Raw genomic sequence first — 576,716 nt, forward strand, 5'->3', positions numbered from 1 at the left:
AAAAATTCAAAATGAAAAACATACCAAAGAAACAAAATTCAATTTAGAACTGGCTTCAGAGAGAGCTGTGGACATACCCAGTCATGTCAAAACATCAGCCTGCTGCCACCAGCGTGCTCATGGCCTCTCATGTACCCAGTTGTCCTGGGGACTGTGTCCCAGGGCTATCACCAGCCACTTCTCTGCTCTTGCAGCCTAACCCACAAAATCCCTATGTTGCCTCTGGCCCATCATTCCATATGTTGCAGGGACACATTTTTCTTTCCTGTAGCTTCAATCTCCATTTACCTGTTTTCAGTAATATATTTTTCTCCACAAGGCATACCCTACTCCTGTTCGCTTTCATCCAAGCCTCTCTTAAGTCTCAACTAACAAGATCTCTGACATATAGTTAGCCATTCCTTTGCCTCGAATGTTTCAATAGACAGACAAAGCCCTGTGAGGACACACAGCTGGCTAAAAGTATCTGGTGATATGCACACAGGCAGGCAGGCTACAAAACACCAGAGGCTAAAATGGCAAGTCTGCTTGTCAGACCCATCAGAGTGAAAACTTGCCTGAGGCGCGACAGACTTGGTAGGCAATAAGCCTGTGGTCACTGCCGGAAGGTATATTCCATACGTGTGACCTCAGAAACACATCTAGCTGACCAGAATATCTTGGACTTTCTCTTCTGCCTGGTGTATTCTCAAGAAAGAAATTCACTCAAGTTTAGGTTTGGAACTAAAAGTAATTTGCACCTTCACAATGCCTTCTGTGTCTAACACCTGTAAGAGGTAAGTTTCCTGCAGGTTCAAATATTATTGTTATGAGTATTCACAAAGATTAACTATGTCTTTTTGAAAAACAAAATCAAAACTACTTTTAAAAGTATAACATGAGCCAGGCATGAGGTGCAGGCCTTTTTTTTTTTTTTTTTTTTTTTGATCCCAGTACTTAGGAGGCTGAAGTTGAAGGATCACAATGTGTTCAAGGACAGCCTGGGGCTGCAGAGTGAATTTCAGGTCACACTGGGCTAGAGTGAGACTCTGCCTTAAAAAAAAAAAAAAAAAAAAAACAGTGAAGTGCAATGATGATCAGAATTTTTTAAAAATGAAAATGTTGTTTTTTCCATCTGTTAAGTATAAAAAAGCTAATGATTTTTAACATGTGCCTTCAGCTATTTCTATTGCATTTATTTTAACTGCATTAGCCAGTCATTTCTACTTTATAGGTATCACAAGCTGTCATGCTCCTAATAGACTCTTTTTATATCACAGCATATGAAATTTCCAATTTGCAGTAAGTAGTTTCTTTTCTTAGCCTAGAATGAAATCCTGCTTATAAAACGATATATAAGTAGGACGATTTAGTCACGTTGGATTATGCATTGACATAGAATTATTAAATAGTGAGCAGAAAAAAAATCTTGAGTTATATCAAATTCTTTCAATATTTCTAAAGGATAAAATTAGTTTCATGAGAGGATAGTGAGATAATTCTGTCTTAAATTGCCATTATTAATCAGAATATTAATTACAAGATATTAAGGGGTTGTAGAGATGGCTCAGTGGTTAAGGCACTTGCCTACAAAGCCTATCAACCCAGGTTAGATTCCCCAGTACCCATGTAAAGTCAGATGCACAAGGTGGCACACGTGTTTGGAGTTCATTTGCAGCAGGTGGAGGCCCTGGTGCATACATTCCCTGTCTCTTCTCTCTCTCTCTGTCTTTTATGATTCTATACAAATAGTCCAGAATGGACAAATTTATAGAGTCAGAAAACTGAATAAGGAACAAGGAGGAGGAGGAAAATGATTACTAATGAAAGCAAAATTAAAAAAAAATACAGATATTTAATTTTAATTTATTTATTTGACAGAAAAAAAGGGAGAGAGAGAAAGAAAAAAAATTGGAGCATCAGGGCCTCCAGCCACTGCAAACAAACTCCAGACGTGTGTGCCCCCTTGTACTTCTTGCTAACATGGGTCCTGGGGAATCAAACCTGGGTCCTTTGGCTTTGCAGGCAAATGCCTTACCAGCTAAGCCACCCCTCCAGTCCCCAGAATTTTTTTTTTTATTTGAGAGCGAGAGACACAGAGAAAGACAGATAGAGGGGGAGAGAGAGAATGGGCGCGCCAGGGCTTCCAGCCTCTGCAAAAGAACTCCAGACGCGTGTGCCCCCTTGTGCATCTGGCTAACATGGGACCTGGGGAACCTAGCCTCGAACCGGGGTCCTTAGGCTTCACAGGCAAGTGCTTAACTGCTAAGCCATCTCTCCAGCCCCCCAGAATTTTTTCTTAGAGTGATGAAAAGAATTGCTTCTCAATGTTGGAGATCCAACCCAGTTTCTTGTCCATGCTACCACTGAGCTATATCACCAGACTGTAGAAGCGTTTTAGAATTAGTTAGTGGTAATGGTGGCATAAGTTGGAATGTTCCAGAACCTATTGCCTCATATATGTGAAAAGGATAAATTTCTTAGTATGTGAACTTGATGTAATTTTTTTAAAAAAATAAAGGAAGAAACTAGATAATTGTCGAAGAAAAGCCACAAAGAGAGGTAGGATGATTCCTGTTCTTGATTCTGAAGGTACCATCACCCCTGACCTCAATGTGATAAGGGAGGGAGGTGCCACATGGGTCTTTACATCACCCCAGCTTGGGCAAGAAGTTATTTCACAGTAAAGCCTACAGTAGTGAACACAAGCAGTGAAATACAGGGGTTCGACAGAGCAGCAACCTTGGGTCTGAGCTTAGGAGTTGCAAACTGTTGCAAACAGCAGTTAGTGGTGTGACTGACTTATGACCTCTCCAGTCTGTATTTTTCATACCAGTTCTTACAGTTGAAAACAAAACTAGCTTTTTAAAAAATGGATATCCTTTTGGAAATGTGTAAATATACTGGCAATGATGATTTTTCACAAGCCAAATGAGAAATATCTTATATTTCTGTTTTAGTCAAAAAAATACTGCGTGTATGTATGTGAACACACATGCATGGTACAAGAAACTGGAAATGTCCTAAAACTCCTCAGGGCTTACAGTAAATTTTAAATACCACTTTCGGTGAATGTTCCCAGACAAGTTTCTGCAGAGTATTTGACATTTTGAAGAATCTAGTCTTGTGTGGAGTGAATATCAAGGGGGATCTTCTTCATTAACTGGTATCTAAAAAATCTTTGGTTCATAAAAGGCTTTCTAGTTCCTAGAAGTGGTAAAATATGCCAGGCATTAATGCAGAGATGTGCTGCATTAAATCACCTCTTTGCCTGTTCCTTGTGACTAGATATGCCTCCCAAGTGCTGGGATTAAAGACATGTGCCACCATACCTGGCTTTTTTCCTAGGACCCACATAAAGCCAGATGCACAGGATGGTGAATGTGTCTGGAGTTTGTTTGCAGTGGCTAGAGGCCCTGGGGCACTTTTCTCTCTCTCCCTCCTGCCCCCCCCCCCATAATTAAATAGTAAACAAATTTAACTATCTTGGGGCTGGGGAGATGGCTCAGAGGTTAAAGGCACTTGCTTGCAAAGCCTGCCATCCTGGGGATCAATTCCCTAAGGCCCTCATAAAACCAGAAACATAAGTAGCACATGCATCCTGAGTGCATTTGCAGTGGCAGAATGCCCTGGCGTGTCCATTTTCTCCCCTTATCTCTCTCTCTCTCTCTCTCTCTCTCTCTCTCTCTCTCTCTCTCTCTCAAATAAATAAATAAAGTTACAAAAAATTTACTTATGAGTAAAAATACCTAATAAGTGTTCCCATCATATCTATGCTAAAGAAATAATCACTCAGTGATTGGGCATTGCATTATGAGTTTTTCCATGTATGTTTCATTTAATCTTTTTAAAAAAACTGTGTTGTTGTTTATTGTCTGAATGCCTCATATTTTACTTAACCAATTTCCTACATGCATTCCTATAGAAGAAATTCCTAGGGGTAAAATGGAAAGATTGAACATATGCACATTTAAAGTTATACTAAAAAACTAAATGAATCTCTAAAGATATCATATCCATTTATACCAGTACTTATTGGTTATTAAACTTCAAATGTCCACTTTTTTTTTCTGTGTGTGTATGTATGTATGTAGTGCATTAGGGTCTCTTTACACTGAAAACAAACATCAGATGATTTGCCACTTTTTAAATAATATTTTTTATTTATTTGAGAGAAAGAGAGAGAGAGAAAGTATGGGTGCACCAGGGCCCCCTCTCACTGCAAACAAACACCAGATGCATGTCCCACTTTGTGGGTCTGGCCTTTTGTGAGTACTAGGAAATCAAACCTAGGCAGGCAGGCTTTACAAACAAGCATCTTTAATCACTGAGCCATCTCTTTAGATCACTTTTTTAAGAGCAAGAGTGAGAACAAGCAAGAGAGAGAGAGAGAATTGGTACACCAGGGCCTCTAGCTACCGTAATCAAATTCCAGACATGTGCATTGCCTTGTGCACATGTGCGACCTTGCATATGGGTCACCTTGTATGTCTGTCTGGCTTACATGAGATCTGGGGAGCTGAACGTGGTCCTTCGGCTTCACAGGTAAGCACCTTAACCACTATGCTATCTCTCTACCCCCTAGACTACTTTTTAATACAATTTATATATTTAATTGGGTGGGAGAGAGACAGAGACAAGGACATATAGAGAGAGAATGGGTATGCCAGGGCCTCTAGCCACTGCAAATGAGCTCCAGATCTTGTGCATCTGGTTTTACATGGGTACTGGGGAATTGAACTTGGGTCCTTTCCCTTTGCAGGAAAGCACCTTAACCACTAAGCCATCTCTCCAAACCTCCAGGCTACTTTTTGCATCTGGGTTTACACAGGTGCTTGAGAATTGAACCCTGGGTTGACAGGCTTTGCAAACACATGCATTTAACTGCTGAGCCATCTCTCCAGCTACGCTATTATCTTTTCTAAAGGAACACAAAAACAGTGAGAAAAAAAAAATAATGTAAGATTGAGCCTAAAACTGTATATTCGTAGGCCACAGTATTTAATAGAAAGCAAAACTTATGTGTGTAAGAGGAAACATATTACAGCTGCTACAGGAAAATATTACAATGTACCATCTTGGACATTTTATTTATTTCTGAGGTTCCTCTACATTATTAGCACACAAAACTAAGACAATGAGTGGTTCAACTAAAGAAGGGAGATAAAAGGAGAAAGTTAAAATACACTTCTATTGTTACTATTACTTGCTTCATTTTCCACTCCAACATTGTGTCCCAAGATCAGAAAAGAGCACTGTAAGAATAATACATTATAGAAATCTCGATCATACCTTCCAAGGCTCAGGGTTTAATGCAGAAGAGGTGGCAGAAAGAATGTAAGAGCCAAAGGAAGGGTAGGACTCCTTACAACGTGCTCCCTCCAGACATAAAATGGCCTGGATATCCATGACTTCATAGTGCCTGACACTACCTACACAAGACCGTCATAAGAGGAGGAAAAGATCATGACATCAAAATAAAAGAGAGACTTATTGAGATGGAGAGGGGATATGATGGAGAATGGAATTTCAAAGGGGAAAAGGGGGGGAAGGAGGTTATTACCATGGGATATTTTTTATAATCATGGAAAATGTTTTTAAAAATTGAGGAAAAATTAGATTAAATTAAATTAAAAAAAAAAAAAGAATAATGCTGCCGGGCGTGGTGGTGCACCCCTTTAATCCCAGCACTCGGGAGGCAGAGGTAGGAGGATCACCATGAGTTCAAGGCCACCCTGAGACTACAAAGTTAATTCCAGGTCAGCCTGGACCAGAGTAGTGAGACCCTACCTTGAAAAACCAAAAAAAAAAAAAAAAAAAGAATAATGCATTATAGAAAATTAGATGCCCTAAAGTAATAACCTGTTTTTTTTTCATCAAATATTGGTGTTTGGGAAAACCAATTAAATAATAAATTTGGGTGACGTGGTAGTTGGAATATAAATATATGCCACCCATAGACTCCGAGCTAATTTTTAAAAAATATTTATATATTTGTGAGCAGAGAGATAAAGAGAGAGAGGGAGAATATGGATGCACCAGGGCCTCCAGCCACTGCAAATGAGCTCCAGATGCATGAGCTACTTTTGTACATCTGGTTTTACATGGGTACTGGGGAATCAAACTGGGGTTGCTAGGCTTTGCAGACAAGTGCCTTAGCCTTTGAGCCATCTCTCCAGCCCAACTCATTTTTTTTAAATTTTTTTGGTTTTTCAAGGTAGTGTTGCACTCTAGCCCAGACTGACCTGGAATTCACTATGTAGTCTCAGAATGGCCTTGAATTCAAGGCAATCCTCCTACCTCTGCTTCCTGAGTACTAAGATTAAAGACGTGTGCCACCATACCCAATTCCAGTTCAATTATTTTCTTGTTTATTTTTGTTCATTTATTTGAGAGTGACAGACAGAGAGAGAAAGCGGAAGATAGCTAGAGAATGGGCGCGCCAGGGCCTCCAGCCACTGCAAACGAACTCCAGGTGCATGCACCCCCTTGTCCATCTGGCTTACGTGGGACCTGGGAAATTGAGCCTCGAACCGGGGTCCTTAGGCTTCACAGGCAAGCACTTAACCACTAAGCCATCTCTCCAGCCCCCCAACTCAATTTTTTTTTTTTGTTTTGGTTTTCTGAGGTAGGGTCTCACTCTAGCTCAGGCTGACCTGGAATTCACTATGTAGTCTCAGGGTGACCTCGAACTCACAGCACTCCTCCTACCTCTGCCTCCCGAGTGCTGGGATTAAAGGCATGCACCACCACGCCCTGCCCCCAGCTCAGTTTTTTTTTTTTTTTTTAATTTATTTGACAGCGACAGACACAGAGAGAAAGACAGATAGAGGGAGAGAGAGAGAATGGGCGCACCAGGGCTTCCAGCCTGTGCAAACGAACTCCAGATGCGTGCGCCCCCTTGTGCATCTGGCTAACGTGGGACCTGGGGAACCGAGCCTCGAACCGGTGTCCTTAGGCTTCACAGGCAAGCGCTTAACCGCTAAGCCATCTCTCCAGCCCCCCAGCTCAGTTTTTAATGAAACTTCCTACTTAGGTATTTAGCAGGTAAAGTCCTGCTGAAGGAGAAATGTCACTGGGGTGAATCTTGAGTCCACTCTACTAGGTGTGTAGAGAGCAAGTTTGAGCTCTGGCTGCTTTTGCTTGCTGGTGTTGGTATCACTCTCTCCTCTGTGGACACTGAAACGAGCCAGTTTCTTCCACCATGGTGAAACCTCCCTGGGATCTGTAAGCCTGAAATAAGCCTTTCCTCACATAAGCTGCTTCTGGTCAGGCATTTGTCCCAGCAATGCAAAGGAAACTGCAACAGGTGGTGGGGTGGGGGTGGGGGAACATGAGACACTATATAATACAAAAGTCACATAAACATGTGTTGTATTCTAACATGTCTACTAAGTGTAGCTTAGTAAACAAGACACTAATAACTGCCTGCATCTCTGACAAAGGCACCATGTTAAGTGTTGACAACAATTATCTCACTAATTTTGACGATAATGCTGTGAGGTAAGTGCCATTATAATTCCCATTTATGGACCTAATGCACAACTTGTTCCCAATGAAGCACAGTTAGGAGTACAGACCCTTTGGATAGTGATAGATCATGCTAGAAAGTGCCTTCAGCCTCACCTTCATCCTGTGATTCATTGTCCCCCTTGGAAGGAGATATTGATTGATAGCTTACCTGTAGTTTTCCTACCTTGGGTATTGTGAGGGTTATACATTAGCATGCCAATAGGATCCATTAGGGATTTACTTGAAGGTGAAAAATCGTGGTGGAGGGCTGGAGTGGTGGTTAAGTGCTTGCCTGTGGAGCCTAAGGACCTTGGTTCGAGACTCAATTCCCCAGTACCCATGTAAGTCAGATGGACAAGGTGGCACATGCATTTGGAGTTCGTTTACAGTGGCTGGAAGCCCTGGCTGCCCATTCTCTCTCCCCCACTTTCTCCCTCTCTGTCTATTGCTCTTAAATAAGCAAAAATAAACAAAATTTTAAAAATATATATCATGGTGGATCCTTTTAGCTAGATGGAGCAAAGCTTTCACCCAGCCTTAGAAGCTGGAAACTTTCTGGCTGGCTGGCCAACTTCCCTTCCTACTGCCCACGTGAGCTGAACATGGCTTGCTCTTCAAAACCCTTCTCTACATAGGATCCAGTCTCCAGCCAGCCCCAAAGTAGCAGCAGGAATAGATCCTTCATGTTCCTGGATAACACACCAGTGGGGCAATTGCTTCATTAATGAATTACAGTTGGACAACTGATGAATTCTATTGGAGAGAGAGAAAGAGAGAGAGAGAGAGAGAGAGAGAGAGAGAATAAAACCCCAATGTACAGCAAAAGCAAAATTACATTTGGCAAGGAAGACAGCCATATAGGAACAGAAGTCTGCAAATCTTAGTAAATACATGCAGGGCACAGCATGGGCAATCACTTTTGAGGTTTATAGAAGAAAAATAAAATGGAATCGCTGAGACAAAGGAAGAAAAGAAAGAAATTGATGTGGCTGCACAAAGGGGGATTAACTTCATTTCACTTCGATACAAAAGTATATTGTGTTTGTATTGAAATATCAATTCCAAACAATGCTTTATCTGCACCCCAGTCTATTTGTCACAAAGATGGCCTCCTTGAAGCGTATGTAAGAAGTCTCAGGAAGTTAGCAGCTAGAGGGGAGATGATAATGAATCAGCCTAGATGCAATTTGAACAAAAGTAATGAAAAAGAGGGAGAGCTGGTGAGTCTTTGTGCATCAAAGCCGGGAGGAAAGAGTATCAGTTATGACTGGCGTCTGCTTTCATATTTATTGCATTTACAAATTATAATCCCATCTGTGTTTGCTATCCTTCCTCTGTTTGATGATTTGGAGTTTACTAAAGCCCATTCCTGAAAAATGAAAATGTTAGGAGTGCCCAGTCATGCTTTCATTTGAGATTCCCTGAGAAAGGGATGCTTTGGAGATGAACTTGTGAGCCTTACATCTCAATCTCTCATCCCTTTCAGGACCTTTAATTGCTTTCTGTCAAACTGGGAAGTGAATCTGGAATGTTTTCAGGATGCTCCAGCTCTTACCTGTGTTAGACCTAAGGCAGACTCACTCGCCACTGCGCCGAGAAGAACCTTTGAAGTTGCCTTGCTTTGCTCCTGCCTCAAATGCTGTGCTTTCATCTGCAGGGAACACCTTTCCTAGGAAATTTTCTTGTGATTGTTGTATTTCCTGTCACCAACCATTTCTATTCTGTGAGATCCATCTTTCCTATTAAGCAAGGTTGGCATATGTGAGCAAATATCTTACCAGGCATGTTGTCTTTGATGATATAGAAGAGAAATGATATCACCCAGGCTCTGTGATTTCTCTGCATTTTCATTTCAATTTAATACTCATTTTGTATTTGCACTTTATGTTGACCTTATGGTATCTGAGGGAGAAGGATGAGGTCATTTGTCTGTAAACTTTATAAAAAATGACTGATACAGAAAAGAAGCAATTCAACTACATGTTAAGTTTGCTTTTTGATTGTCACAGGTGTGGAATTTAAGTAGTTTTGCCCAACATGTTTATTAACAATTTAAGATATACATAATATTTTATTTATTTTTACTTTTTGTTTATTTTTATTTATTTGAGAGTGACAGACAGAGAGAAAAGGCAGAGAGAGAGAGAGAATGGGCATACAGGGCTTCCAGCCACTGCAAATGAACTCCAGATGCATGCACCCCCTTGTGCATCTGGCTTACATGGGTACTGAGGAATCGAGCCTTGAACCGAGGTCCTTGGGCTTCACAAGCAAGTGTTTAACCGCTAAGCCAGCTCTCTATGTGTAATATTTAATGAAATACTTGCTAAGTATGTTGCATATGAAGTTACAAGCATTAAATGTAATGGGGAAAGAGGTGAAAAGTAATGAGAAATTTTAACATGGGAAGTTGAAAATAAAAGGGAAACCAGTCAAAAGCAAGGTAGAACAGGGAAGGTGGCAAATCAAAGAAAAGGGAAATAAAAAGGAAAAGGGAGCTGGAGAGATGGCTTAGCAGTTAAGGCACTTGCCTGCAAAGCCTAAGGACCCAGGTTTGATTTTCCAGGTCCCATGTAAGCCAGATGCACATGGTGGCACATGCATCTGGAGTTTGTTTGTGGTGGCTAGAAGCCCTGGCATGCCCATTCTCACACTGTCTCTATATCTCTCTCTCTCCTTCTCTTTGGCTCAAATAAAATTTTTTTTTTAAAAAAAGGAAAAGGGAGTAAACACAAAGTGGTTATTTTTTATAAATCTTATGATAATTATTGCTATACATTATATGTAGCCACTTCTTTAAATAAATGCCATTTCCTAAGTATACAGAATGTGTAGAAAAAGTAGTCCTAAATGTTTTTCTTTCTTGTTATTATATAGGAAAGATTTTAAAAGTGATCCTGTCAAAGTTTTTAATGCAAGAGTAATACAGCCAGTTATTTATGGTTTTTAAAAACGTATTTCTTGTGTTGATTTTCCTATCCTAATTTTAAAAGTTAATTAATTAACTAATTTGCAAACAGAGAGACAGAGAGAAAAGCAAGGGAGAGCCAGAGAATGGGCATGCCAGGGAGTCTAGCCAAAACAAACGAACTCCAGGTGCATGCACCACTTTATGTATCTGGCTTTACGTGGGTACTGGGGAATTGAACCCATGTCATTAGGCTTTGCAGGCAGCTGCCTTAATGGCTAAGCTATCTCTCCAGCCCCTAACCTAATATTTGGTCTTAAGGTGGTCGTACGTTTTTTATTTTTTTATTCTGGAAGATAATAAAATAACTTAGAGGATATTTTATCTCCTGCCAATAAAAGGTGGTAACAATATTCAATCAACTATAGAGTCCTATCTATAAAAGCTAGTTCTATATTAAAGTCAAATTCCTTGCAGAAAACTGATACTTAACTTTTATAGAATGGAGCAGATACAGGTGAGGCTAGGATTTGTAACACTACATTCAGAAAATGTATGATCATTTAAGATTTGTATGTCTTCCAAACACAAAATGGCCTTGATATTCATGACCTCTCAGTTGCATATGATACCTACACAAGATCTGCATAATAGGAGGAGAAAAATGATAACATCAAAATATAAGAAAGGGATGGAGAGATGGCTTAGTGGTTAAAGGTGCTTGCCTGTGAAGTCTAACGACTGGGGTTCAATTCTCCAGGACCCATGTAAGCCAGATGCACAAGGTGGGCCATGCATCTGGAGTTTGTTTGCAGTGGCTGGAGGCCCTGGTGCTCCCAGTCTCTTTCTTTCTATCTATATCTATCTATCTGTAGGGAGCTAATGCAGACGCCATTACAAGATGGCGCTGGCTTCCTGCCAGTCTTGAGGTAAACAATTCCTTATTTAGGCAGCGCCTTGGCGCCAGCCTCGCTTGAGGTTGCGCATGCGCTTGACGCACCTTGTCCCAAGCCTATCCCGTGGCTCCTGTGGGCGGGTGAGCCTATGGCAGCCAATCAGCAGGCGCCCCATAGTATTCTGCCCTATAAAAGCAGCTACACTCCTGCGCACCTCGCCCCTGGCCATCAGCTTTCCTGTTAACCAAGAAGCTCTCCAATAAAGTGTGATCAAGAAGGATCTTCGTGTGGTGGTCGTTCTTCTCCTGCAGGACAGGGGGTTCGCCCCATCTATCTATCTATCTATCTATCTATCTATCTATCTATCTATCTATCTTTGTTTCTTTGTTTCTTTCTTTCTCTCTCTCTCTATCTATCTGCCTCTTTCTTTCTCTCTTTCTGTCAAATAAATAAATATATTAAAAAAAATAGAGACTAATTGGAAATAAGGGGTTCAGTGGGGGGGGGTATTTAGGAAGGCTAAAGGGAAGATGGTGGGAGGGGATTATGATGATAGTATATTGTTTATATTTATGGAAGTTGTCAATAAAAATATTTTCTATAAGAGAATACCAAATCTTGGGCTTGAGAGATGGCTTAGCAGTTAAGGTGCTTGCCTACAAAGCCAAAGGACCCAGATTCGGTTTCCCCAGGACCCATGTAAGCCAGAGGCCCAAAATGGCACAATGTGTCTGGAGTTTGTTTGCAGTGGGTAGAGGCCCTGGCCGGCCCATTCTATCTGCCTCTCTCTCTCTCTCTCTCTCTCTATTTCTAATAAATAATTTTTTAATTAAAAAAAAAGGAAATACCAAATCTTGGTACAAATATTTTTGGTCTCATTTTGTTGTTTTGAACTCAACATTGCTAGCAGACCATCTTTTCGACACTGTTTAAAAACTTTCATCTACTTATTTGCACGTGTGTATGGGTGTGTGAACTCGCCAGGATCTTTTACCACTGCAAATGAACGCCCACCCAGCTTTTACATGGGCGGCTGGGGAATTGAACCAGGGCCCGCAGGCTTTGCAAGCAAGCACCTTTGCAGATCTTCCCAGCCCATGTCAGCACTACTTCAACAGCACTCACACTGTCTCACTGGCTCGGGCCTCTTGTGGTCCGTTGCATACTTTAAGCATACACGTGGGCTCTGGTGTGTAACGGGTATGGTACGGGTAACAAGTATGGCACTGGGCACAGCACACAGAGGTGGGTTTTTGTTTGTTTGTTTGTTTTGGTTTTTCAAGATGGGGGGGGTCTCACAGCGATCCTCCTACCTCTGCCTCCCAAATGCTGGGATTAAAGGCGTGAACTACCATGCTCGGCCCAGAGTATATATATATTTTTTAAGCGTCTATGATATAAACTGGGTTTGTTCTTGGCTGTTAAAATGGCACGTTTTGAAGAGCAGCTAGCTCCCTGCCGCAGCGGGCGTGCAAGGCTCACCGCGGTAGTGCGCGCTGTCGTGTTTTCCTCTGGTTTCTTGCCTGCGCGTTGCTGCCTTGTGACAATGCTCATGTATGTACCAGAAGCAGGAAAGGATCAGGCCAAATGCCTCCGTGCTGTTGAAAACCTATCATAGCTGAGAAAGATGAGCCCGAGAGTACCTTCCGCGGAAACAGACAGAGGGGCCAAGGAAATTCTCCACGTGCTCCAGGACCTCCAGGGGCGCGGTCCCCCAGAGGCCCCCCGCCCCGTCTTCCACACCTAGCCCCTCTTCTCAGAAAGCGGCGTGTTTTGAAAAGTGCACCGCCCATGCTCCCGAACACAATGGCACCTTTCATCTGTTCCCGGTGACTTGTATTTTCTTTTGTTGCTGGACCCCCTACATAATTGTAAGCATATCGCAGGCAAGCACAATGGCAACCGGCGGGTGGAAGCTTCCTCCGCAGACGCACACAATGTCTGCCTGCTTGGCACGGCTTAACTCGGCCATTAGCCCACTTCTAGACGCCCTTTCGAGCAAAAAGGTGCAGAAAGGCTCTTAAGAACTTAAAGGAGAAGACGCTTTTCAATTTTCATTTTTTCCCAGGAGAGATGTTTTGGTGAGTCAATCCGAAAATGCTAAGGAAAAGAGGTGAAAGAAAAGCTTTCCAAAGAGTCCTGAACGACTCCAGGGTCTCCTTTAGAGCCAGCAACACATGTAAGCCCTTGGCAATGGACAACACTGCGACCTCCTGAAGTAACCCCTTCGGACGGAGAAATATAAGAGTCTATTGCAAGCCTTTTTATTTATTTATTTATTTATTTTTTCTGATGGGAAGGAGAGATCCCTGCGGATTGTGGGAATATGCGAATCACAAAGAAGCTGCTCTTTCACAGCCAGCCTACAGAGGGTGTTAGGATGTGTGGAAAGCTCTAGCCCAGTCTTTGGAAGTTCAAGGTTTGAGCCTGACATCTGAATAAGCCATGCAATGGTTTACTCTCCAGTTTCTTACCTCTACAGGATTCACGGTCCAGTCCAGACCCCAGACCTCCCTTTTTGAAAATCAGTCGTTGGTCTTTCCTGGGGAGCAGATAGGCCACAAAACTGCCTCTCCCGTCCCTCACTTGCAGTGAGCCCTTGCAGAACTAGACAAAGGACTCAGTGTTTAATCCTTGCCTTGAATGTCCTACTGAGAAGTCTCCATTTTTTCTCCTAAGATACCGATCCATTCTCTGCTGAACCCCACGGGCTGTCCTTTCCAACAATTCCATCAACTGTCCTCCATTCTCTGAGACCAGAATCTTACACATTGTTTATAGCTTGAATTGTATCCTTCCAAAAGCTATGTTCAAGTCAAAACCCCTAGTATCTGTGGGTGCTCTTATTTGGAAATAGGGTGTTTGCAGATTATCACATTAAGGTGAGTTCACTGGGGTGGGCTCTAATCTGGAATGATGGGTGGAGAGAAGTAGGACACAGAAATTGCTATGATTTGGATGCTGCCTTCCTCGCTGAGGTTCATCATTGAAGGCTTGGTCCTCACTGGGGTGGTGGGAGTGGTGAGCTTTTCAGAGCCAGGCTGTGGAACCTAGTGTCAGAGCCTCAAGTCACTGGAGGAGTGCCATCAGAAAGCACTGCTGGACCCTGACCTTGCTGGGCTTCTGTCTTGCCACACAATCCCTTTCTCCCACAGAAGTCCTTGCTGTTATGACATCAGGTAGGAAGTCCTTAGACTGAGCTGAGCCAATGCCAGCATGTTGCCCTAAGATCCCCCACAACTGAAAACGGATGAACCTCTTTTCCTTGTAAAGTCAGTTTGCCTCAATTATTTCATTATAGTAGCAAAAGCCAGATTAGAAGGAGTTCCCCTTGCCTAGAATTAAGATTCATGGAAGATTAAGCCTGAACCTGGCATTGTGGTTGGTTAGCTCAACCCCCTAAACTGGACCTCAGAAATGGTTAGTTCAGCTTCCATTCAGAATTTTTGTTGTTGTTGTTTTGGTTTTTCAAGGTAGGGTCTCACTCTAGCTCAGGCTGACCTGGAATTCACTGTGTAGCCTCAGGGTGTCCTTGAAGTCATGGCAATTCTCCTACCTCTGCCTCCCGAGTGCTGGGATTAAAAACGTGCACCACCACACCCAGCTCCATTCAGAATTTATAAATGGCCTCATTTTGGGTCTCTAGGTAGACTTTATTTCTCCCTGCTTTCTCATGAGCAGAAGTTCTTCACACTCTCTCCTCTTTCCCTCTCTTAATCTAATAAAGTGTCTCTGTAATTTAAAACAAAACCAGACCAATGCTGGCACATCAGTACAAGGGGAGATAATGTGAAGACGCCATGGGCTGACAGTGGCAGAGACTGGACGATACAATAGGGAGCAAAAGGACTTCTGGGGATTGACAGTTATTTCCAACAGCTATCAAAGGGGCTTTGTGTGCAGTAGACAGAGGCCCTGGCATGTCCATTCTCTCTCTCTCTCACATGAATCAATGGCAAGGACTCAAGAAATGACTCAGCAGGTAAGAGTGCACAAGCATGAGGGCCAGAGAAGGTCTGATTCACCCTAGGTTTGTCTCCCTGACACCCACAAAAACAACATGGCCACCCATGCCAGTAACCTGTAGAGAGTTACCTGAGTCCTGTAGAGAGTAAATCTCTGGAGCTCGTGAAAACAGTAGCTCCTGGTTCAGTGAGATTTCATCTCAAGGAACTACATGGATAAGCCATGGAGGAAGGACACACAACATCATTTTTTTCTGGCCTCCACTTGCACACAGGCACACACATGTGCATGCATCACACACATTGTCAACATACAGTAAGTTTACTGTGGGTAACATTTAACATAGGTTAACTCATTAAGCATTTCTGAAACAGCAGCTGAAGAAAAAACACAATGAACAAATGGGGAATGGACAGTAACAAGCAATGTCCTGAACAAGATAAATAAAAATCCAGTTATCACATTTCTTATAATTAAGAAGAGCAAAACCTACTAAAACCAATTACCATTTTTCAACCAGTACATACATTAAAAGTCCAAATTCAATCATACATTATATAGGCATGGATTTAATAGGACCCATACTTTTATTACTAGTAAGGATATAAATTGATACAACTTTTTTGAAGGGTGATTTTAAAGATATCCATCAGGGGCTGGAGAGATGGCTTAGCAGTTAAGGCATTTGCCTGCAAAGCCTAAGTACCCAGGTTCGATTCCCCAGTACTCATGTAAGCCAGATACATAAGGTGATGCATGCATCTGGAGTTTGTTTGCAGTGGTTAAAGGCCCTGGTGCTCCCATTCTTTTCTCTCTCTCTCCCCTCCCTTTCTCTCTCTCTCTTTCTCTCTCTCAAATAAATAAAATAAAGTTAAAAAATAGAAATAAAGCTAGGCGTGGTGGTGCACACCTTTAATCCCAGCACTTGGGAGGCAGAGGTAGGAGAATTGCCATGAGTTCGAGGTCACCCTGAGGCTACAAAGTGAATTTCAGGTCAGCCTGAACTAGAGTGAAACCCTACTTCAAAAAACAAACCAAAAAAAAAAAAAAAAAAGAAAGAAAGAAAGAAAGAAAGATATTTATCAAGAATTTAAATGCATATATCTTTGACCTAACAATTTTGCTAATGAGAAAAATAGTGTAGTACACATTGTCAAGTAAACATTAATAATGTCCCCTGCTATATGTAGAATTTGGTGGAAAGAATATATAACACACTTTCTATTATATATATGCTTAAGTACTAAATGACTGTTGTCAATGATATGTAAAAAACCAGTAATTGTGGTTGTTTTTGAGAGGAAGGCTGGCAATCTCAATTCAGAGAAAGATTACATTCATACTATAGGCTCTTATGCTGTCAGGAATTTTACCAAATGCATGTAGAATTATTTTTAATTTTAAAAGCCAATACATTTTGGGAAAGAAGCTAGTATTAAAGTGTATATCAAATGTTATCTGGTGATATTTATTAGGCTCATTTTTCTAGTTATAATAAAAATTTATCTAACATGATTTAATTAACTTGAAGTTAATTTTTGTTGTAGTCTTCATCATCTGTAGGATCATATTGTTTCTTTTGTATATACATAACTATGATGAAATATAATTTACAAATTTGTACAGTAAGAAATTAACAGCAATAACTCACAATAAAATAAAACATTTATAACAACCAGAAAACATTTTTATTCATGTCTTCCACCAACAAAATTAATAACTTTTCTTACCTAGGCACTGATCACACTTGCAGTTGGAGATATAACAGAAAAATGACGATGAATTTATTTTCCATCTTTGCACTTTCATAGAAATGGAGTTTTTTTCATACTGTAGCTCTTAGCAACCTCAACATGTGGTCTATTTTCTCTTTCCTTCCCTCCTTCCCTCCCTCTCCCCTCTTTTGTTTCTTATTTCTTTCTTTCCCCCTCTTTCTCATTCTCTTTCATGGGATCTAGGGCTGTGATGAAGTTTAATGTCAGAGCATTTACTTAATATGCCCATGGCCCTGGGTTGATCCCCAGCCCCATCTAAAGAAATAGATAGGATAAAATAACAAGATAACAGTATCCTGCCCAACATGGCCAAGATCTAAGGTCTCCTAGTCTGAAATGATCCTCCTGCCTCAGCATAATGAGTAGCTGGGACTATAGGCACGCACCACCACTCCTGGTGTCTTCCCTTGTTGAGTTAACAGCTCACCTTTCACTTACAAGAAACATTTGGACCCTCTCTTCACCAGCACAGAGACGCTTGCACTTCAGAGCTGTTATAACGTAAAATAGGGTCACTTGAACATAAGCAGTGTGATACAAACATAGTCAATCTCACAACTAAGACAGCAACTATGAAGTGACTAATAAGCAGGCAATTTATATAGTGTGGATGCACTGGATAAAGTCATAATTTACATTTCAAGCCAGACAGAGTGGAATGATAAGGGGTGTTATCATACTATTCAGAATGATGAGCAGCAATATGCTTGGACCATGATTAACTGCAATTAGTTGACACTGTAAAAAGCAAAGATACAGGGTAAGATAAGGTTATGTATACCTGCTAAAATTTATGATTCAATCCGGGTGTGGTGGTGTATGCCTTTAATCCTAGCAGTTGGGAGGCTGAGGTAGGAGGATCACTGTGAGTTGGACACCAGACTGAGACTAATTCCAGGTCAGCCTGGGCTAGAAAAAGACCCTACCTCAAAAAACAAAATGACAAAAAGAAAAAAAATTATAATTAAGAACTACATTTGATCCAGGTGTGGTGGCACCCAGCACTTGGGAGGCAGAGGTAGGAAGATCACTGGGAGTTCACGGCCACTCTGAGACTACACAGTGAATTCCAGGTAAGCTTCAGCTAAAGTGAGACCATACCTTGGAAAAATTAAAAAAGACTATATTTGAGTTCCTGTTTCAGGATCAGATATTTTGTAATTTTATTATAAAAGCAACACATGGTTACTAGGAACTACAGGGGAAAATGGACTATATTTCTTTTTTTGTTTGTTTGTTTGTTTTTCAAGATAGGGTCTCACTCTAGCCCAGGCTGACCTGGAATTCACTATGGAGTCTCAGGGTGGCCTTGAACTCACAGCAATCCTCCTACCTCTGCCTCCCAAGTGCTGGGATTAAAGGCATGCACCACCACACCCGGCATGAACTATATTTCTAATCCAGAGATTATCACGCAGCAACTTAATGATTTATCATTCCAGGACTTTTTCTATGCAAATGTAAAGACATGACTTACACTAGAATTTCAATTGATAAGTCATTAATATTGTCATGTTTATAAACAGAATTATATTTCCAGAGCTAGAAGAAACTTTAACGTTAATTTAGAACAGGATAACCAAAAAAAAAAAAAGTGACACCCCTTCCCTAAAATTCCCTTGACAGATATATCTGTCGTCTGAGCATGTACTTATAGGGCTCAGACAGAGCCTCAAAATCTTCAACACGCAGCTACAGAAAACCACACCCAGTGTTATTGTTATTGTTATTGCAAATTGGAACTGATTATTTTTCACTGAGAACTTTATTATATGAACATATTTCAAATTGGTTATATTCCCATAGAGTTATACTCTTATGGTCCCTCTCCCCAACCCCATTCCATGGAGGGCCCTCGTCAGTGGAGTAACTGGTATTCTCTGTGGGGTCATGAATGCACTAGTCGCTGGTGGGGGGAACAATGCATGCCTCAGGGTACACTTGCCCATCCTGTGGCTCTTACATTCTTTCCACCCCTTTTCCTCAATGTTCCTGGAGCTTTGGAGGATGTGTTATAAGTCTCCTTTAGTGTTGAGCTCTCTGCAGCCTCTGGTTTTCTGCTTTGATGAGTTTTGAGTCTCCTGCAAACAAACTCCAGATGTATGCCTTCTCCCTGGAGGAGGTTCTCAGGCCAGCAGTGAGAGCAGCACTCATGTTTAATCTGCCACTTCCTCTGTAATGTTTCCTGGGCTCTGGCACATGGGACAGAGATATCTTGTGTCCTGTTTGACAGGCAGTTGGCTTTCTTTTCTTGTCACACTCTTGGGTTCTCTGGCATTCACTGCCTTCCATAAAAGCAGATTCTCTAACTATGAGTGAGAGCAGCATGGACCAAAGGGACATTTAGAAGACTTTGTGATGAGCATCCCCTCTCCTTTAACCAAAGCACAGTGGAAGCTTCCCTCTAAGATCCATGACCTTCCAAGCAATAGGCTTCTGATTTGGTTCTCAGTACCAGGCGTGAATCTGTACCATTTGATATGAGCAGGCTGCAAAGCAAAGCCGAGAACACTTGATTACCCCATAGCCTGTGTGCCACTATTACACCAGCATGTACATTTGCCTGACTGGTTGATTTCTTTAATTTTTCATATTTTTATTTATTTACAGGAGGAAGAAAGAGAGAGAATGGGCACACCTCTGCAAACAAACTCCACATGCATGTGCCACTTTGTGCATCTGACTTTACGTGGTACTGGGAAATTGAACCCAGGTTGCTAGGCTTTGCGGGCAAGTGCCTTGACCACTGGGCCGTCTCTCCAGCAGCAGATTGGTTCTGTAGTTGATAGGGTCTCTGCTTGTTCATGCTGTTGATCATCTTTATCCCCTTGTGTTTGGATTGTTCTTATTTTGTCAAAGTCCTAAGACAGATCATTAAGTTATTTATTTGAGATCTCTCTATTGTGGTAATGTAGGCATTTAGAGCTACAAATTTTCCTCTTAGGGAAATTTACTATGTCCCATAAGGTTTTGTATGTTTTATTTTCATTATCATCCAGTTCTAGGAAATTTTTTGATTTCTTCAATGACCCATTCATGGTTCAATAGTGTGTTGTTCCGTCACTTGGGGTTTATGAATTTTCTGTTGTTTCTCTTGTTGATTTCTAGCTTTATTGAATTATGGTCAGATATAATACAGGGAGTTATATCACTTTTGCTGAATTTGTGGAGGATTGCTTTATGTCCTAATATATGTTCTATTTTAGAGAAGGTTCTATGAGGTGCTGAGAAGAACGTGCATGCCATAGAGTTTGGCTGGAGTGCTCTGTAGATGTCTGTCAAGCCCATTTGAACCATGATGTTGTTTAGCTCCTTTGCCTATTTATTTTCTGTTTAAATGATTTGTCTGTGGGGTACTAAAGTCATCCACTATATTTATGTTACAATTTATTTCTGAATTAATGTCTAGTAGATTTTGCTTTATAAAATTTGGTGCCTCTGGGCTGGAGAGATGGCTTAGTGGTCAAGGCACTTGCCTACAAAGCCTAAGGACTCAGGTTTGATTCTCCAGTACCCATGTAAGCTAGTTGTGCAAGGTGGTGCATATGTCTGGAGTTCATTTGCAGTGGCTAGAGGCCCTGATTCTCAGTCTCTCTCTCTCTCCCTCTCAAATAAATAAGAATAAATACATAAATAAATAAATAATTTGGTGCCTCTATGTTTGGTGCATATGTTTATGATTGCAACATTTTCTTGTTGAATTGTTCTCTTGATGAATATAATGTGGCTTTCTTTATTTCTTTAGATTAGTTTTGGTTTAAAGTCTATTTGGTGGGCTGGGGGTGATGGCTAAGAAATTAAAGGCACTTGTAGGTAAAGTCTATTGGCCCAGGTTCAACTCCCCAGTACCATACAGATACACAAAGTGCTCCATACATCTGAGTTCATTTGCAGTGCCAAGAGGGTCTGATGTGTCCAGTCTCATTCTCTCTCTCTTTCTCCTCCCAAATAAATAAATAAATAAATTAACTAATATTAATTAACTAATAAAATCTATTTTGTCAGATGTTAGGATAGCCATACCTGCAAATGGTAAGGTGGGGTTTTTGTTGTTGTTGTTGTTGTTGTTTTGGTTTTCAAGATAAGGTCTTGCTCTAGCCCAGGCTGACCTGGAATTCATTATGTAGTCTCAGGGTGGCCTTGAACTCTCTGCAATCCTCCTACCTCTGCCTCCTAAGTGCTGGGATTAAAGGCGTGCACTTCCACGCCTGACTTAAATGAATATTTTAAGTGGAAGTTGTTACTGGAAGGTGTGCCCCACCATGCCTGGCTCTTTTTTTTTTTTTTTTTTTTTAACTTATTTGACAGAGAGAAAGAGAGAGAATGATCACACCAGGGACTCCAGGCTCTGCAAACAAACTCCAAATATATGCATCACTTTGTGCATCTGGCTAAAATGGGTCCTGGGGAATCAAACCTGGGTCCTTTGGTTTTCCAGGCAAATGCCTTAACTGCTAAGCCATCCCTTCAGCCCAGTGGGTTTCTTAAAGATAGCAGGTGGATGGATCCAGTTTTCTGACCTGTTAACCTATGTCTTTTTTCTTTTTTTTTTTTTTCATTTATTTGACAGAAAGAAACAGGCAGAGAGAGAGAGAGAAAAAAAAAAAAAAAATGGGAGTGCCAGGGCCTTCAGCCCCTGTAAATGAACTCCAGACATATGTGCCACTTTGTGCATCTGGCTTATGTGGGTCCTGGGGAATTGAACCTGGGTCCTTTGGCTTCACAGGCAAGTGCCTTAACTGCCGTCAAGTTGAAGACTTTGTGGAGTTTGGTATTTTCCCGATCTTTGTTTGCTTTCACACCTGTTATAAATTTGATTATTTTTGTTCCTTCCTACAGCCTCTTGACTATGTTTGTTCTCCTCTTCAGTGAGTATTCCAACCAGTGTCTCTGTAGGGCTATCTTAGTGCTCGTATATTGATAAAGCTGGCTTTTATTGTTGAAAGGGTTTTTTTTTTTTTTTTTTTTTGCCTTCTATTATGAAGGATAATTTTGCTGTTATAATAGTTTGGGTTGGCAGCCATGGTCTTTCAAAATTTGAAATACTCCTTTCCAAGCCCTTTGACTTTTAGAGTTTCCATTAAAAAAATTGGATATACTTCTGATGTTTTTTAAGTGATGAGCTATTTTTCTCTTGCAGCTTTTATCGCTCTTTTTTTTCTGTGTTTAGTGTTTTAACTATAATGTGACATGTGAGTTGCTTCCCTGGTCCTGTCTATTTGGTATCCTAGGTGTCTTCTATACCTGGATGAACCTCTCTTTTGAAAGATTAGGGAAATTTTCCTCTATAATTTTATTGAAGATACTCACTATGCTCTTGGCCTGTAGTTCTTCCCCGTTTGTGTACCCATGATTCAATTGTTTGATTTTTTTTTAATTTTTTTTAATTTTAATTTATTTGAGAACGGCAGACACAGAGAGAAAGACAGATAGAGGGAGAGAGAGAATGGGTGCACCAGGGCTTCCAGCCTCTGCAAACAAACTCTAGACGCGTGCACCCCTTGTGCATCTGGCTAACGTGGGACCTGGGGAACCGAGCCTCGAACCGGGGTCCTTAGGCTTCACAGGCAAGCGCTTAACCACTAAGCCATCTCTCCAGCCCTGTTTGATCTTTTTAAGATGTTCCACATCTCTCATGTTTTGTTCATGTACATTTTTTTGAACTTCCCATTGATTTTGGACTCCAGCTCCATTTTTCTGCCTTGTCCTTAGGCCCTGATATTCTTTTGTCCACATGATCTATTCTATTGGTGAGACTTTGGAGGGAACCTTTTAAATGAGTTACTTCAATTTTGTTTGCTGTTTGATTTTTATTTAGTGTCTCCATCTCTTCATTGAATTTTGTTTTCATTTCTTTGTTTGACTTTATTATTGTCTCTTGGAATTCATTCCTGCATTTGATCATGTCCCTTTTGAGTTCATTCCACTGGCCATTAAATTTTTGTTGTTGTTGTTTTGTTTTTCGAGGTAAGGTCTTGCTCTAGTCCAGGCTGACCTGGAATTCAATATGTAGTCTCAGGGTGGCCTTGAACTCACCATGATCCTCCTACCTCTGCCTTCTGAGTGCTGGGATTTAAAGGTATGCACCATCATGCCTGGCTGCCATTAAGGTTTTTGTTGCTGATTCTCATTCATTGCATTCAGCTGTTTGAATTCTTTTGCTCTCTTCCATTTTATTCAGCCAATGTTTGTTGAATATGCTTATCATAAAATTGCGTTTCAAAATTTAACTTAATTTAATTTCCTGCCCACATGGGCCACCAAAACTGGCTTCGTTTTGGAATTCTATGTCTGCTGTTTCCTCAAAATAGTTTTCATTGGAAACTTCTATGATGGGACTAGGCATTCTTGATGAGGATACCTTGCCTTTCTGTGACTTGGGGTTTGCGCATCCAGAGGTAGTTCTTTTGACTTGCTGAACATGCAGCAATGGTGGCTCCTGTGGAGCCTGTTTGGAGTGGCCTGGTCAGCCTTGATCTAGATGGGTGTGGGGTGGCAGGTCTGGGCTGGGCACACTGGAAGCTGAGCAGCCTCCTCTTTGTTCCTATAGCCTATTCTGGTAGGGTGGTGCAGGTGTGCAGCTCTGGGAGTGAGAGCAGTGACAAATAGGCCTGATCCCCAATCTGATCTTATACAGGCCAGGCTATAGTAGGGAGAGGAGCACTCACCTGGATCCTGGTCAACTACTCAGTGCTGGGGGCAGAGTGTGATCAGCTTGGGTGTCCCTAATCAGGAAGGCACAGATGGCAAGCGAGAAGGCCTGAGTGAAACCAATGCCCAGTGGGTCTGCTTCCAGTCTGGGTTCTGGTTGTGCCAAAAGTGCTGACTAGATGGGGAAGGGCTCACCAGGGCTGGGAAGTGTGATCAGCTCAGGTTGTTTCTACTCATGGAGGGCAGTTCAGGAAGTAAGGAACTAGTTCTTTTTTCTTTTCTTTTTTATAAAAATATTTTTAAAAATTAATCATTTATTTATTTATGAGCCAGAGAGAAAGAGAGAGTGAGAAAGGGCGTGCCAGGGCTTCCAGCCACTGCAAATGAACTCTAGACACATGTACCGCCCCCTTGTGCATCTGGCTAACGTGGGTCCTGGGGAATTGAACCTGGGTCCTTTGGTTTTGCAAGCAAGCGCCTTAACTGCTAAGCCATCCCTCCAGCCCAGGAACTGATTCTTTTCAAAAATTTTAAAATATTATTTATTTACTTATATTTATGAGAGACACAGAAAAAGAGGGAGAGAGAGAGAGAGAGAGAGAGAGAGATTAGGTGTGCCAGGGCCTCTAGCCACTGCAAAGGAACTCCAGACATATACACCACCTTGTTCATCTGGCTTTATGTGGGTACTGGGGAATCAAACCTGGGTCCTTGGGCTTTTCAGGAAAACACTATAACCACTGAGCCATCTCTCCAGCCTTGATTACTTTTGAATAATCTCAACCAATAGTGATTTCTTTTTTATGCCTGAAGACATAAAATTAGTAATGAATCCAAGGTAAAGACCAATTCACAATGTTCATCAAGTATCTTGGGAACGACTCTACCATCCTCCCACACATCTTCCCCTGACCCCAGTGGCGCTAGGGGTCTACCCCAGGCCACACACATGCTTGTGAAGTACTCTACCACTGAACTGCATCCCAAGGCCCTGCTGTAGATCTCTGAGTTCTGGCTGAACCACGAGTCACTTGGGCAGATGATGAGCTTTTCTTCTGTCATGGGGCTCATATACATCACACTGTAATCATGCTTTAAAATAACTTTTAGAAAGGAAAATGTTGTGTTTATGTTTTAAAATGTAATTTAATGAAATATATTTCAAAGTATTTATTACCTTTAATACCGCAATTAGAGGAGTGTTGCAGTCAGGTTTGCATTACTGGCAGAAATCACTCAACCAAGAGCAACTTGTAGGGGAAAATGGGTTTATTTTTGACTTACAGACTCAAAGGGAAGCTCCATGATGGCAGGAGAAAATGATGGCATGAGCAGAGGGTGGACATCACCCCCTGGCCAACATAATGTGGACAACAGCAAGAGGAGAGTGTGCCAAACACTGGCAAGGGGAAACTGGCTATAATACCCCTAAGCCTGCCGCCAACAATACCCTGCTTCCAGGAGGTGCTAATTTCCAAATCTCCATCAGCTGGGAACTTAGCATTCAGAACACTTAAGTTTATGGGGGACACCTGAATCAAACCACCACAAGGAATAAGTAAAATTTTCAGCAAAAGTACAAATTAATTAAATTAAGTAAATTTATTCTTTGAGCATATGTATATATGTGTGTGTGTGTGTATGTATGTATATATGTGTGTATGTATGTATACACACACACATATATATGTATGTATGCATTTACATATATATATACATACATACACACACACACACACACACACACACACACACACACACACACACACAGCGGTTACCAGAAGCTGACTAAGGAGATCAGGGAATGAGGTGTTCTTATCTATGGTACAGAATTTCTGCTTGAGATATTGAAAAAACTCTGGAAGTGGAGATGCTACATTATATATATATTCAGCCTTTGGTAACCGCTATTATAATTTCTGTCTGTTTTGCATTTGTCTATTCTAGGAACCTCATGTAAGTAAAATTTTATATTTGTCTTTCCGTTTTTGGCTTATTTCAATTAACATACTTTTATCAAGGTTCATTCATGTTGAAGCATTATCAGAACTTCATTTTTATTTTTAATATTGTACCTTTATTTCTTTACTTACTTGAGAGGGGGGAAGAGAGAGAGGGAGAGAGGAAGAGAATGGGACCACCAGGGCCTCTAGCCAGTGCAAATGAACTCCAGACACATATGCCACCATGTGCATCTGACTTATGTGTGTACTGGGGAATTGATCCTGAGTCCTTAGGCTTCCCAAGCAAGTGCCTTAATTGCTAAGCCATCTGTCTAGCCCCCCCAAAATTCATTCTTTTAAAAAATTATTTATTTATTCATTTGAGAGTGACAGAGAGAGAAAGAAAAGAGAATGGACGCACCAGGGCCCCTGGCCATTGTAAAGGAGCTCCAGATACATGCATCACCTTGTGCATCTGGCTTATGTGGGTACTAGGGAATTGAGCCTCGAACCAGGGTCCTTAGGCTTTGCAGGTAGACGCCTTAACTGTTATGCAGTCCCTCCAGTCCCCCTCACTCTTTTTAAGATCCAAAAATATTCCAGTATATGCACAGATGACTTTGTGTTGACCATTCATGTGTTGACGGACATTTGGGCTCCTTTTCCCCTTTCAGTTATTATAGATGGTGTTATCAGATTTTATACCACAGTTGAGTGCCTGCTGGATGCTTCTTTCTTCTAAGGACAGGAATTTGATGAGGCATACATTAACTACTTACTGTATTATTTTGTTTTTGCCTTGAACTTGTACGGGCACAAAATCAGAGACTTTAATAATATTAACACACAGTGATAGAATGCTTTTCATAGACTTCTTCACTTATGTAAAGTTTGACTTATGCCATTTGTATATTTAAGTAAATAAAATGGCTTGTTTAGACATGTAGGACAAACACAGAAGTTGAACATGCACTTTGAAGTTGGTGAATCCTGATAAACAGGCTGTAAATTGTGCTGAGAGACATAGCAAACTATTATACTATAGCAACATGTTTCTTATTGATTTTGAAAGTTTCTATACAATGTAATGATTTTCATCAGGACATTTCATAATATGAGTTTCATAAATCCTTTGTTCTCACTCATCCCCCTCCCTTACTGCGTTCCCTCTTCCTGTCTTTTTACCTCCTACTGGTCCCCCTTCTTCCTGTCATATAGTCCCCTCCTTCTGCTTTTATGTTTTACATTACCCTCTCATTTTCCGCCTCTCTCCTTCCTTAAGATCTATTCCTCCCCTCCCATGGTCTTCTTTACACACACACACACACACACGCATTTAAATCTGGGTTCCACAGATGAGAGCAGCCATGCTGTTTGTCTTTCTGAGTCTGGCTTATTGTACCTAACAAAATTCTGTTCACTTTCCTAGAAATGTCATGATTTCATTTTTCTTACAGCTAAATAAAATGCCATGGATAACACATTTATAAAATAAAAAGTCTAAATTGTAAACTTTAAAAAGATATTCTAGCTGGGTATGGTGGCACAGATAATTAAACCCAGCACTTAGGAGGCAGAGGCAGGAGGGTGCTGAGATCTAGACTGCGCTACATTAATGAGACTTTCTTCCCCTTCCCACTTAAAATAGATTTTCCCCATCATTTCCATGATGGTCTTGCCTATCACCTGTGCTCTGTAGCACCTGGAACTTTTTCTTTATTGAGAGTTCAATTTAATACTTAACTGTACAAATATTTGCTTAATCAGTATTTCTCTCCCTTAAATGTTATTAGGATAAGGCAAAAGCACAGAGTACACACACACACACACACACACACAGTGGTTGTTTTGAACCTCTCAGATCATAATCTGGAAATTAAATGCCAGAAACAGAAAAGAAAAAAAAGCTATAGACTTTAGGTTATTCATCAAGATAAAATTAGACTATTGCAGAGTTAACCAGGCAGACCTGCCCAGCAAAATTCTTCCAACACATGTGCTCCATGTCCAGGTTGCTGAGGCACCACAAAGATATGATAGACATTTTTATTGACTTCAAAATGGCTATAATCACTTCTCAAATAGGAACTCAAATACAGGTGGGATAATGAAAAGTTGGTCATTTTCTTTCCTGTTCTTTCTTTTTTGTATGGTATTCGGGATGGGACTTAACATTTTCCACATGCTAGTCAAGTGCTCTAGCAAAATACTCCCAGCCCACAACATTTAATAGCTTTCTTTCTTAAAATTTATTTATTTATTTATTTATTTATTTATTTATTTATTTAGGAGAGGAGAGAGAGTGAGAGATAGAGACAGAGACAGAGAGAGAGAGAGAGAGAAAGAGAAAGAGCATGTGTGTATCCGGATCTGCTGCCATTGCAAACAAACTTCAGGTGCACACACCACTTTGTTCCTCTGGCTTTACGTGGGTACTGGGGTATCAAACCCAGTAGTTAGGTTTTGCAAGCAAGTGCCTTTAACCACTGAGTCATCTCTCCAGCCCTAGTTAATAGTTTTCTTAATGACTTATCTACTTTCCTTCTCGACTTAGAAGCCATGATGAAATGAGTGAGAAGCTCTCCCTCCACACAACAGACAGAACCTCAGCACGCCCCGTTCTCAGGAAGAAGCGATGGCAGCGGTAGAAGCTAAATCATGTTTTGTTGTCAATTTCTGAGGTGTTCTTCCCCAAAGAGAGACTATTTTGTAAATATGAAAGTGACCTGATAGAGGTATCTTCCCCTGCAAGTCATTTTGCGTCTGGCAAAAAATAAACCTTGTTAAAGCAACTGCTCCTACTAGGAAAGTGCAATATAATTCATTTGCCCTTCTTGAAAAACCCAAACCATAACTGAACTTTTCCAGTCATTTTTGCCAGTTGATAGCACTTCTGGACCTTGAGGACTGTCACAAAGACTTGTGTGAGGATTAAACCGAGGCACTTCAGGAGGACAAGGGAGTTCCGCAAATGGAGAAAGAAGCAGGTGCGGTTCCTGGACAGGTAGCAGAGGCAGTTGCAAATGTCCCACTCCTTTCCGGGAGCTTGGGAGAGACCATAGCTAAGGATAGCTTGAAAAAAAAAAATGGTCATAATCTGACTTTATCATCTTCTTGGTCTTGCTGTTTATTCTGTTTGGCAGAATTCTAGCAGAATTCTTACCTGTCTGTATGTCATATCCTGATACTTGGACCTTTATTGCCTTTAGAGATTCTTATAGATTGTCTTGAAAAAGAGCAAACATTTATATAACACATTGCACCAAACACTGTTATAAGGATTTTTGTTGTTGTTGTAGTTGTTTTGAGATGGAGTCTCGCTCTAGGCCAGGCTGACCTGGAATTCACTGTGTAGTCTCAAGGAGGCCTTGAACTCACAGCCATCTTCCTACCTCTACCTCCCAAGGGCTGGAATTAAAGGCATGCACTACCATACCTGGCTAAGATTCATTTATTAATTTAACTAGCACAATAAACCTTTTTCTGATGGGTAATGTTATATCTGCATCATATATATAGGGAAAACAAAGTTCAAGGGTGTCAAGAAATGGTGGGCTGGTGGGATGGCTTAGTGGTTAAGGCGCTTGCCTTCAAAACCAAAGGACCTAGGTTCAATTCCCTAAGGCCCACGTAAGCCAGATGCACAAGGTGGCACATGCATCTGGAGTTCGTTTGCAGTGGCTGGAGGCCCTGGCACACCCATTCTCTCTCCCTCCTTCCACCCACTGCCTCCTTCTCTGTCAAATAAATAAATCAATAAAATATTTAAAAAAAAAAAAAAGATACTCAAGGCTGGAGAGATGGCTTAGTGGTTAAGGCATTTGCCTGCAAAGCCAAAGGATCCTGGTTCTATTCTCCAGGACGCACAAAAGGCAGATGCACAAGGGGGCGCATCTGGAGTTCGTATGCAGTGGTTGAAGGCCCTGCGTGTCCATTCTCTCCCTCTCTTTCTTTCTCTCTCTCTGCCTCTTTCTCTGTATCAAATAAATAAATAAATAAAATATATTATTACAAAGAAAAGAAACGTACTCAGACCCTACAGGGGTAGGTGGCACACAGCGACGACTCAGAAGCCATGCAGCTGGGCTGCTGTGCTTTCTTGTTTTTCTCAGTAACCTGGTATTTGGTCGCTGAATTGTTAAGGCTTTCTTCCAGCAAGATGCTCAGAAAAACATCTGCTTCTATCTTCTTCCCCCATTGCCCTCTGGCACAGAAGCTCCAAGTTCATTAGAGTTGAGGTGTGCAAGGTTTTAAGTATGACCAGACACTGGCACGGAATTCACTTTTTTGATGGGATCAACATCTGGAAGAATTTGTCTATGTAAATGTGTAATTGCCTTAAAGTTACCATTTTCTTGTATCTTTAGTTTTCTAGGCCAAGTGAAATTACCATTTTATTTAAGTGTAAGGAAGTGACTAAAAGAACACACAAAGCCAGGCGTGGTGGCACAGGCCTTTAATCCCAGCACTCGGGAGGCAGAGGTAGGAGGATTGCCGTGAGTTCAAGGCCACCCTGAGACTACAGAGTGAATTCCAGATTAGTCTGAGCTAGAGTGAGACCCTACCTCAAAAAAAAAAACTCAAATAAATAAATACAAACAAAAAAACCTAAGAGCATAGAATTGCCTTGATTTAATCATTAGACTGTGTTCAACCTTAATCGATTAATTCATTTTTTAATTTCAAAATATAGTCTTACTTTAGCACAGGCCTTAATCCAAAATTCAGGAGGCTAAGGCAGAAGAGAGTTTGAAGCCAGCCTGAGCTATATAGTGAAACCCTGTTTCTAAACAAAATAAAAATAAGCTAGTTCAATTTTGAAATATGTACTAAGGTGCTGCAGAGATGGTCCAGTGGTTAAGGCACTTGCCTGCAAAACCTAAGCACCCAGGTTCAGTTCCCCAGTACCCACATAAAGCCATATGCACAAAGTGGCACATGCATCTGAAGTTTGTTTGCAGTGGCTGGAGGCTTTGGTGTGCCCTTTCTCTTCCTAACCCGCCCCCTTCTGTTTGCAAATAAAGAAAATATTTTTAAAAATTGAAATATGTTGTAAATTCTAGAGGAAAAAATTCCCACGTTTTTTGTTGTCCCTTATTTATCAGATCTACTTCCTTGCTTTTCTATAAATTGAAACCAAATATATATAGTAACCAATGAAAAATAGACTTACTTCCTTTAAAGTACAATGGCAACACAACTCAAATACATGTAAAACTCATTATATGGATATTGACAGAATATTTCCTTATAAACTTAAACTTCAGTAATACATAATAAAAAGACAGTGCATATTAACAAGATGGTGAATGTCTGTGAGTGAAAAACTCATAGTTGATTATAACTGTTGACTCATTTTTTTTATCTTATGCAAACATATTTTATTGCTGTGCAAGATTGCCCTCTTGTGTTTTACCTAGTTAAATCATCTTCAATTGTATTGATTTAATATTGTTTCAAACTTTCCCATCTAAAATCACTTTGCTACTACATGAACTTCAAAGCCACATAGATCAGAAGTTAATGTTAATAGTGTCATGTATTCCCTTACATGCCTAATCTCTTTTATAAAACACTATGGCCAAATATTAAGAAGCAGAGTCAGATATATAGAGAGATATATAGAGAAATAGATATATAGAGAGAAATTTCAAATAATGTCAAAGAATTCTACTGATACTAAATTCCCATATAACCAAGTTATGGAAGATACAGACAATTAGTCTATTAGTATTGATCTATCTTAAAATCCTGAGTCAAAGCCGGGCGTGGTGGCGCACGCCTTTAATCCCAGCACTCGGGAGGCAGAGGTAGGAGGATCTCCATGAGTTCAAGGCCACCCTGAGACTACATAGTGAATTCCAGGTCAGCCTGGACCAGAGTGAGACCCTACCTTGAAAAACAAAAACAAAAACAAAAACAAACAAACAAAAAATCCTGAGTCAAGTGTTCACTTTGCCAGCACATATACTAAAATTGGTACAATACAGAGATTAGCATGGCCTCTGTGCAAGGGTGACAAGCAAATTCATGAAGTGTTCCAGATATTTTTTTCTCTCTCTCCCTCTTTCTCTGTCACTCTCAAATAAATAAAAATAATTTTAAAAAAATCCTGAGTCCATTTCTCCCTTTGGCTTACTTACATACTACGTATGTCTGAAGACAAGCACCAGCAGTCTGTTATTTTGATTTTTTCCCCCTTGTGTACTCAAGTATTCACATTTTCCTATTAATGTTGCCTAATTCAAACAGGTACTTATGTGTTGTTAATAGAAATGTAAATTTGGCACACACAACACCCCACCCAACAAAAAAGAAATTGTGATTCTGGGCATCTAACTCAGGACTTTGGGCATGCTAAGCAAATATTCCACCACTGAGCCATATCCTCTTAGTTTTTTGAGATGGGGTCTCACTATGAAGTCCAGCTCAACCTGCCTTTACTTTCTAAGTGCTGGGATTACAGGTGTATATCATGACATCCAGCTGGTACTGCCCTCTTTTGAAATCAAGGTATTTATAAGTACTATGAATCTTAAAATAAAATTTTGTTTTCTTTTATTTCTTTCTTTGTTTTTATTGTTTTCTTTTTTGAGGTAGTTACTCACTGTAGCTTAGGCTGATCTGGAATTCACTATGAAGTCTCAGGGAGGCCTCGAACTCAGGGTGATCCTCCAACCTCTGCCTCCCAAGTGCTGGGATTAAAGGCGTGAGCCACCATGCCCAGCGAAATAAAAGATTTTTATATTTGCTTCTAGGAATTCTTTTTTTTTTTCAATTTTTTTATTAACAACTTCCATGATTATAAAAAAATATCCCATGGTAATGCCCTTCCTCCCCCCATTTTCCCCTTTGAAACTCCATTTTCCATCATATACCCTCCCCCTATCAATCAGTTTCTCTTTTATTTTGATGTCATGATCTTTTCCTCCTATTATGATGATCTTGTGTAGGTAGTGTCAGGCACTGTGAGGTCATGGATACCCAGGCCATTTTGTTCCTGGAGGAGCATGTTGTATGGAGTCCTACCCTTCCTTTGGCTCTTACATTCTTTCCGCCACCTCTTTTGCAATAGACCCTGAGCCTTGGAAGGTATGATAGAGATATTGCAGTACTGAGCATTCTGGCCACTTCTTTCCAGCACCATGAGGCCTTCTGAGTCATCCCAAAGTCACTGCCATCTGAAAAGAGAATATTATCTACCAAAAGTGAGAGTAGCAATAATGTATGTGTATGAACATTAAGAGAAGTGCTTACTGGGCAGTTTGTTAAGCATAGTATATACATTTAGCCAGACGGCAGCAGATGTTACACCCCTAGGGCTCATGACTACCCCTGTTTTAAGTTTTCAGTATTGGGGATGTATTCCCTCCTATGGAGTTGGCCTCCAGTCCAATTAGAGGGAAGTTGATTTCCACCATGACAGATGTGCCATTATTACACCCATTGGGTCATTTGGTCTGACTGGCCAAATAAGGCTTACAGTGTCCACTGTTGCGTATCTTCACTGGTGATTTCTTTTCCTCTCATTGAACTACATGCAGAATGACTTCTTCCAGCTTTCTGTCAGCTGGTCTACATGGAGGAGGTTATCAGCTCAATTCCAGCAGGATTTCCAAGTATCCTTGCAGTCCAAGTATGTGGAGTCTTCAGCAATAGGGTCTTGCCATCTATTCCTGGTGGGAAACCAAGGGCCTTGGCAATGGCTTGTAATGTTTTGGGGGCATCAGGGACCTCCCTAGCCAACAACTCACTGGAAGGTATCCCATCCCTGGCACTGAAGATTTTCTAGCAACAATCTATGGCTTCTGAGTGTTCCATTGTCCAAAAAAGTTGTTTTCCATATAATTTATTTTGATTAGCCCTCCCTGCACCTTTCCTTTACTCAGTCTCTTCCCCTGACCTCACTTGGTATTACATATATGTAAGTAGAAGAATAATGGGGGTCAAAAGGCCCAAAGTGAGGAATTCTTTTTTACAAACAAATTATTTCTTTATTTGTGAAAGATTGTGGTGGGGGGGAGACACATGGGTGCACTAGAGCCTTTTGTCCCTACAAATGAAATCCAGATGCATGCATCACATTGTGCACCCGGCTTTATGTGGGCACTGGAGAGTCAAACCTGGGCTTGCAGGCTTTGCAAGCAAGTGCCTTTAACCACAAAACCAGCTCCCTAGCTCCAAGAATTATCTCCATAGCACAATCTTAAGGTCTCTTAAAATTTTATCCCCAGACTATTCATAATAGCATTATTTGCAGAACAAACATTGGTAATAATTTATACATGTTCCTGTGTTGAATTGGATCGCAATACAATCATACAATGATAAAATTTTATTGTATATTTAAAATAAGATGAGCTTTGGGCTGGAGAGATGGCTTAGCGGTTAAGCGCTTGCCTGTGAAGCCTAAGGACCCTGGTTCGAGGCTCGATTCTCCAGGACCCATGTTAGCCAGATGCACAAGGGGGCATACGCTTCTAGAGTTCGTTTGCAGTGGCTGGAAGCCCTGGCACACCCATTCTCTTTCTCTCTCTCTCTCTCTCTCTCTCTCTCTCTCTCTGTCACTGTCAAATAAATAAATATAAATAAACAAAAAAAAACTTTTTAAAATGAGCTTTTACTGTTATGATGTTAAGTTTAGAAAAGTCAGGAAATAAGCGTGTGCTTGTGTCACAGTGCCTTCAAAACAGTCCTTCTGAAAATATACCCAAAGACTAAAATGGAGGGTTGGGGGTACTTTAGTGAGAGACTCTTGCCTAACATGTCTCAAACCCTGACTTTGACCCACAGTATAGCAAAACAACAAAAACATAAAATAGGATACTTCAAAATATTAACAGTGGTTGTTTGGTGGTAATCATGATAGGTGAATTTCCCTCTATTTTCACTTCTGTGTATTTCTCATTGTTTGATATCCAACATGTATTTGTGTTTCAGTCAGGGGAGGGCAATCCACATTCCTAATATTGGTAGAATTGAGCTAATGAACCTTTTTACACCGTAATGGATTTGGTGCTGGACATGCTAAGAGACTTCAGGCTATAGCACCTCACTGAACGAAGGTAGGAAAATAGAGAAACTGTATCACTAAAAACCAAAGGTTCAGGTTGGAGAGATAGTTTAATGGCTAAGGCATTTGCCTACAAAGCCAAAGGACCCAGGTTCAATTCCCCAACATAAGCCAGATGCACAAAGTGGCATATGCATCTGGAGCTCATTTGTACTGGCTGGAGGCCCTGGCATGCCCACTCTTTCTCTCTCTGTGTCTCTCACCATATAGATATGTAATGGATTCCTTCCCCAATCACACAAAACAGCAAATAAAGTTAACAACCATTACTGAGTGATTATGCATGTTAGGTGGTTAGATGAGGTAATGGAATGAAAGATCATCACCAAGCACCAAGCATCACCTCAGCCATTTTGTAGGCCCTCCTCAGGTGGTGGGTAGCTAAGGAGCCCTAAGTTTTTCAATTATTTCTAACTTTATCTCCCATCAGCACAGCCAACCCCCATCCATTTTCTAGACCGCAGCAAGAGTGATCTCAAAAGGCTAGTCCTTAACAGATTCCCAATGCCCACTGGGATCAGTTTGAAACTGCTCGTGGTGGACAAGGCCCTCAGTGACCTAGTTTCTGCTTACCCAGCTTGTTAAGCTCCTTTCCTGCCGTCCAGGCATTGTAATATTCACCAGACTTGCTTCTGATGTCCTGTTAGGTTAAAACAAGCTCAGCCTTATCTTGAATCTAATTCTTGATCACTCTCTTAAGTTTCTGACTAAAATGGTGCTTGTGTTGAAACCTTAGTGGTCCCTGCTATATGCATCCTTTCTAGTACAACTTGTTCTCTTGTAGCCCTTTCTGGATGTTCTTAAAGCATCTGCAGTGCTGGGAATGAAACCCAGGTCCTCAAGCCTCCTTGACTAGTACTCTACCACTGACCCATGTCCCCAGTCTTAAGCCTCTGCTTTAACTGTTCTTCTCTGTAGGCTCCTAGAGGACAAGGACGAAGTCTTCCCTTCTCTCCTTGGTGCCTACAGTGTCTAGCAGCAAAGCTACAGATGCTTATTGAATGAAGGAATAGGTGAGTGAGCAAATGAGAGAACACAATCTTATAGGACCGATGTTATGAGCATGTAAGGACCAGCATATGGTCCAGGGCCAGTTTAGGATAAACAAGTTTGTTGTGAGAGTAAAAATGCAAAGTCAAACCTTGTAAGCAAAACTAAGACTAAGCTGTGTGCGGTGACATAGTAGAGATTAGCAGGTGTGTGTGTGTGTGGAACTCTAGATAAGTAGTGGAAGGTATAAAAACCCCAGCTGCTCAGCAACCGTTGGCTCAGTCTTCCCGACACTATGACTGACTGAAAGGTTGCTCAGCAGTCCGGACTGAGACCTCCGCGAGACGCATCACCGATCCGAATTCATCTGCCCGACACGCTGTCCGAACGATCAAGACTCAGCTTGAAACACCGTGAACCGAGAAAACACCGCGAACCGAGAGAAAAAGTCGCAGCACAGACCCCACGTTGCCAGGTCGTAAAGCGTCAGAGACGTCGCAACCCAAGTCTTGCGTTACCAGGTCGTAAAGCGTCAGAGACGTCGCAACTCAAGTCTCGCATTATCAGGTCGTATACATGTTAGGCTCGTTAGAAATATTCTTGTGTTAGTAGTGATGAATATGATTTGGTTATATATTATATTAGCTATAATATTAGTTGTGATAGTTTGGACTTGCTTGTGTGTGACTTTCATCCCAGTAAACTCCTTTGCAAGTATACCAGTGTCTCCGTATCATTGACCTTCGTGGGTGGAATCCTCTCAACCAATCATCTTTGAGAGTGCTCGCGACAGACCGACCTCTCCAAAACTTAACAAAACACTACTGGATGCTAGTGCATATGAAAATAACGGTGATACATATGTTGTGATGGTAGTGAGCCTAGGGATGCTGCTGTGAGTATTGCTTTCACTGTAAAGTCCTGAATCCTGTCCAGTGGGGGGCAGAGGATGTATAAAGAGAGTTTTCAAGGGGCTTGGGGGAAGAATCTATTTTGTTACATCGACTATCTCTAATCCTTTAAAAAATGCATCTCCAAAAACAAGAGAATAAATAAAATAAGATTCACAAATATTTACAAAGAATCTTCAAAAAAACAGGAAAATGTTCATGCAGCATTTAATAATAATTAACACAAGTAATTATTTAAAAGTATGTTTTGGGGCTAGAGAGATGGCTTAGCGGTTAAGGCATTTGCCTGCAAAGCCAAAGAACCTTGGTTCACAGCCTAGATGTCCCTCAACAGATGAGTGGATAATGAAGATGTGGCACATTTATACAATGGAGTTCTACTCAGCGGTAAAGAAAAATGAAGTTATGAAGTTTGCAGAAAAATGGATGGACCTGGAAAGTATTATACTAAGTGAGGTAACCCAGGCCCAGAAAGCCAAGCGCCACATGTTCTCTCTCATATGTGGATCCTAGCTACAGATGACTGGGCTTCTGCGTGAGAATGAAAATACTTAGTAGCAGAGGCCAGTAAGTTAAAAAGGAGACATAAAGGGTAGAGAAAGGAAGGGAGGAGGATACTTAATAGGTTGATACTGTATATATGTAATTACAACGATTGTAATGGGGAGGTAATATGATGGAGAATGGAATTTCAAATGGGAAAGTGTGGGGGTGGGGAGGGAGGGAATTACCATGGGATATATTTTATAATCATGGAAAATGTTAATAAAAATTAAAAAAAAAAAGAACCTTGGTTCAATTCCCCAGGACCCACATAAGCCAGATGCACAAGGTGGCACATGCATCTGGAGTTCATTTGTAGTGGCTGAAAGCCTTGGTGTGCCCATTCTCCCTCTCAATCTCTCTCTCTCTCTTTCTCTCTCTGTCTGCTTCTTTCCCTCTCTCTCGCTTTCTCAAATAAATAAAAATTTTAAAAGTACGTTTTTATGTACACAGTTTTGTCTACTGTGAGTAAAGCTAGTTAGGGGTTTTCCTTTACATAACTAAAATTTCAAAAAAATGCATACAAATTGCATATGCAGATTAAGCTGATATTTCCCACATAAAGATATATTATGTATTTATTTAATAAAAAAATCAGGGGAAGTGTACCATGATCAATAATGTGATTACCTTTGAGGGCCATCATGTGTAGAATACTTTTATTCTTAGAGTGGTTAGTGTTTCTCTGAGTGAGCATGTATTACTTTTGTTAAATGGTCAAGAATTTAAAATAGCCGGGCGTGGTGGCACACGCCTTTAATCCCAGCACTTGGAAGGCAGAGGTAGGAGGATCACTGTGAGTTCAAGGCCACCCTGAGAAAACAGAGTGAATTCCAGGTCAGCCTAGACTAGGGTGAGACCCTACCTCGAAAAACAAACAAACAAAAAAAGAAGTTAAAATATTCATAATAACACAAATTCCTTTATATGCTGGCAGTTATTTTTAAAAGTGTTTTAAGACTAACGGATAGGTACGTGACAATTAACCAGGGACACAGTCATTTGCAGTGGCTTGGAGGGAAAGACAAAGAGGATACACCACAGAATTACCACTGGAAAAAGCCACACTCTAAGTGGCAGTTCCGACAGCTGGCCTGGGAAAGCCCCTCACCTGCCCCACCTATCTCAATAAATCTAGGAAGTTGCTTTTCTTCCGCTGAACAATAGGGCCTAGTGATAAGCAAAAGAGCCTTCCTCCAAAGCTCCCTGAAGTGCAAAAAGACTAAGAAGATCAAAGGCACATTAGCCACTCCCTGAACTTCAAAGGATTCTCCTATGGGAGCACTTGGAAGCAGCTGCATGTTTTTATACATTACTAAGAAACTTCCATTCTTGTGTATAAACACATCATTACACATATCTTGGTTACCATATCCTTTCCATTTCCTCACTAGGGTTTCATTTCAAATTTGATGTTGTGTATACATACTTAAATGAACATCAGTTCAAAATACATTAGGAATAGACTTACCTACTCCAATAACTACTCCAATAGCTTTCTGAGTATTATGTGTTTTTTGTCCCATCTAAACCTATTTTTTAAATGTCTTCATTACTTCTATGCTTTCTCATGCAGGAAAAAAAAGCAATGAAAGAATTTTATTTCAAATAATTGTCTTTTAATGTAACATTCAAGTAAAGTCTGCAAAAACATCTTTTGTAGACTTAGTCTCTGCAATGATGTAAAATGCCCCTTCCCTAAAATGTTTCATAAAAGCTTTGGTGGACTAAAGCCAAAATAATTCAGCCAACTATCTAAGTATAGACTATTGTCATTGTCTACATTGCCTCCAAATCTTCATTTTAATATCACATTGCAATTGTAAATGCTTATATTAGGCAATGTTATCTTAAGCCCCAAGTATAACATAAATAGCCTATATAATTAAACTTGGCTAAAGGTATCTAAACCAAGAAAGAAAGCTACATTCTAAAAAGATGTAGATCAAGATCAAATTTGTGTTTAAAATAATGCATTATGCACGTAACTGGAGAAAGATATAATTCCTACCCTTAAAATTTCTGTTCTAGAAGAAACTTCAGACTAGCAAAGTACAAAGTACAGTCGCAGAAGTTCAAAACATACAGAGTAGGGAAAAGTCATCTTTCCCAGAAGCAGGTAAGTATATGTGTGTATGAGACCAAGAGAAAGAGAGAGAAGGTGACAGAGGGGGAGAGGGAGTGGAGCAGGCGCTAGTGTGATGGTTCCAGGCATCACAGACATAGAGGCTGGAAATCCCCTGTACAAGCAATTCAGTTATCCGTTCACTCACTCATATAGACAGTGGTCACTAATTGGATTTCTTTTTCTCTAAGTAGGGTCTCACTCTAGTCCAGACTGACCTAGAATTCACTATGTAGTCTCAGGGTGGCCTTGAATTCACGATGATCCTCCTACCTCTGCCTCCCAAGTGCTGAGATTAAAGGCGTGCACCATCACGCCTGGCTTAAATGAATATTTTAAGTGGAAGTTGTTACTGGAAGGAAATAATAGAAAGCAGATGAACACACCAAGGGGAAAGATTCCAGATGGGCATAAGAAGAAGAAATGTCACAAAGGAACAAAGGAGCATGAGAATTAAAGTGCCTTTGGGACACAGCAGGTGAATAGAAGCCAATCCATTGGTTGAAGAATGAACGTGCATCTGCATGGAGACAGAAGATAATTAGTGTGGACAAGCCCTCTGTCATGGGAAGGAGTGGAGACAGGATAGTGGTGGAAAAGAGCTCCAAATGGAGCATGATTTTAAACTTAGTAGTGAGCTGAAGTACAATGGAAAATGCAGGAGGACCATTTGGAAATGTGCCCCAGACACTGAGGGAGATGACGGCTGTCTCACAAGTAGGAGACATTAGTTTGTGAAGAACCGGAAAGGCTCTCTCCCACCCTCTAAGGTTAGAGGAGGAAGGAGTGAGTAAAATCAGGTGTAGATGGCTGTGGGTATGGGGGTATAAAGTAGGGGACAGTTCACTTTTCTCAAGGAAATGGTGGCAGAGTTGCTTGCTCAGAAGAAGGCAAAGCAAGCAGTGATTAAGGATAGCTGTGGTTAGATAAAACTGGCCTGGGAGGTCAGTGAACAATTCTAGAGTAGCAATAGCCCAGAACATAGTGCAATTAGAGTCATGAAATGTCATCAGCTTTCATATGAAGGGATAGATGATTCTCTCAAATGCTTCTCACCAGCCCTTTTACAACTATGAGATCAGCCCATCCATGAACGTAGGCAGGTTAAGCAATTAGTTTGAGGGGGCTGGGGAGATGGCTCAACAGTTAGAGGTGCTTGCCAGTCTGGGTTCAGTTCCCTAGTACCCATGTAAAAACCAGACTTCTCAAAGGGACAAATGCATCTGGAATTCATTTGCAGCAGCAAGAGGCCCTGGTACACCTATTCTCTGCTCCCACCACTCTCTCTCTCTCCTTGCAAATAAATTTTTAAAAATTTTGACCAAAGAAATTAGTTAGAGACAGAAAGCAATGAAAATGGGGACTCTTTGACCATAAACCCCTCTGGTTCTGAGTCCTTGGATTCACAAGCAAAATCTGTGCTTTACCTGAGAATCACAGGGCGTTCCAGGTTATGCAATGTAAAACAATATGCTAATATTCAGCTTTTGATTAAACTACAGTAGCCCTCATGTTTGATGGATAGCCTTTCTTTCATCTGGAATAAAAGTAAAGGACACACAAACTCAGGGATTTATATATAATTGATAAGATTAGTAGGATCAAGAACCACATGACATGTAAAATAAAACTACGCAAATATTTAAATTATTCATATTTGTGCCTATGGCACATCGTGTCATCCTGCTGAGTGAAGGGAACTTAAAGCATCCTTTCATTATTAATGCCTTCATCCCACAGTTGCCTTACAGGTAAGTACACAGTAAGGTTTCTTCTCTAACCCTGGCCAACAAGAGAAAAATGCCTTGCTGTTAGAAAGACTGAGGGAAGAATTTGTCTTCTTCAAAGCTAATTTTAAGAAATTGCTTTCGGATGTTGTTATGAAATTGTTATTGGCCATTTTAATTGATTTAGTAAGGATTAAGTGCTTATAAAAATTTTAAGATGTGTCCTTTTGTTGTTCAAAAGAGAACAACAGTAGTTTTATTTTTTTCAAGTGACTATTGCATCATAGGATATAACAAAGTAATGAAAAATCCCAGTTTCCCAGAAAGAAGAGGATCACTGGTTCTACTTTCCAACTTAGGATTTCTTGTGAAGTCATTGCTCATGGATCTGTTTTTGAGACTCTCACAAGAGGTAATATGCCTGAAGAATTTAGAGTTAATTAGTTTCATGTCTATGCCTCAAAAATGTTATCATCATGTCAAGTAAACAGTAAAAACAATATTCTATAAGCATAAAAGCAGATTTCTTACAGAAGTCATCTGACTCAGAAGGCTAGCCTTGAAACTGTACTGCTAGATGATAAAGAGAAACTACTGGGGCTTAGGTAACAGAGATATTTCCACCTTGGTAGTCATCAAGAAAGCTAGAAGTTACTTCTACACCATAAGCATCCTAGACTGCTGAAAGAGTGTCAAAATGCTAGGGCCTAGGAAGATTCTCAGTGGCTAAAGGCCAGTCAACATTTGATTCCCCGGACCTGTGTAAAGCCAGATGCACAAAGTGGTACAAATCTTGTCTGCAGTAGCAAGAGACCTTGGTAATCCCATTTCCCCCTTTCTCTCCTTGAAAATAAAGAAAACTAATTTTTTTTTGTTCTTTCTTTCTTTCTTTCTTTCTTTCTTTCTTTCTTTCTTTCTTTCTTTCTTTCTTTCTTTTTTCTTTCTATGAGAGTGACAGACACAGAGAGAAAGACAGATAGATAGGGAAAATGGGCGCGCCAGGGCCTCCAGCCACTGCAAATGAACTCCAGACACATGGACCCCCTTGTGCATCTGGCTAACTTGGGTCCTGGGGAATTGAGCCTTGAACTGGGGTCCTTAGGCTTCACAGGCAAGCGCTTAACTGCTAAGCCATCTCTCCAGCCCAAAACTATTTTTTTAAATGCTTAAACAAGTTCCCCTTTATGTGTTCGATATGCAAATACAAAGTGAATAATGGTCCTTGACTCTAAGGAGGTCTTCACAACTTTCAATTTTCTAACTATAACTTAAAAAAATATTTCAATGTTTCAGTATTGTTATGTTTTAAAATTATTTAATTTTATTTTTTTAACATTTATTTATTTAAGGGAAAATGGGTGTGCCAGGGTTTCCTGCTAATATAAACAAACTCCAGACATATGTGCCACATTATGTGTCTGAATTTACATGGGTACTGGGGAATCAAACCCAGACCTGCAGGTTTTGCAAGCAAGTGCCTTTAACCATTGAGTCATCTCTCCAGCCCTTTTTTAATTTTTTAACTCTCAATTGACGATGTCCATAGACAGTATTCCATGATCAAATCCTCTCCTGCTGCCTTCCCTCTTCCCACTCCTTCTTCCCCTGCTCCACTGAATCACATCTTATTTCCATGTAGTCTTGAAAATAACTTTCAGACAATATCCAGTCAGCCCCTCAGTGTGAGCAAGTTCAATGCCAGCTATAAGATGGAAAGAACAGGAAGACAGGCTGCTCCTCTTCATTACAGTATCACATGATTTTAGGAGGGAGTTATTTTCCAAAATGAAATGACCGAGAGGCCTATCTTTAAGTGAGAAATAACTTTAAACATTTCTTTGAGGATTATGTGGGGCCATTTGGGTGTCTTTCTTCCATGATTTGAACAGATCATGTTCCTTTTTTATAAACCAAACTCCCAGCTAACACTTAGAAAGTATATGTTTTAAAACACAGACACAGGCAGGTAGGTTTTATGTTTTGCTTTGGAGATAGTGTTTCACTATGTAGCCCAGGTTGGCCTTAAAAAACTCAGGATCTGGGCTGGAGAGATGGCTTAGCAGTTAAAGCACTTGCCTGAGAAACCTAGGGATCCATGCCCCAGTCCCCACGTAAACCAGATACACTTGTCTGGAGTTCATTTGCAGTGGCTAGAGACCCTGTTGTGCCCATTCTTTCTCTCTCTCTCTCCCTCTTCCCCTCTCAAATAAATAAAAATAAAACTAAGTATCCTCTTCTTTCCTCCTCTGCCTCCTGAGTGCTATTCACCACCACACCCAGTCTGAAAATTGCGCATCTTTAAACAACATATGCATATATGGAAATTTAGTTTTTGTTTTGTTTTGACACAGTCTCACCATGTAGCCCATGTTGACCTTGAACTCACTATGTAGCAAGAGGCAGACTTTGATATTGTGATCCTCCTGCTGCCTTTGTCTCTGAAGTGCTGGCATTACAGGTGTATGCTACCAAGCCTGGCTTTTTGTGTAATTTTTTAAAAAAAATATTTATTATTTTATTAATTAATTAATTTAGAGAGAATAGGTATGTCAGCTAGCTGCCGCAAAGGAACTCCAGATGCACATGCCACTTTATGCCTCTGGCTTTAAGTGGCAACTGGGGAATTGAAGCCAGGTCATTAGGTTTTGCAGACAAGTGCCTTCACCACAGAGCTATCTCTCCAGCTCTTTGTGTACTATTTAAAAAACATAAGTGAGATCACATGATACTTAAGAACTATCTTATTTTCCATCCTCATAAGGTGTTTAGGAGGTTAATTATTATTAGTTGCTATTGGTTGGTTGGTGTTTCTTTGTGCTTGTTTGTTGTGATAGAGTCTCCCTTTGCAGCCCTGACAGCTCTGAAACTTATTATGTAGACCAGGCTGTGATCCTCCTGCCCTGCTCTCTTTAGTACTGGGATTTGCAGGCATGCACCACCATGCCTGGTATTGACAGACCTTTCATTATAAGTGCCTCTGGCAACTTATACTTTCAAAGTGGGCCATAGTAATGTTCCACCTTGTCTTTGAGAACCTAGTCTCTTTACATCAAGCTGTAATATTCATTTCCCTTCCTTTGGATTGACACTCTGTGACTTCTAAGGCCAGAAAAGGTGATAAGGAACCCAGCCCAGCTGAAAGGAAGCACCAACAAATACACACACACACACACACACACACACACACACACACGTCTAGAAGAAATAGACCTGTAGAGCCGAGTGTGTGTGTGTGTGTGTGTGTGTGTGTCCCCTACATTAACCATCATCCCCATGGTGAAAAGTTTCCAGGTGACTCTAGTTCTCAACATTTGAGTATCCCAACTGAGGCTGATTAAGCATGACAGAGCCAAGACATAGTGACAGCGCCATCTGAACTTCTGATCTACGTACAGTAAAGGGTTATAGTGCTATAGTGGGAGTCATTTGCAAAGCAGCCACACTGACTAAAAGAGCACTAATGCATATTCCTACTCCAATCTTTCAAACAAAACTATAATTATTAGTAGCAGTCTATAGTATTTGTACATCAAAAGCTTTGGTCATTCCTGTATTTATAGACATTTGGTTTAGATTCCTTTTACCTACTACAGACAAGACTGAAATATACACGCTTTTATATACCCATTTATACACAAATGTATTTCCACAGAACACAGATTTCTAAATGAACTAACAAATATGGGTAAGAAAATTACAACAGTACCCATCAGATATTAACACATTTTTTTAAAGATTTTTTTTTAATTTTTTTATTTGAAAGCGACAGACACAGAGAGAAAGACAGATAGAGGGAGAGAGAGAGAGAGAATGGGCGCGCCAGGGCTTCCAGCCACTGCAAACAAACTCCAGATGCATGCGCCCCCTTGTGCATCTGGCTAACGTGGGACCTGGAGAACGGAGCCTCGAACCGGGGTTCTTAGGCTTCACAGGCAAGCGCTTAACCGCTAAGCCATCTCTCCAGCCCAACACATTTTTTTTTTATTCTAAGAGGATGAATCTCTCCATGGAAAAGGAAAGTGCGTAATGGGAGTGTTGGGGCTCCTTGCCAATATACCAATATGCCAATGCACCAATAAATTTAGGGTATCCCTGGATCTTTGTCTCATGAATTTAAAGAATTTAAATCCACAGACCAGATAGTAAGGTTTAGAGAGACTTTATTAGATTAAGAAAAAGAAAGAAGCTGGAAGTGGTGGTGCACACCTTTAATCCCAGCACTCAGGAGGCAGAGATAGGAGGATCACCATGAGTTTGAGGCCACCCTGAGACTACAAGTGAATTCCAGGTGAGCCTTGGGCTAGAGTGTGACTCCATCTCAATGAAACAGAAAAAGGAGAGCCCACGTGTGTTATGAGCATGTAAGGACCAGCATATGGTCCAGGGCCAGTTTAGATAAATAAGTTTTTTTTTGTGTGTGAGAGTAAAAATACAAAGTCAAACCTTGTAAGCTAAACTCTGTGTGCAGTACATAGTAGAGATTAACAGATGTGTGTGTGAGACTATTAGATAAGCATTGAAAGGTATAAAAACCCCAGCTGCTCAGTAACCATTGTCTCAGTCTTCCCGACACTATGACTGACTGAAAGGCTACTCAGCAGTCCTGACTGAGACCCCTGCGAGTACATCACCCATCCGAATTCAGCAGCCTGACACTCTGTCCAAACGCTGTCCGAACGCTGTCTGAACGCTGTCCGAATGATCACCCGTAAGCTAAAGCACTAGCTTACGCCAGTGGACCGAGACTCGGCTGGAAGCGCAGCGAACCGGAAAAAATGTCGCAGCTCGAACTTCGCGTTGTCAGGCCGTAAAACATGGTCGCAGCTCAAATCTCGCGTTGTCAGGTCGTATACATGTTAGACTCGTTAAAAATATTCCTGTGCTAGTAGCGATGAATATACCTTGGTTATATATTATATTAGCTATAATATTATTTTTGATAGTTTGGATTTGCTTGTGTGTGACTTTCATCCCAGTAAACTCCTTTGCCAGTATACCAGTGTCTGAGTATCATTGACCTTTGCCGGCGGAATCCTCTCAACCAATCATCTTTGAGAGTGCTCGCGACACCCATGGGAGTAAGGGTGTTTCCCCCTCTACCTAGTAGGGCTGAGATGGAGGGGCCTTACCAGAACAGGGACCAGGAAGGTCAAGAGAGGTGAACAACCAAAATGAGACCATGCCCACTAATAATCTTAGTGTGGTGGGCCTTACCTTCAGGCCAAGGTGAGCCTGAGCCAAGAGCTGATTCGTCTGGGTTCAGGGTTAGGAATACCTGAGTTGGGGGGCAGGGAGTTGACTGGATAGGCTGGATCAGATGCTGAACTCTTGTCTGGTTCTGCTGAAACTGCAGGTGTAGTGGTTCGTTCCCTTTTTGGGCCCTATAACTGACTACCTGACTAAGTCCTAACTAAGTTCTTGTCAAGTGTACCTTCCATATTGTCAGTGACAAGGATCCTAACTCTCATATCTAAAACCATGTCTCACATCTCACTTGCTCTATTTATTTGTTTATTTAGAAGCAGGATCTTGCCATGTAGGCCAAGTTTACTTTGAATTCCCAAGCCTCTTGCCTCCACCTAGCTACTGCTAGGCTTGGCTCTAATTTATCACTTTTCTGTCTTTAAAAAACAAAATTCCAGCCGGGTGTGGTGGCGCACGCTGGTAATCCTAGCACTCGGGAGGCAGAGGTAGGAGGATCACCGTGAGTTCGAGGCCACCCTGAGACTACATAGTGAGTTACAGGTCAGCCTGGGCTAGAGTGAGACCCTACCTTGAAAAACCAAAATAAATAAATAAATAAAATAAAATAAAATTTCAAGCTTGGCGTGGTGGTGCACGCCTTTAATCCCAGCACTTGGGAGGCAGAGATAGGATCATCGTGAGTTCGAGGCCTGCCTGAGACTACATAGTGAATTCCAGGTCAGCCTGGGCTAGAGTGAGACCCTACCTCAACACCCCCCCCCAAAAAATTCCATATTTATTTATTTGAGAGGAGGGAGAGAGATGGGCATGCCAGGGCCTCTAGCCATTGCAAATGAACTCAAGATTTATGTGCCACTTTGTGCATCTGGCTTTACTTTAGCACTGGGGAATCGAACCAGGGCCGTTAGGTTTTGCCTTAACCTCTGAGCCATCTCTCCAGCTCCTTATCTCACTTTTCAGAATTTCGGTTATGGCAGAACGTTGCAAACATGTTCAAGTCATCGAAGTGTATCCCTGAAAATGTCCATATTGGGCATCCCTGACCAGCTCCACAAATCAACTAAAAATAAGTCTATTCACCGTGCAGCGAGTCAGCTCTAGCCTTTCAGCTCAGATCTACGGAAAGCCAGGAACTGCGGCCCGGAGCAGAAGCGCCCAGCCCCATCTCCTGCGCTGCCTCTCTTCCATCCACACACCTGCTTCGCTAGGATCAGGTCACCTCTCTCCCCAACTTATCACACAGTTGCAGTCACAAATCGGCAGTGTGCTCCTTAGCCTCTGTCACCCTCTCCCCGAGGCGTGCTTGCAAGTCGCCCAGCACCTGCGAGCGAGCCTCGTGGACAAGCGGAGTGCGGGGAGGCGGCGCGAGACAGCAGCGGGACGACGAGTTTCACTCGCATTGCAGGACGGTATTTTCAGAGTTCAAAACTTTACACTTCCTCCCCACCGGTTCACCATCCTGGCACATTCTTTTCTTTTCTTTTTTTAATCGCTGCTCCGTCCCCGGTTCGGGGCGAAAGTTACAACGCCGCAGCTACTTTGACAAGGGCACTTTGAGGGGTGACTCGCAAATCCTCCCGATCCACAGGCCGCGCGCCAGCCGGCGGGCCGAGGACTCTCCGTGCGTGGCAGCGCCCGGGCCGGCCGCGCGACAACCTCGGCGGACGGACGCTTCCCCCTAAAAAGCCCAGGACGGGCGAGTGACCCGGCAGCCGGCGACACCACAGCCATCCGTAACTTGCCCGCCCACGCCGCCTCGCCCAAGCCCGCGGGAGACACCTTGGTTCCCGCCCCCTCCTTCCACAGGTCACCCTCCGCCCTTCCACGCCCCTTTCCCTCGGCCCCGGCAGCCGGCAGGCAGGGAAGTGTCGTAAAGTTAGGCCCAGGAAACTTTACCCGGGGTAACAGCCGAGGCGCTTTACGGCGGCGGCGGCGGCGGCGGCGGCTGGGTGAGAGCGAGAGCGAGAGAGAGAGAGCGAGAGAGAGAGAGAGAGAGAGAGAGAGAGAGAGGGACTCGTCGGCGACGGCGGCGGTGGTGGCCGAGGGAGAGGAGTGGTGGCGGTAGCGGCGGCAGGGACCGGTGTGGGGTGAGGCGCGACGTGAGGACAGGGGAGAGACCGCGGGTGACAGGGGCTGGGCGGCTGGGCCCGGGAGGCCGGGGAGGGAGGAGGACGGGGGTTGGTGGGGACGGTGGCCGACGAGGGCCGCTGGGGCGGCGCTGAGAGCGTGTGTGTTGTGAGTGGGGGTGGCGGCGCGGAATTGGGGGGACAGCTCGGTGAGGGACGGTCTCTGCCTTTGTTTCCCCACCTCCGCCGCCCCCTCCCGCTCCTCTCGGTGCCTGTCGGCCCGGGTCTCATGGCCTCCTCCTCTGTCGGTCTGTAGGATGGCGGAGGTACCGCCTGGGCCTAGCAGCCTCCTCCCACCACCAGCACCTCCGGCCCCGGCGGCCACCGAGCCCCGCTGCACGTTCCCGGCGGGGGCTGCCCTGGCCTGCTGCAGCGAGGACGAGGAGGACGACGAGGAGCACGAAGGCGGCAGAGGAAGAAGAGGAGGAGGAGGAGGACGACGAGGCAGGAACCTGGCGGGCGGAGAGGCGACGGCCACGGCCAAAGGGCGTCCGTGCCTCCGCTGCCCGCAGCCGCCGCTCGAGCAGCAGCAGCCGCCGCAGCAGCAGCTCAACGGATTGATCAGCCCCGAACTGCGACACCTCCGGGCGGCCGCCTCTCTCAAGAGCAAGGTCCTGAGTGCCGCCGAATCGGCTGTGACCACGGCGGTCACCCTCGACGGGGACCCCAGAGTGACTGCAACAAAAGGAGCTGGGGGACACTCGGGCGACAGACCTCCCCACTCCGTCCCCAGTAATGCAAGAACTGCGCTCCCCAGCCAGGCGGAGGAGGCCTCGGTGGAGGTGGCCAGCGACCCCGCGGTGGCCCGCAATGGACTGGCTGAGGGCAACGAGCCCGAGGAGGAGGAAGAGGAGGACGACGGCGAGCAGGTGCGACTCCTGTCCTCGTCCCTGACCGCCAGCTGCAGTTTGAAAAGCCCCCCGAGCAGGGAGGTCGAGCCTGGGGAGGATCGGACGATACGATATGTCCGCTATGAATCTGAGCTCCAAATGCCCGATATCATGAGACTGATCACCAAAGATCTGTCTGAACCCTACTCCATTTATACGTATAGATATTTTATCCACAACTGGCCACAGCTGTGCTTCTTGGTAAGTGGAGAGAATGCAAACGAGGTGAGCCCCGCAGACCTGCAGGCCAGGCAGGGTCAGGGAGTGTGAGGGTCCCCGAGTGTGGCAGTGGATGTGTCCTGCATGTTCATAGTCCCTTACAGGATGCGAAGCGCTCAAATGCAGGCACACATTCCTAGTTATTTAATGGAACTTTTCGAAGGTAAGAGCTCATGGTCTGTGTTAACTTGATACTGTTGTAAATGCAGCAAGCCTGTATCTTGGGCGCAGGGGGCTGGTGTCTTACTTCCTGTTTCTTTAGCGTATAATCGTGTTTAGCCGTCTTTAATTACCTGCCCTCATCGTCAGAGCACTTCGCACTGATTGAATTTGAACATAGTTCTGTTCGGATACAGAATTTATTAACAACTCATCACAGCTGCAACTGAGGGAAACTATGCATAAATATGTTCTGGTGAACATGGTTGTCAGTAAACTTGCCATAGCCACATTGGAGAATTAAATCCTAGAATAATGTTCAGTGGTTACAGAGATGTTTCTCCTACAGGACAGCAGTTGTAGTCGGCTGGCTTTCTGGTGCTCCATTGCAGAAGGTGCTACTAACAACACTTGCAGTGTTTGAAAGCCTCCTGAAACTTCAACAGAATACCCATATGTGAAATGCAGGAAACCTAAGTGGGAAATTGTTACTAATCTATTTTTTTTTAAAAAGAAACTAAACATGCCTCAACACTGGCACCATTGGCTTGCGTGAGGTATAACTGACAAGCTTTTTACTTACATGTAAGCCAAACAGACTTGGCTGTCATATGACGATTTTTCAACCAATACCAGCACCAGTAACTCCTCTACTATAATATTGACCCAGTTCAGTCAGTATGGAACCTTTAACTTAAATATTGACTGCAGATGTATGAATCGTTTAAGCCCATCATATTTTCATTAGATTTTATGAAAGGTGACATGCTTTTGAGGAATATTTTATATGAAGAGAAAAACTCCCCTATTATTTGCTCTTTTAACCTTGACTTGGTTGCACTTATCAATTCTTTGCACTGTTTTGACAGTACTTCAGAAAAATATCTTTTTGCTTTTATAGTTTAGTGGCCACCTGAAAATATAAACTGAGTATTGCAGATCATAATAGTTTGGTTAGTTTGGCCTTGACTGCTTTAACTTTGATGTAATGCAGTTGTTTAAAATGTAGGCCCTTTTTGATGTCTCAGAAAACTGCTTTTAGGGTTCTTAGCTTTGAATCAAAATACAAGTTTAAAAACAAAGCCCTCTATAAATGAATATGGGGAAAAAGCTTATAGCACTATTAGAAATCTTCCATCAGATACCATGCCATTGTAATTACTAGAAACTGTGAATTGATTCTATCATAAAATGTCATTGCCATAAGTTAAATTGAAATAAGACTCAGGGTGGCTCACTGGTAATGGGCTTGCTTCACATTCTTCAAGCAATCTTTTTAATTCCCAGCATTATACAGACATTCACACAAACAAACAAAACAAAAACCAATTTGTCAGTTTCAAAAAATAGTTGATTATATGACAAGACGTTTTTTAAATCATATTATTATTTAGGGCATTCTCAACTTGTATACCATTTTAGACTCTGGTAAACTTAATCCTAGTAAACTCCTTTAGTCTGATTTCATATATTTCCTTCTTAATTCACCAGTTAATCTGTACTTCAGCTTTTACCAGCCAAAGTTTAACATTAAATTGTGAGTCTCAAGAAGCTGAGCTATACACAAGTGGTTGTCTTGTAAGATTTCTTAAATGAAAGTATGAAATATGAATCAGGAGGTATTGAACAATAGAACAATACTTAAACATCAGACAGCATTCACAATAGGGTCTTTTATGTTGATATACTTTTAAATTTGTTGCATAAGAATGAATTTATTAAAAATACAAGTGTTTTATATATCTTAAATCATATCTTGAAAGACACCTAGAGATAATCTAGGCCCACTCCCCCATAGAAAAAGTAAAGACCAGAGTGACTTAAGATGTTTAAATTTTTAGATATTAGTGGCAGAGAAGTAAAGGTAGAACTCAGGTCTTCTAGCCTCTCATGACAAGTGAGAGCTGGAAATAAGACATACCTTTGACCCATTTTGTGCAACTCCTTATGGCACAAAAGTTCCCTTCACCAGGAGACAGTTGTCCACAGCAGTATCAGTCTCGAGAGATTAGAAAACTCTAAAATATTCCTTGTTACATGGAGAATATGTAAAGGAGGATCACATGGAGTGTGAGATTAAACTTTATAACATTGATTAACAAAATGACATTTTCTTTTAATTCTTCCTAATAATTGTGATATGCCAGTACAGATGTGGACTCCTGTCAGTTACTCTTGCGTGAACCCTTTAGAGTTCATAGCATGTTCAGTTTTGGTGCCTTTTAGAAGCTCTTAGATTTACCACTAGCAATGACTATTATATATAGAACTTCCATTTGTTTTTTTTTAAAAAAAGTTAAATTTAACTTTATAGTGTCCTCTACTTTTATATTTATAGTGTTCTAGAATTTTAAAATTTTACTTTATACAGTTTATATTTATACATACTGGCAAACCTTTAACCTGTGGAGTTAATCTTGTCAAAGATTTTTCAACTTTGGTCCTTGAAAAACCTTATTTAGTAGCATGAGTTTTACAAGCATGTGCAGAAGCTTTTGTTTGGAAAAATCAATAAGCAATTCTAATTGTTGCAAATGTTTATCAGCAGTTTATTAGGAAAAGTGCACTATTTATTTTCACTATCAGCATTTTGTTAATGAGTATATCATACTATCTATCTGTCTTTCTTTCCTTCTTTATTTCTTTATTTATATGATGTAGGGTCTTGTTCTGGCCCAGGCTGTCTTGGAATTCACTATGTAGTTACAGACTGGCCTGGAACTCAGTGCTTCTACCTCTGCCTCCCAACTACTGCCCCACCTTTTACTTTTTTTTTCCCCTAATATTTATTTATTTATTGTTTGAGAGAGGGAGAGAGAGGTAGATAAAAATGGGTGCACCAGGACTTAGCCACTGCAGATGAACTCCAAACACTTGCCCCACCTTGTGAATCTGGCTTACATGGGTTCTGGGAAATTGAACCTGAGTCCTTTGACTTTGCAGGCAAGTGCCTTAACCACTAAGCCATCTCTCCAGCACACACCCCAACTTTTATTTTTATATGAGGTATATAACTATAGTTTTTGCTTCTCCGTATTCTTTGTTTTGTTTTTATTTTTCAAGGTAGGGTTTCACTCTAGTCTAGGCTAACCTGGAATTCACTCTGTATTCTCAGGGTGGCCTTGAACTCACAGAGATCCTCCTACCTCTGCCTCCTGAGTGCTGGGATTAAAGGTGTGCTCCACCACGTCCGGCATCCATATTCTTAAATAGGGAAACAATCTAGTCTTAGAAGTAACTAACATAGTATGTTTGCTTTTTATTTACGTCATTAAGGACAAAAATTTGTCTGAAATTCATGTCCAGTTTGAAGGGATTGTCTAATTTAATGATTTAATTTTTCTGTGTGGATAACTTTATGAACTGTGAGGTGTGGCTGTCCTATACTTTATTTCTATTTTTACTTATTTGAGAGAAAGAGAAAGGGGCCTTCAGCCACTGCAAATGAACTCCAGATGCAGGCGCCACCTGTGCATCTGTCTTATGTGGGGCCTGGTTCAAACCTGAGTCCTTTGGCTCTGCAGTGCAGAGTCTGAACAGCTAAGCCATCTCTCCAGCCCTATTTTAAAAATTATTTATTTATGAGAGAGAGAGTGAGAAAAGAGACAGATATAGGGTGCACTAGGGCCACTAACCACTGCAAATGAATTTTAGATGTGTACACCACCTGTGTATCTGACTTTATGTGGGTGCTAGAGCATTGAGCCTGTGTTCTTAGGTTTTCCTGGCAAGCGTCTTAACTTCTAAGCCATCTCACCAGCCCTGTCCTATGGTTTGTTTTTTAGCTTTAGAGAGGGGGAGAGAGAATTGGTGTGCCAGGGCCTCAGCCACTGAAGTCAAACTCCAGATGCTTGCACAACCTTGCACTTGCCTTACCTTAGTGCGTCTGGTTCAGCATGGGATCTGGAGAATTGAGCATGGGTCCTTAGGCTTCCCAGGCAAGCACCTTAACCGCTAAGCCATCTCTCCAGCCCCCTGTCCTATAGTTTTATATCACAGATTTATATACATTTTCATTTCACATGAGCCTAGCTTTTGAAGTTATGCTAAAGTTTCTTTTCTGGCTGCTAAAATGTGTGGTCTAGTTATATGATGATGTGTGTGTCTGTGTGTGTACACATACACGCACATGTATATTATTTGAAGTGAATTTTTTCCAAATGAGAAAATACTGTGAGACTATATACACTTTACCACTGAGCTACACCCAGTAGAATGCATGAATGCCATTGGCCCTGGGTTGAATACTAGGCACAAAAAAAGGCAGAGGAAGTGTCAGGTAAACTTGTCTGTGTTTCAGGTTTTAATACAGAAAGAAACTGCAATTAAAATTTTTTTTTAAAATTTTTACTTATTTTGAGAGAGAGTAAGAGAATGGGTGTGCCAGGATCTCTACCCACTGCTAACGAACTCCAGACCCACGTGCCACCTTGTACACATCTGGCTTACATGGGTCCTGGGGAATTTCTGGATCCTTTGGCTCTGCAAGCAAGCCTTAACTTAACCTTAACCGCCAAGCCATTCCTCCAGCCCAGAAATTGCAATTTTTAAAAGAAAACAGATCAATTTGTTTTGAATGAAAACATAAGGGAAAGAACAATTTATAGGTTTATTGACCCTGAAAATTTTGGAATATGTAATAAAACAGAAATGAACTAGTTTGGATTATTTACTTAATATCCCTTCAAAAGGATTTTTTTTTTTTTTTTTTTTGAGGTAGGGTCTCCCTCTAGGTCAGACTGACGTAGTCTCAGGCTGGTATTGAACTCACGGTAGTCCTCCTACTTCAGTCTCCTGAGTGCTGGGATTAAGGGAGTGTGTCACCATGCCCAATTTTCAAAAGGATTACTTTTAGGCTTAGGTTTGTGTGAAATGAATTTGAATTATCTTGCCTAAAAGAGTTTCATTTCCTTACAGCTCATTAAAAAAAGAAAGCAAATTTCAAGCAATTTATAGAATGAAGGACCAGAAAATGCTACAGAAAAATTCAGATTAAAATATATATTAAGTATAAGTTTTACTTTGCTTATTAATATTTAACTCTTTTCTGGTTCTGGTTGTTGAAATCACTGCTTTTGGAAGATTAATTTACAGAAAAGTAGTAGTGCTTGCTAGTACATTAGTGAATGGCTGGAGGTATCATTCTCAGTGTATCAGAATACAGTACTGGAAGGTTTTAGCTATTTTGGAATTTTTTTTTTTTCTCCCGAAGTAACATCTCATTCTAGCCCAGGCTGTCTTCCAATTTACTATGTACTCTCATGATGGCCTCAAACTCAGTGATCTTCCTATCCCAGCCTCCCAAGTGCTGGAATTAAAGGCATCTGCCGCCATGCCTGGCTTCAATAGTAGATTTTTTTTTTTTAAGCATTTGCAATGATGACAGTAGAAATCTCAAAATGAAAAGTTACTAGTATTGTCCAACATTTGGCCTTTAACATGTTGCAAGGCTGACCATTTAGAAATAGACCTGGAAAATCATACTAATGTAAAGCCCTGATTTAAAGCTATATATATATATTTTTCTATCTCAATCTCCTGAGTGCAATTTGTTGAAATTCTAAGACTTTTATATTAGTGACTTACATGTGAGAGATATCCTAAAATCATTTACTTAATCTTTGTATTACTAAAGAAATATACAACCTCTTTTATTAAAAATTTATTTATTGACTTGAGAAAGAGACAGAGAGAATGGGTATGCCAGGGCTTCCAGCCACTGTGAATGAACTCCAGATGCATGTACCACCTTGTGCAACTGGCTTATGTGGGTCCTGGGGAATTGAACCTGAGTCATTGGGCTTTACAGGCTAGTACCTTAATTGCTAAGCCATTTCTCCAGCCCAGAAATATATAACCTGTTGAGTGTGATCTAAGTAAAGCCTTCTAAACAATGCTTTTTCTGAAAAAACTTTAGGGGTTTTTTCCTGAAAGTAACCCAGGTGTAATATTCAGGTTTATTATATTTTATATCTTTCATGCTTTATTATAAACACTTGTACTCTGGGCTGGAGTGGTGGCTTAGCAGTTAAGGCACTTGCCTGCAAAGTCAAAGGATCAAAATTCGATTTCCCAGGACCCACAGAAGCCAGATGCACTTCGTTTGCAGTGTCTGGAGGCCCTGGTGTGCCCATTCTTTCTCCCTCCCTCCCTCATCTATCTGCCTCTTTCTCTCTCTCAAATAAATAAATCAATAAAAATATTAAAATAAACTTGCACTCTGCTGATGGGTAAATTGTACAATATTTTGTTGTATTATTTTTTTCTTTAAAATAATTTTATTCACCTATTATTCTTTTCAAAACTTAGATAATTCCAAGTTATTGTAATTCTGAGCACATCATGTGTAATTTTTTTTTTTTAAAGTACTTGAGTGTTTTAACTTGTGGAAATCTTTCTTCTTTGCCACATAGGCTTTAACAAGTGTAAAACATATATGCTCTAAACAGTATTGAGATTTTAAAAACTAGGACATTTTGAGTTTGGAGATTTGAGTTTTAAAACTTCTGTGATTGCTGTCTTGATTAAATTCTCATTTCACTCCCTCTTTCAAAACTGTTGACCAAAAGTTGATTTTCCCTTGGTAACTTTGTGGTAACTGATGACAATGCATTCTTCATAATTGTGTGTTTATTTTTAAGGCCATGGTAGGGGAAGAGTGTGTAGGTGCCATCGTTTGCAAGTTGGATATGCACAAAAAGATGTTCCGCAGAGGTTATATAGCCATGTTAGCCGTGGATTCCAAATACAGGAGAAATGGCATTGGTAAGGAAAATACTATTTCTCTAAAAGGGTAAATAAGTGATTTTTTTGTCTTTGTATTTTGAAACAAAAGACTTAAATGTTAATATGTAGCAATAAAGGTAAAGGAAGAAAATTAAGGTTGTTTTGATTTCAAAATAATACTTTCAAAAAGTTCTTATTTTTTTTAGTGTTTTGGTAGGTTATCTTTTAAAACAAGTAACAGGTGATCAATTTTAATCTTCAAACATTTGTTTAAAAACAAAATTCAAAATCCTTTCCATTATACTAAGTATTATATAAAAGTATTAATAAATTTTTTTCTGGAGTCGGGTCTCTTGCTCAGGGTGACTTGGAATTTACTCTGTAGCCCCAGGCTAGCCTTGAACTCACATGAGCTGGGTTTAAAGGCATGCACTACCATACCCTGTATAATAAGTATTACAGTTTTACATAGAGTTAGGGCATTTGATCCCAGCATTCTAACCAGTGTCTGTTCTTGAGTTCAGAGGACCTGAATCAAGCTAAAATTATGGAGTAAAATTGTTCCATTACTTAATGCTTGTCATCAAACCTATTATAATTTGCAATCCCCAAATCAGGATAATTATTTTTTACTATTCTTAAATTCATCCCTTTCTTGGGCCTTCTTTTCCTGATATATGTATAGTTACTAGAATCATTTGGATGGCTTAAAAATGAAATGTTTAGAGCCCTGCATACCCTTGAGAGGCATATCAGAAATAGGGCTGGGGCTTCCCCCTCTTGGCTGTAATGTCAGTCTAGGTTAGAACCCCTATTGTCATGTCTTGTACCTCCTGGCTCTTAAAATATATACATATACATATACATACACACACACACACACACACACACGTATTTATGTGTAAAAAACAACTTCTATACTTACAGACAACAAACCATGGTATTTCCCTCCCCTCTCCTGCTTTCCCCTTCATAACTCTTGCTCTCTGTATATCCCCTCCCTCTCTCCATTAGTCTCTCTTTTAATTTGATGTCATCATCTTTTTCTCTTATTATGAGGGTCTTGTGTAGGTATTGCTAGGCACTGTGAGGTCTTGGATATGTAGGCCAATTTCTGTCCAGACAGTTGTATGTAAGGAGTGGTACTCTTCCTTTGGCCCTTACATTCTTTCTGCCACCTCTTCCACAGTGGACCCTAAGCCTTGGAGGGTATGAGATGTTTCAGTGCTGAACCATCTCTTCTCAGCACTATGTTGCCTTCCTCCCAGCTCTTTTTATATGATGAAGAATCAGGTAGATAAGCACTTACCTGAACATGTCAATTCTGGAATATATTTAAGCCAGCACCAGTGTTTATTAGCAGCTTTGTTACTTGTAGCTTTCAAAGACTATGAGTGTTACTGTCTGGTAGTTATATTTAAGAGTTTCTTTTCTTTTCTTTCTTTTGGTTTTTCAAGGTAGGGTCTCATTCTCTATCCTAGGCTGACCTGGAATTCACTGTGTAGTCTCAGAATGGCCACGAACTCATAGCAATCCACTTACCTCTGCCTCCTGAGTGTTGGGATTAAAGGCGTGCGCCATCACACCATGTAGAATTGGTCTTTCTTAAAATTATATTTGGCAGGTTTTTGTTTTCCTAGATGCTAATATCATTGAGTGTGCCTGACTTCATTGTGCCCAAGCTTTCTGTACGGTTTGCAGGAGCTGACTCTGTCTTGGCTCCTAGTGTGCACAGCACTTATGGGGCAGTTTTGTGCCTTGCATCTAGGGGAGTGGAAAGCCTTCCGCAAGCTTAGGTCTTGTGGTAAGGTAGGACAGTTCTTGAAGCCTCCTGGGTTACTCCGTACCATACCTTCCCATTTCTTTTTCGCCTTTTCTTTCTTTCTCTTTTTCTTTTTCGTTTTGAGGTAGTGTCTCACTCTAGCTCAGGTTGACCTGGAATTTACTATGTAGTCTCAGGTTGGTCTTGAACTCACAGCTATCCACCTGCCTCAGCCTCCTCAGTGCTGGAATTAAAGACGTGTGCCACGATGCCCAGCACCTTTTTACCTTTTTCCTAATACTTTTTAGAGAGAGTAAAGCAAACTCCTTGGGGCACACAGTTACATCTGAGAGAAGTGAAACTATCAGGAGATAAATCTTTCCTGGGGTACCTTATATTGTTATATAGAAGGTCTATTGTCTTTTCCCAGGTTATATCTACTTTTTCTCACTTGGATATGATTAGTGTATCTAAGTCAAGATAAAACTTAATGTTTGACATTTTTATGCTATGATGAATATCATTGTTTAGATTCTTTAAGAGACTAATTATATTTTTCTTTCAGTAATATTCAGATCTGTGTTCTAGGTACTAACTTGGTAAAGAAAGCTATATATGCCATGGTTGAAGGAGACTGTGATGAGGTAAGTCTTTTTAAGTGTTTAATATCTTTATTCTGGGCTTTATGTTACTGGGTATGCATTTTATCAATATCCTATGATAGTACTAGAAGTTTCATTCCATATTTATACAAATAAAACTTGTGAGGAAAAACATTCTGTTTAAAGCTACAATAATTTTGACCTAGAGCATGTTTTTAGAAATTAATTAATTAATTAATTAATTTGAGAGAGAAATGGAGAGAGAGCAGACTTGCCAGGGCCTCCAGCCACTGCAAATGAATTGCAGATGCTTGTGTAACCTTGTGCATCTGGCTTACATGGGTCCTGGGGAATCAAACCCAGGTCCTTAGTCTTTGCAGGCAAGCACCTTAACCACTAAGCCATCTCTCTAGCCCCAAGAATATGTTTGTTTGTTTTTTCAAGATAGGGTCTCACTCTATCCCAGGCTGACCTGGAATTCCCTATGGAGTCTTAGGGTGGCCTCAAACTCATGGCAACCCTCCTTCCTCTGTCTCCCAAGAGCTAGGATTAAAGGCATGTGCCACCATGCCCAGCAAGAGTATGTTTTAAGATAATGCAGTTAAATCTCTTCAAAGCATAAAGGTGAAATCTTTAAACATTTTCAGTAAATAGCTGGTATTAACGTTTTATCAGCTAGGTCATATAAGTAAGATTAGTGGTTTTTATACAGCTACTTGTAATTTGCTTACATTTTTGACTTATTAAAAAATTTTTTTTGTTTATTTATTTATTTAAGAGCAACAGACAGAGAAAGAGGTAGATAGAGACAGACAGAGAATGGGCGCTCCAGGGCTTCCAGACACCGCAAACGAACTCCAGACGCATGCGCCCCCTTGTGCATCTGGCTAATGGGGGTCCTGGGGAATCAAGCCTTGAACTGGGTTCCTTAGGCTTCACAGGCAAGCGCTTAACTGCTAAGTCATCTCTCCAGCTCTTTGTCTTATTTTTAATAACTTTTTAACCATGAGAAAATTATTAACCTATATGGAGAACATTTCACTCTTAAAATAGCTCCAAATATAAAGTAATAATGTTGTCAGATAAAGACTTTTTAAATATAAAATCTATGTTTATTAACATAAGAGCATCTCTCTTTCTCTTCAGCTTGTTTGTAAGGTCTGATGGCAGGTATATATATTTCCATAGCATGGTGCTTTATATTGTATTTAGTAGATACTGGTAATAATTGGGAATATTAGCATTTATTACTGCACAGTGTAGATGAGAACAAGTATAAACTAGAGAAATACAGATGTATTCACCATAGCAGTGGTGACAAAGGAGAAACAAGTTGTGTTATAGTAGTCATTTTATGAGCAGTATAAATGGCAGTTGCATTTTGGGGGGGGGTCTGTAGAGGGGTAGAGGGCTTCTTTTTTGGAGGCAAGTTGTTTTTTTTTTGTTTTTTTTTTTTTTCATTGAACATGCTACCATAAATCAGGCTGGCCTCAAACTTTTTTACTGTTTTTTACTATTATCATTTATATTTATATTTATTTGAGAAAGAGGCAGAGAAAGAGAGAGAGGAGAATGGGCAAGCCAGGGCCTCCAGCTATTGCAAATGTACTCCAGACACATGTGCCACCTTGTGCATCTGGCTTACTTGGGTCCTGGGGAATTGAACCATGGTCCTTTGGCTTTACAGGCAAGTGCCTTAATCACTAAGCCATCCCTCCAACCCTGGCCTCAAACTTTTGATCCTCCTGCCTTTGCTTTCTGAGTGTTAGAATGATAGATGTACATCATGCTTGGCACATCTGTCCGTCCTTACTACTGGAGGGCAGATAGATGTGCCTTAGAGAGTTCTTAAAGTGCATGAAATTAGGTGACCTTTTTCAATAGATTTTGACCTGAATAAATGTTTTGATACTTAAAAAAATTTTTTTTGTTTATTTTTATTTTTCTTTTAAAGATTTTTATTTTTACTTATTTATTTATTAGAGACAGAGAAGGAGGGAGAGAGAGAATGAGAATGGTAGGGCCAGGGCCTCTAGCCACTGCAAATGAACTCCAAATAACATGGACCACCATGTTCATCTGGCTTACATGGGGCCTGGAGAATCGAACCGGGGTCCTTAGGTTTCACAGGCATGCACTTTAACCGCTAAGCCATCTCTCCAGCCCTGTTTTTATTTATTTGAGAGTGACAGTCACAAAGAGAAAGAGGAAGATAGATAGAGAAAGAATGGGCACACCAGGGCCTCCAGCCATTGCAAATGAACTCCAGATGCATGTGCCCCCCTTGTGCATCTTGCTTAAGTGGGTCCTGGGGAATTGAGCCTCAAACCAAGGTCCTTATGCTTCATAGGCAAGTGCTTAGCCACAAAGCCATCTCTCTAGCCCTTGATGTCTTTTTAAAAAATTTTTTGTTATTATTTTTATTTTATTTGTTTGAAAGTGACAGAGAGAAAGAAGCAGATAGAGAATGGGCGTGCCAGGGCCTCCAGCCACTGCAGACGAACTCCAGACATGTGCACCCCCTTGTGCATCTGTCTAACGTGGGTCCTGGGGAATGGAGCCTCGAACCGGGGTCCCTAGGCATCACAGGCAAGCACTTAACTGCTAAGCCATCTCTCCAGACCTTGGATGTCTTTTGTTTTAAAAATATTTTTTAAATTATTTTTATTTTATTTATTTGAAAGAGAGAGAGGTAAAGAAGCAGTTAGAGAATGTGAGAGAGAATGGGCGTGCCAGGGCCTCCAGCCACTGCAAACAAACTCCAGACATGTGCACCCCCTTGTGCATCTGGCTAACGTGGGTCTTGGGGAATCGAGCCTTGAACTGGGGTCCATAGGCATCACAGGCAAGCACTTAACCAGTAAGCCATCTCTCCATCCCCCTTGATGTCTTTTATAAAAAGCATTTTTTGTAAGCAAGTACCTTTAATTACTGAGCATTTTCCCTAGCAAAAGCATATTTAAAACAAAAAAAATTTGTTTGTAAGACAAGGTCTCCCTTTGTATTTCAGGCTGGCCTGTAGAATTCACTATATGGTTTAGGTTGGCCTTCAACTTGCTTTTCTCTTGCCTCATCTTCTGTGCTGTGATTCCAGATATGTACCTGGCTAAAGTGGGTTTTGAGGTACAAACTTGATGTATGTTCATATATAGCTCTATTTACAAAATCCTTTCTGTCATCTTCATGCTATTAAACTCTATCTTTCCATCTATAACTAATTCCCACCTTCTTATTTTCTGAACATGCTTTTATGAAAATTTTATAACTTTTTTCTACACACAAAGTCATTATCCTATAATAATAATAATAAAGGAATAGTCTCACTTTAGCTCAGGCTGACCTGGAATTCACTATGTAGTCTCAGGGTGGTCTTGAACTCATGGCGATCCTCTTACCTCTGACTCCTGAGTGCTGGGATTGAAGGCATGTGTCGCCATGCCTGGCTGGTGATTCATTTTTTTTTTATGTATTTTATTTATTTATTTATTTGAGAGAAGAGGGGAGAATGGGCCTGCCAGGGCCTCCAGCCACTGCAAATAAATTCCAGATGCATGCACCCCCTTTAGGAATCTGGCTTACGTGGGTCCTGGATAGTTGAACCAGTATCCTTTGGCTTTGCAGGCAAATACCTTAACCGCTAATCTCTTCAGCCCATGATTCATTTTTTTAAAAACTTTATTGACAATTCCTTAAATATAGATGCTATACCATGGTCATGATCCTTTCCCACCACCTTCTCTTCCCCTTCCTAACAGCCCCCCCCCCCATCTTGATTTGTTTTTCTCCTTTTTAAAGCCGTGGATATTATTTATTCTAGGCTGAAATAAAGATGATAGCTCCATGAACTCTTTCTAATTGTATGATTTGAAACAGGCTATTTTTGCAGTTTGAATACCTTTAGGTTGTAGAACCTTTTTAAAAATTAAATTATTACATTTATTGAGGGAAGTACAGAGCCAAAGAAAGGCACCACATGGCTAGAAATCCCACGTGGAGGGCCTGAAAAAAAAAAAACGTGAAGAGAGAGAAAAGAGAGCTCAAGGAGCTCCTAACATGTGGGTAGTTGGAGGAGATAAAGAACCCATGTGGAGAGTAAAGGCTAGGGGGCTGAGCCAACCCAGGCCCAGCTGAGGGAAAAACTTACCCACAGCTGGAAGTTCCCAAGTGGTCAAAGAACCTGTCCTCCCCTTGTAAAGGTATTTATAACCTTATAGTGGTGGGCTGTCTTTCAGCTCAGGTGAACCAGAGGACGAGCTGGTTGGTTAGGTTAGGGGCTGTCTTGGGAAGAGGTTAATAACCTTGACACCCAAGTTCGAGGACATGAACTTGACCAACCACAGTGTTTAAATCCTATAAAAGACCTCTCTCTTAGGAAGACTCCTGATTGTGGAAAAACAAGTCTAGGGAACTAGACAAGAGATTTAAAAAAAAAAAAATCAGCTCATTTTTGATTTATAGCAAGTGTAGATTTTTTTCCAACTTTTTTCTTCCAGGGGTCCAGTCACTCTAACTGTACTCCCTTCTTTTTCCCCCTCATGAAAAGATCTAACTGCTGCTAGAGGACAGGGGTTGATGACATCAGATCTTGAACTACTTCCCTCTGAACAGGGGTGGAGAAACATGGCAGCTAAGAGTCTCTCTCCCAGAGAAAGGAACTATAGAACTTTTCTTTAGTTAAAAAAGAAAAAGTATTGCCAGACGTGGTAGCACACACCTTTAATCCCAGCACTCAGGAGGCAGAGGTAGGAGGATTGCTGTGAGTTTAGGCCCCCCTGAGACTACATAGTGAATTTTAGGTCAGCCTGAGCTAGAGTGAAATAATACTTAAAACAACCAAAAAAATGGAAAAAAAAGAGAGCTGGAGAGGTGGTTTAGCAGTTAAGGCGTTTGCTTGCCTGTGAAGCCTAGGAATCCAGGTTCAATTCTCCAGGTCCAACGTAAGTCATATGCACAAGGTGGCTCATCAACTGGAGTTCTTTGCAGTGGCTAGGGGCCCTGACAAACCCATTCTTTCTCTCTCTCTCTCAAATAAATAAATAAATAAATAAATAAATAAATAGAACTCTTAAAAAAAAAGAAATACTGGGCTGGAGAAATGGTTCAGTGGGTAAAAGCATGCTTGCTTGCAAAGCCTTATGGTCCAGGTTGCTTTCCCAGTACCTATGTAAAGCCAGATGTATAAAGTGGCACATGTATCTGGAGTTCATTTGTAGTGACAAGAGGCCCTGTTATTTTATATATATATATTTGAAAAATTAGTTTGGTGTTTCTAGCAAATGTTTGCACCTTCTTTTTTTATTTATTTTTGTTTGTTTTTTTTCTGGTGCTATGGGTTGAATTCAGACCCTTGATGTCACATACTAATCAAAAACTCTACACTAAGCTAAAACCCTAGCGCCAGGATTGTTTGTTTGTTTTTCAAGGTAGGGTCTCACTCTAGCTCAGGCTGACCTGGAATTCACTCTAATCTCAGAGTGGCCTCAAACTCACAGCAATCCTCCTACCTCTGCCTCCCAAGGGCTGGGATTAAAGGCATGTGCTACCATGCCCAGCTTAGTGCTTGGATCTTTTTAACAACACTTTTGGATTTTAACTCATATAACTAGTTAACTTGTGTTTTGGGACTCTGTATAAGCTTTCTAACAGTAATTGCCTTATTTTTTATAAATTGCACAAAGATTTAAAAAGCAAAAAAGGCAGTTTCTGAGTTAACCAAATTGTAGTTACTGTTAAGCAGTATGTTTTGATTATAAAAAAACTATAGATGAAAATGAGCTTTTGTATATATTGTTCTAAGGACATCTTTAAGATTATAATTCTCTAAGAATATAGTGACCAGTTTTAAAAACATTAAGCAAGTAATGCATAAGACATTTTGATAAATTGTAGGTATATGTTATAATGTACTGTATTTTGTAATGTTGAAATAATAAAATAGTACTAGCAATAATATCAAGAACCAAGAAAATATAAGGTTTCATTTCTTTTTGGTTATAATATACAGTTATTTCTCCTGACATATAAGGTAAAAGATTGCTTTTTAAATTGTATGTGTTTATTTACTACATATATTATATGTGCTTAATATATCTAACATTTTAGTTTCATTAGGAACATGTTTTGGCTATGTGATGGAGGCTGCTAGTAAAATGGCAATAAAATGGTATTATTTAAGCTGCAAGGATTTTGAATGAATGGTTAGGGCTAATTAAAGAAGTCTCTTTGAGAAGCCTAGAGTCCTCATTTTCTGTCACTTAGCAGTTCTGTGGTTGTAGGCAAATCATTGAACTTTTCCATCACTTGTTAGGTGTGATGTAATTGGTGTTTGTTCAGATGTCCTTTCATTGTGAAAATTGTTCATTTAGCAGATAAGTAGAAGGGCTGCAAGCAGCCAGATAGAAGTGGATATAACCTACTCTGCATGAGCTTCCAGCCTACAACATTAAAAAAATACTATCTCAACTGTAGTAGTTTGGCTTTCCTGGTAATGGTTTATTGCTAAGAGAATCAGTGAAACATCACTGTAATTCTTTTGATTTGTTAAAAAGGGTTAAACTAATCAACTTCCTTTAGGATCAAAACACACTCATCTTTTGGCTGCTTCTGCAATATTGCCATGATGTAAACTGTTTAATAGGAACTTCATAGTAAATTCCCTTACAAGTCCAAGTTTTCTTTTAACATGTTTATAAGAAGTTAAGTGGGTAAGTATTTAAAAAGTAGTTATGGAGCCGGGCGTGGTGGTGCACACCTTTAATCCCATCACTCAGGAGGCAGAGGTAGGAGGATCGCCATGAGTTCGAGGCCATCCTGAGACTACATAGTGAATTCCAGGTCAGCCTGAGCTAGAGTGAGACACTACCTCGGAAAACCAAAGTAGGTACTTTTTTCCCAGAATGTTCTATTATGCCAAGTAAGTCATGATCTGTTTACTTAGGAAATGTGAATGTACCAAGAGAATCTTTCTATTTTAATTAATGTAGCCCTTTGTTTTTTTTTCCTATGTAATTTGGCATAATTAATTTTCTTGGATAGCCATAAGTGAGCATTCAACACCTATTTACCTACATGTCACTTGTATGTGTATTTAAGTTGTGATGCCCTTATTTGTGTTATGAATATTTTAGATAGCTAACTATTAACAAAGATTGACTTTAATCCCTTCTGGTTGTCCTAAATTGGTTAGGACTGTTCACTGCTTTATTTTATTCTGGGACACAAGATGGGAAGTACTGAAGTGTGGTTACTGTGAAGTTCTCTTCATATTTGAACTCTAGTCTGTCCTTGCTGTACTGGTTGGTTGCCTTAAGGATCAACTGTGAAGTGGAGACAACCATGTCTGTTTCATAGGGTTGCTTTCTAAAATATTATTAGCTATTTTTAAAATTTCACTTTGTTTCTGTGAAATTAGAAGTTTTGCCATTTTTCTTGTGTCTCATATGATTGAATATTTTAGTTGTAATTAGATCCAGACCTAATAACAGCATTCCAGGAATTTCCCAAGAGAAGGAATCAAATCTGAGAACATGTATTAATCATTAGGCTGGAGTATTCTAGGCTATAATGTAGCATTCATTACTAAATCTTCATCTGTTTTCTTTTTTCTTAATATTTTATTTTTATTTATTTATTTATTTAATTTTTATTAACATTTTCTGTGATTATAAAATATATCCCATGGTAATTCCCTCCCTCCCCACACTTTCCCATTTGGAATTCCATTCTCCATCATATTACCTCCCCATTACAATCATTGTAATTTCATATATACAATATCAACCTATTAAGTATCCTCTTCCCTTCCTTTCTCTACCCTTTATGTCTCCTTTTTACTTTACTGGCCTCTGCTACTAAGTATTTTCCTTCTCACGCAGAAGCCCAATCATTTGTAGCTAGGATCCACATATGAGAGAGAATATGTGGCGCTTGGCTTTCCGGGCCTGGGTTACCTCACTTAATATAATCCTTTCCAGGTCCATCCATTTTTCTGCAAATTTCATAACTTCATTTTTCTTTACTGCTGAGTAGAACTCCATTGTATAAATGTGCCACATCTTCATTATCCACTCATCTGTTGAGGGACATCTAGGCTGGTTCCATTTCCCAGCTATTATAGATTGAGCAGCAATAAACATGGTTGAGCATGTACTTCTAAGGAAATGAGATGAGTCCTTTGGATATATGCCTAGGAGTGCTATAGCTGGGTCCTATGGTAGATCAATCTTTAGCTGTTTAAGGAACCTCCACACTGTTTTCCACAATGGCTGGACCAGATTGCATTCCCACCAGTGGTGTAGAAGGGTTCCTTTTTTTCCACATCCCCGCCAGCATTTATGATCATTTGTTTTCATGATGGTGGCCAATCTGACAGGAGTGAGATGGAATCTCAATGTAGTTTTAATCTGCATTTCCTTGATGACTAGTGACGTAGAACATTTTTTTAGATGCTTATATGCCATTTGTATTTCTTCCTTTGAGAATGCTCTATTTAGCTCCATAGCCCATATTTTTATTTATTTGAGAGCAACAGGCAGAGAAAGGCTGAGAGAGAGGGAGGGAGGGAGGGAGGGAGAGAGGGAGAGAGAGAATTGGTGCACCAGGGCCTCCAGCCACTGCAAATGAATTCCAGATACATGTGCCCCGTTGTGCATCTGGCTAACATGGGTCCTGGGGAATCGAGCCTAAAACCGGGGTCCTTAGGCTTCACAGGCAAGTGCTTAACTGCTAAGCCATCTCTCCAGCCCTCTTCATCTGTTTTCTTGAGACTGAATTGAGTTCTCAAATATTTATATATTTGAGAGATTGAGAATGAACCCGCCAGGACCTTTTACTGCTGCAAATGAACTCCAGACAGTTACTCCACTTTATTATTATCTGGCTTACGTGGGTACTGAGGAATTGAACCTCAGCCAGCAGGCTTTGTAAGCAAGCACCTTCAACTGCCAATCCATCTCCCAGCCTGGAATTGACTTTTAATTCTTATCTTGAATCAATTTGTTTTCCTCACAACTTGTATTTAAAGTATTTCCAGGGATATTTGCACTTGATCCTGACATACTAATTACTAGATTTTAGATTTTATTCATTTATTTATTTAGAGAGAAAGAGGCAAATAGAGAATGGATGTGCCAGGGCCTCCAGCCAATGAAAACGAACTCCAAACCCATGTACCACCTTGTACATCTGGCATTATGTGGGTATTGGTGAATCGAATTCAGGTTCCAGCCCCGATTTTAGAGTTTTACAATTTATTTGTGTTGGTGTGTGTGTGTGTTGGTATGTGTATGGGTTCACCAGGGTCTCTTGTTGCTGCAAACAGATGTTCATCTGGCTTTACATGAGTGGTTGGGGAATTGAATCCAGACTGCTTTGCAAGCAAGTACCTTTAACCACTGAGCCATCTCCAGTCCCTTGATTTTAAATTTTCGGTTTAGCATGTAGCTTGCTTTCATCAGTTAACTACATTGGTTATTGTCTTCAGATGTTTTTCTTTAATTTATTTTGAGAGAGAAAGTATGTATAAAGGTGCACTAGGGCCTTTAGCTGCTGAGAGTGACCTCCAGATGTTTGTACTCCTTTTGTGCATCTGGCTACATGGGACCTGGAGATTCAAACATGAGTTCTTAGGCTTCACAGGCAAGTGCCTTCACTGCTATGTCACCTCTCCAGCCCTTCAGAGATTTAAAGTACTCTGTTCATCTATAAAGCATAGCAGTACTTTATATAAGTCATATCCTGGAATGTGGTAATGATACATTTCATGATGTTAAGAGTCTTCTGTGTGTCAGGCAGTGTGTTAGGTTCAAAGGAAGCAGCTGGAAAGAAGTGTCCTTACCTTCCCGGAGCTCACTTAACTAGAAGTGCTATAGTCATCACACATTACTGGAGCATTTCTTAGGAGCCAAGCATTGTTGTGGGTAGTATAATGAAAAGATAAAGCAAATGTAAAGAGGATGGGAAGTGCATTCTTCCAGACAAAGCAGCTCATTTAAAAGTTCTAAGGTGAGAAAGACCATAGTGGCTTCCTGAGAATGAAAGTTGGAAAGAGGAAGAAGAGAAACTTGAAAGCAAAGTTGGAAATGTAGATGAAAGCTGTATCTTGATGGACCTATTAGTTCTTTTCAGATAATTTTTAGATCATGGGCTTTATTTTGAGGACAAGAGTCAATACATTATCCTAACTAGGAAATTTAACAATCACATCCACTCCAAATGGGAGACTTGAATTAGGAAGCTCTTGTAATTATGAGAGTTGATGGCAATTTAGACACAGGGTATTATTAATAGGAATAAAAATAGGAGAAGAAAAAACTGATAATGTTTGATGCTTGGATGGGTGTGGGCAGATGGGGAAGAAAGAGTTCAAGATAACTCAGTCATGTTGAGGTATGGATATAGGTTGGTGATCCTGTTTATTAAGATAAGGACTTGTGGAGAAAGTATAGTCTTGAGGGTTTTCTTGGTTATGACAAGTTGAAGTCCCGTCTGTTTTTCCATATCTCTTGTTTGAATTCTTAGCACATTTTTTGTTGGGACATGGCATAGGAAGACCCTCTTGTGCTTTACTGTTCTGATTTAATTGTCATTTGCCATTTTTTCCTCCGCTGTAAACACCTGAGTGGTATGGCACCATAATAATAACTGTAGCTCACTTTGTTCATAATTCTCACTAACATAGTTGAGAAGTGACAATGTATTTATAAATCAAGATGGAGTGGTATTTTGGTAGAGAGAAGTAGAAGAAAGGTAAGAAAAGCATAGTTTTGAAGTCTCAGTTTTTCATTGTGTCAGGGCCACCAGATCAGTGATCTTCCCAAAGACTTGAATGGAGGTTAATACTATGTGCCGCTGTTATGTTCTGATCTCAGTAATATCTGGACCAGAGATTCTCAGTATATAGTCCCTTGGCCAGCAACATCACTTTGTAATTTGTTTAAATATGCAAGTTCTTGGGCTCTACCCCAAGCCTACTCAGGAACTCTAGGGGTGAGGCTTGGCAACCTGTTTTAACAAACCCTCCAGGTGATTAAGATGTATCCTAACTTTGCATTCCCTTGGTCTGTTTCAACAAATGTTTTCTGCAAATGCTCCAGATAGCATTTCAGATTTTACAGAACATGGGTGTTGGTAACAACTGCTTAGCTCTCTAGCATATCAAGAAAGCAGCCATAGCCATGTAAACAAACAGGAATAGTTGTGTTAAAATCATTTAAATTTTATTCACTTATTTTGTTGCTGTGCTGGAGATCAAACCTAGGTCCTCCTGCTTGCTAAGCAAGTGCTCTACCACTGAACTGTATCTCTAGCCTGCCAGTAAAATTTAATTCATGCAGACAAACAGCAGGACATACGGTAGTTGACACCAGGATAAAAGATGACAGATTAACAGAAATAGAAGCTAAAAGTCAATCACACCTTTGATTAGTGATTTTCTTCTTCCTCTTTGTCACCTTACTTTTCTCCATAGGAAAATAGTTCATGTTTGCTTTAGTACACAACATACACTCCTCACTGCTATACATTCTAAACATCACAGAAATGGATAGAACAAAAAGTAAGTTCTCAGAGGCCCCACTTCCCTTGACTCAAAGAGAATCGCTGTTGGCATTTTAATGACTTTTAAAATACTTTATTTTTTGTTCTGTTTTTTGAGACAGGGTCTCTAGCCCAGCCTAAACTAGAATTTACTGAGTAGTCTCAGGGTGTCTTCAAACTCATGGCGATCCTCCTATCTCTGCCTCCTGAGTGCTGGGATTAAAGGTGTGCACCCACCATGCCTGGCTGAATAATTTCATTTTTGAGAGAGAGAATGAGTAGGGCTACACCAGGGCCTCTTGCCACTGCACATGAATTCCAGACACATGTGCCACTTTGTGCATCTGGCTTTATATGGGTACTGGGGAGTTAAACTCAGGCCATCTGGATTAGTAAGCAAGCACCTTTAACCACAGAACCATCTCCCTCTAGGCCCCAGTACATCAGTCTTAATGTATATTTTAAAAATCATTTGATCTAACTATATATGTGGTCAATTTTTCAAATTGAATTTTAACAGTTTTCTCTTCTTTCTTGCAGGTTGTTTTGGAAACAGAAATAACAAATAAGTCTGCTTTGAAACTTTATGAAAATCTTGGTTTTGTTCGTGATAAGAGGCTGTTCAGATACTATTTAAATGGAGTTGATGCACTGCGACTGAAACTGTGGCTGCGCTGAGAAGCTGATGTCAAGGAACAACTCCCAACCATGAAGAACCTACCTTTGCATGCAATGCAATTTGTCCAAAATTGCTTTGCAGGTGGATTTAGTGATTTCCATGCAGCTCTTATCTGTCAGTGTCTCATTGAGTGTCGCACAATATTTGTTGCACTTTGGCATGGCGCATTTGTTACGAATTAAAAGAGATTGTTTTAAACTTCAAGAGTTCTTTTGGTACCAACAAGATGTGCCAGTTGATAGCCAAGATTTGTTCATTTGCAAAGTCTGCTGACAATGTTCTTTACATAGTGATCATTTTATCACAGAAACAGTAAGTGGGACATGATTTTTGTTCCTTAAAAAAGCCAATGTAGATTGTAAAAATCTCTAAGTATACTAACATTTCACAAAACCTGCCATAGTTTTTTTTTTGAAGGGGGTGAGGGAAAAGCTTCAATTTAGGTTTTATTTTTCAATATTAATTTTTCCATTCTTGAATATTGGTACCTCAGTGATTAGTGAATGAAACACACGTAGGGTGAGATCTGTCTTACCGCAAGTAAAGGTGACCGTTGAACTGCGTCTGCCAGTGCCTGTGTAGATAAGTATTCCTGTCCTCATCGTTCTGAGTGCATGCTCTCTTTCCTTTTCTTTATGGCCTTTTGTGTTTATTTAAATTCGAAATTTGATAATAAATTATTTCAGATTTTTATAATTTGATACTTTTTCCAGTGAGTGACAGAGTGGTTTAATTTAGAAGTCCCTTCTTACAATGAGAAGTTGAGTCTGCATAGGAACTCTTTGAGAAATGGCTCAAAAGAAAAGTTGATGGAGCTGGAAATTGCTGGGTGTTGTATGCACTTTTTTTTGAGGGGGAGTTTTGGGAAAAGATAGAAAATTAATGTAAATTGGTATGATTTTATTTAATCAAAATTATTGCTAAGTTGTGTAAACAGCTTCTATAAAGTAGCTGGAACTTTTTTTTTTTTTTTCATTTGATTTGGATTCACATTGTTTCCATTTCTTAAAATGCTTCACTTTTGGTTCTTGGTCCTAGAAATAAATTTCAAGGAACAGTATATCTATTTTAAGCTGCTTTTCTTTTCACTCTTATGAGCAGATCCGTGGGGGAGCTCTGCTTTGTCCCTCAGGAAAACATAAGGCAGAGATGAAAAACTTTTTTTGATGAGGGCATTGGGTTTTCTGAACAGTCTTTTGGCTAATCAATGTGTTGTTAACAAATTTTAAAGTTAACTGTTTTCAGTTGAGTCAGTAAACCTGTGATAGATGATTTAATTAGAAAACCCAAGCACCCATAAGAAAGAAGATTCATTCTCTGAAAATTGTTTTGGAATCAATGTTGTTACTTTCATTTGAGTATGTTTTACTTCTACTAAGACTTGGTTTGAATTTTATTTTATGGTTACTATTACTGTATTTTTTTAAACCCTACCTCCGTTAACAGTTAGTAAAGACCCCTTTTCAGGAAAGTTTGTTGCTTTTTTTTTTTTTCTTTTTTAAAGGAAAGCTGCTCTTTGCTCAGTATAGTGTTTTGGAAGTGAACATGGTAATAAGTACTTTTAAAATAAAGATACACAATTTATATTTGATGAAAATAAAAGTTTCCTGCTGGTGGGATCATTTCTAATTCCTTATTTTTAAGAAAATGTCTTTCCATTTTATATTGCTCTTTGAAGTCAAATGCAGAATACTGGTAGTATGAAAAAAATGTGATGACCACATAGTACTCGGCTTCTCAGCTGACCCATTTTGAGTGTGTTTTGGTCAAACTTCATTGGGCTATAGCATATACAATGTTAGTCATCTTTATGCTTCTTTTACTATCTTTAATCTGAAGGTGATTAGTTAATTTATTTCCTCTATTTATGTTTGGCTTGCAGGCTCATAGGTGAAGGTCTCAGATGAATACACATTTGTTTGACTCACTCCAATGGGTTCAGCTGTAGAGACATGCTAGATTAACCCTTCACCTATTTATGTATTTTTGCCAGGTTATCAATGAAACCATCACTGCTACCCTTCCTTAACTCCAGAATTGGTTGCCTGAGCATCTGTAAACGTGACTTAATATGTGACTACAGTGTCAGATCATTGCCATATTGTTCAGTTGGTGGTATATGTTGAGTATCAGTGTATGCTTGATGTTTTTAAATTGAGTAAGCAGAAATTGTTTATCTAAAAATTTAACCTCTGGCATGGTGACCTAGAACCAAAACTAAAAGTTTCCACTCAGTTGAAATAGGCTCCATTTATTAATTTACTTTGATATTAGACTTTCACTTTCTTTATATTAGCTTAAAATTCATCTATTATTTATTATTGACAGTAGGTTCACTTGGCAAAAACTGAGCAAAATGGGTACAACTTTTCTTTTAATGGGGTGCTGCCTCTTTAAGACTGACTGTAGTATTCAGACACTGGTTTAGCAGTTGGTCCTGCTGAACTTTCTAATAATACATGCCACCATAAAGCTATTATATGTTAATATTAAAGCTAATGGGTATGCTACCAGTTTTGGTGTGTAAACTGCCTATAATTTCCCTTACTTTGGGATGAAACTACTATTCTAGAGAAGCCAGAAGTCATGAAACACAGTAGTTTTTGAAGTTGAAGCCAGCAAAATTTTTAAAACTATCAAAAATTGATGGTAATATTTTCTGCCTTCCGTCTCCAAATTATCTCTCTCCTGTTCCCCTACACACACTTGCTTGACAAATCTACGTAAAGGAGTTTGTTAGTAATGTTTTAGCCCTAAGTTAACACCCTGTGTTCTGGCATTGGCTGGTGTGTACAAGATTGGATGTGTATTTATCATGGCTTCTAGACGTCGTGAGGCGCCTCACTTCTGGGAACACAGATGAAGTCAGAGTGGTAGTGCTTTGAGTTCCTTGTCAGTGCACCCCGTGACATCCCTAAAATGAGTTCTGTCATGTTACAGGGCTTTCAGGTTTGTGAAAACATAACCATAAGTTATATTGACGTCAGATATGAGTTGAGTATCTATGAATATCACGTGTATCTCAAAATATTGGACTGCTGTTCAATGACTGGATATTGCTGCATAATTTTCTCCTATTGTCCCAGATCCTTTTTGGAGGGAGAGATTTAATGGGATTTGAATTGTGCACGCTGTCTAAGATGCAGTCAAATAAAGTCTGGTTAAGTTGTGTTTGCATTTTTCTTTAAGACACAGCTGTGTACATTTTATGATTGGTTTTCTTTTACCTGTTCAGAAAAGCAACAGTCAGCAACGTGTACTCTTTCCCACTGTCTGCTTTCCATCAAAAGATTTGGAAGAGCTACCACAGTTGTTACACTTTTTACTTTGTCTTTTGACAAAGTACATTGGAAAGTAAAATCACAGCCTTGCTTCCTAGGAGTACTCAAAGTTAGTTAACTCTTATGTCAGAACATTTTTTTGCATACGTTAAATAAAGTTGCTTACTTTTTTTTCCATAGCAGTTTGTTCCTAAGATGATTTTTGTTTGTTTGTTTTGTTTTGTTTTTTGAGCTAGAGTCTCACTCTCTAGCCCAGGCTGACTTGGAATTCACTATATGAACTCAGTGATCCACCTCCCAAGTGCTGCCTCCCAAGTTCTGGGACTAAAGGTGTGTGCCACAATGTTGGCCCCGGTTCTCAGGTGATTTTTTTTTATTTGTTATGGACGTATTCAGTGTGTATACAGCAGTTGTTTACCCTCATCCTTGTCCCCCCATCAGAGGGAGCCTCCTCGTTTAGTATGCCTGTTACTCCCATGGGGATTGTGGGTTGTGCATTGTAGGGGTAGCCAACAGTATGGGAAAAAGGCAATATCTCTGTGTGTAATGTTCCAACTTGTGGCTCTAACAATCTTTCCTCCCTCTCCTAAGATGACTTTTAGTTTACTATATTTGTTCATTGTTCTCTTGGAAAAGTACTTTTTCTCCTTTTGCTGTACAGTAAAGTAAAATATAGTAGAAGAAGCTCAAGATGAGTTCTTTGACAGTCTTTTTGAACCTGAAATTGTTCTCATATTTCAAGAGTACTGAATATTAGTGGAAGAAAATTTTTATAGTGGATGCCTGATAAGCACTTTGTTTTTTACAGTAATGTGAAAATATCTAATGGTGGAGTTCATGTTTTGCTCGAACTCTGAATATTTCAGTATAAATTCAGTGTCAATAAGAACCAAAGTTGATACAATTAGTTTATAACTTGAACTCACATTAATATTCATCTGTAGCCCAGAGGTGTAGAGGTGAATTTTCACAAACACTTTAAATGTAGTTAACCATGTAATTGTATGAGGTTTTTTGTAATGCTGGAAATAGCTTAATTTTTAGTTATAGTAGATTTTCATGAACACCACTTTGTTGTATGAATGCATTTTAATTTTTCTAATAACTCAATTTCTTGAGGATCTCTAAATACATATTCCAAGGGAAGGCCCTGGTTTTTAAAGAAATGGTGCATACATTTGTCACTACATATGTTACATGGTGAGTCTGTTTTGAGTTTAAGAATGTTTAATAGATTTTTCTGGTCCCCTCAGCAGCTTTTAGTGAACATACACTTCAGTGAAATTTGTATTCCAGGAAATGTGTACCCTTGTGTTCATTATAATTGCAAGGTTTGTATGTCTTCAATGTTTTGTTTTTGTGCCAAAGAAACTTGATTGACCTTTTAAAAATCAGCAAGTTACATGAATCAAACAATAACAACAACAACGAGAAAAATATTTTGCCCCTTAGGTATTAAGTTTTATTTCTTGGAATTTAAATATTGCACAGAGTTAAAGCTAGTGCTAGTGTTTTTAGGAATGCAGTTCTATTAAGGGAAGTACTGACACCTTAAAGGAACTATTGTTTTTAGATCCACAGAAAGCTGCATTGGTGGCTCAGTAGTCAAGTTCACAGCCCACAAATTCCTGGAAGCTCTTACCATTGATCTATTATATTGCTAAAGTTTGTTTATGCTTGTAATTCGATGTCCTGATAAGTAAGGAATTGTGGGTCAGATCTTCCATGATTGTTTGTGGTTATTGATCATTTTAAAGGTATATGAGCCTACAGCCTTTATACTTGGATACCTCACTCCCTCCAACCTGGCTGTAAACAGACTGTGCAGTCAATTAGCACTAATCCCTGCTTTCACTGTGAGTGCAAATAAAATTAAGTCACCAAGTTTTGAAGTGACTAGATAAATGTAAACTTGACTTCTAATTTGTGTTTGGCCAAGTCTCATTGGTAGCATGTAATTTTGGAAATGAACAGCATTGTGTTTTGAGGTATGTCATAATGAATTTTTTTCATATTGGGAACTGATAGTGAAATTAAAAGTGTTGAGTTTTATCCTTATGATGTTGGGCAAGTTGAGCTTTTAGTGATAGTATTGTGAGGAATAAATGAAACAATCTGTGGGAATAAGTAAGTAACCCTTCAAGTAGGTGGAGGTTATTATGTAGTAAAGCAATATAACTTTTGTAGTGAATGTTGTAGCATCGTTTAAATGGCAGGGGCAGATGTTAGCTCTTACAAAGTAGTTTGTAGCAAGTACAGAGAAAAACTACATTTTTACTTGAGCATGTTAAACTGCCATGTATTACCAAGTGGACCTGACATCTATGTCAGTTTAACCTCACCCCCCCCATACTATTTCAGAATTCCAGAGGTGAGATTTTATCTGTAAATATTTTAGTGTTGATTTAATTTCGTTTTCAGAAGCAAGATTGTATCTCACACACATAGTCATGACCACTTAGTGTTTCAGCTTCTAAGAACTTTCCCTCCCTCTTTCTTTTTGACTGGAAATCACTAGCTTAGGCTGGCCTCAAACTTGTAGTAATCCTTCTGCCTCAATATCCCAAGTGCTGGGATTACAGGTGTGAGTCATCATGTCTGGTTTAAGAACTTATTTTTAATAGCATGGCAATATTTAAGAAGTCAAGGTGTTGTAGGAAGCTGGTTCATGGGATAAAGCCATGCCAGTTTGAAGACCTGAGATTTGATCTCCAGAACCCGCTTAAAGCTAGACACACCTCTGTAACCCTAGTCTGTAATCCTAGTCAACTCTGCTAAATTGGTAGGCAGACAGAGGAATCCTAGAAGCTCATAGGCCAGCTCACCTGGTGTACGGATTGGCAAACAAGACCCTGCCTCCAACAAGGTGGCAAGTGAGGACTGACACCCAAGGTTATCTGTGACCATACATGTGCCATGACATGTATATGCCTGCGCTCCTGTGAACACAACAAAAAGAGTAAATATAGTGACCATAAGAAGGGTTACTCAAGTGATGATACTGCTGTTCTGGGGCAATGGATACCTAAGTATAAGGTTGGAGGTGTAGGTAGATGCTTAGAGAAGATTTAGTGGAAAGGTGGAGGGTTCCAGATAACTATAATACCTAAAATTACCTCTGGAGAAAATTGGAGTTGAAAAAGAGGCTGAGAGATTGCCAGTTCCCCACAGTGAATATCAGTAACTCCACTGAAGAGGGCCCTCAGTGGAATGAGGGCAAAAGAGAGGAGATATATAACTTGTGTTTTGTTTTGTTCTGTTTTCAAGGTAGGGTCTCACTCTAGCTCAGGCTGACCTGGAATTCATTATGTAGTCTCAGGGTGGACTCAAACTCACGGTGTTCCTCCTACCTCTGCCTCCTGAGTATGCTTAATTTTTTTTTTTTTTAAATTCGGGAGAAATTACCAGCAGTAACTAATGATTTAGAAGGGGTAGGATACTAGAAATGTCAGGAAGGCACAACTAAAAATATGACTGAGCAGGAGAGAAAAACCCAAGAGCTAATATGTGTGCAAAAGTTTAATAGAGTTGATGTGAAGACCTGAGGTGGAATAAGGGTGAATAACAAGCATCCCAGTTGTGATCAGATGGAATCCATGCAAAATACAGGGTGAACTTATTAGTCATCTGCATTTAAAAAGCCCCAAACCATATAGCTAACTAGAGTTCTCAGAAATGAGAAGATGACTTGAGTATTGCACTGTGGCCACACTAAATGTCTGTCAGCTATGTATTGTAAACCAGTGAGCCCCGTGTATAGGTTTCTAGGGGCACCTTATAAGGCACAGAAAAGCATCTGTTCTTTTACACAGGTTGACTGAGGGAGGAGACCACTAGTCTAGCCTGATTATACGACCCTTGCAGGTGTTGAGTATATAATTAATGTGCTCTCCATTGCGAGAAGGGCAGTTGAGCAATACATAGTAATAAATAGCATGCAATGAGATTAGTGTCTTAAAGTCTTCAAAGCACTTTGGCCTACTTTCACTTAGTTTTAATGAAGCTCTTTTGAGATAGAAAGACTGTTGTTGGGCAAATTAAAAAAAAACATGCCAACACTGGGATATATTTAAATAGCACCTTAAAGCTCCCACAACAATGATGGCACCTGAATCCAGTCCTGAGTTACCTGATTTACTTTTTTTGCTGTCCTACACAATGCTTAGTGAGATCCAAAGAAGACAGAGCTGATTGTTTAATTTTGTTGGATAAATTCACTTTAATGCATCCTACTAATTTATTTAAACACAGTTGTTTCATTCAGCCCAAAACATAAATGTCCTCAGAATGTTTAATTGGTTTAATTTGTAAATCCATAAAAGGATTTAGGATTAAGTGGATTGTCTTAATTTCTAATTGATTTCCAATAATTAAGTTGTTAATATCTTTCAAGGAGCCTGGGATTTTTCACAACTAACTTTCCTTACATATTGTTTTGTTCTATGAAAGTTGAAATTATTAAATTATTTTTATTTAGTGCAATATTTCAAAATATACTCTAGCATGTGACTGTTTGTCAAATTTCAAATCTGAAATTATTTTGTAAAGGGGAGAAAATGCATCAATAGAAAACTACTTTAATTCTTAAGTAATAATGAATCTAATGAAAATATGTAATGATAAACTAAACTGCAAAACCAGGTCATCTTATTTGTATAGTGTTAGGCCTACAAAAATGGGAATAAGTCATCTGTTTATTTGTGTATTTGTGTTCAATGGACCCTCTTCCTGATGGTAAAAAACTTAAGTATCAGGTGTCGGTTGTACAGTGTTAAGTGACTATGATTCTATAAAGCTGTCTTCAGATTGGAGTAGAATGCTGACATGCAAAGCTTATCTATCACTAGACAGGCCAGGGGGCTTCAGCTGCTCTGAGAGGAACACCCCATCATTTCTACTCAGAAGAATGAAGTTATTTGCATTTGCCTTTCGGGTTATTGATGTGCGGTCCTGGAGTGTGGCTTGTTTGTGGTTAGAACAGTGCTTGGAAAAAAATAAATGGAGTCAGGGTCATAAGGTAAACTTCTTTTATATAAATGAGGTAATTGGTACAGAATGCTTTTAAGGTGTACAACAGAAAGGAATACTCAGGTTATAGTTTTCTAAGGTATCAAAGGTGTTAAGTAGCACAAAAATTTCTATTTTCTTCCCCCCTTCCTTTCCTCTTATATTTAACAAAATTGGAGTGTGTGTGTGTGTGTACAGCACATGTGTGATGTATATGTATAGTGTGTGCACATATGCGCCCTGTGCTCACATATGTAAAGGTCACAGGAGAGCATCACCTGGTATCCTCTTCGTTAAGCTGCCTGTTTCCTTGAAAAAGAATGTTTTATTCAACCCAGAGCTGCTGTTTTTGCCTTTTTTTTGTTTTGTTTTGTTTTTCCTGGCTAGCAAGTTCTAAAAATTCTCTCTTCTCGGACTCCCATAGAACCGGGGCTACAGATGTGCGTGGCCACACCCAGCACTGAGTGGGTTCCGGGAAGTTGATCTCGGGTGGTCTCAGTCCCTCATGCTGGTGCAGCATGTGCTTCGAATGCTGAGCTATCTCCCCAGCTCTCACACCTTAAACATTTTGCATGAAAATATTAATCTGTAAATATCCTTTACCTTTATGTCTTTAAGTCACAGAGATTCTCTTTTACATTTCATCAGAGTCAAGAGTCTGAGAAGAGAGAGAAAATTATTTTCTGCCATGAGACAGATAATAGGCTCAATTCAACAGGTTAAGGACCTGCTCTGGACCAGGCGTCTGTGCTAGATCATTCTGAGAAAACAGAACCACCTCAGTTGGCTCTTGTGGAGCTCATAGATCTACCTTGAAATATAGTAGCCCTTTTGTTACATTTAGTTTGTCTTTTTCCAAGTGAGAAATTGGTTGACGTATGTAAATACAAGGTTTTTAAAAATATATTGAAACCTTTTGAACAATATTTAACTGTATGAGTCTCACATTTTGTTTTTGTAAACTCCAGGGACCTAAGAGTATGAGCTATGCATTTGGATATCTGGGTAGAAGCATGCCTGAGATGTAATCTTTTTTATTCCATTTGACCATATTTCTTAGAAAGTGAATCTGTGCAGAAAGTGGTAAACCTTGTAGCATAAGCACTGTGAGATTATGGGAATGTTGCCAACATGAAGGGAAATGTCTAAATTGTCAACCAGCACACATGAAAGCCCACTATGTGCCAGATACCACAACTGACAGTGCAAGAGAAAGTCATCACTACCCCTGGAGCATCAAATCCTCTGGGAGGCCCAAAGAGGCAGAAAGAGAGAAAAGGTTGTAAAGGGTCTATGGGTTGCAGTCAGAAGTGTCCACATTCCAATGGGAGGCTTGGAGGCGCTGAAGCAGTGAGTCAGGACTATAGAAGGCAAAGTCTGAAGGACTAGAAACTAGGCAAGAAGTCTTGTTTTCAGAAAGCACTTTAAAACTGGCAATAAAATAATGCAACTGTTGTATATCTTCAGCCGACTAGGTCTCTTTCCAGATCATAACCAGCATTTTATAGTATCTCTCTGTCCATTCTCTAATGACACTTCTAAAAAAAGCATTGGTAAGTGCTGAGGGTTTTATTTTTGTGTGTGTGTATGTATGCTGGGGAAGTAGCTCACACACTCAGCAAAACAAAAGTCCTCTGAAAGAATTCAGCTCTCCTTCAGAAATACAGGCCTTAATCTTGCCTGCTGCTGTTGGAGATTCTCCGTGATGGGTCAAAGAGTACTTCTCACCCCGGGGCCCTGAGTACCTCCCACCCTGACCCTTGTGCTGCTGTCTATCTCAGAGCCTGTTTCCCAGGGAATTTCACTTGGAACATGATTTGCCTGAAGGGTCAGAGGTGGGCTGATTCTGAGGTCCTTTTCATGAGTAGCTTTCATAATAGCCAACTTGGTGTTTTCTTCCATCAGGGACGATGGGATCTAGGAGGGCTGTGGCAAGAATACTAGAGCTCCTAATAAGTTCTAGGCTTAGGGCACAAGTCACAGAACAGCTTAGCCCCATCAAAATTATGTTTTAGGGTGAAAAGCACTTCTTGGAGAGTCAATTTTGGGTTCAAATTCTTGAGAAAATTATTTAAATATTTTAAACTTAGATTTTCTTTCCTAGAAACTGGGAATAGTAAAGTACTCGTATAGTTGTAATGATTAAGTTAGTCGTTGCTGTGACATACTAAGAACTAACGCCAGTGCATCTGGAGCCTAACTATGCAGGCACCAAGGGCAGAGCTTGGAAAAGACATCATCCTGTCCTTAGTGGGAGGTCAGAATAGTATGTGGGCATGCAAGAATACACAGTGATGCCATCTGGCTAGAAGTCCACTGTCTGGATTTAAATGTGATTCCTAAAATCAGACCACCAGGGTCGGGATGATAATGTTGGAGGTCCATGTGTGGGAATGAGTCACTGGGAGATAAGCCTGGGAGAATATGGGCCTGGAGACCTGCTTCCAAGTTTAAAAGCTTTTTTTTTTTTTTTTTTAATTGCTGTCATAAGACCAGAGTCTTTGTAAAGTCTCTAGTTTCTTGAAAGCAGAGTGATTGATCTTAGAGTCACAGCTCAAGCTGTGCGCTCAGCAGATCTATAGTATGGGCTGAGTTTATGTCAGACCAAGAGACCTCATGATAAGGCATGTTCCAGAAGGAGAGAGAGTAGTCAGTTAACAAATTTGGTCTAAGGACCAATGACCAAGGCCAGCTGATTTCCACAGAGCATTATTTAGTTTTGCTTCTCACACTTTTCAAATGATGGACCTAGGATCCACAGAGGAAATGAAAGAAAACCAAGAATATGTAGTATTTTCTGTCTACTGCATTAAACAGCCAGGGTCTGTGTGATTTTTATATTCTCCATGTTGTAATTACCACTTAAACTGCTTAAGTCGTTCATCTTGCTTTCAAACTTAGTAAAATTGGGATCCTAGGAAGTTCTCCGTGTATATCTCATGGCTTCTTCCCAGCACACCATTTTAAATCATTGGAGAAACAAATTTAGAGCATGTGTTTACTCTGCATTCTCATGTAAGGTCTGATGGGCGTGTGTCTAGGCTAGAAAAATGGGATGGAATAGTCACACAAAAGCTGTCTGTGCAGACTGCCCATTTCTTAAACAGGCCATGAGGACCTGATGAATTGTAGCCCTGGCATAGTGGTGTATGTGGCAAGTACGTCCTCCATCTGTTTGAGAAGTTCTTCGACCACAGGATGGAGAGGCAGCTGTAAGATGAGATGACAGTGTGGGACATCTGGAAACACAAGTCACTAGGACACCACCAGTCTCAAGGAGTAATTCAGAAGGACATAGGACTATAATAGACAAGTGTCTGTGTTCTCCCCATGGTGTTAATCTATAAGCACATAGCACCTTCCAGTTCTTCCATGCTCCCAATTTTTTCGGGGGAAATGATTCAGAAAAACCTTTTTGATACAGCCACAAATCAAATTAAGGGAGACAGATTACTTGATTAATCAAAAATTCTTATGAAGACCTAGAGAGATGGCTTAACGGTTAAGGCACTTACCTGCAAAGCCTAACAACCTGATTTGATTCTCTAATGCCCACATAAAGCCAAACGCACAAAGTGGCACATGCATCTGGATTTCTTTGGCAATGGCTGGAGGCCCTGGCATGCCCATTCTCTCTGTCTTCTATCTCTCTCTGCTTGTACATAAATCAATAAACAAGCAAACAAACTTTAAAAAATCTTGGTGTGTGGGGATGGAGGGATGGCGTAACGGTTAAGGCATTTGCCTGCAAAGCCAAAAGACCTAGGTTTCATTCCCCGGGACCCATGTTAGCCAGATGCACAAGGGGGCACACGTGTCTGGAGTTTGTTTGCTGTTGCTGGAGACCCTGGTGTGTCCATTCTTTCTCTCCTCCCCCTTTCTTTGTCAAATAAAAATAAAAAAAATTTTAAATCCTGGGGCGAAGGGCATTAGAACCTATTTTCCAGTCTTAGAAAAGCCCACTATGCATAGCAGCAACTAAATATGATGTATAAAGGGCCAATATAATGGCATGATTTCCACTCACAGTCTGTGGGATTCTGGTAGCTTAAAGAGACCTGACACGACCAGTGCCATTGTTGCCCACATCCTAGTCCTCACCATTTCATCTCAGCAGAGGAGGAAGAGGTCCAGGCTTTCTAAGTGTGAACTTTTAGGCTGGAGTTGGTTTCTACTAGACCTCTTTACCTCCACTCTCCTTTCAGAGCTGCAGTGGTAGAACATAGGTAGTGTACAAAGGTAAAACAGAAGAGGAGAGGGACAGTGGCAATAACCTTAAAAGGAAGCATCAATCAAATTGACTGAGATGATGTATATAATCTATGATATATATTATATTTATAGTTACTTATAACATTACAGATAATAGTTGATACTTGGAAGTGGACTGTTTTTCATAATTTAGAGTCAGTGGGATGACTACAATAACCCTTGCTTGAGCTTACTGTATTTTTTGCCCTTGCCTGTGTGAAAGGTGTGTGAGGCTGAGTGAGCTCTCAAGGACGTGCAAGAGAGCATGCTGCTCCGTGTTCATCTGTTGATTTGGATTCAGGGAAGAAGTTTGGGCGTTCTTGGGGCTGAACCAGGAGTGGAGGATAGTGATTTCTTTCGGCTTAGCCCTGGTTCTTGAACAATCCTATTTTATTTTTGCAGATACTGTTTGGGAGAAGCTGTTTGACATATTTTATTTAATTTTTTTTTCATTTTTTTATGGGGGAGGAATGAACAAGGCAAGGCCTCTTTCTGCTGAAAATGAACTCCAGGCACATGCAGCACATCATGGATTGACTTTATGTACGTACTGGACAATCAGTGCCAGGCTGGCAATCATTGCAAGCAAGTGCCGTTAACTATTGAGCCATCTCCCCAGCCCTAGAAGCTATTTGACATATTTTAAAGTTCATCTGAGGACATAAAATAATTGAGTCAAGAATCCCTAATTAAGCCGGGCATGGTGGCGCATGCCTTTAATCCCAGCACTTGGGAAGTAGAGGTAGGAGGATTGCTGTGAGTTCGAGGCCATCCTGAGACTACATAGTGAATTCCAGGTCAGCCTGGGCTAGAGTGAGACCCTTCCTCGAAAAAAGCAAAGTACTGGGCCTGGAGAGATGGCTTAGCGGTTAAGCGCTTGCCTGTGAAGCTTAAGGACCCCGGTTCGAGGCTTGGTTCCCCAGGACCCACGTTAGCCAGATGCACAAGGGGGCGCACACGTCTGGAGTTCGTTTGCAGTGGCTGGAGGCCCTGGCGCGCCCATTCTCTCTCTCTCTCTCTCTGCCTGCCTATCTGTCTGTCACTCTCAAATAAAAATATTTAAAAAAAAAAAGAAAAAAGAAAAAAGCAAAGTACTAATTATGAGCATAAAAGAAAATTGAAATTTAAAATGAGCATCTTAGGGTCTTTTCTAAACAATCTCTCTCTCTCCTCCTCATCCTTTAACCAAGGTACCCACTGAAGATAATGAAGTGGCAGTTCGCTCCAGTACTGAGGTGTTACAGGGAACTAGGCAGTATGATTGTGAGTCAGAACAATGACCCAAGGTGTCTCTTGCAGAGCTGTTTTCTTTCTAGGGTTAGCTGCTGCAAATTGTTTTACATTTGGGCATCTCAGGAACTAAGATATTTGCCACAAGATTTTTTTCTTAATTTTATTAATTCATTTGAAAGAGATACAGAAATAGGCAGAGAGAGAGAGGTGGGGAGAATGGGCATGAAAGGGCCTCTAGCCACTGCAAACGAACTCCAGATGTGTGGGCCACCTTACGCATCTGGCTTACGTGCGTCCTGGAGAGTCAAACCTGGGTCCTTTGGCTTTGCAGGCAAATGCCTCAACCACTCAGCTATCTCTCCAGCCCCCTTGCCACAAGATTTTGAACCGAAATTATTACTATAACAAGTATAGAAGGAACCTACAGCAGAGCATCTTATTCAGTGGTTAATTACATGGGCCTTGAATGAAGAAGTCAGGGTTCAAACCCCTTATCAGCTCTCTAATCTGCACAGTATCCACTTCCTTGTGGGTGAGGTTAAGAGGAGAATAACTGTCTTTATAGTGAAATGGGGATGATGAAATGAAATAGTGCAAGTAAGATATTTAGGAGAAAATGTCTGACCCAGGATAGAGTGTTTAATGCATGTGAGTTGCCAATTTATTATTATTATTATTTATTTTGTGTGTGGGTGGTGGGCTATGCAAGTGCTCAACCATAGACCTGTATCTCTTGCCCCAGTCGCTATTTTTTTCATTTTTAAAATATTTTATTTATTTATTATTTATTTAAAAGAGAGTGTGTATGAGTGAGTACAGATAGTATTCTTACTACTGCTGATGCCTCTTACTACTGCTAATGAACTCCTAACACATTCACCATTTTGTGTGTTTGGCTGTACTGGGGAATTTAACCCAAGCTGGCAGTTTTATTTATTTATTTATTTATTGGAGAGTGACAGAGAGAGAAAGAGGCAGATAGATAGATAGAGAATAGGCACGCCAGGGCCTCTAGCCACTGCCAAGGAACTCCAGACATGTGCGCCCCTTGTGCATCTGGCTAACGTGAGTCCTGGGGAATCGAGCCTCGAACTGGGGTCCTTAGGCTTGACAGGAAGCGCTTAACCACCAAGCCATCTCTCCAGCGCAGTTTTTTTTTGTTGTTGCTGTTTTTTTTTAAGATTTTATTTTTATTTATTTATTTGACAGACAGAAAGACAGAAAGAATGGGTGTGCCAGGGCCTCTAGCCACTGCAAATGAACTCCAGATGCCTGTGCCACCTTGTCATCTGGCTAACATGGGTCCTGGGGAATTGAACCTGGGTCCTTTGGCTATGCAGACAAATGCCTTAATCACTAAGCCATTCCTTCAGTCCTTTGTTAATTTTTTTCTTTTTTTCTCCCATTTTTATAGACAGCTTCCATACTTACAGACAATAAACCATGATAATTCTCTCTCCTCACCTATTTTCCCCTTCACAAATCTACAATCCATCATCTCTCTTTTATTTTGATGGCATCATCTTTTCCTCCTACTATGGGGGTCTTGTAAAGATAGTGCTAGGTAATCTCAATTTCTGTCTGGCTCATTGCACTGTAAGCAGTCCTACCCTTCCTTCAGCAGTTACATTCTTTCTGCCTCCTCTTCCACTATGGGCCCTGAGCCTTGGGAGAGGCTTGGTAGAGATGTTTCAGTGCTGAACATTCCTCCATCACATCTCAGCACAATGGTGCCTTTTGGGTCATCCCAGTGGCCACTGCCATCTGAAAAGAGAAGCTTCTGTAATCATAAGTGAGAATAGCATTAAAACATGGGTATGAACGTTAAATAAAGTGCTTACATGGCAGTTTGGTGAGCATAATGTATTTAGCCAGACCAGTACAGGCACTACACTCCTAATGCTCATGACCTCCCCCACCATAGGCTTTTGATTCAGTTTTTAGGACCAGGTATGTATTCCCTACCACAGAGTGGGTCTCCAGTCCAATTAGAGAGCAGGGGGTTTCCCCCATAACAGAAATGCCACTATTGCACTCGTTGGCTCATTTTGCCTGGACAGCCAAACTTGAGGCTTGTAGTGTCCACTGTTTTCACCACTGATGGCTTTTTTAAAAAATATTGTTGGAAAATGTTAGCACTTCTATTTTGCCAAATTAAAAAAAAAATAAACAGAAAGCAAGGGCTGAGGCTGGGGAGATGGCTTAGTGGTTAAGGCACTTGCCTGCAAAGCCAAAGGACATAGGTTTGATCCCCCAGGACCCATGTAAGCCAGATACACAAGGGGGCTAATGCATCTGGCATTTGTTTGCAGCAGCTGAAGACCCTGGTGTGCCCATTCTGTCTCTCAAGTAAATAAATAAAAATTATACACACACACACACACACACACACACACACACACACACACGCACAAGGACTGACTACTTTTACTGCCAGGCACAGGCTAGAGCCTTTAGGAGATGGGCCTGATCTGCCAGGCATGGCCAAGGACCCCCTGGGCTACAGGAGGCCACTCCCTGTCCAAGCCCAGCACACCTGTACTTCCTGATTTGTAGGCTTTGCTCACAGCCCTGTGACCTTTGGCTAGTTGCCTAGGAAACTCCTTATATGCTATCAACCAGCAGCCTTCACACAGCCCATGCCCCTGTAACTCTGTTCCCTCCACTACATAGATCACCTGACTCTCCCTAGTGCTGGAATGAACATTCCTAGGCAAGCAACATTTGAACCCACCAATCCCTTAGGACCCTTTTCCCACTCTCAACTGATTATAAACTGATTTCCCTATGAATAAACCGAGCTACTCCCTGAAGTCTTCTCCCTGGTGTATTTCCCGTCGAGCTCACGGCTGCTCAAAACCCTGCTCTCCACAGTTGCCTGGATGCCTTTCGGGACTGCAGCCCCAAGGATCCAGGATCCAGGGACCCACACTGATACTTGATGATCAAAACATTTTGACAATTTCTTTTCTTTTTCTCTTTCTTTCTTTTCTTTTTTTTTTATTTTTGAGGTAGGGTCTTGCTCTTGGTTGACCTGGAATTCACTATGTAGTCTCAGGCTGGCCTTGAACTCACAACAATTAAAGATGTAGGCCACCACATCCAGACAATTTCTAAGAGAGGAATTTGGGTAATAAAGTCAAACTGTGGGCATGAGGTCCTTTTTGCAATGGCTTATCCCTTGGCAGGCAGTCAGCAGACATTCAGTTGATGTGGTCAGCCACACACTCAGTCTGGGAGCTGCTGTGGGACAGGAAGCACTGCATTTTTTATTGAAGAGCTTTCCAGATATTAGATAAAGCTCTTGCTCCACTTAGATTGAGTTCCTGCTGTTCCTCCCACAGTCTCTCCCCAACCTGGATGCTGGCTGCTCACTTAATTATGGAAATCAAATCCTTCTTTCTACATGTAATCGACCCTTCAGTGTTGGCACTTTGTGGATAAAGCAAACAGCTGGCAATTTTAAAAATTTCTAACTTGTGAGGAACTTTATTTTGAGGTAATTTTAAATTTATGGAAAATTTGCAAAATAAATAAAAGGTGCAAATAACTCCTCAATGTCCTTTCACTAGGATATTTGAATTGTTAACACATTGCCACTTTTGCCTTACCATTCTTTCTATTAGTTTATTTTTTTCAGAACCTTTTGAAAGTTATGGATGATGGCCCAGTTCCCCTTAATACTTCAGTGTATATTTCCTAAAAATTAAGACTCTGTTACACAACCACAGGACATTAATACTGTTAATTATAACCTATATATTCAGCTACAAGTTTTTATGGTCTAGAATAGAATCTCAGATCATGGGTTATTGTTAGGTATCATTTAGTTTTAATCCTCCTCAATCTAGAACAGTGCTCCAGTTTTTCCTTAGCTGTATGACATTGACAATTAAAATTTTTTATTCTGTAAAATGTTTCTCAATTTGGGCTTGTCTTGTTATCTAATTACAGTCAGATTGTGCATTTCAGGAGGAATACCATAGGAATAATGTGGAGTTTTCAGGGCATAACATCAAGAGGCACAGACAGGATATCTATCCATAGTGTTGCTACCAAAGCTCATTTTTATCACAGGTTAAGATGTCTGCCTGACCAGTATACTACACATTAATAATTATGTGCATATTTAGTAGTAAGCAGTGAATATTTGTTTTGTGGGGGGATTCTTTAGGTTTATGTAAATAATTGCTTCCCATCAATTTTTCACCCATTAGGATTTATGACTGAATTAATTATATTTAGCATGACAGTTGCCAAGGGATAATTTTCTAATTTCATCATTCTCTGCATGGTTGTTATTTTCTTATAAGGTAGAACTTTCCTTTTTCCTTTATTGGTAAATCATTGACTTAAGGACTATGATTTTGTGAATTTCTGTTTTATTCAATGTGTTATTAGTACCTGTTTGTATTATTATTTGTTTCTTCAAGATTATTTCCTTCTACTTTTTGTCATTTTCCCATCATTCTTTGATTATTTACTTTCTAGTATACATCCTCCATTTCCCTGTCACTTGCTAGGCATCAGTCTGACTTCCTTTAGGGAGGTATGTCATTGACAAACTGTGATCTTGGGGTGTCATTGTTAGGTTTTCTTGGCACATCAGAAAATATATTTATATCAACACACATTTATATACACATGTCTGCTTGCCTCTCTGTGCCCTCCCATTAAGAACCATTAGTTCACATTGATCTCTTCAATTCTAATCCAACTCCACAGGATTTATCTTTTGTTGTTGGTGTTGTGGTTTTGTTTGTTTTGTTATTTTGAGGTAGGGTTTCACTCTAACCCAGGCTGACCTAGAATTCACCATGCAGTCTCAGGGTGGACTCGAACTCATGGCAGTCTTCCTACCTCAGCCTCCTGAGTGCTAAGATTAAAGGCAGGTGCCACCACACCCAGCTGGGATTTATCTTTGCCTCTTTACCCATATGTAACTTCCTTTTCCAACACTAGAAGTTCAGGCTGCCTGTGATTAGCCTCAATATGTGGACTTAGGTGGCTGCGTAGGACTAGCATCTTGACCGTGCTCATTGCTTTATTGTCCCCAGCTCCATTGATCATGTTAGTTACACCAACAAAATTCTTGGCCTTGTCTTTGGAAATGGAAGTGAAAGAGATGGCATGTATGTATATTTCTATTTCTTTAAGCCTGCAGTGGAAGTTCTGCTACTTGTCAAGTAAAGTGTTTTTCCTACTCCAATTCAGAGTTCAAAACAGACGAGTAAAAATCGAAGTGAGAGGTTCACATTGGATTGTCACTGCTAGTGTTTGACTTGGCAGGTCTTTATCTATTGTGCTCATTCTTATCATCAGAGACTGAAGTAACACCCTACTGAAGCCATTAAAGTCAGCCATCTTATTGCATAATGTGCAGACCTGCCCATTTTAGCGAAACTCATGTGTTAAAGTGGCAGAAATATGAAGATGAAGTTTTTGCAGTTTATACTTCTCAGGCTGTACTTAAAAAAAAATCATAAACAAGCCGGGCGTGGTGGCGTGCGCCTTTAATCCCAGCACTTGGGAGGCAGAGGTAGGAGGATCGCCATGAGTTCGAGGCCACCCTGAGACACCATAGTGAATTCCAGGTCAGCCTGGGCTAGAGTGAGACCCTACCTCGAAAAACCAAAAAAAAAAAAAAAACAAAAAAAAATCATAAATGATGTTCATCAGCATTTCAATCTACTTAAATGTAGTCCGGGCTAGATGATTAATTGTATATAGTCCTTGAGGCCTTAGCAGGATTCATAACATTGAGTTTGCCTGAGCAGCACTCAAACTTCTGTAATAAAATCTTGCTTGTTATCACTATCATCCTTGAGTCCTCCCCAAGAGATGCTGATTCAGTAGCTCTGAGTAATGTCTACATCCATGTTCAGGAGCAGGAAGCCCAGCGATCACTGAGAAACACTGCATGAGTGTGTCCTAACGCTGTGGTCAGTCATTCCCGTGTTGGATGGGCTGTTAGGATGTATCAAGGTTTTCATGAGTAAGCACATAAGTCTGTTGACACTTGGGTGCTAATGCCTATAGTTATAGGGCACACGTGTCAATTGTTCCTCAACAATCCTATGTCAAGACTGTGCTAGTATGTCCAGATGAGGTGGTACCAAAAGCAGCACCCTGCAAGACCAGGCAGAGCAGCAGCAATCTGCCTCACAGATGCTACCTATGGTCCAGGCCTTCAGGCAGGAAAACAATAGTCAGGCTTGGCTAGGTGCTGCTCTATGAAGCAAGAGGGAGAAGTGACTAGGGACAGATGATTGAATAGACTCTAGTGTTTAGTAGAGAGAAAGCAAGCGATCAGCATTTATTTAATCAGCTCCATGGAATGTTTTCACAAAGATTATTACATTCAATCATCATAACTCACCTGGTGCTAGGTGATCTTATCGTCACATTCCACAGATAAGGAGAGGGACATGAGAGTGTCTGAAATTGCATGGGGTCACGTAGCTATCACATAGTCATGCAAACTGTGCTGGTTTGATTCAGGTGTCCCCCATAAACTTAGGTGCTCTGAATGCTAGGTTCCCAGCTGATGGAGATTTGGGAATTAATACCTCCAGAAGGCAGTGTATTGTTGGGGGCAGGCTTATGGGTGTTATAGCCAGTCTCCCCAAGCCATTCTTTGGCACACTCTCCTGTTGCTATTGTCCACCTGATATTGGCCTGGAGGTGATGTCCACCCTCTGCTCCTGTCCTCACTTTCCCTGCCATCATGGAGCTTCCCCCTTGAGTCTGTAAGCCAAAATAAACCTCTCTTTTGGTTTTTTTTTTTCCCACAAGCTGCTCTTGGTTGGGTGATTTCTATCAGCAATGCGAACCTGACTGCAACAGAAACTCTCCGTCTTTGTCTTGAAAGTCAGTGTTTGTGCAATCAACACAATATTGGGCAACACCTTGCATTTTGACTCCCTCCCCAGGAGGACATTATTTAGGAAAACAGACACTGTCCTGCAGGCAAGTGTAAAGTCAGCAGACTTGCTTACAGTTTAGACCTAAGCATCAGCAAGGTCATTTACTTAGGGTGTTGTCTTCGCCTCTCCCAAGATGTGCCATTTGCCTCCAGAGTAACTTACTGTAAAGCATTGGGCACAGCTGATAGCCAGACACTCTCCCATGTGTCTATTGGATTCATGGATGGCTCCTGCAGCAGGCTTTAAAAGCCATGGGAGAAGAGAATGCATTTGTCTTTGGTCATTTTTATCTGCACTCTGCATTGTCTGATGTAAGGATTTGGTGAAAGAATAAATAATGATAAGAGGACACAGGAAGAAAACTGTGGCCGAATTTTGTCTTGGGGCCTTGGGGAAAAATCCAAGGCAAACAGACTCTAGTTTTTGGTTCATTTTCTCCCCCTCCTTTACCTTTTCTCTTCCCTTCTTTTCCTACTTCTCCTTCCTCCCCTTCCCCCATAAAGCCCGCTTATCTCAATGAACAAAGGTTATGAACTATCACATTGAAAGGGGGAAAAAACTGCAAGTCCCTCTCTTTTGAAGGGCAGGCTTCAGATAAAGTTTTGCTAGGTTTCGTTAGAGTCTGAATTAAAACAACTATCAGATTCCCCTAGAACCTCTGTCTGTGTTTACAATTCATTTTACTTTTCTCTGATTCTTAAAAAATCCCCCAAAACTATAGTTTTATTTACTTGTAAAACTCTTAATAGAAAAATTTAAAAATCATATAATATAAATAGTTAAGAACTCACATGTCCTCATCACCCAGCTTTCATAATTAATAACCTTTTGTCAGACTTGCTTCATTTTTCTTTTCACTTATGTTTTGTTAGTGTAGTTATCCAACACATATACCAACATTGCATCATAAGTAGTTCAGTAACCAACTCCAGCACACAAGGATGTATAAAGGCATAACCCCTAATGGCAACATAATCATAAAAACTTCTTTCAGTTTTGTTATTGCATAATTTCTGCCTATGCTCAACTCCCCATTGTCTAAAAATTGTCTTGAAATGTTTAGATTAGGATCAAACAAGTCTGCACATTGCATTGGTTTTTTCTTGCCCCTGTAATCTCTAACTAGCCTTTTTCTTTCCACCTTAAAAAACAGATTGCAGAAGTTCCTGACTTTAATATCAGGGGCCCAGTCACCCTAACTGCCTAAAAAGCAACCTGACTCCCTCTCAACCCCTTTGGCAAGAATGACTCCTGGTGGTTCTGTGGACTTTCATGTCGTGAGGATACATGTGATGTCTGTCTCCCATTTTCAGTATTTTCTTTTTAGCTGACCAGATTGCTAGGAGACAATTCTTCATGAGGTTCTTGATTTCTCTACATGTGGCAAGAAGAGGCTGCGCCTGCATTATGCCTTCAAGGGTGTTTGTGCAGTGAACAGTCACGAAAGAAGACTGTTGTCCTCAAGCAAGGGGCAAGCAAACTTGCCCTATTAATATTAGGATTCCTTTCCTCAAGTGTAGCCCACTGTGAGCCTGTTGGTGTGGCTCTGCCAGAACTGAGGCTCAGGGAGCCAGAGAAACATGACAATACTCTGCCTACTGCTATTGCTGTGAGCAACACACTGTCTTTCATCCTGTATTAGTTTAGTTCTCCAGAGCAAACCAGTAGGGTATAATGTGTTGACTGTATATATCTACAGCCTATCATCTGTCTGTCTTCATCACCTATCTGTATCTCTCCATTGTATGGAAAGTCAAAATGCAAAGCCTAAGAGTTATTTTAAGTCAGGTCTAGTGGTACACACCTGTAATCTCAACACTTGGAAGATGGAGGCAGGTGGATCAGGATTTCCAGGTCAACCTCAGCTACATAGTGAGTGTGAGGCCAGCTTGGGTAACCTGAAACCATATCTCTATAAATAAATAAATAAAAATAATTATTTTTAAATAATTGTCCTTTGTGATAATATCACCAATTTGATAGTTGGTGTCCTTGAGGTCTTTTAAGTGTAGAATCTTGTTATGTACAAATAGGGACATTTTATCTTCTTCTTTCCCAATTTTTAATCCCTTTTGTATCTCTCTCTTGTGTTATTGCTATAGCTGAGACCTTAAGCACTGTGTTGAGCAAGAGTGCAGACAGTGAGGACCCTTGTCTACTTCCATGTTTTAAGTCTTTACCCATTTAGTATAATAGTGCTACAAGTTTCATATATAGCCTTTGTTGCAGTTATTTTCTTGTTGCTTGGTCAAGCACCTGACAAGAAGCAGATTATGGGAGGGAAGGGTTTATTTCAGGCTTACAGAATCCAGGAGAAATGCCATCAGTGGTGGAAGAAGCTGGCTCACTTCCATAGATCCATAGCAGAGAGACACTGCCAAACAGCCATAAACATCAACAGCCAGAGCTCAAACTGATGTGGAACATTCTTTCTTTCTTTCCTTCTTCCTTCCTTCCGTCCTTCCTTCCTCCCTCCCTCCCTCCCTCCTTTTTTTCTTTTTTTCTTTTTTTTCTTTCTTTCTTTCTTTCTTTCTTTCTTTCTTTCTTTCTTTCTTTCTTCCTTTCTTTCTTTCTTTCTTTCTTTCTTTCTTTCTTTCTTTCTTTCTTTCTTTCTTTCTTTCTTGTCAGGGTTTCACTCCAATACAAGTTACATTTGGGTAACTCACTCTGAAGCTCAGGGTAACCTTGAACTCATGGTGTGCCTCCTACATCAGCCTTCCTTACTGAGTTTACAAGCCTAACTCTTTTTTTCTTAATTTAATTTCTAAACTTCTTATTCTTTTAAAGATTTATCTTTTATTTATTTATTAGAGACAGAGAGAGAGAGAGAGAGAGAATGGGTGTGCCAGGACCTCCAGCCACTGTAAACAAACTCCAGATGCATGCGCCACCATGTACATCTGGCTTACATGGGACCTGGAGAATTGAACCTGGGTCCTTAGGCTTTGCAGGCAAGTGCCTTAACTGCTAAGCCATCACTCCAACCCAAGCCTAACTCATATTTGTTCCCTTTCCATTTTGTGGAGCAGTTTGTAAAGTATTGATATTAGGCCTTCCTTAAAAGTCTGGTAAAAATTCAGCAATAAATCTGTCTGTCCTTGGGTTCTTTTGTGTGTGGGAAGATGTATGTGTGTGTGTGTGTGTGTGTGTGTGTGTGTATGCAGGTGCATCTGCTGTGTACCCATGCATGGGGAGGCCAGAGGAGATTCTTCCTTCAGACTGAACCTGAAGTTGCTGTTTTCAGTTAGACTGGCTGACCAGTAAGCCCCAGCAATTCTGCATGGCCACACCTAACTTTTTACATGGGTGCTGGGGATCAAACTCATGCCACCTCAGACCCTCATGCTTGTCCAAAAAGTGATCTTACCCACTGAGCCATCTCCCTAGCTCTGTGGGGAGACTTGTAATTGCTGCCTCATTCTCACTGCTTGTTATGGGTTGTTTAAATTGTTTATAACTTCTGGATTTAATTTTGTTAGGTTATATGCCTTTATAAACTTCATTCATTTCTTCTGGATTTTTCAAGTTGTTAGAAATAAGAATTTTTAAAATATTCCCTGATGATGTTTTTGGGTTTCATTGGAATCTGTTACATCAATCCCATTTTCATCTCTAATTTTATTGAGTTGACTTTCTTTCTTTTGGTTGTTTTGGCTAAGGGCTTGACAATCTTATCACTCTTTTCAAAGAGCAAACTCTCGGAGTAACTGAATGAATTGTTCCTTTACTTACTGTTTTATTGATTTCTGAATGATCACTATTATTTCATACTATTGGCTGCATTTGGGTTTCTTCTTTGTTCTCTCTTTTTATTTTATTTTATTTTATTTTATATTATATTTTGGTTTTTCGAGGTAGGGTCTCACTCTGGTCCAGGCTGGCCTGGAATTAACTATGTAGTCTCAGGGTGTCCTTGAACTCTCGGTGATCCTCCTACCTCTGCCTCCTGAGTGCTGGGATTAAAGGCGTGCGCCACCACGCCCGGCTCTTCTTCTTTGTTCTCTAGAATCTTGTTATATGCATCACTAGGGTGTTTAGGTGAACGTTTTTATTTATTTACCTGTAAAGAGAAAGAGAGAAGGGAGGGAAAATGGGTGCATGGCTGCCTCTTGCCATTACAAACTCCAGATGCATGCCCCACTTTGTGCAACTGGCTTTACATGGGAGCTGGAGAAATGAAACTAGACCATCATGCTTTTCGAGCAGGCGCCTTGTGCCACTGGGCAACTCTCCAGCTCCATTTCTGTGATTTTTTTAGTGTGAGTACGTATAGCTATAACCTTTCTTGTTAGGACTGCTGTATACCAAAATTCAGTTTACGATAGGAAGAGTGTATTTCAACTTACTGCTCCAGGTTATAATATTTCATGGGGTGAAAGGCATGGCAGCAGGTGCTTGCAGCAGAGCTGTCCACATCCCCCCGCCCCCCATACACACACTGAGGAAGCAGAGAGCAATGCTAGAGCTCAGCCAGTAGTTAATGGTCAGTCCTTGTGGTGGTTTGATTCAGGTTTCCCCCATAAATTTGGGTGTTCTGAATACTAGGTCCCCAGCTGATGGCAATTTGAAAATTAACGCCTCCTGGAGGGAGTATGTTTTTTGGGGCAGGCTTATGGGTGTTATAGCCAGCGTCCCCTTGCCAGTGTTCATCATACTCTCCTGTTGCTGCTATCCACCTGATGTTGACCAGGAGGTAATGTCCACTCTCTGCTCATGCCATCATTTTCCCCTGCCATTGTGGAGATTCCCCTTGAGCCTGTAAGCCCAAATAACTTTTTTCGCCCCCCAAAACTGCTCTTGGTAGGGTGATTTCTGCCAGCAATGTGAACCTAACTGCAACAGTAAAGGGTATCAGGAGTGGTGTCTTTTGCTACTAGACACCTGACTGTGTGGCTTTGACCTTTTGGAGTTAATTTTCAAAAGGAATGTGGATGAATTTGAAACCTTGGCCTAAGAGATGCCTTGCACTGCTGTAAGTACAGCTTGATGGACCATTCTGGAAAGAGTTGAAAGACCTGAATGCAATAAGAACTAAGGACTGTGGCTTTTCAGGGGAGAACGATTACATTTTTTTCTGTGCCATATCCCTCTGCTCACACCAGTCCATTTCTATGCAATGCAACTCTGTACACGTTCTCAGGGCATGGACATAACAGCAAGCCTGTCACACAAACTGCTTGTAGCCTAGTCCAGGCAAAGCTCTTTCTCCACCTCATAAGCCAAACCTCACAGCCTGTGGGGGGAAAAACGTTTATTTGGGCTTACAGACTCAAGGGGAAGCTCCACAATGGCAGGGGAAAATGATGGCATGACCAGAGGGTGGACATCACCTCCTGGTCAATATCAGGTGGACCGCAGCAACAGGAGAGTATGCCAAACACTGGCACGGGGACACTGGATATAATACCCATAAGCCTGCCCCAAACAATACACCCCTTCCAGGAGGTGTTAATTTTTGAAATTGCCATCAGCTGGTGTCCTAGCATTCAGAACACCTAAATTTATGGGGGACACTTGAATCAAACCACCACAGTCCTCTACCCTTTAGGTGACAAAGCGTGTCTCCCAGTGAAGGGGTTGGGTATCCTCTTTCCCTTAGGTGCTGTAGGTTCGGATACAACTTCAGCAAGTTACATTACAGTAAAGCAGTTTCTCTTGGAGGCAATCTTGTTAGAAGGACAGAATGCTGTGGTTTCCTTCCATACTCATTATGAAGATTTTGGAGGAAAACCTCACAAAAATGTGGATATTTGCTTAAGACCAGGTCCTCTGGAGCCTTTTAGCCTTTGACTTGTCCACATTGACACTCCTGAAATTTATCAGTTCTTGTTTTTCTACCCTGCAGCCAGCTTCCACGGGGACCTGCTCTTGTAAGTTATAGTTTTCTACGTTTACCTATCTGCCTCTCTGATTATCAGCACTTTCCCTGTGACTTTACTTCTTCGTGTGTGTGTGTGTGTGTGTGTGCGTGTGTGTGTGTGCATATGTATGTGTGTGTTCTCATGTGTATGGGTGCATGTGTATTCATATGCATGTGGAAACCAGGGATTGGCTCCTGAGGCAGAACCTCCCGCTTGAGCCCAGAGTTCGCTTGATTCAGCTAGTCATCTTGCCTGGGGGATCTTGTTGTCTCCATTTCCTGAGCATTTTGGATTACAGACAGGCAGTTATGCCCTCCCTTGAGTGCAGGGTTTACAAACTCACCTCACTTTCCTGACTGGGCCATGGTCCCATCCCTCACCTCACTCCTTTCATAGATTTTAGAAGAATTTATTCTCAGTTTGTTAGGTTTATTTTTTTTTACTTGTTAAAACAGAATGAAAAATTCTAAGCTCTTTTTACTCCAGAAGCCGGAATACTTGTGGTTCCTTTAGAAATTAATTTAATTTTTCAATTATGGAGATTTATATAATTTCAAATCCTTTGCCTGGCATGTCAAGCTTCACCAAAACTTGAAGTGGTGTTTTCAAGGCGCAGACTCATGCATTCAACAGGTACTCGTGAAGCACCTGGGCTCGTCTCGTGCTGGTCTATGGTACTGAACGTAGCAGCCAGAAGCCTTCATTTTCATGGAGCAGGCGCTTCAGTGGGATGCCGGGTGCATGCTCTCTTGACAGTCTGCGGATTTCCCTCATTCCTCCTGGACTCCTTTGTTTCCCTTCTCTTCTTCCAGAGCTCCCTGTGAAGCACAAGTGAAAACTGGTTTTGGTGAAGGAAAGGGTCATAATGTCTCTATAATCACATGATATTGGTCAGATTATTTCTCTGACACTGAGTTTTTACACATGCAAAGTAGGGGAGATTAGTGATGCAGGTGTTTGGAGTTTCTTTACAATGGCAAGAGGCCCTGGCATACCCATACTTTCTCAAATTAATTAAAATATTTAGAACCAGAGCCAGGGAAATGGCTTAGCAGCTAAGGCGTTTGCCTGCAAAGCCTAAGGACCCCAGTTCAATTCACCAGGGCCCATGTAAGCCAGATGCACAAGGGAGCACATGCATCTGGAGTTCGTTTGCAGTGGCTGGAGGCCCTGGCACACCCATTCCCTCTTTCTCTCTCTCTCTCAAATAAGTAAATGAATAAAAATTAAAAATTTTTAAAATATTTAGAACAGTAGGGGAGATTATTAGTAAAGGAAGAAGCCAATGATACTTGATAGGTTTTTGATTTGTTGTTGGGTGGTGCCAGGGGTCAAACCCAAGCCTTGTGCATACCAGACAAGCGCCCTACCATGAGCTTCATACACTTCCAATTCCTTTGTAGGAGTTTGAGGCCTGCTTCACACCTGTATGTGACCAACATATTGTAGCTTCAAATCTCTAACCAGAAACAGGGGGTTTCTGCTCAGGTTTTATTAATTAAATTTTTTTTTTTTACCTTTTTTTCCCCAACAACACATCTTTAAATTTTTCTTATTTCATTTTCATGATGAAAAATATTGTTTGAGTCTTTATTTATTTTTGTTTTTTAAAATGGAGCTAAACAATAAGTGGTTGAGACCAAGACTTGTTTTCTGCATATTCTCTGTTCAGATCCTCCTCTGGCCAGGCAAGACCTGTGTTGGGAGGTGTCAGGTATCACCACTGAGAGGCCGAAGGTGGAAAGGGAACATCAAGGATGAAGACAGGCTTTCCTACTGCTCTCCATTCACATTCACTTAGGATCAGGGTGGACAGGAGACTCCATGTTCGGTCTCCTGAGCCTTGGTCCTGAACTGAAGGTCAGAAAACACTTTCTGTCAGAATCCCAGCACTTGGGAGGCAAAGGTGGGAGGACCATTGTGAGTTCGAGGCCATCCTGAGACTATATAGTGAATTGTAGGTCAGCCTGGGCAAGAGTGAGACAAAAATAGTAATAAAATTAAAAATAAAAAGCCAACAGCAGCTTCTTCCCCTTATACTGTAGTCAAGATGAAATTGTCACCTCATACCTACCTACCTGGTGCCTTTGTCTGAGGAGGTCTGCTCAGGGTTTTGTGTAGCTGTGTCACACCAAGCTGTTTGTTGTCTTTTCAGTTAGACTAAGACATTGTTGGAGGCCGACACCTTAAATTCAAAGATTTCTGGTTTTGGATATGTGTGTGTGTGTATGTGTGTGTGTGTGTGTGTGTGTGTGTGTGTGTGTGTGTGTATGTATATATATATATATGTATGTATGCACATATATATGTATGTATATATGTGTGTGTGTGCGTATTGGTTTTTCAAGGTAGGGTTTCACTCTAGTCCAGGCTGACTTGGAATTTACTATGTAGTCTCAGGGTGGCTTTGAATTTATGGTGATCCTCCTACCTCTGCCTCCCAAATGCTGGGATTAAAGGTGTGTGCCACCACGCCCAGCCTTTGGGAATTTTTTTTTTTTTCTTAACTTTATTGGCTGCACAGTCTCCATTCCTGAACTTTGAAGTTTCCTGTCATTTTGCTAATGATCAGTTTTATCATAAATCAAGTCCTTCAGCTCATGATCATTCTTCCAGGTCAATCTTTATGAATTCATTTTCTTTCTTTTTTTTTTTACTTTTTATTTTTATTAACAACTTCCATGATTGTAAATAATATCCCATGGTAATGGTGTCCCTCCCCCCACTTTCCCCTTTGAAACTCCATTCTCCATCACATCCCCTCACCCTCTCAATCAGTCTTTTATTTTGATGTTATGAATTCACTTTCATTTGTGAAAACCCCTGTATCTGAGTTTGTATCTGAGCTGCTGCTTTGCATCAACTCCATAGTGGTTTTATTTATCATCATACAAATTAGAGGAGCACAGGGATTTCAAAGATATCTGACTCTCACCCCTGGTCCATCCTGGCTAACATATCATCCTTGATATGTAGGCATATATCTTATACTACAAGAATTATAGGGAAGATTCTAGCCTGCAGAGTAAAGTAAAAGAGGTACAGAGTAGCCCAACTGATTCTTCAGAGGAAATAGGAATGACAAAAAGATTAAAAATGGAACTGAGGACAGGCAGATTCTGCCTGTAGAACTCAGCGGGCAGTGCATCTTGTCAGGGCATGTCACAGCCTACTCTGTTGGAGAACACTTTGTAATAACTGGGCCCAGCTTTATGTGCCTGCCTCTAATTACGCTACTGGAAATTATATCTTATTTTAAAGACGTGGTATGTCTTTGATTGCCTATATTTAGGACTACCTCTGAAATATTTAGTCTGGAAAGAAGTCATAAGCTAGATAATAGAAACTTTGCAAATAATAGTGAAAGAAATAGAAGCAGTTCAGAGCTAATAGTTTTCATTTCTGGAATCAACAAATGGCTGCTAAAGCCAATGAGCAATTTGAACTTTCTTTAAAGTCTCCTCCGTCATTGTCATGCTGTGCTTGGATAGACCATACAAGTGCTGTGCTTTATAGCTGTGTGTCATGCTAGAAAGGAGTTGACCATGGACATCTGTTGATTTTCTTCTTTAATTTTTTTTTTGGTTCATTTTTTATTTATTTATTTGAGAGCGACAGACATAGAGAGAAAGACAGATAGAGGGAGAGAGAGAGAATGGGTGTGCCAGGGCTTCCAGCCACTGCAAACGAACTCCAGACGCGTGCGCCCCCTTGTGCATCTGGCTAACGTGGGACCTGGGGAACCGAGCCTCGAACCGGGTCCTTAGGCTTCACAGGCAAGCGCTTAACCGCTAAGCCATCTCTCCAGCCCATCTGTTGATTTTATTTTGCTTCTGAGTCCTTTCTTTGGAAAAGTATTCCATCACAATTCCATGTGACCCCACTAAGGCTTCCAGTACCACCTTCCCAAAGGATGGGACCTGCACGATGGTGCTCCCATCGGATTCCTTTTGGGAATTGGTTTTCATACTATCTGGGGTGTGAAATATGACCTTTTATTGTTGTTATTGTTGAAAGGATACATAACTTTGGCAGCTCCTGTTGATTATGTCTGTTAGATCTAAAGTCTGCTTTGTCTAACACCAGTGTGACCACCCCAGAATTCTTTTGATTAGTGTTGCCGTTATGCATATTGCTCGATTCCTTTTCCTTTAACCTATTTGCATCTCTGTAGATGCATAGAACAGTTTTCTGTTCCTTTCTCCAATCTGACCATCTTTACATTGGATCATGTTATTATTGACCACTTACATTAAATATGATTATGAGTACAGCTGGTCTTTAATATGGCACCTTTTCTGTTGGAGTTTGTGCTTTTAAACAAGTATGTTTCATGTATGTATTTGCAGGGACATGGGGGAGATAGAGAGAGAGAAAGTGAGTGTTTGGGCACTCCAGGACCTCTTGTCAGTACAAATGAATGCCAGGTGCTTGTGCCACTTTGTGTATCTGGCTGTTTGTGGATAGTGGGGAACTGAGCCCAATCTGGAAGGCTTTGCAAGCCCAAGTAAGCAGGGGAACACTACCGAGCATCCTCCTGAATAATCACTCTATGAGGCCATTCCCATAGTAAGGCAGGCAGTAATACCATTCAGGGAAGTTGAGGCGGTGCTCAGCATAGGGCCAGTGACACCCAAGATCATAAGATTTATATCAAGGCCAGCGAGGACAAATGGCAATACCACTGAGGGATTCTCCACACACCTCCCCCAAGATGGGCCCATAAACAAGGCCTGTACATCTTCCCCAAACTTGGAGACTGGCTGGGGAGGCAGAAGGGGATTCGGCATGTCAACCCAGCAGTGACTAAAGTACCCCGATAAATAGGTAAGAGCACAGTTTGGACCAGTAATGGAAATAGGAGCTTTAGAGCTACAGTTACACAGAAAGAATATCCCAAGATAGGGAACCCTGAGACAGTTCCCTTACATTTACCGAACCCAGTGTGTAAACATGAATTTGTCTATTTATGTTGGATAGGTCCTGAGAAATGGTTTGTCAAAGCTCTAGGAATATATATATATATATATATTGCAAATAAAGTACATTTTAATGTATTTTATCTAAATGCCTATTTCATTCCATTATTAATTCTAAATGTTTATCAGTTAATTACTTTGGGTAGCTCTGCACATAAAAAATCACATCATTGTTGAATTGTGAAAAATTTGTTTTGACAGTTTCCTAGTTGTCTATTTCTGTTTGTGTGTGTGTTTTGTACTTATCAGACTTCTAGAACTACTCTCTTCCCCCCACATTTTTATTTATGTTCTTGGTTTGATTTTGAGGTGGGCTGTCACTATAGCTCGGCCTGGCCTGGAATTTGCTCTGTAGCCCAGGCTAGCCTTGAACCTCAGTGGTCCTTGTGCCTCAGCCCACTGAGTGCTGGATTGAAAGGCATGAGCCAACACCTTGAGTTTTGTAAATATTTTATTTATTTATGAGAGAGAGAAATAGAATGGGCACACCAGGGCTTCCAGCTACGGCATATGAACTCCAGGGACATGTGCCCCCTTGTGCATCTGGCTTACGTGCATCCTGGGGGATTGAACCTGGGTCCTTAGGCTTTGCAGGCAAATGCCTTAACTGCTAAACCATTTCCCCAGTCCCCCCAAAACCTTGACTTTTAATGGAAATAATATTTCTAGTTAACCAAAATAGATTGAGCCACTATGTGGTGCTTTTCTAGGCAATACACACATATTATCTAATTTTATTGTCACAACATGCTGACAAGTAGCCCTATTCTTTCTTTCTTTCTTTTCTTTTATTTATTTATTTATTTTTGGTTTTTTTGAAGTAGGGTCTCACTCCAGCCCAGGCTGACCTGGAATTCACTCTGTATTCTCAAAGTGTCCTTGAACTCATGGTGATCCTCCTACCTTCTGCCTCCTGAGTGCTGGGATTAAAAGTGTGCACCACCATGCCTGGTCAAGTAGGCCTATTTTTTTAATATTTTTTTTTTTGGGGGGGTTCAACGTAGGGTCTCACTCTAGCTCAGTCTGACCTGGAATTCACTATATATTCTCAGGGTGGTCTTGAACTCATTGTGATCCCCTACCTCTGTTTCCCAAGTGCTGGGATTATAGGCGTGAGCCACCAAGTCTGGCTCAAATAGGCCTATTCTTATCACCATTTTACAATGAGGGCACTGGCCAGACAGGTCACACATGACAGGCCTAAGGGAGGGTGCTACAGAGCTGTCATGTGATCTCTCTCTCTCTTAGTATTTGCATGGTGTTTAGGTGAGCATGAATGTGTGTGCACATGCATGTGGAAGTCAGAAGACAGCCTCAGGTGTCATCCTCAGAAATAGCATAGACTTTCTCTTGACATAGCCTCTCTCAATGGCCTGGGACTCCCCAAGTAGGCTAGTTGGGCTGGCCAGGGAAGTCTAGACAGCCACCTGACTATGCTTCCCTTGTGATGGGATTATAAGTGTACTACCGCACTCCACGTTTTGATTTTTCTTTCCATGTGGGTTCTGGGGATCAAACCCAGGTCCTCATGCATCCACCACAAACATGGTGCACACTGAGGAATCACCGAAGCCCTGACCTTTGACTTTTGAGCCTGATGACCTCACCTCTAGTGAGTTATTTCATAGCCAGCTCCTAGGACAAAGCCCTGGTTTGTGACATGGGCTGATCTTTGTGGGTATGCAACATGGTGTGGGAAGAGCTCTTCATGACTGTCCTTTGGAGTCAGCTCCAACCATGCCGCAGCTTCTGGTGTTACACCACAAGGCGAGAAACCTGTCACTCCTTGAGATCTCTGGTCATTGATAATTTGTTGCCTGGCTTCAAGAAGAAGGTGTCACCTGGAGTTGGTCCAAGAATGAAGTGGAAGAAGACCGGAGCAGAGTCTTGGGAGGGACTGGGAATAAGGAGCACAGATATGAGCTTCCTGGCCTCAGTGGCTCTTTGTTTCTGCATTTTGGGTCCAAAGGGCCATCCATAGCTCTGAGCTCACAGCCACCAGCAGAGACGGAGACCTTTCTGACTAGCTTGGATGGTGGGTTGGGAGGTGGCCCAGAGCCAGATCCAGGTCAGTTGGCTGTTTGCCTATGTTTAGCCTCATCTAAGTGATGCCAGTCTAGATGGTGCCCAGCCTCCTCTGTGTCTGAAATCCGCTGACACTTTAACACCTGTGGTTTTTGCCATGGGGCCTCACCTCTGGGCCCTGACCACATTTCTGACAACAACTCTGTTCATCTTCCTGCTAGAGCCTGGATATGGTTTGTTCCCCAGAGGTTCAAGTGCTGGCATCTTAGTGACGGCAGAACCTTTAAGAGATTGGTCCTAGTGGAAGGTAAGTCTTTGAGAACACTGTCCTTGGAAAGAACAAATGTAGTTTGTGTGGAACTTTGGTGAGTTCTTGCAGGACTCGGCTATAAAAAGAAGGATCCTGGCCCCTGAGTCTCTCTGGTTTCCTATCTCAGCATATGATCTTTTCCGTACATGTTATCACCAAGATGCCCATCACCATGCTGATATAGCCAAGGAAGCTGAATTTACAGGGCTGCCCAGTCTTGGACCCAACAGACCTCCACCCAGCCATATATGTGTATATATATATATATATATATTTAAAATATTTTATTTATTAATTAATTAGAGGAGCGAGAAAAAGAATGTGTTGGTGCACCAGGGCCTCTAGCCACTACAAAGGAACTCCAGACACATGTGCCACTATGTGCATCTGGCTTACATGGGTTCTGGGGAATCAAACCTGGGTCCTTAGGCTTTGCAGGCAAGTGCCTTAACCACCAAGCCATATCTGCAGCCCAAGCCTCATATGTTTTATTACAGCAACAGAAAATGGAGTAATACACACCCATGTTCTCATCCTCCTATTCTGGTCTTCTGCTTGGCCCTTGAGCATTATAAGCTCGTTCTCACCTCAAGGCCGTTGCACATGCTCTTCTGCTGTAGGGGAAGCCTGTTTCATAGATCTTCTTCTGGCTCATATCCTCCTCCAGAGCAGGACTCTTCCTCAAAGTCCCTCTCTCAGCATCCTGCCTCAAACAATCTACTCCACCCACATCTAGTGTCCCGCCTGCTTTGTTTTTCTTTGTGATGTTTAATTAGATAGAATTTTATCCCATACATGACAGTCTGCTCAGGATCTCCCACTGGAATATAAGCCATGGGTAATAGGACTTTTTCTTCCTTGTGGCTATGATCACAGAATCTGGAACAGTGCTTGGCATGGAGTCAATAAAACCCATTCCTTGAATGCATGATTAAATGAATGAATTGGAGACAATATGAAGGATAAAAATCGCCTTAACTATTAACTTAGGTTGCCATTTGTTCTGGTATATTCTGTACTTGAATAAAATAGGATCTGTTTAAAAATAATATGTACTCCAGATTTTTAACGGTTTTGCCTTTATTTTTTTTTAAAGATTTTATTTTTATTAACTTATTAGAGACAGAGAGAGAATGAACAGGCCAAGGATGCTAGCCACTGTAAACAAACTCCAGACACATGTGCCACCTTGTGCATCTGGCTTATGTGGGATCTGGAGACTTGAACCTCGATCCTTAGGCTTCCCAATAAGCACCTTAAGCCATCTCTTCAGCCTGGTCGTACCTTCCTTAGCCTACTTCCTTCCATATCCTCTGACAGTTTACTAAATTAGAGAGGTCTTACAGGAGGAGTGTGTGGAAACAGGCTTTTGTTGTTCAGTCAAGGCAGGAAATAGTTACTGTTCTATACAAGTGGCTCCCATAGCAAGAGAGGCAGTGGTGTAGAGTCTACATTCTGCTTTCTGGATGTTATTTTTCTGGTGTTTATAAGAGTCCCGGAGCTCGCTCTTCCCTCCTCCCTACCACTTGACCATGCCTAAACTAGGTTTGGGATTCTGAACCCACCTCCCTCTGTGGTAATTGAGGATACCTCTGGGCTGAGAAGAGAGCAATGCTACCTCCCCTTCCTCCCAGCGTGGTTTCCCTCCTCCTCTCCAATCCTTAAAATCCTCTCTCTGGCCACCTCTCACTCTCTTGGACCTCTTGCTTTTTTTGCTGGCATGCATCCCTTTCTCGCCTTTTCTCTCCTATTATATTTAAGCTTTGCACGCAAAAAAGCATTTGGGTGCCTTGTGTTGAATCCCAAATTTAACAGTGCTAGGGATTGAAGCTAGGGTCTTGAATCTAGTAGGCAGGTGCTTGACCACTAAGCCGCACATTCATCCCTGTTTTCTATTTTTAAAGGCTCTGTGCACATAGCAGTCAGTATGTGTTTGTTTACAAGGCTATTCATAGGTGACCCCTGCAAGAAGCCATCTTCAGTTAAATCCCAGAACAGTAGCTCACATTCATTATTAAAATAAAGGGATGAGGAAAAATGGCCTTTTGCTTGAAAAAAAATTGAGAGAAGCATATCTCCAAAAATATGCAAAAGAAATATTCCTCTTTTTTTCTCATGAAAAATTCAGAGCAAGAATGAAAATACTGTTTTTATAAGAGAGAACACTCATTTGGACATAGACAACCCCCACCCTTTTTTTCTGAATCTGGAGAGATTTTCAATGGAAGAAAATTGACAAGTTTGCCTCCAGGCTGGATTTGATCGTTTTCACAAGCAGCAGCTGTGTTTATCATGGCTGTACATGGGCCCGAACAAATTCAACATGAATTATAAGATTGATGGTCTCAGAAGATCACTAACAAATGAATGCTGGCTGCTCTTACTGTTTGCAGAGCTCCAGGCTTCCCGTCCTTTGCTTCCAAAAAAAAAAAAAATTACCTCAGAAATTGTTGCTTTTAGATAGATGAATATTTATATACTGCGAAAGCTATGATTTTTCAATATTAGACAAACTTGGATCTTTTTATAACAATTTTTGTTTGGTGAGTGTGCATGTTTGTGTATGTGGGTGCAGGCTAGTGTGGAAGGCAGAGGTCCTTGCCTTCCTTTCTCCACCTCTCTTCTTGCCATACATGTACTGGGATTGCAAATCCTGCCACGACTTCCAGCTTTTCCAAAGTGGGGTCTGGGGAGTTGAACTCAAGTACTCAGAGTAGTATAGCAGATGCTTTATCCATTGAACCATCCATCTCTCCAGCCCCAGACAAGCTTATTTTTTTTTTCTTTTACAGTAGATTCATTTGACACTTAAAAAAAAAAAAAAAAACCCTCCTAGGGGCCGGAGAGGTGGCTCAGTGGTTAAGGTGTTTGTCTGCAAAGCCTAAGGACCTGGGTTTGATTTCCCAGTACTCATGTAAAACCAGATGTACAAGGTGGCACATGTGTTTGGAGTTCCTTTGTAGTGATAAGGCCCTGGTGTGCCCATTCTCTTTCTCAAATAATAAATAAATTATTTTTTGAAAACCCACTCCCAACTCAGTGTCAGAGTATTACCTCTCCCCAACATCAAAAGGAGGGCCCTCAAATGTTGGTTGCTAAACAGTAGACTAACCAGGACCGGCACTCAGCACAGCTGTCCAAGTCACTGCCACCATGCCCATGGCATTCTGTGGGGATGTGGCTGTGTGGGGAAGGAAGGGGTGCTCCCTGCTGTTTCCAGGCCCAGTGGTGACAGTCAGTTTTGTCTCTGTTCTTTCATCTGCTCTTTCAGGCATGTCTGGCCTTTCCGGTGTCCATAGTAGCACCGTGTTAAACTATCCTTCCTTCCTCTAAAAATCCACACAAAGAGCTCGCCCTTCCCCATGCGCTCTTTTAAAAGGAAACTGAATAAAATAGAAAAGAAGAATGGGATGCCACGTAATAAACCACTTGGCCTGGAAGCAGTGAAGTAGGTGACGTTTAGAAGTAAAACTGCATAAATAAATAAATAAATAGAGCAAAGAGGCCCTGCTTCACATCACGGCACTCTTGGTGAGCAGTGGTGTGGCCTGAAGGGGAGATCTGCTAAGTGATCCTGGCAACTTTCCTTTCCTTTCTGTGCCTCAGCGTCCCCCGCTGTTCAACGGGTTGACATGAATATGGATTTAGTACGCGAAGCGCTTAGAGTGCCTGGCACACAGACAGTCCATGTGCATTGGCACTTGTAAAAATCTTTATTATCTCTTTCAAATCCTTGAAGCAAGGAAGAGTTCCATGTAGAGCAAACAAATAAGGCATGATCAATTGTCTGTGCAGCTAATACATTATGATGGAGTTTCAAGAACTTTTTCTTTTTTGCTTGTTTTATTTTTGGAGGTAGGGTTTCACTGCAGCTCAGGCTGGAATTCACTATGTAGTCTCAGGGTGGCCTCGAACTCATGGTGATCTTCCTTCCTCTGCCTCCCGAGTGCTGGGGTTAAAGGCATGCGCCACCCCGCCCAGCTCTTCAAGAAATATTTTGAGGCATGGCACCTCCCTCAGCATGTGTATGGCTTCTGTACCCCATGGTGATGACTTTCCCTGGGCCTTAACATTTAGATGTACAAATTGCAAGAGCTCTTGGGAAAGTCCCTGTCTTTGTTGTATAATCAGCCTTCTAGATAAGACTCTCGAGTAATGGTGGAGATGCGTATCAGCAATACTGAAGAGCCGGAGAGAGACACGTGTCTCTCTAATTGAATAGTTGACTCAACATTACATTAATTAATTCAGCAAACATTCACTAATAACTCTGCCAGAAGTCATGTGCCGGGAAGTGGAAGTACACAGGGAGGTGCAGTCCGGTGAGTTTGTAGAGGGAGCTGTGTCCAGTGTCAAGCCGAGCCCAGCAGCATAGCTTCGGCATGGGAGCCGAGCATCCTACTTTAAGGCTTCTAGATCCATGGGCACATGATGGAGAGGACAGCATGGGGAGATTGAACCACTTATCTTCTTACCGTTTTGAGAAATCTAGCTATTTAAACAACTTAAGTATTCCTTTATAGAAATAAACTTCTTGACACACATGCATGCACAAAGCACTGGGTGTTCACAGGCCCAGGGACACGCTCATAACTTTCCATGATGAGAAGAACCAAATGTTTATTCCCTGACATTTCAGGCTTCTTATCTTAGTGATTGGTCTTAATGTAATGGACTGAATGCCAAATTCAAGTCATGTGTTCCTCTATTTTTTTTTTTTTTTTTTGTGAAAGTTTCTCAGTGGAGGCTTTTGTCTGCTTTTTAAAAAGTTTTACTAGATTCTTGCAAGTTTATTTAATTCTTAAAATGATTTTTTTGTTATGATAAGCAAGTAATTTTATTTCACTTTGAAAAGCATTTTATTTATTTATTTGTGTGTTTGCATATATGTGTATACTTATGGGTGCACATGCCGTGGTGCATGTGTGGAGGTCAGAGGACAACTCTGAGGTGTTTGTACTACACCTTTCTTTGAGACAGGGTCTCTTGCCACTGCAAATGAACAGTCAGGTTGTGAACAAGTATCAGCTTAGCTGGCACATGAGCTGAGGATCCTCTGGCCCTGCCTCCCATTGCCTTTAGGTGCATAGGGATCACAGATGCATGTGTCACTTTACATCCAACTTTATGTGGGTGCTGGAGAATTAAACCTGGGCTGATAGACTTTGCAAGCCCTTAACCATTTAGCATCTCCCCAATCCAATTATGCTAAATAACTTTCATTCTAAGCCTTCATTGACTATGACCTTTCAAGCCTTTTATTATCTCACTGCTTTCTTGAAGCCTCTCCATTGTGGGAAACTCACTAAAATGTGGCCTAAGTCATCTACCTGTCTAAGTGTCCAGTGTATACAGGTGATTTTCTTTAAAAACTTTCATTTATATCAAGTGTACTCTCACATCTCTTTTGTTTTATATAATTTAATTTACCTTTACTGATCATTGACTGATTGACATAGAGCTTTGCTGTGTAGGTCAGGCTGATCTTGAACTCATAGCATGCTCCTCCAGACTCATCCTCCTGAGTCCTGGGATTGCAGACATGAGTCAACACTGTTGGTATTAACTTGCATTTAAAAGTGTGGTGGGCCTGCTTCAATTGCAGGACCCTGAGAAGTCAAGCTGTAGCTGAGCTAGAAGACTCCTCCCTGCTGGCTAGCTGTCACAGTGCTGGAGAGTGCCATGCAGGCTGCTGGGGTAGAAAAGCCATCAGTAGTCTTAATCAGTAGTGGACTCTGGAAGCTACACAATTAGCCTGTCAGGCAAGATGTGCCCGTCATGCAATAGTGGCATTTTTGTTATGGGGGTAACATGCTATGCTCTGATTGGACTTGAGGTTGGCTACATGGGAGAGAATTTATGCTTGCTACTGAAAGCCTAGTCAAAAGCCTATGGCTGAGAAGGTCATAAGCTCTAGGCAAGAAGTTACTATTTGTGTCCTGCTAAATGGATATATCATGCCCATGAAATATTACACTTTAAGTGTTTATGTTTATGCCCATATATTAATGTTGCTTTCACTTTGGTTAGGGAAGCTTCTCTTTCTTTTAAAATTTTTTTGTTTATTTTTATTTATTTATTTGAGAATGACAGAGACAGAGAGAAAGACATAGATAGATAGAGAATGGGCACACCAGGGTCTCTAGCCACTGCAAATGAACTCCAGATGCATGCACCACCTTGTGCAACTGGATTATGTGGGTCCTGGGGAATTGAGCCTTGAACTGAGATCCTTAAGCTTTACAGGCAAGCACTTAACTGCTAAGCCATCTCTTCAGCCTGAAACTTCTCTTTCTAGATGGCAGTGACTACTGGGGAGACTTGAAACTCACCAAAGGGCTGAGCAGAAGTGACAGATAAATGTACCACACTAAATGAGACATCTCTATTATACCCTCCATGGTTTGGGATTATAGTGGAAGAGGTAGCTGAAAGAATGTGAAAGTCAAAACATGGGAGGAGTGTTTGGAGCACTGCATGCCAGACACAAAGTGGTTGCTGCATTTATGACCTCATAGTGGCTGTTGTTACTTGCATAAGAACTGCATAACATGAAGAAGAAACAATGGCCTCAAACTAGAAGAGGAGTTAGTTGGGAAGAAGCAGGTATGCAGAGAAGGGAATATAGAGGATGCAGGGCATTAGAAGAGGGTGGTCGCTGGGGATTACAAGTGAGGCACATCTTGTTGATGTATGGAGGTTGTCAATAAAAAGTTGGTTTTTTGTTTTTAAAGTGTGGTGTTGTGACAAGTCTCAAAGATGGAAACTTTGTGGGGGTCCATGCCACTCTGTGGACTCTTTTCACTAGCTAGCATCTGGCCGATGGCTTTCACCAACAGGATGTGGTAGAAGTAGTGTCGTGTGGGTTCGATATCTAAAGACTGGTAGCTTCAATTTCTTCCTTGTGGGATGTTTGGGATCTTGGGCTGGCTTGAAGAAAATTTCACTACCCTGCTGCAGAGACCAAAAGAAGAGATTGTATGGAAGTGGGAAAGGTCCAATTGTCCCAATGTCCTAGTTGAGTCTCCACAGGACTCCAGTCCTAGCTATCATTTGATGTCAACTTTAAGAAATATCATGAGGCCAGCAGATGAACCACCTCACTGAACTAAGCCACCCACAGAGAGGTGAGGCAATCAGTTGGCCTTTGTTTCAGTCCCTCAGCTTTGAGACCATCCTACAACCATAGTGAGCAGCCTCCATGGCAAATCTATTAACCAAGAGACTCTAGATGACATCCTTTGTGTTCAAAGGACCTTGCTTCCCTCAAAGTAATTCACATGTAAATTTGAAGGATTTTCATGGAAAATCAAAGGTTTCCATGCCTTCACTATCTAGGGTAGCATTCTTACTCTTGGTCAAAAAACTCATCATAAAGTGGGATTCTCTCGGTCCTGGTCCTCACCAGTGCTCGTGGTCTTGTTTCGTCTTTTCCAGGCTCATCAGAGTCAGAGCTGAAACTGTCCCATAGAAGCTGTCCTCGAGCCTCTTGCTCACGGAGCCATGTTTCCATTTTGCCTATTTTCCTGGAGCAATAATCATTCGCTGTTTGATATTCCAAAAATTCTTCATTCTGTGAATTTCCTACAAAAGATTAAAAGTTCTTTTTTAAAAAATATTTAATTTACTTATTTGAGAGAGAGAAAGCTGGGTGGAGGGGGGAGAGAAGAAGAGGCAAATATACATAGAGAGAATGGGCATGCCAGGGCCTCCAGCCATTGCAAACACATGTGCCATCTTGTGCAGGTAAGCCAGCTGGGTACTAGGGAATTGAACCTGGATCCTAAGGCTTTGTAGGCAAGTGCCTTAACCACTAAGCTATCTTTCCAGCCCATATGTTCTTTGAATTTAATTTTTCCTTAACAATAATTTTTAAACAAAATGCTTAAGGTTTTATGATTAGAGATAGCCTACTTGAGGTTATTATACACCCACACACACTAAAATGATATCTCCTCAAGCATAAACATTTTTAATTATTAATTTTTTAATGCTCCAAAAGTCATAAGACTGGTATAACAAACATATATACCCAAACCATCTGCAACATTTCGCCATAATATTGCTTTCAGTTTCATCACTTAAAAGTTAGTTTCAAAGTCACTCCTTCCAAATTCAAATAAGTACAAGGGCATTTTCCCTACATAATTATAGTAAAAGTATCAAACTTGGGCAATTTTACACTAATATTACAATATTTAATATATGGTCCATATTCAAATATCTATAATTGCTCCAATCTAACCTTTCCCATTTTTTCCTTTATATTTATATATTTTGGTGCTGGGGATTGAACCCCAAGATCTTGTACATGCTAGGTAAGTGATCTAACACTATGCACCTAGTCATTATTTTTTATTATCTGTAATTAAAAAAAATTTTCCACAGGGCTGGAGAGATTGCTTAGCAGTTAAGGTGTTTTCCTGAGAAGCCTAAGGACCTACATTTGCTTCCCCAGTACCCCCATAAGCCAGATGCACAAGGTGGCTCATGCATCTAGAGTTTGTTTGCAGTGGCTGGAGACCCTGGTCCCCCCATTCTCTCTGCCTCTTCTCTGTATCTGAATAAACAAACCATTAGAGAAAAAAAATTCCAAAGTTTTTTTCTCACAAAATTTTCCCATATTGTCTTTCTCCCTTCTGTTTCTTCCTCTTCCTCCATTTTCTTCCTAGTTTTTTGTAACACTGGGATTGTAGGGTCCAGATCAATTATTTTGAAGAAGGACCCTAATCTTGGGCCTTTCTGATTGTTTGTGGCTGTTAAGATCAAACATTGTAGACAAAGGTACTGGGTAGGTGATGTTGCCTGGTGCTGCTCTTTATTGGACACCTTTGTGCAAGGTACATGAAACTAATTTCTAATCTCCATGTGCCTCTGACCTCCTGTCAGCATGCCCTGTGAGCCTTTTGGATACAGATGCCTGGAACATGCCCCAGATGTATGGCCCAGAGAAGTGGAGCGAGTCACACTTTCTACTTTGCTTTATATCTTTTGTAACAAGAGCTGTAACATTTGATGTGGGATTTGATATGCTTATATATATTCATTTTAGCCTTGTATTTAAGCAGTGTCTCCCCTCCTTTTAGAATGCACCATGTGGCAAGGGCTTTCCTCAAGAGAGATCAGTCAACTACTTCTCCGCTAGGAAAATAATCTTCGGTCAAAGCCCCAAGTCTCCCTAGTTAGGATGAAGCAGACTGACTCATCTGAATGATAGTTGTTGATTAAATCTTTTGGGATATTTTATTTAAAACCTTGAGTTTTGAGGTTATATACTATTATGTATGAAAATCAAGCATTTCTTTTTTTTTAATTTAATTTTGATTTATTTATTTGAGAGTGAAAGAAGCAGAGAGAGAGAGGAGGAGGTAGATAGAGAATGGGCATGCCAGGACCTCCAGCCACTGCAAACAAACTCCAGACTAATGTGCCATCTTGTGCATCTGGCTTATGTGGGTCCTGGGGAACTGAACCCAGGTCCTTTGGCTTTGAAGACAAGTACTAAGCCATCTCTCCAGGCCCAAAAGCATGTCTTATAATTCACTGGTGAAGCCTCAGAGAAAAGATACCCTGTTCTCATCTAGAATATCCCTATGATCAGTATTGCCCATTTGCACAGCCCTGACAAATAACTTATGGCTAATGTCTGAAGCCTTGGGCACTTTTCTAACCCATGGCAGACTTTACTGTTGCAGTCAGGTTTGCACTGCTGGTAGAAATCACCCAATCAAGAGCAGCTTGTGGGGGGGGGGGGGTGGGAAAGGTTCATTTTGGCTTACAGACTCAAGAGAAAGCTCCATGATGGCAGGGGAAAATGATGGCATGAGCAGAGAGAGGGTAGACATCACCTCTTCACTAACATCAGTTGGACAACAGCAAAAGGGGAGTGTGCCAAACACTGGCAAGGGGAAACTGGATGTAACACCCATAAACCTGCCCACAACAATACATTGCTTCCAGGAGTCATTAATTCCCCAATCTCCAACAGTTGGGAACCTAGTGTTCAGAACACTTGTTTATGGGGTAACTTGAATCAAACCCCCACAATTTGTTTTGTAAAACTGGGCACCTCCACATTCATATCCACCTGCCAATGTGTCAGTTTCACAAACTTGCTCTGCTAATCTAGCAAAGAGTATCACCTTTGCCCCAGACATGTGCCTCACCATCCAAGAGAGACTTAGGAAGCTACCTGTCCTTCCTACTCTCATGTGCCCCCTTGGAATCTATCACCAACTCTGCCAACTATGTCTACTACATACCACCTTTGGATCATTCTCTGCATCGTCGTCCTCACTTTAACCTTTTGTTCCACATCCTATCTCTCACTTATGCTACTTCTAAGTCCTGATAATTGATCCTCCCACATCTTTTTTGTACTCTGCCCACTAAAACCATTCTTCACCATGCAGAATCATGTTCAAAAACATAAAGCCTTATCAGTGTTTCCAGTTGATTTCAAGATAGGGTTGAAGGTTTTAATCTGCAATATGACTTACAAGACTCCATGTCATCTGACCCCTCCTGATGTTTAGAATCATCTCTACTTACCTTCAGGACCTCTTCTCCAGTGTCTAGAATCTATTGTTCTCCCTCCTACTGCAGGGCTTTCAGACATGCTGGTATTAATTAGTTTTGAACTCTATCCTTGATCCTCATATTCACATGTGTTTTTGTCCCTTTATCCAGATCCTTCATGTTTCATGTAACTGTTACCTCCTTATGGAATCCTTCCCTGACCCCATAGATTGTTAGATAACATATCTATACTGCCATTAAACATCTCATTCACGGTATGCACTTGGAAAGATCTACAAGCCAGTAGCCACATTTACCTGGCTTATTACCATATCATTATACTTATCACACAATGCCTGGCATCTGATGGATGCTAAGATTAGAAAATGAATAAATAAACAAACCAATGAACAATCAGAAAGTTATGAGGTGAGAAATAATGGTGACTAGGACCTCGGAAGGACTTCATTCATTGGAACTTATGTGAATGAATCACCTCTGTTCTAAGAATGAGGCAAGAACCACCAGAGGCATCACTCAGACTGAGAACAAAAATTTTTCTAGAATACCTAACTAGAGGTAGGAGCTTTGACATAGAAAGAAAAATATCTGTTAATGGTATGGGACCTAATATAATATTAATGATAGCTTACGTCTCACAACATTCTTGGGGCTATGATTATTCCAGTCTAAACTAAGTATGTGAAACATATTCAGTTGAAAATCAATTCTTGTCATTAATAGACTACTGTATCCATAGTTTTGTGTGCATAGCATTAAAGTTTGAGAACATCAGAGCTAGATGTCTCATTACTTGCTACATTTTTATGTTTGCTGTTCTAGTGTTTATAGACAAACACAATAAAAATAAAAAGAAACACAACTTTTAGAAACCTAAGCATGTTTTGAGCAAACAGTCTAGAAGGAAATGTATAAAAATCCAGAGTAAATTTTACTGGAAGAGGGAAAGGGCAACAAATACCAGTGTAGAGGAAAAATGAAGAGTGATTTAGGTGGCACAAAGGTCATAAAACATGAAAAATGCTTGCTGGTAGTTGAGGATTTTATTGTGTTTTAGAAAATGTATCATCACTATATCAAACTATAACTTTGCAGTAGTTCACAGACAAAGCTGTATTTAAAAAAAAAACAAAACTAGGTTTGGTGGCTTGACTCAGGAGTCTCCCATAAGCTTAGGTGTTCTGGATGCTAGGTTCCCCAGCTGATGGCAATTGGAAATTGAAGCCTCCTGGAGACAGTGTATTGTTGGGGATGGGCTTATAGGTGCTATAGCCAGTTTACCTTTGCCAGTGTTTGGCACACTCTCCTGTTGATATGTAACTCTCCTTATATCAGCCAGGGGATGATGTCCTCCCTCTGCTCATGCCATCATTTTCCCTGCCATTGTGGAGCTTCCCCTCTAGTCTGTAAGCCAAAATAAACCTTTTTTTCTCCAAATCTGCTCTTGGTTGGGTGATTTCTACCAGCAATGTGAACCTGACTGCAACAGTACAGTTGGTACCAGGAGTGAGGTTGCCACCTGATTGTGTGGCTTTGGCATTTTGGAGCTGATTTTCAAGAAGAATGTGGAAGGATTTGAAACCTTGGCCTAAGAGATGCCTTGCAGTGCTGTAAGTACAGCTTGATGGACCATTCTGGTTAGAGTTGAAAGACCTGAATGCAGTAAGAACTATGGACTGTGGGGTTTGGCTTATGAGGGTGAGAAAGAGCTTTGCTTGGACTGGGGAGCAGTTTTTGTGAGAAGCTTGCTCTTGTGCCCATGTCCTGAGAAGTTGTGCAGGGTTGCTTTGCGAAGAAATGAGCTGGTGTGAGCAGAGGGATATGGCACAAATAAAATGAAGTCTTTTGGCCTAAATTGCTGCCCATTCACCTGTAAATTGTTTGAGAGATTATAACCTTTGAGATTGGGCCATCTGACCTGCACTGGGGCAACAGGAAGAATGTCGACTCTTTTGTAGTGGCCTGAGTGCTCAAGGAGTGTCCTGTTCTTCAAAGTTGGCTTTATTCTCCCCTGAATTAACAAATTGGCACCCTACCTGGTATTATGGAATATAAAAAATGCAGGAAAAAGGGAGGCATTTAGTTTGCAACGTGGTCTTGTGTTTTGGGAATGGCCATGGGCAGTATGAAGCAGGTTTGCTGGATACCTGCAAGAAGATCCCCATGGGGCCGTAAGGATGAGGCATGGATTGCAGTGGAGACCCAGTGGAGATGCTAGGACCATGAAATGGCTAAGGAGAGCTGCCAGCCCCAATGAAGTTTTCCAGGACTATGAGTAGCCTAGCTGGAGGGGAGTAATTGGAATACCAGAGACTTGTTGCTGGTTAGAATTATTGGAGTTGGAGATTTTTCACTGACTAGAGTTTTTGGTCTTGAAGCTACAGAGTTTGGTGTTTATTCTGGTTGTTTTCAATCTTATACTGGCTGAATATTTCTTTGCTATGCCCAATGCCATTTTTTGCAGTGTGAATGTTTATTTTGTGCCATTATGGGTTTGGGGGGATTTTTTGGTATTATGGCTCATTTAAAAGATCTTGGACTATGGGAATGTTTGAACATCATTGGGATTGATAAAAACTATGGGAACTTTTAAAGTTGGACTGAATGCATTGTATTTTACATCACATATAGCCTCCTGGAGCCATTTGTTTATTTATTCATTTTCTAATCTGAGCCATTTATGGGGACCATCAGCAGAATGTGGTGGTTTGATTCAGGTGTCCCTCATAAACTTAGGTGTTCTGGATGTTAGGTTCCCCAGCTGATGGCAATTGGAAATTGAAGCCTCCTGGAGGAAGTGTATTGTTGGGGGTGGGCTTATGGGTATGATTGCTAGTTTCCCCATGCCAGTGTTTGGCATACTTTCCTGTTGCTATGGTCCACCTTATGTTTGTCAGGGGGTGATGTCCACCCTCTGCTCATGCCATCATTTCTCCTGCCATTGTAGAGCTTCTCCTCAGGTCTGTAAGCCAAAATAAACCTTTTCCCAAAAGCTGCTCTTGGTTGGGTGATTTCTACCATCAATGTGAACCTGACTGTAACATTAGGGAAGATGTTTCAGAGCTTACAGAGCCCAATAGTTTAATTTTCCAGCACTTATGTAAAGCCAGACCTAAAAAGTGGCACAAACATCTGGCATTTGTTTGCAGTGATAAGAGAACCTCCCCACCTCCCCCCAAACATGAAAAAAAAAAACACCCCAAACCTAGAGATTTTGTAGTTCAGGTAGATTGATAAGACTGTAATTATGAAAATGACATTGAAATGGTGAATTTAAGGTGACATTTTCTGAAGAATTTGGTGTTTTTATTAAAAACCATCAATTCCGTTGTTTTCAATTCTTGTTCACATTCCTATTCATTTACATGGAACCGTACATTTTATAAATGTATGTATATATGCATATGAGGGTCATTTTTACATGAACCATATGTGGACAGGCTGTATCTGTTCCCATTTTACAGATGTGAAAACACAAGCTCACAGGGATTAAGTGATTGGAATTTGGCTATATCTTTATAAAATTAACCTGCAGAAAAATATGGCTGGTACTTATTGAGAGGCTACTATGTGCCGGACCCTATTCTAGGAAGAGGTGCTTGTTCACATGGAGCTGACATTTAGTGAACGCACTGTCGGGGCTCAGTGAAGGACTTTAATTCCAATTTTGGTTCTTTTCCTCCCACTGTACTCATATCACGGCTTCTTGAAGGGCAGGAGCCACATAAACGTGTTAAAACTCAGAATTGCACACCAAAGAGTGAAGCTCTCTTTGTGTGCACTATACATAATTATATATGACTACACATATAATTTATCACATGAATATATAAAATATATGTGGAATAGGTGAGTTCATTTTATAGAGGCAGTAGAACACACATTGAGGTTTATCTCACAAGGCAGCTGAAACTCTAATTCCATCTTGCAAAAGGGGAATAAGAAAGAACCACTAAATCAGTGGTACAGAGGAACTTTAATTGCCAGACCCTGCCTAGCAGCAGAAGGCTTGTGTGTGTGTGAGTGTGTGTGTGTGTGTGTGTGTGTGAGAGAGAGAGAGAGAGAGAGAGAGAGAGAGAGAGAGAGAGAGAGAGAGAGAGAGATATCTTGGTTACATTCCACTTGCAGGAGAAAGCGAAGTGAACTACTTTTAGAAGGCAGGGAAAGCAAGCCAAGAAGTAAGTAAGAAGGGGTCATTGCCAAAGCTTCTTCCCATCGCAGTAAGTGTGTGGGCTCTGAGTCAAGATACCCTGAACACTTTCACCTTTCACTATCTGGAGTTGGCCTTGAACATGGATTTGACCTGACAGGGCTCAAATGGGAAGGACTTGATGCATTTAAGAAGCTTAGAATCACTTTCTGAATGTTAGGTCAGTCCATTATTGTCCCAGGATCCTGTGAATTATAATCTCTCCATCATCAAATAAATGTATGGTGCTACTTCCCTTCCTGTGGTGGTTCAACGTCTTGCCATCGTGGCTGGGTTTCGACTCATCCAAAGAGACACACATTTGGGCTTTTCTGTAAGGGTGTTTCTAGGGAGGTTGAAATAAAGAGGAAAGACACACTCACTTTGAAGCCCAAGGTGACCTTAAACTTCCTGCCTCAGTGCCCTAAGGGCTGGGATTACCAGGATAAGCCACCATGCCTATCTATTGGTTTATAGTGAGCACTCAATAAACCTCTGCTGGAACAGCATGAAGTCACTTTAGAAAGTTTCAGGAGTGCAGAGGAGAACACCCTTCTCCACAGACTCCCCTGGGTCCCTTTAGGCCTGGCACATCTTCTCCTAAGCATTGGCCAATATTGGTTTTCCAGGCCAGTTCTCAAGTGACAGCTCTGAGTGTCTAACTTTAGATGAGAGAGAGAGCCTTTTCCCCGTTGCTTTGCGGATCTGTGTATAGATACAGATACAGATATAGATATACAGATTTGTAGATATATATTTCTGTGTTTTTTTTTTTTTGAGGTAGTGTCTTGCTCTAGCCCAGACTGACCTGGATTTCACTATGTAGTCTCAGGGTGGCCTCAAACTCACATCCATCCTCCTATCTCTGGGATTAAAGGTGTGCACCACCACAGCCGGCTTGATCTATATTTTGATTTTACAAGTTGTTTATGAAACAATAAAGCATATTTCAGTCTGAGGTTTGGGAGCACAGGTCAAATAGATGCCCCAAGTCAATTTTCAATTTTTCAGCCTTTTCTTATTTAATTAACTTATCGATTAAGCATCGTGTTCCTTGGAGTAGAAGCAGAATCTCTTTCAGCTGGCAGTTTTGCATTTTAGAACTCAAGACCTCCAGAGACCACGGGCATTTCTACAGCTCTTCTAGCAGTCCATCTTGCTGATAGGACTGGTCCACAGCTCAGTCTGTGGTGTGAACGATATGTCTCATGGGCAATTCTCCTCTGGGGGAATTCAGACAGGGAAAACTTAATGGCACTCTAATTGGTGGGCAGTGTAGTGTAGAGATTGTGGACACAGATGTCTATGGGAAAGCATTGACCAGTCCATGGCTGGAGTGTAGGTGTCTTTGTTATCTTCTCATTACTGGGACAAAACACCTGACCAAAAAAATTAAAAAAATCAGTTTAAGGGAGGAAAGGTTTATTTTGGCTTACAGTTCCAAAGCCATCCCAGTGGGGGCAGGGCATGGTGGCAGGAGCTGAGGTAGCTGGTCATGTTGTCCACGCTGAGGAAGCAGAATGATGGACACTGGTGCTCGGCCAGCTATCTCCTCTTCACACAGTGCGGGACCCCAGCCCCCAGAATGGTACTGCCCACGAGAATGTGGCTCTCCTCACTTCAATTAACCTATTCAAGCTAATTCCCAACTAAGATAGTACCTGATCTGCGTCCTTTCTCACAGGTGATGTTGACCATCAGTGTAAACCATCGCAGAAGGGAAGGGTCTAAGAGTGGCCAGGGGAGAGGTGGCTAGAGGCACTGGCTAGATCCTGACAGGCCTGGCATCCCATGACGCGGAGTTCAGTTTTTGTCTTTGGGCTGATGGAGACTAGCTGAGTGACTGCTTTGTAAGCAGGAGAGTGCCATGGTCAGATTTGCCTTTTATAGCATCACTCCGCCATTGGCACCTTGCTTCCAAAACTTCAATATGCATGAAAATCACCTGGGGTCTTGAGAACTGGTCCTGCTTAAGCACCTCTGATTGGGACCTGAAGAACCGCTTTTCTAACACATGCCCAGCAGCCAGAGCTGCTGGTGGACTGCAGGCCACGCTTTGGGAAAGAGATACTTCAGTGTTTCTTAACCTTTAGAGACCTCGCCATCACCTTAAAGGTTGTTAAACCCAGATTGTCTGGCCTCATCCCTCCATTTCCCAATTCAGCCATCCTGGATGGGACACCAATCAAGTTCCCAGACATTGCTAATGCTGATTCAGTGCAGAGGAAGGTAAGGGAAGACCTAAGGGGAGGAGTCTGATCAGGTGGCTGTGGCAATGACCCTGGAGTGACAGGCTGATAGCCTGGCCTAAGAGAGGGCTGATTTAGCACTCGGGAACCTCAGTAAGACTTTATGACCTGGGCTGGAGAGATGGCTTAGCTGTTAAGCACCTGCCTATGAAGCCTAAGGACCCTGGTTCGAGGCTCAATTCCCCAGGACTCACTTTAATCAGATGCACAAGGGGGCACAAGTGTCTGGAGTTTGTTTGCAGTGGTTGAAGGCCCTGGCGTGCCCATTTTCTCTCTCTCTCTCTCTCTCTCTCCCTGTCACTTTCAAATAAATAAATAAATAAATAAATAAATAAATAAATAAATAAATAAATATTTTTAAACTTAAAAGGGATTTATTTGTGATTTCCTATATATTTAGCTGGTAAATACAAGACTGTAAATGTATTAAGAGACAATTTCTGTTAAAGTTTTCATTGTGTTTCACTTCAAGTGCTGCACAAGTTAAAATATGATAAAGGATTTGCATTCAATTATCTGAAACTCCCCATCTCAGACTTTTATTTTAATGTGGTGGTGACTTCATTTCCATAGATACCACCAGCAGGAAAGTCTCTCTTACGGCTCCTAGGACTTCCATTAATTAGTGTGCATACAGTTTTCATTCTCTAACTCATTGTCATTGTCATTGCTATCTTCATCACTTTCTATGGGGATGCCAGTAGCAGCTGAAGCACCTTTAGTTTCTCGGTCAAGAGGGAAAAAGCTAGTTCCACTGAAAGTGTCCTATCTCTGGAAGAAGAGTACATATCTGCTTTGGACACAATTTGGTCTTCAGATGCAGTGGAGACACTACTGTCATCAAAATAGTACCATTTTCCATCATCTTTATTTTTGGCAAAAGCAGTATAATGTCCGCCTCCCATCCCTCCATAGTGGTTGGAAATAGCAATCAAATTATAGCAGCAAGGACCTGCATATGGATTAATTAGGAATTCTGACATATCCAAATCATAGACCGGAAAATCAACTAAAGTACCCAACTTGTCTCTCATGTAGCAACTGTAGGAAAACCACTTGAGATGAACCACAAGTACAGGAGGCAGAGAAATAAAAACATTTTTAAAAACTTTAAAAAAAAAGACTTTATGACTAAAAGGGAGGGGGGGGGGGAGAAAGGCTGAAGAGGGCCCCAGGGCCCTGGCGTGAGTGGCGCGGGTCACAGAAGCCTCATCTACTGCAACAGTGGGCCCAGCGAACAGGACTGCCTTGCAGAGAAGCCACTGTAGCGAAGGGCAAGAGTGTCTGTTGGTGGCACCCACAGACTTAATGTCTGTTTGCCATGTGACTCAGGCTCCTTAGTGGATCTCTGAACAGTAAGAAGAGGCCAGTTTGCCTTTTCTCACTGAGGCAGTTTGGGGTGCCTGCCCCCGGCCTCCAAAAGAAAAAAGCAGCCATGTCCTTGGGCCTGCTCTTGTCTCCACTTTGCTAGAGACCAGAGAAGAATCTGGCCTCTCCTTATCTCTTGCTTTAAAGGAATTCCCTAGCCCTGCTTCTCTATAAACAACCCAAGCCCCTCCCTGGAAAGGAGCATTCCTGGAAGGTTTAAATCCGATCCTCACTTTGTAGTTGGTTAAGCTCAGCCCCAAAACTGGTTAGCTCAGTTCCCATTCAGAATCAATAAATGACCCTAATTCGGGTCGTAGGGTGGGCTTTACCCCCTCTGCCTCGCTCGTGGTGGGAGTTCTTTGTATTTCCTCCTCTTTTCCTCCTCTTAATCAAATAAAGTCTCTAAACCTTACCCTCTGGTCTATGGATTTTAATTCTTTAAATTCATAAGACAAGAATCTGGGGTATCCTAAATTTATTGGTGCCTTGGGATATTGACAAGGAACCCCCAAATTCCTATTTCAGCTCCTAGAATTTCAGTGCATGCAGAGCATGTTATTCATAAGTAGATAAATAGTAAATCTGTAAGTAGAAAGATGCACCTCATTATAGGATTAAGCTATTGTCTTTCCCCCAGCTATGCCAAATACATGACTGCAGACTACTACATTCTGAAATTCCTCAAAGAAAGTTATTTGCTGTCTTTCTCACTCTCCTCCCCATGGTCACCCTGTGTATTTATTTATGTAATTTTTTTTGTTTGTTTGTTTTTCAAGGTAGGGTCTCTAGTTCAGGCTGACCTGGAATTCACTATGTAGACTCAGGGTGGCCTTGAACTCACGGCAATCCTCCTACCTCTGCATCCCGAGTGTTGGGATTAAAGGCGTGCGCCACCACGCCCATCTTGTAATTTTTTTTTTTTTATTAACATTTTCGATGATTATAAAATATATCCCATGGTAATTCCCTCCCTCCCCACCCCCACACTTTCCCGTTTGAAATTCCATTCTCCATCATATTACCTCCCCATTACAATCATTGTAATTACATATATACAATATCAACCTATTAAGTATCCTCCTCCCTTCCTTTCTCCACCCTTTATGTCTCCTTTTCAACTTACTGGCCTCTGCTTCTAAGTGTTTTCATTCTCACGCAAAAGCCCAGTCATCTGTAGCTAGGATCCACATATGAGAGAGAACATGGGGCGCTTGGCTTTCTGGGCCTGGGTTACCTGACTTAGGATAATACTTTCCAGGTCCAACCATTTTTCTGCAAATTTCATAACTTCATTTTTCTTTACCGCTGAGTAGAACTCCATTGTATAAATGTACCACATCTTCATTATCCACTCATCTGTTGAGGGACATCTAGGCTGGTTCCATTTCCCAGCTATTATAAATTGAGCAGCAATAAACATGGTTGAGCATGTACTTCTAAGGAAATGAGAGGAGTCCTTTGGATATATGCCTAGGAGCGCTATAGCTGGGTCATATGGTAGATCAATCTCTAGCTGCTTTAGGAACCTCCACACTGTTTTCCACAATGGCTGGACCAGATTGCATTCCCACCAGCAGTGCAGAAGGGTTCCTTTTTTTCCACATCCCCACCAACATTTATAATCATTTGTTTTCATGATGGTGGCCAATCTGACAGGAGTGAGATGGAATCTCAATGTAGTTTTAATCTGCATTTCCCTGATGACTAGTGACGTAGAACATTTTTGTAGATGCTTATATGCCATTCGTATTTCTTCCTTTGAGAACTATCTATTTAGCTCCTTAGCCCATTTTTTGATTGGCTTGTTTGATTCCTTATTATTTAACTTTTTGAGTTCTTTGTATACCATAGATATTAATCCTCTATCAGATATGTAGCTGGCGAAGGTTTTTTCCCATTCTGTAGGTTGCCTCTTTGCTTTTTTCACTGTGTCCTTTGTGGTGCAAAATCTTTGTAATTTCATTAGGTCCCAGTGGTTAATCTGTGGTTTTATTGCCTGAGCAATTGGGGTTGTATTCAGAAAATCATTGCCAAGACCAATATGTTGAAGGGTTTCCCCTACTTTTTCCTCTAGCAGTTTCAAAGTTTCCGGTCTGATGTTAAGGTCTTTAATCCATTTGGACTTAATTCTTGTGCATGGCGAGAGAGAAGAATCTATTTTCATCCTTCTGCAGATATTTATCCAGTTTTCAAAACACCATTTGCTGAAGAGGCTGTCTCTTCTCCAATGGGTATTTTTGGCATTTTTATCGAATATCAGGTGGCTATAGCTACTTGGGCTTACATCTGTGTCCTCTATTCTGTTCCACTGATCTACATGTCTGTTTTTGTGCCAGTACCATGCTGTTTTTGTTACTATGGCTCTGTAGTATAGGTTAAAATCAGGTATGGTGGTACCACCAGCCTCTTTTTTGTTGCTCAGTATTATTTTAGATATTCGAGGTTTTTTGTGATTCCAAATGAATTTTTGGATTGTTTTTTCTATTTCCGTGAAGAAAGCCTTTGGAATTTTGATAGGGATTGCATTAAATGTGTAGATTGCTTTAGGTAAGATTGCCATTTTCACGATATTGATTCTTCCAATCCAGGAACAAGGGATGTTTCTCCACTTTCTAGTGTCTTCTGCAATTTCTCGCTTGAGTGTTTTAAAGTTCTCATTGTATAAGTTCTTTACTTCCTTGGTTAGGTTTATTCCAAGGTATTTTATTTTTTTTGATGCAATTGTGAATGGGAGTGATTCTCTGATTTCATCCTCTGTGTGTTTGTTGTTAGCATATATGAAGGCTACTGATTTCTGTGTATTTATTTTGTATCCTGCTACATTGCTGTAGGTTTTTATCAGCTCTAACAGCTTGCTAGTAGAGTCTTTAGGGTCCTTTATGTATAGAATCATGTCATCTGCAAATAATGATAACTTGATTTCTTCCTTTCCAATTTGTATCCCTTTTATGTGTGTCTCTTGCCTTATTGCTATGGCTAAGACTTCCAAAACTATATTAAATAGTAGTGGGGACAGTGGACACCCTTGTCTTGTTCCTGATTTTAGTGGAAAAGCTTCCAGTTTTTCCCCATTTAGTAATATGTTGGCTGTAGGCTTGTCATAAATAGCCTTTATTATATTGAGATATGTTCCTTCTATTCCCAGTCTCTGTAGGACTTTTATCATGAAGGGATGTTGGATTTTGTCAAATGCTTTCTCTGCATCTAATGAGATGATCATGTGATTTTTGTCCTTCAACCCGTTTATGTAATGTATTACATTTATAGATTTGCGTATGTTGAACCATCCCTGCATCTCTGGGATAAAGCCTACTTGGTCAGGGTGAATGATCTTTTTGATATACTCTTGTATTCTGTTTGCCAATATTTTGTTGAGAATTTTTGCATCTTTGTTCATGAGGGAGATTGGTCTGTAATTTTCTTTTTTTGTTCTATCTTTGCCTGGTTTTGGTATCAGGGTGATGCTGGCCTCATAGAAGGAGTTTGGTAGAATTCCTTCTTTTTCTATTTCCTGGAAAAGCTTAAGAAGCAATGGTGTTAGCTCTTCCTTAAAAGTCTGGTAAAATTCAGCAGTGAATCCATCCGGGCCTGGGCTTTTTTTAGTTGGGAGATTATTGATAACTGTTCGGATCTCCATGTTTGTTATAGGTCTATTTAAGTGATTAATCTCATTTTGATTTAATTTAGGTAGGTCATATAGATCAAGGAAATCATCCATTTCTTTCAGATTTTCATACTTTGTGGAGTATATGCTTTTATAGTATGTCCCTATAATTTTTTGAATTTCTCTGGAATCTGTTGTGATGTTACCTTGTTCATCTCTGATTTTATTAATTTGTGTCTCTTCTCTCTTTCTTTTGGTCAGATTTGCTAAGGGTTTATCAATCTTGTTTATCCTTTCAAAGAACCAACTCTTTGTTTCATTAATTCTTTGGATTGTTCTTTTTGTTTCTATTTCATTAATTTCTGCCCTAATCTTTATTATTTCTTCCCGACTACTAATTTTTGGTTTGCCTTGTTCTTCTTTTTCCAAGGCTTTAAGGCGAAGCATTAGGTCGTTTACTTGCGACCTTTCTAATTTCTTAATATAGGCACTTAAGGCTATAAATTTACCTCTTAGAACTGCCTTCATTGTGTCCCAGAGATTTTGGTATGTTGTGTTCTCATTATCATTTGACTCTATAAATTTTTTGATTTCCTTTTTGATTTCTTCATTGACCCACTCATCATTAAGTAGTGTGTTGTTTAGTTTCCATGATTTTGTGTATGCTCTATAGCCTTTCTTGCTACTGATTTGTAGTTTAATTCCATTGTGGTCAGATAGAATGCAAGGAATTATTTCAATTTTCCTGAATTTGTTAAGATTTGCTTTGTGTCCTAATATATGGTCTATTTTAGAGAATGTTCCATGTGCTTCTGAAAAGAATGTATATTCTGCAGCCTTTGGATGAAATGTCCTGTATATATGTGTTAGGTCCATTCCTTCTATGACCTCATTTAGTCCAGATGCCTCTCTGTTTATTCTTTCCCTGGATGACCTGTCAATTGATGAGAGTGGGGTGTTAAAGTCACCCACCACCACTGTGTTTGGTGTTATCTGTGACCTTAGTTCTAATAGTGTTTGTTTGACGAATTTGGGAGCCCCCATGTTAGGTGCATATATGTTTAGGATTGTAATGTCCTCCTGTTGGAGTGTGCCCTTAATCAATATAAAGTGACCTTCCTTATCTTTCTTGACTAACGTCGGACTAAAGTCTACCCTGTCTGATATTAGGATAGCAACCCCTGCTTGTTTTCTAGGCCCATTTGCTTGAAACACCGTCTTCCAACCTTTCACCCTAAGATAATGTCTATCCTTTGTAGAAAGGTGAGTTTCTTGGAGACAACAAATTGTAGGATCCTGCTTTTTAACCCAGTCTGCAAATCTATGTCTTTTCGTTGGGGCATTGAGACCGTTGATATTAAGAGATATTATTGAAAGGTGTGTATTTATGTTTGCCATTTTTTTTTGTGTGTGTGTGTGTTACTGGTTCTACCTGTGCTCTCTTCTGTTAACTGGTATTTGAGTATAGCTGGTTTTTTCTAGGTTCCTTATATGTGTGCTTTTCCTTTTGTTCAACATGGAGGATTCTATCAAGTATTTTCTGTAGAGCTGGTTTTGTCTTCAAATACTCCTTTAACCTGCTTTTGTCATGGAATGTCTTTATTTCTCCATCTATTTGAATGGATAACTTTGCAGGATAAAGTAACCTTGGTTGACAGTTGTTATCTTTCAGAACTTGGAATATATCACTCCAAGCCCTTCTGGCTTTAAAAGTTTGTGTTGAATAATCTGCTGTAATCCTGATGGGCTTGCTTTTGTAGGTAACTTGATTTTTCTCTCTAACTGCTTTCAATATTTTTTCTTTGGTTTGTGTGTTTGGAAGTTTGATTATAATGTGGCGAGGAGAGGTTCTTTCTGGGTTTTGTCTGGCTGGGGTTCTAAAGGCTTCCTGTATCTGTATTGGCACCTCTTTCCCAATTTGGGGGAAATTTTCCTCTATGATTTTGTTGAAGATGCCTACTATGCCTCTGGAGTGGATTTCTTCTCCTTCTACTATGCCCTGAATTCTTATATTGGATCTTTTCATAGTGTCCCGAATATCTTGAAATTCCCACTCATACTTTTCTATAAGTTTGTCTTTCTCTTTGTTGGACTGCATTAGGTCTGCCACCTGGTCTTCTAGCTTAGATATTCTGTCCTCTCCCTCATCCATCCTACTGGTGAGATTTTCTACAGAGTTTTTTATTTCATTAACTGTGTTCTTCATTGCTAGTAATTCTGACTGGTTTTTCTTTATTATTTCTATTTCCCTATTTATGTCTTGTATTGCCTTCTTTATTTCATTAAATTGGTGTCCTGCCTCTTCTTTGATTCCTTTGATTTCCTCTTTGATTTCCTCTTTGATTTCTTCTTTGATTATTTTCATGTGTTCTTTGACCTCTTTGAACATATTTATAATTATTCTTTTGAACTCTTTCTCAGGTATTTCCTCTAACTCTTTCTCACTGGAGGACATTTCTGATGCATTAATACTTTTAGGTGGATTTATATCGTCTTGCTTTTTAGTGTTTCTTGTGTTATAATGTATATATTTTTGCATCTTGGATTAAGTTAATGCTTGGATTTTCTAGCTAGCTGTGTATTCTTAGCTGTATCAATTGATTTGATGTAATATATTTTCAGGGTAGGACCTTAAGGTATTAGGTGTGGCTCTTAAGACTCTCAGAGTATCTACAAAGATGTTCTTAGGGGTTGAGTTTCCCTGCTATAGGAGTATTCAAGCAGGCTGAGTGGAATAAAATACAGGTAGATTCTAAAATTTAACTAAACACTGTACACATTCAATCAAAAACAGCCCTGAGTATGTATGCAAGAGTAGTTATTATAATGACCAGATCCTCTATCAACAAAGAGGTTTAGATTTCTGGTCTGTTGAGGGATCCAAGTCAGCTTGTGACCAAGTGAGACCCTTCCCTGGTGCAATCCCAGTTACCTTGGGTGATTTTGGTCTCAGTCAAGTTGCTGCCTGGGTCGTCGGGCTGCTGTTCTGATTTCTGGAGCTGGGCACTTGCTTTTCCTACGGGGGCAAACCGAGCCGCTGCTGCTGCCTCTGCTGATGTCGTAGCTGCCACCACCGGAGCCACCACCGCTGCTGAAGCTGCTGCTACCGTGTCCACTGCCGCTGCTCCCCCCCGAAGCAGCTGCTGCGGGATCTGCCGCCGCTGCCGCTCCTGGGTCCGCTGCTGCTGGGGCTGCTGGTACCGGTGCTGGAGCCGCTGAAGTTGCTGCCGAACTCTGCTCCTGCTTGGGTCCCGCCGTCAGCCCAAGTTGGCGTGGCCGGTCCCGGGCCGCTGCTGTGTTTGCTGGAGCTGGGCTCAGGCGGTGGGGGAGGGGAGGGAGCCGTGGCTGCTCTGGTTCTCTCGCTGCTCCACGTGTTCTTCTACCTCGCGGTCTTCTCCTCCGCTGCTCGCTGCCGCTCTCCCCTCATGTTTCCCGAGTTGCGGAGAGCGCGGTGTGAGGGGAAAATTCTGCACCTGGCTTCTCCTGCGGCTTGAGCCGAGAGTATGGCGGTTTTCTGCTGCGCCGTGGTTGCGGCAATTGGCCGAGCTTCCGGAGCCGCCCTTCCCGCCTGTGCGGGCTCTGGATGCTCTATAACTCTTCTACTTCTCCACTGCCGCCTCAATTTCCTATACACCTCACTTTTTAGTAAAAGTGTGTATTTTGCTGAGTTTTTTGGTCTTTTTCCCCCCTAGGCTGTTTTGGCGTGGTACCTACGCCGCCATCTTAACCGGAAGTCCGTAATTTTTTTTTTAAAGCTCAAATTATACCACTCAGAAGCCTAAGGCAGGAGGATCACAAGTTTGAGACCAGTCTGGACTACATAGTGAGACCTTATTTCAAAGAAACCCAAAACCAAACCAAAACAATACTTGAACTATTTTACTACCGAAATGGCACAACTTACCCAGGCTTCTGTTCACGGTTTCATCGGGCAGTATGGTCAGAACGTCGCAGTCCTTCTTTCTTGGCAGGCTTTGAAGGATTTTCTTGCCTCTATGATCTTTCAATTTTTGCTTATTAATTCTTGCTTCCTTGTGAAGACTTTTCTTCAACTCCATTTGGGCCTGAAAATGGTCGGGTACAAAAGGTTAATGTTCTCGTCAACCTAACTTCGCCAGAGCTGAACCCACACAGCACGGCACCGTTCAGAGACCCGCAGTCCCCTCAGTACAGTGCGGGCTCCTTTGTCCTGCTCAGGCACGAGGCCTTTATTCTCAAGCTTTTTAGGAGAAAGGTAAGTACGCTCACAGTCTCATAAAGGCATGGCTCAACTAAGATAAGGATGCTTGTGGAAACTTTTCTTCTGCCCAGGAGACATGACAAGTTTGGAATCGCAGAGGCTAACTACAGGCTCCTTCAATCGAGTGGGAGCTGCCATAGGAGGGCTGCAGGCGTTGCTGGTGAAAGGATTCCTTACTAGAAGGCTACAAAGTGTCCATTACAGTTCCGGAGTTGGAAACAACCTCCCAATTCTTAAAAATATTTTATTTATTTATGAGAGAGAATGAATGGGTGTGCCAAGGTCTCTAGCCACTGCAAGCCAACTCCAGATGTATGCGACACCATGTGCATCTGGCTTACATGGGTTCTGGGGAATTGAACATGGGTCCTTTGGTTTTGCAGGCAAGCACCTTAACTATTCAGCCATTTATCCAGCACACCGCCTCCCAATTTTTTTTTTAAAAAATATTTTATTTATTTGGGAGAGAAGCAGAGAGAGATAAGGGGTGGGGGGAGGGAGAGGGAGGGAGAGAATGGGCACACCAGGGCCTCTAGCTACTGAAAACAAACTCCAGACACATGTACCACTTTGTGCATCTGGATTATGTGGGTACTGGGGAACGGAACCTGGGTCCAGACAAGTGCCTTAACTGCTAAGCCATCTCTCCAGCCCAGCCTCCCAAATCTTATGTTAATGCATTTGAAGGTGCGCCCTTAAGAGCTGTTTAGGTGGTCAGGACGCCTTCCTCTTGATAGATTAGGGCCATTATCACAGGAGGGCCTACTGAAGTGGGTCGTTATAAAGAGGGCTAGTTCGGCTGTCATTCTCCTTTTAGCCCTGTCCTCTTGCCTTCATGCACGCTGTCTCTCACCTGTGATACCACCTGCCACGTCGTAGCAGAGCAAGAAAGCTCACATCAGATGTTAGCACTTTGATCTTAGAGTTCCAAGCCTCCAAAGCCATGAGCAATATTAATTAATAAGAGTGTGCGATTCTCTCTTTTAAAAATATTTTATTTTTATTTATTTGACAGAGAAAGGGTGGGAGAGAGAGAATGGCTGTGCCAGGGCCTCTAGCCACTGAAAACAAACTGTAGACATGTGCATGCCCTTGTGCATCTGGCTAACGTGGGTCCTGGGGTATCAAACCTGGGCCCTTTGGCTTTGCAGGCAAATACCTTAACCACTAAGCCATCCCTCCAGCCCTAGAGTGTGTGATTCTCTTATACCAGCAGAAAATAAGCTAACAAAACTTTTTTTTTTTTTTTTTTGTGACGGTGTGGACTGTGGGAAAGGTTTCATTTTGTCATTTGGGCTGGCCTAGAACTCGCTATGTAGCCAGGTCTGGTCTTGAACTGATGGCAGTCCTCTTCCACAGCTTCACAAATGCTGGGACAACAGGTGTGACCCAGTAGAACCAGCAACAAAGTCTTTCTCACTAGGTAATTCTATGGCATGCATTATAGGGAGAGGCCTAGGAGTCAGAGGAAAGACTACCTCCTCAACCTTCTTTGGCTAAATCAAGAAATATCTACCTTGTGAACTGAAGTTTCTGATAAGCAGTTGTACCTCATCCCAACATCCTACGAGGCTGACCGACTAACAGAACTTGTGTGATTTTTAGAGAGATGGGATGTGGTAGATTCAGAGCCAAATTATTTTGGGCTATTTTTAGCCCCCTGTATAGCCATTTATTGCCCACCTCTGACCTAACATCCTGTGACTACCAGGTGAGCAGGAAAGACCCTTGTAATGTACTAACAGACCACCAGCCGCCACCAACCCAAAGGCTAAGAATGTCACCAGATAGCATTGGAGGACCGCCAGCCGAGATTTCCCTGCTCTGCTGTAACTGGACTACCTGGTGTTTTCACCAATGTATTTGAAAAGTGCCTTGAGATATGACCTTCTTTTGCACTATCATTATAAACACTTCGTGAAATTGTTAACATGTTGGAACATGGAATTGAGGGTCACTTAAATCTGTTTTCCTAGGCCATGGCCACTCAGACTTGGCTCCAGAATAACCTCTTATTCCCTTTGAAGTGACAGCTTTGTGCTTTGAGTTGACACCCTCATTTTCTGGCTGGAGCCAGAAGGTCAGAAAGAAGCAAGTTGTCTTTAAAAGTGACGCCTCAGGCCTGGAGAGATGGCTTAGTGGTCAAGGCACTTGGCTATGAAGCTTAAGGACTCATGTTTGCCTCTCCAGGTCCCACGTAAGCCAGATGCACCATGACACAAGTACACAAGGTGGCACATGCACACAAGGGGGTATACATGTCTGGAATTCAGTGGCAGTGGTTGGAGGCCCTGGCATGCCAATTCTCTCTCTCTCTCACTCTCGCATAATGACAAGGCAGTCTGTTGGGCTTGCCTTAAAAAAAAAAGACACCTGACGTACAGATATACCCTCCAGGGCACTGAAAAGAGAAATGACTCAACAGGGCTTGTAGCAAAAGGGAATCTTCCTACATAATCCTTGCTTCTGTAACTGAATCTTGAGCTTCAGTGTCTAATTTCAAAATGCTAAGTGCAGGACTGAAGAGATGGCTTAGTGGTTAAGGTACTTGCTTGTGAAGCCTAAGGACTCGGGCTCGGTTCACTAGGAACCACGAAAGCCAGATGCACAGGTGATGTATGCATGTGGAGTTTGTTTGCAGTGGCTAAAGGCCCTGGCACACCACATTCTCACTCTCTCATCTGCCTCTTTCCTTCCCGCCCCTCTCAAATAAATAAATAAATAAATAAATAAATAAATAAATAAATAAAATTTAAAAATGGGGCTGGAGAAATGGTTTAGTGGTTAAGGTACTTGCCTGCAAAGCCAAAGGACCCAGGTTCAATTCCCAGGACCCACGTAAGCCAGATGCACAAGGGGGGCACACTTGCATCTGGAGTTCGTTTGCAGTGGCTGGAGGCCCTAGTGAGCCCATTCTCTTGCTTTCTGCCCACCCCCTTTCTCAAATAAAGAAAGATAAAATATTTTTAAAAATAAAAACAAAAAAATGCTAAGTACAGAGTGGACACATACACCTGATGACACTCACGCACCAGGGCAGCGATGATGGGTATCAACTTGGCAAACATGACAGTCGTCCCATATTTACCTCTTGTCTTTTATGGTTCATTTCCAGCATTTGCATCTTATGTAAATATTGTCTTTTCCCAGAAGTGTACATCGGAACTTGCATATTCTTTCCCGGTTCCTGCTATGAAAGGTGACACATTCATTACTGTGGGGTAATTGTTAACTGACTGCAATTTGCAGCATTAAGCCCTTCTTGGAACAGAAAGAGATCTTAATCCATCATAATCCAGAGATTTCTGTGATGATTACAGGTAGACAACGGTGTGTCCCTGACAAGTCCTTTGTATCACCATCAGAGAATGAGGTGGCATTCTGCTGTAGATATGGTGCCTTTTTAAAGGCTCCTGTTGCATCTCTTTGTAAGCCTTGAATATAAAAGTTTTGACAGTTTCAGTTTGATAGTCTCAATTTGACAACACATCTTTTCTCCTGCCAACAGCTGCCCTTTAGTATCTCTCTAGAAATGTGTTTTGGTTTGATGAGGCTGTCTTTTCCTCGCCTCTTCTACTGTTAATGGACTGGCTGGTTGTGAAATGAGAGGGGCTCTCTTATTGAGTGGTTAAAGGGATCTATTTGTCTCCTGTGTTCTTATAAGAGACTGTAAGCTCTGAGGAGCGTGGTAGTTGATGAAGGATTTGAAGTTGACACTTTGTGACTCCGTGGTCTCCCCTAGGTTTGTCATGAACTTCAGTGGGACGGTGAAGGTGGTTATTGAGGTCAAGCAGTGGTAAATATATTTGCATTTGTCACCTGCTCTTGTCTGGAAGGAGAAGAGGCGGGCTGGTGACAACAATGGTTTCCTGTGGATGGTACCCGTGCCTGCTGGTGCGAAGCTCGGGGAAGGGCCCTCTCCACATGAGCGTCATAATGCATTTAGGACCTATAGTACCAGAGTATCTACTGCCAAGCCAGCCAACCCTTTAGCAGCCTTAGCTGGCTCCAAAGAGAGTCAGCAAAGTGTTGAAAAGGAGTTCTACATCATAGCTTTATAGCTTTCATTTCTCTGTGAGGGAAGTTTAAGCTTTCCCTAGCAGAACATCACCAGATAATAGCAGGGACACATCTGTAGAAGACCTGTCCCAGGGTCACAGTTTGGTCAGCTGATGACAGAGAAGTCAGGGACAACATTATGTAAGACCTCTCCTGGAAACAGAATGAAGAGTTTTAAAGTGAGTAGAGACAGAAGGGAAGGGTTGTGCTAGATTTTTTTTTTTTTTTTTTTTTTTTACCATTGAAAACTTCTAGGCTCACTAATAAAGTTCCTGTGTCATCTATTGGGCTCTGTTTTCACCACAAAGCAGAAAGAGCCCAGGGCTCATCCAAGAGCTAAGGGCCATTTGCCAGTCGGAGGCAGGCACAAGCGAGCACGGCCAGCTTTGAAACGTTCTACCTGCCAGACCCAGCTCCCTGATTTGGCTTTGAGCTCTTTGGTAAGCAGGAGGATGAAGAGAACTGCTCACCCAATCCCATGCAGCTCCCCAGCTCATGGCCCCTTCCAGCAACCACAGCTCACCTGTGCTTTGTGCCTTAGCTTGGCTTCTTGCTGGCTCAGGAGCCCTTCAGGGGTAGTTATTTGTGGCAGATCAATGGGTTCAAGCTTCTGGAAATCCAACATTTAGAATATTCAGCATTTCTCAAGCCATGAGATGATGAAACACAAAAGCCAGACGTTAAACTCTCTGAGCACTTTGCAAAAGCAGCCCCAGGAGCACACAAGGAAGGTGATTCCAACCATAGAGCAGCGGCATCTAAATAAAGGGCGATTTGACCTCTCTGCTTTTTTTTTTTTTTTAACTCTTCTATTGTCCTGAGTTAAGAGACCTGTTCCCTCTGACTGAGGAACCATATCCAAAGTTGTCAAATAGCTGGGGTCTTGGACTATTAGTAATGAAGGAGGTCCCAGGGAGGTACTTTGTTTTACCCATCCCTTACCATCCAGTTGAGCTATTCCTATCTCTTAAGAAATGAGCTCTTTGGAAGGTCTCCTGAGAAGCTCCCAGAAGAGTTATTAGACTCATCAGTAATAATCCCTGATGACTATGATACACTTAAAGGGAAAGTACAACGTGGTCACAAATGGCGGAGACATCTTTTTCTAGCAGAGACTAGGCTTGATGTGAGACATCTTATTGGAGCTTCAAGAGTTCACTAAGACAGGGCAGCATTTTGTGTCTGTGGCTATGTCTCCAGCTTTTCTTACCTCCAATGATTTCATTATGCTCTGCAAATTTAGCACTAAGAGGTGAAATAGCTCCAAATGAGGGATGAAGCTGGTTTTTTCCACACTGACATGCAAGGAGGGACCTGGAGGGTTTACTGGTCACCCAGTAAGTGCTTACTAAATAACATGGAGGTGCAATGGCCAACAAAAAATGAACCCAAGGCTAGAGAGATTGCTTAGTGGTTAAGGTGCTTGCCTGTGAAGCCTAAGGACCCATGTTTGACTCTCCAGGTCTCACATAAGCCAGATGCACAAGGTGGCACACGTATCTGGAGTTCGATTGCAGTGGCTGGAGGCAGTGGTGTGCCAATTCCCTCTCTCTCATAAAAATAAGTTGCAAGGGCTGGAGAGATGGCTTAGTGGTTAAGCGCTTGCCTATGAAGCTTAAGGACCCCAGTTCGAGGCTCAGTTCCCCAGGACCCACATTAGCCAGATGCACAAGGGGGTGCATGCATCTGGAGTTCATTTGCAGTGGCTGGAGGCCGTGGTGCACCCATTCTCTTTCTCTCTGCCTCTTTCTCTCTCTCTCACTCTCAAATAAATAAATAAAAATAAACAAAAATTAAGAAAAAATAAATTACAAGAAAATGAACCTGATGCGTCACAGAGCTTATGATCTGTAGGCGACATGAGACTTTATGTAAGAAGGACCCACTGCAAGTGGTGTTTTGGAGGACTCTTCCGGGCAGGATTGTGACGCTACATGACTGGGAAAACCAAACTTGGAAATGAGTGGGGCATGACGTTTACTGAAGTGAGTCCTTACTTCTGTTCATATGTGGAAATCTTAGCCCCCATTACTCCAAAATGTGACATTATTTGGAAACAGGGGTCAAACTAAAGTAGAGTGGGTTGATCTAACAGTTTTCTCATGAAAAATGGAGAAATTTGGATATAGCTACATATATAGGGAGGACACCATGTAACAATGAGAACAATGACAGGGGTGATGCTTTCACAAGCCAGGGGATAGCAAGGACTCCTAGCAAGAAACAAAATCTCCCTCACAGCCCTCAGAAGGAACTGACCCCATAGATACCTTCATCTCAGTCTCTGAGCTTTCTGCACTGGGAGGCAATTAACATCTCTTCGTGAAATTTGGCCTTAGAAAACTAATACAGAAGGAAAGGAAGGGCTAAAGAGGCAGTCGGAGCATGTTTCCTGAGGAAAGTTTTTTTTTTTTTTAATGTGCGTGTGTGTGCACGTTCACATGTGTGTGAGTACAATGTGTGTGTAGTGGTCAGAGTCAGGTGTCCCTCATAAAATTAGGTGTTCTGAATGCTAGGTTCCCAGCTGATGGAGATTTGGGGATTAATGCCTGCTGGAGGCAGTGTATTGTTAGGGGTGGGCTTATGGGTGTTATAGCCAGTTTCCCCTCGCCAGTGTTTGGCATACCCTTCTGTTCCTGTTGTCCAACTGATGCTGGCCAGGAGGTAATGTCCACCATCTGTTCATGCCTTCATTTTCCCTCCCACCATGGAGCTTTCCCTCAAGTCTATAAGCCAAAATAAACCTTTTTCCCCACAAGCTGCTCTTGGTCGGGTGATTTCTGCCAGCAATTCGAACCAGACTGCAACACTGTATGCAGACGCACATGCATGTATGTGCATGGACCCAGGTTCTATTCCCCAGTACTCATGTAAACCAGATGCACAAGGTGGGGCCTGCATCTCGAGTTTGTTTGCAGTGATAGAGGCTCTGACGTGCCCATTCTCTCTCTGTATCTGCCTCTGCCTCTTTCTCTCTCTTTCTCCAATAAATAAATAAATAAAATACTTTAAAACTTAAAGAAAATGTTTTCCACTCTGGTGTGATTGTGATCAAGGAGTAGACCTAGAAGACAGCTTGTCTTTCAAGGTGACCAAGCTAAAAGACGACAGAAAGGCTGGAGCATCTGGCACTTATAGTTGGGAGTATGACTAGGGTCTCCCATGACTTCCTCCACAGCCATTTCTGGGTCCCTGGTCCTGACTTGTGAAAAGAGCAGCCAGCACTCCTTTGGGCTGGAGCAGCATAAAGTTGACTGGCAAGCAAGAAAAGAAGGGGAAAAGGGCATGAAGTCCAAGCAGAGACATCCCGCGATACGTGCCAGCAGTGTGAGTTTATGGCAGGAACTGGCTCTGTCCTAGCCTCACCTCCCACCGGGAATGGTCCTGTAGCCTAGTCTAGCAGAGATGCAATGTGAGATGAATGTACTCATGATGTACCCATACAGTAAGAGAAGTTTGTTTCCTGGCTCTCAACTTTGCAGGGCCTGCCTGACCAAGGGAGACTTTGGGAGAGGGAATCCTCCAGACACCCTTGAAAGGAAGAATTGGCCGTGGCTAGTGGTGGAGTTGGAGGAAGGAGCATGGAAGGTGTGGTCTCCTTTGCATGAGCAAGTCTTTAGGGTTTGGGTCTTCATGGTGAGGCCGTAAGACTGCAGCCACTGCTTCACACCACGTCTAGGTACTAATATGCCATTGTACTCAATATTCAGAAAAGAAACTTCTAGGTAATTGACCGGAGAATAAGATTGCCTCAGCCTGGGGAATGTCCCAGGAGCAGATATTTTTCAGAACTCTGTCAGAGATGCTGGTGAGTTCTTTCTAGATTGGGGTCTCAAGAGATTCTGGACTGCCTGGAGTGAATAAAGGCACCTTAGCACAATAGATGGTGGAGGATTTGTTTCTAGAGGAGGACTGAAAAACTGAGTCGAACCAGCAAAGGTATTTTGAATCATTTAAAATCACCTATGCCGGGTACCATAACAGTAACAGAACTTGGCTGTTTTCTGGGATTTTGTTTACTTTTTTTTTTTTTTAAATAAGCATGCTGGATGACTCTACAATTTTGTTCAGACAACTACAGAACATAGAAAAGCTGTTGCAGCTACTGATGCGTAACATACCACTATTATTGGTATACATATAGTTGAACGTTTGGAAACTTTAACTGTGCTGTCAACTTCAGAAAACATATCCATATTACTATGTTGAGATGGCATTGTACATAAATCCACAGCCATATTTGTCTAGAATTGTTAAACTTATTTTTTTTTCCCTTTTGTACAGGGGTGTGGTGGTTTGATTCAGGTGTCCCCCATAAACTTAGGTGCTCTGAAGGCTAGGTTCCCAGCTGGTGGAGATTTGGGAATTAATACCTCCAGAAGGCAGTGTATTGTTGGGGGCAGGTTTATGGGTGTTACAGCCAGTCTCCCCAAGCCAGTGTTGGGCACACTCTTCTGTTGCTATTGTCCACCTGATATTGGCCAGGAAGTGATGTCCACCCTCTGCTCCTGTCCTCACTTTCCCTGCCATCATGGAGCTTCTCCCTCGAGTTTGTAAGCCAAAATAAACCTCTTTTTTTTTTTTTTTCCCACAAGCTGCTCTTGGTTGGGTGATTTCTACCAGCAATGTGAACCTGACTGCAACAAGGGGAACACACTGTATTGAATATATAAGGTATTATCTCTGTGTTGGTTACAGAAACTAATAAAGTACTCTCTAAATAATAATAATAATAAATCACCCATCCATAAATTCTTAGGATCAGGTTTTTACTTTGATATATGAATATTTGAGTAACCACAGACACTCTTTTATTCTCAGACTTTCAATTTAAATTCACATTTCTGATAAGGGTTAAGTGGTAGTTGTCAAGAATTCTCCAGGCAACTGTGTTCTTCCTGTCTTTTAAAAACAGCAACTCTGGGCTGGAGAGATGGCTGAGCTGTTAAGCGCTTGCCTGTGAAGCCTAAAGATCCCAGTTCAAGGCTCGATTCCCCAGCCCCACATTAGCCAGATGCACAAGGGAGCACACACGTCTGGAGTTCGTTTGCAGTGGCTGGAGGCCCTGGTGCGCCGATTCTCTTTCTCTCTATCTGCTTCTTTCTCTCTCCATCTGTCGCTCTCAAATAAATAAATAAAAATGAACAAAAAAAATTTTAAAAAACAGAAACTCCAATGGAATGGGGGCAGGGACAAGGTAAAAAGATGATACCAACTCATGATGTACCCATACAAAGTATGTTATTACTAGTAATAATAATAATAAACATAAAAGAACAACAAAAACAGCTTAAGGCATCACACAGTCTCCACAATGCCACTAGATGGCAGCAAGTGACACAGGAAGCGGGACCTCAACTGCATAGCATTAGTACTTGGTCTGAGAAGCGTTATTGAAAAATAATTGCTGGGAAAACTGGCTTCATCTAAATATGCTAGTCAGTGGCACTGCCTCAGAGTTCTGGGTTTTTTATGCCTGTTCCTTCTCCTGCCTCAGCTCCTTATCTCCAGAGAGAACACAGTGGGATTACTGGAGAACGGCTCTTTTTATCTTTCATTTTACAATATCATAAAATGTATTAGTTGTCTAAAAATTTCTGCATTGTTTGGCTTTTCAAACAAAACAAATGCTGAGCATAATCAAGGTCGGTAGGAGCTTCACAAATCCAGCAGAAATCAGCCGCAGACAGCAGGTCTCTGAACGAGGTGATAAGCAGTCACCCAGGAGATGCTTCTGTTTATTAGCAAAAAGAGAAGATGGCAGAGCAGCTCAAAGAAAATGTAACCTCTGCCTGGTACCACGACTGAGGACTGTGTCTTAGACACTTCTGGGAAGTAGAGAAAGATACCCAGGACGGCTCTGTACTGAGACATCACTGAGGAGAAAGCAAAAAGACAAGGAGGAATTTCTGATCAAGCCATTGCAATGCACTTGCATTTCAACAACATTCTTTGTTCCAAATAGCTAGCCAGCTACGAAAGGCAACACATAAAATCAACAAGATATGATTTGGCTTTAATACAAGATAAACATTTTCACAGACCAACAGACAGCAGAAATGCAAATATTTGGGAAAAGCTGATACACAGGGCACTTAAGGCCCCTGATGGCTATGAGTTATTTGTAGTGCTTTAAGGGGATCAAAAAACCTGTTAGAAGTAGCTGGGCATGGTGGTGCATACCTTTAATCCCAGCACTCAGGAGGCAGAGGTAGGAGGATCTTAAGAGTTCCAGGCCAGCCTGAGACTACATAGTGAATGCCAGGTCGGCCTGGGCTAGAGTGAGACTATACCTGAAAAACAAAAGCAAAACAAACAAACAAACAAAAAAACCCTTTATAAGATGAAAAACCAGAACTAGCTTGAAAATTAGAGACTTCATTGTTCTCCACCCTCTGCTCCTTATAAACGAGCTGTGGGGCTAGAGGTACAGCTAGGTGGTAGAGCATGGTCTGAGCTTATGCAAGGCCTTAGGTTCAATTCCCTGCACCGAAAACACATAATCAACTAGCCACATCAAAATGTATGCATATGAATAAGACTTCATAACAATAAATTCAAAAGCTTTGTTCGATAAATGAATAATTTCCCAGAAATGCGATCAGTAAGAAAAAGATCCCAAATCAACGAAGACCTAGAAAGGAAATTTCTTCATTTAATAGCCTGAGTGGCTAAAAATGATACCAAAGCCCTGTTTTGCCAAACATTAGAGGTACAGAAAATCCTGTTATAACAAATGTTTTAGAGAACATAGAAGAAAGAAAAGTAATTAACTGATTTCACAAGACTAATTAATCTTGATAGCAAAGCTGGTATAAAACTACCTAGGAAAGTTATAGATCCACTGCACTTATTAAAACAGATATACAAAGTCTTAGAAATTCCAATTCAGCAATGTATTTATGTACATCTTTCATGACCAAGTTGGATTTATTCCAGAAGCATAGTTCAACATCATAAAATCTACAATATCAACGAGTGGAAAGGAAATCAATAGGATTGTTTTAATAGATGGGCCAAGTCCATGAAATTTTACACTCAACCCAGAGAAAAACTCTGGACACAGAGGAGTGAAGGAGATGATCATAGCTGAACCACACGGTGCCAGGGGTCTTTCATTAGTTTCTGCTGATCTACTCGCCCCTTGATCCTGTTCTCAGCTTGCAAGGATGCAGTAGCTACTCTGCCTTCTGGCTTCCCATTGGCTGGGGGAGATGATGAGGTCAGCTATCTGCTCCTTTAGCTATTTCTTCAAGGTGCAGGGGCAACTGTTTCCCTCAGTGGAAGGTCACTCCTGTCATCTAAGCAGCTTCCTGTACATTAATTTTTCCCTCAAGACTCCAGAAATCTCTCCTTCCTCGTGTCTTGTATGGAGCGGCCTCTAGTAGTTACTGAAATATCTTTGGTGGTTTCCCTAATCTAAACCTCTGTGTATAGATAGTTATAAACAAAATGACCCTCAGTTATCATAATATCAATGTGCTGTCTGTTTCCTTTGGGGACTTGAGTGCCAGCACTTATCAAAATCCTATTGTAAATATTGTAAGGCTGAGTATCCCTTACCTAAAATGCTTGGGACATGTAGTGTTTCAGATTTTGGATTTTATATTTGCATATATTATATACATATTCATATACATATACATATACATATACATATACATATACATATACATATACATATACATATACATATACATATATATATATATATATATATATATATATATATATATATATATATAAAATGAGCTATCTTGGGGATAGGGCCTAAGTCAAGACAAAACACTTATTTGTGTCATATGTTTGCTGTACATATAGCCTGAAGGTAATTTTACACAGTACTTTTATTGCACCTGGTGTTTTGGCTGCAAACTATCATATGAAGTCAGGCATGGAATTGTTCTCCTGTGGTGTTATGCTAGGGCTCAAAAGATTTTGGATTTGGGACCACTTAAGATTTCACTTGTTGTATCAGGGATGTTCAACCTGTACTTAGCTTTAGCTCTAGCCCCATTTATGCCCCAGATGGTATTAATAACAAGACAGGCATGTCCATTATCTCTACTTATAGTTGACATTTCAAGGGAAGTTCTAGTCAGTGCAAACAAAAATTAAGGAAAGAAGCAAAGGGAATAAGAATTCGGAAGAAGAAGTAGGAGAAAAATTATCTTCACTTACAGATGACATTGTCTACATAGAAACCTAGAAGAGTCTATAGACAATTAGAATTATGAAGGTCTATCAATAAAATTGTGCAATAAATATTCAATATAGAGAAACAAACAACTTTGTTATTCACTATAGTTATAATTTAGGCAATTAAATGGGGGAAAATAATTACAATAAAGGAAAAGACTTGTTATGTACTTTGATGGTCAGTTTTATGTGTCAGTGTGGTTAGGCTGCAGTCTCCAGTTAAATACCACTATAGCCGGGCGTGGTAGCGCACACCTTTAATCCCAGCACTTGGGAGGCAGAGGTAGGCAGATTGCTGTGAGTTCAAGGCCACCCTGAAACTACAGAGTTAATTCCAGGTCAGCCTGGACCAGAGTGAGACCCTACCTCAAAAAAAAAAAAAAAACAAAAAACAACAAAACAAAAAAATACCACCATAGATGTTGCTGTAAAATTCCTGCTGATGTGATTGAAGCCCTTGAGCACTTGAATTTTTAAGGAAGATGATTTCAGCGAGTCTAGGTGGTCCTTTTCAAATAAGCTGTGAGAGTGAACTGGAGGCTCCTTGAAGAACAAATTCTGCCTGTGGACATCAGCTTTGGTGCCTGCCTGAGAGCTCTGGCCCCACCTTTGTGACTGACCATCCTCCATACTCACACCTCCCAATTCCTCCCAGTGACTCTTGATATATCCCTTCTACTAGTTCTATTCCTATAGGTGAACTGTAGCTGATACAAGTGCCTAGAAACAAACCTTTGAGAAACCTACACATGAAAAAATGATGAAACATTGAAAGAGCTAAAGACCTGAGTAAATGAAGAACTATGTGATGTTGATGGTTTAGAAGACTCACCATTGTCTAGTGCTCAAAGCAGCATAATGTACCCACCAAAGGCAGAACCACCTTCCTTATCTATCACCCACAGATTTCTACTAGTCTTCCTCTCCTTTCCAATTAATTAATTCATTCATTCACATTCAGCGTACATACATTGGACATGTATTGTGTGCCAAGCATTATTTGAGATACTTGGATTTTTCAGTGAAGTCAGATAAAAACTCCAGCCTCTGTGAAGATTATATGCTAGACTCTGAGCTAGGGGAATACTGAAGAAGACCCACCATGAACACAACAGATCAGTAAAGTCATTAATATGTTCATTGGAAATATGTGCAAAGGAAAAGATAAGATAGTGAAGGGCTGAGGCAATCAGGAGAGCAGGAATGAGGGCTGCGATTGTCAATAGGTTCCTCAGGTTGGGCTTTCTAGGACACTGAAATTTGAACATTTCCTTGGAGATAAGAAAATGATCCAAGCAGATCACCTGGGACAAGGAGGGGGTGGCAGGTTCCAAGTTCGGCTGGATCTGAGATGGTTGGATGAGCACATGGTCAGGTCACAGGGGGCACCATTGACCCATATTCTACCCTGTGGGGCAGGCATACTTGATTCAGAACTTCCTGGCACAGGCATTCTCACATCCAAGATGAAGAAACTTAGTTCATGACCCATTCTATACTTGAGAAGTGGATGTTCAGGAAGTGGAGTCTGCCAAATCCATAACTCAAATTATGTAGGATGCAATTAAATTTGGTTTAATAATTAAAAATACTTTTAGAATTTTCTTTGGCGGAGATCAGACTATTAATTAGCACATCATGGGAACCCAGCATTTATTATTCTCTCAAAAACCCACTTGTGGTGGAAAATGCGCTGAGCCTCTTTGGTGAAGATAATTATAGATGATATGTTTGGGAGCATCTGCCAAGTTCTTGGTGATTTCCCTTTCTGCTGGGAGCTGACTCCAGAACCCACTGGGTGACTCCCCTGCCCTCATTTCTATAGCACAAGCATGTCCTCCGCCCACGGCTCATTGCATTAGACCTGGAATCACAAGCAAAGCTGATCCAATAAGATCTTCTCTCCCAGGAATTTGGAATCTGAGCCACAAAGGTCAGACCAACCTGTCTGTTTGACTGGACCTGTAAGATGTCAATTCAGGGGGTTACATTTCCATCAAAGAGGAGAGCTTAGGGGGAATGCACAGAGTTCTCCCTTTCAGAACTTCCCTAAATCAAGGTGCCTCCCAACCCTCGCGTTCAGTAAGACATTCCCATGTTCTTAAAACGAAGCACATTGATTGCTTCGGTCTAGTCAGTTGGACTTTTACTAACAGTGATGTTACAAGTCTACAGAAGCAGAGAGCATACAGTGTATCACCCCCCGCCCCCATCCCACCATGTTTGATGAGAGTCACTGTCACTCATAAAATTTTGTATGGTAAGGAATGTCAGTGCTGAAGATGTAAGATTGAATAAGATATGTTACTTGCACTCAATTTATTTGCCTTGATTGTTCTGAAGATGGTTCAATAGTGTGTATGGGTGGGATAGTACTTGAGTCTGAAATACCAAAGCTCTTCTTTTAGGCTTGATGAATTATTGGGAGAATAAAAGCCTAACCTTAGCTTATTTAGGATTAACAAATATTAAAAGTAGGGCTGGAGAGATAGTTTACAGTTAAGGCGCTTGCTTGCAAAGCCTAAGGACCCAGGTTCGATTCCCCGATATCAACGTAAGCCAGATATACAAGGCGGTGCATGTGCCTGGAGTTTGTTTGCAATGGCTAGAGGCCCCGGCCCACCAATTCTCTCTCTCTACTGCCTCTTTCTCTCTCTTAAATAAGTAAAAGTAAATACAAATATTTTTTTAAAAAATGAGTAAGTATTAAAAGTACTTTGTGGACAAGAGAGTATCAGAAATATATTTCACTGGTTATGGTAATTTCTTCTGTTTGAGCTATCTTAGGTGCCTCAGAGAGTCATGTATTAAACACTCCTTTGAACAGAAGCAAGGACATTAGGAATAAAACAAGCCTTAGAGTTGTTCAATTTAGCCACAGATATGCTCAAAAATTTTAAATTGGATGTTAATTTACTATATTTTATTTTAAGTTTCTTAAGCCAAACAAGATTTTTTTTTTAATTGGCCAGGCCTGGTGGCACACGCCTTTATTGTTTTTTTTTATTTATTTTTAATTATTTATTTGAGAGCAACAGAGAGAGAGAAAGAAGCAGAGAGAAAGAGAGAGAATGGGCACGTCAGGGCTTCCAGCCACTGCAAACGAACTCCAGACACGTGCACCTTCTTGTGCATCTGGCTAATGTGGGTCCTGGGGAATCGAGCCTCTAACAGGGTCCTTAGGCTTCACAGGCAAGCGCTTAACCGCTAAGCCAACTCTCCAGCCCCAAACAAGATTTTTGAGTCTTCTAGTACTTTAGGAAGAAATGATCTTCTAGAACCAAAGGATGTAATCACTTCAAATAATAACTATTTGCCAGGACCCACGTAAGCCAGATACACAACGGGGTGCATGCATCTGGAGTTCATTTACAGTGGCTAGAGGCCCTGGCACACCCATTCTCTCCCTCTCTCTCTCTCTTAAATAAATAAATAAATAAATAAATAAATAAATAAATAAATAAATAAATAGAATACAGATTTTGGACACTTGGCTAATAGCCCTTACTTGTGTCTTTGGGCTCATTATTTAACTCTTTCTTTTTTTTTTTTTTTTTCAAGGTAGGGTCTCACTCTAGCCCAGGCTGACCTGGAATTCACTATGTAGTCTCAGGGTGGCCTCAAACTCATGGCATTCCTCCTATCTCTGCTTCCTGAGTGCTGGGATTAAAGGCATGCACCACCATGTCCGGCTTCATTATTTAACTCTTTGAATCATATATGTAAAACAAAGATGAGACTTCCTTCCTTAGAGGAAGCTAAAGGATTACAAAATGGCATCAAGTGGCCTGGCAGCACAGTATCTGGCTTATAGTAGTAATAACTGAACAGTAGTGGTATTTGTCATTATTACAACTGATAATAGTCACTCAATCTAATTGTTGCCAGATTCAGGTTTTTGAGTCCCCATGCCTATGTCCCTGTCAATCCACTTCTTTTGGTTGTAGGTATTAAAAGTAACATCAATACTACAATAAATCCCAAGTAGTATGCTGTTTGTATTTGGCAACATTCTCTTGAACAATATTTTCACTAATAACTTCCAATATTTTTCTTTTATGATTATAGAGGGAAAGAGAGGCTGCCATTAAAACCAAGACATTACACATAAAGCCTTTAAATTTTTTCTTACTTGAATTCTTCGGGGTGGATGTCTTTTGATAATACTTGTTTCTCCTGGTTCCAGTGGGATATCAAAATACATGGCCCTGGATACTTGAAGGATTGGGGGAGAAACAAGAACAAAATCAACTAAAAACAATTTACCATTAAATTAGACTTACAGGCTGATCAATAGTTATCAGATTTTGTCAATACAGGCTTGCACCTTCACTGATACATAACTACCCCACAGGATGAACGTGGAGATGGAACACAGTAAAGCCAGGCCCTACACATGTGCAGATGGTGACATCTGAGTCTACTTCCTCATTGTTTCCTCCAGGCTTACAGTCAGAGAAAGACCTGCAAAGTCAGCCAGGTACCAGTGGCAAGTATTACTCACACATAGAGTTGAGTCTGAAAATTACAGACCTACTGATTTGGTTTATGGCGACAGAGACCAGACCCAGGGACCTCACACATCCTGGCTAAGTGCCCCATCACTGAGCCACATCCCCAGTGCACTGATTTTACTCTGAAATCTCTTACCCAAAATACAGAGAACCAGAAAAAATATAGCTGTCTCTTTCAGAGAAAATAGCTAATTAGTTTCCCAACAGGGAACAGTTCTCCAGGTTGCAACTTCTTTTGTTTTTATTTATTTATTTACTTTTTTGAGGTAGGGTCTCGCTCTAGTCCAAGCTGACCTGGAACTCACTATGTAATCTCAGGCTGACCTCTAACTCATGGTGACCCACCTACCTCTGCCTTCCAAGTGCCAGGATAAAGGCAGGTGTCACCATATCCAGCTACAAGTTGCCACTTTGGTACAACATATCAATATTTATTTTTTATTCTTTCTTTTTAAAAAATGTTTTATCGTTTTAAAGAGAGGAAAAAAGAAAAGAGAGAGAGGAGAGAGAGAATGGGCACACCAGGGCCTCTAGCCTCTGCAAACGGACTCCAGATGCATGCACCACTCTGTACATTTGGCTTTATGTGGGTACTGGGGAATTGAACCTGGGTCATTAGGTTTTGCTGGCAAGTGCCTTAACCACTGAGAAATCTCTCCAGTCCTCAATGTTCCTTCTTAATGAAACAAGCCAATGCCACAGAGTTACTCTGCTGGAAACCAGATCAACAGGCCATTATGAATGCTATGCTGTGGCTTGCTTACCCTGGGCTTTTGGGACTGTCACCATGACCAATCTGCATTGAGTCCTTGTCCTTCCCTCTGAGCATCCTGGATGTATTTTGGTTTCTAGAGTTTTGTATAAACTATCCTATACTCAACAGTTCATACTTTATTTACCTATTTTTATTTTTTCTTTCATATATACATATTTTTAAATTATTTTTTATTTGAGACAGAGAGGAAGGGAGAGAGAGAGAGAGAGAGAGAGAGATTGGGTGCACTAGGGCCTCTAGCCAATGCAAATGAACTCCAGATTCATGCAGCTCCTAGTGCATCTGGCTTAAGTGAGACCTGGAGAATTGAATCTGAGTCCTTAGGCTTCACAGGCAAACACCTTAGCTGCTAAGCCATCTCTCTAGCCCTATTTTTAAAAAAATTTTTGTTGTTTTTTTGAGGTAGGGTCTCACTCTAGCCCATGCTGACCTAGAATTCATTATGGAGTCTCAGGGAGGCCTTGAACTCACGGCAATCCTCCTATCTCTGCCTCCCAAGTGCTGGTTATTAAAGGGGTGTGCCACCTCACCTGACTATTTTTCTTTAAATTTTATTTATTCATTTATTTGAGAGTGAGAAAGAGAAAGAAAGAGAGGCTGATAGAGAATGATTGGGTACATCAGGGCCTCCAGCCACTGCAAATGAATTTCAGATGCATGCGCTACCTTGAGCATCTGGTTACATCGGTACTGGGGAGTCAAACCTGGGCCCTTAGACTTCACAAGCAAGTACCTTAACCACTAAGCCATCTCTCCAGCCCAACAATTTGCAGTTTAAATGAAAGGATTCCTATGTAATTATGAGTATTCATCTTTAAGACATCTGAGTGGCCACTGTGAGGACTTGGCTTTCTTCCACTTCTAGTAGAATGGAAGCTACGCCTTTATTTTCCTCAAACGATGACAGCACATTGATCAGGACAAAAGCACCAATGCCCTGCATTGGGTTCAAAATGTAAATATTTTTAGCATTTTGGGGGGGAGTGTGATGACGTTTATAATTTGAATGATATCTCCCACTTTAGTTAGATAGTCTTCTAATGGCATGCACTGCTCTAGATACTTGATTTTACTCTTGATTATAGATAAGCAAAGATGATTAAGTTACTTGGTTAAGGTCATTTGATTTAGTGTTTGGTGGAGCTGGGGTTAGAACATGAGCCCCTTAAAAATAGCATTTACAGCCAGGCATGGTGGCGCACGCCTTTAATCCCAGCGCTCGGGAGGCAGAGGTAGGAAGGATCGCTGTGAGTTTGAGGCCACCCTGAGACTCCTTAGTGAATTCCAGGTCATTCTGGGCTACAGTGAGACCCTACCTCAAAAAAAAAAAAAAAAAAAAAAAAAAAAGCATTTAGAATGCCCAGTATTCCCTTGTAATTCATCATTAGTGTAAGTTTTGTCTTTTGAAACATGTTCCATGTTTTGGGATCCCAAAACACCCACATTAGCTTTCTCCATCCAGTTAGGAAAAGCTTGAACCTCTGAAGAGAAGGTTTAGGTTAAAGCAAGTGATCTTTCCATGGAACGAAGAAAATTTCCCACTCATGCTAAAGAAATTGAAGAGCATAAAAAAGGGGCAATGCCAGTTAAAACTGCTCAGCATTTTAATTCTATTAAAAACAGCCATAGAAATCACTCTGGACAAAAATGCTAGATAACTAAAGAAAATATAAGACCTGTGGACCAAACCATCCAGTAAGGAGAGCCTATTTGTGTTATTCATCCAGAATGGGAAGAACAGAGAAAATGGGGCCTGGGAGATAGATGGTTCAGTGAGCAAAGTGCTTGCTGAGTTCAGATCCCTGGGACTCACATAAGAATGCCAGGCATGGTGGTATGCACCTGTAATCCCAGTGCCGAGGAAGCAGGGACAAGGAATCCCTGAGGCTCATAGGCTAACTAGTCTAGCAAAATCAGTGGGCTCTAGTTTCAAGTGAGAGACCCTGTTTCAAGAAATAAGGTAGAGTGCTGGGCGTGGTGACGCACATCTTTAATCCTAACACTCAGGAGGCAGAGGTAGGAGGATCGCCATGAGTTTGAGGCCACCCTGAGACTGATAGTGAATTCCAGGTCAGCCTGGGCTAGAGTGAGACCCTACCTCAAAAAACCAAAAAAATAAAAAATAAAATAAAAGAAGGTAGAGAGTGATTGAGACCCTCAATATTGAACTCCTGCCTTTACATGTGCACCCACATACATATGAATATACATACACACATGCATACACAGTAAACACATGTGGAAAAAAGAAAAAATGAAATGCATATGATATCTGTACTATGTCATATATATGATGTATGTATATATGATATACTGTTCATATATTTTTTCAAAAGTTACAGTGTCTGTTTCACTATCATTGTGGCCATCATAAAACATTATACATGTCATAAGATATACCCACAAATAATTTATAGCCACTTCAGGCTCAGAGCTCCCAATCATAATGAGAAAAATTTCTCTTAGTTCTGCAGGTGTCCATGAAGAATACAGGGTTAGAGAAGGGTGACTCATCCACTGTCTGACCTGCAATAAATCAATTTTGTTCGGGTGGTTTCAAAATTCACATTAGAGAAATTTACTCCTAAAGTGCTACTTTCAAACCCACAGAGGTTGATTTATTAAAGTGTGCTGGAGATCATGACTTAAATTTAGAATCTAACTGGAACACGGGATTACTATCATTTGTCACATCTGTAGTGATGTAGTTTTTGTAGTCTAAGGAAGGTAGGTACAAGCACTGAGAGCATCTTAAGTTAACCTGGGAGTGATGCCTTGTCCTGCTCATGTATGATGGTGACAAGTCCTTTACGTAGACTTCACACAACTACTCTAATGTACCAGAAGACTTCCCACTGACAGACATTCAAACCCTATTGGGAAATATTCTCTTCCATCTCAACCATCTAGACTTTCAGGCTTCACAGACAGGCAAACCTTTCAGCAACTCTCCGGAGCTTAGGCACACTAATGTCCTGTTTGGTTTTCGGGGTACCTGCAGGATGTCTTCTATACCAGGATTCTCGCAGAGGTGGCAGCTGCCCCGCCAGAGCTTGGTTCTGGTCCTGTAGTCTTGTCAACGAATATGAACTCTTTCCTTCCAGGTTCGGCTGAGTCAGTGTAACGCGCACAGGGCAGGGAGTCTCTGTTTCTTGATTTTGTAAAGGCATGACTTTGATCACCCGCGGGTGAGCCTTGGAGTGGCCCAGCCCCATTTTCCCTGAAGATCTTCAGAGGAAAACCATGATGGAGGTGGCTTAGTGGCTTTTAACGTAGTTTGCCCCAGCTTGGCAAAACAGCTCTTTCTTTCATGATAGCTCTAGGTCACCACACACTAACCCCTCTGGCCACTTCCTGGGAGACTGGTTTCCATGGAGACATCCCTTCAACTCCCACTTTGCCATTCCAGACCACAGAAATGCAGTTAAACATTGACTTGGTTATGCTACTTTCTGAAAAACTCAGTGGTAGGAATAGAAGTTTCTATTGATCATTAAACAAATATCTAACACCAGGAAGAAATGTAGGACGGAGGTTTAGAGAAGGCTGAAAACTGACCCTTTCATCATAAGCACCTTGTAAGAACGAATAACTAAGAAGTGTTAAGTCATTGGAAATAAGAAGACACATGTTAGTCACTCAGGGCTTTTCTAATCTGTAATCTTAACTACTGAACATGCCTTCCAAATAGGAAAAGAAACAACACAGTGGCTAATGATTCATTTGATTTTTCTGTCGACTTGCGCTTCCACTGAAGGGAACGAATCATTGCAGGGGCGTGGAAAGACAATGGGCCTCCTATCCCAGGAATAACGGAATACACCTCCTTAGTAAGTGGTCCAAATAAAATTGTATTCAAAGACAGCCTAGAGAAATAGTAGGGAAAAAAAGGATTAGAAGGAAATGTACCAAAATCTTGAGCAGTGATTTTTTTTTTTTTGAGTGGTGGGATTAAGCTATTTTTTATTTTAGTCTTTATATCTAGAAACAGGACTGACTTTCAAGTTCTAAATGTTCATGGCTACAGATTACATGTGTTTTCAGCATATCTCTGCAGAAAAATGAAGGTATTTTCTATGTTGTCTAATCTATTTGCTAAAGGGCTAACATAGTGTTTGTAAAATCTTAGGTCTGTGAGAAGAATTTGGCTCTCATTTATTTGCTTTATTGTTATTTAATTTTGAGAGAATATATCTATTAAGAATATGAACATTCATTGAACAAGGTGATTAATTAGTGAAGAAATATAGAAATGAAGACGATTTTTCTTTTACTGTTCTTAGCTGTTTCCAAACTTTGTGGCTATCACAGATAATTCAATTTCTTGACCTAGAAAATGGGGCTAATGTAAGTTTGCCTGAAGAATGAATCAACTGATTCCACTTAGAGCTCTTGAGAATACTAACAGCATATACTAAGCAAAGTAAGCATTAGTTGGTATTTTTCTCCTGAGGAACTTTGCTACATGTCCACAGCATAGTCTGTTGCACATGGGTCAGAATCCATTAAAATACACTTGTCTGTCTAAAGCACTCCTAACAGCAAAGAAGACCAATGAGGGTAAAGGAGGGTGAATCAATTGTACTATTTGACTGGAAAAGCAGCAGTGCTTCAGAATGACCATTTTTAAAACTTTCATATGCATGATCTTATTATAATCATAGAGAAGGGCTGAGGAGATGGCTCAAGGGAAACATCACTTGCTACATGATCATGAGGACCCTAGTTTAATCCCCAGTAGACACATACAAACTAGGCATGGCCATGTAAGCATGTGCACATACCATACACACAAATGTGCATAAACCACACACATACAAATATTCACAAATGTGCATATACCCTCCACACAAATGTGCAAATACCACACACATACAAATACTCACAAATGCACATACACCACACACACAAATGTGCTTATTCCACACACATCAAATGTGAAGAGGGTATCCAGAGTAAAATGCTTGTTGATATTTTTGCGATTTTGTTTTTAGAGGCAGGTTTTTTTTCTGCAGTCCAAGGTGGCCTTGAACTCATGATCTTTTTGCCATGTCTTCCCAAGTGCTGGGACTATAGGCAAGAACCACTATGCTTGGCCAGAGTAAAATTATGAAGATGAGTGGCATAGAGAAAAGAGGGTTGCGTTGTTGCAGAGGAGATGGGGAGGCGCAGGCGTGCAGAGCTAAACGTGATGTAAGGGTCTGCAGGGGAGCCATCAGGACACCCCGCCTGGCCCAGCCACACAGACATGTCCCCTGGGAGTTCCCAAGGAACAGCCAACGCTCCTAGCTTCGAGGGAGAACTGGAGCATCTTCCTTAGAGACTCCAGGTGCCCAGCTCAGCACCAGACCAGGAAAATTGCTTTTCTCACTCAGAAATCTCAGTTTCTGTTCTTTGTGCACTCCAAACCAGCCTGGGGGCAAAACTGTTAAGCAATCTTGTTTAGTGGCTTTAAATTCTGTAGAAACTCCATACACATTATAATGAGATGTGTGGATTTTCCTGCTCCTTAATAAGAGAAAGTCTTACATTTGAATGACAAGAAGCAAGATCCAGGGCTTTAAGTGTGAGCTTGGTATCACAGAGTTTCCTCACAGCCTTTCACAGCCTGATAGCTAGTCAGAACCAGCAAGAGCAGAGATTTTCTTTCTGAGTGGGAATATCATCAACCTTTGTTCCCAGGATTTCTATTTGACTCCCTTGCCTTCATTCTGAGGGACTTCCCAGAATAATCCACTTTCTCTTGGCCCCACGCCTAGGGGAAGTAGTGGGTATTCTTGGGAGAAAGAAAATAGATTAATTTGGGCTGGAGAGATGGCTTAGCGGTTAAGCGCTTGCCTGTGAAGCCTAAGGACCCCGGTTCGAGGCTCAGTTCCCCAGGTCCCACGTTAGCCAGATGCACAAGGGGGCGCACGTGTCTGGAGTTCGTTTGCAGAGGCTGGAAGCCCTGGCGCGCCCATTCTCTCTCTCTCCCTCTATCTGTCTTTCTCTCTGTGTCTGTCGCTCTCTAATAAATAAAAAAAAAAAATTAAAAAGAAAATAGATTAATTTGCAGGTCGCTCACAAACTACTAGTGAGTCAAGGAAACTGTTACTGCAATAGGATGTAGAAAGCCTTACAAATGTGCATTTATTAAAAGTAAATCTTAAAGTACAAACAACCTAATATTGGATAAATGAGACTCATATTATTCTTTTAAAAATGTTTTTAAGGTGGATGTTTTGGTGCACATCTTTAATCCCAGCACTGGGGAGGCAGAGGTAAGAGGATTGCTGTGAGTTCAAGGCCAGCCTGAGACTACATAGTTAATTCCAGGTCAGCCTGGGGCCTTACCTCAAAAAACCCAATATATATGATTTATTTATCTATTTGAGACAGAGAAAGAGAGTGAATGTGGGCACACCAAGGCTTCTTGCCACTCCAAACAAACTCCAGATGCGAATGCCACTTTGCAGGTCTGGTTTTACATGGGCACTGGAGAATTGAGCCTGGGTTAGCAGGTTTTTCAAGCAAATGCCTTTTATCTATTGAGCCATCTCCCCAGCCCCGAGACTTTTTAAAAAAATTGATCTATAGGTAATCACATTAATATATTATATACACTTGCCCTTTCGTATTTATGGGAAATTGGTTCAAGGACCCAAACCTGGGGATGCTCTAGTCCCTTACATAAAGTTACACAGTTTTTGTTCATAACCTACCCAATCTGCCCATAGTATACTAAATGATCTTATGTTACTTTTCATATTGGATGCCACATAAATCTATGTGAAGGAGAGTGATAGAGAATCCGTGGTGAGAGCGGATGACAAACGCTCATGGTCAGTGGCCGTCTTGATCCAGGTGAGTTAACTTGCCCTTTGTCTTTTGGCATGTAAATTTCTTGGAAAGACCTCAACGTTTCAGACAGTGTGGGGTCTGGGGAGGTGGTTCAGTGGATAAAGCCCTTGCTGCAAGACTCTGAGTACCTGAGTTTGGATCCCAAGACCCCATATAACAGCTGGAGGCTATGGTGGGTACCTCCTGAAATGAAGCAGAAGGTGAGGGCTGATCAGAAAGTCATCCTCGAACATACACACGTATGTCTGCATGAGATGGCGGGCGGTGGGAGAGATTAAAAAAATATAATGTGGGAGCTGGAGAGATGGCTTAGTGGTCAAGGCACTTACTTGAGAAGCCTAAGGGCCCAGGTTCTAAGTCCACGTAAGCCAGATGCACATGGTGGCACATGCATCTGGAGTTTATTTGAAGTGGCTAGAGGCCCTGGCATACCTATTCTCTCTCTCTCTTATAAGTAAATAAATAAAAATATTTTAAAAACATGCTCATAAATATTCTTGAGGGTTATAGTTAATTTCACACATAGGTTAATTATTATACATTTAGTCAGCAAGGCTTAAATCCAAATGTTTATAAGATTCCTAAATTATGGTCTAATAAAGTTACAGCCTCCTCTGCAATTGATCTGTAATGGATAAGCAATCACTGGAGGCTTTTCTGACAAGTGAATTATGCATTTGGGTGCCAATTAGGCAGAGATGATGTATGACCCAAACCTTAATTTTCCTCCCAGTGATGAGTTCTCCCTATATTTATCTATGTATTGGGCATGAGGGTGACAGTACAACCAGTACCCATTTGGTTTGGAAAGCGCTCAAGCAAAACAATATCACAAACCATCCAGAAGCTTCTTGTATAAGTGGTTTAACAAAGTCATCTGAGTAAAATTTGTATTTTTATCCCTTAGATGAACTCTGCCAGTACAACATTGAATTAAAAGGTAAAACCAGGAGCTGGAGAGACGGCTCAGTGGTTAAGTTGTTTTCCTATGAAGCCTAAGGACCCAGATTCAATTCCTCAGTATCCACATAAGCCAAATATACAGGGTGGTGCATGCATCTGGAGTTCGTTTGCAGTGGTTAGAGGCCCTGGCTGGCCCATTCTCTTTGTCTCTCTTTTAAATAAATAAATAAATAAAAATTTTCAAAAAGCAAAATCAGGTTACCACATGCCAGTGCTGCTCTGAATACACCATATGATGAATTCCTTAAAATTCTTTGCTAAGGCATTTACTTAGATGAATACATATGTGTGTGTGTGTGTGTGTGTGTGTGTGTGTGTGCGTGTTTTGGTTTTTCGAGGTTGGGTTTCCCACTAGCTCAGGCTGACCTAGAATTGTACTACGTAATCTCAGGGTGGCCTTGAACTCATGGAGATCCTCCTAGCTCTGCCTCCCAAGTGCTGTGATTAAAGATGTGCGCCACCACGCCCGGCTATGAAAATAATTTTTGTATGCTTTATTTCTCATTGGAATATTAGTCTTCAGCTATGATACTTTTAAAAGGCATCTTTAGAAAACCTTTCTTTCTTCCTCCCTCCTCTTCATTTCTTCCTCTTCCTCTTCCTCCTCCTTTTCCTCTCTCTTTCTCTCTCTTTGCATCTACACTGAAATTACACCCTTAGTATATGGCCTTTCTGGCTTAAATGGTCTCTCAGGATATGTACCAAAATTGAATATGTGTTTGTTTTCTAAAGCGAAAAGCTTAGTTTTACCAGTCTCTAACACAAATACTGCTACACTCCCTGGATTCAGCTGAGGAGATGTGGGAGATGTCAGCTTCTAGCTGCGGGGGCAGCATTCAGCAGGGTATACATCAGTGTGGTGAACCAGATGTTCATGAGTGGGCCAGCTGACCTCACTGAACTGTCAACCTGGCCAGTGTTAGTGTTTGAGGTGCAGAAATTCTACCTGTCAGTCATAGGCTCAGCCCATGTTAGGAGGTCATCCTGCTCTGAGAGAGCCTGTATGCTGATTTTAAAAACTCACATTAATATAAAACTTTTATTTATTTATTTATTTATTTGCAAGCAGAGAAAGAAGGAGCGAGGATGGGTATGCTAAGGCTTCTACCCACTGCAAACAAAGACCAGATGCATGCATCACTTTTTACATCTGGCTTTAGGTGCATACTGGGGAATTGAACCCAGGCAATCAAGCTTTATAAGCAAGTGCTTTCTGAGTCATCTCCCATCCCTATGATATGAAATTAAAAAAAATACCAAATTATACAGCAGCCCTCAACAAATTTCTTTTCCCTTCATTACCTTTTTATTCCTTTTTATTTCTTATCAAATGCAATGCCAGACAATACCAATGTGTCATCCTCACTGTTTGAGCCCTTTGATTGTGGAGTCTGTCCTAGTGGCCTAGGGCTCCATCCCTGGCTCAGGTCACTTGGCAATGCAGCAAGGACAGAGAGCTCCTGTCACCTGTGGAAGAGCTGCTGCTGGCACAGTCGGTCGCCACTCTGATGTCATTCACTATTTTCCTCCAAGCAGGAATTCTGTGTCCATGAGGACATCCAATCCTAAGTCTATGGTCTCTTTGCCATGGCGGGTAGTTTCTGCATGTTTTTGCTTTTGCCTTGTAAGGCAGAAAGCCAATCTGCTTGACGACTAAACAAAAGGATCAAAGCAAAAGATGTGCAGATCTCAAGCACAGAGTTTGAAGTATCTAACTTCATGACCACAGAGGAACAGAAGAATGACGTGCATGTTCACTCCACGTTCCTCTACTGAGAGAGTAAAAAATGTTACAGATAAGTGACGGGGTCTCAAGTTCTACCACAGGGATTTGTTTTCAGGGACCTTCTATCTATTATTTATTTTTAAATTTATTATTATTATTTTTGTTTATTTATATTTATTTATTTGAGAGTGACAGGTAGAGAAAAAGGGAGAGGAGAGAGAAAGAGAGAAAATGGGCATGCTAGGGCCTGTTATTATTATTTGACAACTTCCATAATTGTAGACAATAATCCATGATAATTCCCTCCCTCCCCTCACTTCCCCCTTTGAAACTCCACTTTCCACCATATCCCCTCCCCCTCTCAATCAGTGTCACTTTTATTTTGATATCATGATCTTTTCCTCCTTTCTTGTGTAGCTAGTGCCAGGCACTGTGAGGTCATGGATCTCCAGGCCATTTTGTGTCTGCAGGAGCACATTGTAAGGAGTCCTACCCTTCCTTTGGCTCTTACATCATTCTTACTGCCACCTCTTCCACAATAGCTTTTGTTTTGTGTTGCTTTTTGTTTTGATATTTCAAGGTAGGGTCTTACTCTAGCCCAGGCTGACCTGGACTTCACTATTCTCAAGGTGGTCTTGAACTCACAGTGATCCTCCTTTCTCTGCCTCCCAAGTCCTGGGATTAAAGGCGTGCACCACCACACCCGGCAAGGACCTTCTATCTTAATGTCAACTTGGACCCTTAAATAGTCCCAGGTGACATGTACAAAACTTTGCTGAGTAACCGGCAGCCCAGCTGCTTGCCATCTCTGCTCACTGCCTCATTCTTGCTTTCTTCTGCCCATTCACAGGCAGGTTGTTTATGGCCAAGGTCACCAGTTTAGGATTTTCTTTCTTTCTTTCTCTCTTCCTTTCTTTTCTTTTCTTTTCCTTTCTTTATTAGTTATGGACATACTCAATATGTAAACAGCACATGTTAGTACCATCCTTACCCTCATCCCTGCCCCCTCTCCAAAGGGACCCTCCTCGTTGGGGATGCAGGTCAGCCCCATGAGTATTGTGGGTCATGCATTGTGGGGGCAGCAGTCAGTTATGGAGAAGAGGCAATGTCTCTGTGCATAATGTCCCAACTTGTGTCTCTTCCAGTCCCTCTTCAGTGAATTTCCCTGAGCCATGCTAGGTTCATTTTAGGTCTACTTCAGTGCAGACATCTTGGGAACTTCTGTGTCTCTGGATCTCTGGTTTGGTAGGAGTTGAGTGTTCTCTGTGTCTATCTCCTTCACCTGTGTGCTCGTACCAGGTTCACCAAGAAAACAGCACACTTGCTCATTTTCCCAATTACTCATTGCTTTCAGCTGGGGCCTTGGTGAGGCACAATGGGCTGATTCTCTTCTCACGTTCTGCATCCATCTGAAAAAGAAAAGCAAATTCTCCAATGGAGAGTGAAGTCAGCACTGGATAAATGGAATAACCATTATTAGTTTAGAGAGAATTTAATAGGTGTAGGCCCTCTTGTAGCCCAAGAATGGTGGGAGGGATTTTCTTTATCAAAGCAGTGAAACATTCCATGGTCCTCTTGGTTATCCTGTGGGAAATTCATCCCCTGGCACACAATCCATGGGCAGGTGGATATTCCCACAGTCACTGGTCACTTCCAGATGTGTCCTCCTATTACTGGCCTCTGTAGGATCTGGCACGTAGGCTGCAGACGTCTTCAAGCAGAATGCAGTGTTCATTTCTATCTAATCCTTTGCAGCCAAGTCGGCTACATGCTTAGGCTATGGGTGACCAAGGTCTCTGGGGTATCTCCAGATTCTCTTGCCTTGCTTCTGGTGGAATGAGGTGAGAAGGCTTCTGTGGGGCCGGGTGTTGTGGGGGAAGCTTGAGAGAGCTCAGATGCTAGGCCCTACCCAGGCAATGCTCTGAATGGATTTGAAATCTAGCTCTGATTTTGGAAAGACAGGGGCTGAGACGTTGCAGACATTCAGAATGCTCAGATGAGCTACCACTCAAATAATGTCAGCAGCTTCTCACTGCCTTTGTGTGCAGTCCAAACTCATTTTTGCAGCTTCTTAGTGTGGGTTTTCTCAGACAAAGCTTTGAGCGCAAGCTGGTTGCCTTTGAGGTGATCCTAGCAAACAGGCAATGGGTAGAGAGGAGACTCAGGAGCAGGGGCGGAAGCTAACAGGGGAGCTGCTGTCCAGCCCATTACCTCATGAGCAGTGAGCATAGCCCTGCTGTGGACTCCTGTGAAGCAGCGAGCAGCATTGAGCCTCAGAGGCATCCTCCGCAGGTCCCCAGGAGCAAGGGAGCTGGGGTAACTACACCGTAGTTCCTTCAGTCATTGGTAGATGACCACTGAGGGGGTGTTACTTCTCTAGCACGCCTGGAGGGCCACACGAATAAGGTCAGAGTGAGCTTTGGCAAGCAGAAAAAGTGCTGAAGTTGAGAGATGTGAACACTGGCAACTGCATCCATGGGAAGACCCAGGCGACTGGGCAGGGCCTCAACAGCAACGCTACGTGTCCCATTCCTGTGCCCTTACCAGCAGGCCTTGGCTGCTGCTGCTTCAGCCCCGCCCCAGGAAGAGTGCGAATGTGCAGGGGCCTTGTGTGGCAGAGAGAAGATAGTCCCCATTGGGTGTGTATGACATCATCTGCAGAGAAGGTGACCATGGTGTACTGGGGGCTGGCATAACCTCATCCCCGGTGTGGTATGCTCCAGAGGGGGCCACAGATCTCCAGAGATACCAAGGGCTGTTGTAGGTACTTAGTCTGCACAGGTACTGTGAGAGAAAAGTGTTCCAGCATTTTCTCAGCTCATCTGCGTAACTGGGATGTAGTCCTTCTTATTCTCCTGCAGGTAAAGAAGTAAAGAAGAAAGTTAAGCAACAGAACTAAGGCTCCTTATAAGGTGAAGACCCTGTTTGTCCAACCTCACAATCTGTTTTGTTTAGGCTTCGGTTATTATATCCCTAAAATGTACAAATGTTTCAAAATTTTAAAACATTTTAATTGACAAATTTACACAAGCACATGATGCATTTTGCTCACTACTCCCTCTTAGTATCTTCTTTGGTCCTTTCCTCCTCCATCCCCCTTCCACTGAACCCCTTCTTTCTTACTAGTCCCCCTTCTTCTTTGCTGCTGTCTTCTTTCTTTCTTTCTTTCTTTCTTTCTTTCTTTCTTTCTTTCTTTCTTTCTTCCTTCCTTCCTTCCTTCCTTCCTTCCTTCCTTCCTTCCTTCCTTTCTTTCTTTCTTTCTTTCTTTCTTTCTTTCTTTCTTTCTTTCTTTCTTTCTTTCTTTCTTTCTGCCCATCTCCAACATTCATGATGAAATGGGCAGTCCCCAAATTATCAAATAAGACTGACCTCCCCCACTTCCTCCCTCACCTCATTCACTCTGCCTGGCCTTGTGCACAGCTCTATGACTCAGGTGTGTCCTGGGGTCCAGAACTGAACTGGGACAACCCTAGAGCTGAAGGCTGCAGCCACCTCCTGATTGTGTCTGATATTGTCCTCACTACATTTTCCTTGGCCTCTGGGTCTAGGGAAAAGGTCATGGGTTCCTCCATTCTAAGGTATAAGATACAGCTAATAATAATGCTGGTTTGCCCTAAAGATTAAACACAGGAATCTGTAGCATGTGAGTGCTGACTAACCCATGTAGAAGGGTCTGTTAAAAAGTCTGTTGTCCTTCCTTCCCCTCAGTTTTGCTGGTGCGTAGAGAGCACATGGAAATATATGTAAGAGACAAAAGTAAAAGACTTTGGTTCAAATTTCTCATATTTTGTTCAGGTATGGCAGATGAAGTTATGCATAAGAGAAGCAAGTTTTAAAGAAAGATTTTAGCTAGGCATGGTGGCATATGCCTTTAATCTCAGCACTTGGAAGGCTAAGGTAGAAGGAGGATGGCTGTGAGTTTGGGGTCAGCCTGAGACTCCATAATGAATTCCAGGCCAGCCTGGACTAATATGAGACCCTACCTTGAAATCCTTGCCTCCCCCCCACCAAAAAAAGAAAGATTTTGAAGCTGCAATTACAGAGTGAAGAGCGGAAAACTGACAAAGCAGCCATGAAGTCAGGGTGGCAGGAGGATCCAAGAAAAATGGCTCTGTGTTTGGGGGGGACATTGCCCTAGGAAAGAAGGCCATGAAGATCAGAGTGGAGGGAGTAGCCATCAAAAAGCAACATGGGGAAGAGCTGGAGAGATGGCTTAGCTTTTAAGGTGCTTGCCTGCAAAGCCAAATGACCCAGGTTCAATTCCTCAGGATCCACATAAACCAGATGCACAAGGTTGCACATGTGTCTGGAGTTCATTTGCAGTGGCTGGAGGCCGTGGTGTGCCCATTCTCACTGTCTCTCTCTCTCTCTCAAATAATTAAATAAATGAAAGAAACATTGGGGTGAGGATACATGGCTGTTTTAGCCTGGCTGGAGGACAGACAGCATTGAGAAGAGAAATCTTATTTGGGAGAACTTTAGAACTAGCGTTAAAAAAATATTTTTATTTATTTGCAAGGAGAGAGAGAGAGATGAAAGGAAGAGAATGAGTATGCCAGGGCTTCTTGCCACTGCAAACAAACTCCAGCTTCATGTGGGTATGAGGACTCAAACCCTGGCTGGCAGGCTTTGCAAGCAAGAGCCTTTAACTGCTAGGCCATCTCCCCATCCTGGAGGTAGCAGTGGTCAATGTTTCAGCAAACTTCCAGTCTCACAGAAAAATCAACACACTTCATAGTGCGTCATTATTCAAAAGCATGATTGTCACCTTTATAAATATCCAGAGTTAAAGTGATTCTTACAGGCTTTGGGTCATCTACAGTGGTGAGAACAAATCGCATACAGCATATAAAGCTAGAAGCAGGCTCAAGGCACTCCGCAGCACATTTCTAAGTCCGTGCTGTGTTAACTTTGCATTGCTGTGACAAAGTCCTTGAGAAAAATCAGCTTGGCTCTTCGTTTCCGAGGCCTCAATCCACGTTTGGGTGGCTCCATTGTCTGGGCACTTGTGAGGCAGAACATCATGGGGCGGAATACATCACCACCAGACACAGCGGCATGCCTAGCGGTGGGCTGGGATGGAAAGAAACGGAGCGGGTGGTGGTGGGGGTGGTCCTCTCAAGCAGTATACCCCCACAGATCAAAGTTTATTCCATTAGGAGCCTCTTGACATCTCTATCAGTCTCCCAATAGTGCCATTGCCATTGACCAAGCTTTCGTCATGTGGTTTTTCCAGGACATTTGAGTCCCAAACAAAATAACCCGTGCTTTCAGTTCCCACAATTGTGTGACTGCAATCCTTCATTATTCTCATTTTAACCATGCAAACTGTGAGGTGCTTGTACAGAGTCACACAGCATGTGTTCACTAGGATTCGGGTTCAGCCACTGGGACTGGCCCAGCAGCTTTTCTCTGTGTCGTGTGCAGCAAATCATCAGTTCCTGACGGGAGTGATAACAGGCTCTCCCGCCTCCCCCCACCAACACACACACTTACCCCAGAGCCTCACTTACAATGTCCCTTGCAAGTATTTATCAGAAGAATGGATATCTTACTTGGCCTCTCTTCCGCCCCAGGCTCTGGGGAAAGAACTGTTAGTTTCTAATTAGTGTTAAATCTTCAGAATAACACAGAGGAAAAAAATGCTTAAATTCTCATTACCCTCTTAATGAGTTTTATCACAGGCACCACTGAAGAGGAGAGGGGTGACCATTTTGGATTTGCAGCTATCAATATGTAATTTTCTTTATTATTACAAACATTATGAAGTCTCAAGCAAAGCCTTGAAGTCTTTCTTCTTGAAGAAAACATCCCTGGTAGTGGATGGAATTTGCTTTTTAGAGGCCAAAAGTAAATTAAATAAATAAATTAACTATTTAAAAAAAATTACAGGCTGAGGAAATGTGCCATGAAGTATGTGGCATGGGGCTGAAGAGATAGCTTAGAGGTTAAGGCACATGTCTTCAAAGCCTGAGGACCTAGGTTCAATTCCCCAGATCTCACGTAAGCCAGATACACATGTTGGTGCAGACCTCTGGAGCTTGTTTGCAGTGGCTAGAGGCCCTGCATGCCCATTCTCTTCCTCTCCCTCCCTCCCTCCCAAATCCCTCTCTTTAATACAAAAATAAAAATAAAGTATTTAAAAAGGAGAATGCAGCATGCTCCTTCTCAGGAAGTAGAAGGATGACTTCCCATCCTGTGCTTGATCTGTGCCTTGCCAACCTCCTAGGTACTTGCCACAAACTTGATTTCCCTCCTTGTCCCATCTAGGGAGTCTGGTGGGGATATCCACTTTGGAACCATGGTGATATCCTCACTTGGAAGGTGAAAGGGTGGGACAGTACACTCCACAGCCATTGGACAGACAAACCTTGTGCAAAGCTGGCCCAGTCAGGAGCTCTTGTACCATACCTGTGAGTATTCACGGTACGCTGTCTTTGCAAAGGAAGCGTGCATCGACCAATGGAAATGATAAACAGTTACTACCATGTGGGGTGACCATATAAAACAATCACCGTGTGTGGGCTTGAGCAGCCACCATGCCACAAAGTGGCTGAGTCCAGGAAGCCCATCAAGAGCTGTCTTAGCAGCTGTGGCATATGGGCCATCATAGGACCTGTAACACTAGAATACTAGAAAAAAGAACCTTAATCCACTCAAATAGTTTATTTTCACATCTGGTTTTCCAGCCTTCCACTGTCTGTCAGCTCCATTAATGCATTTCTAATTGTCTTTATAATGTCTCCATTTGGAGGTTTCCCATCACTTCGGTTTCAATATGTCTACGCCCAACAGAACCATCTGTTACCAATCCCACCCCATCTGTTCCCGTTCCACTTTTCCTTATCTTTGTAAATGACACCATACCTTTCTAATCACCCAGACTAGAAATCTTGGATTATATCTGATTCCTTTATTTCATTACCTCTTAGGAACAATTCATCACTGATTGTAAGGTCCTCTTTTAAAAATAGAATGATAGGGGATTTCTTGTGAAAAGGGAGTTGCATACATGTGTTTGTCTCATTTTCTCAAAACATCAGTAAGATGGCAGTGCAAATACATTTTAGAGATAAAAATCTATGTAGAGAGAAAAAGGAGAACATTAGTTGGAAAGTACATGGATAAACAATAGTTGACTCAGTAAACCTGAAAAACTTACATCATAAGTTTGATGTACCCTGAGAATACTCAACACTTATCAAAGCAGAGATCCAGAGGCTCCTAAGAGCTCATCAGTGAAGCAGACTTAAAACTCACTCACCACGGCTCAGGGAATTTTGCAGAAGAAGGGACAGAAAGATCCTAAGAGCCACAGGTTGAGACATCATGCCCAGAAAAAATATCATGCCCCCAAAATAAATGACTGCTGCTCTCGCAACACATAAACCATAACCCCATAGGGAATACCTTCAACCCCACTTCGGAGCATCCCCAATGGAATGGGGGTAGGGACAAGGGAAGAGAATACCAGCACATGATGTATCCATACAAAATATGTTGTTAATAATAACTAGTAGTAGATACCAAAGAAAAAGAACACAAAGATCCTAAAAGAAGCCTAAGTTTTGCATCTCCAAAAGGCTCCATGGCTTAACAACTATAGGTATGCACATTACATTAGAAAGTGAGAATTGATGAAGAACTAAAGAGAAGGATAATGTGAATGTCTTCTTTGGGGTAATTAAAATAGCCTTGGTTGTCTTTTTTTAATCCTCCACACTCCAGAAAAAAGAGATTCAAGGTGCATTTGCTGCAACAGTGGGTTTCTGGCTTGGGAACCTTAGTAATTGTTACAGGTGGGCATTATCAAGTACAGGTGATCAGATAACAGTTTATATTCAGGGGTGGAAAGATGGCTCAGAGGTTAAGGTGATTGCCTGTAAATCCCAATGACCCAGATTCAATTCCCCAGGGCCCATGTAAAGCCAGATGCACAAAGTGGTACTTGCATCTGGAGTAGGTTTGCAGTGACTGGAGGTCCTAGCATGCCCATCCTCTCTATTTGTCTTTCTTTTCTCTGTCTCTCTCTGCTTGCAAATAAATAAAAATATTCTTTAAAAAGTTTCAGGGTTGGAGAGATGGATTAGTGGTTAAGGCATTTTTCTGCAAAGCCAAAGGACCCAGGTTCAATTCCCCAGGACCCACATAAGCCAGATGCACAAAGGGGTGAATGTATCTGGAGTTCATTTGCAGTGGCTAGAGGCTCCGGCATGCCCATTCTGTCTCTCTCTACCTGCTCATTTCTCTGTCTCTCAAATAAATAAAGAGAAATAAAATACTTTTTAAAAAGTTTATATTCAGATTGCTGAAACTTTGGTTCTCTTTCCTTGCCTGCCCCACAGCCCAAGTTTGTTTGAGGCAGTAAATGAAGGAGCCCAGTCTGAAAACTCTGGCCAGCTCCAGAAAACAGAACTCGACACACTAATGCTAGAGATTCCCTTGGGTTAGGGGCTGACCTTATCATCATCCAGAAAGGCCCATGATCAAAAAGCCCCATTCTAGCCGGGCATGGTGGTACACGCCTTTAATCCCACCACTCGGGAGGCAGGGGTAGGAGGATCACTGTGAGTTCGAAGCCACTCTAAGACTACATAGTGAATTCCAGGTCAGGCTGGGCCAGAGTGAGACCCTACCTCAAAAAAAAAAAAAAAAAAAAAAAAAAACGCCCCATTCTAGTTTTAGAAAAATCTTTAAACAACAAGAAATGTATTGCCTCACAGTTCTGGACATTGGACATCTGAAATACAAGTGTCGGCAGGGGTTCCCCTTCCTTGTAAATATGTTGGGGGAATACTTTACCTCTAAAAGCTTCCTTCACCCCCTACCTTATGAACAGACAGAGGATGGCCAGACTTTTAAGAAAAAGAAAAAGCCTTCAATATGAAAGGCAGAAACTAAAACAAAAATAAGTTTACAGAGCCCACACAGGGAGAAGAAAAGTGCTCATGGACTGGTGGAATTGATATTGTGAAAGCACTGTGTCACCAAAGTGAGCTTTAGATTCAATGCAATTCCCTATCAAAATTCCAATGACATTCTTCAAAGAAGTGGAAAAAACAATCCTAAAATCCATATAGAGGCATGAATGGCCTCCAAAGGTTAAAGCAATCCTTAGCAGAAATAATGGTGCTGCAGATGTTACAATACCCAACCTCAAATTATATTACAAATCCATAGAAGCAAACAGAGTTTGATACTGGCACAAAACAGACATATAGACAAATAAAAGATCCAGAAATAAACTTCACAGATACAGTCATCGAATTTTTGACAAATGTGTCAAAACATACATTGATAAAAGATAGCATCTTCACCAGTGGGTGCTAGGTAAGCTGGATATCCCTGTGTACAAGAATGAAATTAGGTTCCTATCTCCCACTCTCTATAAAAATCGATTAAACATGGACCAAAGACATTATTGCAGCACCTAAAAACTCAACATTTCTAGAGGAAAGCATAGATAAAATACTTCAAGAAAAAGCAAGGCTTTTCAGAAAAGGACCTCAACCACCTAGGACATAATGCCCAGAATTAACAAATGGGATTGTATGAAATTAACAAGCTTATGCACAGTCAAGGACCCAGTCACCAGAGAGAAGAGACAACCTACAGCCTGGGAGACATTCTTTGACAACTGTACATCAGAGAAGTGATTAATATCGAGGACTGTGCTGGTTTGAATGTACATCCCCATAGGCTCAGGCCTTTTTTTTTTTTTTAATTTTTATTTATTTATTTATTTTGAGAGTGACAGACACAGAGAGAAAGACAGATAGAAGGAGAGAGAGAGAGAATGGGCGCGCCAGGGCTTCCAGCCTCTGCAAACGAACTCCAGACGCATGCGCCCCCTTGTGCATCTGGCTAACGTGGGACCTGGGGAACCGAGCCTCAAACCAGGGTCCTTAGGCTTCACAGGCAAGCGCTTAACTGCTAAGCCATCTCTCCAGCCCTTTTTTTTTTTTTTTTTAAATATTAAGATTGAGCTTGCAACTTCAGTCTCCAGTGGGTGGAGCCCTTCTGGAAAAGAGGTAGTCCAGCCCTAAGGTGTGTTCAGAGCAGTTTGGAGTTCTGGCTGTATTTTTGCTGGCTGGTGGCACCTGCTGGTGTTGGGTTTTCTCTCTCTGCTCTGCTAATGTGTGACGGAGTGAGCCAGCTTCTTCTGCCTTTGATGGAACTTCTCCTGGACTCTGTAAGCCTGAAATAAAACCTTTCTTCCCATAAGCTGTTTCTGGTGAAGTGTTTGTCCAGCAATTCTTAAGGTAACTGCAACAAGAGTATACAAAGAACTGCAAAAATTGGGGTAGAAGATGAAACCAAGAGTAATTGGGGAAATGAGCAACAGTGCTGCTTTCTCGGTGAGCCTGTACCAGCACAAGGATGAAGGAGATAGACACAGAGAACACTCAACTCCTACCAAACCAGATATCCAGAGACACAGAGGCTCATCACTGAAGCAGACCTAAAATGAACCCAACATGGCTCAGGGAAATTTGTGGAAGAAGGGGCAGAAAGATTGTTAGAGCCACAAGTTGGGTCATTATGCACAGAGACACTGCCTCTTCCCCATAACTGATGGCTAACCCTACAATGCACAACCCACAATTCCCAACGAGGAGGGGCCCTGTGGAGTGGGGAGGACAGGGGGGAGACTAACGATGGTACCAACATGACTGTATACACACTGTGTACATAACTAATAAAACAATTTTAAAAAAGAGACACAGAAAAATTGGGGTAGAGAAATGGCTCAGTAGTTAAAGGCATTTTATTGCAAAGCCTGATAGTCTGGGTTCAATTCTCCAGTACCCATATAAAGCCAGATGCACAAAGTGGCACATGCATCTGGGGTTCATCTGCAATGGCAGGAGGAGGACCTGGCACACCCATTCTCTTGCTGTATATCTCTCTTAAATAAATAAAATAACTAATAAATAGTCTTAAAGAACTGCAAAAGTTAAATTCCAAAACACCAACTAATAAATGGACTACTGAATTGTATAGACAGTTCTCAAAAGAAAAAATAAGAAATGGCCAATAAATACTTAAAAAAAAAAGTGTTCAACATCCTTAGCCATCAAGGAAATGCTATTCCAGATTTCATCACACATCAATGAGAATGGTTTATTGTCAAGTAAACAAATGCTTGTGAGGATGTGGGGGAAAGAGGAACCTTTATTCATTGCTAGTGGGAGTGTAAACAGATGTAGCTACTATGTAAATTAGTATGGAAATTTCTCAAAAATTGAGATGAAAACTACCATATCACATAGCTATACCCCTCTTACATGCATATATATCTGAAGCACTCTAAGTCAATATACCACAGAGCTATATCCATATCCGTGTTTATTGCTGCACTATTCACAACAGCCAGGAAATGGAAGCAGCTTAGATGCTTATCAACACGTGACTGGTTTAAGAAAATGTGACTATGTGTATATATATATATATATATATATATATATATATATATATATATATCTCAAGAGTTTTATTCAGCTATAAAGAAAAATGAAATCATGACATTAAAAAAATGGATATAACTGCAAATAATATCTATAGTGAAATAAGCCAGACTCAGAGAAACAAATACTGCATGTTTTCTCTCATGCATGGAATCTAGATTTCAAATTTCATATGTCTGTGTAGGGGAGGTCATGAAACTAGAAAAAAAAGATGATGAGAGAAGAGGAAGAGACCTGAAGGTCCAAGGGAGGCTGGGGAGATGAGTCAGTAGTTAAGGGTGCTTGCTTGCAGAGCAACCTAGCCCCGGTTCAGTTCCCCAGCCACATGGGTAAAACTGGATGTAAGAAGTGGTACAATTGTCTGGCATTAGTTTGTACTGGCAGGAGGCCCTAGCGCTCCCGAACACGCATGCAGCACACACACACAAATGTGCAAATAAATAATTTTTAAAAAGAAAGGGTGATAGAATAATATGACCAGAAAGAGGAGAGTAGGACCATGTGGGGGAAGGACTCAATCCAGCCAGAATGGGACAGAAACATGGGGAAGAGGTAAGCCATGGGGAGGGGAATGAGTGAGAACAAAGCTTAATGACACATATGTATGGAAATGCCATAGTGAACATGATTGCTTTGCATGCTAACCTAAGGTAGTCTATATTTTTTTTATTAAGTACAAACGTTGTATGGACACATCATGTGTTGGAACTATCATTTCCCTCCTCACTGCTCTCATTCTTCTGAGGGTCCTCCTCTGTGGGATTGCTGGTATTCTCCATGGGGTTGTGGGTTATGAGATGTGACAGCAGCATCAGTCATTGCAATGTGTGTGTGTGGGGGGGGGGGGACAATGCCTCTAGACATTCCCTTCCACTCTGGCTCTTTCTGTCCAAGCTTCTGAAAAATTCCCTGAGCTGTGGTGTGTTTTAAGTCTACTTCCGTGTTGTGCTTTCAGCAGTTTCTTGGTTTCTGATTTGGTATGCCTTGAGTCCCCTCAGTGTCTGTCTCCATCATCCTGGTGCAGGTTGTCAGGCTCACCATGGAAGCAGCACCTCTTGCTCATCTCGCCAGTTCCTCTGTGGTTTTGCCTGGGTCCTGGCTGATGTGCCAGGGGTGGTTTATCTTCTTGGTTCTTGTTGCCTTCTGAAAAAGAAAAACAGATTCTCAATGGAGAATGAGGCCAGCATAGGTTAAATGGGGTTAGCATGGTTAATCAAGGAGATTTTTGTTGTTGTTGTTTTGAGGTAGGGTTTTACTCTAGCTCAGGCTCTCCTGGAATTCACTATGTAGTCTCAGGGTGGCCTTGAACTCATGGTGATCCTCCTACCTCTGCCTCCCGAGTGCTGGGATTAAAGGCATGTGCCACCAAGCCCGGCTTTAAGAGAGATTATGATGGGTGTAGCCTCTCCTTTGGCCAAAGGCTAGTGGGAACTTCTCGTTGGTATCTCTTAGTCATTGGTTATCCATCTAGGCTGGGTGCCACTATTGCACAGGTGTATACCTCTTGCAGGCTGGTTGCTTTCATATAGCAGTGTCCCTTTCTAAAGCATGGTGCAAGCAGAGACTGCTGGGCATCATGTCTTGTCACATCAGCCAAGAGGTAGCTGCAAGAGTCAGCTGGCTAGTGATTAGTCAGAACCTCAGGATTCACTCCCAGTGACACAGCTCTTCCAGCAATGCTTCACCTCTCAAAGGCTCTGCCGGCAGAGAAGTATGAGGCTTTATAAAAATCACATGAGGCTATGGAGGGCATTTTGCATTCAAACCACTACATGGTACAAGCATGAGGATTCCAAATACCTAAGTGACACCAAAGCATAGTCATGCATGCCTGCAACACCCGCACTGAGGAGACATAGAAGGATCCCTGGGGCTCGCTAGTGAGCCAGTCTAACTAACATACAGGAAGCTCCAGATTCAGTGAGAGACTGTGTCTCAGGGAAAGCAGGTGGAAGAGTGTTAGAGAAGGAAACTTGATGCCTTCCTCCAGGCTCCACATGCATATGCATGGGGTATGTGCATCTGCATACACACGGTGCATACCTCACACACGCCATACAAAAAAATTAATAAAAAAGAACTATTGGGAGTTTCATTTATAGATGAGAGAATGAGGTTCAAAGAGATTGAGCCGCTTGCCTAGAAATACATCTGAAAATTGGTCAGTTTGGCATTTGAACCTAGTCTGATATCAAAGCTCATGAACTGTTGTATTATGTTCTTTTTTTGCTTGTTTTTCTTTCTTTCTTTCTTTTTCCTTTTCCTTTTTGGTTTTTCAAGGTAGGGTTTTGCTCTTGCCCAGGCTGACAGGCTGACCTGGAATTCATTATGGAGTCACCAGGTGGCCTTGAACTCATGGCGATCCTCCTACCTCTGCCTCCCAAGTGCTGGAATTAAAGGCGTGCGCCACCACGCCTGGCTTTGTTTTTCTTTTTAAGAAACTGCTTATTTTCACCTTTCCTGAGTCTACAGACAGCTGAGGACCGGTCAGGGTATTCCCCACCCACTCCGTGGCCTGAGCGTGGGAGCTGCGGACCAGACCTCAGTGGCCGGCCGGGCACTCCGATCTTCGGTCGGGAACTGCTGGATAGGCACAGTGGGCACCTGCACGCCTTCCGACCAGTGTGCCACCTCGGGCTGGGCAGCAGGGAACTCGGGAGCAGGCGCGGTCCACTCTCCCTGGAACGCCTCCTTGGTCACAGCCTTCTCAGCGGCGGCCTGCTCCTCCTCGTCGACCTCCTCAGGGTCTCTGTAGAAGAACAGTTCGGGCCTGAGCACCCAGGGGTGCTCTCGGGAGATGGTGCCGTGCATGCACAGAGCTTCCTAGGCCAGCCTCCGTAGCATCAGGCCCACCGAGGGAGCTCCGGTGTTGCCTGGGATGGCGGTGTCCACGTAGCACAGGGGAGAGCCTGTGTCACACAGAGCAGTGGTAGGCAGGTTGACACGGGACGCAGCCCAGGGGGTCAGTCAGCACCGAAGGATGGGGCTCCCCGAAGACTGCCTGGATGTGGTCAGTGAAGGTCCCAGGGGTGAGGCAGCCACTGACGGGAGTGGCTCCTGTGGCATGGCACGGTGGCCTGCGCTGCTGGAGGAGATAACGCTGACATCAGCAGGGCTCTTCATGGCAACAAGAGGACGAGCTGGCAGCAGAAGCTTTTCCCAGGTCCTCTTCAGACTGATGACCTGGATGCCAGCACTCTTCCTCCTGGAGATCCATCTGGAAATCAAGGTTGGTGCCAACTAAGTAGGTCCCTGTGCAAAGAACTTGAGGACATCCTCCTCCTTCATCTGCATGCAGGATGTCCAGGGCTCCAGGCATGCAGTTAGCTTCTAAGTCAGGAATCAAGAACAATATTGAACGGCCCCCTGCATGGGTAGGGTGGAAAGGCTGTTGTGTTATGGATTAAGGGAAAAGTTATCTTCTCCTCACATTATTGAGACACTCCTTGGTAAAAGTTTGTTGCCACACTTTCTCAAGTTCATATGAACATATATTTGGGATTCTCTTCCTTTTTAAAGAAATGAACTATCATTCATGTTTTTATTTTCTTTCAACTAACATTGAATGTGTGCTTTATGCTTGGAACTATGCTTTGCACTAGGATTAAAAAAAAAAAAAGCTCACGTAGTCCTTGTTTATAAGTAACTAGATTAGTAAATTGAATAACCTGGTTTATTGAGCGTTGTCATAAAACATGTTTTCAAAGAATGTTAAATTATACTAATTTTGTATTTCCCTTTAATTCAGATTCCACTCTCCAATTATGACATGTCTTTGCCATTTTGGCATGAGTTTAAGATGTGCTTTGAAACAGCAAAGATTTCTGTTATTTGAATTTTTAGCTGTTAGAATTCTAGGGAAATAGGTCTATACAATACATTTAGGCTGCTTCTCTGCCAACCCTCTTCTTTTAAATGCCATCCTCCCTCGCGCTGTGCCAATTTAACACCAACATTTCCTTGGCCTCAGGCCATACGCCATGCAAATGAAGAATAATCTAGATAATGTTGTCTAAAATGTCTAGTTCTTGGGCTTGTGGCAACTTCGTGGTCTAGTAGCTCATATGTTTTATCCCTTTACACTGGGAGGACAAAATGGCAATGAGTGAAAACTAAAGCCTGTCTAGTCAAAGATGAATTGTTGGCTCAGGGTTATATTTGTTTTTTGAGTGTAATAAAGAGAAAGTAGGGGATTCTTTCAACTGCTTTGCCATAAGGACTGCTTTTTTTTTTTTTTTTTTTTTTTTTTTACACGTGTTGGTCTAGTTTAGTTAGAGATAGCTTGAGCGGTAGTTCTTTTTGCTGGAGTTTGAGCATTGTCTCTTTGCCATTACTGTCTTGGAGCTAACTCGCCACCTTTAGGTCTGAGTCTACTTTCTCATCTTCACACTGTGTAGCCTTCCTGTGGCTTGGAATTGCGTCCACTAACGAGAGAAAGCTTATGGATGTGAGGCTGTGTGAGAGAGCAAGACCATAGGTCAGCCTCCAGCTCTTTATCTGTGGAAGGCAGTGCTCTGTTGCAGGTGATAGCAGTCTATGTGCAGCCAGGGAATACATCATAGCCCTCAAACAAGAGGTGTGATATCATGTCTGCGGCAGGCCTGATTTCCAGCATCTGGGAGCACATTTCCCATCTATCACCAGGTTCCAAGGGCTGCTGAACATCGGAGACTGCAATCCCCAGATGACTTGTGATGTGTTCTGCTTTTTTTTTTTTTTTTTTTTTTTATCCTGACCAACTTTATTGAGGTGTTGTTGCCACCAGCTTTATATGCTGGCAGAAAACACCAGGCCAAGAGCAGTTTATGGGAGTAAAGGATTTATTTTGGCTTACAGACATGAGGGGGAAGCTCTGTGATGACAGAGAAAATGATGGCATAAGCAGAGTGTGGACTTCACCTCCTGGCCAACATCAGGTGGACAACAGCAGCAGGAGAGTGTGCCAAACACTGGAAAAGGGAAACTGTCTATAATGCCCATAAGCACACTCCCAACAGTACATTACCTCCAGGAGGCTCCAATTCCCAAATTGCCACCAGCTGAGGTAGCATTCAGAACACATAAATTTATGGGATGGAGGCACCTGAATCAAACTACCACAGGTACACTTTACAAAACACAATAAGCATAAATTCGAGTTGTATATTTCAACAGGTTTAGACAGAGATGTGTGCCTGAGTAAACACCACCTCACTCAATGTAGGGAATGCCTGTGCTCTGTCCTCAGCAGTCTCTTCCATACCGCACATCCTGGCCCCACAGCTCTATTGGTGGGCGGGGGGGGGGGGCATTTGTCAGTATAGACTAGCTTGCTTCTTTCTAAAGGTTCATGCAGGCGGTACCATGCTATAATTCTCTTTTACATGTTTGAGGTTTAGCTATGATGTTTCACGTATATGCAGTTTATTCCTTTTTTTTTTTTTGATCACTTAAATCATAGTCCATTGAATAAAAACACTAACACTTATTTTTCCATTCACCTGGTTGTTTGGGATTTTTTTGAAATCACTGGCTTCTATGACTAGACCTGCTATGCACATTTGAGATCAATCAAGTCTTTGTGTGGATGTGAACTTCATTTCTCTTGGGTTAATACCTAGAAGAGGAATTGCTCAGCCATACAGTGAGCGCATGCTTAACATTTAAAAAAATTATTGAGAACTTTAATATGTGAGCATATTGCAAATTGGTCATATTCCCTTCTGGTTACACTCTTTTTTTTAAAAAAATAATTTATTTGTTTTTATTTTTATTTATTTAAAAGCTATGGACAGAGAGATAGACAAAGAGGCAGATAGAGAGAGACAGAATGGACATGCCAGGGCCTCTGACCACTGCAAACGACCTCCAGACGCATGCGCCCCCTTGTGCATCTGGCTAACGTAGGTCCTGGAGAATCAAGCCTTGAACTGGGGTCCTTAGGCTTCACAGGCAAGCACTTAACCACTAAGCCATCTCTCCAGCCCACACTCTTTTTTTTATAAAAAAATATTTATTTATTTGAGAGTAACAGATAGAGAAACAGATACATAGAGATAGAGAGAGAATGGGCGCTCCAGGGCCTCTAGCCACTGCAAACGAACTCCAGATGCGTATGCCCCCTTGTGCATCTGGTAACGAGGGCCCTGGGGAATAGAGCTTCGAACCAGGGTCCTTAGGCTTCACAGGCAAGTGTTTTAACTGCTAAGCAATCTCTCCAGCCCTCTGGTTACACTCTTATGTGCCTCTCCCTTCCCCTGTTCTACTTAGGGCCCTTCTCACTGGGGTTATAGGTAAACATTTTTAGGGTCATGAATATATCCGCTAGTCCCTGTGGAATGGAAAATGCTACAGAGTATACCTTCCCACCCTCTGGCTCTTACATTTTTTCTGCCCTCTCTTCTGCAATGTTCCCAGGTTTGACTTTTTAAAAAGCTATGAACTGGTTTGGTAAAGCTGTTCTAGTTTATATCCCTGTTAGTATATGAGCGTGCCAGTTGCCTTACATTCTTGACTACACTAATATTTTCTGTCAATTAAATTGTCATTTTAATGGATCTGTAATGGTATCTCATAGCAAGTTTAATTTGTATTTCTACTTGAAATTTTGTATCTGTCTCTCTATATTTTATATTTTGCTTTTGTGTATATATAACCGCTAAGCCATCTCTCCAGCCTGAGAAGACATTCTTTACAGCTTCTGGTTTGACACATGCACTCTGTTGGTATTGTAGCTTTATAAGGCATTCCACATGCAGGATTTTGACTCTGGGACTTTTCAGAAATCTCAGTCCTGTGGCTGTAGAGAGATATGGCATTTTACAGAGCAGTCACAGAGACTTGTGAAACCAAAGGACTCATGTTTGACTCTTTAGATCCCATGTAAGCCATATGCACAAAGATGAGGCAAGTGCAAGGTCACACATGCGCACTAGGTGGCACAAGCATCTGGGGTTTGATTGCAGTGGCTGTGGCCCTGGCAGGCCAATTCTCTTTCTCTTTCTCTCTCTCTGTCCCTCTCTCTAAAACAAAAAACACCTGAGGCGATGGGACTTTTTTTTTGTTCCTTTCTTATTTATTTAATTGAGAGCGACAGACACAGAGAGAAGACAGAGAGAGAAAGAGGCAGATAGAGAATGGACGCACCAGGGCTTCCAGCCTCTGCCAATGAACTCCAGACATGTGCGCCCCCTTGTGCATCTGGCTAATGTGAGTCCTGGGGAATTGAGACTTGAACCGGGGTCCTTAGGCTTCACAGGCAAGCACTTAACTGCTAAGCCATCTCTCCAGCCTGGCTATGGGACATTTACATTCAAACCACCACAGCATCAATGACATTAATCAATCAAGATTTAGGAAGAACAGAGTTCTTATGAGAATGACAGGCAGAAATTTAATATAGGAATCTGCTCTTTTATCATTATGTGAGGAGACACTAAAGTGAAGTTCTGGAAGAAGGAATGGGAAGATCAGAAAAGGAGTCATCAATAGGCAATTTAACAAGTGAAGCACTTTCAGCTGCCAAAGGGACATGACCAGAGTGCATGGAGAGGTCTATGGGAAGCAGTGGTGTCTTTTTAGCCACCACCTCTGCTGGTCCATAGCCAAGCCCTTGGTAATGGTTCTGGGATCATTGGTGGACAACAGGGACATCAGGTGAGAAGAAAATGTGGACATTTACAAGATGAAAAACTACTAGGTTTCTTTGGGAAGCTATCTGATCAAAACACAACAGGCAACTAAGCAAAATATCCAAGCAAAAACCCCTTCACAGTGTAAAGATTTTCTTTCTGCTTTCTGAATTTTCCACATATCCCTTCTGAGCTGGGCCATATATAATAAAATGGAAGGAACATGGGTCTGGTGATCATAATTGTGATGATTCATCTCTGGTGTCAATTTGACAGGATTTAGAATCACCATGGAAACAAGTCTCTTGTCATGTTTGTGAGGGATTTTTCTAGAGTAAGGGGAAGACACACCCTAACTGTGTCACCATCCCAAGGCTGGGTTCCTGCACTGTATATGAGGGAGAAAGCTAGCTGAGTGTGAGGCAGTGATCTTGCTCAGTCTCCTCCCTGTGGATGTGAGGATGTGACTAAAGTAAACGTGACTCCCTCCAGCTTCCTTCCTGCCTCTGCCATGGCTTCCTGCCATGAAAATTTATCCTGGAAACTGTAAACTAGAAATAAAATCTTTGATTCCCTAAATTGCCTTTTTGTTGGGTAGTTTGTCCCAAGGAGAAAGCAACTGATACATCTCTTTTCTGCCAAACTCTAAACTGAATCCATACTGGGAAATGTAATTCCCAAACTGACCACATTGACATAACACAATCCAACTGTTGTGTGATGTTTTCCTTTCTTTCTTTCTTTGTTTTTTTTTTTTTTTTTTCTGGAAAGACATGAACAAACATCTGTTCACCACAGATAGCGCAAAATAAATTATTCTACCCCAGCCTAGCTCAGTGAACTAGTGATTTTATTGGGATTATTTACAGCAGCATCGTGAGGGATTACTCACAGGCACATGGGTAACTCAAATCCGCTTGCATCTCTGGATGGCCCATCCCAGCATGGGTAACAAGTTACAGAAGCTGCCTCTCTGGAATTCCCTACCCAAAGTGTAGTCAGCTCCACCAGAGACTGTCCTCTCTTCAGCAATGCTTACTGTTTGTGTAACCCAGGAGGGGACCCTTGTGAATCATGGGACTTTTCTGAGCTACCTGAATTTTAGGAGATTCAATTTGGAGGCAATAGCTATACACCACCACCATATCCAGTGTAGACTGATTTCTTGTCTATTCAACCAGTGATTATCAGACTGTTGGCTTTTCAGATCAGTAAATTCTCTTTAAAAATTGGTAAAAGGTGAAGAATCATGAGCACAAGCTATTGTTTTATAAAAGAACATTTGTTCCAGACACTATATCTCACTATATAGCCCTGGTTGGCTTGGAAGTTTCTATATAGACCAAGTTGGACGCAGACTTGCAGAAATCTTCTTCTTTCTTCTGGGTCCTGGGCTGTGTCTGATTTTGATGGCAACTGCAGTGAACAGTCCTGCATGAATGTGGCTTTATTTTACACCGATATGGTCTCATCTTCATGACCATACCACATAAGTTTCAGCATTCATCCCAGAACCCTCTTCCTTCCAAGGAGAGCCTGCAGGATCAGGGCCCAAGCGCAGCTCCCAAGTGCTTTGTTTGTATATGTTTTGGACGGAGGAGGAGGACATGAACATTAGGCACAGGCAGCTGGTAGTCAGAAGTCAGGTTCTGAGCTCTTTGTCTCCCAGCCTTTGGGCAGAAAATTTTGGGAAGCATTCTGAATGTTTCCCTAAAGGGCCCTATAGATGTAAGCCTGCCTGCCCATGGCTATGACCTCAATTTTGCACTCTCATATTATTTTTCTCTTTGCCATCTCATACTTCTCACTCCCTTACCCTCAAATCACTCAGGCATTTAACCTAAGCTCTATTTCAGGGAAACCAAGCTAAGACAAAAGTGCTTGTATTTTTTATAGTTAAGGTGCATCCACCATCATCTAAAATACATATTTGTGTTCCCCATCCATCACTAGAGGAAAATTGAATGTCACTGGTTCAGTTTGTTTCCACAGCAGATAAAGATTCTACCAAATGACATATAAAAAAACCACTGTGTTCCTTTTTCTTCTCAACCTGCTATATGCTCTTGATTCTGCAATTCATCCAATATGTATTTCTTATTTTTAATTTTAATTTTATTTGTTTAGTTACAGAGAGAGAGAGAGAGAGAGAGAGAGAGAGAGAGAGATCATGTCAGGGCTTCAATTCACTGCAAACAAAGTCTAGACATATTGCCACCATGTGCATTTGGCTTATGTGGGTTCTGGGGAATTGAACCTGGGTACTTAGGCTTTGCAGGTAAGCACCTTAACTGCTAAGCCATATTCCAGCCCCAACATCTATTTCTTAGGCAAGTATTAGTCCAGGAGTGAAGGATATGCACTTTGAGCAAAATGGGCAATAATCTATGCCTTGTAGAGTTAGACTCCAGAGAGAGAGGGCTCCTTAGTTACTGTAGGCTAGATGCTGAAGGGAAGGGGTTATTAGGTGTGAGACCAGTAGCACTGGAACCCAAGCCCAAACTGGGTGTGTCCGCACCTGACCTTATTGACCTCCAAATCCCTGTTTTGCCCAACCTTACATGGCATACCTTATCTTTCACTGCTCCCCAAGTAGGTCCATATTTCTACCCAAAGAGCCATTTCTCTTTATTCTCCCAATAGCCTTATAACCCAAGTTCCTAAAACTTTTGAGTACCCCCATACTGCATCATTTTCAGTGTCTCCTAATTTCAGCCACTCCCAATATCTCCCCAAGGTGCCCTTCTCTGCTTCTAGGCTATGACATGTTCTCCAGCTAGGTTTTCAGCCTTAGGTATTCCTGACACATCTTTTTCTTCTGCCACCATATGGGCACAATGTGTTGATGGCATAGCCACTGTTTTGGACCATGAGTTACGATGTCCATGTCCATGGGGTGAATCTTAAGCAGGGTAAGGGAAATGAAGCAATAGTATCTCACTTGTTAACAAACGTGTTGGGGCATGGAGAACATGCACAGTTGGGAAATATACATAGGGATGGCTACAGGAAATAGACTGAGAAGGGGCAGGGAAACAATTTAAAAGTGGAATGGCACTTATTTTTCCTCGAAGAAATCCACAACATTCACTTCCTCACATCCAAATGAGAGTTTTTATTTGAGAAAGAGAGAGAGAGAGCACGCTAGAATGGCAGATAGAGATAGGGAGGCAGGTAGAGAGGGAGAGAATGGGCATGCCAGAGCTTCTAGCCACTGCAAATGAACTCCAGACACATATGCTACCTTGAACATCTGGTTTACATGGCTACTGGGGAATCAAACCCTGGTCTTTAGGCATTGAAGTCAAGTGACAACCACTCAGAATATCTCCAGCTCTTCCCTCCCCATGAGATTTTTTTATATTAATGCTACATTGGAAACAAAGACAGTTTGTTAAGGGACAGATGAAATCCTCTTTCCTGTTCAATCAGAGCAGCTGAGGTTTCCAGTACCTGACAGAAAGGCAAGCTCAGTCATGGTTTTGAGTCTCGGGAACAAGTCTTCTCATGTCTTGGAGGTGACAGGTGTCCTGTGTGTGAAAGATCTGGAGGCGGCCATGACCTGACACCTTGGGAATTGCACAGTGCACCTGGAACTCATGCTTTTGGTCTTGTCTCTCTCTGTTACTCAGGGTGAGAAGTCCACACTGACTCATGAGCACACCAGACTGAAATCATGTGTGGTGAGGAGTCCACTCAGGCCTCACCAACTGTTTGCGTATCCCAGATCATGGCTGGGATCACTATGTGCTAGGGTGGTCTAGGGGAGGTTTCTAGGCAAGGCAGCCAAGACTGACCTTTCTTCTGAGTAACCATTCGTCTGCTTTTCACACTGGAGGCAAATCCCTTTGCCAATGTTTACTCAGAAAATTCTCCGGGGAATCCAAGGAAACAGTGTAAAGTCATAAGTATAGGCTGCTTTCCTACCAATAGCTCCTATTAATATTGCGCTTTTAGCAGTTGTAAAGTGCTTTTACAATTTAGCCCTGGAAGAACTTTGCAGATAAGGAATAGGCTCAAAGAGGTCATAAAGGGAATATGTGGAGACTCAGGACTTAGACCTAAATATGCTAACTCCTACACCTGTGCTTTCTATAATATATTACACTATGTTTAGCCTAAATACTTGCCAACTCTTTTTTCTAGACCTGTTATTTTGCCAGGGTGTTTGTATGCTGATGTGATGGTGATGTTTCTGTGGAACGGTAAGAAGAGGTGTATTTATTGGCAAGAGCATTCATTATATTAAAGCCCATGAGCTGTGAACTCAAGTCGCAGTTTGCCTACTACATGGGCCATGACCCTGAACCAGACTCTTGCCTTGCTGTGCTCAGTCCGGATAGTTTTGCAGTTTTATGGTTTTCATGTTCTCAGGCACACCTGTCCCAGCAGAGCCAACTCTGCAGGTGCCACTGAAGCATGAAGCTTACTACATGAGCTTCAGTTGTTTCCTCAGTGATGACATCCGTAAAGTCAGACACTTGGCCTACATGTCCTGTGCTTCCGGATCACCAAAACTGGGTCTGTTTCTGTTTTGCAGCATATGTGGATTAAAAGTGTATGTATACACACACACACACACACACACACACACACACACACACACACACACATATACACATACAAAGTAGTGGCTTTGGGCTGGAGAGATAGCTTAATGGTTAAGGTGCTTGCCTGTGAAGCCTAAGGACCCAGCTTCGATTCTCCAGTACCCACATCGGCCAGATGCATCAGCCAGATGCACAAGGTGGTACATGTGTCTGGAGTTCACTTGTAGTGCCTAGAGGCCCTGGCATACCCATTCTTTCTCTCTTTCTCTCTCTATCTCCCTCCCTCCCTCCTTTCTCAAATAATGAGTAAATAAATAAAATAGCTTTTAAACAAGTGATGGCTTCAACACACGAGGATCTCATATTCCTCACCACTCTGGATTGCCTAGGCTCAGCTGGCAGCTCTGCTCCTGCTGGCCATACATCTGGTCCATTCAGTTGGTTGCTGGCTAAAGCTTGCCAACTTGGCCTTGTGGCTTATGGCTTTGAAGGGGATGAAGGTGTAGATTGAGAAGGCCTTAGGCTGAGAAGTCATCCCTTCTACTGCATTCTAGGGTGCAGAGTAACTGAGGATTGCCCAGAATTGAGAGAAAGAGAAAAGTGGTGGTGGTGGTGGGGTGGGGATGGGGGGAATTGGTAGTCAGATTAAGCCAGTCAGATCCTGAGCTAACCCTACTGTTTTATGCCAAGGCTGTGTGTTCATGTATTTCTCATATGCCAGGTCTCCAAGGGCATCTTGGTTTGCATCATTGATCTGTTCCAACAGCCCAGTTTGCAGGGAAAGGAGATAAGGTCCAGAAAGGCAAAGCAATTGACTTTTGTGAATAAAAACAATAACAACAACAACAAAAAACCAGGCAAATCCTACCTAAGCTCTGCTTTCTTATTTATTATCTGTTTCATTCTTTCAGCAACTTGGTGACAGAGTTGATAGGTGAGCAAGCCAATATTTTGGATGTGAGGAAAGGCCTACCACCAGGATAGGGTCTTCTGGTTCCTCTTGCAGACTACTTTATAGTGCAGAATGGGGACTGGCACGGAGCATGCAGAAGAATGTGTTCATTGTTAAACCAATGATTCCTTAAGATTCTGTGAGATTATTCTGCCTCTCTTTAGGATCAGCCCCTCAGTACAGAGAAGGCTTCACTGAGTGTCCTTGGAAAACCCCAAACAAAAGAAGTTGTTTACAGAACTACCCCTGGTAATCACTTCATTTATTATCTTAAAAAAAATCACAAGAGCAAATGGGAGACTCCAGTGAGCAATATTGTTTTCTGCAAACACTGCTGGAAATGTCTTTCATCTTGCATACAGAGCAGGAGTTGGGCCATCCATTTGCTCAGTGTCTAGAAGAAAGAGCAGGACAGAGAATGTGGTCAATACACAGAGGCACAGATGAGTTTTCAGGGGCACAGGAAGTCAGACCCCTCTGCTTCCTCAGTGGATTAGTAGTTAGCAGTTGGGCATGCTGGCTGACCTCTTCCTCAAACTGGACCTGCCTTCTTGTGTGAGCCCCTTTGGCAGTCCACTATCTCACTTTTGTCACCTGTAAAATGAGAGAGCTTTACAGAATTCATCACTTGTGTTCTCCCGGATTCAAAATTCTCTGCCTCTTTCTTAAAATACTGCTTTAGGGAATTGGAAAACTACTTTGGCTGAATGTTTTCTAAGTTATTTTGTATTTCATTTTCTGGATCTTAGATTTTAAACCTTTCAACCTGAAGAAGAAAAACAGCAGTCAATGGTTCTTGGGAAATACTCATGGAAAGTTAATGCTTCAGTTTAAGAAGCACATTGCCTCATGGTAGTTGCTGAGCGTGAGCCCCTATAGTCTATTTATATTTCACGCATCCAAAATTTGCAATGAATGAATGTTTTAGGAACAAGAAAGCCAGCATGGGGCATGCATTGGTGCCATCGATCAATCGCTGAAATTATTAAAGGCTGACACACAGACCAAGAGGAACAAACTAGAAGATATTATTCCCAAATATTCCTGGATTAGCAAAACAGTTACTAGTGAATGTTCCACTGTGAACATGAATAGGGACATAATATTAACATCTGCTACTCAATAAAATGGCTGAATGAGCGAATGGATGAATCAATGAATGATATAGGTTATTTATTCTCCTGTCTACCTAAATAATATTGAACCAATTAAATTTGTTTGATTCTCATTCTTTCTCCTTGTTTCCTGGTGTGTGTGTGTGTGTGTATATATATATATATATATATATATATATATTTTTTTTTTTTTTTTTAATTTTTATTAACATTTTCCATGATTATAAAATATATCCCATGGTAATTCCCTCCCTTCCCAACCCCCACACTTTCCCATTTGAAATTCCATTCTCCATCATATTACCTCCCCATTACAATCATTGTAATTACATATATACAATATCAACCTATTAAGTATCCTCCTCCCTTCCTTTCTCTACCCTTTATGTCTCCTTTTTACCTTACTGGCCTCTGCTACTAAGTATTTTCCTTCTCACGCAGAAGCCCAATCATTTGTAGCTAGGATCCACATATGAGAGAGAACATGTGGCGCTTGGCTTTCTGGGCCTGGGTTACCTGACTTAGTATAATACTTTCTAGGTCCATCCATTTTTCTACAAATTTCATAACTTCATTTTTCTTTACTGCTGAGTAGAACTCCATTGTATAAATGTGCCACATCTTCATTATCCACTCATCTGTTGAGGGACATCTAGGCTGGTTCCATTTTATATATATATATTTTATACTGATGAATGTTTTCCCTTACTTTTGATTTCTCTTGCATATAGGAAAAAGAAAGTCTCTGTAACTTTCATTCCCAGTCTCTTACCCTCTCAGAAGAGGCAGATGAACTTATTATTTTTTTTTTCTTCAACAGGGATTTGGGTAAATTGTCTATGGTGCTAGCACATCAAAGGCTCAGGGCCCCTCATTTGCATGATCATGTTTAACAAGCATGAAGCTACTACCCCCATCCTCTCATGAGGAGGCCTTTTCAATATAGACAGAGGTGTGGACAACATGTGAGAGCGGGTATTAAGAGTAAATGATTAAAGCAGAAGCAATACAAAGTCAGAAAGCACTGAGTAAGAGAGGAGAGAAAAGGAAAGGGAAGAGAGGGAAAATGAGCAGAGGAAGGGGAGAAGGGAAAATAGGGCCAGAGAAGAGAGAATTCCACTGTGTACACTTACCTTGGCCCATGACTCTTCCCTTCCACCTTTCCTATGGACCTTGACCTTAGTTAAACCAGATGCCACAATTGCACAACCACCATATATGTGCCATGTTAGAGATTTTGTGGCCAGAAATCTAGGTGTGGCTCAGATGGTCTGTTTCCAAGGTCACATAGCAGTTAGCAGACCTCAGGAACTTCCTGGTTGGTAGAGAGACATCAGTATAGGAACCTCTCATAGGACATATAGATGCTAGTTGGTTTTTCTCAGAACAATTGAGCAAGACAGGGTGAGCAAGACAGAAGTCAGTCTTTAATGACTTAATATGAGCTAGAGCATGCTGCCACTCCTGTGGCCTTGGATCTGTTAGAAGTGAAACAGTAAGTGTAGACCTCCCTAGAGGTGGGGGCTGTGCGGACTGCTCAAGGGAATGAACTCCAGGAGGTGGGGGTCACCAGGGTCCAGCTAAGAAGTGCTGTACCATGAGGCTGTGCCATCCTGTCAAGATGGGCTGAGGAAGAGAAGCATACACACACACACACACACACACAAGCATTATTCGACTCATGGCTTTTGATATTGGACAAGATGGGGCCCATCACTGATAAGATTATGCTAAGCATAGACCAAGGAGAATTACAACAGCTTATAGTTTAGTTCATGTTCTTTTGTGGGTAAACCCATGAGTAGATCAACTATTGTAAAGAGCACTTCTGAGACCTTAGAGAAATCTCTCCTTAGCCTCCATAATCTGTCTCATCCTCCTCACAATATTCTTTTCACCCATTATCCTCAGATATGCAAATAATGCATGCTTTGTTTCCAATAGTGAATATAATCCTCTTTTTGTTTCTAGTGCCTATTCTGAGAATGAGAGAAGGCAGCATTCTGGCCATTTGAAGAACTTTAGATCACTTATATCCATACCCAGAAAGTTAGTTGTGATTCTGTTTTATCTTTAAATAGCCTACCCTTTGAATTTGTCTATTTTCTTCTTTGTATTTTTTTTTCAATGTAGGGTCTTGCTCTAGGCCAGGCTGACCTGCAATTCACTATGTAGTCTCAGGGTGGCTTCGAACACATGGTGATCCATCTACCTTTGCCTTCTGAGTGCTGGAATTAAAGGCATGCGCCACCACATCTGGCTTATTTTCTTCTTTGTAAAGCAGATGGCAGGGGAGGGGGTGCCGAGATGCCTAGATGTTGGGACCAGAGCTGCTTCTGTTCCTTCCCAGGTTTCTCTTCCCTGAGCCTTACTCCCTGCCCACTTCCCTGAAAACAGATGCATCTGTGGCTGAATGAGGCTTGTCAGAATGTCAGTGACTCAGAAGCCTTGAGCCTTAAATGGAGATTTTCCTTTTTATGTTTATAGTGAAATGGAGTCTGCCACTTATGTACAAAGGCCATGCAGGTAGGGGAGCCCTTAGAATAGAACACAACCCTGCAAGGAAGGCAGATCATCTCAGCAAAGTGAATGGCGGCCACGGTGTGGGGAATGAGATAATCATCAGAGCTGCAAAAGGCTGTTGTCATTTAACACTTATCAGAGGACTTTTCTCATTTGCCTCACCACAGTGAGAATATGATTTGACTCTTCACTCTAGCTCAGGCTGACCTGGAATTCACTATGTAGTCTCAGGGTGGCCTTCAACTCATGGCGATCCTCCTACCTCTGCCTCCCGAGTGCTGGGATTAAAGGCATGTGCCACCACATCCAGCTTGACTCTTCCACTTTCTATGCTTTCAGTGGCACCAGAGAAAACAAATGTCCTAAAACCACAATGAAGGTCAGATGCAGAAGGTCAGGAGTGTGAAGTAGAGATGAAGGGCGTGGGGGAAGTCCAGAGATCTGAGAGGAGTGGGAGAGATGGGGCTGCAAGAAGGAGCGAACAAGGAAACATTCTCATGAGAGGCACTCCTCAAATGACAATGACGAGCTCTTGTGCCCAAGGAGAGCATGTGGAGACAAGCAGACTAGAGATGCCATCCTGTGGACTTCACATATTTAAACTTTTGTTGACGCTGGTGGTGTTTTGTTTAAAATATTTTATTTATTTGACAGAGAAAGAAGGAGAGAAAGAGAAAGAATGGATGCACCAGGGCTTCCAGCCACTGCAAACAAACTCCAGATGTGTGTGTCCCCATTGTGCATCTGGCTAACACGGGTCCTGGGAAATTGAACCAGTGTTCTTTGACTTTGCAGGCAAACGCCTTAACCACTAAGCCATCCCTCCAGCCCGTGTTTTGGTTTTAACTTGAGTTAAAGGTTGGCTTAACTTTTGCTGGGACTCTGAGTATATTTTTCTTTTTCTTTTCTTTTCTTTTCTTTTCTTTTCTTTTCTTTTCTTTTCTTTTCTTTTCTTCTTTTCTTCTCTTTTCGTTTCTTTTCTTTCTTTCTTCTTCTTTTTCTTTTTTTTCTTACATGTAGTAAAGCACCTTTATAGAAGGGGCCTAAGGAGACTTTTTTACCCCTTCTGCCACTTGAGAAGATGCCTTATATGAGCCTGGAGGCAGGTCTTATCCAGATGTGGCCCTGCCAGCCTCTTGACCTTGGATTTTCCATTGTCCAGAACTGTGAGAAATCCATGCTAGCTTTTTAAGCCTCGCAGTTTAAGACATTTCATTATAACAGCTCAAAAGAACCAACGTATTAGAAGTAGAATTTAACACACATGTACAAGCAACTTAGATGACTTGAGAATTTCTAGTAACTACATTCAAAATAACAAACAGAACCAGGGCTGGGCACATAACTCAGTATAGACAACTTAGCTAGCGTGTGCAAGGCTCTGGGTCTGATCTCTACCATTGAAAAATAAAATAAACACGTAAAATTGATATTATGATACATACATTTTATTTAACCTAGTATAACCAAAATAATCTCATTTCAGTATGGAATGAGCATAAAATGAGTACTACTAAGCCTTCCAAATCCAGCATGTTTGACGCAGCACTTCTCTGGTACTTGGCATATTTCAGGAGCTGTATGTGGCTAGTGACTAATGTAGACGACAGTGGGGACTTTAGACCAGCTGAGTTCCCAGAATTTATCCTTCCAGAATAAGGCAGTTAAGTTCATACTATTTTGAAAAGTCTCAGATATGGAACAGTTCCTAAAATCTGTCCCTGGATCTGAACTTAAAGATTCTTCCTCTTAAGAGGCCTCAAGCCCAGAACAATATGATGCTTTACCTCTAGTGTGTCACCTTTGCTCTGGTGGCATCATGAGGGTACTAGCCAACTAGGATTAGCGCGTGTGTGTGTGGGGGGGGGCTCCCACTCTCTCTGCCTTTGGGCTCTCGGCATTAGCACCTCCATGTCATTATCCCCAGACTCTCTTCTTGCTTTACCTCCAATTGCCACACATATGGGAGAAAAGTCAAAGAAATACAAGGAATTACAATTAATAGAGACTTCTTGTTCCAGCCTGACAGAGATAAACCAGCAGGTCCTATACCAGCTGTTCTTTGTGTTTCTGACAGGGGTGTGTGGATAAGTAAGAAAGAGGATTTATACTTAAATATCAGGGACACTCTAATGCCCGCTGGTTATAGTGTTCACTCTTTTATCTCTTTCATTGTCCTTCTCCCAATCATTTGTCCTCTGGATCTTGACAAAGTGCCTGCAAGAAATTAACGGGCGTGCAAAGCCTGGATGAGCAAAATTGATTCGCCTATAATCTGTTTGTGAAGAGATCAGGACGTGGTTGAAGTGATTTTAATTTCAGAGCCCAAGTCGCTAGTCTGTCTTTTTGTCAGGCAATTAGTTCCACCGGCTGGGCATGAATGCTGCGATGCAAAGTGCCGAGGGTTCCAGGCATGCATGCGGCAGGAGCCCTTTCTGTTTCCTCCGAGCATGCCTCACGCCAGTCTTCTCTTATCTCCTGGTTTATTTCAGGTAAAATTCCCTGCTCAGCCCCAGGCTCTGTGGCTTTGCAAGGGCACAGTGCTGTGAAACCAATAGCCAAAGGGTTGAGCAGTCCAGACAAGGACCTGGACGGAGGCAAATAGGTCCTGGCAGGATTGTTCTTTCTGACTCTCTGGCAGTGTGTTAAGATCCTCACATGCATCTTAGTTAATTTTTCAACAATCCCGAATGATGGTTATTACTGTCCTATTTTGCAGGTGATGGAATTAAGAGGCCCTGGCAGGTCAGCAACTCCCTGAAGTCATACCTGTACGAAGTGCATGTGGAGGTTCACACGTGGGCGTTCTGACCACCTCACAGTGCTGGCCACTCAGGAGCTCCCAGCAGCCATTGGCTCCCAGACTGTGGGAAGGAACAAGGCTCTTCAAGATGGGGGCAGGATGACAGTGACCTCAGCAAGGCACTTCCACCCACTCGAGCAGGAACTTTCTCTTGCTCCTACCTCACCCAAATCTGGCTCTTCAAAGGCACTTCAGAGACAGCCATATTTATTCAATGACTGAAATACATTTCCCCCAGGTGATTCTCATGATGACCATAAGAGGTAACAAGAAAAGGTACTGTTATTCTTCCTTACCATTGCTTCACCTGCAGTAAAGGGAATGCCTCACATACCCCAACTGGACTGAGATGAGTGTTTGAGTTGTTGTTTTAATTATCAGGGTGACAGCTTACCTGAAAAGGCAGCGATCTCCCAGAATCTGGGGGCCTTCCTTATACATTCTATAACACAGAACATTTCTAAGATCACAGAAACTTCCAGTTGATATGCTTCCCTAGAGATAAGCAGCAGCTAGTTGACAATAATCTCACGTAACACCCTACCTCAATTAATAATAATTTTTGAGTGAATAAATGAATGAATACCACAATGAGAGTCTTTCCTTAATGTAGACTGAGTTAATCATGGTGATCAGTCACAGGTTGAATTAATACTTTCCAGGGCAGCTGACTCTTATTATTCAAAATGAATCATCAAAACAAGCAAAACAACTCATTCCTTAAAGATGTCAAAATGCAATTTTAAATGTCATGTTAAGCGATGGCAAGACGCTGAGAGCGTTAGTCAGTGATTACTACGATTTAACAGTAATTTAAAAAATGAGGCAAGAGCAAGGTTTGTTCCAATATGACATTTGAATAGTCAAAACTAACTCTATGTAGATAATGAACGAATTCATATTTACTAATAACATATTACATTTACTTTGTACCATTTTTCCTAGAGCTCAAAATGTGTTATGAAGTTTAAATTGTGTGTGTAATCTGAGTTAATATTTTGTCATCTATCTATGCCAGGATACTGGCATTGACTTTTCCAAGAATGACAGAGAAACCAAAAGCCAGACATATTAATGTTTTTATTTACCGTGATGTCCAGTCAGCCAGTGTGGTACTTTGAGTTCCTCTCTCCTGCCTTGTGATCATCTTACCTACACCTGTTTCACCTTTTAGAGAAACCTGAGTCAAAAAAGAATAATAGAACAGAAGTTACAAAGGCTTGCTTTCTTGCTTGAAAGGTCTCACGAAGCACCGAATATCTTTAGTTGCTGGATGCCTGAGTAAGGAAGGATACAAGGTGGCACGCTTATACCTTATGGAAGCACAACGGGCACTGTGGTGTGTTTTATACTGCCCAGTCTTCATTTTAACCATCTCACCTCTGAGAATGCCTGTTCCTAACTAAGGTTGTTCTTCCACAGTTCAAGAAGGGGCTATCTTCAGCATAGACCTGCCTGCCTTTTCACTGATGGGATGTCTGTAAGTGCTAGGCAGTAGGAAATCCCTCATGTCTGTCACACAGCCCTGCTCTGAAGAGGTTTCTGGTCTACAGGAAACTCGAATCAGTAGGCTAGTACTGGATTGTACCACAGATAGTATGAGACTTTGGATAACTGTACCCCAAAAGATTGGTCTCCAGGTTGTGGGGATATTGAGAAGTAGTGGAACCTGTAGGAGGTGGGATCTAATAGGAGGAAGCTAGACCGCTGAAGCTCAGGAAGTTGAAGGGGTTTTGGGATTCTGGTCCCTTCCTCTCTCTTCATCTCCTTCTGGCTGCCATGAGTCAGCAGCTTCCTCTGCCATGACGTATTCACTGTGCCACTGTCACGGGTTTGCTGGGTACAAGTTCATTGTCTGACAGTTGTGAAGAATGACAAACAAAGACAGCAGAAGAAGAGCAAGCAAACACAGCTTTATTGAGAAGAGAAAGTAAGGGAAGCTCCCTGGGTAGGGAGGGGTATAGAAAGGGTTCCTAAGTTAGCACTGTGGACCAGAGGGTTTTTAAAAAATATTTTATTTATTTATTTGAGAGAGGAAGAGAGTTAATGGGCATGCCAGGGCCCCTAGCCACTGCAAATGGACTCCAGATGCATAAGCCACTTAGTGCATCTGGCTTTACATGGGTACTGAGGAATCGAACCTGGGTCCTTAGGCTTTTCAGGCACATGCCTTACCTGCTGAGCCATCTCTCCAGCCCCATGGACCAGAGAATGTTATGCCTTGATAATGAACCTGTACAGATGGCCAGAGGATTTTATGCCTTCATAATGAGCTTGTTACAGATGGCCAGCCAGGCCAAATATACCAACTGGTACAATGGTAGCAATGTGTGTTATGGGAAAGACCAACTGCTGGGGATTGCATTAAATGTGTAGATTGCTTTTGGTAAGATTGCTATTTTCACAATATTGATTCTTCCAATCCAAGAACAAGGGATGTCTTTCCATTTCCTTGTGTCTTCTGCAATTTCTGTCTTGAGTGTTTTAAAGTTTTCATTGTAGAGATCCTTTACTTCCTTGGTTAGGTTTATTCCAAAGTACTTAATTTTTTTTTCTGATGAAATTGAGAATGGGAGTGATTCTCTGATTTCATCCTCAGTGTTTTATTGTTAGCATATAGGAAGGCTACTGATTTCTGAGTGTTTATTTTGTATCCTTCTACATTGCTGTGTTGATCAGCTCTAACCAGGCCAGATGTCCCTCAACTGATGAGTGGATAATGAAGATGTGACACATTTATACAATGGGGTTCTACTCAGTGGTAAATAAAAATGAGATTTGCAGGAAAATGGATGGATCTGGAAAGGATTATGCTTAGTGAGGTAACCCAGACCCAGAAATCCAAATGTTGCATGTTGTCTTTCATATGTGGATCCCAGCTACAAATGATTGAACTTCTATGTGAGTAAGAATACAACTCAGTAGCAGAAGCCAGTAAACTAGAAAGGAGAAATAAAGGGAATAGAAAGAGAGGGAGGGGGGACTTAATAGGATGGTATTGTATATATGTAAGTAGAAGAACAGATTAATGGTGGTAGAAAGGTCTAAGTGACATCAGGGGAAGAAATTGAGTAAAGGAAAGGTGGGCTAGTCAAAATCTAAGAGGGTATGAGTAAGTTATATGGTAGCCTACCTTTTTTTGGACAATGATACACCCAGAAGCCATAGATTGTTACTAGAAAATTTTCAGTGCCAGGAATGGGAAACTTTCCAGTGAGTTGTTGGCTGGGGATGTCCCTGATGCCCCCAAAACATTACAGGCCATTGCTGAGGCTCTTGCTTTCCCACCAGGAATAGATGATAAGACCCTATTGCTGAAGATTCCACATACTTGGGCTCCAAGGTCACTGAAAAATCCTCCTGGAGCTGAGCTGAAAACCTCCTCCTTATAGAGCAGCTGACAGAAAGCTGGAAGAAGCTATGCTGCATGCGGCTTCATGGGAGAGAGAGAAATCACCAGTGGAGATAAACAGCAGTGGACACTGCAAGCCTTAAATGTGGCCAGCCAGGCCAAATGAGCTAATGGGTATAATAGTGGCACGTCTGTTATGAAGGAAACTAACCACTCTCTAACTGGACCGAAGGCCCACTCCACAGGAAGGAATACATGTCTGATACTTAAAACCTGTCACAGGAGAAGTCATGAGACCTAGGGGTGTAATGTCTGCTGCTGTCTGGATAAATATATATACTATGCTCACCAAACTGCCCAGTAAGCACTTCTCTTAATGTTCATACCCATGTATTAATGCTACTTTCCCTTTTGATTAGAAAAGCTTCTCTTTTCAGATGGCACTGACCTCTGGGATGACTCAAAGATACCATAGTGCTAAGAAGATGTGACAGAGGTGTTTTCAGCACCAAGACTTCTCTATCACAACTTCCAAGCCTCAAGGTTCATTGTGGAAGAGGTGGCAGAAAGAATGCAAGAGCCAAAGGAAGGATAGGACTGCTTACAGTGCACTCTTCCAGACACAAATTGGCCTTGCTATCCACGACCTCACAGTACCTAGCAATACCTTCACAAGACCATAATAGGAGGAAAAGAAGATGACATCAAAATGATAGAGAGACTGATTTAGAGGGGGAGGGGATATGATGGAGAATATAGTTGCAAAGGGAAAGTGTGTGTGTGTGTCGGGGGGGCCATTACCATAGTTTATTGTCTGTAATTATGGAAGCGGTGAATAAAAAAATAGAAAAAGAACAAAGGACTGGAGATATTTTCAGCAGTTAACACACTTGCCTGCAATGCCTGATGACCCACATTTGATTCCCCAGTACACACAACACCAGATGCACGAAGGGGAAAATGCATCTGGAGTTTGCTATCTCTCTCTTTCTTTTTCTCTCCTTGCAAAATAAATAAAAGATTTAAAATTTTATTTTATTTTTTACTTATTTTAGGGGGGTGGAGGGAGAGAGAATGGGCATGCCAGGGCCTTCTGCCGCTGCAAACAAACTCCAGAAGTATGTGCCACCTTGTGCATCTGGCTTACGTGGGTCCTGGGGAATTGAGCCTGGTTCCTTTGGCTTTACAGGTGAGCACCTTAACCGATAAGCCATTCCTCCAGCCCTAAATAAAATATTTTAAGAAGAAAAAGGAACAAAGGCAGGTGGCTGGTAGATGTCTTGATGAGTCAGAGCCTTTTTGGATCTCAGATCCTGACCTCTTTGTTCATTGTTGGGGCTTATCACTGATTCACAGAGTTCATCATAAACTTTCTGTGTCCTTGGAGCTGACTAGCGGTTTTGTCAGGGTGTGCGGATTTCTTTTAGGGTGGGGCTATAACACTGACTAGCTGTCTACAAAGTGGGGGCTGTCTTGTGTGTAATTGCTATCCCCAGCAGAGGCCCAAAGCAACAGACTAAATGACCAAGGACTGGGACCTCTGCAACAGTTAGCTGAAATAAACTTTTCTTCCTTCTAAGTTGATTCTCTCAGACATTTTGTCCCAGAAAAAGAAAAAGAACAACAACAACAAAAAAAAATGTTGATTAGCACAAAGGGCAGTTAAATGCTATCATGAAGCTAAGCAAAGGCTGCTAAGAGAGCTACATTATTCAGACAGGGAGGATAAGAAAAGAGTTCCCAGAAAAATCGCTGTAAGCAATGTCCTGAAACCGGGATAAGAGGTGTTCAGGTGCTAAGAGAGGGAACTAGACGAGTAAAAGAACGACAGCATACCTGACCGAGGAGCTGTGCAAAGGGTCATGGAAGCATCAGGAATCCCGAATGCTCACAGGCAGTGTGGTAGATCGAGGCTGTAGTGCTGCACTCTCTAGTGCTGCCTGAATGGGAAGTGCATCATATTTAGATACATTTTAAAATACAAGCACTCTATTTAAAGAGATCAGTAGCCACTCATGGCTACTGTCCTGGACAGTGAAACAAGGACCATGTCGTCATAGAAATAGAGAAGTTACTGACAGCTACAGACAATTTTCATCATCACAGAAAAATTCTACTAGGTCTGGCAAATATCGATATTTCCCATCATCACAGAAAGTTCTAGTTTACATGGCTGTATTAGAAGCTAGCAGTGGTCAATTAAAAATGAGCTTTGGATGGCATGTGAAGGTGAAGTTTAGATGTGACTTTGGGGAATGTGAGATACCACAGAACAATACAACCACCAAATTTCTATGTTATAAAGTCATTTCAGGACACAAAATAGATTAGAGTGAGGCAAGGCTAAGAGTAAGAGATCAGTGAAGAGAATAATGTATCCATTGAGGCAAGAGCTGGGGAGCTGGAATACGTAGATTCAAGTGTATAGATTCAAGAGATATTAAGAAGCACAATCAATAGGACATATTAGGGCTGGAGAGATGGCTTACTGGTTAAGGCTTTGCCTACAAAGGCTAAGGACCCAGGTTCTATTTCCCAGAATCCATGTAAGCCAGGTGCACAAGGTGGCACATGTGTCTCAAGTTTGTTTGCAGTGGCTAGAGGCCCTGGTGTGCCCATTCTTTCTCTCTCTCTCTTTTCCTCTTTCGCTCTAATAAATAACTAGAATAAAAATAGAACATATTAAATGGTATAGAAGAGTGGCTAACTAGATGTGGAGAATGAGGAGATAGAAGTTGAGGTAGATCTTTGGCTTGGATAACTAGTGAATGATGGACAGGAAATAGGTCTGGGGGAATTGGTGATAAATTTAACTTTACTTTTTTTTAAAAAAGATTTATTTATTTATTTATTTATTAGAGACAGAGAGAGGGAGAGAGAGAGAGAGAGAGAGAGAGAGAGAGAATGGGCATGCCAAGGCCTCCAGCCACTGCAAACGAACTCTAGATGTATGCGTCGCCATGTGCATCTGGCTTACATGGGTCCTTAGGTTTTGCAGGCATGCACCTTAATCACTAAGACTACTTTCCAGCCCTAACTTTATTTTTGCATTTGAGGCATACATCAAAGTAACCTGCAGAAGGCATTTGAGTAGTCAGATCTGAAGCTCAAAGGATAAACCCGATCTGGAGGAAATATTTCGTGAATTCATCACCATGTAGATAGTAATTGAACTCAGGAGCAGGTGAGCTCCCTGGTAGGGAATGGGGAATGAGACACGCAGGAAGGAAGAGAAGGAACTCAGAGAACACTGATGGTAATGAGACTAGCCTAGGAAGAGGTACACAGAGCAGCTGTCTGTGGGTCAGAAAGAGGACCAGGAGAAAGTGAAAGGGTCAAGAAAAGAGGGTATTTTCAGAGAAGAAAGAATGTTTTAAGAGATCATCATACCAAATGCTTTAGAGTAAGCGCTGAAAGCATCAACAGGGGAGGTCATCGGTGTCATTTGTGAAGGCACTTCCTAAGGAATGATGGAAACAAAAAGTTCATGGTAATGGGTTGAAGAGAGGCTGTAGTTGAAGATGAAATGAAAACAAACATAGAAACATGGTGGCAAAAGACTTCAGAGATGTCCAGTATCTGCCCCCATCACTGTGCCATCGTCCAATGTTTCCCTCACAGAGATCTTTGGATACTTCTTGAAGCGTGTTGGAAGTACAGGTGGGTCTTTTCTACCTTTGCATCCTAATTGTCCCCAAGGCAGGCCTTGCATATAAAAGATGTTTTCATTTGTTTAATGTCTTCCTGGATTGCAAGTTTTGAGGTTTTTGTTGGGCTTAAAACATACCATTTCCATGGGCTGGAGAATATGGCTTAGTGGTTAAATCATTTGCCTGCAACACCAAAGGACCCTGGTTTGATTTCCCAGGTCCGATGTAAGCCAGATGCAGAAGGTGGCGCATGCATCTGGAATTTGTTTGCACTGTCTGGAGGCCCTGGCATGCCCATTTTCTCTTTCTCTCTCCCTTTCTCTCTAATAAATAAATAAATTTTATACACACACACACACACACACACACCCCATTTCTAGCCAGGCATGGTGGCACAAACATTTAATCCCACACTCAGAAGACAGAGGTAGGAGCATTGCTGTGAGTTTGAGGCCAGCCTGGAACTATAGAGTTCCAGGTCAGCATAGGTTAGAGTGACCCTATCTAAATATATATATATATATATATATATATATATATATATATATTTAATTTCCATAGGCTTTCTTATTAGACAACTATCTCTAATCGAATGAAGAGATCTCAGCTCCACTTATGAAATAGATGAAAAGTATATGATTTAACTGAATCTCATACTTATAAGAAATTTTGTGAGTCATGAAAGGAATTCTTCCTTCCAAATCAATTAGGAAAAAGCAAGAAAAATATGTTTTAATAAAAAAGTTTATTATGATTATTTACATCAGTTCCTTGATATGCATATAAATGTAAACTTTTACTGTTGGCATTATTTTACATATGATTTATCCAAATTCAGAGTTGATATTGTCATTGGAGTGTACAAGTAGTGAGAAAATTTTATATTCACAGAATATACATACACGTGCATCAAAATGTGCCCGTCCTTAAGCCAGTGGGATGGACACTGTCCCATTGGCCCTGCTCCTGCTCCGCAGGTGTACACTGGTGTCAGTCAGGTCCTCCGCATGCTCCTCACTCTTCTTCTCCTTCAGGCTGTTGATGAATCTCAAGGTAATTTCATCCCACTCCTCAGGCAGCAGCATCAGCAGGAACCCAATGCAGATAATGACGGTGGCAGCCAGGCGCACGACATTGAATATCACTTCCTGCTTCAGGAGGTCCACAGCTAGGGAAGAAAATTCACACCAGTCATGCTCTGCGCCTGATTCTGGGCCTCTCTGCAAAGTGATGACCGAAGCCAGTGTTACTTCTCAAGACGCCCACAAGTCATCTTCATTCCTCCTCACTAGCTATGTCTACCTTCCGTCTCTGGAGTTCATTCATCTGGAGTTTGTTTGCAGTGGTACTATGCCTAGGCATGCCCATGGTCTCCCTCTCGCTTTCTGTCTCTCTCGTTCTCTGCTTGCAAACAAATAAATAAAATGTTAAAAAATACCAGGAGCTCTCTAGATCCTGTGTATGGTTCAAATCACCTCTTCCACTTCAAAATAAAATCCCATCTCCATTAAGCAGACACTCCCAGGCTCTTATTTCGGCTCCCGAGCCTTTGATACTTGCCGCTCTGCTTTTCTTTCATGGATTTCCCTATTTTGGATATTTGGAATCATACAATGTCTGACCTTTAGGAGCATCACCTTTCATGTACCATGATTTTTTTTAAGGTTTATTCATGTGCTAACATGTGTCAATATGTCATTCACCTTTATGGCTGAATAATCTTCTTATGCATGTGTTATAGTTTGTTTATCCCTTCATCTGTTTGATGAGCATGTGGGTATTTCTGCCTTTTGGCTATTGTGAATAGTGTAGTTATGAAAATGTGGGTTTAAGGATAATTTCTAGTCACTGCTTCCCTTTTTTGGGGATTACACCTGGGAGTGAAATTGTTTAGCACCTCTCTTGCTCTGTTTGCATGAGAATCTCTTCCTTCCTCCAATCTCACTTCAGCCAGTTCGACTATCCCTTAGATGTCTCTACAGAGGGCTTCAGGGAGGAGGCCTTGTGCGTGGCACTCCTACGTACTGTCTGAGCATTCAGCACATGCCTCTGTCAAGGCCGTTCTTTCTCTACATTGTAATCACTCGATTCCTTTGGGTCCTCTCTGTGTGCCACATCCAGGGTGTGGAGGGTAGGAATGGTGCCTTACTCAGGACCTGTCACAGGACTGGCACAGTTCCTGAAGTTAGCTGTTGAACCAATGAACCCCTGGATGGATGAAAGAACACCTTTGTCAGCTCTTCTCGTCTCTGACATTGCTTTCCACTGAATATGCCTCATACTTTTGCATTTAAGAATGAGTTACTCTATAAGTTTAGAGTTGTTTCATGTATGCAGGCTTTCATTTCCAAATTTTTTTTGTTTATTTTTTATTTGAGAGCGACAGACAGAGAGAAAGAGGCAGATAGAGAGAGAGAGAGTCAGAGAGACAGAGAAAGAATGGGCACTGCAAATGAACTCCAGACGCATGAGCCCCCTTGTGCATCTGGCTAACATGGGTCCTGGGGAATGGAGCCTCGAACCAGGGTCCTTAGGCTTCACAGGCAAGTGCTTAACCTCTAAGCCATCTCTCCAGCCTTCGTTTCCAAATTTAATGGTAAACTTCTTAATGGAACAATGTGATTTCTTTTTCTCTTGAATTTATAGCCTGGATCACATAATAAGTGCCCTGAAAGAAGGAAAAATGGCCGATGAAGACTTGAAATCATGGAATTTTAAAGTTGCAATGAGTGAGCAGTTATCCAGGCAACCCATCTTCATGACTAGTTTCATCAGCAGATTTTATGAGAAAGCTTCTGCGGGTCTTCGTGGATAACCTGAGGGGGAGCTCCCACCCTGCACAGGGCCTGGGCTTTCATTAATCATCTACTTCAGACTTCTATCTTGGGATATGTTTTGTTTCCACAGGACTTCCTCTAAAAATACCATGAAATTAGGTTGTCAGGGAGAGCACATGAAACCCAAATGATACATTTGGTATTTAATCCTAAAAGCACGGCCAAGTAAAAGCAGTGTTTTTGTAGCTGCAAATTTCAAATCTGCTGCATAGTGATTCTGTTGTCTGCCACCTTCATGATATTTAAAAACATCGTCTGAGCAGAAGGACATAAATCACCGTTGCCAGAAGAAACAAGGCAGAGCCCAGCATCAACACGGGCAGCAGCGTCATCATGGCGGTCAGACCTGCGCAGGTCAGGCTGGGTACATACCTGCATTTCCAGGCACGCTGAGCACTGTGCCGATGGAGATGAGGATCGGGTAAGTCAGCACCACGCCCACATTCACCAGGATGTTGAAGGCTGTAAGATAAAGGGAGACATCTATGCTAAGGGGGAGATGGCATGCTGGCTTCTTAATGTGCAACAATCAACACTTTCTCAATGTGCCCTTCTCAGATGTCTGCCCCTCTCTTCAGTGAATCTTCTTGTTTGCAGGCGATTTGGAGAAGATTTGCATGCATATCTTACCTGAACCAGTCATGTTCTGTGGGTCCCCTTTGCTACTCTGTTTGTTTGAGCTCTTGCCAGCTGGCTGGCAAAGAAAGGTGTGTGGCACAGATGCAAAGAGGTAAAGCCATTAATTCTCAAAACTGTATGTTAGCACTGTAAGGGCACATGGGGGCAGCCAGAGGGGGAAAGTAGGTAACTGAATGAAATTGATGTTTTATTCTTTTTTTTTTTTGATATTTTATGCCATATTCTTAGGCAATTAAAAGACTCTAGTGAGACTGTTTAAAGGAAGGTCTATCCAATGGCAGGGTATACTGTTTTTCTTTCTCTATCTTTCAACGGCTATATGGACAAATGAGATGAGTTCGGTGTAATTCTCTGAATGCCAGGACCGTTTTCCCATCTTGACTGCACACAGGTGAACAGAGGTCAGGTCCATAGAGCCGACTGATGGAGCTTCCTGGTAATATTTAATTATTACCCTTTGACCATTATTTTAAATAACCACTTAACATGGGGGAGGGCTGGGATAGGAAGATTGCCATGAGTTTGAGGCCAGCCTGGGCTATACTGTGAATTCCAGGTCAGCCTGGGCTAAAGTGAAACCCTGCTTCAAAAAACAAACAACAAGCCAGGTGTGATATCTTATGCCTTTCATCTCAGCACTTGGGAAGCAGAGGTAGGAGGATCACCATGAGTTCAAGACCACCCTGAGACTACATAGCGAGTTCCAGGCCAGTCTGGGCTAGAGTGAGACCCTACTTCTATGGACTGAAAAGATGACCCAGCAGTTAAAGTGCTTGCTATAGAGCCTAATAACTTTCAAAAGATTTAGGCATGCAAGATGGTCTGGTCAGGGGGCTTTGCTATGTTAACAAATGTTCCTCCTTCATGGCAAGGTGCTATATGCATGAAGATTTCAGCCCCTTGAATCTTCCCTTGGTCTCAGAAGTCAAATATGGCAAATTCTAATAAGTTAGGAATTTATTAAATGCATCGAGGCTCTGCTGAACAAAACTGTCATTTTCTTGACTGAGCTGGGTATTTTAACAGAGTTAATGAAAGTAGGGATAACTTGGCAGAACTGAGCCCTTCTCACTCAGCAAGAGCCAGGTGGCTTCTGTGAAAAGTGCTGTCTATTTTTCCTTAGTTCTTTGGATGGAATACTTAAATTCTATTTTGACAAGAAAAAGAATGTAATGTAACTTAATGTGTTATCCAAAGCTTGCGGCTCAAGTCAAGTTGAAGTGCAGTGCAGATATGTGAGGTGAATGGATGAGGCCAACCTGTATTTAGGCTAAGGGAACTCCCCAGAGGGCAGGTCGTGGCCATAGCTGCATGGGATGGGTGTTAGTCTCTCCAAGCTGGCCCCAGCTAGATTACATCTGATTTCCAGGGAGAAGAGGGCTTGAAATAAAAACTGAAGACTGGGAGCTCTGAGGCTTCTAATCCTCTGGGGTATATAACACAGCTATCTCTTCAATATGTCACAGCCCAGCTTTGGCACAGTGAGCTCATGCATTGCTGGACCTGATTGAGCAGCTATATAATGGTGCCAAATGGGGCTATGTTCAGTGGGACGTGGAGACGCACTACATGGAGAACTCTAGACTCTGGCAGGCATGGGTGGCCCCAGCCAGACCTGGCTTGCTTAGGAAGGTGTGATAGACATGCCAGCCATATACATTGGTGGAGTGCTACTTTGCAGAGGCCAGAAATCAGAAACCATATGTCCACAGAGGGGCCAAGACTCAGTGAAATTTTGGTTATGATTGTTCCTAATTATGTTGTTTCTGGAAATAATATGGGCATTTTTTTTTTCAAGGTAGGGTTTTATTCAGGCCCAGGCTGACCTGGAATTCACAATGTAGTCTGAGGGTGGCCTCAAACTCACAGTTATCCTCCTACCTCAGCCTCCTGAGTGCTGGGAATAAAGATGTGTGCCACCATGCCTGGCATGGGTACTTTTAATTATAATATTTTCATTTTATGGCAACATTGTTGATTTCCAAATTCTGCTCTGGTTTCCCCTCAACCTAGCAGAGGTGATGAGAGATGATAGCCATACGTTTTTGGCCTTGAATAAGTACAGCTCAAGGGATCAACAGATAAGGCTTGCTTCTTTCCTTGAACATTTTCTGTTTAAAAGGCCTTCTGGTAGTGGAGTGGGAACTGATGAGACAATCAATAACCTTGCTGACATCAAGACATTTTTTTCCTCCTGAAACTAGGATGCTAGTACTATTTCAAATAACACCTTGGTAAAGAGGGTCAGGGAAGAGGTGGGGAGAGTAATGTAGGGCCAGTAAGAACTGTGGAGAGGCCAAGGGGGCTGACCTTGGATGACTGTCGGAAAGAGGGCCAGAGTAAGGATTTGAGTCAGAGTAAACACACACTCACTGGACATTGGGTTTTGCTGCTTTTCAACAGTGTGGTGAGAGCGCAGATGACATCGGAAACTTTCAGGGTATGAGGCCATAGACATTGGTGAGAGAACAGAGTCACAATATTCCGGGCTCCTCTCCCCACAAGTGCTACCGGTAGCGCACAGAGCCTGACACTCGGGTGAGGCACGCAGCCTCGGTGCTCCAGGAAGGTGGGAGGGACGACAATCCATAAGAATAAATAAATAAAACTCAAAGTGAGTTTTGCTTGGTCCTTGACTAGGCATAGTTTAGTTAGCCAGGGCTACCATAGTTAGCACATGGTGCCTTCTTCTCTCTCCTAGTGAAGGCTTCCTTGAGGGCTGGAGAGATGGCTCAGTGGTTAAAGGCACTTGCCTCTGAAGGCCCTGTTGCATGTCCACACACAGAAGAGTGAGTTGTTGAACGTGTATATGAGAGCCCGTGATAAAGGCATCCCTGCTTAAAGGTGAAGTGGATTTAAAATCCAAATCACTCCATGTGGCTTTCCAGGCCCTTCCTGAGCTGCATGTTTCCTGAATGTCATCCCCTTCCCTTCTGCCCTAATCTGCTAAACTCAGTTCTTTGGCCACTTTGGACACTGAGTTCTTTGAACGCACCATCTAGTCTCTCTCTCACTTCTGTCCATCCCACCACACGCAAACAGAACAAAGCAGGTCACATCATGAGCACTGAATAAGGCTTCCCGAAGGCCACTGGTGAACACAGTGACCGGAGCTTCCAGCTTCCCACCTTAACTCACAGCAGGTACACCTTGATAGCTCTGACCTAAACAAGCAAGAACCTGTGAAGAACCTTCTAACTGTTCAACGACATCAACCATGGCAAGTTTGGGTAACAGAGCTCCAAAGTACCCAAGGGGATCATCCTAGCTTGATCTTCAGCCACAGAAAGGTCAAGTTACAGGGGATGGGAGCTACAGGCTGACACCACTTACCCAACCACAGCCCGGCCATCCCACAGAGGCAACCCCAGGGCAGAGCTGCGAAGGACGACCAGTGCTCCACCTTGGTGAAATACAGGATGACGGGGGCGAAGGATATGAAGATCAGATTGAAGAAGCCCAAGGTGGAGATGAAGTGTGCAGCTTCGCCAAAGTTGGCACTTCCAAGAAACATCTTAAACAGGACCTGGAATGAGAAAGAAACTCCTCAGGCACACGGCCTGACAACTGCCTGCAGCAGAAAGGCAGTTCTGTCCATCTATGTGGTGGTTTGAATGTGAAATGTCCCCCCAGCCTCACGTGTTTTGAGTACCTGATCCCCAGCTGGTGGCAAGTCGGGGGATGTGGTGGAGCCTTTAGAAAGAAGGTGGAGCCTTGCTGGAGGAGATGTGTCACCCCAGGATGGACCTTGAGCTTTATTAGTCAAGCCCTTCCAGGTGTTCACCAAATCAATTACTCTTGCTACGACCCCCCAGCTGATGTGACAAGATGTGAAGCCCAGCCTCTGCTCTGCTGTGATGAATCTGCCCCTCCTGACCATAAGCTGGAATAAACCCTTTCCCCTCACAAGCTGTCTTTGCTCAGGCACTTTGTTCCAGCAACAGGAAGGTAACTGCAACAGTCTACATGATATATTTATTGACCCAGACTTTATCTATCATGTCTCCTTACCCTGCCATCGTCACTGCACTAACAGCTGTGAAGATAAGAAATTGAAATACTCTATATCCTTCATGGGAAGCAGCAACTACCATGAGGCGAACTGTTTACAGTGTTGCACATTTCTGGGCTATTCTACAATATGTAAGGCAAAACCATCAGGATGGGTAAAGATAAATAAAAGTGTGGGGCTGGAGAGATGGCTTAGTGGTTAAGGTGCTTGCCTATGAAGACTAAGGATCCAGGTTCTATTTCCTAGGACCCACATAAGACAGTTACACAAGGCATGCAACTGGAGTTTGCAGTGGCTAGAGGCCCTGGCATGCCCATTTTCCCTCTCTCTCTCTCAAATAAATAAAAACTAAAATAAAAGGAGTGTAGATGAGTCCAGAAAAATCTTCTAGGATTGATATTTTATCAGTTCTTCCTTTTAAGCATGGGATTAATCATATCCTTGTTGTGACAGATCCTGAAAACTAAATTGGACAGACAGGCTGTCATTAGGTTGTTGAGAGAAATAATGATGCCTTGGGCTTATAAGCACTTTTCTTTCTGAGCTTAAAATGTGCTTACAAACATTATGCTGCACCCTGGATTCAAAAACAATTTCTTTTTCTGTAGCATGGACACCTATATAGAGGTGACGGACAAGGAGAACCAAAGGGCTAACATGCACTGTCTGCACAGAGGCTGCAGGAGGAAGCCAGGCTGGTGCCCGAATTCCTTAGCTTCTTAAACTCCTCTTCTTCCTTTACTAATTCTCAAATACATGCTATCCAATGGAGCAGATTACGTCTGTCTGTAATTCTGTCACATGAAATCACGGGGGTTACAGAATACGAATGCTCCCAGCCTGAGTCTCTTTGGTAACCTGTTAGAATTCTCCCTATAAAATAGCCATCCTGGACTCACAGCAGCTTCAACTAATGCTTTAATGCTTTTAATGTTGCCTGAATTTATTCTTGAAAGACACAATTATGCTAGTGTTTGGTCACATCAGACATAGTGGTGGTATTTCCATTGAGGAGCGGGTAGACACTCAGGGCAAATGAGTGAACCACTTGTCAAGTTCATTTCACAGAATCAATGGGCCAAGAAATATCAATATGGAAATAGTCTTCATGCCCGTGAGTCACAGTAGTGGGGAATAACCAAAGCAGGCCTCCTGGAGGGATGCAGAAGTTAATTTCTGTCTTTCACAGTGTTTTGTTCTGCCCTTTTTTGTTGGTTTAATTTCACTGAAATACTGGAGAGGTGAAACTGGGATTGTGGTTTAGACACATCCAGAACATTGGCTTTTGAAAAAGGTTGAGCTTTAGAAGAGGTTTGAGATCTTCTGTCTGCATCCCTGCTTCTAAAATCAAGTGTTGACCCCAAAGAGCATCTTCACGGTGCTGGAAGGCTGCAGGGAGAAAGCCCCAAGACTCCAAGCAGTGGATTTGGAGAGAAAAGGTGTCCTCATTTTGCTAATGGCATGGGCTTCTTGTAGCATGAGGTCCCTATATAGCACAATGTGAGCCATCAAATAACAGCTTATTTATTATGTCTGGCACCTCCTTGAGATTAAAATAATAACCATACACTTCAGTGGGGAAAAAAGCAAGTTTCCTACTTTATGATAACTTGAGGTGAGGTGACATGGGCAGAGACCACACACCTTGCCTGGCAAGCCTGCCTCTATCTCTTCTTGGCTGTATGACATTGGGCAAGTTGCTTAATCTTTCAAAGCCTCAGTTCGTAACCTGGAAAGAGGAATAGGGATCCATGCCTCATAAGGATGTGTTAACACATAAATTTTTCTGTTAGATGCCACCATATAGTCAATAAGTGATATTACCATTGTTTAAGCACACCTAACATTTTCTAGCTAAATTTTTCATTGTGGTTTCTTGCTTTATTGCTTACACCTAAGCTATGAATGACAGCTGATTACAAATGGAGGGATCATACATACCTTATACAATGCAGACGTAGAAGCTGACCCCACTGCAAATGCCACACCTAGGATGGAGTCAGCATGAAAATTATCTGCGTAGGCCATCATGACGATGCCAGTAATAGCCATTATTGCGGCAACTATCTGTCAACAGAATGTAAAGAAACAGAAAAAGAATGCCTTTACACCCCAGATCAAACAAGCCAAGTCTTCACAGAAGTTGCTATGCCATGTGACTTACTTTCCTAACTCTCATTCTCTCTTCTTCCCTCCATGTTGACATTTAAGAGTGTCAAAAATACATCACTGTGCTCATGACACACTCAGGCATACAAGAGGAAAGCTGCACACCTTCTGATAAGGACCAGCAATTTTAGTTTAAATTTCTTTAGTTCACATTCTAGAGATTAATATCTTGTTGAAATGGATTTAATAGGAAGTCACATTTAAGTATTCTCATGTACAATGCATTCTTCATTCATTTTAATCAGTTCCCTGGTTCAATGCATGTTTCTGAACATCCCCTCAGCACCAAGAGTTGATGAGGGAGACATCATTTTGATACAGCTGAGAGGAGAAATATAGAGGAAGGGCAAAAAGATAGAGCTTCACCTTTCATGGTGATTTATACAAGAGTAACTTGAACCTCTACTGTCACCTAGAATGTCACATGGAGGCCACATTTTTGTTAACAAGGAATTTCTTTCAAATTTTCAGGTAAATGATAGGAAGACAATTTCATTTCTATTTTATTTTCTTATTTTATTATTATGCCAGAGCATTCATGAATTTCATAAAATGTGATATTCATAATTTGACTAAAGTTGTAATGGTTTATGTTAAGGAATAGGATCTTTGTTACATTTAAATGCTCACTCCCCTCATGAACGTCTGGTTTGCATTTGTTTTATCAAATTGCCTGAGTCTGGTTCTACTGGAAAATATTTCAAAGCTTCAGCAAACAGCAAAAACCAAAGCCTGGAATAGAGTGCAGTCTGCCATTTCCTCACTGACTTTAAAATCACGATGAACCTTAAAGTTGAATGGAGATGAATTCTGTGAAGCTTCAGTTCTGAGCATTCCCAAGTTTATTCCTGTGTCGGTGGCTTTTTACATCTTTGACCCTTCAGGCCCTTGTGAACATTATTAGTGAATTACTCCCTGTAACAAAATGTGACTAAAGCCCCGAGGGAAGTGCAGAGTGTGTTCCTGTTGGCACATCATTCTGATGTTTCTAACACAACACTCGTGTCACTGAGCCCCAAGCTCAGGGTGGCTCCACACTGAAGTGTCCTTTATGAAAAGCAGCAGGGGCACTTGAGAACGGATGCCAACAGCTCAGCAGAGGGGAGTCATCTTCAAATATGCTATCTGGGTGGAGGGGTGCTGCTCGATAGAGGTGATTCTTGTGCTGAGAAAACAGCGTGTACTTATCACTGCTAGGTGTGTGTTTGCATGTGTCTCAAACTACAGGAGACAGGACTTAATACACACCAATGAGGTGTCAGGGGCATTTTCCAAATCAGAAGTAATACATTTGTAAATGAACACACCCAGGGGGGTGTCTAGAGCTGGGAATTCTATGAGGGCTACTATTTTCTTTGGTTTGGGGATTTAGAGTTCAGGCAGAAATTGCAACTATGTTGGGGCAATCTGATTTCAGAGAAATGGAAAGACATGTGATTTGGTTTTGTGTATTTAAATTACCTTCATCAACTAAAATGGTTGTGCACACATTTCCCTCAGAAGACTAAACACGGAAGATGAAAAGATTGATTTTTTTTATGGGTCAACTGTCAGTGGTGTTATCTTGATCAAATATTAATGTGATTACTTCAAGATAAGGTTAATAAAACACTGTTAATCCTAATGAACTTTAACACGACATGATTTTTCATTAAAACACTTCCATAATGTATAATATTTTGTGTTTAGGCTATTGTGTATGATATATAATTCCGGGTTTAGAGAACTATGCACATACTCTCCTCTGCCAAAAAAAAAAAAAAAAAGAAAAAAGAAAAAAGAAAAGAAAAACAGAAAAGCAGCCTGTCTCAAAAGTGATGAACATAATAAATACAATTAGCTCTAAAATAGGACTGTAGGTGGGAACTCTTCCTTTTCTGTAACAGCCATTAGTAAAAATATATATGCATGCAGAAATTTTTGTTGTAAGTTTTCTCAAGATGAGTGGATGTGGCTAAAGATGACAACATTTTGTAGCAATTCAAAATAATAACCACAGTGATCATGCCTCTTAAGGGGCTCTATTACTTGTTATATTCAAGGGCTCCTAAAAATACCCTGAACTACTTAAATTGACATGTCAATTACTCCAGTGTCTATTTCAATTGCCTCCATGGGGAGCAGCATTTTTCACATTAGGGGGCCCAGATAACACTGTTAGGATCTGAAAGCATGCAAATTTGAATATTTGAGATGATAGAAAAAACTTTCTCTATGGTATAAGCAATAATTTATAGGAGATATACATACATACATATATATATACATATAATTATATATATTTATATATATTATATATAAATATATTTTATATATAATATATATATATATATATGTAGTAGGTTCCTGGGGAGTGGATAAGCTAAATTATTTCTACATTTTAATCTAAAATTTACAATAATCATCTCTATGGTATTTAAAAAAAATTCTTGACATATTTTGGATTAACACAGCTGAAAGTGAAGGGCCAGATCTTTGCTAATCTTGAAAAATGCAGGCATGTGTTGGTCAGAAGGCCTTTTTGGAGCAACTAGTTAAATGACCCCAGAATGTCTCTACTTGGCACCATTGCTTTGAGTTCAAAGAGTCCATACATATCCCAAGAACAAATCCTCTAGGCACAGTACAGAGACACACATGTCTTCAGAGCCAGCTGTGCAGGATGGCTTAGCAACAGCGCAGTCTCAACAGAAGCACGCAGGATGAGGGCTCAGCACACGAGGTAGGCGTCTTCAGAGAGCTGGCGTCTTCAGGGAGCTGGCTTCTTCAAGACTGTGTCAGATTCTCACATGGTGGCTACCAAAGAATGGTACTGGGATATGTTAGCCCTCATAAGACCTCCTCTGTCAAAAATGCACCACCTAATGGTACCACCTGCTCAGCTTCTGCAAGGCATGACTCTCATGGCAGCTGATTCCAGTTTTGTTTCTTGAACAACCAGAAATGTCTAAGCAAGATGGGAAACTCATCATTACCATTATCTGAATCTAGTTTGGATGAGGATGTTAGTAACTGTTGGAACCACAAAATTGTCATGATCCCCATTTTTACCTTCCCAAAGCTATATCTCTCCCATCCTGGTGTGGTCCACCACACAAAAAGGATTTATTTGGTCCATGTCCCCAGCATGCCCATAGAGTGGCATGGCTTTCTGAGCCAGTTGCCTTCTTCTGCAGGCTTTGGGGAGCCCTCTGTGTCAGTGTCAGAGACCATCAGCAGCAGCGGAAGACTGAGGCCACTGAAGCCCATTTCTGAAGTACAAAAGACATTTGCTGCTGACACTGTGTTAAACATTGCTGTGAGTTTGAGGCCAGCCTGGGACTACATAGTGAAATTCAGGTCAGCCTGGGCTAGAACAAGTCCCTAACTTGAAAAACCAAACAAAACAAAAGAAGAACAGGGTTTCTGGTATTACTTGCCTAGCAGTACTGCTGAAATGTACCTTCCATCCAATTCTTTCAGATCTAGATGAGCGGTTGTAACCCAAACGTGCTTCCTGCACTTTTGAAGCTAGAGGAGCACTGAGAAACTTTACTGGCTCACAGCAAACTCTGGAGTCCAAAGCTAACAAAAGCCCCCAGAATGCAGTCTTAGACTACACTGGGACAGTGGCTGTGCCCAGGTTCAGTGCCACAGGTCAGCATTATGGTTGAGACACATATTAATAGTGTGGACAATGAGAGCAGATTTTTTTCTCTTTCCTGTGGGTAGTATTAAGTAGATCTATTCAAGAAACTATAGAATCCTTCAACTTCCAATCTTCTTAGACTTGAGCTTCTGTGAAGAATTCTCTCTTTTATTTTCAGCCAATTAAATTGAACATGAGCTGAAATGTGAGGAATAAAAAAATAGGTGGTGCTCTGTCGTTACTCACGTGATGTGCCCATGAAAGGGAGTCCCTTGGACGCTGGTAAACTCCAGTAGGGCTCTAAACCCTCCACGTCTATTTTATGTACATAAAATCATTTGAGCATGGATGATGTAGATGTAAGAGAGGGAAAGAAATCTCCAGAGGGAGGAGTAAAGGATGTATGTGGAGGGTAGACACATTGACGGGTGTGGATTCCTTATGAATACCAGATCTGATGGATTTCAGTTTTCTCCTCTCTTTGCTCTATGCAAAAGTCTTTGTTGCCATGCATTATGGTGCACACCTTTAATTCCAGCACTCGGGAGACTGAGGTAGGAGAATCGCTGGGTGTTCGAAGCCAGCCAGAGGCTACACAATGAATTCCAAGTCAGCCTGGGCTACTGGGAGACTCTGCCTTGAAAAACAAAAAAAACAAGCAAACAAACAGATGTCATTGTCGAGAAGGACAAATCTCATGGTCTTTCCTCTGCCCAAGATGTGCGGGTGGACAGATAGCTCTTGCTGTGCAATATTAGCGTAGCGGTCACTGGGCTCTGGGGTCTTGTTTTAGAGCAGTTGGGCCTGATTAGAATCCAAACGACAGATTATGCAATAATAAAAATAAAGTTCAGCTGTCATTCTCCAATCAATCCTTTGTAGATCTCAGAAACACTCCTAAAGAGCTACATTTTTTGGAAGTTGACGCTATAGAAACCCACATGGAAAATATGTGGTTACCACATTGAAGGAACACACATTCACTCCTCAAACCTGGTAAGAAAGTTGGGGTGGACTGAAGCATTCTTCAACTAGCCTCTCCATACTTCAAGGAAATTTGAAAATGGGAAAAATTTTGAAGTCACAATATAAAATATAAGAGAGGGACAAGAATTTAAAGAAAGGTTTCTAAATTTCTGGTCCTACATGTAGTTCTCACTGGATTGAACAAATACCCATGACAGAGAAGAAAATGCAGCTAATGGCACTTTTCTTAGTAAAGGACATCTCCTTTTGTTTTGTTTTGTAATGGTGGTACTTGGGCTTGAACTCAGGATATCTTCATGGTGGACAAGTGCTCTACAACCAAACAACACCCCTGCCTCAAGAAGTTGTGTGTGTGTGTGTGTGTGTGTGTGTGTTTTAATATAATGGTTTCCCCAGATCTCACAAATTCAACAAGTATAGTTTAATAAAATGAAATCTCAGCAGTGGGAACACATTGCAAGAGGTGGAATATCACTTCCCAAAATTTTTGTGATTTTTTTTAAAAATATGACCTTTTAAAGAAGTTTACTTCCATGGAATGAGCATGAGTTACTTGTAAGAAGTTAATCCTAAAAGAGCTCTTTAGCACACCAAAGATTATCATAAATTGGGTGAAGTGACTTGATCATATAAAAACAATGTGCAATATTTAACCTTTCTATCTGTAATTTAATCAATTGTCCAAGAAAACAAAGTTTTAACAAGTCATTCATCATGCATCATTTATGATTATGTGCCAATTAGCAGTCCAGATAACTCTATGTTTACTGATGACATCATCACTAGTATTATTTTGTTTGGTTTTTCGAGGTAGGTCTTGCTGTAGCTCGGGCTGACCTGGAGTTCACTATGTAGTCTCAGGCTGGCCTCAAAATCACAGCAATTCTACCTCTGTCTCCCAATTTCTGGGCTGATGACATTATTATAACTTAAAGTATCCTTTATTCTGTCCATGGTGCTATTTTGGTATGAAAAAAGAGGAGTAAGAAAGGTTGTCATTGTTCAAGTTAAATAGGATCACTCTTGGAACCAAGTACATGGAGACGAAAACCCATTGACTATCTGTGTATAAACTCTGGAAGGTTTGACATAAGCCAGAAAGACAAATTTAAACCTGATGGCTGAAAGTAGTTCTTTCACTGTTTGTTTGTATGTTGGGGGAGTCTGTGGAGTGACATGAAGGAGGGCCAATCCCTGGGTTATTTATATGAGGAAGCAGTAGGGGCAGCACCCATGTTGACAGAACTGTATTTGCGCTCCTTTAATTTCTCACATGACCTAATTATACATGTTATCTGTATGTCTGAAGAGGAAAAGAACTGCTTGTTGTCAAAAAGCAAAATGCTGAATATTTCTGGGTGCTTTTTATATATTATGGCCTGACTGTGGGCTTCATTAAAATGATATTTTGACATGCTTCTGGAACATGGAATGCAAATTTCCTGTTATTGGCAAAGAAAACTTCTGCCAGCATGAATGACAATAATATTCACCATTTTGATAACTAGGATGTCTTAATTCATGTGGAGATTTACTAACAAGTACTTTTCTTTCTCAGGTTTTAGTCCTTCATTAGTTACCTTGAGCAGTGGAATAAATTATCACAAATTTGGTGGCTTGGAACGACAGACATTCAAAATCATGCAAGGCTACACTTCCACTAGCATCTTCAGGGGAGAAGACATTCCCTATATCTTTCAGGTTGTATAGATTCCCATGGTACTCCAGGCATGAGGCCACATCACCCCAATCTCTGTCTTTGGGGTCACAATGCCTCATCTTCTTCTGAGTGTCCTTTATGAGGATGCTTATTTTGATTTAAGGCCCACTTTCATCATCTAGGATGAATTTTTCTTCTCACTATCATTAAGTTAATGATACCTGCAGAGACTCTTTATTCCTAGAGAAAGTCACATCCACAAATTTTAGACAGGACCTTTATGGAGTCACCATCAACCCATTATATGTGAAAAGCTTCAAAGGATAAAAGTTAGTTAGTAGTCTCTAGGCTGATTTCTCGAATTTGTATAAATATATGTTACACAGTTGGATTTTCCCTTCGGGTGATTTCAAATAAGCATAGTGCCTATTTCTGATATATCTTTCTATATCAGTGAGGTCCATGGTGATGTGCATTCATTCACTCATTGACACAATTGACTGGCAGATCTAATAGTGTGTTGATTTATTGTGTCTCTCATGATGCTACTGAAGGAGCAGAGAACATTCCATGGTTTCCTACTTTCCCTCTCTTCTGAAAAGACTTTCCATGTCTTTATGACTCACCCATGGTCATAATGAACTGAAAAACCTCAATAGGCATGAGTTCATTCATTCTGTCTTCAAATATCAATTGACCCCTGGCTATGTACTCTACACTATTGGAAATAGAGCCATGATTGACTTGATGGTAGGGCCAGGACGAATACATAAGCCCCCATATTAAGATACCCACATGAAGACTGGAGAGATGGCTTGATGATTAAGGTGCTTGCCTGTGAAGCCTAAGGACTGAGGTTCACTTCTCAGTACCTATGTAAGCCAGATGCACAGGAGGAACTTGCATCTGGATTTCCTTTGCAGTGGCTGGAGGCCTTGTCATGCCCATTCTCTCTCTCTCTTTCCCTGCCTCAAAATTGATAAATAAATTAAAAATAAAAAATCCTTTAAAAGGATACCCACACTTGGCTTAGGGTTCTGCTGTTGCCATCTTGAAATTATTAATAAATTTTAAACAAGGGCCTAATTGTTAATACTACACAAGGCTCATGAAGGATGTAGCCCATCAGGAATGACATAGTGGACAATGCAGGAAAGATTATGTCCCTGATGGCAGACAGCCAATGCCAACATGCCTGGTATCAGAGGAGCACATGGCATCATCACCTTTGGTTTTCTTTCTTTCTTTCTTTCTTTCTTTCTTTCTTTCTTTCTTTCTTTCTTTCTTTTTTTTTTTTTTTTTTTTGGTTTTTCCAGGTAGGGTCTTACTCCAGCCCAGGCTGACCTGGAATTCACTATGGAGTCTCAGGGTGGCCTTGAACTCACGGCAATCCTCTGCCTTCCGAGTGCTGGGATTAAAGGCATGCGCCACCACGCCCGGCTCTTTTTTGTTTTTTGAGGTTGGGTTTCACTCCAGTCCTGGCTGTCCTGGAATTCACTATGCTGTCTGGGGTGGCCTCAGACTCATGGTGATCCTTCTACTCTGCCTCCCGAGTGCTGGGATTAAAGGTGTGCACCACCACGCCTGGCTCTACCTTTGGTATTTTCTAATGGTGTTGCAGACTGCCTCATAGTTTATTATTTTGCCTCCTATTAAAGATCCTTCTTATGGTTCATGTCAAGCTTCAGTTCCAAATTTCTGAGTGCTGTCTCACAAAATGCAGTCAGAATTTTGTAATTGGCTATCTTTATAAGACAGTCTATATTGTCCAGGCTGGCTTTGAACTCCTGGACTGAAGTGATTTTCCTGCCTCTGTGCCTGCAGTAATTGGGACTCCAGGCAAGTACCACTGCACATACCTCTTCATTGGCTATGTTTTGAAAGAAGGCATTTAGGATTAATGGCCATCACAAGCTTCCCTCTCTTTAATACAGATATTGTTTTAAGCATTTGGGAAGGAACAAGGATCTAGAAATCACTGCCAACAGGGGCAGTATTTGCATAGCTGAGTACACTTCAAATCTAATCTTGGACACCTCTTTCAGAGACGAATGAGTTGTATAATGTTGCTACTCCAGCAAAAGCTACCCATGTGGACTTCCTCCTGAAGAAATGTCTCATGTGGAAGAAATGAGTGAGACCTTGCTCCCAAAATTTGCCACATTTCCTGACAATCTTTTTATAACATGGAATAAATGTACAAAAATTATTTTTAACAATCTTTGTTTTAACCAAAAGGAATAAGCTCAGAACTGAAGTGGTTTGTACACATTTAACAAAGTTCAGTTAAGGATTTGTACCCCAAAGATAAGCTGTTGCTTTTAGCTCCATTTCTAGATTAGTCACACTAGACATATAGCCATTTTTAACAGCATTGTGCCATTATTGGTGACTTTAATTACTATTTGGTAATCCTATCTACTTATACCAATATTAATTAACTCCATCTGGGTAGGGGCACGTGGGGGGGGGTTGTCCCAACATGTGTTGATTGAAAAAAGAAAATCATAATCTTTGCTATGGCTTATTTTCTAATACCTCCTTTTTTTCCTGAGGACAGAGGGGGTGGACCACAACATTAATTCTAAAAGTGAGTTCTAAAAAAAGGAACTTAAATTTCTTAGTCTGTATTAGTGCCCCTTGTTGTAACCAGCTGAAACACCCCTTTGTCCTTTCATGGTGTATCTGCCGGGTCTGCCTAGCTCGCCTTCAAATTTCAACTTCTACTCGGCATTCGTGTACTCAGAACTCCGTGAAACCCAGAGGTTCTGATGTCAAGACTTAGGATGAAGGGAGGCACTGTGCATGGAATGTAGTATGCCATTACCCTCACTCCCATGAACCTGTCTTTCAGGACAATCCACGACAGCAAGAAGACAAAGGCTTTGTTACAACAGAACAGAGCAGAGACGTCGGTGGCCGTCAGCTTCTTTAACGCCAGCAAATATAGGTAATTTGTCAAAGTCCATAGAATAGAAAAGGGAGCAGTTCTTTTAAGAAAGAGCTTCAATGTCAGACCATCTTCACCAAAAATCCGGCTACATTCCCTAGAAAAGAGAGGTGGGGGGGGGGGGAGAAAGTTAATAGGCAGTTGTTAATGGCAACCCATGTTCTCTGGCTGACTCTTCACAGCCATTTTTAGGCAAGGGCACAAACACTGTTCACAGTCCATCATTTATCTGTGGGACACACCGAACCCAGTTCTGTCACCTGGGGTGTTCATGGAGCACATGGGGTTCCTTGGAAAGAACCCAAGCTCCTTGGCACAGAATGCAGCCCTCTCCTCCACATATTCTCTTGAGATTGCCAGGCCAGACATTTGGCTACCTCTGAAAATTCTGAGGAGTCTGGAGAAACACAAAAATGGGAAGTCACTAGCTACCAAAAGAGATGGAAGATTCTCAGTGTACAAAAGGGATGGCGTCAAGATGGCTGCTACCATGTTAACAGGCTACAGTCAAGTGACCTGACTCTTATAATCTTTGGAATATAGAGTCTCATGTCTGTAAAGATGCACACACATGCACCACACACAGGGGAATCACATGTAGTGAACCAGTGATGAGGGCTGTAACCCTCAAATGTCAAGTCTCACACATACTGCTTTTGAGCAGCTAAGGATGTAAGGATGTTGGGGTCATAGGTTAGTGGTTCCAGGAAGGTCAGAAATGCACATACCGTACACAGAACCTCATGGTGTGGTTTTCCTTTCAAGTGAAATGACACCAAGAGGGAAGTTTTCATGAAAGGAAAATGTGATTTCTTGATAGCAAATTTAAACATGATCGAGAACATCAATAGCTTCAATGAGGGGAACCAATAAACTCAAGGCAAAGCCTTCTTCAAGTGTCCAGAAATTCCACGTGCCCACACGCACAGAAAATGAACAGCTCTGGGAATCCTCAGGCAGTTCTGCACACAGGGCAGATGACAGTGTTTCTAGACCATCCTGGCCATGAAATTTGTTTGCTGCACGTACAGGGGACCTGCTCCACAAGAAACTTGCCAAGTAAAGACGGCCGAGTGTCATGGCTTTATTGTTTCATCAGCAACCACCAAATGTCACCATAAACATGCTTTTATCAAAAACCCTGACAAAATCTGTTTCTGACTAAATGGATTAAGTGAAGCTTTCTTATCATCAGTGGGCCTGGCCTGTAACGGGTCATCTTACTTAGAACTCAGTATCATGAGTCAACATTCCTAAGCAAAGCCCGGGGGGTGGGGGTTGCAGGCGAGGGAACCCTTCAGCCCCACAGGGAAGAACACACTGGTTTGGTGGGGAAAGGCAGCAGTCAGAGCAACTGCAGAAACCTGCCTCCCCACCAGAACCTCCTCTTGCCTGGCCAGTCCTGTGCCCCAGGCATTCATTCCATCCTTGCTTCCCTTGATTGTCCCATTCCTCTCTTTCTCCCTGCTCATAACTACTGTTACCGAAACTGAAAATTCTCTCTCAAACCCCTCTCTCTCTCCAAACCCTAGGTCACTTGTGTAAAACTTTGTGCTATATAAACATTAGGCACAAAGAAATACAAACACACAAAATATAGAGTCTGTCTCTCACTGGGATGATGAGATCAGAATTTCAGGACAAGAGCCATTGTCAGGTGTCAAGGTTGAACTGAACCTCAGAAGAGGTGGAGCAATAATAAATGAATCTTTGATCAGATTAACAGCAACAGCTAGTTAATGGACACTTTCTGTTTGCCAAATAGTGTCAGAAGAATAAGTCAAAGTGCCTGACAGAGACTAGTATGTCTTGACTCCTATTCACTTTCTAGAGAATTTTTTTTTACGCTAAGAAAACACCCTTGTCAAAATTATGGTATGTTTTTTTATTCTTTGAAAAAATTTAAAAAATATTTTATTTTCATTTGTTTATTTACTTGACAGAGAAAGAGGGAGAGATAGATAGATGATAGATAGATAGATAGATAGATGATAGATAGTGAGAGAGAATGGGTGTGCAGGGCCTCTAGCCACTGCAAACGAACTCCAGATGCTTGCACCCCTTGTGCATCTGGCTAATGTTGATCCTGGGGAGCTGAACCTGGGTCCTCTTGCTTTGCAGGCAAATGCCTTAACCACTAAGCCATCCATCCAGTCCTCTTTGAAATTTTTAAAATTCACCTGAGACACTTGGATTTTGGTAACATCTAACTGGAATAACTGAATCATCAAAAACTATCTCCAAATGGATAAGCTTTGCCACCTAGATTGGATCCTTTATTAAAGATTCTTTTGATGTCAGTGATAAGAAAAAAAGAAACCTGGAAAATACTTTCCTATCACTCAGGAGGAAAAAAATAGAAGTTCTGGTGCTATGGGAATAGTTCTGTTTCTAGTCCTACATACTGACTCTGTTTTTTTCCCCTTGTTCAGCCAGAGAGCTCTGGGAGTGCCTTCCTGGCAGATGGCGTTAATGAGACTGTAGGGACAGGAAGATCAAAGATCTAAGAATTTTCTCACAGTGTTTAGCTCTCACATTGTTCTCACCGGAGAACAATCCTCTCAAAGTCAGTGTTCTCTGCTTGCCAATAAAAAGTCTTTGATTCAGTTTCAGAGCTGGCCAACCTCACTTCCCACCCCCTCACAGGGGGGATCTTGCCACGGCAGAGATTTCGCACAGTTCAGAGTCGTCCAACATGGGGGATGCGGAGAAGATGAAGCCCATTCTCCAAACAGCATTTCCGTCGGCAGCAGCCTGTCGTAGGCGGGTTACCCTAGGTGAGCTAGCGTGGCTGCTTTACAGTGTCTCTGAGGTGTGCTCCCTCCAGAAACTTCTTAGTGTCTTTACCAACACACGTAATCTAACCAGTAAGAACTTTCAGAAGGACCACACACTATGTGGCACACAGAGCCATTATTAAATAGGGACACTCATAGTCTGATAACCATACTTCCTCCTATCATTTATTAAATCCTGTCATTTATAAACATCCCCGAGCTCCTGTCTATTTTTGATGGAAACCCACTGCATCGTATCTTTATCCTCCACAGACAGATAGGGATAGGGTTTTATCCTTGTTCCCTAAAGACATTGATTTGTTGTTGTTGTTTTGAGGTAGGGTCTCACTCTAGCTGGGGCTGGCCTGGAATTCACTGTGTAGTCTCTCAGGGCGGCCTCGAACTCGTGATCCTCCTACCTGTGTCTCCCAAGTGCTGGGATTAAAGGAATGTGCCACCATGCCTGTAACATGGATTTTTAAAATTAGTTTTAGGGGCTAGAAAGACGGCTTAGTGGCTGCAAAGGCACTTGCCTGCAAAGACTAAGGATTCCGGTTTGATTCTCCAACACCCCCATGAGCACAAGGTGGTGCATGTGTCTGGAGTTCATTTGCAGTGGCTGGAAGACCTGGTGCGCCCATTCTCTCTCTCTCAAATAAATAAATAAATAAATAAATAAATAAATAAATAAATAAATAAAATTTGTTTTGTTTCCTTACAACTCAATCTTCATAGATACATATAGAAAATCAGCTCACATTATGACTTCAACATTCCAACCCACTAACACGAAATGGAAGTCGAAGGTAGACCTACCACACAGATTGTTAGATTTTAAGGACTGGGTTTAAAATGCACAATCATAATAGTCATTCTTGTTGATGAACCTAGGGGCAAGAGAGCTGTGCTGGTCAGTCTGCTGAGGAGCAGTGCCCGTATGCTGAGGTCTGTCCGGTTTCCTCTCAGGGATGAGGATGCTGTGGATGGCATTCTTTAGCTCTGGGCCTTTCCTCTCTGAGACACTGTTTACCAACAATAAATCCTATGACCCCAGTGCTGCTTTTGCTTTCCTTGAGTGCTGTATGGGGCTGACATCAGCCCTGTCCTCTTCCTGAGCATTCTTCAAGAGGCCTCCAGAGGCCATACTTAGCAAGGAGAAAACACTAGAACCATGAGACTCCCCAGGAGGCTCTGGGAACTAGGCTAGAAACAAGAGACAAGGCTTGCCTTCTAGCATACTCCCACTACCAGAGACACGCATGTATCTCTCCGAGTCTCCTAGTGCCAAGCCTCCTTCCCAAGAAGGCAGGTCATTTTATCTGCTTAGGCACTAAAGTGCCAGGAATAATCAGGAAATGTTTGTGTAACAGTAGTTCATCTTACTAATACAATTTTTTTTTTGAGTTTAAGATCCACTTAAAACATGACTTAAAGAGATGGATTGACTGTTAGTGTAAAATCAGAGTTGTATTATATACAACTGTGTGACTTTGGGCAGCTGTTTAACCTATCGGAATTCCTTCTGTGACAAGGAGGATGTTTTTACCACAGTGAAGTAAGGCAAGGTGTTCAGAAGTACCAGCACAGTGCCTAGTGAATACATTTGGGGTGGGTGGAGGACTGATTCTGTTTCCTGTGTTCATGTCAACTATTAGCATCTCCACTTCCCAAAGTGAACTCTACTCCTATTCTGAAGAGATTAAAAATACGCTGGTTACATCAAACATATCTTTAGACATCTCCTACAGACCACGAAACTTGGCAAGTACCTGAATTTTTTCATTGGAGATTGCTTTTCTTGAGCAGTGGCAAGATGACCCGAATAATAGACTGGGAAAAACATAATGTTCCAGTTTGTTGAAAACCACGTCATGAAAAATGGACAGTAGAAGTTCTTATAAGTAATTTTTACAATTTGTGTGGTTCCAACCCAAGACGATGACACTGACAAGATGATCAAGAGTCCCCAGATGGCCTTGAGAACCACGGACGTGCAGGACAGGCAGCGAGCTTTGATTCTGTTTTCTGGGCTGCTGTTCTCAGTGTGGGTCTGTGTCCCGTCATCCCCTGAAAACAAGAGAGAGGAATACGCAGGTGAGGAAAGCAGGAGATAAAACAGCAAACGTGTCACCTCCCTGAGAAAGAAGGGTACAATTCAAGAGCCTGCCAGTGGCATCATCACTATTTATCCTGTTCTGCCATCATCAGGAGAAACTGATGGTTCTGCTCATTCTTGATCTGGATTATCTTCCTGGTTCTGTGTGGACCTGGACCCCCTGCAGCACATAAATGTGCCCATGCCTGTGGTGCCCTGCTTTCTTCTTTTAAGAGCATTCCACATTAGCTAAGCTGCCATGGCCATGTGACCTGCTTTATCCAATCCCACACTGGCAGATGGGAATTTGGTCACCTCCTAGCGGAAGCTCTCAGACGCATTGCAAGGCTCCACCAGTTCTCTCACTCTACCCCTTGTTTACTAAAATGGACACTCCCAGATAGAAACTGGTTTTGGGTTTTTTGTTGTTGTTGTTTGTTTAACCACCTATGAGGGGGAAGAGTAGAAGACAGACAAAGCCACCCTATATCCTCCAATGTGAAAAGCAAGTGAGAAATAAATATTTGTTTTTATCTTCTACTGAGAGATTTTTTGAATTTGCACCAGATGACTACTAAAATGAAAAGCAGTGTGTCCCAAGAACAAAGCCAGTCCTGACTATACGAAGCCATTTTCCATCTCATAACAAATTACTAGTTAATGTATTTCTGGGAACACAACAGCCTCTGTTTGTGTTTTTATATTCACTGAGAAAATGTGGCAGCATTTTTCACATTAAAATTGTCAGAACTCTCTAAAATTGACAATCATAAAAACGTTCTACCCTGATGGAGAAAACAAGTGGGACATAATGAATTCGTGTACCTATCAGAAAGTTGAGCCAGAGCAGAGGTCACCCTCAGTCCCCAAGCTAAGATCCCACATTGTAGTATCCATTGTAGTAGCAGAAGTCTTGGCAGGATTTTCTTATATTTGCAGGTACCTACCTTAGGCATTATACCAAGACGAGGGGTGAAATCCACATGCCACAAGTGGCAGTGGGTAGGGCTTCTCCATGGACCATTTTATTTTTATTTATTTATGTATTTTATTTGAAGAGACAGAGAGAATGGGAATGCCAGGGTCTTGAGCCACTGAAAATGAACTCCAGACACATGCACCACTTTGCGCATCTGGCTTATGTGGGTTCTGGGGAATCAAACCTGGGTCCTTTGGCTTTGCAGACAAGCATCTTAACCCCTAAGCCATATCTCCGGTCCTCAACGGACCTTTTTAGAACCTGACTGAATGTGTCCCTACTGCTAATGATCCAGGCATGACTGTCCCCCTGGGTTAAAAACCTTTACCCAGCTAAATCTTTCTGGCATAGTCATTCGGAAAGAGTAAACTCTGAAAGTGAATGGTTTATTTTGGAATATAAACTAAGTAAGTATGAACAGAGCAGTTTTCTAGGTGACCTGTAGGTCTTACAGATTAGCCCTGAATTCTTGGGGCCTAAGGCACCTCAAAGTGCAAAGTGGCATTTTCTTATGGATTCAACAAAAAAATTGCAGGGTGTGGGCAACTCTACCAGAGCTAGTTGTCTCAGTGAGTCTAGGAATTCAAAGATGAAGGACTTGAGCTCATGGTCTGATGACAAGGCTGGAAGGACCAGTTCCTACAGAGGTGAGGCTACCCAAGGCTGAGGAACACAGAGGGGAGAAAGCGGTCAGGAGAACTCTCCTACTGCTGTGACATTGAGCTCAACCTGGAAGCCGGGGACAGCTCTCTTGGCTGAGTGCAGATAATAATACCTGCTTTTGATAACAGTTCAGCAAATGTCCCATGACTTATACAAAAAGGAGAGAGAAAAATGAGGATAGACGAGGAGGTTGGATTAGACACTATTATAATAGGAGGACAGAATAATAATAAAAATAAAAACAACCGCAAACTTGCTAAACTTACCTACTCAGTAGGGACTGCTATTACCACTTTACAGATGAGAATCTAAACCAAACCAAGGCTCAGAGTAAGAGCTCTGCCAGGCTGAAAAGCCAGTATAACTCTAGGGTCCTAGATTTCTTTTCTTTTCTTTTTATTTATTTATTTATTTGAGAGAGATACAGAAATAGGCAGGGAGAGAGAAAGAGAGAGAGAGAGAGAGAATGGGAAGGCCAGGCCCTCTAATCACTGCAAACAAACTTCAGATATGTGCACCCCCTTGTGTATCTGGCTTACATGGGTCCTGGGGAGTCGAATCTAGGTTCTTTGGCTTTGCAGGCAAGTGCCTTAACTGTTAAGCCATCTCTCCAGCCTGGGTCCTAGCTTTCTATTCTGAGCACTCAGTCCATCTAGACTTGCAGGTTCCAGCTTTCCATTTGAGCCCTGGGAGTTTCAAAAATGGTTCGATGAAATGTTTGTTTTTTAGTAGGAGTGGTAGACTTAGGAGAAGAGATACTTGAAGGTTAGGTATTATACCTCAGGCCTCATTACTCTTGAGATCATATTATAAAGGATGAATAAATCTATAATAGTTTTAAATGGCCCTTTGAGGGAAATGTGCCTTCAATATCATCTTCTTTAAAGATCACTTCGTACCTCCATTTTACCATGCTCAGTGCTTTTGGTGATTCACCTAAATCCTTCCATACTGTTAACCAGGTTTTCTTCTCTGTTAGCTAAATATAATTGTAGACAACTCTTTACTTTTACAAAAAATAGGAGATTTTATGCTTTTCTGTCAATTTGAAGTATGATTTTTCTAAGTCCTATTTAGAGTTATCATTTTATAGATATCATTTAATTGGTTGATGAGGGATTCTGTCCATTTCTAGAACCCTGTATTGGAATCATGCAAATCAAAGGTAGAGGTGACTGGAAAGGTGAGGTTAAGGCCCAGCTCTGCCATTGCACAGTCCCCAGTGCATGCTGAATTGCAGGCAGAGTCTTTCTCTGTCACTGTGATAACAGCCACCTCATGAGAGTCACTTTAAGGGTAAGTATGACAACATTCTTTTTTAAAAAAGTATTTTATTTATTTATTTATTTATTTTAGAGAGAGAGAGAGAAAGGATGGGCACACCAGGGCCTCTAGCCACAGCAAATGAACTCCAGACACCTGCCCCACCTTGTGCATCTGGCTTATGTGGATCCTGGGGAATCGAACTGGGGTCCTTTGGTTTTGCAGGCAAACACCTTAACTGCTGAGCCATCTATCCAGCCCAACAATGTTCTTAAGATCGCAGTGAGCTGTTCTCTATATGGTTTGCCTTTTCCTTCTTCTCTTTGGGTCACTGGAATATCTTCAAGTCATCACAGAGAGTATCATGTTCCCAGTGATCTTTAGTGAAATGGTCTTTGACATTCATATGACGTATGGGCTATGTCTTTATTCGTGAACATATTTAATTAACTACAACACTGTTCCGCAGACAACTGGGGTAATAGGAATATGATTACAAGCCAATGAAAGCTTTCTGAAAATTCAAGAAAAGTATACCTTTATTAACCTTTCAAAGATTTTTAGTCTTGAGGCCACTATAATTGGAGAGATAACATTTGAAAATAGTCTGGTTTTAAAAATTGTCTATTAATATAAAAAATCTATTCTCAAATTAATGGTTTTCTAGAAGAGGCCTTTCCATCCCCTCTATCCATTTCCATTTTAAAATTTACCTACCACCCCAATTGACTCTCATGAGTTGCCATTTTTATTTAATAAATGAAGGTTTTTAGTGTTCTGTTTTTTTTCCCTTTAATTACCCAGTCATTTCAGATGATTTTTTTTTTTTTTTGAGGTAGGGTCTCACTCTAACCCAGGCTGACCTGGAATTCACTCTGTAGTCTCAGGGTGGCTTTGAATTCATGGCGATCCTCCTACCTCTACCTCCCAAGTGCTGGGATTAAAGGTGTGCACCACCATGCCTGGCATGATTTTTAATTTTTGCTGTTTTGCTACTGTTTTGAAGGCTATAAAGGACTTTAATATGTTTCTAGCCAACCTGACAGAACATGTGCAGGAAATTTTTCAAATGCATGTGGGAAGGTGTAGAGAGGTGATCCCACCTGAATTCAAGTACATGACCCCACATCGGAAAGGCAGCAGCAAGACCCCCTGCCCAGGAGGCTCCTGCAGTGACGGGTAGTGATGAGCAAAAGCTCGGGAATGGGCTGGAAAGATAGCTTAGCGGTTAAGGCGCACGCCTGTGAAGCCCAAGGACCCAACTTTGATTCTCTAGGTCCCACGTAAGCCAGATGCAGGTGATGGCACATGCATCTGGAGTTCATTTGCAGTGGCTAGAGGCCCTGGCATGCCCATTCTCACTCTTTCTCTCTCTCTGTGTGTCTCTTTCTCTCCCTCTCTCTAAGTGTTTGTTACTACATACTTATTATTATTATTATTATTATTATTATTATTATTTATTTTGGGGAAGGTAGATGTGTGGTCATTTAATGAGAGGAAGTATGAACTTGGGGCTTTCTGGAATAGCACTAAAAAGCAATGGTCTTGGGCTGAACTGGTGGATCAAGCTACATTTAGAACTTCAAAGTCCTATGGGAATTCATGAGCACAGTTATGAGATGGTTCTAGCAAGTCAAGGACCCAGAAGTTGGTGAGCAGTTGGATGTGAGGTGAAGCTAATGGTTTCAACCAATCAGAAAATGCTAATCAGGGAGGGCAGTTAAGTCCCCGACAGGAAGCAAAAAGGTGGGAAAAACTGGAAGGACTTCAGGGACTGGTAGTTGTGATAAAAACAAGTAAATAAATAAACCAGCCTCGTTGATTTTAGTGGAGTCCATACTCTTTTCAGAATGGGCACAAGTGCGTTAGTACAATTTCACACTGGGCTGGGAGATGCTGGGTTTTTGTCATGTGAAGAAGAGACAGTGAGCTATCTTGTAAACTCCATCAGAAGTCATTACCTAACTATGCTGTACGTTTTTCACGATAGGATAGGTTTGGGTATTCAATTACTCTGTGACAGCGTTTACCCCAAATCAATCGCATCTCCCCTTGTCCCACCATCCTTCTACCTGCTCACAAGAGTCCATGAAATGTCTCCTCATGCTATAGCCAAAGTGAGAGCTTTACATGGTTGGCTAGAAGACTACAAAGATCCTCTGCTACTTAAGAGTTGGCCACCCACATACCTGATCTGTTGGGCCTCTCAGCTCTATGTCCGCAAACTCCAGAGGACCCTCGGCTCTGAAGTTCAAGGATAGGAGCAGAAGAATCTTCAGTGACAGGCAGAGGGGACAGTTGTCTACTGATGCCGCTATGTGAGCTGGGGCAGTTGGCTCCTGGCTTACATCTGGTGACTGATGATCTGGAGGTACCTGGGAAGACAGTGCACAACAGTTTGAGAACATCCTGTGGGACAAACGGCCAGTGCATTTCATCTTCCTTTGTGGCAAATCTATGACCACAGCAATGACAGTCCCAATGAACTCAGTTATAATTCTAAAAAGGGACTCCTGTAAAGGAAACATTACATTGCTAAGCTCTGGCTCTCTAAGATAAGAGATTTCTTTCTTTTTTTTTTTTTAGATAGGACCATGAACTAGAGATGAATATTAGAAGATGGTGCTTGGGTGGAAAATTTTTGTCCTGAATTAAAACTTTTAACCCAGCCACAGTGTTATATTTACTTCTACCCATTCCTTCCCTAAAGGATGAAGCTGCCAATAGCATCTCCTCTCAAATACACCGCATGTTTCCACTAGTTTGGCCACTGATGTCCAATGTCATGAGTTCCTTGATCAGGAGGCTTTGTGTGAGATAGATGAAAATTCAGCCCTCAAGATGCCCCACAGAATAAGTCCCCTCCTCTTCTAATTAATGCCCCATGAATTTCCATCCCAGGGTTGGTTTCATGGGCTCCAACCAACATAGTTGTACAGGGAACCATACCCAACTCCTCCTGCTGCCTGATCTTGGATGCTCCCACCCAAAATGATGAACTTGCCAACATTAAGAGAGAAACATTGGGGCATTGCTGTTAAACGTCAGACTTCATTTGACTCCCACCAGCTTTATCACTGATGTCCTTTTGTTATTCCAGAACCTCATCTGGAGCACCATGTTACCTAGTCACCGTGTCTCCTTAGCCGCCTGTGCTCTCCGATACTTTCTCAGGTTTCTTTGTTTCTTCATAATGCTGCCAGACTTGAGAAGCGTTGCTAAGTTACTTTGTAAAGTTTCTCAAATGGAGTTTTCCAGATTTTATTTTATTTTTCTCCCACAATAATGCTAGGGATGCAGGTTTGGGGGAAGAATGCTAGAGAGAAGTATATTTCTTTTTAAAAATTATTTATTTATTTGAAAGTGACAGGGAGAGAGAGAAAGAGAAAAAATGGACTTGCCAGGGCCTCCAGCCACTGCAAATAAACTCCAGACATATGCGTCCCCCCCCACTTGTGCATCTGGCTAATGTGGGTCCTGGGGAATCAAGCTTCGAACCAGTGTCCTTAGGCTTCACAGGCAAGCACTTAACCGCTAAGCCATCTCTCCAACCCTAGCATATTTCTTATTCTGTATCACCAGTCATTCTTTGCTACAGGATGGCATCATTAATGATGCTAACCATGGCCACATGGCCAAGGCAATGTTTTTCAGGTTTCTTTCTTCCCTTTTATCTACTCTAGCTTTTTCTATTCTTTTGTAGCGAAAGAGGGAGGTTTCAAACTTTACCTTCTGGAGGGTGATTGTCTACATTTATTATCTGATATATAAAGAGAAATTGACCTTCATTCTCATATGTCTTTACGTATTTAACAATCTATATCAGTGTGGGCCCGAGTATGTTTATTTCATATTTTGGATTACAATCAAGCCATCAAACCTGCATTATTGACTTTTTTTTTTTTTTTTTTTTTGCTCAAATAACTTCAAATTGGCTTCTGAGTCCCTCTGGCATGCTCTTATTTATTTATTTCTACATTTCTCATTTATCCATTCATTCATTCATTATGCTCTTCTTTTTGTGCAAGTGTGTGTGTGAGTGTGTTGTGTGTGTGCGTGCATGTTCACATCCCCTTTCTCTGCCTCCCCAAGCCCTGGAGCTGCAGAGGCACTCTGCCACGCCTGGCTTTCAGCTGGCTGCTAAGGATCTGAACTCAAGTCCTCATGCTTGCATAGTACTTCACCGACTCAGCCGTCTCTCCAGCCAGGGTGTATCTTTTATTTTCTGTGTCCTCCTTCTTAAATGACTCATTTTTTTTTCCTTGAAGTATGGTATTTAGAAACCAGTTTCTAGTTGTGAGGAAGCTTATTGTATTTGGAAGTACCTATGCATCTAGATATATGCCTATGTATGTTAACTCACTAATATATATATATATATATATATATAAAACCATAATTACCTCTGCATCTATCTACCATTATCTATCTATCTACCACTATCTATTTATCTACCATTATCTATCAGTCATCTAACACTTTTTAAATATTTTATTTATTTATTTGAGAGAGAGAGAAAGAGGAAGAGACAGAAAGAGAGAATGGGCATGCCAGGGCCTCTAGCCACTGCAATCAAACTCCAGACGTATGTGCCTCCTTGTGCATCTGGCTTCTGTGAGTCTTGGGGAATCGAACCATGATCCTTAGGCTTAGCAGGCAAACACCTTAACTGCTAAGCCATTTCCCCAGCCCTCATCTAACACTTTTTTTTATGGTATCTAAGAATTGGGTGAAATGCTGTATGCACTTTGTGTCCTAAAACCACACTTGTAGGCTCTGCCAGAGGTTCACTGGGCTGATTAGGTACAGGGTACCAGAATCAACTTGGATACTTGTGTGCCGAGAAAGGTTCACAGCTCTCTGCATTCTCCGGACATTTGTGTTTGTTCTTCATGATGGTCCATGACTTCTTTTCTTCTTACTGACCAGATGGTAACAGGAGTATTGTTCTCTAACAGGGGCATCATTCTGTGAACAGGGGCATCATTCTGTGTCATGGCAACTCTGTCACAGCGTAGCACTTTTAGATAATAGAAAGTGTCTAATAAAAACTAAAATCTTGAACTCTCAGTGGCATCCTTGCTTTCATTTGGCCTTAAATCTTTTTTTTTTAATTTTGTTTATTTTTATTTATTTATTTGAGAGCAACAGACGGAGAGAGAAAGGCAGAGAGAGAGAGAGAGACTGACAGAATGGGCATGCCAGGGCCTACAGCCACTGCAAACGAACTCCAGATGCATGCGCTCCCTTGTGCATCTGGTTAACGTGGGTCCTGGGGAATAGAGCCTCGAACCGGGGTCCTTAGGCTTCACAGGCAAGCGCTTAACCGCTAAGCCATCTCTCCAGCCCTCATTTGGCCTTGAATCTTGAACTGCTAATGTGGCAGTTGCACTATGAAATGGCCCCCAAAGCGTCTTTTACTTGTGATTAAGCCACATACTCAATCCCCACCTGGTGCGTCCTTCCTGGTGGTGGTATGTTGCTTGGTGTGGGCCTTTGCGAGCTAAAAGCCAATCCCCGCTCCCTTGCTAGAGCTATCTTGTTCTTGCTGCTACATGCCAGCTTCTGTGGCACGATGTGATGCCAAGCCTCTGCTTTGTCATACTTTCTTCCCATGATGAAACTTCCCCTCAAAATCGTAAGCCCGAAATAAACTCTTTCTTCTCACCAGCTGCTTCTGGTTGGGTAACGCAAACACAACAACACAAAGGTAAGTATGACAGTTAATGACCACCTGAAGAAGTCAAAAGAACTCCTTGCAAAGTGGTGGTTTCCAGAATAAAGAAAGTGTGGACTCCTCAGCTTTCAAGAACCAACAAGAACTCCCAATAAGAACCGAGCAGAAGAGCATAACCTCAGAAAAATGTTTTAGTCCCTTTGGGTATCTCCACCCATGATAACAGCTCATGTTATGTTTTTTTTAACTCTTTGTTTTCTTTTGTACTTTTGGAAAAAAAAAAGTGTAGAAGCATAAAGATGCAGTTATTTGTAAAAGTCCTCAATTTGGCCTAATTAAAATTTATTAAACATTAGATTTTTAAGATGTACAGCTACTCAAAAAGTCAACAAAAGCTTCATATAACAATTACTCTGCTAATGTTCAATGGCAAGACACTAAGTTTCAATGAGCTCTCAGTTACTAATGTTTCTCAAGGGGGGCTGATGCACAGGTACTCTAAGAAACTTAAAATAAAAATTAACATTCAAGTATCTTTTATACTTTGTTTTTGCAAGGTTTTGTCTGTTTTTAAAAATCATTTCTTAGGTATTATCAGTTTTTCTTTTGTGACCTCTCAGTGATTGCAGGTGGAAAGGAGGAAGTGTAGAAATTGGTTGGCTAAGTAAGTTAAAAAGGAGACATAAAGGGAAGAGAAAGGAAGGGAGGAGGATACTTAATAGGTTGATATTGTATATATGTAATTACAATGATTGTAATGGGGAGGTAATATGATGGAGAATGGAATTTCAAATGGGAAAGTGTGGAGGTGGGGAGGGAGGGAGTTACCATGGGATATATTTTATAATCATGGAAAATGTTAATAAAAATTAAAAAAAAAACTTAAAAAAAAAAGAAATTGGTTGGCTAGCTGCTTGGGATGGAATTGGTAACCCTGTGTAAGTGTTGAGTTTTCTTAAATGCCGTTGTTCTGTGGTATTGAAGATCAAACCTAGGGCCTCAGGCATGTTAAGCACATGTTCTTCTACCACTCAGCTATACCCCTAGCCCCAAAATGTTAGATTTATCTTGTGTCCTTGTTTTCACTAGAAATATTGCATCCTGGCATTTGTACTTCTTGTTCCTGTATGACCAGGAACCAGTGGCTGGATTGTGTAAGAAATTCATCATTGGTTCATGTACTAGAGATATTTTAGTCATCTTTCTAAAAAGAAGGAAACTGTAAGCTTCTTGACCAGGCCTAAGAGGCACACACATTCAGGGCTTCAGCCATGAAGTCACCTCCTAATCCTGGATAGAAGACACTGTCTTCTCCTACATGGTCTCATACCAATCAATCAATATGAAACTGGCTATGACAAAAATAAACATTCAGGGCTGGAGGGATGGCTTAGTGGGTAAGATGCTTGCCTGTAAAGCCAATGACCCAGGTTCAATTCCCCAGGACCCACGTAAGCCAGATGCACAAGGTGGTAGAGCATGTGTCTGGAGTTCATTTGCAATGGCTGGAGGCCCTGGCTTGCTTATTCTCTCTGTGTGTCTCAAACAAATAAATAATCACACTATCACTCAGGATGCAATGAAGCATTAGGAATAAATCATAGTAACTTTCGATGCCACAGCGAGTGCCTGGGTGAAAGCCGGGATTGCATGCTTAGTTGTTAACACTGCTTGCTTTAGTGGGAAATGAACTGCAGTAGGAATGATTGTCTGGAAATCACTCAGCAGTCAGGACAGGTCATCTCCCCAGTACTTCTTAGAGATGTCTGCCCATCTGAGCCACAGGAGAAGGGTTACTTTGGGTCATTTTGACTATTTGTCCAGGCAAGACATTCCCTCACTTGCACTGGTTGGGTTCCGCACGCACCCATATTGAATTTGGTTCAACAAACAGTTATTAAACACTTGCTATTTAATAGGCATTGTGTCAAGGGAAAAATTAGACAAGGGCTAAAAATCCATGCCTACATGGGGCTCTCAACTCTGCATTCAAATCAGTCATGTAACCCGTGAGTCATAATTTTATGTAAACTGGAGACAAAGAGGAAAGGGAGTGATTTACTGTCAAACCCAGAACACAGAAGACTCTGGGGTTACAGCAGAGATGGTCTTGGAAGACGAACAGCATTTCACCTGACAGTTTTTGGCTGAGGAACAAGCTGTAGGGTCAGAGGATGGTAGAAGCCAACGCTTACATATGTAATGTGTACCCCTTGAAACTCAATAATATGATGAGCAATCCGAAGATTCTGCGATATGAATACAAAAGAGCATGTGACTCTTATTCTTCCACCCACACCTGTCCCTTGAAAAGGAGATTCTGTCTAATTGAGATCCAAACAGTATGCAATGGTGAAGACCCCAGGCCAACTCAATCTTGTAAGGACCTAGGCTCAGCCATGTCCAAGTGCAGATACTAAGCCAGGAAGCAGCTATGTGAAGGTCCTTTCTTCTGTTTCCATTAAGTGGCTCAGAGGAAGAGCTCACTAAGGGCAGATGGCTAGACTAACCACAAGCAGGTAAACACACTGATGATTAACGGTACTTCCTTGATTAGAACACTGACTTGGTGCATCGCAAATCCAGTTGAAATTGGTTAAGGAAGAAAAGGGACGTTCTTATGAGCTAGCAACCAGAGACAGGATAAATAAATATTCTAAGATATCCCCAAACCTCAGGAACAACTGGAACAAAGTGTGGTGTCATCACCGAGGCACCTCTCCTTATGGGGACAGCCCAGAGTCAAAAATCTCGAAGAAGGGTTTTGTATCTTATGCCAATTGCTTTTCCAGCTCCTGACTGGTGGTGAGGCCTCAGGCTGCAGCTTCCAGGAAAGAATGGCTCCTTGGGGATCTGCTCTCAGGACTTCAAAGCAAGAGGGAAAAAAGAAGAATCATGGCTGCTGGTCAAGAAAAGAAATTGCTTTAATTGCCGGGCTCTCAGATAACAACTGGAAAAGTCATGCTATAAAAATTAACTAGGAAAGGGCTGGAGAATGGCTTAGCAGTTAGACACTTGCCTGTGAAGCTTCAGGACCCCACTTCAAGGCTCGATTCCCCAAGACCCATGTTAGCCAAATGCACAAGGGGGTACAAGGATCTGAAGTTCGTTTGCAGTGGCTGGTGGCCCTGGCATGCCCCTTCCCTCTCTTTCTCTCTCTCTGCCTCTTTCTCTCTGTCTGTTGCTCTCAAATAAATAAATAAAAATAAACAAAAAATTAACTAGGAAAAAAAAAGCCTTTGGAAGGCACTGTGAATGAAAAGCAATGTGCCAGGGAGGGTTCTGTGTCAGCAAGCACAAGATGAGAAGGAAGGTGACAGACCAAATCTGCAGATGCCATTTAAACAAGGGCCCTCCCATCTACCTGGCTCACCTATGGACATTAAAGTTCAATGAAACATTCCATCGTGGGCGGGGGAGGGCCTCACACGCACCCACTCCTCTCAGAGAAGCTATTGGTGGTTAAAACTTGCTGGGAAACAGGGGTGGGTCATGTTTTCCATAGTGTAACCACTGCTAAGTTGCCATATTCCAGTAAATAGCATCCTGCCCATGCTCAGGCAAGCAACCATAATTAAGTTCAGTGTGGTTTAAAAAAAAAAGATATCAGGGCTGGAGATATGGCTTAGTGGTTAAGGTGCTTGCTTGTGATGCTTAAGGACCTAGGTTCAATTCTCCAGTACCCACATAAGCCAGATGCACAAGGTACCACATATGTCAGGAGTTCATTTGCAGTGGCTGGAGGCCCTGGTGCACCCATTCTCTCTCTCTATCTGCCTCTTCCTCTCTCTGTGTGCTCTTTTCTCTCCCTCCCTCTCTCTCTCAAATAAATAAATAAATAAATATTTTTAAAAGGCTTCAAAGTAAGAAGGGAATTAGTTAGAAAGAAGAAGGGAGGCTGGAGAGATGGCTTAGCAATTAAGCGCTTGCCCGTGAAGCCTAAGGACCCCGGTTCGAGGCTCGCTTCCCCAGGACCCACATACGCCAGATGCACGAGAAGAAGGGTTGAACGTGAGAGGGGTAGGAATTTAGAGCTGAGCACACAGTAGTCATTTCTTCTCATCACTTTAACTGTTTGTGCAGCTCTGCCCTAGCCCCTACCCATTGCAGGAAGAAACTTCTGTGATCAAGGCTGAGAACAGCGCTAATCTGTGGGGATAAGCAAGTATTTAGAATGCAGTTTGGCAACATGACCATTTGGTATAGTAACATTAGTGCGTTTGTTCCCCACTAGGGCCTATTTACCTTCCAAGCCACAGGCTTTAGAGCAGGTTTACAATAGCAGACATGAATGGCTGTGGAGCAAGCCTCAAATCCAATCAGAAAGTGATTGCTTCTCCTCATAACACTCATTCCACTATGACACCAGTGGGCACGTCCTCCTTAAGGCAGGGTGTGGTAGATTGAATGGATGGCCCCCGACTCATTCAAGATTTTATTAAAGTGTGTAATTTTGATCTGCAGCCACATGGCTGGAGTAGGTGCCATGGATCTTGGGGTCCAGCCCTAAGGTGTGTGAGGGGATTGGAACTTCAGTCTAAAGGTATGCAGGGTGCTGGAACTTTGTCTGGAGTTCCTAAGTGTGCTTGCTTATGGTACTGATATGTCTTGTGCCTTTTTTTTCTCTCTGTTTGGACCTGTGGAAGTGGGGTCAACTTCTTCTGCCACTATGGAACTTCCCCTCTTTCTTCATCAAATTCCCTTCCTCTGTAACTGTGTCTGATCTGGAGGTGCATCCCAGTGACTCTGGAGCTGGCTGCTACACAAGGCTGCTTAAACTTTTCGACTCATGGCTTTTTGTTTCAGTCAGGCATGCAAAATAAGTATAAAAACTTCAATTAAATCTCAAATGTAAATTAATATATAATAATATGGATATTTTGTTTTGAGGGAAAATATGTACACATATCAAACATTTACTGATAATAAATCATAAAGAAGTTTCTTTGAAGTTCTTTCATATACATATGTTACTACTTATTAAAGATGAAAAGAAATTTACAGATGAACCAGATGGATGTGCTTATTTACTTTACATAAAAACTAAATCTTGGCTGAATATTTGAGAGGGCATAGAACTACTCAGTGTTTTTCTAGAGTTGATTGATATTTTGCTTTTATAATCACCACAGCTGAGAATGCCATTTATATAAAAATATAGCACTGAATGGAGAAGTATGTTTTGAGCCATTTCAGAAATTATTGAAACTGCTGTCTTTTTTTTTTTTTTTAAGATTTTTATTTATTTATTTGATTATTTGAGAGTGACACAGAGAGAAAGACAGGTAGAGGGAGAGAGAGAGAATGGGCGCGCCAGGGCTTCCAGCCTCTGCAAACGAACTCCAGACGCGTGCGCCCCCTTGTGCATCTGGCTAACGTGGGACCTGGGGAACTGAACCTCGAACCGGGGTCCATAGGCTTCACAGGCAAGTGCTTAACCGCTATGCCATCTCTCCAGCCCGAAACTGCTGTCTTAATCCCAAGACAAAGTCCACTTAATGATTTTTTTATATGAAACTCAAGCCAGCAACTTGAGCAGCAACCTTTAAAATGAAAACATTCTCACAATATAATCCAAAGATATGCTAATTTGAAGACTGATAATAGGAAAATACTTAAGTTTTTAAAAAAATAGTTAAAGGCTGGAGAGATGGCTTAGCAGTTAAGGTACTTGCCTGCAAAGCCTAAGGACCCATGTTCGATTCTCTAGATCCCATGTAACTCAGATGCATAAAGGTGAGGCAAATTGCAAGGTCGCACATGCCCACTACGTGGCGCAAGTGTCTGGAGTTGGATGTAGTGCCTGAGGCTCTGGCATGTCAATTCCCTTTTTCCCCCCTCTGTCTATCCCTCTCTCTAAAAAAAAAATAATAAAAATAATTAAATCATTATGTTCCTGTAAGAGCAGAAAACTTTCAATGCAAAGTAGAAAATGCTGCAAGTCATGATATACAGTAGTCTTGAATCAGAGTCCGGATGTTTCAGGCGTGCACAGTGAGCACGTCCGTTTAGAGCCAAGGTTACAGCGATGTCGTGTGACGCAGCACAGGCAAGTGCCAATAACCACCTTGGATTCCTTATGCGTCTGGTTTTGTATTAATATGTGGCTTTGCAAGTTCAAAGTCCCTTTAGTGCCGCAGAGATTTTGCTCCCTCCTATTCAGTAATGCAACCCCATGTGGGCTGTGTGCTAAGCTGCCCACCTGAGCAACATCTGGGAGCTTCTTAGAAGCACAGGTTGTCATAGCCCGCCTCAGAAAGGTGGGATGAGAAATTCTACAGTGCGGCTTCCCTAAGGTCTTAGGGCTCTCTCCTGGTGATTCCAGTATAAATAAAAATGTGAGAAGAATGCAAGAGTAGAGAGCAATACTCCAGTTTAACAGCAGCTCTTACTACACATGTACCTGAAGGGACAGGGGGAAGGGTGATTAGAAGAATGTGGAAGGAGAGCGTTGTCTCATTGGGGTCTGCATGACTTTTAACTAAGGTAGGCAGCCAACGGAACTGTGAGAACTGTGAGAATAATCCTTTCCTTTGATATTCTACAGGAATCCCCATTTGTCAACAAACTAAAGCCAGGAGACCAGAAAGCCTGTTTCTTTCGTTTTTACAACCATAACACTCAGGCGGCAGGCAAATGGAGAAGGGTGGAGATGGATGGATTCTGGAGGAACAAGAGACTGCATCCAGTGAATATTATGATCTCATAAATCTCTCTTAGCTTTAAGCTTCTTTGATGGATGACTTCCCACCAAACTATTTCAAATCATATTTTAACCATTAAGTTAGCTTAGACATTTTCAACCAATCTCATAGTTTTTTGTTTGTTTGTTTGTTTTTGAGATAGGGTCTTAATATAGCTCTGGCTGGCTTCAAACTTGCTATGTAGCCAAGGATGACCTTGAACTCTAGATTCTCCTGCCTCTACCTCCCAGGTGCTGGAATTGGCAGTGTAAGCCATCATGTTCAGCTGTTAAATTATTTTTAAATATTTTTATTCATTTATTGGCAAGCAGAGAGAGAGAGAGAGGAGGGACAGAGCGATACAGAATGGGTGCACCAGGGCCTCCAGCTGCCGAAAGCTCCCAATGCTTGTGCCTGTCTGCATCTGGCTTTACGTGGGTACTGGGGAATCAAACTCATGTCATTAGGCTTTGCAGGCAAGCACCTCAGCCACTGAGCCATCTCTCCAGCCCTATTTTTTTTTTTTAATTTTATGTGTATGTGTGTGTGCATGGGTGGGTACATGTGACTGTGGGTGCGAGTCAAAGAACAAACTCAGGAGCTTCAGGAGCCCCACTCACTGGCCTGGAGTTCACCAGATAAGTCTACTCTAGCCAGCTAAGGAGCCCAAGGGATCCTCCTGCTTTTGCCTTCCCACCATCGGGATTACCGGTGTACACTCCCATGCCTGGCAAGACGTGAGTCCTGAGGACTGAACGTAGGTCCTCACACTTGCAGAGCAAGCACTTTACTCATGGAGCCATCTCCTTAGCCTTCTAACTAATGACTGGTAGACGTTCTTTAGAAAAGCAATCATCTTTTCATGAAGATGTTGTAGTTGCTAAAGAAGGCTGGAGAGATTGCTCAGTGGTTAAGGCATTTGCCTGCAAAGCCAGAGGATCCTGGTTCAATTCTCCAGGACCCAAGTAAGCCAGATGCACAAGGGGGCTCATGCATCTAGAGTTCATTTGCAGTGGCGAGAGACCCTGACATGCCCATTCTCTCCCTCCCAGCTCCTTCCTCTGCTTCTTTCTCCCTCTCAAATGAATAAATAAATAAATAAAAATATATTTAGAGAAGTACTGAAAGCAAACAAAACAAAACAACAAAAAGAAAAACCCCACCATAACCCTGGACTTCTAAAACTCTGTGTTAATATGCAGCAATAAGTACCTAACATTTTTTCATATGAAGAGATGTCACAATTCCACAAAGATCAGGCAACATTATATTTCAGCTTCAAAAAAGTATGTTCTCTTACATTGCAGTGACAGAAAATCTTCCCCTGTAGTCAGCTTATTATCAGCACTTTTGGCTGGGGTTTTGAAGACGTTTACATTAGATTTGCTTAAGGGTCATTTTCTCTTTAGGTAAACATGTAGGCTTAGAATTATGGAAAGTGTCAGCATGGTAGGCAGTCCATGCCTGAGTCGTTTTCCAATTTCCAATTTGGTCTGTCTCTCCTTCTCTCCTTCCTTTCTTCCTTCTTTGTTCTTTCCTCTCTCCCTTCCTTCCTTCTTCTTCTTCTTTCCTTCCTTCCTCCCTCTCTCTGTTTATATCTTAGTTTCTTTCTATTTATGGTTGTAGTACTGGCAATCAAGCTCAGGACCCTGTGCATGCTAAGCCAGTATTCTCCCTATGAGCTACATCCCCATCTCAGACACTATTCTTTAAAACTGGAAGCTATCCTCCACCCAGAACTATCCATGTTACTTATCAAACACCATTCACCTCTCGGAACCAGAATTTTTTTTTTAAATTTTTTGTTTTATTTTTATTTATTTATTTGAGAGCAACAGAGAGAGAGAGAGAGAGACAGAGAGACAGAGAGACAGAAAGAAAATGGGTGCATTAGGGCCTCCAGCCACTGCAAATGAACTCCAGATGCATGCACCACCTTTTGCATCTGACTTACATGGGTCCTGGGCAATCAAGCCTTGCACCAAGGTCCTTAGGCTTCACAGGCAAGCACTTAACTGCTAAGCCATCTCTCCAGCCCACTTATTTATTTATTTATTTATTATTATTTTGGTTTTTCAAGGTATGGTCTCACCTTAGCTCAGCTGACCTGGAATTCTTTATGTAGTCTCAGGGTGGCCTCGAACTCAAGGTGATCCTCCTACCCCTGCCTCCCAAGTGCTGGGATTAAAGGCATGCACCACCATGCCCAGCTATATTTTATTTTTATTTATTTATTTATTAGAGAGCAACAGACAGACACAGAGAGAAAGAGTGAACAGAAATTTTGATTAATTTTTTAAATAAACATTTATGGGCTGGAGAGATAGCTCAGTGGTTAAGGTGCATGCTTGCAAAGCCTAATGATGAGCCTTTTGGCTCAAACTGGCAAGAGAGGTTAAGAGAGGGCAGAGGAAGCCTGGAGGGAAGCTGCCTGTTGGCAAAGTTGTTCAATCATGAACACACTTTAGGAAGAGCTAAGATGTCCTCTTTAGGGCTGTGTAGAGCAATGACACCCTTGTTTTGCTCGGCTGGGATCAGGTGTTCTCATGGCGATTGTAGAAATACCATTAACAGGGGCTGGGGAGACGGCTCAGAGGCTAAGGGTGTTTGCTTGCAAAGCCTGCCATTCTGTATTCAATTACTGAGATATCCACCTAAAACTAACACAAAAAGTGGCACAAGTGGGTTGGAGAGATGGCTTAGCAGTTAAGGTGCTTGGCTGCAATGCCTGAAGATCCATATTTGCCTCCCCAGATCCCACATAAGCATGCACAATGTCACACATGCGCACAAGGTGGCACATGTGTCCGGAGTTTGATTACAATGGCTGGAGGCCTTAGTATGTCAATTCTCTCTCTCCCTCTCTCTCTCTCTCTCTCTCTCTCTCTCTTTCTCTCTCTCTTTCACACACACACACACACACACACACACACACACACACACACACAAGGCCAATCTGTTGGGTTTGCCTCAAAAAAAAAAGTGGAAGAAGTGTCTGGTGGTTTTTGTTGTTGTTGTTGTTGTTTTGCAGGAGCAAGAAACCCTGGCTTACCTATACTACATACACACACATAGAGCTAAATAAACGAATACATAAAATAATACTGTTCATAATAGTCGTTTCACGCGCATTGCTAGCACACAGTGCTAACACGCTGGGCACGCAGGCTAGTCATGCCCTGTGCGCTGTGACTGCAGCGCTTTTCCCGCATCTTCTCGGGCTGGGGGACTTCTGCTTTTGCTCTTACACCGGTCAGACACACACACGCTTTGGATTTTACTTGCCTCTGGCTCCTTTTCCTCAAATATAATAGCACCTATAGCAGCCATTTGTTGAGCGGGGTCTTGGCTTTGTATCTGCCCCTGGCATCAGGCTTGAGCGCCTCAGTGCTGCCCGGATGGCCCCTTCCCCTCGACTACGGTTCTGACCACACTCGTGTTCCATTAAGTCTGGAACAGCTTTCTGCATTTCAGCTGCCTCTTTTGTTCCATAGCTACGCTCTGGCAACTTGGTCTTCTTACTCCTTATTTCCTCTCTCATTTGTAGAATTAGATTAGATCATTTCTGCTAAACACTCCAAAAGCTGGAATGGACTTTAAGTGCCATCAAGGTACTTTCCACAAAGATGACTGAAATCTATTTTGCTGACCCTAGATGTGAATCATCAAAAATATCACAAAATAGCCTGACTTTTTTTTAGAAATATTAGTCCGGTTCTTAAAATTTTTTTTCCAGCACAATAGAAGTGCTTTACATTGCTAAAGGACAAATAATAGTTTTTAAAGCATCTCTTAGCCCTGCTAACAACTCGCTGAATACTTTTAGTGAGGATGCTTTAATTTTCTGTCCATTATCTGCTGGACACCCAACACCTTTCTGTTGTTCCCTTCTGTCATTACCTGAGCCTTCATGAAACAGTGGCCCCACATCCCACCACGAAATCTGTAGGAAGCCAAACAATTTTCCCTGCCCAGGAACAAAGTGTAGGCGTGACTTGGTTTCATCTGGTCAGACACTCTCATCCAGAGCTTTGACTCTTCCCAAAGTCAGCATGGTTCAAATCCCTTGAGCAGCAGCCACAGTCAGGACGTAAGTGGTGACGGTCACAGCATCGCCCTGGCTGCGTCTCTCTGGCTGTCTCAAGTTAGGACAGTCCTCCTAGTTCCTGCCCATTTTCTCAAGGTTTGTGTTCCTCCTCCCAAACCCTCGAGTAAATCTTTCTTTTGCCAACAGCCCTTTTGGATGTTTGGAGCTTGTAACGCAGAGCCTGCCTGACATGACTTGTTTAGAGTCTCTACACACACCCAGCTCTGTGGCTCTGCAGACTTTCAGTCTCAAAGGTCCTGGGTGGCACCACTTTTAAGAGGACAGCCTGATGGAGGTTTTTAGGTCATTGGGAGAATACTCTTAGAGGGGATTGTGGAGCTCTGGCCCTTCCCTTGCTCTTGTTTTGTTTCCTGGCTCAAAATAAGGATGGGTTTGCATCAGTACATTGTGCCTCACTGTGGGCTCAAACTCATGGGCCAAGTGTGAGCCAAGAGACCATTTATCTTTGGACACTGGTTGTTCCGGATGCTTTGTCATAGAGGTGAAAAGCTAACACGTGCACCTCCCTCACCTGTTTCCTTTATTCACACGGGTTCTCTATTATTGCAGTCATCTCTTTGGTTGCCAGTGTCAGAAAGAAACCTCTTGGGAATGTTTAGGGAGATCTTAGGGGTTTCTTACCAGTTTTCTTACAAGAACACAGTGGTCTTTAAGGAGCTAGAGACGGCTGTCACACTAACACCTGGGAACAAGACCTCCTCTGGAAGAGGGCAGGCTGATCCCCAGGGGCAGCTGACCTGGCAGAACCTCATAGATGTACCAGTCTTGATTATCTTCTACTTTGTCACAGTCCTCTGATGCCAACTGTAAGTGACGACTTCTTTCCAAATAGTCAGGGGTCCGTCCTGATGTTTCTGCAAAAACTCACTTTTACCCAGGAAAACTAAGAGAAATTTAGGTCTTTTTGCTAGAACATTTTCCAGTGAACAGCTCACTAAAGGCTTTGTTTCTGGTAATGCAATATATACTGTTTGTTAAATACAGACAAATAAGCTAATGGTATTTACAGACTCCTGCTTTAGACGCAGCGGGTGTATTTATGCCTGATACAATCACATCTTGTTCAAATAAATAACTGATTCTAATTTGTTTCCCAATTCTGGGTTTTCACATGATGGGCTCACTTATTTGAATCACTCTGCTTAGCTTCAGACTGCCACACTGACTTTCTTCTAATGGGGCTTCTGACTGCTCTCCCCTATTATATGGGTTTCTTTATGCAGCAGTGGCCTTCTTGTTGCTGGGACACAACACCCAACCAGAAGTAGCTAACAGGAGGATAGGTTTATTTGGGCTTACAGTTTCAAGGAGGGTGTTTCATCATGGCAAAGACAGCATTGGCAGAGCGGGCAACTGGCTCACATCTTCATACATCAGCAACAGGCTGGGAGCAGCAAGAGCGAGCTAGCTAGTCATCACCCAGTAAGGCTGGACTAATAAACCTTAAGGCTCACCCTCAGTAACACATCTCCCCAAAGCAAGGCTCCTCCCTCACAAAGATTCCGCAACTCTCCCAAATTGCCCCCAGTTGAGGCCATGAGCCTATGGTAGACACTTTACATTCAAACCGCCAAATCTTGCACCCTGACCCGAATTGTTTACTCATGTACAGGTTTTACAAAGGGCTCTGCAATACTTATGTACCTTGCATCCTCACGATCACCCTCTTGCAATGCCATTCTCACCCTACCAGTGCCGGCTGTAGCCATGCTGGCTCAAGAACTCCTCCACTTACAATCTCCTCCATGGAGGCTTTCCTGGAACACGTTCCTTCCCAAGTGGCCATTTTGAATTCCTTTTTTATTTTTTTTTGTTTTTGTTCTTTTCATTTTTCGAGGTAAGGTATCAATCTAGCCCAGTTTGACTTGGAATTCACTATGTAGTCTCAGGGTGGCCACAAACTCACAGCGATCCTCCTACCTCTGTCTCGCGAGTGCTGGGATTAAAGGCATGTGCTACCACATTTGGCTTACTTATTTATTTATTTATTTAGAGAGAGTGAGAAAGAGACAGAAGTGGAGGGAGGAGGAAGTGGAGGCCTCAGCCACTGAAATCAAACTCCAGATGCTTGTGCCACCTAATGGGCATGTGCAACCTTGCACTTGCCTCACCTTTGTGTCTGGCTTACATGGGATCTGGAGAGTCAAACATGGTTCCTTAGGCTTTGCAGGTAAGCACCTTAACCTCTATGTCATCACTCCAGGCCCCTGTTGAGTTTCTTGATTGATGGATTTGACAAAGCATTAAATAAGCAGCCTTATAATTCATTATTAGTCCAAAACACAATTCAAGATAAACCCACAGACCTGTGGCTCCTGGTCTATTTCTATGATGACCCATTGATGAATGTGGTTGATACCTACTGTGTGCCTAGGCTCTCTGCTGAGCACAGGGAAGAGCAAGAAGGCACAGTGTTTTCCCTCCTTTTCTTATGGTCCAGGAGAGGAAAAGCCAATTACACAAGTAATTTCTGCAAAGAACACTAAATGCCAAGTGGATGGACAAGCCAGCCTCCTGTAGGCAGTGCCCAGTCTAGTCCCTTGCCAGTGCTAATGTTCCACAAATATCTTTGCCTTTGGGAGCTGGGCTTTTAAACCACAAGCCTATGGATCAGTTCACAAAATATTTATTCCTTGTTCAAAAGCAGGAAAAAATAAATAAACAAATGGGCAGGCGCGCCTGCCAGGGAAGAGCTGATGCTTTTAGCACACTCATCGATCACTGGGGAGGAGGGCGAGTCAGGACCTGGCAGAGGCAGCTGCATAAACAGCTCTGCAGTGGTCGAAGCCACTGTCTAAATGAAACGATTTGCGAGCTCTGCCACTGCAGGGAACAAGAAAGCCAGACAAGAACTCAGTCACTTCTACAGTCATCCTAGGTACCTCCACATACCAGGTAGATAGGCAGGCGTGGTCCTTGAACCTAGATCTACTTAGCAAGCCCAAGTGCTTTCTACATTCTTAAAAGCCTCATCTTCACTTACCAAAGTCCTATTCTCCCATCAAAGTCCAGCTCAAGGCCACAGCCAGCGATCTGGGTCCACTTGGTGTATTTGCTGCCATTTGAGTGGACTTCACTGGGGGAAAGGACTGATCAGTGTTTTTAGAACAGTGCTGTATAATGTGAAGAATGGATTTAGATAGAATAAAACCGGGATGGATGATCTGTCGAGAAACCCCTGAAGTGGCCTAGGGAAGAGGTTTGCAGTGAACTTGAAGAGGTGCTGGCACTGAGGACAAAGAGGTGGATTTGGAAGGTATGCAGAGGTAGAATGGATGTAAGTTGGCAAATGGTTGGAAGTGGGTGCAGAAAATGAAGATTTAAGCGGGGTTAAGAACAAGAATCAGTTGCTGTCCAAGACAAATGAATTGACAAGACACTACTCACTTCATCCTCAGGGAGATGGAGTGACGGGAGTCACGGGACTAGAATTCAGAAGAAAGGGTTGAGCTGGAGGTGCCCATGGGAGAGTCATCAGTACACCAAGAAGAGTCTGCAGCCACGGGAAAAGTCATGGGCTGGATAGCGCCCAGGTCACGTATTGTAAACCTAACCTCAAGTACGTGAAAATGTGACATTATTTGGCAGTGAAGCAGAATGCGCAACGATGTGGAAGGCCAAGGACAACAGTGGGAGAAGGTGGCCTGCTGCAGTGACAGGGCAGTGACTGCTATCATGGCAGAAAGGGGCACCAGCCAAGACAGCTATGACCGAGAAAGGCACGGGAGGTAAGAAAGCACACATGGGTGGGCATGGAGACAGTACACATATGTGGAATGAAAGAGACTTTTATAAAATACAGACATTTTGAAAATGCAGAAATTATGGTAAGTGTAGAAATCACCCCAATTCTTCTATATAGGAGGCAGGAATGGGCCCATATGTGGAGGGATGAATGAATGGATAGATGGTAAGATGGACGAGCCAGGAAATTCAGAGCAGCTTTGTTAGAAGAAAGTAATGTTTCCTAACAGTGCAAAGGATTCATAAGAATCTGGCCTGGCTCTAAGATTTAATAGGAGAAGGGGTGGAACTTTCTCTGAGCTTCTGAAATCTCCCTACCTACAATGCAGTGGAATCAATCTGCGTGTTTACCATCTCCCTGACTCACTGCTTGTTGCAAATATTCCATCAAAATTCCCACCATCCAGATCATTTCTTGGCTGAAGATGAGGGGAAATGGTATTACAGTATTTGTTCTGTTCCTTTGGTAAGCAAACAGGAGTAAATTATCTCCTGGGAGAGCTATAGTCACCCATGTGAGGCCAATTATAACAGCTATGCAAGTGTTAGAATGCTTAATGCGCTGTTACTGACAATCGAGCATAATGTAAAGGTTTCTTATAGAGTCAGCTTTTACAGCTTTATTATGCATGCTGGAATCGTCTCTTGGCTGGAGTGAAAGATAATTCTTCTGAAGTTCACACTGGAAGATAACTTAAATTTATAACACCGGCCCTGGAATCTGGAAAAAGAAACCCTGCTAAGCATTCCTTGAATCCATCTCCTTTTACCATATTTATCTCTCTACTTTCCCACATCAGGCCCTTGTTATCTTTCTCCTCCCCTTCCTCTTCCTCTTCCTGCTCTCCTTTATTTATTTATTTATTTTGACAACTGAATGTCAAACCCTTTCAGGCCCCATAATCGAGAAGTCATCTGGTGTCCGAGAGCAAGGGCATCGGCACTGGCCCACACACCTATGGCCCAGAGGCTCATTTTCCTGGCCACAGTTTGCTTTGGCTAGAGAGTTGACAGCCCAATGCACTCACCCATAAACATTTATTGAGGGCCTGCCCATGTGCCAACCATTGCACTAAGCTCTACGGGCTCCAAAGAGAGTAAAGATCATGTTTCGGTCTCAGGTCACATTCTACTGGGGCAAAGAAGCAGAAAAACAGGTGAATGAAAGTCCAATTCAGAAGTGCAAATGTGATGAAAAGCTGGCCGTCATGGAAACCGGGTCTGCAGGACCCTGAGCAGGGACAGTATGAAATAATGAGGCCCTGGAAATAGGAACTGAGTTGAAGGAACAACCACTTGTTGGGGAAGTAATCAAAGTCAGCAGGAAAACAGTCTGGTGGCTTCCTGTGGTTTGTAGAATCAACTTTGTCATCGGAATGAAGACACACTGAGGTGAAATTTGGGCTTTCAGACAGACTGGGATTTTTCAACTTACAAAAAAACAAAACAAAACAAAACAAACCCCAAACTTGTAAATATCTCCTTTCCTCAAAGCCCTAATCCTTTTGTTCCTCTCGGCTCAGCATTCATTTCTAACGCTGTATTTTTCTTGATTCATGCATAAACCAAAGTCTGCGAGGCTGTCTCCAACACCTCGCCTGGGAAGCCAGGGTGGAAGGTCCTTCTGCAGAGATGTCATGTGGTGAGTCTGCTGCTCCTGAACACGTGCTGTGGGTCAGGTCCCATGAGAGGCCCTCCACAGTCCCAGACCGATCAAAGGAGACCTGCTCTCTGTGCCTGTGAAGCTGGAGGTGAGCAAATAGAAAAGCATGAACACAGCACAAGGAAGCAAAATGCACCCACAGATGATTCCTAATTATCAACGCTGCGCACAAAGTAAGCAAGAAGCAAGGGCAAAGAAGTGTCTACAGAGGGCAGGCTGGGAAAGTCTCTGGAGACTGCAGGCATGCTGGATGATGGGACTCTGAGGGTGAGGATAGGGGAAAACGGAGGAAAGGGACACAGGAGGAAGGCAGGGCACACGCAATGGCGCCGAGGTGGAGACAGATTTGCACAGCACAGGAACAAAGGCCTGTCCGCGCTGATGGAGTACGGCAGACAATGCAGAGAGAAGCGCAAGCCTGTAAGGGAGACGAGGCAGAATGGCTCAGGGACGGAACAGTGAATACAAGCATCTCCTAGGCAAGTTGGAGAAGTCAGCACATTTGAGGGAAGAAGACAGGATCGCTCATACAGAGTTTGGTTCATTGCTGTAAAAATAATTGAGATCAGGACAAGAAAACAATCAACCCAAGTCCGTGAATGTAGAAATATCCAGAGGGATGGGTGCCTACGGGAATGCCGTTAGGAAGGGGTAGGAAAACTAAGGACCACGAATGAGAAGAGGATGAGACACGGCAGGAGCAGATACATTGAGATCGTGCGAGTTTCAGAATGATAAAGCCGACCTGTCAAACATGAGCACTCCATGACCTTTGAAAACCCACTTTAAAAAAGACAGGTGCGGTGGAGGCCTGCTCTTGTAAGTCTATTGTTGGGGAGTCAGAGGCAGATGGATGGATCTGTGGGTCTCTGGCCAACTAGTCTATCCTACTTGGCAAGATCGGGGCTAGTGAGAGACTGTGTCTCAACAAAGGTGGATTACACTACACTTCTGATGAAGGACAAGCAAGGCTGTCCCTTTGGCCTCCACAAGCCCACGCATGCATGAATACCGGCCCACGCATGGACAGAGAGAAAGAGGGAGAGAGAGAGGTGAAAACTCAGTCAATATGTGTGGGGGAGTTCTAAGCCTTGGTACTACTCCAGAAATAAAATGAAAGAAAAAGAAAAAGAAAAAAAAAAAAGACAAGCAACAGATGATAACTATTTTCAGGAACTGGCCAGAAGGTGGAGCTAGAGAGCAACCCCGAGGAAGGTTAGCACAGCAACCCATCTCCAACCGCTGCTTGGGGCCATTTTATCACCGTGGTGCAAAAAGCTGGAGTCTGAAATACAACCACGGGGAAGCAGATTAATGCTTGGAGCAACTGACAGAACTGGAATTATTAAGGTAATTGGGGAGGACAGAGCAGTGACTTCTGAAGCTGTTAGGAGCGAGTTTCAAAGCAGCCCTTTTCTCCAGCCTCATGCTGGCCTGCTTCTACCATGCAGCCTCTGGGTCTCCGCTGGGTGAGCTCATGTTTATGTTCCAAGTTCAAGTGTCATTTGTTGACCACTCCTTTGCCTTCTGGGCTCTCCACACCTACCTGAGTGTACCATGTTGTATTGTAATCTCTGGTCTACTTATTTTCTTCCTGACTGTGAGTTTCTCAATAAGGCTATTTCTTGATTATTTCTGTAACTCCGATATTTGTTTTTAGAGAGAATGAGAGCGAGAGAGAGAAAGAGAGAGAGAGAGAGAGAATTGGTGCACCAGGGCTTCAGGCGCTGCAATCCAACTCTAGACACTTGTTCCAACTAGTGGACATGTGTGACCTTGCACTTGCCTCACCTTTGTGCGTCTGTCTTACGAGGGATCTGGAGAGAGATTGCACATGGGTCCTTAGGCTTTGCAGGCAAGTGCCTTAACTGCTAAGCCATCTCTCCAGCCCTGTAACTCTGATTTTAAAAATGTCTTATTTATTTATTTGCAAGCAGAGAGAAAGAGAAAGAGTGAGTGAGAAAACTGGCATGTCAGGACCTCAAGCCACTGCAAATGACCTCTAGATGCACACAAACTCCAGATGCATGCACCACTTTGTGTATCTGGCTTTACTGGGTTCCTGGGGAATCAAACCAAGGTTGTTAGGCTTTGCAGGCAGAGTGCCTTAACCACTGAGCTATCTCTCCAGTCCTATAACTCTGATTTTGACACTTACTAACTTTTCATGAGTATTTGTTGTGGAGCTTCTTAACTTTTGGGGAGAAACTAATACTTAATAATGATCTATCACGTCCACACATTTTCATGCATGTATGTCTTATCACCTGCATCCACACATGCTCAAGAAACATTTGTTGAATGGCAAATGAATAAATAAACAAGATTTAGAATGCTGTAATCAAGGGCAAGAACCAACTTCTGCTTTTTTTTTCTTCTTTGTAGCCCAAGCTGGCCTCAAACTCACTATGATGTTGAGGCTGGCCTTGCACCTCTAATTCTCCCACCTCTGTCTAATACGTGCTGGGTCTACAGACCTGTGCCGCCATGCCCAGTAGTAGTTTCTACTTATTCTGGACCTTTGATATTTGTATGGAACAGCACTGAGCACTCCCTAGATACACAATAAACACTGTGGGGGTTTAGTAGGAAAGTCATTGGGTTCCGGATTCATTCAGGCATTGCCTCGTGTTTGCATCTTTGAGATGGGGACACAGATGAAACTTCTCTGACAGCTGCCTTTGGAGTGTCATGAGCGTAGCCTGCCATTGACTCTAAGGAGCTGTGGCATTTAAGAGCTGGGCAACAAGGGGGGGAGGGTTGCTCCAGCCCCGCTGTTTCTGTCTTATGGGAGAGCTGGCAGCCTCTGCTGGCACTCTTGGGAGACTCTGAGTTTCCGCTTGCCGGCTGGAGTCCATTAAAAGACATGCTGAGTTGGTCTGATCAGCAGGTGCGTGGAATAGATTTAGCTTTCAAGGCTTTCTGGCAAATCTATAGAGGCAATTATATCATTTATTGCGTGTCTGGCTCCATCGGAGGTTTAGATGAAAGTGGCTGGATATTGATAGAGTTGAAGACTTATGGGTGGCAAAGAGAAAGTCTGTCACTCACACCATTTAGAACATCGCATTCTGTCTCTTTTCTCTGTCCCCTCCCCTCTCCTACAACACACCGCTTACAGTCCCAGCCCAAGAATCAATCTCAGTAAGGTGGAATAAAATTCACAAGGGTGCTGTCTTCAGGCAGCAGTGGTCTGTGTTAACTTTTTTTCCATCAAAGATTGAGCATGGTTGGTTCTCTGCTCTTCCCAGGATCTGCTGATAGCGTATATTTTGTGGGGTTGTTGAATGTACAACTTGGCTTCCAGCAGGGTCTCCTTAGGCCATCAGCTGTGTACCATGGTGCACAGGAAAGAGCGCAGTCATGCGAGTCAGGGGACGGGGACAGCCTGCCAGCTCTGCCTCTGAGTGCTCTCAGTCAGGTTCTCTTCTCTCTCCAAATAACACCTGCCTAGCAAGGCTGTTCATAAAGATTCAGTGATGCCGGGTGTGGTGGCGCACACCTTTAGTCCCAGCACTCAGGAGGTAGAGGTAGGAGGATCGCTATGAGTTCGAGGCTACGCTGAGACTACAGATGAATTCCAGGTCAGCCTGAGCTAGAGTGAGACCCTACTTCAAAAAAACAAATAAATAAATAAGGATTCAATGAGGTAAGATACCTTGTTATTATTTTACCTGTGTAATAATATAGCACCTGGCATGTTGGCTTTTAACAATATTTACTGGAAGAATTTTACTTAAAAATCAATACACAGGCAATCACTTACTTATATACTGGTGACTTTCCTAGTGTATGTCGCTGTAAACACCAGCAAATTATGTAAAAAAAAATAGTTGTTAATTAAAATAAGAAAACTTTGAATAAAAGTGATCTCAGATTTATTGTGAAAATGAGAGTTTATGAGAAAAAGCAGATTTAATTGAAGGAGAAGGAAGTAGCTAATTACTGGAGATGCTCTCAGGGAAACATATATGGATTTTCAAAATAGTCTCAGTGTTGATGACCTACTTCTTTATTCTGTTTAATTCTCAGCAAACCCAAAAGCTGCTTTCTTTGATACAGGTATCCCAATTAGCACCAACTTTTCATTATCAATGATGACAAACATTTATTTTAGCTCATAATTGGCAGAGTTGTGAAGTAATCTTTTCCCAAGGAATAGGACAATGATTTTTCTTTTTAAATATTTTTTGTTCATTTTTTATTTATTTATTTGAGAGTGACAGACACAGAGAGAAAGACAGATAGAGAGAGAGAGAGAGAGAGAGAGAGAGAGAGAATGGGCGAGCCAGGGCTTCCAGCCACTGCAAACAAACTCCAGACGCGTGCACCCCCTTGTGCATCTGGCTAACGTGGGACCTGGAGAACCGAGCCTTGAACTGGGGTCCTTAGGCTTCACAGGCAAGCGCTCAACTGCTAAGCCATCTCTCCAGCCCTGATTTTTCTTTTTAATGTTTTGTTTATTTTTATTTATTTATTAGAGACTGACTGACAGAGAGAGAAAGAGGAAGATAGAGAATGGGCGTGCAAGGGCTTCCAAGCATTGCAAACAAACTCCAGATGCATGCACCCCTTGTGCATCTGGCTAACGTGGGTCCTGGAGAATCAGGCCTCGAACCGGGGTCCTTAGGCTTCACAGGCAAGCGCTTAACCACTAAGCCATCTCTCCAGCCCCAGGAGATTTTTTTAAAAAAAGGATCAATGAAAAACAAAACAAAAACAAACTTTAGAATAGCTAAAAGCAAATTGTAAAAGAATTGGAACTACAAAAACTTGAAGTAAGTGTGTGTGTGTGTGTGTGTGTGTGTGTGTGTGTGTGATTTCTATCCCAGGCAGCCATTTTAATAAAGAAGTGAGCTGTTGTCACAACAGAGGACAATGACATAAGCTCTCTGAGAGGAAACGACAGGGGTGGATCGGAGATTTCACTCAGGACAATTGCCCACATTCCCTCTCAGATGAAACCCCAGACACAGTTTCTCTCTTCTCATCACGTGTTTATAAGGGGAGAGGGTGTTGTAAGACATCATGAATATAGGAGGCTGGGTGACCTTGAGAAGTCACTTTCACTTTTCAGATTTGATGCTTTCCTCCACACAAGAAGGCGGGATAAAACACTGTAGAACATTTCAGTATAGTTTTTTAATTTTTTTTTTTTTTTTTTTGTGTGTGTGAGGGCATCATGACTTCATACCAGTTAGCATCATTTCCAGTTAAGCAAAAACCATACTGTGCTGGTTCAGCCCGAAATAATTCTTCATACTCACATCCTTAGGGAAAATGTGTCTTCCCTAAGCCCCACTGTGACAACTAAGAGAGAGTCCCATGCGATACCCAAGGAAGGATTCTTTCAGAGTCATACCTAGACACTGGGCAGCATTTTTTTTCTCCCCAGGAACTTTCTCAGGCGCCAAAGCTTTATGTGAAAATTCCCCCAAAGAACAGAAAACAGAGACTGAATTTCTTCTTAAAGTAAAAATGGCTCATGCTCTGCAGTGCTAACCACTGCTTTAAAGAGTGTATTTTTTTTCTTTTTTTTTTTTAACAAATATTTATTTATTTATTTATTTATTTGAGAGCGACAGACACAGAGAGAAAGACAGATAAAGGGAGAGAGAGAGAGAATGGGCGTGCCAGGGCTTCCAGCCTCTGCAAACGAACTCCAGACACGCCCCCTTGTGCATCTGGCTAACATGGGACCTGGGGAACCAAGCCTCGAACCGGCGTCCTTAGGCTTCACAGGCAAGCGCTTAACCACTAAGCCATCTCTCCAGCCCTAAAGAGTGTATTATTAAGAGAAAACTCAACAGGATGTATACTGATTTTATTACAGTGATGTACTAGAGGCTTTTATCGAAGACACGTGTGTGTGTGTGTGTGTGTGTGTGTGTGTGTGGTGAGTGTATAATGTGTGCACATATGTGCAGATGCATGTGCACTTGTGTGGAGACCACAGGCGAACACCAGGTACCCTTCCCTGTTACTCGTCCGCTTTGTTCCATTGAGGTGGTGACGTACTGAACGCAGAGCCGCCACGTTGGGTCAGCCCACTGAGCCCCAGCGTCCTCTGGCTCCTGCCCGCACAGGGCTGGGGTTACAGGCATGCGTGCCCATGCTTCAGTTCTTTTTGCACGCATGTAGAGTATGATGTGATGTGTGCAGTATAAGCACGTGTGGGTGCAGACGCATACGCCCTGTGCTCACGTATGCAGAGGCAGAAAAGAGAATACCTGGTGTCTCGTCTTGTTGCTCATCTGCCTGTTTCCTTGAGATGCGGTTTCACACTCAATCCAGAGCTGACATTTTCACCAGATTTTAAGAATCTTCTTTAAAATGTTTATTTATATATTTATTTGCAAGCAGAGGCAGATAGAGAGGAGAGAGAGACAGAATGAGTGCACCAGGAACTGTAGCCACTACAAATGAACATCAGATCAGATATACTTTATGTGGGTATTGGGGAATGGAGCCTAGGTCATTAGGCTTTGTAGGCAAGTGCCTTAACTGTTAAGCCATCTCTCCAACCCTTCACCTTTTCTTTTCTTTCTTTTTTTTTTTTTTTACAGTTAGTAAGTCCCAGTGATTTTGCAGTTTCTGCCTCTGCAGCACTGGGGTTAAAAAGGCATGTTGTTATGCCCAGCTGTTTTTGTGGGTACTGGGGAACTGAACTTGGGTGGCCTCAGGTCTGCTCAGACCGTCTTACTTCTGTAGCAAGTGCTTTTAACCACTGAGCCATCTCTCCATCTCCAATCAGCTTTTATTTATTTATTTATTTACTTACTTACTTACTTACTTACTTAAGTGATGGGCATTGAACTCATGCTGGATCAGCCCTCTCAGGCCCATGCACTTGCTTGTCAAATGCTCTTTCCCTTTGGGCTAAATCTCCCTAGCCCCAAGGGACACAAATTTTAAAGTCTACTATACACATTATGAAATTGTTCATCTTTCCAAAACATTGTGAAGCTTTTAGAATATCATTTATGCCTATTGGCATGGCTTTGAGGGTTTTTCCTGCATAGAATACCCTATCCAAAATTGAGATTTCTAAGGCTTAGTGGCTAATTGAACCACAAATGTAGCCTCTGATTCAGGAGTTCTTATGTCTCTTGTTTTCCTAGATTGGGACTTGGAAATACTATTTACTCAAATCAAGTCCTACATGTAACCCTCTTATGCATTCATCATGATAAACTACACACAGTATAAAATTTATCAGTTTAACCCTTGAACCATGACATTAGATCCATATATATGGCTGTTGTAACATTGCCTCTATCCATCTTCCAACTTTTTTCATCTGTTCAAACAGAAATTCCAAATCGATTCCCTTATTTTAATAGTTTTTTCTTTATCTGCTAAGAGCATCAATCAAAAAGTTCTCATAAGTCAGGCATAGTGGTGCACACCTTTAATCCCAGCACTGAGGAGGCAGATGTAGGAGGATCACCATGACTTTGAGACTTCCCTGAGACTACATAGCGAATTCCCAGTCATCCTGGACTAGAGTAAACCCTACCTCAAACAAACAAACAAACAAACAAACAAAAATTCTCATGAGATGTACCATATCAATGTGATGGTAAGAACATAATTTTGCAGAATTATAAATGGGAAGCGGGTTGGGGGAGATGGCTCAGTGATGAAAGGTTTGCAAGCCTGCCAGCCTGAGTTCAATGGTCTTCAGTGCCCACATAAAAGCAAGACTCTAAGAAACACATGTCTCTGTAATCCCAGCACACCTAAGCAGTGGTGTGCCCATCCCTAGAGAAACATGCATATATGTAAATACACTAAAAGCAGTTTACACAAAAGGGGCAAGTGAAATTTTCCGACTGGCTACTGTGAAGCCCAGTGTGCTACAATGCGTACAGACTGAACTGTGATGATTCCAAGCCTGCGCAAGCTACCCTGAAAAGAGTGAATATGGCTGGGCGTGGTGGCACACAGCACTCTGGAGGCAGAGATAGGAGGGTCACTGCGAGTTTGAGGCCAGCCTGCCTGAGACTACATAGTGAATTCCAGGTCAGCCTGGGCTAGAGCGAAACCCTACCTTGAAAAACAAAAACAAAAGAAAAGAAAAAAAGAGGAAAAGGGAGGTGTGTGTGTAAATATTTGAATTCTGTGAGGTACATAACTCCTCTTGTAAAAATGAGTCTCACCCCTTACAGCAAAAACCACCAAGAGCCAGGCGTGGTGGCACACACCTTTAATCCCAGCACTCGGGAGGCAGAGGTAGGAGGATCACCGTGAGTTCGAGGCCACCCTGAGACTACATAGTGAATTCCAGGTCAGCCTGAGCCAGAGTGAGACCCTACCTTGAAAAACCAAAAAAAAAAAAAAAAAACCAAAAAACAAAAAACAAAAAACAACCCACCAAGAATTTCATGAAAAGAATGATAGATGTTCTCTCAAGGAGGCTAGTCCCTGGACTTTACCTCCTGCCTCCTCCATTGACAGTTTATCTTGACTCCCATTTTTTTCTGCCTGTTTTCTCTCTTTCTGCGTTACCCTATCCCCGCTTCCCCATTTCTCTTTACTGGAACACCAGGTTTTTCTACCCATCAGTCACACCCCATCCTCATCTTGCATAAGGACTAAATTCACTTCTGCTTAGCCTTATATTGGGATTATTTTTTATACTTTGTTTCTTTGACTTTAAAGTCTAACCATGTGTCAAGTGTCCACAAAGCCATTATTCTAGACAGCTTACACTTGGAAAGACATAGGGGTTCTTTACCTGGATCTAGACTATCTGGGAACTCAATAGGTTTCCAAATACTGTGAAATTATATGCTAAATGTATGAATATGTGCAGATTTCTGGATAGAAAATAGAGAGATAGCTTACAACTTTAATTGCATACTCAGCAAGGAAGTAAATGCTGTGAAGACTTGCTAGAACTCGAGAGACTGCCTAGTTTTAAATAACGGAAACATGAATTATTCTACTTTTGTATTAGGAAACAAAGGTACAATTAAGGATTCTCAAACTGTGTATGCTCCCTAGGCAAGAATATCAAAGTGTGGCGGCAAAAGTTTTGATTAACATAATGTCAATTATGGATGAAAAACAAAAAGAAACAGCAAAGCAAGACCAGTAGTGATGTTTCTAAGGAGGTGTATAAAGTTTTCTTCTTTAGATGTTTTTTTGAAAATATGAGATTTTTATGTAGTTTTTAGGATGAAGGAAATCGACAATATGACACTGCAGTTCTCAAGTATTCTTACTTCCTCTCATCCCGAGTCCCTGGTGGAGACCCGGTGATGCTCCAGCAAATGAAGCCACAAGCCCACCCAAAGGCAAAGACAGCATATGGCTTTCTATGCTCCAACCACAGCTGGAGAAATACTGTTAGATTTCCAGCATTAGCCACTAGGAGGAATGGAAGGCTTCAGGCCTTGAAACTTGTTTTAGGATGGAAATTAAACTCCAATTATTTTACATTTCATAATCATCTGGAAAAATCCCAGACTGTCATCTCAAAAACGGTTCTGGCGCATACACTTAGAGTGGAGGAAGGAGACAGAGAAGCCATGCTTTGCCCTCCAGACCCCTTTGCAATTGTTCATCTGCATACAAAGTACCAGCCCTCATGGGCTCTTAGCAATAACATTCACTTCTTGGTCTATCTGGACGTGGTGGCACACAACTTTAATTTCAGCACTCAGGAGGCAGAGGTAGGAGGATCACTATGAGTGTGAGGCCATCCTGAGACTACAGAGTGAATTCCAGGTCAGCCCGGGCTAGAGCAAGACCAAGCAAACCAACAAGACCAACAAAACAAAACAAGCAGAACAAAAAATTGAACTGCTTTTATTTTGATTTGTGTGTGTGTGTGTGAGTGTGTATGCTGTATGCATGCCCATGTGCCCAAATACCAGCCTGTGGAGATGTATATATGTATATGCCTCTTTCTTGCTCAAATAAATTAATAATTAAAAAAAGAATTGCTGAGCTTAAGTTTTACATAAGCTTTTAAAAAATGTTTTTATTTATTTCAGATTGGGGGGGGGGCATGCCAGGGCACTACAAATGAACTCCAGACACAAACGCCAACTATGCATCTGGCTTATGTGGGTCCTGAGGAAGCAAACCTGTGTCCTTTGGCTTTACAGGCAAGCACATTAACCAGTAAGCCATCCCTCTAGCCCTTCACAAACTTTTTGCTGAATCATTTTATCTTATTCACCACAGAAATATTTACTCTTAAATAAACCCAAGGTGTGATATGGGAGAAACTGCTTCGGTACTTGTTCTTAAACACAAGATGTGTACAGTCACTTCAGTAAAAGTAGTTCTAAAATAATCTCTAAATCAATCCATTACTGACTTACCAAACCTGATATTTCAACTAATAAGACAGTATTGTTAATAAGTAAGAATGTTATTCCTTTCCTTTAAAAATGCTTGAATGAATCAGTGTGTTTTGATTCCACATCAATTACCCAACATATAAGATCAAAGACCTAACAATTCTATCTTAACACTATTGTTTTCTCCCTCATTCTTTATAAAGAACTAGACTCAGCCTAAACTCACAAGCATGGTAATTTAATATGCAGAAAAGCAAACATTTTATTGGATTCCTTAGTTTTTTTCTCACATGCTGGCTCTTATACAGAATTTTTCCTTTATGTCTTTTCTTTGCCTACACTATCAGCGATCAGCTACTAGATGAATTAATGGAATATAGAACTCAACAGCACAGAAACCTCCACGATGAGAATATGATAATCAGAGTTCAGACTCCAGATAAGCTAACTGACATATCAATAAGTCAATCCCAGCAATGCTATAGGTTTTTACTCATGAGGAATCTGACAGATTTGTCTAATGGAATTTTCATCTCCAAACAGCCACTTGTCTTGAGAAAAACCAATTTAGGCAATAGGTTCTTCAGCCACGTTCCGTGGATTTTCACTGAGAACGTGTACTGAGTGGTGGCCACAGCAAGGACCCAGGCCTCAGGGAGAAGGCAGATGTCTGGTCAAAGACCAATTGCTGTGGGGCCTAGGTGAGTTTCGCTCAGAGACACTGGGTGTCGAGGGCAACTCCCCTGCAGAATGATTCATCTTTTGAAATGGCTTACTTTCTCCTTAGAGCTCTGTGTGGTGGTTTGAATCAGATGTTCCCCATAAGCTCTTGTCTTCTGAATTCCTGGTCCCCGGCTGGTAGCAATTCGGGAGGTGAAGCCTTGCTGGAGGAGGTGTGTTGTTGCCGGCAGGTTTAGGAGTGTTACAGCTAGCTCCTCCTTGCCAGAGCTTGCCTCACCCACTGCTGCTTCCTACCTGCTGTGGCAGAAGGGATGCCCAGCCTCTGCTCAGGCTATGTGCTCTCCTGCCATCGTGGAGCATATATGGAGACTATGAGCCAAAGAAACAAACACTTTCCTCCCATCAGCTGCTTTTGGTCAGGTACTTGGTCCTGGCAACGTGAAGTTTCTGGGGCACTCTGACTTGGCTTGAGTTTCTGTTTTATGCAGACACTGTGTTGTGGCTCATGTCTAGATGCCCTTCAGCAGATGCTGCTGAAAGCTACAAGTGCTAATTTTCTGTTTCCTTGGAAACCATTTGCCACACACTCAAACAATGTTTGACCTCCACTCCCATTTTTCTTTTAATCAATCACTAGGCACAGTAAGAAATTATTGAAAAATGAAAGGAGAAATCAAGATCATTTTCCACTTGGAGAGCAAGAGGTACTGGATTGAAGCATTTTGTTTCTAATGACATAAATGTATTTGAGGTACACGTGTACCCACAGTGCAAGCAGAAAATACAAGAAAATCCAGAAAAAGGTTGAGTTCAGTGCAGAGATGACTGCATTGCCAGGGTGTTCTTTCTGATTTTGATGGAGAGTGATTTACTTGTACCATACAGACAGAGCAAAGTGTTTCCATAAGTAGAAAAGAAACAGAATGTTCTCATTTAGTGACTGCAGAAATGATCACTAGATATGCATCAGTTTACTCACAAGCAGTAAGGATGGATCTGCACATGTGAATCCAGAAGACAAGCCCAGGAAGCAGGGGCAGAACAGAGAATACGGGGGTGGGGATAGGATTGAAGCCACAAGAATGATCAGGACTCCCCCGCCCCCCCCACCGCCAGGGAGAGCTTATGGTTTTTTAAAATATTGTATTTATTTATTTATTTATACACAGAGAGAGAGAGAGACAGAGAGAAAGGGAGAGAGAAAGAGAGGAAGAATGAACGGGCACACCAGGGCCTCTAGCCATTGCAAAGGAACTCCAGATGCCTGTGCCACTTTGTGCTTCTGACTTTATGCAGGGACTGGGAAATCCAGCTAGGGTCATAAAGCCCTGCAGGCAAGCGCCTTAACCACTGAGCAATCTCTCCAGCCCAAGAATACTGTTTGTAATCAACTCTATTTTTTTAGGGCAGTTTTATATTCACAGAAAACCTGAGCAGGAGATATAGAGATTTCCCATAACTCACCCAGCACATGCATAGTCCCCCACTGCCAACACACCCATGAAAGCGATAGCCAGGTTACAATTGATGAACTTATTTTGCCGTATTATTATCACCCCAGAGCCCTTTGTTTACATTAGGCCTCTCTCTCTTGCTGTTGTGCAATTCTCGGGCCTGTAGCAAATGTGCCATTGTCATGTCGTTCCCAGCATGCTCTGTGTTGGCCATGTTCTCATTGCCACTGTGACAAAACACCTGGCAGCACAGCTGGAAGGGCGATGATGACTCTTCTTGGCTGACCGTCTCTTCTTGGCTAGACCATCATGGCGGTGGGAGCACACGGTGGAAGGGGTTTTTCACCTCATGGTCGACAGGAAAAGAAGAGAGGAAGACGCTGTTGTCTAGACAAAACCTTTAAAGAATGTCCCTAAAGATTCTTTTCCTCCAACAAGATCCCACCTCCCAGAGCTTCCAGAATAACCTGAAATACTGTTGGGGAGCAGGCATTCAACACATGAGTCTGTGGCAACCACATTTTATTCTCAAGCCTGTGCTGGTGTGAATAGAACATATCCCTCCTGGCCTCATACGTTCGTGACTAAGACTCACACGTGATCCTTCGTTGGCGGAGCCTTTGGGAAGTACAGCCTTGCTGGAGGAGGTCTGTTGCTGCGAAGGGCAGACTTTGGGATTTTGTGGTCCAGCCCCCCTCACCCTTGCCCCATGCTGGTGCTAGTTTAGCTCACTCTTGCTGCTTCTTCCCAGCTGATGGGACAAGATCTAATGCCCCTGCTTTCTGATTTCCCTATGGTGATGAAAATTCCCCTGTAAACTGTAAGCTGAAATAAACCCTTTCCTTCCAATAGCTGTTTTGCTCAAGTGTTTGTCCCAGTAACTGGAAGGGAAAAAGGCCACTAAGCCTAACAGTGTCATTGCCTGAAGGGAACCTCTGGGCTGTGATTTACATTTCCCTGCTGGCAATACCCAGGACCACTGAACTTCTCACTGTCTCTACAGTTCAGTCTTTTTCAGAATTTGATACAGTTAAAATTGTTCACTATGTAGACTTTACACATTGGCTTCTTTCATTAGTAATAGGTAGGTTTTTTTTTTTTTTATTTCCATTACATTGTCTTACAAATTAATTGTCTCTGCTCACAACTGGATGCCATTGTATTGTCTATATGTGCCACAGTTCATCCATGCATGCATTGGAGATCCTCTTGTTTCCAGCTTTGGGTAATTAAGAAGAAAACTGCTGTCAAGATCTCGGCACCGTAGCTCCTGTGGATAGCAGCAAAGACCATGAGGCTGTTCTGTACAAGAATGTGTTTGGTTTTAAAAAACTGCTCAGCTGCCTTCCAAAGGTGCTAAACCATTTTTACTCCCATTGTAATACGTACAGGCTCCTGTTGATCTATATTCTCTCCAGCATTTGCCACTGCAGAGATTCTGGATTTTATTATTTATTTATTTACTTGAGAGACAGAGAGAAAGAGGCAGGGGGTGAGGGGTGATGAATAGGCATACCAGGGTTTCTAGCTACTGCAAAAAAATACACCCCTCCAGATGCATGCACCTTCTTGTGCATCTGGCTTTATGTGAGAACTGGGGAAAACCTAAGTCCTTTGGATTTTCAGTAACCTCTAAGCCATCTTTCCAGCCCCAAGGTTCTGGATTTTAATTATTGTAATAAGCATGTTGTGTTGTCCCCTTATTGGTTTTATTTGCATTTCTCTGATGACATATTTGGTGGAATACTAAGCATGGGATTTTATTCATCATTTAAAATGCTCAGTGGGGGAAATGGGACAATGGACAAAGAAGGAAAGATGTCAGTGCCTCTCGCTAAATAGCAGAGGAAGAGCACACAATAGCAGGAGGAGGACACTTTGGAGAACAGAGAGAAAGAGGAGGAAGAGGAGGACTCCATGACCGGTTTTCACTACACTAGGCATGAGAAATTTATGAGACGACTGAGTAAAGGCTGGTGAATTGAATACTCAAGTGCTGACGAGATAACAGTAGGCTGAAGAAATCCAAGCGCTGTCTGCTAAGAGACAGCAAATACTGAGCCCCAAGACTGCCAACATGTAAAGACAAGGCTGAGTGGAGTAACAATAAATATCCGTGAAACTGAAATTCAGGAAGGCCTCAAGGATAGCAATTTAACAGGCTGCATTTGAAATGCCCCAGGAAATTATTTTCTAGGAATTCTATTATTCTTGGAAGCTAATGAGCTATTTGATTTCTGAGGACAAATTTAAATAAGGCTGAGAAATTGTTCAAACAATTTATGCCAGTGTGCGCAAGTTCCCCCACATATATGGCACCTAAAAGCACTCCCTCCCCCCACAGCATGGGAAATGTGAACAAGGTGAGGGAAGATACGCGGCCTTAACTCAGTTTCTTAGCTATGCCAGGTGAAGTAAGACGGCTTTTATTTCTATGTGCTAGCTTCTCGTTGACTTGTTAGAATAAGTTCTGCATGACTTTAACAGCTGCTTCTTGAAAACTATTCAGGACGGACATAGCACAGTTAGCCTGAGACATGAAGGGAGCTGGAGTTAGGAGCAGTTCCATTCCCTGCAGAAACCCAACGGAGCTTAAGCACTCAGTGCTCCCTCCTGCAAGTTGCAATGGGAACAGCCAGGCAGGAACTGCTTTAAGTACACTGAATGTATTTGCTACACATGTGGGTCTTATTAACATATTTAAGAGCCTACTTTTTATTAGCCAGGCATGGTGGTGCACACCTTTAATCCCAGTACTAGGGAGGCAGAGGTTAGAGGATGGCTGTGAGTTCAAGGCCCCTTGAGACTACACAGTGAATTCCAGGTCTGGGCTAGAGAGAGACCCTAGCTCAACCCCTCCCTCCCCAAAAAACCTACGTTCTAGTCTTCGTTTTGATTTGTTGTTTTTTTTCTTATATTCTTGGGCATCCAACCCAGGGCTTCATGCATTCTAGGTGAGCAGTCTACTACTGAAGGATGGCTTCAACCACTACCTTTCTGCTCTTTACAGAGAATCCACGGAAACACCATTCTCAGATGCTCTACATTTGTGGCATTTGCAGCACATTCATAACATGTCTGTAGAAAATTTACCAACTTAGGAAGATGGTTGCTAGAGCCCATCTTTTGTTATTCTTCCATTAACCTGTAAGATGATCAGTAATCATCTTATTACAGATTAGAAAACTAAACCTCAAAAAGGTTGCTTAATGGGGCTGGAGAGATGGCTTAGCGGTTAAGTGCTTGCCTGTGAAGCCTAAGGACCCTGGTTTGAGGCTCGATTCTCCAGGACCCACGTTGGCCAGATGCACAAGGGGACGCATGCGTCCGGAGTTCGTTTGCAGTGGCTGGAAGCCCTGGCGTGCCCATTCTCGCTCTCTCTCAGCTTCTTTCTCTCTCTGTCTGCCACTCTCCAATAAATAAATAAAAATAAACAAAACAAAAATTTTCAAAAAGGGCTGCTTAAAAGTAACATTTCATGTGGCAAACAGTTTGCTAAAGAAGTCATCAAATAATTGTCTTGTTCTAAATAATTGTCTTCTGATAAACATTTGCTGTGAATCGAGCACTATGCTAGGAGTGTAAGTAGAAAGGTGAGTTATGTACTATGACACCTGCTCACAGTCACATGGTTCTTTTTCTAACCAGCAACACGCTAGTTAGTCTTAGATGAAAATTATTTGTTGCTTATCTGATTCAAAGTTAACTGGACACACCTTTTATTAGTTACTCATAAAGTCTGGCAACCCTATATGTTATTAGAAACTTTTTATAAATCACAAGCCAGAAAAGTCCTTTATTATTTTTAATATTATAGAGGGTAACTCCAAGTATTTCTATTTTTCAGGAAAAAAAAATCTTCAGACAAAATACAAAGTGGTATTTATAAACCACACCACAAACAGACAACGAATTGCTAGGTCCCAGCCAATTTTGTCCCTTAATATACCACATATAAAAATTCTTTTTAGTTTGTGCAAGGAATTTTTGCACATATCATCTTGCTGGACCTTAGCAAGTTATAGTACCTACAATTTATAGACAAGGGCAGCAAAAGATTTGCTTGTGAGTAAACAGAAAGTCTAGGTTCCACAGAGGTCATGAATTTCTAACTCAAATGTTTCTCTTCTACAAAGGAGTCTGGAAGCTGAGGATAATGAAAACCATTTGGAGAAATGGCTTAGCAGCTAAGGCACTTGCCTACAAAGCCAAAGGATCCAGGTTTGATTCCCCAGTACCAATGTATTCAGATGCACAAAGTGGTTCATGTGTCTGGAATTCGTTTGCAGTGGCTAGAGGCCCTGGCATGCCCATTTTTTCTCACTCTTTCTCTCTCTCTCTCTAATACCTCTTTCTCTTTTAAGTGATAATAAAATATCTTAATGAATTTTTCATTAAAAGTAACTGTTTATGCCGGGCGTGGTGGCGTATGTCTTTAATCCCAGCACTTGGGAGGCAGAGATAGGAGGATCACTGTGAATTCGAGGCCACCCTGAGACTATATAGTTAATTCCAGGTCAGCCTGGACCACAGTGAGACCCTACCTCACACACACACACACACAAAAACCTGTTTATGTAGAATCCAAAATTTGAATTCCTCTTCCCTCTATTCTGGATGAGGCGATGGAGGCAGGGGACAATATGAAAGGTACCCAATGCCCCTCAGGTCCTACAGTCCCGACACATTCCCTGACGACACTGTACCAGGAAGTCATAGCTGTGTTAACCTTTGTTTCTTCATCTCCCTCCCTACCATGTACTGGACCGGAAGGCTTCTCCCTCACTTCAGCTAGAGGGACCGTGAGGGCATCCCTTGAGGCAGCTGGTTTGTGCCTACCGGAGCTACAGATTGGAGTCGTCCCAAGAAGTTCAAAGGTGGAATCCATGTCCCAGGATGACTTTGTGTGAGAGCAGCACTGGCAGCAAGCAGCTCTTTTCCACATGGGTAGGGTGTGTATGCCCTGTGAGGGTCCCACTTAGAGACCTACAGAGGCGTCTAGCTTGTCTGATGGCTGCCAAGGGGGGCGATATGCTGCTGCAGAGGTTGGGAAGAGGGAGCCAGGAACTCGCTGGGTAGTCGAGCCTGTAATGTAGGAAAGACTGGGAACTCTGTGAGGCATCTTATGTTCATTAACTTTTTCCAGTTGTCACCACAGCCCTGTGAACTAACCACCAGGGTTATCCCATTTGACAGCCACAGAAACCCAGGGACACACTTGAACTCACCCTTTCCACAGTGTTGGAGTTGGAATGTGGACCAAAGAAGTCGCAGAATCTTAGCGCTCTGTCAGGACTTTATTCCGTGTTCACATAGCCCCGTTACCACCCTGTGGTTATTTTTCTCTGGGTCATAAGACTCTGAGGCGAAAGGTTTTGACAAACTCTTGACATTGTCAAAAAGTGCATTCAAAAATCAACTTTGCATTTTCTTGATTTTGTACTCTACATGCTAAGGAAGGAGACCCGGGAATGCCGTCTGTTTCCAGCTACGTGAGCATGGAGGCCGCGCTCCTTATCTCCTCCTCCCGCATGCTCCCGAGCTCATTTCACAACCAGCAAAAATAAAGGAAGACAAAGCAATGTAGAGTACATTGCAGAAACAGAGTCTGGCGTGAAGTTTCTGGCTATAAACTTCTCGTAATTAGTCATTGGTGGCAGGTAGGGAGTGAGAAGCAACAGGGCAAGAAATAGAGAAAATTGAACTAGAACTGGTGCAATAAAATTTTAACTTCCAACAAGCCTGCAGTTGTATGCATAGTGCATAGAAACATATGCAAATAAATGAATAACCTACAGTGTGATCCTCCCTGAAGAAGGTTTAAGACCACTTAACTAAAAGCAGGATCAATCTTCCAGACCAATTGAAGACTTTACTGTCAGTATATTATGTAATCTTACATATCCTAAGACACTAGTTTAGTCATATGAACAGCATTGCTGAAAGCCTCCTGAGGAGATGAGAGTACCAAGCCAGCTGAACCGGAGTCAAGTGGGATTGAAGCAAGAGTCAGCTTTTCTGGGGTGGCAGAAAAGAGGTGGCAAAGACAGCCAGGTGGCCAGAGGGAACAGATGTTGCCCTTGTATCCCCCCCCCCCCAAACTCCTTCTTCTGGATGACAGCTGTTTTACAACAAGGAAGCCCTTTTCTCATTCCAATCTGTGTGGTTTAGGTGAAGCCAAGCACCGCCCCCCCGCATCTTCCTGAGTCAGATGTGGATGATGGCCCAGTGTTCACCCATCATTTTGAGGCTCAACTCTCCCTCACTCACACAAGGCTGTAGTTAAGCTAATGACAACTTCTGGCCCTAGGACTTTCGGCAGAATATCTAGGAAATTACTCTTTAATGATTAGGGCTACTGAAATTGGTAGGATACAAGTTTATTGTGTCTGATTGGTGTTATCTTAGCCACCAAAGGACATGGAGAGAGACATTAATGATTGGGCACTTGTACCAAGCTATACTGAAGCCACACATACCCCTGAACTTCTTAATTGCATGAAGCAATAAAATGTGATTTTGTGTTTATACTTGAGCCCAGTTTAAATTAGAGATCTGTCACTTGTAAATAAAAGGCACCAGGACCATTTCAATAATCAGCTATTGCCAGCGCATAGAAAGCGATTAAAAAATGGACCTCATTAGCTGCTACATCAGAAAGTTAAGTTGCTTACATAGAATGTGACTTGAGGTAAGACAAGGAGAAACAGCCCCACATCACCATTCTGCCCATTTTATGCCCCAGAATGTATCCTGGCTCCTGAATGATGCAAGCTAGTCAGTCCACTTCGCACGTTACTATCGTGAAATCATTTTCCTATCCCCTTTGCACCTGTATATAAATTACAAAGATGTAAGATTCGTAATGACGTCCCCATCTGCTTCATGTTCATGTTAATATAGGATCTTTTTTGCTAGAGATTTCATAATTTCACCGTGCTCCATTATCATGCTCATTTTCTGCTCATGAAAACACAAGGGTCATAGGCTACCTAATCATATATGTAATGTATTTACTTGTTTCATCAATGCCAGGAAAAAATACTTTAAAATAAAATTTCTTCTGAAGCTGCCATAAATCCATATGTAAATGATTCTAAGAATATTGTAATTTTATTGATGAGGAGCCCAGCAATTTATCTAATAGAAATTTGGCCAAGGACAAGTATTCACCCCAGTTTATTCTACAGATGACAGTTGTCTGAAACTGCTAGCCTATTCTATTCATCTACTGATCTTGAATCTACTCATGCATGTGATTACCATTATTTCTCCTAGCAAAACCTCCCGGCTTAGGAAACCTGGCTGTCAGTGTTTTGTAATAATGAAAGGAAGTCATGGGCGGATCTGCTCACAAATCCTCAGGAAACTCCGTGCTGCCTACGGTGCCCAGCAACATCATGAGCCAACATCCCAAACCTTCCTTCAAAGATAATGAAGCCAGTGATTTGTCCTAAATTACAGATTTTTTAAAAAATGTAGCTCCTTCCTTTGGCCACAACAACTTAAATCTCTTGCAAGCCTCTAGTCCAGGAGAGCATGCATAGGAGAGGAGGGAAGTTCATTTTTCTCTAAGAGACCTTGCTCAAGATTTTTCTCCAATGATCTCTGCTGGTTTCTTTATCGTCTAGTAAGCACTGTAAATGTTCCAGAGGGTCTGTGTGATCCCAGCATCTGGACTTCGTGGTGTCCTCATGAGCCTGGAAGACCAAGTTCTGTAAATCCCACTGAATAGACAGAGGAATAATGAGTCCACTTCTATTCACCTAACTTGGCACAAATAAACACAATATGCCTCCAGACCTTAGAAATGGGAGAAAAAAGCCAGAAAACTTCTAGCTAGGAAAAGAACTGCTTGAGACCAGAAAGGAATCCACTGAAATTTTACAAACGATATAAAAATAAAAATGGAACAAATATAGACCTGATTGAAGGCAGATTGTTGAGATATCATGATATTTGATATGACACAAAGTGAACTATTAAAGCTATGAATTTACTGGTAAATAGGGGCTGAGTCTATATACCAATATAATCATTCTCTGGTATTTCTAACACTCACTGTCTTCTTGCTAGAAAGCATTATTTTCAAAACTGAAAATCATTCCAGTGTTATAACAAAACAGATGTGCTATGAACAAACACTAGCCAGGCACTGAGAGGAAGCAGAGACCATCAGTTATGGCAGGTATGGCCTTCTCTGTTCAATATCAGAGGCACCCATTACATTTTAGTTGTTCACTAAGAGGAAAGAGGATCACAGACATACTAAATTTAAAAATAGAGATTATTTTAAAAATAGGTTGGTGATGGATTTCTCTGATTTACTGAAAATCCTATGGAAGCCAATAGACATGGCCCAGAATAAGATGCCAGAGGCCTTGATGGGTGAGTATAGTCTCTCTGGACCTTGTGTGAGGTTAGTTGAGCCTAACCAACAAAAACCAACTCAAGTGCCTTCAAGATATCACAGGAGGAAATTTACTTTACTTTCTAGCTGAAGATGTGTACTGGGATAATTATACCCATATGTTCTACTTTAAGGAAACTCAGTGTGTAAGCATTCAAACTCCCCAACGTGGGTAAGCCAGAATGGCCATCCACATTAGAAAATGATTCATGCTGTGTCTGTTTATAAATGCCACTGTGCAATCGTACATTCACACATATTTTAATTTAGATTAAAAGAAGAAATCTCCAAAGTTTTACTTCTATAGCAATTTCATAGCACATGATGCCCCTTACTAGTAGGCAACATCTCCATGTTTTCTTTTCTTAAAAAATCACTTTCCACATCATTTCACATAGAAATTTATCATTTTACATAGGAATTTATCAAGTTGATAAATTTTCCTTCCCTCAATAGTCTCTGGGATATTTATCATGAAGGGATGGTGGGAGGATCCATTTTTACAGAAAACACATTTTATGTATTTTTTCTTAAAAAATATACTTTTAAGTAATGGACATGAGGTTCAAGAAAGATTCAAGGAACAGCCTTTCCCAAAGTAAGCAATAGAATCATCTGTCTTTCTTTATTTGTTCCTAAAGAAAAAAAGAAAAACGAATTTACATAGAACTGTGTTATTTCTTCCACTGAACAATGAGACTCCCAGTCTCTGAGGTACTGAGTAGTGTGACTCTGTGACGTCACCATACCAAGGCATTTCTTTTTTATTTTTTTGAGACAAGCCCAAGAGACTGGCCTTTTTTGTTTGTTTGTGTTTTTGTTTTTTCAAGATAGAGTCTCACTCTAGTCCAGGCTGACCTGGAATTTACTATGTGGTCTCAGGATAGCCTTGGACGCTCGCTGTTCCTCCTACCTCTGCCTCTCGAGTTCTGGGATTAAAGGCGTGCGCCACCACGCCCGAGAAGAGAGTGAGAGTGGGAGCAAGTGAGGGGGGGAGAAAGAGAAAGAGAATTTGTGAGCCAGGGCCTCTAGCTACTGTAATTGAACTCTCAGTGCACATGTATGATCTTGTATGCTTTCTTTACCTTGCGCCTGGCTTATGTAGGAGCTGGAGAGTTGAACATGGGTCCTTAGGCTTCACAGGCAAGTGCCTTAACTGCTAAGCCATCCCTCCAAACCCTCCAGATATTTCTTTCATAAAGAAATGTCCTTATCCTGCAAATACATGTGAACATAGAACAGGAGTATCTTCTCTGTTTTCTTAGAGGTCTTTCTTCTTAAAGATAAGTAAGGCTTACCTGTGCAGATTTACAGAGGACTATAGCTGTTGTAAAAGAGATGAAAGCATGGGGCTGGAGAGATGGCTCAGTGGTTAAGGTGCTTGCCTACAAAGCCTAAGGACCTATGTTTGATTACTCAGTAAACCCACGTAAAGCCAGATGCACAAAGCGGTGCATGCATCTGGAGTTCGTTTGCAGTGGCTGGAGGCCCTGGCGTGCCTATTCTCTTTCTCTCTCTCTCTCCCATAAATAAATAAAATAAATAAACAAAATATTTTTTAAAAGAGGTAGAAGCAATATCTAGGCTTATGAACCTTTGTTTTCCTAAGAGCCACTGTTGAAGAATTAATAGAGATTGTATTATTTGAATTGAACATTGAAGATTTAATCATCAACTCGAATCCAAAACATTATCTTCATCACAATACAAACACACAATCTCTATTTCTGAATGTCACCTGCCCCTAGAGCTTCATTAGGGTTTAATTGGTTTATTTCATTGTACTAGTTGATCTCACAGTTGTCCATTAGTAAACAAGGGCATTTTCTGAGGTGAAACAGGAAGGTGACTTTTTAACCTTGTCTAGGCAAACTTTGAATTTACCTCAATTGCAACCACCATTTCTTTCTATGCTTAACTCTCACCACTGGTCCTGGTCAGTTGTCACTCTCCTTTGAGGGATGATTTCATGGAGACAACACATGACCTCATGCTTACATTATTACATATCCAGATGAAAGTTATAGGTAACATTAAGAGTCACTCTAATAATAGTGACCGCCGTGTTTCATAAGATGCAGACTTTCTCCCGCAGTCTATCACCTCCCAAGTCAGCCTTAGTCTTGGAACCGATGGTTCCTCAGAGTCACTGTTAACCATGGGGTGCCAGTAGGGTCCATAACATTGTCTTTGAACATGTGTGTTTTGTTATAACTCCTTGCTGTATTACCAGACACCTTCAATATCTTCATGTTTCAGTCTACGTATCATTTAAAGCCTCTCTTTAGCAAGCAAAGAGAAACCTGACTATTGTTTGAAAATCTTCCATCAGTACTGACAAGGCTCCCAAATTTCCGCTTGGGCTTATCCATGAACCCTGCCAACCTGGATAACAAGCACAAGCCATCCATCCTAACTGGATCCTTCATCCTCGCCATCCCCAAGGGATGTTGGGCCACAGTGGCTTGTTTGCACTTGAGTCAGAATCTCTCTTACTGTGGATGGCTCCTCCTCTTGGTGATCTTCCATCCTGGGCCCACTCCCTTCTCCTTGGGTATTAATTCCTGCTTGTCTGTTCTATATTCAGCAATGAGCCTAGCTGTGTATGGAGATCTTTTCCCCCTTAATGTAATAGTCCTGAATAATTTTTTTTTCCTTTTTAAACTACTGCCCAGCTCTGGTTTTTATTTGCCAACATCATCTGGCAAGATAAAAAATATTTCCAATAAGGGCTGGAGAGATGGCTTGGCAGTTGAGGTGCTTGCCTGCATAGCCTAAGGACCCATGTTTGACTCTCCAGATCCCATGTAAGCCAGATGTACAAAGGTGATACATGCCCACTAGGTGGTGCAAGCACCTGGAGTTTGATTGCAGTGGCTGAGGCCCTGGTGTGCCAATTGTCTCTGCCTCTCTCACTCTCTCTAAAATAAAATTAAAATTAAAAAAATATTTCCAACAGTATAGATATGCACGTGCTATGTGTGTCAACAGCTTTGAAAACCATCCCAGAGGCCATGCTAATGCACCCTTTGGGAACCTGATACACCCTCACTACTCCTCACAGCACAGAGAAGTTACAGCAAGGAAAACATGGACTTCCGAACATGAACTGATGAGTGAGTTGAATGATTCAGGCATTTAACAGTTGATATGTTTATAAGAGATGAATGTTAACATTTTATGTGTATATTAGCCCCAAGATCCCTTTCAGTAAACATAAAATAGAAATTCAAACACAACATGAAAACAGAATGTACCATGAGCCGTTGCTATTTTTTTCAACCAAGGATCCAGCTACGTAGCTCAAGCTGGTCTGACTGGCTATATACATCCCAGGCTGTCACCAAACTTGTGATCTTCATGCCTCACGCTCCCAAGTGCTGAGATCACAGGCATGTATCACTATGCCCAGCTAGTGTGTCTACATCCTTAGGTTTATTTCTTTATAGTGAGTTTCAGCTTGGAAGCCTCATGCCTGTGTGAAGGACAAGCCTGCAGGACACTTGAGATGATGCCCAACCTCCAGGCAAAGGGAAGTCCAGAGATGTCAACAGTGAACACAGGTGCAGTGGGCATCGCTGCCATATTTCTCTACTTCAGCCCCTCCCTGAAACAATATGAGAAGGTTGGCATGGCCCCTGCACAAGGATGACAAGCAAATTCATGAAGCGTTCTCTACTTTTTGAAGTAGACTTAAAACTCACCCGCTGATGGGCATACTGGCACCTGCCTTTTATCCCAGCACTAGGGAGGCAGAAGTAGGAGTATCACTGTGAGTTCAAGGCCACCCTGAGACTACATTGTGAATTCCAGGTCAGCCTGAGCTAGAGTGAGACACAACCTAAAAAAAAAAAAAAAAACCAACCAACCAACCAAACAAACAAAAAAAAAAAAACTCACCCCCCACAGCTCAGAGAATTTTGCAAAAGAGGGGGCAGAAAGATTGTAAGAGCCACAGGTTGAGACATCATGTCCAGAGGCATTCCCTCCCCCCCAAAATTAACTGACTGCTGCTCCCTCAATGTGTAAAACACTACCCCATGGGGAATACCTGCGACCCTACTGAGGAGCATCCCCAATGGAATGGGGGTAAGACTGAGGGAAAAGAGGGTGCCAACACATGATGTAACCATATGAAACATCTTGTTAATAATGATAATAATAATAAAAACATTAAAAATAATTTTTTAAGAAAAGAATATATTAGATATATGTCTTGTATATCTTCACAAGGTTAATGAAATTTGGGTTAATGATAAAGCGATAAGACAATGTGAAAAATTGGAAAAAAAAATAGAAACATTTTTATGACACTTTCTTCAAAAGGGAGAGGTTGATCTAGAATTAACTATGTAGTCTCAGGGTGGCCTGGAACTCACAGTGATCCTCCTACCTCTGCCTCCCAAGTGCTGGGATCAAAGGCGTGTGCCACCATACCCAGTGAAAACTGAGTTTTTGAAAAGGCGTGTTCAAAGTATATATATGTTTTTTTTCTTTTTTGTTTTTACTGAGAAACAAAATCTACACTTCAGGAAAGCTCTTCAGCACAGCCTGCATGATTTATCCCAACTGCATGTTTAGTCTCCTGCATACTAGTTGTCCAAGAAAATGCAGGCAGAGTATGCGTGGGTTAGAGGAAGAGCGTTCAGGTAGGTCCTGGCCTGCCTACCTCATTTGAGGCAGGGTGTCTCTCTCGGGAGCTCACGCTACTGTTGTTCCTTACCAAGCTCACTGTGAGCTTCCAGGAAATCCTCCTCTCTCCCCATTCCTGGGATTACAGAAGCCCTCCATGGATTTCAGCTTTTTATGTGCGAGGATTTAATTTCGATACTCGGCTTGAACAGTGAGGGATTTATGCACCAAGCCACCGCCCAGCCGTGTTTCTTTGCTTTTTGCAGCTTCTAGAAGTTGTCTGCATTTTTGACACATGACTCTATCACTGCTCTGGTCTTCACATTCCCTTCAGTGACACTGATCCTCCGGCCTCTCTTAGAAGGAACTCCGGGTTGGATGGTTTCATCTACATAGTCCAAGGTAGTCTCTCCAACTCAAGATCCTGCCTTCCTCACATCGCCAAAGACCCATTTACCACCTAAGGTAATCTGTTCATACGTTCAGGGCATTAGAACATGAGTGTCTTTGAGGAGTGAGTATTCTACCTACCAAGGCATCTCATGGATGGTAGAATAAAATCACATTATTTTTCCCCACTGTATTCCAGTGGCTAAGATACAACAAACAGAAGATCAATTATATTTTTTTGTTGCCCTACTTAAAAGTAGATAGCAAAACTTCTCCATGATTCACAAAATAGAATTGATGAATTTGAATACCTTTTTTCAGAAGCTTGGTATTACAAAAGCCTTTCTTGAGCTGGAGGGATGGCTTAGCAGTTAAGGCACTTGCCTGCAAAGCCAGGTTTGATTCCCCAGGACCCATGTTAACCAGATGCACAAGGGGGCTCACGTGTCTGGAGTTCGTTTGCAGTGGCTGGGGCAAGTAAATAAAAAAAAAAATATTTTTTTAATTTAAAAAAAAGCCTTTCTTTAGCAGATAGGTGAGAAACACTACATGTGCCAGGTGACCACAGAGGTCCACTCAGTGGTTCTCCGCTGGCCTTTGTCCCAGCCCTCCTCATAAGCACAGGGTGCTCTGGCCTTTCCCTCACTCTTCACATCCTCACCCTTCAGCCTCCTGGACATCTCGCCCTCCTGGACGTCCTCCAGCCTCTCCAGTGCTGCCTCCTGGCTTCCTTTCACGATGTCACTCCTCCAGCACTACAGTCTGTCCGGCATCCTTTTCCATCTCTTCCCTCCTTCCCTTCTACACGATCTCACCTGCTCCTGTGGCTTCAGCATTGTCCACTGCTGAGATTCCAAAGCGTTTCCCACCATGACTTTCCCCATAGCTCCAGAACCATACATTAGCTTGTGACTTGCCCAGATGCTTGATAGGATCTTAAGCTTAGAATGCCCTGGATAGAATATTTTATCCCTTCATCTCAAAATACATATCTCCCAGACCTCTGCACCTCAAGAAGTAACAGTGCCATCAGTCATTTACCATTCTTTTCTAGGTCCCATTTACCGGCAATTTCTATTAATTCTGATTCGGCCAAAGCCACAGCTCAAGTGCATGGATTTCCCACCATCTCCAGGCCTACCACTTAACCCACGCCTCCGTCATCCCTAGCAGTGATTATCTGCTAGCAGGTCTCTCTGCTTCCAGCCCTTCCTCCTACTTACACTTCTTCACTTGGAAGCTGATGGGGTCTGTTGGCCAATCTCTTGGGCTCCTTCTGCCTCTCGCCGGCTCCCTGTAGTATCCTCAGACTGAATAAGCATACTTACAGGGCAGAGCCTTAGCATAAGCTGTTTCTACTTCTAGAGTTCTTCCCTACCACCTCACACGGCTTGGAGCAGGTAATCCTTGGTATCGCCTCCTCAAAGATGCCTTTTCTATCCCTCCTCCCATTTAACACAGCCACCCTTCCATGGCACTCCATGGCATTGCCCCATATACGTGCTTGCTGGTGCTTCACACAACTTCCCCATTAAGTAGACACTTACGAAGAGAGAGACCTTGCCAGTCTTGTTTGCTGCTAGATATGCCTCACACAGTAGTTGGTTGCCTCATTGATCAAATGAGCACATGGTGTGATAAGACGACATCCCTAGGATTTTCTGACTACATGGACCTTTCTGACTGTTTTACTTTGCCACAGGCCAGTTTGGTGCCCAGACCACCAAGAATTCTGAGAAGTAGGTCATTCTGGGGAGTGACCTGGGGTGTAATGAGATGTCACCCATCTGCCTTTATCACAAAGTCTAGCCTGTGGGCCCAGCACCAGTGAGGTCTGATGCTATCTCATTGCTCAGTGCTGGTAATAGGTGAGTTATAACGGCAGCTTATAGATACTGTAAGTCCTCAGTTTCCTAAACAGCAGGAGGACCCTGACTCGGCACTTTGAACACAAGTACAATGTTCCTCCTTACAGCCCAAGGAGCGTGGAAAAGACTGGAATGTTTCAGAAGTTTTGTCCAAGTTTGATTATGAGCTCCATAAGGCTAACTTTAATGACTATCAGTAAACTGCAGGCATGAATCACTGCTAAGGAACTGCATAGACAGATGAGCGGGCATTCGAAGCTCAGTCCTGGCTCCTTGTTTCCTCAAAGTTATGACAGACACATGCTGTGCTAACTAAAGTCCAACGATGACTTGTCCTCTTTCGTTCCTAGGAGGAATCAAAACTTTAGGGACTTTGAAGTATAATTTTCCCCTTCATGTAGATTAGTGATTCTCAACAGTGGGTGAGTTTGCCTCTCAGGGAATATTTAGCCATGTTTGGAGATGACTTTTAGTTTTCACAAAGGTGTGGGTAGGTACATACAATATGTAAGGCCAGGAATACTAATAAACATCCCATAATACACTGGACAATGAGCCCTCACCTCAAATTATCCTGTACAAAGTACCAATAGTGCTGAGGCCAAGAAAACCGATTTATACTAAAATATGGTTTGTTTTCTCTAATTTGGCTTTAATTTGTGAATATAAGAAGAAGAGACGCAGTTCCCTGTACTAGCGAACCAGCTGGCTGATGGTTTCTCTTGCAAGTAATTTTTATACAGAACAGTTTACCTAAGCCCTCATTTCCTTTTGAATTTAGTGCCAGTGCTATGCTATGGAATATTCTGCTGGCTATCTTCTTCTAGCCATTTTCCTTTCCTCTAAGTAATTTCCCTTTCCCTTCAGAGTGTTATAAGGCTTACTTTCACCATATTAAAATCTTCAAGTACATATTCTTTTGGAAGTTTAATATCACCAAAGTCACAAGGCCATTTACAAGGATTACTTTTACAGGCCTTTCATGGTTACTATTAAATAAATTATATGTTCAGTGTACTGGAGAATCAGGGAAGATATAAATGTAAAATTCCTGCCTTTAAGTGTTTGTAATATCCTGCTAGGCCCAATAAACTGAGACTTGAGAGAGTACTTCAGTGTGACAAGAGTAGTCAGGTCTCGGGCTGGAGAGATAGCTTAGTGGTTAAGCGCTTGCCTGTGAAGCCTAAGGACCCCGGTTTGAGGCTCTGTTCTCCAGGTCCCACGTTAGCCAGATGCACAAGGGGGCCCACACGTCTGGAGTTTGTTTGCAGAGGCTGGAAGCCCTGGCGCACCCATTCTCTCTCTCCCTCTATCTGTCTTTCTCTCTGTGTCTGTCGTTCTCAAATAAATTAAAAAAAAAAAAAAGAGTAGTCAAGTCTCATGGGGAGAAGTATCCACAAGGGAGACTTTCAGGATAAGATCTAGGGACAACCCAAAAGTCTTTCCCACTGCTAAAGGGCTGAGGCCTTGCTGGCAATGGGGTCCATGGTATTGCTCATTTTGCACCTGAAGTTAATAGGTAGAGCACCACAGAGCAGGAGGGAGCCTCCAGGGACCACCACCAGTGCTGGGCTGCCGTGTTGTCAACTCGGAGCTTACTCCAGTGGTGTGAACCTAGGTGGATTGCAGCCTTTGATTTACTATTCTAGCACTAAAAACTTTTAAAAAATACTTTTTTATTTTTATTATTTATTTATTTACTTGAGAGCAACAGAGAGAGAGAGAGAGAATGGGTGCACCAGGGCCTCCAGCCACTGCAAACGAGCTCCAGATGCATGCAACAACTTGTGCATCTGGCTATCGTGGGACCTGGGGAACCGAGCCTCGAACCAGAGTCCTTAGGCTTCACAGGCGAGCGGTTAAGTGCTAAGCCATCTCTCCAGCCCCCAAAACTTTTTTTTTTCAATTGCTGAGAACATAAAAGTATTTAGCTTCCAGCTCAAGAATGGCTAAGCTCTTGGAAACATGGTTCTGACAAATGGCAGGGAGCAGGTGGCATTTACTGCCACTGTGCAGAAGAGATGCCCTGCTGAGAGGTCACCTTACATGTGCCATGGCCACACATGGCTATTGTAACACAACTACACTGATTGTGTGGTTTCAATAATAAAAATGAATTATCTTGCAGTTCTGGTGCCAGAAATCCAAGACAAAGGTGTCAATATAGTCATCTCCTCCCATGGGCTGTGAGAACCAGTCCGTTCCATGCATTTATCCTAAATTCTGCTGGTATGTTGGCAACCTATGATGTTTGTATAGAAGCATCACCCTAATTTTTGCCTTAATTTTTACATGACATTCCATTTGTATATCTGTGTCCAGTTTTGTTTTGTTTTTTGTTGTTGTTTTGTTTTGTTTTTTCAAGGTAGGGTCTCCCTCTGGCCCAGGCTGACCTAGAATTCACTATGGAGTCTCAGGGTGGCCTCAAACTCACAGTGATCCTCCTACCTCTGCCTCCCCAGTGCTGGGATTAAAGGCATGCACCACCACCCCTGGCTAAGTTTTTTTTTTTTTTTTTTAATAGGGACTTTTTATAGATCCTTAAGGTCAGATTCTATTAGTTTGCTACTCTGCTCCATCCAGCAGGATCTCATCTCAGCAGATTAGGACATAGACAACCATGTTTCCAAATCCACTCATGTTCTAGAGTACTGGGCGTCAGGAGAGCTTTGACATATGAATAGAGAAGAAACATAATTCAACCCACAGCAGGAAGCTGGTAAATCAGGAAAGGACCCCCTGAGCTTCCTGTATTCTCTAATTTAAAAAACAGAGGATTCCCCAAATGCATATGTGGGGATTTAAATGTAAAATGTCCTGCATAACCTCACATGTTTTGAAGTCATGGTCCTCAGCTGATGCCAGTTTGGGAGTTGTGGCATCTTTGGGAGGTGGAGCCTTGCTGGAAGTGGTGAGTCGCTGGAGGAGGAGCTCGGGGTTTCTTAGTCCAGCCCTCTGGCTCAGAGCTAGCTCATGCGGACCACTGCCTTCCTGCTGCTGTGACAATATGTGATGCTGCCTACTCTTCCATGCCTTCCCTGCTGTGATGCAGCTTCCCCTGTAAGCCAAGAAAACTCTCTTCTTGCACACGCAGCTTCTGCTCAGGTGTTTTGTCCCAGCAGCAGGAAGGTAACTGCTAGAGCCTCTAAACCAGAGGATATCCCATGCTGTGCCATCCTTCTTGACTCTATTCTCCATGGTGGTCTCTACTGTTCAAGCGATGGCAGGTGTGATTCCTCATGGCTTCCCTCCAGCTGTTCTAGAAATGTCTCTCTCCATTGGCAGCCCCACTGCCCATTCAGTGTGTTCTCTGGACCCATCTGAAAGACTGTCAATTGTGAACCGTCTCTCCTTATGTATCTATTCCCTTCCCAACCTTCCTCTGGGAGACAGGGTCTCACTCTCATCCAGGCTAGCTTTGAACTCCAAGTGATTCCCCTACCTTAGCCTCCTGAGTGCTGGGATTAAAGGCGTACATCACCACCCCCAGCTTCCCCTTTCTTTACAACATGAAAACAAAGTGAAATGATAAGTAAACAAATTATAAGTAACCCCTTCCTAAGACTGTGTGTTATTCATCAAGTAAGTGGGTGCTTTGTTTGAGAAAGAGAAAGCACCGTACCAAATGCCATGGAAGGAGCAAGACAGGCAGGCTGTCTTTCTGTGCTGTGGAGTAGACTGCCAAAAAATGTAGTGTTCCAGCAAAACCCAGTCCCAGTGTGAGAAGAATGTCTCACAGACTCATTCTGACAGTCAGAGGAGAACGTGCCTATGATACATCAACAAAGTACCCGACACAGTACATGCCCAGCAAGAAGCTGTTATGATTAGGGTTTTGGAACCACGGGCAAGTTGCTCTTCTCCCGGGCAACTCCACCTTTCCTCTCCAAAATAAAGACCCTTGTTGTCATCTGGTGTCATCTGATAAGAGTTTTGGGAAAGTTAAGGTCCATTAAGTACACTGAGAGTCTCAGATGCAAGCTTCTCTCGGAAATGAAAATACACTGTTTTTCAGAGAAGCAGTTTGCTATGATTTAATGTAAAATATTTGTTTTCCTGATATTTTATTAATAAAACTGGTGCCAAACATGTAAGCTTTCAAATGTTCCAATTCATTATTTTAAGTGCCTCTTTATCAAGTGGAAACATCTGTGTTGAAATGACTCTGATTCAGTGCTTGTCACAGTGACAGTAGTATTTGTCAGGTCTATGATAAATTTCTTTCCATGTTTGCATATATTTGAGATGCTCAACAATTAATTAGAGAACAAAGAAGCCCATGTTGTAAAAACAAGATAGCAGAGAGGAAGGAGTAGAGTAGCTTTGTCTCTCTTGGACTCCAGGGGATTTTCTGGTGCTTTTGGTCTTCAATTTTAAATGCAAGGACCTAGCACTAATTCCCAACATGAGCAACAATTCCTAAACTGAGATCTGGTTTAATGGCATTGGCTTTAACATATGGCTTTGGCTGTCTGCATTTCTTTATAGACATTCTAAGTATCTTCAAGCCTGACTCAGTGGGCAAGGTTTCATAAATATATGGATATCATCTTGTCCTGACAACCCCAGCCCCAAATACTACAAGAAAAGATCGATCAAAACAATAATACCACCAGACGTGGTGGCACACACCTTTAATCCCAGCACTCAGGAGGCAGAGGTAGGAGAACCACCATGAGTTTGAAGCCACCCTGAGACTACATAGTAAATTCCAGGTCAGCCTGGGCTAGAGTGAGACCCTACCTCGCAAAACCAAACAAGTGGACTAACTCCACTATGCATGACCCATATACCTCAACAAGGAGGGGGTAGGACATGGATGAGCCTAACAATGGTACCAACTTGACTTTATTCACCGAGTACAAAACTACTTAATAAAAAAATTATTAAAAAACAAACAATCAAACAAAATAATATAAAATAACACTTTCTATGTTGCCTACCACACTCTCATATACTTACAACGAATAGTGAATGGATTCCATTCATTTCTACCCCTGTTCTCACATTTGAACACACAGGGCATAGATTTAGAAACAGAGCCTTCAAGTAGGAAGAGATCAGCAAAATCTTTTTTCCAGGAAAGGAGTGAAAAGACAGGAAAGGCCTAGCTTGTGGTGGTCCTCACCCAGGAGCCCTGGAGAAGGGCCTTAAAAGTCAGAAGGGTGGAACTGGGGAGATGGCACACTGTGTAAAGAGCTTTCTGCAAAGGGACAAGGACCCAGGTTTCCAAGCCCAGCAATCGTGTAAATGCTGGTTATGATGGTGCGCGCCTATCATCTCTGCACTCAGGAGACGGAGGTAGGACGATCCCTGAGGATAAGCTTGCTAGCTAGTCTAGCCAAACTGGTGAGCTCCAGGTTCAATGAGAGACCTTGTCTCAATAAATAAGGTAGAAAGCAAGCATGGTGGCGCACAACTTTTTTTAAAAAAGTTTTATTTATTTGAGAGCAACAGATAGGAAGAGGAAGAGAGAGAGAGGGAGGGAGAGAATGGACATGCCAGGGCCTCCAGCCACTGCAAACAAACTCCAGATACATGCGCCCCCTTGTGTATCTGGCTAACATGGGTCCTGGGGAATCAAGCCTCAAACCAGGGTCCTGAGGCTTCACAGGCAAGCGCTTAACCACTAAGCCATCTCTCCAACCCGGTGGTGGACACCTTTAATCCCAGTACTTGGGAGGCAGAGGTAGGAGTTTGAGGCCACCCTGAGACTACATAGTGAATTCCAGGTCATCCTGGGCTAAAGTGAGACCCTACCTTGAAAAACAACAACAACAACAACAACAAAAAGGTAGAAAGCAATTACAGATACCTAGCATCAACCTCTGGCCTCTACATATATGTGCACACACATGCCTACATAAAATTGCAAACACACAATCCCTGGACACAAGTCAGGTGTGCCAGGGTAGCATCTCCAAGGTCTCCATCATAGTATGTGATCTCCTATAGTGGCTGCAACTCTTGCTACGCGTGCAGCAGCTGGTGTCCAATAACAACACTGGTTAATGCTACTAAGTTAGTGACTGAAGTGCTTTTATTTAGCCTTTCCATTTGACCAATGAGGCTCAAAGGGAATTATTCAAAGTCTCACAGCTGGTAAGTGGCAGTCAGGATTTGACCCTGAGTAACCTGACTCCAGAGGCTGAGTATTTATCCATCACATTATTTCTTCTATAAATCAAAAAGTACATGGCTGAGGGGTAGACCTCAGCTTTAATCATCATTATGGACAGAAATTAAGGGATTTTTTAAAAAATCAGTGATAAGTTATAATTAATGTCTTGGTTTAATAAATTTGTCCAGTCAGAATGAAGCTAAAGTGTTTTGGCAATGCATTCCTTTTTTTATGTGTGTATAGTATGCATGTGCGTATGTATGTTCACATGTGTGTGTATGCATGTACAAATGTGTGTGTATGTAGGCCAGAGGTTGATGATGGAGGTCTTTCTCTATCTTCTCCACCTTACTTTTTTTTTCTGGTTCAAATCAATGGTTTTATTTCCATGTTTAACACTAGGAGTCCAAAACAGACTGATGTCCATGGGCATAGCTTAAACGTAACAAAGAGAAACTATGTACACCGAGGAAAGGAAAAGAAAGAGACTTTGTTCATACCAACCTTTTCCTGTTTTGAAGAACTTAAGATGCAGTAATATAAATCTTAGGACCTCATAAGTCGTCTTTATGGAGAAAACATAATTTTTTTAAATGGGTGTCACCATATTACTGGTGAACTGGCTGCATGGTAGCCCTGGCTCCTTGAAGTCTGGCTATCATTAGAAAGTAGTAAGAGTATGTCCACGAGGCCCAGAGGGAACTCAACGGCTGAAATATCCCAGGAAAGAGTAGACGCCACATATCACAATGATGAGTTAGTGCTCCTACCTAATTTGAGTCCATGTAGAAAATTATTACTCTCAAACCAAGTTGAAGTAAGTCAAACAGTTGAAAAGTCAGAACACATAAAACTTTCTTTTCACATATTGGAGGGACACTCCTTCAGCCCCATTTAAAGTGAATTCTATGCTGAGTCCCTGCTCCTTCAGAAGGACAAACTGAAGGTCAGTTATTGCTAGCAAAGCCCTAAATAGCCCCTTTCCCACACTGAAGATGTTTCACACAAAAGGTTATCAGTTTGGAGCCCTCTGAGGAGATAGTGTGGAGGTGAAGGCAGGCTGGCACTCAAGGCCTGTCCTCTATGACCCACCCCATGTCTGATGTCCTCTGGAGCAATCTGGATCACCTCACTGCCTCGGAGAGCACCAAAGCCACACCTATAGAGTGGGGAGAAGAGGCACCATGCTTTGCCAACCAAAACCTGGGGAGCAGTCAAAAGCCCAGATGATCTAATCCCAACTCACCAGAAGAGCAGCTTTGGAAGCAAGTATCTACTGGAGGGAAGGGTGTGAGAAAGTCAGGGCAGTGCCAGGTCAGGTGGGCCAACATCTCTGAAACAGGGCAACAGTGACTTGGGCAAAAGCATGGAAGTGAGCAGCTGATAAGGTCACTATTACTGCCACCACCTCCCAGTATCTATGCTTGGGCAGACATTAGGCAGTGGGAACTGAGGGCTGGAGGGCAACACAAGATGATCTTATGAGGAGAAAGAGGACATGTGTCTGGTACACTATTGGCCTTAAATGTCCTGTGCCAGGCAAAGAACTTTGGAGTATGGGTAGGGCTCCTGAGAACAAAGTGAACAGAGATGGGGTGGGACAGGCACTGCTCCACAGGTGGCACTAGGTTCTGAGGACACCAGCAGTGCTACGTCTCCTAGGTTGTTGAAAGAATGGGGGGTTGATTGCACTTTATCACTTTTAGGACATAAGGGCCCTGCAGAGGTTCTCTTGACTTGCAGAAAGCATTGCACATCAATGGTAAGGTGCAGGTGGAATCACAGGTCACCTCTGACTCTTAAGGGAAAAATACCGTACAGTGGCTGGGCTTTCCAGGGGCAGCTCCTGCACTAGGACACTTGAGCTGGGTGGACCGTATCTGGACAGGTGACTGTATGGTAGGCAGAAGAGTTGATCTTCCACCCAGAAGAGTTGGGGCAAACTTTCCCAACAAGGAAACTTCTTGGCAAACATGTAGGCTCCACGAAGAGGCTGGGGCCATGATACGATGCTCAACTCCATGGTGTCTGACTCTTTTGCTCTTACTTGGAGACAAGACCACCCAGAGGAACAGAAATGCAGAGCTGGCCTGGAGAGGATGCCTGGATTCAACTCCTTAATATCAAACTGGAGATAACAAAAGAATCAAAGGGGTTTATCAACATCAGATGTTGGCTCTGAAACAGTCTTTATGAGCTCCAGAAATTGGAGGCAGATACCACGAGGAGAGGCCAGCCCAGCTGTCTGCCCATTGTCTCTCCTGAGCAGCTCTGAACAGTTCATATATAAATGGGGTGGTACCACTTATAGTTGATCTTTTTCCTACAAGTTGGACAATTCTTAAGGGAATCATGGAGGCACTGGCTACAGAAGACGTGGCCACATTCTGTAGAAACAATGGGACGCCCATTCTGTACAATCTCAGAGTATCCATCCATGCATATCGGACAACTAACAGTGCCCAAGGGCCTGAGTCCTGTAGCTCCCTCATCCCTGGTGCTTTAGGGAGTATGGGTAGTCACATAAACATCTCTGTCCCTAGATAGTTCATCATCATTGCTGCTCACCACACAGCTGTCAGCATGGTCTTGGTGCAGCTGCTTTGCATTCCTTCTTGGCCTTCTCCTTTCTTCAACAAACACAACAGAATCATTGTGAGTCAGGTCAACAACCACAGGCTCTAGAGATTCACAGGTGAGGTCCACAATTTCATCTCTAGCAGTTTCCACAAGTTCTATGGGTTCTGCTTCCAAGGACATCTCTGGGGTTGAAGCTACTTCCCAAGTTTGCTTCTGAGTTTACCTAGAACTTACTGTTCCACCATGATGCTTTATTTGAGGATTTCTTGTACTCATTGTGTTCTTTGGCTCCAATCTTCAAATCTTGGAGCTGGTTTGGACTGGGAGGCACCACAACACGCTGAAGCGAAGACGGACCTTCCTAAGACGCTAGACCTGCTCTAGCAGGACTCCACCACCTCAAAGTTCCACCTTATTTTTGAGAAAGGATCTCCCATTGAACCTGGAGTTCCTGAGTTCAGTCAGACCAGCTAGCCAGCAATTCCTGAGGACCCTTTTCCTTCTACCTCTCAAGTGCTGGGGACAGGCATACCCTGCTACATTCAGCTTTTATGTGGGTTCTAGATGAACGAGGTGTCCCCATCAATCCGTGTGTTCTGAATGCTTTATCCCCAGCTGGTGACAATTTAGGAACTGGAGTCTCCTGGAGGCAGTGTATTTTGGAAGCAGGTTTATGGGTGTTATGCCCAGCTTCTCCTTGCCAGTGTTTGGCACACTCTCCTGCTGCTATTGTCTACTGGATATTGGCCAGGAGGTGACATCAAGCTTCTGCCCATGCCACAGTTTCTCCTTCCATCATGGAGCTTCCCCTGAAGTCTGTAAGCCAAAATAATAACTCCTTACACCAGTTGCTTTTGGTTTGGTGTTTTCTGCCAGCAACATGAAGCTAACTGCAACACTAGGGAATCTGAACTTAGGTCCCCATGACTGCACAGCAAGCATTTACCACTGAGCAAATTCTCAACTTATGCAGACATGTGTCGTCCCGGTGTTCACATTCTTGTAGGTCCCTACCACATCTATATGACCAATAGAGTATAGTAGAAATGATAGTGTGTCACTTTTGAGATTAGGTGATACTATACATTTGCTTTCATTGCTTTTGATTTTTTTAAGTATATTTTTTATTTATTTGACAGAAAGAGGGAGAGAGAAGAGAGAGAATGGGTACACCAGGTCCTCCAGCCACTGCAAATGAACTCCAGACACACACGCACACCCTTGTGCACCTGGCTTACGTGGGTCCTGGAGAATTGAACCAGGGTCCTTTGGCTTTGTAGGCAAATGCCTTAATGGCTAAGCCATCTCTCCAGCCTCGCTTTTGATTTTTCTTGTCAGAATGTTTGCTCTGGGCAAGGCCAGCTGCCATACTGTGACCTTCTAGTGAGAGTACTATGTGAAAAACCAGCAGCTCTCTCCTACCAAGATATTAAAATGGGCCTTCCAGACTAATCAGGCCTTCAAACTCTCTGACTACAACCTCTCTGACTGATCTGAAGCCAAAACCATCAAATTAAATCATTTCCACATGCCTGTCTCAGAAACTATGTGAAATCATAACTATGTATAGCTGCAAGCTGTATGTCTTGTACTAATTTTGGTATGTGGCCATATAGCCATGGAGAACTGCATGGATTTGAATATAAAAGCTGTTCCGTACACCCATGTTTTTGGATACTTTATCCCCAGTTAGTGGTGCTGTTCTGGAAGGTTGTGGAACCTGTAAGAGGTGCAGCCTTACTGGAGGAAGCATGTCATTGGAGGCAGGCCTTGAGATATTATGGCTCCGCCCTGTTTGGTGTTCTCTCTCATTACTTCCTCCCTGTGGATATGAAGATGTGATTCTGGCCATTGGCTCCTGCCATGTTTCTCCCCCACCATGATGGACACTTCCTTTTGAAATGCTCAGCCCACAATTAACCTTTGTCTTCCTTAAGGTACTCCCCGTTGTGCATTTTGTCCCAACAATCAGAAAGTAACTGTTATACCAGCATATCAGTTGATTAATACTTGCCAGTGTGGACTTTAGTATCTTTGCACTATAAATGGGCTCAAGTGTAGGTTTCATCCAGAATTAAATTGGGCAGATCAGCCCTATCACGGGGTGAAAAGAGTTACAGAACATTCGAGTAGGCTTTTCAAGCCCTTCATTTCTACACTCAGGTCCACAGAATGACATAGTTTCTCCATGGTCACCCAATCAATGTCAAAGTCTTTGCTGCTTCAGGCACCTCTAAATCGATCAAGGGCTCCTGGGGTGCACAGTTAATCATTGGGATCACAGGCTAATGAGCAACCTTGCTCAAGAACTGGATGGAGCTTGCTACCCTTGCTGGCCTTACCAATTCTGCATGAGCCTCGTGCTGATGGACCATGCCTACGCTTAAGGTTCCAGGACATGTTTCATTATATTCCCAAGTCAGCCTCAAGAATTCAGACATGTCACCCAACATTACTGACTTTTTGGTTGTATTTTCACCTCTTTTAGACTTTCTAATGTGGGCTTGGCAATAAAATGGTTTTTAGCCAGTCAGTAACTGTAGCAGCAATGAAGCTGCATGAATCAATGCCAATCCTTCTGAGGAGAGAAGTTAGTCACCTCAAAGATTTGCATCAGGACCTCAGGCTGTTAGCTGAAGAATGACAAACAATACAGGCCCACAGGTCAGGTTCCTCACATAGCAGGGCAAAAAGGGCCCTAAATGCCAAAACTGGGATTCTCAAGCTCCAGAAAACACCAGACTCTTCTGGAAGTCTTGTTAAAAAACATTTTGCTTGGGCTGGAGAGATGGCTTAGCGGTTAAGCTCTTGCCTGTGAAGCCTAAGGACCCCGGCTCGAGGCTTGATTCCCCAGGACCCACGTTAGCCAGATGCACACGTCTGGAGTTCATTTGAAGTGGCTGGAGGCCCTGGCGTGCCCATTCTGTCTCTATCTGTCTCTTTCCCTCTCTCTCTGTCACTCTCAAATAAATAAATAAATAATGAATTTAAAAATATTAAAAAAAAATCATTTTGCTGTGTTCAATTCTCTAAGCTCTTGGTTCCGAATATACAGAATTAGGTCTGGTAACTTGCATTCTACCAAGTTCCCAGAAGCCAGGGATGCAGCTCAGTGGTATAGCATAAGCATTCATGCCTAAAGTGCTGGATTTCATTCCCAGCACTACAAAACAAACAAACAAACAAACAACAGCAACAAAATACAAGATTGACTGCACACTGGGAACCCTACTCTGAACACAGAGGACAAGGGTCATGTTAGGAAGAAGTAAGACCTGTGATGACCTGCAAAATGTGTTCATGACTTAACATTGTAAACATTGTGCAAGAAAGTAGGTGGCTGACAACCTGTCCTAGTACAAATTCACTCTTTGAGGACTCCATATCACACGAAAGTTTTATGACTTGGATTTAGCCTTTGATTCTCCCTAACAACCCTTTCCAAGATGATATACAGAATTAATTATTATGGCATTTTACTTCCTACTGTCCCCTGGAAACAGGTGGACATTACAACCTGGGAAAGTGTTATCCTGGGCCACCCAGGCAAAGCTATCATTGAGAAATCAAAACTGGCAGCTCACAGCCATTGCATAATCCACAAACATGGTTCATTTGACCTGAAGACTGTTTGCATTTTTTAAAAATTGGTTGTCATCATTTGACATATAGAAAATTTCACATAAAAGTTTAGATGTTCACTTTCATTGAAAAAAATTCTCTTAGCAATACAACAATGTGAATACAGTAGAATGCCTAATAAACCCTGATGGAAAAATTCATGGCTACAAACTATGAGAAGGAGGATGACTAAGTATTGCCCATGACCTCCAGATGCATTTACTAGCCATCACAGATTACTGATGGCCACCCAGCTTCTAGTGAGAGAGGCACGGTGAATGCACATTTAGGTCAGCGTGAGGTTCAGTGAGTACATTAACTGTGGTTTTAAAATTCCTAAAGAACGAATGACTGTGTCCAAGGGTATTACCTTCTCCCTTACCATGATAAATGTCCATTTAGAATGTGGCGTTGGGAGGGATATGGAGTACCAGACAGCCTAGTTCTGAACCCTGGATGACACAAGATGCAGAGTAAATCTGCCCCTCCCTCCCTGAGTGACACCAGCTTGTAACAGCCATCTGGTGGTGCTTCCATGAAAACCAGGCTTTCTGGCCTCCAGGCCTGTCCCATTGACCTGACGGTATTAGACCACAGGTGGAAACATGGGCTTGAGAACATCCTAACCAAGCCATGACAGTAAGAAGTGACACTGGCTTTGCTGAAATTTGGGTCATGTGATCCCATTCCACAGTATGCTGATTCAACCATGTGATTCGACATCAAAGTAGGGCTGAACCCTGTGAGGATCCTCTTCAATTTTTCTCTTTCTCACATTTGTCCCACGTTTGTCACACTACACCTCCCCCCATGCTCCACCACTCCCTTATTAAAGTCTGAAACACAGGCTTATAGAGGAAAAGATATCTGCCTGAAGGGGGAACATTTCATTCTGTAAGTCAGTCTTGCAGAGTCTACTCAGACTCATCCCATCATCCTCCAGGTCTGGTTAACATGCCCATGACTGTAACTTTTTTAACAATAAAATTGCTTGACATTTATTGAGCAAGGTATGCAATTGTGGGCCAGGCACATATGTATCCTATATATATTTAAACATCTTCATATAATCCTGTATGAAGTAAGCACCATTATAATCTCAATCTTAAGCATGAGGAAATCAACTCAGCAGTGTCAAATACTCCTTTAAGGTCACCCAATATGAATTGGCAAAGCCAAGATTTAAAATTGATTCATCTAATTCCAGAATTGCAGAGTGACCAAATATACTAAGTTATTTCTTAAGAGACAGCTGAAGAAAAGCTATTTGTTACGCACTCATCAGTCTCTGTATGCCGATGGGTGAGCTGAGATATTGAACTTGGTTTTGGGTATTTTCAAGGTGACAAACTCTTACAGCCTGTGGTTTGCATGGTGCATGCTTTGATCTTTGGCCACCATCTAGCCCACAGTGAAGCCTGATGACCTCCTAAAGAAGTTCCCAACAGATTTTAGACAGGAGAGTTAAAGAGTTTCTTCATATTTGATTATGGTGAAGTTGGAAGGTTGATTGGAGCAAACTCAAAGCACTATCCATGTCAGTGACCAGACAAGGTCGGAAGTCCTGAAGATCCTGGTATCCCCTCTGCTACCTGGTCGTCAATCCAGAACAGGAAAGAAAGGTCTTTATGGCTACAGCGATGCTCTGCTGCATGTCAGGTACACTATAGATACTGGCTTTACCTCTCCTTGCCCTAATCCCATCCTCCATGTCTATATATTTTTTTGTTCCCCTAAATCAGTGTTGCTTTGGTTCCTGTCTTGTTTATAAATGAAGATAGAAACCACCTGGAAGTGTCAAGCAGTGGGAGCTTACCAGTCCTAGTCCTGTGCTTCTTTCCAAGTTTGGCTCCTTGGGAACAGACTGTGTGACAGTATAAAAAGCCACCCTGCACACTTAGGTTTGCACCTAGAGCTCTGGGTCATTGTAGCAGGAAGGATTGGTAACTTTTGTGGTTTTGTTTCCATCACACACAAAAAAGCCTTTACTGACTATGAGAACACTAAGTCTGACTTCTGGTGGTCCCTGCCCTGAAGATGGTCGAATAAAATCTTTTTTCTCACTTGACAAAAAAGGTTAATGCTCTTTCCAACATCAAATATATTACATCCATTTTTTTTTTTTAGTTAAAATCTCCAAATAAGAGAGCTTTCTACATGCCTTTTTAAGAATTGGAAATAAATAAAAGTATTTTATGTAACTGAATAACAAATATCCGTATTTGGATCTTTTCCTAGTATGATCAGAAAAGCAGAGTTGTAGAGTCATGGGTGTTTTTCCCCCCACTTAGTTTGATGGTGAAGTAAACCACTGGCAAAGTAGAGTCCTCACCACACTGCCCCTTCCTGCCAAAGACTCCTCATGTGCCACTTTAAAGATGTAAGGGAAGGGCTGGAGAGATGGCTTAGCGGTTAAGCGCTTGCCTGTGAAGCCTAAGGACCCCGGTTCGAGGCTCGGTTCCCCAGGTCCCACGTTAGCCAGATGCACAAGGGGGCGCACGCGTCTGGAGTTCGTTTGCAGAGGCTGGAAGCCCTGGCGCGCCCATTCTCTCTCTCTCCCTCTATCTGTCTTTCTCTCTGTGTCTATCACTCTCAAATAAATAAATAAAAAATGAACAAAAAATATTTTAAAAAAAAATGTAAGGGAAGAATTAAAAACTTCCTTAAACAGTCCTTTAAGGAAAGGCAACAAAAAAATCTCAAATTCCCGTCAACAACGTATTGCACAAATGCTGTTAATCTTTATATAATTGATGTAGTATACTAGGTTCAGAGTATAGGTCCTATTTCAAGAAGACAATCCAATTAAGACATGTGAAAAATGCAAGTGGGAGGCATCTGAGTGTTATGCTGCGGTAACTGCATCAGATGAGGTTAAGCTCTGCCTGACTGCGAGGCAGGTGAGCAAGAACCTTGCACAGCATGGGGCTGGGTGGCATGGTGGAAGCGCAGCTTTGGAATGAGGAAAGTGCACGTCTGAGCCCCAGCTTCTACAGTGGAGCAAAGCCATATGACCTTGACCTCTGTGAGGCTCATTCTCACCGTTTTGAAAACAGAACTAATGGGCTGGATAGATGGCTTAGTGGTTAAGGCACTTGTCTGCAAAGCCAAAGGACCCAAGTTTGATTCCCTAGGACCCATGTAACCCTGCTGCACGAGGTGGCTCTTACCTGTGGAGTTCACTTGCAGTGGCTAGAAGCCCTGGTGTGCCCGTTCTCTCTGTCTCACACACATACAAAAAAACCCGGATTTAATGATACCTTTCATGAGGATGGACTGTGAGTTAAAGGTGATTTGTCTATGTGACAGGATGGAGCAGTATTTACAGAACAGGATTCTAGGACCTTTAGGACTGGTCTGATGGTGATGCCCCTTGGCTCATCTGTTCCACTGCCAAGAGAGGCAAGTGTAGAATTTACAACCCTTCTAGAAGAAAAGTTGGAGAAAATGAGGGTGAGGGGCTGGTGTTGTTAGAAACACTTTTAGAAGATAATATGTGAGAATATCTTCTTGGCATGAAAATAATAACTTTTTAGAAAGGTAACAAAACAATAACTGGGAAACAATTAGTTCATAATTAGACTTCATCAAAGTTAAGAACTTCTGTTCATCGGTAAAGTAATGATAGGAAGAAACATAGCTAACCAAGAACTGTTATCAGTAACATAATAAAGAGTCCAGTAAACAATTCTCCCAAGTGGTGACTAATTTAAATGCCATAAAAGAAGATACAATATGAATATCCATACATCCATACAATTGTGCCCAATGTCATTAGTCATGGGAAGAACATAATCTAAAACTACAATAAGGTACCATGAGAGCAGCTTAAAGATCAAACCCCAAACAGCTGAACAACAGCAACGTTGACAAGATTACAGAGCAGCTGGACCTCTCACGATATGGGTAAGAATTTTAAATGACTCAATGCATTGGAAAAAAATACTTGGAATAAAATAGTATATTCTACTCCACTGTAATTACTATTCCCTACATCCCATTGAAAGCACTGTCATGAAAAGATTGGTACAAGAACTCTCACAGTAGTTTCACTCATAGAAGCCAAAATTAAAAAAAAGAAACTAGACAGTCCAAGCATCCCTCACCAGGAGAATGGAGAAATAATATATGGTGCAATAAACTACTACTCAGGAACAAAAATATATGAATTATGAGTAAATGCAGGCAAGTCTCAGCAACATGGGGAAAGAAGCTAGAGTACACACTATATGTTAAAGACCATGGAAAGTCTGGACTTTTACCCTGTTTCCTTGTGACCTGTTAGCCTGCCACACTTTTATGGATGTTGATAGAATGCAAGGGACTCCAGGGTCAGAGACAAATGACTATTCTTATTTTTTATTTTATTTATTTTACTTATTTGAGAGGCAGAAAATGGGTGGGCCAGGGCCTTCAGCTGCTGCAAACGAACTCCAGAAGCATGTGTCACCTTGTGCATCTGGCTTACATGGGACCTTGGGAATCAAACCTGGGTCCTGGGCTTTGCAAACAACAAGCACCTTAACCACTGGCAAATCTCTCCACCCCATAAATAACTATTGTACATAGCTAAAATGGCATCTGGGTTATAGCATTTTCATGAGCTGCTTTCTGAACTCAAGTGCTACAGGACGTCATAAAGGGACCAGAGGCACTTGCGCAGAACATCACAAAAAGGAACCAGTAGTGCCTGAGCAGGCAGTGTGGAGGGTCCCGAGTTTACCAACCTGTACCTTCTATATTGGGTGATAAACACGTCTGCTCTTTGCTCCAAAGGGGACAGCATCTTTTCATTCCAAAGTCATTCACCATGCCAAAATCCTCAAAAATGAGATGGCTTAGTGACAAAGGCCCTTGCCATCAAAGCCAAAGGAGCCATGTTCAATTCCCCAGTACCCACGTAAGCACAAGGTGGTGCATGCTTCTGGAGTTCATTTGCAGTGGCTAAAGTCCCTGGTGTACCCATTCTCTCTCTATCTTCATCTCTCTTTCTCTCTCTCCCATAACTAAAATAAAAAAAGATTTTTAAAATGTTTTCTAAAAATAAAAAAGTTTGCATCCAGAGCCATGTGCACTCTTACCAGCTTTATATACAGGGATGTGAGCAAGCCGCTGAAAGCTGTATTCCAATTCTGTGTAATTCCAATAACATGACATTTTACAGGGGATGATTACTTATGGTAGAAAACAAAACTGGGACAGTGTTTTCCTCATAGTGGTTGTAGGGATGACAATAGTGTCAAGGAACTTCCACTTGGTGGGGGAGGGGTGGGGGCCCGTTGGGGGGGGGGGGCTGGATGAGCCCAGTGTGGTAGCTCACACCTTTATACATCTCTAATCCCAGCACTAGGGAGGCAGAGGTAGGAGGATCGCCATGAATTTGAGGCCACCCTGCATAGTGAATTCCAGGTCAGCCTGGGCTTGAGCGAGAGCCTACCTCCAAAAAAACTAAAAATAAATAAATAAATAAAAGAACTTCCTGACAGAGCTTTGGTTCATATAGGAGCATGTAGTTATCAAAACTCAGTGAAAGTACAAACAAGATCTGTCCATCTCATTTTTTATAAATTTTACATCAAAATGTAAAAAAAACATTATAAATAAATACTGAACTCTAGTTAATGATATGCCTGCCAAAGCATCTTGAAAGGCAACATATTTTCTGCAGTTGAATTTAAAAAGCGTCAAGGGTAGACCGGATGAACAGCTTGATGAAGGTATGGCTAGGTGTGTAGCTGTTCATGAAGCAAGTATAGGTAAACATTAGTGGTAACACCTGGATGGTGCAGACATAAGTCTTCTACACAAAATTCAACTTTGCCATTGAGAGTAAATTAAAAATTTATAGATTATAAATATTTAAAATTCTGAAGAAATAAGTGAAATTCTGTAACAAGTAAACACAGATGAATATTAAAGGTGATCTTTGAGGGGTGAGGGAGATGTCTTGGTGAGCAAGTGTGAGGTCCTGAGTTTGGAGACCTCAGCACCTGCATGAAGCCAGTTGTGGCAGCCTGTGTCTGCAGTCCCAAGTGTTCCTAGGGCAAGATAGAAGGTAGAGACAGCAGAACCCTGCAGCTTGCAGGCAAGCTGGTCTGGTATTCAAAACAGCAAGCAAGAGACCTTGTGTCAAACAAGAAGGAATGTAAGGAACCACACTAGGAGTTGTCCTCTGACTTGGACATGTGTACCATAGCACACATGCGTACACACACACACACGCACACACACGTACACACATGGATAAAAAGAGATGATCTTTAAAAATAACATAAAAGAAAATCAAGATGATACAATGATTTTTAAAAATCATTGGCTATTTAAGCAAAATATACCCCCTACACATTCCCATACATGAACATACAAAATAACAGGACACTTTCTAGAAAATACTTATATTTGATAGTTGAGCTGTTAAAAGCTAAGAGTTCATGGAGCTGGTGATTTAGCTCAGGGGCAGAGCACTTGCCTACGCATACAGAGCCCCTGGGTTTCACCTCCAACACTGGAAACAGAAGCAAAAGCCAAAACAGAAAACAAAAAGCAACTAAGGGTTCTCCTGAGTAAAAGAGACAAAGATGAATACCAGTAGACAAACTTCCACATTGCTCATTGGGGGTTCTAGGTCATTTTGAGAGACATAATAAGGTCTTGTCTGGAACAAACAAAAACACATACAATGAGTTGGCAAGGAGTATAATTTAAGAAGAATACAAAGATTAACAAACCAAATGTTCAGTGCCACCAGCAATCAAAGTGACACAAACCAAAATATTGGTGCTACATACTTTGCAAAAGCATTCTCAGGGATGAGGACTTCAGTGGTAGTGTGACTAGGAGGGTATTTGACTGCCCAGACTGTATGAGTTTGAGTCCAGTTCCTCCAGGTACAATTGAGCTGAGTGGGTAGGGTACTTACCCTCTCTGTGTCTCAATGTCCACATCTATAATATTAAGGCAATTGTGGTCATTTGAATGTGATAGTTTGAACATATGGCCCCATAGACTCAGTCATTTTTGATTAAACGTCTCACTTGAGCCGCTGGTAGACAGACAAGGAGGCGTGTCACTGGAGGTGGATCTAGCAGTTCAGCCCTAAGGTGTGTTTGAGGGTGGATCTGAGTCCTCTCCTACGAGGTATGTTCAGAGTAATCTAAGCTCTGGCTGTCCACACTCGTGTTTTGTGGTGCTGACATCACCAGATGTCCCTCTGCTTGGATGTATAGAAACAAACAGCTTCTTCTGCCATTGATGGAGCTTCCCCTGGATTTGTGAGCCTGAAATACACCCCGTCCTCCCACAAACTGTGTTTCATTGGATGCTTGTCCCAGCAATGTGGAAACGGACTGCAGGACTAATATACTACACATCAATTGTATATCTGAGCACAAAGAATATTCCTACAAAAACTTCAGTATGTAGACTAGATGCAGATCTGGACAGTACACTAACAGGGCCAACTGAAGTCAGTCACTGTAGAAGATGAAGCAAACTAATCTTGGGTATTCTTTAGATAAATATTGGCTGACTTCCTTATATAAAGAATATATATATATATATATATATATATATACATATATATATATATACATACATATGTGTTTTTAAGCAATTTATATATACATATGTAGATATCTAAATGTATAAATAAATATTAGACCCATTTTAAACAAGTTATAGGTGTATCTGTATATATCTTATTTTAAAAGTATCTAAATGGAAAATTGTGGTATTATTATTTTTCTTCAGAAATAAAACAAGATAGAACAAAAGCAATCAAAATCAAGTTGTTATACCTTCATGGCAAGTCACAAAATAATATAGTGAAATAGGAGACTTAAAAACTAATTTTGCTACTTTGGATTTGTTCCTTTAGTTTTAAATTTAGCAGTCTCTCAGGCCTGATGCAAGGCTCAGATGGTTTCCAGAACATCTTTCCTCTGCAAACCAGGTAGCTTGGAGTATGATGGCTGATGTGACCCTCTGTGGGACCCTCAGCATCACTCTGGCTTAGGAGCACAGGATGTGTCTCCCTTCTCTGTGGTCATCTGGGCATGTTTAAAAATGCTGCTTTCAACTACATGTGCTTTTTCTATATCAGTAATGTAATTTTTTTTGTCACTTGTCTGCTCCAGTTAAAACATGTGGACCTGCTACTAGACTTACTCCGACCCTTGTTGTAGACAGGCCTGGGGATTGAAGGATTGATTTAAAGCAGGCAAGAGAATGTGGGCGCCTCTGAGATTTCTTCTCTTCCACCTTGTCCAGGTCAGGCTCCTGCAAGGTCAGGGAAGAGCAGGAGGAGAAAGTTGAGGAGGAAGTCTTTGGATTCAGCTCGGGTTTGCCGTGGGACCATCTGATACTGGTGGGAAGTCGTGGTGTTTACCATCTAGGTCCCTTCATCAGTAGGCAGTCTCCCCACTAGTGTCTCTGTAACTCCTCTCCCTATTGGGAGAGCCACAAGAATCACAGCACCTGTATTTTACATGCATCTTAGAGGAGGTCAGATGAGGTGTTTCCCGTCTTTTCTCCTGCATCATCCAGTTTCACTGGCAGAGGCACCTCCCGTGGACCTCTCTAACCCAGAATTATCAATCAGTATGTATAAGCACATCTCCCATCCCCAGTGGTCCTGAGCAAACTTGCTGGTCCTTACCTTGGCAAGAGACATTAGGGCAGGTCTGTGGGTTCAGTAAAGGCCCTAGGCAGGTCTTTCCTTCCAGATGATGCCTCCTGCTCTAAGAGTGACTCTCTAGGAGTCCCCTCACCTTACTGGATCCCAAGGAAGAGAAAGTGTCCTTTCTAAGTAGCTTCCACGAGAAGCCGATTCATAAGGCAAATTCTGTAGTTCCTCAGCTGCCTACGTGGAGATCAGCCCCAGTCTTAACATGGCTTCTGGAGTAATCATCAGTTTTTATTTTGAGCTTTAAACAGTAAATCACAATCCTATAAAATACACCAATTCCTATTACTTTGTGATTCATGTTCTCTGAGAACTTGAGAGAACAGAAGTAAAGATGGATTAGTCTATGTTATTTATGTTTTTTTTTTCTTTTCTGTTGTTGTGATTTTGTTTTTTTGCTTGTTTGTTTTGAGAGAAGGTCTCGCTCTAGCCCAGGTTGACCTGGAACTCACTCTGTAGTCCCATGCTGGCCTCAAACTCATCAGCAATCTTCCTACCCCTATCTCCTGAGTGCTGGCATTCAAGGCATGTGTGCCACCACACATGATTTATACTACATCTTTAGCTTTAGGAGTCATTATCAATAGTTTTCCCCAAGTAGTGTAATTATCTTTTTACATATTAAGCCCTTCTCATATTTTTTCATTTTATTTGGAATACATCTTTCCAGAGATATCACCTACTTCTTTATAATCCTAAAGAAAGTTCCCCAATTGTATCACATTCTCTTTACTTATTCAAGGTCATCATTACATTATAAATTCCATTTGGTACTCATGGATACAATATATGAATACATCCAAAACCCAGTTAACATGGATAGGCCTTTTGCTTAGTATAGTAAATTACTTTCTTATCTTTCTTTCTTTCTTCCTTTCTTTCTTTTTTTCTTTCTTTCTTTTGTTCATTTTTATTTATTTATTTATTTGAGAGAGAAAGAGGCAGATAGAGAGAGAGAAAGAGAAAAAGAGAGAGAGAATGAGCACATCAGGGCTTCCAGCTGCTGTAAAATGAACCCCAGATGTGTGCGCCCCCTTGTGCATCTGGTTAATGTGGGTCCTGGAGAATCAAGCCTCGAACCAGGGTCCTTCAGCTTCACAGGCAAGGGCTTAACTGCTAAGCCATCTCTCCAGCGCCCCCTTGTTTTTGAGGTAAGGTCTCACTTTAGTCCAGTCTGACCTGGAACTCACAGTGATCCTCCCACCTGTGCCTTCTGAGTGCTGGGATTAAAGGTGTGCACCACTCCATCCAGCTCTACCACTTCTTAAATTATTTTCTTGTTAGAGAGTTTGATAAAAATTTTAGTCAGGGGACCCTTCTCATTGCTGTGTTCTATTTATTTGAAGCCTTTATAAGGACATAGAGATGGCTCACTGGGTAGTGTTTGCTATGAGAGCATGAGGACCCGAGTTCAATTGCCATATTCACCCACCATAAGATGCTGGCCATGGATATGCACACCAAAACCTCAGCACTGAAGAGGCAAAGCCAGGAGGATCCTGGGAGCATGCTGACTAGCTTCTCTAGTCTAATGGGAAGCTCTAAGCCAATGAGAAACCCTGTCCCAAAAATGAGGTGAATAACAGTCCTGAGGATATGTGATAGCTGGCCTACACACACACACACACACACACACACACACACACACACACACACACACACAAAACATATGAACACATATACACACAACAAAAATTTCCTGATAATCTGATCATCTTCAGGCATAAAAATCAGATAACTATACTCATTTAAAATGCAGGAGAAACAAGAGTAAACCATCTAAGGATTGAGAGCCTGAGTAGAACTCCAACAAACAAAATGCATGACCCTCATACATGGGCCAGCTATGTTCATTGCTAGGGACTACCTTTGGCTATTTTCTGGTTCTTGGTCATGTTTGAGATGGGCAACTTTCCAGAAAACTGAGTAACAAGCATACAATGCATAACCATAACTTCTATATTGAGGCTAGCTGCAAAAGGATTCATTCATTCTAACACTACTGAGTTATTATTTCAAGAACAATGTATGGAGAGTTGAAACTATAGGGCTGGGGAGAGAGGTCAACAGTTTAAGAGTGATTGTTTACAAAGTCCATTGGCCCAAGTTTGATTCCCCAGTACCCACCATGTAAAGCCAGTTTACAGTGGCAGGAGTCTATGGAGCACCCATATATACTCACAGACACACACATACAAATAAACTTTAAAAATTTAAGGGCTAAGGGATAGGACGCCTTCCAGTGAGTTGTTAGCCAGGGAAGTCCCTGATACCCCCAAAATATTATGGGCCATTGCCAAGGCCCTTGGTTTCCCACCAGAAATAGATGGTAAGACCCTATTGCTGAAGATTCCACATGCTTGGGCTGCAAGGCCACTGAGAAATCCTGCTGGAACTGAGCTGATAACCTCCTCCATGTAGATCAGCTGACAGAAAGCTGGAAGAAGCCATTCTGCATGCACTTCAATGGGAGAGAGAGAAATCACCCATGAAGATACTCAACAGTGGGCACTGCAAACCTTATATTTGGCCAGCCAGACCAAATGAGCCAACAGGTGCAATAGTGGCACATCTGTCATGGTGGAATCCAACTGCCCTCTAATTGGACTGGAGGCCTGCTCCATGGGAGGGAATACATCCCTGATACTGAAAACCTAAAACAGGGGTAGTCATAAGCCCTAGGGGTGTAACGTCTGCTGCTGTCTGGCTAAATGTATATACTATGCTCATCAAACTGCCCAATAAGCACTTCTCTTAATGTTCATACCCATATATTAATTCACGTTTGGTAGAGAACCTTCTCTTTTCAGATGGCAGTGACCTTGGGATGACTCAGAAGGCATCATCGTGCTAGAAAGAAGTGACCAGAATGCTCAGTACTGCAATATCTCTATCACGCCTTCCAAGGCTCATGGTCTATTGCAGAAGAGGTGGCAGAAAGATTGTAAGAGCCAAAGTAAGGTAGGACTCCTTACAACGTGCTCTCTCCATACACAAAATGGCCTGGACATCCATGACCTAACAGTGCCTACATAAGCCACCATAATAGGAGGAAAAGATCATGACATCAAAATAAAAGAGAGACTGCTTGAGAGGGGGAGGGGATATGATGGAGAATGGAATTTCAAAGGGGAAAGTAGGAGGGAAGGAAGGAAATTACCATGTGATATCATTTACAATCATGGATGTTGTTAATAAGAAAAATAATAATAAATTTAAGGGCTATAGAGATGGCTTAGCAGTTAAGGTGCTTGCCTGAGAAGCCTAAGAACTCATGTTCAAATCTCCAGGTCCCACATAGCCAGACACACAGTGACGCAAAGTGTATAATGTTGTACATGCGCACAAGGGGGCACACACATCTGGAGTTTGTTCGCAGTGGCTGAAGGCTCTAGTGCACTGTTCTCTCTCTCTCTCTCTCTCTCTCTCTCTCTGTCTGTCTCTCTCTCTCAAGTTAAAAAATATTTTAAGCTGAAAATGGTGTATCTTTAACAATGTCTTAATGTTACCAAGGAGGTGGTTACTTACTTACCTGGCTCATATCTTGAAATTAATTCCTGAAGCTATTTATACTATGTGAGCTGTCCCTGGAGCCACACTTTAAAGGATGCTATTTCCAGCATGAGCTCAGTCGTTCAGGGCACTATCCTGGGGTTTTCAGTTCAAAAAAATCAAATTAGTACAGCTGGGCCGATTATCAAAAACCATTAGAAGACTTCAGTTCCCTTTTTAACAGCTCCCTTCTCTCCTGCACTCTTCCTGCCTTGGAACCACCAGTGTTTAGCATGAGAGCTCTTTTTCTGAATTGCTTTTGGCATAGGCTGCAGGCAGGCGGGCATGCAGTTAGAAGCTCATCCAGAATCAAAGTTATATGACGACATTGATCTTGGATCTGAAAGCCAGAAGCAGAGTTCGGATTAGCAAGAGGTCTTTTCCTCTGCCCTATGTCAAGGATATTCACTTACAAGGGAGGGAGTTTTGGACAACTGCACGTTAATTCTGACTCCAACATAATGAAAAGTGATCACTATAGTGATCATCAGATAGATTTTTAGGTTAAAAATTAATTCTGTCTGTCTAGCTAGATTATTAGCTGTCCCTACCATCTCTTGTACACTTTATTCTTCAGCTAAAGGAGACACTGTCCTGCAATGACTGAATGATGTCCCTTCCTCCACATTTATGTAGTGAAGTCATCAGTATATAAATCTAAGTCATATATAAATCATAAGTCATTATACAAAGCATACCAAGTAATGCTTAACTGTAGCTTTTAGATTAAAACTAGGTGTAGGGAGGACACCTTCACTCAAAAGAAAATCATTTCCAGCACTTTGTTGTGGAAGTCATAGAAAACTAATATAAGGTTTCACTGGTTGAAAAATACATAGAAAAACCAAAGCAGTACAAGAAAATTTGGAATCATGTACATCAACATTGGTACCAACGATAATGGTTAAGTTATCATCTGTGAGTATCTTTTTTTCCTGTGCTGCAACTATATCTGTTGTGCATAGAATTTGAACCACCAATGACTAGTCCCAGCAATTCTTTGTTCTCTTCCAAACGCTATACATCTTCCTTATTTTTTTTAAAGACTTTTCTCACCTTCTGGAGCCCGATGAGCTCTTTGGAGTTTAAGACTCCACATCCTTAGTTGCTCCTTTGTGGTCTCTGTGTTCACAGAGCTAACACTTACCCCTACAGAGTGGAGCCAGTGAATCCTTGCTGCCCGTCTCCTGATCCCTTTTATTCTACAGCCAAAGGGGAGACCCTCTTATAAGCGTATACTGCCAAAGGGGCCCCCTTCTATGCCACACAGTCTATTTCCTCTACTCTTAACTCTGTTTACCAAGAGCCCATCAGATATTAGTGACAGAATCCTTCCTTACTTGTAAAAAGAATAAATTTTGTTTTATTTTATTTTTTTTTGGTTTTTCAAGGTAGAGTCTCACTCTAGCCCATGCTGACCTGAAATTCACTATGGAGTTTCAGGGTGGCCTCGAACTCACAGTAATCCTCCTACCTCTGGTTCCTGAGTGCTGGGATTAAAGGCGTGCACCACCACGCCTGGCAAAATAATAAAACTTACCAGCATACTAAGATGTAATTTCTAAAGAACATAGAACACCTTAATATAAGACAACAGGAGGGACTGGAGGGATGGCTTAGCAGATAAGACACTCACCTGCATAAGCCAAAGGACCTGGGTTCGATTCCCCAGGACCCACGTAAGCCAGATGCACAAGGTGGCTCATGCTTCTGGAGTTTGTTAGCAGTGGCTGAATCACCTGGTGCCACCATTCTCTCTCTCTCTCTCTCTCTTTCTCTCTCTCTCTCAATTTCTCTCTCTCCCTCACACACACGCGTGCACACATAAATAAAATTTATTAAAAAGAAAACAGGAAGTTTTCAGTCCTCTGAAGACAAAAGCAGCTGGCACCGATGTTGGCATCATGACACTAGAATGTGAACAGTCATACCAGGACTACGCAGTCACTGGTATGCACTCCTGCCATGAGCAATTTCAGGATACTGGAATTTCCTAAGGAATGCTTAAATCATTCTAACTTATTTCACTCAAAACCTGAGTCAATTGATGTGGAGTAATGTGCTTTCCCTGGTATTTCTAAAATATACCAGAATGGGTCATTAATGAGGGAAAAGAAAGACATAGAGGACCATAGTTAGAGATATCATGAGAGGTTGAGAGCTAGATGGAGGAAAACGGTTTATTTTTTGTTCCTAAGTACTATGTATAGACGTGTGGGGCCCAGTGTTGTCTTTGCAAGCAAAATCTGGAATAAATTAGGTTTGATTGCACTGAAGAGCTTCATATTAAGGCTTTGGAAAAACAACTCAAATTGTTGCATTGCCGAACGGATGTTATCTTTAACTATGGCATCACCATGAGACAGCTTTATAAATTACAGGGTACAATGGGTTATTTTGATGAGATTACAGGTTCTTTAAATTGCTTACTCAAACAGGGATAATAACAGAATACAACTGTGTATGTTTATAGTTTCAATTGTAAAAAGCCCTTAAAGACTATCAGGATGAAATTAATGGTGATTGCATCTCTGAGGCATAATGGCTTTATCCTGAAGTTGGCATCACCTCCACCATCATCGATGTTTAGACGTCAAAGTGAGCAAGACCCCACCTAGAGTCAACCACCTAGAGCATCCAGGAGCCTTCAGGGGAATTGCTGCCCAGTTTGCCATTTGATAAGCTAAGATTTATATGTTGATGTTGTTGAGTTCTTCTAGTGACAAATACTCGATGATTCTAGCAGGAGAGTGAGTTATTACAAAGAGTTCTTTGTAATTTACCATTATGCATTAATCTTTTTTAAGAAAATTGTGTTTTATATATTTATTTGAGACAGAGAAAGAGAGAATGGGCACACCAGGTCCTCCAGGTGCTGCAAATGAACTCCAGGCACATGTACCACCTTGTGCATCTGGATTATGTAGGACCTGGAGAATTGAACCTGAGTCTTAGGCTTTGCAGGCAAATGCTTTAACCACTAAGCAATCATTCACACTTTTAACTGGTAACAAGAGAAACCTGATTAAAAGAGTGTGTGATGATATGACATTTAATGCCAGGAAAAGTAACCACACATAGGGATTTGGGCTAAGATGATATTGAAGGTACTCAGTACCTACTGTAAGAGACAACTGCAGTAAGAATCTCTTCATAAAGATATTAAATAAAAGTCATCAAGAAAACCAGACTGGAGAGATGGCTTAGCAGTTAAGGCTTATGCCTGCAAAGCCTAAGGACCCATGACAGCCAGATAGTGACGGTGGTAGTTTGATTCAGGTGTCCCTTATAAACTTACGTGCTCTGAATGCTAGGTTCCCAGCTGATGGAGATTTGGGGATTAACACCTCCTGGAGGCAGTGTATTGTTGGGAGCAGGCTTATGGGAGTGTATTGTAGCCAGTATCCACTTACCAGTGTTTGGCACACTCTCCTGTTGCTATTATGCCCCTTATATTGCCCAGGGGATAATGTCTACCTTCTGCTCATGCCATTGTTCTCCCTGCCATCATGGAGCATCCCCTCAAGTCTGTAAGCCAAAATAATCCTTTTTTCCCCCCAAACTGCTCTTGGTCAGGTGATTTCTGCCTGCAATGTGAACCTGACTGAAACAGTGGTCCATGCATCTGGAGTTCATTTGCAATGGCTAGAGGCCCTAGCATGCCCCTTCTCCCTTCTCTCTTTCTCTGCCACTTTCTGTCAAATGTTAGCACACCCTATACTTCAACCATGATGGACTGATATCCAACTTCTATTCCTAGGGTGAAGGTCCAGGGAATGGCAATTTGCATCAAGGTTGACTGCTGAGGGGATAGAAAAGGTTTTAAGAGTGTTGCAGAGCCGGAAGTAAAAGTTATATTGGTGTGCGTATCATGGACACACTCCTTAGGAAAATTAAGAACTCAGGTGATGATTATAATACTAAAACATGAGTAGGACAGCAGAAAACTGAAGCTCACTTTAGCCATGCCAAAATATTAATTATGGTCATTTATGTGAACCATAGCTCACTTCTGTTTAATCATTACATGAGCTTCCCATCACTATAACAAGATGTGTCTGTCAATCAGTCATTGCTACTTGAGCTTGCTACTTATTCAGACAAGTCTCTGCTGAGTGGTTAAGTAACTTCACCTCTCATTTCTTGTTTGTTTTGTTTTGTATTGGTTTCTTGTGATGCTGAGGGGCAAACCCAGAGCCTTGTGTATTTCCAAATTCAAGGGATTGCCTGCCCACTATCCCCCCCCCACCCATGCAGTAAGAGATGCAGTCTAACTGAAAAGCCTTCACTTAGCATGGAAAGACTAAGTCACCAGCCTAAGGTGCCAGCTGTCACTCATTTTTCATGCTTGTGTATAAGTCTCTGCCTCCAGGTGGAGCCAGCTTGCCAGGAAGTCATGCAAATACACACAGGTCTCTTGAGACAAATGATTCCAGGACATCCCATTCTCAAAACATCTATATTAGATCATTTTTGGTACTTACCTATTCAAGAATTTTTAATATGAACAAAGCCCTGCACATTTCATTATCCCAAAGGCTATTTGATTAGTTGGTTTTTTGAAACCATTCAAAGGAAACAAATGTGGGTAGTTTTAGATCTTTTTTCTTTTCCTATACAACTTGATTTTGAAATAATTCTACTTCTCTACAGACAGCTAAATTGACCGAATGAGTGTGAATTAAGACCAGGCCTGTAGAAGGGCCATGTTTTCCAACAATGCATTGCTATTTTTTCCTCCAACCTGAGAAGTCTGGTGCCCCCTCAGCAATTGGTTAGAATCACAGTCAGGATCTGACCATAGGTCAGACACATATCTTTCCCAAAGAACTTTAAATTTGGTGTACTTATGATGCTTGCCCCCAAAGTCAAAAGTCAGAAATGAAAGAATTTTATGTAACTCATCTCCTTCATTTTTAAAAGGACTTAAACAAACCGTAGCATATGTCATGGAAAAGTGAACAAGTAAGAATGAAAGCAGAATCTTAAAGGAACAACAGCATGTAACCGTGTTCTAGTTTACAAAGAGGGCCCTGGAAGCACCCACGAAGCCCTTGGATCTCCTCTCCTTCACATGTAATCACACCTTGGTTTCCCTCATGGTGTGGCTACCAAACCATGCCTCCCTAACTTACCATTTTATTTTTCATATATAACTGGAATCATAACATTTTTAAGTGTCTTCCCTCTTATTTCTGTGTAATGTTTGTGAGGCATATACAAACATTTTGCATTGCTTTAATTTATTTCAGTTTCATTACATACTAAAAGCACATTGAATGAACATACTATAATAATCTGTTTTATTACTAGTAGGCATTTAGTTTTATCTTAGTTTATGACTATTAAAAATAATACTTGGAATTTGGACTAGGGAGATGGCCCAACAGTTAAAGGCACTTGCTTGCAAAACCTGCCAGCCTGAGTTCAAGTCTCCAGTACCCAGGTCAGATGCCCAATGTGGTACATGTGTCTAGAGTTTTTTTTTTAACAGAGTGGCAAAAGGCCCTAGCACATACACACACACACACACACACACACACACACACACACACACACACATTCTCTCTTGCTCACAAGTAAAAGAAGAAAAGTATTTAAAAATAATATTTGGAGCTTGATAAGTGTTCACAAAAGTCTATTATTATTTTAGGGGGAATTAACATTTTTATACTATCAAATCTTTTCACTAATGAGCATAGTGTACTTCCCCATTTATTTCTATATTGTTTAATTCCTACTAATAATTTAGTTTTCTGTATAGAGGTAATTGTTGCAGTCAGGTTCACATTGCTGGTAGAAATCACCCGACCAAGAGCAGCTTGTGGGAAAAGAGTTTATTTTGGTTTATAGACTCAAGGGGAAGCTCCATGATGGCAGGGGAAAACATCAGGTGGACAACAGCAACAGGAGAGTGTGCCAAACACTAGCAAGGGGTAACTGGCTATAATACCCATAAGCCCACCTCCAACAATACACTGCCTCCAGGAGGCTTTAATATCCATTCAGGATACCTAAGTTTATGGGGGACACCTGAATCAAACCACCACAGTATTATACATAATTTGTTAGACTTGTTCTCAGGTATCTATTTTTGATTACCACATGAGAAACCATTTATTTGCTTTCCATTGTTTCTACTTTATATAAAAGTCACATTCTCTATCTACCTTTTTTTTTCCTCTCTCTCTCTCTCTCAAATAAATAAGTAAAAATTAAAAATCTCTTTAAAAGTCATACGATAAACTCTTCTGAGTTTGGCTTCCTTCAGTTGACCGAGTATGTTTGAACATCATCCATGTTGCAGAAGTAGCTTGTCCTTTTACTGTTGCTGAGAAGAGTCTCTGTGTAGGTATGCTGTCCTGTAGCATGTCTCTCCATTTTCCTGGTGAAGGGCTGGCTGGGTGGTCGGCGTTGAGCCAGGGCTGCGCTGGGTAGCCCAGGCTGCTCTTAAACCCGTGCTCGGCTGACGCAGCCTCCTCAGCGCTGCGGTTGCAGGTGACCACCAGCTGCCTGCTTCAGCGTTATCTCCATCACTACATTTCTTCTGCTGGACTTGGGGTTTGTTTTTTCTATTTCTATTTTTCTTAACTTTATTAGGGTAGGAACTTAGGTCACTGATTTGAGACATTTAAGTCTTCATAATGCAAATATTTTAGGATATAAATTGCTCGCTAAGACAGCTTCAACTGATCACATGGGTTTTGATACATTTTTTTTCATTCTATTCAAAATTTGCCTTCTGAGCTCCCCCCCCTTGTTAATATTTTACTTACTTATTTGAGAGAGAGAGGAAGAGGCAGATATAGAGAAAGTGAGAATGGGTGTATCAGGGCCTCCAGCCCCCTGCAAATGAACTCCAGACACACGTGCCCCCTTGTGCATCTGGCTTACGTGGATCCTGGGGAATCAGACCAGGGTCCTTAGGCTTCATAGGCAAATGCCTTAACCACTAAGCCATTTCCCCAGCCCTGACCCCCTTTTTGAGCATTGGTTATTCAGGATTATGTTGTTTAATTCTGCATATTTTGAGTTTTTTTCAGATGCCTTTGTGTTGTTTAAGTTCAATTAATTTGTGGCAAAAAAAACATAGCATGATTTCAATTTCAAAAATATTTTTTAGAATATGGCCTAAAGTTATTTTAGAACATTTATAAAATTCATATAAACATAAACAAAATCTTTAAAAATCCATTGACAAGAGATACCAGTTTGATGTGTACTTTTCAGTTGTTTTCACTACATTCCTATATAAACCACCACATACATGCATGCAGATATGTATATGAGTATATATGTGTATATGCAGAGAATTTACAAGTGGAGAATCGTGCTGCATGTTATTTTATGTCTGTTGGGACAAATTAGTGGCTGAGACATGAACTCTAGTTCCAAATCCAGTCACCATCATTTTCTGGCTACCTGATCTTGAGCAGGTTCATTACCTGCATGCAGGTGTGCATGAGTGTGTTTATGTGTATATACAGAGAGACATTTACAAATGGATACTCATGCTGCAGTTTGCTTTATGTCTGTCAGATAGGACAAATCAGTAGCTGAGACATAAGCTCTGGCTCTAAATCCAGGTCACATCATTCTCTGACTACCTGATCTTGGGGGAGGGGGCAACATTCCATTCTTGGTGCCTCAGGTTTTCATAGACAAAGTGGGGACTGTAATGATAGCATGCATCTCTTAGGCAATGTTCTGAGAACTACTGGAATTAATGTAAATAAACTTCCTGCAACAGCACCGGAGTCTTGTTTGCATTGTGTAAGGGCCTGCTTTTTCCTATCACTGCATTCCTCTGTTACACTTGCAGAGAAAGAATGCCCCATGATTTGTTCCGCTCACACTCTCTCATGGGTCAGTCATGGATTCTTTTCAGTATTCACTATCATAAAGATCCTTGATGGGGCACATCCATGATATTTTCCTTCAGATAAAACCCTAGGAACACAATTCCTACTTTGAAGTATGGCCACATTTTCAATGTTTCTTACTGCTTTCTTCCAACTCATCAGAAAGGGTTTTTGTTTTGGTTTTATCATTCATTTACCAACCTATCTTAATATAGAAAGGTATAATAACATACCATTTAACAAGCATGTTATGAAATCTTTTAAGATACATTACTGTTGTTGTTTGAGATATGTTAGGGTTGAGGTTCAGGTAGATAATGAAACAGTTACATTTCAAACAACTACTCTGAGCAAAATGCCGTTCCAGAACCTCAGAGCAGGAACATGTCACATTTGTAAATGAATCCCAGAAAGATGAGAGCAGATGCCAATGCCAGTACAAGGGACAATGTGCAGTTTCATTGACCCAAGTTGTTAATGTGTTAATCAATCTGGAAAAAAAATCAATAAATTAATAAGGAAAGTGACACTTTAGGCATTTGTAGTTCTTTCAGATAAAAAGCAAATCTGCTTTCTGTGGGTGCCCACCACATTAGACCTTGGATGAGAGCAAAGTTCTTAATAGTGGGCAGAGAGCTTGGAAACATAGATCTTATGAAGAAGGGCATTGTGTTCCACCGTGAATGCTTAGTTTCCTGAACTGATGAAAAGGTACACTTGACTCATGAGGACAAAAATAAAATAGAACCTGGGAACAGTTTCTTCCATAATAAAGCTCTGAATACGTCACGAAAAGGCCTCTGAGCTTGTCTGTGCTTTCTTTTGTGTTAGAACCCATTCCCTCACGTGAAGAGAAAATGTTTGAAAAATTCTGGGTAGTCAGCAAAGCACAAACCAAATATGAGACTCTCTTAATCTTTGGTCACCAAGAAAAGCGTGTCTCATGAAACCAGGCTAGACATTATTCTGTGTGTTTAGCCAAGCCTCAAAAGTATGTAGCTTGAGATATTCACCTTGCATATCAAGATTTGCCATAAAACAAATGGAATCATATCAAAGAGACCTTATTCCAGCTGTATCATCTTACTGTAAGAAAGCTATAGCAAGCAAAAAAAAAAAAAAGCAACCTTCCATGCGTTAAAGAATTGAGGAAGTTCTTTTCCCTGGCAGTACATGAACCAACTGATAAAGACAAGCTATTTTAAGGACACACAGATCCAGGAAACTTGCAAAACAAAGTCCACAAAACCCCCAGTTTGTTTTTTCTTTGAGTCTAGATGCTGTGGGGGAAAAGATTTTTTTTTTTTTGAGACAGGTGAAGGGACCAAACTGATGCCACCACAGGCTTCAGTAAGGTGCCACCCTAACTAGGCCTAAGTTTCAGTTTCCCAGAGAGGCAAGCAAAACTTCTGGGAAAGGGCAGGCTGTTACTCAACAGTGACCCTGACATATGGCCAGAGAAGGCACCCACCCAGGGCTGAGTCAGTTCCTGGAGACATGTCCAAACATGCCCAGACATGTCCCTTTTGCACCTTTTGCCCCAACCAATCAAAGATGTACAAATGCAATTGCTGCCTGCCTAGCCAATCATGATAAAGGGTTATCCAATCTGCCTAGAATTCCCCTAGACCTAGCCGGCCAAAACTTTAGGACCAATCAGAGAAGTAGAAGTACAGTTACTGTTCAAATTAGCCAATCATGTTAGAATAGACTAAGCTGGCCAAAAATCCTCTAGCTGTGCTTAAAAGAAGCCGGTGAGCTCCTCCAGGTCGCCATTTTTGATGAACGGTTGACCTCCGCATGCTGGCTGATTCTGCAGAATAAACACTTTGTTTTTACAAACTGTTTGGGTCTGGCATCTTTCTTCAACAACTTTCAGACCCTTGAAACAGGATTTTTCCAGTTCTCCAAACTGGCCTTGAACTCATTATCTTTACCCAAGGTAGCCTCCAACTCACAATCCACCTGTCTTAGCCTGGAGTGCTGGGAATTATAGGTATATATCACCACTGTTATGAGCATGTAAGGACCAGCATATGGTCCAGGGCCAGTTTAGGATAAACAAGTTTGTTGTGAGAGTAAAAAATGCAAAGTCAAAGCTTGTAAGCAAAACTCTGTGTGCAGTGACATAGTAGAGATTAGCAGATGTATGTGTGAAACTATTAGATAAGCATTGGAAGGTATAAAAACCCCAGCTGCTCAGCAACCATTGTCTCAGTCTCCCCGACACTATGACTGACTGAAAGGTTGCTCAGCAGTCCTGACTGAGAGCCCCGCGAGTACATCACCCATCCGAATTCATCAGCCCGACACTCTGTCCGAATGCTGTCCGAACGCTGTCCGAATGATCATCCGTAAGCTAAAGCACTAGCTTACGCCAGCGGACCAAAACTCGGCTTGAAGCGCAGCGAACCGAAAGTAAACAACGTTGCAGCTCGAACATCGCAGCTCGAACCCCGCGTTGGACAGGTCGTAAAACGTCGTAAAACGTCGCAGCTCAAATCTCGCGTTGTCAGGTTGTATACATGTTAGACTCATTAGAAATACTCTTGTGTTAGTAGCGATGAATATACCTTGGTTATATATTATATTAGCTATAATATTATTTGTGATAGTTTGGACTTGCTTGTGCGTGACTTTCATCCCAGTAAACTCCTTTGCCAGTATACCAGTGTCTGAGTATCATTGACCTTTGCCGGCAGAATCCTCTCAACCAATCATCTTTGAGAGTGCTCGCGACACCACATCCAGCTCTGAGGCTTTTTGTGTAAAATTAGAAGTCTGGGGAGCTGGGGAGATAGCTCAGCAGTGAAAGGCTCTTGCTAGGAAAGCCCAAGGTTCAAATCCCTAGGACCTACCTAAAGCCAGATGTACAAAGTGGTACATGTGTCTAGAATATGTTTGCAGCAGTAAGAAACCCTGGCATGCCCATCTTTCTCTCTTTTTCTATCCTCACAAATAAATAAAAATGTAACAAAAAGTCAAATTGCCACAGAATATCAGGTTTAACTGTATCTTTAGTATTCCAGGAATGGGAAGGTGACCCAGTGTACAACAGGAACATGAAGGAGACACCATGAAAGAGCACACTGAGATCATGACCTTGGCTACAAGGTGGTGTGTGTTTTGAAACCAGTATACTTCCATGAAACAGGTATCAACCCTGAGCCTATTCTATTCATTTTATGTTCTTATATTTTAAATGATATTCTGTTACCAGTTGTAGTTGGGACCTATATGACAGGTATTCATGTGAAGTGTCCATATACCTTTGTGTCATCTTTGATTTAATTAAAAGAAAAAACAAACAGCAAAAAAAAAACCTCTACGATTTGGTGATGATAGTCCACCAAAATGTTGGCTTTGTGTCTCTGTTAGAAGGGTGGCTATTAATGGAAATAATGAAATTATATCAACTCCTAAAAGTGAACAGTTTAGGACTAAGAGTTATTATAACCATTTGTTCTAATCCAGTGCAGTACAAAGCCAGCCAACACTGTTTTCAGAGTAGTTTTCCATTATTAATCACTTGACTTGCCCAGTGCTCTGTGAGCTGGTTCAGTCAAGTCCCCATTTTGTGGATGAATACTTTTGGGCAGATGAGAAGACCATCCTCTGTTGTAGGCTGATAAGTGGAGGAAGTAGGCAAGGGCCACACCCAGCGATCAATTTGAACCCCAGTCCTCTATCTTTACCAGGAATAGTTTAGATCCATTGTCTTTATTTTGAGTGTTTCCTTTATTTATTTTCAAGGACAGAGAGAGGGAGAGAGAAGGAGAAGGAGAAAGGGAGAATAACATGCATACACAGAGACAATGGGTGCACCAGGGCCTCCTGATATTGCAAACGAACTCCAGATGCATGCACTACTTTATGTGAAATTGAGCTGGGACCATCATTCTTTGCAAGCAAGCACCTTACTTGCTGGGACATCTCTCCATCCCCACTGTCTTTATTTTTTAAATTAAAAAAATTTTTTTTTAGAGAGAGTGCATGTGCATGTGGGAAAAAAAGAGAGAAACACAGAGAGAGAATTGGCATGCCAGGGCCTCAGCCACTGTCATTGAATGCCAGATGCTTGCACCACCTAGTGGGCATATGCTACCTAGCACTTACCTCACCTTGGTGCATTAGGCTTACGTGGGAACTGGAGCATCAAACATGGATCCTTAGGCTTTGCAGGCAAGCACCTTAACCACTAAGCCATCTCTCCAGTCCCATTGTCTTTATTTTTAAACACATAAACATTCTTTATTTCTTTAATTTATTTTTTTAAATTTTCATTTATTAGAGAGAAGGGGAGAGAGAATAGGCACACCAGAACCTTTAGCTATTGAAACAAAATCCAGACACATGTGCCACTTTGTGTTTATATGGGACCTGGAGAATCAAACCTGGATCTTTGTGTTTCACAAGCAAGTACCTTAACCACTAAGCCATCTCTCTAGCTCCAAATGCTCTTTATATCCAGCTATAGTCAAGGTTGATACTGAACAGTAAAGAGCCCTCATCTGTTCTGTTAGACAGACAACATGACAAAGTATCATGTAACTAGAACTTTATATACATATATACATATATCTGGTTTTTACAAGGCAGGATCTCACTTAGCTCAGGCTGACCTGGAATTCATTATGTAGTCTCAGGGTGTCTTTGAACTCATGAGAATCCTCCTACCTCTGCCACCTGAGTGCTAGAAAGGCTTGCACCACCACGCCTAGCTTCACATAGTATTGATTAAGTCATAGATATACCATTTTTTAATGTTTAAATTTTTTAAAAAATATTTTTGTTCATTTTTATTTATTTATTTGAGAGTGACAGAGAGAGAAAGAGGCAGATAGAGAGAGAGAGAGAGAGAAAGAGAAAGAATGGGCTTGCCAAGGCTTCCAGCCACTGCAAACGAACTCCAGACGCGTGCGCCCCCTTGTGCATCTGGCTAACATGGGTCCTGGAGAATCGAGCCTCAAACTGGGGTCCTTAGGCTTCACAGGCAAGCATTTAACTGCTAAGCCATTTCTCCAGCCCTAAATTTTTTAATTGTGTGTGTAGGGGGGTGCATCAGAGCCTCTTGTTGCTGGAAGGGAATGCCAGACATTTGTGCCACGTTTTCATCCAGTTTGTGTGGGTAGCAGCAGGCTTTAGCCACCTTAACCACTGAGTCATCTTCCCAGCCCTTGAGATGTCTTAATTTTTTTTAAAAAAAATTTTTATTTATTTATTTGAGGGAGGGAAAGAGGAAGAAAGAGAGAGAGAGAGAGAATGGGCTTGCCAGGGCTTCCAGCCACTACAAACTCCAGATTCATGTGCCACCTTGTACATCTGGCTTATGTGGGTCCTGGGGGATTAAACCAAAGTCCTTTGGCTTTTCAAGCAAGTGCCTTAACCGCTAAGCCATCTCTCCAGCCTCAAAATATCTTAATTTTAATTGCAGTATGACTGGAAACTTGCTTTTCCTCCCTGCTGGCCACTTCAACACCTCCAAGTACCATTTTCCTCATCTGTAAAATGGGGTTTACTGGCATTCTCTTCACAGGGACAAAACTAAGACAACATAGCAGATGTTTGAGTGCCTGTTCTCACCTCCCTTGCCCATCCTATTATAAAAATACAGCAGGTGATGAGCAGAACTTAACCACTGTCATTTACTACTTACTCCGAACAACTGCCAGTTGGCAAGCTTGCAGTGTGCAGCTTCAAGCAGCTCAAGGCAAGACTGAGCTGGAGGCACACCATCCGCAGAAAAGTTGCCCACTTGTGACCAACAGAGAGATGTGATGAATTCCCTTATTCTTGCTTCTTCCACACACTCTGTTCGAGGCTAGTGGCTGCCAGCAGTGGGGCAGGGCGAGGGGTGAGCCAGCAGGGGCCGGACTGAGCAAGTGCTGCATAAAATCAGGAGCTGGATCTTCATACATCTCCTTCCCTAAACACTTCTCTTTCCTTTCATATGTGAACTTCAGCATAAACAAAGTATTTCGATGATCCTTTTTACTTATTAGCACTCCTCTGGAAGTTCTCTGCCACTCATTCTAAAGAGAACCCCTCTAAGAAACTGAAGAGCTTTCTTTCTGAATTGCTTTCATGTTGCTTCACTACTTTCTAGGGTGACATTTGTCCCATTTAAAAATATGTGTCTCGCCAGGCGTGGTGGCACACGCCTTTAATCCCAGCACTCGAGTGCAGAAGTAGGAGGATCGCCATGAGTTCAAGGCCACCCTGAGACTACGGAGTGAATTCCAGGTCAGCCTGGGCTAGAGTGAGACCCTACCTCAAAAAACAAAACAAAACAAAACAAAACAAAACAAAAACATACATGTCTTGAACTGGAGAAATGGCTTAGTAGTTAAGATGTTTGTCTGCAAAGCCTAAGGACCTAAGTTCAACTCCACAGAGCCCACATAAGGCAGACACACACGTGACACATGTGCACAAGGCCACACAGGCATACAAGGTGACACACGTATCTGGAGTTTGATTGCAGTGCCTAGAAGCCATGGCACGCCAATTCTCTGCCTCTCACGTGCACTCTCTCTTTATCTCTCATAATTCTTTTTTTTTAGGAAGTTAAAAATAAGTGTCTTAAAGGACTTCTTTCTGTTCTCTGGAAAAGAGTCCACAAGCATGACACGGTGAGTCACCCCATCCTCAAAGACTCTTAGGGTTCCCCACTGGACTTTTCCAGTGCTGCCATCTCAGATCTGGAATTAGGGATTTTAGCCCAATGTACCCCCCTCTTTTCTACAAGCAAGAACTACTTCTCTAGATAGGACTTAAAATAAGAGAATGTCAAAGCATTTTATTTTAGTCATATAAAAACCTAAAAACCCTCATTGCATGAGGTGATGAATAAGTTGTCCTGACCTACAAATAAGTTGGTAGCAACTTCAGTGCCATGACCACCGCTGCATGGTGTCCTGTGGCTATAGGAACTTCTAGACTAATAGTTGGAAAGCCAGGTTCTAAATCTGGGTCTGATAACACCTGCATGGGGTCTTGACATTGGTGATGTTTGCCTCTCTTTATGTAGGAAGGCCTCTGGCTGATGGTGTCCTTTGTCTTTACACAGTTTCTGATGACAGCTGAACTGTCCAGAGCTGATCCCACCCCTTTGAGGACGCCGTGGTTACTGTTCATATTGGTTCTGACAATGATGATATGATATGCTTCCCTGGCAAGAACAGACATGTTCTGACTCATTGTCCCTTGTTACTCTCATTTCAGAAGAGAAGAATAGATTAAGGAGAAAGCATTCCTGCAGGTCAAGGTGAGGGGTGAGGACTATATCAGTAGCTTAGACATTCTCTCCTTACACATAAACACGGTCCTCCGCAGAGAAAGACTGCACTCCTGTGCATTTCCACGGGAGCCAGCCCGAATGTCTTGATGTTATATGTATGAGGGAGAGTGTGCCCCTGCCCTCGGTCACTCCGCACCTGCAATATGCAGCCAGAAGCTCTCTAGTACACAGATTGCCCATCAGGGTTTCCTGCTGCAGAGTGTGAGAAATGTCCCTTAGCTAAGACCTGTTCCCAATTAGGGCTAGACAGCAGTGGCCTCTGTGTGGGCAGTGCATTGTCACCAGAAGTCTCTCAGTGCACATAAAGGACAGAGAATCACATGTGGCTGTGTACTTGCTGCTTATTAGGAAATGTTATAACCAGTTCCTACATGAATGAATCCATGTAAAGAACTTTAAGCAATGCCCAGTACAAAGACAACACTGATATTAGTGTTAACTAATAGTTATATTAATTATGAATGCCAAAAATTAATTTACAAAATCCCAAGTCCAAAATGTAAGCTTTCAGACAGAATAATCTACTGGAGTTTGGCCCATCAGTAGGTAGAAGCTGCATATGGAATCAGAATGATCTTTCACTAGTTTGATAAGAGTCAGAAGATGTAAGATAAAATTAAGCCCATAGTTTAGAGCAATAAAAAATACTGATTCTAGTGTATATACAGTTATGATGAATCTTGCATCACGTGTAGCATGAATTGCGCTGCTTAAATCTACGCCACCCAGACCCACTGTCTACCTTCCTAAGCTGATCTCAGCTGACTCTCATCACATGTCCTTCCTACTTCTGACTGGGTCTGTCCATGAGAGGCACCAGCAAGACATGGAAGCAGCCACTTTCCTCCAGGAATTGCTCCACTTCCCTGATTCCAGCTTTCTCAGAGTTTAGACCATTCCTTCCCTTTGCTCCTTCAACCAAGGAATTCCAAAAGTTTTCCATGATGATCGGACTGGGTATTTCACCCCCCCTTGCTGGTTCCCTTCACCCTGTCCATGCGCACAAAAATTGTCCATAATGCTCTCTGGTTAAAGCCTTTAGACACTTCCTTCCACTTCCAACACAAAGAACAAGGTACTCAGGAGACAAAATGATAGCCCACCCACTCATACCCCACGCAGCCCTTTGCATCCCCATTTTATGCCACCTTGAACTTCTCCTTAAAGTAAGACAAAAAGGTGGAATTACCAAAAGGGAAATAACCTCCAAAACTGACAACTTTATTTCATATGGTTTCATATGGTTTATTCATTTAATACCCATTATTTGTTGAAGTTTGTCATATTACAGGCTCCATACTAACCACAGACAAGACAGCAGTAACTTAGACAGAAGTGATGTCATCCTGAAGTATCAAGTGAGAGATCTTGCATCAATACAGACAAGCGCTTAACCACTAAGCCATCTCTCCAGCCCTAAAATCCACTTTTTAAATAGTTTATTTTATTTGAGAGACAGAAAGAGGGGGAGAGAGGGATAGAGAAAGAGAGAGAGAGAAAATACCAGGACCTCCAGCCACTGCAAACAAACTCCAGACACATGCATTAATTTGTGCATCTGGCTTACCCGGGTCTTGGAGAATTCAACCTGGGTCCTTTGGCTTTGCAGGCAACCACCTTAGCCACTAAGCCATCTCTCCAGCCCCCAAGAAGGTGACATTTTGACAATGTCTCGTTACCTGGCTTCGTAGGTACATGAATGAGAAAGTGATCCTGGCTGCAGCATGGGAACCCTGTCCACTCACGGAGTTAGATTTAAGAAGATGATTATGAACCTCTGGGCCAAACAGCAGGATAAGTCATATGCAATTGCAAATGTCAGACTATGGATGTACAATACTGATATACAATAATGCAACTTTAATGTGCTCCAACCTAATAACACTGATCCTAAAGCCTCTCTTCTGGGATTAACTTAATGGTTGGAGAACTACCATTAGCTGATGGGGTCCTGTGAGACTTTCCCGTAGTCACTGTCAACAAGACCCCAGGCAGAGTGTGTGGGGACACACACACTTAAACACACACACTTACGCACGCACGCACACATGCACGAGTAGCTTCTCAGTCAAGACAGGGAAGGGCACAGGCATGCCAAAACCGAGTGAAGAAAACCGTACGCAGCACAACACGAAGATCAGGTAACTCCAGCGTACCCCAGAGCTATTGTAGGACTATTGGAAAACTCTTATTCAATTCACTTACAGCCCACAGTGCAGTTAGAGTTCAAAACCATTTCACATTTATTTACCATAACAGCAGAAGCAGGAAATAAGCACACCAAGTTTGCTTCTAATTTTAAACAAGAATGCAGGTTTCTCAATCTGGAAATTCCTTAGGAAAACAGGTACACAGCACCACGCATAAGGCGCCATCCCTGATCTGGGGTGCCTGTCGGTTGTCCCGGTCACACATCGAAAGTTCACAGTTCTTCTTTTACATGTGCAAAGCAGGAAGCCCCATAAAGGACATTGGGGGCTATCCACCAGGTCTTGACAGGCATCACTCACGGGATTTTCCAAGAGGAATAAATATGCCACCTCTTCAGGCTCTGTCCTCTGCTACTGAGCCCCAGGCCCAGAGCTTCTTTGTCTTGAAGACAATTGACAGCTGTCCTCTAGTGCCTGCATGACGGATGTGAGGTTGTTCTCACTGCACCGCTTTGTCCTGAAGGTCACTTCAAGTTAGATACTCACTTGGTGTTGCTGCATTACTCATGATGAGTAGAAAAAAATGCATATTCACAAAACTCAAGCGATGTGAGCACTAGCTCAAGTTAATGCTGGCCTAAGAGTTGTCCAACTATTGATATTAAATTCCCTTCCCTGCCTTTCTTCCTTTCTTCCTTCCTTTCTCTCCTCCTCCCTCTCCTTCCTTCCCTCCCTCCCTCTCTTCTTTCTCTTTCTCCCTCTCTCCTTTCCTTCCTTCCTTCCTTTTTTACCTTCCTTTTTCCTTTCCCTCCCTCCTTTCTCTTTCTTTCCTTCCTCCTTTCTTTCTTTATGTAGCTCAGGCTGACCTTATACTTACTGTGTGCCTGAGGGTAACCTTGAACTTCTTTTCCTCCTTCCTCCTAAGTGTTGGGATTATAGGTATGAGCCTCCCACCCAATTTATATGGTGCTGTGGACAGAACCCAGCGCTTCATAATGCTAGGCAAGCACTCTACTAACTGAGCTACATTTCCAGCCCAACAATTGATTTCTTATACACAGTATTTTCCACATGAAGTCACACGAACAGATTGGTTTCAATGTAGATGTTTTCTTTATTTCCTCCAACCCCAGGGGAAATTTATACCCCATATGCAACTACCTTCTGTGCTTACTTGTTTTTTTTTTAAATTTCTGAACTACCTTAATGAATAGATGTTTTTAAGTAGAAAAGGAATATTTTAAATTTATATGACATTTGTTTCTCTCTTTCAAAAAACATTCCACAGTTATGGTTCATACTGCTAAAAAAAATCTAGATGCCTGCCAAAAGTAAAAGAAAGTAGCTAAAATCTACTTAATAGATGTGGGAAAATGATATATCTGCAATTAGCTGATTGCAGTTGGTTAGAGGCATAATTCTTTACCTGTGGGGAGCTTTTGTCACTGTCCTTGAATTGAATATATACTTTCTACCACTTTCATCTCTAGGGGATGACATACACAGCCCCCATAGAAGAGACATGTGAATCTTGATTTTTCAACTACATTAAGAAGTGACTGGGAAATTCAGTTAGTCAAGCACACCCCTGGTTGTGTCATGAGGGCATTTCCTAGAAGGATTACTTATGATCTGCCATGAATGTGTGCGGCATTGTCCCCCATGGGGTAGAGTCCTGGGCGGGATAAAAGGGGAAAGGGGAGAAAGTTGACAGCATAGGCTTTCTCTGTCTCTGCTTCCTTCCCTCCCTCCTTCCCTCTTTCTCTTGATTTGCTGCCGTGATGTGAGCTGCACCGCGCCCCACCCCATGTCCTCTCCACCACGGCAAGAGGAACCTCCAAAACCAAGAGCTAGAATAAGACTTTCTCCTCTTCCGTAGTTCTACTGAGGTATCTGATCAGAATAATGAAAACTGATACACAATCCAAGACCCCTCACCCCACAAAACACTAAGCTCCTTCGTTTTCTTCATCCAACCATCTCCTCAAGTTCAGTCAAATCAGCAAATTCTGGCCACTGTTCCTCTCAAGTAGCTTCCCAACCCCTCCCCCCCGCCCATCCTGCTTTGTACTTGTGGCTGCTCCTTACTTTAAGCCACATCATCCCTCACCTGCACACCTGCCAGGGCTCTCAACTCATGTCTCTGCTCAGAATCATTTTCCCCATTTGAGCAATCCTATGTAACACAGTAAGCATGACCTTGACAAACACAGACCTGGTCATTTATTCACTCTTAAACCCTTCCTCACCTGTAGAATAAGGTTGAGGTCCTGAGTGTGATGTGTAAGAGTGCCCATCTCATGGCTCCTTCCTCTACCTCCAGCTTTATTCTTCCCTCTCCATCTCATACCCCCCACTAAGTAAAGCCAGCATGAGTTGCTTATGGGCTCCTGAGCATACACAAATAACTGGATCACACCTTTATGCCATCACACATTCTATTCACTCTACAGAGGTATTTCCTCTGCCAAATTCATTTTCTCCATTTTATGCCAGTAGCAAACTGGATGGATCCAACTATTTTTGCATCTCTCACCCTATCCAGAAGCCCTGCTTCTATAGAGGCCATTCTCATTAGAACACAAGAAGGTCAGGGAGGTTTTTAAAAATCCATTTTACCTTTGCTGGGGTCTAGCAAGGTTGCTGACCAATGTGCTCAATGAATGGATGGATAGGGCTGGAGAGATGGCTTAGTGGTTAAGCGCTTGCCTGTGAAGCCTAAGGACCCTGGTTTGAGGCTCAGTTCCCCAGGTCCCACATTAGCCAGATGCACAAGGGGGCGCACGCGTCTGGAGTTTGTTTACAGAGGCTGGAAGCCCTGGCGCGCCCATTCTCTCTCTCTCCCTCTATCTGTCTTTCTCTCTGTGTCTGTCGCTCTCAAATAAATAAATTAATTAATTAATTTAAAAAAAATGAATGGATGGATAACTTAGCTTAATTTTTAGAAAATTTTATTAATGAACATTGTTTTCTTATAGCATATCAGAAATTTCTTTAGACACTGTTGTTACCTTCTCATTGCTGGGATAAAAGCATCCAACTGGAAGAAAAGGGTTTATATGGCTTATGGTTTCTAGGGGAAGTTCCACTGTGGTGAGGAAAGTATGGCAGAACACGCAACTGAACATCACATCTTGTCACATCAGTTAGGAGGAAGCAGCAGGAGTAAGCTGAGCTGTCCCTGGCAAGGGGGCTGGACTATAAAGTCTCAAGGTCTGCTCCCAGTGACCACCTCTTCTGGCAATGCTCTACCTCCCAAATGCTCCACAACCTTCCCAAATTGCCACCAGCTGGGGACCAAGTATTCAAAACACATGAGTTTATGGGGGATATTTCATTTAAACCATCACAGACACATAAGAGGTTTGGACAGTGTTGTCCAATGTTGTTACTGTAGTCCTGGTTTAATCTTCTTCTTTTTTTTCTGTGCTCAAAAACCATGCTCTTTGATTCCTTTTCTATAAATGTTTCTACAAATGATGGCTAGGCACAAATGTATCACCAGAGAGAAATTTCCACCTATCATTCCTAGCAGACATTGGGTTCAGGGAACAAAAAGTAATGGGCAGTCTTTATTTATTTTAAAGCCAGCTTGTTTTCTAAACATGTGAACTATTTTTTGGTTCAATCCAAAACAACTTCTTCCACTTAAGTTGTTCAAATCATAGACTTGACAATAGCTCTTCTGCCTATTAAGCTAGAAATGAAGACTTTACCATAAAAACATAACAAAAAATCCCTAGAGCCTAAGAAATGTTTTAATTTATTATTCACTCTTTTAAAATGTTCAGCTAGATCAGCTCAAATGTGTTTCCCCATTGAGAGTCTTCAAAACCAAATTTAAACTTAGTAAGTCTGTAAACTGAGTCTCTTAACCAAACAAAGCCATTTTTTCTTGACCTTGCCTATAAATGCAAGTGCTAGGCCTTTGTTTAGCTTAATTAACTATGTTACTCTGTTGCCCTGAAGTGTTTATTGTTCTTGCTATTTATAAATAAAACCACCAAGAAGGAACACATGTGGTCCTGCCTGGCTTCCAATGCACTCCCTATTCCGCACACCTCTATGGGAAGCTCTTGCTGGGCCCTCAGGCTGCCAGATGAAGAGTTCACACACAGTCCTTCCTGCGGGAGGCTCCCAGCTCAGGGGGCTATGACATCTCAGCAATTTATTGCAAGACTGCATGAGAGGAGAGTGATGGAAATGTGCTTAGGGCCTGGCGTAAGCTGCAAAGAGGAACATGTCTAACCCACAGAGGGGTGAGCAGAGGGAAAGGCACTCCTTTTGAAGACTTAGATTTGTCTCAGCATCACTTTGTAGTGAAGGAGGGAAGGGAGGGGGGAGAAGTTTCAAGCCTCTGGATTAGGGAGTGTAGCTCATTTGTTGGGAGAAGGGGGTCAAGAATGGAATAGAAGGAAATCTTCCAAGAGTAGTACAAGTGCAAAGTTATTGTTAACAGGACTAGGAAAAGGAAATGGTTAAAGGTAAAATTATTGAAGGGTGGTCCTTTGAGAGGACTATAGACAAGCCACTGTGCAGGGTTACAGGAGAAGAGGTAATAGGCTACACCATTCCAGACCAAAGCCTTGAAGACCCATACAGGGGAAGAGTAAAGACAATTAAGGGGCTGAGGAGAAACGAGTTCATCTGGCCAACCATAGACTAGATAGGAAAGGAAGGTTGCTTAGCAATGAATGATATGTAACGCAATCACATATTACTGTTGGCCCAGGACCATTCTGGTGTAGCTATTAAAACTATGTATTTTTACTTGCAAAAGAATACCCTGCTGGACAATATACTATGTAGTATCCCCAATGATGGCCTGAGAGCAATGATTAAGGAGTTGTTTCTCTGTGAGATCCAAGGGACAATGTGTTGGGGTCAAAGAGTGGAATAAGATACTTCATAATGGAATGATCTCAGCACAGTAACCTAAGACTCATCAGAATGACAAGAAAAAGAGAAAGCCCACTGGTCAGCACTTGAGGAGTCATCTCTATCACACCCTCCAGGGCTCAGGGATCAATGCAGAGGATATTCAAGAAATGAATATTCATGCTTCTCTCACTGTTAACAGGAGACGTGTCTCTGTGGAGATGGCAGTACACACCAAGAGGACACAAAACTCATCAAAGGAGAAGGCAGAAGGCTATTGACAGCTCAACACTAAAGGAGATTTCTATCATGACCTCCAGGGTTCTAAGAACATTGCAAAAGAAGGGATAGAAAGAAAGCAAGAGCCATAGCACGTGTAGGCATATTTTGAGGGCACTCAGGAAAGTCATGGCCTGACATGAACCAACTGGTGCATTCATGACCCCTCAGTGGTTACAGGTACCCCCACAAGACCTTCATGGTTTTGAGCCCATCAACATTTTGACATGGAAGGCAGAGGAGAACAAAGAGAATTAGACAACAAAACAGACCAAGGTTTACCTAGAAAGAGAAGGACTGGATTTCGGGTTGGAGGAGAGAGGATAAAAGAAGATAACAGGATGAGAATATCAAATTGAAGTCTCAACTAAAATTAACTTTAAAAAAGAGAATTAATAATAATTTTAAAAAAAGAGAGAATTAGCTGGGTGTGCTGGCACACACCTTTAATCCCAGCACTTGGGAGGCAGAGGTAGGATGACTGCCGTGACTTTAAGGCCATCTTGAGACTACATAGTGAATTCCAGGTCAGTCTGGGCTAGAGCCTCTAAAAACAAAACAAAAAAAGACAGAGAGAGAGAGACTTGGATGGTTTCTGGCACTGATAAGGTAGAGTGTGATTCCCTGGACTGAGATTAGAGGGCGTTGGAGTCTTTAAGGCTATGGCATCCCAGGAGATAGTGAATAACTGGTTGAAGAGTCACTCACATGGCTATTGACCTGACTGTCAGGAGTGGGCATGGGAAGTGGTCATATGAATCAGATCCCCATATTACAGAAAACAGGGAAGTTAGGCAGAAGAAAGAGGAAAATGAGGAGTGGTTCGAAACGGCATAGTGTGTGCACGTCAACCTCATCCTGGCTATTGGTAGGTCCCCAGCATATGTCATTGAACACTCAGTAAAATGTCTTAACAATGCCATGTTCATCCAGTATTGATTTATGTATTTCTACTTTTTTAAGTAGCCCAGGACTCCAGACACCCATTTTATTAGCTCTCTCTAATACTGTCACAGTGTGCCTTTGGGTCAATTCCACCATAAATATCAAACAAAATAACAGAAAAAAAATGCAACTCGGGCTACCAGTTATGTAGAAATAAAAGAGGTGAGTTTTATTTTTTTTTCTTATGAAGAACTTATGAATAATCTAAACTTAATAAAATTATCACTGCCTGAGCGAGGTACATCTCTGAAAAATGGTAGCAATACAGTGTGTGTTATTTCATTTCTTCCTGTTTAATTATTTAGATCCACAAGCTTCTGCAGCGACAGGCACCTATATTTATCTCTTAAGCCTGTCAAAAAAAAAAAAAAAAAACAAACAAACACTGTAGCTGCAATGAGAGTTGGGTCTACACATACAAAGATATCAGGGCCCTTTTTAAAAGGATTTAAAATTTCATATCAAATTATCATGTTGCATGGTGAAAAAAGCTGGGCTTTTTTTTAATGCAGCTTGTTAGGGGCAGTTCTAAGTAGAGTTGTAAAAGAAGCATATTCTGTTTCAATTACTTTAAAAGTGGGAATCATTGGGAGCAAGGGACATTTTCTCTGTCAAATTCCTTAGGAAGGAAGAGGCTTTGACAAAGGAGATAGCTTGATGTCACTTCCTGATTCTTTCTGAGGAAAGGACGACAACCTTGGTTTGTTCAGAGACTCACAGCACAGCCCCAGAAAACTCGCCAGAGAAGCAGTTTTTGCTGTAATTTGCCCAGTCTCTTCTCTAATAAATGAGTGCCACTGTGTCTTCACGTTCAGGACATTATGGAGCAGAGGTCTTCACGAAAACTTGGATGGGGTGGAGACCTCTGTAGATTTTGACCATCAAACATAATTCCTTATATGAATCTGATTTTTGTGTGTGATTGGGATCACTTGTCTCTCACAGTAAAGGGTCTTTGTGGAAGGGTCACTCCACATACCTGCCCCTTCTCACCCCACCGTGTGGAGTTTCCTTTGCCAGATCCCTCCCCTTCCCTCAAGAGCAGCAGGAGGCAGCCAGTGATTCCAACAGCAGACCAGGCAAGATGGTGGATGTCTGGGGGAGGGGCAGTCTCTGCTCTCAACACTTTACTTCCCACCTATTCCTAAATCCATGCTTTCAGCTCTGCTTTCAATCCAGGCAGTTTCCCATATCTCTGCTGTAAAATCTCATTTCTTTTAAGTTAAAGTCAAGAGTTGATTTCTGCTCCTGACAACTTGAAACCTTATGGAGAAAAAGGGACAGTGAGAGTCTAACGGATTCTGAAAGTAGATACATTTATTAGTGAAAAGTCTCTGCTGTGACAGAATCAGAGAAAAGCTACAAGTTTGATAACATTTGGGCATAGGCAGAGAATGACGTTTTGACATTTTGCCAATAGTATGTTAGGGTTAAGGTTGTTGAACCTAGAGGCTTTTTAGGAAAATAAAAATTCAATTTTAAGATAAATTTCAGATGATGGGAAAAGAAGCAATACAAATAGCCTGGCTAAAACCAGAGTTAGATCAAAAATTAAGAGATGGGAGCTGGAGAGATGGCTTAGTGGTTAAGTGCTTGCCTGTGAAGCCTAAGGACCCCAGTTCAAGGCTTGATTCCCCAGGACCCACGTTAGCCAGATGCACAAGCGGGTGCATGTGTCTGGAGTTCGTTTGCAGTGGCTGAAAGCCCTGGCACACCCATTCTCTCTCTCTCTCTCTCTCTCTTTTGCCTGTTACTCTCAAATAAATAAATAAAAATAAACAACAAAATTAAAAACAAATTAAGAAAATAAGAGATATCAGTAAAATTAAACTGAAAAGCACCACCTCCCTGTAGATATTCATTTTAAATATTTTATTTATTTATTTATTTACTTTCAGTGTTTAATATTTTCATTATATTGATTTTTCTGTTTTGAGCAGTAACCAAGGGTGAATTACAAAATGGTAACATGGGAGTGCTGATTCTTGTTTTAAAAAAAAAATTATTTTTATTTATTTATTTATTAGAGACAGAGAGAGGGAGAGAAAGATAGAATGGGCACACCAGGGCCTCCACCCACTGCAAGCAAATTCCAGATGCATGTGCCACCATGCATCTGGCTTAAGCGGGACCTGGAGAATTGAACCCGGGTCCTTAGGCTTCACAGGCATATGCCTTAACCATTAAGCCATCTCTCCAGCCCTGTACTGGTTCTTTTTCAGGCAGACTATCACCCCTGTTTCTTGTCATTATGGGACCCATGACTAAAGCATTCTCATCCCCTTCTGGTGGCATACTGTAATTACAGATTTCATTTCTGTGATAAACTGAATTTACAAACTAAAGTATGCAAAAAAGGCAATAAAAGAATTTGTATGTAAATGAAAATTTTAACTAATATAAGAAAAGTTATCTAGTTTCCAAATGCTATAAGAGTGAAATTTCTAGAGAATTGCAATGAAGAATTTCTGTCTGTCCACAAAAGAACCATCTAGAATATCATATATCAGGCTATCCATACAAGCAGATACAAATCAGCACAAATTTCTAGCACTTTAAGACCACTTTGAAAGTATATATGGGAATCAAAAAGGTTTACTTCAAAATTCAAATTGCTTTTTGCAAGCAAACCATGTGTTTGTATGAAAAGTGCTGAAGTTTTTAAATAAAGGATCTGGATGGAGCTTTGGGACCCAGAGTGACAGGAAAGGCAGCGATTCATGTATACAAATGAAATTGAAAAATATCAAGCCTCCAGATTCCTACAACATGGATAATTTATCACTAGACATTACTAACACCAGGACCTGCATGGTTTGGGTGTTGCTGCTATTTCCAATGGCCATGTTATAGGCGACATGGGTAATACCAGAAACTCCAGCTCTCCAGCCTACTGATTCGATAGCATGCATTTTGAAAAATGAAGGTTTTGTATTTAGATACCCAAAAGAAATTTGATTATGAAATTTTATCTTAAAATATTTTTAAATTATTTATTTGTATATGTGTGTGTTGCACTGAAGTCTTTTGCAGTTGCAATCGCCCATTGGGCTTTACGTGGATGGCTGGGGAATTGAACTTGTACTGATAAACTTTGCACACAAGTGCCTTTAACCACTTAACCACTGAGCCATCTCCCCAGCCCCTAACAGAATTTTTAAAACACATTTCTGGGCTGGAGAGATGGCTTAGCAGTTAAAGTGCTTGCCTGTGAAGCGTAAGGATTCATATTCTATTCCCCAGGACCCACATAAGCCAGATATACAAGGTGGTACATGTGTTTGGAATTCGTTTGCAGTGGCTGGAGGCCCTAGTGTGCCCATTCTCTCTCTCTCTCAAATAGATAAAAAAAAATTTTAAATGTACTAAAAGCATATTTCTGCTACAAAAGTCCATTTCCTTTAGCAAAATCTAAAAACTAGTCATAACTTCTAAAATTGGCTTACATAACCAAAATAAGAAATTAATATTAAAAGAACCAAAAATTTAGATCCCTGTAAAGAAACACAAAGAAAGCAAGACTGACAGAAAGGAAAAGGGCTTCTCCTGATTAAAAAACAAAATAAAAAAACAGGCATCTTGTATTTTTGAGAGTAACATGCTTTGAAAAACACTACAGTTTTTCCTTCTATACAACAGTAGGGAAGATATTTTCATGTTAGAATGCAAACACAGTATCTTACAGGTTTTTTTTTTTTACTAATTAATTATGGAAAAGTTCAAGTAGACATAAAAGTATGTAGAAGAGTGTGGACAGGGAGTTCAATATGTGTATTTAATTTAGTTTCCAAAAGAACCATTTAGGTTTGTTCTATTCCAGAGCTACCACATGTTTTTTTGTTTTGTTTTTTTTTGGAACAAATACATTTTAATGGGTATATTTTACAAATACACTGGAGAGTCATGCAATGCTGACTGCACTGGATGCAATCCTGGGCCACAAGTCTGCAACTGGTCCTGTTATGGCAGAACCTTTTGTCTCACCTTTATTGTTTACAATGACACCTGCATTATCTTCAAAATAAAGAAATACCCTATTTTTTTATTGGTATGATTTTCATTGTCAAATCACCACTGCTGGATGGACCTTCTTTCTTAACTCTGGTTTCCCCTTGACTGTGGCCATCACCATGTCACCCACACCAGCAGCAGGAAGTCTGTTCAGGTGTCCTTTGATCCCCTTCACAGAGATGGTATACAGATTTTTGGCTCCTGTGTTGTCCGCACAGTTGATCACAGCTCCCACTGGAGGACCCAGGGAAATCCGGAATTTTGCACCAGAGGACCCACCACGTCCTCACTTGGACATCTTGAATGCCCAGAAAGAGTCGAAAAGGAAGCAGTACCACGTCTATTTTTAAACATAACTAGGTTTTTAAAAATGTGGACATATCTCTGCTACTTTTTTTGGGGGGGGGTTCGAGGTAGGGTCTCTCTCTAGCCCAGGCTGACCTGGAATTCATGATGGAGTCTCAGGGTGGCCTAGAACTCACAGCAATCCTCCTACCTCTGCCTCCCAATGCTGAGATTAAAGGCGTGTGCCAACTATCAGCTATCTCTGCTATTTTTAGAATGACTATAAAGACATGTTGAAAAGACCTTAGAAATAAAACCACTCAATCATCTATACCCCATTCAACTCAAGAACCTTGTCCCCAAAATTCTTATGCAATGTAAGAAAAGTCCTCCAAGACATGGTGGAAAAGGACTCAGAGAGATGGCACATACTGTAACCTCAGCATTTGGGATGCTGAGGCAAGAGGAATGCAAATTGGAGGCCAGTTTATGCTACACAGAGAAACCTTGTCTATATATATATATATATATATATATATATATATATATATATATATATATATATATATATCTCCTAAATATTGAAGGCAGCTGCCTTCCAAAGCAACAGGAGTCCTTAGGAAGACTGAGGCACAGGCTAGAGAATCCATTAAGCATTTACCATAATGTCACAGGAAGGGTGTGTTTGGAAGACCAGCACACCTCATTTTGGGTTGTGCCTCCTTTTTGAGCCTCCACCCTGTTGTCACAAGATTGATATTAGGATGTCATTATGTAACTAAAGAACCTAGCATTATGGGCTAGAGAGATAGCTTAGCAGCTAAGGCACTTGCTGGCAAAGCCAAAGGACCCAGGTTTGATTCCCCAGTACCCATGGAAAGCCAGATGCATAAGGTAGCATCTATGTATGCAGTTTGTTTGCAATGGCTGGAGACCCTGGCATGCCCATTCTCTCTCTCTTTCTTTCTGTCTGTCAAATAAATAAATTAAATGACATGCTTAAGCATCTTTTTACTCTCCCCTTTCTTCGTTTCACATGATGACAAAGAGCACACAGAGACAAGTACTTTACTAAATAAACTCATGTAATTATTTTTTCATTCACAATCTATAGGAAGCCATCTCCTAGAATTGTAAGTTAGTGGAGTTTTTCCTACGGCTCGACTTTTTCCCTATGCAATTCACATGTAAACAGGATCCAAGAATGCAGTGCATCCATCTACATAAATACATTAAGCACCAGGCAGATTACTTCAGAGACTTACAGTCATAAATTCTAAATCATTTTTTTTTCTTTCAGACACATTCTTACTAAGACGATATCAGATTTGGATAAAGACAAAGTTTCTGATAGAAAGGAAGAGAATCCCATGAAAAGGAAGCAGGAGAAACAAATCCTAAAGCAGATCAAATTTCTTCCTCACTAGCTTAGAATTCAGCACATTTCAAATTAGTCACTTCTGAGTGATCCCCCTGCCTTTGCACCTTCCGCATCAAGCAAGTGCCTCGGCAACCTGGTGCCTGTGACCAGCATCTCCCTGAGGGTGGGTTGACTCCCCGTGATCCCAGGCCTCACTCCCAAAGTGGGCAATGCCTAACTACTACACGAGGCATCATTACTATTCCACAAGAGAACAACAGTTTAAAAAAAATAACTCTCAGGAATACCTGCTGCACGACAAGGGCTGACATGTATGACATACGTGATACAAAATCTTGGAGGCATTCAAGCGCTCTCTGGGTTGAGCGTCTTGTCTACAGCACAGTCAGTGCAATACTTTGCTGAATTCTTTTCCTGGAGAACACGCTATTCTGCAGCCCTCTCCACAGCTGCTTTTTCAACATAAAAATAGAGTTGGCTCTATTTCCAAAGCCTAACTGCTAAAATCACTTATTGGAGGGTGTTTTAGTTAGCCTATGTTCACTCACAGACCTGTCCCAAACAACATTTCAGGATGGCTCTTGGTCCTGCAGGTTGGCTGAGCAGCAGGCTCCTGGTCCTCAGCTAGGCAAGCCTCTCAGGCTGGGTTCCGTTGGAGAGTCAGCAGGGCCAGAGAGTTCATGAACCCTTGTTTCATGTCTAGCACTTGCTACCAGCTAGTGTCTGGTCCCTAACCATGCACCCTCAGAAGGCTGGACGAACTTTCTACACGACTCTCAGAGAAATGCCTGTGTGCTAAGGGGCCAACAGCAAACACTGCCAGGCCTATTAAAGTTTAGCCTTGGGAACTGAAACATATTATTTCTGGGCGGGAGAGATGGCTTAGTGGTTAAGGCACCTGCCTGCAAAGCCTAAGGAACCAGGTCTGATTCCCTGGTGTCCATATAAGCCAGAAACACACGATGGCGCATGTGTCTGTCTGGAGTTCATTTGCAGTGGTTAGAGGTTCTACTGCTCCCATTCCTCACCCCCTCCCACTCTCATAAATAAATAAAATGTTTTTAAAATGTTACTTCCATAGTATTGTATGGGCAAAACAAGTCAAAAGGCAGGGCCACATTTAAGAGGCTGGAAAACAGACTGTAAACAGATTCATGATGGAAGTGACAGTCACTGCGCCAAATGGCTTGGGTGGGAAGTATTATAGCTGCCCTTGAACACAATCTACTACAGAGAGTTCTAAATAATAATAGACACCAAGGGTCTGGTTTTCTCAGAACTAAGCTTGTCTTCTCTAAACCCCAAACCCAGCGCAATGCCTCGGGCTATGATCTCCTGGGATTCAGAGTCTAAGCTTTTCTTAGAATTGTAACATCTCTCTCGGTGTTTGGGCTGCATTAATAATCTTTCCTCTGCAAGCTGAAATTTGAGGAAAGGAAAAACTGTTTTCTTTTTTCTTTCGTTTTCTAAATGAGCATCATAATATGAACAAATGACGTGGACTTAGCTCACCAGCAGCTGGTGTGTTTGGAGGCCTGGGTAGCAAAGTCAGTAGCCACCAGCGCACCCCCTGACAGCATCATAATGGGCACAGCGCAGCCTCCCCCACACTCTTTTCTGGTCCCCACCAAAGCCAAGGGGCAACAGAGCAGCATCAGGTGGCAGCTCATGCCCAGACTGGTACTAGAGAGCTGGAGCTTTGATGCCTGCTGCTGTTATCCAATCATAGTGGAATACCAAAATATGGATTTTCTAACATTTTGGCAGCTAATCAAGAAATTGGGGTGTAAATGGAAAGTTAACCTTGGTTTTAAAAGTAGTTCATCTAGAAAGAAGTACAACAGCCAAGTTCTCATTTAAGATTGGAAGCTGAAAATTTCTCTCCATAATATCACAATGAATGAGAAACACTGTGCATGACTTCATTTCCATCAATAATTGGCACCATTGTCTTATGAGACATTATGATGGAGGGGCTGTGGATGTAGCTCAGTGGTAGAACGCTTAACCTAGAATGCACAAGACCCTGGGGTCAGTTCCCAGCTCTCCCCTCCACACATCATAATACATACGACGGACATTTTGAGGTGTGAGGTATTTGCTGGATTTGCATTTTAATCAAATAAAAGATACAGAAAATGATTTTGTTTTCTGTGTGTATCTATTGTTACACACACACACCCACACACATGAGAGAGAAAGAGACAGAAACTATGTGGTAAGACAAGCCTAAGGAAGAAGTTTACCTGATATCCAAAAACAACATATGCCTTTATTGACCATCTGGTTGTTGATCTTTAAAATCAATCAAGGTCTGTGACTAGAACACCAGGGAAGGCATATCACACCTGCAGACTCCTTCTTCCCTAATTTACTCCCTGTGTCTCAACAGCCCAGACTCTTGAGTGTATTTTCTGCCTCCTCTTCTAGGGTTGACACATGGCATATATTTATTACTTTGAAAGGACATAAGCTCTGCTATCAAATCCTTTGGCTCTCAACTGTGAATGGTGGCATTGCAAGGATGCACAGTGTCCAGGACTGTGAACAGATAGCTTGAAATGAGCTCACAGTGAGGTCACGGTTGTGTTAATACTGTCCAGCTAGGTGTCAGAAGTTAAATGCATAACCTGTGCATGGTAGCCCTTGCCAAAGCCTCCGGCTTTAGAATAGAGTACAGATTTCAGAATTTGACATATTGTCCTTGCTCTAAACTCTCCCTTATTGTCACAATGCACAGTTTATTTCTGTCGGCCATGCTACACTGTGCTTTCTCAAAGAGCAATGAAATGCAAGCATTTCCAGCAGACTATCACAGAATGATTGGAGCCAACCCACAGATGAGCAGAAGCTTGGCACCCACCGTCTCTGAGGGCAGAGTGGTTGAATTAATCTTTTCCAAATGCAGCTAATTGGATCTTCAACTCCAAAGTAAATAGTGACAAGACTTATTAGATTACAGTTGTCATGAGTGGGAAGGCTCAGCATGTACGAGGGGTGTCTGGACAAAGAAAATCCCATTAGGGCTAGTATTTAAACATGTTGACATGTTGAAGCTTTGAGCAAGGATAAGAATATGTAAGTAATTTCCACATTAAAAAATTCTGAGGAGCATCCTAATTATGTCTGCAAATAAAGAGGGATCCATGACGTAGATTTTCAAGGGCATCCCTACCCTGGTGATCACCAGCTTCCACCTGACTCCTATGGGATGCTACCATACTGGCACACGTTTATTGATTCTACATATTCTTGTGAGGGCCTATTTCTTTGAGTCTTATTCATCTCAATAACACAGGAAGTGGGAATATAGACAAAGAAAAACAGTCTCCATTTTAGGAAGAGAAATCACTAATAACACACCTGCCAAGACAGCCTTCCCTTCAAGCAAGGCTAGCTGAGTTTGCCTTTCTGTCTGTATTCTGCCACATCATTTTGGTTTTCCCATGGCTGCCCAGGTAGGTTATTCTATGGAAAGATTTTTGATGAAGGAGAAAAGTGAGCAGGTAGATTTAATCAACCTACCTTTCAGCCAAATTAACTTCTGAGTCTTTTTCAAAATTATTGAAAGTCTTCCCAATTCCAAATTTTCCACTTTAAATTGATCATATCCTATAGACAGACTTTACTCCCTCTCTGGTTTCTTTATTTGCAAACACACATGTGTGTTGTGTTTGTGCATCCCAGGGTCTCCTCCTACTGCAAAACAAATGCTAGATGCATGCACCACTTTAGGTCCCACTTTATGTGGATGCTGGGGAATTGAACCCTGGGCCAGAAGGCTTTGCAAGCAAGCAATTTCAACTGCTTTAGCCACCTATCTACTCCCCACTCATACTTTTAACAGCTGTTATCAACAGAAATCTCAGCATTGTGGATGGCTTTCCTCCAGACTGTATATCAAAAAACTATTTTCACTGCCTCTTCATAACTTGTAAAAATCATACCTCTATTTTGTAATCACTTCTCTAATCTGAGAACTTTGCATGTGTAACACTGTGTAACTTGCCTTATCCAAAGCTATCCTGGGAACATTCATGGACTGTGCACCATGGCCAGAGGTGGGATTCTGGCTTCTAACAACAGTATCAGGAGCTGACAGGGGTGAGGCAGGGTGCTTCCCAGTGCTGATGCTATTTAGAATTCTAGGAGTCATAAAAATTTTATGAAGCACCCCACCACCACCCATCAAATGGATCTACACTTGAGACACACCGTTCCTGGGCATTCGGGGAACCAAAGAGTAAAAGGTCTACCCAGCTACTCAAGTATTAGCTTCTGCTAATTATTCTTCTTTCACTGTCCTCTTTTTTTAAATATAGTTTGTTTATTTATTTATTTATATATGTGTGTGTGTGTGTGAGAGAGAATGAGCATGCCAGGGCCTCCAGCCCCTGCAAATGAACTCCAAATGCTTGTGCCCCTTGTGCATCTGGCTAATATGGGTCCTGGAGAGGCGAACCAGGATCCTTTGACTTTGCAGGCAAATGTCTTAACCACTAAGCCATCTCTCCAGCTCTTCTTGCTCTCCTCTTGATCTCTGAGAAGTTTCTTAGGGTGTTCTTATGGTTTGACTCTGCAGTATTCTCCTACAGGCTCAGTTATGGAATCTTTAGGAAGTGGAATCTGATTGGTGGAAGGAAGGAGCTCATTAGGAGTTGAACTTTGAAGGTGTTACATTAAACTTTCCCTGAGGAGACATAAGTAAATATCTATTCAACTCCAAATAGGGCACCAAGAAACAGACCAAGGTAAAGACTACACCAAAGTCTGACTTGGAGAACCAATGAGTTCATGGGATTACTAAAAAAAGAATAGGTGAAAGGTTACTTATAGGAGCATATGGGAAGGGTTACTTTCCAAAATATACATGATGGGTTTATAGGAGTATATATGAGGAGTTACCCCTAGGAGTATTGTGAAGAGTTACTTACAGGAGTATAGGAGAGGAGTTACTTACAGGAGTATTGTTTGGAATACTTACATGAGTATAGATGAGGGGTCACTTACAGGAGTATTGTTTGGAGTTACTTACAGGAGTTAGGGTTACTTACAGGAGCAGGATGATTCTTAGGTAGCTCTATCACAGAAACACCTGTCCCAGACAGGTGACAACTCTTACACATTGTGCAGGCAGCTCAGATGGTCTGAGAATCTCTGCTCCCAAACAGTTATTTCTCCTTATGTAATCTTGAGGAGTGCCTTGATGGGTCTTATGAATTTAAGGACTTTTGTGAGACTTGTGAGGTGTTTACCTGCTGAGCCTTGCTTACTTCTCAAGCCTTACTAAGCTGTGGAACTTCCTGAATCTTAGGACCTTATATTTCAATTTCCAATGTCCTAATGAGCATCTCTCCAGCACGAAATATTTCAATTCAGAGGAAATTTCTACACAACAGAAGGTCATACCCAGCCCCTGGTTCCTGCTTATTACTCTGCTTTCTTGTCTGTCATGATGTGAAGAGACTCTAACACACGCTCTTGCCACCATAAACTGAGTTTCTCTGCCATGCTTTCCTTGTGATAGACTGACACTCTCTGAAATTGTAAGCTAAAATTAATCTTTCCTTCCTTAAATTGTTTCTGTCAGGTAATGTCACAATGCAAGAAACTAGTACATTTGGTAAAGTGAAACATTACAACATTGGTTTGGGAAATTACTTGTTCTTTTTATTTCTTTCTTTTTTTTTTTTTTTTTTTTGAGAGAGAGAGAGAGAGAGAAAGAAAGAATTGGTGCACCAGGGCCTCAGCCACTGAAGTCAAACTCCAGATGCTTGCAGTACCTAGTTGGCAGGTGCAACCTTGTGCCCACTTCACCTTGTGTGTCTGGCTTACATGGGATCTAGAGAGTTGAACATGGGTCCTTAGGCTTTGCAGGCAAGACCCTTAACTGTGAAGCCATCTTTCCAGCCCAAATTACTTGTTTTTAATTGAGTGATCACTAGTTCTAATGATAAAGTGTGTGGTTTCCATAGGCAATAGGAATCAAGTGTATCAAGGGCATTATTTTGCTGTTTTGGGGTAGTGGTAAGCAAAATGTTAGAATCCAATGGCCCTATCATCCTGGATCAAACTACCTCTCTTGGTATTTTTGTTGGAGTAGGCTCGTCAGGAATGTTTGATGGATGAGATTTAGGAAGAGACACAGTGGGGGTCTCAAGTCAGATCTTATGCCATTCATCCCATTCCTTTACCTTGCTGGGTTTGCTCATCTAATAATCAGAGGAAATATTTTCCTTATGACAAGCTCAATGGGAGGAGAAAAATATCAATGTGGTATGCCTCACACACAGCAGGATTTTAGCAAATGATAATTATTATTATTTTCAAATTAGAAGGCAAATCAATCGTAACTTGACTCTTGGGATAATTGGTATTTTGCAAGAGACACAGAACCCTGTGTTTAAGAGAATTAAAAACATACCTATGATCACTAGCTATGGATTTCATTTTGTAAGTGTGCGCTGACATAATGTGGGCCATTGTATTTCAGAACTGCACGTAAGTTACTTAACTGTTGTTCTTCTATCTTTCACACATATTTCATTTCCAAATAGGCTGAACCCTTAAGCCACCTAAACAACTTTACATACTCCAAATCTTCTAGGAATACTTGCTGGAAAAATGATAAAGGTTAGCAATTCGAGTGTTTTGTTAGACTGTTTTGTGTGTGCATGATTGATAGTTTTTTTTTTTTTTCTTTTCTTCCAAGCTTTGTGTAGTTTCCGAATGACTCAAGGGACAGTGACTTGCTAGCATCATTCATTATCCAGAAGTGCTGGGATAGGGAAAATGTGTTTTTAAAAGGCAGGAGGGCTACAAAAATTGGAGGATGGAAGGGCATGTGCAATAAGGTGTGTGTGCACCAAGCCTGGGCTGAATCTATTTCTAAGGCTCTGAGGCATCTCAGCCAGGGGCAGCTTGACTGCCCACTTCCATCTCCTGCCCACACAGGGGAAAGAACTACACCAAGTGCTAAGCGTGGAAGCTTTAGAGGCAGTCCACTTCCTAAATGAACTGAGATTTTGAAAAAAAGTATTACCCATTTCATTGAAGATATTCAGGGTCTTGGAGAATGAAATAAAACAAAAGGGAAATCAGTGAGCGGGTAATAAAGCCTCCTCCAATATCTATATGGCTCTTTTGAAGGTTATCTCAGAAAAGACTCGAAGCTGAGAAGGAAAGAGGCCGAATGTTTATTGTGAGGGCTGGGCTGGATACCCTGCCAGGGACACCTGCAGGAGAGTCAGCACACTCCTTGTAGGGATAAATCCAGGAGTGCTGCATTGAGGTCCATGAATGAGACAGTGAAGTACCTCCTGGTTTATCCCACACTACTGACAAGCACACACAAAGGCTGGGCTTTGACTTACATACCTCACTAAGATATTCTCAACTTAACTAGCTTTATTCTTAAAAAAAAAAAAAAAATTGGGCTGGAGAGATGGCTTAGCGGTTAAGCGTTTGCCTGTGAAGCCTAAGGACCCCAGTTCGAGGCTTGGTTCCCCAGGACCCACGTTAGCCAGATGCACAAGGGGGCGCACGTGTCTGGAGTTCATTTGCAGTGGCTGGAAGCCCCGGCGTGCCCATTCTCTCTCTCTCTCTCTTTTCCTCCTCCTCCTTTCTGTCTGTCACTCTCAAATAAATAAAAATTAAAAAAAAAAATTCTTACAGGTACATCGTTAAGCATTTTTACCACCTTCGTCACATGCCCGCCCCCCACCTTTCCTTTTCTCCTTCCTCCCCTCTTGTTATTCTCTTACTCCCTAGAAAACTTCACTTCCACTTTTATTTAATGTATATGAACAGTTTTTATGTGACTATATAAAATTTAGGAATCTCCAATGAGAGAAAACATACAATGCTTATATTTCTGAGACTGGCTTAATTTACTTAATATGCATTTGACCACCTATTACTTTAACATTTCCATGAGAACAACTCAAACAAGCCATGAAAGGAGACAGCATAATGAATACCTATGTAGCCATCACTCACCTTCAACAATGAATCATCCATGGCCTAGCTTGTTCTCTCTCCACCCCTCCCTACTTTTCCCCCTGGATTATTTTGAAGTGGTCTCCACATTTTATCAACTTACCCATAAATATTTCAACATGTCTCTTTTAAAATAATATAATTCCACCCTTGTGCTTAGCCAAGATGCTATCATGCCAACTGAAAGCATATATAGTGGTTCTTGATATAATTCAATGTCAAACTCTTGCCCCTTTTTGGATAATCATCCAGAAGTTAATTATATAGAAAGTGGTATACTTACATGAAAATGACAGCTGCCATTGGTAGACATCGAAAAATCTCTAAACATTGTTAGTTAGATTTGAATTATTGATGGAGAAGACTGTCTAGAGCAGTCCTTGAGAACAAAAGTCTGTGTCAGTAAAGAAAGCGATCCACTTTCAGGAGCATTTCCTTTCCCTAGTGTACTTAAACAGCACATTTAATCCATCCACTTAACAAAAAGTGATGGAGTGCCTGTACTTGGAAAATTGAAAGCATTTTATTTTTAGGCTCAAGTTGGAGAACTTTATACCTGACCAAGAAACACCACAGAAATCTAATAAAGTCAGCATGACCATGACAGCAACTGGCTAATTTATTGGATTATTAAAGAAAAATCAGCCTGAGGTTTCCACTGGAAGGTGAAGAAAATAATAAACTATGGAAGGTGATGATGCAAAGGCTGACATTGCTTCTGTAACACATCGATAGGGCAGGTGGTGTGTGTGTGTGTGTGTGTGTGTGTGTGTGTGTGTGTGTGTGTAACTATAGGCAATTTATTGATTTACTTGAGAGAGAGAGAGAGAGAGTGAGAGACAGAATGAGAATGGGCACAGCAGGGCCTCTAGCCACTGCAAATGAATTCCAGACACATGCGTCACCTTGTGAATCTGGCTTATATGGGTCCTGGGAAATTGAAATTGAGTCCTTAGCCTTTGCAGGCAAGTGCCTTGATCACTAAGCCATGTCTGCAGCCCCTCGAGATAATTTTATTGCATTGGGGGCTCATATATTTACCACCATTTCAAGGTACAGAATGATTCCATTACAAGACCATCTTGGGCTGCCCTATTATAGACAGATTTTTAAAGGACTGGGTCATGAACCACATGCATCAAGAACATCTCAAGGTAGGGAAGGTGGTACTTAAAAACCCAGATCCTCCATGGGGAAAAACCAAATCAGAAATTTTGAAGGCTGTGCATAAGAATATTCATGAGCAAAACTGCCGAAGACATTTTTATTTGCATCATGTTTTGAGAACCCTTCTTATAGTTCTGATATGGTTTTCTGTTATCATAACAATTCCCAATAGAGATCAAAGTTCACCATACAAAAGATTGCAGGATGTTAAAACCCATATATAGAACACAGCATGCACCTACAGTTAACTAAAATTGAGAAGTTTCAATTGCAAAATGCGAAATATGCAATAAGAAACAAATAGCTCCTTGGTAGTTCCTGAGCCCTGTGTGGGGTGCTTATAAACACCTTCATCACGACCTTCATCGTGAGGCTTTCCTGAGTGTGGAAGCACGCGTCGCACAGAGGCTTGGAGAACAAAACATGCCCAGTGGCTGCACAACTGGCATGTAGCTGCGCTGGAATTCAAACCTACCAACAGGTGTGCCTGACATCAATCTTCACACTTGCGATGATGCCAGGACTTAAATAGAAAACAGGGAACAGCTGAACAGGTTGACATGAACATACTCCAATTTTTCTATTTTTGTGATTGAAAATTTAGCTTCATTAAGTTTTGCTGCTTTTTGTCCTCCTTTGAGTTTGGATAGTGTGTGGATAGAATCGGGCAGTGCTGCTCAAAATAGTGACAAGTTTAGAAACAGAGAGGAAGCATTTTTAAACTTTCACAGCACTCTGACATTGTGGTTGAGTTAAGGTAAGCAAGGATAAGGAATAGCTTGGCAGCCTAGAACAATGCCTGGCTTAGGCAGTAAACACACCCTTTCCTCACAGTGCATTTAACAATCTGTTGGCAACATAGTACCCCAATCTTCACCAAACTGGGGGCACACTTTGCTCCAAACAAAGGAGTAAGTTTCCCTTCCCCCAATAATCACTAGTTACACTAAGGAGTGGTCAGTTTCTACTCAAATATGTTCTATATGCAGGATTGGAACAGAGGGGAACATCCAACCTGGACTGGCTTGGGGTACATGCATAGTATGAAAACCTAAGTGAATATTTAAGGATAATCCCCTATGTATCATCCATCCCTATGCATGATTGGACATTCATATGACTAAAATCAAATGCACTGGGACCGGGGAAATGGCTCAGTGTTTAAACACACATGCCTACAAAGCCTGTAGGCCTGGGTTCCATTCCCCAGTGCCCACATAGAGCCAGATGCAAAAAGTGGTACTTGTCTCAGGCATTCATTTGCAGTGGCAAAAGACCCTGGTATGCACACACACACATACACAAATAAATAAATACAGATTTAAAAACATATACAATAAAGGGACTGGTGAAGTGGCTTAGCAGTTATGGTGTTTGCCTGCAAAGCTAAAGGACCCAGGTTCGATTCTCCAGGACCCTTGTAAACCAGATGCACAAGGGGCGCATGCACCTTGTTTTTGTTTGCAGTGGCTGGAGGCCCTGGTGTGCCCATTCTCTCTGTGTGTGTATGTGTCTCTCTTCTCTCTCTCTCTCTCTCTCTCTCTCTCTCTCTCTCTCTCTCTCTTTCTCTCTCTTTCTCTCTCTCCCTCTCTCTCTCTGCTTACAAATAAATAAATAACATAAAACACAGTAAAATGATCATGGAAAAGGACATGCACAATTGCACAGTAAAAGTTATGTAACTCAGGTTTGTCAGTCAACATAGAGAACTAGGGCTGGAGAGATGGAGATGGCTTAGTAGTTAAGGTGCTTGCCTGTAAAACCTAGGGACCCAGGTTCAGTTTCCCAGTAAGCACATAAGCCAGATGCACCTAGTGGTGCATGTGTTTCTTTGCAGTGGCTGGAGGCTCTGGTGTGACCATTCTCTCTCTCTCTAATAAATAAATAAAAATAAAATTGAGACCATCCAAACTGCTTCCCTTAGCAACAAGCTCCTCCTGCTCCTAGATGTCACACAAAAAAAAATAATAATAAGCCTCAAGTAGTAACCCACCGCTCTTGGGCAATCCAGCTCAAGGAGCTTGCTGCTCTCTTGCAGCATACCCTCTCCCTTCTTATTTTGAACCTTTGCTTTACTCTCTGATAAAGTTTCTTGTGGCTTTACTTTGTGTGTGAATCTTTTCCAAGTCTTTGAACAAGACGCCAATGACTGGAAACACTCAGAGACTACCAGGAACCCTGTGACATCCAAGTGAGTGGATGGGTAGATTTGTCTCACTGATCCCAGCACGGACCAGTTCAGAATGCCAACCACGCAGCATGGCTCTCGTGTAACTCAAGCCACTCTCAGTTCCTACACAGCAGGTCCATGTTCTCCTGTGCGATGGATGGGTCCAAACTAACAGATGGCTTGGAAAGAAATGGGGCTTTTGCAATTGAAAACACTTCAAGATGGAATAGATATAACCCCGGTTCCCATTAGCCCGTGATGCAAGATGTGAGCTGACCAGCCTTTTAGAAAGTGCCCAAGCCTTTCAGAGCTCACAGTTGCCTCTCTTGGGACTCATGTTCCCTCAGTTGACTGTGGCCATCATTCTAGCTACAGTATGCATAAAGCCAATACCTGTGTTCAGATTATCTCCAGAAGTTTAGGGTGTGGGAAGGGCAGGAGCCTGGAGAAAGGAGTGATCTAAGCATCTGTTTCACTCCTGGGTATCTCACTTGTAACTTGCAGTATCTGAATTCTGATGTGAACTTATAGACATGCTTTTGCTGTTGCTACTGGTCCCTCCTTTGGGCCAGTGACATCATCTACCTAGCAACTGTTTGATCTGAAAAGTGGAAATCCTCTTCCTCATGAGTCCCTACTGCTCTGCCACTTTTGACCTAACAGTCATAGTTTATTACATCAGCACCCTCTTATGACAGCTATGCGACTGAAAACCTAGGTGCCAAACCCAGAGCTAGGGGCATAAGGCAAATTTTTACATGTGATTTTGTCCATTTGTAGGAGAGTTAAGTAAAGTTTACGAAGGTTAAAGCTAAAAAGATTGGTTCAGTGGCTAAAAGCACTTGCTTGCAAAGACTGTTGCCCCTGGATTCAATCCCCAAGCTGTTTATGCAAGCCAGGTGCAAAAAAAAAAAAAAAAAAAAAAAAGTTATTTGCTGAGTAAAACAGTTAACAAAATGCAGGGCAAAATTTTGATTTCAAACTCTGTTTTTAATCACTTTAAGTAAATATTCAACATTATTAATGACTCCATTTAAAAGACAAGAGGACTGAAGTTCAGAGAGGGTCAGCTTCTCAAGGATAAAACTTTCTCACAACTCCCAAACAGCCTTCAGATCAATGCTCGTTTAGAGATTTTGTTTTGCCTTTGTTCTGTAAACTATGCTGTTTTAAAGCCATTACTTGCACTACATAAATGAAGATTTGCTTGGGCTGAATATCTCAGAAAAGACAACACCAAACACATTATTTCACTTACAGCTATGCATGCCTACAGCTGCTAGACTACGTTAGTTTGGTAAATATTTGATGTAGACTCCTTGAAGACAAGGACAAAGCCAGGTCACAGACAAAGAAAACTGAACTATGTGGAAGGAGTAGGATAAAAATCAAGGCGGCAGAGATGATGGCTTTGTGGTTAAAGGCGCTTGCTTGTAAACCTTGTGTTTGTGGCCCAGTGCCCACATAAAGCCATATGCACAAAGTGGTGCCTGTATCTGGAGTTCATTTACAGTGGCAGGAAGCTCACATCCATACTCTTTCTCTCTTCCTTTTTCATAAATAAAGAAATAAATAGAAGGGTCTCAGTTCTCATAAATGGTAGTGATAATGATTCTAGGCTCACAATGAAAGCCAAATAGTATTTGTGATATGGGTACAGACAGTTTTTGAAACACATAATTTGACCTTCGTTAAAATTTCAATAAGTCAGGTTAACAAGATGGCCCAGCGGTTAAGGAACTTGCCTGCAAAGTCTAAAGACCCTGGTTCGATTCCCCAGTACCCTTGTAAAGCCACATGCACAAAGTAGTTAGTGGATGCATCTGGAATTTGATTGTAGTGGCTAGAGGCCCTGGTGCACCTACATTTATTTATTCTCTCTGTCTCTCTCTCTCTCTCTGTGTGTGTGTGTGTGTGTGTGTGTTTATCTCTCTCTGCTTGTAAATAAAATAAAATAAAATAAAATCATAAAATAAAATAAAATAAAATTCAGCACGTCAATATGAAACACGAATCCAATTTCTGGGGTTCTACAAAAGAATCCCTTAAAAATACTTTCTAAGGGAGACGGAAGGGCATATGTTTCCCCTCATAACCAGCAATGCATTGTTTTTTGTTGGTTTGTTTTGCAAATAGTTGGGTAGAGATAGCCAGATTGCAATTAGGCTTTCCCACTCTAGGTTCTCAGATACACTGCCCGCTTTTCTGACAAAGTACTTAATGCCATCCTTAGAAGGTGATGAACTTTTGTTGGGAGGAATCAAGAGAAGTCTTTCGTGGGTGTATGCGTTTTGTGAATTCATGTGTCTTTGTGTGTTGGTGCACATATGTGTGCACGTGGAGGACAGATGTCAACATCAAGCGCCTTCCTCAATTTCTCATCTTCATATCTATTGATCCTCTTGCTTGAACCTAGAGCTCACTGAGTCGGCTAGTCTAACTAGTGTTCTGCCCTGAGGATTCACCTGCCTCTGCCTCTCGAACACGGGGCTTACAGGCTTTAATGTAGGTTCTGAGGGTCCAGACTCAGGTCCTCATGCGTGTGCAGCAAAAGGGCTTTACCAACTGAGCCATCTCTCTGGCTCCAGAAAGTGACTTTCTGACATGCTAGCATTTTTTCTTTGCTTTATGCTCTAGTTCACAAACTTTCTCATCGACTTAAAAGTTTACTTGACAAGTGTAAGGTGTGACTTGAAATTACTTTCCCAAAAGAGGAGTCCACAATCTCAGCAACATGCCCTTCACTTTCCTTGGCTCCTGCTATCGAGGAAGGTAACTTGAGTTCAGCTGTCAGCTCTGCCAGGACACTTGACGTTGAGATAAAGAACCCCTTTCCTGTGAGGATCCCTGTATGACCTGCAGCTCCATTTACCATAGTGCTGATGACAGTTGATGTTTATGGTGACAGCAGAAATAGGAGACCAAGTGGAATGCATAATAAAGACAGAACTAGAATCTCTTCCTACTCTCTTTAAAAAATATTTTTTTAACTTATTCGCGAGAGAGATAGAATGGGCATGCCACAGCCTCCAGCCACTGTAAACAAATTCCAGATGCGTATACCACCTTGTGCATCTGGAGTATGCAGGACCTGGAGAATTGAAGCTGGGTCCTTTGGCTTTGCAGACAAGCGCCTTAACCGCTAAGCCATCACTCCAGCCCTCTCTCTTCCTAGTCTTATTGCCACACCTTTCTTCTTATTCCTTCTTTCAGGCTTTGGGCCCCTCAGAGAACTCAGTTAAGCGGTGAGGAGTGCAGGGTGAGAAGAACCATTCTATGGGAAGCCCCAAGTTCATGGTGGGGCTCTGCCTGGGGTCTCATCATCACCGAGACTACTTCTAGTGACTGCTGATGGGACTGGTAAGGTGGTGGTCTCTGCGCAGGGACATTTCCGGTCCATGTTCTCTTTTGGCTTCCCAGTGGTCCCGACCTGTCTCTTGGCTTGGGGGTCTCTTGCCACTCACACAGGCAGTACTGGTGCTATCCCAAGGCTTCCACCTCAGACATCACAGGCAGCCACGTGGCCCTCACCCACATTCTACATTCTCAAAGGACTAAAGAGAGATTTGGAGTATGGATGATCCCCCGCCCCCTTTCTTCCCCAGATCCCCAACACCATGGTTTTGTTAACTCCTGCTAATGTGTGCCGCTCTCTGGGGCTTCTAACATGCCTAGAGCGGAGGTAGGAACCCAGCACACTGCTTCCAGTCTGCTCACCAACCTTGGAAGGCCTCCTCCACACACACCCCCTCTCACACACCATCTAAGGGCAGCACCAAGATGGGACTGAATGATTTTCAGCTCAGCGTCCAGTCAACTGCCTCCCACCCAAGCCGCCTGACCTCCACATGACTCCCTCTCACTGCCCGTTTTCCCTGGTATGTACCTATATTTGGCTGTGGTCTTTTATTGGCTGGGGGTGGAAAGTGCTTGAACTCGTAATAATTAATTGATGGAGAGGAAGCTGTTTGTCCCCCAAGTAGGCAGCTCTATTGATTTAGAATGTGTGGCACAGGGCTGGAGGGATGGTGGTTAAGGAATTTGCCTGCAAAACCAAAGGACCCAGGGTTGATTCCCCAGGACCCATGTTAGCCAGATGCACAAGGGGGCGCACGCATCTGGAGTTCATTTGCAGTGGCTGGAGGCCCTGGTGTGCCCATTCTCTCACTCTCTCTCCCCCTCCAATAAATAAATAAATAAAAATAAAAATAGAATGTATGGCACAAAGACTTCCATTTTGTCTCAGGTTGAGTCAAAATACCAAGATAACAGGAACAATTTCTGTAAACATCTTTACACAGAGACAAGGTCTTGTACAATTATTAGATCCCTGTTTTTTTTGGTTTGTTGACACTTTGCAAGCCTCCTCCTGTGAGGATTATCACCCCAGGGTGGAAGAAACTCATACCCCAGTTTCCTTCAGCTTCCATGGGCTTTGCTGACCAGTGGGATTTCCTAAATCCCCACAGCCTCCTGTCAGGACCTGCTTCCTGGCTGCCCTCCTCACCTCAGCGTTAAGAACAAGGGCTGTAGTTCTTAACCTGCCTTGGGCTCATGAGTTAGGAAACCCTCCCATCCTCTTAGAATATTCCACCTAGCACTGGCCTCCTGGCCTCGAGGGAAAGCAAAGATAAGGACTAGTGAAAGGAAAAGCATGGAATGAAAAGCCCATGTTCTCCTGCCTGGCAGACTTGTAAAGTCCAATGACAACACACTGTAACGTCTTCTAGCCACAGGCATCCTGACTTCCCCCATTTCCTCCCCAAAAGGGATCTGGAGAGTATTCAGCAGGTCTGGGGGGTCAGAAGAGCATCTATGGCTCCCAATGCTAATTCTAAAGTTGGCCAAGAGGCAACTGGTGTGGCTAGATATGGTGAACTTGGAAGCCTTTCTTGCCCCATGGATTAAAGCAAGGCATTTATTTGATCCAAGGGAAAGCGGCCCCTGGTGGACCCCAACTCAGCAGCCCTCCAACCCATCATGAGCCCACAGTGGGGTTCATGTGTTGATGGTGTGCTAGGAAGGAAGGGGCTAGACATGATAGAGCCTGATACCAGGATTTTCATCAGTGAGGCTGAGGCAACCAGGCCCTGTGACCAAGAAGCCTCATCCACCAAAACCCAAGTGACATAAGCTAGTACATGAAAGCCACCACACTGCTATAACAAGGTCCTGTGGGCCCACTTTCATCACAGCCAGAGACCTAGTCTAACAGGAAATAAGATAAAAAAAAAAACAAAAACAGGAGTCCAGGGCTGGAGGGCTCAGCAGTTAAGAACACTTTGCATCCAACCATGAGGGCCCGAGGTCTGAGGACTGCTGGAGTTTGGTTCCCGAGATTCACGTAAGCAGGTGGGTGTGCCCAATCATGTCTGTACTCCCATCCGGGCTTAGGAAAAACAAAAAAGCTCCAAGATCATTAAGAGATCCCAGCTCAAGTACAAATGGGCTAAAGAGTGATAAAGGGGGACACCCAGCATTCCCCTCTGACCACAATAGGCCAGTGTGCATCCCCCAGGTGAGGGTACTGAGCACTAATGGGTATATCCACGAGCATACACTACTTCTCTCTCTCTTGTTCTCTGTCTCTCATGCAAACACACACACACACACACACACACACAAACACACACACACACAATAGGGGCAGAATTAGTGACAAAATGATTTAAAGGGTTGTGTTTTAAATGACTGTCCAGTTTAATGCGGAGTGAACTATAGTTTATTTCCCATGTCCTTGCAGGTGAGAGTTTGTGAGGAAGATCAGAATGATTATAAACAAAAATAATAAACATAGATTTCACCCACTCATCTAAGCTTATTTTATATTGCCTCAAGTGCCCCATTGAAATTGTAGCTATTCACAATAAAAGCATACAAAGATTGCATGTGTTAATAAAACCTACACATGAATCAGCAAGGTCTAGTTTAATAATTCCAATTTCCTCCTTACCCCGCCTTATCTGTCACACGTTGGACCACAGGCTTGTGGAAATTGCTTTACACGGTGTTGTCATTGGACTTTACAAGTCTGCTAGGCAGGCAGAAAATATACCATTGTTCATATTGTGCAAGAGATGTAAGCGTGCTAAGTGATTTGTTCAAGGTCATAGAGCCATAAAGAGACAGTACCAAGTGCAGAAGCTGGGATATTCTGTGTCCAGGGCTCTTTCTGCCACTTCACTGCCAGGCTGCAGGTGCATGGTGATGGAAACGGAGGCTTCTTTCTGCCTCTTTGGATGCTCTTCTTTCCTGGGTCCAAGAACTTTTCCAGGCAGCTACCCTGCTTTCTGTTTCATTGATTTCTGGTTTGATCTTTATCATTTCCTCACTTCTGCTTGCTTTGAGTTCACTGTCTCATTTTTTTCTGTTCCCTTGAGATGCACAAAGGGGGACTTTGATTTGAGTCCTTTCTTCTGATATAATAGGAGCATTCACTGCTATAAATTTTCCTCCCCAAACTGCCCTAGCAGCACCCCATGTTTTGGTATGTGGTGTTCTCATTTCTTTTCATTTAGTTCAAGTTCAGAGCCATCATGGACCCATTTCTTTAGGAGTTTTTTAGTCTTGTTTCCAAATACTCCAAATGTTTTTCTCTTCTTGATTCCAAGCTTGCATCAAGTGAGAAAAGAGAGATTGGTTAGTGGTTAAAGAGCTTGCCTGTGAAGCCTAGGGATGAAGGTTCGATTCCCCAGGACCCATGTAAGCTAGATGTGTGTGTAGAGTTCATTTGCAGTGGCTAGAGGCCCTGGTGCATTCATATTCTCTCTCTTGCTCTCTCTCTCTCTCTCTCAAAATAAATAAGTTAATTAGTTAATTAATTTAAGTTAATTAAAAAAGAGTGCCTACTGTAAAGAGATTAAGTCCTTTTCAGTTTAAGACTTAATTTATGGTCAGCATCCAGTTTGTCTTGGTATAGTTAGCTGTTTCTTTGTAAAATGTTTTGTAATAAATTTAAATCCAACATTTTGCTGTTTGTTTTCTGTTTGTCCCATCTGTTGAGTGCTCTGTTTTCCCCTGCACACTGCCTTCTGTTAGAGGAAGCGGATGCTTTAATGATCCCACTTTATTTCCATTGCTGCTTTATTAACTACACATGTGTTGTTGCTTTTTTTTACATATTTGAAAGACAACTTCATTCTGCTTCTAAATGAAAAGGAATGAGAATGGCAGTAACAAACAAATTTCACCACTGAATATTGTGATGTGACTGTAGCAGTCTTATCTTTGAAACTCAAGAAGAAAACAAAGGCATTTCAAACAGCGAAATATGCAAGTGCAAAAAAAATGAAGGTATGTTTTTAACTGCTGCCTTCACTCAAAAGCCCATTCATCTCCCTCAGCATCCCAAAGATGTAGCACACATAGCGCTTAGCCGGTCATAGACGCGGCACACAGGCCATACCACTGACAGCACAGGACGGGGCCGTCGAACTGGACTTCTAACCCCGCCAGCTTCACTCTCTCACGGCTCATACTCACCCAGGAGGGAGGGCAGCTGGCTGCACAACCTCTCAATCATGTTCATACCGCAGTGCCAACACTGGACCCATGGCCACCTCGGGTGGGGCAAAAGCAGGCATGGACACAAAACTCCAAGTTAGGGTCTCCGGTGAGCTTCCTAGCAAATCAGAGGAAAGGCTTTTCAAAGTTATAGCTGCTTTTGGCAGAAATGTCACAGTTCTGAAGAGTCTTCTTTCGGGTGGAAGACAATAGATTTTGCCTTCACTTTCCTGTCCTTAATACCCACTTTGTTGCCATATAATACAATGGGGATGTTTTCACACACTTGCCCCAGATCTCTACGCCAGTTGAGGACCTACTTGTAGGTGACTTGTGGTAGAAAAGAAACTAAAAGTTGAACTGATTCGCTGAGTTACTGTAAGACCTCATTGTTGGGGAACTAAAACCTATCTTTGTCAGCATATGGAAAAATCCCAAAGAGAAAAGTATCCAGAAAGGGCACAGAGGGATGATAAAAAGGAAAGACCATTTAACAAAAACAAAGTAAAATGGACTTCATTGTTAGGGTGGACTGGCTACAGAAATGACGGATATGTAAATTTCCACATCCTGTCTGTTCACTTAATCCTCCCCTTGGCTATGAAAACTATAAAACGAAAATAAGATCTCTGCTCGAGGCCAGAGCTTCTTTGGAGAGCTACCTCAAGCTCTTTGGCCCCCCCAGTAAATAAACTCCTCTGTTTTCACTCTTACTGGCTTTCCAGAGAATTTCTACAACAAACTTTTGATGTCACATCCAACATAATAGTGTCACACCGGGCTTGGATGTAATAGTCATCTCACAGTCCCCCAAATTTTTCCTGGCCAGCAGTGTCCCACGGATGGCCCCTCTGTTGGTGTGGAACACGAGTGAGTGCTCCTGGATGCCCAGGGTGGCCATGTACTTCTTCTCAAGCTCCCTGGTCAAGTGGCACCTCATGAAAGCTCTCTTCCTGGAAACACCATTGGCCACCAGCATGCGCTTCAACTGGACCTGTAGCTCTCCCTGCACGGCCATGGTGGAGATCCTTCCAGAAGCGTCTCTGAGCCAGTCCAACTGAGGCCAGAAAAATGGTGGTTGTACTTAGGTGGGGTTTAGTAGTTTATTTAGCATTTTTATTAATGCTCATGTGTAAATGCATGTGCATATATTCAACATTGCAATCCATCTTCAAGTGATAAGATGATGCATATTTGGGGAAAAAAAAAAAACCTTCCATTAGTTTACTTTCAGCCCTTTTACATTTCTTTTTCTACGTGTGCGTTGCGTGTGTGTGGTGAGTACATGCATGTGTGTATGTGTTTTCATGTATGTTTGGGCACTCAGGTATGCATGTGCATGTTGAGGCCAGAGATTGATTAATTAGTTTCCAACTTAATTTTTGAAACAGGGTATCTCACTGAACCTGGAGCTCACTGGCTAGACAAGCTGGCTAGCAAGCCCCAGGGATCTTCCTGTCTCTGCCTGCCCCGTGCTGGGATTATAGACATGCAGCATTGTGCCTGGCTTTCATGGGAAAGCTAGGGGTCCGAACTCAAGTCCTCAAGCTAGAGTAGCAATTGCTTTTCTGAATAGGCCATCTCTCATCTGATTTTATGACTTTCTAAAAAATACCTCTTTTCTTCTACTTATGTTATCAATCCTACTCTACATTCTTATGTTGTCCTTAAATAATAGTCAACTCTTAACATAATTTAAGATGCAAGAAAACATATTTAGCCACATAGATCTTATTTATGTATTTTTTAGTCTTTATATGCATCCGGATTTCTGTCTCATATTGATTCTCTTCCCTTCCCTTCCTCCTTCCTTCCCTGCTGGCGTTCAAAGTAGAATGTTGCTCATGCTAGAAAAATGCTTTGTCACTAAATTATATCCCCAGCCTTCATTTTTAAAAACACATTTGAGAGGAAAGAGAAAAAGAGAGAGAGAATGAGAGAAGAATATGGGCATGCCAGGACCTCCTGCCACTGCAAACTTTCTGCATATGTCTGTACATTGGTACTAGGGAATCAAATCTGGGCTTTCAGGCTTTGCAAGCAAGCACCTTTAATCACTGGGTCATTTCTGAAGTCCCAGCATCGTTTACATGTTGTTATTTTGTTGTCTTTTTTTGGACACAGGGTCACATGTAACCCTGACTGGCTATTATGGAGCTATATGTAGACAAAGATGGCCTAGAACTCCTGACCCTACAGTTTTCCCTCCCAAGGGCTGGAATTACTTGTATGCGCTACTGTGCCCTAACCTCTTAGCTCTTTTTATTGTATTGTATTGTATCTTTGTGGGGTGGGGGGCTGGGGTTCGAGATAGGGTCTCACTCTAGCTCTGACCTGGAATTTACTATGTACTCTCAGGGTGGCCTCGAACTCACGGCAATCCTCCTACCTCTGCCTCTCAAGTGCTGAGATTAAAGGTGTGTGCCACCATGCCCGGCATTGTATCATATTTTTAATTTGAGACAGGTTCTTACTCTGTTGCCCAGGTTCACCTTGAACTCACTCTGGCCCAAGGTTGGCCTAGAACTGGAAATTTTCCTGCCTTCATCTCCTGGATAGCAGGTCTGAGCCACCAGGCTTAGCTCATTTTTCTTCATTCTGAGCTCTTTTAATGCTCTTGTCTGCATATTCTAATGCCTGTGTCAGTTCTGGGCTAGTTTCTATCAGTGATTTTCTTGTTACTATAAGGTATTTTGTTTTTTGTTTTTGCTTTTTAAATATTTTATTTTATTTATTATTATTATTTTGGGGGGATGAGTTCAAGGCAAGGTTTCACTCTAGCCCAGACTGACCTGGAATTCACTAGGGAGACTCAGGATGGCCTCGAATTCACAGCAATCCTCCTACCTCTGCCTCCCAAGTGTTGGGATTAAAGGCGTGCACCAGCATGTCGGGCTTTAAATATTTCATTTTTATTTATTTATTTGAAAGACATAGGGAGAAATAGGCAGATATATATGTGTGTGTATGCATATATCTATATGGAGAGAGAGAGAATTGGTACACAAGGGCCTCTAGCCACTCCAAATGAACTCCAGATGTATACACCACCTTGTGCATCTGGCTTTATGTGGGTCCAAGGGAATTAAATTTGGGTCCTTTTGGCTTTGCAGAAAAGTGCCTTAACCACTAAGCCATCTCTCCAGCCCATTGTTTTGTTTTGCTTTATTTTAATGTTTTTATTGTCTTACTTTCATGCCTGATACTTGTAAACTGCTGGGAGTTAGATTTTTTTAACTTCTTTTTTTTTTTCCGGTGCTGAGGACCGAACCCAGGGCCTTGCATTTGCTAGGCAAGCGCTCATCCACTGAGCTAAATCCCCAACCCCTTGTTTGCTTTTCTTGTTTGTTTGTTTTTGTTTGTCTTTGAGGTAGGGTCTTGCTCTAGCCCAAGCTGAACTGGAATTCACTATGTAGTCTCAGTCTAGCCTCAAACTCACTGTGATCCTCCTACTTCTGTCTCCCAAGTGCTAGAATTAAAGGCATGTGCTACCATGCCAGGCAGAGAGAGAATGGGCACACCAGGGCCTCTAGCCACTGCAACCAAACTCCAGATGCATGCACCACCTTGTGTATCTGGTTTTATGTAAGCATTGGGGAATTGAACCTGGGTCATTAGACTTTGCAGGCAAGCACCTTAACTGCTGAGCCATCTCTCCAGCCTCTGATATTTTTAAGTTTTTATTGATAACCTCAATACATATCCACATTGTACCCTAATCATAATCCCCTCTCACTGCTCTCTTTTGTCACTCCTTCCCTATTTTTTCTCCACTGAACCCTTTCTTCTTACCAGCTATCTCTCTTCCATTCTGATGGCATCATTTTTTTTTTATTTTGTCTTCATATTATACAGGTCTTATGTAGGTAGTGACAGCCATGTGAGGTCGTAAGTGCAATGGCCACTTTGTTTCTGGAAGACAACATTTCAAAGCACTCCTTCCCTTCCTTTTGGCTCATGCATTCTTTCTGCCACATCTTCTGTAATGGTTGCTAAACCTTGGAGGGTGTGACAGAGGTGTCTCAGTCCTGAACACTCCACTGTTACTTCTCCTTAACACTTTGAAGAGTTTTGAGCCTGACAATTTTTTTTTTAACTGTTGTATGGGCACTTAATAGGTGATCTTCCTTTTTTTTTTAATGTTTTTTTTAAATTTTTTTCTAAATTTATTTGAGAGCGACAGAGACAGAGAGAAAGACAGATAGAGGGAGAGAGAGAATGGGCGCGCCAGGGCTTCCAGCCTCTGCAAACGAACTCCAGACGCGTGCGCCCCCTTGTGCATCTGGCTAACGTGGGACCTGGGGAACCGAGCCTCAAACCAGGGTCCTTAGGCTTCACAGGCAAGCGCTTAACTGCTAAGCCATCGCTCCAGCCCTGATCTTCCTTTTTGAAGAAGTTTGTTTTGTTTTTGAGACAGGGCCTCACTATGACATTCAGACTGACTTCCAACTTGCAGTTCTTGTCACTGCTGCCCTTATGGGCATCTACCACTATGCCTGGTACTTTTAAACAAAAGTTTTGTTTTGCAGTATTGTTAACTATGGACTGAGTGTAGCATACCCAATCTCTAGGACTTCCTCATCTTGTGTCTTATCCATTAAGCATGCAGGTGCTCTTTATGTATTTCAAATAGTAACCCCTTGCCAGATAAATGGTTTGCAAGTGTTTCCCCTCGTTCTGTACATTGCCCTTCTTTCTGTTCGTAAGCTTTGCTGTGCAGAAATGTTTTGCTTCGCTGTGGCCCCACTGTCTGTTTGCTCTCTTGTTGCCTGTGCTTTTGATGTCACATGCAAGAAACCTTTACTAAGACCAATGTCCTCGAGCTTTTCTTTCACGTTTTATTCCAGGATTTTCACAGTTTTAGCTCTGTTTCAATGTTTAATTCATATTGAGTTGTATGATGATGTAAGGCAGTGATCCACGCTCAATCTCTTACATGTGAATATCTTGTTTTCCCAATATGATCTGTTGAAGAGATAACCATTTCCCTGTGGGTGTTATTGGCACCATTGCCTAAGGTCAGCTGGCTGGATATGAGATTTCTAGAATGTTCTATTTGTCTAGATGTTGTGTGACTCTTCCTGGAGAGACATGTGCAAAGAGCACCAACAACAGACCAAAGGAATGATTCCACGCAAGCCCAGCTTGATGAGCTAGCGAGTTTCATCTGGGTGAGTTAAGGAGCCTGGGTGAGGGCTTTCTTAAATGAGCTGTGTAGCAGACAGCTGCAGGTTCACTTAGCTGAACTGCCAGACCAGGCACAGTTATGGAGGAAGGGATTTATTGAAGCTTACAGACCCAGGGGAAGTTCCATAATGGCAGAAGCTGGCTTGCTTTCACGGGACCAAACACAGAGAGAGAAGCACAAGCCTAAAAGCCAAAGGCCACACAGCACACTTCAGGAACTCCAGCTAGGCACCCTTTGCATATCTTTAGATTGACATCTCAAACCCACCACTACACCTTAAGATCCTCCCAGTAACACTGCCTCTAGCCAGGCGGCTGCAGATGCAAACTAACAAAACACTGAATGTATTGGGGGCCATCTATTCGAACCACCACAAGACGTAATACTCACAGTCTCTCATCCCACTCCCCATAAACTGTTATCCGTGGGGAGGGGCCTCATGTGTCACTGTGAGTCTTGTGACTTTGATCTGTTAGGAAAAAAATAGTTTTGGGAAAAAAGACTTGGACACGCAGTAAACTGCGTGGTGTGAGGTCTTGTCTAATAGGACTGTCAAGAGTTGCCTGTCTCTTAGGGATTTGTACCTGTGTTCACCTAGTCACAGGCTATCAATTAGGATATTTTACAACTCTGTAAGGGAGGATAATAAGTTATAGAAAACAGAGGGACACAGAATTGACCCAGAGGTACAAGTAATTTCCCTCTAAAGTAAAATAGAACTTTATTGTAGTTTTACTGTTTTATAGACTGACTACTTTTAAGTTAAATTACCAATCTTATTCAAACTCCCTTTATTTCAGTGAATAGAAACATTTCTATTTTCCAAATTCTTTTTAAATTAACCCCCTTGTCTTGCTAGTTTCACCATGAATATTATAAGTCACTTTTAACTTTTTAAAATTTTTTTTTTATTTATTTATTTGAGAGCGACAGACACAAAGAGAAAGACAGATAGAGGGAGAGAGAGAGAATGGGCGCGCCAGGGCTTCCAGCCTCTGTAAACGAACTCCAGGCGCGTGCACCCCCTTGTGCATCTGGCTAACGTGGGACCTGGGGAACTGAGCCTCGAACCGGGGTCCTTAGGCTTCACAGGCAAGCGCTTAACCGCCAAGCCATCTATCCAGCCCACTTTTAACTTTTTAATATTTTATTTTCATTTATTTATTTATGTTTATTTTATTTGTTTATTTGAGAGGGAGATAGAGAGAGAGAGTAGAGAGGGAGGGAAAGAATGGGCATGCCAGGGCATCTAGCCACTGCAATTGCACTCCAGACACTTGCACCACCTCGTGGGCATGTCTGACCATGCTCTTGCCTCACCTTTGTGCATCTGGCTTATGTGGGATCTGGAGAGTAGAACATGGGTCTTTCGGCTTCACAGACAAACACCTTAACCACTAAGCCATCTCTCCAGCACAGTTTACTAGTCTTTCTTTGTATGAGTTTCTTCCTCTGTGAATTTGTGATAGTATCAGGCTGTGAGGATTTTATAACTTAGTGTCTATAAAGAACTTAGATTAGTTCCTCAAACACAGAAAGCTCTAAGCAAGTGTAGTTCATATTATTAATGTTTATGTTTCAGAGTTATAATTTTTCCATAGTCAATGGTACCAAACATAGTTATCTGCCAGTCCACGCCATTATAGCTTATATTTTCCAAAACAGAAGCAATTAATTTTTTTCCCCCAGTTAATGTTTTAGAATGTTGGCTTGGCTCACCCTTCCCAAGAAGTAGCATATATTTACTTTAGAATTAGAATTGAGAAGACCTTTGCGACTTGCTTGATCAACAGAACATAGCAAAAAATGACATTGTGCTATTTGTAGGGTTAGGTCATAAGAATTCTTGCATTGGTATCTCTGAGAACACTGCTGATAAGGCGTCCCTTTTGAAAACCAGATGCTATTCCCTGAGAAACCCAAGTCCTAAAAGAGGCTATCAGTGGGCATGCCAGTTGATTGCCATAATTTGGCCACTTGATTTAGCCAACATCAAATGCCAACCATGTGATTGGCACATTTTGGATGTTCACCTCCGTTAAGCCTTCAAATGACTTTAGCCCCAGCTCAGCTCTTATTTAACTGAAACTAATAAGCAGTCCAAGCAAGAACCTTCTAGCTGAACACCACAGGGCTAAGAACCATGGTAGATAACTATGAATTTTATTTTGAGCATTGGGCTTTGGGATTACTTTGGTATTATGTAGCAATCAGCCACAAATCCACAAACCTTTCTTTGTCTCCTTGCATGAACTCTGAAAACAGGAGCCGCCTTCGTTTATCTCACCTGTCAGTAGCTCTACCTGAGCACCATGCTGCAAGAAGCTGCTAAAATTATAGCCATTTCACACCATCATTCCTCTTGGACATGATCTGAGTAGGATTTAAGTTCACAGCTCATTTGTAGTAATTTTCAGCATAAATATTTGAAAATAATGAGCTGTTTTTAAAGTAATTCCTGACTGAAATTCTACCCTCCCTTTGGGAAATTCTAAATTGGCTTTTCATCAAAGTAATCCTGGCTTTTATTGAGTTCCTGGAGTTTTGAAACCTTATATGGGTAAAAACTGGAAAAAGTATCATTTAAAATGCTGCAAGTAGTGTCTGGGGAGTTGGCTCCGTGTGTAAAGTGTTTGTCATGTAAGCATGAAGGGGTGAATTCAGATGCCTAAACCCCACATAAAAACCAAGCACAGCAGCATGCACCTATACCAGTGCTGGGAAGGCAGGAGCTTACCTGGGGCTTTCTGGCTAGCTAATCTGACCAGCTAGGTGAGCTTTGAGTTCACAGAGAGCCTGTCACAAATAATAAAGTGGAAAGGTCATCTACCTCTGATCTCCACACACACGAGCACATACATTGAGTCAGTTACTTTCTTGTTGCTTGCGCCAAATCGCTAACCAGAAGCAGCGTATGGAAGGGAAGGTTTCATCTTGGCTTACTGTTTCATCACACCAGGGAACGCAGCAGGAGCCAGCATCACATATCATATGTCACAGCAGGAGCAGGGAAGAAGCAGAGCAGAGTGATGAACCCCCCCGCCCCGCCCCGCTCAGCTAGCTTTCTCCTTTTCATTCAGTCCAGAATCCCAGCCCATGGAACGACACCAGCCCCTAGTCATGGTGGGTCCTAATGTAGAAAATCTTTAACAGAAATGCCAAGAGGTTTGTTTGCATAGTGATTTTAAATCCAGTCAAGTTGACATCTGGAGATTAACCATTACTCTGGTATATGCACACTTTCACACACATGTGTACCAAAATGCATACATTCACATAGATACATGAATTTTAAAAATAAAAAACACCTGCAAGTAGTTTATGCTTCTTGAGGAAAATGACAACTGTCCTTTGTGGAAGATATACCCTTGGTTTGGAATGAGAAAAACCAATACAACTTCAGTTATGCAAAAACTCTCACCAAGACACCATCCTAAAAACACAGTGGCTTGAGGCTTCCACTCCATTGGCCAGAGCTCTGAACAAACATGCCAGTGTGTCATTGGTAAGCCGTTCTCACTTGGTAAATGATATCATCTGTAATGCTCCAGTTCCCAATCTTGAAACTGTTTTTAAAAGAAAGACTAATGGGAATCTTCTATGCTTTAATTATCATTATCAAATTGTGTGAATAAGTACAAACATAAAAGAACTATGTGCTGGCACCAGGCATTGCTTTAGGCATTGTGACAGACTGCATGGAGGGACTTTATAATATGTGCAACATCTTTAAGTGAGCTGAGCCATTTATGTTTTCTATATTTGTTACTATTCAGAATTAAAAAACCCCTATTTTAGGAAAGTAATTAATGCCACATAAACATAATCTGATATCTCTGAAAGGTCAATGGGGGTCCAGAAGAGACTGAATGTTGAGATTGTTATTTATACCAACAATGAACTAAGTCAGGGTGCGGAATGAGGATTTAGAAAGCATTTCTCACAGACAGGTAAGTAATCCTCTATCCAGGTTCCTGCCAGTCACAGAATATGAGGTGCAAACACTCTCTGCAGTGGGAACCACAAATGCCAGTACTTGAGAACCCATGGAGAAGTTTGAAAATGGAAGAAAAAAATTGTTGGTTTTAAAATATAAAAACCGCTATGTCAATATTAACAGATGTCTAATCAAATGTCTACAAAATATAGCATTAATTGTTAAAATTAGTGTTCATTAAAATGTCATTACATTTTGGAAGTAATTAATGGGTCACATGACCTCATTTTCTAAGAATTTTTCGAAATGTACAACCATTGCCAAGAAATCATTACTATTCACAAGTCAAATGAGTTGCCAAATAATTTCTAAAAGAAACAAAATGCACCCATGTCCATCAGTATTGAATTAATATGGACGTCAGTATGTATCAATGCGCGGGATAGGAGGTGAGATATGGCCTCTAAGTGGTTGAGAATGACAAGCAATGACAGTCTTGGAGGCTACACAAAGGGCTGAGTTCCCAAAGTCTGCCCAGCAACGTCAACTGCTTCCCTAGACACATTGAAGCTGACCAGAGCAGAAGTCAGAACGACAAAGCTACTTTAATTATGCACAGTACTCTTGTGTGGCTTTGAAAAAGGTCACCCTTCTGGGTAGTTGCAGTCCCAGACTGGACTTGATGAGGTAGCAGTGGCTATATTCCAAGCCCGCGTGCCTCCTTCTTCCAGGTGGAGCATTCACAAATGCTCAGTAAAGCCATGAGCAGTGTCCTGTGGCCACGTCCGTGTCTGTGCAGTGGTTGACAGCTGCCTTGTATCTCCCTTTCCTTTCCTCAGCCTTGAAACCTTAGTCAACTGCCCCTAGAGCATTTTGCCTTGGTCACTGTTTTCTTGTAAGCAGTGGATGAGAACAAAATCTGCATTTGAGAAAAAGATCATGACTCGCTTCCCTGAGGTCAGATGCAATAGTGTAGCACTGTGGTCAGGGTCTTTCTCTGTCAGTTAGGATAGACTGGGTCAGAGCAGAAGAGAGTAGAAACCCAGTCAGAGCATGAGCTAGCATGCTCAAGAACCCTTTGAATAACAGGGACCTGTGTCAGCACAGTGTGTGGTGATCAGACCACTGGGCCTGATCATCATTAGTTTGGTACTTAAAGCAAAGTCCAGATTTAGTCTGTGGTCCAATTTAATCTGAGTCTCATACTTCAGAAGAAATGTTTTCCAATTCTTAAATAGAGACACAGAGATTCCTTTCCAAAAGGAAATAATAATGTTCTCTAAAACATTTATTTATTTATGAAAGAGAAAGGGAGAGAATGGGCATACCAGGGCCTGTAACCACTAAATTATCTCCATACGCATGCACCATAATGTGCTTTATGTGGGTGCTGGGGATTCAAACCTGGGTCCTTACACTTTGCAGGCAAGTGTCTTCAGTGCTGAGCCATCTCTCCAGTCCATTTTTTAAAATATTTTTGTTATTTATTTACTTATTTATTTGAGAACAACAGACAGAGAGAGAAAGAGGGAGAGAGAAAGAGAGAAAATGGGCATGCCAGGGTCTCCAGCCCCTACAAACGAACTCCAGACTAGTGCGTCCCCTTGTGCCCAAGAAAGATATTTTTAAAAAATGGACTGGAGGGCTGGAGAGATGGCTTAGTGGTTAAGCGATTGCATGTGAAGCCTAAGGACCCCGGTTTGAGGCTCAATTCCCCAGGACCCACGTTAGCCAGATGCACAAGGGGGTGCACGCGTCAGGAGTTCATTTGCAGGGGCTGGAAGCCCTGGCGTGTCCATTCTCTCTCTCTCTGTCTCTCTATCTACCCACCCCCTCTATCACTCTCAAATAAATAAATAAAAATGAACCAAAAAATCTTTCTTCCTCCCTTCCTTCCTTCCTTCCTTCCTTCCTTTCAAAGAGAGAGAGAGAATAATGTTCTTTAAAACTGTCCTAAGTAGAAGAAGCAGTGAAAGGTGTTGGCATGGCACGTCACCAAGTTAATTTCTTTGATTAGCAATTCTCATGAGTTCCCTGTACAACCACACCAGCCCTCCATCAAATCCCGTGTCTCAAAACCATTTTTCCTAAAGGAAGCCATTTCCACTCATCAGCTTCAGAAACCATGACTTCTCTTCTCCATCTGCTTAGATGTGAGATTCTCATCAGCTGTACACAGAGGGACAGATGACAATGGAAACTTAGCACCTCGATCATGGAACACTTCTGGAAGAGGCAGCCTTCGTTCTCATTTTCAGTTGCTCTAAAGCTTCTTGGTTGTAGGGAATTAAAATGCAAAAACCTCTCTTGCCCTCGGAGACCGGGGCAGCTTCTATCTCAGGAATCCTTACATGAGCCCCCCGGAGAGCAAAGCACAGCCTTCCACTTAATCATACTCTGCCCTGGTGTGATCATAAACTTCAGCACCCTTTCTGGGCTCTATTAGCAAGAAAGTCATAGGCCCAACTCACCTATGGGACCAAACATCCATCTTTTTCAAAGGCTGATTGCTTTGAGCTCAGCTGCGAGACTGAACAGGCCTGTTTCCCTTGAACTGCCTCTATACGGGAGCAGGGGAATCGATTCCCTGTTGAATATGTGGCAGAATGCTAAACACCTTCCAGAGAAATACAGAACTGGGCTCTGGATCTGTGCAGACACAATTAGCCCACCCTCAGCAGAACGCCTTGACATCAGTGTCACAAACCCATGCACTGCCTATGTCTTTTAGCATCCAGTGAATGGAAATTATCTTTCTCACGTTTGAAGATGAATGTGGATTCTAGTAATCTTTCCTCAAGCAAGCCATACCAGCACGAAGGCTGCAGAACGGAAAAGCCCCACCATCCTATGCAATGTTGAGACTGCCTTACAATGCTGCCTGGTACTTAGGGATTTTACAGCCGTCTTTTGCCTCACCTTTTGAAAGCATTGAAAATGAGTTTTCTGCCCCTTTCTTTATAAGACCTGATGTAACATAAGTAGTTTAAATGGATTTTGAGTGCGCTGTCCCATAGCCATGGGCTGAGTCTTCTTGGAAAAGAGTGCTCATATTTTGCATATTTCACTGATGCTGTGCATTAATCTTTTAAAAACACCATCTGCCTCTTTGCCAAGAGCCCCAGCCTGGATTTAGATGAGAAAGAACAACAAAAATCCCACAGAAATGAAAATCCAACTGGAGAAATGCTAAGCTGCAGGTAAAGAGTGGGTCTCGGGTGACTCATTTGGAGCAGTGAAGGGAAGGGGAGCTCCATGGAGAGAAGCGAGGCTGAAGTGCTGCTCACGGTGCCAGGGAAATGCCTGCCTCTCTGTAGGTCATTCAGACACAAGGCACCCCGGGCACAGCTCTCCCATCTCACAAGTGGCGGCACTGGGAAGGCAAGGTTTTTTTTTTTTTTAAATATATGTTATTTTTATGTATTTATTTGAGAGGGGGAAAGAGGCAGAGGGGAGAGAGAATGGGCACACCAGGGCATCCAGCCACCACAAACGCACTCCAGATGTGTGTGCCACCTTGTGCATCTTGCTTATGTAGATCCCCGGGGAATCAAACCTGGGTCCTTTGGCTTTGCAGGCAAGAGCCTTAATCACTAAGCCATCTCTCCAGGAGGGAGGCAAGCGTTTTGAAAGGACAGGGTGCATTGAGGGGTTTTGCCATCCTGCAGCGTTGTGTGAAGTAAGGGGGTATTAGGGAGGGTTTTGAGTATAGCTTGCTTCATTTTACAATGGAAAAGCAGAAGTACTCTGTCAGACCTAGCCATTCTCATTGAGATCAAGACCATATTTTAACTAATGTTCAAGATGCCCAGAAAAGTGAAGTATGAAAACAGCATTCTAAAAGGTGGAGAAAAAGTAAAAGCAGGCTTTGTACTGTGGGTATTTTCTGCTGTCTGGCCTCTCTCTCCAGGGAACCCCAACCCATGAAGCAGAGGAATCTCTGGGGAGAACTGAGCTGGTGGGAAACAGGTCCTGTGTATATGTGACCTTCAAGGACCATCAAGTGCAACCTTAAAGATACCTTCTTCATGATCTACAGGTGAGTACAGGTCCTTGAACTAGTCAGTGCTTAGAATTTCTGGGACAATTTATTATCTTGGACATCACAGACAGAACACACTGGTTTTTGCCTCAATCTTGGTGCACTTCAAAATCATGGGAAGGACTAGTACCCCAATCTTTTTATTTTGTCCTGCATATCTGGAGGACACAAATTCTTCACTTCAAGTTTCCTAATGTGAAAAGCAGGAGCACCACTATTGTACATGTTCAGACTCTCACTTGGTGATGTTAAGTTTCAGCACAGGCTGTCCCCAACAGGCTCACAGGATCACCACAGCTCATAGTCAATTCCACTGTTATTTCAGAGCCTGATGAGTTTTTCTGGCATAAACAGAGTGTTTGAGGGAGTACAATTTTACTACAAGTTTTCTAATGACTTTTCTACATCTTCCACTTCCTCCAAGCCCAGTAAGTCAGACCTTATTCTCCACTCTTAACTCATTAATTATAAACATACCTGACTAGACACCTATCTCCTTGCCTACTTCACCTCCATTTGAGTTCATATTATACCTTCCTATTTAATAAATATAAACTCTCATTCGTTTTTGTTTTTTTTTTTAATCCAGGGCTGAAGATCTAAACCTAGGGCCTTGGACATGCTGGGCAGGCACTGTATCACTGAGCTACATCCTTATCCCTAAAAACTCATTCCAAATATTCCCTCGCAGATTCCTCTACCTTCCATCCATCAGTGGAGCGGAAGATGTATCCTACAGTTTACAGGGAACCTCAGATCAAAGATGCTGCCAGGAGATAATGAAATGACACAGTGCTACAGGAACGTGTGTGGAGAAACTAAGACATGATACTTCCAACCCACAGAAAAAGGAACACTGGGGGTAAGTCTAACGGCATAGAGTCTGCTGCAAATCGTTTGCCTGAAGTTATAAACTGTCACTCTATAAAACTGTCTGATAGCTTAAAAATACAGTTGTGTTTTCCTAGAGAAGAGTATCCGTCCTTCACAGAATGTGTGCGTAATTAATTCCTCTTTGCATAGCATGTGTTATCTTTAGCTTTCTGATCCCTTTCCCAGTCCCCTGTCTATCTCTATGTCTCTGCGCACATTTTTACATAGAAATATGGAAACATATCTGTGAAACAATGCCAAGGAAGCACACCCTAGGCTTACATAACATACTGCACTGCACAGGCTGTTAGCCACTTTTTCACTGCTGGGAAGAAAATGCCACTTAGTGACTTAGCAAAGGAGGGACTTTTGTCCCCACATTTTTCTCTCTTGTATCTCAGAAGAAAATATAATAGTCAAGGCCAAACTCAAGGAATCATTTCTGAAATAGAAACTATCTGATGGTAACAGCCTATTTGAAGCTTCCCCAGAGACAAGTATGTGTGCTAAGTAATACACATTCATTTTTACCGAGTACTTGCTAAATGTTAAGCATATGCACTATATGCATCCACTATATACAACTCGCCAATACTCTAAAGGAGTTACAAGTGGACCCATATTATAGATGAGGCAACAGGCAGCAGTCCACTGATGTCTTACAGTTCCCTGCACTTAAACTTCATCTGTATAGTGTAACATAACTGACAGTGGGTAGAAAAAGGTTTCTAGTGGCCGGGCGTGGTGGCGCACGCCTTTAATCCCAGCACTTGGGAGGCAGAGGTAGGAGGATCGCCATGAGTTCAAGGCCACCCTGAGACTCCATAGTGAATTCCAGGTCAGTCTGGACTACAGTGAGACCCTACCTCGAAAAACCAAAACAAGAAAGAAAGAAAGAAAGAAAGAAAGAAAGAAAGAAAGAAAGAAAGAAAGAAAGAAAGAAAGAAAGAAAGAGGGCTGGAGAGATGGCTTAGCGGTTAAGCGCTTGCCTGTGAAGCCTAAGGACCCCGGTTCGAGGCTTGGTTCCCCAGGTCCCACATTAGCCAGATGCACAAGGGGGCGCACGCGTCTGGAGTTCGTTTGCAGAGGCTGGAAGCCGTGGCGCGCCCATTCTCTCTCTCTCCCTCTATCTGTCTTTCTCTCCGTGTCTGTCGCTCTCAAATAAATAAATTTAAAAAAAAAAGAAAGAAAGAAAGAAAGAAAGAAAGAAAGAAAGAAAGAAAGAAAGAAAGAAAGAAAGAAAGAAAGAAAGAAAAAGGTTTCTAGTACACAACAGTGCTCACCCACGTCATATCTCATGACTTCATGGCAGCCTTGGCTGGGAACACACAACATGTATGCTCTGCACTGCGCGTGTCGTCATGCCACGCAATGCCAGTGAATACTTCGCGAAACCCCTTGGCTCAGATCACGACTATTGCATGTTATCTACTGGAATGTTGTTACTGTCCATAAGAAGTTTTCCACTCTTACAGAAATATAATGGTTTCATTATGGAAAACAAAGGCTTGAATGTTCCTACCATCATTCCTCAGTATATGTTTAATAGAGTTTAATATTTTCATAGAGTTTTGGATTGTGGTGTGTTAGGATGCGGGACTTTAGACACTCCTTTTGAGTTGCTGACTTTAGTTTTATTTTAAAAAAAATGAAATGTCTTCTTGCTCGCTGGGGTAGGAAGGGAATGCTGAGAACCAAATAAACATGAAAATGCCATAAAGAATCTTATTACTGTGTAAGCTGATTTAAAAACAAAACTAAAGAAAATTGTGAAATGAATTTTGACTTGGGATTCAGTTAGAATTTCCAGTAATTTCTGAAATGGCCTCAAACACACTTGGGCCATTTTGATCTATGAACTTATGTGAAGTGGCATTCTAAAGTATCGGTCACCTAGAAACATGCTGAAGATGCCCTGTGTCTTACAGTATCATCCATTTGAGTATATAGATCTACTTTCATCTTTAATATGTAGTTAAATTTCAGGTTGACCAAGGAATTGTTTCAAAATAATTTACTTTGCCTTATTGTCAGTAAATGTTTGATTTGTCTACTTATTTTGTATAACTCAAGGTTGTGTAAAAATTTCTTGGACCAAAAGGGGCTGTGAATGGAAAAAGCCGAGCTTTAATTCATACTCAGGCCTATTCCAGTGCCACCAAGACCTGTGCCTTCCTTCTGTGGCACAATAAGAAGTATCTTTCATTGGTAAAGGTTATATTTGCTGTAAATGTTCATCATACACCCTTTATTATTTAACTATAAAAGATAGTGTTGATTAGTCTTTTTATTAAAAATTAAAAATTAAGGAGCTGGAGAGATGGCTTAGCGGTTAAGGCACTTGCCTACAAAGCCAAAGGACCCAGGTTTGATTCCCCAGGGCCCACGTAAGCCAGATGCACAAGGTGGTACATGCATCTGGAGTTTGTTTGCAGTGGCTAGAGACCCTGGCATGCCCATTCTCTCTCCCTCCCTCTCCCTCTCTCTGCCTCTCTTTCTCTCAAATAAATAAATAAAATGATTTTTTTTAAAAAATATAAAAATTGAGACAAGAGTCTCTTGAGAAACCATCCCTCCTCAGTGTCCTGAAGCACAAAAGTCATTATCAGTCATCAACAGCGGCAATTGCTCAGGTGCTGCAGGACTATTGGAAGCAGATTTAATATTCGCGGCATGTTGTATCTTGACAGCTAATAGAGTCACTTCAAAGTCAGCACTGACTTTGGGCCTTAAGAACTCAGTATGTATTATTTACAGAAGCCATATGTTAAATTCATGCACCAGAAAAGTATCTCCCAAAAATTCCCTGCCCTGTGGATTGAAGGGAGAAATTGACTAAAGAGTACAATGGCAGTCCTCAGGGGACAGCAGCACAAGGAAACCCTGCATGACTTCAGGCTCAGACAGTCCCTCTGAGGATAAGTAACAAATTGATATCACAATTATCCTCAGTTAGCACACCTTAGCCACACCCACAGAGTAATCACAGCCCCATGTCTAAAGGTAATCAAAATGATTAATTTATTTAGCTCCATTGCATTTGCCCAAATGATTACAAGTAGATTAAACATTTTTTATGATTAAAAACTTAAGCTTCAGTCACTTAGAATATTAAACCACATGACATGTCTGTGGTGATGTCAGATGTGATCATGTAACCTGGATGACAGCAATGGCATCACACTGACTTCGGGACAAGGACAACTTTCCCCCTCTTTGAGCAAGAGGACTCTTCACTGGACCACCACCTTTTCTACATTCATGACAATGACGTGAGTGATAGAGGAGAAAATTTTTAATAAAACACCTAATATAACGAAGGCATAGAACTTAAAAAAAAAAAAAAAGAGAGAACTGTCTGGAAAGCAAGGAAGGAAACTCTCCAAAGTTCTCACCGTCTTCCTCAATCCTGACACTATGCCCAAGTTCCTCTAAGTAATAGAAGGCAAATTAATTTATAGTAATGTGGTACACCTGTTTTAATGCTCGTTTTTTACTTTTATTTTGCCACTTTCTGTTTGACTGTAGCCTTTACCATATCATCAGACCTGTGGACTGTGGTTAGTTCACCTTAAGCCTTTGAACTTAAAGTTCTTTAGATTACCAAACCATTCATCATTCTGGGCCTGGAACGAAAAGACTTCTTTGGGCATGATCTTCAAATGCTAACTGTGACACCCTACAAATCATATATGAATGAAAATGCCCAAAAGTCTGTGCTTCATATGGCTAGATAAAATACTTCTGGAAAAAAAAATGGCCTCTGGAGAACTCAACTCTCATACATATTGGCATGGCAGGTTAAAGACTAGAAACCTTAAAGTTATTGAAATGACCAGGCAGTGTGGTGCACTCATTTAAGGCCACCACTTGGGAGTCAGAGGTATAAGGATCACCATGAGTTGGAGGCCAGCCTGGGACTACAGTGAGTTCCAGGTCAGCTTGGGCTAGAGTGAGACCCAGTCTCAAAAATAAATAAATCAGTATGTTGGATTGGGTTTTGGATCCTTGCTCCATTAATTACTGGTTTTAAAACTTTGAACAATTTTTTTTTCTCTGAAAACCAAATGTCTTTATTGGTTAGTGATACAATGGGCCCATGAGGGCTTAAAACAATGTACCCATGTATCTTTGATGTTTAACAAACCTCAGAGGACAGTTATGGGGATATAAATGTTCTGATGAAAGTTTATAATACAACTTGGCACTTTGTAAGCATTTAACAATGTTAATGCTTAATTAATATTAAATAAAATCAGATCTTTCCCTAGTCATTTTGTTCATATAGGTAACTCTTAGAATATTTACTAAGTTTAGATCAATGAAAATACAGAAAAATCCTGGCAACACAACCATCATGTTTTCTCTATGATTTTCATGCATGCGCTCAGCTCTCGCTGTCAGATGTTTGTTCACAGAGAATCAAAAGTAACCAATACAGAAAACTGATGGGGTGTTACTGTAATTGAATCAGACCCTGAAATTCTCAGGCCTTTAGAACTGGTTTGCAGAGAAATAAATGGATAAGGATGATGGAGATGCTAGGAATGTGGAACATCTACCAAGAAAACCTACAGACACTAAGTGGAGACTACCCAAAGGACAGTCAATAGGTGCTATAGGCAGCAGAGCCAAGGTGAAGGAGCTATTTTGAGTTCACTGGGGCTCATATACCACCAAGTGCCCCAGATTCTAGACACGGAGCTGTAGGATTCAATATTAGCCTTGCCGGGTTTCAGCTTGTTTTTACTACAGTCTTTCCTTGCTGTCCTTATGTTTCTCCCTTTTGGGATGGACTGTTTACTCTGTGTCATTGTGTATTGGAGAAGTTAACTTGTGTTTCTGATTTTACAGGGCCTCACATCTGAGAGTTTGCCTTAAGTATCAGAGGAAGCTTTGGACTTACTTTGGGACTTTGAACAGTCTTGTGGCAAAGACTATGAGGATGTTTTTTTGAAGTTGGACTAGATACATTTTGCATCAGGAAATGGCCATCAGCCTTTGGGGGCCAAGCAGAATGCTATGGTGTAAATCTGCAGTCACCCCATAGGCTCATTTTTAAGTGTTTGGTCCCCAGTTTGTAGTGCTCTTGTTAAGGCTGTGGAGCCTTTAAGAAGTGGGACCTAGCAGGCTGAAGTAGGTTGCTAGGAGCAGGTTTGAAACTTACTCTCACTCTCAGCATTGACTTGCATTCTCTGCTTTCTGGTCCACACGGATGGGAGGGGCTCCTGCTGCATACTCCTGCCACCAACACCTGAACACCCACTATGCCTTTCCTGCTGTGATACACTGAGGCCCTCTGAAACTGTGAGCCAAAAGAAATCCTTCCTTCCTTAAGTTATCAGGCATTTGGTCACCGCTGTGCAAAAGTCACGAAGACGAGTTTCTGCATTATCTCTTCACAGCAACTCAGCCACCACAGTGAAGTTGTCAGAATTTCTGGTCAAATTCATGGATTCATATATTCAAACCAATATGGCCATGGATTAATCCAATGGATTAGGAAATTCCATATCGAACAGGATGCTGCACTATAGTCAGAAGTTTTGGTTACTGGAAAGTCACCCCCAAATCCAACAAACTAGAGGTCACCAGATAAAAAAAAAGCCCAAATAAAACAGCTTTGATTAAGAAAATAAAATATGGGATGGAGAGATGGCTTAGTCCTTAAGGGACTTCCCGGCAAAGCCAAAGGACCAGGAGTCAATTTCCCTCGTATCTACATAAAGCCAGATGCACAAGGTGACATGTGTGTCTGGAGTTCATTTGTAGTGGCTAGAGGCCCTGGGGTGCTGATTCTCTCTGTCTCTCTCTCTCTCTCAAATAAATAAATAAAATATCTCTAAGAAGAAAATAAAATATTGGTTTGATTTCTGAACAGAATTAAATGAATGAAAGTGCTATATAATTAGAGCATAAAAGTGCTCCCAGGATAAATTTATGAATAAATAAAAAATTAATAATCAGAACCTTTAACTCATTTCAGAGTAAGAACTTTCCTCTCCTGTTTTGCAGGTTTTTATAACTGCCAGTCACCATTTACTTTCACCTGGCTCGGGAAATGACTGGATCACCTCAGCTGAAGGATAAATCACTGCTGATTCTTGTTGTGCCAAGACCCCCAGTCACACAGGAGTCACCCAGAGAACTGCCACAGAAGCCAAGACACTTGAATGTAAAAGCAGCAGGTTTCTTTCTTGCAAGCCTAGACCTGGGCTGCATCCACACAGTCCGGCACAGCCATAATGAGGGAGAGAGCCCAGGCCCTCAGAGGAAAGGGGTTTATAAAGGAAAGGTTACATCATATTGTGACTTTTAAAATGATTGGTTCTAAGAGGGCGCACGTGGGAATTTCAGAGAGGGCGCCCGTGGGAACACTAGCCTACTTATTTTAGGTCAGTAACTTGTTTGCAGAACCTATCTTTTTCTTTTTTAAAAAAATTATTTATTTATTTATTTATTTATTTGAGAGCGACAGACACAGAGAGAAAGACAGATAGAGGGAGAGAGAGAGAATGGGTACGCCAGGGCTTCCAGCCTCTGCAAACGAACTCCAGACACGTGCGCCCCCTTGTGCATCTGGCTAACGTGGGACCTGGGGAACCGAGCCTTGAACCAGGGTCCTTAGGCTTCACAGGCAAGCGCTTAACCGCTAAGCCATCTCTCCAGCCCCAGAACCTATCTTTCTCAAGAGATGTTTGCAGAACTTATCTTTTGCAAGAGGCCTGAGCCTCCATGGCGAGGTATCTCGGGAATGTTCTTGGGTGGGGGCTTCCCAGGAATCAAGTGGGGGGAGCTATAGCTAAGCAAGCATGGATACAGAAGCAAAAATAGCACATTAGTCAGCTAGTTCCTCATCTGAGTCAAAATGGCTGTCTGACTTTAAATGGCAGCACCACTGTCCAGCCACTAAGCGAGGTCACAGAAGCCGGATGCAGCACACTACTTCTCCTTGGTCTCTCAATTCTCCTCTGGGAATTGTCTTTTTAAAAATATTTTGTTTGCTGACAGAAAGCTAGAAGAAGCCATTCTACATGCAGTTCAATGGGAGAAAGAGATACCACCAGTGAAGATACTCAACAGTGGATACTGCAAGCCTTATAATTAAGCAGCCAGGCCAAATGAGCCAACGGGTGCAATAGTGGCACATCTGTCATGGTAGAAACCAACTGCCCTCCAATTGGACTAGAGGCCCGCTCTATGGGAGGGAATACATCACTGATACTGAAAACTTAAAACAGGGTAGTCATGAGCCCTAGGGGTGTAACATCTGCTAATGTCTGGATAAATGCATATACTGTGCTTATCAAACTGCCCAGTAAGAACTTCTCTTAATATTTATACCCTTATATTAATGCTACTTTCACTTTGGGTAGAGAATCTTCTCTTTTCAGATGGTAGTGACCTTGGGACTACTCAGTAGGTCTCATAGTGCTGGAAAGAAATGACTGGAGTACCGAGTAACATCTCGGTCACACCTTCCAAGGCTCAGGGTCTAATGTGGAAGAGGTGGCGGAAAGAATGTAAGAGCTAAAGGAAGGGTAGGACTCCTTACAATGTGCTCCCTCCAGACATAAAATGACCTGGATATCCATGACCTCATAGTGCCTGACACTACCTAAACAAGACCATCATAAGAGGAGGAAAAGATCATGACATCAAAATAAAAGAGAGACTGATTGAGATGGGCAGGGTATGTGATGGAGAATGGAATTCAAAGGGGAAAGTCGGGGGGGGTGGGTGAGGGAGGGTATTACCATGGGATACTTTTTATAATCATGGAATGTTAATAAAAATTGAGAAAAAATATTTTGTCTATTTATTTGCAAGGAGACAGAGAGAAAGAATAAGAAGAGAATGGGCATGCCAGGGTCTCCAGCCAATGCAAATTGTTAGGTCAAGATGGGCTTCCCAAAATGGAGTCACCAAAGACAGCAGGATGGCAACAGACACCAGGGAGTGGGTCGTCTACATTCTTCAGGGAACCACCCAGCCATTGTCCCTTCCTTGTCTAATAACGCCCCTCAGGTCATGACTTCCTGCTCTCCCATCTTGTAAGTTACCTGGCTACTGTTCTGGTGTCACACCCTGGCTATCTTAGATCTCCCCTAAAGAAACCTTTCTTTTTTACTTCCCCCCTTCTTCACCATCCCCCTTCTGAAGAGCTCTATATAGTCCACTGTCTGTGATCTCAAGCTGGCCATGCTCCGCTCTTGAGAGTCAGTCCTGGCAGCTCATGTTTTTCCCGAATAAAAGCTTCCATCTTTGCCTCAGAGTGGTCTCCGTGGTCTTGGTCACTCCTGAACCTTACACAAATGCAGTCCAGATGTATGTATCACTTTGTGCATCTGGCTTTATGTGTGTACTGGGGAATCGAACCTAGCTTGTTGGGTTTTGCAGGCAAGCACCTTAACCACTGAGCCATCTCTCCAGCCCCAGTAATCGTCATTTTTGATCCTTATGCCTCTGCCTCTTCAGCAATTTCCTCACAGTATGTGCCACCACAGCCAGCAGCAATCATCATTGATACACAACATTCTTACAGCCTAAGTTAGAAACTGATGCGCTACTAGGTAACATGAAGATGGCATAATTTATATTTATGTATCTTGTTTCAAATTGACAGGTAATGTATCAAGCTCATAAACAAAAGCACTGAGAACAAAGTGAATGAAATGAAAAAGAACACAGTAGACAATAGAAGGAATTTCTTAGGGCAGCAAAACCAAAGCAACTGCCTACCCCCAACATTTTTCTTATTTTTCATATAGATAGAGTCATTCTAATACATTCTGCCTGCAGAATGAAATAAGTGGACCCAGCTGGAACTAAGCAGTTAAATACCAAGCTGAGGGGCGTGCACACACACACATTGTCTAACACATTGAAACAGTGTTACGGGGAATCTCAAAAGATAGATGACATTAATAAAATTAACCACTTTTGTGTTGGAGAGACTGTTCCGTGGCTACGGTGCTTGCCGGCAAAACCTAATGACCTGAGTTCAATTCCCCACTACCCATGTAAAGCCAGAGGGACAAAGTGACACATGCATCTGGAGTTCATTCATCGTGGCTGGAGACCTTGGCATGCCCATTCTCTTTCTGTTTCTATCTCCTCTCTTGCACTCTCTTTCTCTCTCTGCTTGCAAATAAATAAATAAAACTATTAATCATCTTATAAACATGAGTAAGACAGATGTGCTTTTGACACTCAGTTAAGATAGGTAAGCACATTAATTTGCATTTGTACTTGTATGAAACATCTAAAATACCGTAATTCCATGGCTCTTTCCTGCCCACAAGGACTTGCCAAAGCATGTCCAAAATTTAACACAGAATATCTCACTCTAACTTCCCAGGGACACTGAGTACCCAGAAAACCATTTTTTTAAATATATATATATATATATATATATATATCTTTAGAAATGGCACATCAACCTGACCTTCAGAAGATCAGTGACTCTTACCCACAGCCCCACAGCCGGGTCCTGTCACCTGTGCTGAAGGAGGATAGATATCTGCTGCCCGCTGTGCGATTTGCAGCAGTGCTCATTCGTGCATTCCTTCTGCCTCAGGTAATCTATTATTCTGCTTTTAGCATTTCCAGTGTAGGCAGGACAGCTAGGTTCCTCCTGGGAAGTGGAATTGAGATTATTCATGGGGTGCAGAATGAGACCAGACATCTAGTTAAAAGGGAAAAAGAATTTTTAGAATATCCTGGCCACCATGCCCATTAATAGGTATTGCCCCTGACTAGCCTTCTGTTCTTGTGACAATCACCTAATAACCTCCTTGGACTTCAACTTCCTTATCTGCAAAAGGGTAGAATTGTGCCTTCCAGCTCTAACATCCCATGAAGAGTATGGGTGGTTGTTGGTAGAGTATTACATATAGTATCTAGGGAGAAGAAAAAAAAAGAATAATGAAATGAATATTCAAAAATATGCAGATTGCATCTGGAGTTCCTTTGTAGTGGCTAGAGGCCTTAGTACACCTGTAACTCTATGCTTGCAAATAAATAAAATAAAACATTTTTAAAATGTGCAGAAAAGTTGTCTTATGAAAATGGAAGTCAATAGATAAGAAAATATTGAAACTCCGAATATAATGTGTCAACTACTGTGGTAAACAGAATGTGGCATCTCGATTTGTCTCTAGGACCCTTGCCACCTCCTAAGAATGTGAGTGCATTTCCACACCCCTTGATCTTTAACTTGGTCATGGGACTCTCTTTGGCCAATAAAATATTACTGAAAGCAATACTTAAAAAATGTTCTTGTACATTGGGGTTGCTCTCCTGTACTTCTGTTATTGTCTGTGGAAAAAAGGTACCATAGTGGTCACTGCCCATGAGCCTGCTCCCCAGAAGAGCAGCGGCCCCACAGCCTGAAGCCAAGCCCAGCTGAGCCCAGGTGAATAGAAAAATTACCCACTGATCCAAGAGTATAAAAAGTACGCTGTTGTAAGCCACTAAGATTTGAAGTTGTGACATGGAATTATTATGAAAAAAAAAAAAAAAAGCTGCCAGAGAGACTCTGTAAGGAAACCAAATACAGAAAATAAAGAGAATGTCTAGAGGGACCTGACACAAGAAACACTCAATGCTCTATAGCCTCCCCTATCACAGAGTCCAGAATTAGCTAGTCTCCGTGTGACCACAAATCTGTCAAATGACAATGATATCAAAATGAAACACAAGTCACTCTACATCCAGTTTGAAATGAATATAATGAACAATCCTATGCAATTAGCTTGATGACAAAATTAGTCCTTTATTGGGAAAGAACTGAAATTGTGGGAAATTTCTGAATAGGGCTAAAGCTTCATTTGGAACCATTTGTTTTTGCAAACCATCCTATCCTGCCTTGTCACATAAACTCAGTGTGGGAAGATGCACACATACGTCACAGTGCATGAGGCATCAGAATGGCTGCTGCCAAGAGGATGGTCCAGCTTCAGGATCCAGAAGCCACTAAAGCTCAGCAAATTACCTCTCTGGGAAACACTCATGTACCTGTCCTGTAATTAAATGACATCATTACCATGTTGTCATGTGATTTTCATGATGTCTTGTGTTTTGGAACCAGGATTTGTTCCTGCTCAGCCAACCTTTGGACTTCTGTAGTTAATATAACAAGGCCTTAGCTTCAACCAGTTCTACTCTGAGACTAGATGATAGATGGGGAAGGGAGGGAAAATGCTAAAATTCAGGATCAGAGAACCAGCCACACTAAGAACAATGACTTATCTGTTATTTCGCACACTTAGGAAAAGATTATGAAACCAACTAAAATAAAACTTGTAACAGTTTGTGATAACCTGTAAGTTGCTTATGTTATACTGTTAAGTAAAAAAAAAAAAAAAAAAAAAAGTCACACAAGATGGTATTTGTAGTAACATGACAAATTGTAAAAGGAAATATCCTGGGACATTATGAGAATGCTGATGCAGGACAGAGGAGATGGTTCAGTCAGCAAAGCACCTGTTGTCTAAGCTAAAATGGGATTTTCAATCCCCATAGCCATGCAAATGCCAGGTAGGTATGGTGGTCTTTCTAATCCCAGCCCTTGGGGGACGGAGACAGGGGAGGTATACACTAGCCAAATTGGTGAGCTTTGAATCAAGTGAGAGATTCATCTGAATAAAGGAGGGTGATGAAGGAAGACTCCCGATTTCAGCTTCTGAATGGTAGCTAATTGGTAACCTTGCTCTTTTCATTTTTTTACTATACTAGTTCTGTGTTCTTCTACGTTGCTACCAAAAAAGGAGAAAACAAATTAATATTGCGTTAAAGTTTAAATATTTATATCTAATCTTCAAATGTTTTGTTAATTGGCAACAATATAAATGCTTGATCCCATAGCTAAAATTAAAGCTGTAATTTAAAAAGCTTAGTACACATCAGAATAATAAAATTACATAATTTCTACAAAAGACCTGAAAAAGCCTTGTAGCATAGCCATTAAAAATGCCATTTTAATATTACAAAACATTTTGACATTACAAAGAACATAAGAATATTGTGTCCCAAAGACACCCTCATAACTTTGTAATTATTTTCAATGGAACAGACTGACCTAACTCCAAAGCTATTATTTAAGTAAATTATAAATGTTATAATCTCAAAAAAATTAGCATGCTATTCATCCTAGAGAACTTCAAGGACTGTTTAATAGAAAGCATGATCTCTATTACTTCAAAGACAAGAAGAAAATAAAAATGTGGAACAATTTTCCTAAAGCCACACCGACTAAAACATAACTGTGAGAGACACTTGCTGATTTATGAATGTTTCCTGAGTGCACCATTAGAAGCTTGACAATATGTCACTACTGGGCTGTGAAGAGAAAAATGTTTCTTTTTCTTAATCAACATTCCCATGTTGCAAAAGTAATTTTCTAAAAACCAATATTTAGTGTTTTTATTTCCAAAGCAAACATTTGAAAAAATATAACTACATCCCACTTGGCTTTGTAGAAAATTGCTACTAATAACTATTGTTAAACAGTTTGCAGAAATATGACATATTGCTCTATTGTCTGATAATAAGCTTGGCAGAATGAAACTTAAATGAAAAGCTATGCTATTATTTATAGCTTCATAAAATTATATGTGCTTTTGATAGTTGATATTTTTTGTTTTTAAAATCTAGAAATATTCATTACAAACAATAGGCTTATATCATAAGTAATATAAGTATGCCTTAAAAAGCATAGAAGATAGATAATTTGTAAAATTAACAATGCAAAATTACTATACCCCACTTGAAATATTTACCTAAATTTCTAGGAAAGCTCAAGAATAATTGTTGGAGTTTTTTTAGTGTCTAAATTCTCATATGTTCTTAAGGGCCAAGAAACAGCAAGAATGACTTCCTGTGTATTCCACACACAAATACCATTTCCATCACAGCCGCAAGGATCACCCATGAATAGATTTCTTTTTCAACATCAGAGCTGCCCTGTACTTTTTCATACTTCATTAAAGAGAAAATATCTTAACCTGCCTAGGTTGCTAGGATTAGTGCGAAGAATGGCCAACTGCGGAGGAGACTCCAGTGCATGCCAGCAGATGTGGTTCATTAGTTCTGAAGGGTAGTGCTGACCTTCTAGCTCTTATAATACAATGGAGATCACACAACAGGGCACTCTGACAATTTGGGAACTTCATCTGAGACAAATAGCTTCTCTTCCTTCACAAATAAGGGAAATTTTCTTAATCATATTCCCTGCCCATTTTACCCAGGCCACCCCTGAGAAACAGTAGTGAATGGGCTAAGCAAGTATGCGTTGGCTGGAAAGGCCAGGCTCTGTCCATCTATATTTCCTTGAAGGGATGCATTCTCTTGGCCCCTTCAGGCCCAAAGCCTTCCCTGGGAATTCTTCTAGGGCAATTGTCCTTCAGTGTTCCCAGCCTGGGTTGAGGAACTCTGCCTACCTCAGGGACCCCGTTGTTAGCCACTCATGGGGTCAGCATAGCCACACCCTCAGTGTCTTCCGCACTTTCCCACAGCAAGCACATCTTATTTGGCTCTTTAATTCCTTCCCTTTGATATCTCATTTTTAAAGTTTTTATTAGTATACATTAATTATACATAATAATGGACATCATTATGACATTTTCATTTTCATACATGTATACTCCATATTTTGATCATATTTACCCCCATTACCCTCTCTTGTCTCCCTCCCACCCCTGCTGATCCTTTTACTCTTCCAGACTAGTCCCCCTCTACTTGCTTGCTTGTTTATTTTATGAGTTTAATTATGGTTTCTTACAGGACCACAGGTGAGGGGGTTCTTTATAGAAGCTTGGGCAAGTCACCAGCTGCTACATCGTCGAAGACTGATGTCTCTCCCACCCCAGCAACCGTTATTAACTGCCTAGAGATCCTGGCAGAGGGGCGTGGCCTCATGAGCCTTCCCTCCTTCATGATGTTCTGCTCCATTTTGTATCTCATCTTGTTTAGAAACCAACAACGCTGTAGCAAAACATTATGGATCTTTTCAACAAAGCACTCTCATTCATAACTGATGGTTTTGACAAGTTTTTTTAAGCCAAATCCACTGCTGGGATTGTAATGAAGCCATCAATCATCACTTCATACAGAGAGGCCACACTTGAGTAATTCCCTTACCAACATCACAATTCTGGCCACTTCACTCTACCACTTATACTATTAGTTATTAATGATTTTCATTTAAAAGGTTCATTCCTTTTTTAAAAAGTATTATGCTAAAAGGAAACCATGTCAGTAGTATGAAAGGAAAATAAATGCTATTTGTCAAAATTTAATACCAAAAAATGCACAAAACACTTGGTTATTTGCAATACACCATTACACCACCATAAGCACTTTTTTTTCGAGGTAGGGTTCCACTGTAAACCCACGCTGACCTGGAATTCACTATGTAGTCGCAGGGTGGCCTTGCACTCTTGGTGATCCTCCTACCTCTGCCTCCCAAGTGCTGGGATTAAAAGCTAGCACCACCACGCCTGGTTTATAAGCGCTTTTGTCTATGTTTATTTGCACCTATATTAATGAGTGTGTTCAGGCGTGTGTACAGGTGTTTGTGTTTGTGTTTATGTTTATGCACATGTGTGATGTGCAGGCCAGAGACAATGTCAAATGTCAAATGTCATTTCCCAGGTGTTGTACCTCTTTTTTTGAGACAGCATTTCTCACTATCTTGGAATTCACCAAGTAGACGGGACTAGCTTGATCGGCAAGGCCAGGGATCTACCTATCTTTACCTCCCCAATGCTAGGATTACAAGCATGTACTGCCACACCCAGCTTTTTTTTTTTTTTTTTTTAAGTTTTTCAAGGTAAGGTCTTACTCTATCCCAGGCTGACCTGGATTTCACTATGTAGTCTCAGGGTAGCCTGGAACTCATGGTGATCCTTCTACTTCTGCCTCCTGAGTACTGGGATTAAAGGCATGCACCATCAAGTTTTTACATGGGTTCTAGTGAATGAAGGCAGGCCTGCCTGTTTGCAGTGAAAGCACGTTAAGGGCAGAGCTGTGCAGCCACTCCCTGAGTGTTTTAGAAATATTGACTCTTTTAATTCTCATAGACTCCTGTGAGGTAAGTACTACTGATGCTATAATTTTCTAGATGAAGGACCAGAGGCATGGGGAGATGAAAAAAATTGTCCTATGTCACGAAGCTCATAGGACTCTGTCTGGGACCTACTTCCATGTTATGACTCACAGACAACTCTACCCTGCAACATATTTAGAAAATGATCATAATATCAAAGGTAATAAAAAAAGTCATCATCTGCGAGTCATAATACCCAATCATTTACAAAAACACACCTGAAAATTCTATCACTCTGCCATTTATCTTTGAAAGTTCCCAATCTTGTTAGGCATTGCAATAGGAGATATTTTTCCTACCTGAACAGCTTGATCATTCTTTCCCCACCACAGAAAATGTGCTTCTAGAAGCTGACAACATTAATCAAAGGTTGCCTTGCAAGAAAGTCATCTTCTAGCTCACTTTGTTTATACATAATGGGTTTTCTCCTTGAGCCAATCCTTCTCTAATATGGGCATACTGAATAAGCAGGATTCATAGTGTTTAATCACAAAGTTTGCTTTTTCCCTCTGCCTCATGAAGCTTGGTCAGGTTCTTTCTTCAATCCTGGCATTTTAAGGTCATAGTTGGGTTAATACATATATATGTTCATATGTGGATATATGTGCATATATATGCACACATGCATGTATATACATATATATATCTGCTATCATATAAAATCACAATTATAGTTTGAGACCAACTTTGGTGTTGGAAAGTGTCTGGATGAATGTAGAATCAATGGATCCATGATCATTCAGAGTTAAGACTTGTTCTCCCTGCCACATGCCCCTCCTCCATCCCTAGCTAGTAGCAATCTGCTCTCCACCTTAGGGAAGGAATATATAATTGACATCTGTTGTGAAATATGACATGGCCCTTGCCATCTTGAAATCACAGCAGATGTGACTACCCTCAGGAGACACTCACAGGATTGGACTCACTAATGTTCCCTCATGGAAAGGGGGAGGGACACCAGGAGGAATAGCAAGATCAATGGTCACTTGCTTGGAATGGTTGGTGGCAGGCCTCGAGAGAGTCTATTCACTTTTTGTAAAAGGATGTCATTACTAGATGATCTTAGGCTAATTTCTGAGTGTTTTGGAACACTCAGATTTAGAAAAGTATTTGAAAGATGTGCAAGTACACCAAAGGGTCCATGTATAGCACACGCTGTTGTTTTTGCTACCTGTTGCACTCTAAAACTAGATGGTAAGATCCTATGATGAAGACATTGCCTGCTGTAGTTGCAGAATACAGAGAAGTTAATTTGGGACTGAGCTGGATGCTTCCTCCCTGCTGACTGGCTGATCTTTGTACATGCTGGGAGGTACTCTGCAGGCTGCTAGAGAAAATTGTCACTACTGGTCCCAATCATCTATGGAACCTGTGTGCTCATACCATCAGCATGCTAGACAAGATATACCTGCTGGGGCTGGAGAGATGGCATAGCAGGTAAAGCACTTGCCAGCAAAGCCAAAGGACCCAGGCTCGATTCCCCATTATCCACATAAAGCCAGATGCATAAGGTGGCACATGAGAATGGAGTTTGTTTGCAGTGGCTAGAGGCCCTGGCATGCCCATTCTCACTCTCTCTCTCTCTCTCTAATTAATTAATTTAAAAAAGATATACCTGCTGCCACAATAGAGACATGACTGATATGAGTTCAGCCAACTACTTTCCCGTAGGATTTAAGGCCTCCTTAACAGAAGGGAACCTGTGTTTGTTACTGTAAACCAGGACAAAACTTCTGGCTTGAGAAATCTCAAGTCCTAGCAGAGATGCTACTGCTATTGTTTCGCTAAGTGGACTTGATGAGCTTGTTAATTTGCTTTGCTTATAGAAATTACCACTGCTGTTGACCTTGGTTGGGGACACTTCTTTCTGCAATAGGCAGTGGTTACTGTGCAGACTCATAATCAATCACTTTAGTGGCAAAACTACCTATAAGCCACCAATACTTCTGCAAGGAATCCTATAAGAGATAAGACACTGGCTAGGCAGCTTAGGAGTGAGAGGACCCCCAAAGTGGAAAGCTTTCTCTCGGCCAAGTGTGGGAAATGACCTTGGGCCTGCAGGAGGAAAGGTAAGTCATTAAACTTTACTACATACAGGTCAGAAACATCAGGAGGGTCTGGCCTTTCCTTATCTCTGCCTCCTTGGGGAGTCCTTTCACTTTCTTATGAGCTAGAGAATTAAGATTCTGAGAAGATTGCCCTTTTCCAGAAATCCTGACCTGACACCTGGCATCAGGACTAGACTGACTAATCTAACTGCCCGTCCATGGTGCTCATTAAGAAAAAAAGAAAACAGCTTGAGTCTTAAGGTGGGCTTCTCAAACCACTTCTTGTCTCCCTGTGCAAGAGCTCTGCCTTCTTTTCTTATCTCAGCTTCTGGGCTTCTCAACTCCCATCTGCCTCCTTGGGCAAGAGCCATGTCTTATATCCTTCCCTTAAGCTCCTCTTCTCTTAAAACTCTCCCTCCTTAAAGATCTAAGCTACAATAAAATCTACCTGAACCTTATTCTCTGGTCTGAGGATTTCATTCATCAAATTTAGAAGACAAGAATCTGGAAATGCCCGCAACTTATCAGTGCATTGGCATATATTTGTGCACTGGTGGGGAATCCCAAAATTCCTATATCAATTCCTCTATCAAGCCCAGTAATCTCATTGGTTCACCAAGATAGACTTGTGTGGAAGAGTTTCTTTGATCTGTCATTATTGCCCTTTCTAGGATGGATAAATGGCTGCTCATGTTTCCCCAGGAATACTCATGTGACAACATCTATATTAAATTATTTCTCCTCCACTTAACCACTATGACTTCTGCCCTGGCCCAATCCCTAAACTGGAAGCTATAAAGGGAAGGTATAAGGCAGGAACATTCCTACGTGGCAGGTATTGTAGAAAGATAGCATCCTTTCTCTGGTGCTGGTGGCATCTGGTGGTGGTAGTGGTGGTGGTGGGCATTTGAAGCTGGTGTTTTCTGCTGTGTATCTATGGGTTTTCATAATTTTCATTCTTATTTGTTTGTAGTAATTTCAGGGGAGTAATGGAGATTGTGCAACAAGACTCATTCAAAATCATCCTTTGATGCTAGACCTGATTGTCTCCCATCAAATACTCTTTCGTCATTTTTCTTAGCATCAGCCCCTGATATCTTTTGTGTGAGCCAACCCTTCCTACAGCAATGCCTAACAGCACTAAGAGTCCACTGTAAGCACTCACTCTCACTGAAAAGCCCGATCTTTGTCACTGTCTAGCTGTGGTCAAAGAACATTGTGGAAGGCCTTAGTTTTGGGGGCTTGGAATTCTGATGTGAAAATCTCATCTAAGGACAAAGAAAAAGGTTTATTCTCCCCAAGTGAAAACAAAAAAGGACCAGATGTGACAACCTCTTCTTTATTATCTTCTCTGAGACCAGTGAAATGTTTGTGCAGACTTACATAGGATTGAGAAATTCTAATATGTTCAGATGGCAACTAAGTGAAAGAAACTTCCTGCTTCTGTTTGTTCTGGATCCCAGTTTTTGAGACAACAAACCAAATGGAAATTCCCCAGAAGCATCCTGATTTCAAAACAAGGGGCCCATGTGGGCAGCAGAAGCCTCCCTAGCAGAGCTTGGAGGAAAGAGGACTTAGTGAAGTGGGATTGGGGATCTAGGCTCATAACCAAAGCAGTGGCTTCAAATTCAATCAGGCCACTCATCACTTGAATTGGGTAATAATTCTACCTCGTGTCTTGCTTTGTGTGAGCACTGTGGGTCAAGAAGAAAGGGAGGAGGAGGAGGACATGGTGGAAAGAACAAAGATTTCAGAGTACTGATGGAAATTCAGATCCTCTAACTTGGTAGCTGTGTGACTTTATGCAAGTTACATAATCTTCCAAGCTTCAATTGTTCATCTCAAGAAGAAGATTCTGGAAGAGTCAATTTGAGAATTTTATAAGAACTAAAAAACAAAAAAACAGTAAGTGGGGCTGGAGAGAAGGCTTAGTGGTTAAGGCACTTGTCTTCGAAGCCCAAGGACCCAGGTTTGATTCCCCAGTACCCGTGTAAACCAGATGTTCAAAGTGGCGCATGCATCTGGAGTTCATTCACAGTGGCTAGAGGCCCTGGCGTGCCCATTCTCTCTCTATCTGCCTCTGTCTCTCTCTTTCACTCTCAAAATAAATAAATAAAATATAGTTTAAAAAAACAATAATAAGCCACAGGAGGAAGCTAAATGCAGTGCCTAGGGTGTAACAGGTGCTGAAAACATGACCCTCTCTTCCTTCCTCCCCCTGCAGCAGCTACAAAACCAGAGCACCTTAGGTTTGCAAAGTGATTTTAACTTTTAAAGAATCCTAGCAGCTGTTTCCTTACTTTGCTTTCATTGTGAAAGAAAAGAAAGCCGTTTAGAAAATAAATAAACTAGGAAGTTGAGAAGAAGCACAGGATATTACATAACAAAAGCAAAGGCTCTGTCTCCTCTGGACCTGGGGGTGTGGTACGCAGAGGTCATCAGGAGGCAGTTGAGGGCCATGCTGGCAAATTGAGTCTTCAGGAAACATTCTCCATTTCAAATAATATTAAGTCAAACATCTTAGTTTGTTGTGGATTTGACCTAGAAATTTGTTTCGGAGGAGAAAGTCTTGGCATCGCAATTGCAGGCAAGCGGAGCAACAGTGGCGCGGGCCTTGCTAATCACTGATGTGTGCTCCCTGGTGGGAAGCCTAGGGTTGTAGTGGAGGCAGGCCTTCCTATTAAAATCTCCTAAATATAGCCTCCGCGTGTTTGCTGGACACTTTACATCTCAAAACCAAAGCGAGGAAATGCTGCACCACCACACATAGAGAGATGGCCTAGCTGGAGCCTAGCATGTCCTTCCTCACTCTCATCTCTCTGTCTGTACTTGTATGGCGCTCCTCAGCCCGTCCCAAGGTACAAGTCACACTAAAGGGAGATAACATCGTCCCCACCATTTATTTGTCACAAAATGTACTGAGAGTGGGGTTGCAAAGGCAAAGGGGGTAGGGAGTTACCACGGTTTATTGACTTTAATTATCGAAACTGTCAATTAAAAAACAACAACAACAAAAATGTGCTGGCAAGTGTTTGGGAGACACTGAGCCCGGCTGGTGACTATGCTTTGGAAGTGTATGACAAAGTGAGACAAGATGTGGAGGAAAGGATCTATTCCACGTTACTAGAGAACACTGTGGCATTTCATTCAGATATCAGGTATCATGGGGCCTGTTGAATTTGGGTTTGGATCAAGGTTTTGCCATTTTCTAAGTGTAAGACTTCAAGTAAGTTTGTTAACCTTGACAGCAACAGCTGTCAAAGGGACACGAGAATAGAAGCCAGAATCTTTACTGGAGGAATTCACGTGAAAGCGCCTTGCCTTATGTCTCAGCGAATACAGAAAATGAGAGCTGTACATGATGATCCCATGGCCTAACGTGATTATATGATATGGCCCTGGAGATCCTGGGACCACAGGTCCTGTTTTCCTCTCTGAAGAGAGATGAGGGACAGTGACCACAAGCAGCATCTGTGTGGTGGTGCTTCTCTAAGTACCTCACATGGATGGGAGTATGTGATCCTCATAGCAATCCTTCGCAGTGAATTAATTGCTGTGACATCCTCAGGGAAGGACCACTACCCAGATTTTTATCCGCCCTATTTCACAGACAAATCTAAGGCTGAGAAGCTACAAATTTTTTCTTGAGCTTTCACAGGTTATGAGTGTGAAGGCCAGGCCCAGCCTATGCAGGACCTATACCTAGCATTATCATACAACAGGCTATCTCAATATCATGACCTAGCACACCCAGCTAAAGATACATTCTCCTCCCTCACAGCACCCTCAGCTATAGACCTTCTCACAGTTTCTGGTACCCAGCACATAATGAAGCCAATATATATGAGAAGTAACTCAGCTGAATAAATGGAGGGAAACCCAACAAGACACAGTACAAGTAGGTTAATGGTACAGGCCAGTACAGCAAGCTGGCCTGCTTGGTTGTGGCAGAATTCACAAAGGGATGTCAGGACTTGTTTCACAGCAGGCCACACCACAGAAGGATGAAACTGGTAAATTCCCACACTGGTGAATATTCTTGGATTGTATCACTGACCAGGACGCTGTGAGGGCTGGAAGTCTAGCCTTGGTGGTGGAATTAAAGCCATTTTTGTTTTACTGTAACTTTTATCATTTTGTCAACACTGGCCTGGCCTGAAGACTGGGTGCAGCCGGAATTACCTGCCATTCAATCTTGCTGGTTCAAAACAGTAAATTCCTAAAAAGTATTTTCTTGCATTTTGGTAGCCCGCAGAAGTTGTCAACGGCCTTTATTCACAGAGAGGGCCATTGATAAATATGTAATGAAGTCAATTAAATATATTTAACAAAGATTTTAGGCCTAGCCTTTAAAGCAATTATGGAGAGTCCCTGACTTATAATGGTTCAGCCTTCCATGCTTTGATTCAAGTAGATCTATACCAATCGTTCTTATTTTCACTCTTAGGATTTAATAATAAACACATAAAAAAAATCTCAGTGTTTAATAAATTACATGACAAAAAACAAAAACAAAAAGTACATGACATGGTCAATGCTTTACTATAAGACAGACTTCTGGCTATAAGATTTTTTTAATTATTTATTTTATTTATTTATTTGAGAGTAACAGACAGACAGAGAGAGAAAGAGAGAATGGGCACACCAGGGCCTCTAGCCACTATAAACAAACTCCAGATACAAGTGCCACCTTGTGCATCTGGCTTACGTGGATCCTAGGGGATCGAGCCTTGAACCAGGGACCTTAGGCTTCACAGGCAAGCACTTAATGGCTAAGCCATCTCTCCAGCCCTGGGTTACATGATTTTGCCCAACAACAGGTGAATAAAAAGAGTTGTTAATATGTTCAAGTCAGACTAGGCTAAACAATGAGCTCTGGTAAGTTAAGTGTATTAAATTATTTTTCAATTTAGATGTTTTCTTATTGTAAGCCAAGAAGCACATGGGCCTTGAACTTCAGTTTTCTCTTACAGAGGCAAGGGCTTAACAAATTTCTCTTCTCAAAGTTTAACTCAGAGCAGGAAAGCTTATGATAGCAAAACTGATGATCTAGACCAAACTCTAAGCATATTTCCCGTGCAATGAAACTATTCAAGGTTCTTAACACTAAAACAGAATCTTGAGAAAGGCAAGGTGCTGAAAGGGAAAGAGGGAGGGAAGAAAAGAAAAAAAAGGATGAACACAGAGAAGAGATGAGGAAAGAAATTCCAGAGTTCTGTGATAGGGGTCAGGATACTACAGTCTGTGATCCAATCCAACCGGCCTCCTGTTTTCAGAGAGAGAATTTCGCTGAACTCAGCCACACTCATTTGTTCATATATTGTCTATGACTGCTTTTGTGGTGCTACAACTGCAGAGTTGACAAGTTTCAAGATACAAAATGGCCTGCAAAGCCAAAAATATTTATTATCTGGCACTCTACCGAACTTTGCCAACCTCTTGTTTAGAATAATGCCAAAGTCCCAGATACAGACATCTCAGTGACAACTTAGAATGCAACCACATTCATTTCACCAATCCACTGCCCAAACCCTTCAGGAAATTGAATTTAATTAGATCCATTCAGTGTTGTTAAGAATTTGTACATTTCACTATTTGAAGTTTCAACATGATTTTTACTAGAGCAGTGTACCTTTGGCCATAAGGTGTTAATAGAATCTGACTGTTGTTGATATTGGCAATTGGTATATAACTAATACACAGATTAAAGTTTTTCTCATTGTATTTCCCTATTCAGTGGATATTTTACCTGACTTCAAGGACTGGAAAAATTTAAAACCATTAAGATGCACAATTAAATATAATTTAAAAATCAACCTCTTCATTTTTTAAGCTATGGCTCTTATTCACACCTTTGCTATTTACATAGCTGTGTTCTTGTCAGCTTGGCCCAGGCAGCTCTTAAGCAAGCTGAAATAGGGTGCTGGGGTACAGAAAAGTCCTGGAATCCCAAACCCTAAGTTTGTGTTTACTTTTAACCAAAGAATTTGATAAAATAAGACTGAGAAGAATAATTATTAAATTATTATATTTATTTAGGGAAGTACAGAACCAAGAGAAGGAAAATGAATGCACCCATGTGGTTAGAAAGGCCATGTAGTGGGCCTGGAAAAAGAAAAAAACCACAGAGAGGACAGAAGAGAAAGTACAAAGAGCTCCTTCCATGTGGAGGACAGGGGGTGTAAAGAGCCCATGTGGGATGGGAAGTAGGGATCTGGGGGTTCTCCCTTCATTGATAAGGAGAAATTGACCAGAAGATGGAGGTTCACCAGTAGTCAGGCAGCCCCCAGAAAGAGAGATCACCCTCCCTGGTAAAAAATATTTATAACCTTATGGTGGTGGGTTTCATGTTCTGAAGTAAACCAGCTGACTGGTCTGGACTAGAGTCTGGGTCAGGAAGAGGCCAGCCTTGACGCCAGGTTCTGGGATCTAAGCTTGACCAACCACAATGTTAGGATTAGCTATAACCCTAGGAAAGACCTCCCTCCCAGGAATTCCCCGGGTTGTTTGTGGAAGAATAGATCTCCTTTAGATAAGAGATAAGGACTCAGGTCATGCTTTGCTCTCTAGCAAAGTAGAGACTGCAAGGATAGGACCAAAGACATTGCAGCTTCTTACTTTCAGGGGCCCAGTCACCCTAACTGCCTAACAAAGCTACCTGACTCCCTCTCAGAGCATCATTTGTTTAATGTTGTGTGCTGCCCCCCTGTGTGCATCCCTATTCATTGTGTTCTCTTTCCTTCATCTACAAACTCTCCCTAAGCCCCACATCTCCCAGGATGCTTGACTTGGAACGGTGTTATCATTCTCGCCAGCAATGACTTTGCCTGCATGCAACCTCTCAAGCGCACAAGCACAAGTAAAGAAGAAGTCTAGAAAGGGGGCCGTTGACAAGTGGAAAAGAAAGACTGTGGTGAAAAACCAACATGCCATTAAGGAAAAGTTGGGAAAGGAGAAAGAGGTGTGCAGGATTACAGGAGAGGCAAAAACTCATCCATAGAGAAGCAATGAACACCAAGCTGTCGAAGGAGACAGAGGGAGCCGGGCGTGGTGGTGCACGCTTTTAATCCCAGCACTTGGGAGGCAGAGGTAGGAGGATCGCCATGAGTTCAAGGCCAGCCAGAGACTACATAGTGAATTTCAGGTCAGCCTGGGCTAGATTGAAATCCTACCTCAAAAAAACCAGGAAAAAAAACGAAAGAAAGAAAGAAGAAAAAGGAGGAAGAGGTAAAAATGCAGTGTCGAGGCGCAGGCCTTTCTCCTGGTGGTCTCACTCTTTCCAGATGCGTCTCCTGCTGTCCCTGGGAAGGGTGTGCCTGCTGTCACACTCCACGTACTTGCAATCCCAGGAGAGCTGCAGTGTTGGTGGTGGATTGCTCTCTTAATAGTCATTGGGCCCATACACGCACAATCCCACTTTCGGAGCACACTATAATGTCCTTGTCGTACTTTTCATTAAATACAGCCAAATGGCTACACGGCAGAAGAGACAATCATGCACTGATAGTTCTGGAACAAAATCAAATCAAATACCACAGCTCGGACACCAGCTCAGCCTCCTCCTCACCTCCTGGGGCCTCTCAGGCATGCAGAAGACTGACCTCCTGCTCGGCTCATTCTCACTACTCAGAAGCGGAAATACAGGCCCTCTCTGACTTGAGGGTCTGCCATCCCAACTCCTGAACAAAGCTATTATTTAATTTTTTAAAAAAATTTTATTTATTTGACAGAGAAAAAAGGAGAGAGAGAGAAAGAAAGGGAATGGGTGCGCCAAGGCCTCCAGCCAGTGCAAACGAACTCCAGACGTGTGCGCCTCCTTGTGCATCTGGCTAACGTGGGTCCTGGGGAATTGAACCTGGGTCCTTTGGTTTTGCAGGCAAATGCCTTAACCACTAAGCCATCCCTCCAGCCCAAAAGGCTTTTATTTATTGCCTGAGATCCAGAAAGTATACTATACATTTTAATATTAAATATGCCAACTTCATATGCTGAATTTATTGATGTGTTAATAAAAATACAGTAGAATCTGCTTTATAGACATTGGACCCCATATATTTATAGACTGGGAGTTGGGGTTGGATAAGGATGAGGTAAGTACATTGCCTGGAGCACAAAATGTGAGGAATTACTCACTGTCAAGGATGTACTGCTACAAAGCCAGCCAGCTTTGGCCAATGGAGCTGGGGGAGTTTGTAGATAAATGCTTCTCTTCCCCTTCACATCCTCTGAGTGCACAATTTGAGTTGTATTCTACAGACCCTAGAGACAAGAGCCATGATTGGGCTCCAGTCATTCACGGCCATAACAAGTTGACAAAAAGCCCTTCGTTTACCATTGCCTCTGTGTGTGTGTGTGTGTGTGTGTTTGTGTGTATAAATATATATTATACACTATATATTAAATATCATATATGTGTATGTATGTATATGTATATGTGTGTATATATATATATATATATATATGTATATGTATAAATATATACATATTTAAACTTCACCTCAGCTCCATGGTCTCACTTCTCAACCTCCAATGTCTAATTGCAATCCTATATTTGAGGCTTAATTTTCTGGGAAACCCTAAGTTAAGAGAGTGAGTTTTGGTGCTCAGAATGCGGTTGTAGAGTTAGGGATGCATCAGTGACCACCATCTGCAACCTCAGCAGGGGTGGATGGAAATGAGGTACATGCAGAAAGCTAGTCATTGGTTTCTACACTTGATCAGGATGGACGAGTGAGAACTGACAGCATTGTGGGGTTGACTGACTTTATTTTGCTGCAAGAACAGGACAAGCTGTTATCAAAACCTAAGTTCAGGAATTATTATTTTAAAAGCAGAGCTCTAGAAATCTCTGTGAGATCTCATGTCTAAACCAATGCCCAGATAGGATAAGAATGGGCATCTGAGACCCACACATGGAGAGATCTGAGAATCTAAAATACTTTGCGTGTTTCAAATTTTTCAGACTTACAAGCAGGAACCATCCTCTTGCTAGGGTACAGTCTCCTCCCAACTTAAAACCCTGAAAGGACTCCACCTAACTCACCTGAGGCAGATGCCTTGTGAAGATATTCTGCCTTAGTGGCTAACCCTGTTCTTCTTAGTGCGCCCCTAACAAACTGTAGCACAGCTTGGAGAAGGAAGACATCCCTCCTTCTGGCAGAAGTGAGGATGTAAGGTCATAGGGCTGTAGGGTCTGCTAATGTGTGCTGGCAGGAACCCAGAGGGTGGAGAATGCTTCTGACAACAGATCTTCAGAGTGTTAGATTAGAAGAACATACAGTTGCTCTATTGATGTGCTATGACATGAATATTGATTGCTATGGCAAGATCATTTAAGACTGGTCCAAAGCAAATGTGACTGAGAAAACACTCTTAAAGATTGAATGCCAATGGCCTACAGTAAACGAGGCAGAGATTGTCAGTGTCTTCTCAGTGAGGACCGAAGTGGGAGTCTGAAGGCTCCAAGAGGTAAGAATGTGACAGTTGATTTCAGCAATCAAGGGCAATCTGTTCTTTAAGACAAGGGAAACACTGTTGAGAGGCATACCTGACTCCCTGAGAAACAGGTAAAGACTGTTCTCTGTAGGTTCGAACTGACAACAGAAGAAACTGATATGAAACTAGCCTCCTGACCACATGATCAGTGGGATAGGTGGGATTTAAAATTGACTTTTTTTTTTTTCATTTCTGACATTTTTTCTATTCTGGCTTGGATCATCAATGTTTGCCAAAGGCTATGTGTTGAAGGCATAGTCTCCAGACCATGGTGCTATTGGTCAAAGGTGGAGCCTTTAGGAGCTGGGTCTGGAGGAAGGATGCTAAGTAATTGAGGGTGTGTACCTTAAGGGGAGATTAGGGACCCTGACCCCTTTCCTGACTCTTTTTGCCTCCCAGTCACCATAAAACGAAGAGGTTTTCTCTACCACACGTTTCTGCCATGATATTCTGCTTTACAATGGGCCCAATGACCATACACTAAAACCTCTGAAACAGCAAGACGAACCAACGCATTCTCCCTCATATGGAAAGCTAACATGTGCTCTTTGGCAATAAGGCTGGAGATAGAGACCAAAGCTCCATCTCGGTTACTGGACTGCATGGGGCCAAAAGCAACACAAGGAAGCAAGACTAGGCCCTGACACCATTCCTCTCAGAGACACATGGAGAACGTGCACGTCTTCTTCACACAGCTCTCAGATCTGTTTGTGGAGCTCCTGGTTCACAGAAGCCAAGGCTCCTACTGAGGAGGCTGGGCCCTTTAAAGTTGAAGCTATAACAGCCACGTGAGCCCCAGTTACATGAATCCCTCAAGAATTCCAGGGGATCAGAGGGCTAAGAAAGAACCATAATAAAAGTGGGAGCCACACTTGGATTACAGCATGGTCCTGGGAATGATGCTACACTCTCGGGACAGGAGGAAGGGTATCTGAACAGCAAGGAATTCACGGGGATGGTGGGGCTCATCCACGCCTCTGTGCCTGGCAGTCACATTACATTGAGTAGGAAAATGTCCAGCAGGTGCTAAAAATCAAAATAAAACTCAGACCTCTGAGGGATGTTGATGTAGGTTACTAACCAAATGAGCAACTGAGACACCATCTAACATGAATGAACTCTGGGAAGGGTTGCGGAAAAGCGGAGTGATGAATCTCAATGACATCCTTGGGACCAATTGTAGCATTGGACTGTGGCTTGTTCCATTAACCCGCTGTTTGACACTTGTCACTGGATTGCAGCAATTCTGCTGGCAGCCTGAGAAAGATTTAGCAAAATCCCATGGCAAACATCACATTGAATAACGAGGCTTTAGAAACATTCTCCTTAAATTGAGTTTTAAGTTGAGGATTCCTGCTGTTGAGATAACTAATTAAACCCTTGACAGATATCCTAACCGATACATTAAACTGAGAAAAGTTTTGAGAGCAATAAGGATTGGAAAAGAAGTGATAAAAGTTCTTTTGAGTATACATGGTGTTGGTAAACAAAAACACATGAAAACCCATGCATAAATTACTAGAATTGGTTAAGATTGGCCACATTCTAAAACCAATAATCCATTCATATTTACAACATTGTATTTTAAAACAACAATTAAGGAAAAAGATCTCACCATAATGAAGTAACAAAGATAATTTATGTTGAGAAAATTACAAAGCATTATGAGGAAATTAAAATCCATGAATAAACAAAAAGATGTACAGTGACTAAGGATGGAGAGAATATTATAGTTAATCTATGAACCACATATAACTCTATGGGACATTTCAACAAGGTTGTTTGTTAAATTTGATAAGCTGATTCTGTAATTCATATTCAAGAGGAAGAGGTCAAGAACAGCATAGATTTTTTAATGCAAAAAAAAAAAACCCTAAGTACTAAATATCCAGACTTCATATAAATCTATAGTAATTAAGACTGGGTGGAGTTGACAAAGGAATCTGGACACTATCTAATGGAATTGGTGATTTAAAATGGTCCTATTTCCACATAAATACACAATACATAGGATGGGGGTTAAATTGCATGTAACTGGAGATTAAGAAATTAACAATTCAATAAATATCAAAATAACCTAGAAAAATAGTTATCTATGAGAGAATAAATTTTGATTCCTATAAGTATCCCATAGGATTAAAAATGTTAATTATAGATATTGAAAAGTTAATTTTAGGTATTGAAAAACATATATATGCATATATATATATATATATATATATATATATATATATATATATATACACATATATATACATACATACACATGAATCACAAAACCTGAAACATTTAGAAATAGTTTGTGCCTGACCTTTTCCTAGGAAAGGATTTCTATAAACACACACACACAGAGGGAGGAAGGGAAAGCAAGAGAAAGAGATCTTTAAAGAAAAGGTCTAACACAGTCTTCAACCCAATACGAGCATCTTTCAGTAGGAGCTTACTCCCACTGCTTGCATCTTTACATCATCCACCCCACTGTGTTCCCAGTAGATGAAGATAGTCAAAGGGAGGTTGGAAAGAGTTGTTTGGTAGACATTAAGGACCAAATGTGAGATTGAGTGAGCAAGAGGAAAAGAATACGCTTTATAGCAGAGAAATTTTCATAGCGTGGAAGGGAAGACAGACTACTTAAAGCCAATGCCAGACACATTTCTTACCAGTGAGCAAAGGTGACTCAACAGCTATCTATATCTCAGTAGTTTATGTTTCTTCTGAACATCAATTCATTTTTCTCTCCAGAGTTTATAACTCAGTAACTTAAATTATTTCACGTTTTTTTTTTTCTTTTTAAAGTGAAAGTATTTGCCATGTGAGTATGAATAGACAAGAGAGAAAACATCCTTTTGGTAACATATAAAACAGTTTTAGAATATAAAATGAGAACGACCCTCAAGTGTATATTTTTAGCCTCAGATCTCATGACAAGTCATTGCTTTATATAAGAATCATCCATCTCACAAATTTAAGTTGATTAAAGTTAACAAGAAAACTTGGCAGGCACGTAAATGTGGAGCCAAGCTGAGCATTCTAATCATATACCTAAGGCCTTGGAAGTGTGGTACAGAGAGAGCTTGCTGTCCCATAAAGCTCAGAAAAATCTTATTCTGTTTTCTTTGTTATCTAAATGTTTCAATTTGGTTTACTATATTTGTTATTATTTCGATTTCACTTAATTTATATTTCTCCCATTTTATATTATTTATTTTTTGACACTTTCATATATGTATATGCTAGTTTTTGTTCTTATTCCAGTCAATTACCCTCCTTTATTCCTTCCCTTCCCATTAAAACCCTTTTTCTTCCTCATTAATCCCCATATTATTTTCATCCTTGTTTATTGGGGTGGGGGCAGGGACCCACTGAGTTAAGTTAGGATGGCTTGCATCACAGCAGCTGTAGTTTCCTGCACACCACGGAGCCTGTCAATATTTCATCACTGATGTGGGGAGGCTTCACAAAGCCCCACACCCCAAGAGGAGAGTCAGGTTCTTCAGTGGTGTAGCCACTGGTAAATGGCCCTTTTATTCTACAGAAAAGTCCTCCCTTTCATAGTTTTAAGACTTCAGCACCAGACTTCGCAACCAGACTGCCTTTGTTTCTAGCCCGTCACGTGCCTGTTTGCACATTGTACAGATCAAAGGCTAGTTCAGTACAATTGCAGCCACAGTTTCAAAGCTACACTCATATTGCCTTGTCCTTTCAGATTATACTAGAACCCAGATGTTACATGTGGTTCTTTTGGCCAATTATGATTACAATTTAGTGTAGATGATTCACTTTCTGGCTAACTCTCCCACTTAGAGTCAGCAAATTTTAAGTCACTGATAGGCTTCCAGAGGTGGTACAAGTGTGCTCTTGCATTGTAAGAAATACAGCAGCAGATAGTAAGCACAGGATATAAAACTACAAGCAGATGTCCAGGGGCCTGGACACACAAATTCAGTAGAGTCACCAGTATCTTGGTTGTGGTGGTTTCAATGCAAAATGTCCCCAGTAGATTCATGTGTTTGAATACTTAATCTCGTTGTTTGTTGTTCGTTGTTTGGAAGGGCTGTGAACTTCAGAAGATAGAACCCTGCTGGAGGAAGTTATTGAGGTTTTATAGTCCAGCCCCACTTGATGTTGTCTCTCTTCTTCCTCCCTGCTGGTATGAAGATGTGACGCCAGGCTTTCTCCTCCTGCCATGTCTTCCTCACCATGACAGACTTCCTCTCTAAACGGTAAGCCTTTCCTTCATTAGGCCACTGCACCTGGTTGAGTGTTTTGGTCCAGCAATGTGAAAGTAACTGAGACACTTGGTCATCTAAGTGAACGTTGTCTGTGGACAACCACAGACACTGCCAGTGCAGCCAATGCCTCGCCTTCCATCATTGCAAGAAGCCATTGATTATCTACCTAAAGTGAATATTTGGGGAAACTTCTATTATTTGAGAAATTAGTTTGCCGAAAGGATCTCCTCAGCAAGCCTAGATGTGGCTCTAGTGTAAGCATGTAGGGGTGCCCAGGAAAATGGCCTGTTTCACTGTGTGCTGAAGTTATCACTCAGAAACACGGTAGTCTTGCATCAGTTCCTTCGATCTGATGAAGAGCTTGGATGTAGGGCAGCCAACACTGTTAGGAGAATTTGTGAACAGAAACAGGCCATGGTGAGGCAAGTAAGGTACCTACTATGCAAGATTTAAGGAGGCACATGCGTCAGGCACCAGCCAAACATTTGCACATCCCCTTAAATTTTGTTGTAGCCTCCTGACTTCCCTTGCCTGAGTTATAGCTTTGGTCTACGGTATACAAAGAAACAGGCACGCCATGCTAGTCAGAGTCTAGTGACCTCCTCAGGCTATGCTGATGCATCTTTGATAGGTAAAGGGTCCATGGGAAACTCTGGGGACCTAGAGGCCTCTATCTTTGCCTAGCAGCATGTCACATTGTCTGATTTGTGCAGTTACCTGCCCAGAGGTAAATTTCTCTGTCTTTTGCTTTAAGTTCTTCACCCTTTTCCTATGTCTCCTGGTATCTTTCCATCAATTACATCATAGTCCTGCAGTATCACCTATGCAATACTTAACACTAAAATAAGATTCAAAATGAAAGAACAGAAAGAAAACCAAGGTCAGAATTGTGAGCAGCAGTGATTATTACATTGCAGGTGTAAGAGGCTAGCAGACTACAGCAGACCCACAGGAAGTAGGCTATGCAAACTAGACAATGGCATACCTATGGGAAGAAGGTTATGAAAATCAGATTGTTCACTTAAAAACTTTGCTTTCTTCCTCCCTCCTTCCCTCTCTCTTTCTCCTCACCCCTCCTTCCCTTTCTCTCTCTCCTTATATCCTTAAGAAATCAGCAGGTTACTAGCTCCAAATAAAAATAGGCAATTCCACACCAACAATGAAATTATCTCATTATCCTAAGATCAAATGACCTGAACATTCTAAAGGTCTCCCGGGGCTCTCGTTATCTCTTCCTGCCAAACAACCTGCCTTCAAATCCTGAGGATTAAAACAAAACCTTCAGTTTTCCTTTACTTCCAGGTGGGTTTTCCTCCAAGATAGCTGCTGTCATCTCCTCCCTTGTTGGAGTGCTGAAGTCTGGGGACTGTAACTACTTTGTCCAGGGCCTAGACTCCTCTATATCCACAAGTTCACCCCCAAAGTATTCCCAGGCATCACACATCCATACCGTGACATATTCCAAGCATGCAGACTTCTTTCGAGAACTCCGGATTTTATCTATGGGGTGACCAGAGAGACCTTGAAGTAGAACCCAATCAGGGCAACTGTTGTGTAAAACCACTGCCAATTTCAACACCACCCATACTCCTTATCTCAGCCTCAGCTCCAGGTCCTATGTGACTTAGTTCCAATTACCCTTCTAATGACTTCTTATTTGGCTCTTTCCTTAACTCGCCATGGCTCCTATTTTCACCCTCATACCTGGAATACCCTTGCTAGTCTCATGCTGCAGCCTTGGGGCTCATGTACACCCTAACTATTTCATCCTCACAGCAGCTTTTAGTACAATCTATAATCAGCCCATTTAGGGTTTATTTGCCATCATCTCTATTTCTCTCTAGAGAATAAATCAATGCATTCAGGATGAATATTATTACATAGCACATTTGGCTCATGCTTCAGCGGAACACCATGAATTTAAACAACACAAAAACCCTATGGGCCTGCTGTTTGTTTATTGCTACACACCATACTACCATCGTTCCAGTGTCTGATACTGCCTACTACCTGGATGGTGCTTAGTGAATGGACTAACAACCCTGGAACCATTATTTTAATGGTCTTGGCTGTCTGAGCAGCTCACAATCTGGTACTACATCTAACTTGCTCTTAACAGGTCCATGTTTAAGAACAGAAACTCAAGAACATTGTCAAAAGCATGATATAAAACATTTATTATTATTATTATTATTATTATTATTATTATTATTATTGTTATCATTATTTTGGTTTTTCGAGGTTGAGTTTCACTCTAGCCCAGGCTGACCTGGAATTTACTATGTACTCTCAGGGTGGCCTTGAACTCACCATGATCTTCCTACCTCTGCCTTCCAAGTGCTGGGATTAAAAGTGTGTGTCACCATGCCCTGCTTGAAAAACATTGATTTCTTTTGTTTATTTTTATTTATTTATTTGAAAGCAATAGGCAGAGAGAGAAAGAGACAGAGAGAGAGAAAGAGAGAGAGAGAGAGAAAGAATGGACACACCAGGGTTTCCAGCCACTGCAAAGAAACTCCAGACACATGTGCCCCCTTGTGCATTGGGCTAACATGGGTCCTGGGGAATCAAGACTCAAACCTGGGTCCTTAGGCTTCACAGGCAAGCACTTAACCACTAAGCCATCTCTCTAGCCCAACATTAATTTTTAAAAATTTTTAAAAAGCAGGTTAGTTTTTATTATTTCCAGTATTATTTTATTAAATGAAATAAACATTTTAAACATAAATATAAAAAAATAAGAAAGCATACCAGCTATAATTACACTAGTCAGAGGAATAGTGCCCTAAATACATCATTTACTATTTTTATTTTCTTATACTTTTTGAAAATTTTCTCTACCTTATAGCCAATTAATCCACATCAAATTTCAACTTGTTTTTCTTTATTATATCAGAATCAAGAAAAAGAACAAAATTTTAGCTGTTGTCAATCATTCAAGAAAGCTTAAAAAGTAATGTTGCTGATTTTGTGTCATCTTCACTAGCTTATTGGAGTAGATAATGTCACTTAAAAGATTTGTAATCAGTTAATCAGCAAAGCATTACTATGGCAGTTTGGATGTGAAGTGTCCCCCATAGTCTCAGGTGCTTTTGATTGAGCCTTGAACTTACTCCCCAGCTGAGGGGAACCTTTGATGGGTGGCGCCTCGCTGAAGCGGGTGTGTCACTGGAGCAGGCCCTGAGGTGCCTCAGTCCAGCCCTATGGGTGTGTACTAGGAGCTCATTCTTGCTGCTGCCTCTCAGTGGATGTGAAGAAATGTGAGCCAGCTTCCTGCTCATTCCATGCTTTCCTTACCATGATAAAACTTCCCTTCAAAACTGTAAGCCTGAAATGAAACCTTTCCTCCCATAAGCTGCTTCTGGTTAGGTGTTTTGTCCCAGCAACAAGAAGTTTGTAAATGTAACAATAACCATTTGAATTCAGACTTCTGGATTCAAGTATCACAGAAGTTTGGTAAGTAGGGCAGATGCTTGAATCACTAGAATTGCAAGTTAGATCACGTCCTTCTTTCACTCAGAGTTCAATTAACAAGTGACTACTAAGCATCTACAGGTCAGGGATGTTCAGGGCCCTGCCATACAGCAGCAACAGAAGTCCCTTCTCAGAGCTTGGATAGTAGATGGTTGAAAGATATAAGTAGATGTATGTGTGAGAGATGATAGATAGATGACAGATAAATATTAGACAAATGCTATATATTAGAGCTAGTAAGTGCTCTTGATAAAAACAAGACAGGAAAGGATGATACAAGGCTCATCATCTTAATTATTAAAGAAGGCCCCACAGAGACCTGAGAGAGGCAAGGAAGCCAGGCATGGAGATACCTATCAGAAGACCGCTCTCAGCAGAGCTAACACCTGCTGCTAAGGGCTTAGGCTGGGAATGCATCTGGTTTGTTCTAGAAAGAGTCTGAGGTCAATGTAGCTGTTGTGAGCAAGAGAGAAAGCAGCAGAGGTTGAGGTCACAGAAGTGTGCAACTCTTCAGGACTGTGGAAGCTGGTATAAGGGTGATGGATTTTTACATTGAGTGTGACTGAAAGTGATGGAAGGCTTGAGGCTTAAAGGTGATATTATCTTGACATTTACAAGACACATTTAGATTTCTGCTCTGCTAGGAGTAGACTGAGGGTTAAGGGTATAAGGAGGAAGATATCAGCAGGTAACAACAATAATTTCAGGAGAGAAAAAGAAAAGACTTGGAGCAGGATGAGGAAGTATAAGTAGCAAGACTCAGGATGTATTTTGACAGTATAACTAATCAGCATATCATGTATGGGGAGTTTAGAGGTGTTGAACACCCCAAGACTTGGGCCTGGGAAAGTGGAATTGGCATTTATAGAAAAGGACATCGTGGGAGCTGAGGCTTCAGGGAAAGTTTGAATTGTATAAGAAAAAACAATGCCTGTTTATATAACAAAATGATTTTTCTAATTAATTAATTTTCATATTTATTTTAGTGTATACATTGTAAAAAATAATAGGTTTCATTATAACATTTTCACACATATAAATCTTATATTTTGCTCACATTCATGATCCCCTTGCCTCCTCCTCTCCTTTCTATTTCTATGAAGAATGTCATTGGAATTTTGGGGGGATTTCATTGAATCTATAAAATACTTTTGGAAACATAACCATTTTCAGAGCATCAAGTCTGCCAATTCATGAACATGGAGTATCTTTCTATTTTTGTCTTCTCCAGTTTTGTTAATTTTTAAAATATTTTTATTTATTTACTTGAGGGAGAGAGAAAGAGGTAGAGAGAAAATGGGCATGCCAGGGCCTTTACCCACTGCAAATGAACTCTAGATACATGCACCACCTTGGGCATCTGGCTTTATGTGGGTACTGGAGAATTGAACCTGGGTCCTTTGGCTTTGCAGGAAAGCATCTTAACCACCAAGTCATCTCTCCAGCCCCCTCTTCTATATTGGTATCTTTTTTCCTCTCCTTCATCATCCACAACAACCTGCTAGTGGGCCCAATATCATATAAAGCTTATGCAGCTAAGGAGGTCATAAATATAACCACTTTATGTCTGGAAAATAGCACTCCAAAGCCCTCCTCTCCATCCTTTCTAAGTCTGTTTTGAGGCTATAATAAATGTATTTGTTTTCATGATTTCTTTCTCAGTGAGTTTGAGCTTACAAAGAGCTACTTTTCTGAAAGTATTTATAAGATCTAAGAATTTTCTGATAGAGAGGTCAGGGTGTCTTATGTATATGACATGGATGATTTTTAGACAACAAAAAATGTTTAAGGCTTTGGAATGTCTGTGAAGTAAATACTTAGCTACATTAGAAAAAGAAAGCAAGGAAGAAGGGTGACAAAGGTAAGTGGGGGTTTCACATGAGTTACTTTGCATGTTGCTATGATCAAATGAGAAGCGTCTCAAGGGAGGGGAGGGGAGGCTGATTTTGGGTCAGGGTTTAAGAGAGTAGACTGCCTCGCAGCAGGGAAAGCGTGGTGGCAAGAGTGGCCCAGAGGCAGCGGTGGTGGGAGCTTGCTCACATGCAGGAGGGTCATAGAGCAGAGCAGATGAACAGTGCTCCTTAGGGTAGGTCTTCCTCAGTTAAAACACCTCAGTGAAAACAAAGACATGCCCAGAGTTATGTCTCTGGGTGACTTTAAACCCAACCAAGTTGAGAATGAAGATTATTAGCCATCACAGGTATTAAATACAAGTACAAAAAACAAACAGGAAACTTGACCTTGCTCTGACAATGGAGAGATTTCTTTCAAAGGATATCTAGGCAGCTACCCAAAGATTTTGGCACTCTCTTTCCACCCATGTACAATAGCTTCTTAAAATGGACCAATTTACCAAATAATAACGTACAGTTTTACAAGTTTTAGAGTGTGTTCAGTAACAAGAAAGTAATTGCTGATTTCTCTCTTGAGGGACTTTTTTTCTATCCTCATCAAATCAGCTCCATATGTCCGCAACAATGGGCAGTTAGAAAACCTGGGATTCTACAACCATATGGACCATGTATCCACTAGAGGTCATGGAGAGAAAAGTTAGGAGTTAATATGAAATCCCCTTAGTGGGACTCAGTAGAAAGAAGCCAATGCATTTTGTTAATTACCTTGCTTGATAAACAGTTATAAAGCAGTCTCTCTTGACCCCTTACTTTTTGGGAAAAATACCAGCAAATACACAACTTGTTTAATAGGCACTTGGGTATACTGTCTTTTTAAATACATGAGCAATTTCTCAGCTGAAGACATTCTGAGGCTTTCAACTGATAACCTGCATCTGCATTTGTTTTGGTCAGGCAGGAGTTCTGTGATGAATCCCAAACCCCTCTAATTAGCTCCTCTCTCAAGCAGCTTCTCATATAATTTCTGCAAAAAGGAAATAGAGAAGCAATTACCAAGTTGGAAAAAAAATAATGTCTCTCACCAACAAGCTGGTCCTTTCCAACAAATTCCAGCTGACATCCTAGAGAGGCCTCTGCATAAGTAAGCTGCCTTTAACTTTAGATAAACATTTGAATCTTGAGAGTATCCTTAAAAATATCCCAGAGGCAACAATACTCCAGACACAATGCCAGAGAGTGCAATTCCTTTGGTCTGGGAAGGAGGTGAGGACTATTTAAAGCTCCCCACATGATTGTAATATATATCTAAGAATGAAATAATCACATTAGAAAAGGCTCTGCGCTTCCTTGTTTTGTAAGAGTTTCAATACCTACAGAAAGAACATATTCTAAATAATAATAATACCTGAAAATTCAATGTAATAAGAACATTTAGAGATGAGATTAGATAGAAAATTCTGGCAATGGTATACTTTAATGTAAAAATGATATAAAGATTATCTTTCTCCAGCAGTAGGATACTATCTATCATTCCTACACATTCTCCCCAAATCCTTTCAAATTGGTTTTCTTTCAAATCCCATGTAAGCAGACAAATTCTTATTAATATGCACAAAAAATCTGTTTTGTCACAAGACATTTCCCAGAACCACTCTGGTCTTGGCAGTCGAGACCTCTTTCCACATGACTAGTCATGGAGAGAACAGGGCAGGAGTTGAACTGGTCTTCCAGAAGCAGTACCCTGAGCAACTTGGTGGAGATTTGGTGCCTGTCCTGGGAAACAAGGTGAGTGGAGCTCCACAGGAGCAGCTTGGAAATGGAAGGACATTATGCAACACCAATAACCATGATCTCCCTGAGCCGAAGCTCACCCATGGGACACCTCATCGTGCTGTTATAACTGGTTGCATTTAAATAGCTGTCCTCCTCACTCCTCACCCTGAGAGCAGACCAGCTTGAATAAGCCTTTTAATGCTCTCGGTTTTTTGACAACCTATGACACACCTACTTGTCAGGTTCTGCAGTGGAAAGAAAACATACTACATGGACCTAGCTTTCAAGCAGGTGAGATTTTGTTGAAGCAGGAATGCATGCACGCATCCTGTGATATTCAGGCACCTAGTGAGCTACACAGGTAAAGATGTTAGAGGCATTCGGAGCAGGAGACCAAAGGAGCAGATGTCACAAAGTGAAAATGCGACCAGATTTTGAGATTTAGTTAGGGCTTCCAGGCAGCTGGGATTGCTGTGAGGGAAAGTGCTCTGGCAGGAGCAGAAAGAGTGTGTAATGAGGAGAAGGCCATGGGGGAAGAGAGGAGGGAGGGAGAGAGTACAAAGTGGAAGTAGCTCTCTTGGAAGAGACTTTCCACAGGTGTGCTTCTGTCACACCTTGTTAATGGGAAATAGGTGGCTGTGATGCCACTAAAGAAAACCATTCTTTTTTTTTTTTTTTTTTTTTGGTTTTCTGAAGTAGGGTCTCACTGTATCCCAGGCTGACCTGGAATTCACTATGGAGTCTCAGGGTGGCCTTGAACTCACAGCAATCCTCCTACCTCTGCCTCCCGAGTGCTGGGATTAAAGGCGTGCGCCACCACGCCCGGCTAAGAAAACCATTCTTATGCCAGTGACAGAATACAAGCTAAGGGTTGTGTAAAGCATCAGAAGGCCAGACTAAACTTTGCTGTGACCAAGAGGGCAGGCCAAATGTGCAAGGAACATGGTTTCCTCTAGAACCAAGAGGGTGATGCTCTCTCTGAAGGATGCAGGAGTCTACAGCTAGACCATCCTGAGCACACCAGGACTCACGTGAGGTACACAGTAAAGTGAGGTCCTGGTTCTACACTCAATCTGCAACAAAAGAGTGAGGTTGCTTTGCTGCCGATGGCTGGCTCTGAGGGTGCTGAGAGACCAACTGCTGCTACAACGGGGATGTCGTATAGAATCTCTTTGGGCATTGCAGTCACTGTCTACACTATCCCAAAGAATACTATGAGTGGCCTACATACAAGGAACCAAGGGAAGCCTCAGACTTCATGAAGAACTGAGGCCTGCATCCATCAGCTTGTAAGGAGCCGGATCCTGCCCACCACCATGACTGGATCCGGAAGGTGATTACTTCCAGTTGAGTCCTGAGGTCACTGTAGACCTGGGAAAGACCCAGAGCAAGAAGATTCAGCTGGGCTGGAGAGATGGCTTAGCGGTTAAGCGCTTGCCTGTGAAGCCTAAGGACCCTAGTTCGAGGCTTGATTCTCCAGGACCCAGGTTAGCCAGATGCACAAGGGGGCGCACACATCTGGAGTTCGTTTGAAGTGGCTGGAGGCCCTGGCGCACCCATTCTCACTCTCTCTGCCTCTTTCTGTCTGTAGCTATCAATTAAATACATAAAAATAAACAAAAAAATTAAGAAGATCCAGCTAAGCCATACCTGCATTTCTCTGCCTCCTCCCCCCCCACAGAAACTATGAGATAATACATGCTGTATGCCCTTAAGTCACAGGACAATTTGTTAAGCAGCAATAGATTAATAATAGTTATCTTTGCTGAGCACTCAATTAAAAATAATTTGATATTATAGTAGGTAATTGTCTCTTTTTATTTTATTTCTCTTTGAAAGTTAGAAGAAACAGCTATTCAGTTGACAGGATTTGATGAGAGACTCCTATGGGCAAGACACTCTTGAGGGAGGATAAAAAGCTGAGGACCAGCTGTCTGCCTTCAAGGCTAGTCTGAACAGAGAGATGCATCCAGAAAGTATAACTAGAAAACATAAATAGAAGGAGTTTTCAAAGGGGAAGTGAGTGGATATTGAAGGAGATATCACATTCTGTGGGGAACATGAAAAAACAAACAAACAAACAAACAAAAAGAACCTACACGTCTAGGTGGCAAGTGAGTGCTACAAGTTAAGGGAGAGAGTTAGAAGAGGCTCCACGGGAATGCGGAGGAGACAGCACCTTCCAAGGGGGCGGATTAAGGGAGGACATTTGACATGAGCTTTCATATTAGGATAATCTGCACCATAAAGCCTTGTGGGGAGGGACACAGCAGGAGGCAGAGACAACCCTGTTTTACAGAGTTGAGCACATCTATTGAAAATAAAAAGGAGGGCTGGAGAGATGGCTTAGTGGTCAAGACATTTGCCTGAAAAGCCTAAGGACCCATGTTCAATCTCCCTCTCCAGATCCTACATAACCCAGACGCACAATGGTGACACAAGCTCAAAGTCACAAGTGCACCCTAAGTGATGCAAGTGTTGTCTGGAGTTAAATTCCAGTGGCTGTGACCCTGCCACACCAATTCTCTCTCACACACATGCCCTCACTTGAAAAAAAAGATAGGCTGGAGAGATGGCTTAGCATTTAAGTGCTTGTCTGTGAAGCCTAAGGACCCTGGCTTGAGACTCAATTCCCCAGGACCCACATAAGCCAGTTGCACAAGGGGGTGCATGCATCTGGAGTTCATTTGCAGTGGCTGGAGACCCTAGTGTGTCCATTCGCCCTCTATCTATCTGCCTCTTTCTCTCTCTGTCACTCTTAAATAAATAAATAAAAATAAACAAAAAGAAATTTTTTAAAGAAAAAGGAGTTGAAACTAAATTAAATATACATACTTCACATAACTTGCAATAATCACTCCAATGTGACTTGCAATGAATGAAGGCAAGTGTGAAAGGACAAACCATCGTCTGGGCCATTCCCAGAGCTTTGGAAGGTGCCTTGGCAAGTGAACCTCCTATCTTCAGGGTGGTTTTACAGGAAGGATGACCAGAACAGGCAACATTTTTTTTTTTTTTTATGGCAGCCATCTCGCTGTATGCAGAGACACAATTGAGATTTCTCTAATTCAGATAATTTCCAGTAAGAAAACACATTTAGAGAACAGACAGGATTCTGGGCAGATAGATGAAGTTGAAGAATCTGACTGAAAGTGTTTTATAAACTCTCCTGTAAGTCATACAAGGTACACGACATGAAAGTTGTGACATCTGGGATAGGAAGCTGATAATTGGAGCAAGGTCACACTGTGACCAGCAGAGCTGAGGCACAAGCACAGGACCTCTGCTGCCTGGGAAGCTGCACTTGACAATCAGGGTACAGCTTTCAGTTCTAAACTCAGCTACACACTTGCTGATCACGTGACTTAGACAAGTTACTGCATTTCTCTGAGCCTCATTTTCCCCATGCATAAAATGGGAATTGTAAAATCAACCACCCAGCATTACTGGAGGATTAAAAGATATAATATGTGCTGGGAATATGGCTCAGTTGGTTAAAAAAAAAAAAAAAACTGACTTGCAAGCAAAAGTATCCCCCAAACCCATGTCAAAAAGCGAGGCATAGTGGCTCCCGCGTGGGGAAGCAGAGACAGGCAGATCGCTGGTGTTTGCTGGTGAGTCAGTCTAGCCTGACTGGTAAATTCCAGGTCAATGAGTGATGGTGCCTCAAAAAGACTCCACCAAGAAGCTCCCACTAGTCTTGGGCCAAAAGAGAGGCTACAACCAGCAAAATCTCTCTGAATTAATCCCATTGAATCTGTGCTGACCTCAGTCTCCTTTGGAGAATCTGTTTTTCTTTTTCAGAAGGCAGCTGGAAAGAGGAGAGAAACCACCCCTCGCACATCAGCCAAGGCCCAGGTGAAACCACAGAGGAATTGGTGAGATGAGCAAGAGCGCTGCTCCCAGTGCGAGCCTGACAGCCTGCACCAGCGTCATGAACACCGACGGAGCATACTCAAAATGCACCATAGCAGAAGTCTCTCTCTCTCTTCCTCTCTTGTACATCATATTTTTTTTTAATTTTAGAGAGAACAAGAGGAGGGGGAGACAAGGCAGATAAGAGAATTGGCATGCCAGGGCCTCAGCCACAACAATCGAACTCCAGATACTTGTGCCATCTAGTGGGCATGTATGACCTTGAGCTTGCATCACCTTTGTGAATCTGGCTAATATGGGATCTGGACAGAGATCAAACATGGGTCCTTAGGCTTTGCAGGCAAGTGCCTTAACCGCTAAGCCATCTCTCTAGCCCAAATAAATAAATAATAATAAATATTTTTTAAAGTGTGACAAGAAAAAAATGATTTAAAAAATTAGAACACTGTCCTAAATATAGATGTATAGATCAATTGACTAGAATAGAAATCAACTTTTGCATGCATGGTCAAGTGACTTTCAATCAGGGTGCAAGACTACCCAAGGGAGAAAGTTTAGCTTGTTCACCAAATAGTGTTAAGAAGAGTGGATATCTGTATGTAAGATTAAAGAAGGAAAGAAATGAAATGAAATTGGAAATTGGATCCCTGCATTTCTCCATATTTAGAAATGAACTTAAATTGGATTAAAGATCCAAACATTAGACCTAATACTATTAATCTTCTGGAAAAAATCATAGAGGAACAGCTTTAGAGAGTAGATTTGGCTCTCATTATTGGATAAAACATTAAAAGCATGGTCAACAAAATAATAAACAGAGAAATGAAGCTAATAAAGTTCTGCAGGTCCAGGAAAACATTCAACAATTGAAAATCTTTTCCCCCATTTTAATAGGATTTAATATATATATATATAGGTGCCTTGTGTGTTTCATCTGATCTCTCTCTTTTTCTCACACACATGTACATATACACTGAAATAACTGGGTTCAACTTGTATAAACAATTTTGAACTTTGATTTTTATCATGTTATGCAATTGCTGTGCATTTAATATTTATGGCTGCATAATATACTATTTAGATGTACTTTAGTTATTAAAATAATCTCCATGCTGCTGTATATTTAAAGTCAGAAATTATGAATGCTTAAAATTTACACTATCATGGAATTTTCTCATTGAAATATTTCCTTTTGATGAACTGGATCACCAGGTTAAGCATTTTGAAGGCCTTTACTTTACTATACAATGTCAAATTCCTTTCCTTCAAGTTTGTAGAAATTTACCATGCCATTGAAAAGTTTGAATGCTCACTTGTTACACTTGCCTGTAATGATGATTATTTATAAAATAATATTATTTATTAAATAATAAAGTAAAGGAAGATATATTCTTTTAAAAATATTTGATTATTTTTATTTTTTGAGAGATAGAGAAAAAGAGACAGATAGAAAGAGAGAGAGAATGGGCATTCCAGGGCCTCTAGCCACTGCAAACAAACTCCAGACACATGTCCACCATTGTTCATCTGGTTTACATGGGTACTGGGGAATTGAACCTGGGTCCTTAGGCTTCACAGGCATGCACTTTAACTGCTAAGCCATCTTTCTAGTCCAGGAAGATATATTCTTAAATCAAGGAAGTTTGTGGCTTCTTGGTCAAAACACTTCAGCATTCATTTTCCTTCCCTGCACTTTCTCTCTTTCTCCCTCTCTCTCAAATAAAATAAATGAAATATTTAAAAAGAGGTAAACAGGGCTAGAGAGATGGCTTAGCAGTTAAGCGCTTGCCTATGAAGCCTAAGGACCCCAGTTCGAGGCTCGATTCCCCAGGACCCACGTTAGCCAGATGCACAAGGGGGCGCACACATCTGGAGTTCGTTTGCAGTGGCTGGAGGCCCTGGTGCACCCATTCTCTGTCTCTCTCTCTCTCTCTCTCTCTCTCTCTATCTATCTATCTGCCTCTTTCTCTCTGTCTATCTGTCACTCTCAAATAAATAAATAAAAATAAACAAAAAAAATTTTTTAAAGAGGTAAACATAAATAATCTTAAGTACAATAATGCGTAGTGATGTTGCAAGGAGAGGGGTTTAATTTAATTTGTCTGTTTTGTTTGAACTGCTGGGAAACAAACCCAGGGCTCAGCAAGAGCTTGACCACTAAGCTATATACCAGCCTTACAAGGAAATGTTTAAATCTTCTGTGACCAGCTCTTCAGACAGCAATTCAGTCAAGATTCTAGCAGGAAACATACTGTACTGTAGAATGGCGGCGGAGGTCGGGGGTGAAGGGTAACTTAGTAAATCATTATTTGCAAAAGGGTGGGACAGAATCAAGACACTGAGAACAAAAGAGAGAGCCACTACCTCCCCTTGACATTAAAGATAAAAGCAAACAAACAAAAATAAACTGGTGGTGAAGAGAGGAGAGGACGGCCCACAGTAGGTGCAGCACAGCAGAGGACAGGAGAGGGCACTCCGACTGCTCTGTCCTCCAGCACAGCTCCTTTCCAGAGGGCGGTCACAGAGACCTGGGTGCTGAGGACTGAGTGTTCGGACTACTCTCCTGAAACGGCTGATCTTGATTGTCAACTTGACAGGATTTAGGATGACCTGGGAGTCACACCGCTAGATGTGTCTATGAGAGTTTGCAGAGAGGTTTAAGTGAGCAGAGAAGGCTAATCTTAAATGCAGGCAGCATTATTGCAGACTGGAGTCTCAAACTGAATAAAAAGGAGAAAGGAAGTAGAGCTCTGGCATTCATCTCTTTGTTTCCCAAGGGAAGATGCAGTGTGACCAGCGGCCTCATGTCCTGGCCCATCTCAGCTAGGGCTGCTCTCACCGACATGCCTTTCTTGTCAAGATGAATTCTTCCTTCCTTAAGTTACTTTTGTCAGGTATTTTGTCACAGCGATGAGAAAAGTAGCTAATGCTTTTATGTTGAAGCCTCAAATCCAGGTGATGGTATGTGGTGGTGAGACCTTGAACAGGCAGTTCAATTGAAATGAGGACCTGGGAGAGGTGCTTGCATGAGGAGATTATTACTCACACCCAAAGAGGAAGAGCTCTCTCTCTCTCCCTCTCTCTCTCTCTCTTTCGACCCCTATGAATGAAGGAATGAAGACACAGCAAAAATGGTGCCTCTCTGCAAGATACCAGATGTTAAAGATGTTGTCTCCTTGACTATTGTAATTCCCAGTCTCCAAAACTGTAAGAGATAAATATTAAGCCACACAGTCTATGGGATCTTGTTAAAGTGGTCCAAGGGAAGCCACTGGTAGATATAATGATAAGATTCAGTGCTAGCGAGGAGAAAGGGTCTCCCAGTGAATCTCAAGGGGCGAGCTGAGGTGACCCATGAAGACAGCAGGAGACAAACAGGGTTTGCACTGTGGCAGCAGTCACTGCTCCACAAGCCACAGCCACCTATCCATCTAGTGTTACTGTTGTCTGAACAGTTCTCAAGCAGCAAGTGGATATATGGCCATGCAATCATTTTCCTTTACTTCAGTAACTTAAGGAATAAAAACCTTAGAGCTTTCTGTTTCTCCTCTAGAGCCCAGAATATATTTGTAGGTCTAACAATATCTTTGCAAAATAGAAGAAACATTAGCTCTATCTTTATATTACCCTGGCAGAAGGAAGCATTCTAATAAGCAATTGAGTGAAAAGTCCCACTGTGATTGGATTTGGTTTTCCAGAGGAATGCAGGAAATAATCATGAATGTTTCATTGAAATGCTTCCTAATCATAAATGTATATCCATGCCTTGAGAAGTACATGTTTTTGGGACTGCAACTCTCTCAGCCAGCAAAACCATCTTTAATCTTTCACAAATGTGGCTTTATCACACATTATTTAGCAAATCCATGCATCTATAGCCAGGAGATGTGGAAAACCATGGCAACCAGGGGCAAGACTGATAAGGTGGCCAGTGCTTAAAGGGCATGCTGGAATGATGTGCTATGTGGGGTCCCTCTCTCCAGCCCAGCCCATCAGCCATATTTCTGTCCTCCACTGACTCTACGGAGGACGCTGCAGTGGAATGAGCTTCAAGAATGTAACAGCTCTAGTCTCTTGTTTACAGTTTTATGTACAAGAAAAACAAGACCTGGGACTCTTTAAGTGTCTTGTCTAAGGTCTCATGACAAATAATTAGACAACTATGGTGCTAGAAATACAGTCTTCTTAGGGCTATAGGTTTACCAGCTCTGGTTTCTTTCTTTTCTTTTCTTTTTTATTCATGATCTGGTTCTGAAAGTGGAATGCAGGGAGGGAAACTCACATTCCTTATACAACTCTGACAGCAACAAACATGCCTGGCCATTGAAAGCAGCATCCTGAAACTGAAATTAACCTATCCAGTTATGCTCAATGAGAGGGAAATTTCACATTCCATAGCAAGCTTACCATTTAGGAAACATGGTGAAATATTTCAGCTGACGTTTACTGTAGGCATAGCCAACAAAGACCCCATGCACCTTTCTTCTTTTTTTTTATTTATTTATTTATTTATTTTTTAATTTAATTTATTAGTTTTCTTTTCAGTAAATACAGGCAGTTTGGTACCATTATTTAGGCTCATCTGTGATCTACCCCCTCCCATTAGACCCTCCTTGTTATTGAAAATGGGTCGCGCATTGTGGAGTTAGCCCCCAGTTATTAGTATGATAAATGTCTCTGAAAATCATGACCCAACATGTAACTCTGACATTCTTTCCGCCCCCTCTTCCGCAAGATTTCCCTGAGCCATGTTGGGTTCATTTTTGGTCTGCTTCAGTGCTGAGGTGTTGGGGGCCTCTGAGGCTCTGGCTCTCTGATTTGGTAGGAGTTGATTTTTCTCTGCATTGATCTCCTTCCCCTTTGTGCTGGTATCCAGTTCACAGGAAAACATCACCCTTGCTTATTTCGCCAGTTGTCCTTAGTTTCAGTTGGGCCCCTTCTGAGGTATGTTGGGGCAGCTCTCTTCTTAGGATCTGCATCTATCTGGAAATGCACCTTTCTTCTTTACAAGTCTCCTAGATGCTAGAGAATTTGTTCATTCAGTTAATGACACATATTCTAAGACCATGAGAGCAGGTGCGCACTGAGCAAGATGAATTCGGTGAAGGTCTCAAAAGCTGCGACGTTCGCTTCATGGAGCGTGACTGATACAAAGTTCGTTGCCATATACTGTGTCATTACCAGCCCTCAAGGTGATCTCACTAGAGAAATGCAGGATGCTGAGATGCACTCACAGACATTAAGACAATTTTCCTCAACCCTTTTCCCTCACTCTGCACGTCATGGGACATTCCATGATAGTTCTCACCTATAACCATCCTCCTTTTGTGAATGCCAATAGAGAGTCCCCAGCCCTTGTACCTCGTTGATCTGGATCCACGTTCTAGGGTGGAATCCAGGCACCAGCACGTTGCAAGCACGTCCCAGTCCCACGAGATTCTGACAAAGCAAAACACAGATGCCTGGGCTCTGTCCCATAACGACTCATTCACAATCTCTGGAGTGCACGGTCTGGCAGATCTTTAATGCAAAAAATCTCCCCTGTGTGATGCTAAAGCACTCCAAAGAGTGAAAAATGTTCCCAGTTGACAGCTATAAATTTACCCACCCCATCAGGAGGATAAATTGGATCAACAAACCATGGTAAATGGATATTTGAATAGACGCCAGCCATGCCCACATCTAACCTTGTGTTGGCTTTTCTGTTTGGGTAAATACTAAGTTTGTTCCTTAGGGCAGCTGTTGAGTGCACTTAAATATACCATAAAGATTTTATTCACGAGCTGATGTATCTTGCATCTCTTCAAACGTTCACAAATCACCTTTGCAAACACTAGCTTTACACCAAATAATAAAAATCTACACTAAGACACAAGCCAAACAGCTTCAATTTGAAAACATGTTTGATTTTACCTTAAGAACCTTTCCGTTCCCTCTCTTTTCATATGCTAAAATAAATGTGAATCTATTTACAAAATCTCGTGCTGAATTAAACATAAAACATAAAAGAAATATTTAACACAAAAGGAATAGCATTTGCTATTAAAATTAAAATGACATCAGAGGCAGCCTCTAAACTCCATTTGAGAGCAACCTGGCATTTCAAGAACTACTTTTCCAGAGAACAACTCACCAAACATGACATCTTAAAACCTCAGAGTACAAAATGTCAACACAAAAAAGACCAAGTGGGTAAAAATTGAGGACAAGTGGATTCTGAGAAGTAAAATCTGATTCAAACAGAAACTACCTCGAGAACTTACACTCCAGTGAATAACTGTGCTGTATCCATGTGCTCACTTGCTCTTTTATCCTACAGATTCAGTTTTGTATGCAAGTCCTAACACTGAGCTATAAAAATGTCATTAATTATAGAGTGCAATTGGCATAAAATCCTATACTCACCAGGAGGTCAGGAATGGTAACCATGCATTTCCCAGTTTCAAATACAAAGAAAAAAGAAACGTGCTTATTGCCTGCAAAGTAAAATAATGAGAACTGTGGCAATATCTCAGTAGAAATGGTCCCTAATTTCTGCTGCCAATGAAGGGAGGGGAGAAACTGGGATGGGAGTTAGAAAGGACGCTGTTATAACTAAACCATCATTCTATTAATGGAAAGTCCCAATATGGTGGGAAGAGCGTTTCATATTTACTCCAACTAAAATTAGATCAAACCCTCCTTGTCCAGCCTGCCAGTACAGCAAACTGCCTCTTAAAAAAAAATAGAATGGTTGAAGTGCTAGCAAACCAATACAGAAGTTACTCTCTGCTAAGGAAACTTGAAAATAGAACCAATGTTATCCACTGTATCCATGCGGCAACGTATGCTTGGGAAAGAGGGTTCCTCTTCTCTCTTGAATATCACTCCTATTTACTACTGAGTAAGCTATTTCAAAGGCTGTGGGCCCAGGTAGGTCTAGTAGAATGTTTCCAGTTAGGCTCTGCAGTTCACAAGCCATGACAGGAGCCACGTGAGCTATCGCTACCACTCTGCAACCCAAAGTCAGATAGAGCAATGGATAAAAAAATGGAATTCAGGGCTGGAGAGATGGCTTATCCGTTAAGGTGCTGGCCTGCAAAGCCCGAGGACCAGGATCAGTTCCCCAGTGCCCACATAAGCCAGATGCATGAAGTGGTGCTGCTTTTGGAGTTTGTTTTCAATGACTAGAGGCCAGGACATGTCCATTTTCTCTCTTTCTCTTACATAAATTAATAAATGTATGAATTGGGCTGGAGAGATGGCTTAGCAGTTAAGCGCTCGCCTATGAAGCCTAAGGACCCCGGTTCGAGGCTCGGTTCCCCAGGTCCCACGTTAGCCAGATGCACAAGGGGGCGCACGCGTCTGGAGTTCGTTTGCAGAGGCTGGAAGCCCTGGCGCGCCCATTCTCTCTCTCTCCCTCTATCTGTCTTTCTCTCTGTGTCTGTCACTCTCAAATAAAAAAAAAATAAAAATAAAAATAAATAAATAAATGTATGAATAAATAAATAAAATGGAATTCAGTCCTAATGGAAAATGTTACATAAACCAGCAGTTTTTGACTATCTCAACCCTCAATCCTTTCTCAACACTACTAAAAAGCAATCCATGACTGATTTTCACTTCACACCCTCTCCTTTGGCTCTGCCTCATTGTCTGTCAGCAGGAGAAAATTCAGACTATGGTTGACAAGCAGGAGACAAAATAAAAATGATATTTCTATCCTACAGTTAGTAATGAATGGCTTAACAACCGGTGAAGAAGTGACTTCTGCCCAGTTTCTGCTGCCTTCAATACCTTAGGGTCATGAGGAATACCCTAAATTCAACATGACTAAAAGTTTTGCCAGTTGTCATTCAAGAATATGTCCTCTTTCAGACTCCTTAGAGTGCCGAAAGTTTCATCATTCCTGCATCAGAGCCACACCGTTGATTCTCTCCGACCCTGCCATGGAGTCCTAACTTGCTAAGTGCTGTCCACTTTTCATTCTTTCGGTACATTGGAGTGTTTTTTTTTTTTCTTTCATTTCCTTTCTATTTTTTAGACTAAGAGTTAAAGAACAAATGGAAATTTTCCAAACACAAATGTTTGGAAGGCATGTCCATAGCAGAATAGTCTGTATCTAGAAGCAGGTGTGTGTCCTGGTGTACTGACAGTGTGCTGTCCTAAGTGACCAGAAGGCCATGAGAGAAGGTTCCAGCAGACTGGACCTGTAGCCCACAGTAAGGAGTTTGGACTTCTTCCAGGAGGCCAATGTCTAATAATAGACTAATAATTTCTCTTATGGCTATATACAGCCTATTATATTATTCTTTGCTTATCAGGGATTTTTCACATAAATGGACTTATTTTTCCATATTAATTAGTTTATTGTTGATGTTTTAAATTTAACTCTTAAACATTATACTATATTTTTTGAACATGTACAATAGAAAAATTAGTATATGTTCGTTGCAGTTTCAGTGTGAGAAGTCCCCCATAGGATCATATGTGTGATCAATTAACTCCTGCCTGCTTGGTGGCACTGTTTGGGAAAGTTGTGAACCCTTTCAGAGGTAGAGTCTCTCTGGAGAAAGTGAGTCACTGTGGGGGGTGGGTCTTGAGGTTTTATAACCCAGCTCCGTATGCTTTTCACACCTTCTGCTTCTTGGCTGTGGTTGCAATGGGACCAGCTGCCTCCTGCTCCTGCCCGCACACCTTTCCCACCATGGCGGATACTATCTCCAGGAACTATAAACCAAAATAAAATCTCCCTCTCCTAGCCTGCTTCTTTTTGTCAGGGATTTGATCACAGCACTGAGAAAATCAACTGATACAGAAATGTGGGATGAGAAATGGGACCATTCCTATGACAAACCTGCTCAGCTTTGTAAGCCTTCAGAACTGGTTTGCAGGGGAATGTGTAGGAGTCTGGAACTTCAGTCTAGAAAAACTCTAGCATTCTGTTAGCAGAGCTTCACCAGCCAGTCTAGTGGGAGTCTGGAGGAACTGCATGCCAAAAAGAAACAGATAGTGAAGGAGCCGGGCGTGGTGGCGCACACGTTTAATCCCAGCATTTGGGAGGCAGAGGTAGGAGGATCGTCGTGAATTCGAGGCTACCCTGAGACTACACAGTAAATTCCAGGTCAGCCTGAGCTAGAGTGAGAACCTACCTCAAAAAACAAAAAACAACAACAACAACAACAAAAAAGAAAAACAGATAGTGAAGGTCTGACTCATAAGGTTTCAGAGACAAACTAGGAACTCTATCAGAAAGTAGGCCAGAGGCCATTTGACTTACGATCAGGCAAAGGACCTGGCTGCATTCTGCCCCAGTTCTAAGAGCTTGAGTGAGTCTAAATTCAGAAGTAATAATTTGTTCAGCAGAGGAAGTTTCAAGGCAGCAGTCTGGCTGTGATACCGCTACTGCTTATCTTGGTTATCTAGATCTGCCATGAAAAAGAGCAACAAGTGGGGCAGAAAGATATCAAAAATGTGCAGTTTGGTAAGAAAAAAGAACAAAATTAAGTTTAAAGTTGCAGAAAAGGCAGACATTGAAAAAGAGGCTACAGGGACTAAAGAGATAAGATCCACAATAGAGAAACCTCCTGCTCTTCATTGCTACAATAGGAAAAGTATCCTAAGGGCAAGACCCCACCCATCAAAGGCTCCAACTTGTGAAAGTGTAATTTCACTTGAAAGGAAAGAGTATGCACTAACCATGCAGTTGAACAGCTTCCCCCATCAAAAGCCACTGTCCAGGAAAGGTGATTTTGTCAATTTAGCCAACAAGGCACACAGAGGCTGCTACAGCTCCATCCCAGGCTAGTAACAGAACATGACAAGTTAGTCCTCATCATACTGGTTTTCAGGTCTGAAAGATACAAGATTGGAGGGTCATGGAGTCTTGCTCCATGGTTCCAGAAAGCTGCTGAGGCCAGGCAATGTGTGGCAGGGTCAGAGTCCCTGCAAGGAGGTCCTGAGAGACCACTTTGTGAAGCCTGAGTCACAATAGAGACCCCACGAGGCTAGAGATGCCAGCACCATAGAAAGTATGCCAAGGAACGCTGCATGAGTGGAATGGAGCTGAACCCAAGGAGAGGCCGTGAGTATTACAGGCAGCAGAGATGGAAGATTGAGGATACTAATGCTTTGGAAGTCCCAGGTACTAGACAAGGAGCTGTGGGATTTGATCTTTGCCTTGCTGGATTTCCATCCTTAGTTTAGTCCCATCTTTCCTTGTTATGTCCCTATTTAGGAATGTTTACTCCATGCCATTATATATAGGATGTAAGTAATTCATTTACTATGTTGTAGGAGTTCTTAGTTGAGCAATTGCTTTGGTCAAAACAAACTTATTCAGACTGATAAAGGCTATAGGGACTTTTAAAGTTGGGCTAAATGCATTTTGCCTCATGAAATAGCTATAAATCTATGGGCTCCAGGGGCAGAATGTTGTGGTTGGAATGTGACACACCCCCCACATGTTTATGTGTTTGCATACTCAGTCCCAAGTTGGATGCTCTGTTTAGAAAGATTGAAAATGCTAGGAGGTGGAGCCCTAATGGAAGGAGAGGGTCATTGGGAGCAGGCTTTGAGACTTTGTACCCTGTCCCTAATTTCTGTTCACCCACTCTACTTCTTGACTATGGGTGTGATGAAGCCAGCCTCCTCCTGCTCCGGCGGCTACGCCTTCCCGACCCTCATGGACCGGTCATAGGAAATGCAAGTCAAAATCATCATTCCTCCCTTAAGCTGCTTTTTATCAGAGATTCAGTCACAGCAATGAGAAAAGAAGCTAATGCAATGCTATAGTTTATATCTGAGGTCTCCTAGCAGTAAAAGACTTAGTCCACAGCTTGCAAGTGGTAGATGCTTCAGAAGGGTACAGCAGGCATGTCCAACTAAACCTCATGGGTCACATATGACCCAGGATAGAGATAGAGATTAATGTAGCCCAACACAAAGTTATAAATTTACGTAATTTAAAACATTGAGATTTTGCTATAAGTTTCTTTGTAACTTACTTGAATTGTTCTCAAGCATGCACTCCATAGATGACATGGTCATGTCCTATTGCCAAAAGGTTGAATACACTTGGCTCTAGAGGGAGGTTTTATGTTAAAGAGGGTATGACCTCAAAAGGAACTGTGGGACCACACTTAATTGTCTTTTCACTTCTCTGCCAGAAGAAGAATGACATTGTGCTCCCTCAGGCACTCATGATATGCAGCCACAATCACAAAAACAACAAAACAAAGACCAGTCAGCCATGGACGAAAGCCTCCTAAACCACAAGCCATAGTAAACCCTTTGTGATGTATCTCAGTTTTTTGTTATAGTAACAGAAAGCTGATTAATACAGCATCATACATCCACCTGCCCACTACAACAAATGTCAGCCCATGTCCAAAGTGGATCCCACCTCCTGCTAAAGTGGATTGTGGATAAATTATCATTCATCTGTATAGTCATGAACTTCTGGGAAGGACATTAACATATTCTTAGCATAACTACAATGCCATCATTACACCCAAGGAAGTTAACTAGTTCCTAACGATCCTCTAAGGCCCAAGACATTAAAATGTTATGTCAATGCTATATAGGAAAACGGAGTGAATTTTTCATGAATTTTAAAAGAAAATATTATGAAAATCATGACATGATATACTTATTTTGAGAATACTTGTGTTAAGACCTGTTCTCCTTTCTAAAATTGGCACTTCCCTTTGTTCAAATCTGGGCCTTTGGGCAAAAAAAGAAAATAAATGAAAAATACTAAGCTATGGAGAAGATGCAATCATTGCCCTTAGGTTAGTTAACTTTTATTTATTTTCAAGGATAGAGAGGGGGCAGAGGGAGTGAGCATACCAGGGCATATTGTCACTGCAAATGAATTCCAGACACGTGCACCACTTTGTGCATTAGGCTTTACATGAGTACTGAGGAATTTAATTCAGGATATAAAGCTTTGTACTCTCCAGCCCAACTTTTCCTCTTAATCAAAGATCTCTTTAAGTTTATCTCGTCTCTGGAATTCTGTCCAGAACTGTATTATAATTGCCTATGAAACATATTTCTTTCACTATGATTCTTATGCACATAAATATTATATAAATAAAAACATTATTGTTTACATTTTTAAAAAACATTGGATAGGGCTGGAGAGATGGCTTAGTGGTGAAGCATGTGCCTGTGAAGCCTAAGGACCCCTGTTCAAGGCTTGATTCCCCAGGTCCCACATAAGCCAGATGCACAAGGGGGTGCATACATCTGGAGTTCGTTTGCAGTGGCTGGAGGCCTTGGCATGCCCATTCTCTCTCTATCTATCTGCCTCTTTTTCTGTCTGTCACTCTCAAATAAATAAACAAAAATAAAAATAAACAAAAAGTGTTGGATATACCATTCTTGCTTTTATACTTTCTCAATGTCAACTATAGGAAGATTGAAAGACTATTTTTTTAAAGTTTTATTTATTTATTTATTTATTTACTTGGGGGGCAGATAGAGGAGATAATGGGTACACCAGGGCCTTCAGCCACTGAAATTGAACTCCAGATGAATGTGCCTCTTGTGTATCTGGCTTATGTGGGTTCTGGGGAACTGAACCTGGGTCCTTTGGCTTTGCAGGCAAGCACCTTAACTGCTAAGCCATTTCTGTAAACCTGAAAAAAAATTTTTTTTTTTTTCTGAGGTAGGGTCTCACTCTAGCTCAGGCTGACCTTTAATTCACTTCGTAATCTCAGGATGGCCTTGAACTCACAGTGATCCTCTTACCTCTGCTACCCAAGGGCTAGGATTAAAGGCATGAGCCACCACACCCGGCTTGAAAAAATTATTTTTAAAGGAGTCCATTTTTACTTATTCAATGTCCTATCTACATAATGCCTAAAATCACCTTGGATTTAGCCATAAATATTTGTTCCATACTTTGAGAGACCCTGATGTAGAGAATAAAACCCATTTAAGAATTCTGGCCTGGTAGAATTTGTGATTTGGGAAAATGACTTTAACATCACCAGGGCTGAAGGAAGCTATGATGGAGCCATGATAGAGAATGGCTATGTCCTATAATAACTGAGTCATTCCATTGCTTCTTGAGAGCTTGCTTAGTTCTTTATTTTAAAAATTTTAATTTTTACTTATTTACTAGAGACAGAGAGAGTGACAGAAAGAGAGAGAGAGAATGGGAATTCCAGGGTCTCTAGCCACTGTAAATGACCTCCAGGCCACCTTGTGCATCTGGCTTATGTGGGACCTGGAGAATCAAACCTGGGTCCTTCGGCTTCACAGGCCATTGCCTAAGCCACTAAGCCATCTCTCCAGCCCAGCTTGCTTAGTTCTAATAGGATAATCTAGTGCTCACACACCCTTGACCAAGACCAGAGCCCTTATTTGAAAGGCTGCTGGCTTTGGTTCTGATAACACATCTACAGGAGGAGTGGAGACACATGGGTGTGGGAGGGGGTATAGAAGGGAAAACAGCTAGGCACCCAGACCCACCAAATCGAATATATTGATTGATGAAGTGGCCAGTGTCACAGTCAGATGGCCCTGGCTGCCTCCATCATCATTTCTTGAATCTTCACTGTCTCCCAAGCTACCCTCTACCCAACCTTTCAAAGCCATGCTTTCCTAGGAGGCGCATTTGTGCCAGTTCTTACCATGGATAAACTACTATGCTTAATGCTTGTGATGCCAAGAAGACTAATTTAAAAAAGCAATCTTTGTGCTTAGCAATATATGGACCCCTGGTTTTTGCAGTCCGGTTCGCATTGCTGGTAGAAATCACCCAACAAGAGTAGCTTCTGGGAAAAAGAGGTTTATTTTGGCTTATAGGCTTGAGGGGAAGCTTCACGATAGCAGGGGAAAACGATGGCATGAGCAGAGGGTGGACATCACCCCCTGGCCAACAGAAGGTGGGACACAGCAACAGGGGGGTGTGCCAAACACTGGCATGGGGAAACTGGCTTTAATACCCATAAGCCTCCCCCAACAATACACTCCTTCCAGGAGGCATTAATTCCCAAATCTCCATCAGCTGGGGAGCTAGCATTCAGAACACCTAAGTTTATGGAGGACACCTGAATCAAACCACCACATTCCGCCCCTGGCCCCCATAAACTGATATCCATACATGATGTAAAATACAATGCATTCAGTCTGACTTTAAAAGTCCCCATAGTTTTTATCAATTCCAATGATGTTCATACATCCCCATAGTTCAAGATCTTTTAACTGAGCCATAATACCAAAAAATAATCTCAAAAAAAACCCATAATGGCACAGAATAAATATTCACACTGCAAAAGATGGCATTGGGCATAGCAAAGGAATATTCATCCAATACAAGATTTAAAATAACCAGGGCAAACATCAAACTCCGTAGCTTCAAGTCCAGCAATTCTAGCCAGTGACAAATCTTCAAGTCCGCTAATTCTAACCAGCAACAAGTCTCTGGTATTCCAATTCCACCCCTCCAGCTAGGCTACTCATAGTCCTGGAAAACTTCATCAGGGCCGGCAGCTCCTTGGCAGCCATCTCATGGTCCCGGCATCTCCACTGGGTCTCCACTGCAAGTCACGGTTCATCCTCATGGCTCCATGGGGTCTCTATGCAGGCAACCAACAAACCTGCTTCACACTGCCCATGGCCATTTCCAAAACACAAGACTGTGTTGCAAACTCAATGACCCTCTTTCCAGCATTTTATACTCCACGATACCAGGTAGGTGCCAATTTGTTAATCCAGGGGGAATAAAGCAGACTTTGAAGAACAGGGCACTCCTTGAGCACCCAGACCCCTTCAAAAGAGCTGACATTCTTCCTGTTGCCCCAGCGCAGGTCAGCTAGCCCAGTCTCAAAGGTTGTTATCTCTCAGTTGCAGCTGAACGGGCAGCAATTCACCCAAAGATTTTCCTTTCTGTGCCATATCCCTCTGCACACACCAGTTCATTTCTATGCAAAGCAACCCTGCACAACTTCTCAGGACATGGGCACAAGAGCAAGCTTCTCACACAAACTGCTAGCCCAGTCCAGGCAAAGCTCTTTCTCACCCTCATAAGCCAAACCTCACAGTCCATAGTTCTTACTGCATTCAGGTCTTAGAGCTCAGACCAGAATAGTCCATTAAGCTGTACTTACAGCACTGCAAGGTATCTCTTAGGCCAAGGTTTTAACTCCTTCCACATTCCTCTTGAAAATCAGCTACAAAAGGCTGAAGCCACATAGTCAGGTGTCTAGCAGCAATCCCACTCCCGGTACCACTTTACTGTTGCAGTCCGGTTCACATTGCTGGTAGAAATCACCCAACAAGAGTAGCTTCTGGGAAAAAGAGATTTATTTTGGCTTATAGGCTCGAGGGGAAGCTTCACGATAGCAGGGGGAAATGATGGCATGAGCAGAGGGTGGACATCACCCCCTGGCCAACAGAAAGTGGACAACAGCAACAGGAGGGTGTGCCAAACACTGGCATGGGGAAACTGGTTTTAATACCCATAAGCCCGCCCCCAACAATACACTCCCTCCAGGAGGCGTTAATTCCCAAATCTCCATCAGCTGGAGAGCTAGCATTCAGAACACCTAAGTTTATGGGGACACCTGAATCAAACCACCACACCTGGGATGGATACATGGATGAAGAGAGGGCAGCAAGGCACTTGCCAGCAAAGCCAAAGGACCCAGGTTTGATTCCCTAGGACCCACATAAAGCCAAATGCACAAGGTGGCACACATGTCTGGAGTTCATTTACAGTGGCTAGAGGCCCCAGTGTGCCCATTCTCTCCTCTCTCACTCTCTCTCATAAGTAACAAATAAATAAATAAATAAGGAAACAAAGCTTTGTTCCACAACAGAGGGTCTGTGGATTAGGGTTAGAAAGAAGCCACCCTCCTGGGTAGGTTCTAAGAAGGTGAGGAGGCAGGAAGTGAGGGTTCAGCAGCAAGAGGAAATTACTAGGGAGGTAAAGAAAGGGGAAGGAGAATGTCCCTGGCTTCTCAAAACTCTAGAATCCTCTACATGTGGCTTATTGCCCAAACTTCCCATGTCCTCATACCATCTTCTTTTTAAAAAGTATTTATTTATTTATCTATTTAAGAGGGGAGGGAGAAGAAGATAAAGAGGCAGATAGAGAGTGGGTGCACCAGGGCCTCCAGCCACTGCAAACTCCAGACACATGTGTCCCCTTGTGCATCTGGCTTGCAGGCTTTGGGGAATTGAGCCTGGGTCCTTAGGCTTTGCAGAGAAACACCTTAACCACTAAGACATCTCTCCAGCCCCTCATTCCATCTTCTTGTCAAAGCCAGCAACACATATGTCTAAATATTTTAACCAAAAAACAAAAATTGATAAAGAACCTATAAAGGAAAAGTAAGAAGAGAAAAAAAAAGTTAAAACCAAACCAATATTCTTTCTAAATCAACACATCTTTATTGAGCTCTCGATGTGTGAAGTATAATATAACACTGCCCCTGTCTGCAAGAGCCAATGTTTGTTTAAATGTGGTCTAGCTGAGAAGCTATATTAAAAAACAAGAAAAGTTAAACAGTTAAAAAGACTCAGGGCTGGAGAGAAGGCTCAGCAGTTAAAGGCACTTGCTTGCAGAGCTCACTGGACAAGGTTTACATCCCTACTACCCACATAAAGCCAGATACAGAAAGTGGTGCATGCATTAGGAGCTCTTTTGCAGAGGCAAGAGGTCCTGGCAAGCCCATTCTTTCTCGCTTTCTCTTTCTCCTTCTCTCTCTCTCTCTATCCACTCCCCATTGAGGAAAAAGATGACTTGACAATTCAATCTTGCAATAGAAAATAAAACACAAGTAACACATGATCAAATGCCAAGATAAATGCAATCTGAAGAAGTATTTTTTGAAAGAACAAGTCAGAGAAAACTTTATGACACATGTACAAGCATATTTACTAAGTGAAAAGCAGAAAAATACAAGTTCAGAGTTAGCAAATAATTCCATTTGTCTGAAATAGAAAACTGGGGTGGAGATAGGAGAAACAAATAAACAGAAAAAAAAAAAAAAAACAGGTAGGGCTGGAAAGAAGGCTTAGCAGTTAAGGCACTTGCCTGCGAAGCCTAAGGACCCATATTTGACTTTCCAGATCCCATGTAAGCCAGATGCACAAAGATGAGGCAAGTGCAAAGTCACACGTGCCCACTAGGTGGCGCAAGCATCTGAAGTTTGAATACAGTGGCTGAGGCCCTGGTGCACCAATTCTCTCTCTCTCTCTCCATACATATATACATATATACATACACACACACACACACACACACACACACACACACACACACACACATATTTAAAACAGGAAGAGTGACATTTTAGACACAGAATCTCACTGTGTAACCAAGGCTAACCTCAAATTTCAAACTCATTATCCTCCTGTGTCAGCCTCCTGACTGCTGGGATTCTTGCTGTGCATCACCACACAGGCTGGAGATCATTTTGAATGTGGCACTGTACAGCTACAAAGAAGATAGCAACCACTTGCTGAACACCTATGACCATATAGGTAACCGTGAGTTACCTAAATGAATTCTTGGATAAGGGCTCAGGGGTAGACGTTGTTTATCTAATGACATTCCAGGGACATCCAGATGTCAAAGGTAGGGCTTACGGTGCGACATTCAGAGAGTCTGGTAGGTGCATGAGAGGAATTCACTTCTGGACTCTAAAGCCAAGGAGGTTCGTTCACCCAGACCTCTCTTTCACCAAAAAGAGATGAAATACTAGCAACTCTCACTCCCTAGGCACTTGTCCTTTAGCTGCATTTTGCGTGATCTTGATGGCGGAAATTCTTGAGTCAGCTTGCGTGTCAAAATCACCTGTTGAACTTCAGAAAAATGCATGTGCTCAGGACACAGCCTCAGAGACCTGAACTGAAACCTAGGCATCTGAGCCAGGTGTGGTGGCGCACGCCTTTAATCCCAGCACTCTGGAGGCAGAGGTAGGAGGATCACCATGAGTTCGAGGCCACCCTGAGACTACAGAGTTAATTCCAGGTCACCTGGACCAGAGTGAAACCCTACCTCAAAAAAAAAAAAAAAAAAAAAAAGAAAAATGAAACCTAGGCATCAGACCTGTCTCACATCTTCCACAGAGGGACAGACACAAAGCCAGAGTGAAGAGCTTGGGGGATCAACACGAATATCTCTTCTTACCTAAATAATGTGCACGCAGGTACAGTTTAGTCTCCAGTGAGCAATCCAGATATGCACCCAGCAGTGATGAAAATACCGTACTAACATAAACAGCTATGTTGTATTGAGTGCCTGTTTTGTGCCCCAGCACCATGCTAAGTGTTTTTCATACATATTTGCTGCTTTCATTCTCACATAACCCATTAAGGAATCTTTAATATTCTTAGTTTCAAAGTCACAATGTTAAACAGAAAAGCAAAATCCCAAACCTGACAGCACACTGATCTAAAATCAATGCTCCTTATAGCCACTTCACTACACTGCCAATCCAAACTCAGGAAAACATTAATTCACTGAATATTTGATTGAGCATCATCTCGATGCCAGGCACTATGTTCTCAGTCACACACAGCAGAAATCAATACTCATTCACTCCAAAAATGAGCATATAGCTTCTTGAGCTCTCAAGGATAAAAATTCGTCACAGAGACTATCCCAAACAGACTGAAAATAGAATGAACAACCAGCTTTGTTACCCAGTAAATAAATAAGGTAAAGATTTTGCTATCAGAGAATTAGATTTTTCTGCAGAGGGGGAAAAAAGTGTAGGCTGGAAAGATGGAAACAGAAATGAGGCTGTTAGGAAATGGATTCTGACTCTGATTCCCAAGAGCCCAGGCTCTGGGGACCAGAGTTCCTCTCATCCTCTTCAATGAAGAAGCTGAAGGTTATCCATCCGGGTACCTCATCATTTATTCCCTGAACAGAAACCCCAACTCATGACTGAAGAATACCAAAATGTCATGTGTTATCAATTATTTTTTTCAACATACTTCCCAAAATAATATATGTTTTCTTTCAACAGAGCCAATCATAAGTCACTTCCTTAGTGGTACATCTTGAGTCCATGGTTGTCAATCTTTTGAGAGGTGGAGTCACCACTGACAAGCTAAAGAAGCTAGTGGAGTGTGTCCGCAAAATTCGCAGCAATGCAAGCATGTGACTTGAGATTAAGATCTCTTGTTGAATTCACTGCCTCATTCATTCCTTTGCATTTAGTTTTGTTTTTTTTTTTTTATTTCAGTGTGGGCTGACTCCAGTACTAAGAGTAGCTTGGTAAGCAAGACAGATAAGGTCCTTGTCCCAGAGGGGCTTGCTTACAGCTTAGTAATCTTACTTTTTACTAGGCTTTGAAAATATACTAAAAGTCATATTATTTTTTTAATATTTTATTTATTCATTTGCAAGGAGAGATACACAGAGAGAATGGGAACACCAGAGCTTTCTGCCACTGCAAATGAACTCCTGATACATGTACTACTTTGTGTATCTGGCTTTACAAGGCTTACTGGAAAATTGAACCTGGACTGTAAGGCTTTGCAATCAAGCACTTTTAACTGCTGGGCTATGTCTCCAGCCCCTCAAAATTCATATTATTATTATTATATTTTTGAGAGAGAGAGAGAGAGAATGGGTGCACCAGTCCCTTTCAGCCACTGTGAGCCAACTCCATACACGTGTGCCTCCTTGTGGCGCATGTATGACATTGTATGCTTGCATCACTGTGTTCCTGGCTACATGAGACCTGGAGGTGAACCCGCATTCTTAGGCTTTACAGGCAGGTGCCTTAACTGCTAAGCAATCTCCCTAGCTCAAATGTCGTATTATTAATAGTGCCACACACACCATGAATGACTGGCTATCAAAGTATGGCTAATGCCTGCACACCAGTCAGAACACAGTGCTGAGTGGAGGATCAAAGAAGATTTGAGGCCCAACTAACAGGAGATGATTTCAGAAGGTAAGCTCTGAAAAAATCTAGCAATAAGTAGTGCAGATCAGCACAGGGGAATGGGGCTCATTGACAAGTCTAAGTATTTAGCTGAGCTTTCCTGCTAGCTTTCCATCTTTTTTTGTTGGGATAATCTTACACACTAGACTTATAATAATGAAGATATCTTGTGCAACGTGGTAGCTATTTGCCACAGTCATTCTGGCTTCTAGTTCTTTCCTAAGGAGATAAAACAGCAACCCCAAGGGTATAAGGTAGGAAGCTAATGCAGAAACCGAGGCAATAAGACAAGTAGAAACTTAAGGGTCTTAGAGACCCAGATGCGCTCACTAACATGGAAGATACTTGGTCAAATTGCAGGAAGTCGTAAGTTCAGAGGCAGACCTTTGTCAGGGTCATAGAGCACTGAACCTGGGAGTCACTGAGCTCTGCTTCTATTTCACAGAATGCCATTACTCTAAAGGAAGAGAACCGGAACAGGGATTTGTGGTCAAGTGCAAATCTATGGAAAGTGTCAAAATGCTCACCCGCAGGAACTGGAAGCCAGGATGACTGTGGCAAATAGCTACCACATCGCACAAAAAAGCTTCATTATTATAAGCCTAGCATATAAGATTGTCCCAACAAAAGGGTGGAAAGTTAGCATGACAGCTCAGCTACATACTTAGAAATTTTTGTCTGCTGAATGTCAGGCATTTATTTAATAGTTGGAAATTAAACAAAGGAGATCTTTTGAGTGTTTAGCTGTTGCTGTGTCTCAACAGATTTTGGCAGCAACAACGATCTATTTTCTAGTTAAAACAAATTCTCCTAAATAGGTAATTTTATTTCTTGAATTATTTCTCTCATCTTGTCCTCTAAAACAGAAATGCTGAGATCTATCTATGCTGTTTTTGCTGAGAATATGAGAAAGGGTAGAAAAATAACCAAGCTAAAAAGAGTAGTAAGTACCATAACAGAAAACAACATGGTTGATGGTTTGTGCAGGTTGTTTAAATAAATATGTATACTTTCACATTGGCACACCTCATTAAGTATATCAGGTCATAATAGTTAAATGGAAATATTCATTTTTTTTCCCATGAAAGGGCATTTTGAAATGGGATAGAAAATTAAAGCAGCTAAGTCTAATTTTTTTTAAGTGCTTTGCTGGAGTGTTGAGGACATTGTATATGCTCTCCAGATCTAATACCCAGTCCTTTCCACCTTCCACTATGCCCCAGCAGCTGAACATTTGAGGGTACTCATGGTGGGACCCCTTGCTGCTTGACTTCCATATTTTTTTGGTGGAGACCATCCACTTGCAGGACATAGGGGACAGAGGAAAATGCCATTGAGATCACCATGCCCTAGCTCCCTCCCATAAAGGCCATGGTAGGCTATCAATGTCTCTCACTCCACTCAGGTGCCATCGGGCAGCCCTTTTTATGCAACCGTGTTCTGTGACCTGCCCCCTTTCCTTGCCTTCTCACAACCCACTGCCTCTAACTCTTCCAGCATCCCTACACGCTGCTGTCCCTCTTCTGATGGTCCAGTTTGAGGGTCTGTTTCCTGACAGGGCTTTGTCTTTCCACAGTCATCTTTCCCTGAGACGATAATGGGACCTCCATTGGCAACTTTTTTTTTTTTTTTTAACTAGTAGAGAAAGTGTTACTACTATAGGTGCAGAGAAGAGGGGTCATTATTTCTTGGCCAAGCACCCAGAGAACAGGGACAGAAAGTTCCCTCTTCCCTAAATCAGTTCCGTAAGTTGAGAGGACTTAGAAAGTGAGGCACAGCAATAAAAGAATTCGTCTCACTTTAAACCACCAGCAAGACAAAGCAACCAGAAGAAAGGTGAAAGCCGGAGTAGCAAGGTCCTGATGCCTGGCTGAGCTGCACTGGAGCTTTTGCCCGATGTATTCACAACAGTGTTTTTAATTTTATATTGCGAATTTTAAAACTGAATTTGTACTTTATGTTTGTCAGATTCCCGACAGGATGAGATTTTGACATTCCTGCAGTGTACCCCAAGCCCCAAAACAATTTAAATTGCTCTGCAGGATATTAGAGCCTCCTGGTATCTTCTCTTAAATTCAGTTTTATTTCTGGCTCTCATCTAATAGTCAGAAATTTTATGTTCACATTTGATTGAAGATGAGAGTAGGTAGGAATAATTTCTCTTAAAAGTAAATTGCTATCATTAAGCATAAATACATGTGATATCACATTTTTAAAGACCCAGTGACTTATTAATGACACATCTGATAAGCTTAGAAAGTCTCTGCTGGAGACATTCAACCAGAAATGTCAGAAACAAGTATGGCTTACTTACAATTGGGATGAAACCAAGGAAACCCAAGCTTTAGCTGGAATAAGGCATTGCTACAACCACACCTGCAATTCCAAGGCCATTGATACAGGACTTAATTAAGGCCTTGAGACATCGCAAGAATGATAAATGGCTAGGCTCAAGGGCCCACGGGCTCAATATTAAAGCAATTGTGGACTCCTTTTTCCAAGGAGGACATCAGTTCATTAGTTGCTAGCATTCCAGTGATTTAAATATAATTAGAGAAATGCCATTCGATACTAGAGGAAACTGTGCAACTGAGATTGATGTGTGGTTATAATTCCAGACACTATGCTACTGTACTATGCCATGTACAAATGATCAAAAATATACACATCTTGGGCTGGAGAGATGGCTTAGTGGTTAAGCACTTGCCTCTGAAGCCTAAGGACCCCAGTTAGAGGCTCAATTCCCCAGGACCCACATAAGCCAGATGCACAAGGGGGCACATGCATCTGGAGTTCGTTTGCAGTGGCTGGAGGCCCTGGCATGCCCATTCTCTCTCTCTCCCTCTCTCTCTCTCTCTCTCTCTCTCTCTCTCTCTCTCTCTCTCTCTCTCTCTCTCTCTCAAATAAACAAATAATTTTTTTAAATATATACACATCTATACTTGACCATTGGAATAAGCAATGTCCTTTCAACTCCTTTTTAACTTGGAAAGTACAGAATCCTTTTCAACAGAAAAATCTGCCTTCTAAAGGCAAGATTGTCTCAGTGTGGCCAGAAGGATAATCCCTTGAGATACGTAGGTACACAAGGAGTCAAATAGGAGCCAAGAGAAGGTTAGCTCTTATCCTATCTCCCTCGGGAAAGTATAAGATTCCAGGCACCCATTAGAGCTTGGTTACTAATAGTCTCTTATATCAATTGATCATCTATCTATCATCATCTATCTACCTATCTCTGTCACTCATCTGTCAGTCATCTGTCTATCTCTATCTTGTATCTATCTATTTTTTTCACAAATATACAATCTCAAGGCCATCTTCTTCAATTTAGTCTCTGCTTTTCCAAAATATCAACAACCCAAACTCTTTTTGGGCGAAGTTCCAGTTGAGATAAAATTTTCAGTAGATCCTGTGGGCCCTAACATCTCACTGTATGTCATTCATATTGCTGAGACCTCATTGTAACTAAATGTGCAGGAGGGAGGAAGAGGTCCCACTTAGGTCCTGAGATAAGCCTTTCCAAGAGATGTGTATTGTATATTGTATTCTGCTAAGGACAGAGTAGAAGTTTCCAATGTTCTTCTTGGGCCTTCAGGAAGAGGAAGAAGACCTGCTTCATGGGAGGGTCTGAACAGCACTGTGTTGATTTCATGTTCATGTTACTTTAATAGAGAGCACAGGTTTGGGAAGTGGATGGCTGTAGACTCTTAGGCCAAACCCCTGGTGGCTGTGTCCTTGAGTAAGACAGCCTTCCTAAGCCTCCATTTCTTCACCTCTAACAGGGTGATGATAGCACTTCACAGAGCAGCTACAGGTTAATGATACCACATGGACATTCGTCTCATAAAGTGTAAGATACATACAACTGTCAATAATAGTAATAGTATTATCATATCCTAAATCCTTCGTGTGCTATGGTAACTTAAAACTCCTATTACAGGTTACATTGTGCTTTTCAATCTCATAAACATTTATTCTTTATTCAGTCCTTAAAGATTATTCTAGAAACTATTCAGCCTTGCATTGGTTATAATCCCAATATGACTGTATATCATATATATTTGCATATAGTATGCTAAGAAAAGCCACAGGAATGTAAACTGTTCTACTATAGCATAAGTTGAGATCCCCAAACTCCTGATTTTCTTCCCTAATAAGCTTTCTATGCCAGATGTTGTGTGTTGGGGTTTTATATGCATAGGCTTTACATATTATATAAAATTTTTTAAAACAGGCAGAGCTATAGAAAAACATGTTCTATGTTTTGGATCCGTGTTTCATGCTTTCATAAGTGACCACACAACACAAGGTAAAACACCCAAGTGCAAAGTCACAGAGCATGTCCCCTTCTCTCACTCCCTGTGTCCTTCCAGGAAGATAGGATTAAGCCACGCTGGAAAAGCTACTATCAAATTCCATCCTTCCAGCAAACATAATCAGAATTTAACAGAAGTCAAGGGAAGTAATAAGGCCATTGAAGACAACTTTATTAAATACCACACAACAGACAGAATAGAATTAACACTATCTGGAGCAAACGTTAGCTCCCCAATAAGCATAAAAGAGGAAGGTTTGTATGTGAAATAGGAAAGGGAGTTTTAGAAAAGGAGAGAGGCAGAGAGAAAGGCTTAGGTCAAGCTAATCTGCTTCAACTAGAATCTGGGATAACATGTCCGAATGAGAACGCTCACCTGACTCATTCTGAAATACTCCCCAGATGAAGATCCCAGTTCCAAGCCTCTCTCTCCACTCCATGCTTCATAAACCTAATGGGATTCCTTCCACATGGGCACGTTTCCAGGCTGTCAGATATTAGGCCAAGTATCTCTGGGTAGTTGATTACTACAGCCTACTTCCTCTCATGGAGTCCTGAAAAAAACAACAGTCACCTCTACCTGCCTATGCAGAAAGGTCTTCACCTGATTTTTCCCTGAAATTGACATGCGCATCTCTCTTAAAAATAGCCCCTATAAAGATATATGAGATCACACTTTAAGACTTTAGAAGTAATTTTTTTCCCCAACCCATGGTAGCTGATGGGAAAAGGCACTTGAAAAATCTCAAATGAACCCATGAGTTCTCCATAGTGGTTTTCATGCCATGCTTTGAGAATCTAGAAATGCATCCAAGTGGAATTACACGTGTTAAGAGACAGAGGATGGCTGAGAACATGCACTACAGGCCCAGTTCAAAGCCTCCCGAGCCTCCAAGAAGACTCTTTTCCATAGAGAGGGAAAGGATATGGAAACCCAATTGGTGTTTAGAAAGGTACTTAAACCATGCCCTGCTACCAGTCTATGATAAATATGGAAACTGAAAATAAGTTCTGAGAAATCTATATGTCAAGTAGATATCACTATACTATATACAATGTAGTGTATATTATACACTATGATATTTCAGTGTACAATTGTTTTTAAACATTTATTTTTATTGATTTTCCAAGACCTTTGATCTTTGATAAATTGGAAATTTCAACCATTAAATTGGCTGGGTGAAGAACCAAATAGTTTGTGAAGCACTTTCTTGGACACTCTGTCCATGGCTGTGGCTGCTAACCTGATATCATCTCATGCAGAGACTTAAGAAGTGTGGATATCTGGATCTCTATCCTACAGATTCTGTTTTCACTGGGATGGGGTGCAGCCTTGGGGGATATTTTTAACTCTCTTATGCTTCTAATGTGTAGTGAACTATTTGAAAATCAGTTGTCTCATACCAAGGAGTTAGGGATATACTGGGAGGTTAGAGAAGCAGAAACATACACAAAGCAATTCTTTATGTCCTGTTACTTAGGAATTTTGATAAAGAAAATTATTATGCCAAATTCATTTACTTCAGTGTTTGTTATAAGCAAGGGTAAAATTGTGCTGGGCATGGTGGCACATGCCTGTAATCCCAGCACTCAGGAGGCAGAGGTAGGAGGATTGCCATGAGTTCAAGGTATACCCTGAGGAAAAAAAAATACCTGTTTGCAAGCATAGTGAGAAGAAGGAGGAGGAAAAGAAGAAAGAGGAAGAAGAGGAGAAGGAGAAGGAGAAGAAGAAAACAGGTACACTAGGGCCTCTAGCAACTGCAAACGAAATCCAGATGCATGCATCACTTTGTGTATTTGGTTTTATGTAGGCACTGGGGAACGAGGCTACCAGGCTTTGCAAACACCTTTAACCACTGAGCCTTTTCTCCAGCCCTGAAAAGCCTTTTATAAAGTTAAATTTTATTGCACTATAACCTGCATACAGAAAAGTGCATATGTATGACTTGATGACATTTCAAAAAAGTAAACACATCTATGTAACCAACATTCAAATCAAGTGAAAATATAGTATTATTTGCTCTCATGTTGTGGTATATAAAATAACTTCCCACTGAGAGGAAATAATATCCTTTGCCAATGTGAATATGCCATTTATTTTGGCTTATAGAAATCTAGTTTAAGTTGAAAGATTTTAGAGAAAGAGTACAATGATTCTCTCTGGCAAAGATTAAACAGTGAATAATATGCAGATCTCTATTTGCACATTGAGAAAAGTCCACTAAAATGCCAACAAATGAATTTCTAAAGATATAAAGAATGGGAGAATCAGAAGGGAAAATGATTATAAAATTTTAGAAGTAAGACATGATCTGACAGGCCTCAGAAAACCGGAAACCTAAGCAGAGTGAACAGGATGGAAATGAGCTCCATTAACAAGGAAGTATTTTCCAAAGCCTCCTCGAGGACTGTGGCGCCAGTTATTAGAACCTGAGGGATGACAATGGAGCTAACAGCTCAGTCCTGGCTGAGTCTGCCTGAGACAGCTGATGGCTTTATAGCTCTACCCTCATTCTCTGCACCACTTGACTATGCTACCTTGTCTCTGCCCAAGGCCACAGGTTGACCTCTGAGGAGACTCAAGCAGAAGTCTATGGGGATGCCAGGTGTGTGTAAAGACAGGTACCACACTAATACCACGAAAAAGATTAATGAACCTACACACACTACTCACTAAGAAACTTGGACTTCTTTCCATTCTTGCTTAAGGGGTGCTGATGATAAATCGGAAGAGTAACTTCCATGATCCAGGGTAACTGGTCTTAACGAAGTGATCATGAGGATAGCCAAGGAAGAAGCCTAGTTGTTCAATAGTAACATTATAGTAACCAGGAACCCATCAGGAGATAATTATCTGTGCATTTCAACACATCTTGTACAGGCACTGAGGGTTTCATTCTGGGCTACCTTCTCAGAAGCCTGGATAGTGGATGGGTTTGGAAGGTAGAGTAAAGGCTCCCTTCTAGTATAGAAGGCTGGTGTCTCCAGGTGGGCCAGGCATTCCTGGAAGCCACTGTGAATGACTGGGGATTCCAAGCCCAGGATTCCTCAGCTGTAACTCAAGCCTGCTGCATACGACAGTCTGTTTTGGTTATCCACATAATCTCCATGGAAGCTAGGGGGTGAGGGCTGAGGGATAGCGTGAACACAGAGCTAGTGCTACTCTCTGGCCCATGAGTGATAAAGTCCTTTGAATCTGACCCAGGAACCCCATGACGTTCATCAGTACCATGAAACTGCAGCATGAAAGCTTGTTAGCTTGGAAATAGGGTAAGGTCCCAGACCGTCTGTGGTTCTAGAACATTGCAACTGTCGTGAGTTGAGTATGAAATGGTCCCTATATGTGTTGAGAGTCCTGGTTGTCAACACATGGACTTCTGGGAGGTGACTGGATGCTGAAAGCTTTGACCTAGTCAATGCATTTTGGATCCTAAGGAGCATCCTGAGGAGCCTAAAAGTATATCACTAGAGATATGTTGGAGGATGTACCTTTCCCTGGCCCCTTCCTGTCATACTCTGTCTCTGCTTCCTACCCACCATGAAGAAGCTTCACACTATAGGCTCCTCCCACCATGATGATCACCCACATGCCCCAGGCCAAGCGATGATGAACAGAACCATCTGAAACCAAGATAGATAGATCTTCCTTTATGTTGTTCTCAGATATTTTAGTCATACATATGACAAAACCTACTAATACAGATTCTACAGAAATCTGCTGTTGTGGATTCTAAATAGTTTTTGGCTGTCTACTACCAAAATATATGTAGATAAACAAAAAAAAAATCACCAAATTGATGGATTTTTTTTGTTTTTTAATTTTTTTAAATTAATTAATTTATTTATTTGAGAGAGAGACACAGAGAGAAAGACAGATAGAGGGAGAGAGAGAGAATGGGCGCGCCAGGGCTTCCAGCCTCTGCAAACAAACTCCAGACACGTGTGCCCCCTTGTGCATCTGGCTAACGTGGGACCTGGGGAACCGAGCCTCGAACCGGGGTCCTTAGGCTTCACAGGCAAGCGCTTAACCACTAAGCCATCTCTCCAGCCCTTGATGGATGTTTTTAATAAAAAGACAATTTTAAAAATTTTTTTTGTTGTTGTTTTCTTTTTTTGAGGTAGGGACTCACTCTAGCCCAGGTTGACCTGGAATTCACTATGTAGTCTCAGAGTGGCCTCAAACTCATGGTGATCCTCCTACCTCTGCCTCCCAAGTGCTGGGATTAAAAGCATGTGCCACCACACCTGGCATAAAAAGACAATTTTAAGAAAATAGGCCAATCAGGAGAAGAAAACTTTAAAAATATATTAATATTCAATAGAACAAGAACAATTCACCATATTTTAAAAAGAAATAGTCATGAAATAAGAAAACTATCAAAACTTTAGCGAAACTTTAAGTGAAAGACAATAGAAGATTGTAAAACCAAGAAAATCTTTTATAAAACACAATACATAAAGGGGGAGATAAAAATTGGAACCTAGTCACTTTATTACAGCATAAGCCCCTATGTCAGTATAAGCTGAGGTCTCTTTACTTGCAGCCTAAAATATACTGATTACTTAATGCAATATACCACACTTGAAGAAACTTTGGAAGCCAGTGTGACTTGGAAAAGAATAAACTGGTTTGTGGCCTGGAGCAGGGCAGAAAACTGGAATCAGGACCTTTATCAACCTAAATCTTCTACTCTCCCCAAGCTTGCTCATTTGTGCTACTTTTTAGACAGATATTAGAGATGCCAACAGCTTTGCTGTTTCCCTTCAGGAAAACTGGGTGCTTGAAAATGCTTCCAACTCTGGATTTTCTGTACACGTACATGAATGCCACAGAAGGAAACGTTCTGTGAGCCTTTTTGAGAGCATGAAAAATTGCAGTGCCAAGTAAAACAGTGCTTAGGAGAAAATAGACTGAGCTGCTTTGGTGATGAAGCTATCTTTTGAATGTTTTTATTGATGATTTTTATGTATTATATAGTGTACTTTGATCACCACCCCAATTATTTTATCGTGATTCCCCTGCCTCTTCTCCTTCTATTGAACCCTTCTTTTCAACAAGTCCCTCTTCTGCTTTGATGTCATTTTGGTTTTCTTGTGTGTATATGTGACCCACTAAGTTAATTAGGGTTACTTTGCATGGGCATAGGTGAGAATTATGTTCCAGAACACACAGGTCTTACCAGTGCTTATACCAGTACAGAGAATTCCTTCCACTCCCCCGGCCACCATTAACTACCTATGACTTTTCAGGGAGGGATAGAAGCCTCATGCATTCCTCCTCATCCTCTGGCTCTTATGTTCTTTCCGCCCCTTCTTCCACATTGTTCTGTAAGCCTTGAAGTATGTGATGCAACATTGAACAAGCCAGAGTCACTTACTCTCACTCAGCACTCTGATGAGCTTTGAGCATCCTCAGTAGACACCACCATCTGCAAAAAGAAGTTTCTCTAACCAAAGTTGAGAGTGGAACTCATCTATGGGAATACACATGCAAATTTAAAGAACAGTTTTATAGGCACCTAACATTTCCATTTAGCCAAACAACAGTAGAAGCCTCCCTCTTAATGCCAATGATCTCCCCAGCCACAGATGTTTGACTAGGTTTTCAGTATTAGGTATGAATTTCCTCCCACGGAGGAGGCCTCAAATCCAACCAGACAGCAGTTGGTTATGCCCATAACAGTCATGAAACTACTTCACCAGCGGGCGCATGTTGACTGGATGACTCCTTGTATAGCACTTAGGGTCCATTGCTAAATAAAATGGTTGGTGACCTTTCGCCCCCAACAACCTACATAGCACTTTCCAGCACTATGACAGCTAGCCAGCAGGGAAGAAGCTTCTAGCTCAGTTACAGCTTGATTTCTCAGTGTCCTGCAACTGAAACAAATAGTGTCTTTAGCAACAGGGTGTGATGAAGCCATCTTTGCACATCAATGCAACTTAACTGCCTTCAACATCAGCATGTAGGAGCACCAAAAATGTCAGTGATCTCACAAGAAACCTCCATTGCTTTGCAAGGCAACTCCATCATTTTCTCCAGATTACTTTTTTAATATGTAAACGTGAACAGAACATGGACTTCTAGACTACCTGGAAGATGCTGTGCTCACAGAAATCACAACCTGAAATCATCAAATGACATTTGAGAAGACATTCATATCACCTTCTAAAGCAAAGGGTGGTCTGCTCTGAGATCAACGCAGTAAGAAGACACACACATACCCGTGGCTCTGTGCACTTCACAGTTACAAAATGAATGTTTCTTCACTCACAGCTTTTCAGTAACATCTAAAAACCACAAGTTCTTCTAGAAATGTAGTTGTTTGTGAAAATAAGGACTCAGAACAAACAAACAAAAAAGTGTCAATCAAACGTCTCTGCAGATACTCTGGGCTACCTAGATGGGCTGCAGGGCATGTTTGACAGCTAATGCCGCTTGGGTGACCTTAACTTTGAAACATGGAGTGATCACCCTTTCTCTCTCTACAAACAGAAGGGTTGTACATACTTTGCCTCAAAGATAATCCCATTCACTTGAACATGGGTGAAATGATATGGCACATATTCAGCTAGAAGAGTCTCCAAGAAATCTGGTGTTTCTTCGCTTTTGTTGCAGGAGCAAAGAAACCAAGGTGGAACTAGGCCAGAAGCTGACTCACTATGGGCTAGATTTCTTCAGGCCCAAAGGTGCTGTGCAAACTTCTGAGGGAGAAAAGGCATCAACGATCCTACCCAGCTATGGACATTGTGTACTTCGTAAGGCAAGATGTGTCCACAGATGAAATAGTGGCAGCAGCATTATGGGAGCAACGAACTGCTCTCTGATGACATTGGAAGCCAGCTCTATAGGAGGGAAATTATGCCTAGTACTGCAAATCTGGCCAAAAGTCTATGGTGGGGAACCCAATACCATGGTAATACTAATTGAATAGCAGGTAAACTACTGCCTAAGTATCTATGTTTATTCCCATAGATTAGTACTGCTCTAGCCTCAAACACAGAAGGGTAGAGGTGATTACAGAGATCTACACATGACAAAGTTACCAAGAGCGAACAGCTAGTCTGCGTTTAGTCCCAAACATAAAAACTAAATCACACCTTCTAAGACTCAGAGAACCTAACAGAGAAGGGGTCAGAAAAAAATACAGGAGCAGAAGGATGGGAAGTAAGGCTGTAAAATGCTGTCTTTTGGATATGGCAGGTCCCCCACATTTATCGATCACTGCAGGTGAGGTTTCCCGTACATGACTGAGCCTGCCAATACTTCATCACAGGTGAGGGATGGATCCACAAAGCCCTGGCCTTCCCAGAGTAAATAGTGGAAACTGAGGAATACTGGCAGGGGGAAGATAGGTCCTTTAAAGGGTTAGCCACTGAAGGATTGTCTATCCTCTAGTAAATAACCTCCCACCCTTGATCATGCAAGCAACTCTAATTTGAATTAGTAGATCAGAAAATAAAATAAACAATGCATAGAAATAGTAAAGGGCTCTAATATAAAAAAGAAGGGTTTTAGTGGAAAGGGAAAGGGGAAGAGAGAGAGTAATTGGGGGAAATGGGATCAAAATGCAACTTATGTATGAAGTTGTCAAAAAATTTAATTTTAAATAAAAGAAGTCCAGTATTTCTTGATACAAATCCTTCTTCCTACTAAATAAGCTGTGATATGTATAATTTCATTTGTGACTTCATATCCTTATGTCTGAGTTTTTAAAAGTTGTTAAAATGTCATAAGACTGAAGTCAACTGGACGTGAGAAATGAACTGTATGGGTCTGTGTGGCAGGCCATGCCAAAGTGTTTGCCTTCAATTTAAATCCCAGAGTTTTCTCCTTAAAATCTGCTTTGGAGTAAAATGGAAGTTCATTTTCAACTAGTTAATAAATTATAATTATTTCTATTTTTCCAGGTGCTACCATTAAGTTTTGCACACATTACAATAAAATAAAAAACATAAAGTGCAATGGAATTATAACTTCATAGCCTGTTCCTTGCTGTAAATTTCCAGTACAATGAAATAAATTACATAAAAATCTTTGGCATAAATGTGTATTTAGATGGATGAAGTACTAATGTGTAGATTTATTTTTACTTTCAAAGATTTATAGATCTCTCAAAATGTTCAACAGTAAAAATATCTTTAAAAACCTGATGTACTACACTATAGAAAAGTTTCTAAGATTCTAAGATAGTATTCCATGTTACATCATAAATCATTTATAACATGACTTTAATCTTATACTAAAAGCTAGCTGTTCAATTTTTAAATGTGATCAGATGCAAGCCATAAAACCCGGTAAATTCCTATAAAGTTGAAATTACATTTTTTCAAATTCAATGCATTTTTAAAAAAAGAATATTTCAGAGACATAGCAAGTAAATGCAATGAGGATACCCTGAACTTAAGTCCTGGAATGGGAAGAGAAATTAAAGGAAAAACTAGTAAAATCCAAATAAAGTCTAGAGTTCAATTAATAGTAATGCATCCATGTAGCTTTATCAACTTTTACAAGGTCCATGGTGATGTGAAGTGTTTACCATGGGGAAAACTGAGTGGGGATTGGTGTTACCTTTGCAACATTTCTGTGCATCTAAAATAACCCAAATAAATTTATTTTTGAAAAAAAATGTCTACTTGAAAATTTTAACAAGGTTAGATCGCTCAATCAACAAAATTTATGGAGTACACACGTACTGTTCTTTAGTCTAGACACATAGTACTGGACAAAATGGATCCCTCCTTACCCTTAGGGAACTAACTAGGAGTCTAGTGAACAGAGACGATATTAAGCAGTCACAGGAATGAACATAAACTGTAACTGCAGCCTGAAGTGAGTACTATAAAGGAAAAGTATGTGAGATGATTGATTGGCAAAGCTGGAAAGGTTTCTCAAGGTGATGGCACTTAATATAAGGCCTGATAAATGGTGAGGAGCCAGCCAGGTAACAGCCCCAGGATAGGAGGGTGTTTGCTGGCCCAAAAGAATTAAAGGGCTTGGAGCATTGCCAGGAAGACCCAAGCATAATGAGGACAAGGACAAGTGGGGCCAGCCAGAGAATCCAATATGTAGGACTCTGGGCTGGGTTGAGGGCTTTATGGTTTGGGGAATAGTTAAAGAAACCACTGAGGATTTTAGTGAGAGGAATGACATAACACAATTAATGACTTTAAAAGATTGCCATGTGGGTTTGGGAGATGGTTTAATGGGTAATACACTTGCCATGAATTCATGAGGACTTGAGTTCAGATTCTCAATACCCATGTCAATGCTGGGTGCACATGACAAATTTATGCCTGGAATACGAGTGTCCAGGAATAGAGACTGGGGACCCCTGAGACAAAATGGCTAGCTAAACTAGCTGAATTGGTGAGTCCTGGGTTTAAGTGAGAGACCCTGCCTCTGTAAATGGGTAAAGAATAATCAAGAAAGACCATTGCATCACCCTCTGGCTTCCAAATGCATGAGCACACACATGCACCCAGCCCTACACAGACACATGCACTCATACACTTGCCAAAAAAAAAAAAGAAAAGAAAAGAAAGAAATACACCAGGATCTGGACATAGTTGTGCACATCTGTAAACTGTGCCCTTAGAAGGCAGAGCAAGAGGCCTGTAAACTCAAGAAGTCAACTTGAACTACTCTTTGAAGCCCTAGAGTAAGAACTTCTTTGAGAAGGACACCATGGAGGGCTAGGAAGATGGCTCAGCAGTTAAAGGCAGTTGCTTGAAAAGTCTATGAGCTTGGGTTTGATTCCCAAACCACGCATGGAAGTCAGATGTCAAAAAGTGGTATAAGCCTTCCTGTCAAGATGGCGTCCACTCAACCTTGCCTCACCTCATGGGGAAGGAAAGGCAAGATTTTTAGATTTCATTGGGGCTTTTAGGGGTTTGCAGATCCTAGTAGACCTCTAGTGGGAGGGTAAGGAGGAGCAAACTAGGGAATCTGCTGATTCCCACGCTCTCAGGTAGCCCCCCAGCCCCCCAACCCCCTCAAGCAGCCGTCCTAGCTGAAGTCCCAGCTGCAGGTTCCTCCTGCACTAACCACAGGCTAAGTGGACCCACACCATCAAGCTAGCTTTCCCCCTGCCCTAGGCTTTTCCACTACAGGGGACCTCCAGGTGTGAGCACCTTCCCACCTGCCCCCCTGCCCTGCACTGACCAGGTCCTAATGCACTTCCTGCAGGCTGCTCAGACCCAGGCCAGCAGGCTATTCTGCATCCCTCCATCCCCTGTCCTGCAACCCCACCAGGACTGCCATCCCCCCTATCCCCAGCATCACCTGACCCACGGCAGTCTCATATCCCTGACTTGCCTTGTTAGGACCTGGCAGTCCCATCCACCCCATGCTACACAGTCCCAACAGACCTGCAGTCTCATCCTGTCACCCCTCAGCATCGCAGAACCACCATGTATTCCCATCCTCCCCCCTCTGCACCCCAGCCACACCCCCAGTCTGCTTTGTCCCATTCCTCTCTACCTCTTTCCCCTCAGACCACCTGACCATGCCGTCCCATACCCTGAACCACCAAACAACCATCCTTTTCATCAGGTCCCAGGGCCCCCACCAGAGCCTCACAGGCTCCTTCCCTCTGAGCAGGAGGCCCCATTGCTATCAGAAGTCTAGTGGAAGCAAACATAAAGGAGAATAATCACTGAAGACACTTCAAGGGTAGACTATAGCTTCCTCCTAAATTAAATAAGACTCCTACATTGTGATGGGCAGACCACAGCACAAAGGGAATAACATGAAAAATCAATTGCAAGTAAATCCAACAAGATTGCCAAGTCCCACAATGGATTTCTCTAATCAAAACACACAATAGGAGACAATAGGATCAGAACCCCAAAAAGAAAATACAAGCTATGCCACCCTGGCCAAGCAAATAGCAGAACTTGCAGAAAATAAGCAAAGGGCCAATAATTGTATAATTGCTGTCCTCACTAGATTAGACCTAATAGAAAAGAACCAGGAAGGGTTCCAAAGACAGTTAAATGATCTGAAGGACAACGAAGAAAAAAATTTAAAAAAAAAAAAGAGGACCTCAATAACCAGCCGGCTAAACTCAATGAAGACATAAAGAAATGCAAGGATGATTTCCAAGAAGCATTAAGAAAATCAGAAAATGATGTACAAAGGGAACTCTACAGAGGGATGGAAACCATACATTAAAAAGCAGTAGAAAATACAAACCAAACTGAACAAGCCCAAAACTCTATAGATGCTCTCAAGAATACAGTCAGCCATGTGGAGGATAGAAACTCAGAACTGGAAGATAAAACAGAAGAAACTGAGTTACTGAGTCCAAAGAGAGTTCAAAATTTTTTGTGAACAGAACGTGACGGAACTGTGGGATGCCCTTAAATGTCCCAACATTCAGATCATAGGAATATCAGAAGGGGAAGAAATTCAAACCAAAGGCATATGGAAGAAAACTTTCCTACTCTCTCAAAAGAAAGTCCCATCAAGTTACAAGAATCTAACAGAAGCTGGGTGTGGTGGCACATGCCTTTAATCCCAGCACTTGGGATGCAGAGATAGGAGGATTGCCATGAGTTCAAGGCTACCCTAAGACTACATAGTGAATTCCAGGTCAGCCTAGGATAGAGCAAAACCCTACCTTGAAAAAGAAGGAGGAGGAGGAGAAGTAGCAGCAGCAGCAGCAGCTAACAAAACTCCAAACAGACTGGACCAAAGGAGGAATTTTTTAAGACATATTATCATTAAGACTCTAAACATTGATAACAAAGAGAAAGTCCTATAAGCAGCTAATGAGAAGCAACACATTACATATAAAGGTAATCCCATCAGAATTACTTCAGACTTCTCAACAAAAACCCTGAAAGCCAGAAGGGGCTGGTATGGAACACTGTGAAGTCTACTACTTATGGCTTCCAACCCAAACTACTCTACCCAGCAAAAATATCCCTCATAATAGATGGAAAAAGAAAAACTTTCCATGATAAAACACAGCTTTACAACTATATGAACACAAAGCCAAACCAACAGAGAATACTGCAGGAAATTCTCCACACAGAAGAGTCAAATAACCAAACTCAAGTGCCTACAAGCAGCAGACACAATAACCAAACTCAGAGAAGGTGCAAAAACTACAAAGTCCAAGAAAACAACAAACCACATAAACCACCACAATATGACAGGGATTGAATCAAACCTCACAGTCATTACCCTAAATATTAATGGTTTAAATTCACTGATCAAGAGACTTAAGGTAACAAGGTGGATCAGAAAATTAGGCCCCTCAATCTGCTGTCTTCAAGAAACTCATCTCACTACTAAAGACAGACACCGCCTCATGGTGAAAGGGTGGAAAATGATATTCCAAGCAGACAGAAATAAGAAACAAGCAGGCATAGCTATACTAATATTGGATAAAATAGACTTCAAACCAAAATTAATCAAAAAAGACAAAGAAGGCCACTTCTTACTTATCAAGGGAATGATCCAACAAGAAGATATCACAATCATCAATCTTTATGCACCAAACACAGGTGCACCACAATTCATAAAACAATGCCTCCTTGACAACAAAACAGAAATAACTACCAACACCATCATAGTTGGGGACTTCAATACTCCACTATCAACAATAGATAGATCATCCAAACAGAAAATTAACAGGGAAGTAAGAGAGCTCAACACCACCATAGATCAATTAGACCTAATGAACATCTAAAATACATTCTTCCCAGAATCCACAGATTATATATTCTTCTTAGCAGCCTATGGAACCCTCTCTAAAACAGATCATATACTGGGTCATAAAGCCTGCCTCCATATACTTAGAAAGATTGACATAATTTCCTGCATGATATCAGATCACAATGCTATATTGCTAGAAATTAACAATAAAAGATGAGCCAAGAATCCCACCAGCTCCTGAAAACTGGACAACACACTATTTAAGCAATAAATGGGTAGTGGACAAAATGAAAAATTAAATTGCAAGATTTCTAGAAATGAATGACAATGAGAACACAATGTACCAAAACTTATGGAACACAATGAAGGCAGTCCTCAGGGGAAAATTCATAGCACTAAATGCCTTCACAACAAAGACAGAGAGATCCCAAATCAATAACCTAACCATCCACAGAAAGGTATTGGAAAACCAAGAAGAATCCAACCTAAAAAACTCCAGATGGAAAGAATTAATTAAGATCATATCAGAAATTAATAAATTGAAAACTAAGAAAACAATTAAGAAAATCGATAAAACAAAGAGCTGGTTCTCTGAAAAAATAAACAAGATTGATGAACCCCTGGCCAATTTGATCAAGCAAAATAAATAAATAAATAAATAAAGAGATACTTCAAATGAACAAAATTAGAAATGAAAAAGGAGAGATCAACATCGACATAAGTGAAACTAGGAGAATCATCAGGACCTATTTGCAAAACCTGTGCTCCACAAGACTGGATAATATGGAGGAAATGGATGAGTTCCTGGACACATACCACCTACCAAAGCTAAACTCGAGCAGACCAATCTCCTAAACAAATCTATCACACCCATCAAGATTGAAAAGGTAATCAAAAACCTCCCCAAAGGGCTGGAGAGATGGCTGAGCAGTTAAGCGCTTGCCTGTGAAGCCTAAGGATCCTGGTTCGAGGCTCGATTCCCCAGGACCCAGATGCACTAGGGGCGCATGTGTCTGGAGTTCACTTGCAGTGGCTGGAGGGCCTGGTGCACCCATTCTCTCTCTCTCTCTCTCTCTCTCTCTCTCTCTCTCTCTCTCTCTCTCCCTATTTGTCTCTTTGTCACTCTCAAATAAATAAATTAAAATTTAAAAAAATTTAAAAAAACCTCCCCCAAAAGAAGGATCCAGGACCAGATGGCTTCTAAGCTGAATTATATCAAACCTTCATAGAATAACTGAAACCAATTTTTCTCAAACTGTGTTATACAATCAGAGAACAGCGAAAGCTCCCCAACTCCTTTTATGAAGCTAGTATCACCCTAATACAAAATCCAGGCAGAGATGCCACAAGAAAAGAAAACTGCCAAGCATGGTGGTGCATGCCTTTAATCCCAGCACTCAGGAGGCAGAGGGAGGAGTATCTCTCTGAGTTCAAGGTCACCCTAAGAATACAGAGTGAATTCCAGGTCATTCTAGGCTAGAGTGAAACCCTACCTCAAATAAAAAAAAAAAAAAGAAACAAAAGAAAATTATAGGCCTATTTCCCTGATGAACTTAGATACAAAGATCCTGAACAAAATCCTCACAAACTGAATTCAATAACACATCAAAAGCATTATCCACCTTGATCAAGTAGGCTTCAGCCTAGGAACATGGGTACTTCAACATACAGAAATCTGTCAATGTAATACACCACATAAATAAGCTTAAACACAAAAGCCACACAATTATTTCAATAGATGCAAAAAAGGCCTTTGACAAAATGCAACATCACTTCATGATCACAACATTGAAGAGAATAGACATAGAGAGTTTATAACTCAACATGATAAAGGCTATGTATAAAGCTCCTAAAGCCCAAATAATACATAATGAGGAGAGACTGAAGGAATTCCCACTGAAATCAGGAACAAAACAGGGGTGTCCACTCTCACCTCTGCTCTTTAACATAGTACTAGAAGTCCTGGCTCAAGCAATAAGACGTGAAAAAGAAATAAAAGGGATACAAATTGGAAAGGAAGAAGTTAACTTAGCCCTATTCACAGATGACATGATTCTATACATAAGTGACCCAAGAACCTCCATCTCAAAACTCTTAAAGGTGATTAACTCCTTCAGCAAAGTAGCAGGATACAAAAATCAATGCACAAAAATCAGTAGCCTTTAGCCAAACATGGTGGTGCATGCCTTTAATCCCAGCATTTGGGAGGCAGAGGTAGAAGGATCACTGTGAGCTAAAGGCCACCCTGAGACCCCATAGTGAACTCCAGGTCAGCCTGGGCCAGAATGAAACCCTACCTTGAAAAGACAAAACAAAACAACAACAAAAATCAGTAGCCTATCTATATGCAAAAGACAAAGATACAGAGAAAGAAGCAGGCAACATTGTTCCATTTTCAATAGCAACCAAAAAATAAAATAAAATACCTCAGAGTAACATTAACCAAGGATGTGAAAGACCTATACATGAAAACATAAAAGCACTCAAGAAAGAAATTGCGGAGGACTTGAGAAAACAGAGAGGCCTCCCATGTTCCTGGATAGGCAGAATTAACACTGTGAAAATGGCAATCTTATCAAAAGCAATATATAGATTTAATTCAATGCCAATAAAACTCCCAACATTTTTTCTTCACAGAGATAGAAACAATGATCTCAAAATTCATGGAATGGCAGAAAGCCTTGGCTAGCTAAGCATATCCTCAGCAAAGGAAACACCTCTAGAAGCATCACCATACCTGATCTTAAGCTATATTACAAAGCCATAGTAATAAAATCAGCATGGTGCTGGAATAAAATCAGGATTATAGACCAATGGAACACAAATGAGGACCTAGACTTTGGGTCAAGCAACTACAGCTACTTGATATCTGACAAAGACCCTAACAATGTAGGCTGGATAAAAGACAGCCTCATCAACAAATGGTGCTGGATAAACTGGATAACCATATTCAGGAAATTGAAACTCAATCCACACATCTTGCCATGCACAAAAATCAAGTCCAAATGGATCAAAGACCTCAATATAAAACTGGAAACTCTGCTATTACTGGAAGAAAAAAATAGGAGGAACTTTCCATGATATAGAAGTGGGAAAAGAGTTCCTGAACAAAATCCCAGTAGCTCAGAAACCTAAAAAATCACTCAACCTTTGGGATCTCATGAAACTGAAAAGTTTTTTCACAAACAAACATACAATAAGCAGAACCAATATGTTACCCGCAGAATGGGAGAAAATTTTTGCTGACTATACAACTGACAGAGGCCTAATTTCTAGAATCTATAAAGAACTAAAAAACCTAAACAATAAAAAGTCAAACAACCCACTCACAAAATGGGGCAAAGAACTGTATATGGAGTTCTCAGAGGAAGAAACACAAAGGGCAAACACACACTTAAGAAAATGTTCATCATCCCTAATCACCAGGGAAATGCAAATTAAAACAACTATGAGATTCCACCTTACCCCAGTAAGGATAGCAAACATTTAAAAATCTAATGAAGGATTTCCAGTTAAGGTGGTGGCATAGGAACCACACCAAAGCAGCCTAGGAAAGAAAAAGCCAAAAAAAAAAAAAACAAAAAAACAAAAAAAAACACTCTTCGACTAAAAAGTGAGGTATATAAGAAATTATCAATGGCAGCAGAGAAGTAGGAGAGATCCAGAGCATCCAGAGCCCACATAGGCAGGCAGCAGTGGCTCCAGCAGTGGTGGTACCAGGTCCGTGGGGCTACAGCTGCCAGGCTCAGCTTGAGCCACAGGAAAAGCCAGGTAAGAGGATTTTCCACAAACACCAGAGCTCCTCGCAAACTCAAGAAATGTGAAGGGAGAACTGCAGTGCACAATGGAGGAGCAGATCATGAAGTAGAGGATCACGTGGACCAGTGGGAGAACTAGAACCACCATCCACAGCCTTCCCTCCCCCACTGCCAGCACAAGCCCCAGCAAGCACCAGAGACCTGGGGGAGGGCAATCATAGCACCCAGCACTGGCGACCAGAGCAGTGATCCAGCAAAACCCAGCTAGCCTATTTGAACCCACAGTGCACCAAAGAGGGACCCAAGCAGCAACGCAGCATAACTGAGACCAAAATCATCCCAAAAGGTAACTGGGATTACACCAAGTCAGTACGAGCCAAATAAGCCTGGTATATAGGTTTGAATTGGAAGTGCTAATTGCACCTTCCATATCAGGATAAATTATATGTTAAATCTGATGGTCAGATTTGCCATTCTTAAATAAGCTATATTTTGGGCTTGTTATTTGTTGCTTCCTGATTTATAGTGGCTTCATTTCCTCTTCTGTTGTACATTAAGGAAGGGTCTCTCTTGGTCACAAGCTGACTTGGGACCTTCACCAGACCAGAAATCTTAACCTCCTAGTTGACAGGATTATGGGTGTGGGGCAACACACAACTTAAGGGACTGTGACTTTGTTAGGGAATCAGGTTGTCATAATACCTACTCTTGCATAAATACTATGTGCTGTTTTTCATTGAATGTGTACATTGTTTAGTTAAATTTTAGAATCTGCCTATATTTTGTTCCACTCAGCCTACTTGAATATTCTCATAAGGAGGCAAACTCAACATCTAGGGTCACTTTTGTAGATACTCTGAGAGTATTAATAGCCATACCTAGCACCTTAAGCTCTTACCCTGAAGATAGATAACATCAGATTGATTGATACATCTAATAATACTGCAGCTAACTAGAAAATCCAAGCATTAAATTTATCCAAGATGCACAAATATGTACATTATAACACAAGAGACACCAAAAATCAAGACAATATAAATACACCAAAAAGTATTAATGCATCAGAAATGACCTCTAGTGAGAATGAGTTAGAGGAAATTCCTGAGAAAGATATCAAAAAAAATTATTATAAATATGCTCAAAGAAGTCAAGGAAGAAATCAAAGAAATGAAAGAGGAAATCAAAGGAATCAAAGAAGACACAGGAAACCAAGTTAATGAAATAAAGAAGTCATACAATACATAAATAATGAAATAGAAATAATAAAGAAAAACCAGTCAGAATAACTAGCAATGAAGAACACAGTCAATGAAATAAAAAATCTAACGAAAACGAATGCTGGTGAGGATGTGGAGAAATAGGAACCCTCATTCATTGTTGGTGGGACTGTAAGATGGTACAACTACTATGGAAAACAATATGGAGACTCCTAAAAAGGTTGACTGTAGAGTTACCAACAAACCCAGTTATTCCCTTACTGGGCATTTACCCTAAAAGCGCCATGCCTCAGTTCAGAGAGATTTACTCAATCATATTTATAGCTGCTCAATTCATAATAGCTAAGAGCTAGAATCAACCCAGAAGTCCATCATTAGATGAATGGATAACCAAGATGTGGTATATCTACATGATGGAATACTACATAGCAGTGAGGAAAAATAACACAGTGAAATTTGAAAGAAAATAATTAAACCTGCAACAGACCAGTCTCAGTGAACTTACCCAATCACAGAAAGGCAACCATCACATGGTCTTACTCATCTGTGGCTCCTAACCTGAATCTGCCCAAGATGCTAACATACCTAATAAGCATCTTGAGGACCAGACAATAGGAAGGGTGGAGGGGACACAAAACTGGACTCAAATGGAAATGATACCATAAAATCCTATATCCTGAAAGACAGACTAAAAGGTTGAACCTTCATCAGGTCCCTAGAGGGAAAACCTGAATCACAGGGCCCTGGAGAGCGTATGATGAAGACTAACCTTAATCTTCTGGGTTTTTGTTTTTTTTTTTCCTCTCTCTCCCTCTTCTTTTTTTCTCTTCTATATTACCTATCTTTTACTTCTTACTTTTCCCTTGGTGCTGGCCTGTAACTCCCAGTACCAGCATGCAGTTAACATCCACAATGAGCTGTTGATCAGAGATAACTACAAGGTTTCCCAATGATCCACCAATGGTTAATGGTACAACCCTACTGCCAAAGACATCATATGCCATTGGTATGGAACATGGAGTGACCTGGCTAGAATCTGGAAGAGAGTCAGTCCTCAGACAGCTCATCTAGTGCCAGAAGATGCTACATGAGCAAGTGGGGGGAAATGACAAAAATCTGTTCAAGCAACTCATGGTCTAAGCTACCCAGCAGCGAACAACCTGACATGATGCTCACCCAAATGCAATAGTGGCGCACAGCCATTGTGGGAAACCAACTGCCCTTCATTTGGCTAACAGATTCACTCAGTGGAATGGAACCCATAGCTGGAACTGGGAAACAAGTAAGAACCCATATCCAAAAAATGAGCCCACACTCCAATATTAAGCTCCCACCAATCGTGGGCTACAAGAAGGCCTACACCTACTAAATTCTCTCTAAAATAATCATGGTTATCCCATTTATCTGGTGCTGACTCCACTCTCCATAGGAGAATTTGCTTCTCTTTTTCAGATGGATACAGAACCTGAGAAGAGAATCAGCCCATCACACCTCATCAGGGCCCCAGCCCTCAGGGAAATTTGTGGAAGAGGGGACAGAAAGATTGTTAGAGCCACAAGTTGGGACATTATGCACAGAGACATTGCCTCTTACCCATAACTGATGGCTACCTCCACAGTGCAAGACCCACATTCCCAAATGAGAAGGGTCCCTTCAGAGGGGGGAGGACAGGGAGGAGGCTAACAATGGTACCAACATGGCTGTATACACACTGTGTACATAACTAAAAAAAAAAGTAGTACAACTATCTGGTGTTCATTTGTAGCAACAGATCCTAGCACACACACCCCCAACATATCTATAAATAAATTTAAAAAAAATTTTTAAAGAGGGCTGTAAAAATGGCTTAGCAGTTAAGGCTCTTGCCTGCAAAGCCAAAGGACCTCAATTAAATTCCCCAGGACCCAGGTAAGCCAGATACACAAGGTGGCACATGCATCTGGAGTTTGTTTGCAGTGGCTGGAAGCCCTGGTGCACTCATTTTCTCTCTCTCTCTCTCTCTTTCTTTATTACTCTCTTTCTGTCTCTTTCCCTCTCTCAAATAAATAAATAAAAATAAAATATTTTTGGCTGGAGAGATGGCTTAGCAGTTAAGCGTTTGCCTGTGAAGCCTAAGGACCCTGGTTCAAGATTCAGTTCCCCAGGACTCACATTAGCCAGATGCACAAGGAGGCCCACATGTCTGGAGTTTGTTTGCAGTGGCTGGAAGCCCTGGCATGCCCAATCTTTCCCTCTCCCTCTCTCTCTCTCTCTCTCTCTCCCCCTCTCTCTCTCCCTCCCTCTCTCCCTCTTTCTTTCTCTGTCACTTTCAAATAAATAAAAATTTAAAAAAATTTAAAAATAAAATAAAATATTTCAAAAAAGATCACCTTGACAGGTAAATTCATGTGGATCAGAAATTACAGCATACAGAACCACCTTCAGGTATTCATAGTTTGCAAACAACTGAGAAGTAAAATGTCCTCAATTTCTAAAAAAAAACCCTTCATTCTAAAAAGTCTGGAAACCGTGATAGCACATTTTAGGTTTGTACCACTTTCACAGAACCTGCACCATTGCACCATGACCGTAGCCAGGAAGCTGGTGTGTTCCAAGCGGTCCATAATTCATCAGGTCTGGGTCAGTGACAGCAGGAAACAGGTACCAGAAACACATAATGTGGAGTGTCATAAGGTATTGACAGCAAAACCTGTGGCCTCTAATACCCTTAGGAGTCTCAGCTTCCCTAGGGCAAAAAGAATTCTGAGTGTGTCTGGGTTTTCAGGACCACAAAAACATTATTGACACCTCACTGAGGCCATCTTGGTGCTAGCCCAGATCTAAATATAGCAAATCCCAGGCTGAAGAGTACTGTAATTTTCAATCCCTGTTTAAAATATACAATGTTCAATGTCATCCTTGATTACTGTTACACTGAGTCTGAAGACACTGGTGGGTTGCCGTCTCTGACCTACAAAAAGAAATATATCTTCCACACTTGATGTAGCCGGCAGCACTCGATAAAGCTTAATAAGCAACGTGCGGTGCTGTTTGCAAACTCTTAAATAACTCCAGAAACTTGTCCTCCAAAAAGACACCTGGTTTTCTAAGTTCATTGGAAAAGATGGTATCTATACTTCACTAAACCCTATCTAGATCTTCTCTAAAGGCTATCAGGATCAAAAGAAAGAACAGATTGGATCTTAATTGAAGGCTAGATTTGATTTGGAGAGCTGGCTTAGTGGTTAAGCGCTTGCCTATGAAGCCTAAGGACCCTGATTCAAGGCTCAGTTCCCCAGGGCCCACGTTAGCCAGATGCACACAGGAGGTGCACACATCTGGAGTTCATTTGCAGTGGCTGGAGGCCCTGGCATGCCCATTCTCACTCTCTCTATCTGCCTCTTTATCTCTCTGTTTATCACTTTCAAATAAATAAATAAAAATAAACAAAAAAATTTAAAAATTAAAAAAAAATTACACGAAGCTTTATAAATCAAATCATTATTGAGGGAAACTTTCCAGCCTACTGCTCATTTGCTCTGGAAACTCCCCTCCCCCCACAGTCAACAGGGTTCCAGGCCAGTCTGGCAGTCAGGACTGGGTAACTTGCCCTCCCATGTAGCTGCACCTCAAGGGTTAGGATCAAGAATGTGTGTGGGGCTGGAGAGATGGCTTAGCGGTTAAGCGCTTGCCTGTGAAGCTTAAGGACCCCGGTTCAAGGCTCGGTTCCCCAGGTCCCACATTAGCCAGATGCACAAGGGGGCGCACGCATCTGGAGTTCGTTTGCAGAGGCTGGAAGCCCTGTTGTGTCCGTTCTCTCTCTCTCCCTCTATCTGTCTTTCTCTCTGTGTCTGTCACTCTCAAATAAATAAATAAATAATTGAAAAAAAAAAAGAATGTGTGTGACTTACATCGCAGCAAAGAGTGGCTTTCCCCGGGAATCTGGATTTAGAAGGAAGAGATTCTTACTCAATCTGTCTGCCCTCTTGAACAGAGGACATATAAACACTAGAACTGCTGCTGGCAGTGACTATTTTTGACTGTATGGACAAGGAAGCAGAGAAAGCCAGTCTGCAGCAGAGACAATGGAGGACAAATACCAGAAAAAAAGAGAGGGCTTCCTGCATTCCTGCATCCCCCACTGCAGGCCAATGCCTGACCCGGCAGGTAGCAGTTTATCCCTACCCTTCAAACTCAGGCAAATTTCCAGGATATCTTCAGTGATTTTTCTCTTTTGCTTTAAGCCAGTTCAAGTGGAGTCCTGCGACTAGAAACCAAACAAGCAATCACTAACACTCCAGGTCCCTCCATTGTATTGGGTCTCAAAGAACCAGCTTGTCCAAATTCTATAAGCCAAGTATTTCTGAAAATACAATTCAAGTCCAGTCTCTAGAAGGAGATAAATGAAAAATGCTTATTGTGAAGTATTAAAAATGGGGGGAAAAGCAGTGCACAAAATTGTGGGGGATGGGGAGGGGAGTCTACACTATAGTTTATATTTGTCAAACCGAGAAAGAGGTCCTATATTAGGAAGAATGGAAAGAAATTAACCAAAGTACCAGTGGTTGTGTTACAGGAAGAAGATTATTTTATTTACATTTTATTCTACTTCTGTAAGTAATTAAGTGCTTTTAACTTTAAAAACTATAGCTGTAAAGCTTATGTAGAAATATGCAAATGTGTTTATAACATAATGATGTATTTTTGAAGTAGAGCATAAAACAGCCTGTCTGTTATATTTGTTGCTAGATGAATAGCGTTAAAAAAGAACTATCCCTTGAGCACTCCACACATGAAAAAAATATATATATAAATAATGCTACTTCCAACTGGCCAAAATGACCCTTATCTACCACTTCCTCTGCTTCGCTGGCCCTCCCTATCCTCCCCACCCCCACCCCACTCCACGCCACGCTACACCGCTGGGGTTCCTGCACACTTGCCTCTCTACTTCCCTGCGCCCCATGCCTCGGGGTGCCACGGGAGCTCTTCCACTCTTCCCTCTCTACCTTCCCCCCAGTTCCTACTCCTTCCCTCTTTAGTGCCCAAGCCCATCTTATTAGTCATTGATCCTACATCTGTCTCCTCTTATTTTGGATTAGACGATGAGACATGAGCCCATGACAAATGACACCCAGCCCAGTTTAGATGAAGTATTCTTTGGTACATTCCAGGGAGGAGTGCCACTGTTGGTTATAGCTCTAAGCAGACCAGAAATAGGTAGAATGGAAGATAACATTCCAAAACAAGGATTATTGCCAACTTTGATGACTGGTAACTTGTCTTTAACATTTCTGAAGCATAAGTCTTGCAAGCATTTAGAATGCAATGTTGGATATAAAGAAAAAGTGGCTGGGTGTGGTGGTGCACGCCTTTAATCTCAGCACTCAGGAGGCAGAGGTAGGAGGATCACCGAGAGTTCAAGACCACCCTGAGACAACATAGTGAATTAAGGTCAGCCTGGGATAGAGTGAAACCCTACCTCGAAAACCCCAAAATAAATAAATTAATTAAAAATAAAGAAAAAGTGAGCCAGGCATGGTGGTGCATGCCTTTAATCCCAGAACTCAGGAGGCCAAGGTAGGAGGGTCATTGTGAGTTCGAGGCCAATCTGAGACTACATAGTGAAAAGCAAGACTCCACCTAAAAAAAAAAAGAAAGAAAGAAAGAAAGAAAGAAAGAAAGAAAGAAAGAAAGAAAGAAAAGAAAAGTGAGTGGTAAAACATTTACTTATAAGGCAAAAGGAAGTCTCTTTGAAATCATAAACCATTCTACTGGTTTCTCCATAATCTTAACAGATTTCATACATTGAGCTGGGCATTCAGTGCATAACCTGAACCACTCAAGATATATTATTTGCATAATCTTCCCATTACCTGTGAAACAAGTTTGACCATTCCCAATTCATAGGAACCAAGATCTGAGAGGTTAGGGTCCAGATGCAAACTCAAAATTAAAAAAAAAAAAAAAAGAAGGGCATCTAGTTAAAAAAAAAAAAGAGAGAGAGAGAGAGTACATTGAGACAATAGTGTCATTAAAACAATGAACTGCTTCATGGTGAGACTGTGACCAGAGGTTGTATAGCAGAGCATAAATATAGACCTAAGTCTTCCTGTTTCCAAAGTTTGTGGTATTGGCACTTAGACTTATCTTCAACCAGGTCATAGACTGTATAGTTCAAGTACACCTGAAACTCAATATTAAACCCAATGCTGGCCAGCAGTAGTATTTTATAACATAATCATCCTGTTTATTATAAATTATATTTTCAATATAAAATACAAATCATGGTAAACATTTTAAAACTATACATTATCCAACATCAATAAAACATATATAGTGACATTCAATATCAATATAGCCCTTATCTGTACTAAATTACAAAGATCTTTTCAATACCACATATCCATGACATTTATGTATAACTGTTTACAAAATACTAACCCTTGTATATAAAGAAGTATAAAATGTATTCCCCAGATGTAAACGAAATGTGAACAGGAATAAATATGTATTGCCTTCATTTCACTAGTAAGATACAATTTCATAACTTACCTTGGTTAGAGTACTTCAGAGTTAAATTAATGTTGTACCATGACTTATAGTACCACTTCAAAAGAGGGAAATGCATTTCCATTCTTATGATTCTATGCATTGGTGTTACTCTGTACTTTTATGTATTTGTTTATTTATTTGCAAGTAAAGAGAGGGGGGCATGCCAGGGCTTCCTGCTACTGCAAACAAACTCCAGATGCATGCCCCCCTTTGTGTATGTGGTTTTACACGGGTATTGGGAAATCAAACCCACGCCTGTAGGCTTTGCAGGCAAGTGCCTAAACCACTAAACAATCTCTCCAGCCCTACTACCCTGTTTTTTAAAAATTGCCTTCTTTCCTCAGCCAAATAGAAATTCCTAAGAAGGAAAGAAGGACTCACAAATGCAACCAGTCAGGTAAGATAATCACAAAACACCATTTGGTGTATTTGACGCATTTTCATACTCTAAAAAGCAGCATCTGTTTGATTCAGTCATCGCTGGTCAATTTTTTTCCTTTCCTTCTCATCACTACCGTCCTGTACTCTTTCTGTGGAAAGTAATCTCCAGGTTCTTCAAAGGAAACTGAAGTCACTCACTTGTTAGTATAACCAACTTGACAAAGCACCGCAGCATACTGGCTGGTTCGCCTAAGCTGAAAGCAAACAAAGGTAAATCCCTGTCCTCGCCAAGCTCCATAGGCAAGACAGTCTAGTGTAAAGCAAAGGATCCCAAGTAGTGTGCTAAGTGCTGGGGAAGGGTGATTACACAGCATTACAAGGACACAAAGGGAAGGTCATGCCAGCCTGGGGCCACCAAACGTTCTGCAGAGGGTGGCAGTATGTTTAAGCAGGAGCCTTCAACACAGTGATGGAGACAGAGAAAGAAGAGCATCCAGCCCAACATGTAACAAGGGTCTGAACGATATTGAGCTCATCAACATTCTGGCATAGATGATGGAGGTGAGAGTGAAAAAAATATATCAAAAAGAGATATTAAAATAGAAGGACTACATAGAAAAAGGAGGGGCTCACTGGACTCAGTGAAGGGTAGAGGGACTAATGAGAGTGAGGGAGGGACTGTGATCCAATTACAGTGTGATTGTGTATTAAGATTTTCAATAAAATAATCGAAGGGCATTTACTAACAAAAAAGAAGAAGGAGATAACAGTGTCATTAAAACACCAAGCTGCTTCTTGGTGAGACAATGACCAGGGTATATGGAGACCAGATGGGCTATGACAATGAAAAGAGAAGTTGAAGCCGGGCATGGTGGCACATGCCTTTAATCCCAACACTTGGGAGGCAGAGGTAGGAGGATTGCTGAGTTCAAGGCCACCCTGAGATTACATAGTGAATTCCAGGTCAGCCTGGGCTACAGGAAGACACTACCTCAGAAAAAATAAAAAGAAAAAAAAAAGAAAAGTTGAGTCTAAAATCCAATGGTTTGAGATTGGTTAAGTAGGTTAAGATGCTTGCATATTTGATGGATTATGGGCACATTAAAATTAAGTGATTAAAATATGGAGATCTGGGCTGGAGTGGTTGCTCAGTGGTTTATGCACTTACCTGCAAAGCCTAATGACCCTGATTTGATCCCCAGTACCCATATAAAGCCAAATGCACCAAGTGGCACATGCATCTGAAGTTTGTTTGCAGTGGCTAGAGACCTTGGCACGTCCATTCTTTTTGCCTCTCTTCTGTCTATCTCTCTCTGTTTGCAAATAAATGGATAAAAATATAAAAAATATATGGATGAATGAGAGAAATGCTCAGTACAAAATAAAGACATGTGCATGTATGAATATAAAAAGGACTGAAAGATTACATGATAAACTGTTTATGCTTATCACCTCTGATTTGTGGAATTATGAATAATTGTGTTCTAATCTCTCTTTGCTTCTGTGTCTTACAGATTTTCTGCATTAAGCATGCATTATTTGGCACTTTGGATACAAATGAATATGTAACCTAAAATAAAACTATGTAATCTGGTCTCAGATTGTGGCATGTTATGGACTTGGGACTTTATTCTACAATAATAATAATGATGATGATGATAACTATCCCAGGTATTCAATGATTGAGGATATAAGATGTACAGACTTGAGGGAAGGAAATGTTCAAGTAAGAATGTTGGATGGAAGGTCTTGAGACTGGGCATAGGAAGTGATTCGCAGAACCTGTGTATATGCTGTCGAAGCAAGCACCGGGTGGACAGAACTAATGCAGAGGCAGAAGGGACAGAAAGCACATGTCTTGGGTAGAACAAACAGAAGAAAGGGCAGAGACAAACAGAGGCCTGGTTTGGGAACTGGTGATACACAGGTGTTGCAAGCTGAAGGGCATATATTAAGAAGGACAGAGATAGAATGAATGAGTTTTCTGTGTGATATGCCTTAGGCATTGAAGTAGGAATGCTACTAGAGAGTTGGAAATATTGGCCCGGGTGCAGAAACATAGAGAAGCCTGGGATTGTATGAGCTCACTACAGAAAGACAGAGAAGCCTAGGATTGCATGAACTCACTACAGAAAGATAGAGAAGCCTGGGATGGCGTGAGCTCCCTACAGAAAGCTGTAAAGGAGCAGGACCTTGGGGGATGCTGAGTCATAGTGGTCATTGGTTCTCTCAGGAAGCCCAAAGTGCCAGGAAGTAGATCTGAGATCTGTTTTTCTGTCTTTTCTCTTTTTAGTTGACACATAACATTTGTATGTATGTTTGAGGTACAATGTCATGACGTTTTGATTCACATGTATGATGGGGTATGATCAACTCAGGGTGGAAGATCAACACTGATGGTGAGTATACTCAAATTCCTCTATTCTAGAAGTGACTACAGTTATTTGTTGGGGAGGATTATGATCAAATCAAGCATCAACACGTAGGAGAAAAAAATTACACTACAAATTTTCAGCTCCCAATAGAAAACAACCACAGAATCTGATGTCATCAAGATCAAAGGTGAGAGAGAAGTCCTGTGGTTGACTGAGGGATTCTTCTGTCAAGGGTAGGACTCTCTTGAAAGATGACAAAGCTGACCTACAGCATAGCCATGGTAACTAAGAAAGCTAATGTCACCAAATAGGTCCCAAGTCTAAAATACTCCAACCCCCAATTCAACCATCTCTCTGGCTATCTACTTTCTATATTTCCACAAAACGTTGATGACACTGAGATCTGAAATTCCTTGATTCTTTCACCTTTCCTTGAATTGTCCCAAATTACCTTGAGTCCCTCTCTTCTCTACTCTCCAGCCTTAGGTCCCATGGCCAATCATATAAATCCTCCTGTGTACACAATCCCTTTGTTTCTGTTACTTATTAAACCCACTAGGTAATATGCTACAACTCTAGTTAAGTCCTTCCCCTTATTTGCTCCATGTCTTTGCTGTGTCTATGGAGAAAATGACCTTCTGACTAGCCTCACTTTAAGTTTGTGACTAGAAACATCAAATATTTGATGACCTCATGACCTATATACTTGCCCAATCCTTCCATCCACCCACTCTACCTACTTGTTTTAACAATATGTATCTTCTCTCTCCTCCAACATCTACCACCTCCTCATAATCCTACCTCAGGTGATAACTTCGCTTTCTATTTGAAAAAAAGTCTAAATCATAAGAGAAGCTCAAAAGACACCACCTTCTGGAACCTGACCCACACCCTTTGACATGTATCTATGCTTCCATCTAAAGCAACATGCATTCTGCTGTGCACTAGACCTGTATCCTAGCTCTCCACCATCACTAAACTTTATTTGTCTAAGAAGTCATTTTTGTTTACATGTAAATATTCTGTTTTTACTACTGTTTGTAAAAGAATGGGGATAACCAGCATCCCAAACGAAGAAGGTCCCTTGGGGCTGGGGGCGGGCATGAGGGTAAGGATGGTACCAACATGTACTATCTACACACTATGCCCATAACTAATAAAAAAAAAATAGAAACTTTCAAAAAAAAAAAAAACTTTCTTGACCTTACTGCCATCATTTCGTCTGTTCCCTCCACACAAAAAAAAATCCTTGTAGAATCATCTATATTCACAGTGTTTAATGTCTCCCACAGGTCTCTTTTATATGCCTTCTAGTGCATCTGATCCCTTGCTTCGCGCTGTTGTTCACATTCTCATCGAGTCCCCCAGTCCCTCCATCGCCAAGTGCACAGTCAGTTATCAGCTTTATTGCACTTGGCCTTACACAAAATTGGACTCCTCTGAAGTCTTTCCCCTTGAAACTCTGCACTCACTGGCTTCCTCTGTACCACATGCTCCTGGTTTCCCTCCTATCTTCCTTGAGGGAAGGCCCCTTCTGGTGTTCTATGATGAATTCTCCTCTTCATCCCCACCTTTTACTGTCAGAGTACCCCAGGGGTCAGTCTTTCAACCTATTCTCCTCTGTATAAATTTATTCCTCAGAGATCTTATCCAGTCTTAGCCTTTAAATACCATCCAAATGTTGGCAGATCTCTAAAGCATATTCTCAGCAGACATCTCTAAACTCCGAGCTTACTCTGCATCTTCAATATGCTTAATATTTCTAAAATGTTACCGTTATCTCTTGATGCCCCTCTTTGGGCTTCTCTGCTTTGTAGATTTCCTCCACTTCTGCTGATAGCAACACAGACTTGATCAAGTCAGAAGACATGGGTTTCATTCTTCTCTTTCTTGCCAGTACCACATTCAATCCACCAGAAAGCAGTATTGGTTTTTTTTATTTGGTTTTTATTTTGTTCAAACTTAACCACCTAGCATCACCTCTTCTGCTATTACTCAAGCCAGAATCATCTCTCACCACTGAGGTTACCGTAACAATATACTCATTGGTATGACCACTCCTTTTGAAAGGGAAACCAAATCATCTTACTTCTCTTTCAAAATCCATAAAAAGCTCTCAATACCATTCAGAAAAGACAACAAATGACAAAGACCTTTCAGACAGTGCTTCACAAATCCCCTCTTCCTCCAGGATCCCAAGAAGCCTCGTCTCCAGCCAGTCACTCTCCCAACTGCCACTTGACTGTAGCTATACAAAGGCCCCGTGCAGCTACTCTGCCCTACCCAGTACAGGTCACCTCAGAGCTTGTCCCTTGCTGACATCACCACCAGCAATGTCGTTCTCCAGGTGTCCCTGTGGCTGACTCTTTTACAGACTTCACTTCTCGCTCAGTTGTTACTTGCTTTATGCCACCACCCTAGGCAAGTGTGACAACCTCTATCACAGAATGTTTTGATCCTACTGGACCACTGTAATCTTTAAAAGGCACTCACTCATCACACTTGACATATAGAAAACTTGATTGATATGGTTAGCATCTGGTTTCTCTCCACAAGTGCCAAGTGACTTTCATCTATTTGGTTCACTGTCTTATAAAATATGGTCAATTAATACTTATTGAGCAACTGAATCTATTTCCTTTACCAAACCATAAATGACTCAAGGCTAGCCACTACGTTTTGATTGTCTTTTACCCAGATTTCATATGCATGTATACATTTTCAGTAAACTGCTTATTAAGTTGAATGGGTTTTTAAGTGGCTGGGTATCCCTGAAAAGTACCTTTCTTTCTCTAGATCCTATTGTATTTCCTTATTTCTCCAGAGTTGTTCTGGATAAGACATAAGCTTGGTAGTAGGACACCTTAACACAAGTCTGGACTTCAGTTGTTTTCTCAGAGATGGGTCCCAATCTACCTCCCCAAAGGCAAGTGGCCTAGATATCAGGAGATCACCACATCCTTCAGATTTCCTATGTAACTCATCAGGACATAGGGGAAAGTCACCTTGCCTTCACACACTATATATCCCTCACTGTGGCCTTTTCCTAAATAGATTCCTCCAGACTTTCCCCAAGCTGGTGCTCCTTCCTGGTAGCAGCTCAATCAATTGGCCATATTGTACTCGTTTGCTTCAATGTGTTTGTTTACTAGTTGAAGCCTGCATTAAGGGCAGGATTATTTCATGGTGCCTGGTTTCCTGGCCCTCGTCCAGCTCTCTCCTCTCCTTGTCTCTCACTGTGCAAAATGGCAATCTCTCTCTCTGCCTCTGAAAGTGTGAATGTCCTGAGAGTGACTTGACTACCTCTTAGTCCTCTGGTCTTGTGACAGTTGCAGTCTTCATTCTTTGTACTCTGTGGCCCACATTTAAGCAAGATAAATGCAATCATACTATAAAGCCATGCTGAATGCATCTCTGGCCCTTTGCACTTCCTAGCTTTAGCCAGGGCACTTCCCTTGTCTGTCCTGCTATTGTATTGCAAATGAAACATGTATGGCTCTTTGAGCAAGTCCAAAAAAATAATACAAACACGTCCTTATCTAAAACGCCACTTTCCCAGTATTCTTCTTAGGCAGTTCTTCATTAGCCTAAGTTCCATTGTCATAAAAATTACAACAATCTGCAATTTTCCAGACAATTTTTACATTCTCTTGACCACACCAACCCCTGCTTCCTAATTAAACTATTCAATGGTGAAATTCAAGTGATTTCCTCAAGATGTGTTAAATCTTTCACTTCAAGGTGTCTAGGGTTACAGAAGAAACCCACTGCCAATAAGAAAAATAATAATAAGTTTTAGAGGCGATAGTGCAAAGACTTCAAAGAGCATTTCACAGCATGTTATTTTCTTTCCAGAAAAATTCTAACACTATATAATTACTTTTATATGGAAAATGAATAATGTAAGGCTCTAGAGCTAAAAACAGCTAGACAGAAACATCCGAAGCAGATAGGCCTTTCCTGAAAGCAAATGAAATATTAAATTAGAAAATATCTGTGTGAGATTGGTCCACAGAACAGGGCTCTTGAACTATTATTCAATAGACAGATAGCACAGCAGGGGACAAAGTTACATGAAAAGATAAAGTGCTTTCTTATCCATGTGCCAAAATTTGTGTGAGCTGGTTGCTTCACAGGACCTGTAACATGGATGGGGCCCCAAGATGTCACAGAAAAATACCAGAGATGCACCTAGGAGTTTCTAAGGCTCCCAGTTAAAAATAAAAGCAAAAACATCAATTAAGTCCTGTCTTTTGCGACAAAACCGCATTGATTAAAAAAAAAAAAAACAACGGAATCCCACCTGCATGAAAATTAAAGCGCAGCTAGCTACTCCCCCAGCTCAGGGAAAAACAAGCTTCACTTGGCTGGTTGGCAGAACTAATCCCAGCAAATACAGCAGTGGGCTTGTGGGTTAGCACAAGGGGGACCAGGAGCCAAACAGCCCTCACCACCGCCCCCTTCCCAACACCCGAGGCAAAATAAATAAATAAATATAAATAAATAAATAACAGCTCCAGAAACGTGAGAGCCCCGCGCAGCGTGGCTAAGCCCCGCCAGAATAAAGCCAGTCTCCAAGGGCACAGCCTCCTGGGGCTCAGAGGTGGCCGCGACGTGTGTGGCGGGGGCGAGTGACCGTGTCGCGCCTCCCAATCCCACTCCGCCCGTCGTGTGCACGATTTCTGGCTCCAAGCGCCTGCTCGCGGGTCTCTAAGCGGGTTCTTTTCTCTGCCCGGAGTGAAAGGACCGCCTAAAAACGTTTTCTCATGAGTAATTCCCACGCTGGCAACGTCTCAACAGCCAGCGTCCCCCCCTGCGCCCCAAGCACACCCAGGAGAGCCTCCGGGAGGGTATAGCCCGAGGCTGATGGTCAGCGAGTTGGACAGCCATGTTAGCCTCCTCCGGGCATAAACCAGCCACGGGAGACCCGGCCGACGGCGATCACGACTGCTGGGGGTCCTCTCTGTGCCTCCGCCCCCGCCACTGCGACTGTTCCCAAACTCCTGGGCTCCGTGGGTCCGAGAGTGCGGCGCGTCCCAAGGTTCAGCACCGAGGACAGCGGACGCACTTTTTTGCCCCAGCAGTCCCGGAGGCCCCGAGCGTGGCTTTGGACCGAGCCGGCTAGGGCTGCAGGTGTCCCGACCGCGCGCCTTCCCGCACCCCCACTGCGCCCCTGCGCACCCCACCTCCCACCCGCACCTCGCGGCACGGCTTGCCCCCCCCCCCCGCCACGCGGAGGCGTCTTACTTTTCTGGCTGGAGTAACCGGGGTAATAGCCATAGTAGCCGGTGATCCGCAGGATGCGGTCTTCGATGGTGGCCACCCCGTTGGGGGCCGCCTTGACGTCCATAGAGAGCGCGGGGCGGCGGCTCCCGGCGCGGCCGGGCGGACAGCGAAGCGCGGGGCGGGCGAGCTGCTGCCGCCGCCGCCGCCGCCGCCGCTCGTGCTGATGTTGCAGCTCGGGCTCCCTCCCGCGCCCCGGTTCTGACTCCACCGCCCGGCGTTGCACCGGCTTCGCATCACAGCGGCGGCGGAGGAGCGGCCCCCACTCGGGCCGGCCTCTCCGTCAGCCTGGCAGCTCTCCCGCCCGTCACCCGCGCACTGTGCCCGAGCAGCGCCCCCTCACCTCGGACGCCCACCCTGGTCTGGGAAGCGTGTAGGCGCCTCACCAGACGGTGGACGCTCGGCGTTAACCCTTTTGCGCCTCTTACCCCGCCCCCCTCCCAGAGTATAGACCCCTAACCCCACCTGACAGAATGGAGGTTCGGTCCAGGTGCGTGGGAGCAGACAAGGTGAGACGGTCACCCGGTGGGAGAGAGCCGAACGGAACTAAAGGCTATTTTATTGGAGAGGTACACACTGCCGCTGGTGAGATGACCCTTCTGGGGGCGCCCCCAGGCTTGGTCCACACTTGGGGTCTATCCTACCCTGGATGTACTGATAAGCAAGTCTTTCCCAGGCATTGGTCAATCTTTGCTGCTTGCATAGACAACGTCTTTTTTTTTTTTTTTTTCCTTTTTAAGAAATGACAAGAAAAGAAAAAGAAAGCAAAACTGAATCCCCCAGGTGGTGGTATGTGGAGTGATTCTCTGGGCTTGGTGAACACGGACACTTGAAGAGTTCAAGCCCCGAGTCCGACAGTCCACGCTGGCTCTATACCCTGGTATGAACACATCGAAGACTTGGTGCCACGCAACTGCGCGCATCACGTTCACTTTGCAAGTTCCAGATAGACTACACTTTGAGAAGAAATGATGTTTTTTTTCCTTGTTGCCACGAACATCAGACCAGAGGCCTTTCAGACTGTCAGTATTTAGTGAGGCCGTGACTTTCCGCCCTGACAGAGCATCCTCTAAACACTAAGGTCACAGTGAGCACCCCCGCCCCACGCATGGCTCTTCTGAGCTGGGGAGGGCACCCAGGTTAGGTCTATGAGCGGTGCAGGTGGCAAGTGCTCTGTTCGTGGCTTACAGTCACCGCTTCCTAAAAGATGATCTTCAAGGGCTGCGTCTCAGAAGGGAAAGGAGCGTGTTCGTGGTGGGGGAGGGGAGAGGAGGCCGTCCTCACCTTGGAGATCCTCAAGTCTCCCTTCCTTCCAGCCAGTGTAACATCCTAAGTTTGAGGTGAGGTGTGGGGGGAAAAGAAACCCAAGTTGACCTCAGGGTCCCTTTCACACCCCGCCTCCCCCTCCCCAGTACTTTCTCCATTGTGTTGGGGGCCCTTAAAAGGAAAGAAATTTGCAAACTCTCTTTCTACCATGGGTTAGGTTTAAGTACACGGAAATGCAGTACTAAACTTCACAGTATGATGAGGGTCTTCAGCCAGCATCTTGAGAGCAGACGGAGTCTCAGATGATTGCGGCCCGGAGACTTGGAAAGAACCAATTTCTTCCCACACCTGCTCACTGGGGGAGGAAAGAAAGCAAGGCGCTAAAGGGTCTGAAGGAACCAATGGGGAAAGGCACCACGAATGCAGTAGTGGACAGCTAAATACCCAAAGCAAAAATGAAAGGGTTGTGCCTTCCTACTCCCTCCCCACCCCAAAATAATTTCTAGCACACTTTTGGTAGTTTTATTATTTCTGTGGCAAACCATAAATTGTACTCAGGTAATATGTTAGTCACATTCATCTAAAAGGTCCCTTTTGGGGCTGAAGAGATGACTTAGCGGTTAAGCACTTGCCTGTGAAGCCTAAGGACCCTGGTTCGAGGCTCGATTCCCCAGGACCCACATAAGCCAGATGGACAAGGGGGCATACGCATCTGGAGTTCCTTTGCAGTGGCTGGAGGCCCTGGCGCACCCATTCTCTCTCTCTCTCTGTCTATCACTCTCAAATAAATAAAAATATTTTTTAAAAAATAGTCCCTTTGCTTAGTTTCCACAAAATATAGATATGTGTGTATCACATCTATTATACATTTAATGTCATTCATTATAATATGCAGCACATTAACACATACATCTCATAAGAGAGGAATTCAAACACAGAAAACAATTCAAACAAAGACCTTCCAAAGCAACAAGAAGATGAATTTGGGGCTGGATAGATGGCTTAGCAGTTAGGTTGCTTGCCTAAAAAGACAAAGGACCTAGGTTCAATTCCCCAGAACCCACATAAGCCAGATGCACAAGGTGGTGCATGCGTCTGGAGTTCGTTTGCAGTGACTGGAGGCCCTGGAGCAACCATTCATTCCCTTCCCTCCCTCCCTCCCTCCCCCTCCCTCTCTCTCTCTCTTTCTCTCTCTCTCTCTTTGCTTCTCTCTCTCAAATAAATAAATAAATAAAAACAAAAATATATTTTAAAAAAGAATATTAATTTGCATAGACTTTAAAGACAATGGTTTTGTCCTATTAATGTTTACAATTTATCTTCACAAAATTAATGTATTTAAATGCTAAATTTCATCTATTGCATTAACTTGTTACCTTCTTCTTAGTTTTGTTTTGCTTTTAGAAATTTCCAGAATAGAAGGTGTAAATGTATGTAACAAGATCTGAAAACTAATACAAATAGAAAATTTATCATAAACTTGCATAATATAAACATTATACCCACAGGAATCTATGTTTTCTAGAAGATAAATAAGATAGACAGGTGTAGCAGACAGTCTCTGGTTGCTGGGATGAACTTCCAGACCAGACACAGTTTATGGAAGGAAGAAAGGATTTATTCGAAGCTCACAGATCCAGAAGATGTTCCATAATGGCAGAAGAAGCTGGCCAGCTTTCACAGGTCCATGCAGAGAGAAAAGCCACCATCAAAAAACAAGCAAGCACACTTCAGGAACCCCATAAGGGCACAGCTCAAGCACTCTGCGTATCTTTAGACTACAATTTAGATGCGTCCCCAGTGACCCCTTCTCCAGCCAGGTAGCTGAAAACCCAAGAAGCTTTAATAAAACTCCTAAATCTATTAGGGGACCATCTATTCAAACTGCCACAATGATAGATAGATAGATAGATAGATAGATAGATAGATAGATAGATAATAGATGGGTAGGTAGATAGATGATAGGTAGATTCTCAGATGGACGTGGCAAAAAGAAGTTTTGTCACCTTTGGTTTTTCAAGGTAGGATCTTGCTCTCATCAGGCTGACATGGAATTTACTATGCACTCCCAGGCTGGTTCCATACTCACAGTAATCCTCCTACCTCTGCCTCCCTGAGTGCTGGAATTAAATACATTCACCACCACACCCCACCTGGAAACAAAATTTTATATATTTATGTTGGAGGGGAGGGGGTGCCAGGGTCTCTATCCAGTGCAAATGAATCACAGATACTTGCACCACATTTTGCATATGGCTTTATGTGGGTGCTGTGGATTGAACTCCAGCCATCAGGCTTTGCAAGCAAGCACCTTTGGTCACTGAGCTATGTCCCCAGGCCTAGAAACAAAATTTTTAATGGAAGAGCATTTACATATATTTTTTAAATATTTTATTTTTATTTACTTATTTGAAAGAGGGAAAGAGGCAGAGTGAGAGAGAGAGAGAAAAAAAATGAGCCTCCATCCACTGCAAACAAACTCCAGCTGCATGCACCACCTTGTGCATCTGGCTTATGTGGGTACTGGGGAATCAAACTGAGGTCCTTTAGATTTGCAGGCAAGTTCCTTAACAGCTAAGCCATCTCTCCAGCCCCATTTACATATATTTTTAATCAACTGTAATAGTGTAACTTGAAATAGTAAATGTAGACAGATGCTGTAATCTAGGACATATACTTTTAAAAAAAGGAGCAGTCAAATTCTAACATTATAAGTTGATCACCAGTGATAGGTAAAGTATTCATAGCAATAAGTGCTCATTTGCATATATATATGTATATATCAGTTTTTAACTTTTCAAATATTCTTTTAGATGCCATTTTTAAATTACAAGAATTATTTTGAAAAGAATCTTAAAAACAGTTTCATGTGCCTGCATGCTCAGCCTACTAGTTCTCATAAACCCAGTGACATAAATTCAAATTTGAAAATATCAGTTGTAGTTTATCTCAAATCTCAAATAGGAAAGATCTAATTTACCAAATGGAGATTGAAAATGGCTGTTTGATTTACATAGCTAATCACAATTCTTCACATAGTTTTCTGAATATTTGCAGATCATAATTCAACTTTGAAAACTCAGTTTTCAGCGAGAGGCTGGGGAGATGGCTGAGCAGGTAATAACACTTGCTATGCAAGCATGAGGGCCCAGAACCCACTTAAAAAGCCAAGCATGGCCAAATAGGCCTGTAAGCCCAGTGCTGGCAGTGAGACCAGAGACAGAAGGGTTGCTGGGGCTCACTGACTGCTATATAAGAATCATCACACGGGCTGAAGAGAGGGATCAGTGGTCAAAAGAACTCGCTTGCAAAGCCTGACAGCCCAGGTTTAATTCCTCAGTACCCAGATGCACAAAGTGGCACATGTGTCTGGAGTTCATTCGCAGTGGCAGGAGGCCCTGGTAGACCCCTACTCACTCCTACCTCCCCCCCCCCTTTCTCACTGCTTCTTTCTCTCAAATAAGCATATTTAAAAAGGAAACATCAGAGCCGGGTGTGGTGGTGGCACAGGCCTTTAATCCCAGCACTCAGGAGGCAGAGGTAGGAGGATTGCTGTGAGTTCAAGGCCACCCTGAAACTACATAGTGAATTCCAGACCAGCCTGGGCTACAGTGAGACCCTACCTCGAAAAAAAAAAAGGAAACATCACAAATGTTACCTAGTACGCTTTTGTTCTATGCATACCAAGCACCCATTCAGCTTAAATTTCTTCTCCTGTGAAAGTGACCCATATCCCTCTTTACAACATTGCAGTGAGGTTATGTGTGATAACAGAAAGATGTTACCAAAGCCTCACATATAATAGATGCACAATAAATATTCATAGCCTTCTCCCAACTCCACCCTTGCTCTATCCATTATTTATGACTAAAGTTAATTCGCGCGCTTAACACCATTAGGAATTTTTCTGTGACAGCTGCTTTCAAAGGCCTCCTTTAATCCCTTCAAGCATGACAATCACAGGAGGCACAGGTGAGCCTCAGAGCAGAAGAGCTGCTCCTTCCCAGCACTTCTTCCGGTCCTTTGAAAAGCCAGCAGCCAGGGAGAGCTCACTTTCGGATAGGAGGAGGACAAAGACTAGTGACAACAAGTTGTGAGAGGAAACCGCCAGTCCTTGGTGGCAGTGTTCTATGGAAGGAAAGTGACTTCTGAGGATGACGACATGGTGCTCTGAGAGAGGCTAGGCCACTGCCCCCGGTCATCCCACCTCTGCAGAACCACAAGCTTGGTTGACGTATGTCTCAGCGATGGCCACTGGACTGATGCTCAGAACATCTCCTTGGTGCTTTGATTTAGCCAAAGACCTTCCCTGAGTGCTAAGCCCTGCAGCGGGGAACCCTAATGGTACTCAGGTTGTATTTCTCACTGCAGTAACCAGGAATGGGAAGTCAGAGTAAGATTTACAGTCATTTAAAGTGAATAAAGATTTTTAAAACCTTTCTGAGCAGCTGTGTTGATGGTTATATATTCAAACCTGCTACATACTCATTTTACAAATAAGCCTTTCTATAATTTAAATGTCTAAAAATGCTATACATGCCACAATCTCAAACAGGCTGCATATTACTTATCACACAGGGCTTAATGTAACATTAGCTGTAAAAATGCCAGACTGCTGAAGGAGTCATTAGCACTCTTTGCCAAATATTGATGATCCTCCCCCATTTTAGCTTTAGGATGGAACTGCACTTCCTGCCCCCTTGTGGCTGTGGGAGGCTGTATATAAGGCTTGATGCTGGCTGTGCACAAAAAGGGACAATTTTCGTGCCAGTCATAGCTAGGATAAGACTTTTGCTCTCTCTGTCCAGCACCATGGCTATCAATGGCCAAGATGACTCTCACCTATGACAATGAATGTTACTAAAAAATTTAAATTGAAAGGATTTTGAAATCCTTCCATAAATACTATATTTAATTTTAACTCTTAATCTCTTTCTCACACACACACACTCTCTCTCTCTCTCTCTTTATCCTTTGCTTTTGTTCTGTTTGGAGGTTTTATTTGTTTTGTTTGGAAGGAGGTGACTAGAATTCTTTACGTATTCCAGGCTTACCTTAAAGTTGTGATTGTCCTACTTCCGGGTTCTGAGTTCTGTGCTGACAAGCATACATCACTCTGCTGGCTCCTCTACTTTCTTTTTAAAAAAAAAAAATATATATTTTTTTGTTTATTTTTATTTATTGATTTGAGAGCAACGGGGGGGGGGGGGGCAGAGAGCAAGAGAGAGAATGGGCGCTCCAGGGCTTCCAGCCACTGCAAATGAACTCCAGACACGTGCACCCCCTTGTGCATCTGGCTAACGTGGGTCTTGGGGAATCAAGCCTCGAACCAGGGTCCTTAGGCTTCACAGGCAAGCGCTTAACTGCTAAGCCATCTCTCCAGCCCTTGCTCCTCTACTTTCCAAAGGCATAGCATATATGTTTTGTTTTGTTTACTTTTTTAAAATTATTTATTTATTTGAGAGCGACAAACACAGAGAGAAAGACAGATAGAGGAAGAGAGAAAGAGAATGGGCGCGCCAGGACTTCCAGCCTCTGCAAACTAACTCCAGACGCGTGCGCCCCCTTGTGCATCTGGCTAACGTGGGACCTGGGGAACCGAGCCTCGAACTAGGGTCCTTAGGCTTCACAGGCAAGCACTTAACCGCTAAGCCATCTCTCCAGCCCTTGTTTACTTTTTTGAGAACATCTATACTTACAGACAGTAAACCATGATGTTTCCCTGCCCTCCCCCCCATTCCCATTCACAACTCCATTCTCCCATCATATCCCCTCCCTCTCTCCATTAGTCTCTCTTTTATTTTGATGCCATGGTCTTTTTCTCCTGTTATGAATGTCTTGTGAAGGTACTGCTAGGCACTGCAAGGTCATGGATACCGAGGCCAATTTCTGTCTGGACAGTTGCATTGTAACCTGACATTCTTTGGCTCTTACATTCTTTTTGCCACCTCTTCCACAGTGGACCTTGAGCCTTGGAGGGTGTGACAGAGATGTTTCCGTGCTGGACACTCCTCCCTTCTTCTCAGCACTACGTTGCCTTTTGGGTCATCGCAGTGGTCACCGCCATCTGAAAAGAGAAGTAGTACCACCAGCTCGTAAAGAAATTTATCAATAAACCCCACTACAAAGATACGTTGTAGGGCTGGAGAGACAGCTCAGAGGTTAAAAGTGCTTGCTCCCAAGTCTGTCAGTCTGAGTCTGTCTGCCCGAGTGTGCATGGAAGAAAACCACTCATAAAGTAGTGCATGCCTCTGTACCCCCAGTGCACACACAGCAACGGGAGGCAGAGTCATGGGGACCTGGAAGCAGCAGTGGCAAAAGAGACCCTGTCACCCAAAGAGAGTGGAAGAAGAGAAACACCCAGGGTTCAGGCACTTTGCCTGCAAAGCCTAAGGACCCAGGTTCTATTCCCCAGTACCCGTGTGAGCAAGATGCACAAGGTGACATATGGGTCTGGAATTGATTTGCAATGGCTAGAGGCCCTGGCACACCCATTCTCTCTCTCTCTCTCTCTCTCTCATTCTCTGCCTCTTTCTCTCTTAAACAATAATTAAAAAAAATCTTAGAAAAGAAACATCAATGGTACAAAAGTCAGAGAGATTAGAAAGTTTAAACCTCACTGGAATACATCAGTAAGACAGGAAATGCCTAACATATGTTCAGTACATCCACATCTAGACTAACTACTGACAAAAAGCAATTTCAGGAATGACTTTGTATTTGTTTCAAGAACTATTAATTTTCAGGAAATATATTCACAAAGTTTCATTCCATCATTATTTCCTCTATCTGTGGTTCCCACCAAATGAAATTGTTCTTCAAATACCCTGATATAATGCAGAAGTGGGAAACTGAATAGGTTTGTTTGGTTTTTTTTTTTCTCTGTCTCGGAATACCCCACTGATACTGGAGGAGACTTCTCACAGAAAGTGCATGCCTCTCAATGGAGAAGTGAGCAGGTTTTTAGCAAATACTGTTCCTGCTCCAGTTCCCTTTCCCTTCCTTTACCTGTGGAGTGACCAGCTCTGTGTGGACTTCCAAGATCTTCAAAGAGCCCCAGACTGGCAGCTCCTCGGCCCATGCCATGAACCTCTTGCCTCCTGCCCCAGGGCTTCCCTGTTAATGCTGAGACATGAAAGCACACCTGCCTGACTCAAGCTTGCGTAACTGAAAGTGCAGGGGACAGATCTAATGCAGGGCAAGTCTGTGATCTCGGGATTTGTCTCTATTTGGTTCCTAATAGCATACCCTGAGACGCTGTCGCTACACAGCCTCTTGTCCACAAGATCAAGCAGTCAGCTGACTGGTCAGTCTGAACGTTAAACCATGGCCACCTCAATAACAGGCCCTCGCAAGTGCATACACATGAGTGCAGAAATCCGTGCCTCTTCCTCAGGCTCTGCTTTCTGCACAACCTATCTGAAGACACTAATTCAGCGGCACAGATCCCCTGTCATTCATGTCACCTGCCCCAGGTTCTGAATTGGAAACTAAGGGAGAAATCACAGATCATGTTGTCAATAGAGAGAAAAAGCCTCATCATTGGCTGTAGTCAGTTTCCAATGCCCATGACTGTGGTATGAGCTACACAAGTATCCAACTGAACATTTCCATTGTTAAAATTAGGGACTGGGGGCACACACCTTTAACCCCAGCGCTCAGGAGGCAGAGGTAGGAGGATCACTGTGAGTTGGAGGCCACCCTGAGACTATATAGTGAATTCCTGGTCAGCCTGGGCTAGAGAGAAATCCTACATTTAAAAAAATGTATCTCTTTCAGGAAGGAAGGCTGGCTGCACCAAGCACATGCAAGACAAGATGTCTAAAATTTTTAAGAATCTAAAGCCCCCGTGAGAGTAAGCCACAGTGCCTCCCATAGGTCAGTATAACCTTACCTCCCAGATAGGCAGGTTTGAATACTGGCTGGCTTCTTTTCTGCTTTTTTATTTTACTTTATTTTTCTAGGTACAGCCTCATACTAGCCCAGGCTTACCTGGAATTCATCTTGTAGTCCCAGGCTGGCCTTGAACTCACAGCAACCCGCCTATATCTGCCTCCAGAATTCTGTGACTGATGGCATGCACCACCATACCTGGCATTTTTACACTTTTTATTGACGGCTTCGACACATAAAGACATGACCAGAATCCCCTCCCATCACCCTCTCTTTTTCTCCCTCCCAAATCCCTTCTCCACAGACTCCCTTCTCTCCAACTAGCCTCCTGTATTTTGGTGTCATCATTTTTTTCTCCTCTTATGCAGGTCATGTGCAGATAACATTAGCCATTATGAATCATAAATACTGGGTATCTGAAGGACAGTATTGTAAGCACTCCTCTCCTTCCCTTAGCTCTTATATTCTTTTTGCCACCTCTTGGCCATGGTCTTGGGCTTTGAAGGGTGAGCTAGAGATGTCTCACAAAAAACAGAGGTATTTATTCATAAAACTGTAGTAGTCTCTTAATTCATAAAGTCATAGAAGAACTTGGTTTGTCCCCAAGGTCATTATATGGCACTATCTAGTGGGAGGTCAGTCAACTGTGGTCTTGTTAGACTCTCAAGTTTTTCTGCAAGGAAACCGAAGCCTCTTCTGAATATTGAGGGGGGACATCTTGAAATACTATTTAGTCCCTATAGTTCTATATTCCTGTGACCACCGAAGAATTCATCATGCCATTGTTGGCAATAGTGAAAGAAGGGAATCAACTCAAATACCCAAGAAATATAACAAAGATTTGCTCAACTGCTAATAAAATATTCTGTAAGAATTAAAATGAATCATAAAGCATACAGAGCAATGAGAAAAGTCCCCCGTCATTATACTAAAAGGTGAAAGAACAGAATCCTCGGTTGTATATGGACATACACTGTAATTATATATCTAATAAAATGATTAAGTGTCAAAATGCAAAACCTGATCATAAGGATAGTAGAATTATGAATAATCTTCCATTTTATGAATGCTCTAAAATATGGTATCACTATTATTAGGATGAACACACGTATACCAAACCCTGAAACCCTTTCCCAACTCTATTCTCCAGTGGGGCTAGGTTTATGTGCAATGTGCCACTGTATGCTGCCTGCGCATTAATCTCTTTAGTAATTGCAATTATCTCCCTTCCAGTGAATGTGGTGAAGTCTTCCTAAAGGTCTCTAATCCTTCTATCTCTCCATGTTTTCATAAATAATAAAACAGGGCTCCATGGACAACGAGTACATAAAAAGTTCTGTCGGATCTCAAAGTAGCTATAAAAATCATTAGATTCTTAAGCCAACAAGGCTGTCAGGTACACGACAGACTATGCATTAGCACTATTGAGCTCTGTGTAGTAGAACCAGGTGACCAGAGCATCTACACTTGGCTAATCTGTACCTGGGTACATGCTTATTCACCTGACCTTGGTCAGCTATTTCTAAAGGAATTTCTCTGAGATGCCACCTCATGCTCCTTCCTGGAGGAACCAGGTATGTGCTCCAGCTGAGCTCTTTCTTCTGTGTCTTCCATATGTTCCTCAAAAGTAGTTACTAGGGCTGGAGAGATGGCTTAGTGGTGAAGGCACTTGCCCATGAAGCATAAGGACCCAGGTTCAATTCCCCAAGGACCCATGTAAGCCAGATGCACAAGGAGGCACATGCATCTGGAGTTCATTTGCAGTGGCTAGAGGCCCTGGCGTGCCTATTCTCTCTCTAAATAAATAAATAAAACATTTTTTAAAATAGTTACTATATTTTGTATGATCAGTGCTACTTAAAGTGCCTGCCAGATAATCAAATTTATTAAGGGCTACATCAGTTGCTTTCTCATTGCTGGAACAGAATACCTGACCAGAAACATCTTAAAAAGCAGTTTAAAAGATAGAGCCCATTGTGGTGGAGAAACCATGGCAGGAGTGGGAAAGCGGTGGCATGTCATAGCGGGGGTGGGGGGTAGATAGAGAGAGAGGCAAACAGCCAGGAGGGAGGCTGGCCCCTCCTGACACATTTCCTCCAATAAAGCTCCACCTCTTAAAGTTCCACAGCCTTCCAGAACAATGCTACCAGTTGGGAATTAAGGATTCAAACCCATGAGCTACAGGGAATATTTACACTTAAACCACCACAAGGTCCAAAACAAATTATCATAATAATAAACAAAAGCTTTCATCAGTAACCTTGGACCACCTTCTCGAGGTAGAGGAAAGACACAGGCATGATGACAGGCTGCCTTATCTCAGGACAGCAAGGGAACAACTTTCCCAGTGCAGAGTTTAAAATAAGGAAACTGAGCTGGAGAGCTAAGCTAATGAACAGAGAGGCCCTTGGGCAGGTCTGTGGCCCTTCACATTCTCCAGGGATAATCCTTTCCCTGACACTGCAGAATGCCACCTTCTCTTGCCTGCCTTGTGGTTTGTCCTTATGTGTAGTGAGATCAAATATATCCCTCTCTGCTACCATTCCCAATCAGTCCACACGCCTCTCTTCTTCCTCTTCTTTCCCTCTTGCTCAGACTGGCTCCCGGGCTTAGCATATACAAGGGACTCCAGAGAAGGGCTCCACTGAGTGAAGCTGAAACCTAAGAGGGTGTCTATTTTCTAAAGTCTATGTAAGCTACGTTTCCTGTGTGATCAATACCTGCTATTTATTCAATTTAGCCTCTAGTCAAGTTGGACTATTACCATTCATCTTTTGGAGGTACGGGGTAGAAACAGACAAAACTAGGGCTCCCCACTGGATGGAATTGTGTAGCATCGTCATCTGGTGCTGATATTTTCCACACTCATTGGCATAAATAATATGGGCTCAATTTGACAAATCTGGGGGGAATTCATAAATAATCAAGAGATTATAATATCCTTTATGTATGATCTGCCCATCATGTTCAAGAGGCTGTTTGCCTACATTCAGAAGGTGGTAAGTGCATATTTTTGTTTTCCTTTTCCCAGCTCCTTCCTTCACTCCCTCCTTTCCTTCATCCTACTCTGTTCTAATGTCCACTAGGACTTGCTCATCACTCCAGTGTGACAAAACTGTAGTCCTACTATCTAGCTTTTACTGCACACCAACCAACTCAAAACCTTATAATAACAACCATTTCTTACTATTGGTCGCTTATTCTTATTGGCCAACCTGGAGGTTGTATTGATCTGGGTAGGTTTGGCCAGTTATGGCTGAGCTCAGTTAGGCATTTGTGTGAGCAGGTGGATCAGATGGAAACTGAAGATTTCAGAATAGCTTCTCTCACATGTCTACTGGGCTACAATAGCTCATAATCCAGAAGACTGTGCCATGCTTGCTCATGACAGCAGCAGAGTTAGAGACTCAGAGTAATATGTAAAGCTTTTGAGGTCTAAATTCAGAAGTGGTATTCTATGGCTTATGCCATATTCTTCTGGCCAAAGCACATTACAAAACTAGTCCAAATTGAAAGGTGCAGAAAGTGGACTTAGGATGTAGCTCATTTGGTAGTGCTTGCCTAACATGCCTGAAATCCTGTATTCAGTCCCCAGCCCTTCACCAAATCAGACATGGTGGTGCACAGCTGTAATTCCAGCACTTAGGAAGTAGAGGCAGGAGGATCAGAAGTTGAAAGGTATCCTTGGCTACATAGTGAATTTGAAACCATACAACACTATGTCTCCAAAGAGAGAGAAAGAAAGATAAAAAGAGAAAAGACAAAAGGAAAGATGGAGAGACTAATCCTGTCTCTTGGTTGGATTGCCGCAAAGGATTAGGTCCATTCCTGGATTCTACCACATCTAACGAGGTAACTCAACACTGGTGTTACTAAGCAGACTAATCAGACATTAGGTGAGAATGTCTTTTTTTAAGAGAATGTGACCTTTAATGAAATGCTTTGATTCCAAATCAGCAACAAGTAATCTTCCAGCCGTGGGTTAACCAAGGTTTAAGTTCATTAAGCAGAGCCTGGCATTAAAAGGTTACCTGCAACTGTGAAATTGGGTCTGAATAGGAGCCACACTTTTGAGTTACATGTAATTCCAAACCTACTGACTTCAAAATAGGGAGTAAAAAGTCAAACACCCACACAGGCCAGGTCTGCATAATGCAGGTACAATCAAATGCAGAACAAAGAAATACAGTGAGTTTGACTCAGCAGGGCTATTCTCTCAACCATGATAAAACGTGGGGCCCTGGATAGTCAGAGATCTTCTCTGCTTACCCCCCATGGAAGCATTCATCACAATTTATAGCAAAGATCTGATTGGCTTCCCTTCCCCACTGTATTTCTAGTTTCTTACAGACACAAATAAATCTTTTAAATCTGCACTTCTTTATAAAACAAAATCTGTTACAGAAAAGGAGAAATTATTTCCATGACTCAGAAAAAGACTAAACCACTATAACCACACTTATATTTAAAGATATCCCTTTGTAACCAAATACTCTAATATTCTACCATATGTGAAATTATGGAAATATTAGGTGAAAAGAATCTACTACTTTTTAAATTTTTTGTTTTTATTTTTATTTATTTATTTGCGAGCAACAGACAGGAGAGAAAGAGGCAGATACTACTTTTAAAATAGAAAACACTGCTATTCTACTTAAGTCAAAAGTGATTATCAAGTTATAGTACAGAAGAGAAAAGAATGAGAAATTCATGTTTTAGCTTATTAGATGAAGCAAAACCCTTGCATTTTAATTTTTATCTACATTTTTTATTTATACTTAAACACTTAAAAGATTCATATATTTTATATTAACTTCTCTACCACTGTCTGGCCCAAAGAGCTAAGAAGATTTATTTATTTATTTTATTTATGAGAGAGAGAGAGCTAGAGCATGCACAAGAAAGAGAATTGGCACGCCAGAGCCTCTAGCCACTGCAGTCGAACTCCAGACACGGGCACCATATTGTGGCACCTTATACATCTATCTGGCTTACGTGAGTTCTGGGGAGCTGAACCTGGGTCCTTAGGTTTCACAGGCAAGCGCCTTAACCACTAAGCCATCTCTCCAGCCCAAGAGCTCAATTTCATTCCAGAAAGAAATTGTAGTGCAAAATTTAAAATATTAGCAATAAGCAAGTAAGAAACTGGAAGAAAGTAAAATTTAAAATAGAATCTAGAAAGTGCAGCCAGAATGAGGCCAGCAGATGTCATGAGGACCAACACATTTTGCTCGAAGCAGCAATAACTTGTGCTGAGGCTTCCTAGACCCTGAGCCAGGTTTTTCCTTGTGACTTCTAGCTTTACTGACATGGTCAGACCTGAATGGCAGAACTTAGGTGATCCCTGAGAGTAAGTTTCCCCAAGTGTGTCCTTAAAGAAACTCCCATGTAATGTTCTAAACAATGCCCTGAAGAATGGGCACAGGAAAATGCATGATGGTACTGTGTCAAAACAGTGTTTAGTACAATCAAATTGACAAAGCACTTTAAATAGAGTACCTGCTAATCATTCTGAGCCAATCAAAAACCAAAGTTGAGAAACTAGTGAGCTACTTATCCTTCAGGGAATAAAAACTGATTTTCTCAAATGAGAAATGGGTAAAGACGACCAAATCTTATACCCATCTTGCCTATCTTTTTCTTTTTTTAAATTTTTATTTATATACAAGAGAGAATGAGAGAGAGAGAATGTGTGTGCTAGGCTCTCCAGCCACTGCAAATGAGCTCCAGACACATGTGCCACTTTGTTCATCTTGCTTACATGGGTACTGGGGAATTGAACCTGGATCCTTAGGTTTCGCAGGCAAGCATCCCAACCACCAAGCTACCTCTCCAGCCCCATTGCCTATCTTATTTTTAAAAATTTTATATTATCGTAAGCAGAGAATGATAAACACAAGAGAGACAAACAGATAAAGAGAATGTGTACTAGGGGCTCCAACAGCTGCAAATGAACTCCAGATGCATACCCCACTGTGCACCTGGTTTTATGTGAGTACTGGAGAATTGAACTAGGGTCTTTGCAGGCAAACATCTTAGCCACTGAGCCATCTCTCCATCCCTTCTCTGTCTTTTTACATGGGTTTTAGGGAGTTGAACTTGGGCCCTCTCAGGCCCTCCTGCTTAAGCAAAAAGTGGTCTTAACGATTGAGCCATTCCCAGCCCACATTAAAAAAAAATAATAAGCTACTTTGAATTCATGTCCGTTGAGCAGAAGTATTAATCTTTTTACATTAACTAGAATAGTACAATGTCATTGGGAAACATGCTCAGAATGTGCCCTGAGCACACTGGGCAGATTGTCTGGAGACCTCCCAGGGTGGCATCACATGGATGTTTCTTTGAGTTTCAGAGTTCAAGCCCCAACTCTGCAGCTCTATAAATCTGAATTTCTTGGGACAGCGAGGGTAGAGCATGTTTCTTGGGTAGAAACCCACACGAAACTAACTCAACAGACTCACACTGCACTGATGAATAAGACACGTGATGGATTCATTCATAGTGAAGATACCCAAGTTGGCACAACCGAATCTTCCTTCTCCCACACACGATCTACCTAAGAAATCAACATATAGCCAGAAGTTTGCTTGTTGAGCCTACATTCAGAGAGGGAAAGCTATACATGGTGTCCCAGTTCAGATATCCCTGAAGCCATTAGCAAATGGCCCTCTACTCTGCCTGGACTCCATGCTGACCATCTTCTCCTTACACTCACAATTTTCTCACTTAACGTATTATTATCACTGATCAGCTCTAAGATCAGATAACTAAATTCCACATTCTGTCCCCAGAAGCACTTTGTAAGTGAAGTGCTCTTACACATATCACTACGAGATGATTTTGACTTGAACTTCCAGACCATGGAGGGCACTCGATAGATGCCTTCTCACAATATTTCGCTTTGCTAAGATTCTATGTGGAGGTCTGAATTAGGTGTTCCCCATAAATTGATGGGTTCTGAGTGCTTGCTTCCCAGCTAGTGTCAGTTTGGGAACTGGAGCCTTGCTGGAGGAGGTGTATTGCCAGGGCCAGGCTATGGGTATTATAGCCAGCCTCCCCTTGCCAGTGTTCATCTCACTCTCCTTCTACTGTTTGCCACCTGCGGTGGCAAGAAGGTGATGTTTAGTTTCAGCTCATGCTGCCCCTGCCCCTGCCATCATGGAGCTGTAACCAAAATAAACCTTTTCCTCCCACAAGCTGCTTTTGGTCCACTGCTTTGTGCCAGCAAAGAGAAAGTAATTGCAACATTTTGACACAAAACAAAAGGTAGGAAAGTAAGTAACAGAGATTTCTACATACATGAAGAGTTCCATAAGTGTTCATTAGGAACGGGATGCTAATGCGGCTGGTTATCTGCTGTGTCGTTTATGACCAAGATCACTACTTTAAGCTTCAGACTCCATTTAAAATGAGCATGAAACCACATGTGGTGGCTCACACCTATAATCCCAGCACTTCGCAGGACTGAGACAGGAGAATTGCCATGAGTTTGAGGACAATCTGGGCTAGAATGTGAGACCATGTCTCAACATATTTGAATAAATACATAAATAGAATGGCATAGTAAAGATTGTTATTAACATCAAATGAGAAAAATTCAAGTCCAATGTATTATTGTGAAGGTTAAACAAACATTGATCCTTCCCTTTAATAAAATTATGAAATTTATAGCACTAATGCAAATGCAAATATCACTTACCTTGCAGTTCAGACACCCAGAGAAAAAATGTTGCTTCTTTGTTTTGCCTATAATTAGGCTAGTCTCCTTATGGATTTGACATTTTTTAAAAGCCTGGTACAATCTAATAAAATTGATCATTTAAATAATCCCTACAGGGGTATGTCTTAATCTTCAAGAAGAATGTTCATCACCCTCATTTTATGCCCAGTTTCTCTTCTGGATAGCATTAGGGGTATGAGAGAATAACCTCTGGGAGAATTTAGATACCGAGTTCTTTTGGCCCTTGCTGGGTTTCCGTACATTCTCAGTCGCCCACATAACCTCCAGTCAGGCCTGGGTTGGCAGTTCTTCTATGGCCTCTGTGGAGAGGATGAGTATGGCCCCCTCCTCCTCATAGCTCCGCTCCGGTAACCCATGCTGCCCTCCTGACATCTACACCCTGCCCCTTAAAGGAACTGCAGAAAATCCTGAGTCTCCTCCCAGCCACCTAGGAAGGGTGGCACAGCCGATGGTAATCAACACCATGGGCCCTGTCTGCCTAATTGCACTGCACCTCCACTTTGGGTGTTTGCACATTGTATTGGGGGGGCGGTGACAGCCAGGTCAGACCCTCCTGACCGCATAGTGAGAAGGTCCTCTGCCCACTTACCTCCCAGTCCCTCTCTGTAATACAGCTTATAGTGGGAAATTGTCCGGAGCTTGTTGAGAGCTGACTCTGGGAAGGGGTAAGCGCCCTTCACCAACAGACCCAAGCATATTTACAGCCCAAGGGTTGATAATATTGTGCCCTTGAACAGCTGGAAAGTAAACCATTTCCCAGGGTGTCTGGTGTCCCCTCCCATGAACCTTAGCACTTGCAGAGGGCACTATTGTTTATCCCGTGAGGTAGAAATGGCGGTAGTGCAGCTGTTAAGGGAACACTTCACCCACGAAGACTTCTGCTGCAGACCCTTCCCCAGGAACTCCATCTGACCATCTATGGGGCTCCCCTAGTCATTCCTGCTGGATGGAATACCCAGCTTGATGCTCTCTTCCTTATCTGCTGCACGCCCACCATTTCTTCTTTTGCTTGCTGAATCCCTAATAACCTCACTCATTCAAAACTGAGAGCATTGTTATCATAGATTGTATGGTTATCAGAGATTATATGGTTATCAGAGATCATATGGCTAACATAGATTATTTTTTTTTCCCAGACAAAATACTACCTGATACCATGGAAGACAGATTTAGTGTGTTTCTTTTTTTCTCTTTCCTCCCCTTCCCTTCCTCCATTCTCTCCCCCACCCCACTATGCCATGGTTGGAAAAAGAGCAAGCTTTTATTTTATTTCATAGTCATGGTAGCCACTTGGTGCAACATTAGCAAGTTTCATGGGCAAGATCTTACAGGCAGAGAGGTCATTGTTGCAGTCCGGTTCGCATTGCTATTAGAAATCTCCCAACCAAGAGCAGCTTCTGGGAAAAAGAGATTTATTTTGGCTTACAGGCTCGAGGGGAAGCTCCACAATGGCAGGGGAAGACGATGGCATGAGCAGAGGGTGGACATCACCCCCTGGCCAACGTAAGGTGGACCACAGCAACAGGAGGGTGTGCCAGACACTGGAATGGGGAAAGTGGCTATAAAGCCCATAAGCCCGCCCCCAACAATACACTCTCTCCAGGAGGCATTAATTCCCAAATATTCATCAGCTGGGGAGCTAGCATTCACAATACCTAAGTTTATGGGGGACACCTGAATCAAACCACCACAGTCATCTTCCTTGTGCTCTGAGAAAATTCTGTGGCCTAGATTCACTGGACCTGGGCTTTGTTTATCAATGAGAAGTCAGTGGAATTAAGCAAATCTCTGTCCAGACATTGTGGTTTTTCAGACCATTTTCTTGCTAAAGAGGTCATGCTTCCATTCTCTTCTGTCCTTAGGTAGAAAGCTTCATAAGTTTATTCAAAGGTGAATGGTGCAATAAACATGATTTTAGACATATGATGCATTGGGCTGTAGTCCAACATTCCTCACTTCTTTCTGTATTTTTTGTTGTTTGGCGGGGGAGGGAGTTTGGTTTTATGAGGTAGGGTCTCACTCTAGCCCAGGCTGACCTGGAATTCACTATGTAATCTCAGGGTGACCTCTTACACACAGTGATCCTCCTACCTCAGCCTTCTGAGTGCCAGGATTAAAGGCATGTGCCAGCACACCCAGCTTACTTCTTTATTGGTAATGTAATATTACTGAGTATTCTTCCCACACCTGACTTTGGGCCTTGCTTTGGCTAACATTATGATATGAGCAGGAGCTGGTGCAATCAGCCATACCTGCTTGTACCTCTGCCCAGTGAAGGAGGAGGAGGAGGAAGAAGAGAGAGGAAGGAAGATGGGAGAAAAAGCAGAAATTGGACTATTCACTGAAGAAGAATGGAAGATAGAAAGGTGATCCTGATCTGAAGCTTAAAGCTTGGTCCAGCCTCAATCAGCCAACTCCCCACGTGCCTGTACATATGTGAGAAATGGATGTCTACAGTTGCACGTCTTTGAGCTTTGTTTGTTATTCAATATGATTGTGGCAATATCTAACTAATTCAAGATGGAAAATGAACTATGCAAATTTAATATTTGCAAAATATCATGCCTATCTCATGACCATACTCTTCAGGTAATGAGAACTCCCTGAAATTATCACTCTTCATAGGATGATCACTCAAAAGTTATAACCAGAATTTATCCTAAAATGCCAGCACAACACCTATTCTCTCCAAAGGAAGTTCTATCCTCATTTTAGGACCTTTGCCTCTAGAATTGAAGAGGACCTCATGAGGTGAGGGAGAATGGATTATAGTCTGAAAATGTGAAACAGAAAGGAACTTTCAACTATACAATTGCTTTAGTGATTTGCTCATCAATGTTACAAAATACCTGACAGAAACAATTTATTTTCTCTCTCACTTTCTGTGTGGGGTGTTAGGGGAGACATGGGGGGGTGCATGTGGGTGTGGGTGTGCGGGGTGCAGGTGTGGGGGGAGGGTGTGTGGGGTGTGTGTGTGTATCTGTGTGTGTGTATTAGTATAGGCACGCATGTTCCAGAGCTGGTATGTAGAAGTCAACCCCAGGTTTGGGGCCTTGCCTTCCACTGTGTTTGAAGCAGACTTGCTTACTGTTTATCAATGCATTCTTCTGGCTAGCTGGCCCATGAGTTTTCAGGAAATCTTCTGTCTCTGCCTCCTATCTAACCATAGGAGCACTGGGATTAGGGATGTGTGCTACTGTGTCCATTACTTGAATTCTGGGGATCTGGACTCAGGTCATCATACATATGTGTGGCAAGCGTTGCCCCCGAGCCATCTCTCCATCTCAGAGAAAGGATTTCTTTTGTCTCGCCATTCATGGAAGGGAAGTCATGGCAGAGGGCTCAGCTATGACAACAGAGGCATGTGAAAGTTGCTTGTTACATGTGCCAACCAGGAAACAAAGAGCTAGACAAGAAGCAGGCTAACCTGTAACCTCAAATCTTGCCCCTGCTGCCCCACATCCACCAGCTAGGCCTCGTGTCCAGGTGCCGCAACCTCCCAAAACAGTGCCAGCACTTAAGAACCAAGTACTTAAGAACATGAGCTCGTGGGAGACTTTTTACATTGAAACCATAATACTCCACGATATTGTTTAAAGAAACAATAATTTACATTGAAGTTTTTCCTTTGTTTGTTTTTTATTTATTTGTAAGAGAAGAGAGAGAGATTGAGAGGATGGCTACACCTGGGCCTCTTGCCACTGCAAATGAACTTCAGATGCCTGGGCCACTTTGGGCATTTGGCTTTATGTGTATACTGGGGAATTAAACCTGGACTATCAGGTTTTGCAAGCAAGAGCCTTGGACTGCCGGGCCCATCTCTCCAGCCCTAGACTGGAGTTTCATAGGCTTTGGCACTGACTCACAATGGAATCTCTCTATTTGGACTAAATCCTTGCTTCCCAGAATTTTGATATAACTGTTTTGGGGTAAGAGCTCATCAATGTTACTCTAAAAAAAAATCTTCCTTAGTGTTCTATCACCTCCTCTGGGAGCATGCAGCCAGGGTGAGATGGTGAAGAGAAAGGTCAGATTTCTGCCAACTTGATCATTTTCTCCCTTCAGCCCTGATGGGTATCCTAATACCATATCGTTGCAACTGTGTGCCTTTTAGTCACTCTGGAATCATGTATTTTCTAACCAGCATTCTTTCTGAATTTTTGTACTTGTCAGTGTTTTTTATAAGCTCCAAATGATTTCAAACTTTAAAATCACAAATGCAAGGAGAAAGAAAGTTTCTCAACTCACAGGCCAGGTGATAGGGAGTTAATAATAGTGGTGGGTAAAAATAACTCCCGAATTATAGCACCAGGTTCCTTTACTATGTAAGCTACTTTTCTAAATTTTCTAAATTTAATAGGCACTATAGTACTTCCTTGGCCTTCTGATGATATTGACAAATCCTGAATGCTTGTCAATCAAAGCACTAAGTATAATCCCTTTTAGGAATTTCTTATTTTTCAGGAATCCAATTAAGTGAAATTGAAGGCAATCTGGGCATCTGCTCTTCCCAACATGCTTTGGCTTAGTCGTGTATGAGACCAACTTTACCCCTACACAATAAATCAGTAGGATATATGGAGTCATGGAATTAAAAATAAACGTGGGCTGGAGAGATGGCTTAGCGGTTAAGCACTTGCCTGTGAAGCTTAAGAATCCGGGTTCAAGGCTCGATTCCCCAGGACCCATGTTAGCCAGATGCACAAGGGGGCGCATGCATCTGGAGTTCGTTTGCAGTGGCTGGAGGCCCTAGTGTGCCCATTCTTTCTCTCTCTCTCTCTCTCTCCCCCTACCCCTCCTTCTCTCTGTCTGTTGCTCTCAAATAAATAAATATTGAAAAAATAAAAATAAAAAAATAAACAAATGTAATCCCATTCCCTGACTCTAAACATAGTCCCTCTAAATTTCTTCTCCTTGCCTACACTTTCAGAACATTCCTTATGTTCATTAAATATATTCAATTAGCACTTCATATCATCATGTCTTCCAGAGAGCAGTGGAGGCATTAGTTCTGCAGCTCCTTCCTTGCTGGAAATGCAGTGGTAGAAAACACAGGCTCTGGAACCAAAACATGCTTTAGCATGTGAGAGCTGTAAGTTCCTTTGCAAAAAGGAATAAAGATATGCTCTAGTCTATTGCATGCATATGTGTTTTTTAAATATTTATTTACTTGAGAGAAAAAGACAGAAAGAGAGAGAGAGAAAGAGTGCCCCTCCTTACCACTGCAAATGAATTCCAGACACACATGCCACTTTGTACATCTGGCTTTGTGTTGCTACTGAGGAACTGAACCCAGGTTGTCGGACTTTGGAAGCAAGTACCTTTTAACCACTGAACCATCTCTCTAGCATACATCTGTTTTAAGAATTAAACAAAATAATGAATGTAAGGATGGCTTAGTGTTTAAGGTGCTTGCCTGTGAAGTCTAAGGACCCAGGTTCAATTCCCTAATACCCACATAAGCCAGATGCACAAAGTGGCACATGTATCTGAGTTCATTTGCAGTGGCTAGAGGCCCTGGCATGCCCATTTTCTCTCTCTCTCTCTCTCTCTCTCTCTCTCTCTCTCTCAAAATAAAATATGTTTAAGAGCTGGAGAGATGGCTTTGCGGTTAAGCACTCGCCTGTGAAGCCTATGGACCCCGGTTCGAGGCTTGGTTCCCCAGGTCCCACGTTAGCCAGATGCACAAGGGGGCGCACGCGTCTGGAGTTCGTTTCCAGTGGCTAGAAGCCCTGGCGCGCCCATTGTCTCTCTCTCCCTCTATCTGTCTTTCTCTCTGTGTCTGTTGCTCTCAAATAAATAAATAAAAAATGAACAAAAAATATTTTAAAAAATATGTTTAAAATAGTGAATGTAAACACTTTGGCACAATATCTTGAATATTATAAACACATATTATTATATTATGAGTTGCACAATTACCATCGTTTTAAGTGGTACAATTTACCAAATGAAGACATTGGAAAACAGAGAACCATAATAGAGAAGTTAGGTTATTTCAACTCTGTTCCAACTAGAAAAATAAATATAGTAACTTGATTGTTGTTTTGAACTTATTTTATGCAATTTATGTAATATGACAGTGTTCATTATGTTCCAATAAATGTTCTAAACATAGAACTTGTTGAATCAAAAATCATTTTAATTTTGAAATATCACAAATTTGGTAATATCCACTTTATGGCTTGCTGAAAATCTATTTTAGGGGCTAAGGAGATATCTCACCAGATAAAGGTGCTTGCTTGAAAGGCTAAATGTAAATAATTTGGAGAATGTATATATTATTTTTCTCCATTCAAAGAACAATGACTGAATGTATGTATGTCATAAGCCCTTCTTGATGTTAGTTGCCGGGATGACAATGTCAAATCAGGCAGGTAAGTCACCTGTCCCAAAGTGAAATTCTGTTCAAATAGTTAAAACATCTGGCTCATTCTGCATTTTCAGTGTAGACCACATCAGCCATTCAGCAAGATTTAGACCTGCCCTAGATAAACAATATGGCTTCCTAGGGCAATCATGAATGGCATTGGAGACTACAGTTAACATGCAGAGCAGGGAAAGATCCCTAACACTGCCATGTGATGCTGCTAGCAGGTCATGCTCAGCCTCCCAAATGATGCCAGGGTCAGGAACAGCAGGACACTTGAAGGCTGGGCAGTGTGGGCTGACTCTAACTAGAGTGGACAGCCCAGAAGCTCAAAACACTCCATGCAGCACTGCTTCATGCCATGTGACCCAGATGATCAAGGCCACCTCAAAGGAGAAGCTGGCCTACAGCCATCACTGCCAGGTGACTCATGCTCAGCACAAAAGGTGGTCACACAAGAAGACTCAGAGGCAGCACAACCCAGTAGATGACATCTTAAGACCTACATCATAGCAAGTCACAGGGTATCTCTGTGTTGCTCAGGTATGGAGGGGGCTCTGCATATAGCAGTAGTGACAGACACACATCAGTGACATAGACAGCAAAGGTATGCGTGTAGATTTTTGTCTATTACATGCACAAAAGCCACAATTTAAATCTTGGTTTAAATTGTGGCTTAATGTTTTGAGTATCTCTTATTAAGATTAATGTATATTTTTAAAAAAAAATTCACACTAAGGCTGAAGAGATGGCTTAGCAGTTAAGGCACTTGCTGCAAAGCCAAAGAACCTACATTCGACTCCCCAGGACCCACATAAGCCAGATGCACAAGGTGGCGCATGCCTCTGGAGTTCGTCTATAGCAGCTAGAGGCTCCAGTGCACCAATTCTCTCTTTATCTGCCTCTCTCTCTCTCTCTCAGATAAATAAATGTTTTTAAAAAACAGTTATTTTTTTTTAATCTCACTCTTTTGCCACTAATACCACTGTTGGCTGAACATATTGGTGCAAGTATGTAATCCAGATACTCAAGAGGCAAAGATGGGAGGATCACTGTGAATCTGAGGCTAGCCTGGTCTATATAGTCAGCTCCAGGCCACTAGGAGACTTGAAACTCTGTCTCAAGAAAGGGGAAAAAAAGGAAACTATTCTTCATTTGTTACTGCCAGAATTATATTATCAGCTTATTTGTTCACTCTTTCATTTACTTCATAAATGGGCATTGAGCCACTTTAAGTACCAGGCCTGCAGATATAGGAGTGTGCAAGACTCCCTTCCTAAGTTTATAGTCCTGTGGGCTGTGTGATAACTATCTGCCTCCCTGCTCTCTCACTATTGGTAATTTATCCTTCTGGGATCCCACTGAAGTTGGACTTGGATATTGATATCGGGCTTGGTTACTGACTTGCTTTAACTGAAGCAAATGAGAAGCACAGGCCCCTGCAATATGCCTGCCTCTTGCACTATCTCCCTTCAGGAGAGCAAGATGCTTTAGGTAATCCAAGAAATATTAGAGAACATGTTAAGAGGATGTGGACCCACTCACATCCTGGAGACAGACAACCTCAAAGGACAGCTATTCTAAAACCCAGCTGTCCAACCGGTGCCAGCCTAGATCTGCTGCATCAGCTAAAATACTCCTTGACCATCTGACCCACAAGCATGAGAACAAATGCTTGGTGTAAGCTTTTGAGCTTGAGGAAGTTTTGTTGCAAAATATAATTATCACAATAACTTCTAATGCAGAACCAAACAAAGCAAGAAAGTGTCCGTCGTTTTCAAAGTTTGCCTTTCTAAGAAAAATAGTATATCCCAATGGAGACATTTTGGAAGACATTGTTTCTTAACCTTTCAACTTCATATATGAATATTTCTTTTCTGGATATGAATTAAAAATATCCTCTCTGGAGACTCATACACAAGCTGTTCTTTCTCATGCACTTGCTGTAGCATTCCCCATTTCATGGAATCATATTTTAAACAAGTTGTGAAGAAATTGGAAAAGATATAGACAAGAATGAAAACATGCTATCAAAAATGTTTGTTTTCATGGACAGGAGGCCCTCGTGCACCCATTCTCTCTCTCTCTCTCATAAATAATTTAAAAAAATTTTTAAGTAAATAAGGCATTAAACTGGGATATCAGAGTGGTAGGTCCATAACTAAGGTTCTAAAATTATTGCTGATTGAAGTTGGAAGACAAAAATGAGCAAACTCGCCGGGCGTGGTGGCGCATGCCTTTAATCCCAGCACTTGGGAGGCAGAGGTAGGAGGATTGCCATGAGTTCAAGGCCACCCTGAGACTCCATAGTGAATTCCAGGTCAGCCTGGGCTAGAGTGAGACCCTACCTCGAAAAACCGAAAAACCAAAAAAAAAAAAAAAAATGAGCAAACTCCAAAAAGCCTGATTTCAAAATATATCAACAGACTTTTTCTTCTACATTAAACAGCAAGCAAAATGAATAAGAAGTTCCTTGGGTAGTTTGTTAATTTTGGGTTAGATGCAGGAGAGAAGAGCAACTGAAACAGGTTTCTAGTGAAGGCTGAGCGCTTCTTGCCTAAACTTACACAAGAAGACCAAAGGATGCTTGAACATCACAGGGATGGACCAATTCACCGATCTCTGGGTATTTCCAGATTGTGGATTCTATAACAAGGTGAAAACCCCTGTATTCCATCCATATCCTATTGTCTCCTATATTAAAATACACTTAAAAAAATCAAACCCCCTACTGGATCTAAAGGCAAAACTGAAGTTACCTTTGCCTCACTGAGCTTTTTATTTTAAAAAAATGTACTTATTCAACAGAATTTCATTAACTTTCTACAACAGTGTGGCTGGATCTGCTTTCTATCATGATAAGCTAGGCAAATCACCTACCCATGGAGTTGGCATTTTATGAGAAATGTGGCAACTCAGATTAAAAAGGAGACCATCACTATAGTAAATTAGGCTTATTAGTTATGACTTTGGCGAAGTCAAAAGTTCTTCAGACACTGTACAAAAAGTCAATGAATTTATTTATTTATTTATTTTTAAATGCCAAATCTTTTTTTTTAATTTTTTTTTAAATTTATTTATTTGAGAGCGACAGACACTGAGAGAAAGACAGATAGAGGGAGAGAGAGAGAATGGGCACGCCAGGGCTTCCAGCCTCTGCAAACAAACTCCAGACGCATGCGCCCCCTTGTGCATCTGGTTAACGTGGGCCCTGGGGAACCGAGCCTTGAACCAGGGTCCTTAGGCTTCACAGGCAAGCGCTTAACCACTAAGCCATCTCTCCAGCCCATGAATTTATTTTTTTACATTATTTTATTATCATATATTCATTGTATAAAATATGAGTTTCATTATAATATTTTCAAATATGTAAATCATGTACTTTGTTAATATCCACTCCTACTTTATTACTCTCTATTGCCTCTCAAAGAATGAATTTCATTCATATATATATATATGTGTGTGAGAAAAATTTGAGAGAATATGTATTTGTGAATCACCTACCAAAACATCTATGTATTTGCTTATTACTCAACATTAGAACCTTTTAAAGGTAAAGTTAGTTTTGAAGATGTCTTTCATGTCCCTGGCCAAGGACATTCTCCTTCCTATCCCTTCTCATTGTTGAAGGGTGAGATCAGGAAAACTCATGACAAATTTTACAAAGCCAGATGGCAGGGAGGCTCTGAGAACTCGGCATGTGTCCTGGGTTTTCCAGTTTGTAAAGAACTATGTCCAGACACATTTCCTAGATGACACTTTTGGTTTCAACAGAAAGAATTTCCTCCATATCTTTTCCTCTTTCCCACACTGTCTCCCAAGGGACTCCAGGAGTAGCAGTCTGACTATTCAACCAGGGTCAGCATGCAGAAGATGTGGCTCCCTGTCATCCACATCCACTAACACATTAAAGGCAGTTAAGAGGCATGCCAAAAAATAATTCTGTTTTCCCATCAAGAGTTCACAGAACCATTTGGCTGGAGAAAAACTGGAAAATGTTATAGGAACAATTCATTTAAAGTTTACTAGCTCTATTGTGGTTATCAGTACCCAATCAATCCTTTGAGTGGGGAGTCATAGTTTACTCTTTTTTGTTTTGCATCAGAGGAGCAAAATGAATTAGATTAGAACTTTGATATTAGATATAATATGCACAGTTGGTATTTTTTCACAATAATTAGGAAGCCAGTCATGTTCATCCTATGAATACCGCACACAGCCCAGCATCTCCAGGGCACTGTCCTTTCTCTACAAGCAACAAGACCTTTTTCCTGTGAATTTCTCTACTGTTGACTGTTCTATAGTCTGGTTGAGGTTTCTAGAAGTCTTCAAACATGCAAAAATAAACATGGCTTTTTAAAAATTTGACTTATAAAAAAGAAACTGTGAGTAGCTTTTATTATGGTTATATTTACTTTATAATTATCCTATTTCCAGATTCAAAGAAAGCAGAACAGGACTTTGTTGAAGATAGAAAGCACAGCCATTGGCTCCAAATGCTTTCTATCAGTTGGAAATAATAGCTAGTATCTCTGCCACATGTTTGTGTGATCTTTCTAGAACTTCTGTGGAAGGACAGCAGGGAGGAAACCATGGTTTGCTTCTTGTCCTGAAGCCACCTGGGCAAAACACACAAGCAACAAATTCTCTTCTTGTGCCCTACTTTTGCCTCTCCCACCATACATAACTGTCCCCATGAAGCTATGGGTATACTTATCTAGCCATAGAAAAGTAGCAACAGCTAATGCACATTGAGCATGTGCTATATTTCAAGAGTTAAACACATAGAGATTTGATTTCTATCTTCCAGATTCTTAAACCAAGGCTTAAAGAAGCTAAGAAATCTTCTCTAAAGTCACATAATCAGTCAAAAAGACAGGATTCAAACCCAGCTTTGTGACTCTCTAAAGACCATGCTCTGCACTCATCCTTACACTACACTACCTCCCAAGTAGTCACTGAACTTGTTTGTGAAGCTAGATATCTTCTGTAAAATTAATCAAGGCAACTTATGAACAACTCAATTCAATTTCTCAGTGCATACTTCTCAATTCATACCCATCTTCTATCATTTATCAGAGATCTCAGCTTTTTGTAACTTCTTCCTTTTACAAAGGATAAGATGACATTCTTCTTGAGCAGTATATCCATACATGCTCTTCACTAGACAATAGGGCATTTATAGCCATATTAGCAAGACAAGGAGGCCATGCTTTGAAATCTTAGACCCAGCTTTATTCTCAGCTCTGTGAAAAGGTAAATGATGCTTTCATCTTAATGGTACTTTCTTCCTTATGACAACCAACAAAAGGACCCCTCAAAGTAAGGACTTCATGAATTTCAACTTATGTGTAATGCAGTTCAAACCCTTTCTCAGCCCCACATTTATTGCTGAAATTATTTTTATTTTTCATAACAATTCAAAAGTATTTTCATTTAATTTTCACTTCAAGTAATTGAATTATCTATAACTCTGTATCATATACCTATAACTTTAAAGACAATTAAAAGATGTCCCTGCATTAATCTGTCAGTTGTTAGCCACTTCATATGAAAAAAGAGGTAAGGACTAGAGATATGGCTTAGTGATTAAGACTCTTGCCTGCAAAGCAAAAAGACCCAGGTTTGATTTCCCAGGACCTACATAAGCCAGATGCACAAGGTGACATATGTGTTTGGAGTTCATTTGTACTGGGTGGATGCCCTGGCACACTCATTCTTTCTCTCTCTCTCTCTCTCTCTCTCTACCTGCCTCTTCCCCCATCAAATAAATAAATAAAAATAAAATATTTTTAAAAAGAGATAAAGTTAGAATTCATAAAACTCTTTATATAATTATACTCCTATTAAGATGAAACAAATGAACAATTATAAAATCTTGTGCTGAGCATAATTATCTATAGGTTTGCAAAAATATTACTCAATGTGTTATATGTTCAGATCAAGATAAGCATTCAAAAATTAAGGGAAAAATTCATGACTTTTTAAACTGATTTTTTATGTTCAAAAAATAACTAAAAAGAAAAATGTCAAATGCATAAACATTTCCTTTGTGGTAGTATCTAGGTATACTAAAGACTGAGGAGAGCCAAAACTCATCAGAGTAGAAAATCAGAGGCTGCCAAGAGCTAAGCGCTGAAGGAGACTTATAACACACTCACCAAATCTCAGGGAACATTACAAAAGGGAGTACAGAAAGACTAAGAGCACAGGTGAGAAGGGGTATCCTGAGGCATTTTTTCTCCCATGTACAGAGCCTGGCTGGTATATTCATGAGCCCAATAATAACCCCACTCAGGAGGGCCCTCAGGGGAATGGGGTCAGGTGAGAAGGAACACAAGCATATAACATGATGGGAATATAACCAATATACAATATGTTCATAGAGTAAAGTTCACAAGCAATAAAAAAAAAAACTGAAATGTCCAACAAGAGAAGAAATAACTTTACAAGCTATTATTATATATAAGCATGTTAACCTTAGAAGAGAGACATTTATATTCTATTAGTTACTAGAAATATAAAATATCCCTAAGTGGAAAAAAAATCAAAACAAAAGGGCTAATGAAGTGATATAAAATATACCTGGCAGTTCAACTGACATTTTCCCATTTTTGCATGATTTGCTGAGCTTTATATGCGCATACTTTTCTTTACAGAAATATGTATTTCCATAAACTTCCAAAATGTGCTGGAGAACTTTTATTATTAGATTCAGATACAAAGCTATTTATATTTGTGGAAATAATTAACTGTCACCAAAAACTAACAATAAATAAAACCAGTCTGTTGTATGACTCTACTTGGTAAACTTCAAGTCTTCCTTGCAGGACATGAAAGAAGAATAAAAGACTCCTGGGGGTGGGTCTCAGAGATAAGCAGTTACCAGGAATCATCTGCCACAAGAAATTACATAACTAAATAAAATTTTATCTTATCATCAGCATCCATACTTATCAACATACAAGCCTTCCCTCATACTTCGCAGCCTGATCAAATAGAGGTATGCAGTGAGTACCTAACTTGCACAGGGTGCTGAACACAGTTGGATGATATAAAGAAAGGGAAGCTACCTGGGTACTCAGGTTCCCCAGTTGGACTCTCCATGTGGGGAACAGAGCTCAGAGTGTTTCACAGCACTTCAGTGAATAAACTCTCATTTCTGTTAGACCTACCAAAGTCTGAAGAATGGAGTCAACCAGCCAAGCACGTGACACATCAGTCTGTGATCCCAGAAGCCCCTGGTAGTATATTAATAATGATGTGTTTGGGGCCCCTGGTAGTATTTTAATAATGATGTGTTTGGCTGGTTTGGTTATTTTTGCTATTTCAGAGCCATGTCTGGAGCTGGGAATGGTGGCACACACCTTTAATCCCAGCACTCGGGAGGCAGAGATAAGAGGATATCCCTGAGTTCAAGGCCACCCTGAGACTACACAGTGAATTCCAAGTCTGCCTGAGCTAGAGTGAGACCCTACCTTGAAAAAAACAACCAAACAAAAAAAGAACTATGTCTGGGAACCAATTAGAAGGTTTGTCACTGAGTACAGATTTGTCACCAAGAAAGGGAATCTTGGGGCTTTTGTGTTCTTTGTGATCCAGCACTAGCAATGTACCTCCATTGTAGGACCAGCCACTGAAGAGAAGTTATGATCTTATATAAATGCTTTCTAATGTACTCTTTAAGAATAGGATGAATTCCCTCACCTCACAATAAATATACATTGAATTATAATTGTTAAATTGGGCTTTCTTTACCCACAACAGCAATTCAGATAGGTCAGAGCAGCACTTCTTGTCAGATTAGGTGTGCAAGTCCCTGAGAAAGTACAGAGCAAACCCTTCTGGCTATGTAGAGGAAGAAAGGTTTGAAGACAAGTGTAGTATAAGTTCTATTAGTAAATTGTCATGAGCTGGTACAGCTTGCTGAGAGCTGGCTCTGGGAATGGGGCAAGTCTCCCCTAACCTATGGTACACAAATGTCTATGGTAAGAACTGCTAATTGGAAGGCTCAGCTGAGGGGACACGTCTTCTCAGGACCCTTGACCAGAAACTCCAACTGACTGTTCGTGAGGTTTCCCAACTGGTTTCTGCTGGGTGTTGTAAGCACTTGATCTGGTGTTCTGTTATCTGATCTGTCTGATGTTCTGGAAAGACCCTAACCCAAGGTGACTCTTAGTTGATTTAGTATCTCTTATTTGATCTCAAATCCAATCAAGTTGACATCCAAGATTAACCGTCACAATCCCTCTTTACCTAAATTCTATGAATTTAACTAAATGCAGCACATAGCAACCTACATAGTGACTCAAGTGAATCTAAGGAATTTTTCTTCACAAACTTTGCCCGAAGCACTGAAGAGAAACCTATATGAAGCTAGAACATAGACAATCAGGATCTCTTTCCGATCACTGCTTTCCCATCTTGGGATAGTTAGCACCATGTGTTGCCTTCAAGTGTCAAGAGAATGTATGATAGGGTTAAAGCTCCTTAGCATTGTGTAGGGAAGAGCATCCTCACGCCATCTGCCAGACCTGCAATTCCATTAAATTGTCAGCATGATAAATGAGACAGAGATGGCAGAGGGGAAGGAGAAAATCCACAGTGAAATGTTGTGGTCATAAAACAAGAAGAACTAAAAAGGATTTAAGGCAAGTACACACACCATCCTTTGTAATAAAATTTTCCCTCTCAAGAAGAGAAAAAAGAGACTGAACTATCAACTGTCAGATCCAAGCACAAGGCAGTGGACCTTCAGTCATCCTTCCACCTACATATGCAGCTCACAGATTGGGGCTTCATGGTCCAGCAATTCCAGTCTCTGCTTCCAGCCAGGCTCTTGGGACTCAAAGAAAACATACCTTGTCTACTTTGTGCAAAGAGATAGCATTTATATAGCTGGTTACCCCACATTTCCTTTTTGATTGCAAAAATAAATAAAGACATCTTTAGACTGGAAAATAATTTGGCTATTGCTCTTCAACTACAAATTATCTCAAGAGAGCAGTCACGCAGGGCATGCACACCTTGCTTCTAAATTTAGCACCAACAAATGCCACAGTCTGTGAGCAGAGCATAAGCAATTTGTTTCTGAATATTTGGCATTTTGAAATGAGCTCTAATGAATCTCATATCAGAGTTTCTAGGTAATGATAACAATATTAAAAATGATATCAACTGTACATGAAAACAGATGACTATGAAAATGCTCAGAAATTGAAATGTCTTTGAAAACACCTCCAGTAGCAGTGGAAATAGTGGAAGCAAAATCCTGAATAACCTGTATTTATATCATGTTTCTCGACATATCCCTAAAGACTTGATTGTTCTAAAGGAACAGTTAATAGTCAATAATAATTAATATTTATGAGGTTTAAAATTTCCTGGTATTTTAATCAAGATTAGTAGTAACAGATTATTAATGTAATCATCCCAATTACAAAACTAGACAATGATGCTTGATCTTCTTTTTCTGTTTACATGCCGGTCAACACAATGAAGTTCTAAAATGCTCATGAGCTCTTTGTTCTTTGCATGCTTTCAGTTTAGGTTATTCAATGATTTTCCTTCAGGGCTTCAGAAATATGGTGTTAGGGTGTTTTATACCTTAGGAAATGAAATGTTAATAACTGCACTTATCAGTTGAGTATGTGAATACTTCAATCACATCATTACTTGGCAAAACAAAGAAGAAAACAGAGACAGGAAATAGACTCATAAAAGACCCTGTGTCTTCTACTATATACACATATGACACAATTATTCATCCAAATGAAGAGAGGCAACAAGCAGTTAAAATATTTTGCATTTGTTCCAGCTACCAAATCTGCAAAATTTCTATTATATTAAGGGAAAAGAGAAAGGAGATTAGCAACTTGAGAAACAGCAATGTTGCCTTTTGCCAAGTTACTTAATTACTAGTAAATATCTGATATTTGCTATACTTTCCCTGAGTTGTTTTATTGATTTGGTAATTTTTTTGTTATGAATTTTCTTTTTTAATTTTTTTTTTCAATTTTTATTTCTTTCTTTTTTGTTTTTGGTTTTTCGAGGTAGGGTCTCACTCTAGCCCAAGCTGACCTGGAATTCACTATGGAGGCTGAGGCTGGCCTCAAACTCACAGCAATCCTCCTCCTACTGCCTCCCAAGTGCTGGGTTATGAATTTTCTTAAAAGGCTTTCTAATAATATTTTTCAATATTGCTGTAAATCACAATTTGTGGTTTAAAACTTGTTAATGGGACTGGGAAAATGGATCAGCAGTTAAAAACACTTCTTTGCAAAGCCTGCCCACCCAAGTTCAATTCCCAAACCATTTACATAAGTTGGACACAAAAAGTGGCCCAAAAGTTTGGCATTAATTTGCAGCAGCAAGAGGCTCTGGAGCACATGCACGTATGCATGCATGTGCACACACACACACAAACACACGTGGAAATAATATATAATTTTAAAAATTTGTTCAAAAAGAGCAAATTAGAAGAATTGGATAAAAGACTCCAGAAGAGCAATAGACTCTTACATCCAGAGTTATCTTTGTTTTTATTTTGCTCCTACATGCCATCCAAACACTTCCCTACTACCCTTAAGCTCTCAAAATTCAGAAATGAAACATAGAACCATATGTAAATTCACAAGTTTGGTGCATCATAATAGGACAAAAAGTGGTCCTGTCTAACAAGAAGCAAAGGGCAATCACCTGGTTTTGGTCACAATAGTAACCTGCTCTGGGATTCTGAAGAAGTTATGATAATCTTTAACCTTTTCTGACTGACCAGCATCCATCACTAGATTCTACAGCAAACAATTCATGTTCACACTGATCCCACTAAAACTCTCTTTGACAAGGGCTATACAAGCACTGTACTATACCACGATAACCAGTTGAGACCAATGAGAACTCTGCTCTAGGTATTCTGATCCCAGCTGAGGCAAACCAGGACATGATTCTGGATTTCCTAACCATGCTGAGGCAAGCTAGGACTCAACTATGAATCTCCTAAAGATGCTGAGACAAACCAGGACTCAACTCTGGATCTCCTAACCATGCTGAGACAAATCAAGACTCAATTCTGGATCTCCTAATCATGATGAGACAAACCAGGACTCAACTCTGGATCTCCTAACCATGCTGAGACAAATCAAGGCTCAATTCTGGCTCTCCTAACCATGCTGAGATAAACCAGGACTCAACTCTAGATCTCCTAACGAGGCTGATACAAACCAGGATTCAGCTCTGGATCTCCTAACCATGCTGAGATAAACCAGGACTCAACTCTAGATCTCCTAACGAGGCTGATACAAACCAGGATTCAGCTCTGGATCTCCTAACCATGCTGAGATAAACCAGGACTCAACTCTAGATCTCCTAACCAGGCTGAGACAAATCAAGACTAAATTCTGGATCTCCTAACCATGCTGAGATAAACCAGGACTCAAATCTAGATCTCCTAACCAGGCTGATACAAACCAGGATACAGCTCTGGATCTCCTAACCATGCTGAGATAAACCAGGACTCAACTCTAGATCTCCTAACCAGGCTGAGACAAACTAGGACTCAACTCCAGATCTCCTAACCATGCTGGGACAAATCAAGACTCAATTCTGGATCTCCTAACCATGCTGAGAAAAAACAAGACTCAATTCTGGATCTCCCAACAATGCTGAAATAAACCAGAACTCAACTCTAGATCTCCTAATGAGGCTGAGACAAACCAAGACTCAGCTCTGGATCTCCTAACCAGGCTGAGACAAACCAGGACTCAACTCTAAGTCTTCCAGTCCCTGCTCAAGACTCAGTGCTGCCTCTCTCTCCAAACCTCTGAGAGGCTGGTATGGGCTGAACAACATGGATTTTTATTAAATATGCTATGGAAGAAAAGTTGCCTTAAGAAAGTTATTAAAGCCGGGCATGGTGGCTCACACCTTTAATCCCAGCACTTGGGAGGCAGAGGTAGGAGGATCTCTGTGAGTTCGAGGCCACCCTGAGACTCCATAGTGAATTCCAGGTCAGCCTGGGCTAGAGTGAAACCTTACCTCGAAAAAACAAAAAATAAGAAAGAAAGAAAGATATTAACATGCACACACACAAAAAAATCAGATAATGCTGACTTTCTACCTTATACTTTGGTGAAATATTAAACTATCCCATTGAGTGTGGAATGAGCAACCAAATGTGTTATTTCAATACTGCTTTACTTAGACATGGCTGGTAGTAATGTAGATTTTTGATACAGTCTTTCACAAAGGACTTTGGTAATAACTTCTAGAAAAATAAAAATATTCTTATCTTTTTACTTGAAATTCTACTGTTAGGGATTTATTTTTTGAAAAGATAAAAACAAATGAATAAAAATCATGTATATTGAGCTGGAGAGATGGTTTTGTTGTTAAGGCATTTGCCTGCAAAGCCAAAGGACACAGGTTCAACTCTCCAGGAGTTCATTTGCAGTGGCTGGGGGTCCTGGAGCACCCATTTTCTCTCTCTCTCTCTCTCTCTCTCTCTCTCTCTCTCTCTCTCTCTCTCTCTCTCTCTCCATTTCTGTATCAAATAAATTAATTAAAAGAAAAGAAAAAATGTGTATAAAATATTTTAAAATCATGTGCATGAAAATATTCATAATAAGAGCTTTAACTATAGCACTAAAATTGTAGCATTCAAAAAATTAATGTGTAAAGTACTTAACAGGGATGACTGATGATCAGTGTAAGCTACTATAATTCTCTACTTTACAGAGGAAAGATGTTGGGGATTGAACTCAGAGTACTGTGCACACACTGTAACACTGAGCTACACTACCAACTTTTATTTTCTGCTTATTCTTCAATATTTATAGGCCTTCATAGTTGTGTTCCACCTTCATAGAAGGGTCTTCTCCTCCCTTCCCTTTGTGACCTTTGTGACTCTTTTCCCTCAGGTCCCTTCGCAAATGTGACACCAGCAAAAAGGGTCTTCTCAAGCCAGGTAGTACATTGTCTCTATCACTTTTCTATCTCTTTGACTTGTTTTATTTTTAGTACTTTATTTCCTTCATAAATTATATATATATTTCGTGTTTGTGTTGCCTCTCTTTCCATGAAAAGACAAGGCCCATGAGGATGGAGACTGGTTAGTTCGTTGTGATGTGCATGTTCAGTAATAAGAACAATATCTGGAATGCTGTTAAATACATGATTTTTTTTAGTTTCTTGATCTCTGACCATTGGCATCCATATTTCTCCACTTATCAAAATTTTTATGCTACAAATTTCTTCACTTTTGGCAGAAGCAGATGAGACAGATGCAAAGTGGACAAGATTGATGAAGTCTTTCACAAGCAGACCAAAGTCCTACTGTGTCTGCCAGAGGCTAAGATCTGGACCTATGAGCACAGAGTAGAACAGATAGCCTTGAGAAGGACATGGGAAAGGAAAATACAGTGTATAGTCCAGACCCAGATAATTAGCTCATAATGAAAGGATGGAGATGGTCAACAAACCCCAGAGAAGCACAGAATAGTGGAATCTTTCTCATAGGAAAAATAAAGTTGTGAGAAAAATCACTAGGTTATTTTGAAATGACAGGGATGAATTGTGTTAAAGAAATTTAGGAGGGGTGTGGTGGGGCAAGCCTTTAATCCCAGCACTTGGGAGGCAGAGGTAGGTGGATCACCATGAGTTCGAGGCCACACTGAGATTACATAGTAAATTCCAGGTCAGCCTGGGCTAGAGTGAAACCATACCTCGGAAAAAAGAAAGAAATAAAGAAAGAAAGAAAGAAAGAAAGAAAGAAAGAAAGAAAGAAAGAAAGAAAGAAAGAAAGAAAGAAAGAAAGAAAGAAAGAAGAAGAAGGGAGGGAGGGAGGGAGGGAGGGAGGGAGGGAGGGAGGGAGGGAGGGAGGGAAGGAAGGAAGGAAGGAAGGAAGGAAGGAAGGAAGGAAGGAAGGAAGGAAGGAAGGAAGGAAGGAAGGAAGGAAGGAAAGAAACTTAGATTCAAAGTACAGGTTTCTGTCACTGGGGTACACTGGTTTCCCAGGTTTGTCATTAGTCAAGGATGCCCTATGCAGATACAAAGTCCCTGTCATTTCTGGAGAAAGCTGCACCAGATGTCTGAACTTTGGCCTCAGGAAAAAGAACTACGGGTGCTAACAGCCTCCAGCATGCTGGAACCAAATGAAGAAGAAAGTGGGCACAATAAACAAATGCTTAAAAGGGATGTAAAGATACGAAGACTTACAATGCATCAGCCTGGCTACTTCAAACTTCTTTTTCCAGTTAGGGAAGGCCAAAATATACTCTTCATGCCAGATTTGGAAGGGGCTCTGAAGACAAAGAATAACACTTATCTGGGTTATCCCTACTGTTGCTTACCTGCTAGTTCACTTACGTGAGATAGCGACCAGCCCTGGAACTCAGTGCTTGCATAAGGTAACTCTGCCATATACAGGGCCCTTCTGCATCTTCTCCCATTCATTCCCAGATTTGTGTTTAGCACCCAATGAAGGGCTTCAGCTTTCTTCCAGGACACCATGATGTCAAGGCTGGAGACAGTGAGAACTGACGAGCTCACGTTTGTCCTGATTGGTCTATATCATGCCCAATGGATTTCTGCTGATCTTCATTCTCCCTCATTTTATGGTATCAAAGAAAAGCATAGTCAGTGATACTAAAGAACAGCAAGACGACTTTATTCAGAGGCACTACTGCAGTAAGTATGCAGAGAAGCTGCTAAAATGAAGTGGGAGAACTTAGGCACAATGCAGCACAGTGGAAATGTATGGCCAGGGCGCAGAGAGATAGAAACAACAGATAGAACACTGCAGAGAGATAGCAACAGGAAGAGGAAGGATTCTGGCCCAATTGAACCAACAGGATTCTTTTGGAAGGTAGGTCAGGGTGAGTAGACATTACTTGGAGGTGGTAATGGATGAGGACCATGATCAGTTTTGAAGGTGATCCGTGGGGGATTCTAGCTAATCTGACTCAGCAGAATTCTGGCTATAATTGGACAGAGCAATGACAGCCCAAAGCCAGGGTCTAATTGAGAAAACAGCTCAGAGGAACCTGACTAGAATTGGTCAGCATGCACCTTCCCATCCCAAACCCTTGCCCCCTGAAGACTTCAAGACTCACTGGCAGAAATATAGATCGCAGCTTCACAAATTCTGTTTAACCAGTTCCCGCAATTTAATAGATAAAATCTTCATTTTAAGTCACATATGTGCAAATCATTGATCCATATAACACATATAAATATGTGCATATGCATATTTATATATTTGCATAATTCATATATACTATTTGATAAATAATCTTTATATATTATTAATTTAAATGATTGTTTCTCTAACTGAACTCTGATTTCTATAGGAGGTATCTGAGTAAGAGCTCATGTTACCTACCAAAAAGTCTATTAAAAGTTAATTTTCGTGCTCACTTCGGCAGCACATATACTAACATTGGAACGATACAGAGAAGATTAGCATGGCCCCTGCGCAAGGATGACACGCAAATTTGTGAAGCGTTCCATATTTTTTGGGAAAATGTGGGGGTGGGGAGGGAGGGAATTACCATGGGATATATTTTATAATCATGGAAAATGTTAATAAAAATTTAAAAAATAAATAAATAAAATTTTAAAAAAAGTTAATTTTCTCTCAGAAATATTAAATTCTGTATAGCACAAAAACCTACTATAATCTAATTAACATTTAATTTAAATGTTAGCCCACTGTCACAAGATTTATAAAGAAAAGTGCAGGGGCTGAGAGATGATTTAGCAGTTAAGGCATGTCTACAAAACCTAAGGGCTCAGGTTAGATTCCCCAGTACCCAGTACCCACATAAGCCAGATGCACAAGGTGGTGCATGCATCTGGAGTTAATTTGCAGTGGCTACAGGCCCTGGTGCACCCATTTTCTCTCTCTGATTCTCTCTCTCTCTCTCTCTCTCTCAAAATAAAACAAATAAAATACATTTTTTAAACTTTTTTGTTTATTCTTACTTATTTATTTGAGAGCAACAGAGAGAGCAAGAGGCAGAGAGAAAGAGAGAATGGACCCGCTCCAGGGCCTCCAGCCACTGCAAACGAACTCCAGATGCGTGCGCCCCCTTGTGCATCTGGCTAACTTGGGTCCTCGGGAATCGAGCCTCGAACCAGAGTCCTTAGGCTTCACAGGCAAGCACTTAACCTCTAAGCCATCTCCCCAGCCCTAAAACAAATAAAATATTTTTTAAAAGAAAAGTATAGACTATAATCTTAAGAAATGCTGACAAGGAAAAAAGTTATGTAAAAGCTAATGTTATTTACACAGAACAAAATGACAACTTATCAACAAGACTGAAGATGTACAATAATGGAAGTTTGAAATACATCCTACATGTTTTCTTATGACCCAGCAATAGGTTTTCCTTAGCATACTGATTTCAATGAATATTTTGATTTTGACCTTTTACATGGATTTTAAAAGTTCTTTTCTTAAACAGCCTAACTAACTGGTTGGAAGACTGAAGAATATTTTTGCAAAGAAGAAAGAATGCTGCCTGTACACTTCACATTATTAGCTTGGGAAAGGGAGTCACTCAGTAATTGAATAAAGAATAACTATAAATATTTAGTAGCTTTATACCCTAATGAAACCTTGTACTATTGGTCTCACTGGCAGACCCATTAACCATGTAAGCCTGGAATCCAAGGTTTTCACAGCTCTGAATTATTTATTTCATCATAAAACTGTGCCAACTTCTCTGGAAGGCATAACCTGTTGGTTGTAAAGTTCCACTAATACATATTTATAGTGGGGGAGAAAAATTACCCAAAACAACTTTGTCTCTATTTCATACTCTAGATCAGATGAAAGTGTTCAGTGTATTGAGACAATTTCATTCTTCATAATGAAAATCTGGAAACTGTTGATATCCATGAAAGAAGGCAAATGCCAATTTCAGATTTCCCTAAAAATGTATTTATTTTCAAGTAGAAAGAGATACACACAGAAGGGAAGAGAGAGAGAACATAGGTGTACCAGGGCCTCTACCACTACAAACAATCTCCTGGCTTTATGTAGTTACTGGGAAATTGAACCCAGGATGTTAGACTTTGCAAGAAAGTGCCTTAGCTGCCCCTCTCCCCATCTCTCCAGCCCCTCCCTTGATTTTTGATGTAATGGTTAAAGCCATCACATGGACTCCTCGGCTCTATTTTATGATGAGGATATTCATACAAAAGCAAGCATGATCAGTGTGTTTAATAATAAGGGATGGAGAGATGGCTTAGTGTTTAAGGCACTTGCCTGAAAAGCCAAAGGACCCAATTCTCCAGTACCTGTGTAAGCCAGATGCATATGGTCACATATGCATCTAGAGTTTGTTTGCAGTGGCTAGAGGCCCTGGCCCTCCATGCTCTCTGTTTTTCTTCCTGTTTCTCTTTCCCTCTCTCAAATAAGTTAACAATATAAATTAGTTTTTAAAAATAATAATAAAACAAAGTCAAGCTAATTTCAAATTCTTGTGAAAAATATCTGACTAGAAATGACTTAATTGGGGAAACACTGAGACATTGAGATGGGCTTTCTGCCTTTGCTGCTGGATCTCTTTGCCTGCTTGCTTGCTTGCTTTTTTCCTTCCTTTCTTCCTCCCTTTCTTTCTCTCTTTCTTTCTTTCTTTCTTTCCTTCTTTCTTTCTTTCTTTCTTTCTTGACTGAGAGATAGAGAGGCAGAGACAGAGAGAATGGATGCACATGGCCTCTAGCCACTGCAAATGAAGTTCAAATGTATGTGTCATTTTGTGCATCTGGCTTTGCATGGTACTTGGGAAATCAAACCCAAGTCCTTAGACTTTATAGGCAGGCATCTTAACCGCTGAGCCATCTTTCCAGTTCTCTTTGCCTTTTTAAAATAAATTGACAGGTTATTCTATGTCCAGATCTGAAACGATTCTTAACATATATCATCTTTAATTCACAGTTCTCCTAGTGAGTATACTGAGTGAATATATTTATTTTCCCTGATTTTAAAGAAGAGGTAAGTGAAGCTCAGAGTTGAACACCTTAGTCTAAGGTCACAAAACTTGGAAGCAATAGTGCTAAGATCTATATCAATTTTATGCCCAAGTATACTTTTCTACATAGTCAAAAATTTGGAAAGACTAAATCTACCAAGACCACAGGGAAAAGGTACATTTCATGTTTTGAGAACATAGTTCTTACATTATTCATCTAATGCTATAGGATAAATACGCCCAAAATTTGTTGATTATTTGACAATAACAATAATTTTGTCTCATAACTTTTTATATGCATGTCAACATTTCAAAGTGGCTGGGCTGGGTGGTTTGTCTTGGGTTTTTCATGGACGTTGTGATAGTTGTTTTTGATTGTCAACTTGATGGATTTAGAATCACCGAGGAGACACACCACTGGGTGTGTATTCAAGAGGATGTCCTTAGAGGATTAACTAAGGGAGGAAGACCTGCCTTTATAAAGTAGAACTTCCAAAGGCAGCCCAGACACACAAGGTCTGAAGAAAAATCAGCATGACTTGTTTGTTCTTTCTGTGCAAGTGTATTTATTGCTGCTGTTGCCCTGTTGTGCTGACATCAGACTCCAGCTTCTTTGGCTTTCCAACAGGAACTCAACATACCAGTGATCCTCCAGGAAATGTCCAGGCTTTCAGCTCCTGTTAGAGATTGCTGATTTATGCACCTTCGTGGACCGGACAACTATGATCATTTCTGCGTCTGCTGTTTGCAGACAGCCATTGTTGGACTGCACAGCCTCCATCATGAAAACCAATGTAATCCATCCTATGTGTATGAATTCTATTGGTTCTATTTCTCTCCAGATCCCTCTATAATACAGACTACACTGGGACTTCTGAGTTCTGTCTATCTGAATCCTTAATGGAAGCTCCAGGGTCTGCTTCCAAGGTGACTTACTCACATGGCTGCCAATTTGGTCATCATTATCAACAGTAGACTTTAGTTTCTGTCCAAGTTGACCTCTCCACAGGACTGCCTGAGTTCCTCACAGCTTGGTGGCTAGCATCTTCAAAGCAAGAAGTCCCTGAAACCAAGAGATAAGCTGCAATTTCTTCTATGATCTCACCTCAGAAGTTATGCACTATGACTTACTCAGTTTCTAGTCACATAAGCCAAGCTTCTTTCAGTGTGGGAGGGGACTATATAAGGACATGAATACCAGGTCAGGATCCCAGGGCACAGGGATATCTTGGAAGGGTCAAGCCAGTTCTGTTTTTCATCTGGAAGTTAGTAGGTTGCATTTTTGTCCATGACTGTGTTTCAGCTGCCTGTCTGGCCATGCTTAATTGGAAAGTCAGAAACTCACTACAAAACTACTGAACCCCAGACTTTCCTTAGCTGGTGGTATGGATGCCAGCAGTGGAAAGTAGGCAGACCCAGATTTAGCTTGTATAGTTAAAAGGGGTTTTCTATCCTATTTGGTGTGAGTGGCCACAGAAAACAGCAGCAATTAAACTGATGACAGAAAAAGATGGGGACTTCAGGGAGAATAAAGCATGAAATAGTGGAACACAGAGAAGACTGAGGATGCGCCAAGGACAGCTGGAAGAAAGAATACAACGAAAGATGTAGGGTAGGGGAAAGAAAGCAGATAGAAAGGAAGAAAAGCGCATTTAAGAGGTTTTAGCCAGACCCACCAATTCCCAAGACTAAAGCCTGACAGTGGGCTGATAAGGAAACTTTGTAGACAGTGTCCACACCACATGCAGGAAAATGATCAAAGTGCAGAGGCAGAGCCAGGACACACACCCAACACTACAGGCATGAGGAAGGCTATGAGCAAAACTAAACCAAACTTGATGGGCTGTGCTTTCAAAACTGTCTTTACTATAAAAGTAACATATGTGTTGAAAATTTAAGCAGTGCCAAAATAATTTTTTAAAACAGAAACTGGAAGTTCACAGCCCCTAAAGATAACTGTCACTTTGAATTTGGTATATGCCATTGCAAACCTTTTCTCAGACTACACACCCACATAAAGATACGATAATGCCCTGAACATATGGTATTGAAATTGCTTTTTTTCACATACTAACATAGCTTTGACACTTTTTAGTACCAGTCAGTAATTACAGAAACATCCCATCCTTTTTAAGTATCTTAGTATTCTGTCTTAGAGTTGTTGCATGACTTATTTAGCCTGTTCTTAGCAAGTGACATTGGATCTGTTTTATAAAAGTCCTTGAATATTTGTGGAAATAATCCTATGGTAAAATCCCAAGAAATAGGAATGCTGGCTCCAAGAATATGTACAATTTTAACAGACATAACATTCCTAGAAAGTTGTATAAATTTTAGTACATGTGTTTAACACTATATGTCTATGGTGACTGACAAGTAAATGCAACTATAAGCTAAATCATAATGTTGATAAGCTATTGTCAAGAATCTCTGAACCTAGAGTATCATATTAAAATTTTATGTATTTGAAAAAAGGTATTACAATATAAGGTAACATATGTCAAATGTTAAGATATTGTACTAACCCAAGAAATTACATATGCATATTAATAAATATGAGATATACATATCGAAATATTTACTGTTATACAGTTTTTAGTCCCAAAGCCACAATGTCTCATTGATTTTTATTTTCCCTGCACCTTCCATTTTCCAATATTCTTCATGAAGCCCTTCTATCAAGACAAAATATCTGGTGAGCCATAGTCAGTTTAGTGCATGTTGGCTTTATTTGCAATCCTAGGATTCGGGTGGAATTATTCATGCTGCCCCAGACCAATTTATTTATTTTTTTCAATTTTTATTAACATTTTCCATGAAAGACCAATTTAGAAAATAAACCTAGTCAGCTGCAATCCTTTGGTCCACTTTGAGGGGCAGAAAGAACTATCTACTTCAATCACCAAAGCGAAACAAACCCTCTTCCTAGCAATAGTGTCTGGAAACCACACTCAGAGATAGTATTCTATAAGCATTGCCTTCAAGCCACATGAATTGAAATTATTCTCAGATATTGGGTGGGCCCTACCTATCATAAAATACAAATAAAGCCTGACTTTATACAAGGAGCATGGGCTAGTTGGTAAATAAAATGTTTGCAACTCTAATGCACAACTTCCCTTGGAAATTGTTAAGCCATTAATGTTTGCCTGTCCATATATTCAAACTCATTTTTGAATCTGAATGGACAAGGATGTTAGAGCTATTGTAGGAACTGTCTGAGGCACTGGGAGGAATGCAAACAGATCAGGGCATAACTTTTCCCCTGCCCTTTCAATAAATGGTTTGTTTTTAGAACATTTTAAGGTTCACAGCAAAATTTACTTGAAATTAAAAAGAATTCCTGTATATCCACAGCCCTCACTCATCTACAACTTTCCTCACAGTCAACAAATCACCCACAGTGGTACATTTGTTAGCAATCAATGTACCTGTGTTGACACACAATTATCACCTGTATTGGCCTATTTTTTCCAATGCTGAGCAATTTTAAAAGATAAAGATATTTATTTATCTCACAGTTCTTGAGGTTCGGGGGCTTGGCACCATCCTACTGGTGAGAACGAGCTACATTACCACACCAGGATCCAAGTAGTACTAGGAAATAAATCTATGGTTGGACAATTGCCTCACAGCAAAAGTCATGGAGCATAAACTTTGGAGTGTTATATTCTCTGCTACCCTATACTATCTTTAGTGGGCAATAAGAGAGGTGTTAACAAGCTGAAGTTCAGCAAGCATCTTTCCCAAAGCTATCTTTAGGTCAGTCTGCACAACTGTACTACCTTATTTCTACCCTAACGCCCAAGCCAATCCCTTGGAAGCTTTGGCAACGCATGGCATAGTCTGTTTTAGAAAGATCAGCAGCAAGTTATGGGCCAGAATCTCAATCCAATGCCTGCAGCTCTACCGTTCTTTCTCCACCCCACAATTTTTCAGTAGATAATTGCAAGTTTGGTAAGAGATATGCTTATCTCCTCCCCTCCTGGCTTTGTCAGAAAAAATATTTTTAAAGACCATGTCAACTTTCAATTTGGGGTCTGATATATGAGGATCTTACAAGCTGCTACTCCATCCCAGCAAATAAAAAGCTGTCTGCATGGAGCCCTGATGCCAGATGAGATCTTTGATGCTGAATTACACACAGCTGGTCAGCTGGTCCCATTATAGGATGAAACCTACTGAGCCAAGTCACAGGAGGCCTATAGGACACTCAGAGGAATTTTCCTTTTGTTTCAGAGTCAGTGATTCTCAAAATAAATTAAGCATATGTCTGTGGAGTCTACTAAGAATGCTGGTGTCAGATCTAGAAGAATTCTGCAAACCCCATCTGAGATAGCCTAGGAAATTATGCTACTACCTTACCTTTCCTGCTATGGCAGACATCATTAACCAACCACAGAGTCCCATATGATTTAACATACTTTTGATCACAGAATCCTTCTTATCACAGCACCACAAGAAACTATTAATAGTTGGAAGTGACATGGAATCAACTTGCCATTTGTATCAGTAAACTTCTCAATGCTGGGACAAAATACCTGACAAAAACTAGTTTACAGCAGCAAGAGTTTGTTTCAGCTTATAGTTCAAGGTTATAGCCCATAGTGGCATGGAAACTGTGACCCAGGAGCTGGTCATATTCACTCTAACAGTGAGGAACCAGAACAAAGTGATGAGCTCAGCCAGTTCTCTTCCTTTTAAACAGTCCAGAACCTGCCCACAGTAAAGGTGGGTCTTCTTGACTCAATTAACTTAATCAAGAAAATCCTTCCCACGTGATTCTAGGTCAAGTTGACAATCAATATAAGCCATCACCCAACTCCTGCCCAAGGGTTGGAGTAGATGTTAGTTTCCTGGAGTGAAGGATCACATAAGCTGATACAGATCTTTTATTAATAGTGCCTGAAAAAAGATCAAACATGTGCATGGATTTGGGGTTCCTGTCTCCCTCTTCTTCTGCCATGGGACTTGTTGGATGAATGAAAACATAGTGAAATGCAAGATCCAACCTACTCCCTTGGGAAACTTAGTCAAATCTCCTATGTGGGCAACTTGGACCTGGACAGCAGAGATGATGACACTAGTTAGCACTGTGGCCTCTTCTAGACTGATATCTTTCTTGCCTTCCTTCATCATCCATAACAACCTGTTGGTGAGCCCAGTATTATGTAGGCCTGTGCAGAAATGATAGCTTCTGTGAGGTCATGAATACAGTGACCACTTTACTCCTTGGAGACAGCATTCCAAAGCACTTCTCCCCATCCTTTGGCTCTTACATGTTTTTTTGACACCTCTTCCACTATAGTCCCTGAGACATTGGAGGGTATGTTAGAAATGTCTCATTAAAGGCTGAACCCTTAACTGTCACTTCTTCTCAGCACTTTGATGAATTCTGAGTCTCCCAACAGTCCCCACTATATAAAAAGAAAGACTTCTGTGACAAAAGTGAAAGCAGCACTAATATGTGTATATGTATAAACATAAGTTTCTACAGGACATTTGGATGAGCATATTATAATCCATGTAGCCAAACAACATTAGTAATTTCCCCCTGTAGTTTGCGACATTCCCAGCCATAGACTTTTGACTAGATTTTCAGTATCAGGCATGGATTTCCTCCCATGGAGCAGTCATAAAATTGAATTAGACAGCAGGTGGTTATCCTCATAACAGACATGCGATCGTGGCACTAGTAGGTTGTATCGTCCCTGCGTGACTAGTTGTGCAGCCTGCAGGGTCCACTTTGGCTAAGCCCATTGGATTTTCTCCTAAACAGCCTACATAGACTTTCCAGCACAACTAGTCAGCAAGGAGAACACATCCAGCTCAACTCTTCTAGCTCAATTTCTCAGTATACTGCAACCAAAGCACATGGTGTCTTCGGCAATAGGGTCTTACCATCTAGTTCTATTGGTCAACCCAGAGCCATAACAATAACCTGTATTATTTTAAGGATTTTGGGGGCCACACTGGGAGGTACCCCAACCATGACACTGGAACCTATGCATTATAATGCCAACTTTCATTGCTATCAGCTGTTTAAGTGCTGCTATATGTATTTTCAAATGAAAAAAAAAGTAATTCCAAAAAACTTAACTAAACAGTCCAAGATAATAAGGGATAATAAGCAGAGGCTCCTAAATTCAAAAATCTTCTTGATCCCAAAGTCTATGTCTTCCAATATACCCATTGTCAAAAGCATTCAAACACAAAAAGATTATGATCATGTAATATACTGAGTTATATGAAATAATATTCCATCATTTGTCTTATAGAAATTGAAATTTCAGAAATTCAATGTAGTAGCTCAAGAAATTTCAGAAATTCAATGCAGTAGCTCAATATTTCACATTGGTATTCTTTTTTTGTTTTTCTAATATTTTTTATTTTTTATTTATTTGACAGAGAGAAAGAGGGAGAGAAAATGGGTGTGCCAGGGCCTCCAGCCACTACAAATGAACTCCAGACATATGTGCCACCTTGTACATCTGGCTAACGTGGGTTCTGGGGAATAGAACCTGGGTCCTTTGGCTCTGCAAGTAAATGCCTTGACCACTAAGCCATCCCTCCAGCCCTTCACATTGGTATTCTTGAGATCTTCATGTTCATACACCTTCCACCAAACCCCCCTGTGCCAGGTGAACTGACCCTTTGCTGAGCTCCACATCTTAGATTATGTGAAGTTTGGTGGGGTATTCAGAAGTGCCCTCAGCCTTTGGGTACAGCACTTCTGTCTACCAATAAACTAAAGTGACTGAAAAACAGTATCTGTCTCAACTTCTTTGAAATCTGTGGATATATAAAGTTGCTAGCAAGTCGTGCTGCTGTCCCATGCCATATCAGCTTTAATCTCCACCCTCCCACCTTGATAGTAAGAAAAAAAGAACCCCTACTCTCTATTCCTTTATTTTATGGGATGACTTAGAAGCTTAGAAAGGCTCTTGCCTCTTCAGTAGAGGGAAATGAGAGAATTGGATGAGTGCTCGATGGTTTGAACATTTCATCCCAGGTTAATAATGTCTTTCCTATCATTTGGATCCTGCTGAGTAACAGAAATGCAATGCTGAAATGAGCCCCAAGTTTAGAGAATAAAAAGAGGCATGACTGAGTGACTAGAATTGAGAAGTATCCCAGAAGCTGTTGGCAAAAGCCTTTCCTAAAGGTGCAGCAGCTATGACCTTCCCCAGAGGTAGCGTTCCCCAAGTGGTGCCTCATTATTATAGTTACTTTCTCATAGCTGGGACAAACACCAGACCAGAGCAGCTTATAGAAGGGAAGAAGCGGGCTCTTTTCAACATACATCCACAGCAGAGAGACCACTGCAAGCAAGAGCAAGCACAGGGTAACCTCTCAACACACAGCACTGGACACATGCCATGCTTAGCCCCTGGTGACACACTTCCTCCAGCAGGTCTCCACCTTCCAAATGCTCCAAGCTGAGGACTAAGTAGGAAACTTAATCACAAACACCTGAGGTCATGGGGACATTATATTCAAACAACCACACCCACGGACTACATCTGCAGGTCTGGCCAGTGAGGATAACAGCTTAGACATCTACAAGCTGTCTGGTTTCCATCAGAAGGAACAAACTCCCTGGAAGGATGGTCTCTACTAACACATGACCAGAATGATGAAGCCTTGCCTTCAGGGTAAGACCAGAGTTTTAGAAAGACTCTCAGATGCACAATTCCTTGTTCTCAAAGGATCTGGACCATAACTCCCATAACCCGAGGCTTTTCTGGCTGGTAGTTCAGAGAGTTTAGAACCATGTGATCTCAGAGTCTCTTCCAGAACTTCTGACAAGTTACTGTTAACCAAGAATTCGTGAGACTAAAGACCATCAACCACAGATTATGGCCCAATTGAAGCAAGCTCTTAATTTTGCACAGTAGAGCCAGTCCAGCAGCTGCCTTCCTAAGTTGGGGGGTATAGACAGCAGCCCCGAGTCACTTTTTCAGGCTCCTTTTATAGGGCAAAACCACAAAAACCACACAGTATGGGGGGGTGTAGGGGGTTATTGAAGGCAAACAAGCGTGGTGACAGAAGCAAGCCAGCCATTACAGTTAAACTACTTCCTGGAATGTTATGAATATACAATCCTGGGAACAGTAACCAGGGAATAATTTGTGGCCCCAGCTCAGACATAGGAACTTAGAGAAACAGAAACTTAGTCTAGTCATTATACTAAAATGGCTCTTGCTATTAAAATGGAGTCAGGTTTAAAACAGCTGGGTGTGGCCTCGCACCTCAGTAACTCTAGACCTGTAGGGAGCCGAGACCAGACAATTGCTGGAGCTTATGGAAACAGCAAGTTCTACAATCAACGAAACATGCAGATGAGTAATGGAGTTCTCCTCTTGTCTCTGCACATGTTTGCATGGGGTGCATGCATCTGCACACACGTCTGCACGTGCCACACACACATACCACACATGTAAAAAAAAAAAAAAAAAGAAAGAAAAAGAAAAAGAAAAGAACCAATTATCTTAAAAAAGTCACCAAATGGAACCAAAGGTCCTCTCCAAATGACTGAAAGCCTTTATGGTAAAACTTCCCAGAACAATTATGGGGAGATAGCTTTTTTTATTTTTTTTTTTGTTTATTTTTACTTATTTATTTGTGAGCGACAGACAGAGAGAGAAAGAGGCAGAGAAAGAGAGAGAGAGAGAAAGGAGAGTGGATGCGCCAGGGCTTCTAGCCACTGCAAACGAACTCCAGACGCATGCGCCCCCTTGTGCATCTGGCTAATGTGGGTCCTGGGGAATCAAGCCGGGGCTCTTGGGCGTCACAGGCACGCGCTTAACCGCTAAGCCATCTCTAGGGGAGATAGCTTTGATAGCTCATGTTTGTTGTGCAAGTCAGAGTACCCGAGTTAGACACCCCTGCAGAACCCATGTAAAACGTACCATTCCCCCCTGTAATTGCAGTGCTGACCATAGGAGGACCCTCGGGGACTGCTGGTCAGCCAGTCTAGCCTACTTGGTGAGTTCTACACCAGTGTAAAACCGTCTCAAGACTGGTGGATGGCGGCTGGAGAGATGGCTCAGTGGTTAAGGTGCTTGCCTATAAAACCTGAGGACCTGAGTTCTGTTCCCCATACCCATGTAAAGCCAGATGTGCAAAGTGACACGTTTATCTGGAGTTCCTTTGTAGTGGCTAGAAGCCCTGGCGTGCCCATTCTCTTTCTCTCTCTCTGCTTGCAAATAAAAATATTTTTAAAAAAATGGAGTCAGGTTGGCTCTTCAGTTACCTCTTGAAAACATTCACCATGTATCTAGTAACTAGGTGGTAATGTTGTATTAAAGTATTTATTTTGAGGGCTGGAGGGATTGCTTAGTGGTTAAGGCTTTTGCCTGCAAAGCCAAAGGACCCAGGTTCAATTCCCCAGGACCCACATTAGCCAGATGCACAAGGGGACGCATGCATCTGGAGTTCATTTGCATGAGCTGGATATCCTCATGCGCCCATTCTCTCCCTCTCTCTCTCCCACATTCTCTGTCAAATAAATAATATGTAAAGTATTTATTTTGCAACAAGTGTATATCCATATGCCAATACAACAAACAAAACAGATCCCTTTTACCTTTACACAAGTTCTCCAGACATCATCTTACAAAAGTGTAGTGGAAGGTCACAATCAGGATATTGACTTTGACCCCCTCAAAATACAGCACATTGGAGACTTCCAGTTAAGATGACAGCATAGGTACCATGCCAAAGCAGCCTGGGGGGAAAAAAACCAGCAAAATACACACTTTTACTAAAAAGTGAGGTGTATAGGAAATTGAAGTGGCAGCAGAAAAGCAGGAGAGATCCAGAGCATCCAGAGCCCGCACAGGCCGGCAGAAGCACCTCTGGTGGATCCGTGTGCGGGACTGCAGCAGTGGCATGCCAGCCAGCCATGGGGCTCAGCATGAGCCGCAGGAAAAGCCAGGTAAGGAGATTTTCCACTCACACCAGAGCTCACCGCAAACTCAAGAAACGTGAAGGGAGAATGGCAGTAAACAACGGAGGAACAGATCACAAGGTAGAAGAACACGTGGAACAGCGAGAGAACTAGAGCAGCATCGGCAGCTTCCCTTTCCCCACTGCAAATGCCTGGCATCCTCCCACATCGCCAGTGCCCAGCTCCAGTGAACAGAGCAGAGGTCCAGGGACCTGGTCATGCCTACTTGAACCAACAGTGGGACCCAAGCATAACTGAAACCAAAATCATCCCAAAAGGTAACTGGAATTACACCAGGTCAGTACCCGCCTAATAAACCTGGTATATAGGCCTGAACCAGAAGTGCTAATTGCACCTTCCATATCAGGATAAATTATATGTTAAATCTGATAGATGGTCAGATTCGTCATTAGTAAATAAGTTGTATTTGGGGATTGTTATTTGTTGCTTCTTGGTTTATAGTGGTTTTGTTTCCTCTTCTATTATACATTAAGTAAGGGTCTCACATGGTCACAAGCTGACTTGGAACCCTCTACAGACCAGAATCTTAACCTCCTTATTGTCAGGATTAAGGGTGTGGGTGAGGCACCACACAGCCTAAGGGACAGAAAGATGATCTGATTGTCATAATACCTACTCTTGGATAAATACTCTGTGCTGTTTTTCATTGAAAGTGTATATTGTTTAATTAAATTTTGGAAACTATCTGTATTTGGCTCCACTCAGCCTACTTGAATACTCTCACAATAGGCAAACCCAACACCGAGAGTCACTCTTGTAGATACTCTGAGAGTCTTGAGATCCACACCTAGTGCCTTAAGCTCCTACCCTGAGGATATATAACATCAGATTGATTGATACATCTAATAATACCCAGTGAACTAAAAAATCCAATCATTAAATAATCCAGGATGCAAAAATATCTACATTATAACACAAGAAACACCAAAAATCAAGACAATATAAATCCACCAAAAAGTATTAATGCATCAGAAATGACTTCCAGTGAGAACAAGTTAGAGGAAATGCCTGAGAAAGATTTCAAAAAGTGATTATAAATATGTTTAAAAAAACTCAAAGAAGAAATCAAAGGAAGCAGACACAGAACACCAATTTAATGAAATAAATAGGTCAATACTAGAAATAAATAAGAAACTAGAAATAATGAAGAAAAATCAGTCAGAATTACTATCAATAAAGAACACAGTTAATGAAATAAAAACCTCTGTAGAAAATCTCACCACTAGAATGGATGAAGGAGAGGACAGAATATCTAAGCTAGAAGACCAGGTGGCAGATTTAATACAGTCAAACAAAGAGAAAAACAAACTAATAGAAAAGTATGAGTGAGAATTTCAAGATATTCATGACAATACAAAAAGATCAAACATAAGAATTTAGGGCATAGTAGAAAGAGAAGAATTTCACACCAAAAGCATATTAGGCATCTTCAACAAAATCATAGAAGAAAACTTCCCCCAAATTGGGAAAGAGGTGCCAATGCAGATACAGGAATCCTTTAGAACACCAGCCAGAAAAAAACCTGGAAAGAACCTCTCCTCACAACACACAAACCAAAGAAAAAATATTGAAAGCAGTCAGAAATAAAAATCAAGTTACCAACAAAGGCAAACCTATCGGGATTACAGCAGATTACTCAACACAAACTTTAAAAGACAGAAGGGTGTGGAGTGATGTATTCCAAGTCTTGAAGGATAACAACAATCAACCAAAGTTACTTTATACTGCAAAGCTATCCATTCAAATAGATGGAAAAATAAGGACATTCCACAACAAAAGTGAGCAGAAGGAGTATTTGAAGACAAAACCAGCTCTACAGAAAATACTTGAAAGAATCCTCCATGCTACAGAAAAAGAAAAACACACATATAAGGAACCTGGAAAAAACAAACAATGCTCAAATACTAGTTAGCATAAGAGAGCAAAGGTAAAACCAGAAGAACTACAAAAAAAGGCCAAAAATGAATACACACCTTTGAATATTATCTCTTAATATCAACAGCCTCAATGCCCCAAACAAAAGGCATAGGTTTGCAGACTGGGTTAAAAACCAGGATCCTTCAATTTGTTGCCTCCAAGAAATCCACCTTTCTACAAAGGATGGGCACTATCTGAGAGTGAAAGGATGGAAAACAGTGTTTCAAGAAAATGGACCTAGAAAACAAGCAGGGGTCGCTATCCTAATATCTGACAAGGTAGACTTCAGTCCAACATTAGTTAAGAAAGATAAGAAAGGGCACTTTAAATTGATTAAAGGGCACCCTCCAACAGGGGGACATGACAATCCTAAACATATATGCACCTAACATGGGGGCCCCCAAATACATCAAACAAATGATATTAGAACTAAGGTGACAGATAACACCAAACACAGTGGTAGTGGGAGACTTCAACACCCTACTCTCATCAATTGACAGGTCATCCGGGGAAAAAATAAACAGAGAGGCATCTGGACTAAATGAGGTCATGGAAGGAATGGATCTAACATATATATATAGGACATTTCATCCAAATGCTGCAGAATATACATTCTTTTCAGCAGCACATGGAACATTCTCTAAAATAGACCATATATTAGGACACAAAGCAAATCTCAACAAATACAGGAAAATTGAAATAATTCCTTGCATTCTATCTGACCACAATGGAATTAAACTACAAATCAGTAGCAAGAAAGGCTATAGAGCATACACAAAATCATGGAAACTAAACAATACACTACTAAATGATGAATGGGTCAATGAAGAAATCAAGAAGGAAATCAAAAATTCATAGAGTCAAATGATAATGAGAACACAATATATGAAAATTTCTGGGACACAATGAAGGCAGTCCTAAGAGATAAATTTATAGCTTTAAATGCCTATATTAAGAAATTAGAAAGGTTGCAAGTAAACGACCTAATGCTTCACCTTAAAGCTTTGGAAAAAGAATAACAAGGCAAACCAAAAATCAGTAGATGGGAAGAAATGATAAAGATTAGGGCAGAAATTAATGAAATAGTAACTAAAAAAAAAACAAAGAATCAATTTAAAAAAGAGTTGGTTCTTTGAAAGGATAAACAAGATTGATAAACCCTTAGCAAATCTTACCAAAAGCAAGAGAGAAGAGACACAAATTAATAAAATTAGAGATGAAAAAGGTAACATTACAAAAGATACAAGAGAAATTCAAAAAATTAGTTCATACAAAGTATGAAAATCTGAAAGAAATGGATGATTTCTTTGATTTATATGACCTACCTAAATTAAATCAAGATGAGATTAATAACTTAAATAGACCTATAACAAGCATGGAGCTCCAAGCAGTTATCAAAAATCTCCCAACTAAAAAAAGTCCAGGCCCAGATGGATTCACTGGTGAATTTTACCAGACCTTCAGGGAAGAACTAACACCATTGATTCTTAATCTCATCCATAAAAGAAAAAAAGAAGGAATCCTACCAAACTCCTTCTATGAAGCCAGCATCACCCTGATACCAAAACCAGGCAAAGATAGAACAAAAAAAGAAAATTACAGACCAATCTCCCTCATGAACATAGATGCAAAAATTCTCAACAAAATATTGGCAAAGAGAATACAAGAATATATCAGAAAGATCATTCACCCTGACCAAGTAGGTTTTATCCCAGTTATGCAGGGATAGTTCAACATACACAAATCAATAAATGTAATACATTATATAAATGGACTGAAGGACAAAAATCACATGATCATCTCATTAGACACAGGGAAAGCATTTGACAAAATCCAACATCCCTTCATGATAATAATCCTACAGAGACTGGGAATAGAAGGAACATATCTCAACAAAATAAAGGCTATTTATGACAAGCCTACAGCCAACATATTACTAAATGGGGAAAAACTGGAAGCTTTCCCACTAAAATCAGGAACAAGACAAGGGTGTCCATTGTCTCAACTTTTATTTAATATAGTACTGGAAGTCTTAGCCATAGCAATAAGGCAAGAGACACACATAAAAGGGATACAAATTGGAAAGGAAGAAATCAAGTTATCATTATTTGCAGATGACATGATTCTATATATAAAGGACCCTAAAGACTCTACTAGCAAACTATTAGAGCTGATAAACACCTATAGCCATGTAGCAGGATACAAAATAAATACACAGAAATCAGTATCATTCCTATATGCTAACAACAAAAACACAGAGTATGAAATCAGTGAATCACTCCCATTCACAATTTCTTCAAAGAAAATAAAGTACCTTGGAATAAACCTAACCAAGGAAGTGAAGGATCTGTATAATGAAAACTATAAAACACTCAAGCAAGAAATTGCAGAAGACACTACATTTTGGAAAAACATCCCTTGTTCCTGGATTGAAAAAAATCAATATTGTGAAAATGGCAATCTTACCAAAAGCAATCTACACATTTAATGCAATCCCCATCAAAATTCCAATGGCATTCTTCATGGAAATAGAAGAAAACAATCCAAATATTCATTTGGAATCACAGAAAACCTCAAATATCTAAAATAATACTGAGCAACAAAAATAAGGTGAGTGGTATCACCATACCTGATTTTAACCTATACTACAGAGCCATAGTAACAAAAACAGCATGGTACTGGCACAACAGCAGACATGTAGATCAGTGGAACAGAATAGAGGACCCAGATATAAGTCCAGGTAGCTATAGCTACCTGATATTTGATTTAAAAAAAAATGCCAAAAATACTCATTGGAGAAAAGACAGCCTCTTTAGCAAATGGTGCTGGGAAAACTGTATATGTTTCTGTAGAAGGATGAAAATAGATTGTTCTCTCTCTCCATGTAAAATAATTAAGTCCAAATGGACTAAAGACCTTAACATCAGACCTGAAACTCTGAAATTGCTAGAGGAAAAAGTAGGGGAAACCCTTCAACATATTGATCTTGGCAAAGACTTTCTGAATACAACCCCAATTGCTCAGGCAACAAAACCACAGATTAACCACTGGGACCTCATGAAATTACAAAGATTTTGTACTGCAAAGGACACTGTGAATAAAGCAAAGAGGCAACCTACAAAATGGGAAAAAATCTTTGCCAACTATATATCTGATAGAGGATAAATATCTAGGATATACAAAGACCTCAAAAACTTAAATAATAAGAACTTAAACAAGCTAATTAAAAAATGGGCTATGGGGCTGGAGAGATGGCTTAGCGGTTAAGCGCTCGCCTGTGAAGCCTAAGGGCCCCAGTTCGAGGCTCGGTTCCCCAGGTCCCACGTTAGCCAGATGCACAAGGGGGCGCACGCATCTGGAGTTCGTTTGCAGAGGCTGGAAGCCCTGGGGCGCCCATTCTTTCTCTCTCTCCCTCTATCTAGGTTTCTCTCTGTCTCTGTCGCTCTCAAATAAATAAATAAAATATTTTTAAAAAATGGGCTATGGAGCTAAGTAGAGAGTTCTCAAAAGAAGAAATACAGATGGCACATAAGCATCTAAAAAATTGTTCTACATCCCTAGTCATCAGGAAAGTGCTGATTAAAACTACATTGAGATTCCATCTCACTCCTGTCAGATTGGCTATCATCATGAAAACAAATGATCATAAATGTTGGTGGGGATGTGGAAAAAGAGGAACCCTTCTACACTATTGGTGGGAATGTAATCTGGTCCAGCCATTGTGGAAATTAGTGTGGACGTTTCTAAGACAGCTAAAAATTGATCTACCTTATGACCCAGCTATAGCACTCCTAGGCATATATCCTAAGGACTCATCCCATTTCCTTAGAAGTACATGCTCAACCATGTTTATTGCTGCTCAATTCATAATAGCTGGGAAATGGAACCAGCCTAGATGTACTTCAACTGATGAGTGGATAATGAAGATATGGAACATTTATACAATGGAGTCCTACTCAGTGATAAAGAAAAATAAAGTTATGAAATTTGCAGGAAAATGGATGGATCTGGAAAGGATTATACTAAGTGAGGTAACCCAGGCCCAGAAAGCCAAGCGCCACATGTTCTCTCTCATATGTGGATCCTAGCTACAGATGATTGGGCTTCTGTGTGAGAAGGAAAAAACTCAGTAGCAGAGGCCCGTAAGTTAAAAAGGAGATATAAAGGGAAGAGAAAGGAAGGGAGGAGGGTACTTAATAGATTTGTATTGTATATATGTAAGTAGAAGAATAGATTAAAGGGGGTGAAAAGGCCCAAAGTGAGGTCAGGGGAAGAGATTGAGTAAAGGAAAGGTGGAGGGAGGGCTAATCAAAATCTAAGAGGATATAAATAAATCATATGGAATCCTCAGATTTTGGACAATGGAACACTCAGGAGCCATAGACGGTTGTTAGAAAATTTTCAGTGCCAGGGATGGGATACCTCCAGTGAGTTGTTGGCCAGGGAGGTCCATGATGCCCCCAAAACATTATAGGCCATTGCTGAGGCCCTTGCTTTCCCACCAGGAATCGATGATAAGACCCTATTGCTGAAGACTCCACATACTTGAGCTGCAAGGCCACTGAGAAATCCTGCTGGAACTGAGCTGATAACCTCCACCATGTAGACAGCTGACAGAAAGCTGGAAGAAGCCATTCTATATGTAGTTAATGGGAGAAAGAGATACCACCAGTGAAGATACTCAACAGTGGACACTGCAAGCCTTATAATTGGCCAGCCAGGCCAAATGAGCCAGTGGGTGCAATAGTGGCACGTCTGTCATGGTGGAAACCAACTGCCCTCCAATTGGACTGGAGGCCCACTACATGGGAGGGAATACATCCCTGATACTGAACACTTAAAACAGGGGTAGTCATAAGACCTAGGGGTGTAACATCTGCTGATGTCTGGATAAATGTATATACTATGTGTATCAAACTGCCCAGTAAGCAGGTCTCTTAATATTTATACCCTTATGTTAATGCTGCTCTCACATTAAGTAGAGAATCTTCTCTTTTCAGATGGCAGTGACCTTGGGACAACTCAGAAGGTATCGTAGTGCTGGAAAAAGTGACTGGAGTACTAAGTAACATCTTGATCACACCTTCCAAGGCTCAGGGTGTAATACAGAAGAGGTGGTGGAAAGAATGTAAGAGCCAAAGGAAGGATAGGACTCCTTACAACCTGCTCCCTCCAGACATAAAATGGCCTGGATATCCATGACCTCATAGTGCCTGACACTACCTACACAAGACCAGCATAAGAGGAGGAAAAGATCATGACATCAAAATAAAAGGGAGACTGATTGAGATGGGGAGAGGATATGATGAAGAATGGAATTTCAAAGGAGAAAGTGAGGGTATTATCATGGGATATTTTTTATAATCATGGAAAATATTAATAAAAACTGAGGAAAAAAAATACAGCACATTTCCACTGCTAGATTCTTATCTTTCAGTATTGTCCTTGTATAACCATACCTACTTCCTTCCCATCCCCCCCAAACCCATAGGAACCACTGCTCTATTTTCTATATGAAATTTTATCATTTTAAGGATGTTGTATAAGTGGAATCATACAGTATGTAAACTTTTGTGCTTGGCCTTTTTCACCCATCCAAATTCTCTGGACTTCATCTGCATCAATAATTGGTTTTGTTTTATTTCTGAGCCGCATTCTAAGATCCAGATGTACCACACTTTGTTTAATAATTCACCACTGAAAGACAGGGGTTATTTCTAGCTTGGGACTATAACAAACAAATGTGCCATAAACATATGTGAATGGATTTTATGTAGATAAATATTCTCTTACATAAATGCCCTGGAAAGCAATTGTGTAGTTGTTGCATGATTAGGTTTTAAAGAAACAGGAAACCTGTTTATCAGAGTAGTTGTAATATTCTGCACTCCTACCAACAATTTCTGAGTGGTCCAGTTTCTCCACATCCTCACTAGCATTTGGTGTTGCCAGCATTTTATTTTAGTGATTCCAGAAAGTATGCAGATGTCTTGCTGAGATTTTCATTTGCATTGTCTGAATGGATTATGACATTGAAGTTATTTTCTTTTCATGTGTTTATTTATCATCTGCCTATCCTCTGGGGTGAAAGGCTTATGTCATTTGCCCATTTTTGAGCTGAGTTGAGTTTCGACTCAGTGTATTCCTGTGGTGGTAAGTATGCAGCTTGTGAGCATCTTCTCCCGTCTGTAGCTTGTATTGTCATCATTTGAACAAGGTCCTTCACAGAACAGAATTCTTGTCAATGTGACAAATACTAATTTACCTCTAATTTTTCTACTATCCATCATAATGTGGTGTTAAATCTATAGACATTTTAAAATATATTTCTATTTATTTATTTATTTAAGAGAGAGAAAGAGGCAAAGATAAAGAGAGAGAGAGAGAGCTTGCCAGGGCCTCCAGCCACTGCAAAAGAACTCCAGATGTATGTGCCCCCTTGTGCATCTGGCTTACATGGGTCCTGGAGAGTTGAACCAGGATCCTTTGGCTTTGCAGCCAAATGCCTTAACTGCTAAACCATCTCTCCAGCCACTCTGTGGACATTTTTGTCTGGTCATAGATCCCCAAGATCTTCTCTCACCTGTTTTACTTTTTTCTAAAAGTTTTTCAAGTTTGAGGTTTTACTAAGAAAGAAAAAAAATTTTAATAACACTTCCACTTCAAAATAACACCATGGGAAATAACTATGGATTTGACCATCTTCCATATGAGTAAAAGCCCACAGACAACCCAGACTTTAGTCCTCAACAAAAAGAATGGAGCACCCCAGTGATCCTGCCAGAGTGGTGTCAGAGATGGCCAAGCTGGGAAGAGGACTTTCATTCTTTCCACCCAGTACTAGTTACTTTTCTCATTTCTGTAACAATGTATCTGATAAGAACCCACTTTAGGGAGGAAGTGTTTATTTTGGTTTACAGTTCAAGGCTATGGATTCCATTACAGCATGGAAGGCATGGTGGCAGGGAAATAAAGTAGCTGTGCATTATGTCTATGGTCAGGAAGCAGAGTAAAAAAATGCTGACACTCAGTTTGCTGTCTTTTTATTGAGACCAGGACCCCACCCTATGGTGTGATGCTACCCTCACGCAGGGTGTCTTTTCTCTTAAGTTAAAACCTTTTTTAGAAATCCCGTCATAGAAATAACCAAAGGTGTAATTCCATGGTGATGCTAAGTCCAGTCCACTTGACAATTCTGATTAACCATTACACCGCCCTTACCCTCTTACCGTCCCCACTGTGTTAATGGAGACCTTCTACACATGCTCATAGTAAGGAACTCCTCCTCTTCCTCCTTTTCCTTCTCTTTCCACCAGGGTAGTACCACCAGAGGCCTAGTAAAGAATCAGGACTTGGGCTGGAGAGACTGCCTAGTAGTTAAAGCACTTGCCTGCAAAGCCTTAAGACTCATGTTTGACTCTCCAGGTCCCACGTAAGCCAGACACACAGTGACACAAGCACACAAGGTCGCACATGCGCACAAGGGGTGCAAGCACACAAGGTCGCACATGCGCACAAGGGGTGCAAGCACACAAGGTCGCACATGCGCACAAGTGGTGCAAGCACACAAGGTCGCACATGCGCACAAGGGGGCACGTGACTCTGGAGTTCAATTGCAGTGGCTGGAAACCCTAATGCGCCAATTCTCTCTCTCTCTCTCTCTCTCTCTCTCTCTCTCTCTCTCTCTCTCTCTCTCTCTCTCTCTCTCTCTCTCTCTCTCTCCCCGTCTCCCTCTCTTGCATAAAAAAAGACAGTTTGTTGGGCTTGCCTCAAAAACAAAACAAAGAATCGGGACTTTTACATAACATAGTGATGACAAATATTATGGCTTGAAATAAAATGTCCTCAAGTTCATGGTTGAAAGCTTGGTCCCATGCTGGCAGCACTATTTTCAGGTGTTTTGGGAACCTTAGGAGGGTCAAGCCTAGCTGAGGGAAGGAAGTCACTGTAGACAGGTCCTTGGATGCTGTGCTAGTCACGGGCCCTCTGTACCTCCTGTTTTCCATGGAGTGAACAGCCTTCTCATATGCTCGTACCGCCGTGATGCTCTGCCTCACCACAGTGGATGGAAACAGGAACTGTAGAGCACAGCCTCTTAAACCATGGGTTTTTCTCCTCTTTTGTTGTCTATGTCAGACATCATTTCATAAGACTAAAGTCATCTTTGCGAAAGTGTCAGTGAAGACTGCTGGAGGTACAGCTCCAACTCCATCTAATAGCAATGCGATGCCTCCCACCCCCGGGGCTAGCTTGTGACGGGCAGAAACTACGGACTACTATTTCCTCCTGGAAGTAATGAGACGATACTTTTCACTCCCCTGCCAGCATGGTATCAGGAAGAGAAAAAAAGAAAACAGTTAAAATAGTAGCTTCAAGGAGCTGGGGAAATGGCTTAGTGGTTAAGGTGTTTGCTTGCAAACTCTAAGGACCATGGTTTGATCCCCCAGGACCCATATAAGCCAGATTAGAACCTTTTTTTTTTTTTCCTTTAAAAAAAAGGAGATTAAGGACTGGAGAGATGGCTTAGCGATTAAGCGCTTGCCTGTGAAGCCTAAGGATCCCGGTTCGAGGCTCGGTTCCCCAGGTCCCACGTTAGCCAGATGCACAAGGGGGCACACACGTCTGGAGTTCGTTAGCAGAGGCTGGAAGCCCTGGCGCGCCCATTCTCTCTCTCTCCCTCTATCTGCCTCTCTCTGTGTCTGACGCTCTCAAATAAATAAATAAATAATTTTTTAAAAAGTTTTTTTAAAAAAAAAAAGGAGATTAGTCTGAAAGACCCTCCAACAACTCATCTTTATTGGACTTTTAGGAGAGATTATGTCTTGAAGCAAGTAGATTTACTGTATTCTCATGCACCACACAAACTTTCCAAAATGGTGGTATTAGCAAAGCTCTCTATGCAGAACATTTACTTCTAATATCCAATAATAGATATGAAATTCAGGAAAAATGAAAACAAGAAGATGTGGATCAGCCAAGACAATGTGTCTCCCATTAATATAATGTGATTCCCTTCCTTATATCCGTGTTCTCAAGTGACCATTGAGCAAGGAGGAAGTATACCAATTTCAGATAGATTTATACAAACAGGTTAAGAACAACTGTGGGAAAAAAACATTGGGGGCTGGAGAGATGGCTTAGCGGTTAAGCACTTGCCTGTGAAGCCTAAGGACCTCAGTTCGAGGCTCAATTCCCCAGGACCCACATTAGCCAGATGCACAAGGGGACGCACGCATCTGGAGCTCGTTTGCAGTGGCTGGAAGCCCTGGCACGCTCATTCTCTCTCTCTCTCTCTCTGCCTCTTTCTTTCTTTCTTTCTTTCTCCCTCTTTCTCCCTCTGTCTCTCTGTCGCTCTCAAATAAATAAAAATAAAACAAAAAAAATTTTAAAAGGTGTGCATCACCATGCTCAAAAAAAAATTTTTTAAATACATTGGTCTTGGAGATCCTTGCTGTCTTCAGACTTTCTTGCTCCCCTCCACCACAAGCAATATTCCCTACTGTACAGTGTTCCATTACTCTCTTATCCAACTTCTGAATAACTTCTGAATCACACCCCTACTAGGTAGGGTCACTGGCATCATACAGAGCTTTGATGTACCATTCACTCCACTCGTATGCCTGTGAAAATTTTCCCATTGTCTCTCTGTTGCTCCAAAGTGCTAGGGTCACTCAGCCAGCTCACTGGGGAAAACCAGATAAATGTGTTCTATTAAGTTCTACCATAGCATGTGTCTATGTATAGAGTGCAGGTGTCTTATCTACAAGAGACTAACTCCTGAGGATGGAGCTTCACATTTCAGAGGCAGGGCAGTGTGGGAAATATTTGGGTGTAACAATGAACTCACACTCAACGGCAACCACCTAATGAGTTCATACCTTAAGATTAACACTGTGTTGAGACTATGAAGAAAGGAAGAATGGACTCAAATGGTTAATCCTCCAGAGTGATGCTCTGAAGTAGTAATTAGGGTAAAAAAAAAATAAGATTGATAAATTTCACTAACATGTGTGATTTTCAATTTTAGGAAAATAAACAAAATCAGTGATAACATTACTGTTGAAAGACCTCGGAACAGCAACTATTTCTTTCTCTCTCATTTCACAGATGATGAAAATGAAGCCCAGGAATTTGTTTGGAGTTACACTGAGAACCCACGTCAGAATCAGAATCACAATTCAGATCTCCTTGACTCCTAGGCCAGAGCTTCTTACACACTTCATCAGCAGTATTGGATTTTACGGGCCTGACTAAATCTAATTAGATACCCAGGGATGAGGAAAAATAACTTTTCAATGCTCTTACCCATGCATCACATATCGTCATACTTGAATTCTGAACTTTCTATATTTTAGTTCACCCATTTCTATTTATATGGTTAAAAGAAAAATATTTTTGCCACAAAGATTTTTCTTAAATATAGCAAACCATTTCTAATGCAATTGAAGACTTGTATTGCTGAGTCTCCCCCCCCTCCAGACAACCTCTCATGAACTTTTTTATAATATTTAAGTTTATTTTTAATACTTTTCACATACAAAATAATGGTGGATTCTAAAAATGTCAGCAAAACTATTGTCTGACAAAGATCCATATAAAAGAAGAGACACAGGGCTGGACAGATGGCTCAGCAGTTAAGGCCCTTGTTGGCAAAGCCAACGGATCCAAGTTTGAATCACCAGCACCCACGTAAGCCAAATGCACAAGGTGGCACATATATCTGGAGTGTGTTTGCAGTAAATAAGAGGGCCTGGTTTTCTCTCTCTCTCTCTCTCTCTCTCTCTCTCTCTCTCTCCTCTCTCTTTCTCTTTCTCTCTGCCTCTGTCTCTTTGTCTTCTGCCCTCCCTCTCTCAAATTAATTAATTAATTAATTATACTTTTAATGAAGAAACACAGGGCTAGGTAAAGACTCTCAAAGGCATGTGCAGATGTGATAACCAGCTTCCTTGGTGATAGCAATTTGAAAAATATCTTATTACCAATGAGAAACTATAACACAAGTTGTGTAGAAGTGAAGTTAGTCTTTTTACTTATTTATTTGCAAGCAGAGAGTGAGAGAGATAGAGAGAAGAAAAACAGAGAAAGAATGGGCTTGCCAGGGCCTGTAGCCACTGCAAACAAACTCCAGATGCATGTGCCCCTTGTGTATGTGGCTTATGTGGGTCCTGGGGAATTATACCTGGGTCCTTTGGCTTTGCAGGCAAATGCCTTAACTGCAAAGCCATCTCTCCAGCCCTAGAGTTTTCCACATAGGTGATGGGAAATAATCCATTGCATCTAGCAGAAATGGGTAACTCCCCATCCTTCACTTTGAACATTACATCATAACAACCTGGTTCTCATAGCTTTAACTGCTAGACATCTGCAGGTCCTCTGATCATCAGTTAGCAATTGCTTTACAGTTATTTCTCAATCAAGGACAACACTCCATACCCTATTCCATCTTTACAGAAAACAAAGCACAAAGCACAAACCAACAGAAGACAAAAAGCTGCTCCAGGAAAATAGTCAAGATTTGGTAACACAGTCAGCATTAGCCTTCCCAGTCCTGTGTAAGACCCATGGTAGCCTTGTACTTGTGATATTCCTACTTCAGCATCCCATGACTTGAATTACAGGCAGGTGTCAGTATGACTGAATGGATAAAATTCTTTATACAAAGTATGACAGCAGAGTACTATCTCAATGTGGGCTTAAAGTGATATGGGAATAGCAAAATCCCCAAATCTACTTATTTCCTCTTAACAATCATCGCTGTCAAAAGGTCTTTACAGGAGCTCTTGATCATTCACAGAACATTTGTAAGTTTTATGGGGAATGAGTCCTCCTTATAACATCTCCTCCCAGGTTCCCAATAACTTGAACATTAGAATTAGGATATCAAGTTGGTAAAGTTCAATGAGATCTATTAGTTGAGGGGTGTGGTTTGTTCATTTCAGCCAAAGCTTGTTACTGTCTTTATAAGGAGACTTTCCAGTTCTTATTCTCCAGTGAATTTCTGTCCCTCTTTATGCCCTCTAAAAACATAATTTACAGAGAGCACACTGAGAGGCCAGCTTCAAGCCATGACATGTAGCCACTATGGCTAAATGCTCTAATGTCACACTGCCATGCAACCTAACTTTTATTCAGGTACAGTTGTGTCATCTTTTCCTATTGGCATAGGCAGATATGTAGGTGAGATAACCATGACCATCTACTCTATCCAATCAAGCACCCTTGGACTGACAAAGGAACTGGGGGTGCTGGAGTATAGTGTGCTGCTATTAATAGTTCAGAGACATGAAAGACAAGAACTGGAAGTGTTCTGAGTGAATTGGAGCATTTGTCCCACAATCAATAGGTGGAGATTTGCAGCTGACCTCTGTGTGTAAATCAGAGAGAAACTGTGTACCTCTGATACAAGGCACACCTCAGCCCCTTTGCTCTGGTGGAACTTGGCTACCATGGGAAAGCAGCATCCATTCATTTCCCTGCTGAAATCAACCTCAGAAGCTTGTGGAGGTAAAGTCCTCTCCTGATTGCTGTGGGAGTTTTACAGCAAGTTTGGTAGCTCATTCAAAGACTCTGTAAATTGTCAGACGGCTCATTAGTCACAACACGGATCTCCAAAGCACATAGGCTGCTATTTGGTGACTAAAGCAAGTTACTTGGCCTCCTTGTTTCACCAGTGAGGGCTCTTAGATACTGCCTTTCCCCATACTGCACATCAGAGAAAACAAGAGAACAATGCTGATGCCAGTCCGTTGGGGTAAGTCAGCCAAAAAAAGGATTGGCAGATGATCCCTTTCTGCTCTGGCCCACTGCCATCTGCTTGTGAAAGGTTGCTGGGAAGCATCACACGGAAATCAATATAGTTGGCTAACCCAAGTATTGACAAAATGAAATGGAACCCAAATGGGGAAAAAATTAAGGGATTTTAGATAATCAATACTCAGCTAAAGCCTTCCTTTTAAAATTGTGTTAAGTATAAAGAATAAAATGCATCAGAAAAAAATTATACAAATTATTTGTCATTAAGTACACCTAAGGCAAAAAAAAAAAGTCTTGGCATGTAAACATAATTAAGAAACCTTGATAATCCAAGTAGGATAGCTTTTGTTAAAGAATGTGATATTTTGGCCTACCACTAGGGATTTGCCTTCAGTTTCTGCTTGTGTCATTGTTTTTATTTCTACAAATTCAAGTGAAAGGCCAATTGCATGCATGGTGAAAGGCTACTGATTCATTCTGACAAGGAACTACCTAAAGATGGGTGTAACCAGTGGAGACCCTCATGCCCAAGGCCCAAGTGAACTGTGAGGTTTTAACATGTTGTTTTGCTTGTTTGTTGGTATATTTGTGTTTGTTTTGAGGTAGGGTCTCTCCCTATCCCAGGCTGAACTGGAATTCACTATATGGTCTCAGGGTGGCCTCGAACTCATGGTAATTCTCCTCTCTCTACCTCTCAAGTGACTAAAGGAGTGCACCACCACACCCGGCTAATGTGTTCTTATTAACCGATTCCCAAGGAGACTTACAATGACAGGACTGCCAACTCACGGAAATGGTCGTTTCATCATTCTCTTAGCAGGAACTTCACTGAAGCCTTTCTTTGGCTAAAACACTAATGATGAACAGAAAATGAGTCAGATTTTTCCCAGGATCTTTGTGAGTGATTCCCCAGTTACTGGGTATATTGGGTCATTGCAAGTAACTCGTAAATAACTTGGCATTACTGTAGAAAGGTGCGAGCTAGCCTCAGTTTTCTTTGTCTTTCAGATGGACTTTTCACATTTTTAGGCCTACTTCATAAATTATGCTGGAGAACTAGAACTGAAAGATTACCAAACCTCCCCGACTTCTGCCTCTGTCAAGTGGAGATGGAAAGGATAACAGCACGTGCAGGCAACCTCCAGCTCTGATGGAAGAAAAGTGGGTAAGATCCTACCACTGGAGACCACCACATACACAGAGACCACCACATACGCAGAGAAATCAAGCCAGAGCTGAACTAGAAGCTTCCTCCCTGTTGGTTAGTTTTCATAGTGCTGAAAGTGCTGTTCAGATTGCTAGGGGAGAAAAGATATCAAGGGTCTTACCCAGCTGCAGACCTTGCATGCTATACAACAGACCTGCCAATCATGTATTATTCACTGATGCAATAGTGGCATGACTGTTATGGGCACAACAACCAACTGCTTTATAATTGGATGTGAGGTTTGCTCCACACAAGGAATTCACGCTTAGTCCTATAGTCAGCCTGGACAAAAGGCTCATGTCTGCGGAGGCTATAGGCCCTTGTGGGGAAGTTATTACTGTTTTGTTGTTGTTTTGTTTTGTTTTTTTGCTGGATTAACATGTTATTCCCACCAATCTGCCTTCTAAATATTTGCATTTATGCCCATAGATTCATGCTTCTCTTAGCTTTGGCCAGCAAGACTTCTTATTCTAGTGGGCAACAGGTACAGTAAAGAATCATAATTGGTCAAAGTGCTGAAAATAAATAACTGTTAAGTGCTTAGTCCTAAATGGGATAGATAGATATCATATGTATCTATATATATATCTACATATATCTATATCTATATCTATCTATCTATATACATATATACATATATATATACATATATATACATATGTATACATATATATACATATATATACATATACATATACATATATATATATATATATATACATATATATATATATATATATATATCCCTCCAAGGTTCAGGAAGCATAACAGAAGAAGGGGCTGAAAGACTGAGAGCTGGAGGACAAGAAGAACACAGTCATCTGGACATGCCATGACCACTGCACTTATGAACTCCCAGCAGCTGTGGTTACCTACATAAGATCTGCACAAGACTGACCTGTCAACAGTTCTTCGTGAATGGGGGATGGGTGCATGAGGCCCCACCCACCCTGAGGAGCTGTTGGCAGTTAATGGTTGCTTGGGGAGGGGAGACATTTTCTTTAGTGTGTAGCTACTTGTAAGTTGCCCATGCTCCAATAATAAAAACAAAACCTCACTTCTCATGTTCATGCAAGCAGCCCTGTCAAATTCAGTGCAGCATTAAGAGAGATCTGAAAGTAGGAGGAGGACTAGCAGGCTAAGAAGGGGTTTAATGGGGGGAAGAAGAAAGGAGAAGCTAGTAGAATTGAATATGAGCAAATACACTCTACATATAGATAGAATATCAAAAAATAATTAATTAGAAAATAAATTGAAAATACTATCCCCACAACAGTAAAGCTTTCCAGAATATGTTCTGAGGTAGAAAAAAAAAAGTTACAAAGCAGTACAAGTAATATCTTAATGGATAATGTTTTACATTTTAGAATACCAAAATAATCCCCCCATTGACTGTTCCAACATAATTCTTATGAGACTAGTTCATAATGTGTGAAAAGAGCATAAGACAGGCTCTGTGGTTCAGCTTCAGTACCCCATCAACAGGCTTTTGGGGAAGGATAGATAAGTAGAGTGAACAGTGGTTATTGGACACTGAGACATTAATCCCTCTGTGTTCATCTTCATCATCTGTAAAATAAGCAAGCATCTGGATACCTTCAAGAACCCCTGTAGAAAATAACAGTTCACTAAACATCAGGCAATATGCATGCTATGTCTCATGCATAAGAAGTAAACCCATACTCAAAGTCACTGTAATCATTTTCTTACATAGAAAAACAACTGACCCCTGGGATTGGGAAACTTAAATGCACTGGCTGGCTCTATTGCTGTGAGTATATGGCATGAATTCCTTGCATGGAAGCAGGCATTCCAAGTACTTGTCACTTGCTTAGGCCCAGTTACAGAAGGTTTGTTTCCCCTGATGAGGCCAGGCAGTTGTGAAAAGCTCCCTCACGAGTTACCAACAGCCAGGCTTTTTCTCTTCCTTGATGGTATTTGTGATGTTGACTGAGAAAGTTGGGAGCTCATCATTCATGGCTCTGTTTACTCTGATTTCCAAGTTAAGGAAGATACAAAAGAGGAACAGAGGATCAATACTTTGACTTTATCTCTGATAAAGTCATGGGGGGCAGGGCTTGGATATGCTATGAAAGTTGAGCTTTGGGGGCTTTCTCTTATGGCTGAGTTAACCATCCCCAAACTTTGTGAACCCAGCCTCCCAGGTGAGCACAGTACAGCACACACCAGCAAGGGGTACTTAAGAGAGAGAGATGAAACCTCGGGCTCTGGGTCACAGTCATCCCAGGGGTTCACCTACCCTACAAAATCTCTTGGGCAGTCATGAATAGGGGTGATGGAGGGATAGGTAGTAGTTGCTTTGAAGCCAGATATTCTTTCTTTGAATAGGATATAAACTTCCCGATGCTGTCTCTATTTGATTCATTGCTGATTCCTAAATTTCTAGGTCTCAGTAGAATCCAATGAAGAAAGAATGAATGAGGAGAACTAGGGAATGGATGTTTTCCTTAACAGCAAGGGCTTCTTTCAGACTGATTCCACAGCTCAGCTAGCCATCTACTTGGCCAGTATAAAAAGCAGATATAAAGAGCAGTGCCATTTGATACTGACGTCTGTCTTGAAGCTTAAAAGGGTATGCAAAGAACCGGGGATACTCTAGAGGGCTTTGGAGACAGTATAGAGAGAGGCACATAGGAACCTAGTCATTAAATTGGGCAAAAGATGGCAAATTAAAATCCTCTAAACTCCAGTATTCTCATCTTTAAAATGACTAGAAGTCTTATCCTTATGGAGTCTACATAACAAAGACCGAGAATAGGTGTTAGCAGAGCAGTGTGCCTATCAAGTCAGCCATAAGCCCAGATCCCCTGAGCTCAGGTGACGTTCTGTTTATTGTTACTGCCAATAATGTGTCATCACCCCTATGTCTCTTTTCTTCCAGGGACATAAACCAGAAAATCTCTATAAATTCACAATAATTATCAATTTATTCCTATATTGCACATCCTTTTGAGAAAGAGAAATATTCCAATTTCTAGTTAGTATTTTGATTTTGAAAGTCATAAGATTTCATTCAATTCTTTTTCATATCTTATTTATTTATTAGTGAGAGCGAGTGAGAGAAAGAGGCAGATATATATATATATATATATATATATATATAGAGAGAGAGAGAGAGAGAGAGAGAGAGAGAGAGAGAGAGAAAATGGGCATGTCAGGGCCTCCAGCCACTGCAAATAAACTCCAGATATATGTGCCCCTTGTGCATGTGCCTCACATGGGTCCTCGGGAAATCGAACCTGGGTCCTTAGGCTTTGCAGGCAAGTGCTTTAATTACTAATCCAGCTCTCCTGCCCTTCAGTCAATTCTTGGTATCAAAAAAAAGAGATTTAGAGAGACTAGAGTAGTGGTTCAGTTGGTAAATCACTTGCCATTCAAGTGTGAGGACCTTAGTTCAGACCCCAGCACCCACATAAACACCGGACGGATGTGATGATGGTCCACCTGTAACCCCAGTGCTCAGGAGGTGGGGGTGGAAGACTCCCTGGTGCAAGCTGGCTAGCTAAACTAGCCTGTCATCAAGCTCTGAAGTCAAGTAAGAGACCCTGTGTTGAGAGACCAAGGAAGACTCCCAAGGTCAACCTCTGGTCTCCAAACACATGCAAACACAGATGCATGAGCATCTGTACATACATGTGCACCCAAAGACATGCAGATATGCATACATGCACATATATATGCTAAAAACAGACATAGAAATAAATTTGGATTGAACTGCCAGTAGGTACTCTTGGATTCAGTCTGTATGCTAACAAATACAGACTCTGAGCACCCTGAAAACATCTCTACAAAGATGTAAATATTATTCTTTCAATATTGCTCTTTACTTAACCTCTGATTACAACAAGCCAGCTGATGGAGGACCTCAGTTTAAGCCTTCTCGTATCTCTTTGTTTAAAATGTCACACCAAACATATTCTCTTAAGGAATGCTTGATGTATCATCCTGTCTTCTATCTTAGAAACTTCACACACAAAAAGGTAGACCTGAGCCGGGCATGGTGGTGCATGCCTTTAATCCCAGCACTTGGGAGGCAGAGGTAGGAGGATCACTGTGAGTTCAAGGCCACCCTGAGACTACATAGTGAATTCCAGGTCAGCCTGAGCTAGAGTGAAACCATACATCAAAAAGAAAAAAGAAAAAAAAGTAGACCCTTTGCCAGGCTTGAAGAACATGAGAGTGAAACTTACAAACAAGAAGTAGGCATGGTCCAGGTGTGTTTTTCTTTCTAAGAGAATCTGCCTCTATAGACTCAACCCCTTTGTCTAGCAAGCCCGTAACGAATACAGGCATGCAACGATGTCCTCCACTCCCTGTTCTAAATTAGATGAAAGACCCCCTATTATATGACCTTTCTGTCCCAAAAAATAGCTCCCTTCCCTAGCCATGCCCTGAATACTAACTACTGTTTTGTATATCCTTGCATTACATTAGCCCAGAGTGCTCAACCAGGGATATCCCCAATGATGTTGGGAAATATCTGCATGTTTCCTGTTGTCACAGCCAAGAGGGAAAGTGTGCTGTTGGCAGCTAGTGGGTGGAAGACAGATATATTGCTAAGCAGTCTGCACATAGAGAGTAATCTGGTGCAACAACTATTCTAAAAGTCAATGATGCCATGTTTTGAAAACTCCGCAAGTTCCCTAATAGTGAACAATCTTCCGGTTTGTCCTGTGGGGAGGCCAGGAGAGGGTTCCTAGGAGAAGTATGGTGAGTATGCTTGCTTACGTATAAGGATATTCTAGGAGGCAATTACAATGACATATGAGCAGGCACATGCATGGAATGCTGAGGGAATAGTTAGCAAGCTAGCCCACTCTTAAAAAGAGCCCAAGATGGAGCATGATGAGACTTAAGGCAATGAAATTCTATTTAATATTATGTTAGAGAATTGAGCAATGTTCTGATATTTAGCAGTGCAAAATTAAAGTAATTAAAATTAAAGTAATGAAGATATTACCCACTTTTGAAATCCAGTAACCTTGAACCAGCGACAAAAGAATCACTATATGCATTCACATATGTGTGTTTATATGTGCACATATATAAAATGTGGTAGTCTTAAACTAGTGACAAGAGCATCACTAAAGGCATACATACATATACATATATGCATGCATACATACATAAAATCAGAATTAAAAGAAAAGGACAAGAAAAAGAATGAAAAATCTGGCCCTTGCTCAAGGAGTTTGTGATGGCTATGAAGGGATTTTAAGGTAGGGAGCTAGGTCTCAAAAACCAGAGAGCTGAACTTCTGGGCAAGATGTTGGTGATAAAACGTAAAAGAGTGGGCTGGAAAAATGGCTGAATGGTTAAGGCATTGGCCTGTGAAGCCTAATGACTCCCCATTCCATTCTCTAGGTTCCACATAAGCCAGATGTTGTACATGGGGGACACGTGCGTCTGGAATTCATTTGCAGTGGCTACAGGCCCTGGCACGCCCATTTTCTCTCTCAATATCTCTCTGTCTCATAAATAAATAAAAATAAAATATAAAAGAAAAATAGTATAAAAGAGGACACCTGAATCAAAATTCATGATGTTGGCCAACAACAAAATTGGTGATAACAAGTAAAAGACGCTGCTTTAGGCCCATGAAAATGGCAGGAGTACATGCTAGAACAAACCTTGCTTGTGTCATAAATGAGGGAAAAGAAAAGAAGTTGAAGGGTCTGAGGGCCCACGATCCACTTTGCAGACATACCCTTGATGACCTAGGGGCCTTCCACTGGGCCCCACCAGCTGAAGGTTCGCCACCTCACAGGGCACTACCCTCAATCTCTAAACCACAGTAGGATGCAAAGGAAAGATTAAGATAGTATTTGACGTTTCACATTCAAGCCAAGTTTCAACAGCTTTGCCCTAGCATTTCCAGAAAATGATGTCCACTTTGGAAGAGAAAGGGGGAAGTTTACTCCTTTCCAACCCCAGGGGAGTGTGGGAAGAAGACATGAGAAGGGAATAGTAAAGTGGTTAGATACTTGTTTTAGTGCCACCCACAACAGTTAGGGGTACAACAGTAAATAAAGGCGATATTGGAGGCAAGATTTCACTTTACCTAACTGCCCCAGGATTCCACGCTGATTTTGCACAATACTTGGGGTTCTGGCTTGGAAACTATTTAAGGAGCAGAATTCCTGGAGTCACAGCTATACCACAAAGCAGCCCTAGGTGGGTCGAAGTCAGCCAGGGAGCATGTCTACAGCCTGTCTGGAGAACACTTTAGCCAGCTAGGTCAGCAGAGCGAGTAACACCCAGGTAGACAAGGGACAGTAACCTGGGCATCACTCATAAGGACCCTGGTTCTTCTGTGCTTCTCAGAGTGACACGGGGTCCGAGGCTAAGAAACCACACATGTTTGTCTAAAAGAGACACGATGTGAGTGACTTGCAAATCTTGGAATTTGATCAGACAATTATAAACTATTCTCTGGTGGGTTGGAGTTGGGTAGAAGGCCAAACTTTAATAGAGGGAAAAAAAAATAAAAATACTGTGCCTTTTAAAATTATGCAATCAACTGTGTGAACTGAATTTGCTACAAATACATACAATACTTAACAATAACCTGCTCCACAGAAGGTGATCAACAAATGGTAAGTAGACTAAATTAATTAAGGACTAAGAAAAGGCTACCAGACCTGGCAATTTTGTGGAGTATTAATTTTAGTGGAATACTTTAGCCTATCAATGAGAGCTGTTATGCTCCAACATCTGACCTTACATGGCCAGTGTTTTAGATAGAATAGGAAGGGATATGAATAGAAGATAAGTCCATGAAACTCCCTATTAATTTTCAGTACTTATCATCCATTAAATCAAAGTATCCATTAAGTAATTTTAATTCCTATTTCTGTAAATTGGCCACAAAACACGTATCTTAATAAGGATGAGTTTTATGAGTTGTGGTTTTTTTTGCCAAGTATGAGATGGATGACAAATATGAAAATAACAATACAGTCTCCAAAGTCATGGTCATGAATTCTACATTTAAAAGCAATTGTGAGAAAGATTAATTCATTCTATGTACCCTAAAATTGTGGTTTTAACATGGAGATGTTCACCACCTCACAGATGGGAAGAGACTCTGGATTTTCTCAAAGCTCTTTTATGTCTTTCATCTTGGGTAAGGTTGTGATTCACCTGTGCTCCCCAGACATAGGGTTCCCTAGTGACCAGTGCCTAGTCACACTTCTTGGGAAGAGCAAACCATTCCCTCAGTGGCACAGTAGCAGCTCTTAGAAAAATACTAAATAGGGAGGCTGGGCCTGACCACCTACACTTCTCTCACTGTCATCACACAATAGTTACTGTGTAAAAATAATGTCACATGAAAAGCTGGTCAACATCATTAGTCATTAGGAACATTCAAATCAAAACCACAATGAGATAACTCTTCACTCACACCCATTATATTATCATTTAAAAATGTGGAAAGTGGGCTGGAAAGGTGGCTTAGCAGTTAAGGCACTTGCCTGTGATGCCTAAGGATCCTGGTTTGATTCCTCAGTGCCCATGTAAGCCAGATGCACAAGCTGGCACACACATCTGGAATTCATTTGCAGTAGCTGGAAGCCCTGGTACACCCATTCTCTCAGTCTCTTTCTTTCTCTCTCTCTCTCTCAAAATTAATTAATTAATTAATTAATTAATTAATTAAAAATACTTTTTAAATGCAGAAAACAACAATAGCAAGAGTTAGTGAAGATAAGGAAACCATAAAACCATTATATATTCCTGGTAGATATGTAAAATGATGGAAAATAATGCAATGGCTCCTCTAAAATATCAACATAGAATTACCGTATGACTCAGAAATCCCATCTTAAGTATATATCCAAAAGTTCCACAAACAAATACCAGTGTGAAAGTATTTATACTAACACTGTTTATAATAATCAAAATGTGTATTGTGAATATGTATGGTTTGAATATGAAGTGCCTACCCAAAAGGTTCATGAATTAAAGGTAGGGCCCCAATGCAAACAGTTTCAGAAGTGGTTGGATGATGAGAATTCTGCCCTCATACTGGTTTAATTCATTGACAGGTTCAGAATTTGAGTAGACATTTAGGTAGTTGAAATGTGTTCCCTGGGCAGTGGAAGTAGGTCCCTGGGGACATTTTACTGAAAGATATAATCTTGCTCTGGCCCCTTCCTTCTCTCTGTTCCCTGACTGCCTGGAGGTGAGCAGCTGCATTCCATCGCATCGCCTCTGCTGTCATGCTCAGCTCTGCACTCTGTTTGGTCCGAAGCAATGGAGACAGCCAGCCACGGACTGAAATTTCTAAAACCATATGACCAAGTAAATATTTTCCCCTTTCCAAATAGTTTCTCTCAGATATTTATCACAGCAATAAAAAGTCTGACTACTATGTCATGAAACTATTGTGATGCTCACCAGATAAATAGATAAAATTATAGGCTATGTTTAATGAAATATTATCCAGCCATGGAAAGAAATAAAGAGCTGCTTAATGCATGTTACAGCAATGCACTGTGCCAAGTCCAAGAAGCCAGTCATAAAAGCTCACATACTGTAAGCTGCCACTGAGAAGAAACATCCAGAACAGGTAGAGACACAGAGACAGAACGTGGGTTAGAGGTTGCCTGCAGCTGGGGGAAGGAAAAGATGGCAAACAGCCTTTTGAGATTATATGGGATTTTGTTTTGCAGTGATAGAAACATCTTGGAACTAGACGGAGGTGTTTTCCAAGGTCAAACAATACTATGGTGCTCACTAGATGCCACTTTAATTTATGTTAGGTATATTTCACCTCAACTTTCAGAAGAGTGCTTAAGACCATCACAAAGTAAACCAGAGGAAGCATGCATGGTCCATAAACATCTGGAGAGCTAAGGTTATGTGTTGTGAGATTTTATATCCCTTAGATGAGCTAGCAAAGTGCCTGGTGTAAGGAACTGAATATCTGCTGGTAAATGATAGGCTGAATACATTTCCAGCAGGATCGACTACCAGTAATGAATTTTGCCCAGTGATGAGAACTTGCAAAGCCCCTGTGAACTGGGAAAATGGTTACCTATGTCCCAACACTCGGAGACTCAGAGAAGAATCTGTGCCATTCTTTTGCTCGACTTAAAACTGCACATTTTGCTGTCCTGGTTAGAGACCTGCAACTGACTGAAATACCGGAAGAGTGGGTGATGTCAGCATCTCATTATAAAAATCATCCTTCCTGCAGAGCTTTCATGTTTTACAGAGTACATTCCAGTTTCGTGTTCAGCCCTGTAAAATGCAGGCTGGTAACTGAGAGAGAGAAATAACTCAGTCACAGCCCAAGATGACCGAATCATTCAAACCAAGTTGAATCTTGTTCCCTAGCCCTGATTCTAAGCCAAATTTATTTTGTCTCTTCTTCTTTGTCTTAAATCCCAAAGTCTCTTTCATGACACTCTTGCTTCTTTATTGCCCAATCTGACTACAGGTAAGACAATTTCAGAAGACTCTTTTTAAGTTCAAAATAATCTATAATAACTGAGTCAAATATAGATGACAGGACACAGTGGAGTTTTCATCTTTTGTTTCAGTGAAGTGGTATTTTGAGAATTTCAATACATATTTATGAATGTTCTCTAATATGTCTCAGTTTCCCAAAGCCAGGGGTACCACTGGAGAGCAGTTTTATAAATAAAATATTTTTAACTTTATTTTTATTTATTTACTCAGAGAGAGAGAAAGAAGCAGAGAGAGTGGGAGAGAGAATAAGCACACCAGAGCCTCCAGTCACTGCAAATGAACTCCAGATGCATGTGCCCTCTTGTGCATCTGGCTAACATGGGTCCTGGGGAGTCGAACCGAGGTTCTTTGGCTTTGCAGGCAAACGTCTTAATGGCTAAGCCATCGGAGAGTAGTTCTGATATTAAGTTCTAACTGTAACTTTTCTTGGAAGCCACAGCGTACATTGTCTAGAAGCTTCCTGTCCTTACTGTTATGGCTTCTATGCTGAAATCTAGATAGACCCAGGTATGGTGACACATGCTTGTAATCTGAGTATTCAGAAGCTGAGGCAGAAGGATCATGAGTTCAAGACCAGTCTGGTCACGATAAATAGATAAGAAATAAGGCCTGAGGGCTGGAGAGATGGCTTAGCAGTTAAGCGCTTGCCTGTGAAGCCTAAGGACCCCGATTCAGGGCTCGATTCCCCAGGACCCACGTTAGCCAGATGCACAAGGGGGCGCACGCATCTGGAGTTCGTTTGCAGTGGCTGGAAGCCCTGACGCGCCCATTCTCTCTCTCTCTCTCTCTCTCTCTCTCTCTCTCTCTCTCTCTCTCTCGTCACTCTCAAATAAATAAATAAACAAAAAAATTTTAAAAAAGATATAAGACCTGGGTAGAACTTTATGGTTTACTAAGCAAATCGGCATGCCTTTTCGGAGTTTACCTTCCCACTGTCAATGAGATAGGCAGGAAGGCCACCATTTCCAACCCTTTTTAAAATTCATACCAGAGATCTCAGAGCTTTCAAGGTTGTTGCAAGAGCAAATCAAGTGCAGCTTTGAAATGTCAGAACTCTAGCCCCTCACGCTCAGACCAGTGCTTTTCATGTCCCATTTCCTTATAAAATGATGTGTTCTCTGCCCTCACAAGCATCAGTGAACCTTCAATGGAAAGTTTCACTAAAGAAATTTGCCTCGGGGCTGGAGAGATGGTTTAGAGGTTTAGGCGCTTGCCCGCAAAGTCAAAGGACCCAGGTTCAATTCCCCCAGGACCTACATAGGACAGATGCACATGGTGGCACATGCCTCTAGAGTTCACTTGTAGTGGCTAGAGGCCCTGGAACACCTATTCTCCCCCTCCCTCCCCCCTCCCTCTGCCCCGTTTTTCTCTCTCTCTCTCTCTTCCTGCCTATTTCTCTCTCTCAAATAAATAAATAAATAAAAATATTTAAAGAAATTCTCCCCATGTTGCGTCTTAATAACTTGCGCAGATACTTGTCATGCCTCCGCTCCTGTGTAGTGCCAGTGGCTTTTGCATTGAGTTGATGATCTAATTTCTCCTTCAAGTCACCCACCTACAGGCTACACAGCTACTACCTGCCGGAGGCTCAGCAAAGAACAGAGGGATTCTTCTCCTATTCCTGTTGGGAATTTTAATTTCTTGCTATTTCCTGACTTCTCTTCATTAAGTGCACCCTTCCCCATGAACACACTCCTACCCTTTCCAGAGAGAAGTTCAATGTTTGGGGGTTTGTTTGTTTGTTTATTTGCTGTATTGTCAGGTTTTGTTTGTTTGTTTTGTGTTGTTTTAGCTCACAAGTTTCCTTCCTTTCTCCCTAGGATCAGTGGTTTCCACACACAGTGCACGCCTGGTAAAGTTCAATGCATGCTCCAGTGAGGTTCCTTACACACGGTCTCACTCAACGACCCTGGGTTACTACAGACTGTCTTGACGTGCTCATTCCAAGGCTGCTTCTTCCCCATTTCTTCATCTTTACTCCGCCTCAAAATGTCTCAGCAGTGGACCTGCAGCCCCGGTGTTTTTGAGGGTCTCAGATGGAGCCAGATGAACTTCCTTAGCAACCCCTAATTTGGTTAACAGACACTGCTAGATCAAATTGTAAATCTTGGCAAAGTGCAAAGTTGGGAAACCAACATCTCCCCAGCCGTCACGTCTCTCATGAAGTTCTTAAAGTCATCTTGCATCAGCCCCATACTTTCTCTCTTCTGGACCTTCCTTCCCTATAGAAGGGTGTGGCAGAAAACAGGTCCTAAGTACTAGGGTGTTTTGTCCCCTCTAAGTCACACACCAATGATAGAGACGAAGGGCAACTTTCTTGCCCCTGTGGCCTCAGTGAATGTCCTCAGCAGATTTTTCTCTCTCTCTCTCATTTTGAGAGAGAGAGAGAAAAGTCACGCCAGAGCCTTTCAGCCACTGTGAACGAACTCCAGACGCGTACGCCCCCTTGTGGGCAAGCTTGGCATTGCAAACTTGCCTCACTGTTGGATCTGGCTTCACGAGTGTTCTGGAGGATTCAAATAGGAGTTCTTTGGCTTTGCAGGCAAGCATCTTAACCGCTAATCCATCCCTCCAGCCCTCTTTCTCTTTTTTACAAGTATGTGTGTGGGTATTCATGTGTATGCAGGTGCATGTGTGTGCAAGTGCATGTGCATGTGGAGGCCAGAGGTTAACCTCAGACCTTGCCTTCAGGAATGTCACCCACCATTTTTCTTTTTGGAGATAGGGTCCCTCACTACACTGGAGCTCACCAAATACACTAGACTGGATGACCAGAAAGCTCCAGACATCTTCCTGTCTGCGCTTCCCCAGTGTTGGGACTGGGACTGCAAGAACCCACGACCACACACTCAGGTGTGCTGCGGGGGCACTCTGGATGGAACTCAGGCAGCCCCATGCTGGCCAGATAAGCACGATACCACTGACCCATCTCCCCAGCCTCTGATCAGATTTTCTTTTACCCCGAGTCACTCACTATCCCACTCGGCTCAAGCTCCACGTCAGTCCCGTCTCACTCTTGGATGCAAGGAAGTCCACCCTGCAGGCTCCTCTTCTTGTTCCTGAGTCATCCTCACACTACCAACTTCCAGGCTGACCAAAGAGAGTCTTCTATTTTCACTGATCCAACTCAGTCTATTTTTAACAAGAGTATTCTAAACCCAAATATTCCCAGATGTCCATAACTACTTCTCCGGCATCTCTTATCTAAAACCTTTCCTGTACACGTGAGACAATCCAATCATTTCCCCCACACTGAAAACGATAGTTTTTTATTTTCCCCAAGTAACATTGCCAAGGTCTCCCAAACCTTATTAGTACATTTTTTTATATCTTTCTTGTTTCCTAATAAAGAATTCTCATTTTTCTCCCTACCTGCTCCTTGTATTTCTCTCATCATCTACCCTTCCTTGCTCACAGCTGCCTGTCTTGTGATCATATGTTCATTTTGAATGACTCAGAGTTGTCCTTTGCAAGACTTTCATGACATACCACCTAGATCAGGTGACCAGGCATCTGCAAACAGGCCATGACTTTGACAATGACCAGAGAGGGCATGGCCCAGACTCTTGAAGTGACTATCTCGGACTTGAGTCTGAGCAGAAAACGAAGCTGCTGTCCAAGTGGAAGTGAATTCCCACTGCAGCACAAATGATGATTGAGAGACAGCTGCTTTCATCATTGTCCTTTATCAGGTGAGAAAACAGGAGCTCACCTCAGTAAAGTGCATTGTCCAGATGTTCCCATCTGATAAATGGGAGAGCTGGATCTCAGCCCTGAGACTGTAGGCACAACCACTGCTCCAGCCTCCCAGGACATCCAACCAAATTGCTTGACTCCAGTGTAAGCTCACCAGCAAGCCTTTTCTTTGGGGCTTGCCAAAAGGTTTAGAATTGGCTTATCCATCATAAAGAGTACATTTGTGCAGTGCATTTATTTCAATAAACTAACAAATTAATAGCTTCTAAATTAAAAGATACTGGGCTGGAGAGATGGCTAAGCAGTTAAGGCACTTCCCTGAGAAGCCTAAGGACCCAGATTCAGTTCCCCAGAACCCACATAAGCCAGATGCACAAGGTGGTGGTGCATGTATCTGGAGTTCGTTTGCAGTGGGTAGAGACCTTGGTGCACCATTCTTTCTATCTGTCTCTCTATCTCTCAAATAAATAAAATATTTTTTAAAGACTAAAAGACTTAAAAGACTTTAAAGATTTATTCTAATCTTTAAAACTTTCAGAAGTATTTTTGACCCATTGACATTCATGACAAAGGAAATTTACCGAAGTCTCACCATATTTCTAGACTCTTATTGTGTGTACTTGTAATTCCCCCATTGCACGGCTGTACTTGGTAATTCCCATCATGCTTTTGGGTAGGTTTGGATAACTAATGCTGGTCACCCTAACCACCCTCAATGGAAAAGTCTTGCTTCTCACTTGTGGCATGATCCAATGCGGGTGGGTGCCTCTCCTTCACCATGTTGCTAATTCACCCAGTGTTTATAACCTTAGAGGAAAAAGGGCCACATGAATATATATAAAGAATTAGCTTAAATTATGTCCAACAAGACTCCCTTGGTCAGAACCAAGTCACATGAGTCCAATGCTACAAGAGAGGAGGAAAATGTGGAGAATCACATAGGTACTTAGAAAAATCAGTAATAGACTCTGCTGCAATACTTCATGATGTCAAGCACAGAAAATTGAAAAACACGAGGAAAGAATAAAAGAGGAAAAATCTCAAATCTTTTTTTTTTCATTGAGATTTTGTCTCACTATGCTTTTAAACTAGTCTTTAACTCATGGGCTCTAGTAATCCTCCTGCCTCAGCCTCTTGAGTAGTTAGGATTATGCTGTATGCTCCATTATGTTCAGTAAAATATCTCAAATCTTAAATCCAGTCACCAGGATTGTTAGTTCAATCTTTCAAGTATCTTTCTATGTCTATATAGACACATGCATATATTTAGAAAACACATTTATATATGCTTTTTAGAAGTATTTTATTTTTATTTATTTATTTGAGAGACAGGGAAAGAGCAGAGAGAAAGAGAGAGAGAATGGGTGCACCAGAAGCTCCAGCCACTGCAAACAAATTCTGGATGCAGGTGCCACCTTGTGCATCTGGCTGACATGAGTCCTGGGGAATCAAACATGGGTCCTGTGGCTTTGTAGGCAAGTGCCTTAACCTCTAAGCCAGCTCTGCACCCTATACGCTTTTTTAAAAAAATGCTAATTTGGGGGATGGGAGGATTGCTTATTGTTAAAGGCATTTAATTTAACAAGTGCTAATTAAATCTTATTTTTATTTAATTTTTCGTCTTATATGTGTGTTCTCATGTATGTGTATATACAGGCGCACATGTGCATGCGTGCACATGTATGGAGATATACGTTCATACATGTGTGGAAGCCAGAGGGTTAACAATGGCACTCTTTCTTGATCAGGCTCCATTTTATTTACTTAGGCAAGTTCTCTCACTTTAACTCAGAGTTCAATGCTTGAACTGGTCTAGCCTTCCAACTTCCCCAGGAGATCCCCTGTCTCTGCCTCCCAGGTGCTAGGATTACAGGCAGGCTACCACACCTACATGATGTTATTTCTATATACTTGTTTAAAGTTGTTTGTTTGTCTAAGACAGAGAGAGGGAGACAGAGAGAGATCAAATGGACATGCCAGAGCTGCAAACAAACTCCACGCACAAGCCACTTTGTGTGTCTGGCTTTACATGGGCACTGAGGAATCGAACCCAGACCAGCAGCCTTTGCAAACAAGTGCTTTAACCACTGAGAAATCTCCCCAGCCCATATATGCTTTTTAAATGGTATCACATTATATACACTGCTTTTTAACAGACAATTTCCCCATGTCAATATATCCATGGTTCTATCAAAATTCTTAGTAACTATGTAACTTCCCATTTTACTGCCATCTCACAACTTGTTTAAACATTTCCATTTTGTTTCACATTTCAACTATTCCAATATGTCTGCTCTTGTGAATGATGCTATATAAGCAGTCATAAGTGAATTCTTATTTATAATACACCTATGTGAACTTATCATACTGGGCCAAACTCAAGATAGAATTGCTCAGATACTATATGCAAGTTTAGGGGTCTAGAGAGACGGCTTGGGGAATAAAGCCTGAGTCCCAGAATTTGGATCCTGAGAACCCATGTAAGAAGTCAGAGACTGCAGTGGGCTTCTGTAATTGCAGCCAGCTGACTGTGATATAGGTGGCAGACCCAGGAGAATTTTCCAGAAGCTCATGGACCACCCAGCCTGGCAAGTGGAGCAGTGAACAAGCACAATGAGAATAAAAGACCCTTCCCCATACATGAAAATACACATCACACTATGAGAATGAGAGACCCTTCCTCACACAGGATGGAAAACAGAGCCTCACACGTAAATGCTGTCCTCTGACCTCCACTTGTACACCATAGCATGTGTAGTGCACTTACACACATGAACACACACATACATCAAGCACACGCATACCCATACACAAATCCAACTTTAAGTTCTTTTCTACATACTGCCAACTAACCCAACATAAAGGTTATGCAATTTAAATTCCTTTGTAATTCTATAATCTTTTCAACCTACCTGTGGTCTTACCTTGCATCAATGCATTATGACTTTTTAGCACTGTCTCCCATCTTGTTATCATTCAACATTGGTGGTCTTACATTTTTGTTAAGATTGATAGTGTCCTTCAGTCAATCCCTCATTGATGGCCAAAGCTGGAATAAGCTTCTGATGGCCCATCTCTCCTGCTGATTACAAATGAAGCTGAGTGAAACTCTGAAAGTGTTAAGCTGAGTACTCCAAAAATTAAACGAGAAAAGATGCTCAGGAGGAAGCCGGAAGTCAAAGAATGACCAGGCTACGCAGGACTGGGGAGCAGGTGCATGCTGCCGAAACTCGGAGAGAAATCCATTTTCCAAATCAGAAGGCCAAGAAAGGGGATTCACGAGAGGAGCAGAATGGGCGGGTATGCCTGCTGTCTGGGCTTGATTGTCTCTTCCAGGCCTGCAGAGATCCACCTGCTACAGCCATGGATAGTGGCCTCAGCGCAGGCCCCCTGGTCCCCAGAGCAAGCCTGTGTCTCCAGACAGTGAAATTGCCAAGCCAGGCACCTGCTGTGCACAGTGTGAGTGAGTCCTGCTTGTGGTACCATTATCTGTTTACTCATGGTGAATGGCACAATAGACCAGAAGGAGGAAGAGTAAACAGCTGAAAGAATCCCATTGTTCTGGACAGATAATATGGGAAAAGACATGTCTGGAGGCCAGAGAGGAGAGAGCAGAAGTGGTCACCTAGTTCTATTTATAAATAAACGAAATTCCAAGCTCATTCCTATATGGCGTGTATAAGAAATACTCATAAAGCAGAGTGGGTTCTGGGTAGTTGACTCAGTGGAGAAAGAGCTTGCCGTGCAGGTGCGTGTGCCAGAGTTCAGGACCCATGGCAAAGCAGGTTGCTATGACAGGCATCCCTAATCCCAGTGTGCCTATGGAAAGAGGGGAAGTGAAGGCAGCCTAGAAAAGAGCAAGAGACCCTGTCTCAAACACGATGGAAGGTGAGGACCAACACCTAAAGCTCACCTCTGATTTCCACATGCACGCTGGCACACACACACTGGCACTCACATGTGAACATGAACTTACACATAAACACACACATTATAAACATATATACACACACGCACATCAAAAAAAGGAGCAGAGGGATGGAGAGATTGCTTAGTGGTTAAGGCGCTTGCCTGTGAAGGGACTCATAACATTCGATGCTCATATCACTTGAAACCCTGAAGATTAGGAGACTAAAGTAAAAATTTTAATAATTTAATGTCTAAAGACATTCCAAATTTGGCAAAAAATAGATATAGATGGCATATACCTGTAATACCAGCAGGAAAGTGAAGGCAGGAAAATTAAGAGTTCAAGGTCATGCTTGGTTGCATATCAAGTTAAAGACCAGCCTGGGCACATGAGACTCTATCTTAAGTATGCAAGTATGTGTGTGCATGTGTGTATATGTGTGTGTGTACCATAGTGATATAAAGTTGATCGTCATTATTCACAGATTCCACATTTGCAAATGTACCTACTCACGAGAATTTATTTATAACCCCAACATCAATATTCATGTCACTTTCTCAGGCATTTGTGGATTTTTGGGGAGCAACGAAGAATCTGGGTTTCCCAATGCACACATTCCAAGATAGTGTTGAATGAGGTAACACATGGCCTGGTTCTTGCTGCACACAGAGATGGCCATGGGATAAGGTATCGGGGAGAGTAGTGGGGAGCAAAAAGCTCTGCTTGTGGAGTTCACAGGATGTCTTGAGTCCCACCCGTTAGTGGAGTGTCAAGCAAGTCACCTAACTTCTGAACACTGTTTTTCCCCTTTGTAAAATAAATCAAACAGACTTTACCAGGGCAGGTCACTTCTAGGTTTTAAGATTATGATGTATGTGAGGCATACGCATGCACATATTTCCCCTAAGGACGATGGTTCACTATTGGCTAACTCAGTGCTGCAACTTTATAGTGCATAAGTACCATGCATGATGAGATTTTATTGTACTAGTCAGCTATAAAATCAATTAGATACATGTTACAATGTAGATGAGTCTTGGAAACATTGTGTTCAGTGAACAGAACCTGTCATTTATAGGAAATGTCCAGAAAAGGCCAAAATATAGATCAGGAGTTACCAGGGGCTGAGGGTAGAGCAGAATGAGGATGGGTTACCATTGGGATTTCTTTCTCATGTGATTAAAGTGTTCCAGAATTAGATAGTAATGTTTGTGAATATAGTAAACACACACACACACACACACACACACACACACACACACACACACACTGAATACTATCCTTCTAAAATGGTAACAAACATAATGCTCTCTTGTGCATTTTTTAAATGTCTGAAATTTCAAGAGCAAAATTAACAGCACTAAGTATTGATAAGGATGTAGAAAGATAGGCTCTCTCAAACATTCTTGGTAGGACTATAAGCTGGTTCAACCAGTTTGGGAAACAGTTGAGCAATTTCTTATAAAGTTAAATAAACATGTTCTCAATGTACAACTAGCAATCCCACTCCAAGGGTTATCCAGGAGAAATATAAAACTATGTTTACATAAAAACGTATGTCCTAATGCTTATATAGCCTTATTCCATAAACACTATAATCTGGAAACAATCTAAATATCCCTCAGATTGTAGCCGGGCATGATGGTATTTGCCTATATTCTCAGAACTTGGGAGGCTAAAGAAGAAAGATCATGAGTTTGAGGCCAGGCTGGGTTACATGGTGAGACAATGTCTCAAAGAAAGACCCCCTTGGAGTGAAGAAGATGCCTTAGTGGTTAAGGCATTTGCCTGCAAAGCCAAAAGACCCAGGTTAGATTCCCCAGGACCCACATAAGCCAGATGCACAAGGAGGCGCATGCAGCTGGAGTTCGTTTGCAGTGACTAGAGGCTCTGGCCCCCTATTATCTACCTATCTATCTGTCTGTATATCTATCTATCTATCTATCTATCTATCTATCTATCTATCTATCTATCTATCTCTATCTCCTTTCTCTCTCTCAAATAAATAAATAAATACTATATTTTTTTAAAGACTCCTCAACTGGCAAATGGATTTAAATGTGGTAAAACGTGGTAAAAAAAAAAATGTTGTGGTAACAGTTTAACTCCAAAAAAAATGCAATGACATAGTCATACAATGAAAAATTTGGTCAAATAAAACAGCAAACTATTAATATATGCAGTGGCATGGGTGAATCTCAAATGCACTTTGCAAAGTGAAAGAAAGCATAGTCAATAGGCCACGTATGAGAATCCAGTAAGACAAAACTAAGAGAATGGAAACAAACTAGCAATTTCCAGATGCCAAGGGGAAGGGGAGGATTTTACTACAAAGAGCAGTAAGAGGGACTGGACAAGGACGTGACTGTGCTGTTCTGGGCCAGCACTGCTGGACGCTATGCATTTGCCAAACCTCATACAACTGTGCATCCACATGAAAAGTTTATTGTAGACAATCACCACAAAAATTATAAACTAGGGCTGGAGAGATGGCTTAGTGGTTAAGCGCTTGCCTGTGAAGCCTAAGGACCCCGGTTCGAGGCTCGGTTCCCCAGGTCCCACGTTAGCCAGATGCACAAGGGGGCACACGCGTCTGGAGTTCGTTTGCAGAGGCTGGAAGCCCTGGCGCGCCCATTCTCTCTCTCTCCCTCTATCTGTCTTTCTCTCTGTGTCTATCGCTCTCAAATAAATAAAAAAAATTTAAAAAAAAAATTATAAACTAACTGGTGGGAAAACAAACTCAACAAATCTCAATAGATCAATTTTTCCTCTTTCTGTTTTAGATTATTTAACTGACTTTTAAAAAGGCAAAAACTTGAGCTGGACCCCTGAGGGTAGCTGGGTGGTTCCATACACAGTGCCCAGAAATTCAGGGTGGAACTGAGTGACTAGAATAACAATGAAAGCCAGACCACAGATCACAGTACTGTCTTGCAGGCCATGTCATCAAGGTGCACAGGGTCACTCCCATGGCAGGAGACCCCTGCCTGGAAGATCTAAGTCAGCACCAAGAGAGGCTTACAAGTGAAGTAGTCAGAATCCCTTTCCACAGACCAGAGGTGCATGGCACGGGGCCAGTTGGAAAATGAATGGAGGGGAAATAAGAGGCCGAAGTGTAGTCATACAGACTGAAGCCAGTAAGTCGGGGACAGGGAAAAATAGGCACCGAGAGAAGGATGAGGAGAGGCGAGAGGGGCTATGTGCTGAGCCCCGGCCTATGCACTGTACAGACAGTAATACTTCAGTGTTTTCATGACACATGTACTGGTCATGAAAATAGATAATATTGAAAATACACATTTTGATGTAAGAATTAGGAATTTTTATTACTTTTTGCTTGTGGGTTTTCCTTTTCAAATTTTTTATTTATTTGAGAGACAGACAGAGAAGGGTGGGCCAAAACCTCTAGCCACTGCAAATGAACTCTAGGTGCATGTGCCACCATGTGCATCTGGCTTACATAGGTACTGGGGAATCGAACCTGGGTCCTTAGGCTTTGAGAGCAAGTGCCTTAACCACTAAGCCATCTCTCCAGCCCATGCTTATGGGGTTTTCATTTGTAATAGTGTTAAGTTTACTTGATGAAAATCTTATATAATGGCAAAACTTATAAGTGTATGAATGTTCAAATTTTTAGAAATCTAGTGTTCTAACATTTTTTTTTTTTTGAGGTAGGGGCTTGCTCTGGCCCAGGCTGACCTGGAATTCACTATGTATTCTCAGGGTGGCCTCAAACTCAGGGTGATCCTCCTACCTCTGCCTCCTGAGTGCTGGGATTAAAGGCATGTGTTACCACACCTGGCTTCAAGTTAACTCTTTTGACACCCTGATGAAGGTGAACTCAATCCAGGTTACAGAAGAAGAAATTGGGGCTCTGAGAGGTTAAATAACATGTCCAACCCATAAATATTTAAGCAGTAGAAGTTGATTTCAGGTCTGTATCCCTCCAAAGTGCCTTGTTCTTGTGCCAGTCACTCTCACATGACAGAAACCACTAACGAGAGGAGGAAATTCTTTTATTCATGGTTTCAGGCGGTTTGGTCCATGGTTGCTTGGACAGAAAATCGTGGTGACAGAAGAAGTTATCCAGGAAGATTCTTCCTCTCATGGGTGTCCAGGAAGGATAGAGTAAGAAAGGGCGTGGGTGCTAGAGATGACCACCCTACCACCACCAGTGAATCTACTTTCTCCAACTACACCTTGTTTCATAAAGACTCTAAAAGTTTCCAAAATGTGCATGGGGCATTTTATATTCAAACCAAAATAATACTGTTCAAGAAACCTCACTGCCAATAACCTGGTCCAGTCATGACAGGTATGTCAGGCTTTGTCATGGAAGGCCCTAAGAAGTATGGTATGTTGACAATTCATCATCTTGGGTTCAGAGTCAAGCTCTACTTTCCACAGTCCCGTGTCCTTGGACAAGTAACTTATCTTGCCTAAGCCTCATTTCCTTTATCTGAAAGTGGGGATGCTCACAATCCCTACCTTATACATTCATGCTGAGGATTTGTCATGAATACCTTAGTAAAATGACTGGTGCATACAGAGTGTCCCACAAATGTAGCTATGATTATTAATGTTACCAATCTTTTAAGGTAACTTCAAAATTTTATACTCAGGCTGTGAACAATCCTGGTCGAGATATGCTTACAGAGCAAGCGGAGCTATGACTCAGTTTTGGAAGAGGACCACTGGCACTTCTGCTGGAAGCATTTGCAATGGGCAGAAGCTAACCAGGAGAAATGCAGACAGTACCCAGGGGCAGGAGAGTGTGGACAGGGTGCTGGAGCTAGTCCACCTAGAACAAGTTAGTGACTTTACCTCAGTTTCCTCAACAGTGAAATAGGAATAGCCACGATAGTCACTCACATGACAGGGATTATACATTTGCAGTTGTTACTGGATTCTCTTTTCAAGGGAGAAGGCTGTGGCAGTAGCAGCTACTCAGAAGACCAGACACTGGCCCAAGATCTCAGTACCCACAGAGCCCTCTTAGTACTGGCTGTTGGCATAGCTTGCCCTGATCTGCATTACGAACACTGCTCTGTGGAGGACCAGAGGGCCTTGGGACCCGTTCAGAGGCCGCATGATCAAGGGCTTTGGACCTGGCTCTCCTGTCCTGTAGGACATTTCCTATGTTCCCTTTGGTCCTCTGAAAAACACACGGCCTCTAGCATTTCTTAATTTCTCTAGGTCTCTTTATTTCCTATTACTCTCCAATCTCTGTCCAGGAATACTCAAGAATTCTCCGTTATGACGAGTAACGAATGCAAAAGAATCACTAGACTGTGGATGTCCTGCCGGCCTCCCACACAGGAAGTGGGAGAGACCAGCCAGGCAGAGGAAGAAATGTCAAGGTTATGATGATCTCTAGAGATAACTTGGCCGCCCAGCCTCTTCTGAGTTTTGTGAGCAATTCCCCACAAAGACAGGCAGAAAACACACAGCAGGAGAAATGTAGACTCCATTAGGGTGGAGGAATGAGGCTGACCACCAAAGAGGTGGCCCAGGTCTCCCCAAAGTTCCTGGTGTGAACTCAGTCCCTCCTGAGTTCCTGCAACAACTCCATCTTGAATGAGCACGCTGATGAGCTGGGTCTCTGGGGAAAATGCTGCTGGCCCCTTTGACCTTGGGCAAGGAGTGAGGTATCCAAGGCTGCCAACACAGGGCAGGACTTGGTGCCACGGACTGGTCTTTAAAATGGGCTCTAGCTAATCATGAGGCACTGGCCAGGCGAGGCAGCATCCTCTACCCACTGCCCTCAACTTGGAGCCAGAGAGAGTTTTCAGCTGCTGTGACTGGCCCAGGTCTGGCCCAAGGACTCATAGTTAGTGAGCTGTGGGTACCAGTTTGACTTCCTTGTACCCCACAAAAATCTGCACAGAGATGAAACGCCATCTCTTGGAAAACAAATTATTTTTTAATAATTCATTGGCTTGCTGGTGGAGGCAGAGTCCCAGGAGAGCACTGCAGACACCAGAGGGGGAAAGAGCAAACTCTGGCAGGCGACACTGCAGAGCTGAGAACAGAGGCCCAGCGCAGTAAACTGGCCTGGTGGCGAGGTGAGCTGCTGGCTGCTGAGACAGAACACATTTCCCACTCCTTGGGTTTATTTCTCTGCACTCCTGCCTGTTGCTATTCTGGACTGGCTTCCTTCTGTCAGCCCTAGTCAGTGACACTTGATGGACTTTGACTTTAATGCTAAAAGTCTTTTAGTGCTCTAGAATTAAGAGTAAGATTCCCACTAAACCCAGTATAATTAGACATCTCACCTTCCAACTCATCTCACCTTCCCACATGCTCCTGTTGCCCCTTACTTCATGCCCAACCAATCTGAATGTTCTTCCCAGGACCTTGGACTGTGATTTTCCCTCCATCTGAAATGCTTCTACATATTTGGTCTGTTTAGTTCTTTTTTATTTTATTTTGATTTTAGAGAGAGAGAATTGACGTGCTGGGCCTCGACCACTGTAATTGAACTCCAGACACTTGTGCCACCTAGTGGGCATGTGCGACCTTGTGCTTGCCTCACCTTTGTGTGTCTGGCTTATGTGGGATCTAGAAAGTCGAGCACAGATCCTTAGGCTTTTCAGGCAAGCGCTTTAACCACTAAGCCATCTCTCCAGCCCTGCTTAATTATTTTTTTATTCTCCAAGGCTCAACCCTACCTGCCTCAGCTGGCAAGTCAGTTCTTCCTCTTGCTGTCCTCAATTGGACCCTATAGATTTCCTTCCTGATGTTCTTGTCATCATTTTACTTGTCAGTTTATCTGCTCAGGTGTAAGTTCTGTGAGAGCAGAGAACTGAACTACCCAATGTCCAGCACAGAAAAGATGCCCAACAAACATTTTTTGAGTGAAGAATTAAATATAGGGGTGAAAGGGTTCGGTTGCCACCACTTGCTTAAGGTTGCACAGTTGGAACCCTAACTTGAGCCTGTTTATGCTCTACATAACTGCATTTTTATTTGTAGTTTAAAAACTTCTTTGAACAGTAAGTCCCTATTGCTGAAAATGCCACATTTTGGCTGGGTGGCAGGACATTGAGAAATTAAGCTGGAACTGAAGTGGAAGCCTCCTCCCTCTGACTGACTGTCATAGCACTGGACAGGCTGTGGGGGGGAAAGCCAGAACAGTATTACCAACAGTGGGTCCACCATGCAAGCTACACAACTGACCAGCCAGGAAAATGTGCTCACAGGTACAATAAAGGTATAACTACTACAGGGGTGTGGTGGTTTGATTCAGGTGTCCCCCATAAACTGACATGCTCTGAATGCTGGGTTCCCAGCTGATGGAGATTTGAGAATTAACACCTTCTGGAGGCAGTGTTTGGCACACTCTCCTGTTGCTATTGTCCACCTTATGTTGGCCAGGGGGTGATGTCCACCTTCTGCCCATGCCATCATTTTCCCTGCCATAGTGGAGCATCCTCTTGAGTCTATAAACCGAAATAAATCCTTTTTTCCCAAAAGCTGCTCTTGGTTGGATGATTTCTGCCAACAATGCAAACCTGACTGCAACAGTAACAGTTGGTACCAGAAGAGTGGGATTGCTTCTAGACACTTAACTGTGTGGCTTTGGCCTTTTGGAGCTGGATTTCAAGAGGACTGTGGAATGGGCCGGAGAGATGGCATAGCAGTTAAGCGCTTGCCTGTGAAGCCTAAGTTCAAGGCTCCATCCCCAAAACCCATGTTAGGCAGATGCACAAGGGGGCGCATGTCTGGAGTTCGTTTGCTGTGGCTGGAAGCCCTGTTGTGCCCATTCTCTCTCTCAGTCTCTGACCCTCTCATTCGCTCTCTTTCTCTCTCTCTCTCTCTCTCAAATAAATAAATAAAAATAAACAAAAGTATTTTTAAAAAAAGAGGACTGTGGAAGGATTTGAAACCTTGGCTTCAGAGATGCCTTGCAGTGCTGTAAGTACAGCTTGATGGGCTATTCTGGTCAGAGTTGAAAGACTTGAATGCAATAAGAACTATGGACTGTGAGGTTTAGTTTATGAGGGTGAGAAAGAGCTTTGCCTGGACTGGGCCTGAAGCAGTTTGTGTGAGAGGCTTGCTGTTATGTCCATGTCCTGAGAACTTGTGCAGGATTGCATTTCATAGAAATGGACTGGTGTGTGCTGAGGGCTATGGCACAGAATGAAATCTTTGAGCTGAAGCTTCTGCCTGTTCAGTTGCAATTAACTGAGAGTTTACACCTTTGAGATTGGGCCAGCTGACCTGTACTGAGTCAACAAGAAGAATGTAGACTCTTTCGAAAGGGCCTGAGTGCTTAAGGAGTGTCCTGTACTTCAAAGTCTGCTTTATTTCCCCCTGGATTAACAAACTGGCATCATACTTGGTATTGTGGAGTAAATGCAGGAAAGAGAAGGTCATTGAGTTTGCAGCATGGTCTTGTGTTTTGGAAATGGCCATGGGCAGTGTGAAGCAGGTTTGCTGGGTGCCTGCATGGAGACCCAATGGAGCCATGAGGATGAACCATGCTTTGCAGTGGAGATCCCGGGACCACGAGATGGCTGCCAAGGAGAGCAGCTGGTGCTGGATGAAGTTTTCCAGGACTGTGAGTAAAATAACTGGAGGGATGGAATTGGAATTCCAGAGCCTTGTTGCTGGTCAGAATTATCAGACTTGGAGATTTGTTATTGACTAGAGTTGTTGGACTTGGAGCTATGGAGTTTGAAATTTGCCCTGTTTAAATCTTGTATTGGTTGGATATTTCTTTGTTTTGCCCAATGCCTTCTTTTGCAGTGTGGATGTGTATTCTGCACCATTATGGGTTTGGGGGCAATTTTTTGGTATTATGGCTCAGTTAGAAGACTTGGACTTGGGAATGTTTGAACATCATTGGGAGTGATTAAAAAAAAAAAACAATGGGAACTTTTAAAGTTGGACTGAATACATTGCATTTTAAACCATATATTGTTATCAGTTTATAGGGGCCAGGGACGGTATATGGTGGTTTGATTCAGGTGACCCCCATAAACTTATGTGCTGTGAATTCTAGGTTCCCAAATGATGGAGATTAATGCCTCCTGGAGGCAGTGTATTGTTGGGGTAGATTTATGGGTGTTATAGCCAGTTTCCCCTTGCCAGTATTGGGCACACTTTCCTGTTCCTGTTGTCCACCTGATGTTGGCCAGGAGGTGATGTCCACTCTCTACTCATGCCATCATTTCCCTGCCATCTTGGAGCATCCCCTCGAACCTGTAAGCCAAAATAAACCCCTTTTTTCAAAGCTGCACTTGGTCAGGTGATTTCCGCCAGCAATGCAAACCTAACTGCAGCAAGGGGCAACTGCTCTCTGATTGGATTTGAGGCCCACTCCATGGGAGGGAATACCTGGTACTGAAAACCTTAATACTTAATGGGGAGAGACTGAAGGATTTCCCAGTGAGATCAGGAACAAGACAGATGTGTCCACTCTCACCTCTGCTCTTCAATGTAGTACTGGAAGTTCTGGCTCAAGCAATAAGACAGGAGAAAGAAACAAAAGGGATGCAAATTAGAAAGGAAGAAGTTAAATTAGTCCTATTCACAGATGACATGATTATATACATAAGAGACCCAAGAACATCCATTTCAAAATGCTTAAGGGTGATTAACTCCTTCAGCAAAGTAGCAGGATACAAAATCAATGCACAGAAATCAGTAGCCTTGGGCTGGAGAGATGGCTTAGCGGTTAAGCGCTTGCCTGTGAAGCCTAAGGACCCCGGTTCGAGGCTCAGTTCCCCAGGTCCCACGTTAGCCAGATGCACAAGGAGGCGCACGCGTCTGGAGTTCATTTGCAGAGGCTGGAAGCCCTGGCGCGCCCATTCTCTCTCTCTCCCTCTATCTGTCTTTCTCTCTGTGTCTGTCGCTCTCAAATAAAAAAAAAATTTTTTTTTAATTATTTTAAAAAATCAGTAGCCTTTCTATATGCAACAGATAAAGATACAGAGAAAAAAATAGGCAACATTGTCCCATTTTCAATAGCAACAAAAATAAAAATAAAATACCTTGGAATAACATTAACCAAGGATGTAAAAGACCTATAAAATGAAAACACAAAAACATTCAAAAAGAAAAAAAAAAAAAACAAATTGAAGAGGACTTGAGAAAATGGAAAGGCCTCCCATGCTCCTGGATAGGCAGAATTCACATTGTGAAAATGAAATCTTACCAAAGGCAATATACAGATTTAATGCAATACCAATAAAAATCCCAACATTTTTCTTTACAGAGATTGAAAAAATAATCTCAAAATTCATATAGATGGCAGAAGGCCTCAGATATCCACACATACCCTCAGCAAAAGAAACACCTCTGGAGGCATCACCTTACCTCATCTAAAGCTATATCACAAAGCCATATAATAAATACAGCATGTACTGAAAACATAGTCAAAAGCCTGTGGCTGGAAAGGTCATAGGCCCAAGGAGTAAAGCTACTACTGTTGCTTGGCTAAATGGATATGCTGTGCCCATCAAGTTGTCCTCCAAATCTTTGTGTTCATAACCTTATACTAGTGTGGCTCTCACCTTTGGTCAGAGAAACTTCCTTTTGCAGATGGCAGCAACTGCTTTTCTGACTCACAATTCATCAAAGTCCTGAGAAGAAATGGGTGTTGAGCGCTCACTGATAAATGGAACATCTCTACCGCTCACTGCAAGGCTCAGGGGACACCATGGAAGAGGGCAGAGGATGGGGAGGAGAGCTTTGGACAGCTGTCTTCTCCATATGAAGAGGCCATTGCATTCATGTGGTTTTCTGCACAGAAGCTGCACACTAGACCCATCAACATTTCAATATGGATGATGAGGGAGGGGAGGAAAGGCATCAAAATAGAAGACAATTTAAAAAGAAGGGGTTCAGTAGAGGGGGGACAGAAGTGGGAAGACAACAGAAGATATTGGGAGGGTATTATGATCAAAATATATTGTGTTCATGAATAAAAATTGTCAAAAAAAAGAAAAATTATTTTACTCTGTAATATTTTTTCTTGCAATTCAAAATTCTCCAAAAAGAAGACAAATTAGTTCTGTATGGTTAGGAGAAAAGAACAGAATGGCCCCAAATCTCAGAGTTCACAGAGGATAGCTGAAATCTGGGTAGGTAGATTGTTGGAAAGGCAGACCAGGGACAAGATGGAGAGAACATCATTTGGCATATTACCTGGTCTTTGCCAGCTGCTCCTGAAGCAAGGTCTACGCTAGGCTCTGGTTAGTCCCTGTGAAAGGGCAGGGCAGGAATGGCCACAACCCAGATTGTCAGCCTTATCTCAATCTTCCCTCGAGACACCCCTGAGCTGGGGAAATGGCTTAGCAGTTAAGGTGTTTGCCTGTGAAGCCTAAGAACCCTGGATCAATTCCCCAGGACCCACGTAAGCCAGATGCACAAGGGGGGTGTATGCATCTGGAATTCATTTGCAGTGGCTGGAGGCCCTGGTGTGCCCATTCTCTCTTTCTCTCTCTCTTAAATAAATAAAATATTTTTTTAAAAAGACACCTCCATTTTGGGGGGGTAAGGGTACCTGCTGGACTTATACATAAGTACAATGTGAACAACTTTAAACCTGGCTCTAATTAGTAAAAGACCTCTTACGTAAGTTGTCGATTAAAGCAATAAGAGAACTTGGCAATCGCCCAGAAGTTCTTCTGTATGAAAAGGAAATTTCCATGCTGGGAGTAATTTTAGGAAGAGCACCTCCTCTTCCCCGCCCTGGCCTCACCCTGCTCCCCTCCCCACCGCTCGAACGTCAGGCAAGCATGCAACTCGAAACCTCAGGTCATTCATTCTCTCCTTCCAGAAACATGTTTAACCAACACCAGACCCACACCAGGCCGCATGCCACAAGCCGAAGGAACAGATGGGTGGGACAGGCATCTTTTCCCCCACGGAACAGGGAAGAGGGAAAGAGAGTTCACTGCAATGCACAAGATTGCAGGAATCCAAAGAGCAGGAAGGAGGTGTTCTAAGGCCTCTTCTTCGACTAGACTCCCCTCATGGGTGATGAGTTTTCTATGGCAGCTCTGACCTCTCCCTGGGTTAAAAGTCAATATAAAATCATAGCCTTTCATTGCCCAACCAAATGGGTTCTTCCAGTTCCTCTAGGGATGTGGCTCACCCACTTGTAACAACCCAGCAGCAGGCCTCACACCCGTCAGTGTTCGGCTTCTCTGCAGAGGTAACAGAGGAGGTCAGGAGAGGGAGGCAGATGGAGGCAAAGTCTGTACCTTGATTGTGGCTTCAGCCCTCCGCCAGGAAGAGAGATTCTGCACTTGAAAAATAAAAAAAACCTCAAATCTCTTGCCAAAAAAAAAAATCTAGAAATGATACATCTCAATTTGTCAAAATGTCCCAAGGTCTAAAAACATAAAAACTTACTTTTCTAAATAGCCTAAACAAACTCCAAACCTAGAAGTTTATTATAGGAGTCAAAAAAAAGTTAGAAATGGAAGCACTGCAAGGTGTCTCTTAGGCCAAGGTTTCAAGTCCTTCCACATTCCTCTTAAAAATCAGCTCCAAAAGACCAAAGCCACATAGTCAGGTGTCTAGCAGAAAATGACCCCATTCCTGGTGCTAACTTTACTGTTTCAGTAAGGTTCACATTGCTGGCAGAAATCCTATGACCAAGAGCAGGTTTTGGGAAATAAAAGGGTATATTGTGGCTTACAGACTTGAGGAGAAGCTCTATGATGGCAGGGGGAAACAATGGCATGAGCAGAGGGTGGGCATCACCCCCTGGCCAACATAAGGTAGACAGCAGTAACAAGAGAGTGTGCCAAACACTGGCAAGGGGAAACTGGCTGTAATACCCATAAACCCACCACCAATAATACACTGCCTCCAGGAGGCATTAATTCCCAAACTGACACCCACTGGGAACCTAGCATTCAGAATACATAAGTTCATAGGGGACACCTGAATCAAACCACCACAGCTATATACCAAATATAGTTGTAAGTATTACTAGGTATTGACCAGCATGGTGGTACATGCCTTTAATCCCAGCACTTGGGAGGCAGAGGTAGGAGAATCGCTGTGAGTTCAAAGCCAGCCTGGGACTACAGAGTGAGTTGTAGGTCAGCTTGGGCTAGAGTGGCACTCTAACTCAAAAGAAAACCAAAAATGTGTCTAAATATTTCTATGTACTATCTAATGTAATCTTCAAAGCAAGCCCTCAAGATGTGTTCTGTTATTAATATTTCACATATGGGGAAACTAAAGCACAGAAAGAAGTAAAATTAAAAGAAATGTTTTCTGGTTGGAGATGTAGCTCAGTAGTAGAGTACTTCTCTTGCATATACAAGCCTGGAGTTTGATTGCTAGCACAAGAAAGACAGACAGTCAGAGAGACAAAAGGAGACAGAAAGAGAGCAAAAAGAAATAAGACATGCTTCCATAGTCACAAAGCTTATAGTTAACACAGAGTTTAAAAAAACAAAAAAAGACTACAAGCCCCAAATAATTTAAATTACCCTTGGCCTATGCTCAGCAAGGAAGCCATCAGCTCTAATAGCAGGAACCTTTAGATGATATTAGTGGTTTCCAAATGTAATGCAATGAATTCACAATTAGCCTTTGTTTTGATAGGTGAGAGAGAAGGTTAGTAAATATTTAAATTCCAGTCATCATAAAGGTCAAAGAAACCTCTAATTGTTTTTGCATCTTCATGGTGTATGTTTTTAGATTCTTAGTCTGTTATGAAAGGTCAAGGACTTGCAGTCTTGAGATAGCCAATGCTTGTTAAAAATAAAAATGCACATTATTCAGAAATGTATTGTAGCCACTGTCACCCCTGACCTCGTAGAGATTTGCCATGGACTCTCGTTTCCATGATCCAGTTCCAATTAACTCCACCACTGCAGGTCCACCTTAAGAGCACAGCTAAGGGCATTCTCTTTAAAATGGTACTTCAAATGTCAAAGAAGCTTGTCTAACATACTAAATCTAAGTCATAATGTGGGTTCTTCATTTTCTCCAACATAGCAGAGCTGTGTTCACACACACAAAATGACTCCGGGGCTGGAGAGATGGCTTAGAAGTTAAGGCTCTGGCCTGTAAAGCCTAAGCACCCAGGTTCAATTCTCCAGGTCCCACATAGATGCACAGGGTGGTGCATGCATCTGGAGTTCACTTGCAGTGGCTAGAGGCCCTGGCATGCCCATTCTCAATCTCTCTCTCTCTCTCTCTTTCTCTTTCTCTGCTTCTCTCCCTCTCTCTGTCTCAAATAAATAAATAAAATAGATAAATAAAATGTTTAAAACAAAATGACTCTGAACATATCATGCTAACCCACTATACAGTGGTGCAACCACACACACTCCATACTCCACCAGTTTTACCCACTCTACAATACTCCATGGAATAATTCCTACCACTTTGGCTATTTGCCTTCTGGTAATCATTGAAATGCTAACACTCTGCAATTTCTGTAGTACTGCAAGGCAGTATGCTCTCAGCCTTTGACATTCCTCTTTCCACTGCTACATGTGTTTCTTCAGCATAGCAATTCTCAGGTGTGGACAATTCTATTTTGCATGCCACAAATTAAACTTTTCCATGGTATCAAGCATAACCTGAAACATTAGACAAATTTAAATCTTAACCTTCTTTTTGTTAAAATCTTCCCAGATATTAAGGTGAGAGATAAAGAAGGCAATAGGTTATATGCAAAAGGAGAGCAGAAGAGGGGACTAATTGGGAAGATGGGATGGAGTTGGGCAGTAGAGGAGGGAAACAATGCAAACAAATTCTAATAACATGTATGTATGAAGATGCCAAGCTGTGACCCATCACTTTGTATGCTAACTTTAAAAAATTAATAAAACAGTAAGTCTGTCCAGAGTTAGAAATCCACTAAATTAGTCTAGAAAAATTAAGACTAGTTTCAGAACTAAAATTTATAATAATTAAATCTTAAATTAAGATCAATAGAATACTAAAGAGGCCTAAAAATATAGTTCAGGAAGGTCATCTGAAAGCTGGGTGTGGTGGCACACACCTTTAATCCCAGCACTTGGGAGGCAGAGGTAGGAGGATTGCCATGAGTTTGAGGCTACCCTGAGAATACACAGTGAATTCCAGGTCAGCCTGAGCTAAAGAGAGACCCTACCTCAAAAAAGAAAAAAAAAAAAAAAGAAAGAAAGAAAGAGGAAAAAAGAAGGTCATCTGATACATGGAGATAGTAAGCCTTCAGAGGTTAGACATCCTTCCCAACCTCATGCTCAGTGGCAGAGAGATAATGAGAACCTTGGGCCCTGGGCCACAATCCAGTATATTTGACATATCGATCAATATTATGCTTTAATCAAAGAAAGCTCTTAACTGTGCATGGTAGCACATGCCTTTAATTCCAGCACTTGGGAGGCAGAGGTAGCAGGATTGCTCTGAGTTGAAGGACACCCTGAGACTACATAGTGAATTCCAGTCCAGCCTGGTCTAAACTGAGACTCTACCTCAAAAAAAACAAAAGTAATAATACATAGATTACTATGAAAATTATTTTGAAAGGAATAAGAACTGGGTGTTTATTCTGAAAGAATATTGCCTAAACCAAGTGGTTTTTTTTTTTATTGACAACTTCTTTATTTATAGACACTAAACCATGATATTTCCCTCCCCTCCCTGACTTCCCCTTCTTATAATCTATTCTTCTACTTATGTATATACAATACCATCCCATTAAGCCCTTCCCTCTCCTCCCTCCCTCATAGCCTTTTTCTAGCTTACTGGCCTCTGCTACTGATTTTTGGTTCCAGCTTACACACACGTCTATACATTTGTAGCTAGGATCCACATATGAGAGAGAACATGCAACCTTTGGCTTTCTGGGCCTTGGTTACCTCACATAGTATAATCCTTCTCAGATCCATCCATTTCCCTGCAAATTTCATAACTTCATTTTTCTTTACTGCTGAATAGAACTCCATTGTGTAAATGTACCATATCTTTATTATCCATTCATCTGTTGAGGGACATCTAGGCTGGCTCCATTTCCTAGCTATTGTGAATACAGCAGCAATAAACATGGTTGAGCAAGTATCTCTAAAAAACCAAGTGACTTTGATGTAAAGGAAATGTTATCTCAAAAGGTGTCATGAACCGTCTCAATGACATGCTCATTGCCTTATCATTAACTCACAGCTTTTATTGCAAAGTAAACTAATTATACTGATACTCAGTATTATAACATGAAAAGTCATGATGAATCATATAAAACAGACTCAAGGTTAAGCTTCGTGTGTTTTCTCTCATGTGTGGAATCAAAACAAAGAGAGAGAGAGAGAGAGTGAGATGAACATCAAAAGAGGATTCTTGGGCTGAAGAGATGGCTCAGCAGTTAAAGCACTTGCCTGCAAAGCCTAATAACCCAAGCTCTATTCCCCAGGACCCACATAGAGCCAGGTGCACAAGGTGGCACATGCATCTGTATTTTATTTGCAGCAGCTAGAAGCCCTGGCACACCCCTTCTCTGTGTCTATCTCCCTTTTCTCTATCTCTTTCAACTTGCAAATGAATAAAAAAGATTTTTTTTTTAAAGAAGAGGATTCTTAGAGACTAAGAAAGTAACCAATGTTGGAGGGAATAAGCAGAGGTAATAGAGAGAATAAATATGATCAAACTTCCTTATACACATATCTGATAGTGTCATAATGAAAGCCACTATTTTTTGTACATATATTTCATGTAAATGGGCCTGCATTCATAGTGCAATATGTCTCTCCACATTCCTGTACATTCTATGTGTTCCCTGTATTAGAAAACTGTTTTTCCACAAGTTGTGATACCAACCATACAAGTGCTCTGCATATTTCACTCATAAAAGAACATTTGGTGTTACAGTCAGGTTCGCATTGCTGGTAGAAATCACACCACCAAGAGCAGCTTGTGGGAAAAAGAGGTTTATTTTGACTTATAGGCTCGAGGGGAAGCTCCACAATGGCAGGGGTAAACGATGGCATGAGCAGAGGGTGGACATCAGCCCCTGGCCAACACAAGGTGGACAATAACAACAGGAGAGTGTGCCAAACACTGGCAAGGGGAAACTGGTTATAACACCTATAAGCCCACCCTCAACAATACACTCCCTCCAGGAGGCATTAATTCCAAAACTCCATCAGCTGGGAACCTAGCATTTAGAACACTTAAGTTTATGGGTGACACCTGAATCAAACCACCACATTCCGCCCTTGACCCCCATAAACTGATAATCATCCATGATGTAAAATGCAATGCATTCATACAACTTTAAAAGTCCCCATAGTTTTTATCAATTCCAATGATGTTCATACATCCCCATAGTCCAGGATCTTTTAACTGAGCCATAATACCAAAAATAACCTTAAAAAAACATATTGGGCCAGGCATGGTGGTGCACGCCTTTAATCCCAGCACTCGGGAGGCAGAGGTAGGAGGATTGCCATGAGTTCAAGGCCACCCTGAGACTACATAGTGAATTCCAGGTCAGCCTGGGCCAGAGTGAGACCCTACCTCAAAAAAAAAAAACCATATTGGCACAGAATAAACATTCATACTGCAAAAGATGACACTGAGCATAGTAAAGAAATATTCAACCAATACAAGATGTAAAACAACCAGGGCAAATATCAAACTTTGTAGCTTCAAGTCCAACAACTCTAGACACCTGTTTATGGGGAACACCTGAATCAAATCACCATATTTGATAAATGTTCATTCATGTCTATATGTTGCTCCATCATTCTAATAATTAATTTATAACTGTTTTATAGCCTAGGAAAAATGCCAAAATTTAGTTAGCTATGTTTGGGAACCTAGAAATGGTCTAAGATTTTTTTATATTATAAATAATGCTGTAATTAACTTCTTTTTACACAAAATTTTCCTTCTTTTTAACTGTTTCCTTCAGCTGAATTCCAAGGGGAAGGCTATTGAGCTATTGAATGTGCATCTATAATCCTTGATCAGAAATACCAAACTTGGGGGCTGGAAAGATGGCTTAGTGGTTAAGGCATTTGTCTACAAAGCCAAAGGATCTGGGTTCGACTCTCCAAAACCCATGAAAGCCAGATGCACAAGGGGGCACATGCATCTGGAGTTCGTTTGCAGTGGCTGGAGACCCTGCACGCCCATTCTCTCTCTGCCTCTCCCTCCCTCTGCCTCTCTCTCTCTATCTCTCTCTCTATCTCTCTTTAAATAAATAAAATAAAGTTTTTAAAAATGTTTAAGAAATACCAAACTTGGGCTTGAATTTGACCCAAAACCTTACTCTGAATTCACAGCCTCAATTATTTACCTGTAGTGGGAATAACCTGTTAAAGTAACTTGAGAAAACACAAGGATAAGTTATATACATATGTATAGTCCTGACTTCAGAAAATTTAAGTAATTGATGTTGGAAAACTTTCACTTTCCAAATTTACCACCTATAAAGTGAGTTTAAACATACTTGTCTGTCTTGTGAAGGAAGGTAAATAAAATTGATATGTTTATTAGTTTCCTGTGGTTGTGACCAAATACCTGACAAGAAGCCACTTAAGGAAGGAAGGGTTGATTTATTTCATCTTTCAGGTTGAGGTTCCAATCCTTCGTGGGAGGGAAGGCACGGTAGCAGGAGCCTGAGGGGGCTGCTCATCCACGGAGGAAGCAGAGAGCAATGCTGCTGCTCAGCTCTCTGCTTTTAGCCCACGGCATGATGCTTGTCAGGCAGGTCTGGCCTGGCGGAGGGTCCCAGAAGTATTTAAGTGGGCAGGCCAGCTGGCTGCCCAGTGGACTTCTGGGACTATAATTCTGGTGAGCTAGAAACCAACATGATATGGAACTTCCCACATGATCAAGGTATGTACCTGACCCTGGCCACTATCCACCTTCATTAGGATACATGGGATGAAGAAAATACCACATGCCACGCAATGGCAGAGTATGGAACAAAGATATGGCTGCTCTCGCTGCTACTCCCAGAACGTTTTTGCAATCAGTAATCTCACCTCCTTGGCCCTCCCTTTCTGACGAGCTGGGACCTCGCAGGTAGGGTGGGTTCTCTCATCTCAACAAATCCCTTACAGACATTCTCATAGACTTGTTTCCATGGTGAGTCTAAATCCTGTTGAGTTGATAGCCAGAGATTAGCCATCATGAGATGAAATTGGTGAGTAAATGCTGTCACTCTTTCAGTATGTATGTATCTATCTATCTATCTGCCTACCTATCTATCTATTTGCAAGCAGAGAGAGAAGAGAAACAGAGAGAAAATGGGTATGCTAGGGCCTCCAGCCACTGCAAACAAACTCCAGATACATGTGCCACTTTGTGCATCTGGCTTTACATGGGCACTGGGGAATCACATTTGGGTCATTAGGCCTTGCAGGCCAGGGCCTTAGCTGCTAAGCCATCTCTTCAGCCCCTGCCGTCACTGGTTAAATGCATCCTGATCACAGCTAAGAACTCCTCGAAGCAAGGGTTGGTATCACAAGTGTGCCATCTGGCATTCGGGAGGCTGAAGCAAAGATTGCAAGTTTAAGGCCAACCTGAGCCACATTGTGAGACCTGTCTCAAATATAAATACGTAATAAAAAGAAAATGAAATGTTCAATTCTAACAGAAAGCCAAGAAGTCACCATCAGTGACAAGATAAAGATCAGAATTCAAGGGTTGACTCTATCTATTCAAAAGCCTATATGAGGACTGGAGAGATGGCTTAGTGGTTAAGTGCTTGTCTGTGAAGCCTAAGGACCCCGGTTCGAGGCTCGACTACCCAGGACCCACGTTAGCCAGATGCACAAGGGGGCGCATGCATCTGGAGTTCATTTGCAGTGGCTGGAGGCCCTGGTGCACCCATTCTCCCCCTCTCTCTCTCTCTCTCTCTCTCTCTCTCTCTCTCTCTCTCTCTCTCCCCTTCCTCTCCCTCTCCCTCTACCTCTCTTTGTCTGTCACTCTCAAATAAACAAAAAACTAAAAAGTAAAAAAAGTAAACAAAAAGCCTATATGAAAGTTGTCTGGGTAAAGGGGCCTAAGGAGGATGGCAGACCCCAACAGAGAAGTACAAATTAAGATTTATTCACAGCATGAAGTACTTTAAAAACTTATTATTTATAAAAGAAATGTGTCTGCCAAGATTCCAGAGTGAGCTGGCCAGCACTGTAACTCCCCACAGGTTCAAACCACTCACAGAAGCCAAATTATAATTAGGAAGAAGGCTGGAATCAGACCTGGGGAGCTGGCTCCAAAACTCCAGTGGATGTTCGAAAGCTCTGGGCTCAGCAGCGTCCAATGCCGATGCTGAGCTGTAGCAATATCCTTGTCCTAAGGCCTCTCTAGATGGTGCTGGATGACAAGGTCAAACTTGGGCCTTGAAAAAGAAGGAAAACTTTCCCTTTTCCTTGATCCAAGGCTGATCGTCTTCCTTCTAAAGGATATTTTCCCTCTACATGTTAATATTTTAAATCAAGTTCCCCTCAGGATTTGTTAGTCTGGGACCCATTCCATCTCATTAGAAGTGACTTTACTATGTCTGTTATGTGCTGACTGATGGTCCACACTCAGGTTAATGAGTTAGCAAATCAACAGGTTACCCCACTGTTTATTCCACTTCACAACTGTGATGCAAAAATCAACAACCCTTAAAGTGCTGTCATTCCAGGCCGCATTAGACTCGGCACTTCTAGACTAGATTGTACATAGATTCTTCTAAAAATGCCTAAATAATTTACTCCATAATAAGATAAACCGGACTCTTGCGATCTTGCCTAAGCTACAAATTTATTGGGCAAATCTTTTCTTTTAGGGCTATAATCTTTAGGTCCACACAATCTTGTTACATTTGGAAAGATTTCAATTTCAATGAATTAAAACTAATAAACTTAATGTATTGAAAAATAAGCAAGAGTGTAAAAACTAAATCTCACATTCCTGCTTTCTCCCAAAAGCAGCATTCTATTGTAATTTTATTAACTTGTGGGATAACCAAAATCCTGGGTTTTCAATTTTACTTTTCAGCACCTGAGTTTTTGAGTAGGAGGTGTTTTATTTGCTTTTTCTTTGTTGTTTTAGGATTTTTTTTGAAACAATATATCTCTGGCTAGCTTGGAACCCATTATGTCAACCAACTGACCTCAAATTTGTGGCAATCTGCCTGCCTCTGGTTCCTGGATCTTGGATTATAGGCATGTACATAACCTTACTTTTCTAACCAAAACATCACCATGTGCAAGAACTGGACCCCAGTTGGATTTCAGCTATTTACAAGTATTTTGTTCTTTCAAAAATCATCTTGCCATTTGCAACAATAACTGTGGAGGACATTTTACTAAGTAAAATAAGCCAGATTTGAAAAGACAAAACCTCATGTTACCTGTTATTTGAAATCTAAGAAAGTTGAATTCTGGGAGGCAAAAGAGTAAAATAGTGGGTCACAAGGGCTGCAGGTAAGAGAATTGGGAAGATGTTGGTACAAATTTTCAGATATAAGATGAAAAGTTCTGCATATTTAATGTACGTTATGGTGCTATTGTTAATATGACTAGAATGTGTACTCAACTTGCCAAGAAAGTAAATCTTAAATGTTCTCACTACCAAAAGGCACCACATGAGGTGATGGATGTGTTAATTAAGTTGATGAGATAATTACATAGTGCATACACAAATCAAATAATCCTGCTATATGCTTTAATATGTACAAATTTTATTTGTCAATTATACCTCAATCCATCTTAAATTTATAATTATGAACTGGAATTGGAGGTTTATTTACAGAAAGTAGGTTGTTGGTTGCAGAGGCTGGCAAGAGAAGACACTAGAGAGAATATGAAATTTCGTTTTGAGGTAATGGACACATTCTGAAATTAGGTAATGGTGGTGGTTGCACAACCTTATTAATAGACAGTAAAAACAAATTATGGTAAAAATTCACTTTCGAAGGATGGGTTTTGTGAGTTCCTTGCAAGGAAAGTGGGTGGGTAGGCATGGCAGTCTGGAGTGAGTAGGCCAGACCCATTTCCAGGCTCCTCCCACCTCCCCCAGTCTGAATTCCTCACCCAGACAGTGAGTGGGCAGGTGCAGTGGTCTGGAGTGAGGAGGCCAGACTCCTGTATCTGGGATCCTCCCATCTCCCCAGTCTGGATTACCTGAGCTGGTCTATGTGCTGGAAGGCATGGCACAAAGTAGGCCAAATCCCTGTTCCCTTGCTCCTCCAAGTCCCCTGGTCCTGGTAATTCCCATTGTGCTTTGCATGGGGAGGTCTGGTCCCATGTGAGCTGTGGAATCAGGCCTTTTGCTCTGGTATTCTGACTGGCTACTAGGTACCAACATCCCTTTTCACCTGAGTCAGAGGGTGAATGGGCCAAAGGACAAAAACTTGTTTCCTCCTCAATAAAATAAAGTCTTCCTAAAATGGGTAGATAGCAACACAAAAAAAGCCAACTAAAGTCAGAAAACTAAGTCCTATAATGGAAACCTCCAATGAAATTATAGAGAAATCAACAGAAATTCACTCCCAAAATGAAAACACAACAACCAATGACACCCTGATTAAGAAAAAAAAAAACAAAAAATCTCTGAATTTGAAGCAAACTATCAAAGAACCAACAATTATATCAATGAAATTGAACAAAATCATCTCATAGAGCATTCAGCTTTTGACAATAGGCTTAACTTGATTGAAGAAAGTGTTAGAACCCTCTAAAGAGATAGGAATAAATTGAAGGTAAGTCAAGAAATGGAAGGACCTCAACAACTGGTTGATTACTTGATCAAATGCAAGAATGAACTACAGGAAGCATCAAGAAAATCAGAACTACAATTGAAATTGTGCCTCAAAAAAGAGATGGACACAATGTAAAATAACACAAAAGAAAATAAGAGTCAAATAGAAATTATAAAAACCTCTCTATAACCATTCACCAACAGAGTTACTCATGTGGAAGACAGAACCTCTAACCTGGAAGATGAAACAGAAGAAATTGGGAGGCCAAAAACTTTGCTAAGTTCAAAAAATCAAGTGAACAGAATACAAGGAAACTGTGGGACACCCTAAAATGACCAAACATATAGATCATGGGTATAGCAGAAGGAGAGGAAATCCAGACCAGAGGCATAGAGAACATATTCATCAAAATTATTGAAGAAAATTTTCCAAATCTTGCAAAAGAGAGTCCCATCCAGATACAAGAAGCCCACAGAACACCAGACAGACATGACCAAAGAAAAAACTCTCCAATGCACATCATAGTTAAAACTCTTAACAATGAAAACAAAAAGAGTGCTAAAAGCAGAAAGAGAGAAGCAATTCACAACATACAAAGGCAACCCCATCAGAATTACATCAGATTTCTCAATGGAAACCCTGAAAGCCAGAAGGGCCTGGAATGGAACACGTCAAAGTCTGAAAAACTATGGCTTCCAACCCAAGGTACTTTACCCAGCATACTTTACTCACATAATAGATGGTGAAAGAAAAACTTTCCCTGAAAAAAAGTCAACTCTATAATTATATGAACACAAAGCCAAACATACCGAGAATACTTGAGAGAATTTTCTCCACACAGAACAGTCAACCAACCAATCTCAAGAGCCAACAAGAAGATCACAATAACCAAAATAAAACAGGCTCAGAACAGTACATAACACACGAAAGCACCAAACCCCATGAAACACCTCAACATGGCAGGGATTAATTAAAACCTCACAGTAAAAACCTTAAATATTAATGGTCTTAACTCACCCATCAAAAGACACAGGTTATCAGGATGGATCAAAAAGCTGGACCCTTCTATCTGCTGTCTTCAAGAAACCCACCTCCCCACTGAAGATAGACACCTCCTCAGGGTGAAAGGTTGGAAAATGATATTCCAAGCAAATGGAAATAGAAAACAAGTGGGTGTTGCTATATTAATATCTGATAAAATAGATTTCAAACCAAAAGTAATCAAAAAGGACAAAAAAGGCCATTTCTTACTCATCAAGGGAATGAAAAACATGAACACATCACAATCATAAATATGTATGTGCCAAACACAGGAGCACCACACTTTATAAAACAAAACTTATTTAACAATAAAACAGAAATAAACACCAACACCATCATAGTTGGAGACTTCAATACTCCACTATCATCAATAGGCAGATCATCCAAGCAGAAAATCAACAGGGAAATAATGCAGCTCAGCAACATCATAGATCAACAAGACCTAATGGATATCTACAGAACTTTCCACCCAAACTCTACAGGATACACATTCTTCTTAGCCCACAGGACCTTCTCCAAAATTGACCATACATTAGACCACAAATCATGCCTTCATAAAGTCATGAAAATTGAAGTAACTGCCTGCATCATGTCAGATCACAATGCTTTAAAGCTAGAAATTAACAACAAGAGACACAACAGGAACTTCACCAGCTCCTGCAGACTGAACAACACACTTTTAAACAATGAATGAGTAGTGGAAGAAATCAAAAAAGAAATTGTAAAATTCCTAGAATTGAATGATAATGAAAACACAACCTACCAAAACTTATGGGACACAATGAAGGCAGTCATAAGGGGAAAATTCACATCCCTAAATGCCTTCATTAGAAAGACAGAAAGATCCCAAATCAATAACCTGACTGTCCACCTAAAGGCTCTGGAAAAACAAGAAGAATCCAACCCAAAGAGCTCCACACTGAAAGAAATAATCAAGATTAGACCAGAAATTAATGAATTGGAAACTAAGAAAACAATTTTTAAAACTCAATGAAACAAGTATCTGGTTCTTTGAAAAATAAACAAGATTGTCAAAACCCTGGCCAAATTGATCAAGCAAAAAAGAGAGAGAGAGAGAGAGAGAAGTCTCAAATTAAAAATGAAAAAGGAGAAATCACAACAAACATCAATGAAATTGGAAGAATCATCAGAGCATACTTCCAAAACCCCTACTTCACAAAATTAAATAATCTGGAATAATGGATGAATTCCTAGACACTTACCACCTACCAAAACTAAAATCAGAACAGATTAATCTCCTAAACAAACCTATCACATCCATGGAGGTTGAAAAGGTAATAAAAAACCTCCCCAAAAAGAAAAGTCCAGGACCAGATGGCTTCTCAGCTGAATTCTATCAAACCTTCATAGAATAACTGAAACCCATTTTTCTCAAACTGTTCCACATAATCAGAGACCCTCTTCAACTCCTTTTATGAAGCTGTCATCACCCTTATGCCAAAATCAGACAAAGATGCAACAAGGAAAGAAAATTATAGGCCTCTATCCCTAATGAACTTAGATGCAAAGGTCCTGAACAAAATCCTTGCAAACTGAATTCAACAATACATCAAAAGCATTATCCATGGGCTGGAGAGATGGCTTAGTGGTTAAGTGCTTTCCTGTGAAGCCTAAGGGCCCCAGTTCAAGGCTCGATTCCCCAGAACCCATGTTAGCCAGATGCACAAGGGGCACACACATCTGGAGTTCATTTGCAGTGGCTAGAAGCCCTGGCGAGCCCACTCTCCTCCCTCTCTCTCCTCTCTCTCTCTGTCTCTCTCTCTCCCTCACTCCCTCTTTCTCCCTCTGTTGCTCTCAAATGAATAAATAAAAATAAACAAAAATAAATAAAATGGGGCTGGAGAGATGGCTTAGTGGTTAAACGCTTGCCTGTGAAGCCTAAGGACCCCGGTTCAAGGCTCGGTTCCCCAGGTCCCACATTAGCCAGATGCACAAGGGGGCGCACGCGTCGTCTGGAGTTCATTTGCAGAGGCTGGAAGCCCTGGCGTGCCCATTCTTTCTCTCTCTCTATCTGTCTTTCTCTCTGTGTCTGTCGAATAAATAAATAAATTAATTAATTAATTAATTTTTAAAAATTATAAAAAAATAATAAATAAATAAAATGGTATTATCCACTTTGATCAAGTAGACTTCATCCCAGGGACACAGGGATGATTTAACATAGGGAAATCAGTCAACATAATACCCCACATAAATAAACTGAACCATAAGAACCACATGATCATCTCAACTGATGCAGGGAAGGCCTTTGACAAAATACAACACTACATCATGATCAAAACACTGGAAAGCACTCGGGAGGCAGAGGTAGGAGGATCGCCGTGAGTTTGAGGCCACCCTGAGACTACATAGTGAATTCCAGGGCAGCCTGGACTAGTGTGAGACCCTACCTTGAAAAGCAAAAAAAAAAAATAGGCAGGGAGGGTTTACATCTCAACACAATAAAGGCTCCTAAAGCCCAAACAATACTCAATGGGAAAAAATTCATGAGCTACCAGGGGAAAGTGGCCAACATCTGTCCAACAATCTTAAAGTCTAAGTGACTCAGAAGCAAGCAACCTGACGTGATGCTCACACAAGTGCAATAGTGGCACACCGCCATGCTGGGTAACCAACTCCTCTTGGATTGGTTAATATATCTGCTCAGTGGAAAGGAAACAATATCTGGAGCTTGGAAACAAGTCAGAATCATATCTAGATAATGATTCTGCTTTCTATTGTCAAGTTCCCACTAAACTAGACTATGAGAGGGTCTACATCCTTTAAATTCTCTCTAAATTAATAATGGTTATCCCATTTAACCAGTGCTGACTTCATTCTCCATTAGAGAATCTGCTTCCCTTTTTCAGATGGGAGCTGGACTTGAGGAGATAAATAACCCAGTGCACTCCATTCTGGCCCCAGCTGAAACCACAGAAGAATTGGGGAAATGAGCAAGAGTGCTATTTTCCTAGTGAATCTGATATCAGCACAAGGGTGATGGAGATAGACACTGAGGACACTCAACACCTACCAAACTATAGCTCCAGAGGCTCTTGAGTGCCCATCACTGAAGTAGACTTAAAATGCTACCAGCATGGCTCAGGGAATTTTGTGGAAGAAGGGGTACAAAGATTGTTAGAGCCACAAGTTGGCACATTTTGTACAGAGATATTGCCTCTCCCCCATAACTGACTGCTGCCCCCATAATGCATGACCCACAATCTCCATGGGTTTAACCTTTATCTCCAACAAGGAAGGCCTCTTCAGAAAAGGGGAAGGAATGAGGGAGAGGATGGCACCAACATGTGTTATTTACATACAAAACATGTCCATATCTAATAAAATAAATAAATATAAAAATGGTGGGGTTTATGTTATCTGAATTATATCTCAATATAAAAAAATAATTTAGACCAACTTGGATCTTTTAAGATATTTTGGTTCCATTTACCAACAATGGGCAAAAGTTACAAACAATTTACAAAAAATTACAAATTATAAAAAAATTATTGAGACAATCTTGCTTTGAAGAATTCTAGGTTTTGAATGAAGTAGAAACTAGCACCACAGTGGAAGAATGAGATCCTACTCCTCTCTACTGAGGAACCAGTGAGAGACAGTTGGGCTGCCTGACGTGTTAGGAAATCATGAAAAAATGTCACAGTCTGTTTTCCAGGGGACGAAGTTAGCAACACTTCATATTACATAAGACTTTGGCAGATCAGTTTATGATAAAAATGCAAGGTGGCCACTAGGTTGATCCACCCAGCCCCGTCATTACTGACAGGTATCCATCCTTCTGGAAGATTCACTCCTGCAAAATGCATCCCATTCCAGCACATACAGAAGGACAGACACAAGCAAGAAGTCGATTTATGTTTCTGAGAATGTGGTCTGTAAGCAATATGTATGAAAGGAATCACCTCTCCTCCACTCAACTATATAAAGATCTCAGAAATACATTTGGTAGGGTATGATGTTTGACAACATAAGATGGAAGTTAAAATAGCATATTGCTCCATTTCTGTGGCTAATAACGTAGCACCACAGACTGGGAAAATTATAATGAAAAGAAGTTTACTTGGGCTCAATTCTGGTCTAAGTTGAAGACCCATATCTGGCGCTAGCCTCCTTGCTGGTAGAGTCCCATGGCAGCATAAAACATCACATGGTGAGAGAGGGCTCAAGAGAGAGAGTCCAACTGTCTGTCATAGCCAATCTATTCACAAGAGAACATGTTAACTTATTAATCACATTAATGGCTTAATCCATTTAGGAGGCCAAGTGCCTAATTGCATCTCAAAGGTCCCACCTTATCCACCTGCTTAATATTGCCTAAGGAGGATTATATCTCGACCTGAGTTTCACAGAATTATTATATTCAATTACAGCAAATGAGTGAGATTTCCGGCAGGTGATCATAACTGCATTGGCTTTCTGGACCTTTAAGGGGAAAACTAACTGTGTACGAGGGAAAGATGCTGAAGGTTTCTTCCAACTCTCCAGAGGGGCTTAAGATAGATAGCCACAAACGTGAGAATAAAATAATGTACAAGTACATTTCAGGAGCGGGGAGTCTCTAGGGGTCACTTTATCGAATGTAGAACATACCCTCCAAAGAGTCCATCCTGAATCCCTTAGGGACCTGTGGACAAAGCAAAGTATCTCTGGTTCCAGAGGCTAATTGTGTATCCTGTACACCTAACAGCACGGCAAAGCCATCCTATCCCGTCCCTCCCTCCCTCACACCACCACAGAGCAAGCCTGCTCTCCACTACTCACAATGAGCCAGAATGAACCAAGTTGAAGTCAGCTTTCGAGATGTGCCTGGGAAACAAGAATTGAAAAAAAAAAAAAAAATACAAGGCTGACTCTCCCTATACTTACACACCCCCAACCATTTTTGCACACAGATTTTTCTCCCCAAATATGGATTCCTTAAATTTATTTTAAATTTATTTTTTTTTATTTATTTATTTATTAAATAACATTATTTATGATCAAAATTAACATTTACTTTGTACCACTTGAAATCCAATTTGTCTAAGTACAATTTGGTGAGCATGTTGTGTTGTAAGTCACATATCAGGGCAGCCAGTGGCCAGGAAAGGTAACCATGGACAACCCCACACACACATGCCACCACCACCAATGCCATGCCTAGCAGTTCCCCAAGACCAGCCTCAATTTACTCCCTCCTGGTTGCCCTATCTCAAGACCATGGCCATGTCTATGTTCTTGACCTGGCCCTGCTCTTGGAGTAGATAAGAGACTAAAATTTATAGTTGCTCCCATTCCCTTCTTCCCAAGCACTCGGGGAGTACCTTCTCGCTTCCCGAACACTACTTCTGTCCCCTCCTTAGCACTCCTTGTCCTTCCCAAAACACCTGCATTGCCTGGGAGGGACAGGTGGAGCCACTGGGTTTTGTCTTTCCCAAGCCTTCACTCCTCGTTAGTTGGAGTGATGGGAAGTGAATACACATTATTTTTATTTTCCCATTGTCTTTACTAAAGGGCCTTTCCTAGCATCCTACTTATATGACCTCAGATCATTCTCTTCACCAAGGGGAGACTTAAAGTTCTTAAATTTACCTCTCAGAGATGCTGGGGGGTTCCAGTTATCTAAGGAATTATCCAAATGTTAGGTTACTCTATCACAGTAAATCAGATATAATGAGCCTTAAATTCATAAAGTCAAAAGCACTGAATTTAGCAAGAAGGAAGCTGGCTACTCACTCAGGTTTTTACACTAACTAGCTTTTCATGGGTTCAAACCTTTTAACCATCAGTTCCGGGTCACATGCTCTCATCTGAGGTTAAAGCATCATATCATCCACACCAGAAGACAGGGAACCTTATGGGGTGACCACATGAGCTTCGTTCTACTGAGACCTATCGAATGAAAACAGAAGGTCCATGGGGAAAATTGTGTGAATGTGAAAATGAGAGGCTTCCTAACATGACAAGCTGTGAGCACTGAGAAGGAGGGTGACTTTAGAATGGAGAGCCAGTGAACCACCTTTTAGGCAAGGAGAGCAACAAGCAACTGGCAGCAGCGGGAACAGGCAAGGCAGGGAGGGAGCCGCTGTGTTTCCGAGGCTTTGACATCTCTCGGAGGGCTCACCTTGGCCAGGAAAGCATTTTGGATGAAGACTATGGCACCTTTTGAAAGATGGCTTTTCAGACCATAATGGCCTGCTTTGTGCTCCTTCTTTCATGGCAACTGCTCTTGGAAACCATGGCTGTAAATCACAGCTCCACCCCTCTGGTCACAGATGACCCAACTTTCAGGTGAGCCCTGGAGCCAGTAGAATCATTCAGAATACTGAGGACTCAGAAACCAACATCGACAATTCTGAAGCTAAAACATGAATTTCAGAGCTACAGTTGCCCATCACCTGCACACTATAGCTTCCAATAGTGGAGAAAGGCAGTCCACAGAGGATGAAGCAAAGCAGAGGCTCCAGTGAGGACAGGCAGGCCCTCCGTCCTCTTCAAGCTCCACTGAGTGAGGGTCTCCTGAGGCCCAACTACTTCATGCTTTTCAGTTTTGTGAGCTGCCCTAAATACTTTTTGATCAAAATTTCTTCTTTTTAAAAATTACCTAAAGTTGGCTTATATTAACTCTTGCAACTCCAAAGCCCTACACTTAAATATGGAAGTCTATCAGAAAGATCATGAAAGTACCATTTCTAGTTTTCACAGGTTACCAAGCCAGAGAATGAATGTGGCCACTTGGCTGTCTAAAAAATTTATTCCTGGGCTGGAGAGATGGCTTAGCGGTTAAGCGCTTGCCTGTGAAGCCTCAGGACCCCGGTTCGAGGCTCGATTCCCCAGGTCCCACGTTAGCCAGATGCACAAGGGGGCGCACGCGTCTGGAGTTCGTTTGCAGAGGCTGGAAGCCCTGGCGCGCCCATTCTCTCTCTCTCCCTCTATCTGTCTTTCTCTCTGTGTCTGTCACTCTCAAATAAATAAATAAATAAAAATTTAAAAAATTTAAAAAAAAATTTATTCCTGGGGGGCTGGAGAGATGGTTTTTAGTGGTTAAGGAGCTTACCTAAAAAGCCTAAGGACTCCTGTTTGACTGGCCAGATTCCACATAAGCCAGGCACGTGAGGTGACATAAGCACACAAGGTCGTACATATGCACAAGGTGGCACACATGTCTGGTGTTTGATTGCAGTGGCTGGAGGTCCTGGTCTATCAATTCTCTCTCCCTCCCTCCCTCTCTCTCTCTCTCCCCTCTCTTTCATTTAAAAAAAGAAAAGGCCAGTCTATTGGGCTTGCCTCAAAAAAAAAAAAATCTTTATTCCTGGGTTGGAGAGATGACATAGCAGTTAAGGTGCTTGCCTGCAAAGCCTAAGGAGCCAGGTTTGATTCCCTAGTACCCACATAAGCCAGATGCACAAGGTGGCACATGCCTTTGGAGTTTGCTTACAGTGGCTGGAGGCCCAAGCACATCCATTCTCTCTCTATCTGCTTCTTTCCTTCCCCCTCTCCCTCTCTCTCTCTCTCTCTCTCTCTCTCTCTCTCTCTGTCATAAAAAAATAAATATATAGAGCAATAATGAAACTTTATTCATAAACTAGCCAATGTGAATGCCAATTGACAGAGTTCAAGCTTCTTAGACACTATAAACCATGCATACACACAAATAACTTCCTGAATTAATTTTTAAATTATCACACTTAGGGCTAGCCGAGGAGCTGTGTGTAAACTGAGAACTGGCAGGGTGAAGGTTCAACTCTCTGCAGGTAGCCAACAACATTATAGGCCAAAGAAACAGCAGAAGATAGAAAAGAGGCTGGTGTGCTCCGAAACTGGCAGAAGGCCAAAGTTGTAGTGTCGTGAAATGTGGCATCAGATGAAAAGATGTAGGCATGAGTCAGACGCTTGGAGATCACAAAGGGAGATTTTACTTTCATACACAACATAAAGAAGCAATATTGAGGATTCTAAGCTGGAGAGTGGTCTTTGTTGTTTTTTGTTTTTGTTTTTTTGCTTTTGAGGCAATCCCAACAGACTAGTCTTTTTTATGCACAAGAGCAAGAGAGCGAGCAAGAGAGAATTGGCACACCAGGGCCTCCAGCCACTGTAATCAAACTCCAGACACATGTGACGCCCTGTGCAGAGGTGCGACCTTGCACGCTTGTGTCGTTTTATGCAGCTAGCTTACATGGGACCTGGAGAGTTGAGCATGTGCTCTTAGGTTTCACAAGCAAGAGCTTTAACTGCTAAGGCATCTCTCCAGCCCAAGAGTGGTCTTTTTAGGTAGATTGCTCAAGACACTATGGGCAAAGGTTAGGAGGAGACATAGTCGCAGAGCTTTTAGGAGGCTACTGCAGGGGTCCAAGAGGAAGACAACAGTAGCCTGGACAAAGAAGGTGGCAGCAGCAATGAATAGAAGCAAACAGAGGGCTGAAGAGCTGACGTAGTAATTAAGGCACTTGCTTGCAAAGTCAAATGACCCAGGATCTATTCCCCAGCAGCCACATAAAGACAGACACACAAGGTGGCATAATGTATCTGGAGTTCATTTGCAGTGGTTGAAGGCCCTGGTATGCGCATTCTTCCTATCTGCCCTCCCTCTCGCTCGCTCTCTCGCTCTCGCAAAAAAATAAAATATTTTTAAAATTTTAAAGAGAAGCAAACAGAGCCGCACTCAGTGTTGAAGAATATTCTAGGCCATCCTGCAGTTCAGTAGTAAACAGCTTTAAAGGCAGAGGAAAGAAAGCAAGGGCAGTCTCAAGGCATCATGTTGAAGAGGGAAGCAGCCTAAACATGTTCTCTTTTCCTAGGATGGGAACAGGAAGGTGACTGGTTCAGGGGCAGTGGGGTGATGCACCAAATTCCACACTCCTGGCTCTGTGCCTATAGCTCTTGTCTCAATTCCTTTTCCTAGAGCACTGAAACCATGCTGTGGCCCCAGTCAGGATAACAAGAGCAAAGGCAAGGTGTCCTGATGACTCTTCTCATCGCTGTGGCTAAACACCTGCCAAGAAGCTACAGCTCCAGCACTCACAGTCCACCATAGTGGGAAAGGCATAGCAGCAGGAGGTGACGGATCACTTTGCATACAGGGTTGTGAAGGAAAGCAAGAGACAATGAGAAGTAGAGCCGCATTATAAACCCTCAAGGTCCACCTTCAAGAGGAAGAACAACGACGCGCTTCCTCTACGGAGGCTCCATCCTCTTCCACAACCGTCCCAAGCAGCGCCCTCTGCTGGGGACTGTTTTCATAGAAACCACAACCCAGAGCAAGCCACTCTCAAAGCCTTCATCATCTCCCTCCTTCCTGGTACCTTCTGGATGCTTCAGCTGTGGGGAAGTGCAATCATTTCTTGCCAACCACAAAAACAAAAATTACACCAGGGCTGGATAGATGGCTTAGCGGTTAAGCGCTTGCCTGTGAAGCCTAAGGACCCTGGTTCGAGGCTCGGTTCCCCAGGTCCCACGTTAGCCAGATGCACAAGGGGGCGCACGCGTCTGGAGTTCGTTTGCAGAGGCTGGAAGCCCTGGTGCGCCCATTCTCTCTCTCTCTCCTCTATCTGTCTTTCTCTCTGTGTCTGTCGTTCTCAAATAAATAAATAAATAATTTTTTTTAAAAATCATATCAGCCTTTGATATAGATTAAAGTGATAGTAATGACAAGCTTTAGCTCATTTCCTAGTAACAAATACTAATCTTAATATTTTGCGCATACTGTCATTAATCTTCACAACAACTCTATGGGCTGGGTGCCATTATTAAACTCATTCAGTAAAATGAGGCACGAAGAACTTAAGAGATTCCCTCAATTCCTACATAAACAGCACATGTCCTTGGGCTATCTAGCTCCCACCTCCCTCTCTGAGCTGGGGAGACACTTAGGCTCACACAGCTTCTCTATCTACTCACATCACCTGTTGTATGGTGGGATTTTCTGTTTCAGCTACATGCCAGAAGGTTCTTTGTAAGGGAATATGCAAAAACTAATTCGTTGTGTAAAGCAGTGTTTTTCAGGACTTGAAAGACATAATTCTTAGTCAATTATAGTACCCAGAGGACTGGCTGTAATCACTAAGTTTCACCACCTCTGGAAGTAATCATGGGTACTTACACAAATCACTGCTTCAATCAGGTCTACACACCTTACCATCTTCCCAAAATTACAGGAACAATTTCCTTGGGAAAGATGAAGGAAGACGACAGACAGACACCTTGTGGTTCTGCTTTGCAGTCAGTGGTTTCCAATCAGAAGCAGGGAGCAGATGCTGTTCTCTGGGGAATCCATGCAGTGGTCTTCTCAGAGCCTCCTGAGTCACAAGGCATGACTCATGGAGTGGGAGAGACCTTACACAGTCTTTATTTAGTCTCTTTTGGTGGCATGTAAGAAAGGCCCACTGAAAATCACCTCAGCCAGGAAAGAAAAAGGGTCGGAATAGTTCCTGGCCTCAAGAAAGGAAATGCAAGCTGGCCTCGTGGGGTAGGACTCATGCCTCGAACTGAAGGCTGTCGGCATGCTCTAAGCACAATGCAAAGATAATAGAAACTCTCCGAGACATGTCGCAGATGCTCCCTGAAGCCCACAGTGTCCTGCCACACCAGCTACCCTCACCGGCCCCCACTCCAGCCACCATCACCCTTCAAGACGGTGAGGACTCCAGTTGTCTATTAGTTTGCTAGAACTACTCCAAATATTAGTGGCTTGGTGCACAATTATTGTATTAAGTTTCATGAGGTGGAGGGTAAGGAAACAAGGCAGGACTCAGATGGTTTCATTTTTGTATTTTGTACAGTTTCACTGGAGGTCATGAGGTAGTGGACAGCTGGCCATGTGCTGTGCTTCTTAGGAAATAAAATGTCCTATTTTTCAAGGCCCAACAAGTCCCCAGATGCCCAGACATTATTTTTAAGTTCTGTATAGAAGACTACTGATGTGAAAAGCTCACACAATATCTTTAAATGGCTCCGGGTACCCCACTCTGACAGGATGCCTGGAGCAAGTTTTAATACACTGCTGATTATGGTACCTAGATGCTTGGACATGGTAACTGAGGTAGGATAGAAGGACGGGAACTTATGGGAACATGAGAAAGGAAAGAAGTCCTTCACCCAGGAGACTGTTTGAAGCCTCTCATTGGCTGAGATAAAAGAATACCAGCATTCGTAACAACATTTCCTGTGAAGATTTCTTACACAGAAATTATGTTCCTTTCATATATAGAAATAGCAACGCACCAGGCTCAAGGCCTTGGGTAGAGCTTCATTCCTTTCCCAGGATATTTTCTGAGGCTCTCAAGACTGTTGACTTTGTTTATAGCAAAAATGTCCCACCTTCTACATCCTGGTGATCTTATCTATCATAATCCTGTGAGGTGCCCCTCAGGAGACACCCTGTGAACTCACGCAGGTTTCTTTACAGCCCTTTGAAGATGGTAACTTCAAAACTCAGCTAAAATGATGTGACTAGTGTCAAGACATTGGAGGGCAACTCTTCTTCAAGAAGCCCACACTCATTCTCTAAAGTGTCTGAGCACTTCTCTCTTAACCCTTATGTCTAAAACATATATTAAAATATCTTTATTAAAGATATTATAAAATGGCCAGGCATGGTGGCGCAAGCCTTTAATCCCAGCACTCGGAGTCAGGGGTAGGAGGATCAC

The 576,716-nt window shown here is 41.8% G+C and overlaps 3 protein-coding genes, 1 long non-coding RNA gene, 2 other non-coding genes and 5 pseudogenes across 13 annotated transcripts; 5 read left to right on the plus strand and 6 right to left on the minus strand.

Moving 5' to 3' along the window:
• The first annotated feature begins 31,576 nt into the window (after nt 1-31,576).
• LOC123462505 lies at nt 31,577-31,680 on the plus strand. Its single transcript, XR_006638320.1, has one exon. It is a non-coding gene; the product is annotated as a U6 spliceosomal RNA (small nuclear RNA).
• Nucleotides 31,681-48,149: 16,469 nt separating this feature from the next.
• Naa30 (N-alpha-acetyltransferase 30, NatC catalytic subunit) lies at nt 48,150-71,595 on the plus strand. 4 transcript variants are annotated; one of them, XM_045155029.1, is made up of 5 exons: nt 48,150-48,291; nt 48,587-49,445; nt 56,240-56,363; nt 58,675-58,730; nt 70,764-71,595. In XM_045155029.1, the coding sequence occupies exons 2-5, from the start codon at nt 48,588-48,590 to the stop codon at nt 70,899-70,901; spliced, it is 1,176 nt and encodes a 391-aa protein (XP_045010964.1). In that variant the 5' UTR covers nt 48,150-48,291; nt 48,587; the 3' UTR covers nt 70,902-71,595. The 4 variants fall into 4 exon arrangements, with proteins under 4 accessions (XP_045010964.1, XP_045010965.1, XP_004649275.1 ...); XM_045155030.1 differs by having other exon boundaries at nt 48,199-48,303; XM_004649218.2 differs by lacking the exon at nt 48,150-48,291 and having other exon boundaries at nt 48,429-49,421.
• A 26,003-nt stretch (nt 71,596-97,598) lies between these two features.
• On the minus strand, nt 97,599-151,845 carry Ccdc198 (coiled-coil domain containing 198). Of its 5 annotated transcripts, none has more exons than XM_045153760.1 (7): nt 151,507-151,845; nt 147,355-147,437; nt 135,547-135,633; nt 134,053-134,154; nt 130,629-130,788; nt 112,181-112,359; nt 97,599-98,279 (listed from the first exon to the last, which is right to left on the minus strand). In XM_045153760.1, the coding sequence occupies exons 1-7, from the start codon at nt 151,724-151,726 to the stop codon at nt 98,232-98,234; spliced, it is 879 nt and encodes a 292-aa protein (XP_045009695.1). In that variant the 5' UTR covers nt 151,727-151,845; the 3' UTR covers nt 97,599-98,231. The 5 variants fall into 5 exon arrangements, with proteins under 5 accessions (XP_045009695.1, XP_045009696.1, XP_012803484.2 ...); XM_045153761.1 differs by lacking the exon at nt 97,599-98,279 and adding an exon at nt 106,888-107,191; XM_012948030.2 differs by lacking the exon at nt 97,599-98,279 and adding an exon at nt 111,048-111,729 and having other exon boundaries at nt 134,053-134,151.
• Nucleotides 151,846-152,081: 236 nt separating this feature from the next.
• LOC123462079 lies at nt 152,082-156,394 on the plus strand. The gene is made up of 4 exons (XR_006638082.1): nt 152,082-152,341; nt 154,724-154,771; nt 155,286-155,354; nt 156,259-156,394. It is a non-coding gene; the product is annotated as an uncharacterized LOC123462079 (long non-coding RNA).
• A 1,438-nt stretch (nt 156,395-157,832) lies between these two features.
• On the minus strand, nt 157,833-172,827 carry LOC101608929 (annotated as a pseudogene).
• A 24,043-nt stretch (nt 172,828-196,870) lies between these two features.
• Nucleotides 196,871-457,232, minus strand: Slc35f4 (solute carrier family 35 member F4). The gene is made up of 8 exons (XM_004649220.3): nt 457,130-457,232; nt 224,912-225,097; nt 219,492-219,789; nt 214,823-215,042; nt 205,493-205,618; nt 202,873-203,065; nt 199,273-199,362; nt 196,871-197,231 (listed from the first exon to the last, which is right to left on the minus strand). The coding sequence occupies exons 1-8, from the start codon at nt 457,230-457,232 to the stop codon at nt 196,990-196,992; spliced, it is 1,458 nt and encodes a 485-aa protein (XP_004649277.2). The 3' UTR covers nt 196,871-196,989.
• On the plus strand, nt 269,064-269,141 carry LOC123462554 (annotated as a pseudogene).
• Nucleotides 280,750-281,325, minus strand: LOC101607284 (annotated as a pseudogene).
• Nucleotides 324,221-324,628, minus strand: LOC101606999 (annotated as a pseudogene).
• LOC105943817 lies at nt 344,810-345,852 on the minus strand (annotated as a pseudogene).
• Nucleotides 457,233-495,841: 38,609 nt separating the features above from the next.
• On the plus strand, nt 495,842-495,948 carry LOC123462418. The gene has a single exon (XR_006638240.1). It is a non-coding gene; the product is annotated as a U6 spliceosomal RNA (small nuclear RNA).
• Nucleotides 495,949-576,716: the final 80,768 nt, after the last annotated feature.

The sequence above is a fragment of the Jaculus jaculus genome, chromosome 7, assembly GCF_020740685.1.
Source record: "Jaculus jaculus isolate mJacJac1 chromosome 7, mJacJac1.mat.Y.cur, whole genome shotgun sequence".
In the NCBI taxonomy this organism is placed as follows: domain Eukaryota; kingdom Metazoa; phylum Chordata; class Mammalia; order Rodentia; family Dipodidae; genus Jaculus; species Jaculus jaculus.

Bases quoted from the DNA above. Each gene is read 5' to 3' on its own strand.
- Naa30 (XM_045155029.1), top strand. From the start codon at position 48,588: ATGGCGGAGGTACCGCCTGGGCCTAGCAGCCTCCTCCCACCACCAGCA. The intron at 49,446-56,239 runs GTGAGCCCCGCA...TTTATTTTTAAG, and splicing joins GTGGAGAGAATGCAAACGAG to GCCATGGTAGGGGAAGAGTG. The intron at 56,364-58,674 runs GTAAGGAAAATA...TCTGTGTTCTAG, and splicing joins ATACAGGAGAAATGGCATTG to GTACTAACTTGGTAAAGAAA.
- Ccdc198 (XM_045153759.1), bottom strand. From the start codon at position 151,726: ATGGGGCTGGGCCACTCCAAGGCTCACCCGCGGGTGATCAAAGTCATG. The intron at 135,634-147,354 runs GTAAGAAAAAAT...TTGGATTTCCAG, and splicing joins ATCCACCCCGAAGAATTCAA to AAGCTTGAACCCATTGATCT. The intron at 111,730-112,180 runs GTGAGGACCAGG...TGGTCTCTGCAG, and splicing joins AAACAAGACCACGAGCACTG to CAGGGTAGTGAAATTTTCTT.
- Slc35f4 (XM_004649220.3), bottom strand. From the start codon at position 457,232: ATGGACGTCAAGGCGGCCCCCAACGGGGTGGCCACCATCGAAGACCGC. The intron at 225,098-457,129 runs GTAAGACGCCTC...CTGTCTTCCCAG, and splicing joins CGGTTACTCCAGCCAGAAAA to GTACCTCCAGATCATCAGTC. The intron at 215,043-219,491 runs GTACTTGCCAAG...TCTCTTTTCTAG, and splicing joins TCTCCAATGAAAAAATTCAG to GGAATGTAGCCGGATTTTTG.